Source organism: Anabrus simplex, chromosome X (genome assembly GCF_040414725.1).
Source record: "Anabrus simplex isolate iqAnaSimp1 chromosome X, ASM4041472v1, whole genome shotgun sequence".
Taxonomy (NCBI): domain Eukaryota; kingdom Metazoa; phylum Arthropoda; class Insecta; order Orthoptera; family Tettigoniidae; genus Anabrus; species Anabrus simplex.
The window spans coordinates 186798331-187375046 of record NC_090279.1 but is presented as its reverse complement, the minus strand read 5'-3'; the positions used below and the strand labels follow the sequence as shown (position 1 = coordinate 187375046).

General features: G+C 41.0%; 2 protein-coding genes and 1 non-coding gene across 6 annotated transcripts; 2 read left to right on the top strand and 1 right to left on the bottom strand.

Moving 5' to 3' along the window:
- Positions 1-59485: 59485 nt before the first annotated feature.
- On the bottom strand, positions 59486-76268 carry LOC136886821 (uncharacterized transmembrane protein DDB_G0289901-like). The gene is made up of 3 exons (XM_068230950.1): positions 76182-76268; positions 61594-63027; positions 59486-59932 (listed from the first exon to the last, which is right to left on the bottom strand). Exons 1-3 carry the CDS (start codon positions 76266-76268, stop codon positions 59591-59593), a joined length of 1863 nt encoding a protein of 620 aa, XP_068087051.1. The 3' UTR covers positions 59486-59590.
- Positions 76269-89887: 13619 nt separating this feature from the next.
- Positions 89888-561393, top strand: LOC136886040 (cytospin-A). Of its 4 annotated transcripts, none has more exons than XM_067158760.2 (17): positions 89888-90062; positions 271528-271607; positions 320357-320599; positions 353386-353502; positions 457636-457894; positions 487128-487262; positions 487459-487595; positions 489344-489599; positions 490520-490786; positions 491762-491950; positions 496957-497226; positions 499177-499339; positions 522390-522569; positions 533093-533320; positions 537394-537507; positions 543251-543525; positions 559979-561393. In XM_067158760.2, the coding sequence occupies exons 2-17, from the start codon at positions 271537-271539 to the stop codon at positions 560066-560068; spliced, it is 2994 nt and encodes a 997-aa protein (XP_067014861.2). In that variant the 5' UTR covers positions 89888-90062; positions 271528-271536; the 3' UTR covers positions 560069-561393. The 4 variants fall into 4 exon arrangements, with proteins under 4 accessions (XP_067014861.2, XP_067014858.2, XP_067014860.2 ...); XM_067158757.2 differs by lacking the exon at positions 89888-90062 and adding an exon at positions 228067-228204; XM_067158759.2 differs by lacking the exon at positions 89888-90062 and adding an exon at positions 235780-235809.
- Positions 280734-280805, top strand: TRNAC-GCA (transfer RNA cysteine (anticodon GCA)). The gene has a single exon. It is a non-coding gene; the product is annotated as a tRNA-Cys (tRNA).
- Positions 561394-576716: the final 15323 nt, after the last annotated feature.

Below are 576716 nucleotides of genomic sequence, written 5' to 3'. Positions count from 1 at the left end.
GGTCGGTTTCCCCCTCGGACTCAGCGATTGATACCACCTCTACCGCCTCAAGGGCAGTGTCCTGGAGCTTCAGACTGTGGGTAGGAATACAACTGGGGATGATGACCAGTACTTCGCCCAGGCGGCCTCACCTGCTATGCTGAACAGGGGCCTTGCGCGGGATGGAAAGATTGGAAGGGATAGACTAGGAAAAGGGAAGGAAGTGGCCGTGGCCTTCAGTTAGGTACCATCCCGGCATTTGCCTGGAGGGGAAGTGGGAAACCACGGCAAACAACTTCCAGGATGGCTGAAGTGGAAATCGAACCCACTTCTACTCAGATGACCTCCCGAGGCTGAATGGACCCCGTTCCAGCCTTCGTACCACTTTTCAAATTTGATGGCAGAGCCGGGAAGCGAACCCGGGCCTCCGGTGATGGCAGCTAATCACACTAACCACTACACCACAGAAGCAGACGATACAGACGTACCAACAAAAATCGAAATTAATGAATTTGTCTGTTGTCATAGCCGGTACGGTAAAAATGTATATGACATAAATTATCGAAAATTTAATTTTGTATAACTTCAATTATGTAGTATAATCGATAGGACCACTAATAATATAAATATTTGAGAATTGAATGTTAGTCCTTCCCGTAAACTACCATTTTACTCAGCGTGAATAAAATTATTTATAGCCTAGATTGTAGTGTGTCATTCCCTAACTTTCATTTTCATTCAATTCTCTTCAGCCATTTTCTCGTGATATACATACATACATACATACATACATACATACATACATATGTGACTTCCCCTCTCGGAGAACAATCATCAAACGAGAAATGCAACCAAGCAAGCAAAGGGCGCCAATCTTTAAGTTGAGGACTTAAAGATAAAAATTTATAATCAAGCTTGAACAGACTCTTTTCACAGGGGTGGGGTGATAGTGCACTAATCATTAAGCAGGAGAATTAAAAATCAAAAGGCTAGTTAAGGCAGATTGATTAAAGTGAACTTGAAAAATACTATTTATTATATTTAATATAAATGACGACGGTTTAACGAGAACTGAATTTAAAATGGAAAATGAATTTAACAAAAAATTGAATGACTCTACTTCGCGAAAACTTGCAATATCTTTAACTCGCTTGCTCACCATGTAGTCTTGTTCTGCTGGTCCTGGGAAAGTTTCCATCCTCGTAGCGGGAACATCATCGGTCGTCTTTGAGATCTCTTCATCTGCAGCTAAGTACCATTCCTGCCTTGCCAATTGCACCCACCACTAATTGGAAGATGACTTCAAAACTACCACTCCCTATTATGCTTTATCCCATATATTGGAGATAAGCCCTAAGTCATAGTTAGCAGAACCACCTTGGGTTATTTGGAGAGGATACTCAATTAAGAATCCTTCCAACTTTACTGAAAATGTTCTCTGAAGTTTCATTTCTATCTAGATTAATACTACCTATTGACTTAGACTGGTTCAAACCGGTCTTGTCGCCGAGCTGTACTTACTTCCTGATGAGAGTGGCTATACATCCCTCATTCAGAATTTCTAAGTACCACGTCGTGGTAATGAAGTAATTAATGTAGAATACTAATGCAGAATCAAACGAAGAAGATTAAATAGCCGGTCACGTAGAAGATCCAAGATGCAAGATGCAAGATGCAAGATCCCTGCCAAGAGCTCCAGCACGCCCTTTTATAACCTTCACTGGCGCTAATTACAGGTCGCTACACGTGGTCCAATCAGATGACATGTCTCTCCCCACTCCAGATATTAGAGTTGACGGGTCTTAACTCTGATATTAACTGTTCTTCTATTGGTCCATTCTCTCAGTATCCATGGCAATATGACGCTCCTTTCAAAATATAGGCGTTGATCCGTTTGAATAATTCTGGTCGAAATACGGTAGCTTTCGTTGGGACGCGTGAACACGTGCTCGCTTTCCCAGAACTTGGTGTCTAAATTTGTCCTTCCTCCCTCCTCGGTGATGTGGCAAGATAGCGGAAATCTACTGCAAGTTAATTTTAAACAAATGTCGCAAGAATCTAAGTGAATATTAGAATATTCAGCCCTCGTTTATAAGTCGTAGTTACAAAGTAATGAAATGATAGTGAGCAAATGATTAAACATGAATTATAATACAATTACATACTAAAATAAATATCATGACGTTAAATTCCTGAATTAATTACACATAATAAAATTAACATAATTACACTGTAACGTCTGGAACGTTACACATACATACATACATACATACATACATACATACATACATACATACATAGAGACACAGACAGACTGATAATTCGGAAAATTAAAAAAAGTGCATTTCCTTGTTACTGAGGACACTACTGATACAGAAATACCATTCTTTTTTTAAAATTCTGAGCATTGTCTTATTGTATATGTGTATTTAGATTTTACTTCGCTGTCATACTACTATAGGTAGTCTAAGCACTGCCATCGGAATCTCTCCCAATAACAATGTATTTTTTAATATGAATTTTACGCCATCTGGCTGTCTGCTCGTCAATTTCGATGTTCTGTTTTACTCTAGGCTTACTAGATGGCAGACCGAGTAAACCGAAACTCTCTTGGGGGTCTATGGCTGAGATTTAATGAATTTTGTCGGGTAAAGTCCAAATGTGTCACCAGAGATCTTCTACATGTCGACATCGTACGGCATGGAGTGCTGAATGGACTTTTTTCCTCCCTTCAAAAATCCGACTAGCTATGCCGGGTTTGAACCCGCTATCTTGCGATCCGGAGGCCGAAACTGTACCATTGATCCAGAGAGGAAGCTATAATAATAATAATAATAATAATAATAATAATAATAATAATAATAATAATAATTGTACCGGGCGGTACACCTCCACGCCGCTAATTCAAACATTGCGCCAGTTGAACTCCTCTACTGGAAGAAGCCTGAACTTTAACAACCATGTTAATTCTAAAGCTTCTCTGAAGATGTCGCTATTGTAAATTTTGAAAAGTTCTGAATTGTGTCTTTTTCGATTTATATTTGTTTGCTCCGTAGTAAGAAGTGTGAACATTCTCTTCTAGATGGCACTACTTAAGAACTACAATTGTGCACCCTAGTGCGAAGTGAAGGAACTTTTTTTTGAAGAAATTTTGTAGTCATAAGTTTGTTCTTTGTTAAATTTCTTTCAGTTATTTTTTGGGTTGACAGTATAACCCTTCTCTTTCCGCTTGTTTTGAATTTAGCCAATCCTGAATTTCTCTAATTAAATTTTGACCAATAACATATGTCTTCTCCGATATGGAGATGTTGCTTTAAGCTAACCAATAAATGGAGGGGGGTGTGGGTTCTCATTCTTGAAAGGTCTCGAATGTTCCACGAGGGTATTTAAACTGCGGATTTTCTGGTCTCCGGGCCACTTCAGTAACATCTATCCTAGTGTGATTATGTAGCAGGGGGCGGGAAGCGCCTCTTTCTTCGGGCAGCAGTTCATCCATCAGGGAATGGCCTTTTAATAACTTCTTTGCTCGCTAGCTCAGCAGTTTAACCCTCGGGGCAAGTTCGAAACTTTTATCATGTAACTTTCCTTTAAAATGTAAAAGACACTTGGTATAAATTCCGTCTCTTTAACTACAAATTGGGATAGAGAGTGCCTAACCCTCTCGAGCTCCCACTCATATTGTTTTGAGGTGACTACGTTTTCATTACAGTTTCCCTTCTCTTCGTAATGTAATAAAGTTTTTCTATCGTGTCACCTCCGTAGTATGGGATTAGCCCTTGCATATGCGGCCTAGTGCCAAGTAGGTTTTAAAAAAGTGTATTAGGAGTGCAAGTTACGCCTCCACTCAAGTTGGTATTTTGGGGCCATGTAATTGTCCTATTTCTTTACTGTATAGGCCTCCGTAGGTTGGGTATCTTTACCCCTGTTCTTATGTGCCTGGAGGGCAACTTAAAGGTGGAGTTTGGTGTGGCCTTTGAATAGGCTTGAACTTTAAGAGCGGGCTGCTCTTTCTTAAATTTGGTTTCTGTGTGCCTCGAGCAGGCTTAACTGGGTAATTGGGAGTTAGTGCTCCTTGGCATGATTGGGGTTTTCTGCCCCTTAGTTGAACTTTGTTCATATGTAAAGTTGGGCTCATTGCTCAAGGATTGCGTGTCTGGGGGCTCGAAGCCCAAATCCATTAACAAATTGCAATTGTACATTCTTAATTTGTTGATATGCTACTGAGTACCTGTCATTCTTGTTATTTCTTGATCTTGAAAAGAAAATATAACCTTTGTTAAATTGTAAATTAACTTTAATTTCGTAAGTTAAGACCTATTCATCCCAGCACCTTCTTTCACCTCTGCCGGTCCACAAAACATCGTAACAATAGTAATAATAATAATAATAATAATAATTGTACGCGGAGGTACACCTCTACGCCGCACATTTAAATCTTGCGCCTAATAGAACTCGTCTACTGGAGGAACAGTGAACTTGAAACTGGACCAACTTATACTCTGAAGATGGCACCACTAAAATGTGATGTAATTTTGCTATTGTGAAGTTTCCAGTACTGTGTGAATTTCTACTTGTTTTGTTTGCCCTTTATCAGGAAGTTTGGACTTTCTTCAACAGATGTCACTGCTCATAAACTATGATCATGCACCCTGGTGCGAAGTTAAAGAACCTTGACTTGAAGAAATTTTGTATTCATAAGTTGTTTTTTTTTACTAAATTTCGTTCATTCATTTTTTTGGTTGGAAATATTTATCTTTTCTTTCCGCCAGTTTTGAATTTAGCCAATCACGAATTTCCGTAATTAATTTTCCGCCTATCACAGGCTTCTTCCTCGATTTTGAGTGTAACTTTTAAATTCTCCAATAAAGTGAGAGGGTGTGGCTGGTTTATTCATGAAAGGTCTCGAACTTTCCCCGAGGGTTTATAAACTGCGGATTTTCACAGCTCTTGGCCATTTGATCGTCATCTAACTTAGTGTGTGTGTCAAGCAGGAGGCGGGAGGCGCCTCTTTCATCAGGCAGCAGTTCTCCAGCAAGGTAATGGCCACTTAACATCTTTATTTCTTGCTAGCTCTGCAGTTTAACTCGAGGGAGAGGTCCGAAAACTTAACTATGTAACCTACTTTTCTGTAAATGTAACTTTTGTCGGCTTTTGTAATAACTTCTAAAAACTTTAACTGCAAATCGGGGATAGAGAGTGATGAACCCTCTCGAGCTCCCCTTCATATTGGTTTGAGGTGACTACGTTTTGTAACTGGTTTTCTTCCTTTCCGTAATGTCTTAAATTTTCTTTCGTATACGAGTCACCTCCTTCGTTTGGGAATAGTCCCTGTTTCATCGGCCTAGTGCCCTTTAGGTTTTAAGGATGCATATTTAGGAGTGCAAGTACTCGCCTCCATTCAATTTGTGTTTCGGGCCATTTACTTACCCTGTTTCTTTCCGCAACGGCCCAATAGGTTGGGTACCAAATACCACTGTATAATCATTTTTCCTAATGTAAGTTGTGCCTTCAGAGGCCAGAATTTGTAACTTAATGCTGCCTTGAATAGGCTTGGAAAACTGAGAGCCTGTGAGCTCTTTTTCAAAGTTTTTGTAAGATTAATGAATGCCTCTGGGAGGCTTGATATTGTGAGTTGGGAGCAAGCGCTGCATGTATTGAGGGATTTCTGCCCTTGTGTAAATGTGTACATTTGTAAATTCGAATTAAGTGCTCACAAAAATTGTAAAACTAGGGGCTGGTAGCCCAAGTGTTAAAGTTCCGAAATCTTGGATTTTTCCTAAGTCTTGTACCTGAACTGTCATTGTTATCTCACTAAGCGAAAGCTTTTTAAAGTCTTTTTTTTTTTTTAATATAACCTTCAGTTTGAATTTTAAATTTTGTTCTGGACATTGTAGTTAGACCCATTCACCCCGGCACCTTTTTTCACCTCTGCTGGTCCACGGATAACCTCGTAACAATAATAATAATAATAATAATAATAATAATAATAATAATAATAATAATAATAATAATAATAATAATGGGTCTCCCATCTCAACAGCATCTAGGTCTATAGCTTTCGGTCTTCCTAGAACATCATGGTCTACTTACTTCCCCTTGATAGTGTTGTCAGTGTATCCCTACCATTACGGCGTTACTATGTGGAATGTCCTCATTTAATTCTATGTCCCTCGCCGATCCGAGCTCTGATGCTCTACGGTCAGGGCTTCATTGTAGCTGACGTGTGTTGAAGTGCACTACCGCGGCTTCCTGTGTCCGGAAGTGCACGTGATGAGGCCAGCTCATGTTCTGGTCTGGGACACGTGCAGTTCGCCCCTGGTCGTGTTATTGTCATGCTTAAAGTTGCGTGGAGACCATGTTACTGTCAGATCTTGTTAGAAGTACCGTTCTGTCTAGATCTGCCCTAGCACAGATATTAGCTGGACATCCTCTTCCATCATTTGATGATATGTTCTTCCTCCCATGATGTCTGCCAGCCTTCTCACTTTCCATCAGTGTTTCTCTTAGGGTGACCAACCGTCCCGTATTTTAAGATATTTTGTAGATGTCCCACGTGGGACATCATGTGTCCCATTTGTCCCGCAGTAGTTCCGGTTTCACCCCCTGTGGATGGGGGACGCAGACGAAGAATACAACCACGGTATCCTTTGCCTGTCATAAAGGGCGAACAAAAGGGGTGATCTGGTGATGACATTAGAACCATGAGGCTACTAAAACCTACCGGCAAAAACGTTGTAACCCTCACTTATCTAGAATGCTGGGTTTCCGTGCATAAACGATGTATGCGGTCAGAGTGAGGCATATAGGAAGTTATGTTGGCAAACGTGTACGTTAAGCGCCTTTTTTTTCTTTTGTTTAAATTTCACCATGGGTCGTACGGGTGCAGAAACGTTGTATCAATGGAGGAGGAACAATAATGATGAAGACAACGCATACACCCAGCCCCCGTGCCAGAGAAATTAATCAATGATGGTTAAAATTCTCGACCTTGCTGGGAATCGAACCCGGGACCCCACTAACCATTTAGCTATGGAGCCGGACGTTTAATGTTAGCAATACTCTAATACTTGCTACCTATCCCTAAAATGTTAATATTTTACCTTTTTTAGGTAATATTTAACTAGTTTTCAGAGCATATTTGGGACTTCTTTAGGTCATAAACTTCCGAACCCTAGTGTTGACAGTACTTCTACTTCGTCACAAAATAGAAAGCCACCCTTTAAACCCGAGAAGGCAGAAGGGAAAAATAAACGCGTATGTGCATATAATGCGAAGTGGGAAACCAACACGCCATACTTAACTCCTGATCGAAGTAACGTCCACAAGACGTTTTGTAAACTTTGTCAAAAGATGTTCAGTGTTTCTCCTGGATGAAGGGTCTTCAACCCACAGACTGGAAAAGAAAGTGCAGGCCTACAATAAAGATGAGTGAAATCTATTTTTCTATGTCATTATTTCAGTAAGAAAAAGAGGGAAACTGACAACACAATGCTTTTGAAAATGTTGCAATTTTTGTCGTTTTAAAATTACAGCAGTAAATGTAGCTCTCCCCCAAAATTGGGGAATGTTCCCCTTTTTTTACTGTCTTGTCCCTTGTTTCTTCCTTCACCCTAATTTCCCTCCACTCTTTCTGACTGCTCTCATTAGGTCTCTTTCATCTCCTATCCTCTTCAGTACTACTTTATTTCTCTACTGAACCAGTGACCCTTCCCTCTAGACCTACTGCCAATAACTGAATAATCGAGATACATATATACTCCCTGCCTTGTAAGCGCATACACTAAGAGTACAACCTTCTCCTTTGTTAATACTGAAGATAGTGATTTATAGTTATTTTCGAACCTTTGGGCTCGATTCAGTGTCACTAATCATACAGTTTAATGTCCCTACTTGCCGATACGACTCTTAATCCCGCACGTTGACATTATACAGTCACGGTTTTTCTAGTGATTGTGTGATTTACGTGTTGCAACTGTCGTATTGTGAAAATCACTAGTGTTACATGTGCGAGAATTAGTGAAGTATATTTTCTTTTTCTGTAGGATTATAACTCTGTTTGGTTAATGCCAGTTAAGTAGAATTGTGGCATGTGCGAATAATGCGTTTAATAGCGTAGTTGGTGTTAAATGACGAACGCAGCATTTTAATACCGTATTTACGCGAATAATCCCGCACCCTAACTGCAGGTAGGCTTATTTTTTTAAAAAAATGCCAACTTTGACGCAAAAAACCGCATCCCAATTTTGTGCCTCAATTTTTTTTAAAAAAATGTGCGGGTCTTATTCGCGTAAATACGGAAATTTACGCGCATAATCCCCGCCACCGAATAATCCCGCACCCTAAATTTAGGAAGCCTGATTTTGAAAAAATAATGCCAACATTGACGCAAGTAAAACCCGCACCCCAATTTCGTGCCCCAATTTTTTTAAAAAAATGTGCGGCTATTATTCGCGTAAATACGGTAATTCGGTCTTATTTCGTCCAATTCGTATGCATAAAGTGTCAGCAGGATGTAGGCCTATAAGAAGCAAGAAAGCAACATTACCTTCTTCATAAAGATCGGTTCAGTTGAAATAGAAGGAGATTTCGTTATCAACCTACATGTAACTAAACCTAACCTTGTCTTGTCACGACTTCGGCACGGTTTGCAGACTAAGCGTTTGTGTATTCTTACTGATTTACGGCATATTACATTACATTACATTACATTACACCTTTGAAATGGCGTATGGCTTTTAGTGCCCGGAGTGTCCGGGGACATGTTCGCTCGCCAGGTGCAGGTCATTCGATTTAACGCGTCATGATGAGGATGGAATGATGATGAAGACGACAGATACACCCAGCCCCCGTGCCAGAGAACTTAACGAATGGTGGTTAAAATTCCAGACCCTGTCGGGAATCGAACCCAGGACCCCTGTGACTAAAGGCCAGCACGCTAACCATTTAACCATAGAGCCGGATATTTCATCTTTATTACCCCACCATAGTTACAAACCATCGGTATAAGGAAATAAAGAAAATAGTACATGACTGGACTAACTACTTAACTGCAACTAAATCATCTTCTTTCTTCAGTTCGAATCACCCATCTTTGGGGTACGTCAGATCAATCACTTCTTAGATGTTTGTGCTCTTTTCTTCTCCCAATAGTTCTTCATTCTAACTGATCTCCTCCTCCTTTCCTCCTCCGATGTCTGAATCGGTTTTCTGGTGTTGTTCTTAACTTAACTTGGAACCACTTACTTTTGTCTTTGGGCACGGTTTTGGCTGTACCATTTTTTAACACGAGTTCAGTAATCTTAAGATGTCTCAGATCCTTTTCAACTTCCTTAAACGAATTGGGTTTAGCCTTTTTTTTTTAAGAAGTCAAAGATCTGTTTAGTTAATCTATAACTAATCTTATACCAAAAAATATATGTAGCAGCTCACACTTGAGCGGATAGCCAACTCCACATGCAACACGCTAAACACGCTACCTCTACATTTTTTTTTTTTTTTTTTTTTTTTTGCTAGTTGCTTTACGTCGCACCGACACAGATAGGTCTTATGGTGACGATGGGACAGGAACGGGCTAGGAGTGGGAAGGAAGTGGCCGTGGTCTTAAGGTACAGCCCCAGCATTTGCGTGGTGTGAAAATGGGAAACCACGGAAAACTATCTTCAGGGCTGCCGACAGTGGGGTTCGAACCTACTATCTCCCGAATACTGGATACTGGCCGCACTTACGCGACTGCAGCTATCGAGCTCGGTCTACATTTTCTTAGTACAAGACTAAACTAACTAAACTACAACTAAATGTATACTAATTCTAACTTCTGGCATATTTGCTTGTATGTATTATTACAGCGAGATTTCACGTAAGAACGACAAGTAATGGCACATTTCAAGAAGGGAGCTGAATTATTTACACCAGGGAAACACCGAAGAAGACGGTTATAATAATGCGTATATCAAAATAAAGGCAGAAATATATGACATTAAATTAAGGGGGGAGACCCACCTTAACAAAGGAAAGAAATAGGTTAATATCCATTCGATTGTTAAATATGCTACAATTGTTGTTGACAATTGCTGTACATATCCCAGTATTGGCATGCTTCCTGGCAACCAGAAGCAACTTCAATGATGTCAGAATTTTAATAATTTTAATATTTTAAAATAAAATATTAAAAATTTCCCGCCTTTTTAACAATACATCACTGTTTCCCTTATACATTCCAAGTTTATCAGAATGTTCGTACTTTTCCTTGTTTAAAGTGTGTATCAAAACTCCAGCTACAAAATGAACCTTAATCATTAACATAGACTGTGATTTGGAATTTTTGTCGCGTTTTTATTCCGAGCACCAGAAAATATTCATAGCTTTTTAAATAAAAATGTTATATAAAATCGAATTTAAATCCTATTGATCTGAATGAGATATAGATTGTAGTACAACATTATGGGAGCAAACTCTGAAAAAATTAATTATCCGTGAATCACTAAGAGAGTTATGAGGGAAATCGTGATATATTGTTAAAATGCGGGAAATTTTGAACATTTTATTTTAAAATGTTATAATTTAGTATTTTGACGTTATTGACGTTACTTCTGATTGCTCTTAAGCATGCCAATCCTGGGATATGTGCAGCATTTGTCAACAACGTTTGTAGCATATATAACAATCAAATGGATGTTGGCCTATTTTCCCTCTGTTGAGCTAGGTCTCCCCCCTTAAGTGAGGGTGGGAGAGAGTATGTATTTCCTTAATTTCTCGCTGAGCTTGAAAACCGACTTAAATCATGAATACATCGATTGATCATTTACTTGGGTAAGGGACTGATACTTACATTGAGGTTAGTTTGTTGATGGTTATCTTTCGTAATTTCAATATTTAACTAGTCAACTTGGCAGTGGTGATGAGCCATTAAAAAAAAAAAGGAATAGGGCGGCGATATTTGCTTTTTAGTGCATAGCCTTACCCGACTACTTAGTGCAGTACTTTACCTACGGAAAGGTATCCGCACCAAGCGCAACACATATCATAGCAGAGCTCAGAGCATCGCAGTGACGCAAGACGAGGAAAGGGGGTGAGGTCTCAGGATTCGACCAAGTGTGTGTGTTTTTTGTTGGGGGATAGTAGATGGAGTATCCCAGATCGGAAATTTTGTCCTCTTACTCGTCTGTCTCCTAGGAGTACCCGATGAGTCGGAAAATTTCAAAATCTCAATTTAGTTACACTGGCTGGGGAGAAAATAATGTGACTTTGAGGGAATGATTTCTTCCAAGCCAGATAAGAAATCTCCTCTTCGCTGTTAATTTGGAATAAAATGAGTGTTGGAATTTAATAAATGTGAGTGGGAGGGACACAACCACTCTTAACAAACGACTCTTTTCAGGGTTGAATTTTGAGTTCTTTAGTGAATTGTCGTACTATAGTTGGGAATAAGCCGAAATAGTAATTCTAAAGTAGATCATAAGTGAGCCAAGGGCCGGGATGTTTAAGACCTGTGTTCGGCTTCTTGGCTCTTATGACCTGTTTAAGAATGGAGATGCCCCGGTCGTTAAACTGAGCTAAGAGTATTCTAGCCGTGGTCAACTCGGCTATCTTGTTTATCCGAGTTCTAATAGTTGGAATACGGACGTCGAAACGTATCTTCCTATACGATCTTAGTCGATAGGCTCGTGTCATCTTACGTAATAGTTCGTTCTGGAAAATTTCTAAGTTAGAAAGAGGAGTTTTGGAAATATAGCATCAGGCCTCGCAACCATAGAGCATTATGGGCCTGTTTTGGACTCGCTTTTCTATCAAAGGAACTTAAACTAGCTATCGAATAATAGCAAAATATAAAAGGATATGGGTTTATTACAATTTAAAAAATGGAGATCGTCGCCATAAGACCTATCTGTGTCGGTGCGACGTAAAGCCCCTAGCAAAAAAAAAAAAATGGAGAAAAGGTATCAAAACCCAGATAAATCACAATCAACAAATTAAAATATAGTGCACAAAACGTACATCATTCGTCAGATAGGTTGGTCTGGGATACGAACTTCATCCACAACATTTCACTTAGCACCAAACGCGCGCGTACAGAAATACGAACGCCCAAAAACATTCAAACCACTTCTCCACACATTTGCCTGTGACGCAGACAACAAAAGCGAATAACGCCGCCGCAACAAAGCAGCATCCCGTGACGCTCTCTTAGAGATATCCCTTCCGTCTCCGAGATAAGAACAACAATCGCGCGACTGCTAGACCAGTCACAAAACAATAAAAACAATGGGATGCTCCGTACGGAAATAACGACCACTAGAAATGGAGGCCGCATCAATAACATATTAAAAGTAGAGCATAACATATAATCATCCCAATGGCATCATCATACACTTAAGACGAAGCCTTGTCACTGCAACCATTCTCCTCTCAATCCTGGTGTTCTCTTCATTTCCTTGTAGTTTTTTCACATATCCTCGAAGTACCTCTTCCGGATTTTACAAAAGCCTTTCTTGTTTCTGAACTTATTTGGGTATTTGTTAAAAGATTTATTTTATCTTGAAAGGCCTTTTTAGCTATTCTTTTAATCTCCTTGGTACATCTATCGTCGTCATTTATAATGCTTCCTGAGTAACAGAAATGTTGCACTTGTTCTACTTTGGAATTTCCTACTCATATGCTTATTTTAGGCATCTTTGCTGTCAATTAAAATTTTGGTTTTCTTTCTATTGATATTATGCTTGTAATGTTTCAGTGTATCACACAGAACATTCAACATTCTATTTAATTTCTCCTCAAAGTTTGTTACTATGGAAATGTCATCTCAATGGCGTACCGCATAAATACGAAAAAAATATTAATAATACTAATAATCAAAAGGCCCAAAGCGAGAACGGAGCCCTATTGAAGAAAAGCACGTCAAACTAATACGCATAGAGCACATTTAGGATAAGTAAAATTAAAAGTAATTGAACAACTATTCGGGGCGGTTACGATCGTAACAGCATCTCGTCCACAACAAAGACATAGGGGTAGTTTAAAATGCTCTCACAAAGTACCAAGAGATTTAACATGACGGCAGCTCACATTTACACATAGCAGAGTCATTGCCCAACCAAGGACAAAATTACCAAACTTATCATCGTCGAAAACGTTAGGGTCATCAGTACAATCCAACCGTTATCTCAAACAGAAGGCCACAAAAGGATCAGTAGTCCTTTACAAGGCATGAAGCAAAGACAAGTACCTGTAAACAGTCTGCCTTGGAATGAAGAATGGAAGGTTACAACACAATTGCGAGGACGGCATTACTTCCTAGTGCATCCCACAGTTCCCTCTGAACATTGGTACTAGAAGCATCCGTGTTCAAGAGTGTGGATCTACTAATTCAAGGTGTTTTACCATTATGTAATTTACATTGGTAGCCTTTCTTCATTTGCAGACAGGGAAGCATAAACCGTAGGGAGATAATCAAAGTCGGTTTTGCTGATTCCAGCGTGTCCATATACGGTACTCATTTTCTTTATTGTTCCATCAATTTTATCGTGGACTATGAAGAGTGTGACTTGCGTTTCTTGCACAGACTTGTATTCAGTTCATTCAAGTGACCGAATATGTCTGCTAAACAACCAAGTCTCGTACGCCACGAGAAATCCTTAAAGAGGTCTTGAAGTTGCTTATCCCGTCGAGAAGAAAAGGTCAAACTTCATCTCTCATTTCAAACATTTTGCTCCTCGACAGTCATCACTGAGCTGGCGAAATACGGAACATGCATGATCCGGCGGATTTTTAATTAAAAATGTGCTAATCTGATTCAAAATTTCATGCAGAATTCAAAAATGTGATCAAAATGTAGAAATATTAACTCCAAATATGATAAAACTCCAAATTAAAGTACGAAAATGTCACGTGACGCAAGTACGTGATCTTGTTGGTCTGACGTCATCGTACAGGTTGGCCGTATTAAGCCGGGTATCGACTGCGCGCGGCAATGTTCGTTGCTTTGCCTCGCGAAGTCGATACCATGTTGCCTCGCGCGGCAAGACGAGCACTGCCGCGCTCGAACTTGGCGCGGATCGAGCCAAATCGGAGCGGTCTTTTGTCCCGCGGCAAGGGGATTTCAGTGCGCTGTGTTCGTTCAGTTGAGACGGGTGCCAACGCCCGTGGTTCTACCGCGGCGAAATGAAATTTGTATAACTCTGATACAGCTGTATAAATGTAAAGAGATCTTGTGGAATCCTAAAAGTGCTAGTTATCACAACAAAAGTATACGCGAGGACGCATGGAAGGACATAGATGAGGAAGTGAAAATGCCAATTCAAGAGTTAAAGAAGAAAATGACAACTTTATTGGCGTCATACAGAAGAGAAAAGTCCCGGATTAAGAAGTCTCTCATTATTTACAGATGCACGTACTGTGGTTTGCTTTCAAGGAATTCGACTTCATGGCTGACAAAAATGCACCCAACGATACTGTGGATACCTTGTGTGATGTGCGTATCTGTTTCATTACAGTACGTCTGCACGTGCAGTACTCATAGTGTTTGTGCGAGAACTGAGGAACCAGTGTCGATCACCTGCCGCGCTCGACTCTGGCATCACAAACATGGTGTTACGCATAACACAAACGAAAGAGTTTGGGGCGCTCGAACAGATACGCGCGGCAGCCGCACTGGACTCTGGCATCACAAACATGGTGTTACGCGTAACACAAACGAAAGAGTTTGGCGCGCTCGAACAGATACGCGCGGCAGCCGCGCTGGACTCTGGCATCACAAACATGGTGTTACGCGTAACACAAACGAAAGAGTTTGGGGCGCTCGAACAGATACGCGCGGCAGCCGCGCGCAGTCGATACCCGCCTTTAGCAGACGAAATAACAAAGTGTGCTGTGAGGAACAGGATACACTTCACGTATTTCTACTTCATTTTAGTGTCTGGTATAGTTAAATTCAATGCCTATGCATTGTATAATTTGGACTTCAAACGAATCCTGCGCAGACAATGAAGCAGAAAAGCTATACATGCTGTATAGTTCCGATGTGCACTTATACATCGCATACCACCGCGAAAATATATATGAATGTGGCAAAAGGTCGTAAAACACCGAAGAAATGGATTTTGGCGAGCCGGAGAAATGCCGTTGATATATCGGAAAAGTATACAGTTTATTGTTGTGAAGATCATTTTCATGTAAGATGAATTTGTTTGAACTTTTAACCACTTTTACATGAGTGATATTCCAATGGTAAAACTTTTAAAGTTAAATCTATGATGCTTTAATTAAATGCATCAATTACATCTTATAATCTAAAAGTAATAACAAGTGCACAAGTAAATGCTGATTATTAAAGTATTCTCTAAACCTAACCCAAGTTTTGGGTGATCCATATCAAAGTAATAAATCAAAGGGTTTATGAACCAAATTGACAGCTCTAATTATACACATTTATCTTGGCATGCGACAGTTAATATTTTATTTCTTTATTGAAGAGCTTACATTTGTAAACAAATTTAGGCTACAACTAAATACTCTATTATATAATAAAAAGTAGGTGTTTATATCATGAAAGAAAACAACGTGAATTTAACAAATGTATATCTCTACAAAACCAATTCTTGTCGGCTGGGGTGGTCTCAGTCTTATAAGTTAACTATGCTCAGTTCTAATAATTATCATATTATTAATGAAATAAATAACATAATTGCACACTTCAGTGAAAATATATTACTGGTATTGCAAATAATAGTGATGTTCGTGTTTAAAATATTGTCCAAACTGAGCCTAAGTTTTAGGTTATACATCCCAAATCAATAAACCGAAGGGTAAAAATCACAGCACCCAAAGGCATTCCTATACTGAGTGATTAAAATGTCACCAAGGCACTGTTCTTGCTTGATATGCTCAGCTTGTGGAAAACTAAATGTAATTAATGTTATTGGCTTTACGTCCCACTAACTACTTTTACGCTTTTCGGAGATGCCGAGGTGATAGAATGTAGTCCCTCAGGACTATTGACAGGAGGCTGATGTATTTGAGCACCTTCAAATACCACGGGGCTGAGTTATGATAGAATTTGCCGAGTTGGGGTCAGAAGGCCAGCGCCTCAACCGTCTGAGCCTCTCAGCCCGGCTTGTGAAAAACTGGATGAAGTCATATTTAACATTTTCCTCGAAAGGTTATACTCATTAGCAAAAGACTTTAAAAGATTTTAGGCCTAGATGTAATGTCTGCTAAGTTTATTCACTCACCAGAAGATGCAGCTCAGTCATGACATTCTACATTCTATGCAGCACTGTTCCTCATCCAGCATTAGTGAGACTGTATATATATATATTTATCTGACCTTGTGCTCAGGACATATTTTGCATTTTACTATGCATTTCCCACTTCATCGCTTCATTCGAACATAACCTAAAGCACTGTCGCCAGTTTTATCTGCCAGCACTCTAAGATGAATATAGGCTAGTGTATTGTTCAATATATGTGTATAAAAATGAACTAGACATTTAATGTTTCTTTTTTAATGTGTATCGGAAGTGGGAGGCCAGTTGCCCCAATCATAAATCTATATTTTTCATGAATGATAGATTATTATAACTATAATATTGCAAAGCTAGCCCTATTGTTATATTCGTCCTGAAGTCCGATTTCTTACTTTAGTAATTGTGAAAGCCCGAAAATGTAATGTTATTCTCCAATATGGGAATGAATCTAAAAACAAATGGAAAAGGTGATTTAAGTGATTTCTATCCATGTTCATTGTAATCCTAATACTATGAGTTACAGTACCTTGCACGTATATGAAAGATGCCACCAATTTGCTTTTGATCCGCGTATTTCTGCAGCCACAAAACAGTCACTATTTTTCAAGAATGATAGCATCTACACAAGGTAGTTGGTCTGACTGCTTTTTTGAACTCTTCTTATATCATTTTGAAGTTATTCGCGATCACGAATAATAAACATTCGGCTTTTAGTAACAGCTGATGCACAACGGCTGGTAGAGCTGGATGGATCGTGACGCAGTCAGCTGCTTACGTCAGAGGACGTTTTACTCTCCTTGAGGAAAGAGACTTTTAAATATTTCCTTACTGGTAGAAAACAAGGCAACTTACCACACTGTAATATGCTTACATACTATTTCATTGGTGTACTTTTCAAAAACAAATATTTTGAAAATTACGCATGTTCCATGCCAAACCAAACCACCAACGAAGACACCCCATGCCATCTATCGCCCAAGTAATATAATACAATAGTGAAGACATGGTTACCGACTCATTCGCTGAATGGTCAGCATTGAGACCTTCGGTTCACAGGGTCCCGGGTTCGATTCCCGGACGGGCCGGGGATTTTAATCGCGTCTAATTAATTCTTCTGGCCCGGGGACTGGGTGTTTGTGTTTGTTCTAACAGTTTCCTTTTCATATTTAGACAACACGCTACACTACCAACCACCACAGAAACACGTAATAGTAATCACTTCCCTCCATTTGGCGACAGGATGGGCATTCGACCGTAAAAGAGGGCCAAATTCACATGTGCGATACAGTTCGCACCCACGACCCCACGGATATGGAAAAGGCGGTGGAAGAAGAAGAAGTAAATACATAGTTACTAAATTTAGCTATAATGATCTATGAATTTTGTTTGTGTACAATAAGATTTCGGTCTTTAATTACTTACAACTTACATTACTATTGCGGACCTCTTGGATTGTTGCCCTCCGCGGACTGCAGTTTTTGAATGGCTGAAGAAAAACCATATAAGACATTACCCCCACACAAATTCAGCAACTGAAGTCAACCTCAAAAATAAGCTTGTCAGACCCAAAGCTAATCCTTATTAAAAAGGGTGAGATAGCCGGCGAAGGCAATGCCACACAGCAAAACTTCCATCCCGGTCGCCTCGAACCACAACACAACCGAACGTCAAGGAGTACAAGAAAACCGTCGAGAAACTAAACAAAAAACAGACCGCAAAGGAGCTCATTTGCTGCTGTCTACTGGATGATGCTAAAATTGTTTGTTCAAAACAGGAGAGTAGGAAACAAATGGTGAATGAAATCTAGTCTAAGACACAATATTAACTAACAAGTGTAGGAGTGGCTCATTTCTCACTCTGTCTATTCATTTCATCTTCTCCATTCATCTCCGCACCCACACTTCAAAAGCCTGAAGATATTGCACATAAATTTTTCTTAAGCGGCATCATTACTTCTTCAAAGTATATCTCAACATGGTCTGAAGACATGGCGTCCAAGAATTTGCAGCGTGAGATATTAGATATGGGAGTGTACAACATTGTTCGACGTTAATTGGTTCTCACATATCATCTTAGGAGGTGGGAAGAGTGGAAGGCTTAGACTAGTGGTCAAATTGTTCCTTGTTTGTCCTTAAGCAAATTTCCCGAGCGCTATTTCTGGAGACTTCCGATAATCCTCCTAACTTTCAGTGGGTAAACAGATGTTCAGAAACGATAAAATAATTCTGTCGACCGCACCAACTAGAATGTCAGTCACCACTGATCTTCACTTAGAGCAGTCGTCCAGGTGGCAGATTCCCTATCTGTTGTTTTTCTAGCCTTTTCTTTAAAGATTTTGATTTTGATTTCAAAGTTATTCCAATCCATAACTACACTTCCTATGAACGAATAATAATAATAATAATAATAATAATAATAATAATAATAATAATAATGTTACTTGCTTTACGTCCCACTAACTACTTTTACGGTTTTCGGAGACGCCCAGGTGCCGGAATTTAGTCCCGCAGGAGTGCTTTTTACGTGCCAGTAAATCTACCGACAAGAGGCTGGCGTGTTTGAGCACCTTCAAATACCACCGGACTGAGCCAGGATCGAACTTGCCCAGTTGAGGTCAAAAGGCTAGCGCCTCAGCCGTCTGAGCCACTCAGTCCGACCTATAAACGAATATTTGCCCCAATTTGTCCTCTTGAATTCCAACTTCATCTTAATATTGTGATCTTTCCTGCTTTTAAAGACACCACTCACCGGGCGAGTTGGCCGTGCGCGTAGAGGCGCGTGGCTGTGAGCTTGCATCCGGGAGATAGTAGGTTCGAATCCCACTATCGGCAGCCCTGAAGATGGTTTTCCGTGGTTTCCCATTTTCACACCAGGCAAATGCTGAGGCTGTACTTTAATTAAGGCCACGGCCGCTTCTTTCCAACTCCTAGGCCTTTCCTATCCTATCGTCGCCATAACACCTATCTGTGTCGGTGCGACGTAAAGCCCCTAGCAAAAAAACAAAAAAAAAAAGACACCACTCAGACTTATTCGTCTACTAATGTCATTCCATGCCATCTCTCCACTGACAGCTCGGAACCTATCACTTAGTTGAGCAGCTCGTTTCCTTTTCATCAGTCAAATCACTGCTGACCTGCATTTAGGGCAGTCGCCCAGGCGGCAGATTCCCCGTCTGTTGTTTTCCTAGCCGTTTCTTAAATGATTTCAAAGAAATTGGAAATTTATTGAACATCTCCCTTGGTAAGTTATTCCAATCCCTAACTCCCCTTCCTATAAACGAATATTTGCCTCAATTTGTCCCCTTGACTTCTAGCTTTATCTTCATATTGTGATCTTTTCTACTTTTAAAGACACCACTCAAACTTATCCGTCTACTGATTTCATTCCACGCCATCTCTCCACTGACAGGTCGGAACATACCACTTAGTCGAGCAGCTCTTCACCTTTCTCTCAAGTCTTCCCAGTCCAAACTTTGCAACATTTTTGTAACGCTACTCTTGTCGGAAATCATCCAGAACAAATCGAGCTGCTTTTCTCTGATTTTTTTAAATTGATTTTTTATAATGAAATAGGTAATTACTGTACCTTAATTAAGGCCACGGTCGCTTCCTTCCACTTCATAGGCCTTTCCTATCCCATCGTCGCCGTAAGACATATGTGTCGGTGCGACGTAAAGCAAATAGCAAAAAAAAAAAAAAAAAAAAAAAGGTAATTGTGCTCCAAATAGGCACGAAACCCTGAAATAGGCATTTATAGGCACAGTAAAACCAACAAAATCTTGTTAAAAAGAGCCTAAAATGGATTTATCTCTTAAAAGCCTACGTTTCCATATACAGGAATGAAAATAGGCAAATCTCATCCCTACTGATGACATAGCGATGCTGTAAGAATCGGAATAAGAGTTGCAGAGGATGCTGGTGGATTTTGGAATGATTGTAAATATTGGCAAAACAAAAGTGATGAAAACGGACCAGTGTTACGAAAATGTTGCAGACTTTCGGTTGGGAGGACTTGGGAATATGGAGACGAGATGCTCGACTATATGGTATGTTTCCAGTTGTCAGCGGCGAGTTGGCGCGGAATGACATTTATAGACGAATAAGCTTGATCAGATCTTTATAAAGCAGGAAAGATTATAACATGAAGATAAAGTTGGAATTCAAAAATACGCATTGGGGCAAATATTCATTAGGACGAGGAATATAAGGGATTGGAATATATTATCAAGGGAAATGTTCGATAAATGTCCAAGTTCTTCGAAAATGTTTTAAGAAAAAGCTAGGTAAACAATTGCCGGGCTGAGTGGCTCAGACGGTTGAGGCGCTGGCCTTCTGACCCCAACTTGGCAGGTTCGATCCTGGCTCAGTTCGGTGGTATTTGAAGGCGCTCAAATACGTCAGCCTCGTGTCGGTAGATTTACTGACACGTAAAAGAACTCCCGCGGGACAAAAATCCGGCACCTCGGCGTCTCAGAAAACCGCAAAAAAGTAGTTAGTGGGACTTAAAGCAAATAACATTATTATTAGGTAAACATCTGATAGGGAATCTGTCATCTTGGTGGCAGTCCTAAAGATTGATTGATTGATTGATTGATTGATTGATTGATTGATTGATTGATTGATTGATTGATTGATTGAACCCCACGTTGGCAGTTCTGAAGATGGTTTTCTGTTGTTTCACGTATTTTTTTTACAACTTGTTTTACGTCGCACCGACACAGATAGGTCTTATGGCAACGAAGGGACAGGAAAGGGCTAGGAGTGGGAATGAAGCAGCCGTAGCCGTAATTAAGGTACAGCCCCAACATTTGCCTGGTGTGAAAATGGGGAAACCACGGAAAACCATCTTCAGGGATGCCGACAGTGGGGTTCGAACCCACTATCTCCCGAATACTGGATACTGGCCGCACTTAAGCGACTGCAGCTATCGAACTCGGTAGTTTTACATGTTCACACCAGGCTAATTAAGGCCACGTCGCTTCCTTCTCACTCCAGCCCTTTCCTGACCCATCATCGCCATAAGGCTTATCTGTGTCGATGCGACGTAAAATTATTGTAAAGAAAATTCTTATTTAAAGATAAAAATTTTCATTGTTCCGTATTGAAAGTACTAACGTTAAAATTGAATAATTGAAAAAGAGGTTCAACCTATTCAATACATAAGAGAAAGAAATGTAGTGATTACATTCTTATTTAATAGTAATTAGAATTGGGACCGGTTTCGACCATAGTCCAGGTCATCGTCAGCCGATCAAAACATAAAAAACATGAAAAACAATGCATATGAAAAAGAAAAAGATTAAGTGAACTCTGGATCGGTATATGGGGCAATATAAAATGATGATGGGGGTAGAGACTGTGAGTCACTTAAAAGAAAACAGTGCGTAATTTTATGAATGGTGGTACGGCACACGCAATGATAGGTAAAGTCTCACATTGTTTATGAACAGCGGAGAACGGTGTGTAAAAACTGACCCATTTGTCCGTTCTCCGCTGTTCATAAACAATGTGAGACTTTACCTATCATTGCGTGTGCCGTACCACCATTCATAAAATTACGCACTGTTTTCTTTTAAGTGACTCACAGTCTCTACCCCCATCATCATTTTATATTGCCTCTTATACCGATCCAGAGTTCACTTAATCTTTTTCTTTTTCATATGCATTGTTTTTCATGTTTTTTAATGTTTTGATCGGCTGACGATGACCTGGACTATCGTCGAAACCGGTCCCAATTCTCATTACTATTAAATAAGAATGTAATCACTACATTTCTTTCTCTTGTGTATTGAATAGGTTGAACCTCTTTTTTAATTATTCAATTTTAACGTAAGAAAATTCTTCCTCTTAAAACAACAATCACCAGCATCACCATTATGCTACATGTTTTCGTTTGAATCCAAGGTCTCTTTGAAAATTGTTATCTGATTGGACGATCTCGAAATGGTTCTCGAGTCTGATCTAATCCTTGTATTGTTTATTCGCTGGGCTAAGGAGGCGTCTCCTCTGCTCTAGTGAAGCAAGCAGGTAGGCACCTGTTCTGCTGTGCATGTGTGGGCTAAACTGGGACATACACATACCTTCTACTCTATCTAGACTCCTTTATAGACACTTTTACCGCCGGTTCATCGTGATAAGGTAAGACTCCATGACGTTTATATGTTATGCCTGTCCAATTTATTAACCTCTTACATGCTTGGGAGTGGCCACATTTCACTGCTTCATAGCCCTCTACCTCAGTGGTTCCCGTGCTCAGGGACACGAGTTTTTGGTACCTTACACGATAACATTTGAATTATGTAAATGTTACCCGTGCGCTTCGCTACGTGTACACTGAGTTTTATCTCTTTCATGGTCATTGGGTTGTATACTGTGTTGTGATTCCCACTCACTTTCTCTTAAGGACAGAAGATAGGTAATTGCTATCATTTTGCACCCTGCTTTGGGCAAAATTCAAACTAATAGAGTTGGAATCCTTATTCACAATGGATTAATGAAATGTTCACCACGTACATTCAGAATGTCGTTAAGGTGAGTCATGACTGAATTTTGAATCTCTGCATTTTTAATACACAAGAACATAATAAGACATTGCCCCATACAAAATTTGGAGTTGATTAGTTCATTGGTTGCAAAGTTATTGACAGATAATTTTTATTTTTATATGTTGCATGGAAAATAGGGGCTGCCTGGCCGAGGCGGTAAAGGCGTGCTCGGTTCGCCCGGAAGGACGTGGGTTCGAATCCCCGTCAGTAAGTCGTAAAATTTAAGAAACGAGATTTCCACTTCCGGAGGTGCATATGGCCCTGAGCTTCACTCAGCCTACACCAAAAATGAGTACCAGGTTAATTCCTGGGGGCAAAGGCGGCCGGGCGTAGAGCTAACTATTCTACCCCATCACGTGCCGCGGTTAACAATGGTGGAAGCCTTTACCTTCCACTCCTCCAAGGGCCTTCATGGCCTGTACGGAGGTGACTTTGTCTTTGTCTTTGTCTTTGTTTGCATGGAATATGCTCCTTGCGGCAAAGTTTAAAATTTGTTGGTGTATAATTTGGCAGACTTGTTAGAAATACTCACCAAATGTAGCACCAGATATCTTTTATATCCCGATATCGATGGATATTTTTCTGCCCTTGTACAATCAGACTACCTCAGTCGGGTTAGAGATTACGATCTTGAGAGGCCCAATATTTGACCACTTATCCACACAAGAGCGTAAACTAGCTGGTAGTTTTACGCAACTGTTAATATAGTAGTTATAGCGAAAGGCTTGCCTGATAGAAATTCGGTACGAGGGTTTTCAGCAGTGTCGTTCTCCATTCACCAACGTTTACTTGCAGTACTGTATACACGCAGAGCTAAGTAATGCTCTTGGGTGGTGAGGTGAGGTAATAAGTAGCTATTGCAATATCCTTGAGCTGCGTAGGTGGCCTTTCGTCTCCTAGTAAGGGAACAGGTGAATCACTTAGTCTATGAAGAACGAGGTTATGTGGAGGAGTAAGTTAATAGAAAGTGACGGTACTGGGTATCGAACCTGTGAAGTCTTTAACCGCCTCTGCTTGACCTTAACCCATTGAGGAAGGACTCATGTTTTTATGAGGAAAATATTAAACAATGCATACGGAGTGGCACCCACGGTTGTGTGCGGCACGGTTCTGCTTACTAATACTAGCAGGTTTGCCGACCTCTTCACAGAAAAGAAGGGATCTGCCAGATCTTTCAGAAGGAAACGAAATTCGACATGGGCTGTGTGAGTTTTGGCATAGAATACGTACGACGTACCAAATGGGAATGGATTTGAAATGGTATTTTTTAGATTTTAATCCTTAACCAGTCGAAGGCGGGATAGGTTTTTCTCCGGGTACTCCGGTTTTCCCCACGATCTTTGATTCCAGCAACACTATCCGATATACAGTAATTTCATTTCATCTGTCAGTCATTAATCATTGCCCCAAAGGAGTGCGACAGGCTTCGGGATCCTCGGCACAGTCCCTATCCTCGCCGCTAGATGGGACTTCATTCCCTCCCTGACTGGAAACAGGCTGTGGATTTTCATTTTCATTTCTTAACCATTAAACCCGTGCAGCTTTTGGACATTCAACCCCCCCCCCCTCCCACTCTCTCTTTCTCCTCTCCCCGCCTCTCCCTCCGCCGCAAACAGATTTAGTCTGTTGTTGGGCTGTCCTTCTCCAATACAAATCTCCTGGCCAGAGAGACGGCGTCACCGTCTAGGAAGTCCACCTTCCCCTTCAAGGGAGGAATGAAAACATGTAGTAGTAGTAGTAGTAGTAGTAGTAGTAGTAGTAGTAGTAGTAGTAAATACTCAGATAAGTATATACACAAAATACCAAGGAGAGTTTATTAATGTGAACGTATACAGTTTCACGTAAGCCTGCCTGTTGTATACAATATTTGATGTCAAAATACAATCAATCATCTTGAATGTTTTGTTGTCATTTTCGGTATTTGATTTAAAAAAAAGTATTGTTAGGATTATTGACTCTTGAAAGTGATTTGTTTCCTCTCTTATGGAGCGACGTCTCTCACTCACTCCTTCAGTGGTTCTTTTCCCCGGCACGATTTCAGATATTAACTTAAATTTTAGGCAAACAATGTGTAGGCTTTAAATTAGTTGAGAAAAAGGGATGTTGACAACGTAAATAATATAAACTATGCTAATATTGAACCGTACCGTTCAGTGCCTTTAGACATGATATGGGCTTTTGGTCTTATGCCGTCCCAAGAAAACAACGTGAAACTCGTTACTTGGTTTCACTTCTCCAAAAGAAAATCTCGGCTGTTCCCGAGGAAGTCTTCTATAATAATGAGGGTTTGAATTTAAGAATGTTTTACCGTTGGAGAATTGTAGTGGTACGCTCGTTCGTCACCAGGTGGCTCGCTGTATGCTGGCACAGCGCTCCAAGCGGGAGCTGACGACAACATTAAGCCCCAAATGAGATGTTCTTTCACACCGTGCGTGCTTGAGAAGTATCAAAGAGGACATCAGACGAATCAGGGACGAATGTGGTACAAGAAATAGAAACAAATAAAAGTGACGAAAGACACCAGGATACATGGCTGTTATATATTCAGGACCGAGCGATTTGGCCGTGCGGTTATAGGGTCGCATAGCTCTGAGTTTGCATTCGGGAGATAGTGGGCTCGAAACACACCGTCGCCATTCCTGAAGATGGTAAATACTGGGGCCATTTCCTATCCTTCCGTCGCCGGAAACCTTGGATGTGTTAGTGCGACGTTAAATGCATACACAATTCTCTAGGGATACATCAGTGCATTCGGGATTCAGTGCAATAGCAGGTTGATACATGTACGTATCAGTGGAGGGCGTTTTGAACATTTCATGTCAGAAAGAGTTTCATGTGTTATGCTGGTACGTACTGTTCCTGTGTGCTTCCCATGATTAATGTAGAGCTGTAGAAAATACATATATCAAAAAAAGTTTACGAAAAACAGCTTTGTCCCGTCCGTCCGTTCTGCTGAACCGATGTGCTTCATTTCTGTTTTATTTTCTTCGGAAATACCTGCCGGTGAATCATCAGACATTGACGAGTTTCTAAGTTCTAAAATCGAATCACTAAATGACCTCTCCAATAATTGCAGGCACTAGCTCGCAATACATTCTGTACTCAGCGGGTTGCTAAGCAATTAATCTATAGTATTAAACGAGTTTACTAAGAACAGCTTCGGCAAATCCGTCTGTCTGTTTTCTTCTTCTTCTTCTTCATGTGCCATGTCCTCGCAGAACGTTGGCGATCAGTAGCATGATCTGTTGTTTGTTCATAGCTGTTCTGAACAGAGTAAGCTTTGTCACCCCAAACCACTGGCTCAAGTTGCCGAGCCATGCTGTCCTACTTCTCCCCGGACCACGTTTTCCGTTCATTTTCCCTTGGAGTATTACTTGCAGAAGGTGGTATTTAGAGTTCCGCATCATATGACCAAAGTATTCTAGCTTCCTTCTCTTGATGGTAGTGAGAATTTCTTGTTCTTTGTTCATACGGTGCAAAACGTCTATATTGGTCATTTTAGCTGTCCAAGGTATCTTCAGCATCCTTCGGTACGTCCACATTTCAAATGCTTGCAATCTCTTGCACATGGTCTCAGTTAGTGTCCATGCCTCAACGCCGTATAACAGAATGCTGAAAACGTAGCACCGGAGTAGTCGTGCCCGTAGTCTGTTTTACTGGACCGAATTAAGAGTTTACTAAAAACACTCACTCACTCCGTAGGCTTCTGAGGGACGTGAAGTTCCCGTGCCGATCTCACAATCCTCTTCCATCCTCTTCGATCTTGAGCCTGCTCTTCTCAGTTATCAATTAGTAGGTTCCGGCATACCTTGTTGATCTTCTTCTTCCATGTGCTTCGGGGCCTTCCTGAAGGTCTTTTCCCATTAAGAGATCCCTTGTATATATCTACTGGTCCTCTGATATGCTGCATCTTCAGTACATGTTCAGCCCAGCGCAGTCTGTTGAATTCTATCACACCCGTTATGGTGTGTTGTTGGGAGAGGGTGTAAATCTCATAATTAGATCTTTTCCGTCAGCTTTGAGAGATAGGACCGAACCATGGGCCAAATATTTTTCTATAAGCTTTATTCTCAAAGACTTGCAACTGCTGCTGCTCTTTCTTGGTTATACTCCATGTCTCGGAACCATACAGAAGTACTGGTCGAATGATTGTATTGTAGATAATCATTTTTGCATTCCTTGTTAAAAACTTGGAGCCTAATATAGGGCTCATAGAGTAAAATGACTTTTTTTTGCTATTTGCTTTACATCGCACCGACATAGATAGGTCTTATGGCGACGATGGGACAGGAAAGGGCTAGAAGTGGGAAGGAAACGGCCGTGGCCTTAACTAAGGTACAGCCCCAGCATTTGCCTGGTGTGAAAATGGGAAACCACGGAAAACAATCTTCAGGGCTGCCGACAGTGGGGTTCGAACCCACTATCTCCCGAATACTGGATACTGGCCGCACTTAAGCGACTGCTGCTATCGATCTCAGTGTAAAATGCCTTATTTGTATTCTTAATTCTAGCTTGGTGTTTCTGTTCCCTTCGGATTTTCTCATAGATTAATACACCAAGGAATTTAAACTCCTCTACTCTTTTAAATATATATTTCCCAATCTTCAAAGGCAGTCTTGTCAACCTCCTCATGATTCGGTCTCTGTACAACCATGTAATGTGTCTTTTTATCATTTACCCGTAAGCCAATTTTTGCTGCCATTTCCTGTAGTTCCACAAATAGCTGCCTTGTTTACTAAAACAGCTTTGGCAAATCCTTCCGTCCGTTCTACTGGACCGAATTAAAAGAGTTTACTAAAAACAGCTTTGGCAAATCCTCCCGTCCGTTCTACTAGAACGATTTGCTTCATTTGTATTTTATTCTCTCCAGAATTACCTGCCTGTCTCTCATGAGACGTTGATAGGTCTCTAAGTTCAGTGGACTTTGAGTAATTGTAAAATCAAGTCATTTAATGATCACTACAATAATTGCAGGCGAAGGCTTACCGTAAGCCGCAATACATCCTGTACTTAGCAGGTTGCTAAGCGACTAACACTTTCATTAATATTCTGATATAAGTAATTTACATCCCTAGTAATGCCATTGCATGCAGCCATGTTTAATTACTACCTGTAAAACCGGAGAGTACACACTTCCTCTGATACGCTTTGATTCTCTGACCTTCCCCAGCTTCGAAATATACTCAACAGATGGCAGAACGTTCCTAGTAACTTACATGTTGCTACGAGGAAACAGTCACCATACGCACAGATACTACTGTATCAAGTCGACTAGCCTTCTGTATGACCATTAATAAAACGCAGGGGCAAACTCTTGAAAAAGTGGGTGCCTACTTACCCACACCAGTATTCAGCCACGGCCAATTGTTTGTTGCACTTTCTCGGGCAAGATCGTTTGAAAATGTTAAAATCCAGATACGGCTGAATGGCCGAATCACAGTGAATATTGTAGGGAAAGAAGTGTCATAAAGTGCATTACGAATGAATCGATGATTATGTACCGCTGTTAAAAGCTCATAAAACTATTGTATACGGCAGGCAAAACAATATGATCACGAGAGTCATATCAAGACGAGTTATCTGACCCTAACGAATGCTGTGGAGAAGCGTGGGTCTACTAGTACTTTCATTCATTTATACTGGTATGTGATTTTCATCCTTTGTAATGTAGTAAGCAGCAACACTTACTGGACCAACAAAGAGTCGTCTTCAGGCAAGAAATGAAGTTCCTCCGTTCTTGTCTACAGAAAACAAAAATGGATGATAAAATAAGGAATGTGGATATCCGGCAACAGCTTGGATTGGAAAGAAGCTTGCTGGAGACTCTAGAAGTGAAGAGATTGCAATGGTATGGTCACATGAAAAGAATGGACCCTCACAGGACTCCTCGAACATACTTTGACCACAATGTTCCTGGGAAGAGACCAAGAGGAAGTCCTCGTGATGTTTGAAAAAAAAAAAAAACAGATATTGAAGGTCCTTGAAATTAGAGATGTGAGCTGGCGTTGTATATATGCGAGCAGCATCTGTGGATGGATAGGACAAACTGGAGGAGGCTCGTACACAACCGCACCCGGCTTGCTGGACCGAAGAAATGATGATGATGGTGGTGATGATGATGATGATTAATGTCGTTTCATGCAGCCATGTTCGATTACTACCTGTGAAGCCAGAGAGTACGGTGTACACTTCCTCTGATCATGGAAGAATACTATTCTCTGCAAGATACTCTTTGATTCTCTGACCTTCCCCAGCTTCTAAATATACTCAACAGATGGCAGAACGTTCCTAATATAATAACTTACATGTTGCTAGGAGAAAACAGCACTGAGTGTTCTTAGGCCAAAACGAACTCCGTACCTCAATTAGAAAGATATGATTGCTTCAAAGAGACGAAAAATTGAAAAATCAAATAATTTGAGGAAGGCGGAAGTGATTTGTAGTGCCTGATGACAAATCTGTGCATGAATACCATTCAGTTAAAAAAATGAAGGAAATCGACCGGATAAAATGGCTGGACTGACTGGCTTTAGTTTTCATAATTTTTTAAAATATATAGATGATCGTCCGCCTCTGTGGCGTAGTGGTTAGTGTGATTAGCTGCCACCCCCGGAGGCCCGGGTTCGATTCCCAGCTCTGCCACGAAATTTGAAAAGTGGTACGAGGGCTGGAACGGGGTCCACTCAGCCTCGAGAGGTCAACTGACTGGAGGTGGGTTCGATTCCCACCTCAGCCATCCTGAAAGTGGTTTTCCATGGTTTCCCACTTCTCCTCCAGGCAAATGCCGGGATGGTACCTAACTTAAGGCCACGGCTGCTTCCCTCCCTCTTCCTTGTCTATCCCTTCCAATCTTGCCACCCCCCCCCCCCGCAAGGCCCCTGTTCAGCATAGCAGGTGAGGCCGCCTGGGCGAGGTTCTGGTCATCCTCCCCAGTTGTATCCCACGACCCAATGTCTGAAGCTCCAGGACACTGCCCTTGAGGCGGTAGACGTGGGATCCCTCGCTGAGTCCGAGGGAAAAACCGACCCTGGAGGGTAAACAGATTAAGAAAGAAAGATGATCCAGGCTGTCCTTGGTAAATTAAAACTTGGAGTTGATGAATTCAGAAATGCCCATAACTCAGGACTAGTTTTTGAGGTCCATTCGTCTATCCACTCCGCATTTGGATCAAATTATGATGCTGATAATGATCTATCCAAGTATCCTCAAATGTTGAAAGCTCTCCAGTATGAAGCAGACACCATAGCTTTATCACTGACTGTAATGAGATCTTTTTCCACAGGGCATGCCCCGGGGGCTCCTAACTTGGGAGCGTGGGTTAGCGACTTCGGCGCCCTTAACCGAGAATTCTGGCATTGTTTTCACTTACTTGCGTCAGGCTCCTCACTTTCACCTATCCTATCCGACCTCACTTGATCAGCTCATTATACTTTTCCTACCCCGCTTTGTTGAGCACAAATCTCACATGGAGTGACCGGGGTTTGAACCACGGAACCCAGCGGTGAGAGGCCGGTGCGCTGCCCCCTGACCTACGCAGGCTCTTAATAACAGTATACTACTACTACTACTACTACTAGTACTACTACTACTACTAATAATAATAATAATAATAATAATAATAATACTGTAATCAAACCTGAGGCTTTATATGGAGGAGAAACTCCATAATAATGTAAAATATACTGAGGAGGAAGCTGTACTGAAGAAGTAAGAAGCAGAATTTCTATGAGGAAGAGAGTTTTTGGAATTGTAAAATGTTTGCTGACGGCTAGAAACATCCCAGTTGAACTAGGAGAGTTTTTCGTGTGTTACGAAACGTGGAAAATCAAAACTAAAATGAAAGAAGAGAAGTACTGGGAAATCTTTGAGGTGCGGTTGTGGAGAAAGTGAAATCTGGATATTGACAGACAATGAAAAATGAAGACGTACTGAGGAGAGTAGGAGGGGAGTGGAACCTAATCAAAATGATAAAGAAGTGGAAATAATGTAAAGGGAGAAAGAGGTTTGGAATGCTAACAGATGTGGAGAATGGAAGAAGTTAGCCAACGAAGGAGCGAGAAAAATGGAGTTCGTCCAGTTATTACTGTACCTGTCTGAGAATAGATTTACAGAAGAATAATAACTTGTCTTTCCTAATTGTGCCATATTTGTTTCATATGAGCCAATTTTACATAATTTCAACTATACAGTTACACATACACTACAGATTCTTCAATAGCACAGGTTATTTTATAGTTTGTATGCACATGACGGTGTTGACTGGACTAATGACCAGAGAATGGCCTAACCATGAACTAAATTATCAATTCTGTAAGTTGTTCTTGTGCAATTATTTTTTTCCGCTCAGATCACCTGTCATTTTGTATCTAGAATTCGGCAGAGTCACTTTAGAAGGCTGACCGTGGGTTTGAAGGCTTGAAGGTGGGCTACTACAAGTACACACACGCCCTCGTCTGCCCACGTACAGTTTCTCGTGTACTGAGAGAAGGAACATTTTGTCACCTAGACACCAAATGCAACACCGAGGTACGGAAATTCTGCATCAAAGAGGTACTACGAGAGTCTCAGGAGACCTAAATTGATTACGAACGACGTAAAGAATAATTTTGTAAGCAATATTCCATGTCCAGTGGCTAACATTACTGTCTGCTACCTGTTGAAGACACACGAGGCCATTTACGCTGTGTGTGTGTCAATTTCAGAATTCCATTTTACTAAACCTCATATCAAAATTCTGCCGGGTGACCTTTGGCTGAGTTGTAATCAGTTTTGTCTGGTGGAGAGCAGATGTATCTTTTAAATGCCCACATCGTATAACATGGAGTGCCGAAGGGACTTTTTACGTCCTTTAAAATTCCAGACTGCCTCTTCTGGATTTGAACTGCGATCTGGGGTCCAGCGAACCACAGAGGGAGCTGAGAAAATTATAATTTATATAGAACCGAGAGGAAAACCTTTCCTCGTTCTCATTGAGATATTGAAACACTCCTTTCACCTCACCGGTACTGATGGTTTGCGTGTGCACGGCCAGCTGTGTGATGTGTGTTCACCCGCAGGAGAGATTTCCAAGTATCCATTATCCTGTCCCAAATCAAGACCGCACCTTGACTTTTATTGGAAATGCTCGTGAGGGCACTCCTCTACTTCTGTCTTTCTGGAATTAGGTTAATTTTCTTGTCCCTGCTTTGGCATAACATCTTCAGGGTATGTCCACTCCCAGTAAAGGTAGATCAGCTAGATTACCGTACTAAAGTGGCGATTGTTTGTTGTGTCGAGGAGCGAAAAGGCATGATCGTCAAAAAGAAAAATAAACTATGCCTCTTCAGCCCTGATGGGCTTGCTCAGCCCGAAGGCGCGCAAATCACAAGATGGCGTGTGGTCAGCACGGCGAAACCTCTCGGATGTTATTATTGGATTTCTAGACCGAGGCAACTATCTCAACATCAAATAGCTCCGCCATTGTTGTCATGTAGGCTGAGAGGACTTAGAACCAACCCGCAATTCCACGTAAAATACCTGTCATGGCCGGGAATCGATCCTGGGCTCCATAATTATCAGTAACCGTAGCAGAAATACGACAGGCACGACCCTTCGAAGAATAAATGTGTCCTGCTGTAAAAGTCACGAAACGTGGGAGAATGAGACTTCCTACGCTTTGCAAACCCTTTCTCGTCGAGGTCGGAAGAAAACAAGAGTTACCCATGTGAGGTCAGCGTGGTTGGTGATGGATAATTATTGATTTTAAGAGGAAATTGAACCTGATTATCATGCACTTTTAACTCCAAACACAAGAGATGGAATAATATTAATAATAAATTAATCTTCTGTGTTTGGCCTTCGCATATGATCTAGCCATCCTTTCTAACAACAGACAAGAAGCAGTCCAGGCTCTTGAAAAACTTCATGAAGCTGTAGCTAAGACTGAGTTCCAAAATATCGTATGAAAAAACCTCAGTACATATATTGAAGGATCTGCTCGTTATCCAGATGTGAAGCCTCTGAAGACTAAATTCGGCAAAATTAATCAGGTGAATAAGTTCAAGTACTTGGAGAAGTAATTCAGCTATCAGGCTTGAATCGTGAAGTAAATAAGGAGAGGGTCTCAATATTACAGAAGGCCTATAGACACATTTGGAACAGATATAACAAAAAATTAGTATCCAGGAAAGCAAAATTAAGACATTACAACTCAGTTATCAAATCTGAAGCACTATATGCCTCGGAAACCTTGATCATTGGAGACAGGTCACTTATTAAAAACATAGTGAAACAGGAGAGGAAAATATTGAGGAAAAATCTTTTTTCCAGTCTACTCAGAGGGAATCTGGAAGAAACAGAAGTAGCGGGAGCTTTTATCAGCATTCTGAAAAGATCACCGACGCCATCAGAAAAGGCTATTCTATGGCCACATTCTCAGAACGAACAATGACAGGCTCACAAGAAGGATTCTCAACCTTGCTCTCTCAATGAAAGTCAAGAACAACTGGCTTAGTGAAATAGAAAAAGACCTTCAGGAAATTGGCATCCCACAGGAAATTATTCGCGATCGACACCAGTTCAAAAAAGCAGGACCAATAAATTATGGACTAAAGAAAGGAGGAAAGTTTCCAGTGCCCACGTGAAGAGATTTTGGGAGAATAAAAAATCAACATCAGCTAAATAAGTTATATAATAATAATAATAATAATAATAATAATAATAATAATAATAATAATAATAATGCCAGGCTGAGTGGCTAAGACAGTAAGAGCGCTGGCCTTCTGAACCCAAATTGGCGGGTTCGATCCGGCTCAATCCGATGGTGTTTGAAGGTGCTCAAATTCGGCAAGGTCGTGTCGATAGATTTAAGGACACCTAAACGAACTCCTTTGCTGGCGAGATGTATTGATTACAGTGCACTATGTCTTCTGGTATGGGCTATATCAAATTTGTTACTTTCATTGACCTGTCTCAGTCTCATCCTTGGCTTTGACAATATGAAAGTGACTGAGGTATGAGTGATGCTAGTAATACCATTCCTTATGCAGCCAGTCCCTGTTATAAATGATGTGAAAATATTGCTCATAGGGTCGGTTGGTGCATGAATTTCAATGGGCTTGGTGGACTGATATGTAATAGCAACGGCTGGCTCGGTGAGGAAAGCAACGGGAAACTACCTCACTCCTTATTTCCCTAGTACGCCTCTTCAGTGACGCCTAGGCTAGTTATGGCAGCTGTTGGCGGAGCTGCAGAGGATCAAACCAGCCTTCGGGCTGAATACTCAACACAAACGAACTCCTGCGGGATAAAATTCCAGTTTCTCGATGTCTCCGAAAATCATGAAAGTAGTTAGTCTGACGTGAAAACAATAATAGACGTCGTTCTGATTAGTGATGGGACATTCGATTCATTTTACTGAATCGATTCATTTGATTCCGTTCACATTACTGAATCGATACAGTGATCCGATTCACGGCACATTAGAGTCACCGCTCCTACTGCAGCTGTGTAGAACGTACTGGTAAGACAGCAGCAACAGCATTCAGTGCTTGCTGCTGCCATCTGGTCTTCGTACTTTTTTCCCTGAAATTAGGAAGGTAGCAGCCATGGCCTTAATTAAGGTACATTCCCAGCATTTCCTGGTGTGAAAATGGGGAAACTACGGAAAACCATCTTAACGGTTGCCGACGGTGGGATTCGAACCCACCATCCCCCGAATGCAAGCGCATAGCTACGCGATACTAACCGCACGTCCAACTCGCTCAGTAATTTTTGAAAATATGTATTTATCTATCAGCAAAGGATTTTTTTTTAAATCGTCATATTTTGTATAGGCTACTCGAGATGTACAGTAGCTCACTGGTTTTCTGATTCAGCATACTGTTGGTTAAGTTATTCCGTCAGTCGGCTCACTTACTGTCCACATATGAATGAAGTCTTGTGCAACGATGTGACATACGAACTGAGAGAATGCCGAGCCGTTCTTTCCAATATAAAACATGTACTTTTGAGTGGTCATGAGCATGACTCATAGTCATAGGGCATTTCTAGAATTGTTCATAAAAAGTCTCATTCGTGTGATTTGTGAATTATTTATGTGAAATACTAAATTGGTAATCATTCATTATCCCTTATGTAATAACAAATTAACCCTTTCACCCTATATCGCCATACCATTAAGGGATTTCCTACAATATTAAATCAGACAAGTATTTCTGTCGAACTGAGAAATCCTTATCCTATTTTCCGTTTCTTTTCACACAGGTAATATTGGAATGCAATTTCAAGCTCGTTATTTTCCATGAATTTTGCTGCAGTTTCGCACTTATCGCTTTAATTCTCTGTAATTCGCGAAAATGAAATCACGAATTTCTTAACCATAATCATATGATTCTTAGAATATCTTAAAATCGCTTCAAAATATTTCTTGTCGCGTTTATCGTTAATGCGGCGAAGTCATGCCTTTATCTGTATGTATGGACCAGGACGTCAGGAGGCCATGGGCCAGTGTCAATCCATAAGTGTGTTAGTACCTGCGAGACATCCGCCGCAACATGGCTATTCAAACGTCGGGCGCAATTTCATTCGAGCTTCAGTACAATGGAGCGGCTTGCTGCACTCAGTGAAACACTCCCACTTGGGTGTAATTTAACTGTCTCAATCAGTAAATGTAAATTACGGTCATTTAATATATCCCGCGTGCCCTTATGAAGGCGGTAGATAGTAATGAGGCAAGGAATTAGCACCGCAAGAAACAAACTGAATGATTCATTCTGTAAAAGGCAGGGACGGGCTCTGACGTCACCGAGTTTATTAAGTGAAAAATAACCTAATTTACCGACAACAGTAATGGACTGGAATTGTGGCGTCATCTTTCTTCTTCTGCTCTTCATCCTCTTCTCCCTTAAAAGGAAGGAGTCATCAACCTGCCTCTTGATTAATCCACTGTATTTACTCTTAGGTTGAAGACTGATTTCTGTCTTGATCCTGACACTCTGTAGTTAAGTTCTGTACTGGGAAAATTGCGATGGCTCAGTGTACAGTGTAAAGATAACTCTTAAAACGAATTACAAATACAATTTTCCACCTGTTCAGTACGAAGTTGTTACCATTTCAAATGTTTTGTCTAAAACATTACATTCTAAAAGGACATGTTTCGACTTATTAGAGTTCATCTTCACCTTAAAAATTGCTGAAAACAAGATATACATATAAAGCAGTGGTACAGAAATAACAAGATATTAATTACATAGGAACTATAAAACTCAATATTCGGCCAGTATCCAGTATTCGGGAGATAATAGGTTCGAACCCCACTGTCGGCAGCCCTGAAAATGGTTTTCCGTGGTTTCCCATTTTCACACCAGGCAAATGCTGGGGCTGTACCTTAATTAAGGCCACGGCCGCTTCCTTCCCACTCCTAGCCCTTCCCCGTCCCATCGTCGCCATAAGACCTATCTGTGTCGGTGCGACATAAAGCAACTAGCAAAAAAAAAAACCCTCGTAAAACGGCCAAATCCACATGTTTGACACTACTCGCGCCAGCGACCCCACAGGCGTGGGAAAAGTGGTAGAAATGATTATTATTATTATTATTATTATTATTATTATTATTATTATTATTATTATTATTATTATTATTATTATTATTAAAATCGCAGTCGTATTAGCGCGCAAATTTGTAGTTCATAACCGGTTTTCGGACACTAAGGTCCATCATCAGTGATTTTTAAACATATTTAAAACATGGCAATCCACATAGGAGTGTAGTCAAGACAAAATAAATATTAGAACATGTTTATTTCATCTAAGCTGGATTTTATCTATGAGACACAGAGAAATAATTCAAGAATGACAAAAATAAGCCTATAATCATCATAAAATATCAAAGCCATTATATAAAGATAAAACGCAGCCGAGGTGAAATAAACACTAGAACCTGTCCAGCCAACCCTTCTAATGCTTGTTTCACCTCGGCTGGATTTTGTCTTGACGATGAACCTATGTGGTTTAGCATGTTTTAAATGATTTTTAATCACTGATGTTGGACCTTAGTGTCTGAAAACCGGTTATGAACTAAACATTTGTGTGCTGATATGACTGTTTGATTGTAATAATAATAATAATAATAATAATAATACAAATAAGCCTTTCAAAAATATACAGTAAAGACTCCCCTTTTTCTGCAGTTACGACATAGGGCATTTCTTTGATTTCGTCAACTTAGTGATAGAATGGTATTTGAGCAGAATGAATGCGTTACCATGCTTCTAACGCAACATCCGACAAATATGGCCTAGTTTTACTCCTATTTAGATGTTATTGACTGATAATATATAATAATAGGTGAAGTAAAATTAAAAAATCACCTTTTCAGTATTAAACTTTTACTTATCTATTATTCTCAGTTCAATAAGGGTTTAAATATGAAATTCTTAAATTTAAATGATAATATGTATTCACAAAGGTATGTAGAGCTAAACATTGCAACTAACTTGCATTGTGGTGCGAGGATACACGTAAATTTTCAGCAAAATTATCCGCACTCCCACAAAGTTTGTATCCGCCAAGACACCCACTTTGCGGGTATCCGCGGATAAATACGCATCCGTGCAGGGCTCTATCTATAGCCCTCAACCACGTAGTTGGAATGGTCATTTTAAAATCTGTCTTGTTAAAAAGAAATAATACTGTCTTCTTCTTTCGTTTCACCATCTTTGGGGTACGCTGAATCAATCCTTTCTCTGTGTGTTGTTCTTTTCTCAGTTCTTTCTGATTTTCGTTTTTTTCTCGTATTCCGAGATAATAGGTTTAGCTTTTACTGTTAATTTGTCCTGGAACCTTATATTTTTGTCTTTAGTTATTACTTTAGCTGTTCGATCGAATAGTGAATTTTCTGTAATTTTTAATTCTACTAGGTCTTTTATAGTTTCTTTAAACCAGTTGAGTTTTGTTTTGCGATTGCGGAAGAAGTCGAAAAATTTGTTTAGTTAATCTATTACAGTTCATTCTGATAAGATGACCATAAAAATGTGTCCTTCCTTTTTGCGTAGTGTCTGAGAGTTTCTCAGTATTTTTGTAGAGTGTTTCATTCTTGATGTATGTTATCTTATCCTGAAATTCTGGTCCTTTCTTTACACTTTCCTTTCTCCATTTGGCCTTTGAAATTCATGTTTAATGTTTCTGCTGCGCATAGTGCTTCTGGTTTAATCACTGTTTTATGCTGTCTAATTTTGGGCCACCATGAAAGGGATTTCTTGTTGCATGTATCTTTTGTTAGTTGGAAGGCTTGTTCAAGTTTATTTTTCCTAAATTCCATTGCTTTGTTTTCCACAGCATTCCAACTAATCCATTCTCCGAGATATTTGAATTATTTTACTATTTCAATCTTTTGTTCTTGGACTTTGAGGTATGAACACTGTATTAATATTATTTTTATTCTTTATAGGTGAGTACTGTGCTGGCAAAAGAAGCAGTCTTCTGTCTGTAAGTTAGAGACTAATTTATTTTACCATTAATGCTCGTTCTCTTCCATGAATGTTGAATGTTAATACTACTGGTAAGTAGACTTATTACACAATTTAACTCCTCCGCAAAATGCTGAGAGAATTAAACAAAAAGAAAACCAAATTCATGATACTTGGAGGTAAAGGTAAGAAAGCGACAATCAAGATAGGGGGAGAATGATTGAACAGGTGAATAAGTTTCAGTATCTTGGAAGTATTGTGACTGAAGATGTTCAGTCTATAACAGACATAAAAACTCGAATTGCCTTAGCCAAGGAAAGCTTCAACAAGAAGAAAAAACTGTTTTGTGGCCCGCTAGAGAAAGATCGGAAGAGACTTGCAAGGTGTTACGTATGGAGTATAGCTCTATATATAGCGCTATAATTATAATTTCGTGTGGCTATTTCTAGCCGAGTGCAGCCCTTGTAAGGCAGACCCTCCGATGAGGGTGGGCGGCATCTGCCGTGTGTAGGTAACTGCGTGTTATTGTGGTGGAGGATAGTGTTATGTGTGGTGTGTGAGTTGCAGGGATGTTGGGGACAGCACAAACACCCAGCCCCCGGGCCATTGGAATTAACCAATTAAGGTTAAAATCCCCGACCTGGCCGGGAATCGAACCCGGGACCCTCTGAACCGAAGGCCAGTACGCTGACCATTCAGCCAACGAGTCGGACTATATGGCGCTGAAATATGGACATTAAGGAAGGAAGAACAGAGAAGAATAGAGGCATTTGAGATGTGGATTTGGCGAAGAATTGAAGGAGTAAAGTGGGAAGATAAAATGCCAAATGAGGAAGTTCTGAAGAGAGTGGGAGGAGTGAGGAGCAAGCTGACCGTAATCCAAAATAGGAAGAAAAATTGGATAGAGCATAATCTAAGACACAACACTTTACTACGAGTAGCAATTGAAGGGATGATAAAAAGGTTTTTTTTTTTACGTCGCACCGACACAGATATGTCTTACGGCGACGATGGGATAGGACAGGCCTAGGAAGTGGAAGGAAGCGGCCTTGGACTTAATTAAGATACAGACCTGGCATTTGCCTGGTGTCAAAATGGGAAACCACGGAAAACCATCTTCAGGGCTGCCGACAGTGGGGTTCGAACCTACTATTTCCCGAATACTGGATACTGGCCGCACTTAAGCGACTGCAGCTATCGAGCTCGGTATATCAGTTATTAGACAGCATTAGAAAAAGAAAGGAAAATTGTGCAGAAGTGAAGAATAGAGATATGGAGGTCACAGCCGTGATTGGACCTGCCGGATGGCAGAACAGCCTTAAACATCTTCACATCTATAAACATTTAGAAATTGCAGAGTGTAGAATCGTCGTTACGCCTGTAAGAACCGCTGTGTGAAATATTTCAACTCAGAAGTATGGTCGGTAAGGTTCCGTCATGTCAGGTTCAATATTGTAGGAGTATATTCAAAGAATTCTCGCTGTGTGTCGCGGGTGAGTATTTCCGCCGCAACATTATCACATGCGTAAAGATGGTATGTTTGATGTTTTACTGCTGTATGATGTCTATAAACAGAAGAAAGCAAAGGACGACCCATACTAAGAAAAGACGACGTTTTATAGTGGCCAGAAGGAAGTTTTCCACAAAAGTACCGATTTTGCAAAGCCATGATGATGTTCCTTGAAAAAATTAAAATAGGTTAGTTTCCCACAGACAGACACAAGTGTCTCCTGTGCAGCAGTTTCTTATAGTTCTTGGAAGTAATTCTTCAGACTCTTTCCAGCTAATTGTAGGCCTCTATGTGCTTGCGTCCAAAACAAGAATGTGCAGAAAGTTTGTCCTACCATTGCAGCGTTGGCCAGAAAATCGTTCAAAGCTTATATCAATTATCACATTTTCCCAGCGTAATAGGAGCCCTATAGTAGACTGCACTCATATTAGACTATATATTGAATATTGTGATATGGCTGTCTTTTCCTTTATCTTTCAAGCACCGGACGAGTTGGCTGTGCAATTAGGGGCGTGCAGCTATGAGCTTGCATCCGGGAGATAGTGGGTTCGAACTGACGTCAGCCCTGAGGATGGTTTTCCGTGGTTTCCCATTTTCACACCAGGCAAATGCTGGAGCTGTACCTTAATTAAGGGCACGGCCGCTTTCTTCCCGCGTCTAGACCTTTCCTATCCCATCGTCGCCATAAGACCTATCTGCGGTAGAATAACACGCACCGAATCCCCTGCCTGTCGTAAGAGGCGATTAAACGGGGCCCTAGGGTCTCTTAACTTGCGAACGTGGGTTGGCGACCGCGGGGCCCTTAGCTGATTCCTGGCATTGCTTCCACTTACCTGTGCTAGTGTCCTTACTTTCATCTATCCTATCCGACCTCCCTCGGTCAATTCTTGTTCTCTTCCGACTCCGACGTTATTAGAGCATTCGAGGCCTAGGTAGTCTTTCATTTTCACGCCCTTCGTGGCCCTTGACTTCCTTTGGCCGATACCTTCATTTGTCGAAGTGTCGGATCCCTTCCGTTATTTCTCTCTGATTAGTGTTATGTAGAGGATGGTTGCCTAATTGTACTTCCTCTTAAAACATCAATCACTACCACCACCTTTCTAATGTTGAACACGGTACAAACACCCAGTCTCAGAGCCAGAGAAAATAACTTTTTGTAGTTGTCTTTTACGTCGCACTAACACATTGGAGGTTTTGAAGAGCCTACCAGTTATAAATTAACTGTGTCGAAACTGAAGAGAGATGACTTCAGATATCACGAACAAATCTTGATTTTTCCTCAAAGACTCCTGATTTGAACTCAGGTCTCAACAGTAAAGGCCAAAACACTCTCTGAACCAGGGAGTGCTACATTTAATGAGACATGTTGCTTGAATGGTCTTCATCAACATTTGATGCTAATGACAAGACCAAACTAGAAGAACATCTCACTGTAAACACAGGATGCTTTTAATTACCGATGAAACAACCGGTAGTTTGTACTCCTCTGACGTCACAGATCTCCCACAAGCAGTACGGAGTAAGAAACAGAGCTTTGTTCCACCAAACTTACGTTAAAAGGAATTTTAACAGAAAGGTTTCCTACTATATTTTTACTCCTTCATAGTACAGCCCTGGAGCCATGAATGCAGTGGGCTACAGTGGTAGAGAGTGGGCCTAAATCTAGTTACTTGCATGCTCATTTTTATACAAATTCTAAAACAGCATAATATTAAAAATGTCGAACACTTGATTGGTCTGATCACACAGAAGAAACCCGTAAAAAGATGTTTGGAGCGCTTTATCCTCTTAAATGACATGAGCTAAAGGCCACATTAATACAGACACTGGTTCTCCTTGTTCTTGATTATTGTGACGTTGTTTTAGTCGACATGACAAGAGAACGAACACTGATGTATTTATATTCATTTATTTATTTATTTATTTCTGTATACAACTACGATTTATTTGTAATATCAGGTATGGCTGAAGTCTGATAAACATCGGAAGCTACACGTTTGAACGATGGTGATTGTTAGCTATACGAAACATTACTTCTCAAGGACACAGCTTTGTTACATCAAACTTACGTTAAAAGAAATTTTAACAGAAATGTTTCCAACCACCTTAGAGTTCCTTCATAGGAACAGACCAGAAGCCATCAACCCAATGGACTACAGTGGTTGTTCTAAGAGAAATATGAGTGGGCCCAAACGTAATTACTTGTATGCTCATTTTTATATTTAAAAAATTAAAAAAACGGTATAATATTCAAAATGTCAAATACTTGATTGGTCTGATCACACAAAAGAAACCCGTAAAAATATTTTTGGAGCGTTTCACCCTCTTAAACGACATAAAGATGCATTTCCGTATGAACTAAAGGACAAGTTAATGCAAACGCTGGTTCTCCCTATTCTTGATTATTGTGACATAGTTTTAGTCAACATGACAAGAGAACAAACACTTAAACTTCTACGAACACTGAACTCCTGTCTGCGATTTATTTACAATATCAGGCATGATGTTCATATCACCACCTCCTGGCTGAAGCAGTCTAGAGTCTCGCTCTTTATCGGAATTAACCAGACAAATCGCTCCGCCAACTAAGAACAGCCATGCACCACCACCTACCGAATCAAGAAGGAGCTCTCAGTCTGTCAATCCTTCCAGTGTCCGGACCTGGTGAAATTTTCCGTCTTCAGTCAAATGTTCTTATTGCGAATTGACTGTGACAGGCCTGTTGAATTCGTTTATAATTTGTTTTATCTTCTACTCACGAGATGCCATCTTCAAGACGGTCAGACGACTAGAGATGGAACATTAAAATCAGCGAACCGAGAGAGTTGACCATACGGTTTGGGGTGCGAAGCTGTCAGCTTGCATTCTGCAGATAGTGGGTTCGAACCCCACTGTTGGCAGCACTGAATATGATTTTCCGTGGTTTCCCGTTTCTGCACCATGCTGTACCTCAATTACGGTCATGGCGCTTCCTTCCAACACCTAGCCCTTTCCTATCCCGTCGTCGTCATAAGACCTATCTGTGTCGGTGCGAGATTAGCGACCTTGATTCATCTTAATGGGGTCGCTTCTTCTTCTACCGCCTTTACCCGCATCTGTGGTGTTGCACATGTGGATTTGACGCTATTTTACGGCCGGATGCCCTTCCTGGCGCAACCCTATATGGTGTGGTGGTTGGTAAGGTAGAGTGTTGTATGAATATGAAGAGGAAAGTGTTGGGACAAACGCAAACAGCCAGCCTCCGAGACAGAACAGTTAATCAAGACACAATTAAAAACCCCGTCCCAGTCGGGAATCGAACCCTGGATCCTCTGAACCGAAGGCTTCAATGCTGACCATTTAGCCAAGGAGTCGGACATCTTAATGTGGTCACTGCTAGCCATATTTCCTTTTTTTCTCTCTCTCTCTTACTATGTATTACAATTTGCTTTACGTCGCACCGACACAGATGTCTTATGGCGACGATGGGATAGGAAGAGTCTAGGAGTGGTGAGGAAGCCTTGATTAAGGCACAGCCCCATCATTTTCCTAGTGTGAAAATGGAAAACTATATTCAGGGTTACCGACAGTCGAGTTTGAATAATAATATTAATCTGGTAGTTGAGAATGTACGATGATTACTCGTGTTATTTTCATCGAATCAGTATTTTTTAAAGTTCGCTATCGTTCACGAAAACATCATTTTGTGTGATTCAGTAATTTGGCAAGTTACTTACTTGGAATTGGAATGAATATTCTCCGGATTATACATCCATGGCTCACTGGAACGTCTCTTTCTTCTAGATGTTTCGTCTACAGCTGAGGCAGGCATCTTGAGTGACATGCTTGCCTCGAAGTTTCCTTCTCTTTACACTGGTCAAGCAAGCAAAGTCTTCTCCGTACAGGCCATGAAGGCCCTGGGAGGGGTGGAAGGTAAAGGCTTCCACTATCCGTAACCTTGGCACTTGATGGGGTAGAGTGGTTAGCTCTACGCCCGGCCGCCTTTGCCGCCGGGAATTAACCTGGTACTCATATTTGGTGTAGGTTGAGTGAACCTCAGAGCCATGTGCACCTCCGGAAGTGGAAATCTCGTTCCTTAAATTTCTCGACTACTTCCTTCGGGTGAATCGCCTTAACCGCATCGGCCAGGCAGACCCTTCCTCACCGGGTGATTTGGCCGTGTGGTTAGGGGCGCGCAGCTGTGAGCTTGCATCCGGGAGATAGTGGGTTCGAATCTCAATGTCGGCAGTCCTGAAGATGGTTTTCCGTGGTTTCTCATTTTCACACCAGGCAAATCCTTGGACTGTACCTTAATTAAGGCCACGGCCGCTTCCTTCACATTCCTGGGCCTATTCCATCGTCGCCATAAGACCTATCTGTGTCGGTGCGACATAAAGCAAATAGCAAAAAATAAGTAAAAAAGACCCTTCTTCACACTGGTAGTAATAATAATTATATCACTGGCATAACACGCGTTGGTCGGGGAGGGGTGCGGTTGGCTATTTATTAACGAATGACCTGGACCCTGGACTAAACTACAACCCAAAGCCATCTTGCCTTATCTCTGAAGATGCCTTCCGCAGATGTAGATGGAAGGTCTGGAAGGAAGATAAAGCCCAGTGGATATCGACTTTATGAGCCGAAAAATAGTCATTCTATAACCACCGGCTGTGAAACCTTACTGTTTCGGACTCAGCATTTCTGGAGAAAGTTGTTTTGGAGGGAGACATTATTTTTGAACATTCTTGAGTTTCCATATGTTTAGAATATTTCCTATTTTCCTCCAGTAATAAATTATTATTTAATCTATCGTATAACTTGTATAAGTCGCTCGCTTTTAAGGTGTCTTATCGCCAATTGACTGTGACAGGTTTCTTTAATTCGTTTATAATGTGTTTTATCTCCTACTCACGAGATGTCATCTTGAAGACGGTCAGAGGACTAGAGATGGAACATAAAGATTAGTGACCTTGATTCATCTTAATGTGGTCAGTGTTAGCCAAATTAGTTTGAGGTTATGGTTCAGGGGCGTAGCGCTGATGTGACCCTGTGTGAGTCACGCATGTATCTGGATCCCTCGAACAAGTGTAGATATTTCTGTTTCGTTCTAGACACATTTAGTAACTATTCATCCACAAACTACGTTAATAATAACTAATGTTATTGTTCCATAACTACTTTTACGGTTTTCTGAGACTCCTAGATGCTGGAATTTTGTCCCGCAAGAGTTATTTTACGTGCCAGTAAATCTAGCGACACGAAGCCGAACTATTTGAGCACCTCCAAATACCACCGGGCAGAGCCAGGATTGAACCTGCCAACTTGGACTTAACCGTCTGAGCCACTCAGCCCGGCTTGCTAGAAAGAAAGAGAGAATATATGTGCTAGAAAGTGTATGTCTGTTTATGTGCTAGAAAGAGAAGGTACATTATTTGTATCATTTAGTGTTTCAGAGACTGTGGTCGTTACGTTCATGTGCTCTTTGAGTAATACAAAATCATAACAATCTTTTCGTGGGAGTAAGGAGCAAAAGTACTGCAAATAAATTAGATCCCCTGCGAGTGGGGGACGCACATGTAGAATACACCCGCGGTATCCCCTGCCTATCGTAAGAGGAGACTAAAAGGAGCCCAAGGGGCTGTCAACTTGTGAGCGTGGATTGGCGACCACGAGGCCCTTAGCTGAGTCTTGGCATTGCTTCCTCTTACTTGTGGCAGGCTCCTCACTTTCGTTTATCCTGTCCGACCTCCCTTGGTGAACTCTTGTTCTTTTCCGACCACGGCGGTAATAGAGCATTGGAGGCCTAGGGAGTCTTTCATTTTCACGCCCTTCGTGGCCCTTGCCTTTCTTCGTCCGTTACTTCATTTTTCGAAGTGACGGACCCCTTCTTTTTCTTTTTTCTCTCTCTCTACCCACCGTGGGTGGGGGACGCAGAAGGAAAATACACCCACGGAATCCTCTGCCTGTCGTGAGAGGCGATTAAACGGGACGACCAAGGTATGATTGTCTTAGAACCATGAAACTACTTTTGATTAGCACCATCACGCGGGGAACACCATGGGTCGCCTTTACTTGCGAGTAGTACCACTACTGTATATTGGGTACGAAATAGGTTTGTGCTTAGTAGCAGCAGAAGGTGTGGACTGTGGGTTTCCAGTACCCGTGAATCGTACCCATGTGAGCAACACCGCCTGTCTGGGCGTCGCCTGTGATTAGTACCACTATATGAGCGACACTGTGGGTCTACGTTGCCTGTGATTAGTATCCACTATGTGAGGAACACCACGGGAATACCGGCGCCCGTGATTAGTACACCTAGGTGAGGAAGCTCATCGGTTTGCGTTGGCTATGAGTGGCGCCATTGTGTGAGAAACACCATAGGGCTGCGTTACCTATACGACGTACAATACTTGTGAGTAGTACCATCATGTGTGGAACACCGTGAGTCGTCGCTCCTTTTGATTAGTACCCCAATATGACACACACCATGGTTCTACTTTACTAGCGATAAGTACCATTCTGAGGAGCCTTTGACCTGGATTTTGGACCCCTTTAGACATCAAGCATCCTCGATTGAGGGTTGTGCTTTAGAAGTGGTCCATTGGTCAGTAATACTATTATTTAATGATAGTTTTTTTTTTTTTTTTTTTTTTTGAGTCGGATCCACTGATTGTTTAAAATTCATGTCCATCCATTCATTCTTCATGACATTTTTTATTTTGGTCAGTGGATGATTTTGAACTTTTATCTAGTCATTTTATTTCGTACCATTAAGAGCCGATGGCCTCGATATTAAGCATTATCATCATCATCATCATCATCAAATAAATTAGAGATGGATTCTGTTCTTCAACGAGAAAAGAATAGAAAGGAATGGCTTGCATGCGTTTGAAAAGAAACAGTAAATAGAAACATCGCTGTACTGTCATGTCATCCTCTTTATTTTCAACGCTGCTCGCCATCCAAAGAATCAGTTCACCCCTGTTTACACGCACACACCCTTCCTGCAGCTTCCCCTCTACAGATAATCAAATCATCCCCTGGGGGAGATACCTAGTAGTATCATATTCCCGTCTGAGAGCCTCGTTTGTGTTTTAAAAAGGGCTCCTTACCCTTTTTCAGCACAAGGCCACAAGCACCTCGAGATAGATGGCACTTGAGACACAGCGTTCAAAGGTTTCTCTTGAGCAGTGATGGGTGTGCGGGCAGGGAAGCTTTCAGCTGGGCTACCGAGGACGTGATTTATAAGGAAACAGGACGCTGAAGTAATGCAGAGTCTGGTAATAATAATAATAATAATAATAATAATAATAATAATAATAATAATAATAATAATAATAATAATAATAATAATGGCTTTACAGTACGTTCCACTAACTACTTTTACGATTTTCGGAGACGCCAAGGTGCCGAAATTTAGTCTCGCAGGAGTTCTTTCTACGTGCCAGTAAATCTACCGACACGAGGCTGACTTATTTGAGCACCTTCAAATACCACCGGACTGAGCCGTAAATTATAATTAATGTAAATACCTAAGTGAAATCATTCAGATTAATGGACTTGATAGAGAAGCAGACAGATCAAGAGCATTAAAACAGGAACTGGCATAGGCTACCAGGGGCTCTTAATTTGGGAGCATGGGTTGGCGACCAAGTGGCCCTTAGCTGTGTCCTGGCATTGCTTCCAATTACTAGTGCCAGGCCCCTCGCTTTCACCTATCCTGTTGGACTTCCTTTGGTCAACTCTTGTTCTTTTCCCACCCCGATGGTGTTGTAGTATTCGACGCCTAGGGCGTCTAATTTTCACGCCCTTCGTGATCCTTATCTTTGTCCGATATCTTCATTTTCGAACCGTCGGACCCCTTCCATGTTTTCCCTCTGATAAGTGTTTATAGAGGATGGCTGCCCAGTTGTACTTCCTCTTAATACCGTCAGGGTCAGAAAAGAACAAGTGTTGGCCAAGGGAGATAGGATAGGATAGATGAACGTGAGGAGCCTGGCACAAGTAAGTGGAAGCAATGCCATGACTCATCAAAGGGCCCCGTGGATGTCAAGCCAAGCACCGAAGTTAGGAGGCTCTGGGGCTACTTTTAGTCGCTTCTTACGACAGTCAGGGGTTACCATGGGGTGTTATTCTACCGACCCCACCCACTGTGGCATTCTGAAGGGAGCTAGTCTTTGTTATATACGTACAGAGTGATCCGTTATGGGATCAGTGGCGCTGGTCTTCTGATCCAAAATTGGCAGGTTCGATCCTGGCTCAGTCCGGTGGTATTTGAATGTGCTCAGATATGTCAGCCTCGTGTCGGTAGATTTACTGGCACGTAAAACAACTCATGCGGGACAAAATTTCGGCAGCTCGGCGTCTCCGAAAACCGTGATAAATAATAAGGGGACGTAAAAAGCCGTACCATTATTAGTGATCATTATAATATGGGTGGTTTAAAAAATAGCATATCTTTTTGTTCATACAGCACGAATTCCAGCGGTTTTTGTTGTACATGACATTGGAAGTATGGGAGTTAAGTTCTGCAAAGTATCCGAATGATATCGCCATCAATCAATCAATCAATCACTACTGATCTGCATTTAGGTCAGTCGCCCAGGTGGCAGATTCCCTATTTGTTGTTTTCCTAGCCTTTTCTTAAATGATTACAAAGAAATTGGAAATTTATTGAACATCTCCCTCGGTAAGTTATTCCAATCCCTAACTCCCCTTCCTATAAACGAATGTTTGCCCCAATTTATCCTCTTGAATTCCAACTTTATCTTCATATTGTGGTCTTTCCTACTTTTAAAGACATCACTCACACTTATTCGTGTACATGTGCCATTCCACGCCATCTCTCCACTGACAGCTTGGAACATACCACGTAGTCGATCAGCTCGTCTCCTTTCTCCCAAGTCTTCTCAGCCCAAACTTTGCAACATTTTTATAACGCTACTCTTTTGTCGGAAATCACCCAAAACAAATCGAGCTGCTTTTCGTTGGATTTTTTCCAGTTCTTGAATCAAGTAATCCTGGTGAGGGTTCCATACACTGAACCATACTCTATTTGGGGTTTTACCAGATATTTATATGCCCTCTCCTTTACATCCTTACCACAACCCCTAAATACCCTCATAACCATGTGCAAGGAGCTGTACCTTTTATTTACAATCCCATTTATGTGATTACCCCTGTGAAGATCTTTCTTTATATTAACACCTAGGTACTTACAATGATCCCCAAAAGGAACTTTCACCCCATCAACGCAGTAATTAAAACTGAGAGGACTTTTCCTATTTGTGAAACTCACAACCTGACTTTTAACCCCGTTTATCATCATACCATTGCCTGCTGTCCATCTCACAACAATGATCGAGGTCATTTTGCAGTTGCTCACAATCTTGTAACTTATTTATTACTCTGTACAGAATAACATCGTCTGCAAAAAGCCTTATCTCTGATTCCACTTCCTTACACATACCATTGATTTGTATTAGAAAACATAAAGGTCCAATAATACTACCCTGGGGAAATCCCTCTTAATTATTACAGGGTCATATAAAGCTTCACCTACTCTAATTCTCTGAGATCTATTTTCTAGAAATATAGCAACCCCTTCAGTCACTCTTTTGTCAAGTCCAGTTGCACTCATTTTTGCCACTAGTCTCCCATGATCTACCCTATCAAATGCCTTAGATAGGTCCATCGCGATATACATTACTCTTTTCTCCCCTCTGCATACCAGCCAACTTCCCGATTTAGGCGGGAGACTCCCGATTTTCGACAGGTTTTCCCGCCTCCCGATTATTCTATTATTTCTCCCGATTTTAGCATATAGTTTGGTGAACTTCAAACATTTGTTTTCAATCCCGCCATTTCAGCTTTGTACGCCAGTGGCCGGACGTCCTTCCGCTCAATGGCCGCTTTCAAATAAAATATCGACGTTTATCAATACGAGAAATGCGCGCGAATGTGCGAGTTTTATTGAAACCTGTATATCGCGACGCGTATATCGATTGTCAGTCTCTCGTTCTCGCGTGCTATGTCCGTGTTCGTTCACATGAGTCTAGTCGATTCTAGAGACTAATCGCTAGATTTTGAATCTTTTTTAGTAATTTAGTGACAGAATTTCAAAAATAGCGACTAGTGACCCTTTTTTTTTTTTTTTTTTTTTTTTTTTTACAGATTTTAGAAGCCATTTGGAGACAATTCTGGCGAATTTTAATTTTATTATTTGATAAAAATAGCATTGCGCTTAACATAATCGCGCGGGCGCGTGATGCTACATATTAATTTATGCATTTGGTAAGTAATGGTACATAAGTACATGACTGATTCACACGTATGGAGCATGAGTTCATAGTATTTTCGGAAGGTTTATCAGAGACCGATCATGTCGCTCACATACTTCCTGTGAGGGAATAGAGATATGTAATTTTTAGCCTTGTAGCCTCGTATGGCAACAGTCGGGTTTTAAGATAAGTATTATATGCCATAGTACTCCTGTATTGCGCAAGACATCTAGAATAAGCAGTTTTGACTAATTGTACCTCCTGATTTTTGCTGAATTTCATATCAAAATCGTCTGATTTTTGGTTTTGTAAAGTTGGCAGGTATGCCTCTGTTTCGATATCAAACTCCATCATTGCTACACGAAGGGCATTCCGAAGAGAGATACAATCCAGGCCTTCCTTACTAAGTTGGAAACAATAGGTTCTTTGGCTAGCCATACTGGCAAACATCGCACATCTCGTTTGCAAAACGCGGCGGAAGTAGTCTGGCCGTATGTAGACTAATCTCCTCACGTCGTTTGTATAAGGAGACATGCCGTTCCTACACCGCTCGTCAAGTGAGCCTCTCACCCTAATCGAAAGTTTATGTGATGACGGAAGAATTCACAGACGTTATGGCCTCCCAGATCGCCATATCTCACGACACCAGATGTTTTCTTGTGGGGTTACCTTAAAGATCGAGTTTATTATAATCGGCCATGAACAGTTGACGAGGTGAAGGAGAATATTTCCACCTAAATCAACAATATTCACCCAGAGTCACTGCAGCTAATTCCATGCAACAACGGGTATGGATGAGTCTACAGGCAGAAGGTAATTTTCAGTATCTACTGTGAGAGTAAGCAATTCTCTCATAGATATTATATATTTAGAAACTTACTACATATATATAGCTATCACCAAACATTGATATTGTACATTTTTCACAGTTACATTATTCAAACTTGGCAGACCTATCGAAGTTGGTTCAGTTGCATTTTATCTAATCTACTTTGGTTTAATTTTTAAACCCAGGGAAAATTGCTTACTTTTTCACCATGTTCGTAAGTTTTCGTCACCACATAATGGACGGTTAAAGTACGCAAACATGGCAGGCGTATCTTCGATGAAACGACCTACAATTATGTTGCCATTGATGCTTTCACGGCCCGTACTTATAGTAGATATGATATAGCCTTTTGTGCTTATGCCGTGTCAAGAAAACAAGGTGAAATTACGTTTCGCAGAGAACTTTTCTCTGTGTCGTCAGAAGAAAATCTCGACTGTCCACGAGAAAGACTTCTTAAACAATGAGCTTTGAATTTAGACGTTGTAATAGAAATGGAAATGGTACATTCGTTCGTCACCAGATGGCTCCCCGGACGCGGTACAGCGCTAGCGTTCGAAGCGGAAGCTGATGAACCATCAGAACCAGTCTGCGAAGGTCACATAACAGGTGTACGCACATATGAAGCTATGACATTGACACAAGCCTGGAATGAAACTTCTGGCTATGAGGAACGTACGAATTTGGAAAACACAGAAAAAACAATAGTGAAGGGACAGGGAAGGGAACTACCTACGTAAATCCTTAATAGCTGGCAACCAGGTATTACTTAATTGATAGCCAGTGTCCCTGTTGAAATTGTTAGGATTTCTACGTATTTCCACAGCTTCCCGTATAATCCTGGACCTGTAGTGTCTAGTGTGGGTAAGAGCTCGAGCATCTTGGAACATGACATCATGACCCGACGTTAGATCGTGCTCAGCTATTGCTGATTTGTCTGGCTGGTTGATACGAATATTACGCTTATGTTCCTTGATACGAGTACCAATGGACCGGCATGTTCCGCCCAATGTACAGTATATCTTACTGCAAGTAAAGGGAATTTCGTATACCCCAGGATGTAAAAGTGGGGACAATTTGTCCGTGGATTTACCTAGACTGTAAGCAATTTTAGTGACGGTGCCAAACACGGGTTTTATATTGTGTTTGCGGAGCACCTTGGCAATTCGATCTGTGGTGTTGTGAATGTAAGTCAGGTAGGCAGTTCCCTTCACTTCTTTCTGTAAGCTTTGCTTGGTCGTTTCTCTGGGATGCAGGGCTCTATGAATCTGCAAATCGCTGTAACCATTACCCTTGAACGTAACTTTAAGTGTGCCCATCTCCATCTGGATATTTGATGGTTCAGAAATTCGTCTCGCCCTCTTGGTGAGTGTCGTGAGAATGCCTTGTTTTTGTGCTGGATGGTGGTGAGACTCTGCATGAAGATACCGATTTGTGTGGGTAGGCTTACGATAGACGGTATGTCCGAAGGAGCCGTCCGGTTTCTTTCTTACTAAAACATCCAAGAAAGGAAGGCATCCGTCCGACTCCTCCATAGTAAATTTAATTGAAGGATGTTGGTGATTTAGATGGTTTAGAAATAGAAGAAGTTTCTTAGGACCTTCTGTCCAGACCAAAAATGTATCATCAACATACCTCCACCATATAGGTTTGACGGGCGCCGAAACAGTAGCCTTCTCCTCAAAATGCTCCATAAAGAAATTAGCCGGCCCCGCGGTGTAGGGGTAGCGTGCCTGGCTCTTACCCGGAGGCCCCAGGTTCGATTGCCGGCCAGGTCAGGGATTTTTACCTGCATCTGAGGGCTGATTCGAGGTCCACTCGGCCTACGTGATTACAGTTGAGGCGATATCTGACGGTGAGATGGCGGCCTCGGTCTAGAATAACGGCCGAGAGGATCCGACACACGACATCTCATAATCTGCAGGCCTTCGAGCTGAGCAGCGGTCGCTTGGTAGGCCATGGCCCTTCAGGGCTGTTGCTCCATGGGGTTTGGTTTGGTTTATGGATTACGTAACTATCTCTTCATGATTTTACTTTTCTTTGGGCCAGTACTTCTTCATTCTCTTGCTTACAGCAACTTCTTTCTTTTCAGCCGTCCAATGTTGTTTCTTCTGGTCGCTGTTTCTGGCTCAAGGAACCCCTCAAATGTGTGCATCTTGTTCCTGAAAGTGGTTCTGTTGTGAATGACTTGATCCATGATGTTCATTTCTTGCAGATCGTTCTTGGAGTTAACAAACCATTTGTCATAAGAGTTTCCTTTCCTATGGGGCTTGTTGAAATGGCTTTATATAATATAAATTTTGTATAAATAATTACATAATGTACTAAGTTACTTTATTTACTCTTGAAATTAATTTAGAGTATCTTTAAGCAGTACTCTCACACTTTCCGAGGAAAATGAGTACGCGGGGCCGATGATCTTCGATGTTAGGCCCCTTAAAACAACAAGCATCATCATCATCATCATCAAATGAGTACGAATAGAACTAGCCTATGTATTCAGCAGACGTATTCTAATATTACGGTTAGAATGACGATTATAATTTTGCCTTTCATCTCATGGGATACATTTTTTTTCTCTTCAACTGTGGCTATCTTTTTACGGTTAACGTCAGTCTGTATTGTGCTAGCGAACCTCGAAGCCGTACAGAAGTGCTTAATGCAGTGATCTCCTTATCCTGTTAAAAATACTACCTTGTACCTCCCTTACTAAGAAGCAAAGATCGAGACCCAGCTTGTGTATTTGGAAGGTTTCCCAGACGTAGTGACCTACACAGCAAATTCACAAAGTAATATTGTCAGATCTGTGCTAAGAGTTCAGATGTGACGTGTCAGAATTTAGAAATGATTTTAGATATTTTCAAATTCCGTCATCAAGACGACCGATTGTATCAACCGTATGTGGCATTTCTGATTTTACCCTTCCAGTAGTTTCAATGAATTTAATTTCTGTTGCCTGAATTCTGCTGTAGAGTACATGCCTCTAAACCATATGTCAGAATCGGTATGAAGTAGGTGTGGTTCAGGGCTGTTTTTGCTTTCTGTGGCATTTTGCAGTCCCAGAGTAAATTTCTGACCTGGTTGTTAAAGTTTGATACTTTCTGTGTCCTGCTGAGAATTTCCTGCTTGACAGTGTTGTCTTTGGAGATTGTGCTTCCGAGGTACGGTACGTAAAGTGAGAAAATTATTGTAATTTTAGTCGTTCCAAAAAGACGTTTGAGTCTGTTCCTTTCCTATTGATGGTCATTTCTCTTTGTTTTACTTATATTCATCTCAAGTTTATTAAATATATTTTTCTACTCAGTTATTCGTATACTTCAGCTTCTGTTTCTCCCCATAATAGCACATCATCAGCAAATACCAGGGCATTTGGTCTGCTGTCCATTTTCTTGATAGTCTTGATTTTCTCCATTAAAATTCCTAAGTATACTCATAACCATATGAAGAGATCTGTAGTCGCTTAACTGCGGCCAGTATCTAGTATTCGGAAGATAATTGGTTCGAGCCCCACTGTCGGCAGCCGTGACGATGGTTTTCTGTGGTTTCCCATATTCATACCAGGCAAATGGTGGGGCTGCACTTTCATTAAGGCTACGACAGCTTCCTTCCCATTCCTATCGTCGCCGTAAGGCCTACTTGTGTCGGTGCGACGTAAAGAAGCTTGTAAAACAAATTAAAAAGAGGTCTGTAACTGTTATAACAATGGATTTACTGGCGCAGTGGAACGAATACATACTGTCGCTGTCACAAGAAGATTAAGGATATGCATGCCGGGCTGAGTTTTTCAGACGGTTGACGCGCTGGCCTTCTGACCCCAGCTTGGCAGATTCGATCCTGGCTCAGTCCGGTGGTATTTGAAGGTCCTCAACTACGTCAGCTTCGTGTCGGTCGATTTACTGGCACGTAAAAGAACTCCTGCGGGACTAAATTCCGGCACCTCGGCGTCTCCGAAAACCTTAAAAGTAATAATAATTATTATTATAATTATTATTATAATTATTATTATTATTAAGGATATCCGCGTGTTAATAGTTCATGCTTTATGCCTAGCGCGTGTTTTAGCCGCCTTATTAGTGATCCATTCGAATAGGACCGTCCATGGCTGGTGATCGAAGGACTTTTGAAAACATTACATGTTCTGAGGACGTTCTTGCCAGATTTTGAAGTTAACTACACCCATAAATGTGTACTGTAACTAATGATAGGAATAGAAAACTGTGAAAAGAACAAAACACATTAGAACCATTTTCTCGGCAAATATTGACACCCCAGAAAATAATAATAATAATAATAATAATAATAATAATAATAATAATCGTATGGCCTCAGCTACCGTGTGCAGACATTTCGATTTGACGCCATCTGGCTGTCTGCTCGTCAATTTCGACGTTCCGTTTCACTCTAGGCCCACTATATGGCAGACAGAGTAAACCGGATCTGTCTTGGGCGTCTATGGCTGAGATTTAATGAATTTTGTCGGGTAAATACCAAATGTATCACCAGAGATCTTTTACATGCCGACATCGTACGACATGGAGTATCGAATGGACTTTTTTCCGCCCTTCAAAAATCCGACCACCTCTGCCGGGTTTGAACCCGCTATCTTGGGATCGGGAGGCCGACACTCTACCACGGATCCACAGAGGCAGCTACCCCAGAAAAGTACTACACTGATAGCGAAAACTGATTTTCCAGTATCTTTAACAGTTGATGAGCTGAGATGAACCTTTTAGCTGGCTCTCCCAGTATCTCGTTGACGAGAATCTGGGATCATATCAGGAAGAATTTTGAACTGATAGTGATGACCCCCTCCCCTGTGAACCACGTGACCTTGGCGCGGGGGGGGAGGCTTGCGTGTCCCAATGAAGCAGATAGCCGAGCCGCAAGTGCAACCATATCGGATGGGTATCTGTCGAGATACCAGACTTAACGAATGGTTCATCGAAAAGGGGTGGGGTAGGGGGGTAGCAGCCTTTCGGAAGTTACAAGGGCGGTAGTCTAGATGATTAACTGATATGGCCTTGTAATAATACTCAGCATGACTTAGCTGTGTTGATACTGCTACATGGCTGAAAGCAACGGAAAACTACAGCCGTAACTAATTCCCGAGGATGTACAGTTGTCTCTGTATGAATTATGTACTGATGATGGCTTCCTTGTGGTAGGTTAGAGAATCTGAAAATGAAGATGGATAGACTGAAGTTAGATGTAGTTGGTTTAAGTGAAGTACGTTGGCAGGAAGAGCAGGATTTTTGGTCAGGCGACTACAACAGGGGAAATGCAGAAGTTGGTTTAATAATGAATAAGAAAATAGGGCAGTGGGTAAGCTACTACGGCCAGCATAGTGAAAGGATTATTGTTGTCAAGGTAGACACCAAACCAATGCCCACAATAATAGTGTAGGTCTATATGCTACTAGTTCAGACAATGATGAAGAAATCGAAAGAATATATGAAGAGATGCAAGATTTAATATAGTAAGTAAAAGGTGTCGAGAATCTAATTGTGATGAGAGACTGGAATGCAGTGGTAGGCGAAGGAAGAGAAAGTAATATAGTAGGAGAATTTGGATTGGGATAAAGGAATGAAAGAGGAAGTCGTCCCGTTGAATTCTGCACCGATTGTAATTTAGTCCTTGCTAATACTTGGTTCAAACACCACAAAAGACTGCTGTATACGTGGACAAGACCTGGAGGTACTGGAAGGTATCAAATAGACTTCATTATGATTAGGTAGAGATTCAGAAACCAGGTGTTGGATTGCAAAACTTTCCCAGGAACAGACGTGGACTCAGACCACAACTTGTTGGTCATGAAATGCCACATGAAGTTTGAAGAAATGGAAGGAAGAAGAAGTACAAAGAGGTGGGATCTAGACAAGTTGAAAGAAAAGAGTGTGAGGGACTGTTTCAAGGAACATGTTGCACAAGGACTAAATAAAAAGGCTGAAGGAAACACAATAGAAGAAGAATGGACAGTCGTGAAGAATGAGGTCTCCAGGGCTGCCGAAGAAATGATAGAAAGAAAGGAACGATCGCCTAAAAATCAATTGATAACTCAGGAGATACTAGACCTGATTGATGAACGACGAAAGTACAATGCGAGAAATGAAGAGGGCAAAAAGGAAGACTGGCTGAAGAAGCAGTGCAAGAATGTTGAAGGTTGTATGGTCCTAGGAAAGGTAGATGCTGCATAGAGGAAAATCAAGGAAACGTTTGGAGAAGGGAAAACTAGGTGTATGAATATTAAGAGCTCTAGGAAAAGACCCGCACCAGGCCTCTCCGGAGGCCACATGCCATTATTATTATTAAGAGCTCAGATGGAAAACCACTTCTAGGGAAAGAAGACAAGTCAGAAAGATAGCAGGAATATATCCAACAGTTGTATCAGGGTAAAAGTTCGTCTATCGTGTAAGATCTCTCAACGAATTGTACGCTACTTTGGACATATAATGCGCCGAGATGGTAGTCTACAAAAGCTGATTGTTGAGGGCAAAGTCCAGGGAACCAGACAACGAGGACGAATACCAACGCGATGGATTGACATGGTGAACGCTCCCCTACAGTGTTCTCTCAGAGTAACCACATTGAAAGCTTTAGATAGGGAAGAATGGCGGAGTATGGTTCATCGGCTAGAGGGCTGAATGTTATGATAGTCACGACGCCTCAGTCATGAGGCAAAACGAAGAAGAAGAAGAAGAAGAAGAAGAAATAACGTAGATGATATGGTTCTGGAACAAGAAGAGCCTGTTGATGCTGATGAAATGGGAGACCCAATTTTGAGGTAAAAATTTGACAGAGCTTTGAGAAACCGAAATAGGAACAAGGTACCTGTATTGATGACATTCCCTCTGAATTACTGAGTGCCTTAAGAGAAACCAGCATGGCGAGGTTCTTCCATTTAGTGTGTAAGATGTATGAGACAGGAGAAGTGCCATCCGATTTTCGGAAGAATGATGTTATACCTATTCCTAAGAAAGCCGGTGCTGACAAGTGTGAATACTACCCCACCATTAGTTTAATATCTCACGCCTGCAAAATTTTAACACGTATTATTTACAGAAGAGTAACCTCCGTGGCTCAGACGGCAGCTCGTCGGCCTCTCACTGCTGGGTACCGTGGTTCAAATCCCGGTGTCTCCATGTGAGATGTGAGATTTGTGGTGGACAAAGCGGAGGCGGGACGGGTTTTTCTCCGGGTAATCCGGTTTTCTCTGTCATCTTTCATTCCAGCAACACTCTCCATTCTAATTTTCATAGCATCTATCAGCCATTAATAAATCACTTCGGGATTGGTGACCCCATCGTACTAATAGCCTCTACATGCTTCATTCATTACATCCCTGGCCCGGTCAATGACTGGAAAACAGATTGTAGGTTTTCATTTACGGAAGAATGGAAAGACAAGTTGAAACTGAGTTGGGAGAAGATCAGTTTGGCTTCAGAAGAAATGTAGAAACACGTGAAGCAATCCTGACTTTACGTTTGATCTTAGAGGATCAAGTTAATAAGGACAAGCCCACATACATGGCGTTCGTAGATCTTGAAAAGGCATTCGATAATGCTGATTGGACCAAACTATTTGAGATTCTGAAAGTGATCGGGATCAACAACCGAGAAAGGAGAGTTATCTACAATCAGTATAAAAGTCAGTCTGCAGTGATAAGAATCGAGGGCTTTGAAAAAGAGGCAACAATCCTGAAAGGAGTGAGGCAAGGCCGCAGTTTGTCCCCTCTCGTTTTCAATGTTTACATAGAACAGGCAATAAAGGAAATCAAAGTGGAATTTGGGAAGGGGATCACAATTCAAAGAGAGAAAATCAAAACCCTGTGATTTGCTGGTGATATTATTATTTTATCTGAGACTGCAGAAGATCTGGAGAAATTGCTGAATGCTATGGAGAGAATCTTGGGTAAGGATGAAAATAAAGTCCAAAACAAAAGTAATAGAGTGCAGTAGAACGAAGTCAGGTGATGCACGAAATATTAAATTAGGAAGTAGATGAATATTGTTACTTGGGTAGTAAATAACTAAGGATGGGAGAAGCAAGGAGGACATAAAATGCAGACTAGCACAAGCAAAGAAGGCCTTTCTTAAGAAAAGAAATTTGCTCACTTCGAACATTGATATAGGAATTAGAAAAACGTCTTTGAAGAGTTTCATATGGAGCGTGGCATTGTATGGAAGTGAAACATGGACGATAACTAGCTCAGAAAGGAAGAGAATAGAAGCCTTCGAATTGTGGTGTTACAGAAGAATGCTGAGGTGAAATGGATAGATCGAATTAAGAATGAAGAGATAATCGAATTGGTGAGAGGAGATCGATTTGGGTAAATTTGACAAGAAGAAGAGATAGAATGGTAGGACACATCTTAAGACACACGGGACCCTTGCAGTTGGTTTTTGAAGGAAGTGTACGCGGTAAGAACGGTAGGGGTAGACCAAGGTATGAATATGACAAGCAGATTAGAGCAGATGTAGGATGCAACAATTACGTAGAAATGAAAAGGTTAGCACAGGATAGGGTGGCATGGAAAGCTGCATCAAACCAGTCTATGGACTGATAACTCAAACAACAACAGTGATGATCCAATAATTTCACAGATATGATGGGCTCCCAGATTGCCTGACTTTACGCCACCACACTTATTCTTGTAGGGTTACCTTAAAGAGATACACACGTCTTTCCTAAAGAACTTTATTTTGTATTCATTTGGATAAATTGGAGAAGTTATGGCATTGTTGAATATTTCATATAGTTATAGAGTATACAGTGTCAAAAGTCAGCTTTAATGTGTGTTATATGTCCCGCTGTAGCACTGGTTGAAGTCACTTATGAGCTGTTGGCCTCTTGACGCCATTCCAGCTATTTGCCCAGCAACACAGGCACCCATCTCTATTTTCATTTGGGCCATTTGTGCGAGCGCCATCGCTCCCATGCCCGCGGTCTCGGCAGCCAGTTGCCCTTCCCTCATAGTAGCAGTTGTCTTCACTTGCACATAACACGGTTCAGCCAATAGAAAATGTTTCACGGTACACTCCTTCGTGCCGTTGCCGTAGAAGTATAGGATGCTTAGCGCGGCATCGACCTTCTCCATGAATTTCTGTGTCATCGCCTCCATTTTCCGCAACTGAAAACAGCAATTAAAATGTTACTATACAAACATAATCTATATAAACCAAATTACAATTTTGTCTGTACACTTGCAATTTGTGTCTCATCCTTCGTTTTTATCTCGGATGAGGCGCTCAAAAGTCATTATCCCTGTCTGTCGTAAGGGGCGACTAAAAGGGGCCCCAGGGGCGTGGGTTGGAGACCACGGGACCCTTAGCTGAGTGGTGGCATTGCGTGCCTTTACTTTTGCCAGGCTCTTCACTTTCGTTTATCCTATCCGACCTCCCTCGGCCAACTCTTGTTCTTTTCAGACCTCAACGTTATAAAGTTCCCGAGGCCTAGGGAGTTGCATTTTCACGCCCTTCGTGGCTCTTGTCTTTCTTTGACCGATACCTTCATGTTTCGAAGTGTCGGATCCCTTCCAGTTTTTTTTTCTCTGATTAGTGTTATATAGAGGATGGTCCAACTCGTTGGCTGAATGGTCAGCGTACTGGCCTTCGGTTCAGAGGGTCCCGGGTTCGATTCCCGGCCGGGTCGGGGATTTTAATCGCTTCTGATTAATTCTTCTGGCTCGGGGACTGGGTGTATATGTCCGTCCCAACACTCTCCTCATCATATTCAGACAACATACTGCACTACCAACCACCACAGCAACACGCAATAGTGCTTACATCCCTCCATAGAGGGTTGGCGTCAGGAAGGGCATCCGGCCGTAGAAACGGGGCCAGATCCACATGTGCGACGCAGTTCGCACCCGCGACCCCACAGGTGTGGGAAAAAGCGGCAGGAAAAGAAGAAGAAGAGTGTTATATAGAGGATGGTTGCTCAGTTGTACTTCCTTTTAGAACAACAATCACTACCACCACTGTCACCAGGATTAAATGTATAGATTCACTGTCGCTAGCCAAAGTACTGTACATAAAATAGGTAATACAAGTCAAGGAGCCATTTTAAGTCCATGGCGTAGGAAGCCATTTTTGTTCCCAGACACGAAGAGCCACATTCAGTCCGTAATATCCGGAAGTGTTTGTCTGTGTGCGATGCCCAGCCAAATCTACGGCACGCAGAGAAATGAAATTTTAACAAAGACGTGTTCTTAGGTGATTTCTGTAATATCCCAACACACGTTAGATGTCTGCGTGCCGTAGATTTCGCTGGGCATGGCGCGCGCACACACAAATACACACTTCCTTTTATTATTATAGATGTTCTTTTATATTATACCGGTATATTAACTATAGAAAGTAGCAATGTTAAAAAAAAAATAATGGGTTCGAACCCCACTATCGGCAGCCCTGAGTATTATTTTCCTTGGTTTCCCATTTTCACACGGGGCTGTACTATAATTAAGGCCACGGCCGCTTCCTTCCCGCTCCTAACCCTTCCCTATCCCATCATCGCCATAAAACGACCTATCTGTGTTGGTGCGACGTAAAGCAAATTGTAATTGTAAAAAATAATGTATTTCATGCAATTTATATAAAAACTATGTGTGTTAATAAATATATATACTGTACTTTCTATTTTGCTTTAAAGTAAGTAGTTTAAAAACATCTAACGGTTGAATTAATAAACGCGGGCGAAGCCGCGGGTACATGCTAGTGCCAAATATGAGAAAGATTACAGAGTAAATGATGCATATATGGATTAATCTACCCTCTAACGCTAACTATTTACCTGCACTTTTCCGCATTCAGAAATCCCGCTCCTTAAGGTGGCTACATAGTTCGTCAGCTTCTCGTTCCCTTGCTTCTTACAGCCTTCCGAGTTGCTGCTGTGGTTCTCTGCTGCACCCTCGTTGTGCGAGTTGCTGCTGTGGTTCTCAGCTGCACCCTCGTTGTGCGAGTTGCTGCTGTGGTTCTCTTCTGCCCCTTCGTTATGCGAGTTGCTGCTGTGGTTCTCTGCTGCCCCCTCGTTGTGCGAGTTGCTGCTGTGGTTTTCTGCTGCCCCCTCGTGGTGCGAGTTGCTGCTGTGGTTCTCTGCTGCCCCTTCGTTGTGCGAGTTGCTGCTGTGGTTCTCTGCTGCCCCTTCGTTGTGCGAGTTGCTGTTGTGGTTCTCTGCTGCCCCTTCGTTGTGCGAGTTGCTACTGTGGTTCTCTACTGCCCCTTCGTTGTGCGAGTTGCTGCTGTGGTTCTCTGCTGCCCCTTCGTTGTGCGAGTTGCTGTTGTGGTTCTCTGCTGCCTCCTCGTTGTGCTGCGCAATCTCGTTCATCTTGGCTGATATACCATCCATGAAATTTTGTATTTGTTGCTCAGCTGCGTGGATGCCACCTTCTACCATGGTTTTCACGCCACTGCGCACTTTGTTGGCTCCGTCTATCATTTGTTTCATGATTTCATTCACGGCATTGACCCAAATGCCTGCAGCGTCACCTATATTTATTCCGTGAGAACCAGTTGTACCACTGGCACCAGACCAGCCGTTCCCAGTTGCTTCGATACTGCCTGCACCAACATAACTGGATGCATCACCATAACCAGTTCCCCCAGAACCAACTGCACCACCATAACCAGTTGCACCGCCCGCACCAGATCCACTGTTACCAGCTGAACCACCATAACCAGTTGCACCGCCCGCACCAGATCCACTGTTACCAGCTGAACCACCATAACCAGTTGCACCGCCCGCACCAGATCCACTGTTACCAGCTGAACCGCCATAACCAGTTGCACCGCCCGCACCAGATCCACTGTTACCAGCTGAATCACCATAACCAGTTGCACCGCCCGCACCAGATCCACTGTTACCAGCTGAATCACCATAACCAGTTGCACCGAGCGCACCAGATCCACTGTTACCTGCTGTATCACCATAACCAGTTGCACCGCCCGCACCAGATCCACTGCTGCCAGCTGCCCCAGAACCAGATCCTCCACTACCAAATACACCACTTATACCAGCTGTACCATCAGTACCAGTTCGACCGAAACCAAATAGATTACCCACACGTAATAGACCACTAGTACCAGTTGTCCCAGAACCAGCTGCTCCACCACCACCACCACCACCACCCAATAGACCACTTGTACTAGTTCCACTACGTGATGTACCACCAGTGCCAGCTCGACCGATACCAAATGTAGTGCTGAAGAAGGGAAAGACAGTCTGTACCTGTAAAGAAAAATAGAAAATAGTGAATGGGGTTGAGTTTTGGAGGACAGTATGGTCACACTTGATTACCCCATCAATAAACGGTCTGTGTTTGCTTAAATCGCCTGTTCTTGTCGCACTTCCTATCTCAGAGAAGCAAGATTCATCTTTGTGACTCCAGTACTGCCATTATTGGTGGATGCATAAGTATGAGAGCCAACGTCCAGCCCCTTGGCTGAACACTCACCGTCATGGCCTTTGGTACAGAGGGCACCGAGTTTGATTCCCGGCTGGGTCGGGGATTTTAATCTTAAAATGATTCATTTCCTTCACTTAGGGACCGACTGTTTGTGCTGTCCCAAACATCCCTGAAACTCACAACGCTATCATCCACTACAGTAAGGCCTATATTACACTATCACATTTCTATGTCAGAAATTTGGTAAAGCTTATGTAGTCAGGTCCAGGATTTTGATGACCTAAATATCTTTAAGAAATGATTTATAAAATGACGGCAGAAATCCAGCAAAATTATCCGAAAACGTTAAAAAACACACAAAATGTAAATGAAATTTAACAATCAACTTATTAGACATTATAATTACGCTTTTGGAATTTTCCAGTGTCAAGAAAACAACGTGAAATTCTTTACGTTTCGCAGAGAAATTTGCTCCCGCGTCTTCAGAAGAAAATATCGACTGTTCCCGAGGTAAGACTTCTCCAACATTTCCAAGAAGTAAGTGGTGAACAAAGTTTCTTTAGTCCCTAGACTGACAAAGCGTTGTGAAGATTCTCAAGTCTCCGTATTCTTCTTTACTTCAAGTTGTGATAATATTCAATTTCAGACCCTTAAATGCTTCAAACTCCTCAAACTTGTAAGGAAATTACTCAAAGAGTATAAAATATTCTAATATATCCCATAAAATGACCATTTAATTTTAGAAAATGACCTAAAAATACAAAGTGACAAAAATGACCTAGTAAATTAGCATTTATACAATGTGGGGACTATCATCATGATTTCTGTACAAGTTAGCAGGGGCGATTTCTCCGAGCATGCTACGCTTGCTGCGCAAGCGCAATATATTTCTAAAGCAGGCGAGTTAAAAAATTACAATATGTACCGTATCTGTAATAGATCTGCATTATACAAATCGCATGTTGCATATATCTTGGCGAGTCCAGCGAGGCTTGCTCGTGTCTTAAGAGCTTCAGCGGGGCTGTCGACACAGCGAGAAATGTATGCGCGCGCAGATTTCTTCTCTCCAAGGCCGGTTGCAAGCTGTTACGTTTGTAATGTGTAGATGGAAGCTCTGGTCTGAGAGCTACAGAGCTAGTGTGTTGTGTCAGTGAGTAGTGTACTGTAAGTTCCTGATCATCTATTCCGAATGATTTGGCGTGCTGCAATGGGTTCCGAACCGTGCATTATTGACAGCTTGTTATCAAATCCATTTTCTCGGAGGACTATCCAAGATTTAAAGACACAGCGCAGGGAGAAAAATAGAGAATATGTACGTTCGTTCTCTGTATCTCAATATAATAATACGCCCTGGTTGACAGGGTCCAAGAAACTGAATAGACTGTTTTGCTGGCCGTGTTTACTATTTTCTGCTGATAACGGTGTATGGTGTAAAAGTGGCTTTGACAATTTGAACACCCTGACACTGTCCATTACAAGACATGAGAAATCTGCAAACCATATGAAGTGTTTCTTGCAGTTAAATAGCTTTGGGCGTACAAGGATCGACCACCAGCTGGATGAACAGAAACGCATCAGTGACCAACTTCATAATGAAAAGGTAAAGAAAAATCGTGACATACTTAAACGACTGATCGATGCAGTGGTTTTTTTTTTAGCAAAACAGGAACTACCATTTCGCGGACATGACGAGTCTGCAACTTCCGTAAACAGAGGGAATTACATCGAACTTCTACAAATTATAAGTTAATATGATCCTCTTCTGGCAGCTCATCTGAAAGACTCAACCATTTTTAGAGGGACGTCGTCTGCAATCCAAAATGATTTAATAGCAGAAATAAGTTCAGTAATCGTGAGAAGAATAAAGGAGGAGCTCAAACAAGCAACTTTTGTGGCAATAATGTTGGACGAAACGTCCGATATTATTGATAAGTCACAACTCTCTACCTTACTCCGTTTTGTAGATGAAAGTGGTGAAATTCAAGAGAGATTTCTTGGTTTTGCTGACGTTAGTAAAGATCGCACTGCTGGAGTCCTCTTAAATCATGTTCGTGCTATTTTGAAAGAGTTCAGTTGTGAGGAAAAGATTGTGGCTCAAACATATGACGGTGCTGCTGTCTTAGCCGGTCATGTGAATGGGCTTAATAAACTACTTCAAGACCAATATCTATATGCGACATTTGTGCATTGTTATAGCCACCTATTGAATTTAACACTACAGCAGTCTGCTTCAAAAATCAAAGAATGTACAATTTTCTTCCAAACAATGTCAGGACTTGCTGCTTTTTTTTTTTTCAAAGTCTACCAAGAGAACAGCTGCTCTTCGAGATTTTGTTCAGAAGAAGTTGCCAACAGTAGCACCAACGAGATTATATTTTGCTTCACGTCTTATTAATACTGTGAAGGAATATTATGATACGCTGGTGAAATTCTTTCAACATGTACAGAACACTTCAGACAACTGGGATGAAGACACTACATTGAAAGTATAAGGATTTTTGTTCTTCTTACTTAAGTTCAACACTAGATTTCTGCTGGCAGTGTTCTCCAAGATTTTTTCATTCTCCGCTACTGTGTTCAATATTTTACAAACAAAAAGTCGGGATATTCAGTACTGTGGATCTTTTTAAATATCCAGTCTATGAGAGATGAAGATTTTGATAGTTTGTATGGACATGATACTGAAATTGATGTTTATGGAGGACAGCCGTGCTCTGAAAATCGAAGAATTAGTGATGAACCAGAAAAATAAAAAAACAAACGTCTATTCAATGAAATTGACAATGTACTTGTCCAAATAGGAGAGCGTTTAAAATGCATAAAGAAATTTGTGTTCTTCTCGCTGTTGGATTGTGATTTGTTTGAGAAGCACAGAAATAGGTTTCCAGACAGTGATGTTACTGCCCTAGAAAAGACCTATGGGTCATTTTTCGACATTGTTCGCTTAAAAACCGAATTAAGTGTGATGTAATCATCTTCTGATTTTAAAGAGAAAAGTGTTTCAGACTTAATGCAGTTTATGCATACTAATAAATTGTACATGGGTATGCCAGAAATTTTCTAGCTCATCAAACTTGTAGCAACAATTCCTGCTACTACATCCTCTGCAGAACGTTCTTTTTCAACACTGAGACGCATTAATACATATTGCAGATCGACTCAAGGTCAGGAGAGGCTATCATCATTAGCTACGTTGTCGATTGAAAAAGGATTGCTTGCAAAAATTAGATTACAGTCCTCTTTCTATGATGAAATTATTGATGGTTTTGTAAAGAGAAGCCGCAGAGTAGAGTTTGTTTTCAAGTAGGAAGATCTAATAAATAGTTGCAATTTTTATGTGCACATAGTTTGACGTTTACTTGTTTAAATTATATAATCACTGGCTTGTCATGATTTGTTAATAATTATAAAATGTGTCTGATTGTTGTTCTTTTGGCCATTCTTGAAGGTGTGACGTAACCAGTTTGAATGCATGTTCATGTAACCGATGATTAAAATGTTCATGTGATTTAGCGATTATTGGGTTTATACATTTTATTCATTCAGAACTATGCATGTCCACGCCACCAACTTTCACGAATGGAAGAGCAAGCCTGACTTTCATGACCAGCATTCGCCCCTGCAAGTTAGCAATATCTGTTGTGAACCAGTATTAAAAGATGACATGTCATCCAAATCCTAGCCCTGCTTATAATGATAAAATATTTTACAGGCTGAACTGTGGGCGATCAAATCTGCGATCGAATGGTACAAATCTAACAATAAGAAATCTCGGTTATTAAGTGATTCGCAAGCTGCGTTGAATGCGATAAATAATAAATATAATCTGAATCCAATAGCTGTAGCTATTAGAACCACAGCTCAACAAAGTCCGCACATCTGCTTTGACTGGATTCACGGTCATTGTGGAATATCCGGAAACGAGAAAACTGATCGTCTGGCAAAAGCAGCGGCTACATCTAATTTGGAAATTTCTTACGACTAGAGATGGGCACTATCGACTGAAAACCGCTATCGACTAGTCGGGCGATAGTCCCTTCGAACCATCGACTAAATAGTCGAATGTTTTCAGTCGAACAGAAGTATTCATTACTTCCTGTCGAGAAGACTGAACAGTCGAATGAAAGTATTCATATAACGCAACTAGTCAGTCCATGAAAAACATTCGAATGTTTCCAGTCGAAACTCTCCGTATCAAATGTGGAGAGTCGTACTTTTACGAATTCGGCTCATTTTAACGCAATTTATCAATAATTAGAAATCATTTGTGTAGACACGCATTAAAATCCGATTTACGCACTCGTTCATACACGGGGCTAATAGAGAGATGCCCTTAATACGAACCAACATCATACGAATGGCCTTTCTTGGTGCTAAATGGACAGTGAAACGTAGAAAGACGACAATGAGCCTCTATTCCCGAACAATGTTAACAATAATAATATGTTAAACGCGTTGCTGTAGTACACAATCAAGATATACTGTAGATGAGAACAGCCAAACACAATACTACCGTATTTTCTAGATTATTATTATAGTTATTCAGATTATTATTATTATTATTATTATTATTATTATTATAGTTATACCATAGCGATACGCTATCGTTATACCTTATGTATGAATAGGGCTTAACGTAATTAACATAAACAAATATGCAACGAAATAAAGAGCATATAAACGACAAGAGAAAAACGCCATATATCGTACGTACATATGAAGTTAACATAATTATATATTACATATCCGAAGTGACCATAAACCGATAGTTCCATTCGCTTCCATGTCGCTGTGACTTGAGTGCGACTGAATTCAGTCGACTTGTTTTGTGCTGACTGGACAGTGAAACGTGGAGAGATGCGTGGCGGGAATGCGACTGAATTCAGTCGACTTGTTTTGTGCTGACTGGACAGTGAAGCGTGGAGCGATGCGTGGCGGGAATGCGACTGAATTCAGTCGACTTGTTTTTTAAAGTAGTCGACTGTTACGATAGTTTAAACTATCGACTAGTTCGATAGTTATCAGTCGATAGTGCCCATCTCTACTTACGACAAAACGTCACCTAGCTACGCTAAAAAAATCATAAAGAAGCACGTAATCCATCAATGGAACAACATTTGGACTTCTTCCACTAGAGGCCCAGAGAAATATTCTTCCCTGAGGTATTCAACCGCCTGGAAAGTAACGTGTTTGAAATTACTCAATTTTGACTGGTCATGGCAAATTTGGTTATTATTTTCATCGATTTGGAATCGATCGTCCTGATGGCTACGTGTATCTTTGCGGATCCTCACAAACAGTGGACCACCTACTGTTTGAATGTGCTGCATTTGGAAGAAGAAGGCATGACTTGAACTCTCATTTGAATTATTGCAACATTGCATTATCAAAACCCCTGTATCGTTTGTGTAAGAAGCCTTGCTGTTACAAATATTTTATTAACTTCATCCACTTTATTTTCTCCCGATTAGACACATTAATTCATTTTCATTGTAAAACTGAAAATGTATTTTAACTATAATCCTAGTATACTATGTAAAATAGGGTTCCAAACTGCTTTGGATATTCAGTAATAATAATAATAATAATAATAATATAGCATCTTTGATCACATCTAACTGTTTGTAATATCTGAAGCCATTTCTTTTCAGTTTCTACTCAGTTAATTTATAACTGTTAGGTTCTTCAGTTAGTGATGGGATAATCGAATATAAAATAATTGCCTATTCGATTATTTAATTTTATTCGATTATTCGATTGTACTTGCCATTCGATTATTTTTCGATTATTCATTCGAATCATTGAGGCAGTTGAATAGTGAATGCTTTCGAAATAATCGAATGATAAGTGATGTTATTAAGGCATTTAATTCACTCATTTAGTTTCAACATTTGGAGATACGTTTGGAAAAAGGCGTATATTCGCTTTTTTTCAATCGATTTCCATCCGACCCGAAAAATTGATTCATAATGCATCCAAATATTCTATGCTATACAACTGAAGGATATTTGAAACTCATTCGATTATTTTATTCTATGATTTATTTCATTATCTAAATATAATATGCCAACAGCCGTGTTGAAACACTGGATCCCATGAGAGCTCCGAAGTTAAGCAACATTGGGCGTGGTCGGGATTTGGATGAGTTGCCACGCGATGTTGGTCGGGGGGAGTAAGGGAATGGAGGAGCGGAAAGGAACGGGCCACTCTACCGTACGTAAACTCCGACTCAGGCACACCTCTGCGGAGGTTCGGACCTGCCTTCGGGCAGAATACACCCTTACCTTCTTAAATATAATATAATTTCGTGTGGCTATTTCTAGCATCTGCCATGTGGGGGAGGATAGTGTTATGTGTGAGTTGCAGGGATGTTGGGGACAGCACAAACATCCAGCCCCCGAGGGATTGGAATTAACCAGTGAAGGTTAAAATCCCCGACCCGGCCGGGAATCGAACCCGATAACCTCTGAACCGAAGGCCAGTACGCTGACCATTCAGCCAACGAGTCAGACGATTATCTAAATAATCGGATGAAAGTTATTCGATTATCCCATCACTATGTTCAGTCTGCCGAAACTAATTTTGAGTAAATAAGAAAACATATGGTAACAGAATGATATCTGAAAATGAAACAACTTAATTAAAATAGAATCTAGATAATAATAATAATAATAATAATAATAATAATAATAATAATAATAATAATAATAAATATGGAAAATCGTGGAGCTTTTAGAATAAAAGTAGCCAATCATAAATTTAGGGAGAAACCAAAAAAGACAACTGGTAGGAAGTGGTCGACAGAACGCAAGATGCAACACTGCATTCATGAAAAGATTTTGGGAGGATAAGAAGGCACAAACCATCAAACCAACTAACACGTTCAAACGCGCTCTATGAATGGGCATAACGAAGAAAGAAGAAGAATATATTTACTTTATTTTGTTTATCATGTCATTAGCGAGAAACGTTACATTAAAGAGATAATAATAAAGTACATATATGCATAAAATACGAGTATTTTGAATAATAGAAACATTAATAATTCTTTGGACACATAATGAGAAAGCCTTGTTCGAGACTGCTGAAACTACTGGTACAGTATAATCTCGACTCAAACAATACAGCTGGATGCAAATGGATCAGAAAAATGAGACATCTGAAGGAAATTGGCCTTACACCAGAAGACACCAGAGATAAGACAAAATTAAACAAAAAATCCAGGACACAGACATCCGCTTCACACTCACAAGAAAGAAATTCACAACACGAATATATTCAACACCAGAAAGGGCACGAGTGAAAAAGTATTGGGAGAACCTCAAAGCCCGAACAGTCCCTTCGAAGAGACTTGGATAATGGACTGTCTAAAGTGCCCTGTGAAGTCATGAAATTGAAAGAATAACAACGGCGTGAGGCCTCCGGAGAGGCCTAGTTCAGATCTTTCGAGTTGACGCCGTACGAACGACTTGCGCGTCTATGAGGATGGGGCCGTACCTACGATGAATTGTAATGTTTGGAGATGGCACAGACATCCAAGCCCCGAGCCGGAGGACACCCTCTGTGGGTGGGAGAGGTAGAATAACACCTCCGGTATCCTCTGCCTATCGGAAGAGGTGACTAAAAGGGACCCCAGGGGCTCTGAACTTGGGAGCATGGATTGGCGACCACGAGGCCCTTAGCGGAGTTCTGGCATTGCTTCCACTTATGTCAGACTCCTCACTTTCATCTATCCTATCCGACCTCCCTTGGTCAACTCTTCTTTCCCGACCTCCACGGTATTAGAGCACTTGAGGCCTAGGGAGTCTTTCATTTTCACGCCCTTCATGGCCCTAGTCTTTCCCTGGGCGATATCTTCATTCTTCAAAGTATCTTAGTGTTAATAGAGGATGGTTGCCTAGTTGTACTTCCTCTTAAAACAATAATCGCTGGGCTGAATGGCCCAGACGGTTGAGGCGCTGGCCATCTGACCCCAACTTGGCAGGTTCGATCCTGGCTCAATCCGGTGGTATTTGAAGGTGCTCAGGTTACGGAGCGCAAACATATCTACATCTACGAAATGTCACTGCAATATTTGTCCCAAATGGAACATAATATTTACACAAATGAAGTCTAAAATCTGCGGTAAATTAAGAAATAGTACGAAATATTTTACTTCCAGAGAATAATATGGATACATACTTTACTACCTTTACAACTATTTTTTCTGCTACTTCGCAGCGCATTCGTATGTGTTTTGTTTGTCTAACACTTTCGTGTGTGATGTCTTTGTTCACTGAAGTTGTTTGAATTAATTAGGTGTCGTTTTCTTCATGTTGCTCATTCGTTTTGTGCCCTAACTCATTCATTAAATAATGATATATTTATTGGTCCAGGGATCGTGCTATTTTCCTTTCAACAAAAAAGTAATATATTTACTGGTCCAGGGATCATGCTATTTTGCTGTTTGAACTGGCCGCGCTAGTCATATGAACAAAGCACCGCCGTCTCAATCCTATATACTGCCTGCTCTATGCCATGCGGTTAACATGCTTCTCAGCGTGAGCTCTTAGTGTCACGAACCTCCGCTAGGGGCGCCAGCTAACGCACCCAACTTATCTCCGTACCCACGTTATTGTGTTCCAGTGCGTTTTCATCGAGCATTTATGTGTGTGTCTCTGGTTGTAAAATAATTAATTGTTGTGTTCCTCTCTGTATATCAAAGCAGGAAATCCAAATTCTTCAGGTGTGAGGATTCCTGTTATCCCCCAAGTAAAGAACTTTGGGAAAATTGGCTTAACGCTATATCAAGGTAAGGATCAACCAAGGGTAATGAATGGATTCCAACCGATTATTCTCGTGTTTGTAGCCTGAACTTTAGAGGTGGAAATAAAAGATAAAACTAAAAGAAAAATATATTGAAGCCAGAGAGCGTGTCTAGACGGTCTTAAAATTATCCCCATTATCTTCAAACCAGAAAAATTGCTCCACGAAAGACCAGACAGCGACAATATTTCTTCGGAAGAAATATATGATGAAACAAGCTCTTCAACCCCCAGGAAATGCATTGGATGACGAGTACGAAATTCATTTGAACAACGATGCATCAATCCAAGTCAATATTCCAGCGAGGAATCAGACATTACGGGCTCCGATCAAGAATTCTGAGGCTGCGATAACAGCTAATGACTAACCATAATGAAGTTAAAATACCACAGAGACAATTCGAAGACAACCCAGAAATTGATCGTCTGAATAAAGTAAAGGAAGCAGGCAAATATAAAGGGAAAAGGCCGGTTTTTAAAAATCAAATCCATAATTTTCGCAAGACAAACTCCGGGCAGTCAGACCACTCACGCGGTACCATGTGGTGTGGGGAATAGTATCCCAAACGGTTACGAATATGGAAGGAGGACTGGTCTAGTGTCAGCTCCGTCACAAAGTACTCTGGACAGGTAGCCTTAAATGGAAAATGTTGATAGTGTTTGTCGGGATTTCCCAATTAGTGGAGGAAAGACTTAGAGTTGAATGTAAAACTCTCAGACCAACAGAGAGGAGTGTAACAGTAATCGCCGATTAAATGGCTGATTAGGTACGGCTCCTCTACGACCGAACCAGTGACAAGTTCGTTTGCGTGGTCATTGTTCAAGGTGTATGCAGCACAGATATTGTAAAATCTCCTGCTCTCGCGAATAAACGGTTGTGTTTTCTTGTAATCCGACTTTCAAAGAAGTTCTCTAGTCCTGCTGCCTACTTCCTCGTTAAAGGCTTAGAAGTCTCCGACCTATCCCTTTTGGTTCAGAAATGATTACTGTAATGCCTTTCGGCAAAACAATCTAAATTGTGTGCATTTCTATTCAACAGCAGATAAAATACTTACAATGGTTGAATGATGATTTGATTGAGTACGTTAAAATAATTCGGTTGGAATCAAAACGTGAAAAAATGAAGTATCTGACTGATGAGACGGCAGATGCTGTCTCGCTAACTGTGAAATCTATAGTGGAATGTGTGTCTTGTCTGTTACAAAATCGGTTATTTTATTTTCCCATTAGATGATTTTCTGGAGAAGCAATAGAAGCTCTATTTAGTTAAGTGAGATTGGGTGGTGGATGTAATGACACGACGAACGCACGCACTGCATTACGTGCTATAAAACGTATCCTGAAATCTGGTCATGAACAAAGGGTCAGCGAAATAGTGGTAGAATTATTTTCGCGTCCACTTCTGGGAAATAACAGTAAGGAAAGGACTGAAAAGGTGCTCCGTTATTCGTGTCGAGAAAATTATGAAATTTTGTATGTACCATGTAGCAGGGGATGATCCTAATATATCTACTGTAACTGGTAATATTGTATATATTTTACGTTTCTATATCTTAAGCCAAGCTCAAATGTGAAATGTTAGTTTCTGTATGTGCATTATCTTCTCAATTAGTAACATATTAAGGATTATTTTTCATTTTATATTGGTGCTACGGACCAACTCTCATTTAACCAACATGTACTCTGGGTGCGGTAAGTGCTGCCATCTGCAATGTCGCTGTAAACGCAATTCTCGCGGCACAGAGCAGGCAGAATATAGAGATTAAGATGGCGGTGGAACAAAGATAATGAGAATTCACAGACATAGCACTCCCATTTGTTGGTGCTAGCCCTGGACCTCAAGAAAGAAACAAAAGACGGCCCGAGCAGCGGAATACAACATAAGGGAGTCCCGCATACAGCCCCTACGTATACGTATTTCTCTAGTAACGACGGTATTTCTTAATTGACCGCAGATTTTTCACTTCATTTGTGTAAAGGCAATTATCATGTTCCATTTGGGACAAATATTACAGTGATATTTCGTAGATATGTTTGCGCTAAATAACTTGGGCTCAAATACGCCAGCCTCGTGTCGGTAAATTTATTGGCACGTAAAAGAACTCCTGCGGGACTAAGTTCCGGCACCTCGGCGTCTCCGAAATCCGTAAAAGTAGTTAGTGGGACGTAAAGTCAATATCATCATCATCATCATCATCATCATCATCATCTTCATCAAAGCAATAATCACCATCACTACCACCACCATCGCGTCGGAGGAATTAACCAATGAAATTTAAATTCCTTGACCTAGCCGACAATCGAACCCGGAACCTTTTGGACCAAAGTGTGATTTGATAGAATCTGATGATGATCTTTCAAGAACGATATGTCGTTCTGTTTTAAGTATTTAAGTTGGTTTCTTTGTCCGCCTCTGTGGTGTAATGGTTAGTGTGATTAGCTGCCACCCCTGGAGGCCCGGGTTCGATTCCCGCCTCTGCCACGAAATTTTTAAACTGGTACGAGGGCTGGAATGGGGTCCACTCAGCCTCGGGAGGTCAACTGAGTATAGGTGGGTTCGATTCCCGCCTCAGCCATCCTGGAAGTATTTTTCCGTGGTTTCCCACTTCTCCTCCAGGCAAATGCTGGAATGGTACTAAACTTAAGGCCACGGCCGCTTCCTTCCCTCTTCCGTACATATCCCTTCGATACTTATCATCCCCCACAAGGCCCCTGTTCATCATAGCAGGTGAGGCCGCCTGGGCGAGGTACTGGTCCTCCTGCCCAGTTGTAACACCCCGACCCTAAGTCTCACGCTCCAGGTGTCACTGCCCTTGAGATGGTAGAGGTGAGATCCCTCGCTGAGTCCGAGGAGAAACCAACCCTGGAGGGTAAACTGATGAAGATAGAAAGTTGTTTCTTTTCAGATAGAATTTTGTTACCATTATGTTTTCTTTTTCAGGTAGTTTATACGTTTATTTCTTCAAAATTAGTTTCTGCAGACTGAAGAACCAAACATTCATAAATTAACTGAGTCGAAATTGAAAAGAGACGGCTAGAGATATCGCATTTAGAACTAGGCATAACGACGTGGAAGACTAGACGAGTATTCAGTTTAGAGAGTACAAACACTCGGTGATCGAAGTTACCAGCTCGACATGTGTTTTACAGACTGAACTGGCATCCCTCAAGGGGATTTGGCGGTGTTTTAGTCTTTTAAGAGGAATCTGTGTCTTGTAATCGATAGTACACGTTATATTCGACTTGGTTTTGTTTTCAGCTTGTATACCGCCGTCGTAAGATTATTTTTTGAGAATAATAATGTTCTTAATTTCATACTAGAATTTATTACAATATAAGAATTTAAATTGATATTGCATTGAAAAAGGTGCATTTGAAGGCGGATGTGAAAGTAATATTGTTATATTTTGGTGATATGATTTTAGCTCTAAAACATGCACACATCGTCCGTCGCTCTCATTATTAAGGTGAGATAAGTCGTAACATAGTAGACGTACTGCGAAGTGTATCTAGAATGCAAAATAAAGCTTAAAATGAAGCATCTCATTTACACTGAGAGGATGCTCGTGCGATTCGAATTATTTTGGAAGTACAAATTTAAGTTTATTGTAAAACAGGGTGTTGTTATTTGAAATAACTTTAAATATTTTTGGTTTTATTATAGGAATAGAATACATTTATTTATAGTTGATTAGTATCGTGAGAGATAATTGAAAAAAATGAAAATGAAAATAGGTTTTAAAAAGTAGATTAGTATTGTACCTTGTGTATCAGGGTTTATTACAATTGGAATAGAGATTATATTTTTCCCGAATGAAAAACAGCTAATTTATTGTGTTGGTTAATGTGTTGTTGTTATTATTATCAAGAATAATACGTTTGTAATGAAATGTTAGTGGCTTTCCAAGAAATGAATTTAATTCAGTATTTAATGGCAACTTTTGGATTTATTGTTAATTAGATATAATATTTTAAGCGATAAGCTTTAGAATAGGCATTTTACTGTAAGTGTATTAAAAATTGTAGGTTTTAAATTAGCCATAATTTTAATAATGTTACGAATTATTTTAATATGATTTTATAATGGTGTTAAGTAGTTTATTGGAGTGAATTGACGAATACATCGTGCAGAGCTAAAGCTGAGTATGTGAGTTAGCTTCACTATATCTTACCTGCAGGAGGACGACGACTGCTACGGCGAACAGGGCGCTGTGTGAAGCCATGGTGGATTGTGTGCCCTGGGTAGAGACACGACCCATTTTTATACGTATCGTCAACACTTGTAACCTTGCACTTTGCACGAGGAATCTTCTGCTTCAGTGACTTGAAGAAGACGTAAATAACACTTGCAGATTTCTCAACAATGTAATACAAACAAGTGTTTAACAGAATTTCGCAATACTGAAGACTTGAAGGTAGCTGACTTACTTCCGGGAAACTATCATGGGAGAAATACGAGTGCCACTGTTTTATTATGTGGCCCTCCTTGGTCAGATGCACTCAAGGACGACTCTATTTGTAATTTTCTGGTCCATGGAAGGCGCAGAAATCCCTCCAGCACCACAATTCGAAGACATCTATCTTCTTTTGTTTTCTTCACAGCCATAGGTTGTAATGAGGAAGACGATGTCGTTGACTATTCGTCACTTTGTTGCAATGCCTCTATATAACTAGTTCAGTTTTAGCATTGCGGTGCGACCAAGGACTATGTGACGCTCCGCAGTGGTGAATTTTTGATCCAAGGAAGATTAAATCTTGGACATTTTCTGTGCTTTCATTGTTTGCAGTGGTGTCGTTCAGAGCTGTTAGGGGATTTTCGTTTTCTTGATATTTATATGATGATCTACTTTTTCGCATTCAGCTTTGACTCTAAGAAAGAGAAGACAGGCCAACAGGACATAACGAAGGTTGCTGTTATTCTGAACTCCAATTTTCACATCGATGTCAGCAACACTCTAGTTGGAATTTTGGTTTTGCTTATTATCAATTTGCACATACATTAAATAAGGTTGGTGATAAGATTTAACCCTGCCTTAACCCTTTAGCGATCATTATACAGTTTTCATAGCGGTCCCTTGTTTCGCATAAAGCGACTTTATAACATGGTCCAGACGTGCGGGAACTCCCACCTGCCTGAGATATTGCCACAGTTTTTCACGTTGTACACATTGAAACTCTTCACTGTTGTCAATGAAATGGCGTATGGCTTTTAGTGCCGGGAGTGTCCGAAGATATGTTCGGCTCTCCAGGTGCATTGCTTTTAATCTGACGTCGGAAGGTGACCTGCGCGTCGTGATGAGGGTGAAGTGATGACGAAGGCGACACATACACCCAGCCCCCGTGCCAGCGGAAAGATGGTTAAAATTTCCGACCCTGTGGTGAATCGTACCGGGAACCCCTGTGACCAAATGCCAGCACGCTAACCATCTATCCATGGAGCTGGACACTGTATTCTTTCTGGTATTCAGAGTCCATTTTTATAATCCACCTTAGATTTGCGATTTCTAGTCCCACGTCCCTTACGAAAGACTGCTTGTACATCAGGGATCTCACGATCCATAATTGCAGCAATGCGTTTTCATATAGTGGCCTAATTTTTAGCAAAATGTTACTGATTGTGAAATTCAGGCAACTGTGCGATAGCATTCCCTGCGATCCCTTTATTTGAAAAGTGGCACGAAAACAGACTTAGTTTTTTTTAAATATATATATATATATAAGAAGTCTTCTGTCAGTTGGTATTGTTTTGTTCGATAAAGTAGACGGCACAGGTGCTCTGGGCTGTCTGTAGGGGTAAAAAGAGAAACTCAGTCGATTTTGCCAGGCTGCTGTTGGAAAGCGTTGTCTGGGTTTTATGACGCGTTTCTTTTTTTAAAAAGCGAAAACATGTCATTATTACAAAACATGAATTAAAATGAAGATTTTCTTATTCTCCAATTACGGATCCAAGAATGAAATGATCGTCTACGCCAGTACGGACCGTGGATTAACGAAAGGAAGACGGAATACGTCCCTATGACGTCAGATACAGCAGAAACTGAAACTATCGCAAGTTGGTGGCTAAAACCTGCCTCGAACGACGATTTTTTTCCGGGGTGTAGACCCCAGATCACTGATGATGACCAACTTACCGAAGAGGTAAATGCAAGAATTCGGGCTGCATGGATGAAGTGGACAAAGGGCGTCACGTGCAATCGTCGGATGAAAGATAACCTAAAATCCGATCTACCGTACTGTTGTTCACCCCGTTGCTCTTTACGTTGCTGATTGATGGCCGACCACCAGAGAAGAAGAACATCAACCAGGCTTTATGGAGACGAAAAATGGTTAGATGGACAGCTGGCGTCTCCAGGTAGAATCGCATCTCCAGTGAATGAATAAGGAAACAATCTGGTGTACCAATCAAGGAGAAAATATAAGAGGGCCGTTTACAATGGTTCGGGCGTGTGTTCCGATCAGGAGTAGACACCATGGTGAAGTAGTTGGGAGTTGGTGGACAAAGAGGGCGACTGACACTGAGGCAGCGATGGAGTGATACGTTACATGAAGTCCTCAGAAGCGTAAATCTCGACTCTGACATGACCCACGACAGGAAGCAGTGGAGACAGCGAACCCTGCCACCTTGCCAAAGGTAACCTCATTGACCTGAAGACAAAGAAAATGTTACAAAGCGAATTCAGCTAGAAGAACCATGGAAAAATATGATCTGGAACCTTTGTGAAGCGGGGTCCAAGACCATTCCACAGTTTTTTCTCCTTATGCTATGCAACGACAACGTTCTCACTGAAATGAACATTAAAGTATTAAAGATTTGTTTCGTTTTGTTCAATTTGCTCTTGATTATTGTACTTCATTTTTTGTATGCAGTGATCATTAATTTTCACATGGTAAAAACTGATAAAACCTATTTGCTTACTTTATTCATACAGCATGTTGCAGGAGATTACAATAAATGGCTTCGTATACATGCATACGTTACCACTACTTTTTTTCAGCCCTCGTATTTACAACAAAGGGGGAAAAAAGGATTATATTCAAGAGTACAAGTCATACAGTAGATATTACTAGTGAAGTGCCAGAGGGATCATTTCTCACACCCACTCTCTATGATATCTATGTAAATGATCTATATGCAACGTAGTTAAGATCATTACGTTATTTATGTATGCTGATGACGTGGTACTAATCATTGTGCATAAAGAATCGCTGATTGCTCTCATAAAATATTCCACAAACACTTTGATAACATCTTAAGATCGAGTCATGACAACAGACTCATCATAAACAAACGGGCATCCGAAGCCACGATCATTCGCATTTCACTTATAAGTAAATATATTCCACAGTATTTCTTGCCGTCGTAACAATAACGACTGGGCTTCTGGTGCAGGGACAATTTTCTGCCTGTTATTCATAAGACCCTTTCCGGTATCTGGATCGGTCTTCGATTTTGAATTCCGGACGGAGTCTCCAGAGACGAACTGAGGAGCTATTGATATAAGAGGAAACTGACTGGGTCGAGAAAGCCATGTGATAGCAGCTGAGGAAGTCGTTTCGCTGACCGTGTATCACTCCATTATCTCACCTTGAGGGTGGACGCGGTAGAACACCTCCATAGTACCCCCTTCCTATCGTAAGAGACACCAAAAAGGGTAACTCTCAGGGGCTCTCAACTTGCGATTGTGGGTTGATCATCCTAGATCCCCTAACTGCTTCCACTTACTTGTGCAGTCTTTCTTCTCCGACCTCTAGGTTTACTCTTGTTCTCTTTATTCCCCGGCAGTATTAAGTTTGCGAGACCAAGTGTGTCTTTCATGCCATACCTTTTGCGGCTCATGTCTTTCTTTTACCCATATCCTCATTTGGCGAAGCATGGGACCTCTTCTACGTTTTCCTCTGAGTAGTATTGAGACCACGGTACTTCCTCATAACGTAGTAATCACCGCCACACCGATCACGTGGGACTTTAATATCTTCAATATCTTCTTCTTCTTATTCTTCACAAATGGGACACTTAGGACCTCGTGCAATCAGCATTTGTTGTTTTTTTCTTTTTGCCCAGTATTCCTTCATACATAGTGAATGAGTGTATTTTCGATACAGACACGATACATGTTGGTTAGTGTTTTCATCCTATTTATTTATTTATTTAATAAAACCTAATACCTAGCAAGTGGCTGTGCTGTTTGGGTCACGTAGCTACCAGCTTGCATTCGAGAGATAGTGGGTTCGAACTCCACTGCCGGCAGCCTTGAAGAAGGTTTTCCGTGGTTTCCCAATTTCACACCAGGCAAATGCTGGGGCTGTACCTTAATTAAGCCACGGCCGCTTCTTCTCCTAGCTTTTCCTATCCCATCGTTGCCTTCAGACCAATCTGTGTCTGTGTGACGTAAAAAAGATAGTAAAAAAATATCCTCCTCCTCATCATCATCATCCTTTCCCCTTATTCAGCTCCTGCCGGGTCGGGGTGTTAATGGCACTTCTCCATCTTCCACTTTCCTTCCACCATTCCTCTTCCACGATCTTGTCCCAGTCTAAATTCCGTCTTTTTATGCTGCTCTTCACTGATTCAATCCACCTTGTTCTAGGTCTTCCTCTTGCTCTTTTGCCCTCGCACTTTGCCTTCAACATCTAACTTGGAATTCTATTCTCCTCCATCCTCTTTACATGTCCAAACCACCTTAGTTTATTCTTTTCAACTCTCTCATTTAGCTTTCCTATCCCAACTTCGTTTCTAACTTCTTTATTTCTCACGCTGTCTTTGCTAAAATATTGTATTATATCTAAAATTGAGTCTGTATTTTTTTCCCTTGCTACTTGTTTGACGTCTTACTAACTCAGATTTTCAGCGACGATGGGTTAGGAAACCTAGGACTGGAAAGGATCCGCGTGCCTCTTTCCCGGAGGCTCCAGGTTCCATTCGAGTTCCACTCAGTCTACATGATTACAATATAGGATATATCTGGCGTTGAGATGGCGTCCCCGGTCTAGAAAGCCAAAGCGGACGAGAGGATTCGTCGCGCTGTGCTCACTTGACCTCGTAATCTCTGTGGCCCTTTAAGGGCCGGTAGCGCCGGGGTTATTTATTTTAGGTCTAAGAAGGAAGTTATTGTAGCCTTACTTAAGTTACAGCCCCCATATGTGCCGGGTGTAAAAATGGAAAAGCACGGGAAACTGTCGTCAGGGCTGCCGAGGAGGTACGGATATGAACCCACCACGTCCCGAATGCAAGCTTACTGCTACGAGGATCGTACTGCGCAGTCAATTCGCTCGGTATAAAAATAATTACATTTAGAAAATAATATTCTCCCTTCAGCTAATCCTAGTTATTTCTGGGGTAGCTGCAGCCACCCTGGCTCGTTTTGGGTTTGAGCTGGGGATAGAAGGCTGGATGCTCGTTCTGACGCTGTATAACAAGTGAAAATCTCAGCCTAGTGTTCAGCAGGTAGGGGCGCTGACTCCGGGACTGCTACGATGATCGAAGAAAGATAAAAATCGATAACAGCAGAAGAAAAAGAAGACGGAGAATTTTAAATTTTTCATTGTAGTTCGTTATCCTAGCAATACCAGTTTTTTTTTTTTTTTTTTCTTGTAGTTGACCAACGGCGGGGTCTGAGGAACCCACTGAGATATTTTTGTTCTCAATCACAAGTGAGGTACGGAACGTATAAGGATATTAATTAACTCTTCTTCGTTCAAAACTTCATCAAGGTTAGTTGATTCCAGTGGTAGTTAAGTTGCTAAAGATCGCTTTAATTATCCCCGTTTCTGAGTGACTCAGGCGGTTGAGGCACTGGCCTTCTGGCACCAACTTGGTAGGTTCGATTCTGGCTCAGTTCGGTGATATTTGAAGGTATTCAAATACGTCAGCCTCGTGTCGGTAGATTTACAGGCTCGTAAAAGAACTTTTGCGGGACTAAATTCCGGGGCACCTGTGCATCTCCGAAAACCGTAAAAGTGTTGTTTGTGGGATGTAAAGCAAATAGCAGTCTTTATTTTCACGCCCTTCGTGCCCCTTGTCTTTCTTTGGCCGAAGTGTTGGATCCCCCCTTCTTTTTCCCTTTGATTAGTGTTGATTGAGGATGGTTGTCCAGTTGTGCTTCCTTTTAAAACAATAATCATCACCACCTTAATTCTTCACGCTCGTAAACTGGATGTTTTTAATGCTCTTCTCTTAATTTATAGATAACACACCTTACCGTTGAAGCAAGGGAAACAAGTTAGCACCACGAACTGTAAAAGATGGCCTTGTGATTTAAATATATAGATAGAAAACGAGGACTGGTGACTAACAAGCAGCTGCGCAAGGAAATGGGTGCATTACCAATCCGCCAGTTCATCAAGATGTCAGCAAGCCCTGACCGAGTTCTAGTGCCAAATCTCGCCAGTCAGCACGGTTGAAACGAAGATTTCTTCCAAATATCCTACTGAGCGGCTACTGAAGCTCTGAAAATAGTGATTAAACAGTGTATTCTCTGTGGGAAACTAAACCAAACCAAACTCCATGGCGCAGCAGGCCGGAAGGGTCATGTCCTACCAAGCGACCGCTGCTCAGCCCGAAGGGCTGCAGATTATGAGGTGTCGTATGGTCAGCACGACGAATGCTCTCGGCCGTTATTCTTGGTTGCCTGGACTGGGTCCGCCATCTCACCGTCAGATAGCTCCTCATTTGTAATCACGTAGGCTGAGTGGACCTCGATTCAATCCTCAAATCCGGATAAAAATCCCTGACCTGGCCGGGAATTTAATACGGGGCCTCCGGATAAGAGGCAGGCACGGTACCCCTACATCGCTGGGCCGGCGCGTATTCACTGTGGATTATCTTTAATTTACCAACTGACACCCTCCCACCATAGCACATGTAACACTTAAGGACTTGGGCTTGCCAAGACGACTTCTGCGCAGCTAGATGGCCTCGCAGGGATTTGAATGTCACGTGGTCAGCGTGACGACATTGTTTGGTATCGAGTGACCGGGCCCGCTCCTTCTCATACTAGATAGCTCCTTTGTTGTTTTACAAGACCGAGTGGACTCGCTCCCAGCCCTCAGTCCAGAATTAAAATGCTTCGAACGCTGGGCCTGTAGTTTCGGGGTAGGACGCTACCTCTACACTATCTTTCTCTTTCCTAGCGTTTTTCCCAATCAGATAGGGTCCGCTATTTGGCTACAATTTCCCCATTTGGCCATATCTGGGACGTCTCGAGCGTGGATGTCCTCAGCACGCGTATCTTCCATAATGTCAATCCGTCGCTTCGGCCGTCTCCCTCGTGGTCGGCGTCCCCAGGGTCCTACTAGAGGTCCGTTTTAACAACTGAATTGTCGTTACTTCGCGTGACATGGCCATACCAACGGAGTCGAGCCTCTCCCGCTTTGTCTACGCGTAGGACATACCAAGTATATGTCACACACCTTCATTTCTGACATGGTCCAAGAGAGTCCTCCCGAGTGACCATCTCAGCATCCTCATCTCCACAGCATGGAGGATCTGTCCATGTTTCCTTGTCAAAGACCTATATTCTACCCCATAGAGAGCAACTGATCTTATCACTGTTTTGTATTTGTTCAAGAAATTGGGCATCTTTTTATCGCAGAGGACACCAGTCTTTTGTTTCCACTTGGATCATGGTGTCTCATCTGTGTGACCAAAGATCTAGGATATTTAAAATGATTGACTCTTTGTAAGATCTGGCCATTGATGGCACTGGTGCAATTGGTTTGCCGGCCACCTTCTAGATAGTCTGACTTTTGTATATTGAGTCGAAGCCCATTCTCACCCAGCCTTTGTTTCCAGTTTTCCACCTGATGTTCAAGTGCAAGGCTGCACTCTTGTGAAAGTACCGGATTATCCGCGTATAGGAGTGTCCAGGGATGGGGACACTGAATATCTGCGTTGCCGTATCCGTACAAAGGTTTAAGGGTAGGTGTGAGAGGGATGTTCCTTGATGAACACCAACAGTGATGCTAAAAGGCGGTGAGAGCCCAGCTGGACATTGAATCATGCTTGTGACGTACGGTACAGACGTTGGATCCATTCCACATACACCTCTGGACTCCGTGGCTGCGAAGTATTCGTCATGAATCGGTTGATGTTAAAAGGGGACTTCTGACAATTCTAAATTTTACAGAAGGGGAAAATTGTCTAGGTGATGGAAAATGTCGATGTATGTTTTACGCTTTTGCCAGTGCGTAATGCCTGTACTAATGCACACTTCAGTGCACGAAAATACAAAATGCAGTTCATAGATTGTGAAAAAAGTACCTTTGCTATTATTGCAGAAGGCCGCTAGATTATTATTTATTTAGCGTATGATAATCGACTACGGTATGTTTCTTAACACGCACACAAAACAAGTGACTCTATATACATATATATAAACTCCACACATAAAAAGGTTAATGTAGGGGGTTTTTCAGTCTCTTATAGACTAATGTCCAGCTCTTTCAGCCAAGAAAGTGCCTCAGGGGTCACTCGACGAATGTACTCGATTGAACGAGCAAAAGCTCGCAGAGGGCAGTCCTTCAGAATGTGCAGGATGGTTTGAGCACCACAGTCACAAGCTGGAGTGTCTTTTCAACCCCACTGATGCAGAGCAGAAGCACTTCTTCCGGCTCCGCAGCATATCTTGTCGAGTGTGGAACTTCCACACACAGTTCACACAAATAATTACAAAATATATTCGTATTTCCTTTGTAAGGTATAAATCCAATTCTCAGTATGAATTCTGAAGCAGTAGTGCTAAACTTAATAATAATATGAAAATGAAGTACAATATCAATGCAAGAATCATTAAGTTAAAACACAGAAAGCAATTCCAATAACAGCAGTTCAGTGTAATTAAATAATGCCAAGACAATACCGATATTATGCACATCTAAAACAGATGTATCCATTTAACATCACACAGAGATTTCACAAGCACGGCACAGTTCTGGTGTGGACTACACAGAACTCCTGTAGTATCATATCAAAAACGAACATTTCAGAAAAGCTGCACAAGTCCCCTTTCAAATCAGGCGGTTCGTATTAGATCGTGGGGGACCCGATCGAAAGCTTTTTCCAGGTCTAAAAATGTTAAACGCTACCTTTACACTAGGCATGCATAACTGGCTATTTCCCGGTAGCATGGTCCTCTTGCTGCTCAGTGCTTCTTCCTTTTCGCTGTATGATTGCCTGTAAAATGGCTACACCATTGCCTTCCTCAAAACAGTTGCGCGCTTCACCTCCCTCTCGCAAGGTACCGAACTCTACATAGTGACCAGCAAATCCGAGAAAAAACACCATTGCATGTCCCACTAACTACTTTTACGGTTTTTGAGACACCGAGGTGCCTCAGTGTAGTCCCGAAGGATTTTTGTACGTGCCAGTAAATCTACCGACACGCGACCGACGTGTTTGAGCACTCAAATATCACCGGATTGAGCCAGGATCAAACCTGCCAAGTTGGGCTGAGAAGGCCGGACTGTTATTAGTATTATTGTATGGACGCATTCTTCGAGGAGTACAAGATGAAAATAAATCCAAACCAAAGTATGCAGTCGAACGAAGTCAGATGACGCAGGAATTATTATTATTATTATTATTATTATTATTATTATTATTATTATTATTATTATTATTATTATTCCGGGGTATTTGTGAACCGCAGAGGTGAAAGAAGGCGCCGGGATGAATGGGTCTAACTACAGTGTCAGGAATTTAAAATTTAAACTGAAGGTTATATTTTCTTAAATTCAACCTTAGCAAATTGTCATAACAATGAAACGTCAGCTACAATGACAAAGTTTAGACAAGACAAGAAAATCCAAAATTTAGTGACTGTTTAAAAATCTGGGCTTCAAGCCCCTCGCTTTACAATTCTTGAGCTCCTAGCTCAATTTACAAAGGAGCACAAATTTACTCAAGGGCAGAAATCCCTCAATACATGGAGCACTTGCTCCTAACTTACAATACCAAGCCTCCCAGAGGCACTTTTACAACACTAGAAAAGAGCTGACGTGCTCTCACTTTTCCAAACCTATTCAAGGCAATATCAGAAAATTACAATCACTCGCCATCAAGGCACAACTTACAATTTTGAAACAGGGGTATCTAGTACCCAACCTATTGGGCCGTTGCGGAAAAGAACAGGTTAAGTAAATGGCCCGAAACACAAATTGAATGGAGGCGTGTACTTGCACTCCTAGATATGAATTCTTAAAACCGAAAGGGCACTAGGCCGATGAAACAGGGGCTATTCCCAAACTACTGAGGTGACTCGTGTATAAAGTAATTTACCACATTACAGAATGAAAAAAAAAAAGCAGTAAACGTAGTCACCTCAATCCAAGATAAAGGGGAGCTCGAGAGGGTGCATCACTCTCTATCCCCGATTTACAGTTAAAGATTTTATGGAGTTATTACATAAGCCGGCAGAAGTTACATTTTCAGAAAAGTAGGTTACATAGGTGATGATTCGGACCTTTCCCTCGGATTAAACTGCGGAGCTAGCAAGAAAGAAAGAAAGAAAGAAAGAAAGATGTTATGTGGCCATTACGTTGTCGGTCTACTGCTGCCTGATGAAAGAGGCGCCGTCCGCCTCCTGCTTTGACACACACACTGGGTCAGATGACGATCAATTGGCCAAGAGACGTGAAAATCCGCAGTTTATAAACCCCTGGGGAAAGTTCGAGACCATTCAAGATTAAACTAGCCACACCCTCTCATTTTTATTGGTGAATTTAAAAGTTACACTCAAAATCGAATAATAATAATAATAAGAAGAAGAAGAAGAAGAAGAAGAAGAAGAAGAAGAAGAAGAAGAAGGCTGTGATAGGTTGAAAATTAATTACAGAAATTTGGGATTGGCTAGATTCAAAACTGGCGGAAAGAAAAGATAAATATTGCCAACCCAAAAATAAATGAACATCAATTATAGTAAAAAAACTTATGAATACAAAATTTCTTTAAATCAAAAGTTCTTTCCCTTCGCACCAGGGTGCATGATCATAGTTTTTTAGCAGTGGCATCTATGGCAGAATGTCCAAGCTTCTTGATGAAGGGCAAACAAAACAAGTAGAAATTCACACAGTACAGGAAACTTCACAATAACAAAATTATATCAGATTTTTTTTTTTTTTGCTAGGGGCTTTACGTCGCACCGACACAGATAGGTCTTATGGCGACGATGGGATAGGAAAGGCCTAGGAGTTGGAAGGAAGCGGCCGTGGCCTTAATTAAGGTACAGCCCCAGCATTTGCCTGGTGTGAAAATGGGAAACCACGGAAAACCATCTTCAGGGCTGCCGATAGTGGGATTCGAACCTACTATCTCCCGGATGCAAGCTCACAGCCGCGCGCCTCTACGCGCACGGCCAACTCGCCCGGTATATCAGATTTTAGTGGTGACACCTTCAGAGTAAAGTTCTAACTTGTTGTATTATTGGTTTCACATTTGGTAGATGGAGGAGTTCTTTTAGGCGCTCATTTTGAACGCGCGGCGTAGAGGTGTACCTCCCAGTACAATTATTATTATTATTATTATTATTATTATTATTATTATTATTATTATTATTATTATTATTATTATTATTATTATGTGCGTATGGACCCAATGGATCACGCAAGTCGCAAGGCTCTAACGATTCTGTTTTCTGAGTTGCCAAATAGCTCTCATCCTTTCTCCGTGGATCCGTTTTCGACCTTCTGTCCACTTTGCTCCAGTCTTCTTTTTCACTTCGTTCTCTGGTTGCAGTTTCCATCCATTAATTTTTTCCTATAGAGGTTTCTGTCCGTGGTGTCAGTTGAGTTCATCTGGGCTTTTTTTCAGATCCTTCTTCACTTCCAATACCCATGGAATATTTTTTAGATGTTCTATGTAGGTGAGAATCTTGTGTGTCAGTCTACTTACCGGCAGTCCGCGGACGTGCCCATAAAATTATTATTATTATTATTATTATTATTATTATTATTATTATTATTATTATTATTATATGCGAATAAGCCCATTAGGACTACGCAAAATACTTCAGAGGCGTGCATTTGCCTTCCTTTGTGCCTCTATTTCTTTCATTCTTTTACTGTGGACTTTCTTTCTGTCTTGAGACCATGTTGTTCCAGTCTTCTTCTTTGGTCTTTCCTCTTAGTCAACTTGCCATTTGTGAATTTTGGATCTGAATATTACCCTGTTTTGGACATCTGCAGGTGTAATTCCACCAGTGTAAAATCTGTTTTTGATTTCGCCAATCAATTTCATTGTGTCTGTTTTACAGTAGCATTACTTCTGTTTTCGTAGAACTCAACTGGATGCATTCTCGTCCATAGAATCTTAACCTGCGTTTCTAATGTCACTGAATATTTGTGTATTGTTTGATTTCCTCTCTGTCTCTGAGTCGGTATTGTCTGTCTGCGAGTGTTAGGCCTAGACTTTTTCTTATGATTTTGCGTTCCTTTTTTCTCAATGTTTGCTCAAATCCGTCAGCTTCGTGTCTGTAGATTTACTGGTACGTAAAAGAACTCCTGCAGGACTAAATTCCGGCACCTCGGCGTCTTCGCAAACCGTAAAAGTAGTTAATGGGACATAAACCAAGTAACATTATTTATGACTATTTCGCAATGTTTTCATTGTCTGCTTTCCCGTTCGAGATTATCTTTTCTGACCCATAAATACATTCTGGTTTAATGACTGTAATGTAATATCTTAATTTTGTGTGCTTGGAGATACATTTTGGATTCTTTCTATTATTATTATTATTATTATTATTATTATTATTATTATTATTATTATTATTATTATTATTATTATTATTGGTGGTGGCTCCCGCCTAATCGGTCTTCACAGAGATAGCCATGTTGGTTGCTAAACTTTTGAGGATCCAACTGAGCTGCGTGTACATACAGCTCCGTATCCCGTACACTTTTCATTCAAGTAAGTACAACTCTATGCGTTTGCATCTGTCACTGTAGAGCTCAAATTCTTGTTTTCTTATAGGCAAGCGTCACTTACGCATTTTATCCGTCTGGACCGTTTTTTTGTGTATCTCATTATTACCCCTACCTGCTATCCTGCTTGCCATGTGGACGCTACAACAATAGTACGTATAGTTGCGCTTGCCGCTCATGTTGGCAACACTGCCAGAGCAGCAGCCTTTTTTGTGTTTTGTTTTGTTCCACCTCCCCCCCCCCCCCCCCCCCCCCCCACACACACGCTCTGTTCTTTCCATACAGCTAGCCGATGTGCGCGGCGCGCTGCGATCTATAATCCAACCAGCAGAGGGAACCGCTTGGCCAAGCCAGTGCTAGCGAGGGCTTTGCCGGTCCTGGTGCTTGCTTGTCTGACGTAAACAGCCGGCGGAGGGATGGCCATGATGCGGCGTCACTGCTTACTAATATTTTCATAATATGTAATCAAAAATTGGTGTGCTCATGTAAAAAAATATATATTCCGTGTTGTTTGTGCCTGCATTAAAAACAACGAATTTGTGTATTTATTGCTGATAGTTTTCAAGTGTTTTGAAGTGTTAAGTTTGGAGTATTGTGTGCGCACTAGGGGTGGAAAGAGGGCTATGCTTGTTGTGACGCATTCCCCATCTTTCTTCTAAAATAGCCCGAATAATTTCGAATTATCTTCTAATATTAACAGGCGTATTTTCACCTCATCTTTCATATTTTAACAATAATATCCAGTATTTTAATTAGCTGATGCGTGTGCGTTTTGAAGTGTATTTCTGCTGATACCTAAGCACCGTCTGGTTTTTGTGAATGACCAGCCAAGTGCCTTCGCCGAGGTGTTAGCGATCAGAAATAATACGGTTGTGTTGTACTCTTGAGTGCTTAATTTTTTTTTTAATGTTCTCTTAAGTTTCCCAAACGCCTTGGCCAATCTTTACCTGTTATTCCACGAATCGTTTATTGGTAGCCTGGTTTTGGTGGTATTGCGTGTAAAAAAAAAAAGTGTAGAAGGCTGCTGAAGAATAATTACGAAGTGTATTGAGCAGAACGTGTGGTGTGGACTGTTTGGTTAGATTACATCTTGTTTACTACAGAGACGGAACGTAACAACCGGATTGGAGTCATGGGTAAGTGTTATCTCTCTCCATACACCTGTCTTCCACAACAGCATGCTTGGCATCCGCCCGCGCGGAGGTTTTGTTTTGATCTTGTTCAGCGTATGTCAGATCCGTCCCTTCTCACGATCAATATTTCGAGAGTACTTACATTAAATATGGTGCCTTTGATGGCATGTCAGTAAAGAATTATTGTTGCATAGTATGATAATGTGTGAATTAGTTTGGTTGTATGGACTTAAATCGTCTCTGTTGACAATAAACTTGATATAATTCCTCCCCTGAGTTGAATCGGTAACTTGTCTTCCCCTTACCCGGAAACCATGGGTTTGATTTCAAGCTCGGCGGGAGGGGGCGTTAGAACAGGCTTCACGGGCAGGGAACACAATCCCAAATACAGTCAAACGAGGCTTTGCCCCAGTATCTGGATAGATAACCTTTAAATTTTTTTAAGATACAAATTTATAAAAACCGGTAAAAGTATAGTTTATTAATCATAAAATGACACGTTTCGCTATTTAAGTAAGATTTCTTCAAATCAAGTATTGATGAAGGTTTTTTTTTTTTTTTTTTAGGTGTGTATTATTTTAAATCACGTTCAGTGTTGAATAAACGGTACCTTTTCCAGGTATGTGATAGTGTTTTATAAATTAATATCTTGGTTTTCGACAGACTGAAAACTTCTTCTTCTTCTTCTTCTTCTTCTTCTTCTTCTTCTTCTTTATCTGTTTATCCTCCATGGTCGGCTTTTCCCTCGGACTCAGCCAGGGATCCCACCTCTACCGCCTCAAGGAGCTGAGCTTTAGACTCTGGGTCGGGGAATACAACTGGGGAGGATTACCAGTACCTCGGCCAGGCGGCCTCACCCGCTATGCTGAACAGGGGCCTTGCTGGGGGATGGCAAGATTGGAAGGAATAGACAAGGAGGAGAGAAGGAAGCGGCGGTGGCCTTAAGTTAGGTACCATCCCGGCATTTGCCTGGAGGAGAAGTGGGAAACCACGGAAAACCATTTCCAGGATGGCTGAGGTGGGAATCGAACCCACCTCTACTCAGTTGACCTCCCGAGGCTGAGTGGACCCCGTTCCAGCCCTCGTACCACTTTTCAAATGTCGTGGCAGAGCCGGGAATCGTACCCGGGCCTCCAGGGGTGGCAGCTAATCACACTAACCACTACACCACAGAGGCGGACAGACTGAAAGCTTAACCTTTAAATTTAACAAAAAGGATTCTGGAGTCATTTGGCATGGTGGTAATAGTCTTGGCAGACATAAGCCCTTATGGCTGTGCGAGAAACAGATTTTAAGTAAAATCTTGGTACAATAGTACTTAAGAGTTCCATCAAACCGAGGAACTCTTAGGTCTGCGATGTAGAACAGTGTAATGTTAGAGCATTCCTTTGTTTTCTAGATAAGACACTGACCTTGAACAATGATTAGCTAGCGATATGCTTTTGAGGGATCCCTTAAGATTGCACGAGGCTCATTTCAGGACCTTTGAACTATTATTGTGTGGGTGTGTCTCCAACCATTGTCCCGTTTCTACGGGATCGGGTATGAAGCGAGATGAATCTTCCTAGCCATTTTTTACAACTGGATGTCCTTCCTGACGTCAACTTCATCAGAGTGAATGAGATTAAATGAATGATTTGATGTAATATGATAGCACGAAGGGAGAGGGTGAAAACCGGTGCCGGCTCCCAATAGCAGCAAGGGGGTCTGCTCAAGGCTTTACTTCCCCATTGGACGGACGAATAACCATCAACATTGCCGTATTCCCTCGCTCCTTATGAACACTGTAGAGAGGTTTGGAATTGAATCCAGGCCTTAGAAACTGTATACCACCAAACTCTCCTACCCCTTCGTTCAACATTTTGGACCACGGTGTCAGGCCATACAGACTAGACGCCTTAACCATGTGGTCACCAGGCAGGCTTAACCTTTGAACTATCAGTAAATCACAATAATTACCTATGAGATAAAGCTTAGTCTTCTTCTACCGCTTTTCCCACATCTGTGGGGTCGCTGGTGCGAACTATGTCGCACATGTGGATTTGGCCCTGTGTTACGGCTGAATGCCCATCCTGACGCTAACCCTATATGGAGGGATGTAATCACTATTGCGTGTTTCTGTGGTGGTTGGTAGTGGGAAGTGCGTTGTCTGAATATGAAGATGAAAGTCCCCGAGCCAGAAGAATTAATCGTACGCGTATAAAATCCCCGACCCGGTCGGGAATCGAACCCGGGATCCGCTGAACTGAAGGCCTCAATGCTGACCATTCAGTCAATGAGTCGGACGAAGATAAAGCTTGATCATGGGTCATATAGCTTTCAACTTATATTCGGGAGATAGTGGGTTCGAACCCCACTGTCGGCAACCCTGAAAATGGGTTTCCGTGGTTTCCCATTTTCACACTAAGCAAATGCTGGGACTGTACCTTAATCAAGGCCATGGTTGATTCCTTCCTAATCCTAGCCCTTTCCTGCCCCATCGTTGTCATAAGATTTTGTGTGAAGGTGCGACGTAAAGCAAAAAGAAAGCAAGCTTGGTCATGCTTTTTTAATAATACGAATGTGGGGCTATTTTGAAAGCATGCAGTATTTAGTAGGAAATTTTTCAAAAATATCACACAGTATGAATTGTAAAGCTGATTTCATATAACTTAAAGGTATGGTCAGCCTGGGTTCGATTCCCGGCCGGGCAGGGATAATATCCACGGTTAATTCATCTAGCTCGGGGATTGGGTGTTTTTGACCTCTTAATGCACATCTTCATTTACATAGAACACATCACACTTCCAACCACCACAAAAACACACGATACCGGGCGAGTTGGGCGTGCAGCTGTAAGCTTACATCCGGGAGATAGTGGGTTCGAACCCCACTGTCGGCAGACCTGGAGATGGTTTTCCGTGGTTTCCCATTTTCACACTAAGCAAATGCTGAGGCTATACCTTAATTAAGCCCACTCCTAGGTCTTTCCTATCCCATCGTCACCATAAGACTTATCTGTGTCGGTGCGACGTACGGCAAAATTATATATACCGTATATAAAACCCACGAAAGTGAATATATTGGTACCGGAAAGGGCATTTGGTCTTAAAACTGGGCTTATTCTTCCCCGTCATTACCGACCGCAGATAATTGGCAAATGGGGCAGGAAAGAAGTAGACTGCGACTGTTGAACGTTGAAATTGAGTAGTTTTATTTTCAGTTTGCTTTACATCGCGCCGGAACAGATAGGTCTTATGGCAACTATGGAATAGGAGTGGGAAGGAAGCGGCCGTGGTCTTAATTAAGGTACATCCCCAACATATGCTTGGTGTGAAAATGGGAAACCACGGAAAAAACATCTTCAAGGCTGCCGAGAGTGGAGTTCGAACCCACTATCTCTCGAAACTGGGTAGTTATTTTTTTAAATAATGTTATTAGTTTTACGTTCCACTAACTATGTTAACGGTGTTCGGAGACGCCGAGGTGCTGAAATGTTGTCCCGCAGGAGTTCTTTAAAGTACAATTGAATCTGCTGACATAGAGCATCTTCAAATACCACCGAACTGAACCGGGATCGAACCCGGCAACTTGAGCTTAGAAGGCCAGGGCTCTATTGCCTGAGCTACTCAGGCTAGCTCCTGTGGTTTTGTTGGTGGTATTCCTTTTCTATACTTTGTTCCAACACTTTTTTCTTCTCGGCGTTTTCCTCCTCTAAACCCTTTATTTCCCACAGCTGTTCCTCATCTAAAGCGGCCTCCTGTTTTTCTGACTCCCTTCCCGTGTCTTTTTCTCTTTTGTACTACAGTACATTTCCGATTGTTTTTGTTTTTATTTTGCCTCCAACTCCTTAAAAATTAGGCCTACGCTTGTTTTGTAACGACGCGACGTACAAAAAGACTCATTCCGAGTATGGTAGTACCACTTCCAGCAGAGCCGTGGGAAAAATCTTACAGCACTATTTACACTGCTTTTGAACTAATCTTCCTGTGGAACTAAGACTATTATCCGGATTCCAGTGGTTGTAGGAGATTCCGAGGGCAATCACTGATCATGTGTTTTTTTTAATTGAACTTATCCCTCCATTTTAACTTTTACCTTCCCAATTTCAGCTTCCTTCTCTGATTCCTACACTCCCAGACTTTCTTAAAAATTACTGGCGTTGAAGGGACCTGAATTATTATTATTATTATTATTATTATTATTATTATTATTATTATTATTATTATTATTATTATTATTGTTGCCGGGCTGCGTGGCTCAGACGGTTGAGGCTCTGGCCTTCTGACTCCAACTTGGCAGGTTCGATCCTGGCTCAGTCCGGTGGTATTTGAAGGTGCTCAAATACGTCAGTCTCGTGTCGGTAGATTTACTGGCACGTAAAAGAACTCCCGAGGGACTAAATTCCGGCACCTCGACGTCTCCGGAAACCGTAAAAGTAGTTAGTGGGACGTAAAGCCAATAGTAGTATTATTTAGCCCTCCCGGTGATCATGATCGTTAAGTCTCAACTCGGTCTGATACCGTGGTTAGCTGATTGGAGTCCGCTGGTCGAAAACTATTCTTGATCAGAATGTTGACCAGTACGGTAGGAGAGGTGGTGGTACATAATTTCTGATCGCTAGATTGTATGCCAAAAGCCTGGATTAAATTCCAAACCTCTCCGCAGTGCTCATATGGAGTGAGGGCTTATGACGCGGTTGATGGCGATTCGTCCGTCGGATGGAGACGTAAAGTTTTGAGCAAACCCCTTGGTGGTATTGGACAGGAGGAGGCTATGTGCCGGCACCATGTTTCGCTTTCCCCCTTCCTACTATCATATATCACATAATTCATTTCATCTCATTACCTCCTCTGATGAGACTGACGTCAGGAAGGGCATCCGGTCGTAAACATTTGCAATGAAGATTCATCTCACTTTATACAGTATACCCCTTTATAAAGTATAACACAAGCTCCCCTACCCATTCGGCCAATATTCTGATGGTGAAAAGTAGTTCGACAACGGGACTCGAACCGGCTAACCGCGGTGTCAAACTTCAACGTCTTAACGAACTTTATTTTATTGTAATATTTACTGCATATTAAACGCGTTCGTATTCATGTTGCATTTTACTAGTACTCGTATTATAATGAATTAAATTACTAGTCCAGAGCATACTATTTATTGAGGGTTGTGCCTAGATGATCTTTTGCCGACCGGGCGAGTTGGCCGTGCCGTTAGGGGCGCGCAGCTGTGAGTTCCCATCCGGGACATAGTGGGTTCGAATCTCACTGTCGGCAGCCCTGAAGATGGTTTTCCGTGGTTTCCCATTTTCACATCAGGCGAATGCTGGGGCTGTACCTTAATTAAGGCCACGGCCGCTTCCTTCCCATTCCTAAGCTTTTCCTGTCTCATCCTCGCCATAAGACCTATATGTGTCGGTGCGACGTAAAGCAAATAGAAAAGAAAAAAAATCTATTGCCGACTGCTGTTTCTTCCGAGATGATGGCCCGACAGTCAGAGTTTTTACTTAAACACCATTGAAACGGACGGTAAACTGAAGAATTTCAGTCCATATCCCGTTCTGAAGTCTTGAGTCTGGTAGGTAGGAGAAACAGGAAGGAACTGTCCTTCGTTGTCTGCAGGAAGATGTGGTCAGGAGAAGCTAATTGATTAAGATAACAAACACTGTGAGGTGTTGGGTGTTATACAGCGTTATGCGCCTTAAATAACTCATAAACCGTTAAAAACACAAAACCCCGGGGTCCGAAATCGCGGGGGTGAAAGGAGGGATTTCCCACCCCCCACCGACGATTTTATCTCAAACGGCCCCAACCACTAAAATTGCCCTTGGTGGGGGGGGGGGGGAATTCTTTCATTATAAAATAACGAGGGAAATGTAGAACACATATAATTTATTACTGAAAATAATGATTTTTACTGTACATATTTTCATAAAAAGCATCAGCAATAATTCAAATGACTGCCAGACCTTGAGCAATAAAACAACGCAGCAATGGCAATGGCATCTGAAACACGGGCAGAAATGTTAAATACTAATAATAATTTCGTGTGGCTATTTCTAGCCGAGTGCAGCCCTTGTAAGGCAGACCCTCCGATGAGGGTGGGCGGCATCTGCCATGTGTAGGTAACTGCGTGTTATTGTGGTGGAGGATAGTGTTATGTGTGGTGTGTGAGTTGCAGGGATGTTGGGGACAGGACAAACACCCAGCCCCCGGCCCACTGGTATTAACCAAGGAAGGATAAAATCCCCGACTCGGTCGGGAATCGAACCCGGGACCCTCTGAACCGAAGGCCAGCACGCTGACCATTCAGCCAACGAGTCGGACATGTTAATTACTTGAAGCTCTCCTCCCTTGTCATTGCTCGAGCTTACACCACTCCTGTACTTCTTGGAGAGGGTGTGTCTCCGATAGGAAGCCAATATTCACTTAAGCAGTGTACAAACAGACTAATTTATTCAGTCAATACATAGCCCTGGTAGAGGAAGATTCCTCTAGTAAAGCAATAAATCAGGACAAATCGCGCCTTTCTGGCCTTTCTTAAGAAAGCGCCAGGCAGTCTCTCATATACTTCTCAGCTGATTGGAATAACTTTCTAATCTTTATAATTCTTGTTATAACAAAAAAATTCAAGCAAAAGTTCTAAAATTTACATTTTTCTGAGGGAGGGGGTAATTTAATTACAGGGGAATTTTATACCCCCTCCCCCCTCCGGATACTGTCTCAAATAAGCTCTAGTAGACCACTTCTTTCTGATTTCGCACCCTGCCAAACCCCATGGCGCTACAGCCCCGAAGGGCCATGGCCTACCAAGCGACCTCTCCTCAGCCCGAAGACCTGCAGATTACGAGGTGTCATGTGGTCAGCACGACAAATCCTCTCGATCGTTATTCTTGGTTTTCTAGACCGGGGCCGCTAACTCACCGTCAGATGGATCCTCACTTTTAATCACGTAGGCTGAATGGACCTCAAACAGCCCTGAGATCCAGGTAAAAATCCCTCACCTGGCCGGGAATCGAACCCGTGGCCGGGGGGTAAGAGGCAGTCACGCTACCCCTACACCGCAGGGCCGGCCATAAGCCGTTAAAGGTATTGAAAATCTGTTTTAACTTTATAGTGATGCTACTAATGCACTCATAATCGAACTTGCAGAACTTTTTCCAGAGTGCCAGTATCTACCGAGATAACGATACTAAGTTTAAAATCTTGAATCTTTCTTGGGCGTATCCCAGTTACATCTGGGGTCACTGGAACCACTCAGGTTCATTTCGGGTTTGGCCGGAAATTTAAGACCGGGTGCCCTTCTTGATGCCATGTGATTTTTGAGAAGAAAATCTCAACCCAGAATCGACAGGGATTCGAACTTCATTCTTCTGGGTAGGAAACCAGCAGCTAATTCTTCTTCTTCTTCTTCTTCTTCTACCGCTTTTCCGACACATGTGGGGTTGCGGGTGCGAACTGTGTCGCACATGTGGATTTGGCCCTATTTTAATGCCGGATGCCCTTCCTGACGCCAACCCTGTATGGAGGAATGTAATCACTTTTGCGTATTTCTGTGGTGGTTAGTAGTGTAGTGCGTTGGCTGAATATGAAGAGGAAAGTGTTGGGACAAACACAAATACCCAGTCCCCGAGTCAGAAGAATTAATCACATGCGATTCAAATCTGATTGCCAGCCAGGAATCGAACCCGGGACCCTCTGAACGGAAGGCCTCAATGCCGACCATCAGCCAACGAGTCGGACGAAGCCAGCAGCTAATCCAGTCAACAAATCACGCCCTCAGTGATTTTAACTTTTTATTTTAAAAATAAAACGACACTATTTTCTGTGCTTAGCTTTCGAGTCATAGGCATTGTAAATTGAGGGCTGTGATTATTTTCAAAATTCGACATGTAGTTCTCGAGAAAAGGGAATGTCTTCAAACATGCTTCATTCACGAGCTGTGGGCTGCCCTGTTCGAATGAATCAGTGACCAGGCGGCCAAGGCACAAGCCTACGCTGTCTATGAATCTCGATTCTCTTCACCGTCTCCTGACTGGGCACGTTACTTGTGCTATGGTAACCTTGCAGGATTTAAATCGTGACATTTAACCAGCGTTACTGAATGTGTGGAATTAAACCAAAGTTGTATTTCATCGATATTCTAAAGGTACATAATAAGGGGGACAATGATTAACATTACATGTCAAGATGATAATTTTCTCTCTTAGAAATCGCCGTATATCCGTGATTTCGTTACCTGTTATCTACGACAGTATTGAAGGTTTCATTCATACGAAGTTATTATAATGTATTTACTGTACGGGCACGTTAGAGCCAGAAGAAGGTGGAAGGGTCATCGTATGCCATTAGGCTCAGGATTTATATGTAGCGCGTGCCTTGACCGCCTGGTTTGTGATGCATTCAAATAGGACAGCCCGCAGCTGGCGAATGATACGTACAGTACATGTTTGAAGCCACTCCATTTTCTCGAGAACTACTTGCCGGATTTTTAAAATGAATCCACCCCCTGAATTTACAATGTCTTTGACTCTAGCGCTAGGAGTAAAAAAAAATAGCCCTACACTGCATGATTTTTTTTTTATTTTCTCTTTATTTTAATTCTAGACATTTATAATTATTCCACATTAAGGGAAGAATAGTTTAAAAATTCTTAAAATGATTTTGAGAGATTTATTGCACGAAAACTAACATGTGCCTAATTAGTCCCACCATGCACTGTCGACATATTTGTTTTGAAGGTTCACTTTCCATTTTCAGGTTGCTCACTTGAGGTGAAAGTCCTTGAAACAGTTCTTTTTGGTTGTAATGCACAATGCTACATCATCCTTTTCGCAAAATATAAGGGTTTTCCCCCTTGCATGAGGGAAATTTGCACCGTTGTGTAGCGTCTTTGTGAATTGGCCAGTATTCCAAACGATCTTGACAGACTGGTTGTGGAGGGAGAACTGCTGCTGAGGACTTCTTCCTCTTCTTCACGAGGTCTCCTTCTACTTCAAAATTTGGCCGTCCTCGCTTTGGGGTGATTGACAACCCCACTTGACAGAGTGAAAGGGCTAAAACTTCCCGGAATTTCATCCGACAATGCACGTGCCTGCAATATCTCCTCTCTCAAGAATGACATTTTCTATCGTGTTTCCCACCTAAAATATTATTCAAAATGGAATTAATATATTCGTTGACATTTACACACACAAAATGCAATAAAGTAGGTAAGCAGCATACCGTATGTCATTCCATGTTTGAGGTTATCATACCACCACATGATCAGACTGCATAATGGGACGAATTAGTCACATATTTATTTTTCTAAAATAAATCTATACCAAATATCAAAATGCTTTTTAGTGTATTTGAGTATGAGCAGAAGACTTACTAGTAACAATATGATTTTTCTTATTTGCACAAGAATACAAATACGTGGTATTATTGCGTGTGGTTTTTAGCGCGAATAACGAACTCCCTCCCGCCCTGGAGGACTTACAAATATTTGCTTCCGCTTGTGCTTCCAACCTTTTGAAATATAAAAAATGCTTGCTTACATACACAGATGTCACAATCCTTCGTCCCATCAGCTATAAAGGTTCACTTTATCTTGCGTAACTATAGTTACGGTGAAATATGTATTATGTGCCGAAATCATCCCACTATGCAGTGTAGGGATAGTGTACTTCAATTGTTTTTAATGTTAGTATCATTGTCTTGGGAAATATTAACACTGTGGGAAGTACTGCAAGTTCGATTATGGTCCCATGGTATTTTTCTTTTTCACAATTGGCTTTACGTCACACCGATACAGATAGGTCTTACGGAGATGATGGGACAGGGAAGGGCTAGCATTGGGAAGGAAGCAGCCGTGGCCTTAAATTAAAGTACAGCACTAGCATTTGTCTAGTGCGAAATTAGGAAACCACGGAAAACAGGCTTCAGGGCTGCCGACAGTGGGGTTCGTACTCACTGTCTCCCGAATACTGGATACTGACCGTACTTAAGCGACTGCAGCTATCGAGCTCGGTACTTACATTATTGTACATATGAAAATATTCATTTAGAAACCAGGTACGTAAAGATTTCCAAAGTGCCTCATTTCGTTGATTATTGCTGGTAATTCCTTCCACACACAGACAGCACTTACGAGTATTGCATTGGCAACCAATAATTATTGTTCCACAGTAGCGCCATTCAGGGCTTGTTTTTCTGTACCCTATTTTATCAGACATTTTCTTCAGAATAAGTCGTAGCATTAGAGATTTTTCCCTTGTCGACATATCCACTAATTTTCGCACTAATTGCAAGAGGAAGATAGTCGATAGCTGCCCACTTTCATATGTTGATTTAATTGGTAGGTAGCATCCTGGAAAAAACACTTTGGGATGGCCGCCATTAACCACTTCTCCACTCAATTTTGCTACTTGAGGTTGTCGATCAACCCACTCTTAAATTCATAGCAGAGACGGGAAGTTGTAACGCGCAATTAATTAATTAATTAATTAATTAATTAATTTCATTAAGTTAATTAATCAGTTGCCGAGTTGAGTGGCTTAGACGGTTGAGGCGTTGGCCTACTGACCCCAACTTGGCAGGTTCGATCCTGGCTCAGTCCGGTGGTATTCGAAGGTGCCCAAATACGATAGCCTCGTGTCGGTAGATTTACTGGCTCGTAAAAGAACTCCAGCGGGACTGAATTCCAGCACCTCAGCGTCTTCGAAAACCGCAAAAGCAAATATCATTATTAATGTATCGGTTTCTAGTGTATGTTTGTCTGTCTATCCCTTAATTCCGTTTCTTGATACGGGGTTAGGATGAGCTGAGATGAATTTATATGGCATGTTTTACGGCCGGATGCCCTTTCTGACGCCAACCCAATGAAAATGAATGATGGTGAGTGAAAATTGGGTAAGGAGATGGAAGGAATCGGCTGCGGCCTGTGAATAGGAAATGTCCCGTCATTTGCCTAGAAGTGAAAATGGGGAGCCATAGAAAACTATTCCCAAGACAGTGGACGGTTGGGTTCGAACCCACGCGTCTCCCGGATGCAGAGCTCTGCTCCTTAGCCGCAGCACGTTCACACGCCCGACCACTCTGCTCGCTAATTAATGACTTGTATATAATCGAGTGAATTGACTACGTAGTACAAATCGTGTAGGTGTAAGCTTGCAGTCAGCACCGTCAGAGACGAGAGATAATAACTAGGCTCACTCTACAGAAAGAAAGTTTAAGATGTTGATTGCCGTTATAATACTTGCCTGACTGTTCAAGATGAGTGGTTCTATAGCATTATGCCTGCACTTCGTGGCGTTCAACAAGTTTTTTTTTTCATTAATTATAAGAAAATGCCGTACAGGATCGCAAAAGTCTGAATGTCGTTGGCTAGGAGTTAATGAAATGAAAAGCTTAAAACTACATGTAAGATGTAAGGTATATCGTCGTTCCCTATGCCCGCCATCAAATTAGCGTGCGTTAACAGTAAAATAAAATCTGACTGCAGGTACGACCTTTTTATTTTCATGGCAGTGAGTAAGAAACGGTATCATTTGAGGAGATAAAACCAACATGATGGCATAGCTACTAGGATAGAATCGATACTAGCGTAGGCAATACCAGCATGATAGCATAGATAGGAAGAATCGATACTAGAATAGATCATACCAACATGATTGTATAGCTAGGTTAGAATAGATAATACCAATATGATGGTACAGCTAGGTTAGAATAGATAATACCAATATGATGGTACAGCTAGAGATAATACCAACATGATGGTACAGCTAGGTTAGAAGAGACAATATCAACATGATGGACTAGCTAGGTTAGAATAGATAATACCAACATGATGGTACACCTAGAGATAATACCAACATGATGGTACAGCTAGGTTAGAAGAGACAATATCAACATGGTGGTATGGCTAGGTTAGAATAGGTAGTACCAACATGATGGTAGAGCTAGGTTAGAAGAGACAATATCAACATGATGGACTAGCTAGGTTAGAATAGATAACACCAACATGATGGTACAGCTGGAGATAATACCAACATGATGGTACAGCTAGGTTAGAAGAGACAATATCAACATGATGGACTAGCTAGGTTAGAATAGATAATACCAACATGATGGTACAGCTAGAGATAATACCAACATGATGGTACAGCTAGGTTAGAAGAGACAATATCAACATGATGGTACAGCTAGGATAGAATAGATAATACCAACATGATGGACTAGCTAGGATAGAATAGATAATACCAACATGATGGACTAGCTAGGTTAGAATAGATAATACCAGCATGATGGTACAGCTAGAGATAATACCAGCATGATGGTACAGCTAGAGATAATACCAACATGATGGTACAACTAGGTTAGAAGAGACAATATCAACATGGTGGTATGGCTAGGTTAGAATAGGTAGTACCAACATGATGGTACAGCTAGAGATAATACCAGCATGATGGTACAGCTAGGTTAGAAGAGACAATATCAACATGATGGACTAGCTAGGTTAGAATAGATAATACCAACATGATGGTACAGCTAGAGATAATACCAACGTGATGGTACAGCTAGGTTAGAAGAGACAATATCAACATGATGGACTAGCTAGGTTAGAATAGATAATACCAACATGATGGTACAGCTAGAGATAATACCAACATGATGGTACAGCTAGGTTAGAAGAGACAATATCAACATGATGGTACAGCTAGGATAGAATAGATAATACCAGCATGATGGTACAGCTAGAGATAATACCAGCATGATGGTACAGCTAGAGATAATACCAGCATGATGGTACAGCTAGAGATAATACCAGCATGATGGTACAGCTAGAGATAATACCAACATGATGGTATGGCTAGGTTAGAATAGGTAGTACCAACATGATGGTACAGCTAGAGATTATACCAGCATGATGGTACAGCTAGGTTAGAAGAGACAATATCAACATGATGCTATAGCTAGGTTAGAATAGATAATACCAACATGATGGTACAGCTAGGTTAGAAGAGACAATATCAACATGATGGACTAGCTAGGTTAGAATAGATAATACCAACATGATGGCATAGCTAGGATGGAATCGCCGGATAGGATAAAATGTGTGTTCCCCATTCTGCTCTACCTTCACGATCGGACCAAACTATAGTACTGTACCGTTTTTAACCTGGACCCTATAAGTATTTTGGCTATACAGGTAATGTATCTGATGGTACCCTTCTAGATTGCGCCTACTGAAACATATACAACCACCTACTGCACAAGCCATACTTTCCCTCCATTCATCACAGGTACTGTCCAGTCCCATAGCTGAATGGAGTTGTACTTCCTCTTAGACAAAAGTCACCACTACCAACTCAGCGTTTTGGTTTTCGGTCCTCGGGGCCCCAGGGTCGATTCACGGCCGAGTTGAGGGTTTTAATCTTAAATATAGACAATTCGCTTGGTTCGGGAACAGGGTCCTTGTGCTATCCCCAACATTCCTGCAACCTTGCACACAACACTATCCTCCGCCACACTATCGTGCACTTTCCCATACAGAGCACATGCCCCACGGTCGTCGGAGGTTCCATCTTACAAACGCGACACCAAGCTAGTATTAGCCACTCAGAATAATAATATATAATCAGGAAACTAAAAAACCAAGGTTTTTAAGAAAGGCCAGAGTTGAAGACGGGAAAGACGTGGACGAAGGAAAGGAAAGAGCAATACCGGCAACGAATGAAAGGGCACCGGGCGAAGATCAAAACCCAGAGAAGACAGCTGAAATAACGAGGTCCCTAGTAGGTCGATACAATGAAATGAATAATAATAATAGTAATAGTAATGAAATGGTTCTATGTTATGAGTCTAAATTGATAATAATAATAATAATAATAATAATAATAATAATAATAATAATAATAATAATAATAATGTTATTTATTTTACGTCCCACTAACTACTCTTTTACGGTTTTCGGAGACGCCGAGGTGCCGGAATTTAGTCCCGCATGAGTTCTTTTACGTGCCAGTAAATCTACCGACACGAGGCTGACGTATTTGAGCACCTTCAAATACCACCGGACTGAGCCAGGATCGAACCTGCCAAGTTGGGGTCAGAAGGCCAGCGCCTCAACCGTCTGAGCCACTCAGCCCGGTAGTCTAAATTGAAACATCTAGATACTGTTGATAAAACTGAGTGCCTGTATTCAGCAGAAACATTGAATATTATTGGAAAAAGTAGACTTGAAGATATCCGAAAAATAGAAAGGAAATGCTAAGAAAAATTCTAGGCCCAAATGTAAAAAAAAAAAAAATAATAAAAAAAAATTAAAAAGAATGGAGCCGCCTCTGTGGTGTAGTGGTTAGCGTGATTAGCTGCCACCCCCGGAGGTCCGGGTTCGATTCCCGGCTCTGCCACGAAATTTGAAAAGTGGTACGAGGGCTGGAACGGGGTCCACTCAGCCTCGGGAGGTCAACTGAGTAGAGGTGGGTTCGATTCCCACCTCAGCCATCCTGGAAGTGGTTTTCCGTGGTTTCCCACTTCTCCTCCAGGCGAATGCCGGGATGGTACCTAACTTAAGGCCACGGCCGCTTCCTTCCCTCTTCCTTGCCTATCCCTTCCAATATTCCCATCCCTCCACAAGGCCCCTGTTCAGCATAGCAGGTGAGGCCGCCTGGGCGAGGTACTGGTCATACTCCCCAGTTGTATCCCCCGACCAAGAGTCTGAAGCTCCAGGACACTGCCCTTGAGGCGGTAGAGGTGGGATCCCTCGCTAAGTCCGAGGGGAAAACCGAACCTGGAGGGTAAACAGATGATGATGATGAAAAAGAATGGAGTGAGCAGACTCAAATCTAAGAAAGAATTGTATCAAAGAATAGGAGGAGTGGTTACATTGATGAGGAAGAGGAGGTTACAGTTCTATGGACACTTGTTGAGGATGGACAGTAACAGAATAACGAAGATAATCTTTGAATTATTCAGGAAGAGGAAGACAGAGAAGTGAAGTTGGACTTGACGAAGATGGGGGTACCGGAAGATTACATCACGGCCAGAAATCGATTTAGACAACTCGTCAGAAAGTTCGTGGTTTTCAGGAGACTGGGGAAACACTAGTGAGAAAAGGGGATATTCTGTACAGAAGATTGACAAAGACGTGCCGAATTTCCTGGCCAGAGTGAAGGAGTTACCTTCTAGTTTGCCCGTCATTCCCCTTCGGGGTGGGGAATGAAAACCTTTCCGAAGTCCTAGATCCTGGCACAGAGTGAAAACAGAGAAGGTTAAAAATAGCGCAAACATTGTCAAACGTGGTCCATAGATGGCCGAAACGAAAGAGAAAAAACAATAAAATATTATTAACCGAGCTCGATAGCTGCAGTCGCTTAAGTGCGGCCAGTATCCAGTATTCGGGAGATAGTAGGTTCGAACCCCACTGTCGGCAGCCCTGAAGATGGTTTTCCGTGGTTTCCTATTTTCACACCAATTCACTAAATTCAGTGTAAATTAGGCTAAAAGTCACAAATATAGAATATTCAGTGGCGTCTTTCCCCTTTAAAATCTCCCTGTGGATGGGGGCGGTAGAATAGCACCCACGGTAACCCTTGCCTGTCGTAACAGTGGACTTTTAATTTCGTGTGGCTATTTCTAGCCGAGTGCAGACCTTATAAAGCAGACCCTCCGATGAGGATGGGCAAGATTGTACTGAAAGGGCCCCATTGGCTTTCAACTTGGGAGCGTGGATTGGCGACCACGGGGCCCTAAGTCGAGTCCTGACTTTCCTTCCACTTACTGCGCCAGGCTCTTCACTTTCATCTATCCTATCCTACCTTTCTTGGTCAACTGTTGTTCTTTTCCGATCCCGACGCTCTTGGAGCACTCGAGGGCTAGGGAGTCTTTCACTTTCACGCCCTTCGTCGCCCTTGTCTTTCTTTGCCGGACTCTTCAATTTTTCGAAGTGTCGGATCCCTTCCATTTTTCTCTCTGATTAGTGTTATGTAGAGGATGGTCCGACTCATTGGCTGAATGGTCAGCGTTGAGACCTTCGGTTTAGAGAGTCCCGAGTTCGATTCCCGGCCGGGTCGGGGATTTTAATCGCCTTTGATTAGTTCTTCTGGCCAGAGGACTGGGTGTTTATGTTTGTCCCAACACTTTCCTCTTCATATTCAGACAATACACTGCATTACCAACCACAACAGAAACGCGCAATAGTGAATACATCCCTCCATATAAGGTTGGCGTCAGGAAGGCCATCCGGCCGTAAAACAGCGCCAAATCCACACGTGCGACGCAGTTCGCACCCGCGATCCCACAGGTGTGGGAAAGCGGTAGAAAAAGAAGATGTAGAGGATGGTTGCCCAGTTACACTTCTTATTAAAACAATAATCACCACCACCACCACTCCCCCGCCTTAAATTATGGTGGTACCAAGGAACACCAAGAATGAATCTTGCTTCTTGCAGCTCGATAGCTGCAGTCGCTTAAGTGCGTCCAGTATCCAGTATTCGGGAGATTGTGGGTTCGAACCCCACTGTCGGCAGCCCTGAAGATGGTTTTCCGTGGTTTCCCATTTTCACACCAGGCAAATGCTGGGGCTGTACCTTAATTATGGCCACGGCCGCTTTCTTCCCAGTCCTAGCCCTTCCTTGTGTCATCGTCGCCATAAGACCTATCTGTGTCGGTGCGACGTAAAGCAACTTGCAAATAAAAAAAATAAAAAAATTAAATACCGGACTCCGTTAGTTTGTGTTGTCTTTTATTCTTCACCATCTTTTTCTCTCCTAGACGACATTTAAACGTTCTTCGCTTTACCACCGAACATGCTTGCTATATCGCAAGACATCCTTTCTTAATTGTATGGGCCTGCCCGAGGTTATATACTACAATCAGGTCAGTAATAATTAAATCGTTGACAAGTGACATGTTGACTGCTAGTAGACAATATATTAATAATACAAAATTCGATTGCGACATTTGACGAAACGAGTTTTTACGGTCCGGTTGCTGCAACAACAGATTGTGGAGAGCTAGGGGGCAAATGGTGGAGCACAACCTGTCTATTACCATATGGAGTAATGCTCGAGCCCATCCAGAGAGACTCCGCCAGGCCAGCCAGCTCAGAAAAATAACTTCTCACATATTGCCATCTGCATTTATTGTTCATAGTCGTTGTTTTCGACCAGATAGAATGTTCTACATTTTTTTTTTTTTTTTTTTTTTTTTGTGTGGGTCGTTTCTAGTTATCTATCTGCACATATAACTGTATAAAATGTAGTCCCCGTCTTGGATTTTGTGCAAGCTAATCTCTAGAACTACCGAACGGTTTTGATATGGTTTTCACCGTTCTATACAGCATTTATCGAGGAGGGTTCAGGTGCATGAAATATTAATACTACAAAAGGAACCTGAGCAATGACAACTTTGGTGAAGGAAGTGAAATAAAATACGGCTATCTGAGCCCTTTTTGTCTTACAATGTCGGTGATAGAGCCCTATAAGTACGTGTGGAGGAATTGTCGAGTGTAAAAGGTTCTAGAAAGGGTGCGCTGCGCCAGTATTCCTCAAACGCTAGACTACGAGAGATTCTTCTGGATGTTTTTTACTTTTTACGAATAAATGTTGCATGTTGTTGTTGTTGTTGTTGAGTCATCAGTCTGTAGGCTGGTTTGATGCAGCTCGCCATGTTACCCTGTCCTTTGCTAACCTTTTCATTTCTACATAAGTGCTGCATCTTACCTCTCCTCTGGTGTGCTTGCCATATTCATGCCTTGGTCTACCCCTACCGTTCTTACCGCGTACACTTCCCTCAAAAACCAACTGAATAAGTCCTGGGTGTCTTAAGATGTGTCTTATCATTCTCTCTCTTTTTCTCGTCAAATTTAGCTAAATCGATCTCCTCTCACCAGTTCGATTCAGTCTCTCTTCATTCGTGATTAGAGCTATCCATCTCACCTTCAGCATTCTTCTGTAACACCACATTTCAAAAGCTTCTATTCTCTTTCTTTCTGAGTTAGTTATGGTCTACGTTTCACTTCCATACAATGCCACGCTCCAGATGAAAGTCCCCCAAAACATCTAATTCCTATATCAATGTTCGAAGTTAGTAAATTTCTTTTCTTAAGAAAGGCCTTCCATGCTTGTGGTAATCTGCATTTTATATCCTCCTTACTTCTGCTATCATTAATTGTTTTACTACCCAAGTAACAATATTCATCTACTTCCTTTAAGACTTAATTTCCTGAGTCAACTGACTTCATTCGACTGCAGTCCATTACGTTTGTTCTGGACGTATTTATGGTCGTCTTGTACGTCTTACCCAAGACTCCATCCATACCATTCAACAATTTCTCGAGATCTTCTGCAGTCTCAGGTAAAATAACAATATCATCGGCAAATCTCAGGCTTTTGATTTCCTCTCCTTCGATTGTGATTCCCTTTCCAAATTCCTCTTTGATTTCCTTTACGGCCTGTTCTGTATAAATAGTGAAAAGTAAGGGGGGAGGGGAATAAACTGCAGCCTTGCCTCACTCCTTTCCGGATTGCTGCTTATTTTTCAAAGCTCTTGATTCTTATCATTGCAGACTCATTTTTATACAGATTGTAGATAATTCTTTCTCTGTATCTGATCACGATCACCTTCAGAATCTCAAATAGCTTGGTCCAATCAGCATTATCGAATGCCTTTTCTAGATCTACGAACGCCATGTATGTGGACTTGTCCTTAATTCGATCCTCTAAGGTCAGATGTAAAGTTAGGATAGCTTCATTGCATTGCATAATGGAAATACTGTATTATTAGCAGAATAATTTTCATGATTATGTTTAGAAATGAAAGATTCATGCATTTTTGTATATAAAATTACATGCTTTGCGTATAAATATAAAAACAGTTGGCGTATGTATACGTGACAAGTATTTCGCAAATAATTTTAAGATCACGTAATACTTAATATTATTAATTTTAGTTAAATTTGTGAGCATTAAGGAAATTGCAAACGTATGGGCAAATACATACAGTTCTTTCTTTTTACCGCTGTAGGATCTCGGAGGGCAGTCTTCCCTGGCATGCTGTACTGTTTGCTTCGCAGCTCTGCATTCACAATATGGTGAAGGGCTTTTTACCATTGGTACTGCAAATCTGCACATATCCTGTGATTTGTTCATATTCGATATATTTGGGAGTGTCATGTATTGGTTGCCTTCCGCGATCGGATCTGCTACTTCTCGTATCAACCAACTCCTCAGTTGGTCTTGCGAGACTGGGCAACCCCGATCCAGCTCTCAGTCCAGAATATAATCCGTGGACTGGCCCGGACTCGAAGCCAGGGCCTTCGTGTAAAAGACAGGTTCGGGACTAGCAACATTGTTTACAGTATAAGCAATATGTGTGTGTAACATTTTATTCTATTAAAGATGGAAACAAATTTATTTCATTACATCGTAGAATATTATGTGACATATTTGTATGCAAGTTCTTTACTTTAACAATGTAGTCAGTTTGCAACACAGGATTCCATTCCCTGCCCTTCTGTGTGGTAGGGGAAGAGGACTAAAATTTAATTTTTAAATACTTATGTTATTGGTCCTATCGAAAAGTACAAAGAAAAATTATAGAGAATACAATTTCCGATCATTTATGTCTTAATACAGTTTTACCGTACCGACGCTGGTAACAGAATTCATGACTTTAGACTTTTGTTCCTTAATCCATATCAACGCCGAGCATTGTTCACGTGGACATATAGTTCAGTCGTGTTAACTGGCAATGGGTTTTGTCATGATTGTCTCAAGGTGTAAAACCGCGTGGTCGTTGGTCCATTTAGACAAGAACAATTGTGAAGATGATTAGAAAAATTAGAAAAAATCATAGAGGAATCCCTTGAAGAATAAGACAAGAGGGAGTCGTGAAAGAAGGAAGAAATCTTCATTCTTCGACTTTACATACCGATTTTCATTAAATTCTTTTCAGCCATTTTCTCGTGATGCCCGTACATACATACATACATACATACATACATACATACATACATACATACATACACTAGTGTCCAAAAGTTAAGCATAAGTTACGAATAAGCAGGGAAACAGGAAATAGACCGCAAATCGCACGATATAATATGCACCTACCAAAGGAGTGTTCCCTGCTTTGAATAGCTGCGTAACCGCAAGGTAAACACAGCCAGCGCTTGCGCCCCAGATTCCCTCAGTGGTTTTTGCCCTGTTATAGTGTGCGGAGTGTAGCCTCGTGGTGAACGTGACAGCATAATGGCACAACGATACCATTTGGGCCCCGTTTTGGAGGGTAGAATAGTCGGCCGCCTGGAAGCAGGCCAGACACAGACAAAAGTCGCCGTATCCTTGCATGTGGTACAAAGTGTAATTTCCAGGCTTTGGAGTCTATTTCGAGACACAGGAGATATTAGTCGTAGGCCAGTACCAGGTCGACCAAGGGTAACCACCACACAGCAGGACCGATATCTGGCCTTAACGCCCGACGAAATCGGAGTGCATCTGCAAGGCAATTGTCGGCGGAGCTTGCAGCCGTCTCAGGGGTTGCCGTTTCCCGGCAAACTGTGTACCGGAGGCTCAGAACAGCAGGGCTGTTTGCCCAACGTCCAGCGGTGTGCGTTCCGCTCACTCCAGCACAGAGACGGGCTCGTTTACTGTGGAGCCGTCAACATCGAAAGTGGACCATGAATGAATGGAGTCATATGCTCTTCACAGATGAATCCCGCTTCAGTTTGCAGAACGATTCCCGTCGCACATTAATCTGGAGAGAACCGGGTAGCCGATGCAACCACAGGAACATCGTGGAACGGGCTGGTCGTGGCGTCGTAGTGTGGGACGGCATCATGTTGAATGGCTGTACAGACCTGCACATCTTCATAGGTGGTCCGAGATACACTTAACGCTCGGAGATACAGGGATGAGGTACTGAGACCACATGTTCGACTCTTCAAAGGTACGGTTGGTCCAGATTTCCTCTTAATGGACGATAATGCCCGACCGCACCGCGCTGCTCTGGTAGATGAATTTCTGGCTGGGAAAGACGTTCATCGCATGGACTGACCAGCGAGGTCTGCGGATTTGAATCCTATAGAACATGCCTAGGATGCATTGGGGAGGCGAATTGCACCCCGTCAGCCTCCCTCCAAGACCTTCACATTGCCCTTTTGAAGGAATGGGATCGACTGCCACAAGAGCTCTTGGACCATCTGATAAGAGAGCATGCCACGTCATTGAGAAGCATGTGTGGCCGTTAGGGGTAACCAAACAGCCTATCAACAGCATATTTTGTTGTGGAAGATATTGCCAAGTTTTGTTAGTTGTTGTCAAAGGCGTACCTTAGCTATCAGAACCTTTCTGACACTGTATTTTTTTTTTGGACCAGTTATGTGACATGGTGTATTAGTCAGCTTCCGTTTGTTCAGCAATCCGTCTGACATTCCTATCAGGCGGTGTGGCCTCGTTTAGTGATTATGCTTAACTTTTGGACACTAGTATACATACATACATACATACAGATAGAGAGACGGACGGACAGACAGACATGACGGAAAATTAAAAAGTGCATTTCATTGTTACTGTGAACGCGACCGATATAGAAATACCATTTTTTTTTTTAAATTCTGAGCAATGTACAGCCAAAACTCTTATTTTATATATAGATGCAGTCAGATTGGAACCCAGGATTCCATCCCCTGACCTTCTGTATGGTTTTTGAAGGCTGGACGCTCAGCCCATTGCTGGAGAGGCAGATTGAAACTTTAGAAATGTTCTTGTTCATAAGAATGCTGCGAATATTCTGGGTAGAAAGGAAGACCAATGAGGAAGTCCTCAACTTGTCAGATAAGAAAACAGCTAATAACATTAGTCGAGGAACAAACGCTCAGGTACATCATGGGAGGTGAACGATATGAACTTCTCCAACTCATCGTAGGGGGAAAAATTGAAGGAAAACCATCTGTGTGGAGACGGAGAAATTCCTGGCTCAAAGACTTGCGCCGCTGGCTTGGACGAACTTCTATTGAAACATTCTGAGCCGCTGTTTCCCGAGTTATCGTTATCAACTGGATCGCCAACCTTCGTAGGGAGACGGTATCATCATCATCATCATCATCATCATCATCATCATCATAATAATAATAAGAAGAAGAAGAAGAATTAAATGAATGGATGACCTTATCGCAAGCAAACTCTTGTACAGGATGCCTGATCAGAGGCACTCGGCGTAGCTGTGGGACTGACTATATAGCATGTCAATGTCCAAGTTTGGATGAAGCAACTTGGTTAGATAATAATGTTATTGATTTTACTGCCCAGCAGCTATTTTTACTTCCGAGACACCCGCGGTGCTGGAATTTCCGCAGGAGATTTAACTTACCGGTTGTTCTACCAGCTCAAGGCTGGCGTGTTTGAATATCTTTAGATTTTATCGGACTGAGCCGGGATCGAACTCGCCAGCGCTTCTACCGTCTGACCTTCATTGCCCGGCAGTTTAGTTTTTTTAAGGTAGTGTTAGGAACGTACCTTTGTTTTATTCTTCCGCGGTCTAAACAGACTCCTTTTAACACTCGAATTTGCAGTGCTGTTTATTACAGATCTTGAGAGTCCGTATCGATCCGTGATGGAACTTGCGGGCACGTATATAAACATTTTCTGGCTGACAGAGAAGCTGAATTACGTTTACTTTTCGTTCATCGTTTTCAGAACCATTTTCTTTTCAAATTAAGCAACGTGTTTTCTTTCTCTTACTAGCCCTCTTAGTGATCATGATCGTCAAGGCGTTGAATTCTAGGCGGTCTGACACCGTGGTTAGCCGGTTCGACTCCCGTTGGTCGGAAAAATATTCATCAGAATGTTGGCCGGCAGGGTAGGTGTGGTGGTATACAATTTCTAATCACTAGATTGCGTGCCAAAAGCCTGGATTAAATCCCAAACCTCTCCGCAGTGCTTGTATGGAGTAAGGTCATGCGACGCTTTTGATGGTGATTCGTCCATCGGATGGGGACGTTAAGGCCTGTACAGACCCCTTGGTGCTATTCGACAGGAGTAGGCTATGTGCCGGCACCGGGTTTCACCCTCTCCCTTCCTACTATCATATATATCACGTTATTTATTTCATTTCATTAAATCCTCTGATGAGGTGACGTCAGAAAGGGCATCCGGTCATAAAAACCCGCCACGACAGATTCATCTCACCTCATACCCGACCCCGTAGAGAAACGGGACAAGGATTGGACTAACATACATTTTCTTTCTTTTACTCTTACTGAGGTAAGAATATACTTCCGAGAATCTGAAGTTTGCCCATAAACGATTTCTTCTGAAAAATTAATTCTCTCTACACACCAGAAGCCGATTTGTATCTCGTTTTAAACCAGCAGACTGGACCGTGAGAAAAAATTCTCCCAACTCCAGTCGTTGCTAGCTTCCAGAAAACTACGATGCGGACGTTCTCCTATCGATCCTCGGCTCTGTCTCGTGCTTAGAAGTCTTAGTAAAGTGATCCGGGGAGCTTCCTCATTTGAAAACCAAGTAACCTCGGTGTAACTGGTATTGACTGCCATGAGATTGGTCTACACACAGTGCTGCCTCAAGGAAGACAGCTGTCTGGCAGAAAGGCAAGGAAGGCTCCATAAGGCATTAAGTGCAATAGTGTTTAAAAAGGTGGGGATGATCGTGAGAAAATATGGAACCTTACGCATTTCCTTTATAGATGTGGAACTATCTTAAAGAGCAAGCTGATTCAAATATTCAATTGGTTTTGCAGTTGTATTTATTTATTTATTTATTTATTTATTTATTTATTTATTTATTTATTTATTTATTTATTGTACGCACAATTGTGCGGGTTCGTATTTTATTTATGTCTGAGCTTATTTGACGTTTCCTTGGCGCTAGACCGGACTGCAGTTCTTGTGCGGGACACGTAGCATGTACTTCAGCTGTTTTTATTTTGTACTTGACCACCAGGCGGCAGGAAGAAGAGTTCAAAAATACAGTTCATTAGCAATATGGCGGGAAGCAGTAATGGCTAAAGTAAGCATTTATTTATTGCATTCATATTAATCTAGAAGCTTTACTGAATATCAGAATATTATCAATGAAGTGTGTAGGTTGTGTAGCAAACGTAAATTGTGAACTTACAACATCGTACGTAATACCATGAGGTTTTGAATGTTGATACGCACATATGTGCGGGCTAGGTTTCCTTACAGGAGTGCTGGGTGCTGTCACAAAAAGGACTGTGAAAGAGAAACTCGTACTCTACAAGAGAAATGTAATGTATAAGATTTTAATTGTTTAAAATCGTTCCACACTGTAAAATAGAACATTTGATCATACACATGTGCATATTCACATGCACTGAGTTGAATTTTTTAAATTTTTTATTTTTTGCGAGTAGTGAATGAAGTCCTGACACGCACAATTGTGTGGGTTCTGTTTTTCAGCCGATAGTTCTTATTTTGTAAAATAAACTGTAAAAACATATATTTGAGAGTATTTTAGTAAGTTTTTGACGTTTTGACACCTCCAGATTTCTTTCAGGTCTGACGACAAGCTGCTGCTGCCAAAAGGGCAGTAATAGCAAAACTCCTTCTCAATGTAGAAAATGTAACGTTTACTTGTGTTTGAACGAAGATTTAATTGTTTTAAATTATTCCCCACTGTAAAATAGAACATTTGATCATGTACATATGTATATTCACATGCATTGAGGTAATTTTCCTTTTTTGTAAGTAGTGAAGTAAGTCCTGACACGCACAATTGTGCGGGTGCTTTTTTTCAGATGTTAATTTTTATTTTGTAGAATAAACTAAAATTATATGTATTTAAGAGCATTTTAGTCAGTTTTTGACGTACAAACAAAAATTCACACCGCCAGTTTTCTTTCAGGTCTGAAAGGGTTATAGATGTGGAACTCTCTTAAAGAGCAAGCTGATTCAAATATTCAATTGGTTTTGCACTTGTATTTATTTATTTATTTATTTATTTATTTATTTATTTATTTATTTATTTATTTATTCGTTTTGGCTGACTATGGACCACGTTGATTCGAATTCATCTTCACCTGTTTCTAGGCTTTAATGTTCGTCCTGTACTCCTTCATCCTTTCACTCTGCAATCTTTTCCTTTCTTCTGTCCACCGTGCTTTAGTACGGGATCTAACCTTTTCTCTTGGTGGTCTTAATCCTCGACCTGTAAGCATCTCTATTGCTGATTTCTGTTCCTTGTATTCCCATTTCTTCCCAGACCACACTGCCCGAACCTGTTGAGCAATTTTAGCCCTTCGGCACATGACGCTTTTAGTGCAAATCGATAACAGATTTTAGCTACGCTGCATAGATGGGTTTGAAAGTGGCGTGCTTTTTGAACGGAATCGAGTTGGCCAGAATATGACCTGGACCACGAGACCAGAGGCTGGTTGGATCCTCAAATAGCACCGCCAAAGGTTATGCGGTTATAAGGAAACCGCAAAAACCAATGGCAGCACCAAAATGAGGCGTACTAGGCAAGACGAGGAGTGAGGTAGCTTGGCATTGCTTTCCTCACTGGGTCAGAAAGTGCTATTGCAGCATGACTGACCCTATGAACAACACCTTTTATGACACTCAGATGCACTAGTCGTGCTGTGAATGTCATTACTCAGCACCACCCATACCCCAGCAGCTTCCATATTGTCACAGCCATGGATGAGACTGGGACTTCGGTGGAAGCTACACTTTACTCTGGCCTGTGCCAAGAGATGGATACAAAAGTACTGTATCCATCATGAAATGGCAGTAGGCAAACACTTTTAATAATAATAATAATAATAATAATAATAATAATAATAATAATAATAATAATAATAATAATAATAATAATAATAATAATGTTATTGGCCTAACTTCCCACTAACTACTTTTTCGGTTTTCGGAGACGCCGAGGTGCCAGAATTTTGTCCCGCACGAGTTCTTCTAGGTGCCTGTAAATCTACCGACAAGAGGCTGACCTATTTGAGCACCTTCAAATACCACCGGACTGAGCCAGGATTGAACCTGCCAAGTTTGGGTCAGAAGGCCAGCGCCTCAACCGTCTGAACGTACAAGTTTTAAACCGTACTTGCTCATAATTGCAGTGAAATGCGTGGTGAGAGTTTGCAGCGTCCATTCTCCGGTTCGTACTGTATAATCAATTTGTAGAATCTGTCGCAAAGAAAGCGAGTAAGGTGTCAGGTTGATAAGATTGTGATTGTTGTACTGGTCGGAGTATGTTGCGGAATGTTGTAGCTGTTATGTAAACAGGCAGGCTGTGGGAACTCTTGTCTGTCGTGTCTGCCCGCGGGTTGTTACAGCCAGCCACTTGCTTGATCAATACTGCACCACCCCACACCACACAATGCCAACTACGATTCTCCTTTTCAAGCGGCCCAGGGAAATTCCCAAGTATCGAACTTGTTTTTACTCCTGTTCTGTATTTTAAGTGCGCAGTATCTTGGATGTTCAGAGAACTATTAACATTTAGCTGTAGCGTTCTTCCGTTTTATCCTGCATTCAGAAGGCCATGCATATAATATTGCCCAGTTTTGACTATTCACTTTATTCTGGATGCAAGACGGCTTAGTTTTTGTCATTCTGCTAGTTCAGCAGTGCGTCTCTATGGCTATATGCTTAGCGTGCTGGCCTTTGGCCTAAGGACTGTCGAGTTTGATTCCCGGTTGGGTCGGTGTTTCTAACTTTAATTCCGATGGCTCGAAGGCAGGGTCTGTGTCGTTTTCAGCTTCAGAATTCATCACAGCTTAAGACGGGCAGGTCGCCTATTGGGTGTCAACTTAAAGGACCCCGCACCAGGCCGCTCCAGAGACCACACGTTCCTATTATTATTATTATTATTATTATTATTATTATTATTATTTGTTAGCTTGGTCTGACAGCGTCTTCTTCTTCACCAAAAATCTCTTCATAAATTCGCTGTGTGTAGCGATCATTTCTTACAGAGTGAGTTGGCCTGGGTTCGAACCCCACTGTTGGTAGCCCTGAAGATGGTTCCCGTGATTCCCATTTTCACAGCAGGCAAACGTTGGGATTGCACCTTAATTGAGTCATGATCTATTCCTTTCCACTCCTAGCCCATTCTTATGCCATCTTGCCATAAGACCTGTCCGTGTCTCTGCGACGTAAAGCAAATTGTACGATATTCCTTGTTAATCCTGCTTTTGATATTGACCTTATTTGAATTGATTATATTAAATAGTTATTATAATGTTATCTGTTTTACGTCCTACTAACTACGTTATTATGGTTTTCGGAGAGAGACGCTGAGGTGTCGGAATTTTGTCCAGCATGAATTATTTTTCGTGCCAGTAAATCTACCGACACGAGAGTGGCGTATTTGAGCACCTTCAGTTACCACCGGCCTGAGCCAATCGAACCTGTTCAGAAAGCCAGCGTTCTACCGCCTGAGCTATGCAGCTCACCAAATTATTATTATTATTATTATTATTATTATTATTATTATTATTACAGTAAAATATGTTTGAAAGTCCGACTCGTTGGTTGAATGGTCGTTGTACTGCCCTTCGGTTCAGAGGATCCTGGGTTCGATTCCCGGCCGGGTCGGGGATTTTAATCGCTTTTGATTAATTATTCTGGCTCGGAGACTGGGTGTGTGTGTCCGTCCCAACACACTCCTCATCATATTCAGACAACCACCACAGGAACACGCAATAATTATTACATCCCTCCATATAGGATTGGCGTCAGGAAGGGCATCCGGTCGTAAAACAGGGCCAAATCCACATGTGCGACGCAGTTTGCACCCGCGACCGCACAGGTGTGGGAAAAGCGGTAGGAAAAGAAGAAGTAAAATACGTTTGAACATGTTTTTGGAAGTTTGTGTGTCTATCACGTCTGAACGACTATGTGCATCTAAGAGTAAATTTGACACACAATATTAGAGTATGATCAAGAAAACGTAGGGAAGTAATTGAGTAAAAGTAATCTAAAGAATAATTTTTACTTGTAATCGTTACTTTTTGTCGCGCTGGCACTAACTCGGTCCTAAAACTTACCAACGTTAACTTTGCCTGGTATGAAAATGGGAAAACACGGAACACCATCTTCGGAGCTGCCGACAGTGGGGTTCGAACTCGCTATTTCCCGGATGCGAGCTCACAGCTGCGCGCCCCTAACCGCACGGCCAACTCGTCCGGTGCGTTAACATTAAACCGTCACCTGTTAGTTGAGATGTGCTCTCTCTCTTCTGCTGCCACTCATCTCCGCTATATAGCATTAGTGCTTTCATTACAAAAATCTAACCCGCCAATGAAGGCTACTTAACAACTAGTTATTTATAAAACATTAATAATTTATTGTAATCGATATTACATCTCCACATTGCATAACCTTTCTCACCTTAATGCATTCCCTTGTATTCTTGTTTCGTTCTTCTAAACAACGCAAGGAATTCATAATGAAACCTATTCGATCCAATTTAGAGCGAATGCTGGCCCCGCGGTGTAGGGGTAGCGTGCCTGCCTCTTACTCAGAAGTCCGGGTTCGATTCTTGTTCAATTTTTTTTACCTGAATCTGAGGGCAGGTTCGAGGTCCATTGAGCCTGCATGATTACAGTTGAGGAGCTATCTGACGGTGAGGTGGCGGCTCCGGTCTAGATAGCCAATAATAATGCCCGAGAGGATTCGTCGTGCTGACAACACACCTCGTAATCTGCAGGCCTTCGGACTGAACAGTGGTCGCTTGGTAGGCCCTCAGAGCTGTTGCGACATGGGATTTGGTTTTATTCAGAGCGAATCCTGTCAAAGATTCATAGCTTGAGTCTACCATTGTGTTTACAGGCCTCTCCATCTGAATCTGCACCCTTGTTGGTGGGGAAGAAAAACGCCCACATAATCCCCAGTCTGTCGTAAGAGGGCAATAAATGCCACGGGGTGCTAGCCGAGTGACATCGTCACTGAATTCTTTGTTTCCTAGACAGCTGTGGTTCGAATCTCCGCCAGTGCGACATTTAAAAAAATAATCCCTGTGGATGGAGGCGGTAGAATACATCCCGGTATCCTCTGCCTGTCGTAAGAGGCGACTAAAATGGTAAATTCTCCTGGGACTGTCAACTTGGGAGAGTAAATTGCGTCCATGCGTTCCGTAGCTGAATCTGGTATTGTTTTCACTTACTTGCATCAGGCTTTGTTACTAATTATGTCAAGGTCCGCCTTGACAATACAACAATAATGTACAACGGGTGATTGTTTGGTCCGTCCTGTCAATATATTATTAGTATTTGAATAATTTCATCGCATGTTCTACATTATTGTTATTACTAGTCAGTACGGACCAATTAAGGACCGATATGGGCAAGTTTGTCGACTTTGACAATACAATTCAAAATCTAGTATATACTAATTTGTATCTAGTATATATACTAAACCATCAAATACATACTGTAAATATATGTAACTACATGTTTCGAGAATTAAAATTATCTTCTTCAGCTTACAGTTAAAAATCATATGCATGTAAAAGACCTTGTTTAAAACTATTCTATGTGCTAACAAAATACTGGATAAAAACAATACAATAAAAGTTCAAACATGAATAGCATTCGTGTTATGTCCTAAGTCCTGTAAAAAGTTTGTATGTGGTATTAAAATTGTTCATGTTTGAACTTTTAGTGTTATTGTATTGTTGTATTGTATTGATGTACCCGTGCTTCGCTACGGGATTTTCAGAAAGACTGACTTTGTGGTTTTCCTTACTGAAATCAACATAGGTCATTACAAAAACGTCAGTAGAAAAGTAGCGATTAAAAGCAATGTTATCATACAAAATACTCGATCAAATGAAAAACCGCACATTTTCTCACTTAACGAACAGTGCTATGGTGCCGATCTAACAGTCCAAAGTTCCAGAGCTGGAATGACCAGGCCGCAAACAGCCGTGAACCCTGCTCTGCCTTTATTCCGTTAAATATGCACTCTGCTTATTCCAATCAGTACCTCAGAGTAAGGATTGAATAGCTTGACTGCTTTCATGAACCAGTGTGTTACGTACCAGTAGTAGCCTATCAGAAAATTTATGAACCAGGGAAATGGCATGGTAAAGAAGAAAGTTATCTAACTCCCAGCTACTTCCCGCCAATATTCAGGCAGGCTGTTACACTCGGTACTACCGGGCGAGTTGGCCGTGTAGTTAGGGGTGCACAGCTGAGAGCTTGCATCCAGGAAATAGTGGATTCGAACCCCATTGTTGGCAGCCCTGAAGATGGTATTCCGTGGTTTCCCATTTTCACACACAAATGCTATGGCTGTACCTTAATTAAGGCCAAGACCGCTTCCTTCACACTACTAGCCCTTTCCTATCCCATCGTTGCCATAAGACCTATCTGTGTCGGTGCAACGCAAGGTAAATTTTTAAAAAAAAATGCTCGGTAGGCTGCAGTAATCCTATCTACCGGAGATGAGTGGCAACGAAATACACAAAGCACATCACAACAAACAATGGTCAATGTAATGTTATTGTTGATCAATTTTATGAGCTTTCTATATTGTAGGCCTGTACAGACAGACAGACAGACAGACAGACAGACAGAAATTACGGAAAATTAAAAAGTGCATTTTCTTGTTACTTGGACATGACTGATACAGAAATACCATCCTTTTTAAATTCTGAGCAATGTACAGACAAAACTCTTATTTTATATATATAGATAGTTTTTGTTTGGACATAAAATAGTTTTTAAATAAGGTCTTTTACATGCATGTGATTTTAATCTGCAAGCTGAAGATAATAATTCTCGAAATATATATATATATTTGACGGTTTAGTACATATACTAGATTTTGAATTGTATTGACAAGGCGGACCTTGACATAATTAAAACAGTAATTAAGTCCATACAGACCACTGGTGGCCATCATGGTCAACCTAGTAGATACTGTATCAGGCTTCTCACATTTATATTCCTCCTTAGGACATTTGGCCATCAACAATGTGCAAGGATTAAAATTTTACAGAATAGAGAAAACAGTTGGACAGTAAGGTAAAATGCATATAGAATGGTAGAAAGGCCCTAGAACAGAGCCAAAAAGAGATCGACAAAAATAAACACACTAGTTTCTTTAAACGTTTACACCTGTTTTCAAGTATTTTGCAATTGCACTGTACATACGTAGGTTTCCAGTTGCCAGTAGCAACTGGGTATGTGTTGAAAAGGGAAGACGAAGGTGCACAAGGGCGTCGAACAATTCTGTACGATAGTTCTCCTGCACTCGAAGATGATGTGGTTCGTATCTCCTGTGTTTCTTGCACTACACGGGCATGGTGCTGATTGGTGGACTCCAGTCCTGTTGAGGTGAGCGGGGAATGAAGCATGGTTGAATCTCATCCGGATGATGGTGGTTACTTGGTCTTGATACCATGGTTTGTGTTGGGTTGTGGTTGAATGGAGGCATAGTAACGACCTCTGTTTTGTGTAGTGCTGTTCCACAGGGCTGTCCATTCAACGTAAGTTTTCCTTCTGCTATTTACATAAAAATCAGTACACGGAGAGGCGTAATGAAAGGAATAAGCCAATATGTCCGTCTTGTTTGGCCAGACTGTCAACCTGATCGTTGTATGGAAGTCCTGAGTGTCCTTTCACCCATAAAAATGACAAACTTCTCACCTATCCAACCTCCCTTGATTAACTCTTGTCCTCTTCTAAGGTGTTAGGTTTGCGAGCCTAAGGGATTGAAGTTTTACAGTCTGTGTGGACCTTTCCTTTGGCGATGCCCGCTCTATTCAAAGGGTCCAAACTCTTCCATTTTCCTGCAGTTAGTCTTAAGAGGATAGTTGCTCGGATTTTTTGTGACACATTTGCTGTTTAACCTGGCAAAAGCGTCCGCCTCCGTAGCGTAACGGTTAGCATAATTGGCTGCCGTCGTCGAAGGCCTGGTTCGATTTCCGGTACTGCCAGAGATTTAAGAATGGAAGGTGGGCTAGTATGTGGTTACCGTGGTACATGCAGTTCACCTCCATTGGGGGGGTGTACCTGGAAAGAGCTGCTTCACCTCGGAAGAAGGACAGCTGTGAAAAATTATTATTATTATTATTATTATTATTATTATTATACAAACCGTTTTACTTCGCACCGATACAGATAGGTCTTATGGCGACGACGGGATAGGAATAGGAAGGAAGCGGCCGTTGCCTTAACCCTAGAACACTAACCGTATTTCACCACACATTATTACTAACCTTTCGTAAATTTGACTACTCCAACTTATAATTGTTATATTTTCTACGTAACAGCTTATATTTGGCAAGATTTTGGTTATTTGGGGTTCCTATAGTGTCGTAAACTTAACATGAATCAAAATACGTAGATATTAAATAATTTTATGTGATTATTTATTAAATATAGAAAACTTGACAGACAAAAAATATTAAATGAACACGTTTTGTAAGAAATGAATTTTATAATACAACATATTCAAATAAACCCGTAAAATTATGAATGTGGGTTATTTACATCGCAAAGAAACAAAAACTATCAAGAAAATAAATAAAATAAGTATAAATGTAAGAATCTGTGGTGTAGTGGTTAGTGTGATTAGCTGCCACCCCCGGAGGCCCGGGTTCGATTCCCGGCTCTACCACGAAATTTGAAAAGTGGTACGAGGGCTGGAACGGGGTCCACTCAGCCTCGGGAGGTCAACTGAGTAGAGGTGGGTTCGATTCCCACCTCAGCCATCCTGGAAGTGGTTTTCCGTGGTTTCCCACTTCTCCTCCAGGCGACTGCCGGGATGGTACCTAACTTAAGGCCACGGCCGCTTCCTTCCCTCTTCCTTGCCTATCCCTTCCAATCTTCCCATCCCTCCACAAGGCCCCTGTTCAGCATAGCAGGTGAGGCCGCCTGGGCGAGGTACTGGTCATACTCCCCAGTTGTATCCCCCGACCAAGAGTCTGAAGCTCCAGGACACTGCCCTTGAGGCGGTAGAGGTGGGATCCCTCGCTAAGTCCGCGGGAAAAACCGAACCTGGAGGGTAAACAGATGATGATGATGATAAATGTAAGAAAAGGCATGAAGACACATTATACTTTTAAGTTTACACTATCACTAACCGTTCGTCAATATGACGACAGCCACCCAATTATTACAAGAATGAGCAAAGATATCAACAATCGCACATGCCACAGTCAATAACTGCTCGAAAAAATCAGCTACACAAAATGACGGCAGGCACGCATGCGCGGAAGGCAATAAACTATACCGTTCTGCTACCTACCGTCGTAAAATTTACGAAGGGTTAGTGTTCTAGGGTTAATTAAGGTACAGCCCCAGTATTTGCCTGGTGTGAAAATGGGAAACTACGGAAAACAATCTTTACGGCTGCCGACAGTGGGGTTCAAACCCACTCTCCCGAATGGAAGCTGATTGTTACGTGACTCAAACTGCACAGCCACTTGTTCGGCTCATCAACTCATAACAGATGGCTGAGAAACGGATTTATGGCTGAGTTTTAATTATTAATAAATTTTGGCAAGCTGAAGACCAGATTTGTCATCAGAGATCTTTACATGCCGACACCGTTCGCCATGGAGTGTGGAATGGACTGTTTTCGTCTTTCATAAGTACGATTACCTCTGCCGGGTTTGAAGTCGGACGCTAACACTTTACCGCTATGATGTGATGGTGGTAAATTTTAAACTAGTGCTATCCAGACCTGTAGCTTTCATTGTTTGCCCTCGAAAGTAACAGTACCGCCATTAGAGCGCCCCTCGTTATCTTCTATGGCCAGCGAGGAGTACCTTCTGCCCTGGCGTGCTCTCATCTCCTTGCAACTATTACGGCCATGAAGCCTTACCGTGACTTTGAGCTGAATAGACGCTCTTCTTATGCAATAAAGGTTATAAGCAAGTTCCATAACACACAATAGCACTTTATTTGACGTCATTCTGGCCAGTACCGAGGCGTGAAATGTTTCCTCATGTAAGCACTTTATGCGAAACAGATCTATTATTATTATTATTATTATTATTATTATTATTATTATGGCAACAGCAATCCGCATTACCACATCACCACATCATTGAGAACCCATGCAAGTGCCCAGATGGTTTTTCTCTTCCCAGACGGCAGTGGAGGATGCTAAATCGAATTAGGACCGGCCAAGGTAGATGTGGAGCCACTCTCTTCAAATGGGGATGGAAGACATCACCGCAATGTGACTGCGGACAAGGGGAACAGACAGTGGAACACCTTGCATTTGAGTGTCCTTTGCGTAGTTACAGAGGCTCTATTGAGGACTTAAACTGTGTCTCAAACGAAGCTCTTCTCTGGCTATTAAATTTTGACATGGAACTTTAGTTACGAGCTTGAGATGGTAGTTGTATATATTGTAAATATTGTATTCATCATACGCTAAATAATAAATTATTATTATTATTATTATTATTATTATTATTATTATTATTATTATTATTATTATTATTATTATTACGGAGTTATCCGTGGTAGTTAGAGGTGAAAGAAGGTGCTGGCTGGAATAGGTCTCAACTTACGAAATTAAAATTAATTAAAAATTTAACAAAGGTTATATTTTCTTTTCGAGATCAAGAAATAACAAGTATAACAGGAACTCAGTTGTATATCAACAAATTAAGAATGTACAATTACAATTTGTTAATGGTTTTGGGCTTCGAGCCCCCAGACACACAATCCTTGAGCAAAGCGACAAAGGGGCAGAAAACCCCAATCATACCAAGGAGCACTAGCTCCCAATTACCCAGTAAAGCCTCCTCGAGGCACACAGAACCCAAATTTAAGAAAGAGCAACCCGCTCTCAAAGTTCAAGCCCATCAACGGCCACACCAAAATCCACCTTCAAGCTGTCCTCCGGACACATAAAAACAGGGGTAAAAATACCCAACCTACTGAGGCCTATTCAGTAAAGAAATAGGACAATGACATGGCCCCAAAATACCAACTTGAGTGGAGGCGTACTCAGCACTCCTAATACACTTTATTAAAACCTAATTTGGCCCTAGGCCGCTTATGCAAGGGCTAATCCCATACTACGGAGGTGACACGAAATAAAACTTTATTACATTACGAAGAGATGGGAAACTGTTGTAAAAATGTAGTCACCTCAAAACAATATGAGTGGGAGCTCGAGAGGGTTAGGCACTCTCTATCCCAATTTGTAGTTAAAGAGACAGAACTTTATACCAAGTGTCTTTTACATTTTAAAGGAAGGTTACCTGGTAAAAGTTTCGAACCTGCCCCGAGGGTTAAACTGCTGAGCTAGCAAACAAAGAAGTTATTAAAAGGCCATTACCTGATGGATGAACTGCTGCCTGAAGAAAGGGACGCTTCCCGCCCCCTGCTATATAATCTCACAAGGAAGGATGTTACTGAAGTGGCACCGAGACCAGAAAAACAGCAGTTTATATATCTTCGTGGAAGATTCGAGACGTTTCATGAATGATTACAACCCGCCCATAAAATTTTATTGGTTACCGAACACAGTTACAGAGCAGGTTGGGGAAGAAAGCCCCGATTGGTCGAAAATGAATTTAAGAAATTCGGGATTGGCTAATTTCAAAACTGGCGGAACGAACGGATTAACATTGCCAACTCAAACAATGACAGAAAGAAATTTAACAAAGAACAAACTTATGACTACAAAATTTCTTCAAAAAAAAAGTTCCTTCACTTCGCACTAGGGTGCACAATTGTAATTCTTAAGTGGTGCCATCTAGAAGAGAATGTTCACACTTCTTGCTACAGAGAAAACAAAAACGAATCGAAACTGACATAGTTCAGAACACTTCAAAATTTACAGTAGGGACATCTTCTGAGAAATCTTAGAATTAATGTGGTTGTTAAAGTTCAGGCTTCCTCCAGTAGAGGAGTTTCAACTGGCGCAATGTTTGAATTAGCGGCGTGGAGGTGTACCGCCCGGTACAATTATTATTATTATTATTATTATTATTATTATTATTATTATTATTATTATTATTATTATATTCGTTTACGGCCATTTGAGACCACGTTAAGCAACAATCACACATTACTGGAGGCCTTCTTTGCAGCCCAAAATCTTTGCGTTCTTTCTCCTGAAAAAAAAAAAAAAAAAAAAAAAAAAAAACTCCTGCCATGTCGGGTATTTAGGGCACTTCTCCATCCCGCTCTTCACTGATTCAGTCCACCTTGTTCTAGATCTTCCTCTTGCTCTCTTGCCGTCGCACTTTGCCCTCAACATCTATCTTGGAATTCTATTCTCCTGTATCCTCTTTACATGTCCAAACCACCTTAGTTTATTTTTTTCATTTCTCTCATTTAGCTTTCCTATCCCAACTTCCTTCCTAACATCTTCATTTCTCACTCTGTTTTTCCTATCATACTTCTTAAGAATTTCATCTCACTGGCTTGAATTCTACTCTCTTGCCTGCTAGTCAAAGTCCAAGCCTCAGCTGCATAAGTCAGTATGCCAATAAAAAATCAGTCAACTCAGTTTTAAAGGTCATCTCTCTGCTCGAAGTTAATAATAGACTAGGCTTATCAGTTGTGCGGTTTGATATTCTTCAAACTTTATTTGAACAGTTTTTTTACTCAATTTTGTTCGTATATTTTCCTGTATTGTAGTAATTCCGTATCTGTTACAAGTACAGTTCTGCAGTTACTAAAAAATGAAACCAATTTAAGTTACGTATGAACATCTGAGTGGTGCACGGTTTGGCAGTTCAGCAGCTTAGCCTATTAAGACTGTTTTGTACTAGTCTTTCAATAATGAATAATTCCTTTGTTTTTATAACTTGACAATATGTTGGATTACTTCTACCTGCTGTAATTAAATTTAGATTAAGTTTTTCATGGGTTTTATATGTTTGTTTTGGGGTCCTAATTTTTATTTTGGCAGGCGGGCCCGTATCACATTCGTTACGCCCCTGATGGTTGCAGACTATGGTATGGGAGATGCCTCAGCACAAGGCCGTACCCAGGATTTTTTTTTCGGAGGGATTTAGGATTGGGGGAGGGGCTTCCCAAAACAAAACTATAGTAACAAATATTTCTTAATTTCAAATAGATTTTACGGAAAGAAAAGTTTGAGTTTTAGAACAGTGTCTTTTACAACTCAACAGGTGAAGTAGAGAGGTAAATTCATAGCGGCAGAACACGCTTTAACACGTGCGTGCAGTGAGACACAAAGATTTGTTTAAACATCGAGGTACAATAGGTTTCTCTGTAGGTATTAAAAAATATTTAGAGGTTTGATTCATTGTTTTAAAATGTCCCAGCCGCTCGATAACATGAAAATATTTCTGTATGTTTATTGAAATAGATTTTTATGGTGCAAAATGTATTAAGAACATAAAAAACTAACAATCCGTTTATCTCACCAAAATTACAATTTCCATTTATGTTTTTAGTAAATTTGTTAAGTGTATTCATAAAGAAACATTCAAAGATCGCACAGATTTTATAGGTTAAATTCACTTATTTATTGAGGGAGTTTCAACCTCCCCCCCCCCCCCCTAACCTTCCCCTAGGTACGGCCTTGCTTCAGCAGTAGGCATCACAGAAACAGAAATGCTCCAGTGAATAAGTAAATGGATGTTTGCGTGGGGTTGAGTCCTATATATACAAGTATCCTAAAACTAAGCTCTAATAAGTGTTCTAATGTCATATTCATGTTCCTTGACCCCTGTTTACTTGGAATTTGCTATTTTTGTTAAAGAAACGAACAACTTGTATTCCTTTGTTGACCAGTGTTACCTAAAAATAGAGATAACTTGACGATCAGCTCTAAGATTAAGGGTCAGTTTAGGCATTCTAAGAAATTGTAATATTTAGACGTACAAGATGAAAGCTTAACTGTAATTGGAACATGCATAATGAAAGAAGGGAACTGCATAGCGAATATTGCGCGTCAGGTTTGGCTGCAGGGGTCGTTAGTTCGGTTGTGGACCTCTGGGAATGTACGGTTGTTTCTTCAGCGAGCGGAACGATGTATCTGGGTTGACAGCTCTAATTCCTCGAGCATGAAGGAATAGCTTAGTGGTAGTTCTTGCCGCGCATTACCTGTAACGCTTTCTACTTTATCCACCCATAACATTAGGCTAATGGGCGCTCTTGGCTTTGTGTTTATGGATGAGGTAGGGCGTGGACTGCCTGCCGTGTAAAAGTAGATCAGTCCATGTTTTTTTTAAGTTCTTGGAATTGTCGCGGTGTAATTGTAGAGTTTTAGCGAAATGTTTCCAAGTCAAATTAATCTCTAGAATCTACCATATCTTACAGGTAAGAGGAAGGAGTATTATTTTTAGCATTTTATAGCGTTTATAGATTTGTAATTTAGCGGGTTTCTTTTTTCGTTTTGAAAAACATAGAATTTGAGTTAATTCTCATAAATAGGTAACATTCGAAGGGTTAAAATTCTTCCTCTTCCCTCTATGATTAGGAATTTTTGTTTTATTTTTCCTTTAAATCCATGATCCTTATTATAGCACACCAACGATTGATACATTTCCCATTTAAATATTGACTGTCGCCAGGTGGTTGAACATTAAATTTCGAGCCCAAGTTGGCAGGTTCGAACGTCAATCAGACAGTCGGTCATCAATGATCTGCTGTCGCCCAGGCAGCAGGTTCCATATCAATTGTTTACCTACCTACCTACCTACCTACCTACCTACCTACCTACCTCATCGTCGCCATAAGACCTATCTGTGTCGGTGCGACGTAAAGCCCCTAGCAAAATAAAAAAAAAGGCAAAGAATTTGGAAATTCATTGAACATCTCCCTTGGTAAATTATTCCAATCCCTAACTCCTGTTCCCTGTAAACGAATATTTGCCCCAATTTGTCCTCTTGAATTCCAACTTTATCTTCCAATCAGGAGATATTTGAAGGTATTACGGACATGTAAAATAAATCCTGCCGGTCGAAATTTTCGGTTCTGCGAAAATGGTACGGGTAATCTGTTGGGCGTAAAACCAATTATTATTATTATTATTATTATTATTATTATTATTATTATTATTATTATTATTATTATTATTATTTTTATTATTATTATTTTTTATTATTATTATTATTATTATTATTATTATTATTATTATTATTATTATTATTATTATTATTATTATTATTCATGTGAGGGTCTTGGAACGTTCGAACAACTTGTGAGCTTGCTGCATGTGAAGGCTGGTCACCTGTATGGATTCGGTGCCTCTACTACTGTCTGTCACCGTGATTAATTGGGGCCCGGCATAGGGAAGGAAGCGGCTGTGTATTGTATGTTTGGTACAAAAAGCCCTTCAATCCATTCTTAAAATCCTGGAAGAATCGGGAATCGAATCCGGTCTAGCTAGGCGAGAGGATTCTATTCTAAACCTATTCAATATTTTACTTAGCTTAACTTACATCAGTGTATTCTAAACTACTACTACTACTACTACTACTACTACTACTACTACTACTACTACTACTACTCCATTTGTGAATGGTCACCTTATCGAGCTCCGGTTCATTGATTTCCCGGTCCGAATTATGGTCGTGAGATTTTAGCCGCGTTTGATTAATTATTCTGGTTCAAGGATTGGATGTTTGTCTTGTTATTCATCTCGTAATTTACACACTACACTACTAACTATTACTACAAAGAAAGGAAATGATAGAATATCCTTCCGTATGTGGTTGCCGTTAGGAACTTCATCCGACCGTAAAACTGCGCCCAAGTCCGCATATTCTATACAGGTTGCATCCGCGACCCTCCCACGGCGTGAGAAAACTGCCAGAGAAAGAAATAATAACTTTGATTGATGATGTAGACGTTAGGCCCCTTTAAACAACAATCATTATCATCATCAATAATTATAATAATTTAACACTACAACCGTGAGCACAGGAAATGAGTTCTTAACTAACTACCCTACCGACCGCGATCTGTACTAGTTTGAGGTAATCGCTTTCTGAATAAAAGATTTCGGTCCGGCTTCATCAACACATGTTAAATATATACTAACAAGTAGTTAGTTAATACGGAGTTAAAATTTTTAACATCTTGCTAGGTTTCTTGCGTTTCATCAAACTTTTCTAGTGAAATGTTAACTAATCGACTGTTAACTCTCCCAATATTGCGAACTGGTGCGAATCAAGGAGGCAGTGGTACGAACATTCTGTTTTACAGCGCGCTCCGATGCCCTTTTGTTTGCGTACAGCTGTAAAATATGACGCGAGAAGTGAAACGGAATCGTAGTTCTAATTTTTCCTCCTTCGAAAAAGAGTTGTTAATTGAATTAGTAAATGTATATAAGTTATTGAGTGCAAGAGCACGGATGGCTTGACGATAAAACAAAAGGACGAGGCGTGGGAGAAAGTCCGCGATGGTTTCAATGGGGTTAACAGATACTTTTTTTAGCAGGTATCCACTGTCACCTAACAAAATCACTTCGTTAATTGTCCAACTTCAAACTGTGCTCCGATATGGGAGTTATTAAATATTGTATTGTCGTGTGCAGAACCAGACCACCTAGCAAGTATATCCCTGATTTGGAGGTTAGGCTCATTAATCACCTGAACATTAACAGAGAAATATCCCTTCCGATTACGATATATTTCGGCCCAATTGCCTCTAGGTGATTGGATTTTTTCATGTGTGTAATCTATTGCACCTAGAACAAACACTAGGAAAACGGCTTATTTCATAGAAGTCGCGGATAATTTGCTGACGCTCTTCTACTGAAGGGAATGTAATGTTATATGCCTCCTTCTCATGGATGCTATTGCTGCAGACACTCGTCAAACAACTCTACTAACAGTGGCTTTAGAAATTCCAGCATTGTCTCCGACCATTATGTGAAAATAACCAGTAGCAAAAAATCGTAATATTATCAATACCTCTTCGTAGGATATTCTAACCTCACTCGAATTTCGTCAACAACCTTAGCAACGACTATTTTCGATAACCTGTATCTATGAAGAAATTCCGCATCCGTCAAATTTTCAAAAGTCATTACGTCGCTGAACTCTTCTTCGGTCAGGATTGTTTTGTAAAAGATCTAAATAGAGCAATTCCGCATCGAAAGCGAGATTCATAGCAGCCATTTTGGAACAGGTTGCTAAATGCTAATGTTAGCCATTTAACATTGGAAATGGCTGATGTTAACTTTAATACGCAGTTTAACATTTGTTAATGTTAACAGTTGTTGATGAAACGCAAATTTTCTTAAATCGTATGTTAAAATGATTTAACACCTTGTTACGTACTAACATGTGTTGATGAAACCGGGCCTTCATGTTTGAATCCCCGACGCAGTCGTTTGACATTTCAGAGTACTTAAATTCTAGAGCCTCCTGTTAATAGATTTTACTGTCACTTTTAACTCCCCTTCTAGAGCAAAATTGCAGTAATCTGGTGTCTCCTAAAGTCTACAGCAGTTGACATCTGGCAGTATCATTAGCCAACTGATTTACAGTGTCGGCGTGTGTTACTGGTAATCCTTATGGATGAAAACAAAATGTATTCATATGATAATGAGAAGTAATGCTGGGACTGTACTTTAATTAAGGTCACGCTCGCATCCTTTCTAAACTTAGCCCTTTCCTATCCCATCGTCACCGTAAGACCCGCAGGCCCCGATTTCATGTAGTTAGCGCCCTGGGCAAAGAATATTTATCCGCCCGCCCCTCTGCTCGTTTTCCCGTTCATCTAAAAAATAATTGTTTACAAATTAAATATTACAGTTTTCAAGATTATGAGTTCTAAAACAGCACATTATGCAAATGCAGTTCTCATAATTAAACTTATCAAGCCAAATAAGAATGGGGCTGTTTTTATTTAAAAAGCCGTTGGTTCAGTTTGATAGTTTGTGTGTAAATAAATAATTTTAGAAATAAGACACGTTTTCTTCATAAAATGTAAATGTATAGATTAAATTCAGGTTTTAAAGTCCAGTCCGCCCATTTGTAAATCGGGGCCTGAAGACCCGTCTTTGTCGGTGCGACATAAAACAAATAGCAATAAGATAATCAGAAGGTAATAATAATAATAATAATAATAATAATAATAATAATAATAATAATAATAATAATAATAATAATAATAATAATGCCGGGCTGAGTGGCTCAGACGGTTGAGGCGCTGGCCTTCTGACCCCAACTTGGCAGGTTCTATCCTGGCACAGTCAGGTATCCGGTGGTATTTGAAGGTGCTCGAATGCGTGAGCCTCGTGTTGGTAGATTTACTGGCACGTCACGACGCCTGCGAAAACCGTAAAAATGTAGTTAGTCGGACGTAAAGCCAATAGCATTATTATTATTATTATTATTATTATTATTATTATTATTATTATTATCATTATTATTATTATTATTATTATTATTAATTGCATAGCTTCAGCTGCCTTATGCAGGCATTTTGTTTTGACGCCATTTACACTACTTGCGTGTTAACTTAGACGTTCCGTTTTACTCTACCAGATGGCAGAGCAAACTGGATCTCCAGATGGGCGATCTATGGCCGGGTTAAAAATAGTAATTTTGTCGAGTAGTAGACACCAAATGTGTCATCAGAGATTTTTACATGCCGGCATCGAACGACATAGAGTGCCGATTTTTCCGCTCTTCAAAAATCGTACTACTGTACCTCTGCTGAGTTTGCCCCCGCGATCTCGGGTTCAAGAGGCCGACTACTCTACCACTGATCTAGGGAGGAAGCTGGGGTACTCAGCGTGTTCCTTTCGGGGCTAGTCAATTTGGAAGAAGTGCCAAATCCCTCTCTTTCAGTTTTCGTGCCCTACCACCTTTGATCAGCTCTTAATTTGTCCTAAGCCCGACGGTATTACGTTTGCGGGGCCTGTGCAGAGCTCGAAAGAAGTTTTGCATGTTCCGGTGTAGTACTGTTTTCATTTTACTATGTATATTTACATACCTTATACATTACGGTGGAGAAATTAAAACGATATGCAGTTAGCTTTTCAGAAACAACAGAAACGCGACAAAAGCACAAAGTTGGTATTGTGGGATATTGAACACAAAATTGTCGTTCGTTGTTTGGCAGATCAGTACCGTGTACAGCCACCTCTGGCCCTAAGGCATGCTTGAACACAACTCTACCACTGATCCAGCGAAGAAGCTAGATGAAATGTGGTATATGATGCTCAAGTGTTCCTCAAGAATTCAGCTTGTTTTGGGACAGATAGTCTCACTCTTAGATAGCAGCTGGACGACTAGGACGGTGGGCAGTTGTCTTCAGTTCACGCCATGTATGGTCAACACAGTTCATGTCCACAGAATATGTCGGCCACACCATTCGCTGTATGCCATGCGTCGCAAGGAATTGATTGACCACTCTGGCTCGATGAGCACGACCATTATCATCTACTAGTAAAGTCTTCACCCACAGTGGCAACAAATCTTGTAACTACATGTTACATGTGTCAGTGGATAGGAGTTAGAGGTGTAAGTGTACCAAACATGATCTCACCCTAAAACATGACGGAACCCCTTTGCTGCTGATGGCCCTTCAGGACGAGGGGCTCGTTCCATTTCTCATCTGACAAGGTGCAAGTTTATGGTGACCTCATCAAAAAGGAGCGCACGCTTCCACTGTTCTCCATTTTCACACTAGACAAATGCTGGGACTGTACCTTAACTAAGGCCATGGCCGCTTCCTTCCCACTTCTAGGCCGTTCCTATACCATTGTCGTCATAAGACCTATCTCTGTCGGTGTGACACAAAGTAAATTGTAAAAAAAATATCCGTTCCGGCCGGGACGAAGTTATTTATACATTTACATTTCATGTTAATAATTCAACGTGCACGTTAGTGAAACTTCCTACTTGTTTTAACCCTAGTACCACAACGTTCATTTCTTGGAACTAGAATCACAACGTGGGGTCACCCACGACCCTATATTTGAACAAATTATTTAGGCATTGAATAACATTTATTCTACTTGAAATAAGGAAATTACTTACATTTGAGTATATTAAGTTCAAAACATAAAGAAATTTACCAAAATGTTAAGTAATATTGTTTACAGAACAATTTGATTAAACGTGCGTTTTTTTTGTGTGTGTTTTTTGGTTTGAATGTTAAGCACTTGTCTACGTGAATATTTAGTGTATTATTGTTTATATCTTCGCAATATTTACCTTAAAATAAACAAATCACTTATAGTTTTGAAAATTAAGTTCAGGTAAGAAAGTAATTAACTGTATTACCACACAATATGATGTACGTATCTTTGTTATCAAAAGTGTGTTCCTTTTCTTGGTTTTGATGTTCGACATTTTCCACGGTAAGTAATCACTATCTTACGGCTTGCATTACTCACAGACATTATTCCTATGTTCTGCACATAGGCTTTTAGAGCAGGAACAGCAAGTTGCTACACCTTTTCGGTTCCTGGTTCCAGGACAGAAAGCACATCGTCCAGGTCGTCACGCAATTGGCGCAGTAACGTCACTGTGCTCCTCCTCATAACCAAGTACTTTGTGAATGTCATTTCTGAGTTGTCTTGGATGCCTCTTGTTTACCATTCTAGTCTTCATATGCTCTTCACATAGTCCTAGGGCAAGATTTTTCAGGAAATCTGAGCGTTTGATAATTTTCCGCCTTTTACCAGTCTTTATACCACCGGGCGAGTTGGCCGTGCGGTTAGGAGCGCGCAGCTGTGAACTTTTTCCGGGAGATAGTGAGTTCGAACCCCACTGTTGGCAGCCCTGCAAATGGTTTTGCGTGTTTTCCCATTTTCACACCAGGCAAATGCTGAGGCTGTACCTTAATTAAGGCCACGGCCGCTTCCTTCCCATTCCTAGGCCTTTCCTGTCCCATAAGACATATCTGTGTCGGTACGACGTAAAACAAATAGCAAGAAAAGTCTTTGCACAGTGCCATTGTTTGATAACTTTACCAATAAAACACTCCATTTACAAACAGTTCACCACAGACGAATACTTTACACAACTCACAACGTGGGGTCATATGCGACCCAAGGGCCTATAACTTTGAATATAAATAGCGGGAGAAAATAATGCAACCACTCGTTTCTAGAACGTGTCAAGCACTGAAGGTACTGGAAGCATCAGCTTGCTTGATCATATAGGCGCATGGGCAAAATCGGTTTAGTACTCAGGCGGGTCGCCCACGACCCCACGTTGTGGTTCTAGGGTTAATAAGAAATTTGAAATGGATTCACGAAATATATGCGACAAGTGATTTTCTTCTTGCGAAATAGTACATAAATCAGTGCGAAAAGATCAAATCTCTAGTTATGCCCAATACTAAAAAGTTATCTTCAATTTTCCCGGTTGCGATCTTCTCTTCCATTTACGGACCGGCGTGGTGTGGGCGTTCGTGTACTTTACCAAAACGCTTCTCTCTCTGCTCGAAAATGCAAATTAGTGATGTTTACAAGCTTTACAGACCTAGTTGTGCAGTATGGAGCTGTTTGATGGTTATCAACATCAGTCTCCGTGCTCTTGCTGTAACGGCAGGAATTAACGACTTCCTGCTCTAACATTACATCCGCTCTCAAAAGGTTTGCGTAACTCACATTTCAAATGAGGAGGAAGTACCTGTCATGGTTCGCACTCCACATTTCTAATTGTAGTCATAATGAACGGATTTCCTAACCCCTGTTTCACGTATTTAAGCTGTCTGTGATATGCAATTTAAAATCTACTCTAGTCTAACTCTCTCTCCCAACTATTGTTTAAAATAGTGTTTTCTGCTCGCTACACATCTTTACAGACCCTCTCGTAAAACTTGGTCAAGATTTAGTTTTAATACACAGATCTAATCCACCCAATCCCACAGGGTGTTTGATCGTGCCCCAAGCTTTCGTCAAACTTCTTGTTAAGAATGGCTAGAGGCATTATTTTTTCGCATTAATTTATGTAAGGTTTCGCGAAAAGGACAATTCTTTCGCGTTATTTCGCGAAACAGGTCTTCCCCTTCGCGTGAATTTCGCTTTAAACATTTTCCAAAATTATTGACAAAAAGTTCCATTCGTATGATTTGTTTATGTAGAAGATAGACATATAAATAGATGATGATGATAATAACAATACTAATAGTAATAGTAATAATATTGTTTTACGACCCACGAGCTACTTTCTTCGCCTGTTTTCGGAGATGCCGAGGTCCCCAGGAATTAGTTTACGTGCCAGTAAATCTACCGACACAAGGCTGACGTATTTGAGCACCTTCAAATTCCACCGGAGTGAGCCAGGATTCAACCTACCAAGTTGGGGTCTCAAGGCCAGCGCCTCAACCGTCTGAGCCACTCAGCCCGGTTCCATAAATAGAAACAATATCGATAATGATTCATTATTCCTTATGTAATCTTGATTAGGACTATAATAGGCCTATAGCCTAATTGATATTATATATTGCCCTTTCACTCTATATGGCTATAGCATTGAAAAATTATAACGAACAGGTATTTCTGTTAAGTTGAGAAATCCTTATTCTGTCTTCCGTGCCTCTTCACACACACACACACACACACACACAATTTCAAGTTCGTTATTTTTCATGAATTTCGCTGCAGTTTCGCAGAAATAGCAAAATATATTTCGTTGCAATTCGCTAAAGCTATAATAATAAATAATAATCGTATGGCCTCAGCTATCGTGTGCAGACATTTCGATTTGACGCCATCTGGCTGTCTGCTCGTCAATTTCGACGTTCCGTTTTACTCTAGGTCCGCTAGATGGCAGACAAAGTAAACCGGATCTCTCTTGGGCGTCCATGGCTGAGATTTTAATCAATTTTGTCGGGTAAATACCAAATGTATCACCAGAGATCTTTTACATGCCGACATCGTACGACATGGAGTGTCGAATGGACTTTTTTCCGCCCTTCAAAAATCCGACTACCTCTGCCGGGTTTGAACCCGCTATCTTGGGATCCGGAGGCCGACACTCTACCACGGACCCACAGAGGCAGCTCGCTAAAGCTAAATCACTATTTTCTTAACCAAAATCGTATAATTCATCAAGATATCTCAAAGTAGCTTCAAAATATTTTTGTCGCCCTTATCGTTGATGCGGGAAAAAAAACATGCCTCTGTGATTAGCCGTGTGGGAAGGAGGGGGGTGGAGGAGAATGAATGGTGTCCAAGTGGTTTTGTCACACTCTCCTTACCAGTGTGGCCTCAGTTCCAACCAGAGTTGCAAGACGTACTCATTTTTTATTATATTTTCTTTGTTAAAGGAATATATTGCCCAGCTAAGGTATTCATTTAAGGTGAGAAACGCCTGGCTTTCTCGCCCACGCTAAATGTTCAAAATTCTGATCGGCACTTTTCTAAAAATCTATTTCGGCTAGCCACATGAAATTTTTTAAGGCTTAATATTTGCACCTTTAGCTATAATAATAATAAATAATAATAATCTGGATGAAACTGAAGTCTCGGGAGCTTTATCAGCATCCCGAAAAGATCAGACACCATCAGGAAAAGGCGATTAAAGTTCTATGGCCACATTCTCAGAATGAACAATGTCAGGCTGACCAAGAGGATTCTCAACCTTGCTCTCTCATTGAAAGTCAAGAACAACTAGCTTAGTGAAATAGGAAAAGACCTTCAGGAAATTGTTAAAGATCGACTCCAGTTAAAAAAAAAAAAAAAAAGCAGCCCACAACCATCATTTTGCTGAGAAAATGATACCAGGACCAATAAATCATGGACTGAAGAACGAAGGAAAATGTTCAGTGCCCAGATGAAGAGATATTTTGAGAAGAAAAAAATCAGTATCAGCTAAATAAGTTCTATCGCACTCCACAGATGGGCATAACGCTGTAAAGAAATAACAAGACTTATTTGCCGAAACCATACACCTTTTCAGCGTGCAGTTTTTAGGAGTGCAACATTATTTCACCTAGAAAGGTGCCTTAGTATTTCTAATTTCGTTTAGGTATTATAGAGTAAAATCGATTCTTATTAGGCTACTCTTAATTAGGGACATGTTAATGTGAAAAAAATAATTCAGGGACTTCGAATTAGAAGTTTTCTCGGAAATGGTACCAAAGTACAAAAAATATGTAACTGAGAATAACGATGCTGAAGTTTTACAACACAAATTTTCACTTCAGACAATTTTTGAATAATGCTGCTCTATACTCTGGATTATTTTTGTCCTTGGTTACTTTAAAGTTCCTCTTTTTAATTTTTTTTAAGAATCTTCTTTACTTAGCACCGACACAGATAGGTCGGATGGCGACGATGGGGTAGGAAAGGGATAGGAGTGGGAGGGAAGCGACCGTGGCCTTAATTAAGGAACAGCCCCAGCATTTGTGAAAATGGGGATCGACGGAAAACCATCTTCAGAGCTGCCGAGAGTGGGGCTCCAACCCACTATCTCCCGAATGCAAACTGATAGCTACGTGACCCAAACCGCGCAGCCACTTGCTCGGTTCTTCTTTGTTCTGGCTTTGTTTGTCATCTCTTCCATATTGACCGAGAATTAAACATTTTCATTGAAGAATTTGATAGAGCTAAACATTTTCATTGAAGAATTTGATAGAGCTGCAGTACTTGCGTCAGGTTCAATCAAGTTCAACACGTTGTGAGCACATGACGGTGTTTTATCCAACACTAACCTCTACCACATTTAAATCATTCCATTTTCATCCAGATTAACCTCATTTACACGGCTATATTTCCCTTATACTTTCACTTACCGGATGTTTTCAATCGAGCTATTGTATACTCGAAAAACACAATATCACAACACCACCACACACAATAAGATTTTGTTAATACAAACAATTGATATCAGAACTTTCCATAATAAACAATCTTCCCGTAACAGCTTCAGGTTGCCCAACGACAAACTAACCAGAATAACAATACTAGAAATAGATGAATGGATTGACTCTACATGAGATAGCAGGAAGATCCGTAAGAGTAGGCAAAAGAGTGAGGTACGTCATTTACGTGAGTTCGTCAAGCATGATTCGTGAAGATAATTATGGAATTCTTGAGAGTAGTAATGGCGATGCTATAGATAGAATCTTTCTTAAGCCAGAAGGTATTGCAAAAGTGGACAAAATGTTTAGGTATTGTCCCTTAGGCACCTAATATGAGGGCCTCTCAAACGCCCAAAATCTCACTCGTGCCAAACGAGGCGCAGAAGTTCTATGCACCGTACTTCGGTCCAACTCGGACCAGCGTTTTCTCTCGGGGCATCTCGGCTAAGATCGGCTCAACTCTGCTCGGATGATGGAGCGCTGCAGAGCAAGTGAGGAAGGGAGATACAGGCGGAGCGAGCGAGAGAGAGAGAGAGAGAGAGAGAGAGAGAGAGAGTGCTATTGCTTAAAGTCGAGGAGTGAGGGTCTGCACTCTAGTCAACCTAGCGAAGTCTTTTTTTTTTTTTTACACCGTGCAATGGACGAGAGCTTATACTTTGGGTTATAGAAGTCCACGGTTTCTTCATAAATTGTTCTTTTTTCCGCATCGAACTCTTCTGGCTGGTTTTCGTTGGTCTCAAATCTGTTAGATCAATGATGAAACCTTGAGAATAGGAAATAGGAAGGGAGTCACGGACATGTTAGTTAACCAGGAGAGAACAATATTCAGGAAGATATTAGGACCAGTCAAGGAAGGGAACGAATACAAAAGGCGATCCAACCAAGAGCTCTTCAAATACTGTGAAAAAACCACGGACGTGGCCAGAAGAGACCCCTAACATTTTATGGACACCTCTACAGGATCATGCCAGGTTGACCAACAGCTTCTCGTTTACTCTCAAAAGAGGAAGACCAAATCATCATGTCTACAAAGATCTGCCGGAACTGGGAGGAACAGAAAGACCGGGCATCTCTCAGGAGGATGCTTAAAGAAAACAGATTCCAGGACAAACCACCAAGAAGGAAGACAGGTACTCGAAAGAAGAGGAAGGAACAACAGAGCCAAAGGAAGCGCAATTACTGGGCAAACATCACAACCCACCCCAAACTCAATAGTAGAATATCGTGGTCGTTAGTCGGCCTGTACGAAATATCAGTTTTTGCCCCACTACTTTCAGTTTCCATTTCCACAGACACCGGAGTGGCGAAATTTCGTTTCAGATATATATACATACCGATAATTCCACCTGCACGGGGCTGACGTATCTGAGAACTTTTAAATACCTCCAGACTGAATCGGAATCGAACCCACTAATTTGAACTTGGAATGTAACCGCTTCTACCGTCTGAGCCATTCAGCACGGCACTTACAATCTATACCCCGACTAAGTAGCTCTCGAATAATCAAACGAACTGCAGTATATAATAGAAAATGCTGATATTGTAAGTGTTACATCTGTCACGGAGGAGTTTAATTAACGCTAAACGAACTACAGGAAACCCGGACCCCAACCCACACGCACTTACTAACTCATAGGCGCCAACTGGAAATGTTACAGCCCACGCACATTTTAGTAACAAGCCACTTAGAGAAGTTTAACATGATTGGTCTGCCTTCTGCACATTACTCTGTATTCGCTGGAATGGCATGTTAAATCCCTACCGGGCTACCTGCCTACTTCTTGATAGTCAAGGTTACCCTTATCCTCTTGTTAAGCTTTGGATATCTTCCAGCTCCAAAGAATTTACAGTACAGTTTACTCCACTTGGCAACAAGTGTATTGTCATCACCAGAATTCCTCTTGAATGTCAAAACAGAGAACAATACTTCCTGGCTGCGTAATATTTGTCCGTGCCAAATAGTTGCAACTGAAGTTGGCATCATTTTTCATGACCGAAAATGACATATTTTCTGAAGGTCATTCAAGCTTGATTTACGTCGCACCGACACAGATAGATCTTGTGGCGACGATGGGATAGGAAAGGCTTAGGAGTGGGAAGGAAGCGGTCGTGGCCTTAATTAAGGTACAGCCCCAGCATTTGCCTGGTGTCAAAATGGGAAACCACGGAAAACCGAAGTCAACACCTGTGCAACAGCTAGATAAACTTAAATTTACCTTAAGTACTGAAACATCGTCGGTAGATGCCACACGTCTAACTTATGGATCCCTTGCAGACAATATTATTGTATAGTTAGTGCCCGTATAAATTATGAAATAAAGAATTTCCACGTGGCGAGAAGCTCAAGAATTAAACACACACACACACTGAGGTGGAGCCATCTAGGACCGAAATTTGCAGGGGTACGCTTTCACAAAAAAAGGAATCTCAAGCCTTCCTGGAGAAAAACTGAACAAGTGTCAAGAATGCAATAATAAGTTTTCGCGAAGTGTTCATCTCGAAAGACACCCTTGCACCCACTCGGAGGTGAGACTACACAAGTGTACAACATGCAGTAATACGTTTCACGAAACAAATTATAAATAGGAAATAACCAATATAATAATAATAATCTCTGATCCATTCCAAATAAAGACAGGAGTCAGACAAGGAGATGGATTATCACCCATCCTGTTTAACATTGTATTGGAGAAAGTCATAAGAACCTGGGAAAACTCTCTGAAAGTAGAAGGCATACAGGGAATTCATCTTGGGCGCAAGGGACAAAACTTGGAAATTAAATGCCTGGCTTTTGCTGATGATCTTGCTCTCTTAGCTCAAAACAGAGAGGATGCCCAAAGGATGCTGGAGCTTCTTCATGACATTGCGAAGAAAACAGGTCTCAGAGTCTCCTACGAAAAGACGGAGTACATGGAGTACCGACATCAGGGAGAGAAAAGCATGGAAGTGAAGTGCGGAAAGGTTAGAAGAGTAGAAAAGTTTAAGTATTTGGGAGAACTGATCCAACCCAATGGACTAGACAAGGAGGCAAACAAGGAAAAAGCTAGAAAATTGGAACTGGCCTACGGACTGACACATAACAGGTACAATAAACGGGCAATATCCTACAAAGCCAAAATTAAACACTACAACGTTGTTGTAAAACCAGAGGGGCTGTACGGTTCAGAATGCCGTATCCCAAATAAAAAAAGAGGAACTGAAATAAATCGAGAAGAAGGAAAGGAAAATTCTGAGGAAGATTCTTGGACGTGAGAAAACGACAGATGGGACATGGAGTAAAAGGAGAAATGAGGATCTCTACAAGTATTCCGAAAAGATCACGGACACAATACGAAAACGAAGACTGAAATTTTACGAACATCTCGGCAGAATGAATGACAACCGCCTGACTAAAAGAATATTTAAATATATAATTGGATTGTGGAGGACAACGAAATGGGTGGAGGAGGTTAAGAAGGACGCAGAAGAAATTAAAGTAACACCAGAGTTGATCCTCAACAGAAAGTAGTTCAGAACTCGAGTAGATGACCACAAATTCCACGAAGAACAGCGGAAGAACAGGCCCAAGTTTGTAATATCTGAGGAGCAGAGAAAAATAAGGAGTGAACGAATGAAGAAGTTCTGGGAAGAGAAAAGAAGAAGACTGGCCAGAAAGCATTGAGTTTTACGCGGTCGACAGATGGCTAAATTCGGAAGCAAGAAGAAGAATGTTCCTCAGGACCTGCTCACCTAATGAGTTGAGCACCGTTCCTGCATTGCAGGTGGCCATAGCCAGGGGATTTACAAGGATATTTTTATTTATTTATTTATTTATTTATTTATTTATTTATTTATTTATTTATTTATTTATTTATTTATTTATTTATTTATTTATCGTTAGTACCCGTTGCCTTATCAATAGAAAATCACAGTAATTGGCTAAAAGGAATCAGTGAAGACCTAAATGAAATTGGCTGAAGAAACCATTCGCGATTAAATACAATTCAGAACCTTAATTCACAAACACAGATTTTCTGTAAAGCCCGCTCGACTAAATACAGGATGGACTAAAAAAACGTAATAAGGAGCACAGCGAGAGGATGAAGAGATATTGAGAAGAGAAGAAGAAAGACAAAAAGTGCTAATAAGTTCAAACGCGCTTCTTAGTTGGGCATAACGAATTAAGTAAAAGTTAGAATCCTAGCCCATGAGGTTTCAACGTACGGTCAAGCGCTCTAGCGCTCTTCGATTGTAGAGAAAATGAATAACTTGCGGCGACAGAGGAGATAAATATTCACAACTAATCACAACTTCCTTGAAAAGAAATGGTACATCTTTTCTTTAACTTTATATCTGGAAGCTTTTCGAGATGACAGTAACTCGTATTTAATAACAAGCAAGCTAAGAGAACTATTGCGAAAGATATTGCCGGAAACATTCCAGACTTGTTTTTACTGAGCAATGTTGACTTCGTAGCTGTAGGCAGTACTACTTTTGGCACTGTTGTATATCAAGGTGTATAAATCATACCAGCGAACTGAGTCCATAATTGTCCTACAGAGACTGTTTGCGTATACACATACACATTTGTTCGTGCAAAGTGAACGGCTTGAATTGAGAGTTCCTTGATATTTCACTAAGTGTCTCGTATATTCCTAAGATTAAATCTTGGTATACGTATAGGCAATTGCTGGCCATGCCTTTCACTTTTTAGGAGGAATTAAGGCGTGTAGGTGTTTATGATCCAGATGCTAATATACCAAACCTGACGAAAGTTCGGTTCAGGTAAATGATGTCCCATGCTATTGGCCATCCGGCCTTTTTTCAACACCCTTTTTTTTAAAATTTGTGTGTGGTGGGCGAAGTACTCTGACATTGAACTGGTTTATTTTTGCCCTCATTCTCTGGTTTTATTGTAAATCTCACCTTAGAAAGGGAATTGGCAGCGCGGTACGGTTCGTGTACCTGTACGTTTTCATTTGGAAGATGATGGTTTAAATGTACAACGTCTGTAGCTATTACGATGATTTTCCGTGTGGTTTCCCATTTTCGGACCAGGCAAATGCTGTTGGGTTACCGTAATTAAGGCCACGGCTGTTCGTTAAATCTCTAACAAAAAATCCCACCTGTGTGCCCTGTCTGTCCTATGTGAGAGGGCGTAGAATATACCCACGGTATCCCCTGTCTGTCGTAAGACATGACCAGGGATACTCAACTTGAGAGCGAAGGCTGGCGGTGTTGAAATTTGTAACAATTTACATTGTAGTTTAGTTCAGTTACTTTTATTTTTTCTTATATGAGCCTACGTATTGTTCGCCTTCTTTTTATGGAGTGCAGTCGAATGAAGTCAGGTGATGGAGGAAATATTAGATTAGAAAATGAAGTCTTAAAGGAAGTAGATTAATATTGTTACTTGGGTAGTAAAATAACTATCAATGACAGAAGTAAGGAGGTCATAAAATGCAGACTACCACAAGCAGGGAACGCCTTAAGAACAGAAATGTGCTCACTTCGAACACAGATATGGGAATTACAAAGTGTTTTTGAAGACTTTCGTCTGTAGCGTGGGCATTGTATCGAAGTGAAACATTGACATTAACTAGCTCAGAAAGAAAGTGAATAGAAAATTTTGAAATGTGGTGTTACAGAAGAATGCTGAAGGTGAGATGGGTTGATCGAATCACAGATGAAGAGATACTGAATCGAATTGGTGAGAGGAAATCGAATTGGCTAAATTTGACGAGAAGAAGAGACAATGATAGGACACATCTTAAGACACCCAGGACTTGTACAGTTAGTTTCTGAGGGAAAGTGCAGGTCGTAAGAACGGTAAGGGATATGACAAGCACATTAGAGCAAATGTAGGATGCAGTAGTTATGTAGAAATGAAAATGTTTGCACAGGAATATGGTCGCATGTACGTAGAACTGCGTCAAATCAGCATATGGACTGATGACTCAAACAATAACTACAACCGGATTTATTTAACGGTGTTTTATTCCATTGTTCGTCATCACTTTCGCCATCCATGATACAATAAACAATTTACTGATATTCACAAAATCAAAAAGTACATACGTGTTCTTGACACCTTAAAATATGACAGTCTTTAAGAACACCCAAAGGTAAAAGGAAGTAAACGAAAGGTCAAATTAATCACTTTTGACTTTGTGATTTCTGACACGTACTTCCAACATTTGTAAAAGAAACCTACATTGTGTAGTTCGATCTCTCGAAAATATGTATATCCATGAAAGCAATGATACTAAAATACCAGAGAAATATTCTTAAATAACCTTCGTGATCCGGGAGACTCAAGAAAATAGAGGTGAATACGGGAGACAAGGTAACCTTACTGGGTCTGGCGTTGATTCTGTTTACTCTTCATTTTCGTATTTCTTATCTGACGTTCTTGTTCTCTTCTGATCCCGATGGGGGTGGTTTGCGACATTTACAGAATCCTTTATATTTTAAGCCCTTTGTGACCCTTCGTTTTCTTGTGCTCTTATCGTTCAGACCTCTTTCTGAACCTTAACAGCACAAGAGAGGGACAGTTATCTAGTGTCGGATGGGCAAGTATGAATACTAGAGTTTAAACGACGATAAAAAAAATAAAAATAAAAATAAAAAAACCCGAACGAGTGGACCAGTTTCAAAACTAGGTACACCAAACTATAGTTGCATTCTTTCTGCGTTTAGGGACCATATACAATGTTTCCTTGCTTCTTCAAAGCAATTCGAACGAATAAAGAGCCTCTAATGTTCGCCCTTTTGCCTTTGAGTTTTTTTAAAGTAAATATAAAATCATGTCATCCGTTCACAATAAACTCTTAATATGTCATAGCCGTGAGCGTTCGTAACACGTTCCCATAAGTACAGACTTTCATTTTCGTTGCTTAAAAAGTAATCTCTCAGTAATGCGAAATCGAATGGTTGTGTACTTAGCATCGTTATAAACGCCGTAATGACCGTTTTCTTAATCCATATTGATGAAAACCTTGCAGTGATGCGTTGATTTTGTATTTCTATTTAAAGAAGACATGTTTGAGGCATGACTACAGCGCCGTTGCCACTTCCACCTGATATTCCCGTCACCGCAAAATTAGTTGTAGGCTACTCTGCCTTAAAACAATAATCACCACAAGTTCACCCAGCTTCACTCCCGTACAGCAACATCAGCCTCAACACAGAGCAATTTGAGGATAATATAATTTGACCTTCAAAATCACTTTCCTCTTACGAAGTATCTCTGTTCTCACCACTAAGTACTTATCGTTGCTCTGTTGCGATTGGATGATGATGATGATGATGATGATTATTATTATTATTATTATTATTATTATTATTATTATTATTATTATTATTATGTCCGGCTCTAAGCCTAAATGGTTAGCGTGCTGGCCTTTGGTCACAGCGGTCCCGGGTTCGATTCACAGCAGGGTGTGGAATTTTAACCATCATTGGTTAATTCCGCTGGCACGGGGACTGGGTGTATGTGTCGTCTTCATCATTTCATCCTGATCACGACGCGCAGGTCACCTACGGGAGTCAAATCAAAGGACCTGCACCTGGCGAGCCGAACATGTCCTAGGACACTCCCGGCACTAAAACCCATTCGCCATTTCATTTATTATTATTATTATTATTATTATTATTAGTAGTAGTAGTAGTAGTAGTAGTAGTAGTAGTAGTAGTAGTACTATTTATTCGCTGGGACCATCGAGGACCACGTTATGTCATGTTACACTCGTCGGTGAACTTTGCTTTCTCTTGAGCCCAGAATGTCCTCATTCTTTATGAGTGGGCTTGCTTGCGTTCCTCTATCCAAGGGACACCGTGTCTTCTTTTCGTTTGTTCGTCTCGGTTTAGCCCGTTCGTCACTATCTTTTTTCGGAGAAGACCTCTGTCAAGGGCGTCTTCAGGTTTGATATGTATCACTTGAAGGTCTTCTTTAGTGTTTCTAAACCTAGGCGTCGTGGTGTTAGGTTTTGAATCTAACAAGTGAAAGATCTGTTTGTTCAACCTGTTTCTGTCCATTCGTTTGAAGTTACCGTAAAATCCTCTATTTTGTTATATACTTCCTTGTTGGATGCCATTTTTGTAGCTCTAATGCTATTATTATTTGTCCATTTATTTCCATATATGCGGGTGATAGTGGGTTCGAACCCCACTGTCGGCAGGCCTGGTTTTCCATAGTTTTCCATTTTTACACCTTTAGGCCACGGATGCTACCTTCCCACGCTAGCCCTTTCCTATCCCATCGTCGCCGTAAGATCTACCTGTGTCGGTGCGACGTAAAGCCAATTGTATATATATATATTTACTGGCTGTGGTACCCGGCGTTGTCCGGATAGGTTTTGAAAGTTTACCTTTAAGATTCTATCTGTTAATTAGGAGGAAAATGAATTTTATATAATTCGTTATTGAGATGTTGATTGATTTTCATATCACATTCGCTACAATTCTTTTCAAGTTCATACTTTTTTTTTTGCTAGAGGCTTTACGTCGCACCGACACAGATAGGTCTTATGGCGACGATGGGATAGGATAAGCCTAGGAGTTGGAAGGAAGCGGCCGTGGCCTTAATTAAGGTATAGCCACAGCATTTGCCTGGTGTGAAAAAGGGAAACCACGGAAAACCATTTTCAGGGCTGCCGATAGTGGGATTCGAACCTACTATCTCCCGGATGCAAGCTCACAGCCGCGCGCCTCAACGCGCACGGCCAACTCGCCCGGTCCAAGTTCATACTGCAATGTAGATTGCTACATTTCAATTATTTCGTAGATATAAGCCAGACTGCTTATAACATTCTTACCCAACTGAATCTCACCCTATGTTTAATACTTTCCATTAAAACGATCCATGTAGACTATGAACAGTAATGGCGAGAGGTTACTGCCTTGTTTAAATCCTGTAACTAGACTGAACCAAGAACTCATTCTGCCATCAACTCTGACAGCTGCATGATTTTCAGCAATAATATACATATTAAATTAAATAGGTACATTAAATTACTGGGCGCACCCCACTTTATATTTCATTTTAGTATGTAAATCCATCGCAACTTCAATGTGAATTGATCGATGTTGATTACATAGTTACTTGAGAGGCAGTGTCTACCGTATATGTTTTATTTAACATGTTGTGGGCTCGGTACCGTAACAAGGTAAATGAAAATCTTCTCGTTTGAGATAATGGATGTTATATGTATGTTTGTACGGCTTCCGTTGGCCTTCTTTTTGCATTGCTGTATCCTTTAAACACAGTTTTGTTCTATTTGTTGTTACGGGCAGATAATCGTGGATAGGACCAAAATTTTGAATTTTTTACTCTTTCTTTTACGACAATTTCACAGCGATGTTTGTCTTGATTATTTAAGAGACAGACTGGTTTGAAATCTACAATCTACTGGAAAGCAAAGTTTGAAAATAAGCTTTACATTGTATGTCAGCAATCCCCAAACGCAAAACATACAAAAATCAACATTGGACGTTTTAGTCGATACATTTCTTCGAAAATGTAATTAAAAATTACTGTTTTATACGATATGTCGAACTAAGCGATGTTTTAGGAACAGTTTTTGTATAGTATTTAGGCGGGGCCGTTATATTTCGCCGTTATATCCAATACGTCGTTAAAAGCGATGTCGCAATAAACGGTTTCGACTGTATAATTCAAAGTCCGTACGTTTTCGTGGCTTATAGTAACTTATTATATAAATAATATTATTTCTGGATTAAAGCCGAATTTTCAGCCACATTTGATTGGCTTTTGTCAGGGCTTTAATCGCGCAGACTCGCGCAGTAGCGTGCAGAAGGGCGATTAGTACCTGGTGGCACAGAACCTTAGCTGCGCACTAAATGAGTTATGTATGCAGACTAGCGATGGGCTGCGAACGGAGTCGCGAAGAGTCGAGACTTCTACCTCTGGAACCGACACTCTCGACTCCAGTGTCGACTCCACTGATGCACTAACGCCATCTAACAACTATTGTCGGAACTGCTTGGAATTATAGTTCCACGTTCCTCCCTTGGTAGCTTGTGATACGATGAATCCAAGATGATTATTAGCCAGCAAACATTAAATATTGTGTCGAGATTTTATCATAGTTAGTGTTAATGCTGTAGGTCTATTTTGGCGACGACGACGACGACGATGATGATGATGATGATGATGATGATGATGATGATGATGACGATAATAGTAGTGGTAATAATAATCTGACAGTATACGTTTACATAATCGCCAATATTAACAATTAGTTCAGCCCCGCGGTGTAGGGGGCAACGCGTCCTCCTGTCACCCGGCGGCCCCGGGCTCGATTCCCGGCCGGACCAGGGGTTTTTAACTGTAAATGATTAATACCACTGGCCTGGGGCATAAAACAGAGAAAAGAAGCGAGTGCTTAGAGTATGATTTTACAACAAATATTTTACCAATCATCGTGCGTCATAATAGCCGCCTGCGCAGTCTAGGGAGGCCCCGAGATCGATTCCAGCCAGGTCAGGGATTTTTACCTCTATCCCAGGTTTCGTGATGACGGTGAGGTAGAGACCGGCTCTAGAAAGCCAAGAATAACGGTCGAGAGGATTCGTCGTGCTGAACACACGTCACCTCGTAATCTACTGGCCTTCGAGCTGGACAGAGGTCACTTGGTAGGCCAAGGCCTGCCAGGGCTGTCGCGAAAAGGGCCTTTTGTGTATAATAATAATAATAATAATAATAATAATAATAATAATAATAATAATAATAATAATAATAATAATAATAATAATAATAATAATATATTCTGACAGAATAATCGTCAGTAATCGCCAACGTGAACTTGAAGCACATAATACACACATCTTTCATGTACTAATAGAATATTACAACAAATGTTTCACCAATTGTTGTTTATAATATTAATAATGTATTATGACAGAATCGTAAGTAATCGCCAATGTGAAATTCAATTACATAATAACAAAACACCGGTGAGCGTATTACATATGACAACAATTTCTTATCAGTTATTGCTTATAATAATAATAATAATAATAATAATAATAATAATAATAATAATAATAATAATAATGCAACGAGACTTAACGTGGTCCTGAATTGTAATGAAGACCTACAACCTGTTTTCCAGTCAGTGACCGGGTCAGGAACGGAATGAATGAAGCCCCCATCTTGTGGCGGGGATAGGAATTGTGCCGGCTGCCCAGGCCTGTCGCACTTCTCTGGGGCAATGATGAATGACTGACAAATGAAATGATATTGGAGTGTGTTGCTAGAATTAAAGATGACAGGGAAAACCGGAGTACCCGGAGGACAAAACTCATATGGAGTGAGCGGGATTTGAACCACGGAATCCAGCAATGATAGGGCAAAGCGCTGCCGCCTGAACCACGTAGGCTTTTGGTGGTTTAATCTATGTTCGAATTATGTTAGTGGATTTATCCGTATTAGATTTGTTTTCATCGTTCATGTGCAATTCATAATGATTTACCATCGATATCTGTTTATCAATTTCCTGATCACGACAAATAAAGACATGAAATTAAATGTCCGTGGTCTGCAGCGCCGATACTTTCTGACTTGACACGTTTAATTTTATTTCAACTACACTATTACGCACGTTGTCTTCGATAACGATACCGTACTTCATTCTACAATACTCTTAAAAAACCCAATGGGCAAATGAGCAGCAACATATGTTATTTCATGTTATTTTCCGCGCCCCGACATGCTAACGGCTCCGCAATGAGAGTCAAGTTAGCTTGGAGTCGCGAGGCTTCATGCGAAGCGACCGTGCGGCCCCGCAATGCGTATCAAGTTAACTTGGAGTCGCGAGGCTTCATTGGAACCGAGACCGGTGTTTGGAGTCGATGGAGTCGACGACCTCGAACCAAGGCTTCAGTCGCGCCCATCCGTAATGCAGACAAGTTCATGTGGTGCAGTGTGACTGAGAGGGGAGGAACGTTCGCTTCGCTGGTTGCTACCAAAGGGTTCACGTCGGCTCTTGGCGACTACGTTTGGGCGACAAGGCTTAATTTCGCTCCCAGTAGCTGGAGCCCTGCACGGATGCGAATAGTTAGTGTCTTGGCGGATGCAAACTATATGGTAATGCGGATAATTTTGCGCATACTTTCTAAATAATGTTTATTGATTTTTCACTCAGGTATACTTTTATTGCTTTGATATTGATGTCGGACAATAATGATATATAAAGAGCCTTGAGACCATAAAGCCGTAAATCTGACCTAAGCCTAACCACCTTCTGCTCGCAATTGGTGAAAGGAAGGAACAAAAACTTCCGAAAGAGAACCGCTCAATATGTCGGCAGTTGTCGCAAGAAGAAATCCCTCATAAACGTGTCACTAAAGGGATAAGTGGCGATTGATTCTATTTAATTGTAATACTGTACATATTTAATTGTTCCTCGGATGAAAATTGTATAGCATTCAATCAAAACCTAAAAAATCTGTTATTACAGCAGTTAAGGTGGTAAACTGCCAATTACTACCCTGTCGAAATTCGCCCCACCAGGCAAGTTGACCGTGCGGTTACGGGAGTGCAGCTGCGAGCTTGCATCCGGGAGATGGTGGGTTCGAACCCTACTGCCAGTAGCCCTAAAGATGGCTTTGCGTGGTTTCCCATTTGTACACCGTCCATATGCTGGGGCTGTACCTTAATTAAGGCCACGGCCGCTTCCTTCCAACTCCTAGGACTTTCCTATCCCATTGTCGCCATAAGACCTATCTGTGTCGGTGCGACGTAAAGCAAATTAAAAAAGAAATTCCCAGAGAGTATAAAAAAATTATCATTTTGTAGCTATGTTTTTCAGTTTTGTTGCCCCCCCCCCCCCACACACACTATATCCCCCGGACTCCCGGTACTTTATTTCGTCTATAAATCCCCTACCTCCTTACCCCACCCCCACTTCACCCCGCCTCGTGGTCTTTTAATTCCCAGTCACCGCTACTGATTACGAAACGAAGCCAGTATACATAGCGCGATGCCAGCTGTCCACAGGTTAATAGGCAGTCGGTGTTTTCAGTGGAGGGCTGCAGAACGTGACGGTCGTGTGATAACTGGCGCACGCCATCTCGTGTTGTTGCGGGGGCTGTGAGGGCACGCGGAAGTGAGCCTGTCCTTGTCTTGTCTGCATGCACCTGTGGGCGGGTGCGACACACACTCACACTCCTCCCAGCCGATACGTCATAGTCTCGGCGTTACCTTACTTGGAGTTCGGGAGGGCGAATAATTCGATTAATCTCTATCTTTATTCAGCAGCCCGATGTCTTGTCAAGCCTTCTTGTTCCTTGGCATGACACTGATTTATGAAATGAAGCTTGACAAACATTGGCGGGAGATCTTTGCCTAATTTACTTTATTTAACATCACCTCGATGACTGACAGGTCGCGCTGAGTTTGTAAGATAACCTATTTCTTCAACAGTTTTACGTAATGTGGTAATTAGGTGATGGCGGGACCGTATTCCAGAAGATTTAGTCGGCTTTTAAGAGTACTTACCTTGAAACCATAGACCGGGGCGCTGAGTGCCCCAGGGATTTTTTAATTGGCAGTAATTTGGTGTTCGCAGCCCCTGTAGTCTCCTACCTTCGTGACTGTTCTTTGACCTTCGTACTCTCTCAGCGAACGAGTGACGACTGCTTGTATATCAAAATATATGTTTGGGGCATACAGTTTTCCTGTGTACGGTTAACGAAACTTTGTTTCTTTGTACACAGTTTGGATTTTCATATTTTTGTGTTAAGAATATTTGAAAGCTGTGGTCAGATTGTTTAAAATTTTTATTTTATTAGTTTTAGGTACTAGACCAAACAGCTAGTTAGAAATACATTAGAATTCAAAATATATACAGTAAATATAAACTTAGAATACATAGACACACATGCATCTTTCATAATATTGTACTTGGATTATGTTCTGAGTCCTTATGGAATGCTCACACGCACATACACACACACACACAGAGAGAGAGAGAGAGAGAGAAATTGAAACACTGCAACTGTTGCGCGACAGTAAAAGTGCATCTCACTGCAGGCGGTGAGGGTACTTTTGAGCCGTCAATTAAGATCTGAAGACTATTGGTCACTGCCAACGTTTTTTTTGTTTTTTTTGTGTGGTTTTTTTGTGTGTGTGTGTTTTTTTTTGCTTGTGGCTTTACGTCGCACCGACACAGGTCTTGTTGTGACGATGGGATAGGAAAGGGCTAGGAGTTGGAAGGAAACGGCCGTGGCCTTAATTAAGGTATAGCCCCAGCATTTGCCTGGTGTGAAAATGGGAAACCACGGAAAACCATCTTCAGGGCCGCCGACAGTGGGATTCAAACCCACTATCTCCCGGGTGCAAGCTCACAACTGCGCGCTCCTAACCGCACGGCCAACTCGCCCGGTGCCAATGATGTATCACTTCAAACTTTATAGTCTTATACTGGTGTCTTTTGAAAATATGGTGATTGCATTATCCACCTCTGGTTGTTGGGATTATAAAATACACTGTATGTTGAGTGGTAGTTGGAAGCTCAATGAAAGTAAAGTTGTTATGAATTTTTTCCGCTGTACAACAAATCTGATAACTTAGTTATAACACAGAAAATACAGACCATTTTTAAAATTACTTCCAAAAGCCCACAACTTCTAAGCATAATGGGGTAACCACGGTAATCCAGCTGAGTCTAGCACTGATTTCACTCACTTGTACTAGCTCTTTTCTCTTTTATCATTCCCATCCAACATCACTTACTCAATTCGGCTCCTCCAACTAAGAACATCGTAACTGACATTTTTGTGATTTTCAGATTATTTGCTTATGCAATTATAAAGTTGACACGAGAGGGAAATGTGGTTGAGGTCAGCGATTACTTGACGGTCACAGGAACAGTAAGGCGAGCTTAGGACTCCTATCCGATAGAGATGATTTGCAAAACTGCCGTGATTGAACCTCATGCGAATAAGAGAAGTAACATATCGGCGACAAGCATTCCATTTGGAGAACCAAGGTGAGTGAGGAGGTATGATTAGACTGCAGCGTATTGTTTTCCCTGTTGCGGTGGACAGATTTTACCAGAAATATACAGGTCTGAGTCTGATATCCTTGATGTTTTCGGCGATGCTCTGGACGACGATGAGAATAAACGATGTTGAAGAAGATTATGCGATAGAATATATATTTTCCCTTCGAGATACAGAATAACTTACTGTATTTGCACGCTGGCAGAAGAATTAATGAGATCCTGTGTATGACGAGGAGAGGAATCCGCCTTTCTATTGCGTAATACAGTATATATATTTACGATACCCAGTTAGCCAACACCAGTCAGTTTCAGGTCTCGAATACGTACAGTAACGACTGTCCAAAGAGTCTAAAATCACTATTATTTGCAGTGCTGAAGAAACCATATGCTGGAGTTGTGCCCAAATTTTTCAAAATATAACAATGTATTCAAAATCAAAATGGAGATGTTTGAAATATGCCTTTTTTTAATTTTATTTCATTTACAGCGATTAGTGTGGTGTTCTAATTTGCAAATATATATTCATGCATCGAAAATAATCCATTTCACTGATTTCATGACATCTTAAAATTTTAAGTATGAATGTGTAAAATACGTGTTTTATTTGGTGGTGGTGGGGGGGGGGGGGCACTTTGTGCCCCGGTGTACGGTTAGTGTCCCTGAAACATACTGTAGGTATACGGTTCCAGGGTTAAATGCGAGAGAGGGGCAGCCAACCCGAGTCCTCTGCTCACCAGAGGCTAGATGGTACCGTTGTCTACGTCTATGTTAGGTGTCAGTGTTATCAGATCAGTACAGCTTCCGCTGTTGCGACGTAAAGATGGTCGCGTTTTGTAATCGGTTTTTGTGCTCTGAGGGTGTACCAGGAGCGAAAATTCATAGAAGACTTTCAGCACAATACGGGGACAATGTTTTGCCACAGCGAAGCGTTTACCGGTGGACTGAACAGTTCACAAAGAGTCGCATGAGCATGAAGGATGAAGCAAAATTCGGGCGTCCATCTGCAGTCGTAACTGATGCCAATATTGAACAAATGCATGATGTGATCCTGAGTAACAGACGAGTGACTGTTCTCAGACCACAAAAAACGGATTACGGAACGCTGTTCTTCCTTGGTGCAAACAGAGTGGCGTGGCCATCTTTACGTCGCAACAGCGCAAGCTGATCTGATAAAGCTGAAACCTACCACAAACGTAGACAACGGTGTCATCGAGCTGCTGGTGAGCACACACTGCTTTAGAGCCAACCTAAAGACAATTAGAGCAACATTGCAGAAACTTATTGACTTGCCCTCGTATATTCATGTATTGAAAATAATCCATTTCACTGATTTCATGACATTTTAGAATAAATTGTAAGTATGAATGTGAAATACGTTTCTTTTGCAGGGGACTTAATGGTATAGTGCCCTGAAACATACAGTAGGTGCACGGTTCCAGGGTTAAATGCGAGAGAGGGGCTGCCAACCCGAATCATCTGTTCGCCAGGAAAGACATTAGTCCATTCCACGCCGGGCGGTGGAAATGTTTAGAAACGAGAGGCACATGGCTAGAGCTCTGCGCGGATATACAAAATACTATCCGCTCTGCATCCGTACTTCCTTCATCCGCACCCGCGAATTGTTATCCGCGGATATTGCAACTATTTTACTATATTACACCCAAGGTACCGAGCGCGATAGCTGCAGTCGCTTAAGTGCGGCCAGTATCCAGTATTCGGGAGATAGTAGGTTCGAACCCCACTGTCGGCAGCCCTGAAAATGGTTTTCCGTGGTTTCCCATTTTCACACCAGGCAAATGCTGGGGCTGTACCTTAATTAAGGCCACGGCCGCTTCCTTCCCACTCCTAGCCCTTCCCTGTCCCATCGTTGCCATAAGACCTATCTGTGTCGGTGCGACGTAAAGCAACTAGCAAAAAAAAAAAAAAACACCCAAGGTATTAAAACGGCTAGATCTGTTAATATAATACAGTAGGTCCCAGTGTTCTGCCTAGGACCTTTATAATGCATGCACCGCCCTGCCGTTTTTACAGACCCTCCCCCCCCCCCCCCCGGCTAACACAACCTAGATATGTGCTATTTACGTAATATTAATACATATCTAAGTCACTGGATGCTCCAAATTAAAGTGTAAATACTGTCGAACTGTTTATTTAAATGATAAATCTTCATTATTGCCAGCAAAATTGCATAAATTACCACGAAATGCTTAGCTGGACTATCACGTAGTGTCGTGCGCCAGTGGTGTCTGGATTACCGTCGAATCCCATGCGACCGGGCGAGTTGGCCGTGCGGTTAGGGGCGCGCGGCTGTAAGCTTGCATCCGGGAGCTAGAGGGTTCGAATCCCACTGTCGGCAGCCCTGAAGATGGTTTTCCGTGGTTTTCCATTTTCACACCAGGAAAAGGCTGTACCTTAAGGCCACGGCCGCTTCCTTCCCACTCCTATGCCTTTCCTATCCCTTCGTCGCTATAAGACCTATCTGTGTCGGTTTGACGTAAAGCCACCAGCAAAAAAAAAAAAAAAAAAAATGTTCAAGGTAAGCTGTTCTTCTTTTCTTGGCTGTACACATCAACATTCGTTCCCTCCTGATGCGTCTGAGTACGACAGCATTGGAGACGTGGTCAGTCCACATCGCGGAGGCATTTATTCTCTTAATGGTGTGATACAGGATGTATCCGTGATGATGTTACAAACTTTCAAGGATCATAGAGGACGGCAAATGGATCAATTTTAAATACGCAACCGTAGTCCGGAAACGTTCATGTCAAAAGTTAAGCAAAAGTCGACTCATTTAAGTCCGTTTACCTGCAAAAGTTTCACAAGCTGCTCCATTTACAACAGTGTTCGAAATGGCGTCCTCCTGCGTCAGTGCATGCAGGGCATCGTCGCACTATCCGTTGGCTGAATGATCAGCGAACTGGCCGTCGGTTCAGAGAGCCCCGGGTTCGATTTCCGGCTGGGTGGGGGATTTTAACCTTCATTGGTTAATTCCATTGGCCCGGGGGCTGGGTGTTTGTGTTGTCACCAACATCCCTGCAACTCACATACCACACACAACACTATCCTCCACCACAATAACACGCAGTTACTTACACATGGCAAATGCCACCTACCCTCACCGGAGGGTCTGCCATACAAGGGCTGCACTCGGCTAGAAATAGCCACAAGAAATTATTATTATTATTATTATTATTATTATTTTTCTTCTTTTTCTACCGCTTTTCCCACACCTGTGGGGTCGCGGGTGCGAACTGTGTAGCACATGTGGATTGGGCCCTGTTTTACGGCCGGATGCCCTTCCTGACGCCAACCCTATATGAAGGGATGGAATCACTATTGCGTGTTTCTGTGGTGGTTATTAGTGTAGTGTGTTGTGTGAATATGAAGAGGAAAGTGTTGGGACAAACACAAACACCCAGTCCCCGGGCTAGAAGAATTAATCAGAGACGATTAAAATCCCCGACCCGGCCGGGAATCGAACCCGGGACCCTATTATTATTATTATTATTATTATTATTATTATTATTATTATTATTATTATTATTATTAGTATTATTATTATTATTATTAGTATTATTATTATTATTATTATCGTTGCACAAAGTTCTGTCATACCCGTTCGAATATCCCCGGTGTCGTTTGAACAGCGTCGCAGACAGCGAGAATTCTTGCCAAGAGATCCTCTTCAGTCTTGACAGGTGTCTCATACATCACCCCATGTCGTTGGCTTCTGGCACGTTAAAAAACTTCTGCGGGACGATATTCCGACACCCCGGTGCCCGTTAAGAACGGACGTACGTTAAACATCTTGGGTTATAAATAACTTTTGAATCGAACATTTCCGGACTACGGTTCCTTATCCTCAATCATCCCTGAAAGTTTGAAACATCAGCACGGATCCATTCTGTATTTTAGAGTCCATATTCCAGCGCCGTACAAAAGCACTGAATATACATAGCATCTGAAGAAATTGTATGTGATGAGGCTTCTGTCACACAGTAGATTCCTCATTTTCAGAAATCTAGTGCGAGCCGTTTCTATTCGTACACGGTCTCTAAAACCGCGTCCAAGTCCAAGGTACTTAAACTTCCACACTTGTTCAACTTGTTCCCTTTGCTTTTTATAACGCTGTTTGTTGAATGCCCCTTCAACAACTAACGATAAGAAGTCGTGTCGGGAATTATACTCTTGAAGAGGTTACATGCTGATAAGTCACACGCAGGTTAAGCTCTGTTTCACAGTCAGTTGTCTTGTCAGAACACAGTACAGCTGTCCTGGGCATGGTACAGGTGAGTACGTAAGCAACTACACACATAGTACAATATTTTTATTTATGTCTTACATTCGTTTTCGCCTTCTATGGACTTCTTCTTGGCTTCCTGTCTCTTTTGCTTCCAAAACCTCTTCATATTTTGATTTCTAGCCTCCCTCTGTCGGTCTGTCCAAGTTCGTTGTTGCTTCTCTGGTTTCTGAAATTCCCAGTGTCTGTCAAGTATTTTCCGGAATTTATTTTTGTCCAGCATGCTTTCGGTGTTTATACCTAGTTCAGTAAGAACTTTGATAACTTCTTTCGTCCAGGTTGTGGTGCTCTTGCATTTCCTAGTGTACTCCCATATCCTCTTCGCCAATCTGTCGTAACTCATCCGATGAATGTGTCCAGCAAACTTCAGTCGTCTCTTTCTCATTTCATCAGTCAGTTCATTAATATGTTCGTACAGTTCTTCCAGATGTCGCCTGTCTTAAATAAAATTTTCCTTTCTGTCGTCCTCATCTCTTCACCTTCTGTTTTTCTGTTGCGGGTTCTGACTTTATTACTGTATTGTAGTGTCTTAATTTTGTTCTTATCGACAATGATTTTTTATGTATACGTTTTGTAAGCTAATTCCATTTTCCTGATCCTACTCTTATTCGCTTCATTATCAACACCATTGAACTGTACCCACTCACCGAGATACTTGAATTTGGATACTTTCTTTATCTTACCTTGTTCCATTTCCCATAATAATAATAATAATAATAATAATAATAATAATAATAATAATAATAATAATAATAATAATAATAAATTATGAATGAGTTTAATCGACTGTTGGTAACATAATTTCAGTATGGAATTGTCTTTCCATCTGGAAATACTTAGCACTCAAAAGGTTAATTACGGGATTCGTTTTTTCTCCTCTATGCTCTTCTTTTCGCAAGATCTATGACGCCCACCAAATACAAGCCTTCCCGTAGGTGCATCGATCCGCCGTTTCTTTGACCGCTCTCTGGCCCTCGGAGGTCTACTCTGTTGTCTTATTTGCATGTTGCCGCGCTATCTTCGAGGAATCTCTCTCATTTCATCATAAATTGTGCCCACTATAAAAACTGTCCTTTACGGCATACATTGAGTCGCATCGATAGTCGAAGGAATTTGGAAGGGTCCAACATCTCTCGACCATAAAAATGATTGAATTGCACCGATGGTCAACTTTGCGGTAATAATAAGGTAATGCGAGGAGAAAAAAGGGGGTACATTTTTTAAAACATTTCCTTCTAGAGGGTCTTTGCTGTGCATCCCTGACGTGTTTGAGCAGTGGATTTTGTCGTTAGCCAGGGCGTGTACGGACCGGTAGAGAAATAATAATAATAATGTTATTTGGTTTACGTCCCACTACCTACTTTTACGGTCTTCGGAGACACCGAGGTGCCGGAATTTAGTCCCGCAGGAGTTCTTTTACGTGCCAGTAAATCTACCGACACGAGGCTGTCGTATTTGAGCACCTTCAAATACCACTGGACTGAGCCAGAATCGAACCTGCCAAGTTGGGGTTAGGAGGCCAGCGCCTTAACCGTCTGAGCCACTCAGCCCGGCCCGGTAGAGAAAGAGTGCATCATTAGCAATATAATAATGGCGTGTGGCCTCCGGAGAGATCTTTCGAGTTGACGCCGTGTATGCGACCTGTGCGTCCGCGAGGGTGCCCGCTGTGGATGGGGGACGCAGGCGAAGAATACACCCATGGTATCACCTGCCTGTCTTAAGAGGCGACTAAAAGGGGCGACCAAGGGATGATCGAGTTAGAACCATGAGACTACTTGTAATTAGTACCACCGAGCTCGATATCTGCAGTCGCTTAAGTGCGGCCAGTATCCAGTAATCAGGAGATAGTGGGTTCGAGCCCCACTGTCGGCAGCCCTGAAGATGGTTTTCCGTGGTTTCCCATTTTCACACCAGGCAAATACCTGGGCTGTACCTTAATTAAGGCCACGGCCGCTTCCTTCGTATTCCTAGGCCTTTCCTATCCCGTCGTAGCCATAAGACCTATCTGTGTCAGTGCGACGTAAAAAAAAAAGTTATTAGTACCACCACGCGGGCAACACCATGCGTCATTTTTACTTGCGCGTAGTACCACTTAGGTACACAATAGGTTTGTGATTGGTAGCGACAGTGCGTGAATCAGGGTGGATTTTACAGTACTTGTCATTAGTACCACTATATGAGCGACACCGTGGGTCTGTCTTGCCTATGATTAGTACCCACTATGTGAGGAACACCATAGGTTTGCATTGCCTGTAAATGGCGCCGCAATGTGAGAAACACTATAGGTCTGTGTTACATGTGCGTATTACATTACCTGTGAGTAGTACCATAATGTGTGGAATACCGCGAGTCTACGCTACTTTTGGTTAGTACCGCAACATGACAATTACGATGGTTCTACTTTCCTAGCGATAAATACCATTATGAGGGGCCGATGACCTGGATTTTGGACCCGTTTAAACTACAAGCATCATCGATTCAGTATTGTGCTTTAGAAGCAGTCCCTTGGTCAGTAATACTATTGTTTAACGCTAGTTTCTGTGAATGTGGGGCATTGCTGGTCGGATCCACTGATGTTAAAAAAAAAATCATATTCATCCCTTCATTCTTCATCATCACGTTTTGAATTCTGGTCAGTGTATGGTTCTGGTCTTCTAAATTGTCATTACGTTTCGTCTCGTTTCGTACCATTAGGAACCCATGACCTAGATATTAGGCCCCTTTAAACAACAAGCATCATCATGATCATCATCTGTGGGGATGGGGCCCTACCTAGGATAATTTCTAATGCTGAAGACAACACACACCCAGCTCCAATTAACCGGGAATCGAACCCGGGACTCCCTGGACCAAATGCGAGCATGCTAACCATTTAGCCATGGAGCCGGAGTGTATACGCGGGTATACGCTGTATGCCCTGTGCTGAACTCCCTTCATGCCTTCTGATTTCTTGCGTATACCTTCTACAATGGTTTCTTTTCTTTTTAATTTCGTCATTCTGTCATTGAGTTTTAACTCTCCAGCTGCGTTCGTAACCGTGAAAATCGAAGGTTCTGCTTGATGAATAATATTATGTGCCATCACTTATTTAACGTTGCTTAAGTCTCCAGCCTTATGTTCATACATTCACAAGTAGACAGATTGAAGCCTGAGAAATATATGAAAACGTGGCTGCAGAACCACCGTACTGCAACATACACCAGTTCAAGACTTTGTTCTAGTGAAAAGTGCGATCGCAAATGAAAAGGGGCAGCTTGGATTACTTTTTAATAGGTCACCCTGTAGCGCTGAAAGTAATCCCGGCAATGGTAGCCACGTAGTGTCACTTGCAGTTGAGTCTTAGTCGGTGGCCTTCAATGTGAGCAGTCTGGAGTTCACATCTAATCATCATAGTTATTTGCCTTTACCCCTGGGTATAGTGGTAGCTCGAGGGAGCTCCAGATTGGTTGAGAATAGCATGCTGAATGTGTCAGCAACATGAGGCAGCACCTGGCTTGGTACTGTATAATCTGAAAGCTAGTTGATAGGTTGATTATAATTATAAAGATGTCTCGAGATTGGCGGTAGACAGTAGCGCAAGCGAGAGCTGGCTTGTATGTTGTTGATTATAGCCCTCTTGTTTACCACAGTACAGCCTACAGTGGTAACAGCGCCCACGCTAGTATTACTGGAGTTAATGTGTGGGCTTGCAGAATGTGGCCCTCGCCCTCCCTGTAGGCCCAACACGTGTGTCATGGCGTGGCGGGACTCTTGCCACGAAATACTGTATACCACATCTTTCCTAACAAACATTGTCATTTGTGTTGTCAACATTCGAATGTACAGTACGAATGACGGGCACCTGGAGAGAGAGAGTTTTCATTTACTGTTGTCATAACTAATACCACGCGTCAATCAATCAAGCAAGCATCTGCATTTAGGACCGTCTTCCAGCTGACAGATTCCCTATCATTTGTTTACCTAACTTTTTCAAAGAACTTAGAAATTTATCGAACATTTCCCTTGATAAATTATTGCAATTCCTCATTCCTCGTCCTATAAATTAATATTTGCCCCAATTTGTCCTCTTCAACTCCAACTTTATCTTAATATAATCTTTCCTACTTTTAAAACCTCCGCTCAAGCTTATTTGTCTACTTAAGTCATTTCACGTCAACTCTCCACTGACAGCTTGAAACATACTATATAGTCGAGGATTTCGTCTCCTTACTCCCAAGTCTTTCCAGCCCAAAGTATGCAACTTTTTCGTAACACTATTCCTTTGTCAAAAATCACTCGGAACAAATCGTGCTGATTTCCTTTGACTGTGTCCAGTACTTGTATAAAGTAGTCGTGGTTAGGGTCTCATACAGTAGAACCACACTCCACTTGAGGGCCCACCAGAGACCCATATTGTTTATAATGCAAAATACTAAATGTTAGAAAATAATGAAAATATATAATTTAGCACGATCTAGCACAAGGAATGTCTTTCCAAAAACACTAAGATACGTTACTATGAAACGGTTCTGAAACCTGTAGTAATATATGCAGCTGAATGCCAGTATCGGGTGAGTTGGCCGTGTGGGAGATAGTGGGCTGTCGACGTAAACAAATAAAAAAATGAAATAAAAATGGAATGCCAGTAAAGGACTGGAAAAAGAATTTGACAAAAAGGAGCGCAGAATATTTAGAGGAATCATGAGATCGAATTACGAGAACGGCATCCACCAAAAAACGATCCATCGAACCCCACTGTCGGCAGCCCTGAAGATGGTTTTTCCTTGTTTTCCCATTTTCATACCAGGCAAATGCCTTAATTAAGGCCATTGTCTCTTCCTTCCCACTCCTAGCCCTTTCCTATCCCATTGTCGCTAGAAGAACTATCTGTGTCGGTGTGACGTAAAGCATTTTTTTTTAATCCAACAAATAAGTCTATAGCAAAATAAAAATACAGACTCAATCTGCAAAAGACGGGCAGGATTTTACGCTCACCTCACAGGAATGGACAGTAACTAGTTGACCAGGAATATCTTCCACTTTTTTGATTGTTAAAAACCCAAAACTACGATGCCTTGGTTTAGAAACACAAACGGTGACCTCCAAATGCTGCAAATCAAGCCAGAACTGAGACGAACAGCTGAAAAGAAGACACCGAGGAACGCAAACAGGCCCACTCACAAAGAATGAGGAGGGAATTCTAGGCTCAAAGAAAATCGAAGTTCACTGACAAGTGTAACAAGACTTAACGTGGTCCTCGATGGCCCCAGCGAATAAATAATAATAATAATAATAATAATAATAATAATAATGTCCCTGCCACATACCAGGTAGTAGTTACAATAATAATAATAGCAATTATTGCTAGAGATAAAGAAACAAAAACGACAAGAAATTTCTGAAGACTTATAACACCGATACCATGATGAAAGGTAGAGAGAATCACGATCTGAGATCTGTACTTACGAGACTTGCAGACACTATCATAAAATATGCAATATTAAAAAGTTTCACAAGCCGATTTGTGGATGTGTATGTATGCAATGTAACAAATACTGTGATAAATAACTCACTGTGAAAAGAGGTAAAAATCAGTCGTGGACTACAGCAAAGTTTAGTTTTAGACAGGTATTAATGTATAAGTTCAACGTTATGTAAAACTTCCGTGGTCTTTTATAAAATAAGGTTTTAATTTAAGAACCTGTTTATAATGTATAAGGTTAGATATTGTGCACATATGTATTTATTATGGCCACGTGGCTTCAATAAATTCTTATTAATAATACTAATAATTTACGTATACATGCATATATCCCAGCCGGTTCCTGTGCTATGCATCACGGCTTCGATTCCCTGCCTGATCGGGAATTTTAAACTTGGCTGGTAAACTAATCTAACTCGTGGACGAGGTGTTTGTGTTTGTCCCAATACACACAACATACCACACTTCCAACCACTATCAAAAACACGCCATAGTGAATAAATCTCTCCACATAGTTTTGGAAGCAGGAAGGTCACCCGGCCGTAAAACAGCGCCTGGTCCACATGTTCGACACCGTTCCTCACCAAGGTTTGTAAAAAGCGGCAGAGGAACGAAACGAAAAGTAGGTTTAGCGTCATGCCTGCCGGGCTGATTGGCTCAGGCGGTTGAGGCGCTGGCCTTCTGACCCGAACTTGGCAGGTTCAATCCTGTCTCAGTCTGGTATTATTTGAAGGTGCTCAAATACGCCAGCCTCGTGCCGGTAGATTTACTGCCACGGTAAAGAACTCCTGCGGGACTGAATTCCGGCACCTCGGCGTCTCCGAAAAACCGTAAAATTAGTTAGTGGGACGTAAAGCAAATAACATTAACGTTTCTGGCACCCCCGGAGGCTCAGGTTCGATCCCGGGCTCTGCCACAAAACTTGAAAATTGGTACGAGGGCTGGATTAGGGTCCACTCAGTCTCGGGAGGTCAGCCCACCTAAGCTATCTCCGAAGTGGTTTTCCGTGGTTTCCCACTTCTCCAGGCAATTGCCGGGATGGTACCTAACTTAAGGCCACGGCCGCTTCCTTCCCTCTTCCTTATCTATCCCTTCCAATCTTCCCATCCCCCACAAGCCTTTGTTCAGCTTAGCAGGTGTGGCAGCCTGGGCGAGATGCTGGTCCTCCTTTCCAGTTGTATCCCCCGACCCAAAGTCTCACGCTCCAAGACACTACCCTTGAGGCGGCAGAGGTGGGATCCCTTGCTGAGTCCAAGGGAAAACCAACCTTGGAGGGTAAACAAATTAAGAAAGAAGGAAAGAAAAACACAATTTTGGCTACTAAGGGAATTATTGTAAGTAAAAGCTTTGTTTTTATTTTGCATATAAAATTAATTAAAATCTTTTTACGTTATTAGGAAGTCCAGAATGGCTCCGCGAGGAGGTGTCTGACTTCCTTCCGTTGGGAGACTCCACCAAGCGTCATAAAAATTAAATGCTGTTGCAGTCCACGATATATCGGTCCCTAATATTGCCTATTCTCGGCTATTTACCTTTATTTTAACCCGTTAGTGATCTCATTTTTCAGAAGGATCTCTTACTTTACATTTATTATTATTATTATTATTATTATTATTATTATTATTATTATTATTATTATTATTATTATTATTATTATTATTATTATTTTACAATTTTGCTTTACGTCGCACCGACACAGAATGGTCTTACGGCGACGACGGAATAGAAAAGGGCCAGGAATGGGAAGGAAGCAACCGTGGCCTCAAAGTACAGCCGTAGCATTTGTCTGGTGTGAAAATGGGAAACGATGGAAAAGCATTATCAGGGGTTCGAACCCACTGTCTCCCGAAGGCAAGCTGATAGCTACGTGACCCAAACCGCGCGGCCACTTCACCTCAGAGGAACTTCTATGCCAAATGTCACTCTCATCGGCTTGATGGACCGGGCGAGTTGGCCGTGCGGTTATGGGCGCGCAGCTGTGAGCTTGCATCCGGGAGATAGTGGGTTCGAACCCCACTGTCGGCAACCCTGAATATGATTTTCCTGGTTTCGCATTTTCACACCAGACAAATGCTGGGGCTGTACCTTAATTAAGGCCACGGCCGCTTCCTTCCCTCTTCTAGGCCTCTCCTGTCCCATCGTCGCCATAAGACCTATCTGTGTCGGTGCGACGTAAAGCAAGTAATAATAAATAATAATCGGCTTGATGGTTAGTCAGATATCGTGGTGAGTGAGTGAGTAAGTGAGAGGTATTTCGACCTTATATAGATTTTTAATGAGACTGAAAGATGATATCTCTCAGTTCGGGGATCGCGCCTTGACAACACTGTGTTACCGAGTTTGGACATGTAAAATTATAATTATTAACATTAGAGTGAAATATACATCGATTATGATTGTTTTACATCTGTTGTATTTTTCGCGACCCATTTGACTATCACGAAAACTGTGAGATCGATATTTTCTATCTTCGTAATAATATATTCAAAAATGCTTCTCGTATAACTCTCGTTTGGCCAGCATTGTATGCTTTTGTCGTGTCTGCAGTGACCAGCGCAGCGTACCCCAAATTAACGACGACGGCGGAAAGTAGGGTGTGGGGAAAGCTTTTTTGTATCCCTGTGCGGCGCGTGTGAGCATTCAGCCGCACAGCCAGGCAGACAATAGGAGGCTGCGACAAGGGATGACGTCATTGCGCATCCCTCACTCCAGCGTCCCGCCCACCCGACCCTGCGACATTTAAATTCCCCTCTGCTAGTGAACCTTTTAATGCAGGTGTATCTGAACCGTAGGAAGTGGCAACTTTAAAAGCAGATATTTCTGGACTTACTGACGTTATCCACGACAGTCCTGCTTAGAGAAACTCCTTATAACGGATATTGTTATTGTAGAGATTTTACACACCAAGCGAATAAAAAGGACAAAATACGTCATGTACGTTTTTAGAAAAACGAGTGATGTACCCGTGCTTCGCTACGGAATTCTCAAGAAGACTGTCATTGTGGCTTTCCCAAATGAAGTAAACATAGGTCATTACAATGATGCCAGTAGGAATGTAGCGATTAAAAACAATGTTATCAAATAAAATACTCGATCAAATGAAAAACCGCACATTTTCTCACTTGTAACGAACAGTACTACGGTGCCGATCTAATAGTTCAAAGTTCCAGTGCTGGAATGAACAGGCTGCTGACTGCCGCGAACATCCCTCTGCCATTATTCCGTTAAATGTGCACACTGCTCATTCCAATCAGTGCTTCAAAATAGGGATTGAATAGCTGGAATGCTATGATGAACCAGTGTGTTACGTACCAGTAGTATCAGAAAATTTATGAACCAGAGGAATGGCATGCTAAAGAAGAGAGATCCAACTCCCCGGCTACTTCCCGCCAGTATTCAGGCAGGCTGTTATATTCGGTAGGCAGCAGTAATACAATCTATCGGAGATGAGTGGCAACAGAAGACACAAAGCACATCACAAAAAATAATGGCCAATGTAATGCTATTGTTGATCAATTTTATGAGCTTTCTATATTGTAGGCTTTCACATTTAGTTTCCTTCCAACTCTGTGATATTACGGCATCTTATACAATTACTTATAGCGTAGACTGTAGTTGCTTATTTCCTGACTTCACATACAGATTTTCATTCAATTCTGTTAACCCATTCTCTCGTGACTCGGTGCTGATATGGACTTAGCAACAACAATCCAAATTCATGAATATATCTGTTATCGTAGTCGGTAAGCCTGCCTGGTGGCCATGATCGTTAAGGTGCTGAAGTCTAAACGGCCTGACACCGAGGTTAGCCGGTTCGAGTTCCGTTGGTCGAAAAAATTTTCACTATCAGAATGTTGGCCAGCAGGGTAGGGGAGGTGGTGATATACAATTTCTAGATTGCGTGCCAAAAGCCTGGATTAAATTCCAAACCTCTCCGCAGTGCTCAAATGGAGTGAGGACATATGATGCTGTTGATGGTGATTCGTCCGTCGGATGGGGACGTTAAGCCTTGAGCAGACTCCTTGGTGCTATTCAACAGGAGTAGGCTATGTGCCGACACCGGGTTTCACCCTCTCCCTTCCTACTATCATATATCACGTCATTCATTTCATCTCATTAACTCCTCTGATGAGGTTGACGTCAGGAAGGGCATCCGGTCATATAAACCCGCCACGACAGATTCATTTCACCTCATACCCGACCCCGTAGAGGAACGGGACAAGGGCTGGACAAACAGACATCTGTTATCATAGCCGGTACGGTAAAAATGTATAAGACATAAATGATCGGAAATTTAATACTATATAACTACCACTTCACTCAGCGTGAATGAAATTATTTATGGCGTAAATTGTAACAACTTATTCCCCGACTTTGCATACCGATTTTCATTATATTCTCTTCAGCCGTTTTCTCGTGGTGCGCGTACAGACAGACAGACAGACAGACAGACAGACAGACAGACAGACAGACAGACAGACAGACATGATGGAAAATGTGAAAGTGAATTTCCTTGTTACTATGGACACGACCGGTACAGAAATACCATTCTTTTTACATTCTGAGTAATGCACGGACAAAACTATTTAAAAAATATATATATGTTGGGTATTCACCCCAAAGGCTGGTTTGATCCTGTACAGCTCCACCAACAGCTGTCATACATGGCCTAGGTGTCACTGAAGAGGCGTACTAGGGAAATGAGGAGTGAGGTAGTTTCCCGTTCCTTTCATCACTGAGCCAGAAGTTGCTATTACATATCAGTCTGCTAAGCCTACCGGAATGCATGCACCAACCGACACTATGAGCGATATTTTCACACCATTCTTAACAGGGAATGGCTGCATAACGAACGGTATTACTAGAATCGCTCATACCTCGGTCACTTTCATACTGTCAAAACCAAGGATAAGACTGAGACAGGTCAATGAAAGTAAAGAATTTATTCTAGCCCATACCAGAAGACATAGTGCACTGTAAACACTACATATCGCCAGCAAAGGCATATTTTATATATAGATGTATAATCAGAAGACGTACAAATAGGTCATTTTCGGTCCAGTATTATTCGAAGATGCTCAGATAGGTCAGCCTCGTGTCGGTAGATTTACTAGCTCGTAAGAAACTCCTGCGGGTCTGAAATCCGGCATATCGGAGTCTCCAGAAACAGTAAAAAAAGTTTTCAGTGGGACGTAAAGCCAATAATAATATTATCATTTTCGGTTTTCGGTGTTCACATTTGTTCCAATAGTTTCAATGACTGGTTGTCTCCTGTGAACAAATAAGGAAGCTGCAACACAGGCATTCTCGATTAAATCTTCTTCTTGTACAAAAAATTAAAGTATGTCGCTTATTCGTAGTCAAATCATATCGTCGTCACTGTTGTTCCATGTTATTTTTCCTATATTAACTTGAGTTTGGCTGACGATGTTGCCCGTAAAACTTTTTTGTCAAATTTGTCTTTGGAAAAATCAGTAAATGAAACTTAAATTGATAACTATTAATGTATTTTCATATAACGCATCGTTTCCGAGAGATATCTGTGTGGAATTTGGGGAGTCAAGTGTAGAATTCAGTACATCAGAATGGGGAAACAGAAACTGCCACGACTGAAATAATTAGTTCTCTAGGGTATGATGAGATCAGGCCTCTTTGATAAACGAGCCTTCTTCACTGAGAGGCCAAAAGTCATGGAAAGACACTGACTGTCGCGTTAATAATGAGTTGCTCCTCCGCGAGCGCTCAAAACGGCAGCAGTACGGCGAGGCGTCGACTCTGCAAAGTGTTGGAATCGTTCTGGACGAATCTGGACCCACGCATCACGCATCTTGTGTAGTTGGTGCGGGGTTCGTGGACCGTACACCAGCATTAACAGCATCCCATAAATGCTTGATTGGATTAAGATCGGAAGATCTGGATGACTAACCCATGGTCGTAACTTCACTGGAGTGCTCCTCCAACCACCTGCGTGCCACCACAAATCGGTGACATGGCGCATTGTCCTGTTGAAACATGGCATCTCCATCGGGGTACTCTAGGGCCAGATAGGGATGCAGATGGTCTGAAAGAATGGCCACATCACGTGCATCTGTCAGCGCTCCCTGCAGCCGGACAATAGGGACTACTGCGACCATGAGAACGCCGCCCAGACCAATACTGAGCTACCTCCCGCCTGGACTTAACGTTGTTGAAACGCAGGATCCATAGCTTCATGGGGAATACGCCACGCTTTCAAGCGCCCATCAGCTCGATACAACTGGAATCGTGATTCATCGGACCACATATCACACGCCGCCACTGTTCCATGGTCCATTGCCGATGTTCGCCGGCCCATGCACGTCGTTCGGTCGTTGAGCTCTGTGTCGAGGTGTCAGCAAAGGGACTCGAGTTGGTCGTCTGCTGGTGAAGCCTATGCGGTGCAGTTGCCTCCTTACAGTCCTGGTAGAAATGGTTTCGTGACTCCCAACTTTCAACTGGGCGGTGATCTGACTCACAGAAGCCCGTCGAGCGCCCAGTATAGTTCTGCGGAGGTGACATGATGTCCGTTCGTTAAACACCTTTGGTGCGGTGGTTTACGTGGCTGGTAACATTCTCCCTGCGATCCTGAAGATCCACCCTGGACACTGTTGACCTCGGAAACCCGAATTCGCGTGTAATCTCCGCAATGATGATCCATGCGCCGTGCGCCAATGATCATCCCACGTTCAAAGTCGTTTAACTTGCAGCGTGTTGCCATCTTCACAACCCTGGTGTCTGTGACAGTGTTCAGCCACGCCGCAGCGCTCAGGGGTCGTATACGGCCCATTTTCTAATGGGACACCCCTTCCCTTGACTTTTGTACACTCACTGTAAATGTATGTCAGTCATGACCATCCATCAATATTTCATATCACAGCCTGCACGATTCCTAGGTAACATCGCGTCACGTATTTCTTATTGCTAATTTTGTTAGGTAAATTTTCATATCCATAAGACATATTTATGTGAAAATTCGTCCTACATTAAAGAGACATTCGGCAATGACTAAGGATATTCTTTAGTTTCGCCTTACCTTTTTTTTTTGAACTGGTGTTTCAATTATTTGACCTGAGCAGCCAAAGGGAAAAGGGTGAGTGCTCTCAAAAACAGTCCCTTACGTAAGTAAATGCGACGTTTTTAACAATAAGCGTAAACTGTACTACATTAGCATTAAGAAAGCATGTTAGCTTGTACAGTAGCTATAATTACCGCCACCACCGCACGGCAGCATATATGTAGAAACGATCTTACTCTGCACCAGTAAATTACGTCTCCACACACGAATAAGGTTGCTACGAACATTTGTATGTAAATTCTTGTTCTTGTCCCGAGGTGGTGCAGCTCTTTTCAGGCAAACCCCCACTGAAGGTCTGCTCCATGTACCTATTTAACCACATACCAGCCCTCCTGCGCACCTTACATTTCTGCATAGCATGCTTTTGAAACCTGGACGTTGCACAAGCCAGACATCATCAGGATACTTGCGTAGGGTGATGGAAATCTCGTACCGGTTCGGCAAAATAAAACTGACCCGGAAAATATTTACAATACGACTGACACGGGATTGGCCCTTGTTAATAAACATCACAGAAGATGCTGGAAATGGCCTCATCTGACGAAATGAGAAACTGAGGATCCGAAAGTCCTGACTCCACTTCACTCAGAAACCACCGAACGTGAAGATTCGTCAGGATGCTTTAACGCATGCACAATAGTAAATGTGTAAGGGTACAGATGCAGGTCCTGTTTGTCCGGTTCCTTGGCTAAATGGTTAGCGTGCTGGCCTTTAGTAACAGGGGCCCCGGGTTCGATTCCCGATAGAGTCGGGAATTTTAACCACCATTGTTTAATTTCGCTGGCACAGGGGCTGGGTGTATGTGTCGTCTTCATCATAATTTCATCCTCATCAGGACGCGCAGGTCGCCTACGGGAGTCAAATCGAAAGACCTGCACTTGACGAGCCGAACGTTTCCTCGGACACTCCCGGCACTAAAAGGCATACGCCATTTCATTTTCAGGTCTGGTTTGATAACGTTTCGACACGATGATCTCTTAATTCCCACTTGCACAGACAAACGGCGTTGAGTTTTCGTCGGACTTCGTTCCAGGCTTTCCTTCACTCGAGCAATGTTTTCATGTGTTCGAACTCTCTTCGGATAGTTACGGTTTTTATTTGCTACAGAGCCCGTTTCACGCCATTTTGCATTGCAGGCATTGCTGGAGGTTTTGCCGAAACACTTCCAGTCTTACTCTTTTGCAAACAGTTCCGCACAGGTTTCCCACGAATCGTGCTTCGCATAAAGCTGATGACACACGGAGCGGTTTTTGCCGACTGTGACGAAACAACTGCCTGCTCGATCTGCACCTAAAATGACTGCTTATAAGCAGTCATCGGGTGCGTATCGAGCTGGCGGTGGACAAAACACATTAGCGAGCGCGACGTTAGGTGAGGAACTTAGCTAACATTAGATAAAAAATATTTTATTGTTCTTATTCCAACAGTCTCCTTACTCTATATGTCCTTTTACGTGTATATTATTGAATTTCAGACATACTTCATGATATCTAATACAGGAATACCTACCAATGATGCAATCGCCGCGTAAATTCAGCCACGGCCGACTGGATCTATCGCTAGAGCGACGCATCAAGTCGGCCGTGATTCAGCTGAATGTATTAAATCAATGGCGCTAGAGCGCGCCCAAAGTCTTCAAACCGCTCGCTGCACCTCCAGCTAAACGACAGGCCGAGTCGGCAAATCTGCCGCCTGTCGGCGAGCACCGCTGTGTCTGTTTCATCCCATCTGATACAATAGAAACATGCGCCGACGCGGCGGCCGACTCGGCGGCAGACTCGGCTGCCGACTCGGCGAAAACCGCTCCGTGTGTCATCAGCCCAATACTCCACAATGAACACGCGCTGTTTTATCGTGAGCACCTTTCAACTGGTCACTAAACACGTCTGCTCCTCTCACTCACTCACTCACTCACTCACTCACACACTCGTAATGACACAGCAACGTACTGAGGAGATGTGGAAGATAAGCACGCTCAAATGTGACGGCAAAGCATGGGTTCATCGAAATCATGGTTTCTAGCATTTCCTGTGTTGTGCAGTTCCTCTGCTCATTAATAAGGGTCAATTCCGCGTCAGTCTTATAAATATTTTCCGAGCCAGAACGAGATCTCTAATTTCAAGATCCTTAAAATGGTAAACCAGTCTCCACACGTTGGTCCTGGTAGGAACATGCGATGCGCCATTCAGAATTCATACAGGCAGTTGCAGAAAGTTTCACTGAAGGAAACACACCCCGTGCACGACCGAGATACAACTTCGTCAAACAAATAGTCCGGCTCCATGGCTAAATGGTTGACGCGCTGGCCTTTGTTCTAGGGGGCCCGGGTTCGATTCCCCGCCGGGTTGGGGATTTTAACCTTAAATGGTGCCTCGGAAGTGGGGTGTATGTGCTGTCTTAATCATTAGAATTCATCATAGGTTGGGGCCCATTCTCCCAGACGCGCAGGTCGCCTAAACGGCGTCAACTTAAAAATCTGCGTAAGGCCTCTTCGGAGGCCACACGCCATTATTATTATTATTATTATTATTATTATTATTATTATTATTATATCAAACAAATCGTGAATAACATAGGAGCAGATGGCTATACGGTAAAGAAGACTACTGCGAAGGACCGCTGAACGTAAGAGGAACTTGATTTATTATTATTATTATTATTATTATTATTATTATTATTATTATTATTATTATTGAAATACGAGTCGATCGGAAACCGAGCCTGCAATCCCGCGATTCAAAGAACAGAACGGTGATCATTTAGCTATGGCCTTGAGACTTTTTAAAGAATAAAAGAAAAAATAATCATTTTGCCAGGCTGAGTGGTTCGGACGGTTGAGGCGCTGGCGTTCTGACCCCAACTTGGCAGGTTCGATCCTAGCCTAGTCCGGTGGTAGTGTATTTGAAGGTGCTCAAATATGTCAGACTCGCATCGGTAGATTTACTGGTACGTAAAAAGAACTCCTACGGGACAAAATTCCATCACCTCGGCGTCTCTAAAAACCGTCAAAAGTAGTTAGTGGGACGTAAAAATAATGGCATTATTATTATTATTATTATTATTATTATTATTAAAAATCATGTTACCGGGTGAGTTGGCCGTGCGATTTGAAGCGCGCAACTGTGAGCTTGCATTGGGGAGATAATGGTTCCGAACCCGATTGTTGGCAGCCCTGAAGATGGTTTTCCGTGGTTTCCCATTTTCACACCAGGTAAATGCTGGGGCTGTACCTAAATCAGTCCACAGCCGCTTCCTTCCCACTCCTAGGCCCTTCCTATCCCATCGTCGCCATAAGACCTATCTGTGTCGGTGCGACGTAAAGCAAATTGTAATAATAAACATTCATTTTTGGCCGAAATGCATAGTTCTTTCCTAACTCCATATATTTATAAGGTCCCATATTTTTACTCTCATAAGGCTTCTTTCATAATTTTAAATTAGATTACCCTCTGTATTTTTTTAATTTTGTTTTTGCTATTTGCTTTACGTCGCACCGACACAGATATGTCTTATGGCGACGATGAGATAGGAAAGGCCTAGGAAGTGGAAGGAAGCGGCCGTGGCCTTAATTAAGGTACAACCCCGGCATTTGCCTGGCGTGAAAATGGGAAACCACGGAAAACCATCTTCAGGGCTGCCGACAGTGGGGCTCGAACCCACTATCTCCCGATTACTGGATACTGGCCGCACTTAAGCGACTGCAGCTATCGAGCTCGATACCCTCTGTATTATAATTCTAAATACGTTTATAAGGAGCCTGTATGCTGTCATTTCGATTTATCATTTTCAATTATCGCTTCCAGAATGGTTATTACACAGTGTAATTACTTCACTCAAGTAACCTGGAGTTACCCAACAAGGATCGAGTTTGTTCTACAATGAGGAACATGAGTCACTTTCCATCCGTGTTCTTTTGGCGTTACCAATTCGTTCTCAAACAAAAAAATACCGTAAAAATCCTATAATACTTTCTGGTAATGGGTTGTATTGTAGATCTTGTTTGAAATTTCTCTCAGAATGGTGTTTTAAGATGCCTGTTTCTCACTCATTTTATTTGGTGGATTGTCTCAAGGATATTTATGTTTAACTTTTTACAGGCGTCCTTGGTATGTACTGGTTGTTCAACTATTCAAGTGTCAGAACACATGTCAAAGTAACAGAACGGAGAAAGCCTATTATGGATAGCTGACCTAATACTAGGGAAACTACAAATGTTCGGCCTATTAATTAATATCTGAAGACAAATAAATTAAAATGCCGAGCTGAGTGATTCAGACAGTTGAGGTTGAGGCGCTGGCCCTCTGACGCCAACTTAGCAGGTTCGTAAAAACTCGTAAAAAAGATCGTGGGACTAAATTCCGACACCTCGGCTTCTCCAAAAACCGTAAAAGTAGTTAGTGGCACGTAAAAAACAATTTAAAAGAAATTAAAATGTATTAATTTTCATTGGAATTGAAAGAAAGTTGCAATATTCATTATTTTCGGGCAGCTACCTCCAGATTCAAATTACTTTAAGTCACACAAGTAATTGTGTACAATTTGGAGGGAATCTCTCAAAATCGCAGTTGCAGAACCTTAGTAGGTTGTCGAAACCGTTCGAAAATATTTACAGATAAATTTCTAATTGTGCGCGCGCATCAAAACACACACCAGTAACTTCCCAGTTATTAATTTTATACTTGTGTCCTAAGTCGCTAAAGCAAGGCTCATAGTGACTCTTCTTTTTCTGTATAAATCTCTCTGGGCTGCTTTTTATCTCGATTCAAAATTCATGGTAATTAGCAAGCATAAAATCTTCAAAGTGTTATCATCCTGGACGGAAGCACCATCGCAAATACCAAATAGGATGCTGGCTAATGCCTATGGTACACCATCACATTTTTCTTTGAATTCAATACTTCACCACAAAAAGTGTGAAATCTGACTTGTCAGATTGTTTAACACTGAGGGTTCGACAAGATATGAAAAGATTTGGCAAGGTTAGATAACATTTTGTTTTAATATGGAGGAAAGGCAAACAGCAGTGGAGGTTCTGGGACTAGCAGTGGGATATATTCTTAAAAAGAAGAGAAACGTGCAACCATAACTTACATGCGAAAAAATATTTACGTGGATTTCTTCAAGATCCTTTGTGTAATATACGAGGGTCGAGTCATAAGTCATGGCAATTTTTTTTTTCTCGCGAACAGGAGACAACACGGAAAATCTAAGATATGCATTTGGAAATATAGGGCATGTACTTATGCATAGTGCCTGAAAACAAATTCTGACTTCAGGAGATTCTCGTAGAAAAGTAACAGAACACAGGCCATTGGTAAACATTGTTTTATTATGGTATAGACAGCAAATACACGTACAAAGGACAGGTCTCCACTGGTTACAGACCTTCAAAATAATCACCCAAGGTTTCCACTGTGCGTACATCTTTGTCCATGGACACTGGACGATCTGGACGAGGCACATCGGTAGTTTATACTCTACCCAGTTTGAACGTCTCCACCCACGTCGCCACTGTTCTGTAGGGCATGGCATGCACCCCTAATGCTTCCCGCAGCTCTGCATGGCATTGGCGTGCATTTCTGCCTCAGAGAACTGCTATCTTAATATACGATCGTTGCTCTTGCTTGTTGACTTCCATTTTGTGACGCTCTCACTCACACACTGAACTTGGGGGCATGCTTAGACCCACACTGTTGTTTACATACACCATCTAGTGGCATCATACGCAAGTACATACCGTACTTTCCCACATGCATATCTTAGATGTTCCGTGTTGTCTGCTGTTCGCGAGAAAAAAAATAGTTGTCATGACTTACGACTCGATCTACGTATTTACTGCCATAACTAAGGTTATGTTGCATTTATTCACATTAATTGAATACAAATGATAGCAATGCAAAGGAATTTCATATCTTATTATATGAAAAAATAATAATAATAGAAATTGATTATCATAAATCGAACATTGCTGGTAGTGTTTACTTAAAAGTTACAGTAAGGTAATAAACATAAAAATATGTCCACTTCTTTGAGATATTTCTCTTGCAGTCTCCTCGTACGCTGCCGTTTTATTCATTTTATTGTGATACTCTACGGAGCCCACTAAATATGAATACGAAGCCATGTTTATTCTTTGATTCCCGGCAATCCCAGCATGCTTAGCGCACACCATTTAATACTTGAATTCCATTGGTCAATTCGTCAAAGGCTTGGCAATTCTTTTTATCAATTAGAACATGTTCTAATTCACTTTGAAGACTTCTCAAGTATTGCACGCGATTTGACAAGTAGGCTTGTGAAGTATTGAAAATTCTTGTTAAGTCTTGAATTTGACAAACACTTGATCCGTGTACAAGAGGCTTAACACAAGAATCGGATCCAGATGTTGAAACCCAGACGAGAATCGGCATTACAAGAAATGTTTTCCACAAATTAAAACAACTTGTGTGCAAGCGTGACCTGCGATTCGTTGTTCGGTCGGATCTTCCGACATGACAATTTATTACAATCTGATAGGACTAATCATAGAAGTGGACCTGGGTGGAGAAGATTATCCTGGGCGCGGAATCTTCGACTGTGATTCGACATTCACGACAGAGCGAGTGGCTGTTTGGTTTGGGGTCACGAAGCTATCAGTTTGCATTCGGAAGATCCTGTGTTCGAACCCCACTGTCAGTAGCCTTGAAGATTTTCACACCAGGCAAGTACCTTAACTAAGGGCACGGTCGCTTCCCTCTCACTCCTAGCCCTCTCCTATCCCATCGTCACCATTAGACTTATCTCTATCGATGCGACGTAAACCAAATTGGAAAAAAAAAAAACGAAAAGAAATATACATTCACGATACGCTAAGTCTGCTAACGGAAACACCAAATTGGAAAAGTCACTCCATGGTGGTCGTGGACCTCCTCTGAGGAGACAGAAGAATGAAATGTAAAGTTTTATGAGTTCTGCCATTTGTAAGTTATAAGTTACTACACTAGAGGACCCGTGTGAGAAATCTTGATGAAATGTTGATAAAGTATGTGGTGGAATAGCCCCGTGGTGAACTACTGGTGAACTAAAATCAGTACAATATTAGACAGTCTTACTTGCCACTTCATGTAAACTTTGATTTTTTTAACATTTATGGTATCCACTTGAACGGAAGGAAATGCAAGTGCATTATTTTACCGACGAATGTTCCGGAAGTAATGTTTACATACATACATACATACATACATTATCATTATAGACTGTTATGCCTTTTAATTCTTTTCTTAACTGATGAAATGAAATGGCGTATGGCTTTTAGTGCCGGAGTGTCCGAGGACATGTTCGGCTCGCCAGGTGCAGGTCTTTCGATTTGACTCCCGTAGGCGACCTGCGCGTCGTGATGAGGATGAAATGATGATGACACCCAGCCCCCGTGCCAGATAAATTAACCAGTGATGGTTTAAATTCCCGACCCTGCCGGGAATCGAACGCGGGACCCCCGTGACCAAAGGCCAGCACGCTAACCATTTAGCCACTGAGCCGCATCTTAACTGATAATTACAGTATATTATAATGACATAAAACAGGCGTCCCAGCGGCCCGAATGTGAAGTGGACAGCAATAATGGCGCGTATTTTCCTACAGCAACAGTTTTTGCAAATCGCACACTTCGTACAATTTTTAACTCATTTTTAAAAGAAATTTTCGATATTTATGAAATGCGATTGCAATTCGTCACTGCTAATGTCTATTCTCTTTCTTTTGAATGCTCATTTGTCACGATCGGTTACTTGTGAGCGACGCAAAAAGGGTCTATACTACTGAAATAATATATATGATGTTGTTCCAATCAAAGTACGTACTTTCAATAACGCTACGTTCACTTGCGCAAAAGGTAACGGTATGCGGCACGAGGAGTTATGCTTGGAAAGGGTATGCCAAAGATAGGTTCATTTCCGTGTAGTATTCTCTAGTGGTGCTACTCTTTCCTCTACGTGCGTACACTATTCATAATATGAAGAGTTACCTGGCTGGAAAGTCAGTGATCTGTGGTATGTGTATGTATGTCTATCCCTTCGTTTCGTACGGGGTTGGAGATGGGATGAGATGAATTTTTAACGGTCGGATGCCCTTCCTAACGCCTACCTGTGTCGGTGCGGCGTAAAGCAAATAGTAAGATAAACCACTAGGACCACAGAATTAACACAGGAGGAAGAAATGAGCCCAATTAGTTAATATAAGGCATGGAAAAGAACAAGTAAGTCAATTACATTTGAAATTCGTTAATAATACAATATTTCTATTTCCATTGTTTTTCTATTTGTGTTACGTCTCACCGACACAGATAGTTCTTATGGTGACGATGTGACTGGGAAGGAAGTGACAAAGACCTTAATTAAGGCCATCTTCAGGGCTACTGACAGTGGTGTTCGAACCCACTATCTCTCGAATGCAAGCTCAGAGCTGCGCGCCCCTAACCGCACGGCCAACTCGCTCGTTTTATTCGCGTCTAAAATAATAAAGTAATGAGGTTGAACATTGTAAATACGACATTAATTTTAAAATTGGTAGAAAATGTTTTAAACGTGAAATAGAGCCTCCGTGGCCCAGGTGGCAGCGCGCCGGCCTCTCGCTGCTGGATTCCGTGGTTCAAATCCCAGTCACTCCATGTGAGATTTGTGTTGAACAAAGTGGGGGAGGGGCATGTATTTATCCGGGCCACCCGTGTCATCTTTTATTCCAGCAACACTCTGTAGAGAAGTGCGACAGGCTTCGGCAACCGGCACAGTTCCTATCCTCGCCGCTAAATGAGGCTTCATTCATTCTATTCATGACTCGGTCGAATGACTGGAAACAAATGGAAGATTTTCATTAAATACTGTTACTTACACTTATCCTAAACCCGCCCGCATCTCTTGACCAGAGAGAGGTAATGCTCTTTAGGTGGCCCGCCCCACTCCCTCAGGGTGGGGAATGAAAATTTACTTTAGAAAACAAAGAACCAAAAATGAAACATGAACCACTTTGTAGTCGAGTGTCAGAACCCAATCCGCGGCAAGGTACCTAGGGACCAGGCAAAGTGTGCTAATTGTCTCGGCACTCACGCAGCTTCGTACCCTTACTGCCCCTTTTTCAAGGCACATTATGCCCGCCGTCAACTAAATTCAAGACTTCAACCAGTCTCTCAACAACCCTCGCCTCTACTTAGCCTCAAACTCACTCCCCGCCCTCTCTAGCCCCTCATTAGCAACAAACCAAGTCACAGCCGGGCAGGTTCGATCCTGTCTCAGTTCGGTGGTATTTGGAGGAGCTCAAATACGTCAGCCTCGTGTTGGTAGATTTACTGGCGCGTAAAATAACTCTTGCAGGACGAAATTCGGGCACCTTGGCGTCTCCGAAAACAGCAAAAAATGTAGTTAGTGGGACGTAAAGCCAATAACATTATTTATTAAACCAAGTAACACAGCCTCACCCTACCATAGAACTTTTAAAGTCATTACTTTCTCTCTTGACAAATTCATGCTAATTCCAGACCCCTCCCTCCCCTTCCCTTTAAACACTGCATACCTAAACAAACACCTGGCATCCCACACAGTCTCTCGTAGTCCTCGTAAACGGGCCGGTACAGATGGTAAGTTCCTTCGTGCTCCATGCTCAAAAGCAACAATAGCCCCTTTCCCCCTAGAAAGCCTCGTCAAGATCATTGGTGGAGATTCACCTCCAATACCACATCTCAACTACTTCACCCACACACAGCACTTCCTACCCATCCTAATCACCGGAGGCTTATCGACACCATCAAGGTGGTTAATTCGCCAGAACTTTAACCAATGAAACAAGCAATCTTCCAACCCGTCTTCATGGGACCTAGGATCCTTCTTTGAGGTCGGCAGTCCTAACTTTCAGCACCACTTGCGTGCCGTGGCACCCAAGGGGATCGCAAACGAGTTTGGATTTGAACTACAGATAATTAAGAATTGTTTCATGCATGCCTTCTGAAATGTTTGAGAATTGACAGACTGTTTTGTAAGAATAAGGGTAGAGCTTACCACGACATGTTCAGGTCTAATTGCGCCTGTAAAAAATAGTAATGAGGGAATGGAAAAACTGGATAATAAAAGTTAGGTAATGACCCATAACAACTCGTAACACCCACACCGTTGCTTTGATCAAGCAAGACTCTTTTTGGTTTTCAGTTTTCTCCATCCTCGGGTAGTAACGGAGGTTCTCATTTCACGGTCCGTGTCCCCGCACTCGCTTTTTGCCTCTCCCTCTCTCACTGGTAGCCTGACCACCGCCTCCGGGAATGTTCGCTCTCTCGCTTAAATAGCTCTTTCCGGAGTCCTCGGTCCTCGCCTCGCACCAACACGTGCTGGCTGCTGGGTGGCACGGAACGTATTGAAAAATATTGTACACTAAGCGGCGGCTTGCACCTAACGTCCCGATTATCCCTTAACAACGTGCTGTGGGGGGGGGGGGTGCATAAATTACGTCCACGTTATCCCCTGCCTGTCGTAAGAGACGGCTGAACTTGGTAATTTACAGAGAACGCAACTTGACAGGAAAGAGAAAAATCTTTTCCATCGCCACGATGTTTGTAGTGGTGATTACTTTTTTAAGAGGAAGTACAACTGGGCAACCATCCTCTAACACTAATCAGAGGGAAAACATGCAAGGGATCCGAGATTTCGAAAAATGAAAGTATCGGCCAAAGGAAGGCAAGGGCTACGAAAGACTCTCTAGGTCTCGATCCCCTGCCTTTCGTAAGAGGCGACTAAAAGGGCCCCCAGGGACTCTTAACGTCGGAGCGTGGGTTGGCGACCACGGGGCCCTGAGCCGAGTCGTGACATTGCTTCCACTTACTTGTGCCAGACTCCTCACTTTCATCTATCCTATCCGACCTCCCTTGGCCTTGTTCTTTTTGACCCCGACGGTATTAGTTGCCATCCTAGGGAGTCTTTCATTTTTACGACCTTTATGGCCCTTGTCTTCCTTTGGCTGATATCTTCGTTTTCGAAGTGTCGGATTCCTCCCATTTTTTATCTCTGATTTGTGTTATGTAGAGGATGGTTGCCTAGTTGTACTTCCTCTTAAAACAATAATCACCTCCACCACCTCTTTAGGCCTCGAATACTCGAATGCCATCGGGGTGGGAAAAGAAAAGGAATTAACTAAGGGAGGTCGGATAGGATAGAGGAAAGTGAGGAGCCTGGCGCAAGTAAGTGGAAGCAGCGACAGAAATCAGCTTAAGGACCTCTTAGTCGTCAACCCACTCACACTTGCGTACCTTTCACACTCAAAAGACGACAGTCGTAAGCCGGACTCGAGGTTGTCAGTAGGTCTTGCGAATACGTCATCAAAGGTGGGAGCAATACGCATATGCGCAGAACGAGACAACCTGTTCTATACCAGCCTTGGCATACACGTCAAGGGATTTAGGTAGCCCCATACAAAGAAGTTCAGTGGGTTTAGATCGGGTGAGTGTGGAGGCCAAACAATTGATCACTCTGATAATCCTGTCACTCGATTAGATTCTTGAGTATCTGATATATAATAATAAATTACGAATTTCTGAACTCAAGTTTACACGTATGTTTTGTCTTCATTGTATAATGAAGTCAATTTTGGAAACACCTGTGAGCTATAAAAAAAACGGATTTTTGGGTGGACTTTATACATCGGGTCTCGACCTCTTTCTTGAAGTGAATGGAATTAGTTTATTTCACAGCCTTCTTACTTCCCCCTTCCAGTGATTATTCACTTTATCTCGGAAGAGAGGAAATTCGCCCACCTCGTCTACTTGTCCAGTTAAAACACTGCCTTCCTTAACTGGTGGGAGCGTGTGATGACAATAGACGTTAAACAGATTACCCAACCCAGTGAAACGCAAGAGGTTAGCTGTAGGTTAACTAGACTGTGTTCAGCGGGAGATGATGTTCTGATCATAGGATAACCTCTTGGTTATTGAAAGACCTACTAATAAGTAGTTCTCTCTTCATACATGCTGTAATTGCTATCTGATATGGGCATGTGTGTGGATGTACGTAAGGAAAGAGAAAGTATTAACAGTATTATTTAGCTTAGACGAAGCTAGGAGTGGCCTTTTTATCTTGCACTCCCGCAATTACAATACCGAGTGGTGGGCGAAGAAGTGGCTGAAGAGCTGACCCCCTTCATATACAGTATTTTACTTGCACCATTAGTTACTTTGAAACTCACGACAAGCAAGACTGAAACGGAAGTACGGTATGGCAAAATCAATTTTCTTTCTTTATCAGCTTATCCCAGATCAGCGTAGACAGATAGGCAATTGCATTTTTCCGTACCCTCTCTGGGTGAGGGTCGCAGACATAGAATATACACACGGTATCCCCTGCCTGTCGTAAGAGGCCACTAAAAGAAGTGACCAAGGGATGCTGAATTTTGAGCCATGAGATTGCCTGTTATTAGTACCGTCACGCGAGGAACACCATAGGTATGTGGGTGAATTACTATGGGTTTACAATACTTGTGTATAGTATCCGCCACAATGGCGGAGGCTCCCCTCTGTCTAAGTTCGGTCGGAACACCCCAAGCAGAAAAAAAGAGCCTATCAACTCTAGGGTGTTTAAACACCTCCTCTCACCAATTCGAATCGGTATCTCTTCATTCGTGATTCGGTCTGTCCATCTCACCTTCAGCATTCTTCTGTAACACCACATTTCGAAAGCTATTATTCTCTTTCTTTCTTTCTTTCTTTCTTTCTTTCTTTCTTTCTTTCTTTCTTTCTGAGCTGGTTATCGTCCATGTTCACTTCCATACAGTCCGACTCGTTGGCTGAATGGTCAGCGTACTGGCCTTCAGTTCAGAGGGTCCCGGGTTCGATTCCCGGCCGGGTCGGGGATTTTAACCTTAATTGGTTAATTCCAATGGCCCGGGGGCTGGGTGTTTGTGCTGTCCCCAACATTCCTGCTACTCACACACCACACTTAACACTATCCTACACCACAATAACACGCAGTTACCTACACATGGCAGATGCCGCCCACCCTCATCGGAGGGTCTGCCTTACAAGGGCTGCACTCGGCTAGAAATATCCACACGAAATTAAAAACTTCCATACAATGCCGCGCCCCAGACGAATGTCTTCAAAATGTCTTTCTAATTCCTATATCAATGTTCGAAGTGAGCAAATTTATTTTCTTAAGAAAGGCTTTTGTGCTAGTCTGCATTTTATGTGCCCCTTGACTTCTGCCATCGTTAGTTATTTTATTACCCAAGTAATAATATTCATCTACTTCCTTTAAGACTTCATTTCCTAATTTAATATTTCCTGCATCACCTAACCTCGTTCGACTGCACTCCATTACTTTTGTTTTGGACTTATTTATTTTCATCTTGTACTCCGTACCCAAGACTCTGTCCATGCCATTCAGCAATTTCTCCAGATCTTCTGCAGTCTCAGATAAAATAACAATATCGTCAGCAAATCTCAGGGTTTTAATTTCCTCTTCTTGGATTTTGATTCCCTTCCCAAATTCCTCTTTTTTCTAAAACAGTTATCTAAAATAATTGAATTGTTTGCTGATGGAATATATTCATGCCTCATGTCCAAGATTCTGCAAAGGTCATCTTAAAAGGGAACTGTTTGGATTCAGTTTCACCGATTTCAAGGGAACTTGAGGGAAATATCAGCTTACATATCCTAAAGTTAGTGGTGAGAATTATTACGATAAAACCAACGATAGTGGTATAATTTTAATTTTTATCTAGGTCTGATGATTGATTCGATATCCACGTGATTACACTTCGTTGAGAAGCTATCTGACGGTGGGATAGCGGCCCCGGTCTAGAAAGCCAAGAATAGCGGCCGAGAGCATTCGTCGTGCCGACCACACAAAACACCTTGTAATATGCAGGTCTTCGGGCTGAGCAGCAGTCGCTTGGTAAGCCAAGGTCCTTCGGGCCTGCTGAGCCATGGCGTTTGGTTTAGTTTTTGTAAGTAGCATATTGGCTTCATCCGTCTTCTTCACAGTCCAGGTCCTTGTTAATTGCAAGTACATGCTCTCAATACATCTTCACACAGGCTGCTGCTGCTGCTACTACTACTACTACTAATACAACTAAATGTTTTCATTCCTCACCCCACGAACCTACTACGCTGGCGTAGCAGGGGGAGGTGATACTCCCACGTGGCGCGTCCCGGGTGGCGGATAGGAGGGTCCTACTCTTAACCGGCTTGCCGGCGGACTTGAGCGAAATAAAATAGCTCTCGCGGAGCACACACACAATCCCCTGTGGGTGGGGGACGCAGACGAAGAATACACCCACGGTATCCCCTGCCTGTCGTAAGAGGCGACTAAAAGGGGCGACCAAGGGACGATCGAATTAGAACCATGAGACTACTTGTAATTAGTATCATCACGCAGGGAACACCATTGGTCGCTTTAACTGGCGCATAGTACCACTATGTTAGGTACACAATAGGTTTGTGATTAGTAGCGACAGTGTGTGCTTCCGACTGGGTTTTACAGTCCTGTGATTAGTACCACTATATGAGCGACACCGTCGGTCTGGTTTGCCTATGATTAGTACCCACTATGTGATGAACACCATAGGTTTGCGTTGCCTGTAAATGGCGCCGCAATGTGAGAAACACCATAGGTCTGTGTTACATGTGCGCATTACATTATCTGTGAGTAGTACCATAGTGTGTGGATACCGCTAGTCTACGCTACTTTTGATTGGTACCGCGACAAATACTTTACTAGCGATAAGTACCATTTTGAGGGCCGATGACCTGGATTTTGCACCCCTTTAGACTACACGCATCATCGATTCAGTACTGTGCTTTAGAAGCAGTCCCTTGGTCATTAATACTATTGTTTGTCGTTAGTTGGTGGGAATGTGGGGCATTGCGGGTCGGACCCACTGATTGTTTTAAATTTACATCCATCCATTCATTCTTCGTCCTCACGTTTTGAATTCTGATCAGTGGAGGATTTTGGACTTTTAAATTGTCATTACATTTCGTCTCATTTCGTACCATTAGGAGCCTATGACCGAATGTTAGGTTCCTTTAAACAACAAGCATCATCATCACCATCACCATCATCATCACCATCATTCCTCCCCTGAGGGGGGAGGCGTGCCTACTAGATGGTGGCGGACCAGGAGATTTGTATCGGAGAAGGTTAGAGGGTTGACGGCCGTGGCCTATACTAGGAACTGCCTCGGCATTGGTCTCAGTGCAGGAGAATGGAAAACCATTCTCAGGACAGCCGACTGTGGGGACCAGCCACTCAGAGGCGTAGAGCCACCCCTCCTGTGCTCGGTTGTCCGATCGGAGTGCAGAGCTGTCGGACCACGGACCAGCCGTGGCCTCTTGTGGTCGAGACCCACTGCGCATCCGCCGACCCAGGCTGTCAGACAGTTGGCATGCGGGACTATTAGCTGCGACCTCCCCAGCCCCTTATATGAAGAAACAACAAAACGCCGAAACCTTTAGGTATTGTAGATAATGTATACCGCCATCGTACAGACGTGAGTAATAAAACTTCTCACCTCTCATTGAACAACGGTTTCATGGCCGTCTGCTTTTTGTCTGTTGCATTGTATGGTACTGCTAATTTTCTATTACACTTACTTGTGGTTTACATTAGCCTTCTTGAATTTCTTAACGTATGCCATTTATCATCAGTATTTGCCATTCTTTACATTAATCATTCTGATAAATGTGATGTGTAAAACTTCAATGCGAGAGTAGACATTTAGTATGAGAAGATAACTGTGAATTGTGATTATATTTGCCTTTATTCCTCATCAATGAATGGTGTGGAAGATTTCTAAATAATTTTAAAAATGAAAATAATAGAATGGAGGATACGCAAGATGGAAAGCGCTTACGGTATTACTAACATTGTTTACAATCAAAAGTGCTTACCCGGATGTCTTAAATTGAGACACTATAATACTGCAACTTATTGGTGATACCTAAAGTCTATACGCGAGTGAATGCAATCGTTTGGCATTAAATTCCATAAGTAGATATAAAAATCAGCACGTTGATGCACACATTAAAGTAAATAACACTAATATTGGACGTGTTAATACATTTACAAATTTAGGCGTGTAGCTTCTTGAAGATTGGGACTCCAATAAAGAAATTAATTGTAGAATTTTAAAAAAGGCTAGAAATTCTTTTTGCTGTTGGCCTTACGTCGCACCGACACAGATTGGTCTTATGGCGACGATGGGATGGGAGAGGCCTAGGAGTTGGAAGGAAGCGGCCGTGGCCTTAATTAAGGTACAGCCCCAGCATTTGCCTGGTGTGAAAATGGGAAACCACGGGAAACCATCTTCAGGGCTGCTGACAGTGGGATTCTAACCCACTATCTCCCGGATGCAAGCTCACAGCCGCGCGCCTCTAAACGCACGGCCAACTCGCCCGGTCAAAAAAAGGTCTAAATTCCCGTGAAATTAATATCATATTATGAATAAATGCGTTATGTGTTACTGTATAACGTGGAGACATGGACGTTGAAAGCTTCACTTATGAAAAAAGTAATCCAGACGATTTATTAAACACAGAAAACAACAACAATAATGAGGAGTCCCAAATATGAAAGCTTCAACTAATTCTTCGTGGCACATTAATTGGTAGAAGTAGTGTAGGAAGAAGATAAATGTCTTGGCTCAAAATCATAAGATTTAAACATGAATGAGAACAGCTGTGAACTCCTCCATGCAACCTCTGACAAAATGAAATTCGGATGTTTGATCGTGAACATCCAGTAGTGGATAGGCAACTAGAAGAAGAAGAAGAAGAAGAAGAAGAAGAAGAAGAAGAAGAAGAAGAAGAAGAAGACACGAATCTAATCCAAGGCCCAAAAGCCAAGATACGGATTGGTCAGCCTTGGAGACAAGACTTTTTACGGGTGGCAAAACTTACTACTACTACTACTACTACTACTAAGGACAGGGTCCGTCGTGACTTATCTTGTATCTTTGAGGTATGCAAATATCGGGATGAAAGTTTATGTCGGTGTTCTCTCCACACTTCTACATATTCCTATATCCATATAAAGGTAGTTAACTAGGAAATTGGTATCGGTTTAACATTCTGTCACGCCGACTGAAGACAAAGCGAGCGCTGTGTACACCCACCCAGTTGAGAATTGTTCGTGCATAAATAATGTTTTCTTGTTCGGTGTTGCCGGTAGAAAGTGTTGTCTGTGTTCCTACCTGATCCCAATTGACGTGTCTTCTAAACAAAACACCACGGTTCAGTGTACTCGGACAAGCCAGGTTCCGGAAGTTAAACAATCATCCTCACACCAAGTAAGGGTACGTGCTTGAGCAAACATTTCCTTTTTGTCTTTATTTTGTTAGTGTGTCTGGATAGTCCACTATTGCGATAATGCGAGCAACCAAACATAGCTGTTCGTTAACTATCAAAATTTATTTATTTATTTATTTATTTATTTATTTATTTATTTATTTATTTCGAATGTATCTATAATAATAATAATAATAATAATAACTTATCATAGACATAGAGAAACAGGAGAGGAAAATATTTGGTCCAGTTTACTCCGAGGGAATTTGGATGAAACGGAAGTCTCAGGAGCTTTATCAGCGTTCTGAAAAGATCAGAAAAGACGACTAAAGTTCTATGGCCACATTCTCAGAATGAACAATGACAGGCTCATCAAAAGGATTTTCAACCTTGCTCTCTCAAGAAAGTCAAGAACAACTGGCTTAGTGAAATAGAAAAAGACCTTCAGGAAATTGGCATCCTACAGGAAATATTTCAAGATAGACTCCTGTTCAAAAAAATAAAGGCTGTCGACAACCATCATTTTGCTGAGAAAATGAAAACCAGGACTAGTAAATCATGGACTTAAGAATGGAGGAAAATTTTCAGTGCCCGGACGAAGAGGTGTTGGGAGAAGAAAAAATCATCAGCTAAATACGTTCTGTCACGCTCCACAGATGGGCATAACGCTGTAAATAATAATAATAATAATAATAATGATGATGATGATGATGATGATGTTTCGAGAAGTAAGGTTGGAATTGACGAAGATGGGGATTCCGGAAGATTACATCGTGGGCAGAAGTCGATTTAGACAACTTGTCAAAAAGTTCCTTGGTTTTCAGGAGACTGGGGAAATACTAGTGAGAAAAGGAAGATCCTATACGGAAGAACTGATGACTGCCAAAGAGGGAAAGCAGAGAAGGCTAAAAATTGCGCAAAGATTGTCAAACGTGGTCCGAACTGAGCGAAGGAGGAAAAAAGTGACTTATAGCCTCTGGAGAGGCTAACGCCTTACTGGCGATCTACCCGTCCTTCAGGATGGGGCCCTACCTATGATAAATTCTAAGGCTGAAGACGGCACACACACAGCCCCCGAAACATCGGAATAAACAAATGAAGGTTAAATCCCCGGCCTGGCCGGTAATCAAACCCGGGACCTCTCGATCCAAAGGCTATCACACTAACTATTTAGCCATGGAGCCGGACAATGTGCCTACTTGAAACCACGCTTGTTTAACCATTGGGCTTTGAACATAGCCCAGTATTATTACAAGTTGTCCATTTCATGACCGTATCGATGTTTAATCAAGAAGTAAGTATAAATAACCACCTAAACGATACTTTATTAATGCCTCAGGCAAAATTGAATAAGTATTAAAACTTACAGGACATGTTTCGACCACTTAGTGGTCCTCTTCAGCTGTATAAATAAAGAACTGAAAAGAAAAACATTATGACAATAAGTCTCCAAAGAACTTTTATTTGTGCTTATGGTCATAATGTTTTTCTTTTCAGTTCTTTATTTATACAGCTGAAGAGGACCACTAAGTGGTCGAAACATGTCCTGTAAGTTTTAATAATTATTCAATTTTGCCTGAGGTATTAATAAAGTATCGTTTAGGTGGTTATTTATACTTACTTCTTGATAGCCCAGTATTGTCGTATTTTCTCCTGGTGTACCTAGTTTCTTCAGAATTTTTCCTCAAAACGACAGCCTTTCTTCAGGATCTTTCTCACTGCCTGTCTCTTTTGTAAATTTGCCGGTCCCAGTTCTTTTGTCCTCAGACCCCGGCAGTCAGATGGCCCGGACTTTCTTGTTTCGCCAGGAAGCGAACTGGTGGTAGGTCAGTCTGTTGGGAGACAGTCTTGCCCCATGACCGGTAGAAATCCACCCTCGTTTACCTGGCACAGTCAGAGAGGCTGTCTGTCTGGTGATGGAGCTCAGAAATTGTGACGTCTCCGGTATTCCCTACCTTCCGGTAGATACTGGGCCTACGATCTGTCTAAGAATTCTTCTCTCCTTGACTTCCAATTTTTCAGTCAAACCTTTTCCGTTTAGTAGGGTTTCACGCGGGTGATTGTTATTTAGTATTTCAGCCTCATATGGCGCGACGGACATCACTTGCTGTAGGTATTTTGAGTCGGTCCATAATTCAGTTCCACCTCGCGGAGAGGGCCACCGCTTTCTTTGGAACGTCGTGCTTAGTCCAGTCACCGAGGTATTTACATTTCTCCATTCGCTGATTTTCTACCCTGTTCTGGTGACATATCTGTATTAGTCTCTTTGGTGATGGTGAAGTACTTTGTTTTCTTCAGTGATAGCTTGAGTTTCGCAGACCTCCCCTGATTTTAAGTGGGAGACTCCCTATTTTTGGCCTTTCCTCCCTATCTCCTGATCGCAGACTTATCTCCCGATTTTGAGAACAGATTTAATATTCCTGTTTTTTTTTAAATCCCAGGGTTTTCCTCGTTCTTTAAGTAGCTGGAGAGAATTGATGTTTAGTCGGCGCTGACAAGACAGATGCAATTAGCTGGTGGTGTTCTTAAATGACAGAATCTCTAAAGTAATGCTTTTTATTTTGTCATTTCCCCATAGTAGTGCCGACTGTGAGACTATTTTTAGCAAAGGACAAAAACTCAATTCAGATCAAAGTTTTCCGAAAAAGAGAATTCTAAAAAACCTTCAAACCCGTGCAACAAGGTCAGTGCTTTAAGCATAAATCTAGTTCAGCAATTTATAAAGAGGCCTAAGGCAGTTGCAATGAAGATCATATGTGCTATAGCTCAGAATAACAGTGATAAAGACTGTATAGCTCAGATACATGCAGTATTTCAGTATTTATAAAAAAAAATAAGAGAAATTATGTAATTGAGTAGTATAATGTGTTAAATATTCTTCAAGTCTGTCCCCGTGCTCAAGTGGTTAGTGTGATTAGCTGCCACTCTTGATCCGGGTTCGATTCCCGGCTCTGCCACGAAATTTGAAAAGTGCTACGATTGCTGGAACGGGGTCCACTTAGTCTTGGGAGGTCAACTGAGTAGAGAGGGGTTATATTCCCACCTCAACCATCCTCGAAGTGTTTTTTCCCCCGTGGTTTCCCACTTCCCCAGGCAAATACCGGGATGGTACCTAACTTAAGGCCATGGCTGCTTCCTTCCCTCTTCCTCGTCTATGCCTTCCAATCTTCCCATCCTCTCACGAGGTCCCTGTTCATCATAGCAGGTGAGGCCGCCTGGGCGAGATACTGGTTGTATCCCCCCGACCCAAAGTCTCACGCTCCAGGACACTGCCGTTTGTGTTCGAGAGAAAACAGATTAAGAAAAGAAAAAAAACAAACTTCAAAATTACGTCATCACTGATGTGCCGCAGAAAGAATCTCCTGATTTTGGGGTTTTGAAAATCGGTAGCACCAAAACGAGGCGTACTAGGCAAGATGATGATGTGAACTAGTTTGCCATTGTTTTCCTTACTTGGCCAGAAACTGCCATTTCAGCACGACTGACCCTGTGAGCAACACCTTTCATAACAATCAGACGCACTGGTCGTGTTCTGAAAGTCATTACTCAGCACCATCCATAGCCCAGCAGCTTTCATGTTGTCACAGCCGTGGATGAGGCTGGGACTTCCTTGGAAGCCACACTTTGCTCCGGCTTGTGCCAAAAGACAGATTCTACTGTAAAGTACTGCATCCTTCAAGAAATAACAGCAGGTGGGTCAGTACTGTACAGCTACCGATATACTTGGAGCACCGTTGTCTTAATACTGCGCTTTTTCATGTGCTTGGTAATGGGAGGATGTAGATTCATGAGACGACTTGCTGCGCACTGGGCGTCTTGAGACCCGCCTGTCAGTGGATGGATACATAGTAATTGTGTCCACCCATGTGTTATTACTGAATAGAGCCGAGGGTCAACACCCAACCTGCCTGACTGTCATCCCTCGTCTCCTCTCTTCCTGGGTTCTATTCGGTAATCTTGAATTAAATCTGCATGTATAATGCTGGCACCAGTCGAACAACTCCCTCTGCCCACCGTATGTGCTTATCTGCAATTTTTTAAAATATTCTGGGTGTGGACTGGTTATACAAGCGAAGTGTCCCCTCCTTTTCTCAATCTCATGAATCACGTAATACTAGTCGCATTCAATTTTCTGTTCTCCGTTCAGAACATTTCTTGAAGCACGTGAAGTAATTTTATTACATGATGTCGAAATCATCTTGAGATTATGTACACAGTCAGCATAACGAAATGAGAGCTTTTGGATTTCTGCCATGTGAAAGAGACAACTTTGTTTGGCGAAGACTTACCTCCTCGTCCTCGGAAGAGAAACTCGACCTATCACGATTGTCCTTATAATGTCTGAAGGTTTAAATTGGCAGGTGTAAAGCCATACTGAACTAGACGGCACCAAGTTTGTTTCGAGAAGTTCAAATTTAGCCACGAATATTTTGTAACGTAGATTCATATTTCATTGCTGTCTTCTTTTTTAATGTAAACTCATGCTTATGGTAGTCTCAGAAACAAGCAAAAAGTCCTACGAGTAAGTACGGATTTTCTTCCAGTTTATGAATTTTACGAGGAAGACACTGATGGCGTTAAGTCCCTAGATGTGTCGCACATGTGGATTTGGCCCTATTTTACAGCCGGATGCCCTTCCCAACTCCAACCCTATGTGGAGGATTGTAATCCTATTTAGTTTACTAAAAGACATTGCATGCACGTGGTTCATTATGACTTGCTGAGGTCTTGTTGACTCCGTTACAACTGAACGCATTTATTGATAAAAGTGAATGCTCTTAGTAAAATATGATAAAATTTCATTACAATACAGTGTAATTCCGTTTTTTGTTGTTGTTGTTGTTGTTGTTTAAATGACTTTTAAGATATCAGAACGTTGGTTGGTTGGTTGGACGAAATGGCGGTCTCTTACTGGTGTTCTGAGTGATAAGCGGATGCCAGTCAAATCAAAGGGCGAAGTATACAAAACCACTGTCCGGCCTGCCCTCATGTACGGCTCCGAATGTTGAGGAAGGCAGACCAGCGAATGCTTGTCACAGAGATGCGGATGTTGCGATGGTCGGCGGTAGTCACCCTGCATGACAAAGTGCGCAATGAGCATGTGCGAGGATCTTTCAAAGTTGTGCCCATCAGTGACAAGATGAACCAAAAACAGCTCCGCTCGTATGGTCGCAGTAGAACAAGCTGTTGCCATCGAAGAGCCGATGAGAGGAAGAGGGCGCCCTAAGGTAACATCGTAATAAACTGCTGAGGACGCTTTAAGAAAAAGTGAAGTGCCATTAGGTCTGGTACAAGAATGTTGGACATACTCTCTCCGAGCCAGACGAACCAGCCCTGAGTGAGCTCGGGAGTGCCCGTTTTATGAGTGCATATACGGCCAGAAAAGAAGAAGAAGAAGAACGTATTGATATGTGTGAACACTCTGAACAGCGCGTAACTGTGAGCTCGCATTCGGAAGATGATGGGCTCGCATCGCCCTCTTACGTGGACGTTTTATGAAACTCATCTACTGAAGCCGTGTGGTGAACGAACTCATTATTCCCCCAATCGGGGTTCGCTATGGCTTCACACCGACCAATTCATTGGTAGATGGTCAAACCATATACGATTTACTACAGAAAATATCCAATTCTGTGTATTCTTTTTCTTCTTTTTCTGAGCCTATGTCCTCTCAGAAGGTTGGCAACGTCCATCGTGGAGTAATATTTCCTGTTTTGAGTTTCCTGTTTCAGGGTTGCTTTATCTTGATGTTGAACTACTGTCGGAGGTTTTGCTCCCCAGGAGCATACGACCAGTTTTCAATTCTGTCTTGCTCTCTATTTCAGTTTTATCGAGCTGTATTTTGTGGCCAAAATAGGCTGCTTTCCTGCATGTTACCTCACTTGATTTTCTGGCACAGTGGAGTAACTTCTCGTTGGTGACGTGGCCTGTCCATGGGATCTTGAACATTCTGTGACATATCGATATTTCAAAAGCATGCAGTCGGTTTAGTGATAAAGCTATGTTTTCCAACCTTCAATACCATACAGCAGCATCAGTAACACACAACACTTGAAGACACTCCCAGTTTCGGATCAGAGGTCACAGTTGCACATAAGATGTTGTCATTTCAGCATCACGCTTCTTCCAGTGACAATTCTGGTTTTGATTTCTGCTGCGTGTATAGCCATTGTTTAATTATTCCTTTTTTATTATTTTCCTCCATTTAGGTCAGAGGTCTCGCTTTGAGACTGCTGTGGTAAAAATTTGAAATTACCGACCTATTTGATCTCGCACTACAATTAAACATGGGGGCTGTTAGAGCGTGGACTGTTGGTATTGTTTGGTAATTTTGGAATGTAAGATTGTTGTGTGAATTAACCTATTTTTGAGGAGTTTTCAGTTGAATGTAGATTATTAGTTTCGAAATAAAAGTGGGTTTCTTGGGGTAAATGAGACCGTTCTTATCGAAATTCGAAGGACCGATTCTTAGGGTCGAGGGGTGCAGTGTGGGCTTTTGGAGGGAGTGGGGGATGTGTGTGTTGGAAAGGAGGCCATGCAGTATTTAGGGGCGGGGGTTAAAAATAATTCTTGGTCGGGGGTGGGGGGTCCTTTCTGGCTGCCAGGGACTCAACAACTACTCAATCCACTGAGTGATCCTTGCTTCTGGGTCTAAGAGTAAATTAGTTTTGAGGTGACCGAGCTCGATAGCTGCAGCCGCTTAAGTGCGGCCAGTATCCAGTATTCGGGAGATAGTAGGTTCGAACCCCACTGTCGGCAGCCCTGAAAATGGTTTTCCGTGGTTTCCCATTTTCACACCAGGCGAATGCTGGGGCTGTACCTTAATTAAGGCCACGGCCGCTTCCTTCCCACTCATAGCCTTTCCTGTCCCATCGTCGCCGTAAGACCTATCTGTGTCGGTGCGACGTAAATCAATTAGCAAAAAAAAATTTTGAGGTGGGGCGAGGGGGTAGGGGTCGGATTGGGCTTGTACGTAATTTGGTTAGTATTTGGGGGGGAGGGGTAAATTTGGCTAGCAATGCTAATATGATTGCTTGTAGGTGGTTGTGGGTTCGATATTGGTTTCGTGTGGTAGGTGCGATGACTGGAGGGTGGAGTGGCGGGGGGGTATTTTGCTGGTTGAGGGTACTGCTGCTTGGACTGTCCTATAATTGCCTTCTTTATGTAGGGGCAGCCAGGCAGCATGGTTCCTATTACAGTTTGTACATTTAGCCTGATCCGGGGGCAGCGTGCAAACAGTGTGTTGGTGGTTTCCACCACATCTATTGCAACGGGTGGACGATTTACAGTAGGCAGCGGAATGGTTCAGCTTAAGGCAGTTGAAACATCGAATGGTTAATGTAGAATTGGGTCGTTGTGGGCGCGTTGAGGTGGTGAGTTCTTCGAGTATGTGCGGGAGGCCTGGGAATTTGATAGCCCACAGGCTCCATTTGCCTGGAGACGTTAGTCATGTGGACCTTTTCGAGGGTTGGTTGTGTTTCGGTTGTGGTTTTTGCTGGAGCTGTTTGGGTTTGTTTAGATTTTGTAGCTGGTGGTGCTTTATGGGATAGTATTTTTTCCTCCAATCTAGACCTCTTCTATCTTGATACTCGTCTCGATTTGATTATTTTCTGCCTTCTTTAGCTCTTTTTCATTGTCCTAGATGTTATTTTTCATTAGTACTCTTCCTCTCATTTGTCTGATGACGTTGTTATTTACCTTGTTGTTAACTCACAGCCAAGAAAATGTCAGCTTTGGAGCAAAGATGGCGATATGAATTTCTTCTTGAAATACACTGACTGACAGAGCAAATGCAACACCAAGGAGGAGTGGTTCGAAAGGGATGAAAGTTGGGGAAAAAACAGAGACGGCACGGACGAATAATTGATGTTTATTTCAAACCGATATGCAGGTTACACAATGCGCACGGCATCGACTCAGTAGGATGTAGGACCACCGCGAGCGGCGATGCACGCAGAAACACGTCGAGGTACAGAGTCAATAAGAGTGCGGATGGTGTCCTGAGGGATGGTTCTCCATTCTCTGTCAACCATTTGCCACAGTTGGTCGTCCGTACGAGTTGGGGCAGAGTTTGCAAACGTCGTCCAATGAGATCCCACACGTGTTCGATTGGTGAGAGATCCGGAGAGTACGCTGGCCACGGAAGCATCTGTACACCTCGTAGAGCCTGTTGGGAGATGCGAGCAGTGTGTGGGCGGGCATTATCCTGCTGAAACACAGCATTGGGCAGCCCCTGAAGGTACGGGAGTGCCACCGGCCGCAGCACATGCTGCACGTAGCGGTGGGCATTTAACGTGCCTTGAATACGCACTAGAGGTGACGTGGAATCATACGCAATAGCGCCCCAAACCATGATGCCGCGTTGTCTAGCGGTAGGGCGCTCCACAGTTACTGCCGGATTTGACCTTTCTCCACGCCGACGCCACACTCGTCTGCGGTGACTATCACTGACAGAACAGAAGAGTGACTCATCGGAGAACACGACGTTCCGCCATTCCCTCATCCAAGTCGCTCTAGCCCGGCACCATGCCAGGCGTGCACGTCTATGCTGTGGAGTCAATGGTAGTCTTCTGAGCGGACGCCGGGAGTGCAGGCCTCCTTCAACCAATCGACGAGAAATTGTTCTGGTCGATATTGGAACAGCCAGGGTGTCTTGCACATGCTGAAGAATGGCGGTTGACGTGGCGTGCGGGGCTGCCACCGCTTGGCGGCGGATGCGCCGATCCTCGCGTGCTGACGTCACTCGGGCTGCGCCTGGACCCCTCGCACGTGCCACATGTTCCTGCGTCAACCATCTTCGCCACAGGCGCTGCACGTGGACACATCCCTATGGGTATCGGCTGCGATTTGACGAAGCGACCAACCTGCCCTTCTCAGCCCGATCACCATACCGCTCGTAAAGTCGTCTGTCTGCTGGAAATGCCTCCGTTGACGGCGGCCTGGCATTCTTAGCTATACACGTGTCCTGTGGCACACGACAACACGTTCTACAATGACTGTCGGCTGAGAAATCACGGTACGAAGTGGGCCATTCGCCAACGCCGTGTCCCATTTATCGTTCGCTACGTGCGCAGCACAGCGGCGCATTTCACATCATGAGCATACCTCAGTGACGTCAGTCTACCCTGCAATTGGCATAAAGTTCTGACTACTCCTTCTTGGTGTTGCATTTGCTCTCTGTCAGTCAGTGTATATTAGCTCATAATGAGCCATCTAGTGATGAACGAGAATATTACATGGTCGATTAAATTGAAACTTTTCGGCGTTGTTAGAACAATGATATTTTATGTTATGTGTTTCGCAAATAAACACCATATGTAATGCAGATGACACCGTGATCTGTGCTGACTCTTTAGAAGACCTTGGATTTTTCTTTTGAACAGCATCGGCTGCTGGCGAGATCCGGTGTTGACAGTGCACTTTATCTTCTGGTATTCACTAGATCAAATTCGTTTATACTTGGGGACAAAACAGTTCCTGGATGCGAGCTGGAAGCCAGCAGTCAATCACACCTTGCACCCTGCTGAGTTAAACAAGTCCTAAGGGATCCTTGTTTGGTGTAGGGAGGTTGCCAAACTACTTTCTTCCACACTCTCTTCAGTCTTTACCCTTTCTTCGTGTCCAGTGCAGTGTACTGATCCTTCTAGTATTATAATATTATATAATACATTAATATATAATAATGCCGTAATAATAGGCTAAATAACTTGGTTTACATCGAAATGGCAAATAATGAAGTTCATAAAAATGTTTTTTTCTTCTTTGTCGTTTAGACCTACTGAGGACCACGGGGCTCGTATCTACTCTTCGGTAAAGTTGTTGCTTTCTTCTTCTTCCAATACTCCTTCATTTGCTGACTATGAGCCAGCTTTCTCTCCTCTGTCCACTTAGTTCCTGTAGTATTTTTACTTGTAAGGGACGTTTTTTGCTCTGGCTCTTTTAGTGCTAACGAGGTAGACGATTTGGCAGCCCCGGCTACAGAAAACGTAGTAAATCCATTAAGCCACTACTAGACACTAAGCTGCCGCCGTAGAGTAGTGGTACTAGGTGAGGTGGTCATGTTTTGTCCTCAAGTATACTTCCGTTTACCTGTCAGTTTCATCCTTAGCTTCGACGATATAAGGTGACTGAGGTATGCATTAATGCCATTCGTTATGAAGAAATTATAGAATTCTCAATCCTGGGTTGAGTGGCTCAGACGTTAGAAGAGACAAACTTCCGGCACCTCGGCATCTTCGAAAACCGTAAAATAGTGAATGGTATGTAAAATCGAAGTTGTTATGATTATTATCGTTTTTAGTTGTGTTTCTGTAGAGCAGTTAAAATAAAGTGTCTGTGTGTGTGGCGCCCGGTGAAATGTAGAAGTGTGTCTGAGGTAGTCAGGCTTTCACCTGCTCTTATGTTTGTCTTCACCTTATTAGTGTTGTAGTAGTGAGTGACCTTGGCCGAGTATTACTACCGTACTGCCGGCACCTTGACATTGACCTTCCCAGTGTGTGTGTTAATAGACCTGCCTACTCTCCATGTTTCCCGAGATCTCGTAGATTTCATACTTTTTTATTGTTTATAATCATGTAACGTCTTACATTTTTAAGATGTTCCTCCGTTTTATATGTCTTCCAAACATAACTCTTGTACAGAATTAACAATAATATTGAAGACGAATAGTTCTAGATCTTTCGATAAAGTACCGTATTGTGTGCACTTTTATCCTTCCGAAAATTCAAGCTTAAAAATCGGGTTGCGAGACATATGCAAGAAAACAGAAAATCGAACTTACGTAAAACTACAATATTACTTTTTGAAAGTATTACTTTCCGCAACATGTTATTTAATACCGAGCGAATTGGCCGTGCAGTTAGGGTCGCGCGGCTATGAGCTTGCATTCGGGAGATAGTGCGTTCCAATCTTCCCGTCGGCAGTCCTGAAGATAGTTTTCCGTGGTTTCCCATTTTCACACCACGCAAATGTAGGCTACCTTCAGTAATGCCGCGGCCCTTTCTTTCCCACTCCTAGCCCTTTCCCATCCTTCCGTCGCCGAAAACCTTCGATGTGTTAAGGCGACGTTTAACAAGTAGAACAAAAGTTATTTAATATTTACACATGTATAAAAGTAGACTTGAGGCTCAGTTACCTCAGCTGAGTCGTGGCGTTGTTCCCACTTACTTATGCCAGGCTCCTCACTTTCCTCTATCCTATCCGACCTTTCTTGGACAGAGAGTAATAGAGCATTCGAGGCCTAGGAAGTCTTTCGTTTTTTACTTCATTCGTGGCCCTTGTCTTTCTTTGGCCGATACCTTCATTTTCCAAGTGTCGGGTCCATTCAATTTTTTCCCCCTCTGGTTAGTGTTAGAGGATGGTTTCCTAGTTCTACTTCCTCTTAAAACAAAAACTACCGAGGTCTGTAGCTGCAGTCGCTTAAGTGCGGCCAGTATCCAGGATTCGGGAGATAGTAGGTTCGAACCCCACTGTCGGCAGCCATGAAAATGATTTTCCGTGGTTTCCCATTTTCACACCAGGCAAATGCTGGGGCTGTACCTTAATTAAGGCTACGGCCGCTTCCTTCCCACTCCTAGCCCTTCCCTGTCCCATCGTCGCCATAAGACCTATCTGTGTCGGTGCGACGTAAAGCAACTAGAAAAAAAAAGCACCACGACGGTTCTAGCCGGCGCCCGTAATTAGTACCTCTGTGTGAGGAACCTCATGGGTCTGCGTTGCTTGTGAGTTGTACCCTTATGTGAGGAACTTTATGTGTCTGCGTTGCTTGTGAGTAGTACCCTTATGTTAGGAACCTCATGGGTCTACGTTGCTTGTGAGTTGTACCCTTATCTGAGGAACACCATGGGTCTACGTTGCTTGTGAGTTGTACTTTTACGTGAGGAAATTATGGGTCAGCGTTACTTGTGAGTAGTACCCTTATGTGAGGAACCTCATGGGTATGTGTTGCCTGTGGGTAGTGCCGTTATGTGTGACATACCCTGGAACTACATTACCTCTGATTAGTACCACCATGCGAAGAAAACCATGATTCTTTGTTACCTGTGATCAGTACTATTAGAGAAGAAACTTCATGGTTCTGCTTTACCAGTGATTGGTATTATTATGAGGGGCCGGTCATCTCGATTTTGGACCCCTTTGGACAACAAGCATCATCCCAGAGAATAAGGCATTGTGAATCGGATCCACTGATTATTTTGGATTCGTGGTCAATTTTTCATCATTCGTTTTAGTGGATACATTTTGAAGTTTTAATTATCGTTTCACTTCGTTGTACCTCGTCATATTAGGGGCCGGTGACCTAGCTGTTAGGCCCCTTTAGAAAACAACCACCACCACCATCTCTTCAGTTTCTGTTGGTCTGAAACTAGGGAAATTTCCAATGTTATTCCATTCTAATGATGCTGAGACTAAGGTGGATGGAAAATGTAAGTGCTTGGCTAAACTTGTAACCAGTGACGCTCATAAACTGTGTCCTGAGACCGTGACGTGATATTGAGAATCTTAATAGCTTAAGTATTCCGCTTTAACTGCGCACATTAGGTATGCTTCGCCTTGCTTTAAAGACAGGTAACTAATGAAATTGAGGCATGTGTTGTTGGCAAATTAGCAATTAATTATATGTTGACATCCCTTTTAACAACGTCTGGTTAAAATACTCTTTTAAATCAGAGATTTATCGACTTCAAGAAAAATGTGTTTCGAGACATTAAATTTGCGTTTCATGCAAATCAGACCTTAAGTAATTTTAATCTGGTTGGATAAGGATCTAAAGTCAATAAGTGGTTATAATTGTCCACATGAACCGGTTATGTCGGGATATATATGCTACAATTTTATGGTATCTTTTATTACCGGTATCTGAATATTTAATTGCAAGATCATTTGTTTTGTAGTCTGTAACTAACAACGTGCTGCTGCAAGTTTTTGTTTGTTTTTGGTGCTGGTGGAAAGGGAGAAGGCCATGGCTCTAAATGTAACGGCCATGGCCGTAATTAAGGAATTTGCCTGGTGAGAAAATGGGGAAGCATGGGATAAGTTACCGCGTCTGTCTCCTTGGCTAACTGGTTAGCATGCTGGCTTTTGGTCCTTGGGGTCCGGGTTCGATTCCCGATCGGCACTGGATTTTAACCTTCACTGATTATTTCCGTTTCCTCAAGGACTGCGGGTTTGTGTAATCTTCAACATTGGATTTCATCCTAATTAGAGCCTCATTCTCGTAGACGCTCTTTGGCGTCGGCTCGAAAAAACTGCACCAGGCCTTCTGAGGAGGCCACACGCTTTCACTTTTGCCATGTTCATCACTCGCAAAATTCTTCCCCTGATTGCGAAGATACGAATAGCCTCTGGTGTGTATTGCGGAGGCCGGTCCTTAGTAATAGTCTAATAATGCCCGTCTAATGGACATGATAGTTAAGACGTCAAGTCTACAGTATGTGCTTTGACACTGTGGTTATCCAGTTAGTCCCGTTGGTAGAAAAATCCAGAGTTCTAGCCGTTCAGGCAAGCAACTCAATTTTGAAAACATCCTGGGGATATGAGCCACGAATTTTAGGTAAATAAAATATAATCAAATATGGGAATAGTTTTTTATTTATTCCTAATTGACAATACTTTTCTTAATCATCATTACCCGGTCGATTAGATTAGCAGTTTCCCTTTTTCTAACACTACGAGCGCTGATGTGAGTCAGTTTAGAGTTTCACTTAAAGCCCTTATAACTACCATTCAGTGTGGAAAGTTTTCAAAGAATCGAAAAAAAGCCTGGGGGTTTGAACCAAGGAAAACCATACGGAAAGAATTATGTAAATCAGTTGTAGCTGGGGACAGATCATGACGACCTCGGCCTCGCTTCACACCACTACTTTCCAGCGGCAGCTCGGAGTCTATTAGCGACTTATAGGATTTACTACCTCTACTGCAGCCAGAGTTGTCAAATCGCCTACTGCACTCTACACGAAGAAAGGGTAAATACTACAGAGAGTGAGGAAGAAAGTGGTTTGGCAACCTCTCCACACTAAACAAGGATCACTTAGAACTTGTTAACTCATCAGGGTGCAGGGTTGTGATTGACTGGTAGCTTCCAGCTCGCTTCTAGGAACTGAGGCACCGAGCTCGATAGCTGCAGTCGCTTAAGTGCGGCAGGTATCTAGTAATCGGGAGAAAGTGGGTTCGAATCCCACTGTCGGCAGCCCTGAAGATGGTTTTCCGTGGTTTCCCATTTTCACACAAGGCAAATGCTGGGGCTGTACCTTAATTGAGACCACGGCTGCTTCCGTCCCATTCCTAGACCTTTCCTATCGCATCGTCGCCATAAGACCTATCTGGGTCGGTGCGACGTAAAGCAAATAGCAGGAACTGAGGCCGTCATGTTTGGTCCCCAACTATAATTTGGCTAGGATTTGAATAAAAAAGAAAACTGGTAAAGAAAGAAGCGATTTGAGGATGTTTTTCCGGAACTGCATTTAGGTCGGAAGTGATTTTCGAAATTTGTTTTTTAGTTGGATAGAGCTATCCAAGACTCGCAATTTGAAACCTTTCCGGGTCCTTTAGCCCTTACCGGGCGAGTTGGCCGTGCGCGTAGAGGCGCGCGGCTGTGAGCTTGCATCCGGGAGATAGTAGGTTCGAATCCCACTATCGGCAGCCCTGAAGATGGTTTTCCGTGGTTTCCCATTTTCACACCAGGGAAATGCTGGGGCTGTACCTTAATTAAGGCCACGGCCGCTTCCTTCCAACTCCTAGGCCTTTCCTATCCCATCGTCGCCATAAGACCTATCTGTGTCGGTGCGACGTAAAGCCCCTAGCAAAAAAAAACCTTTAGCCCTTTCAACTTTCGGCACAATTTGGGAAATCGCTTAATTTTATATTCTTCGTAGTCTGCTCAAGAGAGGTTTTCAACATTTAAAAAATTCTACACCAGAATGTTGGTCGGCAGGGTAGGAGAGGTGCTGGTATACAATATTTCTAAAGCTAGATTGCGTGCCGAAAGCCTGGGTTCAATCCCAAGACCTCTGCGCAGTGTTCAATTGGAGTGAGGGCATATGACGCTGTTAACGTCCAGCCTTGTTTTTATTCGGCGGGAGTAGGCTGTTGTGCCAACACCGGATTTCACCCCTCCTTACTTCATTATCAGCTATACCCGTAATATTTAAAGACGCGTTCTGACGGATGGGGCTCGATGGAGGAGCATTACAGGTGGTTGCCACATTCCTGCATTCTTTTCTCCTTCCCCTCGTTCCCGGCTCACTTTTTCGTGCAGACCGCTCAGAAGCAACTCGACCCGGCCAGCAGGCGTATCTCCATGGCAACCGCAGTAGGCATGCCCACGTTTCCATGGCAACTATACCTCCTTTTCCCTTCTTTCAAGCCACGTAGGCTGTAAACAGAGCTCCCTCTAAGAACTGTCAGAATTTATCTTTCACTATTATGACCATAGAGTCCGTATTTTTAGGTAATAATAGGTTCGAATGCAAACCTACGGAAGCGGGGTAACAAGTATAGTCTATCCTGAACAATGGTTGTGCTGTGGGTCTTGCATAAAGGGTACAGCCCTTCAGAACCCCTAGAATGTATGTTACTCCCGCTACACAAGGGAAGAACGGACTACACAGTTCCCATTAACCAATTAGTTCGCATTCTCACCTGTTACTGCCTAAAAATCCGGGGTCTAAATTATCATCATCCCTCATTCAGACGCGCAGGTCGCCCATGGACATCAAATAGAAAGACGCGCATCCGGCGAGTCGAGCATGTTTCCGGACAATCCCAGTACGGAAAGCTTCACTAATAATACAACAATAATAATAATAATAATAATAATAATAATAATAATAATAATAATAATAATAATTCTTGACCCCATAAAATCATCAGGCAAGTTTACGTTTCGCATGAGACCAAACCGAGAACTATACCAACAATTTGAAAACATCACCACCACAATGAAAAAGAGGAGATTGACGTTCTACGGACATATTAAAAGGATGGGATTGGAGAGACTCGCCAACAGGATCCTCACCTTCCAGGAGAACAGGAGGACACAAGTCCCACGGGTAAAAGAAGTCCACCGAGATCTAGAAAAATGTGGGATCACGGCAGAAGATATAACAAACAGAAAAATCTTCAGGCAGAGAGTTGCGGAGGTGAAGGACCAAACTGATGAGAAAACGAGGAAGAATAGAGTATTCTCGGCAGAAGAACGAGCACAAGCAAGTCAACGGATGAAGGAATACTGGCGAAATAGGAAGGAGAAAGAACTAGAGAAAGCAATGAAGTTGCGTAAGCATAGCCCAGAGATGGCTGAAACGAAAATAATAATAATAATAATAATAATAATAATAATAATAGGCCGTGCTGAGGGCTCAGGGGGCTATGGAGTCCAGCTCTGCATTTGGGAGACGAGTGGGTTCGAACTCCACCGTCGGCTGGTTTGAGAATGGTTTTCTGTGGTTTCCCATTTTCACTTCCAGGCAGAATGCCGGGACAGTTCATGTTTTTAGGCCAAAGCCGATTCCTTCCACCTCCCTACTCAATTTCATTCACCATAATTCATTTAATTTTCATTAGCTCCTCAAATGAGGTTGGAGTAAGGAAGGACAACCGGCCGTCAAAAACATGCCATTATAATTTCATCTCACCTTATTTCCGACCCCCGCGAACCTACTACGCTGGCGTAGCAGGGGCAGAGGTGATACTCCCACGTGGCGCATCCCAGGTGGCGGATAGTGGGGGGTGGGGGGTTCTAACCGGCTTGCCGGCGGACTTGAGGGAAATAAAATACATCTCGCGGACCAAACACACAACCCCCTATGGGTGGGGGACGCCGACAGCGAATACACCCACGGTATCCCCTGCCTGTCGTAAGAAGCGATTAAAAGGGGCGACCAAGGGATGATTGTCTTGGAACCACGAAACTACTTGTGATTAGTACCACCACGCGGAGAGCATCATGGGTCGCTTTTACTTGAGCGTAGTACCACTAGGCCCTATATTAGGTACCAAATAGGTTTGTGATCAGTAGCACACAGGAGCACCGTGCGGTCGGCTTTTGCAGTACCTGTGATTAGTACCCACTATATGAGGAACACCACGGGATAGGGGAAGGTCCCTGTGGTTAGTACTCTTATGTGTTGAACACCATAGGTTTGCGTTGCCTGTAAATGGCGCCGCAAAGTTAGAAAAACATAGGTCTGTATTATATGTCGAATTTCATAAACCTGTGAGTAGTACAATAATGTGTGGAATACCGCAAGTCTCTGCTACTTTTGATTAGTACCGCAATATGACAAATACCATGGTTCTACTTTCCTAGCGATCAGTACCGTTATGAGGGGCCGATAGCTTGGATTTTGGACCCCCTTTAGACTGCAAGCATCATCGTTTCAGTGTTATGCTATAGCAGCAGTCCCTTGGTCAGTAATCCTATTCCTTTACGTCAGTTTGTGTGAATGTAAAGCATTGCGGGTCGCATCCACTGATTATTTTAAATTCATGTCCATCCATCCATTCATTCTTCGTTCTCACGCTTTGAATTCAGGTCATTGGAGAATTTTAGACCATTAATTTGTCATTCCATTTCGTCTCATTTCGTACCATTAGGGGCCGATGACCTCGATGTTAGGCCCCTTTAAACAACAATCATCATCATCATCATCATCATCATCATCATTTTTCCGACCCCTAAACTTACCAGAAAACGGGACTAAACGGGTGGATATATTATTATTATTATTATTATTATTATTATTATTATTATGTTATTTGCTTTACGTCGCACCGACACAGATAGGTCTTCTGGCGACGATGAGACAGGGAAGGGCTAGGAGTGGGAAAGAAGCGGCCGTGGCCTTAATTAAGGTACAGCCCCAGCATTTGCCTGGTGTGAAAATGGGAAACCACGGAAAACCATCTTCAGGGCTGCCGACAGTGGGGTTCGAACCCACGATCTCCCGAATACTGGATACTGGCCGCAATTAAGCGACTGCAGCTATCGAGCTCGGTATTATTATTGTTATTATTATCAATATTAAACTGTTCCTTTTGAACAAAATGTGTTTGTAGTCATCGTACTCCGTAGATTTGTCGTTGCTCACTTTCTTGTAATTTTACTCCTTTTCTTACGCTGTTGGTCGTGGAGAATCCTGTTTGGTAACTCGATTTCGGACGTTCACTGAAAGACAGGTCGATGGCAGTACCAAACTTGTAACCCACGCAGTGTACAGTCACTGTACAGTACACCAGAAATGGATCTGCATGCTCTCAAAAATTAGTATTCTTCTGGTGAATATTGAATACTTCTAATGGAGTACTGGGGGATTTCGACCAGTGGTTTAGCGAAATGTCGACACCTTTCCTCGGCAAACATTCAGGAAACAAATGTCATGGCAATCAGGAAGCTGAATTTCCCCATCTGAGTACACGGGCTTTTTTTGGTGTTGTTGCAGTATTCAACCACATCATCTTGTGTTTTTAATTGTTTACGATTTGCTTTGCGTCACACCGACACAGATAGGTCTTATGGTGACGATGGGACAGGAGAGGGATAGGTGTGGGAAGGAAACGTACGTGGCGTTAATTAAGGTACAGCCACAGCATTTGCCTGGTGTGAAAATGGGAAACCAGGGGAAACCATCTTCTGGGCTGCCGACATTGGGGTTCGAACCCACAATCTCCAGAATGCTGGATACTGGTTGCACTTAAGCGACTGCAGCTATCGAGCTCCGTCCTTAAAATTTGGATTCGTAAAGTGAAAGAGAGCAGCTATAAAAGGGCGTGAAAATGGGAAACCACGGAAGTGTCACAGTTTGAAAATAATGTTCTAAACATGCCAAGTTCAGTGAAAATACAAACGTTTGATCGTTATATTTGATTCTCACCGGGCGAGTTGGCCATGCGGTTGTGAGGTTGCATCCGTGAGATAGTGGGTTCGAATCCCTATGTCGGCAGCATTGAAGGTGGTTTTCCGTGGTTTCCCATTTTCACCCCAGGCAGATGCTGGGGCTGTACCTTAATTAAGGCCACGGCCGCTTCTTTCCCACTCCTAGGGCTATCCTATCCCATCATCGCCGTAAGACCTATAGCCTATGTGTCGCTGCGACGTAAAGTAAATTGCAAAAAAAAAAAAAAAAAAAAAAGTATATTTGATTCTCTTAATTATTTTGTTTATCCTGGAACGGCTGTGATTCCAAATTGAACGCAATATAATTTCGAAACAATATAATTTGGTATCGATATTTTGTTTTAATAATGTCGGCATATCGATGTTTTAATATATCGGAACGCCGTACACAATTTCATTTCATTTTTCGTCGGAACTTTCCTAGGGAGAACTACCAAACTGTCTGAGAGGCTACAATTTAATTGCACGGGGCTTTGCACCAGCCATCGAATAGGAAAGGTGATGAGGGGGATGAAAGATGTGACGTGGTACATATTGCTATGTGACTTCATCTCACTCGAAGACGATGAGGGGGGGAAGAGGAAATTCTCATTTGAAGTTGTTCAGTATGCATTACTATAGCTATTTATTATTATTATTATTATTTATTTATTTATTTCCTTTATAAAAAAGCCGTGGCGCAACAACCCCGAAGTGCCATTGCCCACCAAGCGATCGCTGATCAGCCCGAAGGCCTGTAGATTACGAGGTGGCATGTAGTCAGCACGACGAATCCTCTAAATCGTTATTCTTGGCTTTCTAGACCGGGGCTGCTATCTCACCGTCAGATAGCTCTTCACTTAGGCTGAGTGGATCTCGAACCTGCCCCCATGTAAAAGTCACTGACCTGGCCGCGAATCGAACCCGGGTCCTCTGGATAAGAGGCAGGCGTGCTGCCCCTACACCCTACACTTCATTTATACAGTTGGTTTATTATTAAATATGTATCTTTATTTGATAATTTTCTTGGCTTTACGTCCCACTAACTCCTTTTTCGGTTTTTAGAGACGCCGAGGTGTCGGAATTTAGTCCCGCAGGAGTTCATTTACATGCCAGTAAATCTACCAACACGAGGCTGACGTATTTGAGCACCTTGAAATACCACCGGGCTAAGCCAGGATCGAACCTGCCCAGTCTGAGCCGCTCAGCCCGGCTGTTTATCTTCCTCTCGCAGCATATTTTGCTTCAGTTGGAGAGTTATGAATATAATTTTATATTTTGGCGGATTTTCCATCGGTTTCTGGAAAGCGATTTGACTGATTTTTGGTGAGACATTTAATCTATTTAACCGATTTTAACTCAGTCCGTTGGTAACACTGAATACAACTTGATACAGCTGATAAGGAAAGGAATGCAAGATAGACGCGGAACATAGACGTGGGTGGAGAAGATTATTCTGGACGTAAAACATGCGACAGTGATTCTATAATCACTCAATCAATCACCATTGATCTACATTTATGGCAGTCGCCCAAGTGGCAGATTCCCTAACAATTCTTCCCTTAGACTGTTATTAAGTGATTTCAAAGAAATTGGAAATTTATCTAACACCCCCCTTGATAAATTAGTCCAATCCTTAACTCCTCTCCCTATAAACGAATATTTGCCCCAATTTATACTCTTGAATTCCACCTTTATCTTCATTTTGTTATATTTTCTAATCTTAAAAACTCCACCTACGCTGTTAATGTCATTCCAAGCCATCTCTCGACTGACAACTCAAAACATGCCGCGTTTTAGTTAGTATTTTTACTCACAGGTTTTCCCAGTCCAAAGTTCGTAACATTTGACAAAATCACCAGAACTAATCGCGCTGCTTTCCTTTGGATTTTTTTCCAGGTCTTGTATTAAGTAATCCTGGTGAGAGTCTCATAGAATTGAACCATACTCTAGTTGGGGTGTTACCAGTGAGACTGAAAACATAAAACTAGGAAAAATTACTCCGTGACTAGGGGCATGATTCTTTTCGCATTGACGATAAACGCGACAAGAAATATTTTGAAGCGATTTTGAAATATTTTAACGTATCATATGATTCCGAATAAGAAATTAGTGATTTTGTTTTCGCGAATTACAGCCAGTTAAAGCGTCAAGGCCATTTTAATGCGAAATTTGCTTATTTTGCGATAAGTGCGAAAATGCAGCGAAATTCGTGGAAAATAGCGATCTTGAAATTGTATTCCAATATCACGTCTGTGAAGGAAATCAGAAGACAGAATTATCTCTTCGTATTAATATTCTATAAAATCTCTTATTGATATGGCCTTGCAGGGCGAAAGGGTAATTTATGTAATCTTGATTAGGGCTATATTATCCGGCTCCATGGCTAAATGGTTAGCTAGCTGGCCTTTGGTCACAGGGTTCTGGGTTCGATTCCCGGCAGGGTCGGGAATTTTAACCATCATTGGTTAATTTCCCTGACACGGGGGCTGGGTGCATGTATTGTCTTCATCATCATTTAATCCTCATCACGACGCGCAGGTAGCCTACGGGTGTCAAATAAAAAGACCTGCACTTGGCGAGCCGAACCGGTCCTGGGATATCTCGGCACTAAAAGCCATACGACATTTCATTTCATAGTTTTAATCAAGATTATGTGAGGAGTAATGAATGATTATCAATATTACTTCTCATTATTTATCTAGTGTATCTTTCACATAAATAATTCACAAATCTCACGAATTAAACGTTTTATGAATAACTTTGCCGGCCCCCTGGTGTAGGGGCAGCGTGCCTGCCTCTTACCCGGAGGCCCCGGGTTCGATTCCCGGCCAGGTCAGGGATTTTTACCTGGACCTGAGAGCTAGTTCGAGGTCCAGTCAGCCTACGTGATTAGAATTGAGGAACTATCTGACAGTGAGATAGCGGCCCCGGTCTAGAAACCCAAGATTAACGGCCGAGAGGATTCGTCGTGCTGACCACACGACACCTCGTAATCTGCAGGCCTTCGGGCTGAGCAGCGGTCGCTTGGTAGGCCAAGACCCTTCAAGGGCTGTAGTGCCATGGGGTTTGGTTTGGTTTGGTTTATGAATAACTTTAGGAAAGGATTAAAGCGATGGAGTCCGACCTATTTCGCAAAATAACGCGAAAAATTTTCTTTTTCCTGAAATGGAACATAGTGCGGAACTATCATGCCTCCATCCACGATTGTTCCCAATCTCATGTGGGTTGACAGAAGAAGAATCCCTGGCAATGCTGGGAGTAACTTTTATTATCGTCTGGAGCTCGAGAAGAGTTTCCGGTAGATTTACGAGTCTCTATGGGGTGGTTCTATTATAAGATAATTGTTAGTATGTATGCGTGTGGCGGACTTCCTTACCGAGAGTGAATGAGACTGTGTTGGCGCCGTGCGGCTCGCACCTGTAAGGAGAAGGGAGCATTGGCCCCGGCCGACTGTAACGGTGCTGCCTGCACCTGCTGTGTGGCTGTGTTTACACTCCAAACGGTCTCCTTCATCACAAATATGACTGACGTTCTGTACTCGCGCGGCGGGACTTCTCTCGCTGCCGAAAGTCCTTCTACACAGTGTTATCTCCCCTTCCCGTCTCTGACATTGCTGCTTTGATGTAGACCAGTGCTTTCCATAGCGGCATCTTTCTGAACTCGAGTCCGGCTCCATGGCTAAATGGTTAGCGTGCTGGCCTTTGATTCAGAGGGTCCCGGGTTTGATTCCCGGCCGGATTAGGGATTTTAACTTTCATTGGTTAATTCCAGTGGCTCGGGAGCTGGGTATTTGTGCTGTCCCCATCATCCCTGCAACTCACACACCACACCTAACACTATCCTCCACCACAATAACACGCAGAACCGGGCGAGTTGGCCGTGCGGTTAGAGGCGCGCTGCTGTGAGCTTGCATCCGGGAGATAGTGGGTTCGAATCCCACTGTCGGCAGCCCTGAAGATAGTTTTCCATGGTTTCCCATTTTCACACCAGGCAAATGCTGGGGCTGTACCTTAGTTAAGGCCACGGCCGCTTCCTTCCACTCCTATGCCTTTCCTATCCCATCGTCGCCTTAATACCTATCTGCGTCGGTGCGACGTAAAGCTACTAGCAAAAAAAAGCACGCATTGCAGATGCCGCCCACCCTCATCGGAGGGTCTGCTTTACAAGAGCTGATCCCTGCTAGAAATAGTCACACGAAGTTATTATTATTATTATTATTATTATTATTATTATTATTATTATTATTATTATTATTATTATTAAAAGAAACTTCTAAAACTAAAGGTGAAAATACGTATTCGTTTCCCTTAGAACTGTTGGAAAGTATGTTTCTTTTACCTGATATGAAATGTAAATAATATTGGAAATGTGTGTTTCTTTTTTCTTTTTACGAAGGGTGCTTAAGTAGCCTTTTAGTATATGGGATACTTCTGGCTCACTTGTCCCTGAGGAGTCTTATAATTTTCTTTTTATGTTTTGACGAATATGGAATAAATTTACTCGAGTTCAGCCAGCAGTTTTTAATCTGCTCATTCTCACTGTTTTGATATTGGTCTCTCTTTCTTTCTTAATCTCTTTACCCTCCAAGGTTGGTTTTTTCCTCGGGCTCAGCAAGGAACCCCACCTCTACCGCCCCAACGACGGTATCCTGGAGCGTGAAACTTTAGGTCGGGGAATACAACTGGGGAGGATGACCATTGCCTCGACCAGGCGGCCTCACCTACTAAGCTGAACAGGGACCTTGTGGGGGGATGGGAAGATTGGAAAGAGTACAGAAGGAAGCGGCCGTTGCCTTAAGTTAGTTACCATCCCGGCATTTGCTTGGAGAGGAGGTGGGAAACCACGGAAAACCATATCCAGAATGTCTGAGGTGGGAATCGAACCCACCTCTACTCATTTGACCTCCTGAGGCTGCGTGGACCTAGTTCCAGCCCTCGTACCACGTTTCACATTCGTGGCAGAGCCGGGAATCGAACCCGAGCCTCCGGGGGTGACAGCTAATCACGCTAACCACTACACCACAGAGGCGAACTTTGATATTGGTCGTCATAGAAAATCCTGTTTCGCAAGAATTTGTGGTCGAATACTGCAACAAAATCACAACAGTCTATTTAACCAGATGCGGAAATAATTCTTATCCAGAATTTACCAAAATCATCTCGTTGCCTTCGGAGGAAAGTCCACTAACTTCCGATCAAACAAATTTGATTTCTTGTCCGATCATAAGCATTTGTGTTCAGATCTGGAAAGTGATATATTTGGAAACATTTCATAGCTGGTCGCTTTTACTTTCCGAATCCAAATTGCTTAAGAGTGACCAACGATTTTGTTTCTTAATTTCAGGAGTATCATCCGAATACACGTATATCTGACAGATCGCGACATTCCATAGACCAGCATGCGACACCCCAGGATGTCGCCATGTCCAGTTTGTTGAAAAGCGTTTTCTTCTCTTTGTGGTGCCGTCTCCTCTCAGAGGGTAGGGGAGCATCATGGAGTAAGTTTTCCACTACTAGTACGAAAATGTTTTTAATTCCTCCGCTGAAGGTGGAGGCGGGCCTCTTATACGGTAGCGCCGTCTCTCAGGCCAAGAGATTTGTTGCGGTGAAGGAAATGCTCGGAGAAGGTTGAGGGAATTGGCGGCCGTGGCCTTAATTAAGGTACAGCCCCAGCATTTGCCTGGTGTGAAAATGGGAAACCACGGAAAACCATTTTCAGGGCTGCCGATAGTGGGATTCGAACCTACTATCTCCCGGATGCAAGCTCACAGCCGCGCGCCTCTACGCGCACGGCCAACTCGCCCGGTAGTACAATTAATAACCACACTACTAAACATTAACTGAAGAAACAAGACGATACAAAGAATGCAATGAACTACCCAAACAAGATAATACAATAAATATACAGGCTACAGTTACTACAATAATAATTTTACAGTGATGCCTAACACAAAGTAACACATTCAGTTATGCACTTAAATTATACAGTCTTAATATTAAAACGAGTACGAAATAAACACGACACATTATGCAAAATAATATTCTGAAAGGAGAAATAAAGTGTTTAATTTATAGGTCATTTAAAAACTGTGGATTCAAATAGAAGAGAAATAACAGAACAACTAGAAGAATGAAATCAGACATGTACAGAAAACTGAGATAATATTCAACATTATGTGCATTATAGGAAAGTATCACGCGCCAATTCAAAGTTGATTTGATTCATGAAAAAGATATACATAATATGTACATAATACACAACACTTTACGACATGCCAACGAATTTCGAAACGGAGGCCACGGTGGCGCACAAAACACTTTACGACATACCAACGAATTTCGAAACGGAGGCCACGGTGGCGCACAAAATGAGCTGATTTTAGTTTTGACTAGCTGATGTATCCGTACTTCGTTACGGAATTCTACATTTTATACAGAGTTCTAGGTTAGGTAGTGTACACGTTGTGAATAAGATTGTATTAAATTGCATAGCTCTTAATGTTACCCTAGAAACGCGATGGGGAAGTCACCAAAGTCTTTCTTATGCGAAGACGGGGTTACGGAAATTTCATTGTAATGGTGGGCCCTCCTACCTACCATCGGTCACAATTAAGTTGGGGAGTTTTCATTAAAATGGCATACACTCGCTCTCCACCTGACTTTTTACATCCTCAGAAAGACTGCGTTAGTGGTTTTCCCAACTGAAATTAACATAGATCAGCACAATGACGCCAGTAGGAATGTCGCGATTAAAAGCAATGCTATCATATGTAATTCTCGATCAAATTAAAAACCACACATTTTATCACTTTTAACGGACGGTACTACGCTGCCGATCTAACAGTCCAAAGTTCCAGAGCCTGAATAACTAGGCCGCAGATAGCCGTGTGCCGTGAAAATTTTAATTTCGGGGGCAGGGGGGCATGAAGCCGGGGGGGGGGTACTGTCGAGTCCTAGAGTCCTATGCCCTCTTACTCATCTGTTTAATAGGAGTATTCGATGAGTCAGAAAACCTTAATTCACTACACTGGCGGCGGATATTATGACTTGGATAATTTTTTCTCCAATCCAGAGAAATCCCCTCTTCACTGCTAATTTGGAATAAAATGAATGTAGAAATAAATAAAAGTGAAGAGGAAGAAGCTTTTCTTGAGAGACAGCTTTTTCAAGGTTAAATGTTGAGTTATTTAGTGAATTGTGGTGCTATAATTTGGAATAGGCCTAAATTGTAATTCTAGACCAGGTCATACTACTACTACTACTAATACTACTAATACTACTAAGTGAGCCTGCCTTAAGTGTACACACAGCTCATTCTAAACAGCGCGTCAGTGTGTTTACGTACAAGCATATCGGAAAATTTATGAACCAGGGGAATGGCATGCTAAAGAAGGTTTTCTAATTCCCCAGTTATTTCTCGCCAATTTTCAGTCTGGCTCGGTACGCAGCATTAATCCCATCTATCGGAGTTGAGTGGCAGCATAAGGTATAAAGAACATCCAACAAACAATGATCAATGTAATGTTATTGTTTATCAGTGTCATATGCTTTCAATATTGTAGGCCTTCACATTTAGGTTTCTTCCGACTCTGAAATACCACTCTTATAATAATCGGTAAGATAAAACTGAATGAAACATAAATTATCGGAAATTGTATTCTCTGTAACTTTTGTTGTGTAGTCCTTTTGTATGGGACCATTAACATAGGTATTTAAAATTAAATTTTAGGCGCTTTCCGCTAAACTACAATTTCAACCAAGGTGAATAAAATTGTTTATAACTTAGACTGTAGTTTCTTAATCCCCGACTCTATACGCCGATTTTCATTAAATTCTGTTAACCCATTTTCCCATTGCCCATTGGTTCGGCATTGATATGGACTTGGCAACAAAAATACAAATTCACGAATATCTTGTGTTATCATAGCCGGAACGGTAAAAATGTACAAGACATACAGTAAATGATCGGAAATTTAATTATATATAACTTTAGAATAGGACCAGTAATAATGTTAATATTTGAGAATTCAATTTTAGACCTTCCTCTACACTACAGTTTCACTCAGCGTGAATAAAGTGATTTATATCCTAGGTTGTAGTGGCTCATCCCCCGACTCGTACATACCGATTTTCATTAAATTCTCTTCAGCCGTTTACTCGTGGATCGTGTACATACATACATAAATACATATATACATACAGACAGAAATTACAGAAAAGTAGAAAGTGCATTTCCTTGTTACTGTGGACAAGACCGAAACAGAAATACCATTCTTTTCAAATTCTGAGCAATTTACAGACAAATCTCTTATTTTATATAACTTATATATAGATATCTACATCTGGATGATATTCTTGTGCCCTTGAAATGTAACTCCCTTTCAATTATGATTCTGTCCAGAGTGATAAGTGTTGGTGATTTCCTACTTGGTGATTACCATGAACTTTGTATTTTGTTCAGTGTGAGGGAGTTTGGCATATTACACGAAGCGAAGCCTTAAAGAGTGTATCAAAAAGATTTACTCTCAGTCTAGGCTTCATAAGATACATTATGGAAAAGGCTGCTTCGTGTTTGAGGCTCTCGGCCACAAACGAGCAACAGAGCGGTGAGAGTGTGCGTGAAGAGACAGTGGGGCCGTGAGCTCGGAGCGGCAGGCAAGAGACTCACTATGTGTTCTTGTTCCCAGAGCTACGTGTTGTTCATCTCTGGTTTACGCGATACGGGTTGTGAAACTTAGCTTGCATTCAGGTCATAATGGATTCGAATCCCTCTGTCTCCAGCTCTGAAGATAGCCTTTCATGATTTACCATTTTCAGAGTAGGTAAATACTGGGCCTGTATCTTAGGAAAGGCCAACCTATTGACTTGGCGTGCGGTTAGGGTCGTTCATCTGTGAGCTCGCATTCGGAAGATAGTGGGTTCGAACCCCACCGTTGGCAGCTCTGAAAATGGTTTTCCGATGTACCTTATAATTAAGACCACGGCTGTTTCCTTCCGACTCGTAGCCCTTTCCTATCCCAGAGTCGCCATAAGACCAATCTGTATCGATGCAACGTAAAGCAAATTGTAAAAATAAATAAATTTAAAAATGGTCACTACTTTTACTTAACCAATCGTAGCCCTTCCCATCTCAGAGTGGCCGAAAACATGTATACGTTAGTACGTCGTTTAACATTTAGCAAAGAAAAAAGTTGGGGGTAGGAATTGTGGAAATAATGTACGTCGTTCAAAGGATACATTTGGAAGGAGTTTGTTGTCCTTTCTGGCACCAGTCCAAGCACTTTCCCATCAAATCTTGAGCTTGCGTTACCAGTTCTGTATTTTTCAAGATTTATTACACTAGCAGAATTACTCGTTCTTTTTTTTTTTGTAAGTTAAAAATGTTGTTTTTCGCATTGTTACACACATGCAGTATCATCTCCAAACTTGGCAATAAGGCGGCGTTAATGTAAACCTGGAACTCATAAGGAAACAAATCACCATCGGCCATCAATTCGTAAATTGTAACCTGCATGATAGTTCTAGACGTCTCGGCCTTGATCTTCCCTACCCACCAATCGGCGTTATACAGGTTTGGACACCCAAAATATTACATGGAAACAACTTCTAATAATTGAAGACGTCGATATTCTGTCTTCGTTATTAAATTTTATTAAGGGACTCGTGAAACATTGTCTTCCATGGAATTGGAGATATCGATCACCAGCTTCGTTTTTTTAAATAGAACTATAGTATATTTTTAGATGAGTTTTTTCCCTTTTATATTTGTTGTACGTCGCTCAGACACTGATAGGTCTTATGGTAACGATGGGTGGTATAGGAAAGGGCTAGGAGTGGGAAAGAAGCGGCCGTGACCTTAATTAAGACACAGCGCCAGCATTTGCCTGGGTGAAAATGGGAAACCACGGAAGACCCTTTTCAGGGCTGCCGACACTGGGGTTCCAACTCGCTATTTCCCGAATGCAAGCTCACAGCTGCGCGACCCTAACAGCACGGCCAGTTCGCGCATCCGACAAATACTTCGGCCGGGTTGAGCGGCTCAGACGGTTGAGGCCTTCTGACCCCAGCTTGGCAGGTTCGATCCTGGCTAAGTCCGGCGGTATTTGAAGGTCCTCAACTACGTCAGCCTCGTGTCGGTAGATTTACTGGCACGTAAAAGAACTCCTGCGGGACTAAATTCCGGCACCTCGGCGTCTCCGAGAACCGTAAAATTAGTTAGTGGGACGTAAAACATTATTATTATTATTATTATTATTATTATTATTATTATTATTATTATTATTATTGATGTTGTTGTTGTTACCGTGTTTTGGTGGATCAGCAGAGGTGAAAGAAGGTGCGGGCTGTAATGGGTCTAACTACAAGTCCGAAAGATGAATTTAAAATTTAAATAAAGGTTATATTTTCAATAGACAACACGATTTAACAAATGTTTACATAGAATTTGAAAACTTAACAAGTCAATCAGGTACAAGACCAGAAAAGCAAGGATTTAGAGACAAATTAATGATCTGGGCTTCAAACCCCACCTTTTACAATCTCTGAGCTCTCAGCTCACAATCACAAAATACCAAAGGGCAGAAAACCCCTAATTACATGGAGCACTTGCTCCCGCCTAGTAATATCAAGCCTACTAGAGGCACCTTTCAAAATACCAGAAAGAGCTGACCGCTCTCAATCTTTCAAGCCTATCAAAGGCAACAACCAACATTACTATCAACTGCCCTCAAGGCACACCTATCAAGAAACAGGGGTATCTAGTACCCAATCTACTGGGCCTTCGTGGAAAAGGAACAGATCAATTAAATGGCCCCCCAAAAAAGTCAAGATGAATGGAGGCGTGTACTTGCACTCCTACATGAAAGCTTGTTAAAACCTAAGTGGCGTTAAGCTGATACACAGGGGCTATTCCCATACTATAGATGTGACTCGTATAAGAAAAATAATTTAACACATTAATGGACAGAAGAAAATCGGTTATGAAAACGTAGTCACCTCAAATCCAAATTGAAGGTGAGCTCGAGAGGGTAAAGCACTCCCTATCCCCGACTTACAGTTAAAGTAATAAGAAAATGTTTACATAAGCCGGCACTAAGTTACATTTTTAAACAGGTAGGATACTTCGAAAAGGTTTCGAACCTTCCCCGGGGGTTAAACTGCTGAGCAAGAAAGAAATAAAGATGTTAAAAGGCCATTACCTTTGCTGAAGAGCTGCTGCTCGAAGGAAGAGGCGCAACCCGCCCCCTGCTATACTTCCATACACTAAGCTAGATGTTGTTGAAGTGGCGACGAGCCATGAAAATCAGCAGTTTTTAAACCCTCATGGAAGATTCGAGACCTTTCATGAATAATTAAGACACACCCACAGGCGTTTATTGGTTGCCCAAAAATTTACACATTAAAATTGGAGAAGGACACTATTGGTCCAAAATTAATTAAAGAAATTCGGGATTGGCTAAGTTCAAAACTGGCGGAAAGAAAAGATTAATATTGCCAACCCACCAACGAAAGAACGAAATTTAGTAAAGACAACAACATATGAATACAAAATATCTTCAAGAAAAAATCCTTCACTTCGCACCAGGGTGCATGATCATAGTTTTTGGTAGAGACATCTGTGAGAGAATGTCCACACTTCTTGATAATTAGTAAACAAAAACAATTCGAAATTAACACAGTGACATCTTCAGATAAACGGTTGAATTAATTCGGTTTTAAAGTTCAGAGGTTTAGCTCTAGAGGCGTACTTTAAGGCGAAAAATTCAAATGTGCGGCGTATAGGTGTACCAACCGGTACAATTATTATTACAAATACTTTGTGAAACATGTATAAATTCAATTTACATTTCTAGTGGCTGAGACGCATTAAATTTAAAACTGAGAGACCCCATGGTTAAATGTTATGTTTGGTCAATTTTGCTTTATGGAAGTTTCGATTTTGAAAACGACCACCATAAAAAAATTTTGAAGGTCTGGAAATGTGGTTTAAGGTGCGTTTTCCAAGGTGCGATTGTAGCCGCACGGCGACAGCAGTGTCCACCTCCGTGCATGCGCAGTTTGTGTTTGGTCTGCGACTCGCGGAGATTGCGGCTCGAGCCGCCACACTGGTGCAGTGAGCAGTGCTGGCGGCCGCAGTCGCTGCGACAATTGATATAAGTATCTGTTGTGTAGCAATTAATTATTGAATTTTGGTACGATGTCGGAGCAACGAAAAGTCGAGGGAGTGTTCAGTCACTCGCATGATATTGCTATTTGCCACTTCGTTTCCGAGCATAAATGTGTGTACGATTTAAAGCATCTGGAGTACAAGGATATGTCTGTACGAGACATGAGATTGGTACAAAAATGACAAAAAATGGTCTTCCATTAACATGTCAAGGAAAGCCCTGCCACTAACGAAATCGCCAGTGTTCTCGTCCATTTCTGACGGACTGGACTGCGCGACTGGCGCCTGGAGTCGTGTCTGAGAAAACACCCAGCGTGCCCGTCGCTTGCGGCTGCTGTCGCCAACGTATTATGGCGACCCCAGTCGTGCGGCTCCGGCCGCCGTGGCGGCTACAGTCGCACCTTGGAAAACGCACCTTTAGTAGAAGAATGCTATACGTCTCCTGGATATATCTCGTGTCTGTAATGAAGATATATTGCTGAGAGGTGCTGATCACCATCAATTGCAGAAAAGTTCCGTCTGTCCTGAGGAAGCTGTTTTGTGGTTTCCCATTTTCACATCCAGGAAAATTGCCGGAAAGAGTTCATATTCATAGGCCACAGCAGATTCCTTCCGCCTCCTTACTACAGTTTCATTCACCATCCATCATTCATTTCATCTTCATTAGCTCCTCAACTGAGATTGGCGTCAGGAAGGGTATCCGACCGTAAGACATGCCATACACATTCATCCCACCGAGCTCGATAGCTGCAGTCGCTTAAGTGCGCCCAGTATCCAGTATTCGGGAGATAGTGGGTTCGAACCCCACTGTCGGCAGCCCTGAAGATGGTTTTCCGTGGTTTCCCATTTTCACACCAGGCAAATGCTGGGGCTGTACCTTAATTAAGGCCACGGACACTTCCTTCCCACTCCTAGTCCTCTCCTGTCCCATCGTCGCCATAAGACTTATCTGTGTCGGTGCGACGTAAAGCAAAAAAAAAAAAAAAAAAAACATTCATCTCATGTGAACCGCGACCCTGTATCAAGAAACGGGACTAAGTAGTAGAATACAGAGTTTGTATTGTAATTACTGAGTGAGGTGAGCGTGCATTCGGGGGATGGTTGGGTCGAATCCCATCGTCAGCAGCCCTGAGGATGGTTTTCCATTTGCTCACCAGGCAAATGCTGGGGACTGTACCTTAATTAAGGCCACGGCCGTTACTTCCCAATCCTAGCAGTTTTCCATCTTTGGATGTGTTAGTGGGACATTAAACTACTGGCTAATAATAATAATAATAATCTATCTTACGATAGCACGCGGAATGGCTCAGGCGATAGAGCCCTAGCCTTCTGAACCCGAATTGGTGCTTTCGATCCCAGCTCAACCTGGTGGTATTTGAAGGTGCTCAGTTACGTCAACTCATGTCGATTGATTTACTGGGGGTCAAAAATCCGGCTCCTCGGATTATCTTCAGTCTGTTTCCAGCCATTTAAACGAAGCAGGAATGGAATGAATGAAGCCCCAATCGAGCGGCGAGGATAGAAACTGTGCCGGCTGCCGAAGCCTGTCTCACTCCTCTGGAGCAGTGATTAATCACTGACAGATAAAATGATACTGGAGAGTATCGCTGGAATGAAAGATGACAGGGAAAACTGGAGTACCCAGAGAAAACCCCGTCCCGTTTCCGCTTTTTCCAACACAAATATCACATGGAGTGGCCGGGATTAGAACCACGGAACCAATCGGTGGGAGACCGGCGCGCTGCTGGCTGAGCCACGGAAATTATTATTATTATTATTATTATTATTATTATTATTATTATTATTATTATTATTATTATTATTATTATTATTATTATTATTATTGGGGGCATAATTAGCTCACTGGCCTAACTGCTGGCTTCCCAACCGGAAGGCAGAGGCTCGAATCCGGACGATCTGTGGCGAGATTTTCATCTCAAGAATCACGTGGCGTTAGGAAGGGCATCCTGTCGTAAATCCTCAGCCCAAATCAAAATGTCCCTATGTGGCTCCAACGACCCCAGAAATAATTGGGATAAGCTGAAAGAAATTTTCACTATTATTAAAATTATAGGATGTGACTTCGCTTTTTCCTTAAATACTATGATTTCGTTGCTAAGTCTTGTTCTTCCTGCTTGTTGAACTGTAAAACTGGCCCGCCTGATGGCTGGAACAGGAGTGGGGAGAGGATTGCGTTTCGCTCTAGGAGAAGCATTTTTCTTCACGACGAAGTTATTTCCATACAAATTAAGTACTGAACCTCCAACTTTCCAGTCGGGAAGTGAACGCCGCGCCGCAACCGGTTGTGAACTTGAATAAGAAATACCCACTGTATTGTGCGACAGCAGCCTGCAAGGTAGAAGTCATTTGACTAATAACGGAGTTAAAAGCACATGCAAGATGAGATTGTGATTGTGTGGGCTTGAGCTTAGCGGCGATGTTTTGTAGCCCCCGTTAGATGACCGGCTTGCAGTTTGTGCCAAGTGACACTCAAGCCGTTAGGCGTGGGCAGTTCGCCAGCTGAAACCACAGGCATCAGACAGATATCTGCAGATCAGGGTTGTAAAAGAAATAAATACCCCAATAGCTGGACGTTTTTGCACTGAGCTGTCTCTGAATAATAATAATAATAATAATAATAATAATAATAATAATAATAATAATAATAATAATAATAATAATACCGGGCGAGTTGGCCGTGCGCGTAGAGGCGCGCGGCTGTGAGCTTGCATCCGGGAGATAGTAGGTTCGAATCCCACTATCGGCAGCCCTGAAAATGGTTTTCCGTGGTTTCCCATTTTCACACCAGGCAAATGCTGGGGCTGTACCTTAATTAAGGCCACGGCCGCTTCCTTCCAACTCCTAGGCCTTTCCTATCCCATCGTCGCCATAAGACCTATCTGTGTCGGTGCGACGTAAAGCCCCTAGCAAAATAATAATAATAATAATAATAATAATAATAATAATAATAATAATAATAATAACCACTTTCGACAATTAGACATCAGAGACTTCCGAGAAGGAGAAAAGAAATCTTCAAAAGTGATTTTTTCAGATGAAGTAAGGAAGCGATAAGCCAGTGAATGAAGCTATATTGGCAGGAGATCAAATCCAGTGGAAGCAATACCAGAATATAGCTAAGGGCCCCGGGGGCCCCTTTTTGTCGCCTCTTACGACAGGTAAGGAATACCGTGGGTGTTATTCTACCGCCCCCACGCGCAAGGGAAAAATAAAAAGAGAATCTCTACATCACAAAAAGTCTACCGAATCACCTGGAATTCATATAACAAATATTCAGTATCTAGGAAAGCAAAACTACGGCATCATAAAACAGTAATCAAACCTTAAAGCATTATATGCATCGGAAACCTTAATCATTGGGGGTAGATCATAATCAAAGACATAGGTAATAATAATAATAATAATAATAATAATAATAATAATAATAATAATAATAATAATAATCTCGACCGTGGAGGGTAAGAGAAGCTAAGGAAGACCAAATTGACGATGGTTGAACTCGGTTCTTAATAATTTAAGGATAGGAGGTATGAAACTAAACGAGCCCACTGAACGAATTGCAATTAGGAGTATGGAGGCATTTAGTTAATTGAAAGAGGGTTGCAGACTGAACGCTCAAATACATAAGAATCTACAATATTATTGCCAGTATTATCATTGAATTTATGGCAACGCAAGTTATTGTAACGTTGGAGAATAAACGAGTTGAAATTCCTTAAGTTAGAGCTTCATATCGAGTGCGAACACGTGAGAGAGCCAAGCTAAAGTCGCCCGCATTACTGCAGACCAAACCGCAGCCGCAGCCCGCATAGCGAAGTGTACGGCCCTGCCCGCAGAAGGTCGAGACTTCTTCCGTAACTGCTCTCCAAGTGTAGCGCGCGTGCTTGGCTGACAAGACCCCAATTCTACACTTGTCACAGGTACGTAGTTCTCAATGTTTGTGGCAGAGGTGGACCTAGTAGACCAAAATCGTCAATTACTGGGCGAGTTGGCCGTGCGGTTAGGAGCGCGCAGCTGTGAGCTTGCATCCGGGAGATAGTGGGTTCGAACCCCACTGTCGGCAGCTCTGAATATGGTTTTCCGTGGTTTCCCATTTTCACACTGGGCAAATGTTGGGGCTGTACCTTAATTAAGGCCACGGCCGCTTCCTTCCTACTCCTAGGCTTTTCCTAACCAATCGCCATAAGACCTATCTGTGTCGGTGCGACGTAAAGAAAAAAAAAAAGGAAAAAACCAGTTGCTCCATTCCAGATATGACTTGTACGGATCCCAACTTTTCCCATATATTTTCTTGTCTCCTGAACACATTTTGTGGTCTCTGTATTTCAGTGATGATGTAGTTGAAAATTCCTTTTTGTCAGCCTACTTTCACTCATTCTCATAAGGTGTCCATAAAATTTCATTCTTCTGTGCATGTCTGTGTAGATCTTCATTCTTCCTCTCCCACCAGGTACCGTCTTTTCCATTATTATTATTATTATTATTATTATTATTATTATTATTATTATTATTATTATTATTATTATAAGTTATCTCCAGCCTGGGAGGCCCCTCTACTCCAGAGAAGGCATGGTAGAACAGTCGTGGAGCGAAAATGATTTTTTTTAAATAATGCCCAATTTTGTAATTTTTTGTATGCTTTTCCGCGAAACAAAGACATTTACACTATCTTAAAATGTGAATGGGTGGGTAAAATACGTTTTAATTGATAACTACTAATATAACTAGGAAATATTGGTAGTTTCAGACTAGTCTCTTTCATTACAATACACAGTTCTAGTTTATTTTTAGAACTCCTATATAGGGCACATCTTAAGACATCCAGGTCTTGTGTAGATGGTAAAAACGATAGGGACACAAAAGTTGAAAACTAGAAAAGCAGCTGGAATTGATAAGGTTTCGGGAGATATACTAAAGATAATGGGTTGGGATATAGTACCATATCTGAAGTACTTATTTGATTGTTTGCATGAAGGAGCTATGCCAAATGAATGGAGAGTTGCTATCCTGTATATAAACGAAAGGGTGATAGACATAAAGCTGAAAATTGCAGGCCAGTCCGTTTGACATGCATTGCGTGTAAGCTTTGGGAAAGCATTCTTTCTGATTATATGACATGTTTGCGAAATTAATAACTGGTTAGATAGAAGGCGGTTCGTGTTTAGGAGAGGTTATTCCACTGAAGCCTCAACCTGTAGGATTCCAGCAAAAATGAGTGCTATTGGACTAGAAAAAAGAGTGACTGAATGGGTGGCTACATTTCTAGAAAATAGAATTCAGAGAATTAGAGTAGGCGAAGCTTTATCTGACCCTGTAAAAATTAAGAGGGGAATTCCTCAAGGCAGTATTATTGGATCTTTATGTTTTCTTAAATATATCAATGATATGTGTAAAGAAGTGGAATCAGAGATAAGGCTTTTTGCGGATGATGTTATTCTGTATAGAGTAATAAATAAGTTACAAGATTGTGAGCAACTGCAAAATGATCTCTGCAATGTTGCGAGATGGACAGTAGGCAATGGTATAATAATAATAATAATAATAATAATAATAATAATAATAATAATAATAATTGTACCGGGCGGTACACCTCCGCTCCGCTAATTCAAACATTGCGCCAGTTGAAACTCCTCTACTGGAGGAAGTCTGAACTTTAACTACCGTGTTAATTCTCAAGTTTCTCAGAAGATGTCCCTACTTGTAAATTTTGAAGTGTTCTGAACTGTGTCGTTTTCGATGTATTTTTGTTTTCTCTGTAGCAAAAAGTGTGAACATTCTCTTCTAGATGGCACCTCTTAAGAACTACAATTGTGCACTCTAGTGCGAAGTGTAGGAACCTTTTTTTGAAGAAATTTAGTATTTATAAGTTTGTTCCTTATTAAATTTATTTCTGCCATTGTTTAAGTTGGCAATGTTAACCCTTTCTTTCCGCCAGTTTTGAAATAGGCCAATCGCAAATTTCGGTAATTAATTTCTCACCAATCCTGGCTTTCTTCTTCAGTTTTGACATGTAATCTTTTGGCCGTCCAATAAAAAGCTTGTGGGCGGGTGTTCTTATTCTTGAAAGGTCTCGAATGTTCCACGAGGGTGTATAAACTGCTGATTTTCGGGTCTCCGGGCCACTTCAGTAACATCTATCATTGTGTAAATTATGTAGCAGGGGGCGGGAAGCGCCTCTTTCGTCGGGCAGCAGTTCTTCAATGAGGTAATGGCCTTTTAATAACTTCTTTTCTTGCTAGCTCAGCAGTCTAACTCTCGGGGCAGGTTCGAAGCCTTTACCATGTAACTTTCCTCTAACATGTAAAAGACTCTTGGTAAAAATTCTATCTCTTTAAACTACATATTGGGATAGAGAGTGCTTAACCCTCTCGAGCTCCCACTCCTATTGCTTTGAGGTGAACTTATTTTCACAACCGTTTCTTCCCTTCCTAATGTAATATAATTTTTTTTAAATACAAGTCACCTCTGTAGTATGGGATTAGCCCTTGCATAAGCGGCCTAGAGCCAAATAGTTTTTAATAAAGTATATTCGGAGTGCAAGTTACTCCTGCACTCAAGTTTGTATTTTGGGGCGATGTAATTGTCCTGTTTCTTTGGTGAATAGGCCTCAGTAGGTTGGGTATTTTTACCCCTGTGTCTATGTCCTTGGAGGACAGCTTGAAGGTGGAATTTGGTGTGGCCTTTGATAGGCTGGAACTTTGACAGCGGATTGCTCTTCCCAAAAAATTTGTTTCTGCGTGCCCCGAGGAGGCTTTACTGTGTAATTGGGAGCAAGAGCTCCTGGGCATGATTGGGGTCTTCTGCCCCTTTGTTGAATCTTGTATATGGGTAAAGTTGGGCTTATAGCTGAAGAATTGTGTGTCTGGCTCTCGGAGCCCAAATCCTGTAACCACTGTAATTGTACATTCTCGATTTGTTGCTAGGCTACTAAGTACCTGTTATATTTGTTATTTCTTGATCCTGAAAAGAAAATATAACCTTGTTAAATTTTAAATTAACTTTAATTTCGTAGATTGAGACCTATTCATCCCAGCACCTTCTTTCACCTCTGCTGATCCACCAAACTACGGTAATAATAATAATAATAATAATAATAATAATAATAATAATAATAATGGCGTATGGCCTCCGGAGAGGCCTGGTGCAGGTCTTTTCCTAGTAGACGGCCTATTAGGCGACCTGCATGTCTGTGAAGATGAAGATGAGGGCCCTACTTAGGATGATTTCTAATGTTGAATATGCCACACACACCCAGCCCCCGCGCCATTGGAATTAACCAATTAAGGTTAAAATCCCCGACCCGGCCGGGAATCGAACCCAGGACCCTCTGAACCGAAGGCCAGTACGCTGACCATTCAGCCATCGAGTCGGACAATGGTATGATGATAAACGGGGTTAAAACTCAGGTGTGAGTTTCACAAATAGGAAAAGTACTCTCGGTTTTAATTACTCCGTTGATGGGGTGAAAGTTCCTTTTGGGGATCATTGTAAGTATCTAGGTGTTTATATAAGGAAAGATCTTCATTAGAATAATCACATAAATATGATTGTAAATAAAGGGTACAGATCTCTGCACATGGTTATGAAGGTATTTAGGGGTTGTAGTAAGGATGTAAAGGAGATGGCATATAAGTCTCTGGTAGGAACCCTCTCCAGGATTACGTGATTTAACAATGGAAAAAATCCAAAGAAAAGCAGCTCGATTTGTTCTGGGTAATTTCCGACAAGAGAGTAGCGTTACAAAAATGCAGCAGTTTGAGCTGGGAAGACTTGGGAGAAAGGAGACGAGCTGCTCGACTAAGTGGTATGTTCCGAGCTGTCAGTGGAGAGATGGCGTGGAATGTCGTCAGTGGACGAATAAGTTTGAGTGGTGTCTTTAAACGCAGGAAAGATCACAATGTGAAAATAAAGTTGGAATTCAAGAGGACAAATTGGGGCAAATATTCATTTATAGGAAGGGGAGTTAGGGATTGGAATAACTTACCAACTTACCAAGGAAGATGTTCAATACATTTCCAATTTCTTTACAATCATTTAAGAAAAGGCTAGGAAAACAACAGATGGGGAATCTGCCACCTGGGCGACTGTCCTAAATGCAGATCAGTAGTGGTTTGTGTTGTTGTTGTTGTTGTTTTTAAGGTATGAATATGACAAACAGATGAGTAGATGTAGTAGTTACGTAGAAATGAACAGGTTGCCAGAAGGTAGGGTGGCATGGATAGCTGCATCACACCAGTCTATGGACTGATGACCCAAACAATATTGCACAGGTGTTTGAAGCAACAGATATGACAACTTTTAGTAAAATTCCAGATATATGTAAGTTACTTGCGTATACATAAATATAAAGTAGGATTTCAGAAAGGGAAAAAATAGACATACAAATTAAGAGAAAATAATTTGGATTATGTTAAATGCCGATATGACATTAAAAGTAAACATTTACATGGCTGCAACTTTCTCTTGTATTTCTGTGAACTTTCGTGAAGAAGTCCCAAAGTATAGTTTCCTATCATGCTCTCTGATGGTTGTGTTCTTTCTTTCAATAAATAAGGTTTTAAAAATTGATCGCTCCGCGGCGGTTGTGTAGTAGGACTCCCTTCGGGCCTCATAGTCTCCTTTGTCGTTTGGAACAAACTTTGGGTTTTAAAAAAATCGAAAATTAGTATAAACTCTTAAATAATCAGTCCCCTCACGACGAAAACAAATCAGGACCAATAAAGCAGTGATTTTCATTTAGTTTAGGGCAAAGGGAACTAGTGGTACACAGGGAGAACCTAATCACAAAAATCGTGTTGACCGGTGTTAATGACGCAGCCTTGAAGGAAGTAGCGTAATGTTTGGTTTCTCAATTAAAGATTTCTGGCATCGAGGTCATTAGAGCTTGAAATATGTTACCCTTATTTGTAATCATTCGGAATTTAACAGACTAACTTCTATAAAGTGAATTTTACGTACGTTAATAAAGTAGATCATTAGTCGGTCCCGTAGTTGTTAAACTGACTCTGACGTGGACTGACGTAACGCCGAGTAGGACCTAACTGAGTGTGCGTCATATGCATAACTGAGGTGAGCGGCGGACGATCGTAGTGCCTGTGTGGCATATCTACACGCGTTAGATCTGGAAGCATTTTTACAGTAACTGTGTGATCAAGAGACCGGGAGTTGTGCTCTTTCACCATCTATGAACGAACTGGATATGAACGCCTGTGGAGGCTTTGATGATGTATGTATAGCTTGTACATTTTAACTGTTATTGTTTCTTCATTCCATATGTTATGTTTCTTCTAGAGCGATTCTCTGAAATACAGATTCATTACTTATTACTGGGGCCAGGATTTATAAAATGACCGCACAAATCCAGTAAAATGATCCGAAAATTAAAAAAAGACATAAATTTTAAATGAAATTTTATAATCAATTTACTAATATAGTTGGTATAACCTATATTTATGTTATAGAGTCTATAACATAGACATTGTAATAACCTTTTGAGCTTTTGTCATGTAAAGAAAATAAGGTGAAATTCTGTATGTTTCGCTCTGAGTCTTCAGAAGAAAATCTGGACTTTTCAAGAGGAAGACTTCTCCAATTGGAGATCTTTCTCCTGGAATGTAGTGAACAGAGTTCCTTTAGTCCCCTGATTGACAAAGCGTTGTGAAGATTCCCAAGCCTCCGTATTCATCCTCACTTAAAGTTGCGATAATATGCAATACCTACAGGCGTAAATGCTTCAGAATCCTCAAACGTGTCAGAAAATGACTCAAAAGAGTATAAAATAGTCTAATAAATTAAAAAAAAATGACCAAATAATGACGTATAATTTTAGAAAATGACCTAAAAATACAAAATGGCAAAAAATGACAAAACAAGACCTAATAAATTAGCATTTCAACAATGTGGGAACTATGTTCATGATTTCTGTATAAATTAGCAATGTCCGTTGTGAACCAATTAAAAGATGACATGTCATGCTTATTACTCTTAGGGAATGTAAACATACACGAACGGATCGAGTTTGATACTCCATATAGGCCTACTAGTGTTGTCGCTACCCTCTTAAACCTTGATCTGTCATATGGGCTACGTTGAGTCATTTTGCTCTCTGCTGTACCTTAATATTTTTATCTTGAACAGTCATCTAGTAGAGGTTTTGTAAAGGGGTACTACATCAATGCTAAGTTCATTGTCTTTCGTAGAATATCAAGTAGTGTTAGTCATTCTAATAGCTCCTGTTAAAATCAAATGAACGTTGCTATCGTGCTGTTGCTTTAATTGGGCCCGTGTTACATGAATTGACTGCCAATATATTAGTGAGCATGATTTTTAAAATGGCTGGTGTTTTGAAGTGGAGGAACTAAAAATATTACTAAATAAGTAAATTATGCGGTGGAAGTAATACATCTATTAAAATAAATATAGTTTTAAACTGAAATAAATTGACTACAACTTCAGTCACTCTGATGCAAAAACGCTTCTTTTTAAAATACTCATAAATATATTCGAACTTCATATTTTAATTAAGGAGTTTGAAGAGGTATAGTATGAATATAACCATGTTTTGCTGAACATATCCATGATAAAAAATATACCTAAATTTAGAATTGTTATTAAAAGCGTAGGACGATTCATATGAACTAAAAGAAGAGCAGTCTAATAAACAAAATATGGACTAATATTAGCTTCTACCTTAGCTTACCATTTAAATATTATTTTGTATTCCATCTAGGCATTATTGACGTTTTATAGATTTTTAAGATTTTCGTTAAATTGTTCCAGATTTCTTCTCAGGACTGAGGAGGTTTTATAGAACATGGGATTAGAACATATACAAAAGTTCCCTACACTGAGTATTTTATAATTATTTTCTGTTTAGTTGATATTCTCGCGCACATTTTCATGCCAAATAATCCACATATTTGATAAGCTACAAAAGCCTTGCTTTTAGTTTAAACAAATAGTCTTTGCAATAGATTAAAACTTCTTTTCTGTCGAGCTGATTGGCTCAGTCGGTTGAGGCGCTGCCCTTCTGACCCCAGCTTGGCAGGTTCGATCTTGATGGTAGTTGAAGATGTTCAGATACGTCAGTCTTGTCAGTAGATTTACTGGCACGTAAATGAACTCATGCGGGACAAAATTCCGGTACATCGGGGTCTCCGAAAAATCGTCAAAATGTAGTTAGTGGGACGTAAAGGCAATAACATTATTATTAAGCTTCCTTTCTGCACTTTATTTGCATTATGTGATTGACATAATTAATCTGTTTTGCCGAGCTGAGTGGCTGAAGTGGTAGAGCGCTGACCTCCTGAGCTCAGCTTGGCGGATTTGATCCCTGCTCAGTCCGGTGGTATTTTTTACCTGGCCAGAGAGAAGGCGTCACCTTCTAGTTGGCCCTCTCCTCCCCTTCGGTGAGGGGAATGAAAACCTATACGCCAACCTCGTGTCGGTGGATTTAACGAAAGAACTCATACGGACACAATTCCGACACCATAGTAGTTAGTGGGACGCCAAACTATTTTTTTAACAACTGTTATCTAAATATTAGAAAAGAATGATTAGTTTCATGGATAATAAAGCATAATAAGTAACATATTTTTGATGTTTCTCTTTTGTTAATTTTGCGTTCTTATAGAGGGGAGGCATCTGTGTATGGAAAGAATAATGCAATGTGTTTTGCTTGAAGCACAGTGTAAACTGAATCAAAAAATTTCGGACATTTCAAATAGGGCCCATATTAAACTACTCGATTTTATAATTGAGGCATTTATGAACTTGAATACCACAACTTTATTGGATTATCACTGAATCGTCATGTATTAGTCTCAGAAATTGACTGAATACTTTAATAGACAATACTTAACGTCGTATGAGTGGAAAGCGAGAACTTCAGTCAGTTACTAGTTTAGATGTTCTATTTTTTAAGATTTCTGATAACACACCCTTTTCAGTTCAATGTAACAACAAAACTATAATGAAAGCACATACGACATACGTACTTTTAAGAGGCTAAAATCAAATATTTCATATACTGTATATGCCCATAGCCTATTTGTGCATGTGTCTTACCTGTAGTCCGGCTCCATGGCTAAATGGTTAGCATGCTGGCATTTGGTCACAGGGGTCCCGGGTTTGATTCCCGGCAGGGTCGGGAATTTTAACCATCATTGGTTAATTTCGCTGGCGCGGGGACTGGGTGTATGTGTCGTTTTCATAATTGTTCCATCCTCATCACGACGCGCAGGTCGCCTACGGGAGTTAAATCAAAAGAACCGCACCTGGCGAGCCGAACATACCCTCGGACACTCCCGGCACTAAAAGCCATACGCCATTTCATTTCTTACCTGTAAAAGCTCTCGTATAGAGGGATATTTTGAAACTTACACAGTATTTGAGAAAATAATCTGCATTACTTAGAACTTAAACAGGCCTGCCGAGCAAGTGGCTGCACGGTTTAGGTCACATAGCTATCCGCTTGCGTTCGGAAGATAGTGGGTTCGAACCCTACTGTCGGCAGCCCTGAAGATGGTTTTCCGTGGTTTCCCATTTTCACACCAGGCAAATGCTGGGGCTTTACATTAAGGTCACGGTGGCTTCCTTTCCCACTCCTAGCCCTTCCCTATCCCATCGTCACCGTAAGACCCATCTGTGTCGGTGCGACGTAAAGCAAATTTTTAAGGTTCGGATGTGAAGGAAAAGTGTGACCTGACCTCATTTTACCAGAAATCTGAACACTAAGTGTGAATCATGAGTCCCTGGATCCATATAAAGCAATTTTATGTTGCTTATAAATGCATATTTCGACCTTTTTCATGGTTTCGGTCATATTTTGCACATTTTAATGATATAAGGCCATATTTGGTTACATTTTGAGCATTTTTGCTTAAATTGAGGCGTTGTTTATAACAAGGCGCAGGTTGCAGGTTTTGGAGACCTGATTCCGAGAAAAAGTTGTACGGTCGTCCCATTGAGGATGTCATTTCAGTAGATATATTTAGCTAAGAAGCAGTTAGCAAACAAGGAAATTCCATGATTTCTCTCTCCAAGTTCATCCTTGACAGGTTCAGTTACAACCTTCTTCCCCTTTCACCACCAATGAATTTCAACAGATTGGTCACTGTTGATTGGTCACACTTCTAGCAGTACAGAGAATCCTATCATACCTAAAGTGAAGTGAAGTGCAGTGCAGTGCAATGAAATGTTGTGGAAGAGAGCTCGGTGAAGAGATCTTCAGTACTGACGGAACAATTCTCTTTTGTAAAGGGTCTGTAGAGAAGATACCGGCAGTAAAGAGATTTAATGTGAATGCATATTGAAAGATTTATACTGTAGCTCTATCAGTTTGCATGATTTAATGTTTGCTGTATTATCACTAATCACCTTTCGGTATTTAGCACGTTTAATGTTAGTAATAGTCTGACTCATTGGCTGAATGGTCAGCGTTGAGCCCTTCGGTTCAGAGGGTCCCGGGTTCGATTCCCGGCCTGGTCGGGCATATTAATCGCGTCTGATTAATTCTTCTGGCCCGGGGACTGAGTGTTTATGTTTGTCCCAACACTTTCCTGTTCATATTCAGACAACACACTACACTACCAACCACCACACAAACACGCAATAGTAATTACATCCCTCCATATAGGGTTGGCGTCAGGAAGGGCATCCGGGCGACACAGTTCGCACCCCCGACCCCACAGATGTGAGAAAAGCGGAGGAAGAAGAAGACGAATATCGTTAGTAATACGCTCATATTTGCTAAATAAATCATATTTCACCTTTTTAGGACATATTTACTAGGTCATAAACTTCTGAACCCTACAAATAAATATAAAATACAACCTAAATCCGACAAATTGCAAGCAGCAGTCAACAATAGTGAGGTCTAAACATGAATCTGGTTCATTATGAAGGTTCTGCTACTTCAGTAGTACATTGCTGAAGTAGATATTCTGTATTAAGTTTAAAAAATAACATGAGTTTTGAGTTCCCGGTAGTTCAGTGCAGACTCCGCTGCAACGTTCAGTTGGCCGCAGAAGAAAAATGGGTAGTTCTAATTGGAATGTATTTCCAGTTTGTTTTAGATGTTAGGATTCTACTCCAGTCTGGGGGCGAAACTGGGTTTTTTTTCTCTTCTATACACAAATAATTCTGAATTCGGGCTCTTCTTATTGCAAATAATCATTCTGAAAAGAGGAACGAAAGATTCTCTTGTATATAAGAGGAAGTTAAAAGATGACATTTTTAGACAAAATAGCGTAGCGTCTGTCCAGGCTAATGTGCATTCCTCATCCCAGACGTTCGTTCGCCGTGACAGGAATGGAGAAGAGGGATGGCAAGTCCATGTTAAACACTGCGGAGAGATGGGCACGTTTTTCTTTACCCGCATCTGTCGAGTAAGTTCTTAAGAAACTTCTCCAGTTTTCCACTGATTAAAGATATGCATTGAGCGATATAACAATACATATACATGTGACTGGCAAAGTAATCAGGTATCAGAAATTCTATATAGTAAGTGGAGTAATATTACTTTTAGATGTGAGCTGAATGTAATGAGATTTCGTGACTACCGGCTATCATGCAGCATTCCTTACTACATTTCTGAATCTCTTACTAATCGGTGCTTTGCAGCCTTCGGTCGTTCTTCATTGACAGACGTATACGTGTAATAAACAGCATTCCGATGCCGAACATTAGAAAGTATCTCTGATCTGTATATGAATATCGGCTAGCAAAAATGGAAGGTATCGCACAGATGTTACGTCAATCAAATTACAAACAAACTTAAACCATGGTACTTTTCTTGTGAGGAAACTTCAATAAAGAATGTTAAGAAGTTATGCTACTTCCTAACAGTATTCAGATTTTATTTCTTCAAATTTCAAAACAAATCGGGTTACTTGTTACTTAAAACAAATGCAAACTTACTGCTGCATGACATGTCCCGCAACTATCTCGTTCGTTTTAGTTGTGGTTCTAGTACGAATTAGTTTATAAAAAGTACTTGCCGAATTATCTGCGGTGGGTTTGTTAAAAGTCTTTGTATTCATTTTACATATAAGAAAATATTTTACAATAATCCTCCTTTATTCTTAGGATGTCCAGAGAAACTCCACCAGGAGGTGTCCATGATTTCCTTTTCTTTTACTTCACACACACTACTCAGTGGTATAAATAATAAATAGCAGCCCGCAGCATATCAAAGCTAGCTAGCGACGTATCCTGTATGCTCTGGATGCCAAGTTCAACCTCCATCGGGATGGGGGTTGAGAAGGGGGTGAAAAACATTTGTCGAAAATGACCGCGACGCAGGTTGGTGATAGTCCCAGTAACAGTTGGAAACGTGTACAAGTGTTGCCAGCTTTGCTTTTTTCCCGCTAAATCTAGCTTATTTAATCCAACGTTTGGCGGCAGAAGAACAATATTCCCGCTGTAGCTTCTTCTCCGCTAAATCTAGCGTATTTCCTTCAACGTGTCTCATGTGATGTGGCGTTGTGGTCCCCCAGTATGAACGAACACACACACAAAATCTCTCTCTCCCCCACTGGCTCTGAATTTGGGAGCGTGGGTTGGCCATCACGGTGCACTCAGCTGAGTCCGGACGTCGCTTCCACTTACTTGAGGCGGGCTCCTCACTTTCGGCTATCCTAACGGACGTTCCATGGTCAATTCTTGTTCTTTTCCGACCCCGACGGTATTAGGTTTGCGAATCCTAGGGAGTGTTTCATTTTCACGCTCTTCGTGGCCCTTGTCTTTCTTTAGCCGATATCTTCATTTTTGAAGTGTCGCACCCCTCACATTTTTTCCCTCTGATTAGTGTTATGTAGAGGAAGGTTGCCTAGTTGTACTTCCTCTTAAAATAATAATCACCACACACACACACTCTCTCTCTCTCCACTTGTATGGTGTGCTAGCAACAGCCTTTATAATGTAATATTATGACATCCCTTCTCATACTTCAATTTTACTATCATTCGATCAACTCACAAAACTTCCATACTTGTGTCAGGCTCCTCGCTTTCATCTATCCTATCCGACCTCCCTTGGTCAACTCTTGTTCTTTTCCGACCCCATCGGTATTAGATCACGAGGCCTAGGGAGTCTTTCACTTTCACGCTCTTCGTGGTCCTTTTCTTTCTTTGGCCGATATCCTCACTTTTCAAAGTGTCGAATCCCTTCCACTTTCTCTCTCTGATCAGATTTTTTATAAAGGATTGTTGCCCAGTTGTACTTCATCTTAAAACAATAATCACCACCACTTCCAACTGTCAGGACTAGCTCCGTTTACATAATTAAATATCCATGGTTTGCGGTTATATTGTAGTAGTTTGCTAATTGAACAGAACAATTTCATTCTCTGCCCGTTGAGCAGTGCTATAAATACTTGGCTTATTTTTTTTAACTTTTTCTAGTTCTGATTTAGCTTTTTCTAGCTTATATTGGACGATGATCTAGCTTATTGAATGAGAATTATGTTGGCAACACTGATCTCTAGTGTACACCATATCTACAGCGCGGCGCGAAAGTACATACTCGTATAACTTACTTTACAAATCCTACCTGAACAGAACTAGAAATGAATAAACATGAATGCCAGAAGACCCCATTGTAACAAGTGTTTATACTGGTTTGACACCGTGTTCTTCCATAGCGACGTGCTGCATTAGTCATATAAGGCCTGTATGTATTTGTTGTGCAACTTGCCTCCTACCTTGCAGTCGCCGAACGTCTTACGTAATACTGATAAAGAACTTGCCATATAGATAATTTACAGCCATTAGTTCAGTCCAGTTAATAGCTGTGCTGTGTATGTGCTATGTGGCTAAATTGCTTCTCAGGGGTAAGTGTTAGGAACGTGTCAGATATTCTATAGTCTAAAATGTTTCTCAGGTATAAAGAGATTACGATAGTTCGTTTCATTTTCTAGATTTTTTTCTCGATGATAATACGTCATCTGATGGGCGATCTGAACAAGAGTTCTTCAGGATTCTACAGAGTAGCGAATTTGCATTCACTTTGTGTTTAACGACCTGTCAGTTGATTTTTTATTTTATTTATATTTTTTAAACACCCGTACATCGTTTTTTCTGTCTGTGATAGTTGCGTGGGACGCGCACGAGGTTGCTCAGGAGCTAGAAGTAGCCAGAAGGGTCGAAGTACTACAGCTTCCAGTAGGAACGTATGGTGTAGCGCAGTAGTCCACAAACTTTTTATGGCGTGCCCCTTTTCTGGAACCAGGGGCGTAACGTGTGCAGTGGTGGCGGGCGGGATGTTTAAGGAACACCATAAACTTCTCCATATATATCCAGCCTCATGTCACTACTCTCCACGCAAATGATCTGGTGATCTAAGCGGTTTTGTAGGATCAGTCGAAATAGTTTTCTTTACGTTAAGAAATTCACTTGGTTGAATCTAGGAGTAATTGAGTGTAACACAGGCCAGCTGTAAACAACAGTGCTTGCCGTCTCTGGCAACACCGCGACACGCTCATCAGTAAAGATCTGCACCAAATTATTTAAAAAAACAAGCTGCCTCTGCGGATCAGTGGTAGAGTGTTGGCCTCCGGATCCCAAGATAGCGGGTTCAAACCCGGCGGAGATAGTCGGATTTTTGAAGGGCGGAAAAAAGTTCATTCGACACTCCATGTCGTACGATGTCGACATGTACAAGATCTCTGGTGACACATTTAGTGTATTCAGTATTCGGGAGATAGTGGGTACGAACCCCACTGTCGGCGGCGCTTAAGATGGTTTTCCATGGTTTCGGTTTACTCGATCTGCCATCTAGTGGGCCTAGAGTAAAATGGAACGTTGAAATTGACGAGCAGACAGCCAGATAGCGTCAAATTGAAATGTCTGCACACGGTAGCTGAGGCCATACGATTATTATTATTATTATTATTATTATTATTATTATTATTATTATTATTTAAAACAATTAAAGCAATAACAATATTGATACCAAAGTTTAGTTAGGAAATCGTACTTTATTGATGCACATGGGATGGTATTTTGCATAAATTTTGCAAAATATTTAACTTTTGTCGCACATTTATTCGACAGCAGTGTATAACGCCAATAAGGAGTGTGTTAGTAACAATCAGTCAACTCAAGTTTCGAACGAGATCTCTTTGCGCGAAGTTAATAATATCATCAGAAACCTGATTGCTAATGCTCTTCGTCTTAAAAATCTAGAAGTGTACGAAGAAGTCCACTGCCTCGTCGAAGGAGGCAGCACTCGCAGGATTGATATTATAGCGATTGACAGACGGAGGAACGAAGCAGAAATTATTGATCCTACGGTACGCTTTGAATCTTCAGCCTCTCAACCGACTGACGTAGACAATGAGAAAAAGGATATCTATAATCCAACCATCCCTTTCTTTCTTGAGTCGTATAACCTTAAAAAAGTTACGGTGACTGGACTTTTCTTTGGCGCGAGGAGAACAATTCCCAAATCTTTCGTCACATGGCGACAAAAATATAAACTAGCGAGAAGCCTACAAGATGAGATAGTCGTCTCACTCATCAAATACTCCGTTTCGATTCTTCGTCACCATTTATATGGAGTTCATGCCATTTAACATGGTTAATTGTGACCTATCATTTTTTAAACAATCTTTTTATCTTCCCTCAAAATTGTTATTGTGCATTATTCTGTGTCTTACGGCAAATCTAGGGTGTCCTGGATCAGACTAAATACATAAAAATAAATTCTGTGTTGTAATCGAATGAACTAGTACAAATCGAGTCTTCGGTATCAGTACAGGTCTTGTAGTTACTAAAAATGAAACCAATTAAAGTACTAATATCAAGGTGATTCATGGTTGGCCGTTCAGCGCCTTGGCCGTTAAACCATGATGGCAGTCAAATAAAACCTACTATACATTATTGTTTGATAATCTGACAACGAATAATCCCTTTGTTCATATAACTTCACATTATGTTGGATTACTTCTACCTGCTATACAATAATTAAATGTACATGAAGTTGTTCATAGGTTTTATATTTTTGTTTGAGGGGGCCCGAATTTTTATTTTGGCAGGCGGGCCCGTAATACATTAATTACGCCCCTGTCTGGAACACAACATTTCTTGCGCACCCTTCCTCCCTTCGCCCTACTCGTACTTCTTGACTCGAATCGCGAGATCTTCACTTAATACATTTTTTTTTCTTTTCAGAATTGGAGTAATTGACAGTTAAGTGGTAAAGCACTGCATTACAGGAAATAAACACCACCAATTGATGTTCCGAAGAATAGGCGGTGCCACACCCCTCTTACGGACTCTCGTTGTTTTGAAAGTCATGATTAAATCTGTAAAGATATATTATAATTTTATAATACTAGAGCGTACACGATAACATGAAGACGAAAAAATCTTACAAGCTTAAAGCGGGAATCAAAACTCGGTTACAAGTTTAAACATTTCGCATTCCTTTTCCGCAAAAGCCTACGATCAACAGGTTACGTATTGTAGATGTAAATCACAATGTCACGACGGGAATGTTTGACGGGGAACAGAGTAATTAAATGCTGGAAATCACAAAGCATAATTAAAAAAACAACCAAAATAACCAGCTCGTAACTGAATGATAATCACTAACAACTGCAACGTAACTAACCTTCAAAATAACCTTCAAGTGTTAATTATGAACAAACTAACAGTAAGCTAATTATGAATAGTAAAAAGAATAACTCCGCACGTGGTATGAAATAAAAACTCTGACAATACAAATACTGTACGCACACGCAATGATAAAATACATGTAACACAAACCGGAAATGCCGGGCTGAGTGGCTCAGACGGTTGAGTCGCTGGCCTTCCGATCCCAGCTTGGCGGGTTCGATCCTGGCTCGGTCAGGTGGTATTTGAAGGTGCTGAAATACTACAGCATAGTGTCGGTAGATTTACTGGCACCGTAAGACCTTTACAGCACCTCGGTGTCCCCAGAAACCGTAAAAGTAGTTAGACGCAAAGCCAATAACATTATTATTATTATTATTATTATTATTATTATTATTATTATTATTATTATTATTATTACAAAAAGAAATTTGGCGAGAGAGGGCATTACATTTCAATGAGAAATAAACACTCGGTTTAGCGCCATAAGCATGTCACCGTTGCCTACGTTACCATGACAACACGCCATTTTTTTAATACTAACAGCGCCAACGTTATATTCCAACTCTCGAAAAAGTAAGGACCTGTAGGCCTTTCTCTGTAAAAAATAAAATAAAAAATAAATAAATAAATAAATAAATAAATAAATAAATAATAATAATAATAATAATAATAATAATAATAATAATAATAATAATAATTTGAAGAATGCGTATTAATGTATGATCGTGAGTTGTTTGACGTGTCGGTAAATGTATCGACAGGACGCTGGTGTATTTGAGCATTTTCAAATACCAATGCGCTGAATTGGTATCGAAGCCACCAACTGTCGGAGCCACTCACTCCGGCTTCAGACGATCACTTTTTGTATTACGAAGTGTTCATTAATATCTTTGAAGCTATAGCAGCATGATTGAATACAGTTGTTTGAGTCATAAGTCCATACAGTTGGTTTGATGCAGCTTCCAAGCCACCTATCATATGCTAACCTAGATCCTACATCTGCTCTATTCCGGTTTGTCATATTCATATCTTTGTCCACCCCTACCGTTCTTACCGCCTACACTTTCCTCAAAAGCCAACTGAACAAGTCCTGGGTGTCTGAAGAGGTGTCCTATCATTATATCTCTTCTTCTCGTCAAATTTAGTAAATTGATCTCTTCTCACCAGTTCGATTCAGTATCTCTTCATTGGTGATTCCATCTATTCATCTCACCTTCAGCATTCTTCTGTAACACCACATTTCAAAAGCTTCTGTTCTCTTTCTTTCTGAGCTAGTTATCGTCCATATTTCACTTCCATACAGACGAAAGTCTTCAGAAACATCTTTCTAGTTCCTATATCAATGTTCGAATGAGCACATTTCTTTTCTTAAGAAGGGCCTTCCTTGCTTGTGCAAGTCTCCATTTCATGTCCTCCTTACTTGTCATTTTTAAATGTTTATACTGCCCGGATAACAATATTCATCTACTTGTTTTGAGACTTAATTTCCCAATGTAATATTTCCTGCATCATGTGACTTCGTTCGACCGTACGCCATTACTTTTGTTTTGGACTTATTTATTTCCCCAAGACTCTGTCCATACCATTTAGCAATTTCTCCAGATGTTCTGCAGACTCGGATAAAATAAATGTACAGTCCTCAGCCCGAAGGCTGGTCGGATCCTGAACAGCTCCTCCATTAGCTGCCATAGATGGCCTATGCATCACTGAAGAGGCGTACCAGGGAAATGAGGAGTGAGATAGATTCCCGTTGCTTTCCTCACCGAGCCAGGAGTTGCTATTGTGTATCAAGCTGCCAAGCCCACTGAAATGCATGAGGAGCATTTTCTCACCATTCTAGGCAGGGACTGGCTGTACAGAGAAAGTAATAAAATTGCTCCAACCCATACCAGAAGACATAATTCACTGTAAACACTAGGTCTCCCCATCAAAGGCACACTAACAATATCATTGGCAAAACTCAGGGATTTGATTGCCTCTCCTTGGGTTGTGATTCGCTTTCCAAATTCCTTTTTGATTTCCTTTACCCCCTGTTTTATATATACATACAAAAGGAGGGAGGCCTTGCCTCGCTCCTTTCTGGAGTAAATTATGTTATGCTTGTTTTAAGCCAAGAAGGAAATAAACTGAAACATAATTCTTCTTTTGGGACCATTTCCTGACATTTATTTCAAGTGATACTGGACTGCAAATAGTGGAGGGCTGGTCGCGCCGCACGTGTAGTCCAGTCAGAGAAAATGTGACACATTGAGACATTGATGTGTGTGTTGTTGGGTGGAGGGAATGGCCGCTGGCGTGCGTGCTGGAGCGCGGAGCGAACTAGACCAGAATAACGCGGTCCAAGGACCAGCCGGGACACAGCGGTTTCCACGGTTTGCAATGCACTCGCTACGTTCTTGACGGAGCATGTCAGTAATAATAGCTTGACCTGTACCAGGAATGTTTTAACTGTTCCTCATCTCATCACATCTTCTCTCATTCTAACTTTGAACACGGTGTAGTGTAGGAAAAATACCTTCCAATAATTACCGGCAGAGCTGAAAAAGTTCAGGACAATTAACATTGTAGGAACTCTCATTTTTCATCCAGAGTCAAATGGTGGTAAGTAGGGGGTAATGTAGTTTTACCACCGCGATCCTTCTGCTTGGTTTTATTTAGATTTTTTTACTTAATTACCTGTGAGTGAAGGAAGTGTTGTAATCCAACAAAAATTCATCTGGTTTTTGACGTTTCGTGACCTCTAGATACAAAAAATGTTTCACAATATAACAGTGGTTTAAAACTTCGTGGGAGCTCGTTCAGAGGTAATTGTGGAACGATATGGCGTTGTTTTTTCCCCCGTTTTGAATGTAGATAAAAATTGGGAGTTAGAGGGTTGGTTCCTATCTGCAATTAATTGTCCTGTGGCGGCGGTCCTCTTTCCGGCCTTCACGGAAAAAAGGCTGTAGTTTTGTGTAGGCTGTCATGGAAGATCAACGCACTCTCATTTCCTAAAGAGTGAAGACTCCGAACCCCCTTCAGTGTGTTCTTGTGATCCCGAAATCACCGGTGCCCACATCCTCACAAGAGTGCGCTGATCTTTCTGGCCTAAGACGGAACCTCGGCCTGCTGGAGACACTCGAACTCATACTAGCTGATAGCTGCCTCTGTGGATCAATGGTAGTGTGTCGGCTTCCGTATCCCAAGATAGCGGGTTCAAACCCGGCAGAGGTAGTCGAATTTTTGAAGGGCGGAAAAAAGTCCATTCGACACTCCATGTCGTACGATGTCGGCATGTAAAAGATCTCTGGTGACACATTTGGAGTTTACCCGACAAAATTCATTAAATCTCAGCCATAGACGCCCAAGAGAGTTTCGGTTTACTCGGTCTGTCATCTAGTGGGGGCCTAGAGTGAAACGGAACGTCGAAATTGACGAGCAGACAGCCAGATGGCGTCAAATTGAAATGTCTGCACACGATAGCTGAGGCCATATTATTATTATTATTATTATTATTATTATTATTATTATTATTATTATTATTATTATTATTATTATTATACTAGCTGATGACGCGAATGCTGCTCATTTAGCCATTCGCTTTATATGTGAGAGTGGATTAATCAAGGGCATGTATATTTCAAGTGTTTCGTTATTTAGTTTCATGTGTTTGTGACCTTTTCGGCTTAATACAATATTTTTTAAATTCGTTTTCAAATCCCTCCGTTGAATAAGTAGTTTCGTTTTATTTTAAATTTATTTTCCACTTAATTTGTTCAGAGAGGGTGGTTACGTAGTTGTACTTCCTCTTAAAACAAAAAAATCACCACCATTACCTTTTACCACAATCTGTTATCGGAGAGCATATTTCGTACCCTTTCTATCCTATCCTTGTATCGCCGAAAATGTTTGTGTTAGAACGTTAAAACCAACAGACAATAATGATATAATAATAATTATTATACCGAGCTCGATAGCTGCAGTCGCTTACGTGCGGCCAGTATCCAGTATTCGGGAGATAGTAGGTTCGAACCCCACTGTCGGCAGCCCTGAAGATGGTTTTCCGTGGTTTCCCATTTTCACACCAGGCAAATGCTGGGGCTGTACCTTAATTAAGGCCACGGCCGCTTCCTTCCCACTCCTAGCCCTTCCCCGTCCCATCGTCGCCATAAGACCTGTCTGTGTCGGTGCGAGGTAAAGCAAGTAGCAAAAATAAAAAAAATAAAAATTATTGGGAGCCTCCGTGGCTCAGACGGCAGCGCGTCGGCCTCTCACCGCTGGATACCGTGGTTCAAATCCCGGCGACTCCATGTGAGATTTGTGCTGGACAAAGCGGAGGCGGGACAGGTTTTTCTCCGGGTACTCCGGTTTTATCTGTCATCTTTCATTCCAGCAACACTCTCCATTATCATTTCATAGCATTTATCACTCATTAATAAATCACCTTGGGAGTGGCGACCCCATTGTAATAACAGCCTATATATGCTTCATTCGTCCCATCCCTAACCCGGTCAATGACTGGAAAACAGGTTGTAGGTTTTCATTCATTCAATAATAATAATAATTATTATTCATGAAGTATATTTTAGGGCTTATGTCGTGTAATTAATTATAAACAAACTCTACGCGTTTCAAAAGGAACCTTGCCTTTCTTCATCGGGAAATGAAACGACGCATTAAAGGTTGCCAGGAGAAAGCAACAAGGAACTTAGTGGTGCCCTAAGATGTAAGAGGGACGCCATTTTAGTCCCATGCTAGGGGCAGCGAATGGCAACAGTAAAGCATCATTCTCTAATGGTTCTGATAATAGGTAAACGTGATTCACCGAGGTTGTAGCCTGTATCGCGGTTGAAATTAGCTGGGTGTTTACATATTTCAACCGCCTCCCTGATAATTCTTGGGCGATATTGCTTTATACGGACACGAACATACACTTCTTGGAACAAGATATCATGACCAGGTGTTAAGGCATGATCAGCAACAGCTGATTTATCAGGTTGGTTGAGTCTGATATACCTGGTATGTTCTTTGATGCGAGTACATACCGTTCTCGAAGTCTGCCCAACATAAACCTTGCCACAAGTACAGGGAACTCAGTAGATACCAGGTTGTTGCAATTTAGGCAAACTATCCTTAGTTGGTTGCAGGAGTTGCCTAATCTTAATTGATGTTTCAAAAACAGTTCGGATATGATTACTGAAAAGTTCCTAAAAGTAGACAGTCAGCAAGTTCAGGGCGTAGAAGAAGAACGAATGGGTACTCTGTGTAAAGATCTTTAGAGGCTTCCCTTCCCACAGCCAAAGCAATAAACCACTTACACAGCCGAATGCTGGGAATTTAAGCGGGGTTCGAACCCACTATCTCTCGGATGCAAGCTCACAGCCACGCGCCCCTAACCGCACGGCCAACTCGCCTGGTAAAGTAGATATTTTTTTTTTTTTTTTTTGCTATTGGCTTTGCGTCGCACCGACACAGATAGGTCTTACGGCGACGATGGGACAGGAGAGGGCTAGGACTGGAAAGGAAGCGGCCGTGGCCTTAATTAAGGTACAGCCCCAGCATTTGCCTGGTGTGAAAATGGGAAACCACGGAAAACCATCTTCAGGGCTGCCGACGGTGGGGTTCGAACCCACTGTCTCCCGAATACTGGATACTGGCCGCACTTAAGCGACTGCAGCTATCGAGCTCTGTAAAGTAGGATTTACAAGAAATAAAAGCTACAGAGAATACCAGAGAATACCCACAGCCAAAGTAAACCACGTACACAGCCGAATGCTGGGAATTTAAGCGGGGTTCGAACCCACTATCTCTCGGATGCAAGCTCACGGCCACGCGCCCCTAACCGCACGGCCAACTCGCCTGGTAAAGTAGGATTTACAAGAAATAAACGCTACAGAGGATACCATAAAATGTCGTTAAGTCTTTGGAATTCTGGTTGCAAACCACGCACTCATTGACAAAGCTAAAAAGACCACTGGAAAATAGTGGACAGAAGAACGAAAAAAAAAAAAAAAACCACCACAACGAATAATTCATGAAGATAATTTGGGAGGAGAAGGGGAAGCTGTCAGACAAAGCTAACAAGTTCAAACGCGTTCTTTAATTGGGCATAACGAAGAAATGATGATGATAATGTTTGTCGTTTTATCTTATGTTAGTCTTAATGTTCACCGGTTTATGCCGAAATTTTGTATGACCAAATCTGACTTCTTTTTTTACATTCAGCTTTGTCAAATTACGTGCAACTTTGATCATAGGATAGAAGTCGACAAATGTAGTTTGAACTTTGGTTGCTTTTTTAACGTTCTTTTCTCTGTCTTCAACCAGGAATTACAGCTCATTGTTTCCCTAGCCAAATTTGTCGCACTTCTGTTCTGATGGATTGCGTTGTCTTGGATGGTGTTCTCGAAGGAGATTGTAACATTGAAGGACCTGGTACTGTATCTGTTTATTGCTAGCAGTGGCGGCGCGTGACTTTCGTCACTGGGGGTTCAACAGAAGGAAAAATCTCCCCCTCAATATCTCCTCTCCCCCCTGTCACCTGTGCCTTGACTAAGTTCAGAGAATGGGCATAACGGTGCACATAATGTGCATGCCTAAAATATTCCCTGATGAGAACTTTCACCCTGGATTGTGACCACTCATTACATTTGTTCCATCGTAACCTTGTGAAATCAACTTACCTCTATTATCCACAACTTCGCTCAAAGAAAATTTTAAACACTCTGGTATTGTCTTAGCATCATGACTAGAGGGTTAGAGCAAACCCCAGAATCTTTCAACTGGCTTACTGTTGGGAAGAACGAAAAAAAAAAAAATGTGTGCTGTAGTTGATATATCGGTGGTCTCAACTGCGATTACCGAAATGAAGTGCTGGCCGTGCGCGTAGAGGCGCGCGGCTGTGAGCTTGCATCCGGGAGATAGTAGGTTCGAATCCCACTATCGGCAGCCCTGAAGATGGTTTTCCGTGGTTCCCCATTTTCACACCAGGCAAATGCTGGGGCTGTACCTTAATTAAGGCCACGGCCGCTTCCTTCAAACTCCTAGGCCTTTCCTATCCCATCGTCGCCATAAGACCTATCTGTGTCGGTGCGACGTAAAGCCCCCTACCAAACAAAAAAGAAGAAATGAAGTGCGCTGTGGTGATTTCTTTTTTTTTTTTTTACGACAGATTTCATACATGCACGAAAGCAAATCATTCTGAATGTCTTTCGAGGTGCCTTTGAAAGCAGTAGCTTTGGAGAGATGGTCTCTTAATGCAACGTCAATTTCAGAACTAAAATTGACGAGGCCTCGAAATATGCCAGGATTCGATGATTCACTTGTTTCGTCATGCCCACGCAATGCCATCTCAAACGCACCACAGAACTGTACACAGCACATAACGATTTTTCCGTACTTGGTCGTTGTCTCTTTCCACAGACTGCCTGTAAGCACAGTCAAATTACTGACGGTTATCGTGTCTTCCCAGGAGATCGAATTGTAGTTGGGCAAGCATATGAGATTTAGAACTTCTGTGTTTCTTCATTATTTTTTGAATAAATATCCTATATCTACCCCTCCGACTTTGGTCCAAGTCCCTTCGCTTTCATCACTCATGAATCATAAAAAAGGAAAACAAATCAACATGTTAGTAATTTCGCACCCACAGATCCACTAGATTCTTTTACACGGTATAAATCCATTCTGAATTTACGCACGATTTCATTACTTTTACTTTTAGGATGCCTCGTTATATCAAGATAAGGCATTAGGCGTCCGGCATCCTTAATCTTAATCGTAAGTTTACGCTCAAGAGAGAGAGAGAGAGAGAGAGAGAGAAGAAAAATTTGTCTTCTTAAGTATCATATCACTGTTCAAACTCATTATGAAGCTCCTTATCTTTCCCGGGAACAAAAATTATGGACGCAACTACAGTGCACAAAAATACACACACGGAGAAAATATTGTAACTTCTTTATGTCCTAAAAATTAAGTTTCTGAACGGCACAACAGTGCAGAAAAAACACACACGCTTGCACAGCGTACAATAATATTAGGAATTATAACTATTGCAAACTGTTGTAAACACTAGCATCACACTTGAAAAACAGAGTAAACTTTAGGGATGTATGTTCGCAATTTTGGTAACTTAATTTTGAGAACTCCTGTGGCTAGGCAATTAGCGTTTTCTTTGGTATTACATTCCCGCTACTCTTTGCCTCGGTGATTTTTAAGTTAATTTTCTCTCTAAAAAGTAATTATTCCAAAGAAGGCAAATAAACAGATGTTTAGTAAATATTGATGTATTTGGGAAAAGACATCAATTGGAATTTGGCAGTTTAATGTGACTGATGGCAGTAATGATGCTCTTCAACACTAGCGCTAATTATGTGCACTATTTTCTGTTACGTAGTTGAATTTCTGTAAGGGCAACAGATGGCAGGCACATACTTACTCCAACACAAGGTCAGTCTAGACAGACCTTGCCCCAACACCCCTGACAACATGACTAGAGAGAGTGGCATATTGCGCATGCGTAAACCACGGATATCTGTTTCTGCGATATCCTGGTCTTGTCTACGTGCCGGCCGATGTCCCCCCGCACCTCGCTACTCCCTTCGCCCAGGTACGGACGGAGACGTCGCCTTCCAAGGGGGTTCATTCCAGACAAGTATCCAGCCACGGAACGTGCGCAGTTCACATGAATTGAAAGCCAGTACGAGTATATTACGGATAGATGGGCTAAGCAAGACCTTCGAGATTGACAAGGGAGTTATGAATATTAAGCAGTTGAATAAAATTTGATATAAACTGGAGGTTCATTGCTCCAATGCGCTATACCAGAAACCGCCACTGATTGCTAGTTGAATTTCGATGTTGGTGAGAAGTAGGTCCCTAGTTTTATAATAGTGTGTCGTAAACCCATGGCAGTAAAGAAGAATATTGCTGCTTGCTATGGTAATTGCACCGTCACGTTATAGAGTTGCAGTAGAACAGGATTCCACTGAGGGATGAGAATCTCGCAGGTCAAGTGCCGTGATATGATAGGTAGGACATTGTGCAACGCTACACAACGGAGGAGTGGAAGAAAGTTTCGTGAGAGAGTGTGGGACCCGTTGGCCCATCGTAATAATAATGTGGCGAGGATTGCACACCAGAGCTAAACACCGCTTGGTGGCTGCAGGCATTTGTGGTGCTGCTTTCTGGAGAGTCACTGAACTACGGTGGAACTTTTTTTATGAGTTACTGGCGGCACCTGTGCGCTTCATACCAAACAACATTAATTTTAAATACAAAGATATTGAATTGTAAATAAAAAGTATAGCATCCTACAGTAGCTGATGCGGGAAAGATCACAGGACAACTGAGACTTGGCCAAAGAAGAATCTCCTGGCTGAAGAATCTGAGGGACTGGTTCGAGATGAATACAATGTCGCTTTTCCGTGTGACAAGATACAAAGACTAGGATAGCCATGATGATCGCCAACCGCCAAAATAATAATAATAATAATAATAATAATAATAATAATAATAATATAAAATGAAGATGAAGATTATTTGGATGAAATTCGTGAATCATTTCAAGTCCGTACTTAGAATGCATACTCTCCTAGGATGGTAGAATACTACAAGATGCAGCAAAGCCAATGCAGTGAGCTCGCAGTTGCCATCCGCGATGTCTGTTTTCAGACCGACTTTGCTGTACGAGACTGGAAGCTGGGTCGACTCACGATATCTTATTCATAAGTTAGGAGCAATGGACATGAAAGTAGCGAGAACTAGTGCTGGAACAAACAGGGGAAAGAATGGCAGGGAGGTACTCGGAATGAGGCGACGAAGGCTGAGTCAGGATGAGTGTGGATGATACTAGGCGTACAAACCGGCTTCGGTGATGGGGTAATGTGAGGTGGGAGTGGATAGGTTACCTAGGAGGATAATGGACTCGATGTTAGCGGGTAGGAGAAGTAGCGGGAGACCAAGGTGATCCCCCTGTGAGTGGGAGCGGTAGAATACCACCCACGGTATTCTCTGCCTGTCGTAAGAGGCGACTAATAGGAGTCCCAGGGGCTCTTAACTTGGGAATGGGGGTTGGTGACCACGGGGCCCTTAACTGAGTCCTGGCATTGCTTCCACTTGTGCCAGGCTCCTCACTTTAATCTATCCTATCTGACCTCCCTTGGACCCCGGCGCTGTTAGGTTCCGAGGGCTAGGGTGTCTTTTATTTTCGCATCCTTCGTGGCTCTTGTTTTACTTTGACCGATATCTTCATTTTTCGAAGTGTCGGACCCCTTCCATTTTTTTCTCTGATCAGTTTTAGTGTTAATAAAGGATGGTTGTACTTCCTCTTAAAACAGTAACAACCACCACCACACCACCACCAAGGCGACGATTGGTAGACTCGTTTTTAATAATAAGAGATGTTGAGCTAAAAGGTCTCAGAGTTAGTTGGAAATAGAGGATTGTAGAAGTACTTGTTTAATTCATAGAGCCTTGTAGAATGAACGCTGAGAGGAATAAGTCTGTAAGAAAGATGTATCTTTTGGGTGAAAAGAAAACGATAATGCGTAAAGCATATTAACATCGAATTAATCAAGGACGAACGTAAACTGTGTATTACTAGAACTTTGGAGTAACACATGTATAAAAAATGAGAGAATCGAAGAGATTGCTCTTTTAACTATCAGAAGTGTTGTACATGAAAAGGATATAGGAAACTACGAAGTTCAAGGATTAGTATAATGAAAAGAATCAAGATTGATAGCGTAAAAAAGATAATGACTATATTAAAAAAGTAAATGTATTGGATAAGAATGGTGGAGGAGGAGTTGGCCACCAGAAGTATGGGATTAGGAACGTCCTAGAAGAGGCATTGTTAGTTTTATTAAACCCTTGGTATCTATGAATTCTCAGTACTGACGATCCACTCATGTGATTTACAATCTTCAGATGAATCAATGAGAATTACTTGTGGTTTGAACATCTCCTTTATACCTGAAAAGCATTTACTGGTGTGCTGTACTCTTGTTAGTTCACGTTTCCTTTCTTCTCCTATAATTATCTTAGGATTTCCTTTAACGAGTCTTCTCTGGATACTGAATTTTGGCTACGATTGGACGGAAGGAATCTGGAGAAGCTGAGCCAGAACGTGATGCGTCGCTGCTGTGCTTGCGCTGAGGTTGGTAAAAAGAGGGAATTATACTAACATTTGATCAACACTGCCTTGCAGGCAACTGGGTATTTCTGTACAGTGTGCTCTAATTCCGTAGTGCTTTTGTGTGCTAAGATAGCATCGCAAGATGCCGGCTTTACTATATCGTAAGGGTGGCATGTTCAGAGGATTAGCATTTGCTTTCGTGCGGTCTGTTGAGATCACTTCTATTAGACATGTTTGTGAAATTAATAACTGGTTCGATAGAAGGCAATTCGGTTTTAGGAAAGGTTATTCCACTGAAGCTCAACTTGTAGGATTCCAGCAAGATATAGCAGATATCTTGGATTCTGAAGGTCAAATGGACTGTATCGCGATTGACATGTCTAAAGCATTTGATAGGGTGGATCATGGGAGACTACTGGCAAAAATGAGTGCAATTGAACTAGACAAAAGAGTGACTGAATGGGTTGCTATATTTCTAGAAAATAGATCTCAGAGAGTTAGAGTAGGTGAAGCTTTGTCTGACCCTGTAATAGTTGAGAGGGGAGTTCCTCAGGGCAGTGTTATCGGACCTTTATGTTTTCTTATATATATAAATGATATGAGTAAAGGAGTGGAATCGGAGGTAAGGCTTTTTGCGGATGATGTTATTCTCTATAGTGTGATAAATAAGTTACAAGATTGTGAGCAACTGCAACGTGACCTCGAAAATGTTGTGAGATGGACAGCAGGCAATGATATGTTGATAAACGGGGCTAAAAGTCAGGTTGTGAGTTTCACAAATAGGAAAAGTCCTCTCAGTTTTAATTACTGCGTTGATGGGGTGAAAGTTCCTTTTGGGGATCATTGTAAGTATCTAGGTGTTAATATAAGGAAAGATCTTCATTGGGGTAATCACATAAATGGGATTGTAAATAAAGGGTACCGATCTCTGCACATGGTTATGAGGGTGTTTAGGGGTTGTAGTAAGGATGTAAAGGAGAGTGCATATAAGTCTCTGGTAAGACCGCAACTAGAGTATGGTTCCAGTGTATGGGACCCTCACCAGGATTACCTGATTCAAGAACTGGTAAAAATCCAAAGAAAAGCAGCTCGATTTGTTCTGGGCGATTTCCGACAAAAGAGTAGCGTTACAAAAATGTTGCAATGTTTGGGTTGGGAAGAATTGAGAGAAAGAAGAAGAGCTGCTCGACTAAGTGGTATGTTCCGAGCTGTCAGCGGAGAGATGGCGTGAATGACATTAGTAGACGAATAGGTTTGAATGGCGTTTATAAAAGTAGGAAAGATCACAATATGAAGATAAAGTTGGAATTCAAGAGGACAAACTGGGGCAAATATTCATTTATAGGAAGGGGAGTTAGGGATTGGAATAACTTACCAAGGGAGATGTTCAATAAACTTCCAATTTCTTTGAAATCATTTCGGAAAAGGCTAGGAAAGCAACAGATAGGGAATCTGCCACCTGGGCGACTGCCCTAAATGCAGATCAGTATTGATTGACAAATGTTTGAGTGTTCTTAGTGACTATGATATATGAAAGTGAATTATCAAACATTAAGTTCCCACAAGGGAACCATAATTTAATTGCACAGATTACAAATATTGAAGTGTTCAAACTCTTACCCGCCTTTTCAATCGTGAAATTACGCAGTGTGGCAGCGGACTTGTGAGTTGGATTGCTGGCGGCTGACACCATTGCACACTCCGTTGTAGGACAGTGCACTCCGGGAAACATGTACCTCCATTTGTGGATATTTTTAAACTGTACACACTTAATACAAAATATCAGATATAGGTCGTTACCACATTGGAAGGTTTAGTAACATTAATTTGAAACCACTTATACCGGAATTAGCAAGGAATTACCACGATAATTAACATTGAAATATATAACATAATTTTAATTTATTATACTTCGTCAACTTGCAACCTCTAGTGAGAGAAGTTGAAATAAAATGTTATCCTCCTCCCCTCCATGCATTTTGGCCTTTAAATCATTAACGCTAGTAATTTCACAATTGAAAAGTCCTCAAGAACTTGAATACTGCAATATAGAATGTAGTTTAGAATGTTATTTTTCCAGTATTTTTCAAATGCATATTATTGTGTTGATACAATTGTGAGCTATACTTTATTACAGGACGGCCCTCGTGTTATTTTCGCCTATTTATTTCAGTGCCGTTACAGTATTAAAATATAAACCTCGTGTTTACTTCTTGAGTTTCTGTAACTATTCTGGACGTCGTATCTTTTAGAATCCCCGTTGCGAAATTCGAGTTATACGGTCGACGATTTCGTCACACTGTGTGTATGACTCTCCAATGTTTGTAGCTGGGCAGCAGCCGTATTGGCAGGACAATGATCTAACTGGTCTGTGTGCGCTACAGGGGAGAATCTCTTTAAATTGGAAACTTCCGTTAAACACATGTATTTGTGCTTAGGCCGATACTCGGAATGAGGAGATAAAGGCTGTTAGGAATGAACTCGATGGATGAAACTGTACTCATAAACCGGCTTGGGTGGTGAGATCATGTGAGGCGAGTGGAGAAGGATAGGTTACCTAGGAGAATAATGGACTCGGTTATGGAGGGTAAGAGAAGTAGAGAGAGACACAAAGACGACGATGGTTAGACTCAGTTTCTAACGATTTCAAGATAAGAGATATAGAACTAAACGAAGCCACACAACTAGTTACAAATAGAGGATTGTGAAATACACAGAGGCTTGCAGACTAAACGCTGAAGGGCATAACAGCCTATAATGATGTATGAAATAAATAAATAAATAAATAAATAAATAAATGGAAACAATATGTGAGAGTAGTATAATTCTTGAATTGATGAGGGTTATACTGTATCATCAGTTGTGCATCGTCGTAATACGTCACTGTATGTTTAAAAATATTCTGACCGGGCGAGTTGGCCGTGGGGTTGGGGGCGTGCAGCTGTGAGTTTGCATTCGGGAAGTAATGGGTTCGAACCTCACTGTCGGCAGCCCTGAAGTTAATTTTCCGTGGTTTCCCATTTTCACACCAGGCAAATGCTGGGGCTGCACCTTAAGGTCACGGCCGCTTCCTTCGTATTCCTAGGCCTTTCCTATCCCGTCGTCGCCATAAGACCTACCTGTGTTGGTGCGACGTAAAGCAAATAGTATAAAAGTAAAAATAAAAAAACTTTATTTTTTTACTTTTCAACGTTGACACGTCCGCGACCCCGCCAGTGTGCGGAAGACGACGTAAAACTACAAGCTTGCTTACTTTCCTGGCCCTCTTTGACAGCTGATGCAGGCAGTGACTGTTGGGGACTCTACCTGCCTTTGAACTGAGGGTTCAACACACCGAATTCCGTCTCGAGGATGAGAGATGGTCTTGAGTGGGTGGGACGGAGCGAGAGCCACCCATACCTTGCCTTAAGTGGCCGTGTGTGAGTCCTGACATTTTAACTTCTTATGAAGCACTTCGCACCACAAGCACGTACTAGCTCTCGTTTTTGCACGTCTTCCTGTCACGAATGAATTTGAATGATGCATAACCGACAACAAGATTTATGCAGTCCAAGTGCCAAATTTAGCAAAAGTCCGCCACTAGATGACGATAACAGACTACAGGTTGCTAATGTTTAATGACGACTTCGGCTGTGAGATGTTTAACCTTACCCGTAATCTCCACCGCTCGGCCTTCAAGATGGTTGTAGTTCGTGATCTGTTTTGGTATTTCCTTTTCCTGGGATAAGCTATGTTCTTAAAATTTATGGCACACTGTCTTTCCTTTTAACAAATGGAGATGGGCATCTCCTTACCGTGTCGACCTTGTATATCGCGCAAACCTTCAGGTTGACAAGCTAAAAATTACATTGTGCTCGATTAGTGCCCGTACAGAATATTGTTAACGTGCCAGCCCCGTGGTAGCCCCTTTCGGTACTTCTAGGAAGGGGCTGGTGATTTAGACGACCTGGGATCTCCCAGCCAGCTTTGGTGGGGGGGGGGGAGGGTGCAGCCTTTCCGTGTATTGTTCTCATCGGCCGGCTTACCTGTGAGTTTCTTGGAGAGTCAACGGGAATGTTCTGCCTCTAGAGACCTCGCGAAAATTCTGGCTGAAATCACCCGAGCTATAAAAAGGGAGACTAGCCGCGGACAGTCGGTCAGTGCTGGACTCGGGAGTCACAGTTGGGCTCCGTAGTGGAGTCACGGTCAGCGTTGGACTAAGTGGTGAAAGTGAGAAACTCGGTGTATTACGGCTCGGTGGCTGGGCTGTCGCTAATGTCCCACAGAGGTCTGAACCAGAAACTGTTGCTGTGGTGTCGGAGAGTCCAGTGAGTAGGTGGGCTGGAGATAACGGAACTGAAGACGTGTACTACGTGAGAGTACTGTGTGCTTGTGTATCTCTGTGGACTGAGGATCGCCGCTATCGCTAGTGTGAAGGTAAATGGTTCCGTGTTTATGTTCGCTGTTCTGAGTATCGTCCTGCTGTTGAATGCTGAGCTGTTTAGTTGTTCACTGCATGTGACTCTGTGAATTACTGGGGTGTCTGTGAGGTCAAACCAACGAACAGTCGTCGTGTGTCGAGTGGCCCGTAGCCCTGTGTTCAGATCTAGAGGTCTACACACAGACGCTGTATGAGGTGACTGGTCTTGGGGAAGTGAAAGTAAGGATTAAGCGGCCGCAGGTATAGCAGTGGGCTGGACCGTAAGGAAAAGAGACTTGTCAGTAGACAGGAATTAGTGAGTGTGGCCATTCATGGTTGATGATAAGTGTGTGTGTGTGTGTGTGTGTGTGTGTGTGTGTGTGTTGGGTCATCCTGAAATAAATGAGAGTAATGAAACAGACGAAGTTTTATTCGTAACAATATGTAGCTATGATCCAATATTGCGAACTTGGAGCTGTTAGGATGTGTCTTACTCCATGTTCGTCGTCATTAAACACGCGCTGATGGATGGAAACAAAGCTTCATTATGAAATAAAGCAGCGGATCCAGCAGTCCGTTCAATGGTTTTTTACGAGCCATGCGTTTAGTTTCTCCCTCGTTCTCGAACAGGGATGGCGAACCTATGACACGCGTGCCACTAGGTGACAAGCAAACACGACTTCTGTGGCTCGCCTTACAGCATACTAACATATTTGAATGTTTTTAACATAGGTCGAAAATCTAGCAACATAGCATATTTTAACATTATGTTTTAATAAAGCAGTGGGTCTCAGTTTTATGGTCATACTTTTTTTACGAATTTTTACAGTATGCAGAACTATAACACATGCTTGAATTTTTCGTTCTTGTCAACCTAAGAGATGTTGGGCGATATACAAGGTCGACACGGTAAGGAGATGCCCATCTCCATTTGTTACAAGGAAAGACTGTGTGCCACAAATTTTAAGAACATAGCTGACAGGGACGAGTTGGATAGAAAAGAAGACTAATATCCAAATCGTGAATGACGTTATTGAGAAACGGACTTTAATTTATTCAATAGAGCAGAGGAAAGCTACATTTCTTGGACACGTCCTACGACATGGCACCATCCTCCAGAATGTCTTCGAAGGGAAGAAGTCGAGAGGAAGACCGCGTCTCTCGTACCTTAGGAACATAATCACTCAGCTGGGTTTTGCTACCTATGTCACAATGAAAAGGACTACTGAAGACCGTGGATATGGCTGCAGCGACAAGGCTTAGCCTTTAGATAATGGATGGATGGAAAGCAAAAATATACCTTATTCTTAAAATTTGCGTGTTTTTTTAAAGTGTAATTTTTAGTGATGCTTGCAAAATTAAATCACATAATAATAATAATAATAATAATAATAATAATAATAATAATAATAATAATAATAATAATAATAATAATAATAATGTTATTTGCTTTACGTCCCACTAACTACTCTTTTACGGTTTTCGGAGACGCCGAGGTGCCGGAATTTTGTCCCGCAGGAGTTCTTTTACGTGCCAGTAAATCTACCGACACGAGGCTGACGTATTTGAGCACCTTCAAATACCACCGGACTGAGCTAGGATCGAACCTGCCAAGTTGGGGTCAGAACGCCAGCGCCTCAACCGTCTGAGCCACTCAGCCCGGTTAAATGAAATCACGAACCATTCAATCGAATAGATTTATATGTAATGCAATCTAATACCGATACCTAATGAAGGGTTTCATGATGATTTTAAAGGAAATTAACCGATGGCGCACTGGACCGTTAAAAGTAATAAACAAGACCTTAATTGACACTCTAGGCTGTAAAGGTTTGCCACCCCTGTCCTAGAAGAGCGTTCCCGCTTGCGTATTATCACCGGCCTGTCCACAGCAATAGGCGGCCGACACGACGTAGACATTATTATTATTATTATTATTATTATTATTATTATTATTATTATTATTATTCGATTTGAGCCTCTATGGACTGCATGGTAACAACCAATTTAATTTGCAGTATCTAGATCTTCTTCGTCTGCCGGGTTCGATTCTTTCTAGTATCTCTTCAGGCTATCGATCAGGGTCTTCTTTCGCTCTTCTATCAAAGGCCCCCTTCATATTTTTTTGTTCTGGTTCCTCTTAAAACCCTAGATAGCTTTTGACCAACCGTCTAAATTCATACCTGTTACAAATTTTATTTCCTGGGATACAACGAGCGAGTTAGCTATGCGATTAGGATCATGTAGCGTGAGCTTGCATTCGGAAGACAGTGGGTTCGAACTCCATTGTCGGCAGCTCTGAAGATGGTTGTCTGTGGTTTCCCATTTATACACCAGGAAAATGCTGGGGCTGTACCTTAAGGCCACGACTTCTTCCTGCCCACTCCCATACCTGCCAACCCTTCAGATTTATCCGGAGACTTTCCGTTTTTTAACTCGTCTTCAGATTTTCCGATTTACTTTTACTTCCTATTTTTTGAGCAATATAACCTCCAGTAGGTCAATACTCTTCCCTTAGGATAAATTATTGTGTGCTTGTGTAATTTTCGCAACCTCATTTTCAAGCGTACTTATTTGGCGAGTGTATCGTCCATCGCCTTCTAGTATCGTGTTTCCCGCCCACTACAGCATAGTGTGTGTTTTACAGCTGGGAATTCGGGACGGCAATCGTCCTGCAAGCGAGAGAGGCTAGCGCGCGCTAGCGACTCCGTTAACCGGGACGAAAGATTGAGTTTCTAACTGTGTGGTTCGCGCGCTGTGAACATAGTTTCTGTGCGTAGTTTCGTTAAGAGTTGTAGGCCACGTGTGGGTTTTTTTTCGGTCTGTGCTTATACCCCTGTCGAAGTCGCGTGTTAATAATGTATGAGACACATTAATATATTGTGTATGTAGTAGTTTCACGTATTTCAATGTATTTGTGTTAATTCTTAGTTCATAATTTTAATGAGTGGAATGTATTTCAGAGAGTTGTTTCGGCAATAGTTTCTGGTATTTTCTCTTCACATTATGGCCACAAAACATAACATACGTTATCTCCATGTGTTCAGAGATCCCTATAATATGGAATTTTGAATTTTCATGGTAAAAAATAAATGACGCTATTATGCATTTTGTTCCGTGTTTGTTACATTTTCTTGTAACCATTTGTATGTTTTCTCAGTATAAGATTTTAAATTTAATGGTCAATTCGCTTTGTAACTGTAGATATGGATGCCTTTTATGTTGTCCTTTTTTTTCGAGACCGTGGCGCAATATACGCGATGAAATCCAAGAATTAAAAAATCGTCGTATTATTGATTTCTAAAACTTAGCAGGTATGAGACTCCTAACCTTCTCCTATCTCATCGTTGCCGTAAGACTTACCTGTGTCGGCGTGACATAAAGGAAAACTGTAAATTCTGGGGTGCCGATCTGTCTCATCTTTTTTTCCCCCACATTTTTTAACCATCTCGACTTTGTCGCCTTTGACCTAATGAAATTTCCTGTTCTTCTTTGTCAGTCGGTCATTAGTCATAAGGGAGATGTGTCCGTAGAACAGAATTTTCTTTTTTTTATATTACGATATTATTCATTCTGTCTTGTACAATTCCTTATTAAATTTCAATCATACTTGCTCATCAACCCATCTGTTGCCTAAAATCTTTCGTAATAAAATAATATCGTAAGCGTTCAGTTCAGTGTGTCGTGAGTGAAACTTTCTGGGAACCCCTACTCCAAATCTTAGCCTCCGGTTAAGCTCACGAGTTGAATTGTATTCGGATCCGGCAAGGGACTTCGGAAGTATCATACACGTCGAGATATGTTTCAAGATGAACCTATGACGATGATGATGATGATGATACGAAACCAGCAGAAACTGGAGACGCTGTGTTAGCAGAAGTATGGACTGGTCAGGGCAGAGCGGTCAAGAAATTATACTGTGTCACTAAAGTCACACTAGTTTACGATGGATCTTCGTATTAGAATGCTTTTTGTGAAGGGATTTTTCGTGGAGCGTGACAGTGCATGAAATGAAGTGGAACATGGCCTGTAACTGGAGCAGAAAGAGGCGAATATAAGCTGAAGGTGAGATACGTAGATCCGTTCATAATACACTGACAAGGGAGATAGTTACTGGACAAAGCATCGTTCATTATGATACACTTAATCTTTCGGAATGGTGCTTGTGGTTTCATGTCATTTTCTAATTAAAAACTGTCTCCAAATTGACTAAGAATTTAACAGAAATTTGGTGCAGGAGTCTGTTCAATTTTTCACACCTATTTGGATTAGTTTTCACGGCGTAGATAAATTGACGTGATATTCTTTCGGATTTATACAGTGCGAAAGGGACAAACTGCGAGAAAACTTTAATAGGACGATTATTCCTGATCACTAGATTGCGTGTCAGCAGTCTGGTTTCAGTTCCGGACCAGTCTGCGAATGCTCATATGGAGTGAGGGTATATAACGCTGTTGATGGGGGATTCGTCCGTCCGATGGAGTCGTTAAGCTTTGAGCTAAACCCGTGGTGTTGTCGGACAAAAGTATGTTACTTGCTAACAGTGTGTGCTCTCTCCATATCATCCCACATCCAGGTGTGCAGGTCGCCGTAGGTGTCATTTTGCACAAAACGAGCTAATGTCCTCGAACACTCCCGGCACTAAGAAGGCCGTACGATAAATAAATAAATACATAAATAAATAAATAAATAAATACATGAAGAAATAAATAAAAGTAAAGGAAGATTCTGAGGAAAATTTTGGGACTGCAGAAGACTACTGACGGGAGTTGGAAGAAAAGTAGATATGAGGAGCTATGCAAGTACACTGAAAAGATCAGACACAATGAGGAAACGAAGGCTAAATTCTACGGACACCTGGTAAGAATGGATGATAAACGACTGACCGAAAAGATCTTCATGTACTTCAAGGTGTTAAAGGCCACCTCCAAGTGTCTCAGAAGAGGTCAAGAGGGATGCGGAAGAAGTTGGAATTACACTAGAGATTATCCGCAATAGAAGACAGTTCAGGAGAAGAGTCGAGAGTCTAAAATCATTTGAAGAAAACCCACTAAAGCGGACGTCCGAACGCATCATTTCCGAAGAGGAGAGAAAGATGAGAAGCGAAAGAATGAAGGGAAGAAAGGCCAAGGAGCCTTATGTTCTATTTGGTCCATAGTTGGCCAAATTCGGAAGCAAAAAATAAAAATTACTTTAAAAGAAGTAGTAGTAGTAATAGGAAGGTAAGGGTGTATTCTGCCCGAAGGCAGGTCCGAAACTCCGCAAAGGCGTGCCTGAGCCGCAGTTTACGTACGGTAGGGTGGCCAGTTCCTTTCCGCTCCTCCATTCCCTTACACACACCAACAGTGTGTGGCAACCCATCCAAATTTTGACCACGCCCAATGTTGCTTAACTTCGGAGATCTCACGGGATCCGGTGTTTGAACGCAGCTACGGCCGTTGGCATAGTAATGATAAATTGTAATGAAAATAAATTCATGTCCTCGTACTCCTTTCGGGCTAAATGTACCATGTACCTGCCGATCTTAAATCTCTGGCAGTGCCGGGAATCGAACCCGGGCCTTCGAGGTGGACGGATAAAAGCTCTAATAGTTACATTACAAAGGTAGGATTATTATTATTATTATTATTATTATTATTATTATTATTATTATTTTACATCCCATTAGCTAATGATACTGTTTTTCGAGATGCCGGAAATGTGTCCCAGAGGAGTTGTTTTTCGTACCGGGAATCCACCAATACGAGTTGCTCATTCCAGATACCACCAGACCAAGCCGCCACAAAGCCACCTCTCCGCCGTCTGAGCCACCTGAGTCACAAGAAAATGTTAACACATGAACGTGAATTGGAGATCAAAATGTTCATTTTACTAAAACACGGCTAGTGTTGCGATAGATTTCTTATTTACCCCGTTGTTGTGACTGTTGTTACTAATGTTATGTCAATAAAACGTTATCAAGCTTCCATATCTATTTGAAGTCGGTGCTGATGCTGTACGTTGCTGGAACGGGGACAGAGGAACGCGCGATGTGAAGAGTGGTAACAAAAACGAGCTGAGAGCCGACGGACAAAAGAGGGGGAGCACATGTGCTGCATATGGGCGTGGGAAAACATACACACTCCGTCGAACTCGGGACTATTTATAGCTGCTTCTTGTTGATCTCAAATACTTTGGTGCACTGAATTCTAACTTCGATGGCTGCCTGAGTAGTGATGGGTAGTGGTTTGGCGTTCGCTCAGAGTAGCAAGATCACTCCTTAATTACCGAAGACCTAATAGGTAAATTTACTGGCACAGAACGAGTTGGCTGCAAAGTATGGGTCGTGTAGCTCCAAGCTTACATTCAGGAGATGGTAGCTTTGAACCTACCAAGATGGTTTTCCCTAGTTTCCTATGTAAGGCAAATGGGAGGGATGCTCCTTAAAGAAAGCCACGATAGCTTCTTTCTTAGTCCTAGCGCTTTCCAATCCCACACCCCCGTGATATATCGCCTACTTGTCGTAAATGGCGACGGAAAGAGAGTAGTAGCAGCAAGCCGTGCTGAGTGGCTTAGACGGTTGATGCGCCGGCCTTCTGACCCCAACATTGCAGGTTCGATCCTGGCTCAGTCCGGTGGTATTTGAAGGTGCTGAAATACGTCAGCCTCGTGTCGGTAATTTACTGGCATGTAAAATAACTCCTTGGAGAATAAATTCCAGCACCTCGAAACCGTAAACGTAGTTAATGGGACGTAAAGCAATTATTATTATTATTATTATTATTAGTAGTAGTAGTAGTAGTAGTAGTAGTAGTAGTAGCTCTACCGGGCGAGTTGGCCGTGCTGTTAGGGGTGCGCAGCTGCGAGCTTGCATGCGAGAGAGAGTGAGTTCGAGCCTCACTGTCGGCAGCACTGAAGATGGTTTTCCGTAGTTTCCCATTTTCACACCGGGCAAATGATGGGGCTGTACTGTACCTTTAATTAAGGCCACGGTCGCTTCCTTCCCACTCCTAGGCCTTTCCCATCCCATCGTCACCATAAGACCAATCTGTATCGGTGTGACGTAAAGCAAATTGTTAAAAATAAAAATAAAAAAGTAGGTCTGTAGTCGAGTGTACACGCGGGTATACGCCGTATGCGTTGTGCTTGACTCCACTAGTTAGAGTACCGGTATGTCTTCTGACTTCTTGCAAATACGTTCCACTTTGGTTTCTTTTCTTTTTAATTTCGCCATTCTGTCGGTGAGTTTTAACGCTGTATTCGGGAGATAGTAGGTTCGAACCCCACTGTCGGCAGCCCTGAAAATGGTTTTCCGTGGTTTCCCATTTTCACACCAGGCAAATGCTGGGGCTGTACCTTAATTAAGGCCACGGCCGCTTCCTTCCCACTCCTAGCCCTTCCCTGTCCCATAGTCGCCATAAGACCTATCTGTGTCGGTGCGACGTAAAGCAACTAGCAAAAAAAAAAAAAAAGTTTTAACGCTCCAGCCATGCTCGTAATCGTGATCATCGAAGGTTCAGCTTTGAATAATAACATTATCAGCCTTCACTTATTTAACGTCACCACTGTTCGTTGCTCACGTCTCCAGACTTATGTTCATACACGAGCTGAGAGCCGACGGACGATTTAAGTCTGAGAAATATATGAAAACATGGCTACAAAAGGACCGTACTGCAACATACACCAATTCAAGAGTTTGTTCTAGTGAGAAGTGCGATCGCAGCTCAAAAGAAGCATCTTGGATTGTTTTTTTAATAAATAGCTGGAAGTAGGTTCAGTAGAATAATATTACAATGTTATGTCCCACTAACTACTTTCACGGTTGTCGGAGACGCAGAAGTGGCGGAATTTAGCCCCGCAGGAGTTTTTACGTGGCAGTAAATCTACCAACACTGGGCTGACGTATTTGAGCACCTTCGAGTACCCCCGGACTGAGCTAGGATCGAACCTGCCAAGTTGGAGTCAGAAGACCAGCACCTCAACCGTCTGAGCCACTCAGCCCCGCCCAGTAGAAAACTACTGTGTAAGCAAATTGATTTTCAAAGTAGTGCATTAAAATATAGTCTTCTTTGTCATATTTTTTTCTATCTAAATGACCGATTTATGCCCAATTCAGTAGTTTGTTTTAACAAGTTGTAACCCTTTAATTTTAAACGCGAGGGTGGTCTGGCATCCGGGATTTCACATGCCCTGACTTACAGTATACCCTCTGAGAATTATATTTTGCTATTTGCTTTTCGTCGCACCGACACAGACAGGCCTTATGGCGACAATGGGATAGGAAAGACCTAGGAATTGGAAGGAAGCGGCCGTGGACTTAATTAAGGTACAGCCCCGGCATTTGCCTGGTGTAAAAATAGGAAACCACGGAAAACCATCTTAAGGGCTGCCGGCAGTGGGGCTCGAACCCACTATATCCCGATTACTGGATACTGGCCGCACTTAAGCGTCTGCAGCTATCGAGCTTGGTAATTTTATAATTACAATGCTTAGTAGTAGTAGTAGTAGTAGTAGTAGTAGTAGTAAGAATAAAACATCTTCGGATCTATGTAAAATTTCTATACCTAGGATGAAGTTCCAGAAATTTTCTACAGTAGATGTAGCTAATAACCCGTTAAGTTTCACGGCTATGCAACGGTTCCCCAACTTCAGCTTGTAGAGCGTCGTCGAAAGATACATCTTAGCTATCGTGAGTGTAAAGCAGACTTGAGTTCAGAGATCATCTTCTTTGTCTTATCTTACCAGGAGATATTGAAAGCTGATAAGTTTCTGGCTGTTTACATTGCAGTCATTGTAGGTCGCCGTCTCGTACATTCTATAAATACACTGTAGGAACAGCAGCTTGGGGCATTGGAGACTACTAGCTGTTAATATGGGGAATAACTGTGCAATTTAGCTCTGGTACCGCCCAGCGCTGATTTATGTCTGTTCCATCATATATTGGATGAACTTATGAAGCACCAACAATTCCTGGAACATAATGTGTATTTCCTCACACAAAAAGTGATTTCCTGCCCCCCCCCCCCCCCGCGTACAATCCTGAAAGGGAGGAGCACATTGTTACATTTCTGGGCTAGTTAATACATGGTAGATTATGACTTGTTCGTAAGATGATGCATATACAATCACTAAAATCACTAAGAACTCTGCGTAGGTATCTGAATTCACGTTTCGCACACAAATATGTAGATAATATCCTAGAGTGCAGTTTCTACCAGTACATGATTCTAGCCATAACTCCAGATAAATTGTCACCTTTCCCTTACCAAAGTGCAGAAATGAAACACACTAGAACTCTTGGTTCATGCGGGCTGTATGATCACTGAATGAAATTAGCGGGATGGTCGTTGTTTTCCATTCGTTACCTATTGAAATTGCCTGCCCCGTGGTGTAGGGGTAGCTTGCCTGCCTCTTACCCGGAGGCCCCGGGTTCGATTCCCGGCCAGGTCAGGGATTTTTACCTGGACCTGAGGGCTGTTTCGAGGTCCACTCAGCCTACGTGATTAGAATTGAGGAGCTATCTGACGGTGAGATAGTCCCCCGGTCTAGAAAGCCAAGAATAACGGCCGAGAGGATTCGTCGTGCTGACCACACGACACCTCGTAATCTGCAGGCCTTCGGGCTGAACAGCGATCGCTTGGTAGGCCAAGGCCCTTCAAGGGCTGTAGTGCCATGGGGTTTGTTTCATCTATTGAAATTGTCCGAGTCCATGGCTAAATGGTTATCGTGCTGGCCTTTGGTCCAGGGGTCCCGGGTTCGATTCCCGGCCGGGACGGAGATTTTAACCTTCAGTGGTTAATTCCGATGGCTCGGGGGCTGGGTGTGTGCCGTTTTCATAATTAGAATTCATCATAGGTAGGGACCCATCCTCATAGACGCGCAGGTCGCCTGTACGGCGTCAACTTGATTGATCTGTACCAGTCCTCTTTGGATGACACACGCCATTATTGTTACTATATAGTGAAATTCAGACATCTTACGGTTGATTCATAGATAAAGTCTTCTTGGTTTCAAGTTCTATGTAGAAATGGAGGATTATCTTTATCAGTAATTTTAAATGTGTATATATTTCTTTATACACGTTCTCTCCTGTTTGTGTTTTGTAAACATATCTTCTTCTTGGCCTTTTTCGACAAGTGGTTTGTATTTGGTCTAGTTTTACGGCCTATTGCTGTTTCTGACATCTACTCTGTGCGAAGGAATGTATTTACATTACGATCTGTCCGATCCGGTGGCCAGCTGGTTAGCATGCTAGCCTTTTGGTTCAAGATGTCCTGGGTTCGATTCATGGTCGGGCTGGGCATTTTAACCACTCCTCTTACTTGGGGACTGAATGTATGCGCCTTCTTTTCCATTAGAATTGATCCTAGATGGGGCCATATCGTATCAGACGCACAGGTCGCTTATGGGGTCACTTAGAAAGGCCAGTCCAGAGGCCATACGCCAGCATGTTCTTTCCTGACTCCTGCGGTGTTAAGTTGCTAAAGCCGAGGTAAGCTTTCTTTTCCCCGCCTTCCATGGGCATTCCTTTCTTTTCCTTAAAAAAAAAAAGACCATTATCAGAACTGTGTTTCAATGATTTTCAATCCCGTTTGTTTGTAGAATGGAAATTCTCAGGTACATAATGCTTTAATTCCCGCTCCAACTCACCTTATACACATTGCAGTTTGTCAATAAATTTCTTTTTTTTTTTTTTGACATGAGTATCCGATTCATATCTTCTACTTTATTATATTGCATTATAAGGGTTGTCGGTGGTTTTTTAAATTCCTCTGTATTCTTCACTCAGAATTAGAGATGTGAACTATAGGCACAAATATGTTAGAATGCAAATGTATTTGAACTTGGAGCAAGTGTCTACTACTCGCATGACGGTTCTGTAGTGAGATTTGCGATCTGAACTATCAGAATCCTAAAATTTGTGCAGCTTACCTACTTAACTGTAGAGCGGCTGGATTAAACCGGGCGAGTTGGCCGTGCGGTTAGGGGCGCGCAGCCGTGGGCTTGCATCCGGGGCTCGAATTCCACTGTCGGCAGCCCTGAAGATGGTTTTCCGTGGTTTCCCATTTTCACACCAGGCAAATGCTGGGGCTGTACCTTAAGGCCGCGGCCGTTTCCTTCCCGCTCCTAGGCCTTTCCTATCCCATCGTCGCCATAAGACCAATTGCGCCTTGTTCAAATACATTTGTATTCTAACCTATTCCCATCTCTACTCAGAATATTTGTTCCTTTGTGAGCCCGGAGTTGATTTCTTCCCTTGAAAGACATTAGAGTTCACACAGTTTCCATCTTGATCAGATGGGCTGAAGGAGAGAGTTATTCTTGCATAAAACAGTGCTCTTCTAATGCATGATAACCATTTTACTAAAAATTGGTACGTTGCGTTATTTGCGATAACTTTATACCAGTTAATACCGCAATTTGCAATGGCACTAAAATCGTGACTTGGAGTTGTTAGCGTGCACTCCTTCCTGCTCCCTCACGAGACGCATGTTTTCTCGTTCCATCCGTCTGTTTTTGTGCTGCAGCCCGGGGGACGGAATTAACCAAATATTTCTAACGAGGGAGAGGATGTTCTTGAACTTGAACCATCCAATATTATTGGTATCTTCGGAATGTACTCTTGAGGTCACTGCATGACACAGTGGAATTGTCCTTGGGCAACTTCTGTTTCATCTTCAATTAGCTGAAGAAAAGTCCGGCTCCATGGCTAAATGGTTAGCGTCCAGAGGGTCCCGGGTTCGATTCTCGGCTGGGTCGGGGATTTTAACCTTCATTGGTCAATTCCGATGATTCGGGGGCTGGGTTTGTGTGCCGTCTTCATCATTAGAATTCATCACAGATGGGGCCCCATCTTCATAGAAGCGCAGGTCGCCTATACGGCCTCAACTTGAATGACCTGCACCAGGCCTCTTCGGAGGCCACACGCCATTATATAGCTGAAGAAAATGTGTGCCCAACTCTTGTCTCGTTTCTCTACGTGGTCGGGTATGAAGTAAGATAAATATCCGAGCGACCTTTTACGACCGGATGCTCTTCCTGACGCCAACCTCATCAGAGGAGTTAATGAGATGAAATTAATAACGGGATAGGATTGTAGAAAGGGAGAGGGTGAACCCCGGTCTGGCACATAACCTACTCCTCTCGAATTGCATCAAGGGGTATGTTCAGGATTTAACGTCTCCATCTGACGGACGAATCACAGTCATATGCCCTCACCTCATATGGACACTGCGGGAAGATTTGGAATTGAATCCAGGCTTTTTGCACTCAATCTGCTGATTAGAAATATTCTATACCGCCACCCCTCCTACCCTGCCAACCAACATTCTGATAGGGAAAGTTTCTCGATCTACGGGACTCGAATCGGCGAACCACGGTGTCAGACCATACACACTCAAACGATCACGGCTATCAGGTGGGCTAAAGCGAAACGGGATCAGTTATGTTGAGACGAGAATATTTGAAATTATGTTCATGTGGGTAGGAGGATAGAAAGACCAAGGAAACGATGGATGGGTTGTGTGCGAGGAGGGATACGACGAAGGAGATAGACGGAAAATGACGTTTGGGACATAGAGGGCTGAGCAGACCTTGCCTGAATGGGAAAAGGCAGAGTAAAAGAAGAATGACATTATTTTGTATATTGTGTGGTCACCAACAGGTTGCCAGGACGATCATGTGAAGTCCTAACTCCATAAAGCGCAGGAAAGGAACCTATTTCGGTCACTTCTTCGGAAACGACAAATACAGTCTGCTTGATGATAGCAGGCAAGACAGAAGGAAAATGTGAATGTGGTTGTGGTTGTGGAAGTTTACTGCAGGCACGGAACCTACTACTTCGATATTCGTGACATGGCAACCCTGTTGCAGGAAACGCAAAATGAGATAATTATTCTGTGATAGTCGCAAACTTTCAGGAACACTACCACCACGTCTTGGACGCTGGGCTAGCATGTTCGACTCGGACATTCTTAGCAATCCCTGTAGGTGGGGACGGTAGAGTAAGTCTGCGATCCCCTGCCTGCCGTAAGAAGCGACTAAAAGGGGAACCACGAAGGACACTCGATTTAGGAGCGTGGATTGGCGACCGCGAGTCCATAGCTGAGTCTGGCGGTGCTTATACTTGTTAGACTCGTCGCTTTTATCCAGCCTGCCTTGGTCACCTGTTCTTTCCCGACTCTGACGGTGTTAGGTTTGGGAGGTCTTAGGGAGCCTTTCCACTTTCATATCCGGCGTAGCCCTTCTCATTTATTTTTCCGATACTTTCATTCTTCGGACCGATGACCTAGATGTTAGACGCCTTTACACAAGTCTTGATCACTTTCATTCTTTGAATGGTTCAACTTCTTCACGTCTTCGTTTTTCTTCTCTCATTAGAGTGGAGAGGACATCGTTCCCTAGTTGCCTTTCCTCTTAAAACATAATCTTTCATTTTCACTTCCTCCGTGAACCTTCACTTCCTCTGGCCATTACTCGCATTCTTCAAAAGATCTGATCTCATTCATTTCCTCGTTTAATTAATGTGCTGAGCTGCGTGGCCCAATTTGGCAGGTTCGATCCTGGCTCAGTCCTATGGTATTTGAAGGTTAGATTTAATAGCACGTAAAGAATTCCAGCGGGACTAAATACCGTCACCTCGGCGTCTCCTAAAATCGTAATAGTAATTAGTGGGAATGAAAGCCATTATTATTATTATTATTATTATTATTATTATTATTATTATTATTATTATTGTACCGGTTGGTACACCTATACGCCGCACATTTGAATTTTCCGCCTTAAAGTACTCCTCTACAGCTGAAACTCTGAACTTTAAACTGAATTAATTCAACCGTTTATCTGAAGATGTCACTGTGTTAATTTCGAATTGTTTTTGTTTACTAATTATCAAGAAGTGTGGACATTCTCTCACAGATGTCTCGACCAAAAACTATGATTACGCACCCTGGTGCGAAGTGAAGGAACTTTTCTTGAAGATATTTTGTATTCATAAGTTGTTGTCTTTACTAAATTTCGTTTTTTCGTTGGTGGGTTGGCAGTATTAATCCTTTCTTTCCGCCTGTTTTGAATTTACCCAATCAGTAATTTCTGTAATTAATTTCCCTCCAATCACAGGTTTCTTCTTCATTTTTTACTTGTAACTTTTAGCCGACCAATAAACGCATGTGGGTATGTCTTAATTAATCATGAAAGGTCTCGAATCTTCCGCGAGGTTATAAAAGCTGCTGATTTTCTGGTCTCTCCGCCACTCGTACATCTAGCTTAGTGTATGGAAGAATAGCAGGAGGCGGGAAGCGCCTCTTTCATCAGTCAGCAGCCCTTCAAAAAGGTAATGGCCGTTTAACATATTTATTTTCTTGCTAGCTCAGCAGTTCAATCCTCGGGGAAGGTACGAAACCGTCTTTGATGTAACCTATACCATTTCGATGTAAAATTTTCATGTTACTTTAACTGTAAATCGGGGATAGAGAGTGCTTTACCCTCTCGAGCCCCCCTTCATTTTGATCTGAGGTGACTACGTTTTCATAACCGATTTTCTTCTCTTTCCTAATGTATTAAAATTTTCTTATACGAGTCACCTTCCCTAGTGTGGCAATAGCCCCTGTTGTATCGGCTTAGCGCCACTTAGGTTTTAACAAGCTTTCATGTAGGAGTGCAAGTACTCGCCTCCATTCATCTTGGTATTTTGGGCCATGAACTTAACCCGTTTTGTTTTCCTTTCTGCGAAGGCCCAGTAGATTGGGTACGAGATACCCCTGTTCCATTATAAGTTGTGCCTTGATGGCAGTTAAGTGTAATAGTCTGTTATTGCCTTTAACAGGCTTGAAAGATTGAGAGCGGGTCAGCTCTTTCTGGTATTTTGAAAGGTGCCTCTAGGAGGCTTGTCATTACTAGATGGGAGCAAGTGCTCCATGTAATGAGGGATTTTCTGCCCTTTGGTAATTTATGGTTGTGAGCTGAGTGCTCAGAGATTGTAGAAGGTGGGGCTTGAAGCCCAGATCTTTAATTTGTCTCTAAATCCTTGCTTTTCTGGTCTTGTACCTGATAATTGGATAGCTGTTGACTTGTTGTACTCGTTAAGTTTTCAAATTCTATGTAAACATTTGTTAAATTTAATTATTTAAATTTTTAATTCATCTTTCAGACTTGTAGTTAGACCCATTCCAGACCGCACCTTCTTTCACATCTGCTGTTCCACAGATACATCGGAACAATTATTATTATTATTATTATTATTATTATTATTATTATTATTATTATTATTATTATTAGTATTATTATTGTGAATCGTGGGCTATTATTTCGTTTTACTTCACCGTATAACAATCATCATTAATCACCAACTCGGAGACCTAATCTTCCTAATAGGACATGGAACCTGAATTTCATATGTCAGTCACGATATATTGTATGTACTGCCCTTGCTACTCACGTGGGAATTGTTTTTTTAAATACCAGGAAGTGAGCCAACTCGTGTTTCCAGTTCAGCTGAAAGGGTCACGTGACTTAACGACCTCTGTTGGCTATCTCAGAATAATTCATAAAACTAATAATTCATAAAACTTTCACGGTGAGCATGCTATGGGTGTGACCGGTGAGTGGATAGCAAGTACATAAACAAACTCTGACAATACATGTCTATTCTAATGCCAGGTGTAATAAGTTTGTTAGCGACTTCCAGGCCTGTGAAATCCAGTTTAGAAGCGTGCCATGACTAACAGACCCAGTGGGAATCGCCTGCAGCGATTCTGTTTATGCAATCTGCTTGTCAGGTCGGGCGGGCGGGTTGCCGCGGAGCGTGGGGTTTGTTTTGATTGGTTTGACAAGGGCTTTCCGAATTAATCCGACCATAACCGATTTGTGTGATGGGACTATAATCACACTCCAGTGCCCGTTATAAGGATGTTATGATTATTGAGGCATCCTGGAAAGAAATAATTAGCGCTGTTCTTGGAATAGTCGACGAAGGATGTACTTGAATTTCACTTCCCTGTATGCCTCGCATTCAGGTCCATAGAGGACTCCGTGAATTCTCCTTATGTGTGGGTGTCGTTAAAGGGGACAAATAAGAGGCAACCCATAGGAGCTGTCAACTTGGAGCCGATCACGAGGCCCTTAGATATATCTGATGTTATTTGTCCTTACTTGTAGTAATTTTCTCTTTCTCTTGTATGTGCTGGAGACCACAGGACTCCCAGCTGAGTATGAAAAATATTTTCTGCACTCTGTCTTCTGAGGACGTACAGTTCCGCTTTCGAGTGCTTTAAACATGACTGTCAAGTGTTTAGGGTCGTTTGGAAGTTTGTGTATAGTTTTAGTTTCCATTTTCTGGTTTGTCAGCAGTTTTTATTTTACTTATATATTTTATCCTTATACTGCAAGAGCGGAAAAGAAAGCGTAGCAAATGGAGAAACGACTTAACTGAATAACCGGGTTGTGCACTAAGGCTACATATTTGCTTAGCATCCAGTGGCGTAGTGGTATTAGGGTGCCAAAACAGAGGTCAAATTTCTCCGTCAATATTATCGGTATCGAAAAACTGTATGTACTTAATTGTGGGAAATATAATTTTCGATTTTTGTTTTATTCTCCTGCATGTACGTTGTCAGTGAATACATGTGATTATTCTAAATGCAAGCAAATGTGCATACAAGTTAATTGACCTTATGTCTCATATAAATTGTCATTTATTTCAGTCAACTAATACGATTTTCTTCAAAATACAATATTTTATTTTTCTTGTGTTACTTAGCTGGTACAAAGTATTTTCTTTTAGGCAGACTCTAAAGTGAGGAAGTGTTACTGTGTGTAAATAAATATACACATATATATAAAATACTGTAGCTGAACGATGTCATGACGTTTTACATCGGCGGATTTACAACGCGACAGTGGGTTCCCATTGGTTTCTTGCGAAAAAAAAGTAAAGCGAGAAGTGTTTCCTTGTTTTAGCGAAGACAAAACCCACTACACCGGTTTCCACAAGTAGCCTGGAGTCATTTTTCTCTTAGAGTGAGATATACGTTGAAAGCAACTGAAACCAAGAAAGTAGGCTGAAACACGGGCTAATCTACATTTTGTAAATCAATGAATAAATAAGTGGAAAAGAGAAGAAACACATGCTTTGATATAATAGCGGCCTGTCGATTGTGAAACGAATGTTTATCCATGATTTGTCATATATGCAACATGCCAAAGTATAGGTACATTTGCTCTTGAAAAACTTTCGAGATTGAATTTTTAAAATTTTACCTTGTCATCAACTAACCAAGGAATCCATAAATAATGTTTAAATTTTCACATTTGCTATTTTGGACGTAGTTCTGTACATTTGTAAACACTGTATCTTCTAGAATGATGATACATTTGTAATTGTGTTGTTGTTGTTGTTGTTGTTGTTTTGGTACTTACTGTTTGTTTCTATTGTCGTAGGGCACAGCCATGTCCACTCCGGCCCGCAAGAGGCCGCTCAGCTCGCCTACAGAGCCGGTCGCTAAGAACAGGAGTGTCCGGTAAGTGAACCTCACTGACAATACTTACGTTAAGTGGTTAATAGTAGCCTAATGTACGCTTTGTGAACCTTCAACTCTGCTAACGCGTTGTGAAACCCATGGATCAGGGCTCCTAGTTTGTCACAGGGTCCAAGTCGAAGTATTCTCCTGTTGTTCTTTTCAACTTTAACGCTGCAAGGACGTCTGGGTGTATGGATTGTTTTATTTTCCCACTTTTCAAGACCCTTCTCTCAGTAGCCTCGCTTATCGAATCATCGATCTAAGGTCATTAGTCTCCCAAGACATCTAAAATCGACTACAGGGGTAATCAGTCGCAAAGAAATGGAAATGAATCTTTATCTGCTGGATTTTAGCTGCATTCGGAGGTTTATTACCTAGAATAAATTAGATGTACACCAGTTACCGTAATAATGTAATGCATTCGAAACGTCGAAAACCCGTACATAAGAGATATACCATAAAACAACGAGATTGTCCAACCTGGACTTAAAATTAATAGTATTTGATCAGACTGCGAAATTTTCCAATAAAAAACATCACCGTGGTAGCTTGTTACATTTATTTTCAAGCTATGAACACATCATCTTTCAAAAAGGTATTAGGTCAAGTGGCCTGTTAGGGTCTCGATCCTTGTACAGTATTATCTGGGCGTCCAATTTGTGACTTGGATAAACGCCAAGTGTGATGGTTTGGGGCGCAATTGCCTATAACATGCGATCTCGCCTCCTACGTCTTGAGGGCAGTCTGAACAGCTACCGCTACATCAGGGAGGTTTTACAGCCCGAGGCACTGCCCCTCGTGACGGCCGTTCCAAGCGCCATATTCCAGCAGGGCAATGCCCGTCCGCATGTGGCGAGGAATGTGCAAGTCTTCTTCGAAGAACGACGGATACCATTGCTTCCCTGGCCTGCCCGTTCGCCGGATATGTCACCCATTGAACATGTCTGAGATGTGGTCGGTCGGGAACTTGCTCGTTCAGGTCCTCCTGCAGCCACTGTTGATGATTTATGGACGCGTTTACAAAGCGCGTGGCAGAGTATTCTCCAGCAGCATATTCAGGCGTCTTTGATTCCATGTCACGACGTCTAGCGGCTCTGATTGCAGCGCGTGGTGGCGCTACGCCGTACTGAATTTCCACTGTCACTGTGCTTGTACAGTTCTGTAATTGTAATCATTTGTGTCTTGTCATGTCCCTAATTGCATTGTGATCACAGCTCTCGGTCTTGGTGTTTCACTTTCTACAAACAGCAGTGTATTAGCTGGGCGTCCAATTTGAGACTTCTTCTGGGAAGGTATCGTTCGATAAGCTTTGCGATTCTTTCCCTTCCCATTCTGTTGACGTGTTCCATCCAGTTCTTCCGAGATCACGCTATGAATCCTAACGTGAGTTCTACATTCAGTTTTTTAATCACTTCCTCGTTTCTCCCGTGGTCCTATCCTAGGTATTGTTTAAAAACATATTAAATTTGTCTTTAGTTCTGAGAATTTTCGAGGGTTTTTATTTGGGTGCTGTTCTTTTATTAAATCTACAATGTGTCCCACGAGGAATGGTAAGTATTGAGGTATAGTACAGGAACGATCATTTGAAGCAAAAAAACTTCATATGACATATGCCCTCTTCCGAATGCTTCGCGAGATAGAACACATTTAATGTACACTAGCAGTTTCCCGCTGGCTCCGCCCCCTATGTATGGTGTTGTTCGTTACTATTCTCATGGATGTATTTGCAAAGTTTCAAGTTAATTAAATAAAGCACATGATCTGCTGTGGTAATAGAGTGTAATATTATGTCAACAAAACACTTGCAAATACATCACACAAAGAAATTGAATTAAACGTTCCTTGGAACAACACTACGCGCCAAACTGTTAAAAAGTCCTTCAGAGATCTTCGTCATGGAGAGAAATGTACTCATAAAATTTCTCAGAATGTACCAATTTAAGTAGTTATCACCTCAAAAGAAAGCGCTTGATCCACTGAGTGTTTTTAGACCAAAACGAACTGCGCACCTCAATTAGAACGAAATATATGATTGCTTCAATGAGAAAGAATGTTGAAGAAATGATGCGTCAAATTGAATGTGTACTCATAACTTTCCTCAGAACCAATCAATTTGAATAGTTAAGAGCTGAAATGAAAGAGCTTGACCCACTGAGTGTTCTTAGGCCAAACCGAACTCCGTACCTGAATTAGAACCAAAGATATGGTTGCTTCAAAGAGACAAAAAATTGAAAAAATCAAATAATTTGAGGAAGGTGGAAGTTACGTGATTTATAGTACCTGATGACAAATCTCTGCATGAATACCTTCCAGTTAAAAATAATTACGGAAATCGACGGGATAGAATGGCCGGACTGACTGACTTTAGTTTTCGTAAATTTGTTTAATATATAGATTTTGTTTTTGGACTAGTGACGCGCACGTATATGTCTTACCAAGCCAACCTCCTCGACGTTTTATTCTAGCCCAACGTACCTCGTTTTCTTTCTGCCATTAACCCTTTCAGACCGAGTACGCACAATTGTGCGGGTTCGTATTTTAGTTATCCCTGACCGTATTTGATGTTTTTTCGGCGCTACACCGGACTGCAGTGATTGTGCAGGACACGTGGCGTGTATTTCAATTGATTTTAGTATGCGCTTGACCGCCAGAGCGAAGGAAGAAGAGTTTAAAAAGCACAGTTGATCGGCGAGATGGCAGGAAGCAGTAGTGCCGAAAGTAAGTATTTATTTACTGCGTTTATATTAATCTAGAAGCTTTACTGAATACCGGAATATATTCAATGTAGTGTGTACATTGGTTAGTGAACGTAAATTTTGAAGCTACACCGTCGTACGTGATACAACGAGGTTTTGAAGTTTGATACGCACAATTGTGTGGGTCCTGTTTTTCGGATGTTAGTTTTTATTTTGTAAAATAAACTATTAATATGTGTATTGAGGAGCATTTTAGTCAGTTCTTGACGTACAAACAAAAATTCACACCTCCAGTTTTCTTTCAGGTCTGAAAGGGTTAAACTGGCCCATCGCTTAGCAACCCGATACGTACAGAATGTGTTACGAGTTAGGGTAAGCCTGCAATTGTCATTTAGTGGTTTGATTTTAGGATTGCTCAAAGTCGACTGAACTTAGAGCCCTATCATGTCTGATTCACCGGCAGGTAATTCCGGAGAGAACAAAAAAGAATGAAGTAAATCGGTCCAGTAGAACGGCCGGACGGACTGGACAAAGCTGTTTTTTAGTTAAATATATAGATTACTAGCTGATGAGCCCGTGCTTCGCTACGGAATTGCGTTTAATCGCTACATTCCTACTGACGTCATTGTAATGACATCAAATTCTTACTATTATCGTGAATAGCCTCGCGATTCTATGGCAGGCTCCACCGGGCAGTGATCACTATACCTATCATAGCTTGTTCATTATTTATAACTGTAGATTAGATTTATTCCCAGGGTTAACGGCTCTCCGGAAGAGAGTTGATCATGGGGCATTTGTTTCCAAATAATATATTGTTTTATTTAATCGAATTATTATTTTGTCATTGTTCTTAAGCAGGAGAGTTTATACATTCTGTGTTATTAGGCTATTATGGATTTGAATGTATTGGGCTAAGGCCTTTAAGGTTCAATAAATCCTACTTCTTATTTCATTGTAATGACATATGTTGACTTCAGCTGGCAACTGGAACAGCAATAGACACGAGCAGCCCCGAAATTAGCCGAAGCACTGTCATCGCGCACGGTTAAAATTCGCTGTAAGTGGTAGGTTTTGAAGGAATTTTAATTTCATGATTTTACGATTCTGAGCTGATTAACCGCAATGAGGCAGAATATTTTGGTAACTACGGTTTGTATAGCATCAATAAGCGTACGTAGCCTAAGTTTGTATAATTAGTGAAACTTTTCATTAGTAATACGCGTTTTCACATAAATAACAGTAGTCTGCCTAACACATCTTGAAGCAGTTATTCCTTCGCAAGCAACTTCTTCAAAATCAGAGGAAATTGGATCAACTTAATGTAACTGCACCTCATATTCTGTTTTTCATTCTTCACTGTTCGGTAACTTCTTCGAGCTGCAGCTGTGTGCTTTCAAAGGAGAGTCGCGTTGCCAATCAAGCAATGTCACTATTTTACATTTATGTAAATATCAAGCAACAATAACTTGGAACACATTGTTTTCCACAGCAGTGAACCCCCAGACGTTTCATCCACGCGCTGCCACTGGTTTGTCTGTACGTTGCACAGAATTTAAAAAAAATAAGTGGATTTTCTGTATCGGTCGTTTCCACAGTAACAAGGAAATGGTTTTTCATTTTCTGTCTATATGTCTGCATGTACGCGCATCACGAGACAATGGCTGAAGAGAATTTAATGAAAACCGGCATCTAAAGTCGGAGAATGAGACACTACAATCCAGGTCTGGGGTATAAATAATTTTATTCACGCTGAGTGAAATAGTAGTTTAAGGGAAGGTCTAAAATTGTATTCTCAGATATTGATGTTATTAGTGGCCCTGTCGATAAATACTACATAACTAAAGTTATATAGAATTACATTTCCGATCATTTATGTCTTATACATTTTTACCGTGCCGGCTATGATAAAGAGATATTCATGAATTTTATTTTTTGTTTCTAAGTCCATATCAACGTCGAACCACGAGAAAATGGGTGAAGGAAATTAAATGAAAATTGGTATATAAGGTCGGGGAATAAGAAACCACAGTCCATGATATAAATAATTTATTCACGCTCGATAAAATGGTACTTTCGGGGAAGTTGCCTAAAATGTAATTTTTAAATACCAATGTTATTGATCCTATAAAAAGTACTAGATAACGAAAGTTATAGAGAATACAGTTTTACCGTTCCGACTATAATAGAATTCGTGAATTAAAACTTTTGTTACTTAGGCCATATCAACCCCGAGCATTGCTGACATGGAAATATTGTCCAATCATGTTAACTGGTGATGGCTTTTGTCATGATTGTCTTAAGGTGTAAAACCGCGTGGTCATCGGTCCATATCAACAAGGAAAATGGTGAATATGATTTTAAGAATAAGAGGGAGTCATGAAGGAAGGTAAGACTCCCTTTTCATTAGATGCTCTAATATCATAGTCGGAAGAAACCGAAATTTGAAGACCTACGGTATCGAAAACTCATAAAACTGATAAGCAGTAACAGTACATTGACCATTGTTGTGATGCGATTTCTCTTCTGCTGCCAGTCATCTCCGATAAATGGGATTACTGCTGCGTCCCGAGTAGCTGGGGAGTTAGACAACTTCGCACACGCTGTGATCGTCCCGCCAACGACGGGTACTGCAGCTAGTTCGATAAATGTAAAAAAGTTGTTAGGAAAAGCAATACAGCCGTCAAAACTAATATAGGCTAAGAATTGACAAATCCATAGAGAAAAAGTTTAACACCTTTACTACTTGGCGAGCGTGATCCCAGAGGACAATGAAGTATGGACGAAATATGCTTTCTTGAGCAAGAAACGTTTAAGAATTTAATTATGTAAAGTCCACCTGTTCAGTACACGTTTACCATTTAATAAATGGCCTGTTTAAAAAGCTATATAGGACATGTTTCGACCTAGCCTAGAGGTCATCAGCTAAAATAACATAAAGAAAAAAGACGTGTAACAAAAACAGTGATACTTAAAATGTACATAGCTTCAATATTAAAATACAATCAACAAATACAATGTAAATCTATGTTAAAAATGTACATAGATTCACACTGGAACGAATTTAGTTGTAAGTGTGGGTCCAACCGTATTTAATATAATTTTGATTGGTTGGACAAATATTGTTCTGTTTGTCATGCTTCTGGAAACGGAGTGAAGTTTTGAAAAATCCGTTAGATTTCTTCACGGAGAACAAAGTTATAGCCAGGATGTCCTCGTTTCTCCAGCCCTGTGCTTGTATAGATCAGATTGGGTCGGTGTTGACCTCCACACAGTGTGTGAATCTATGTACATTTTAACACAGATTTCCATTGTATTTGATGAGTATATTTTAATATTGAAGATATGTACATTTTAAACGTAGACTTCCAGTGCATTTTTTATTATATTTTATCCGGAATTTTTACGTATCACTGTTTTTGCTATATGTCTTTCTTCTTTTTTTTTTTTTTTTTGCAAGTGCTTTACGTCGCACCGACACAGATAGGTCTTATGGCGACGATGGGGTAGGAAAGGGCTAGGAATGGGAAGGAAGCGGCCGTGGCCTTAAGGTACAGCCCCAGCATTTGCCTGGTGTGAAAATGGGAAACCACGGAATAGCACCTTCAGGGCTGCCAACGGTGGGGTTCGAACTCACTGGACACTGGCCGCACTTAAGCGACTGCAGCTATCGAGCTCGGTCTTTATTTTACAGCAGCTGATGATGACCTCTAGGCTAAGTCGAAACATGTCCTATATAGCTTTTAAAATAACTATGTAGCTTTTTAAACAGACCCTTTATTAAATGGCAAGCGTGTATTGAACAGGTGGACTCTACGCAATTAATTCTTTCAGAATTTCATCTTAAATATTTAAAGTCGATACGGAACCGGAATGAAGTTCATTACTTGCAAGAAACATCTTCCAACAAACAAGCGTATCAGCTTGGATACCAGAAAAGCTTCCCCAAAATCATTCATTCGAGTGGAGCACTCTGCTGCATAGAAGTGAAACGACATATCCTGAGACAAGTCGAGCAACAAATTGCTCCTCTGTATCCTCTGCTCAGAGACTCAATTCCAGGAACGGTTTTTTACGAACATCTTGGGGACTAATTGAATCAGCCGAGAAGGCAAGATTACAGCTGTAGAAGACGATTACTTCCAACATCCCTTGACAGATGGCAATGTCTAGATGCTTACCATCTGGCCACAAAGAGAATAGGACAATGATGGAAATCCTTGGATGGGTCGAGGTAAGGTGTGGGCAGATCCAAAGTGATCTCAACGAGATGAGCTAACATTGAGGCTGAAAAGATCAGGATTGAATGTGGGGAAGACCATACTCTGAAGTACATGCTTCAGTGACCGTTGTACCCATCCTCCTGTGCAGAAGATGAACTTTTCAAGGAACACAGAATTCGCTTAATGCAGCAAATTTTTTGTCCGAGTCTGTGTTATGTTACTCAGTGTAATTTTAACTGCTTATAGCAGATGATTCTGATAATAATAATAATAATAATAATAATAATAATAATAATAATAATAATAAAGTGTCCGCCTCTGTGGTGTAGTGGTTAGTGTGATTAGCTACCACCCCCGGAGGCCCGAGTTCGATTCCTGGCTCTGCTTAGAAATTTGAAAAGTGATACGAGGACTGCAACGGGGTCCACTCAGCCTCGGGAGGTCAAATGAGTAGAGGGGGTGGGGGAGCGGGCGTTCGATTTCCTCCTCAGTCATCCTCGAAGTGGTTTTCCGTGGTGCCCCACTTCTCCACCAGGCAAATGCCGGGATGGTACCTAACTTAAGGCCACGGCCGCTTCCTACCCTCTATCCCTTCCAGTCCCCCCCCCCACAAGGCCCCTGTTCAGCATAGCAGTTGAGGCTGCGGCTCAGTGAGGTACTGGTCCTCCTCCCCAGTTGTATTCCCGACCCAAAGTCTCACGCTCCAGGACACTGCCCTTGAGGTGGTAGAGGTAGGATCCCTCGCTTAGTGCGAGGGAAAACCAACCCTAGAGAGTAAACGGATTAAGAAAGAAAGAAAGAAAAATATAATAGACTAGTAATAATAATAATAATAATAATAATAATAATAATAATAATAATAATATAGATCATCAGAATATTGCAGAGGTACTTGGGAAGAAGGGAAGAATCCGATCTCAGAAATCCTAGCTGTTAGAACGTCACATTGTAGAGGATGGCTGATGAATATGGACATTCTTGCGCTCGTCCCAAGGTGGTGCACCACTTTCAGGCACGTCCCCATTAGAGATGAGCTGCATGTACCTATTATACGACATATCAACCCTCCTGTCCGCCTCTGTGGTGTAGTGGTTAGTGTGATTAGCTGCCACCCCTGGAGGTCCGGGTTCTATTCCCGGCTCTGCCACGAAATTTGTAAAGTGGTACGTGGACTGGAACGGGGTTCGATTCCCACCTCAGCCATCCTGGAAGTGTTTTTCCGTGGTTTCCCACTTCTCCAGGCAAATGCCGGGATGGTACCTAACTTAAGGCCATGGCCGCTTCCTTCCTTGTCTATCCCTTCCAATCTTCCCATCCCCCCACAAGGCCCTTGTTCAGCACAGCAGGTGAGGCCGCCTGGGCGAGGTACTGGTCATCCTCCCCAGTTGTATCCCCGACCCAGAGTTGAGGCGGTAGAGGTGGGATCCCTCGCTGAGTCAAGAGGGGAAAACCAACCCTGGAGGGTAAACAGTTTAAGAAGAAGAAGAAGAAGAAGAAGAAGGTCAACGCTCCTGCTAATGTTAAATTTCTCGTAATGCGAGGAATCGAATCCTGCCCCGCGAGGACGACAGCTAATAACGCCAAGTGTTACCCTACGAAGGTGGACATGACGGCTGATGATGGACAGTAATTATCGACAAGCTGTAGCCATTAGAAGATGAAATGTTGATGTTACGAACATTTATACACGGTGGCCCAAATAAATTCTAATAATAATTCTGTTTTTAATTTCTGGGATAGCCCAGTTATCATTATCATCATGTTCTAATGGCTACAATCTAGAATTCTAGAACGTAATCCATAATTGAAAATCTAAATGTCGAGACTCCTGAAATATGTATGGGAATATGGATCACTTACAGTTAAGATTGTTTGGTGTTAATGATTGATCAGGGACTGTGTGAAATAATCTCCTCTGGTCTCCCTTCAAACAGCATAAATCTTTCGGCTTTTACTAGATATGCCCAAAACAACGTGTGCTGTAGAATGTATTAAGTTCACGCGCTGAGCGTTGATTATCCATCGACGCGTGCAGTGGTGCGCTCTAGTAGCGCGCTAGTGAACGTAGATATGTAGTTGTGAGAAGTGCCGCAAGGACAGGAGGTTGCGTGATGTAGACAGTACTAACCTCTGTCGGGCAACTTCAGAACTGAGACGAAAGTGTGCAGCACACAAATACTGTCGGTTATCTCAGCTTGAGCGCGAGAGGGGGTATAGCTCAGTGGTAGAGCATTCGACTGCAGATCGAGAGGTCCCCGGTTCAAACCCGGGTGCCCCCTCAAACTTTTTATTAATTTATTATTGGAATATATATGGAGAACGTGCGATTCGCCATAGTTCTAACGTGCAGTTTCGATTATAGTACATCATTAGTTACATGTCAAGACGTTTTTATTCCCTATCATTGCAGTTGGATGAATGTAATATTCTGATTATAGAAACCTGATGATCTGTTTGAATGGTTTTGTACGCGTTCACCACTTGTGTTAGATTGACTGGCTCTTATTGAGAACCTCTTTTTTTAAAGACAAATTCCCAACACTTCAGTCTCTTTGTAGTCGATTCGGTAGTTGAAGGAGTGTTAAACACTTTGTATCACTACCACTACTGCTATTTTAATTTCTTTTTCCTTCGATCCTTCCTTCTTCAGCCTCGAGTCTTTTGAGCACAAAGGGTTAGATTTCCCACCTCAGCCATCCTCGAAATGGTTTCCCTGTTCTCCATGCAAAAGTCGGGATGGTACCTAATTTAAGGCCACGGCCGTTTTCTTGTCTATCCCTTCCAATCTCCCCCCCTCCTCCACAAGGACCCTGTTCTGCATAGCAGGTGAGGCCGCTTTGCCGAGGTACTGGTCTTCTTTCCCAGTTGTATGTATCACGCTCCAGGACAATGCCCTCGAGGCGGTACAGGTGAGATCCGTCGCTGAGTCGGAGGTCAGAAATCAAACCTGGACGGTCCATCTTGTAATTCGTCATTATTATTCCTATATTCGTAGACCGGCTGCGTAATGTACACCTGTTCGCTCTCTGTACTGGAGCTTTTGATGTCCAATCCTGGCATTTAAGATTGCTTAGTTGGTACAAACTCTTTAGTTGAAACTACCTTCCCTTAGTTTTGCAGCACTAGAAACCAAGGTGTGGTGAAATTGTAGCTTATTACTTTATTGTAACCCAAATAGTTTCAATACATACCTATATTCTTCTTCCTCGCCTTTTCCCAATTTCTTGGAGTCATCACAAGACTTCCTTCAGCTGAGTTCGCTAGAGCCACCTGATTTTGATTTTTGCTGAGCGTCTATGTGGGTTGCAATACAACGTCTAAGGTCGGATGCACAATCTCGTCATTTGTCAGGTGAAAATTCCAATCCGGTATTCGAACCTCAGTCATCCGGGTGATAGGACAGTATATCCCAGGGTACGTATCACTACGGCGGGCAACTTTCAAGGGAAATGTTGAAGATATTTAAAAAAAATTGAAAAACGCTCACTTAAAAATATATTTTTCCGTCCTAGCTGTAAACTCTGTAAATGCTGTGGACTAAGTTACAGCATTGCCATACTAGATTCGATCACAACACGAGATTATTTCACTCGTTTTGACTCTGAACCTGTTTCCTTATATCTTTTCTTTCTTTCTTTCTTTCTTTCTTTCTTTCTTTCTTTCTTTCTTTCTTTCTCAATCCGTTTACCCTCCAGGGTTGGTTTTTCCCTTGGATTCAGCCAGGGATCTCACCTCTACCTTCTCTTGGGCAGTGTCCTGGAGCGTGAGACTTTGGACCAATACCTCCCCCAGACTGCCTCACCAGCTATGCTGAAAAGGGGGATGAGAAGATCGGAGGAGGGAATGAAGCGGCCGTGGCCTTAAGTTAGGTACCACCTGGAGAAGTGCGAAACCGGAAAACCACTTCGAAGATGGCTGAGGTGGGAATCGAACCCCCCTCTTCTCAGTTGACCTCCCGAGGTTGAGTGGACCTTATACCAGCCCTCGTACCACGCCTTCGTACCATTTTTCAAATTTCATGGCAGAGCCAGGAAACGAACCCGGGCCTCCAGGCGTAGCAGCTAATCATACTAACCACTACACCACAGAGGCGAACTTCCTTATATCATTGTTCGTTAAGTTTGATACAACGTGCGCTGGACAGATATCAGAAAACCGTGTCACACCATGCAGGCACTCATCTCATACCTTTTATCTCCGGATTTAGGATTATTTATTTTTAGTTATTCTTTCATATTGAGGGTAACGTCTGGCGTATTGTAAACTTTCATATAAACAGAAATTGTGTTATCATTGCCTAATACTGGATACAGACACATCATCTTAAAACTTTTGTGATATGTTATAAAAATTATATTTCCTTTCACAATGACGTTTTATTAATTACAATGCGTGTTAATAGACCCGCCTTTAATAAACTGAAAGCTGCAAGAATAATTTTCCGGGTAGTCGTATTGTAAAACCTGTCATTTAGAGAAAGCTTACCATGGGATACATTAAACTTCGTCATAAGTGACGGGTGCAGTCTTCAAAATATCTGAGAACCTCTGCATTAGTGCATATTTTATGTCTCTTATTGTCCTGTACCATAATACATATTTTATTATACAGACTCTTAACAGGTGTCTTTCATTGTTTCTCTCCAAACTGCCATTTTTCGAAACAAATTTCCGACACTCCACCGCTTTGAACTGAATTGTCCAATGAATCATTTTCGTACTGACAATACCCGTGTTTTTACCTTGCTGGTACAAATCACCGTGAAATTTAAGAAGAACGTCCGACGATGAATGCTGGTTACGCATCGTGTACCGTATTAGTAGACTACATAATAGACATAGCGTTTTTCAAATTTAGGGACCAAAATTCATTCAGTGAGATATTTGTATAATTACTTAACATTGTATTATTTTATATGCGAATACATGTGTTTTGTTCCTAAGCACATGGTTTTAGCGTACTTCGTACCATACACATAGATTATTTCAATTAATTATGTCATATACTGATCCGAACATCAGTTAATCCGGTCGGGCTGAGTGTCTGGCTGTTGAAGCGCTGGCCTTCTGACCCTAACTTGGCAGGTTCGATCCTTGCTCACTCCGGTGGTATTTGGAGGTGCTCAAATACGTCAACCTCGTGTCGGTAGATTTACTGGCACGTGAACTCCTGTGGGACTAAATCCCGGCACTAACATTATTGTTAATCCAGATTGATGATATTTTATTGATATTGTGTAGTATCCTCCCTCGTCTACTGCCAACTACGGGATCACTTGACTTAACATGGAAGCCTCTGAAGCTGTCGATCACTGATCTATACTTTGTTCGGTTTAGGATGTCTTCTCGATTTAATCCAGACTGCTCAAGATCCTTCCTTACCTCCCTGAACCATTTGTCGGAAACTTCAGGTCTGCTGTCAGGTGTTTTAAAAATCTGTTTTGTCAGCCTCTTCTCATCCATTCTAAACAGATGTCCATAAAATTTGAGTCTTCTTTTCCTCATTGACTCAATTTTTCCCTTTCCCAGTATAGTTCTCCCCTTCCTCGTAAACTATACTGGTCAACCACGATTTTTGGACCCATTATCTTGCGGAGGATCTTTCTCTCAAATTTCTCGGCTTTTCTTAGTCCCAACATTCTGTCATTCGGGGGCAGTTTATTATTATTATTATTATTATTATTATTATTATTATTATTATTATTATTATTATTATTAATGGAAATTGAAAATACAGCAAGAACTTTAACTGACCCATTTTAGTTCTGTATGAAGGTTTCAGTTCTTCTTTTTTCTTCGTGGTTCGAATGGGCCTACTTTGGACCACGCTTGTTTAACTGTTGGGGTTTGATCTTTGACCAGTATTGCTGCATTGTCTGCCGGTGTAATTCTTTTCTTTAATTTCTCCAGGGAGTCCGGCTCCATGACTAAATGGTTAGCGTGCTGGCCTTTGGTCACAGGGGTCCCGGGTTCGATTCCCGTCAGGGTCTGGAATTTTAACCATAATTGGTTAATTCCCCTGACATTGGGACTGGGTGTATGTGCCGTCTTCATCATTTCACCCCCATCACAACGCGCAGGTCGCCTACGGCGTCAAGTCAGAAGACCTGCACCAGGCCTCTCCGAAGGCCACACGCCATTACTATATCTGTCCAGGGGTACCTTTCTTCCAGAGTCTTTCCTGAAATTCATGGAGTTCCTTCAGCGTCCGTCGTGAAGATCTGATATTCCCAGTTCTTTTATGTCCTCAGTTTCTGTCAGCCCAGTGGTACGAATCTTCTTGTTCTGCCAGAACATGAACAGCCGATTGATCAGGCGATTGTTTTCACCAAGCGACGGCCTAGTTTCGAACATCTTACTATTAACAACGTCCTCGTGTCTTGGACCAACCAAATTAAATATCTTGGCTTAATTATGGACCGTACCTTGTCCTGGAAACACAATATAGAACAGGCCCGTCAGCATGCCACTGCACGGGTGTCAGCCTTGAGACCTCTGCTTGGAAATAAATATATCTCTACCTCCATAAAGAGAAATATTTACCTAGCATGTATATATGGCTGCGAGGCCTGGGGCTATATTGCGAAAACTCCTCTTTCTAAATTACAAGTTATTCAAAATAAGACGCTTCGTATGATGATTAAGGCTCCATATCTGAGGTCTATCGCATTCCGACTCTTAGTACTCAGATAAATAAAATAGCTAAGATGGCTAAAACTAGAATCCTCTCTAGTAATTCAACCGATCCTGGCATCCTATTATTAAAGCAGGTCATGGGGGCCAAGAAGCCGCGTACTCGTCTCAAGTATCGCGGCCCTTGGATCACTTATGACCCGCCTTAATTAGACTCAGCTCAAAACTTCTTTTTGGACTTTTCCAAATTTTTCTTAACATTTTTCTTCACTAAACATCCTCAAAATTAACCCCTGAAAATGCCCGTTTGTTAGGAAGGCAACATGGTAATGCATAGCTCTCCGACCCTCAAATTAAATAACATTCCCCGTAGCGAAGAGAGGGTTTCAGCTCTGACAGGAGGTACTTTTTACCTCCTCGACAGATTGTTTTTCCCCCGCTAGTGTAGCAGAACAGAGACTTTTCCGACTCATCGGCATTCCCCTGAAACAGATGAGTAGAGGGGCATAGTTTTCGCCCCGGGACTCTCGTGGACTTGCTCTCAAAAAAAAAAAAAAAAAAAAAAAAAAATCCCCTACCTAGGTCAATCAGACAGCCTCTCTGTATGTTCATAGAGCTCGGAATTGTGCCGTCTGCGGGATTAATCTTCCTTTACCGGACCTAAGATCTTCCTGAGAATTCTCCTCTCTGACTTTGAGTTTCTCCATCAGACTTCTTCGGTTCAATGGGACACTCCATGGCATACATTGCTGACGTGTAATGCTTCAGTTTCAGGTTACGTCGCAGACATTTTTTTGTTATAAGTGTGGAAAGTGAAAATAATGAAAATAAAGCAAGAACTGTAACTGACCCATTTCAGTTCTGTAAGAAGGTTTCAGTATTGTTTCTGTACATAATAGAAGTCTGCCTCTGTAGTGTAACGCTTAGCGCTATTGGCTTCCGTCCGCGGTGGCCCGGCTTCGATTCTCGGTACTGCCATAGATTTAAGAGTGGCAAGAGGGCTGGTATGTGGTTAAAATGGTACAGGCAGCTCGGGATGAGAACACGAATTTACTTTCCCTAATAGAACTTGCACTTGGTCCACGTGTAAGGCGAACCGGAACAGTTCTTTTCGTGACTTTCAAAGCGATTAAATTGCGTTTCAAACTTATTTCTCTTGATAAACTTCAGACGGACCGGAGTAGAACTGATGGAAATTGATTATGTGTTTCGTGACTGATTCGTAGCGCTTCTTCAACATATAATAATTATATTTCAAGATCATAATCGAGAGAAGTGTGTATGCTCAGATAAATATACGACTTAACGAGGCTAAATTGGCCTTAAGCGGGACTAATCTACTGGTAATAACTTTTTTTTTCATAGTCATTCCGTAAGCCAATGCTTGCCCTGGGATATAAACGTGACTCACTCTGTTTTTTAGTTACATGATCAGTGTGGATATTTAGGCACTAGAAAGTAGGGATTATAATCTCTTCAGTAACCTAAAATTAGCTCCTCGCCCGCTCTGTATTTCTGTTGGAGAGTTTGCACAAGTAGCAGGTCTTTAGAACTACTGTCAATGTAATCCACTGTAATCATCTTGTCTGTAGATTCAGATTTTTTGGCACATATTTAGTTAGTTTTAAATCTCGGATTAGACAGGAAACGAAAGTAGGGTTCAGTTCCATTTTTGTTCGTTCTTTTTATTACATCTCGGGAAGAGTTGGAACAAGTAATATTCAATTACTTGTAACAATTACTGTTTTGGTATTTTTATTCGTAATCATTACTTTTCACAAAATGTCATTTTTACTCGTAATTTACTTGTTGAAATAACCCCCCTGTTGGTGGGGGACGTAGGCGAAGAATATACCCACGGTATCCCCTGCCTGTCGTAAGAGGCGACTAAAAGGGGCGACCAAGATATGATGAAATTAGAACTATGAGACTACCTGTGATTAGTACCATTCCGTATAGAACACCATGCATCCACGATACTTGCGGTTAGTACTGTCTGTGAGGAAAACCATGGGTCTGCGTTACCTACGAGTAGTACCACTTTATGAGAAACACCATGTGTCTACGTTGCCTGTGATTAGTGCCATGAGTATACGTGCCCTGTAATTAGTTCCACTAAGGTTTCCCATTTTCACACCAGGCAAATGTTGTGGCTGTACCTTAAGGCCACGGCCACTTCCTTCCCACTCCTATCCCTTTCTTGCCCCATCGTCGCCGTAAGACGTATCTGTGACGGTGCGACGTAAAGGAGCTTACAAAAAATTAGTTCCATTAAGTGAGGTACACCATGGGTATGCGTTGCTTGTGAGTAGTACCACTGTAGGAGGAACACCATGGTTCTGCTTTACCAGTGATAACTATTACGATGGGTCGGTGACCTGGATTTTGGATCCCTTTGAACAAGCATCATCCCAAAAAATAAGGAATAGTGAATTACATCCACTGACTGTTTTGTATTCATGGTAATTTCTTCTTCATCATCATTCATTTTAGATTCTAGTCAGTGGATACATTTTGGAGTAGTTTTAATTTTCGTTTTATTGCACCTCGTATCATTAGAGGCCGATGACCTAGTTTTAAGCCCCTGTAAACAGCAACAATCATAATCATCACTTCTTGAAGTAAAATTGTAATCGTTACAGTACAGTGATCGATATACATCGTATCTAGAAAATAGCAAGTCTGGAGCCCCAGGCGTCGCGCCAAGGGTATAATTTCCAGGTTACGTTGCGCTCTCCTTCATTTACTCGCAGGTTGTCGCGGTTACGTGGTGGTGGTGGTGGTGGTGAATATTATTGTTTTAAGAGGAAGTACAGATGGGCAACCATTCTCTATTAACACTAATCAGAAGGAAAAATGGAGGAGATCCGCCACTTGGAAAAGTGAATGTATGGGGAAAAGAAAGAAAAGAGACACGAAGGGCGAGAAAATGAGACTCGCTAGGTCTCGAAAACCTAACACCGTCCGAGTCGGGAAAGAACAAGAGTTGACGGAGGACACTGACACAAGTAAGAGGAAGTAACGCCAGACTTACCTAGCGGAACCGCTCCCAGGTTTACAGTCCTTAGTCTCCCTTTTAGTTACCTCTTACGACAGGCAACGTTATTCTACCGCCCCCTCCCACAGGGGCCGGAATAAACACGTGACGGAGAAGTGCTTACAGCTTTTCCGTTCCCCTATTTGAATAAATATTTTGAATTGGTTATCCTGAAAATAATGCAAACACGCAAATATTATGCAAATTTTGCTTGGGAACAATATTTTTTTAACCGGACGAGTTGGCCGTGCGGTTATGGGCGCGCAGCTATGAGCTTGCATCCGGGAGATTGTGGGTTCGAGCCCCACTGTTGGCAACCCTGAAGATCGTTTTGCGTCGTTTCACATTTTCGCACAGGCAAGTGCTGGGGCTGTACCTTAATTAAGGCCACGGCCGCTTCCTTCCCGATCCTAGACCTTTCCTATCCCATCGTCGCTAAAAGACCTATCTTTGTCGGTGCGACGTAAAACAAATCGGGGGAAAAAGAAAAAAGTCATAATTTTGAAAGTCTTATTATTATTATCATCTAGTAATGATAGCCATTTAATGTTTGTGCTAAATAACACAAAATGGAGTAATGTATTTTTCCTTCAATCCATCCTCATGTGAAAAAGTGTCAGCGATTCTCTAAAGATTCACGTTCTGCGAAATAATGGTAATAGTCCTGATTACTTTTTCAAAAGTAAATAGTTATAATTGTAAATGAGAAAATTTTTCTCATGTACCTGTAATTGAGCCCAGTTACTTTTTTTTTTTTTTTTTGTACTTTTCCCATCACTGATCACGGGGAAAAGGGCTTTACAGAATTTCTGTAGCTGGGTTGTGTTACTGAGCTTCATAGGATGTTTCAGTAACATTGTGCAGAAATTAAACGCGAAATAGATGTTTTACTAAACGTTTTTAGGTAGGTGGTGATGGGAAGAGTACAAGAAAGAAAATAATTGGGCTCCACTAGTTACTTGAAAATTTTACTCAATTACGATTATAAATTACTTTTCAACAAGTAATCAGTAAAATTAACATTCCAGTTACTTTACAGAATGTTAGTCAAGGAAATCGCTTTGTTTGCAAGAAAAAGATATTTCATTTTGTGGGTTTTTTAGCATACAGATATTAAGTGTTGATCATTACTAGATGAGACTAAACATGATACCTTAGAACTTTCGAAATGATCTTTTCCCATCATTTTATTTTAGTTATTGAGTTTTAAGTTCAGCGTCTGAAATTATTTTCCATTTACTTTTCAAATGCATTAATTAGTTCTTAAAATTCTCATCGCTAATCCTCCTACGTCTTAAAGAGGGCGTACACGTTTGCATTTACTAGAAAGACGTCCTACAGGAGCACTTGAAGCAATTCCTGTGTTTAATTTTAAGAACATCGTTGGAATGTCTTTGGAAGTACTGGAGAGGTAAGTAAAGCTACTGGTTCTGTTGTAGCAGAAACGAAAAGTTATCATAATTTGTTTCACGTTTCTGCTTCCGTGTAAAATATATCAGCTGCTAGAATGTAGCGATAACGATTTTATTTCAAGTAAATTACAAGTAAAATTTACTAAGAACGTAATCGAAATAATTCGATTACTTCTACCAAATACAGTAGAGATAATACGCGACACTGAGCGGGATATCGAGGGACAGCAATTGGAGCTCACTCTAGCTGATAGACCTGAACAGTACTGATTCTCTCATAAGAGCACGTGTATTTTTGTATGAAGTTTTTGGTGTTATTTATGCGTTTTCAGTGAGCTGACATAATTAAATAGTAACGTGTGTCATTCCTTGATATTTCCTCTCAACATGAGGGGAAAGGTATGTGCTGTGTTTGGCTGCAGTAATTACGAAGTAGAGAAAAATGCGCGGTCGTTCTTCAGGTTCCCTCGTGACAAGAACATGTAAGTAATATTGTGTTTGCATATATATTCTTCCAGTGACTGAGAATTTTATAGTACTTCATAATCTTCTGACCTGCTCGACCTATATTTTAACTGGCATAAAATGTAATACGCATATTTTATTCTATAGTGCAGCAGTTAACCTTCAATACCGATGTGTTGTTGTTGTAGGGGTGGGTTTTGAAATGTCACAGAAGTGATTTGGATAAGGTGTACAAGAAAGAAGGGACGTTACGCTTATATAAGAATTATAAGATCTGTTCAGATCATTTCCAGGCCAGCGACTTTAAAAATCCTCGACTATACAGCCAAGGGTATGTTACATTTTTACTCTAATTGTACGTAAATATTCCTCAAAGCATCACTATCGACAACATTTTCATACTTTTCTTTCTTTAATCCCTCTTCTCAGATTAAAGCCGGAATTTTATAGTTTTTCTTTCTGTTAGTAGACTTCATGTTAAGAGGAAAATTGTCCAGCTTTTAAATGTTAATTCATTGCATCCTGTGTGTGAGGTATGTGCCGATATTTTTATTGACAAGTGTCTTAATGTGATCATACAATGTTTTTAAATGAGAAAAGACAAGTCCAACCGTAAAATTTCAGGCAGGAATGCTAAAGCTAAAAAAAGTAACGCATAAATGAAAGATCAAGCCATTTCACGGCAGCCCATTTCATATCTTGTTTATGTGTCTAATTTCAGTCTTTGAACAATAACCTTTTAAATAATTCTTCATTCATTTATCCAGAATTGCTTTAGCAACTTCGAAGTTAATATCTCAATACCACTTTCTTTCTAGACGTAATGTATTTATCCATTTCCGTATATACATTTCCATTGATATTTGAATTTAGCGCGATTTGTTCAGGTCAAGTCACTAGGAGCGCCACCGTCGAATTGTCTCCCATTTTAGCAAGGCCAAATCCGTAAGTGTCGCGTATTGTCTCTACTGTATTTGCTTCTACTCAATTACTTCACAGCTCTGGAGATAGAGAACCTCCGGTCTGATTAAGCCAGCGTAAGCCGACATAAGCTTAAACATGTCTATCACTATTCCTGTTTGCCAGAGTTATATACAGAGTGTATCCGTGATGTTACAGACTTTCATTGATGATGGAGGACGGCAGATGGATCTATTTGATGTAAGGAACCATATCATATGCCGGAAACGATCGAGTCAAAAGTTAAGCAAAATTCTACTCATTTAAGTTTCACAAGCTGCTCCATTTACAACAAGTGATCGAAATGGCGTCCCCCTGCGTCAGTGCAGGCATAGCATCGTCGCACAAAGTTCTGCCTGCCGCAGATACGGCGTTGGTCTACTAATCCCAAGTTAACGCGTTCCAACCCGACTGAGGTCGGTGGTTTTTAAGGGTGTTTAAAGGTGACAACCCCATGTCATTGGCTTCCGGCATGTTAAAGAACTACTGCGGGACGAAATTCAGACACCCCGGCATCTGTTAAGAACGGACGGGCGTTAAACAACTTGGATTATTAATAACTTCTGACTGGAACGTTTCCGGACTACGGTTTCTTATATCAAATTGATCCATCATCACTGAAAGTTTTCTACATCATCACGGATACACTCTGTATTTGCCAGGATTGTAGTCACCCGCGATGTGATTTGAAATACGTCAGGGTTATTTTTGATTATGGCCTTCGTCCTTAGGACATACGACAATCACCAATGTACAGTGATTAAAATACAGAAAAGAGAAAAACAGTTGTACTAGAAATACGTAGAAAATGTGAAAGAGTGCGGCCGAATCTCTTGTACGCCTTTGTCATGCTATCATTCAGGTTGGTGACAGGCATTTGGAGCAAATGTGCACTCAAATAGCATTCGCAATTTGCAGTAATATTTAGAAATGTATTTGTTAAAGTATGAAAAATAATCAGGTTTTTATAATGTAATGCAACTTATCAATAAAATCATTGTTTTAGTGTTATTATATTAATATTATTTATTTAGCGATGCACTGAAACTGTAAATAACAGTACATTTCTTAACTTCTTCTTGGCTGAATGGTCAGAGGATCCCGGGTTCGATTCCCGGCCAGGCTGGGGATTTTAACTTCGTAATGGTTTATTCCTCTAGCTCGGGGACTGGGTCTTTGTGTTCATCCTCACAAGCCTCTACAGACAACTCACCACACTACCAACCATCAAGAAATGTGCAATAGTGAAAGCATCCCTCTACATATGGTTGTGCCAGGAAGGGCACCCGGCCAAATCCGATTTAGGTCACGTAGCTATCAGCTTGCATTTGGGAAATAGTGGGTTCGAATCCCTTTGTCGGCAGCTCTGAATATGGTTTTCGTTTTCCGTGGTTCCTCATTCACACACCAAGCAAATGCTGGAGCTGTACTCAAATTAAAGCCACGGACTCTTCCTTCCCTCTCCTAGCTCTTTCCTATCCCACCGTCGCCATAAGACCTGTGTGTGTCGCTGCGACGTAATGCAACTTGTAAAACAAAAAAACAAAATAAAGTACCGGCCTCAGTAAATTGGGTGAAAAGGTCAGGAAGAAAAAGATTCCTACGTAACTTAAGTTGCAAAATAATAAACGAAACGTTACACGTTGGAACATTTACAATGTGGACCATACATGCCGTAATTTTGGAAATATTAGTTCTCTTTAGGTAAAATGTTAACATCTTAGTTAGATCCTTGATAATCAAGTACTAAAATTTCGTGTTGGTAGGACTAAAATTATAGAAAACATAGCCTTATTCCCTCCCCATTTAGAAGTACTTCAAGAAGGCCGCCACGCCCAAGATCAGTCGAGTAGAACGATGATCTGTGCTCTAGTAAGTGGTACAGGACTTCTCTAACAGATGGCTCTGTGGTCTCTTGGTGGCTAGAATTGTAGTTAACCCGTACCTCATTACGTAAGATGTATGTTCTTGCTTAGAACTTTTCGCAATTACAGTATACAGCTATAGTTTGGATTATAACCGGTAGCTGCTCTTATCTAATGTGTACAATCAATTGTTTCAAAATATGTTGATAAACTTTCGGAACATTGCCTTTCAGTCACGAAAAATTCAAACTTGTTTACTTTTGCTTGCTTCGAGTCCCGGTGCAGTGACATTTTCAAATCTGTCGTATTTGAAGAAACCAATTAAAGAGAATTCTCTCTCTCTTAAGTCGTTACGAAAAAAGAAGAAAAAGAAAAACTCTGAGGAAACTACAGTATTAACCAAGAAAAGTATTTTAAAATATCACATGTATGTAGCCCATCAGTAGGTAGAGATCGAAATGTATTATTATTATTATTATTATTATTATTATTATTATTATTATTATTATTATTATTATTATTATTATTCAGCGTGTCAGAGTTTGAAATTTCGGCCGCTCTATGTAATATCTGTCCTGGAGAAATGGAGTGGGAACAGATTTTCTCCAGTTTTCCAAGTCCGTTTCATACCAGTAACGCTCTATAATAGTGTATAATCTCCCTTTCCCCGAATTGTGCAGTACGCTTCGCCTGTCGGGAACGTTCTTGTAACGTGACAATAATTGAACGAACGTCGCCTAACCCGGAGATTGGTCGGGATCAGATTTTTGGATGACATTTTTGTAAATATTAAGATGTCTATGGTTCTCTTAAGAATTTGTGTACGTTAGAGTTATCAAGATCAAGCAAAATGCAGAAATTAATTTTAAATCGCCAGTAGATCCTGCGTTGGTTCTGTATGAGTTGCGCCGAGTAAAATTTGCGCCGTGGAGATTCCCCGCCGGGAGAATTGGTTTGACAGCTGTGTTAAGCATCTGCTACCTGCGCTGCACCACAGGGGGTTATTTCCAAGTTCAATGAATGTCTGTGAATGTCTGTAGTACTGAGATTTTGAAATTAATATATAAAAAAATATTATTCACTCTATCTTTTTCTTTTTGCTAGTTGTTTTACGTCGCACCGACACAGATAGGTCTTACGGCGACGATGGGACAGAAAAGGGCTAGGAGTGGGAAGGAAGCGGCCGTGGCCTTAATTAAGGTACAGTCCCAGCATTTTCCTGGTGTGAAAATGGGAAACCACGGAAAACCATTTTCAGGGCTGCCGACAGTGGGGTTCGAACCTACTATCTCCCGAATACTGGATACTGGCCGCACTTAAGCGACTGCAGCTATCGAGCTCGGTATTCACTCTATCAATGTTGGTTTCTTGCACATTTAGAAAACCTGCATCGTATTTATATCAGTGGGTGAAATGTGTACAACTACGTAGAAGAATGAAATACCGCTAAAGGAAGAAAATACTGCCGAATGCGAAATCTGACGTGCTTTTGCGGAGAAAGATTAATGGATGACAAATGAAATGTAGCGAATTTGTTGAATAAAGAATGACCAGTGAAAACAGAAAAAAACTGTCTCACCCTACGTTTCCCCGAAATATACCCCTTATACTGCCAAAGAAAGGAAATTGTGTGCCCTGGCGAGGCCTGTCGCATTCCCGTGGGTACAAAAAATTAATAAATGACAAATGAAATTGTTTCAAACAGTGATGCTGATATAAATATGAAAAAATCAGAAATAATATTTTGAACGCCAGCTTTGTCCAGCATAAACGCTATCGAAAGTGATCGTAGATTTAACCCCCGGAGCAGTGATGGGAAGCCTACGTTCCATCAGCGTCATGAAGAAGCTTTTTTAATCTTAACAATAACTGAAATTTACAGTTTTCCGTCACAAATGTTCATTCTATCAGCGTTGCTTCATTCCCTGTGGAATTCCCAAACAAGACCTCTAGTTCCTAGAATGATTAATGACCACGGCGCAAGTTTTACTGATTTTAACACGGCGCAACTTTTACTCGGCGCAACTCATACGACACCCCTGCGTTTACCAATTCAGTATCATCTCTGTAAAATTAGGTCTGTTTTTTAATTATAGGATTTGAAATTAAAGCAAGAAAGATAGTAGTTTAATTTCAATGTTGATATCGTGATTAAAGACAAGAGAAATGTAATCTCAACAATAGGGGCGTGATATTTCATTACAACTGTCCCACGCACATTGCGCAGCATCGATCCACGGTCACCTTGGTGAGAAGCCTGTGCTTTTGTCGTTAAGCCATCACGCGATAGTGGCTCAATGGTGTGGTTACCAGTAACTCGGGGCCGATGACCTTCGATGTTAGGCCCCTTTAAACAACAAGCAACACAACCAGTAACGGCGGTTATATTCGTATTTGAAGTTTCTCAGTAACCTCTGGTGGTTCCATTCCTAGACTAGATTTGTTCGTAAATGGTGACATCGATTTAAAATTGTCTGGGGGAACTACTCTTGTTTAGAATAATGTTCAGAAAATTCAGTAGAACGGCATTTTCAAGATTAGCTAATGCATGCTCCTGAACCTAAAATAGTTTTCCTCGGCTTCCGTTGAAAATTACTTCGAGTGGATAAGTGATCAAATTTATTTACATCCTTACGTCACATTTCCAGTTATAGAAAAGGAGCTTTGTGTAAGATCAGTTGCACCAGGCTGCATTTTTTACCCTTTAGGGCTGGTCTTCCCTCAGACTCAGCGAGGGATCCCACCTCTACTGCCTCCATGGCAGCGGCAGTGGCCTGGGAGATACAACTGGGGAGGAGGACCAGAAAGGACCATCTGCGGCCTCATCTGTTATGCTGAACAGAGACCTTGTGGGGGATAGGAAGATTGGAAGGGATAGACAAGGAAGAGGAAAGTAAACGGTCGTGGCCTTAAGTACCATCTTGGCATTTACCTTCAGGAGAAAAATGGGAAACCACGGGAAACCACTTCGAGGATGGCTGAGGTGTTAATCGAAGCCCCTCTACTCAGTTGACCTCCGGAGGTTGTGTCTACCACTACACCTTAGAGGCGGACTATAATAAGCTTAAGAACTCTAAATTTAACAAACTATAGACCATGAACTTAAAATTTACTGTCTAGAAATGAAATATATTTACAGAATTATTTATATTTCAATATACAGGACCGTCATAATTTACACTACAATCTTCTCAGTGCTCTTCGAACTTCAGCGGGCGAAACGTGGAAAACATATATATTGATACTTCGGATATGGTCAGGGACCTAAGTGTTGCCAACAATCAGAAATTATTGTGAGATTATTTCCAGACGGATTCCCTAACATTGTTCCCAATCCATATTTCTCAATGCCTCATTTTTCCGTACAGACTTTTCCCAAAGTTGTCCTAGAATTTAGAGATGATCTGGAATTCTGTGATCCTATTTAGAAGAGTCATATTCCAAAACTATTTTGAATTTGTAACCATTTTCTCTATGGTTTGGCTTGCACATACTGTTCCAAAGCGAGATGTTGAATTGCCGTCTCTGAGTCTTTTTTCTCCTTCACAAAATAAGTCATTGGAGGATGGTGTTTTCCAGTGACCGTCTGGGAATTAAGTTATGTCAGCCCATAGCTACGTATTAATGTTATTAACTATTACAGATTTCAACTGGGAAAATGGCCGCGGGAAGAAACAGCTTTAGTAAAATTGGTTTTGGGGAAATTTTCTTGGAAAATTGTCCTGGGGAAAATTTGGGAAAATGTCATTGAGAAAATAAACATTTGTGTAATATGGATTGGGAAATATGGGGAAAATGTGAATGAAAAGGCGCCATTCTCAACATCTACGTCTCATAATCTCCATCATGGAGTGCCGAATATCTGTAGCAAATCCACGTCAAGAAAATCGCTTCCATTGTCTCTAAACTCAGTAGTATTCAACAGTCAATACGAGCAATCTCTCAATGAAAGATCATATAGGAGAGCAAGTCCTTCAAGTACTTGGGCACCATACTGAACCACCAGTGTGATTCCAAGCGAGAAATAAAATCTGAAATTGAGCTGGCGGGGAAACAATTCATTGCCGTGAAGAAATTATTTGTGAGATCAGATCTCAGTCTGCAGCTACGAATCCGCATTGATCCGCTGCTACATTTTCCCTATGGATGAGAAAGTTGGACCCTGGATCCAAGCACTGAAAAACGTATAGATGCTTTTGAAATGTATATATCGCCGTGTCTTCCGCATACGTTAAATATTGAATATTTCAAATGTCGATGTCCTTAATCGGATGGAAAAGCAAACAGAACTGTTGCTCATTATAAAACAATGGAAAACACAGTATGAGGGGCGGGAGGTATCAGTTATTACAGCTAATTATTGAACGGTCCGTTGGAAGACGGAAAAATTCCAAACATGTGAGATCTTCATATTACACATGCTCATTATTTTGCGATGTCCAGTGCACTCTTGAGTGGCTTGTAGGAGATCATCCTCTGTGCAAAATGTTGGGCACAGAAGGCATTGAAGCATGCGGCTCGTGGTTTGGGTTATGTCTCAAAACTCACGACTACAAACTGGTTGCTAAAGTAAACATTCTGAGTCGCAAAATTCACGACTCCGGACAGCAGGTGCTTGCGATGACCGCAGGAGGGCTGAGGTGCGCGGTGACACACGCTTCCCCTACGACAGGCAGGGTATACTGTGGAAGTTATTCTGCCATCCCTACCCACAGGAGAAGAATAATGGCTGGTGAATTAAAGAGACCGATGTGTATTATTATTATTATTATTATTATTATTATTATTATTATTATTATTATTATTATTACAATATTTTGCTGTTGTCTTAAAGCTGATATTATTTTTTCCTTTCACCGGGAGGCCTGGTGCAGGTCTTTAGAGTTGACGCCGTACAGGCGACCTGCACGTCTGTGAGGATGAGGCCCTACCTAAAATAAAGTCTAACGCTGAAGGCGGCACGAACACCCAGTCCCCGAGCCATAGGAATTGACTAATGAAAGTTAAAATGACCCGACCAGAAACCGAACCCGGGAACCCCTTGACCCCATGGACCAAAGGCCAGCATGCTAACCATTTATGCATGCAGCCGGACGACACAAAATTAAAGTAGGTATACAGTATTGTCCGCTGCAAGTTAAAAGAAACGGCCAGTTGATAATACTGCGAGTTAGTTCCATTATGCGGCCAGAAGGCGGCAATTACTTGAATAAGGAATTTTATTTAGAGATATTTGAGATCAAGACAGTTAATTCACTCATTTAGTTTCAATACTTGGAAAAGCGTATTTCTATTTTTCGTAAGAGTTCATCTATTCGCTTATTTCAATAGATCATCTACGCGACACACTTAAACCGAAAAATATTATTCACGACGCATCCGATTATTCTGCGCGGAATAACTGAATGATATTTGAAACTCATTCGATTATTTAAATTGATTATTCGCTCGATTATTTAAATAATTGGATGGAAGTTTTTCGATTATTAAAAGTATTCCATTATCCCATTATCCCACTATCCCATTCGAACAAAAACTCGCCTTGCTCGTGAGTTTTGAGACTGGCCCAGGTAGAGAAACCTGTTCTTACTAATCCTCTTCCTGGAATTCGTGAGTTTTGGGACTCGTGAGTTTTGAGACTCGTGAGTTTTGGGACGACACGGTGGTTTGTTCTTGTCGACATTCACATATTGTATCATTTTTGCTGAATCCCCATTTCTTCAAGTTATCGCTGGATCTTCCCACTTCCGTTCAGGGACTTCCACACCAGTCCTCTTTCTTCCACAGCTCTAGTCTTGCCTTCTGTGGTGAGGCAGTAAGCACCTCAGATGTCCTCAGGAAGCTCTTCCGGGATTTCAGCTGCTCCTGAAGAGGACTATGTCCATGCAGCGATTGGGTGCTGTTCTGTTCCATTTAAAGTCTCTCTCCCTGTTGGCAGCTGCTTCTCCACGTACACAGGCTGGCGCTATTCCAGCCAGGTAATAGAGCTTATCTGTTGGAGTAGGCTACACTTCACAAATTTTATAATGTAATAAAAACAGGTTGTCCGCCACTGTGGTGTAGCGGTTAGTGTGATTAGCTGCCACCCCCGGAGGCCCGGGTTCGATTTCTGGCTCTGCCACGAAATTTGAAAAGTGCTACGAGGGCTGGAACGGAGTCCACTCAGCCTTGGGAGGTCAGCTTAGTAGAGTGGGTTCGATTCCCACCTCACCCATCCTCGAAATGGTTTTCCGTAGTTTCCCCACTTCTCCTCCAGGCAAATGCCGCGATGGTACCTAACTTAAGGCCACGGCCGCTTCCTTCCCTCTTCCTTGCCTATCCCTTTCAATCTTCCCATCCCCCACAAGGTCCCTGTTCAGCATAGCAGGTGAGGCCGCCTGGGCGAGGTACTGGTTCTTACTGGTCCTCCTCAGTTGTATCTCCCAGGCCGCTGCCCTGGAGGTGGTAGAGGTGGGATCCCTCGCTGAATCCAAGGGAAAGACCAACCTTGGAGGGTAAACGGATTAAGAAAGAGGAAAAAAACAGGTTTCCCATGGTTAGACCGTTTCATCATCGAAGAGGTGTTCCGTCGTGCCGGGAAATAATGCGAAGTCCTAAACCCTTGAAAAAAAAAAAAAAAAAAAAGTAAAGGGGACTCAGTCAAACACATCTCCCGAAAATTATAAATACAGCCTGATGAAACTGATCTTAGAAGGCAAGATAGAGGGGGGAAACGTGGGCACGAGTAGAGTAGGCTAGGTAGTTTAACCTCCGATAATGATTCGACATCCGTGATACGGCAATCTTTATACGGGAAGCACAAAATAGGAATAATTAATCCATGAATAAGATCCTATCGCTCAACAGTGATTTTAATAAGCAATAGTTCACGTATATATAACATTAAAGAGAGTAGACGTAGTAAGGATCCTTGGTCTTTCGTAGAATAATAAGGCCTTCAACTTCAGCTCTCAGATTTTTACAATGCATATGCATATTCGTGAGATGACTACTTAAATATTATGTAATATTTCCATGCGCTAACAATTTAAAATGCAAAGCTGCATCTTGTACAGAATGGAACACTTTGGAGAAGGCCTGCTGACTCATTCATAACTAATTCGCTTAGTATATATACAAAAATAAAGTTATTTGCATAAGATGGAATGGGAGATGCTATAATATATACCTTCATCTCCCAAGTCCTCATAATTTTTTGTGTTAATTTTATTTCTCACACTTTGTGGGAGCTTCAGTTTAGTTTCTTGTTGGTTAATTAAGGACATTTATTTTATTTTGTTTCCAGGTAATAAGTGGATATAACAGGATGTTTAATTTGATCAGCCACACGAAGTCATTTGGAGTTTTATCACGAAAGTTACTTAATTCTAACTAAGCAGCAGTGACAAACATGTCTTTTAAACTAACGTTAGACTGTGTGTCCGTTGAGCGTATAATGATGATAATGAGTGTGGCGTGTCATCTTCAAACGTGTTAACTTGTCAAGCGTGAGTTCTTTGCTTGTATCTAAGCTCTGCCTGGTCTAAAGGGTTTCAGGACACCTTTTCTACTTACGATTTCTATGCGTTGTGGTCATAAGAATAGCTGTTAAATGAGCCGGGAGAAGAATTGGTGACACTGTTTAATATAACGAGGTATATGAATGGAATGGCGTATGGTTTTTAGTGCCGGAAGTGTCCGAGGACATATTCGGTTCGCCAGGTGCATATCTTTTTATTTGACTCCCGTAGGCGACCTGCGTGTCATGATGGGGATGAAAATGATGGTGAAGATGACACATGCATACAGCCCCCTTGCCAACGAAATTAACCAATGATGGTTAATATTCCCGACCCTGCCGGGAATCGAACCCGGGACCGTTGTGACCAAAGGCCAGCACGGTAACCATTTAGTCATAGAGCGGGCATTAACGAGGTTATCATCTCTCTTTCTTACCGAGCGAGTTGACTCGCGGTTAGTCACGTGGCAGTGAACTTTCATTCGGGAGATAGTGGATTCGAACCCCACTGTCGGCAGTCCCAAGGATGGTTTTCTGTGATCGTCGCCATAACACCTGTCTGTATCGTTGGGTAAAGCAAATAGCAAACGGGAAAGACTCCCCCCCCCCTTCCACTTTCCTTAACAATAACCAAAGAACGAAGATTTCTGAAATATAGAGCAAAGTGCGATTGGTGGTCATGTTCTTCAAGGGGACAAAATAAGTATAATTAAAGGAAAGTGAACTGGTAGGAAGATCCACGATTCTCAATCGTGTGCTTAAGAGAGATCGAAGTGTTTTTTTGGAAAACTTCTTACGCAAATCGAACATTTGGCACAGCCGATTGTCATCAAATGCATTCACACTCTGCAGAGTACTGTATAACGATTGTTAGTTCTAAGATGGCTGAACAGACCCATTCTAGAACCACAAGCTCTGCCACACATCAAATCTGCCAAAGAACATTTTAGTTATGTAGCCTAACATTCGGTTAATTCTTCTTCTGATTTTCTTGTTCTTCTCTATGGTCTGTTGCATCGAACCCATGTCTTCATGGCTTGACTCTCGTGGACAATACGGCGCCACACTGATCGATCAGGTGTTACATCCTCCAAGTTGCCGATGTAAATGTAACTCTTCTTCGTATTAAACTTTTTTTATATAGATAGTGGGTTCGAACCTCACTGAAGATGGTTTTCCGTGGTTTCCCATTTTCACACCAGGCAAAAGCTGGGGCTGTACCTTAATTAAGGCCGCGGCCGCTTCCTTCCCACTCCTAGCCCTTTCCGGTCCCATCGTCGCCATAAGACCTATCTGTGTCGGTGCGACGTAAAGCAAAAAAAATAAAATACATCACTTGCTCTGGTATGCGTATGATGGGCAAACGGTTAACGTGGATGGTCCATCCGTTTAACTTCATAAAACTTCTGTGCATTTTGGATCGCAGTTAAATAAGAAAACCTGTACATGGGATTTTTGATCGCGTAATTTCTAAATCGTAATATCCTAAATTTTGATGAACAGATAATTCTTATTCTGAAGAACACACTCTCTGAACATAAATTGCAGAAAAATCAATAGTTTTTTTTAACATGCGTTATTTACTAAATTCCTAAATTTCAATAAAATGCAATGAAAATTAGAGGAAAATCTGTTTGAAATGTTCGCACAAATTCCTTTTATAAACTGTTTAAAATGGTATTCCCGTTAGGTTTTGGGAATATGTTTTCTTAGACATGTTTGACATGTTTGTGAAATATCTGTTTATCTCCGGACTGTCCCTTTAAGTATTCCAAGTCTCGTGTTCATAAGTGTTGGTGTCACTATCGCATTGTAAACATGCCACTTGGTTTGGACATGGAGGTGTACCTAACACTCGAAACTAATCGGAATACAGTGTGTGTTGGAATCTCCCGTTCGGAGTGTATTGCCTTCTGTGTGCAGCCTTGGAGACAGCTGTGTACCGTGTGTCACATACACGGCAGGCCATTGTCTTCTCAGCTTTCTCAAGGGAAAACGCGAGGATGTTGGTGAAGAAAGTACTTGCTTTATGTCCTACCGGTCGGCCTGATATACAGTAATCTTGACTGAAGACTAGGAATTCCTCTGTTTACAACATCCGTGTACATGGAACATAGAGCAGAGTGAGAAAGTCCTTAATCTGGACTAAACTTCCTGTTCTTACTTCACTGGGACAAGATCTTACTGCAATCATAGTTGTTATCGATCCTTTAATACAGTGCAACGGAGGCGCGAATTTTTAACATAACATAAAATACAAATAAATAAAAAATACTCGCCGCACTCTGGGCGTCATTTGTAATATTCATAAATATAAATAAACGAAATATTTGCCTTACGCTTGGGCGTTAACTGACTTAATATAATTACATGAAATGTGAAGTGTAGATATTTATACTCCGTGGTGTAGGGGTAGCGTGCCTACCTCTTACCCGGAGGCCCCGGGTTCGATTCCCGGCCAGGACAGGGATTTTTACCTGGACCTGAGGGCTGGTTCGAGGTCCACTCAGCCTACGTGATTAGAATTGAGGAGCTATCTGACGGTGAGATAGCGGCCCCGGTCTAGAAAGCCAAGAATAACGGTCGAGAGGATTCGTCGTGCTGACCACACGACACCTCATAATCTGCAGGCCTTCGGGCTGAGCAGCGGTCGCTTGGTAGGCCCAGGCCCTTCAAGGGCTGTAGTGCCATGGGGTTTGGTTTTTTGGTTTGGTTTAGATATTTATACTATCACAAATTTCAGGATGGAGAGTAATATAGCTATTTCTCATGTGTTGTAAATAGAGAATGTTTTAAATCTAATGTATATATAATATTTTAAAATTAAATTTTACCTCAATTGTTTAGAACTGGTAACTGCCACATGGAACGCGTTCTGGAAGCTATATATCTATGTATGAAAATGATTTGCCAGGTTCTAGACATAAATTAAAAAAGAAGTAATGACTCCTTTGGTGTCCATTCCTACAAAAGGCAGACCGTGAGGAAAACAGAGGCAAACTTTCGCTCTACATCTTGCCTAGTTCGCCTCATATTGACGCCGCAATCGGTTTTTGCGGTATCCCCATACCCGCATAACCTCTGGTGGTGCTATTCGAGGATCTAGCCAGTCTCTGGGCTAATGACCTAACGGACACAGACAGACCAACGGCGGGAACTTCATATTATGTAAAATGATTCTTAAAATAGTCTTCTTCAAAGAAAAGCATGATATGTATAGTGGACACGTTTGTGAACGTCCGCCTGTGTAGTGTAGTGGTTAGTGTGATTAGCTGCCACCCCCGGAGGCCCGGGTTCAATTCCCGGTTCTGCCACGAAATTTGAAAAGTGGTACGAGTACTGGAATGGGGTCCAGTCGGCCTCGGGAGGTCAACTGAGTAGAGGTGGTTCGATTCCCAACTCAACCCATCCTCGAAGTGGTTTTCCGTGGTTTCCCACTTCTCCTCTAGACAAATGCCTGGACGGCTGCTTCCTTCCCTCTTCCTTGTCTATCCCTTCCAATATTCACATCCCCCACCAAGGCCCCTGTTCAGCAAAGCAGGTGAGGCCGCCTGGGTGAGGTACTGGTCCTCCTCCCCATTTATATCCCCGACCAAATGTCACGCTCCAGGACACTGCCCTTCAGTCGATAGAGGTGAAATCCCTCGCTGAGTCCGGGGTAAAAGCCAGCCCTTGCACCCCCCTCCCCCTACCCCCCCCCCCCCCTTAAACGTGTTCTAGATCCGTCGCCGAGTGCAAGGATATATTTAGAAGGGAGTGTACAGAGGGTTCAGAATCTTCCGCAAAATTTTCTCTGCTTATTTGAAAATTCTATATTTTCTAATCTTTCATGTTTCAAGAATACTGTGCCACGCACGCCTATGTACAGAGTACAGTACCTATATTATTTCGTCAAAGAAACGAACAAAATAAATTAATAAAAGACTCTAAGTAACTTTTCAGAACGTTTAAAGTGTAAAATGTTACCAAGTTTTTGATGGTCTGTTGTAATCTTATTTAATATTATTGTAACTTAATTATACGTAGACCTACGATAAAAGGAACAATTCATACAGTATTAAAATATAACAATAAAGTACATAGTAGCCTATTAGGGATTTTGTACAGTATTTATTTCTTTTACCTGTATACTGTATATTTATTGCACAGTCCGGCTCCATGGCTAAATGGTTAGCATGCTGGAGGCCAATTATTATTATTATTATTATTATTATTATTATTATTATTATTATTATTATTATTATATACAAATTGCTGTACGTCGCACCGACACGGATAGGTGTTATTGCGACGATGGGGCAAGAAAGAGCTAAAAGTGGGAAAGAATTGGCCGTGGCCTTATTTAAGGTACAGTCCCAGCATTTGCCTGGTGTGAAAATGGGAAACCACGGAAAACTATCTTCAGGGCTGCCGGCAGTGGGGTTCGAACGCACTATCTCCCGGTTACTGGATACTGGCCGCATTTAAGCGACTGTAGCTATCGAGCTCGGTATTATTATTATTATTATTATTATTATTATTATTATTATTATTATTATTATCATTATTATTATTCATGCCATTGCGCAAACGTGAATATGTATTCTTCTTCTTAGTTCTTAAAAAATACCAAATTCACTGAGATAAGAGAACTAGTTTATTGATGCTGTACGATATTGTTTATTGACCCTTTTTTCGTGGCTTTCATTACTATCCTAGTTTTCACTTATACGAGGTCGCCTAGATTCTTGCTGCACTTGAGTAGGGGTGATTAGTTCAGTGGCTAGTTGGTGTCTTTCCACTCGTAAGGTCAAGGTTCAAAACTTGAAAAATAACGTGCCGAGAGGTCGAAACTCAAAACTCGTGCGATTGCAGAAACTGAAGAAAGTTGTAAGTATGCTTGACCTCACTTGGTCAACTCTTGTTCTTTTCGACCACGGCGGTTTTATGTTGCGAATCCTAGGGAGTCTTCCATTTTCACGCCCTTCGTGGCCTTTCTCTTCCTTTGGCCGATATCTTCTTTTTCGAAGTGTCGGATCCCTTTCGTTTTTTCTCTCTGATTAGTGTTAATAGAGGACGGTTGCCTAGTTATACTTCCTCTTAAAACGGTAATCACCATCACTTGATTTAGCACCAGTAGTTGATGTCATACTTCAAGTTTCCTTGGTAATGGCGTTAAATTTGGAGCATAAATACAGTCGTCATGCTGATAAGAGGATCGATTCCTATGAAAGATAAAATCAATACAAACGAAAGTCAAACGAGGAAAGACAGCTAGCCTATCTGGAGTAAATAATTCAAATTGATAACCCCAGCGCACCGTGCAAATGTATGTCACAATTTGACGGAAAATTGAAGAAACTGATTGGGAATCTGATAGCGTGAAGTTCGTTCTCGTATAGGGCGACGAACGTATCGAACTCCATCTGAAGTTACCAAAATTAAACTTACATTCGTCGCTCCATAATACTTAGACCAGTCATGGAAAGTCCAGCTGAGATATTCTTTTGCAAAAGCAAGTCTCTTCCTTTTGTTTAGATAAATGAAGGGCTTCTTCTTACACAGTCGTTGAGCACGCAGTTCCTAGTATTTCACTCGACGTTTTACATTGTAAACATAGACATCCTCTGCATAGTTTTGACTCAGATCATCAGTAATTTGTTTTGCTGACATCCGATGATCTGCTACCGCTTGTCTCCTTATGCAAGTCCACAGCCTGTTTCCAGTCATTCGACTGGGTCAGGAATGGAAGGAATGAATGAAGCCGGCTGCCAAAGCCTGTCGCACTCCTACAGCTCTCTGGGGCAATGATTAATGAGCGATTCGATTCTGCTCTCATCATTACGGACTCCCAAAGTGTTCTGAAGAAATTACAAAATCTCAAGTGGAATCTCCAAACGCATGGTTACTTGTATGGCATCGTGGAGCGAGCTGTTAACATCTACTCGTCTGGTTGCTCCATAGCATTTCTTTGGGTCAAAAGACATAGTGGAATTTTCGGCAATGAAAAAGCTGATGTACTAGCCAAACGTGGTGCATCGGAAGGGCTATTTACAGCGCTGCAACTTCCATGGATGGATTTTATTCCCACTATTCGACAATAAATTCGTCACAAATGGTCTACGGAATGGGAAACATCTCAACTGCATAAAGGCAGAGCCTATGCTCTCGTACAACCCAACATCCCTCCTAAGCCATGTTATTATAAGTTTCATCGGTCCCGAGGTCTAACGGTGTCCGTCATCCGAATGCGGCTCAATCATGGATCCTTCCCTTCACATCTCTATCGCATAGGAGTTTTGGCTTCACCACGCTGTCGATGTCAGTATGCGGAGGATGGCGATCTCAACCACATTTTGTTTAAGTGTGGCCTTTATGAAGCTTCTCGCAGCCGCTTTTTATCTGAACTATCTGCTCTACAAGTGCCGTTCCCGACCAGCGCTGCATTGGTGTTGCACGGTGAAAACAATTCAGTTCTCAATGCTGTGATGAACTTTTTGAGAACCGCGGAAATAAGCATTTGACCTTGTGCTCCTCGCATTGTTGCCAGAGTTGTGTAGTGTTTTGTATTGTGTTTTGTTTTGTGTTTTGTTTGTTCTCCCCCTCTTCTTCCGGAAGAGAGATTAAGTGTCGTGTTCTCTACTTGAAGACTGTGACAATCTGATTTTCATTCTTGTATGTCCTTTACACTGACAAATTATTTTTTTTATATGTGTGCAGTGAGTGTTCCTTGTACATAGAGGATGACCAAATGTTGTACCAACAAAGGTCATTTAAATAAAAAATGTTAAAAAAATGATTAATGATTGACAGATGAAATTATATTGGAGAACATTGCTGGAATAAAAGATGACGCGGAAAACCTGTCCAGCCTTCGCTTTGTCCAGCACAAATCTCACATGGAATGACCGGGATCTGAACCGCGGAAGCCAGCGGTGCGAGGCTGGGGCGCTGCCGCTTGAGCTACTGAGGCTCTTTATCTCCTTATAATCCTTCTTATACTTCTTATACTTATACTTCTTTTTCTACCGAGCGAGTTGGCCGTGCTGTTAGGGGTGCGCAGCTGTGAGCTTGCATCCGGGAGACAGTGGGTTCGATCCCTCTGTCGGCAGCCCTGAAGATGGTTTTTCGTGGTTTCCTATTTTCACACCAGGCCATAAGACGTATCTGTACTTGTGCGACATAAAGCAAGTTGTAAAAGATATACTCATTTTTCTCGGTCGACCTTGCCGAGGTTTGTCATGGACATCACCGACCGCGGACGCTATTTTTGTACCATACAGATACCTGTTGTCTAGATATTCTAAAAGCACGAGAAACTCTGCCTCCATTGAAGATCGTATTATTGCATCCCTGAAATGTATAGAGTATTCCTCACATTCATGCTGTGCCATAATTATCTTTATACCATTCGTTTGCAAAATAACAAACATTGCAATTGCTGGAGAAGGATTAAGCTGATTATGTCAAAAGACATTTTGCAGCGTCATTTACATGTTATTGCCCCATTCTGCGTTCACTTACCTCGGCAAGTTGTCTCTGCTGCGTTGTGGCAAACGCTACGACCTCCGTTCACCTTGTTATCCTACACATCCTGCGTCATTGTGCATACTGTCCTCTGTTGGCGCTTAAAGTTACTTTGAAATTATTTGTGTATTTCGGTAGTAGTATTGTTTTTTTTTTTTTTTTTTTACGTCGCACCGACACAGATTTGTCTTATGGCGACGATGGTATGGGAAAGGCCTAGCAATGGGAAGAAAGCGGCTGTGGCCTTTAGGTACAGCCCCAGCATTTGCCTGGTGTGAAAATGGGAAACCATGGAAAAGCATCTTCAGGGCTGCCGACAGTGGGGTTCGAACCCACTATCTCCAGATTACTGGATACTGGCCGCACTTAAGCGACTGCAGCTATCGAGCTCGGTGGTATTGTTCACGGAACAATTTTAGTTCAATTGAAGTTACAGTGTTGGGTGACTGACCGTGTTGGGTTACTTTTCTAAAATGGCTAAACCGTGTGTAAATAAAACAGGTACTGGATAAACCATTCTCGCAACTGAAGTCTTTCTTTTTCTTTTTTCTTTCTTTTTTCTTTCTTTCTTTCTTTCTTTCTTTCTTTCTTTCTTTCTTTCTTCCTTCCTTAATCAGTTTACCCTCCAGTGTTAGTTTTTCCTCTGAGTCAGCGAGGAATCCTACTTCTACCGCTTCAAAAGCAGTGTCCTGGAGCGGGTGATACAACTGGGGAGTAGGACCAGTACCGCGCGCAGGCGGCCTCACCTGTTATGCTGAACCATGGCATTGTGGGGAGCGGGGTGAGATGGGAAGATCGGAAGGAATAGGCAAGGAAGATGGAAGTGGCCGTGGGCCTTAAGTTAGGTACCATCCCGGTATTTTCCTGGAGAAGTGGGAAACCACGGAAAACGACTTCGAATATGGCTGAGGTGGAAATCGATCCCCCCCTCTACTCAGTTGACCTCTTGAGGCTGAGTGGTTCCCGTTCCAGCCCTCGTACTTTTCAAAATTTCGTGGCAGAGACGGGAATCGATCGCGCGCCTCCGGGGGTGGGAGGTAATCCCACTAACCACTACACCACAGAGGCGGACCTCGCAGCTGAAGCATGAAGATAAATTGCTGATAGTTTAAAATGGTAAGCCTATCCCATATCTTCCTCGGAATCAACCTCCTCATACTCTCAATTTCCCTGGCTTGTGGACTCGGGTGTTTGACGTCTTCTCAAGCCATTTCATCCTCATTAGGTCACCACCAAGCCTTTCCAGAGACCATGCATTATTATTATTATTATTATTACATTAAAATGTAACATTTTGCAGCATCACGAACGGTCGTACCCGTCGTCCACTAGCTTTTTAGCTTCTTAGGTAGATCAGTGGTGGCGTCCACTCCATGATCACGAGTTCGATTCCAAACAACCATACGTTCCTCATCGTATGTACTTAATGACCTCATGCTTCTTATTTACAACAGAGTGCTGCTGTTTCTCTTCCGTCTGCTGAAATAGGAGTAATATAGTTTTCTTTTTATAGGTAGATTTGCTAAAATGAAATGCAATCTTTCAAGTTTAGTGTTCGTACCGGGATTCGAAGTTGGACTAAGCCGAATCGTTGATTGGCGAGTCACATGGATCCTCGAACTGTAGTACTTCCATCACGGAAATCTGTAGTTTAATAGAGTTACAAATTTAGCTGAAGGAAATGCCTTCAGAAACAAACTTTACATCTTCATATAGCTCTGCAGTTATTGAAGCCAGCTGATTCTAGCTTTGCATTCTCATTGTGCCAAACTACTCTAAATCAGCATACCAACCTGACTTCGCTATTTCTCCAACGAACTTAGCGGTATTCAGTTTGTGAGGTTTGAGATCTCTTAATGTCCCGCCGTTTTTTACTCGACGCTCTATTCCTTTAAGCATATAAAACTCTTCTTCAGTCATAGTTTCAAGACTTCTCCTTTAAAATGAGTTATTAAACTTAACGCAGGCATGCATGAAGAACGAAAGCCTCACGGACCATTACTCGTTTAAATGAACACTTCCCCCTAGATCACGCCATGGGTACTAGATTCCCCTGACCGGAGGAAAAATTTCTTCTGATAGCTCTCATTAAAGTGATAGCCGGCAGCGAGTGATCGGAAGTTAGAAAGTGCTCCATATCTGGGCAATGGAAATGACTGGGTCATCTCAATAAACACTCTCACGTGGTAGATACAAAGTGTTATAGACAGAGGTGGGACGTGACATGAAATATTCATTATGAAGGAGCAGTCAGTGCTCAATTAGAACTTCAGTGAAAAGAATAACAGTGGGAGGTTTAATACAACATTGGAAACTTCAGTTACTCGAACAGTAATGTTATATCGTCCTCTGGATCTATATACAGTAGTTCCGTCAGATGCTCAACAAATACAGGACGTTCTACTTTTTGCAATACACGCACAATGAGCCGGACCTCTGGAGAGCAGGACTCTGAAAATCAAATTATTCTTCTCTCTCGACTATGTTTAACCCTCTCTAGTCCTCATTTATTTGACACATGAAGAAGAAAGCAAGCCTCCGTGGCTCAGACGGCAGCGTGCCGGCCTCTCACCGCTGGGTTCCGTGGTTCAAATCCCGGTCACTTCATGTGAGATTTGTGCTGGACAAAACGGAAGCGGACATAATTTTCTCCGGATACTCGGTTTTACCTGTCGTCCTTCATTCCAGCAACACTCTCCAATATCATTTCATTTCATCTGCCAGTCGTTAATCATTGCCCCAGTGAAGTGCGACAGGCTTCGGCAGCCTGCACAATTCCTATTCTCGCCGCTAGATGGAGGCTTCATTCCATCTCTGACCCGGTCGAGAGACTTGAGACAAGCTGTGGATTTTCATTTTCATGGAAAAGAAAATTCTTGAAAGTCCCCTTCATATATATATATATGAATAAAGTTTGTGTAAAAATCCATACAAATTTTGGGAAAAATAAGAAAAATGGAAACGTGATCTCAAATGTAATCATTGAGGAATATGAAAGATTTGATGATGCTTGTTGTTTTAAGAGGTCTAACATCAAAGGTCATCGGCCCCTTATGAAAGATTTACTTAGCAAACTCACAGATTAGTGATTCCAGTTGTAATCATTGGGCTGGAGAGGGTTAGTTAAGTTTTAGAGCTTGAGATGCTAACAGCAAAAAAACACGTCCCTTAGTCAAATTCAGCTTCTCATTTCCTAGAACGAAATCGTTCAAAAATCCTTGTAAGATTGATTTTATTCAGGCTTTTTTGTGGTTTTCTCGATGACCGGTTCACATGGGTGGTCTGCGACAAGCTGAAGTTGATGTAAGGTGAACTTACGCGTACCATTGTTTGGACATCCTTTTACGTTTTAGTTCATTCCGATGTATATAGCGCCACAACACGACGAAGCGGAAGTTTCGTAAACAGAGGAAGCCTTTGTAAAGTATTAAACAAACAGTTGGAGTATATTTACAATGAAGTGTTTTACAGTTTATAAATAAAGAGTATTGTCCATGTAGAACAATGAAGTGAACTACCACAATTGTTTATACTGCACAGCACGACATAGGTAGTGTTGCAGTATTATGTTCAAAGAATGTTTATGAAACTGTTAAAAGTTTACAGAATACACGACACAGGTTCCTTATAGCTAAAGGTACTCTTACTCCAACCAAATAGCCGGGAAGAATAGTCAAAACAGATACTCACCTTAAATTGAATTGCAGCAGTATATAACAAGCCACTTGAGAATCACTTTTTATTGGTATTTTGTGGCTCATTAAACGAAAGAAAAAAAAAAAGAAAGAAAGAAAGAAAGTGTTGGCTGTGCGGTTAGGGCCGCGCAGCTGTGAGCTAGCAGTTGGGAGATACTAGCTTCTAACCTCACTGTCGGCAGCCGTGAAGATGGGTTTCCGCGGTTTCCCATTTTCACATTAGGCAAAAGCTGGGACTGTACCTTAAGGTCCCATCGATGACATAAGGAAAATCCGTGTCCGTGCGATGTTAAGTCACTTGTAAAGTAATAATAATAATAATAATAATAATAATAATCGTATGGCTTCAACTACCGTGTGCAGACATTTAAATTTGACGCCATCTGGCTGTCTGTTCGTCAATTTCGACGTTCCGTTTTACTAACTTTGTCCAGTAAACACCAAATGTATCACCAGAGATATTTTATATGCCGACGTTGTACGACAAGGAGTGTTGAATGGACTTTTTTCCGCCCTTCAAAAATCAGACTACCTTTGCCGGGTTTGAACCCGCTATCTTGGGATCCGGAGGCCGATACTTTACCACTAATCCACATAGGCAGCTATATAATAATAATAATAATAATAATAATAATAATAATAATATGAGCTTTACGTCCCACTAACTACTTTTACGGTTTCCAGAGACGCAAAGGTGCCGATATTTAGTCCTTCAGGAGTTCTTTTACGTGCCAGTAAATCTACCGACACGGGGCTGATGTTTATGAGCACCTTCAAATACCACCGGACTGAGCCAGGATCGAACCTGCCAAGTTGGGTTCAAAAAGCCAGCACTCTGCCGTTTGAGCCACTCAGCCCGGCCTCCTCCTTTTTTCTTCTAGATTTGCGACTGTCATATATTCATTATTTTTATGTTACGTTTGTCGAATCAGTTGCCTTATCGAGGATGTTGAATCTCTGTCGGAAGTTCCGCGCCTAGATTAATAAATATTCACGCACATCCACTTTTTCCTTTTGTCCTGACTTCCTTGATTAGTAAGGTGTATCAGGCTATGCAGCGTGGTCGGACACGTGAACCGGGTATGTGAGCGTTAGAGAGTTGGTCATACTCATAAATGATTTAGAAAAAAAATAATTCGATCTGGCCCCGTTCTCATTTTTTCAGCTACTGGAGTTAGCCAATCAGATCACTTTGTTTGCGAATTCAAATGGGCTTTGCGAGGTGGTGGTGCCAAATCTGTGCGTGGTGTAAGACCGACTGGAGATTCAGCATCAAACACGAACACACCGCATGTTTCAGCCGATGTCATCATAGCGGACTTGCTGTGGCGCGATTCTGTGAGCTCGGAATCAGTTTTCAGATGTCTCATTTGGTGGATTTTTTTTTTTTCTTTTTACTTCGACTGGTGCTGTCAAGCTGGTCTTAAAGCCACGTGCTGATTTCGAAACACCGCCTCGCAAAGTCCATTTGAATTCGCCCGCGAAGCGATCCGACTGGCTAACTCTGTAACGCTGATATACTCGGTTCTCATTGTTTCCGACCACCCTGTGTTTAGGAAGATGCGACCAAATTGGGCTGCTTCCCTACGTTATGCAAGGGTTAGGAATTATAATACTGTACCATGATTTTCCGGCATGACAAGGCACCTTCTCCTTCGTTATTTTATTTATTTGTTTATGTAGCAATGGCTTGTGGTGCCCGGAGTATCCGAGGACCTGTTCGGCTTGTCTGGTGCAGATATTCATATTTGACACCCATAGACGACCTGTGCATCCAGAAACCATGGCATTATTATTATTATTATTATTATTATTATTATTATTATTAACATAGTCCGGTTCTTTAGCTGAATTATCAGCATAGAGAAAGAGGTTAAAACCCGGTTTCCAGCTTGCATTCGGTAGATAGTGGGTTCGAACCCTACTGTCGGCAGCCCTGAATATGGTTTTCCGTAGTATCCCATTTTCACACTAGGCAAAATGCTCGGGCTGTACATGAATTAAGGCCACGGCCGCTTCCTTCCCACTTCTAGGCCTTTTCTATCCCGTCGTCGCCATATGACCTATCTGCGTCGATGCGACTTAAAAAAAAAAGATCCCATTGTAAATCGTAAAAGGCAGAGACAGGTATACTCCATATTATACATTTGAATAGGAAGGTAAATTTGGTTTTATACATCTCAGTGAGTAGAAGAAAACCTCGCAACTCGGGCTGCAATTAGAGAGTAGGTAAGAAGTTGGTTTGTTGGCTCCGCTAATACTGCTGTGTACTACACCAGGTAGGCAAAATCAAACTGGCCCGGAAAACATTTATAAGATTGACGCAGAATTGACCCTCGTTAATGAACAGAACAACTGCCTATCACAGGAAATGCTGGAAACCCTGATTTCGATGTACCCATCGGTTGCTGTCACATGTCTACGTCGCTGTATCATTACGTATGAATGAGTGAGAGGAGCAGACGTGTTCAGTAACCAGTTGAATGCAACACAAAATGGTGCTCCCGATAAAACAGCGCGTGTTTATAGTCGAGTGTTACGCGAAGCACGATTCGTGGAAAACCGGTGCGGAACTGTTTGTGCAAGAGTTTAAGACTGGAAGTGTGTTGGCAAAACCTCCAGTAATGTCCGCAATGCAAAAGTTAGTGGCAAAATGGCGCGAAACGGTTTTTTTTTTTTTTTTTTTTTTTTGCGAATAAAAATCGTAGTTATCCGGAAAGAGTTCGAATAACAGAAAACCATTGTTCGAATGAAGGAAAGCCTGCAACGAATTCCGACGAAAGCTCAACACCGTTTGTTTGTCCAAGTGGTAATTAAGAGATCGTCATGTCAAAACATTGATATAGATGTTGATTCCCATAGGGAATCTGAAATATTTGTCCTGAATGAGTAAACGCTGGCAACCAAGAATGAGTTAGCAGGAAAATTTATAATGTCCAATAACGGACCATTTATATTGGTATTATAAATTTACTCATTCAGGACAAATATTTCAGATTCCCTATGGGAATCAACATCTATATCATTTGATGGCCAAGCAGGCATCAATTTTTGCTGATGAGACAAAGTCTCTTAGTGCATTGGCACTGCCGGTGGCTCCAGTTAGCCTAGGCAGTGGCCTCCACGGTATGCACTAGCCAGCGTATTGGTAGGTGTGCTAGGTACCAACTGATGAGCCCAGCCTAGCACACGAGGGCGAAACGCTGGCAACCAAGAATGAGTTAGCAGGAAAATTTATAATGTCCAATAACGGACCATTTATATTGTCAAAACATTATCAAAAAGGACCTGCATCTATATCCTTACTAGGCTAATTTAGTGTTGTGTATGCGTTAAACCTTGCCTGCTGCCATTTCTTGATGGATACAGTACTTTTGTATCCATCTCTTGGCACAGGCCAGAGTAAAGTGTAGCTTCCACCGAAGTCCCAGTCTCATCCATGGCTGTGACAATATGGAAGCTGCTGGGGTATGGGTGGTGCTGAGTAATGACATTCAGAGCACGACTATTGCATCTGAGTGTTATGAAAGGTGTTGCTCATAGGGTCAGTCGTGCTGCAACAACACTTTCTGACTGAGTGAGGAAAGCAATGGCAAACTACCTCACTCCTCGTCTTGCCTAGTACGCCTCATTTTGGTGCTGCCATTGGTTTTTGCGGTTTCCTTATAACCGCATAACCTTTGGTGGTGCTATTTGAGGATCCAACCAGCGTCTGGGCTGATGACCTAATAGATAGATATGCGTTAAAGGGTCCAGACATACCTTCGTGTGTTGAGTTCTGCCGGTGGTTTCTGAGTGAAGTGGAGTCAGAACTTCTGGATTTTCAGTTTTTCACTTCTTCAGATGAGACCATTTCCAGTATCGTCTGTGATGTTCATTAACAAGCGTCAATGCCGCATCAGTCCTATTGTAAATATTTTCAGGACCACTTTTATTTTGTCCACCTGGTATTTTATGAACTGCATTCATACCGAAATAAACTGGTTAAGATCTGCTAAATAGCAGGAACTGCAAAAAGCAGCGAGGAGTTACAATCTTCGTGAATGAAGATGAATGATGAGGCGGTTCTGACCTTTGCTTAGTTCTCGTTAATGTTGCTCGTTTTTCATGTTTTATCTCAACAAAACCGTGCAGTACTAATAGGCTGTGTTAAACGAACAGATAAGTTCATAATTATCTATCGCTGCTGACAACATCCCGTTATAATATTACTGTTTGCTTTTCTGTAAACCGGTAATGAAGGCTTGAGGTTCAAGAAGATGAAAGTTCACGGACAAGCAGAACTGAATTGTCCGTTGAATGTCACAGGTTCAATGGAAACGAGAATTATGTAATTAGCTCCATGCTTAAACATCTCGTCACTCAAGAATTCTACTCTTTTTGTACGGAGAGAATCCGTGGCACATTGTCTATTATGAGTAGAGCCCGGATTTTTATGCATTAATAGGTTAGAATGCAAAGTTTCTGAAACGAGCAGCAAGTATAGCCTACCTTCACAACGATTATGCTATGGGGTTTGCATAAACATTAGAGGTACGGCCCATCGGAACTCCTATAATGTATGTTACTGTTGCTACATTATGGAAGAGCGGGTTGCCGACACTTCCTATTAACCAAATTTAGTTTGCAATCTAACCTGTTACGGCATGAAAATCCGGGCTTTGATTATGAGCAGCTACAAGAGTTCCACGTGTTCACCATGACATCTTCAGGCGTATTCCTTGGTTTTCATGAGCAGGGCCCTGTTTCACGAAACAACTAGTGAATGTAGCGACTGTGGCTTACAACGGGGCATTCCCTACTCGTCACCACCGATTTCGCTCAAATTTATAGAACATGCAGGGCTTGGCTAGAAATGAAAGTACCCAAAGTGGGAACTCCAGATGGCCAAGCGTATAGAAAATAAAAATAATAATGTTGACGCGACTCTGGCACCGTATAAGCCACTTACGTTAGCGCGCACGCCGAGCAGTAGTTGGCGTAGCGGTAAAAGCTTGGACTAGAAATTCGATGGTCGTGGGAGAATACTTTTTTCTGCCAACTTTTATATTATTCATTTTCCAGTTAAGCAAAGAGGTGAATAATTCATTTTATTTATTTATTTATTTATTTATACGCAAAAGGCATAGAAAAGGGAAACAAAATTGGGATTTGTCAGACTTTCTTCTACCTGCGCCAAGAATCTATTGATTGTATACAGCGGCCAGGACCAACCTTCACTTGTCAGGTGGAAAAGAATCTTACAGCGAAACGACTATTCACGTTTATGGCACATTCGCCAAGGAGGGGAGATAGCCAATCAAGGAGAAAAAAAAAAAAAAAAGAAATAATTTCTGTTTGAAACACGTCGGGAATGTTCGCAACTCCAAATTTTCTACAATTGTGCGCTCATTAAAAAAGAATGACGTCCTATATGCCTTTTGCATACAAATAAATAAATTAAAATAAATAATATAAAAATTAACACCAGAAAGGAGAAAAAGTAGTGGTACAAAAATGACAAGATACAGAATAGAAGATCTGAAGTTCAATCAGCAGACTGTGAATGAATACCAGAACAGGATAAATAAGATTCAAAGTCACAGTTGGACTGAGATGGCAACATCAATACAACAAGCAGCAGAACAAACAATCCTACGAAGTAAAAAGAAGAAACATCCGTGGTGGAATGAAGTTTGCGAAGAAGCACTACAAAGAAGGGCTCAGACATGGAAGAAATGGAACTCAACTAAGAAACCAGAAGACTGGGAGGCATTCAAAGCACAAAGGAAAACAACAGCTAAAACCATAAGAGGTGAACGGAAACATTATGACACACAGCAACTAAAGAAACTAGAAGAAGATTTCGTGAAAAACAATACACGTAATTTCTACCAGACATTCAGGAGGAACTTAACAAGATACAAACCGCCAACCCTATGCTTCAAAGATGACGAAGGAAATCTAATCACTGGAAATGAACAGAATTGCCAACACCTTGCAAATTATTTCCAGAAACTGCTGAACTGTAAAAAACCTGAGGAAACTCTAATGTTTGAGAAACCCAAGAACCAGACACCGGACTCAGAACCACCTAATAAAGAAGAAATCAGGGGAATAATAACAGGACTGAAGAACAATAAGACGTCAGGTGAAGATTCAATAGTTGCAGAGTTATTGAAATATGCCGGAGAACACTTAGTGACTCAGCTAGAAGCACTGTTTGAGGAGATTTGGCAGACAGAGAGCATCCCAAAGGAATGGAAGACATCATTAATACACCCGCTGCACAAAAAAGGAGACAGAACAAACGTTAACAATTACAGAGGAATATCATTGCCACCAGTTGCCTCAAAAATTCTATCCAAGGCACTACAAAACAGGACTGAAGGGATAATAGAAAAAGAACTTGGTGAATACCAGGCAGGATTCCGGAAAGGGAGATCATGCAGCGAGCAAATTTTCAACCTAATCTCCATAATACAACTACGTGCACTCACAGCCAAAAAATCTAGTGATTGTATTTGTGGATTTTAAGAAAGCCTATGATTCAGTCGACAGAGCAACCTTGATAAGCACGTTAGAAGAGTTTGGGATAGATAAAAAACTAGAAACTTAATCAAAGAAACCATCACTGACACTACATCACAGGTTAAGTTTATGGGTATGTTGTCAAAACCATTAAAGATCGAAACAGGTGTCCGACAAGGGGACGGGATGTCACCACTCCTGTTTAATGTTATACTTGAAAAAGTGGTCAGAGAGTGGAGAAAGAGACTGACGGAATTAGGGGTGGAAAATGGAATATCACTGGGAAGATCTGGAGTCAAAATTGACTGTCTAGCATTCGCAGATGATATGGCAATACTGGCAGAAGACACTGAAACAGCCAAGGTGCAAATTGAAACACTTCAAGAGACTGCTGTAAAGACGGGACTTCAGATATCCTTCGAAAAGACGGAACTAATGATTCAGGACAAAAAGGATCCGACACAAAATATTGTCACCAAGTATGGAACAATTAAAAGAGTACAGAAGTTTAAATATCTGGGGGAATGGATAACCTCAACAGGACTACCAGGAATAGCATTACAGGAAAGGGCAAGAAAGATGGAAGCAGCATACCAGTTATGTCGAAATGTCTACAATAAAAAATCAGTTTCATTCACTGCAAAAATCAGACATTACAACACTGTCATCAAACCAGAAAGTCTATATGCGATCGAATGTATTCCACTGAACAGGAAGGGCTTACTAGAAAACATTGAAAAGACAGAAAGGAAGATCTTGAGGAAGATACTAGGGCCCAGGAAAGTGGGTCAAGAATTTAGACTGCGACCAAATGAGGAACTATACAAAACGACCGAAAAAATTACATCCTTCAAGAAGAGAAGACTCTGCTTCTACGGACACATTAAAAGAATGCCACCAGAGAGAACAGCCAAGCGAATTCTGGAATACATGGAGAACAGGAAGACACAAACTAGCTGGCTTAAAGGGGTCAAGGAGGATATCGAGGAAAATAATATATCACAGCAGGTAGTATACAATAGACAGGAATACAGAAAAATCATCAACAAAATTAAGGGATTCCAAGATCAAAGTAGCAAAAAACGGACCGGCAACGACTGGTCACGAGAACGTAAAGAAGCCCACTCCGAAAGGATGAAGAAGTACTGGGCCGATCGAAAGAGGAAGAACCGTAAATGAATGATGCTTAACGTGGTCCATAGTAGACCCATTCGAAAACAATAATATAAAAATTGAAAAAATGTTCTCCACACGCGGAGTCCAAATCACCACCATCGAATTTCTAGTCCAGGCTCTTACCGCTACGCCAACTACTGCTCGGCGTGCGCGCCAACGTAAGTGGCTTATACGGTGCCAGAGCCGCGTCAACATTGTTATTTTTATTTTTATTTTCTATACGCTTGGCCATCTGGAGTTCCCACTTTGGGTACTTTCATTTCTAGCCAAGCCCTGCATGTTCTATAAATTTGAGCGAAATCGGTGGTGACTAGTAGGGAATGCCCCCTTGTTAGCATTTAAAGGCTGTTCAATGCGCATTCATTACTCCTTGGGGTGTATGTAGAAGCGATTTTGTTTATTTTAGTTCGCATAACCTCCAAGCTCAGTAAATTATTCAGCCTACTTAATATTTTTTTTTTTTTTACTGTTATGTTCTTCAGTCTACCGAAATTAATTTTGAGTAATAAATCTATAAACTATCTGAAAAGAAAAACATGTGGTAACAGTGTTATACTTGAAAAAGAAAATAATAAAATAGAACGATATGTTTCATTCTTAAAAGTTCATGATCAGATTCTATCAAAGCACATCCCGATATTTAGAAAATCAGATTATTAACAAGATAACTCAACTTATCTGGTTCTGACCGGGGACTGTTTTGCATTCTTGAACAATCTGAAAGTAAAATTTTGCTATTTCTTCAATATTGTGATGAAATTACTTATCTTGTTAGTGTCAAAGGATACAGAGCATTGACCTTAGTAGGTTACCGCAAAAATAAAAAATAAAACGAAAAAAAATGACTTAACTGTTTAGCCTGGGATGAGTTAATTTACTGTGTACAGCTGGGCTAGCACATTCGATGAGAAAATGCGTGTTTTTTTTTTTCCTTTTTAATAGTGCAACATATTCTTCGTTCGTTTGAATAATCCAGATTTATTTGTATTTCAGTTACCACTAGATAAACATGTGTCCAAAAATATATCTTTGACTTCCTAGGGTTAATTTTAGCAATATTATTGTTTGTTCTAGGGTTCGGGCCCAGAGCCAACTGCCGGAAAGTTTGGTTCCTCCGTCGCCCAGAACTACCACTCCTGTCAGCGTGAGGAAGAGTTCTAGGGTTCGGGCCCAGAGCCAACTGCCGGAAAGTTTGGTTCCTCCGTCGCCCAGAACTACCACTCTTGTCGGCGTGAGGAAGACACCCGCAAGAGAAGCTGTATTGCCAAACGTGACAAGACGTACTCCACGAAACAGTTCCCGACCTCCTCCAGGCAGGTCAGTACTGACGGTACCACGCCTTTCTGTTTTAAAAGTGGGTGGCGGGTTTATCAAAGCCGTGGCCGCATGTCTTTTGGCCATGGCTGGTGAGGGTGTTACAAAGAAACTCTTTCGAACGTTGCCAGATTACACTATTTCCAGTCTCCCTAGGCTAGACGGGAACAGTAAATTGAGACGTACAAGATTGTGACTCGTCGATCCATCCCTAAATGTGTATAGATTAATCGGGACTTGCTAATTGGCTGATGATGACACTTCAAATGCGTTGAAACCGGTCCCAAATGAACAGGTTGTAACTTCTGTTTGGTTCAACTTAATAACAGAGTATTGAAAGGTGGGTCCTTCCTTCTATTTAATATTGTACAATTTTTCTGTTTCATAGTGAACAGCTTTAATGTACAGTATTGGATATACAGTATATACAGGATGAAGCGTAATTCGCGCACTCGGGCGTCGCAGCGCGACTCCTCACATGCTAGCAATAACAAAATGTCTCTTACAAAATTTCGTCTTGCGAGTATATCCGGTAGAAAACGGACGTTGAAGAGCAGCAATCTGGCAACACTGTAACCATATGTAGGGTAACTACCGCTGTCAGCATGTTCTCGTCGTGCTGTACAGTTGGTGCAGTGGGTAGAGTTTTTGGTTGGCATGCAGGAGGTCGATGGTTCGATCCTGGGTTGAGGAGCATTTTTTATTTGCTAATTTCCATCTGACATTACCTACTGTAATACAGTAAGACACCATTTCTGAGGTCACAAGTATCCTACATTTACAACATTTTGTAACGCTGAAACAACAAATACCTGGTTAGACTAATAAGAAATAGACAGCTGAAACAAACAGGTTACACATCTAGTAGATGAAGTGGTGCGAATAAATTCACGCCCACGACGTGGAAAGGGCGCCTTTCAAAGCTGACCAATGAAAACGATTGTTCGTCCATTTCTAGGATCGTAGTATGTAAGTGCAAATGGTTTCTAGAGGACCCACTGCAATCGCTGTTGACGATTAAGATGCCAGATACCATACTACCTGGACTACATTTACGAAATAAAAAACACACGCCTCAACCCAGGATCGACCACTCGACCTCCTGCATCCTAACCTAAAACTCTATCCACTGCACCAACCGTACAGTACGATTAACGTCTGCCGACAGAGTTAGTTACCCTACATGTGGTTACAGTGTTGCCAGATTGTTACTCTTCAACGTCGTTTTTCTGCCGGATATACTCGCAAGACGAAATTTTGTAAGAGACATTTTTTAATTGCTGGCATGTGAGGAGTCGCGCTGCGACGCCCGAGTGCGCGAATTACGCTTCACTCTGTATAATAGTTCCGAATTCACAGAACACGACATATAATCAATATTGTTCCAGTGATTCATCAGACATCTGCTTTGATGGGTTGACCACATCGTCCGCAGGGCTAACACACTCTTTCCAAAGCAAGTGATGTTTTCTCAATTGAAGGATGGACATGGTAGTCAGGGAGGACAGCAAACTCGATACATGGACGTTCTAAGGATTAATATTGGGAAGTGTCAAATTGACCTCTGCAACTGAGAGGATGTAGCGGGATGTGGTGTCCTATTGCCCACGAGAATCCACGGTATTGTGAACGGTTACGTGCCAGATGCGACCCGGCCATTATCGTGCCAATAGCGACCGAGCGGATATGCATCGTGCCGCATGCGACCCATCAATCACTTACAACTTATCTATATTAAGGGCTGTCACCAAGTGGCAGATTGTTTATCAGTAGCTAACTTGGTCTTTTCTAAAATAAAGGTCTGACACCGTTGTTAGCAGGTTCGAGTGCCGTTGGACGAAAGAAAAATATAATAATATTGCTGGATTTACGTCCCAGTAACTACTTTTATGGCTTAAGGAGACGCCGAGGTGCCGGAGTTTAGTCCCGCAGGACTTATTTAACGTGCCAGTAAATCCATCGACACAAAGCTGACGTATTTGAGCACCTTCAAATACCACCAGACTGAGCCAGTATCGAACCTGCCAAGTTGGAGTCGGAAGACCAGCATCTCAACCGTCTGAGCCGTCGAGCCACTTAGCCAGGATGAAAAAAAAAAAAAATCAAAAAAATCACCATCATAATGTAGGCCGGCAGGGTAGGAAAGTTGGTGTATACAATCTGTAATCACTAGATAGCGTACCAAAAGCCTGGATTCAAATCCAAACCTTTTCGCAGTGTTCAAATGAAGTGAGGGAATATGATGCTGTTGATGGTGATTCGGCCGTCGGATGGGGACGTAAAGCATTGAGCAGACCCCTTGGTATTATTCGAAAGGAGTAGGCTACGTGCCGACACCGGGTTTCATCTTTCCCTACCTCATTATCATAATCTCACATCCAGACGCGCAGGCCTCCCATGTGCGTCAGGTAGAAAGACCCGCACCAGGCAAGCCGAACACGTCCTCGGACACTCCCGGCACTAATAGGACACGATAAGTAAGTAGGCCTAAGTCGTAAATAATTTCAGAGAATTATGATTTTTTTTTTTTTTTTTTTGCTAGTGGTATTACGTCGCATCGACACAGACAGGTCTTAAGGCGACGATGGGATAGGAAAGGAAGGAAGCGGTCGTGGCCTTAATTAAGGTACAGCCCCAACATTTGCCTGATGTGAAAATGGGAAACCACGGAAAACCATCTTCAGGGCTGCCGACAGTGGGATTCGAACCCACTATCTCACGGATGGAAGCTCACAGCCGCGCGCCTCTAACCGCATGGCTAACTCGCCCGGTGGGAAAAAACGTAAACGCACCACTATATTTCGTGTTGTAAAAAGAGTTTCCCCCAGAAGTGTTATGTAAAGTAGGGTCAGTAGCTGCTCATAAGATTTTTAAATTACATTGCACTTCGCTTAGCTTACCTTATCTTGGGTGATGACACAACTTATCAAATGACAATTTGCTTGTCAACGCCGGTCGCATCCTGTCAACGCCGGTCGCATCCGGTACGGTTACAGATTATGCGGTCGCTAGTGGCACGGGTTGCATGCGGCACGGTCGCATCTGGCACGCCACCTTGTGAACAGCAACGACGAAGGCTCGAATGCGATAAGAGATCATAGAACGAAGGCGAAAAAGTCTGAGAAAAACTGATCCGCAGGAACTTTCGTAGTCGTGATGTGCCAATATTGCGGCTGAGCTTGTGGTTCAGAGAACTCATAACCGGCTATCTTCTTGCGCTTGGAAGACACTACCGATGATGATGATGATGATGATTTAATTAAATCTTAAATCTGCACAAACATAGATAATACTAAAATACTTTCAGAATATGGATAATTAAATAACATTATTTTTACTTAACTTTAGACTTACGATTTTTCCGGTCGTCCAAGCAGCTTTATTATGAACTTTACTTCAGAAGCTGTTTAAAGTGGTTAACACGTCTATTCTCTTTGATAACTGGTACCTTGGGTTTTGTGTCCGACGGCAAAGGAATTTCTAATGGGGATACTTACAGCATCTTGCCCTCTTCTTTAAAAAATGCGCGAAAAATCATTGCCGTAAGAATTCGCATTAATTTCTGGCTTTGTTGGATTTGGTAAAAATGAGTGGCATATTATGAATGTACTTTACGACATCCAGAGTGGTCAGAAATTGTGAAATGATGCATTATTAATTTTGCCAACTCCTACGAAGCCAAGAATTAACGCGCAATTTCCTGTATTTTTTAATCTTCAGATAATATTTCACCATTCCAAGACTGACCCAATCCTAGATCCACTTAAATACAAACTCCAAGATGTACTGTTCCATACGGCAGGATTAGTATGTACCATAATAATAATATTCAGGGCCCGGATGTTGACCTAATAAATGCCGGAAAATGGCCTATAAAATGACCTAAAATGCCTCATCCGGATACTGATGGTACCGTATGGCCTCTCCTACTGTGTGCAGGCGTTTTAATTTGGCGCTCTTTAGGTTGCCTGCATGCCATTTTCTAGCTTCCGTTTTATTCTACCAGATGGCACAGAACCGGATCTCGTTTGGCGATCTACTGTGGCTGAGTCTTAACTAATTTTGTTGGGTAAACACCGGATGTGCCACCAGAGGTAGTTTACATGCCTTCATCGCACGACATGGAGTGCTCGGTTGACTTTCTTCTTCTTCTTTTTTCGCTCTTTGGGGTTGAACCCACGAACTAACGATCCAGAGGCCTACACTCTTCCACTAGTCCTCAGAGGGAGTGGGAATGAGGTTAAACAGATTACCGATTATTATTATTATTATTATTATTATTATTATTATTATTATTATTATTATTATTATTATTATTATTATTATTAAAATTAAAATTTCGCTTCGGCCAGTTATGGACCACGCTATTTTTTTTTATTTTTTATTTTTTTTTTTAACTCGCCCAGTACTTCTTCAGTGGGCTTCCTTCTGTTTTTCGGTCCACGTCTTGGCCGTCTTCATTTCAGGTTTTGCTCGAAAACTCTGTAGACCTTAAAGTTTCTTTAACCCCCTGCGGGTGGGGGACGCACATGTAGAATACTCCCGCGGTATCCCCTGCCTGTCGTAACAGGCGACTACAAGCGGCGACCAAGAGATGATTGAATTAGAACCATGAAACTACTCTTGATTCGTACCATCATGCGGGGAACACCATGGGTTGCATGTACTTGCGAGTAGTTTCACTAAATTGGTACGAAATAGGTTTGTGATTAGTTGCAGTAAAAAGCCTGGCCTGGTGGATTCCAGTACCCGTGCGTTGTACCCATGTGGGCAACACCGCGGGTCTGGGCGTAGCCTGTGAGTTGTACCGCTATATGAGCGACACCGTGGGTCTGCGTTGCCTGTGATTAGTACCCACTATGTGAGGAACACCACGGGGCCCTTGGGACCGGCACCCGTGACTAGTACACCTAGGTGAGGAAACTCATCGGTTTGCGTTGGCTGTAAGTGGCGCCATTGTGTGAGAAACACCATAGGTCTGCGTTACCTGTACGAAGTACAATACTTGTGAGTAGTACCATCTTGTGTGGAACACCGTGACTCTTCGCTACTTTTCATTAGTACCCCAAAATGACAAATACCATGGTTCTACTTTACTCGCGACATGTACCGTTCTGTGGGGCCTTAGTCGTGGATTTTGCACCCCTATAGACATCAAGCATCATTGTGCTTTATAAGTGGTCCCTTGGTCACTAATACTATTATTTCCGATCTTTTTTGTGTCTGATCCACTGTGTTTGTTTGTTTGTTTTTGTTTTTGTTTTTGTTTTATTTGTAGGGTTCGTGTCCATCCATTCATTCTTCATGACATTTTTTATTTTTATTTTGGTCAGTGGATGAATCTGAATTTTTGTTATTTCATTTCGTACCATTAGGGGCCGATGACCTCGATGTTAGGCCCTTTTAAACAACAAGCATCAATCAATCAATCAATCAATCAATCAATCAATCAATCAATCAAAGGAATACGCTGCAAGATGTCAATCATGTAAGATTCCCAATTCTTCTAAATACTTTTCCACTTCTGTGAACTAGACCCCTTTAGTTTCCTGATTCGGAAAGTACACAAAGATTCGAGTGGATAATATTTTTGGTTCATTCATTCATAGTAGTGTTTGTTATTTTCTCCATATTCCTTTACTGGATCTTTCTTAGAATCTTCCTTTCTTTGGCTTCTAGTTGTTCTGCCAGACCTTCCTTATTCATCAAGAGGCATTCTGCTGCTTATAGAGCTTCGGGTCGAATTATGAACAGTGATATCTAAGCTTGTCCGGCTCCGTGGTGTAGGGCAGCGTGTCTGGCTCTTACCCGGAGGCCTGGGTTCGATTCCCAACCAGACTCAGAGGACTGGTTCGAGGTCGACTCAGCCTACGTGATTAGAATTGGGGAGCTATCTGGCGGTGAGATAGCGGCCAAGAATAACGGCCGAGAGGATTCGTCGCGCTGACCACACGACACCTCGTAACCTGCAGTCCTTCGGGCTGAGCAGCCCTTCAGGGCTGTCGTGCCATGGGGTTATGTTAGGTTAGTTTAATATCTGAGCTTGGTTGTGAAAGATATTGACCGTAACATAGATATCTTTGAGGTGGTAGGCCATCTCCATCTTGTTGATTCTTGATTTGAATGCCTCTTTCTCTGAAGTATTACAGTATGCTCTATCCACTCCTTTAGGTATTTGAATTTTTCTGCGCGTTTTATTTTACCTCGGGTATTATTATTAAACTAGAGAAGGGATCTTGAGCAGTGGCGATGCTAGTTCATGAGGAACGCCAATTCTCATTGCGTGTGCGTGCTCGTCCGTTGAATCACGACTCCGTCACTTTTTATTAATATTAATGTGGATGCATGCTACAGCAGACAGATCTCGTCCGCCCTGCACTGTCTTTAGTCGGTCTGCGTCCCTCTCCTACGTAATGACTCCGCCAGCTTTCTACTGGTCTGGCCTGAGCTCAGTGATTTGTTAGAGGAAAGATAACACTTTTTAGTGTTTCTCCCTTCTCACACTTCTTATTTGTTTCACAAGCTACTGCCAATGCTCAACCCCTGATCAGTCGAGATGGTAGCCTAGGGTTTAGCAAATTAAAGTCCGGCTTTGTGGCTAAATGGGTAGAATGCTTGCCTTTGGTCCGATGGTTCCGGTTCAGTTTTCAGAACCAACCCCGTCATACTGTTAATTCCCCTGGCTTGCGGACTGGGTGTTTAGTGACGTCTTCGCCATTAATTTTATCCTCATTAGGTCACCACCAAACCTATACAGATGCCATGCACCATTATTATTATTATTATTATTATTATTATTATTATTATTATTAAATAAAAATGTTGAATTTTACAGCGGTCGTGTCCGTCGTTCACTGGTTAATTAGCTTCCTCGGGAGATCAGTGGTGGTGTCCGACCCAAGATCACGGGTTCGATTTCAACCAACAAAAGAGAACACTAAACCTGAAAGATTGCATTTCATTTTAGCAGATCTACCAATAAAACGAAAATGATATTGCCTCTAAAACAGCAGCTCTGCAGTGTCTTCCTACAAGGATGTAGAAGTAAACGGGAGTGAAATACCAGCACTCTGTTATCTGTATAAGTCGGAAGTATGAGGCAAAGTCAACTCGTTCTCATCCCGACGTGGTGAGCTGCATGTACTATTTCAACCATATACCAGCCTTCCTGCGAGTTCTGCAATTTCTTGCAGTACCGGGAATCGAACCCGGTCCCCGAGGACGGCAGCTAATAACACTAAACGTTACGCTACGGAGGCGGACGGAAGTATGCGGTGAGGAAGTTTATATGATGAGTAACGCATGGTTGATAGCAGTGGCGATCTGACGGAATGAAGCCTAGCACAGCTATCACCCGGTCCCCGCTCCTATCAGGTATACAGCAGCAAGCCGCGTGGGGGTGAGTAGAGGGGAGAGGGACGAGAGTCTGGGCTGCAATATCACTCTCCGATGCCTTGCTCTCAGAAATACGTGCGACGTTTTTTCTCACAGCTTTCAAGTGTTGTAAATGGAACAATGTGTCCGATGCTTACATTATAATGTGTTTTAGACTTCCATAATTATTCTCAATTGAGGTTTGGGTTTCACTGATAGCCTTGGTAGCCCTCAGTATACGCCATGATCGTTAAGATGTCTCGTCTGTATGGTCTGATACCGTGGTTAGCTGGTACAGAGACCCTTTGGGCGGCGGCGTGGAATTCCCATCAGAATGTTGGCCGCCAGGGTAGAATTTGTAATCACTAGATTACGTGCCAAAAGCCTGGGCTCACTTCCAAACCGCCGGGCTGAGTGGCTCAGACGGTTGAGGCGCTGGCCTTCTGACCCCAAATTGGCTGGTTCGATCCCGGCTCGGTCCGCTAGTATTTGAAGGTGCTCACATACGTCAGCCTCGTGTCGGTACTGGCACGTAAAAGAACTCGTGCGGGACTAAATTCAGGCACCTCGGCGTCTCCGAAAACCATAAGAGTAGTTAGTGGGACGTAAAAGCAAATAACATTAATTCCAAACCTCATATGGAGTGAGGGCATATGACGCTGATATTGGTGATTCGTCCCGTGGGAAGCAGACATTAAGCCTTGAACACAGTGTTGCCAACCCATAAATCTTTTCTCCGCTAAATTTGAGTTGAAAATCCGCTAAATTCCGCTAAATTTCGAACTGAAACAAAATAGCATATACCAGCTGTTTTAATTAGAGAGATTAACTCAACACTCACCAGTTTCAGAACAGGAGTTCATCATCTCCTCCTCGCACTATATGCTCTGAAGCAGATGTGCTGGATTGAGGTCCTGTGGTATGGTATGAAGCCATCTGGTATCATTCTATTTCAAAGTATATGCTGGCAGTTCACAGCAGCAAAGCACATACGAAATATCTGACAACTTTTTAATCTATTCTTTCGACATATTGACGTACGAAAAATAACCTGCTGTCAAAAGAAACATGTTATCAAACACGACACTAGCCGGGTCATCAAGAGTACAGTAACGATTGTAACAAGTTCTGACTGAGGCTGTGGGCCAGAGCTGGTCTAGAAAACGAGTCGTAGTATGCAGCAAAAGTTCAATACAACGCGAATAAATTGACTATTATGCCGTAGTAAGTTTTATATTATTTTTTTTCTGCTGGTGATGAAAGGTGATATTGTCAACGCTGAAAATCGCTAAAAGAAGTTTGAAAATCCGTAAAAAAATCCGCTGTCCGCTAAATGGAAAATTTATCCGCTGTTGTATTTAAAAATCCGCCATTTGGCAGAAAATCCGCTGAGTTGGCAACACTGCTTGAATAGTCCCCTTGGTGGTAGACTTGCGCCTACTCGCCCTGGGGGAGAACACTCTCTAGGGACACCATGACTTCGGTGCGTTTGTTGATCCCGAAGGCTGTGCCTCCTCATTGTTTGTTACCCATGCTGGATTGGCCTCGGAGTAGGCCATCCTAAGAGGATTGGCTGAGAGAGACCTGTGCTCTCTCCTTTTCATTTCTATTTCTACATTTACTTTCCTAACCTCCTTCATTTCTCTTACTGTCTAGCCAGCCTCTCTGCCCTGTGCCTGGGGGGGGGGCAGTAGGATACATCCGCGGTGTCCCCTGCCTGTCGTAAGAGACGACTAAAAGGGACCCCAGGGGCTCTTAACTTGGGAGCGTGAGTTGTTGGCCATGGTTGTCGTAGCTGTGTCCAACATTGCTTCCATTTACTAGTGTGAGGCTCCTTCCTCTCTTTTATTGTTCTTGCCCCGCCTTCCTTGGTCAACTCTTATTTTCTTCCGACCCCCACGATAGTTGTTTGTGAGTCCTGTGGATGACTTCGTTGCCACACCCTTATCTCTGTCTTTTGCCAATACATGTTTGAAGGGACGTTCGAATAGTCTTACTTCGGGGGTATGAAGGTAAAACAATTGGATTTGGGGGTTACGCCAACCAAAAAGTGTGAACACCACTGCTCTAGAACACTGTTTCTTATCCGCTGGACCGTGGGATCAGAAAGTGTCATTTTACTTTTCTAACCATAAGCATTTATTCAGGAATAATTTTACACTCTAAATATTTTTAGGAGAATAGATTTTCTGATGGTGTAGAAAAGAGCAGTTCAATGCAAAACTTCTAAAAGGTAACATCGGTGCCACTTCATTCGGGAAAGGGAATAGGCCCCTACTGTACCACTATTTCCGACCGGCTATAAAAATTGTCTAGAAGCAGATTACAGCAATGGGCGGTGAATCCTCTGTTCTCAAAACTGTACAAAATAACATATTTGTTGGAAACGTATCCTATTTACGAGTAAATTTGTTGGGATCATTCCCTTATAGAACTTTACTACGAACTTCACCGTGACGCAGGTTCTCAGATTGAGAACTGCTGCCCTGGACCCGCCACCTTCACTCGGAAGAGAGCAGGCGTTTTTCAAGGAATAATAATAATAATAATAATAATAATAATAATAATAATAATAATAATAATAATAATGACGACGACGTGTGGCCTCCGAAGAGGCCTGATACAGGTATTTCGAGTGGATGCCGTATAGGAGACCTGCGCGTCTATGAGGATGGGGACCTACCTATAATGAATTCTAATTATGAAGATTAGTGCTGACAAAAATTGAAGTGAACGAGTGAATTTTTTTTAAAAATTAAAAAATAGCAATACAATATATAGCAAGTAAGTAAAGCCGTTTTACATACGAAGGTAATCACAAAAAAAAAGGTCTCCTATTTTTTTTATAAATACATAGACTTGTTTATTTGTACAATGGTTTACTTCATTTTACAGCTTGAACATTGAACTATTTTTCTACATAATCACCATTTCGGCCGTTGCATTTTTCCAGACGCTGTAACAGTTGTACCAGCTCGCCCCCATGATGTTCAGGAAGTTGTGAAGCTCATCTTTCATCTGGCACCCATCTTGCGCACACCTTCCGGTATTTCAACTTTTCCATTAAAATTCTGTGAGCGGCGCTTCGGGAAACCTCAGGAACCTAAGTGCAGAGATCATGCAGGGTGATCCGCCGATCTTCACACATGATTTGCTCAACCTTCACGGCTGTCTCGACGGAAATAGACGGTCTCCTGTCAGTTGGCGATGGATTTCAATCAGTTCGGTATATTTTGCGTTCAAAAACCAAATAACTGCTCGCACTTCGCACTTGGCGGTAACATCCAGCGGGAGCTCCATTCTCAACGGCTGTCAAGCCAAGACTTAGTGCCTCAGCGGTTTGGGTTTTTTTTCTTTTTTTTTCTTCGGGGGGGGGGGGGGGCGAAGCCCGCTCCCCCAGCGTGACCAACGACTCAATCTACATGGACTCCGACATGCTATTATTTCTAAGAAGAAGAAAGAGATAGCAGGGAAAAGTGGGAAGTGACACAAGGAGTATCTGCCTGTTTCCATGTCAGACACGCTATATTGTATTAGGTATATGGTGTTGAAGTATGGTATTGAAGGGTCAGGGAAAAACCACATAGGCAGAAAGAAGAAAGAGCCTATATGTAAAACCTGACATCTTTTGATAGCACATGCAAGGATGTGGGCTGGAGAAAGACCAGAGGTTGTGTTAGTTAGGAACAGGTAACATGCACAAAACATAAACCAATTCCTTTCCATTCCATCGTCTGGGGATCAGTCCGTCTGGGCACTGCTGTGACTAGCACGGTCCTTGCCGGCTGCGGAGCCATGCGTCGAGTACCACTAGGGCCTGTCGCACGGCTCCACCTCCTTGGGGTACCTCGTACCCAGTCTCCGATCCCGGAGAGTGAGGCCAAGCCCGCCGAGGCGGGGGCCTCCTGGAAGGGGGTGGGTCATAGCGCCGGGCCTCCTTCCTCTCTGCCCGCGCCATGGCCCGGTAGACTGGGCAACTGCGATGGGAGGCCGGGTGGCCCCCCCGAGCAGTTGGCGCACACCGGCGCGTCTCTAAGTGCTGCGCAGGCCGTGTAGTGGTGATCACCACCACAGCGGTTGCAACTCACCTCAAGCCCACAGCTAACCTGACGGTGGCCCCACCTCAGACAGCGAAAACACTGCAAGAGCTGCTGAGGGGGACGTTTTACTCTCACCTGACTGCCGCTGCCTGCTGAGGTCCTCTCCTGATTGGCTCCTCGGTTGACTGCGGTCCTGGGAGCAGTCCTGGGTTGCGGCTTGGCGGTCCTCTCCTGGTGAGCCAGCGACGCCTTCTGCTTCTTGGTGCGGCGTCGTCTTCTTCTTCTTCCCGGGAGTTGCTTCTCGGCGGGGGAAGAGGCCTCGTCCTGGTGGCCCTCCTCCCGGCCTGGTGACCCCGGGGTAGCTGGTGGCTCCGCTGCGTCGCCATCTTCTTCTTTCTCCTGGCTGGCTGGCGGCGGCGTCGGTCGGTGCTAACACTCGACTGCATTCCCTGTCCTGGGGGGCGCACATCGAGGTCTGCAACTCGACAGACGTGCAGGCAGGCTGGACCTGGACAGCAGACTCGGTACGCCAGGGGGCGTCCTTCTCCACCGCTGTGCTGTTCTCCACCATCACGGGCGCGTTCCTGGTTTGCGCCCGGGTAACAGGCCCTTCCTGGTAGGCCTGCGTCTGCGACCACTTCGCCCTTGTTGGTCTGCGTGTACTTCGTAAGGTACAGCATTCCAACTGGGGTCGCGCCGTCGCGGCGCTCGGGAGCGCCGCCGTCTTCCTCGGTCGTTGGCTCCGTCTGCGAGGCTGCCTCCTGGTAGCCCGAGACGTCGAGGTGCTCCCTGAGTCCTGGTAGCCGGGCGACCTGGAATTGCTGGGACGCGCGCTCCTCGTAGATCCTGAGGCTGGCTGCATCGTTAGGGCGAATAATAATCGCCCAGGAAGTAACCATAATGCCGATGATCGGCAGGAGAGGCTCCCCGATGTACTCCGCAGTCGCATACGTGGAGCGTCCCCTGGTGGTCGGCCTCCCCCAGCCCCGGGCGTTCATAGCTGGGGACCTCCACCGTGTCGATCGCGTCTAGTAGCTTCTCGACGGAGCGGGGTGTGCGAATGTTTATATGCGAGCGCGGGAAACACTCTTCACAATATTGTGACCAACAGCCACACGAACAGTTCTGTATTTATTCAAACAATAGGAGACCTTATTTTTGGGATTACCCTCGTACTTAGTGAAAAAATGAAAATCCACAGCCTGTTTCCGGTCATTCGACCGGGTCAGGAATGGAATGAATGAAGCCCCATCTAGCGGCGAGGATAGGAATTGTGCCGGCTGCCGAAGCCTGTCGCACTCCTCTGGGGCAATGATTAATGAATGACAGATGAAATGATATTGGAGAGTTTTACTGGAATGAAATATGACAGGGAAACCGGAGTACCCGGAGAAAAACTTGTCCCTCCTCCGCTTTGTTTAGCACAAGTCTCACATGGAGTGACCGGGATTTGAACCACGGAACCTCGCGGTGAGAGGTCGACGCGCTGCCGCCTGAGCCACGGAGGCTACTTAGTGAATGGGAGGTAAAAACGGACACACGTTTTAGAATGGATAGTTCGAAAAGGGGACTCTGTGTAGTGGTAGACAAAAACACTAAATCAAAACAATGTTATTGAAAATGAGCAGGCTCACTGAAAACATAAACTACGATAAATTTGCTTGCCCCTTGAGACGACCCCTGGTGGTACGCGTACCACACTTTCAATACCAATACCGAAGTGAATGGCTCAGACAGCAGAGCCAGGCTGGCGGGTTTGATCCTCATTCAGACCAGTGGTATTCGATGGTTCTCAAATATACCAGCCTCGTATCGGTAGGACTAAGCACATTTCCCGCACCTTAGCGTAGCGGAAAACCGAAACCTACAGGCTGGTTGGATTCTCGAATAGTGCCACCAGAGGTAATGTGGTTGTATGTATGTTTAGTCATCAGCCCGAAGGCTGGTTGGATCCTCAACAGCTCCGCCATCAGCTGTCATACATGGCCTAGGCATCACTGAAGAGGCGTACTAGGGAAATGAGGAGTGCGGTAGTTTCCCGTTGCTTTCCTCACTGAACCAGAAGTTGCTATTACATATCAGTCTGCCAAGCGTAATTATAGTTACGTAAACCTAATAAAATGTAATTATTCTTCTTTCCGATGGGGCCTGCTAAGGACCAGGTACCATTTTCAGTTCAGTTCTTCATACTCTTTTGTTTTCTCTTCCGTTCCTACCAGTATTATTTCATCCTTTCACTATGCTGTTTCTTTCTGTCCTCGGACCACTTCGCACCGGGCTTCTTGTTCAGTCTTCCTTGGAATCCTTCCACACTTACTACCCTCTTTCTAAAAATGTCTCTGTCCATAGTTTCTTCTTCTCTTGTATTACTTCTTTCTCAATCTTTCTTTACTTCTTGAATCTAGTTAGTTGTTGCCTTTTTGTCCCAAAGGTACTTGAAAATCCTTTTTGTTAATTTGGAATCATCCATTCTGTAAATATGTCTGAAAAATTGCAATCTCCTTTTTCTTATGGTTTCTGTTATGTTTTCTATGTTCCCGTATATTTCATCATTAGATCTTAATTTCCATACTTCTGTTTGTTTCGCAGGGCCTAAGTTTTCTCATGATTCTCCTTTCTAGTACCTCAAGTTTATCTAATCTATAGTTTAGTACCAGGCAGTCACTTGCATATAGGCACTCCGGTTTCACCACTGTAGTGTAGTGCCTTATTTCAAGATTTTAAGATACACTTTTATTATTATTATTATTATTATTATTATTATTATTATTATTTCTTTGTTATGCCCGTTTACAGAGCGCGTTGGAACTTGTTAGCTTGGTGATGGTTTTCCTTTCTTCTTCTTTTTTCTTCTTCTTTTTTCTTCTTCTTCCCGTATTATTAAGGGCTACCGAACCTGTACGATAAAGACGTAGTCGGTCCACCCGGAACGTCATGGGTTGCATTATAAACGATATTCCCGCTTCTGGAGAGGTAAATGGCCCCAAGGTCCCTTCAACGTACACCAAAAATGGGAACCAGTCTAATACCTGGGGGCAAAGGAGAACACTCCATCCCACTTACGTGCTGAGGTTACGAATAGTGCAAGACTTCGCCTTTCACTGCTCCAAGCGCCTTCGTGGCCTGTTCCAAGATTACTTTTATTATTATTATTATTATTATTATTATTATTATTATTATTATTATTATTATTATTATTATTATTATTATTATTCTTTTACGGCTTCATTGGACCACATCACACACTCATTTTCTCGTCATCTTCGATAAGTTTTCTTTCCGAATTGCCCAGTAGCTTTTCATTCGTTCTGATATTTTCTGTGTATATCGTTTGTCTATTTTTGCTTTAAATCTTGTTTTTATGCTTTTCAGTTTATTTAATTTTTTGTTTTATTTTGAAAATCGCCTAGAGTTATTTCTAGTGCTTCCATATCCTTTCTAATTTCCTTAATCCATCCTGTTTGTTGCTTCAGATTCCGGAGTTTCTCTATAATTCTTCTTGGTGATCTGGTTTCTGGTGTCCTCATAATGTGACCCAAAAAAAAGAGATCCTCTTCTTCCGTACAGTACCAATTAATTATTTTACACCTTATAGCCACATTGGGCCACTCTAGTCAAATAAAGGATTTTTTGCTTTTCAGTCAGCCCAATATTTCTTCATTGTGACAGATACTGCCCTCCTTTCTTCAGTTGAAAACACCGACCCACTAGACCTTTTAAAAATTGATCTTGTGTGTGCCTTTAAGTATCTTAATTTTGTCTGTTTTTTAAATCTATTGTTATTTGTAGTTTTGTAATATCATTCTCAATTTCAGCAATCCATGTAACGTCGATCTTGATGTTCCATAATTTTTCAATTCTTCTTCTGGTTCTGGCTGTGACTGTTTTATAATTTCTTAATTTTGGTGCTAGCGATAAGCTTTTTCTCTTGTTGTACGTAGTCTTGGGAATGTAATTTGCTTTGTTTAATTCATTTATTCTATTATGCCAAGCTGGTTTTTCATTAACAGTATAAGTTCCAATTTCTCCTAAATACTTACATTTACCGAGCTCGATAGCTGCAGTCGCTTAAGTGCGCCCAGTATCCAGTATTTGGAAGATAGTGGGTTCGAATCCGACTGTCGGCATCCCTGGAGACAGTTTTCCGTGGTTTCCCATTTCCACGCCCCGCAAATGCTGCGGCTGTACCCTAATTAAGGCCACGCCCGCTTCCTTCCCATTCCCAGACCTTTCCTGTCCCATCGTCGCCATGAGATCTATCTGTGTCGTTGCGACGTAAAGGAACTTACAAAAAAAAAAAAGAAAAAAAAACTTGCATTATCAACAATTTTGATTTCTTGTCCACCAATCGTTACTTTATTTACCAGTGGTGGATTTGTAAGAATGATCAGTTTTCTCAAAAGGATATTTTAAGACCTTGTTTGTGCTTTTTCTTGTAGAGGTTGAATTTGATGTCGTGTTTCCTGAATATTGTTGGATAATAGAGAAAGGTCATCAGCAAATCGTAGACAGTTTAAACTTATTTATTATTATTATTGTTGTTCCGGGATATTCTGTGGAACGCAGAGGTCAAAAAAGGTGAGGGTTGGAATGGGTCTGTCTACGATAGTCAAAGATTAATTTAAAACTTTAAAATAAAGGTTATATTTCTTTTCAGATATTAAAATTTAACAAAACTCTTCGCGTGGTGAAAGAACAAGATTTCAGTTACAGAGGTAGTTTGGTACGAAATCGACAAACAGAAAAAACAAGAATTGGTAAGTACCGAGCTCGATAGTTGCAGTCGCTTAAGTGCGGCCACTATCCAGTAATCGGAAGATAGTGGGTTCGAACCCCACTGTCGGCAGCCCTGAAGATGGTTTTCCGTGGTTTCCCATTTTCACACCAGGCTGTACCTTAATTAAGGCCACGGCCGCTTCCTTGCATTCCTAGGCCTTTTCTATCGCATCGTCGCCATATGACATATCTGTGTCGGTGCGACGTAAAGCAAATAGCAAAGAAGAAAAAAAGAATTGGTAAGTTACAATTTGAGCTCCAAGCTCATAATTTACAAAGATAGGCAAAGAGACGAATCTCCCAAATTGTTTCACAGGAAATTCTAAATCACAATTTTTAAGAGCACTTTGCTCCAACGGTTACAAGTTACGGCCTTCCAAAGGCACCACTCAGTATTACACAAATATATTTGACATTTGAAGAAAAGAGCCTCAATGCTCTACAAGTCTACCCAGGAGAGTAGGCTCCCAAACCCTTACAGCCTACTCAAGGCAACCTTTAAGTTTTACATTGGTGATTAGAGCGTCTTTGCACACTAAAATTCGCACTTTCAGGCCTCTCCAGGCACAACCAGGCCCCAAAAACAAAATGTATGGAGGCGGATACTTGCGCTCCTTGAAATCAAGAGGTTAAAACCCTACTTGAGCTTGTGGCCCGATGATGCAGAGGCTAATCCCAAACTACTGAGGTGACTAGATGGACAAGTTAAGTTACAATTTACAAGCGAAAAAGGTTACAAAATCATAGTCACCTCAAGATTAATGGAAGGGGAATACGAGAGGGTAACACACTCTCTATCCCCGGTTTTCAGATGAAGTACTTGTGACTAACTTGAACTTTTACACTAGCAGAAAGAAAGGTTTACATTTTAGAAAATGTACGGTTACGTTATTAAATATAGGGAACCTTCCCCTCGACTCGGCTTGCGGAGATAATTACTGAGTTAGAAAGATGGTGGCCATGACCTTTTCTGGTGTTCTGCCTGCCGATGAATGAGGCCCCCGCCACCTCCCTTAGCACACACACTCAATAACACGACGATCAGTATGACACGTTAACTCGAAAAGGCGTCACCTTTTATACCCGAGAGGAAAGTTCGAGAAGGCTCTGGACTAAATCCGGATACACCCTCTCAATTTTATTGGACAGTCGAAAAGTTACAAAAAGCCTATGATTGACAGAAAAATAAGTACACGAAATTTTCTATTGCTTGAGATCCCAAGCTGGCGGGATAAGTAAGAAGTGTTGCAAACCTTGAAGTATGAAAAACATGAAAGGTCAATTCAGTTCAGAAAACCTATGAACACAAAATTTCTTTAAATTTCTAGTTATTCCACTCTGCGCCAGAGTACACGACATCAGTTATTTAAGAGGCATCTCTGGAGAAAAGTCCAAACTTCTTGAGATAGTTGTTGAAACCTGTGATAAAAAAAAAGAAAGAAAAAAAAAGAAATCCAGTGAGTTCAGGAAACCTTAAAATAACACATTACTCTTATCACTTTAGTAGTGACATCTGTTGATCAACGTCCCAACTTCTTGCACTAGTTGTTTCAATTTATATGTGATAGATAGCGTTCTTCAAGGTGCTTCATTTAAACGCATGGGGATGAGGTGTACCTCCTGGTACAATTATTATTATTATTATTATTATTATTATTATTATTATTATTATTATTATTATTATTATTATTATTATTATTATTATTATTAAATTTGTGTACTTCAATGCTACTGTTGCGAGCAAAGCGTAGTACTGTATATAGATTGGTACTCGAACTCGGGATCTCGCTCAGTTTCCGGGCTAGCAGAGCGCGTTACGTAATGCAACATGTTGTGTAGGATGTTCTACGTTGTAACTGGTGAGATCGGTCGTCCGCTCTGTGCTAAAAGCTGTAACCACCCATCGTCGCTTGACTTTATTGGTCTTCCTGGAAAGTGTAAATGTGTTGTTGGCCAGTTTCGGGAAAGACAAGTCTGGTGTTAAATATTACAACACTCCAAGAAACAAAGGTGCTAGCAAAAAAGCCATTCATTAACTTTTCGCCAGCTTACACACTGAACCCTACCTCGTTTGGAAATACAGATCTCATTCGGGTTTTGTATTCATTATAAAAACTTGGGATATTATCAGAAAGCGGGCGTGGGGATATTTTCATAAAATGCATAATAGTTAAAATAGTAGATCAAGTGGGAGTTGTTGGAAACATATACCATCCTCGGTATTTAAACTGTGATAGTACATGCAGAATCAAAAGATTATAGAATTACCGGACAAGTTGGCTGTGCGGTTAGGCACGCCCAGCTGTGACCTTGCATTCGGGAGATAGTGGGTTTGAATCTCACTGTTGGCAGCCCTGAAGATGGTTTTCCGTGATGTTACACCAGGCAGATGCTGGGGCTACACCTTAAGGACACAGCCACTTCCCACTGGTAGTCCTTTCCTATCCCATCGTCATCATAAGACCTCTCCGTGTCGGTGCGACGTAAAGCAAATTGGTAAAAAAAAGAAAAAAAGGAAAAAATAGAATTCAGACTCGAAATGTTCATCTCTTTCATATTCCAGGAGGCGAGCTTGGGAAAAAGCTGAAGGGGGTTTTATTCATGAAAATACCTGTCGACCGGAGAATTCGAATACCACTTCCAAATGTTAGCAATTTCTGAAATATGTGTAGGAACTACAGTGTCCAGTTGAGTATGAGTGCTTCCACTTGTGTGGTAGACCTCACTGTCATCTTTCCCGTACTGTCTTTCATGGTCATTATTTGTTCTCTTCCGACCTTTATCCTCGGATGAGGGGTTGATATTTTATTGTTTTATCCCTTAATATAATAATGATGATAATAATAATAATAATAATAATAATAATAATAATAATAATAATAATAATAATAATAATAATAGGAAGAAGAATAAGCAGCAGCTTACCCAGAAGACTACTGTTCGAATTACGACAAATGCCTGTGGGATTTTAAAAAGAAATTACATGCTCTATTGGTTCTGGTTCCTGAAGCTTAGATCACAGTATCAGCAGTTATTTAGAACTACAACTTAAAAAATACTTGTTCAATATCTGTAGATGTTAAGATACGCCGAGGTGTCAAAATTTTGTCCAACGACAGTTCTTTGAAATATTCATGGAATTTCTAATTCATTTAATGAAAATGTTCGTCACAGTTTTGAGATTGTTATTTTTTGTATGCTGATTAGGTAATGCATGATTGCATTGTCCTTCAATTTTCCTTGTATTATGGTACTGCACAGTTAATTTTAAAATCTTCTCAGCGGTAAAAGAACGTTAAAAGAACAGTTAAAGCGATCTATAGCGAACTTAACTACCTCTGGAATCAATTACTCTTTTTGACATTTTGGATGAATCAAGTTTAAATAATAAAATATCCAGATAACCCAATTGTGATTGGGAATAAAATATACAAAAGTTTCCCAGCGTGCTCCTCAGCCCCCCGGTTGGTAATGTAGATGCAAAAATACTTTTGTATTGGTAGAGTTAAGAACTATGATGAAAAATGTCCTCTTTGTTCTTTCTTTCCTCGTGTTATTATCTCTTCTTTTTTAAATCTTTCTTTTCCCTGTTTGTGGGGGTTGCTGGGCACCCCCACGATAATTTGGGGGACCCTCTGTGGGTGGGAGACGCAGACAAAGGATACACCCACGGTATCCCCTGCCTGTCGTAAGAGGCAACTAAAAGGGACGACCAAGGGGATGATGACATTAGAACCATGAGATTACTTGTCTTAAGTACAGTTACGTGCTGAACACCATGGGTCGCCGTTACTTGCGACTAGTACCGCCTTGCGAGGAAAACTATGGGTCTGCGTTACATGGGAGCAGTACCATTATGCGAGGAACATTATGGGTCTGGGAGTTGCTTGTGATGTTATCGTGTGCGTTCCATCGGTCGGTTCCAATGTGAGTCAGAATAGGCTTGCTTTACCTATGAGTAGTACCACTGTATGAGAAACACCATGGGTCTACGTTGCATGTGTTTAGTACCACTATGTGAGAAATACCACGGGTTTGGTTGGCGCCCATGATTAGTACCACTGTGTGAGGAAAACCATGGGTCTGCGTTGCCTGAGAGTAGTACCACTGTATGAGAAACGCCGTGGGTCTACGTTGCCTCTGTTTAGTACCACTGTGTGAGAAACACCACGGGTTTGTTGTTGCCTGAGAATAGTACCACTGTGTAAGGAACACCTCGGGGTTGTGTTGCCTGAGAATAGTACCACTGTGTGAGGAACACCTCGGGTTTGTGTTGCCTGAGAATAGTACCACTGTGTGAGGAACACCTCGGGTTTGTGTTGCCTGAGAGTAGTACCACTGTGTGAGGAACACCTCAGGTTTGTGTTGCCTGAGAATAGTACCACTGTGTGAGGAACACCTCGGGTTTGTGTTGCCTGAGAATAGTACCACTGTGTGAGGAACACCTCGGGTTTGTGTTGCCTAAGAGTAGTACCACTGTGTGAGGAACACCATGGGTTTGTGTTGCCTGTTGGCGTTACCACAATGTGGGTCCAGTAGCAGCGATTGAGAATTAGAAGGGGGGGGGGGGGCAAAAATGTTCAAACTACAAAACGTTCTCGAGTTTGTCGGATATAGCGGGCGGGCTTACAATATATCAAAACCAACAAGAAAAAAGCTACAAAGTGGTAAGTTTTTTGATACTCTCTGAGCGAATTTCGACGGAGGGGTAAAGGTTAACAGTTTAGTAACTTAAGTGCGGTAATAAATGTTATTGTTTTTACGTCCCGCTAACTACTTTTGACGGTTTTCAGAGAAGCTAAGGTGCTGGAATTTAGCCCCGCAGGAGTTCTTTTGCGTGCCAGTAAATCTACCGATACGAGGCTGACGTATTTGAGCACCTTCAAATACCACGGATTTAGCCAGAATCGAACCTGCCAAGTTCTCCACTATTTCCGTCTGAGCCACTCAGCCCGGCCAATAATAGCTTTTGTGTGTGTGTGTGTGTGTGTGTGTGTGTGTGTGTGTGTGTGTGTGTTGAGATTATGATTCAATAAAATACAATACAACTTTCACCAAAGGAACAATAATTACACACGAATTACAATTAAATAGAAGTACGACGTGATTATACAATTACAAATCATTTAGTATTTGAGCACACACTAAGAAACTAACACACACTAAAGAGACTGCCAGAGTGACGAATGCGCGCGGCAAGCGGGTGAATCGTACATACCCATCTCACTTGGCAAATACGTTGGTGGAGTCATAAGTCATGGCAGCTATTTTTTTTTTTTTTCTCGCGAACAAGAGATAAGACGGAAAATCTAAGATATACATTTGGAAACGTACGGTATGTACTCGAGTATGATTCCACTAGATGGTGTACCTATATAAACAACAGTGTGGGTCTAAGCATGCCCCCAAGTTCAGTGCGTGAGTGAGAGCGTCACAAAACGGAAGTCAACAAGCAGGAGCAACGATCTGAGCCCATGTGACAATGATCTAATCCCCAAAGTCAAGAAGCCATTACGTGGACAACGGTTTGCTAACAAAGAGGACATCGTAACAACATTTTGGTGAGAGGAGTCACGCGTTAGCGATACACATTCAGCGAATGGTATACAGCGCCTGCCCGACCGCTGACAACGCAGAGTGGAAAGCTTGGGTGATTATTTCGAAGGTCTGTAACCAGTGGAGACCTGTCCTTTGTACGTAGTCTTGTGTATTTGCTGTCTATACCACAATAAAACAATGTTTACCAATGGGCTGTGTTCTGTCACTTTCCTGCGAGAATCTCCTGAAGTCTTCAGGCACTGTGCATAAGTACATTCCCTATATTCCCAAATGCATATCATAGACTTTACGTGTTAAAGTTACCATAACTTACGACTCGACCATCATGTGCACACACACACACACACACACACACACACACACACACACACACACCTGCTACCCTTTCTCACAACACACGCAAAGTCTCCACTACTTGTTGTGGCGCTATACAAATTTGTTAGCCACAACAAACGACATTTTATGCGTGTTTCCGCTGACAATTTTGTTAATAATTAAAGAAAATAAAGGAAAGAATTAGCTGATAAAACAACAGGGCTTGTACAAATGGCTGTTCTTTTTTTTAAAAAATCCCACAATTCGTATTCTTTGCCGACTAAAATGGAATAAACATGTTGTCTCCACAAAGTGGGAGGGGGGAAGACTGATCGCCGCTACTGCGTGGGTCTACATTGTCTATGATTTGTACCGCTATGTGAGGGTCTGCGTTACCTGTGAGCGGTGCCATTAGGTGTGACATATACCATGGGTCTGCATTACCAGTGATTGTTGTTGTGAGGGGGCCGGTGACCTGGATTTTGGACCCCTTTGGACAACAAGCATCATTTCTGAAAATAAGGAATTGGATCCACTGACTGTTTAGGATTCATGGTCTTTTTTCATCATGATACGTTTTAGATTCTAGTCAGCAGATACATTTTGAAGTTGTTATTATCGTGTCATTCCATTGCACCTCGTACCATTAAGGACGGGCGACCTAGATTTTAGGCCCCTTTAAACAGCACACATCATAAAAATTTTGGGGGGAGAGGGGGGAGGTTGCTCGAGCACCGTAGCACCCCTTCTTGTATCCACTCTGGAAAACGTTCGACGTAAACAAACGTTCGCTGCGGCTATATTCCTATTGTGCAGTAAAAGGAAAGGCATTCATTAAGATATACAAAGACCTTGTTCACTTCTTCCACTTGAGAAGAAAAGGTATCTTTATTTCTCACATGTTGTGGTCATCTGTTATTGCATAACTCTCAGTTGTGGGAAGCGTTCAGTTAATGATATTCGGCAAGGTCAGAAGTGGGATTGGTTTTAATAGAGATTGCGTGAATGTCCTTGCAGCTAGAAACTTGTCACTTCTCCTGACATAAATATTTAACATTGTGTTGTGTGAACGATTTACAAACCAACGTAGTGTTCTCTGACAGTCATGAATAGATGTATTATGTTCATACCTGAGCAATGCTGCTTACGCAGTGTTCCATAGAACTTCACGGGTAGGAGTTCAGTTAGAGGGAAAGTGAGTTCGCTTCGAGAGCAAGCTACCTTTCCAATTTATCGGAACAATTCGTTTAAAGTGCCTTCAACACCTAAAATAGGCTGGGTGAAGGGGGAAGCTCGTTAAGTCGGACACGAGATTACGGAGAAAACATTTACTCTTACTTGCTCTTACATTGTTAAACATCTGGTAAGTCGAATCTGTTAGTAAATGTGCATCGTAGTTTATGGTACAGTAACCTCAAGTCTCACCGTAGCTGTAATGAAAATATTATTTTTATTAATTATTTTTTCTTACTACAACTTCCCAATGAGGAGCCTGCCACAAACAAAGTATATCAATTACACAGTATTTTGTCTTCAAGGTTTGCTAGTATGCCAAATGGAAATATCCATCATAAGGCTCCGGAATAACTTGGGAACGAATTTGGAATATGGCATGATGTATGGTTCTTCAAATGTTATATACATGGTTGCGGAGTATGGTTACTGAACCTCGTATTGCGGCGATAGCGATGGTGTGAAGTCGTGTCTAATCCCATACCTGAACAAGAAATACAGTTAAACTTCTATAACTCGAACTTCGGTAACTTAAATTTTCTAAATTTGTTTCCCGATGGAATCCTATATAATTCATGTGTTATATAGTTTCGGTAACTGTTCTATTTCTCGAATTCTTCGATATCTCGAAGGATATTTCAAGCCCAAGAGTGAATTTTTATCTTTCTGTAACTCGGAAGTATTTGCAGAACATTACGCTTATGCGTACCTGATTATCTTCTTCCGCTTTTCCCTCATCTTGTGGGATGGCGGGTGCGACCTGTCGCTCATATGTGGATATGGTCCTGTTTTGAGGCCGAATGCCCTTCCTGACGCCAACTTTATATGGAGGGATGTAACCACTATTTTATGTTTCTGTGGGGGTTGTCTGAATATGAAAAGTAGAATGTTAGGACAAACACAACCAGTTCGCGGGCCAGAAGAATTAATTACACACCGACCCAGCCGGGAATCGAACCTTTGATCCTCTGAACGGAAGGTCTCAATGCTGACCATTGAACGAAGGAGTGGGCCTTCTGCGTACTTGATTATCCCCAGATAAAATTAGTTCTTGTAGGACAACCTAAACTTAAATCGTCGCATTATACAAGAGCCCTAACTTCGCCACTTAATAAATAAATAAATAAATAAATAAATAAATAAATAAATAAATAAATAAATAAATAAATAAATAAATAAATAAAATTAAACATCTGCATTTTAGTCACTAGCCGTATGAACTTTGCGAAGTTGACTAGCCACCCACGACAGTAGCTTAAAACCTTTCTTTAGGCCACTTCGCAACCCTCAGCAAGCGGTTGACAGTACGGGGCGACAGTCCTCAGTTGGCGAGGACACATATGGTGCTGTACAGAATGTTGTAGAGAGCACACTGTTACAGAGAAAACAACGCAGGAAAATTCCAGATATTTTCAAAAAAAAAAAAAAAAAAGAATTTCTAAGTGTTCTAAAATGAAAATATTTCTTCTTACGTAAATAAAGCTTTTAATACAATATTGAATAATATTAATATTTTAGATGTTGAAAAGACAGAACAGTGTCAAAAAAAAATGTGGAGCCGCAGTAGTATGTCGGTTTTTTTATACCTCGATTTTTTGATAATTCGAAGTATTTTAGCCTCCGCATGTACTTCGAGATATCGAAGTTCGACTGTACACTAATTAAAAAAAATTTAATATCAGTCCTGGAATAAAAAACTGGAACAGGTGGTTCATTTCAAGATATTGTTTTTAGGATGTCTATTCTTCCAAGATAAGCCAGTCCTGTGGTGTAAGCGGATAGCGTGCCTGCCTCGTACCTGGAGGTTCCGCGTTCAATTCCCGGCCAGGTCAGGGATGGCTCGAGATCCTCTTACAATTGAGGAGCTACCTGACGGTGACATAGCGGCCCCGGTCTCGCAAGCCAACAATAACGGCCGAGAGGATTCGTTGTGCTGACCACACGACATCTCGTATTACAGGCTTTTGGGCTCGGTAGCGATCACTTCGGGATTATTCTCCCAAGATAGTTGTATACTAAGTGAAATTGAATCAAAGTACAGCAAAGCTGATGCAGTGAGCTTGCTGTTGCGATCAGCAGTATTCTGTAAGAAAAAACAATCTGTTTTAAGTGTAAGTAAATGAAACCTGGGTGGATTCAGGATGCCTTATCATATAGTAAGTTGGAAGTAACAGACATGAACGTAGTGAGCATGATTTTGGATAGGCTGGTGGGAACAATGGCAGGAGGATATTCGGAATGAAAAGCTAAGTTAGGAATGAACTCAATGGGATGAAGCTGTACGCATAAACCGGCCTCGGTAGTGGGATCTTGCGGGGTGAATGGAGGACGAGGAGGATAGGTTACCTAGGAGAATAATGGACTCTGTCATTGAGGATAAGAGGAGCAGAGAGAAACGAAGATGATGGTTAATTTATGACGGCCGGATGCTCTTCCTGACACCAATCCTATGGGGAGGAATGTAATCACTAGTGCGTGTTTCTATGATGGTTGGTATTGTCGTGTTTTGTCTGATTATGGAGAGGAGAGTGTTGGGACAAACACATACACCCAGTCTCCGAGCCAAAAGAATTCACCAGACGTGATTAAAATCTTTGACGCGGCCGAGAATCGATCCCGAGACTCCTCTGAACCGAAGGCCTCAACGCTGGCCCTTCAGCCAAGGATCCGGAAGTGCACTATTAAAAGATGAGAGATGTTCTCATTCAGGATTTTAACCACTGTATTTTGTAAAGTGAGCTCAATTATTTGTGTATACATTTTAATTACAATCGAATTATTCCTCTGTGGGTGGGGTTGGTAGAATAACACCCTCCGTATCCCTTGCCTGTTGTAAGATGCCACTGAAAGGGGCCCCAGGTGCTCTCAACTTGGGAGCGTGGATTGGCAACCACGGGGCGGTTATCTCAGTCTTGGCATTGCTTCTACTTACTTTTGCCAGACTCCTCACTTTCATCTATCCTGTCCGATCTCTCTTGATCAACTCTTGCCCATTTCGACCCCGGCAGGAGTCTTACACTTTCACGCTCTTCGTGGCCCTTGTCTTTCTTTGGCCGATACCTTCATTTTCGAAGTGTCAGATTCCTCTCTGGTTAATATTAATTGAGGATGGTCGCCCATTTGTACTTCCTCCTTAAACAGTAATCACCACCACAACCACTTACAATTTGAGAATATTTGAATCAGTGGTTCTGATGGTTGGAGTGCAATTTTGGATCAGGACAATCCGATATGTAGGTAAGTTAGTGCTTAAATGGGTTAAATAAAATGTGCAAACTTGTCATTGCATCATGCACAAGTGTTACTTAATTTGGATGACCAATTTATTAAGGACTTTGGGTTAGCGGCCCTGAAAGGCTATATGCTTGTCCTATAAGGAGTTCCTCACGGGTTTCAAAATATCGATTGATACGATTTTTACCGAGCAATATGGTATACTAATCCTTTCTAGACAATATATTTTACACGACGCTTGTAGTTGTTACCAACACTTATCATGCAAGCCTTGTCTTTATGGCAGCCTCCAGATGAGGGAAGCAGAAATAAATGCATTTCAAGTATTAAAAATATTATACTACAGAATTAAGGACGGATAAATGGTGAGTTCATTGAGATCCGGGGACAGTTTACAGCCGATACCCAGAATCTTAGATTAGAGGGGAAACGATTTTCAAGTCTTAAGTAATATTGTAAGCTACATTTCTCATGAATTAAAAAAACCGAACTTGCATCGTCAGGTATCACGCATTGTAATCATTTAAAGAGATGAGATGTCCACGTTTTATACTGAAGCAAAGTGATTATGACTCACCAGCACAGTACCTGACAAGAATAAGCGGACAACGCTTTGATGACTCGTTTTCTGGACCAAGAGAATTTCAATCAAAACATAAACGATTCTGTCCACAACAACCAAAAGTTTTAATTGAAATTTCCCCCCCTTCATTTTGGAATATCTTAAGCTTGCTAACTCCCACTACTTAAAATGACTCGTAGTTTGCATCTGTCTTACGTCCAAATGAATTCGCCATTGAGAGCAATTGGAGCTGCTTGTCAGCTTTTACACAGCCTTGTCCGTGAGTTAGCGATAACTGTGTAACAAGCATGAAGGTGACACAGGTGTATTGAACTTGTGTCTATTGATTAAGTGACTGGTTGCTTCTAAGGCAAGGCGTGTCTCCGGTTTTTCGAACTACTACTTTTGCACGTGTTCATTCTGTAAGGAAAGCAGTTTTAAGAAAAGTTTTCCATTAAACATGATTGGATTTTTAATTGCATGTTGATACGCTACAAGGTAAAAAGGAAAGAAACTCTTGCACAAAGAAGACATTTTATTATATGTCGGTCTGAAATGTGCTTGCGTACGCAGTGCTGTCACTTCCCTTTAAAACAATAATCATGGCTTATTGAACAAATAATTTTCTTCGCGAGTTTTCCGCTTTATGTTCGGAAAACAGCACCATCCGCCCCATTGTTCCAACAACTGTACTAAGTGTATTTTCTCAAGTAAGTTTCCAGATCATCATTATCATCACTGTTCTGCCATATGGCAGGTCTTCACATGGCAGCTCTCCACGCAATCCTGTCTCTTGCCACCCTCTTTGTTTCCTCATACTTGTATTCTATCCTGATACTGTCCAGCATCTGATATCTTCTCCGTCCCCTTTGTCTTTTGACATTTACCGTTCCTTCTATAGCATCTATAAGCAAGCAATCTCTCCTCATCCAATGACCAATTCAACTGTGCTTTCTCTTCTTGATTACTTTTAATATATATCTCTCTTCCCCATCTCTTCTCAAGACTTCTTCATTCTTTACTTTTTCTACCCGTTGTATACTTTCCATTCTCCTCCAAATCTACTTCTCAAATGCTTCCAGCCTTCTTTCCTCTTCTTCTCTCAATGTCCATGTCTCAGCTCCATGAACCCAGGGCCTCCGGGTAAGAGGCAGGCACGCTACCCCTACACCGCGAGACCGGCTAGCAAAAATAAATAAATAAATAAATAAATAAATAAATAAATAAATAAATAAATAGCCAAATGAAGCGGTGTAGAGAGAACTGGAATCTATCACAGATACTGTACAGAAAAAGAATATCTCTTTCTTTCTTTCTTTCTTTCTTTCTTTCTTTCTTTCTTTCTTTATTTATTTATTTATTTATTTATTTATTTATTTTTATTATGTCACATTATGAGGATACCAGGAACCAGATCACAAAAAAAAACCCTCTGGAATCTGAAGCAACAAGTAGGATGGATTAAGGAAATTAGAGTGCCGGGGACGGTTGAGGCGCTGGGTTTTTGACTCCAACTTGACAGGTTCGATTCTGGCTTAGTCCGCTGATGTTTCGAAGGTGCTCAAATATAGTACTCGGCCTCGTGTCGGTAGATCTACTGGCACGAAAAAGAAATCCTGCGCGACTAAATTCCGGCACCTCTGCATCTCCGGAAACCTTAAAAGTAGTTAGTGAGACGTAAAGCCAATAAAATTATTATTATTAAGAAAATTAGAGATGATATGGAAGAACTAGAAATAATTTTGGACGATTTGCAAAACAAAAGAGAAAATTTAAAGAAATAAAAATCATAAAAATGAGATGTATACCAAAAATACATAAACGGCACCATGACAAGGGTATTTACAGATGGGGAACGATAGAAAAGATCAGAACGAATGAAAATCTACTGAGTAATTCGGAAACCTAAATAAATAAATAAATAAATAAATAAATAAATAAATAAATAAATAAATAAATAAATAAATGTCTCAACAGGTCTGGTGGTTATTTTATAGGTACGAAATATTCTACTATACTTTTCTGGTAGGGGAAGCGGTTTTATTTGACTCTCTTTTATAGAATCAATAGCGTAAAGATAAAAAAATCATCCAGGAAGATTTCTCATAACTCGGCAGATATGTAGAATTACTTCTCTACCAAAGTGATTTACATGCTTCCACGTGCAGAAAACTGGACACTCTTATTATTTCACCGCCCAAAAACACAATTCTGAATAAATCTCTGATTGCAAGATTCCGTAAAATAAGTTCATATCGTCGTCTCGGGAAGCCTGGTGGTTTAGTGAGTTACAGTAGCGGAGAAAACCTCGGTAGGCACATTCCTTGTAGAATGGAGTCCAGTTCAACGGACAGGAAGAGAGACTGGAAAGCTAGTCTCGACAAAAAGTGACAGAGATCGTTTGCAGTTCCATTAACAAGGGCATGGTGCGTGCATATATGGATATGATCTCAGACAAGAAGGCAAAAACAAGTGAGCTTGTGCAGAGATCTCGTCACTCTACACTCGTATGTTATTACTTCTTAAAACTTCCAACACTGTCCAAGGCTACTGGAAATATTGTTCAGCAAGATCTAATGAAAACTCTCGATGATTCTGTGTTATTTTACAAGTATCAAACCGATAGCCCCGGAAAAATTTTTGAACCAGCATTCTCTACAAATATGATTTTTTTTTAAGAATACATTACATCTAGTCTAGTAAAATCGTCCTGAATGTAGGAGTTTGCTGCGCAAAAGGTCCGGTAGCTTTTATTTTTTGATATGTTGTTAGTATTGAGCCTCTAACGTAAAATCGAAGTTATCGACCTTGAACTTTGAACCATATAATATTTGCTCTAAATACCTTCGTTTTTGAGATATTTAACAAAATTCGACGAAAAGTCAAAACTTGAGCAACTTTTGGTTGAAAACGTGATTGATTGAAAGCCTATATCCCAATCAGTATGTAAGCTACAGAGCGGAATTTGGGCTCAAACTGCAGCAAATTTACTATACTTTAAATATGGAATGAATTATGTTTTGTGTCAGACCAGTTGTACAGAAAATATAACATTTGAAGAACCATACATCATGCCATATCCCAAATGCATTGCAGATTTTTTCCTGAACCTTGTGGTGGTTATTTCTGGCACACTAGCAAACTCACCAGTAACTTAGAAGACAAAATACTTTGCATTCGACATACTTTGCCCTTGTGGCAGCCTCCTCATGGGGGAAGTTGTATTAATAATAAAAATAATAAATACAAAGGAAAGGTAAAAGAACAAATGTTTTTCCAATGCCAAAGGGCGCTTGGTGACGCCCCAAGGTTGGATTTTACATTACAGGCTCCACACTAACAACATATCAAAAAATCAAAACTACCCGGCCTTTTACAAACTAAAATGTATAATTTTACTGGACAAAATACTTTGTAGTCGACATACTTTGTCCTTGTGGCAGCCTCCTCATGGGGGAAGTTGTATTAATAATAAAAATAATAAATACAGAAAAAAGGTAAAGAAAAGCAAATGTTTTGCCAAGGGGCGCGTGGTGGCGCCCCGAGGTTGGAGGAGGCGTGAATATCGAATTGGCTCAGCTCCTGGCGTTCCGCCCACATGATCGATGTTCGATTCACGGTCGATCCTGGGCTTGGGATTTTCACATGACGTCGGGAATGTCATCGGGCTTTAAACTACTAGCCAAAATTAAAATGATCCTAGAAATACCGAGGAAAATCTTAAGAATGTTGAGTACATCTTGTCGGAGTCAGCCGTAATTCATTTCAGTATTAGCTTTATTCCCGTGGTGTTTCTCGGGCTTATGTTTGCTTGGTACAACTCATTCATACCACAACCACCACTTCCGTTTTGCTGTGCACCGGTGCCACTCAACCGTTTAGAATTCGAGTGGGCGTCCAGCAAGGTTTAACTTTATCACCATTGCTCTTCTTTCTCCACGTGGGCTATGTGACTGCAGATACACAGACCACTCAGCTATGGTCTTTGCTTTATGCTGATGATATGATAGCTAGTGACTCTCGGAACACAAATAACGTGTTAACCAGTGGAAAGAAAGGCTGGATACATTCGGATTGTTATTTTAACTCCTCTCAGACTGAATGTTTGGAATGTGGCACCCAGACAAACGGCACAATTCCTGCCAATGAAATCTCTTATGAAGTTCTGCGAGTTCAGATATCTTGGTTCTCGCCTGTCAGCAGATGGTGGCACACTCCAGGACGTTCAAGCTCGAGTGAACGCTGCCTGGCTTAAATGACAGGCGTCGTCTGTGACAGGTACATACTCTGCATCTGATGTGAAAGGTATACCGCATGTAGTAGCTCTCTTGTGGTCATAGACACAAGACATGAGCAGATGATGCTAAGATGGTCACTGGGGGTCACGCGGCTCCATCACATCAGAAATGAAGCCATTCAGGCCTCTTTCAAAGTCGCTCCGACACAGAACAAGATGCGAGAAACAAGGCTTCGCTGGTATGGATACGTGGTCCGAGTTGATCTAACATCCATTGCGCAGCAACATCTCGCACAACCCTGATGGACGGAGACTCGGAGGATAAGGAAGGAAACGCTGGATGGACTATGAACGTGAGGATGTGGGTGTACGACCTGCTGAGACCATAGATCAGATGAAGTAGAAGGACGTTGTGGACTGGCGGACCTCGCATCTTGACGGGAAAACGCCAAGGAAGAAGTCATTGTGAATATTTTTGTGAAGTGCAGATGACTGTTGAAATGAGAAGGAAATGTGAACAAGGAGAACAAAATGGAAATGAGTGGGGAAATGAGACTCCTTTCACCTCAGACATCCTGATATCGCTGAGCCGGAAAAAACAAAACAAAAAACGTGGTGGTCTATAATGTCCAAAGTCCATGTAAATGAACAATAATAATATTACACAGACTTCTTCTTCCTTCTCCTCTTCTTCTTCTTCTTCTTCTTCTTCTTCCTCCTCCTCCTAGGGTCCGCCTGTCTGCACTTCGCTCTCCATCGCTTCGGGACCTTGACGTCAACTGGAGTGATGCCCACCAAGCACATGTCCTCCCGTAGTGCGTCAAGCCAACTCTTCCTTGGCCGTCCCTCTGGTCGACTATTTATTTATTGAGATGTGCAGGCACTCATCTCCGCTGCATGGCATTGCTGTGACTAAGGTTTCAGCAGCTAGTTAGAGAATAAAACTATTAATAGTGAGCAACCCAAATAGAGTATGTACCTCTAATCTCTTCTTTCTGAAATTATTCAACTTTTATCAGCAGATTCCAACATTAGTAAAAAATAATTGAACGCAATTAGATTTAATTTGCTATGTTACTCAGTTCTATAAATGCCTACAAAATTAAGTTCCACGCGTGCGAAAGCGGCAAGAACTGTTAGTTAATATAATTCCTCGATGGTGCAGAATGCAAACCTTCAGTGTCAAATTCAACAGGGAAAAATTATTCGGAGTGAAATTGACAAACAATCTTTTTACAACAGATTCAGTGAAACACTTTAAAGGTTTATATGAATTAATACAAAATCTATAAAAATGACATAGGACTCTGCACATCGTAATGCCACCTGGAATTTGGGCACCTTATGTTTTAGCTGCTGTGCTTATTAAAACCTGACGATCGTATCTGTACTGCATCAAGTTTCTAACCTACTGTTCACCACTGACTGTTGAGTTACATTGTCTCTTATTTGCTTGCAGATCTCGCCCCCAGAACAAACCAACTACTTCGGCGCCGACGTCTGTAACACGCCGCCCCGTCGTTCCCGTTTTCAACACAAAGCCACCTACTAAAGAACCTATTAGACGGTCACCCAGGTAAGCTGCGCATTATCTTCTAGTACTCATACAGTTTGAGCATGCCACTTCAAAGATCCACTGATTATTTTACATTCATAATCATTTTTAAAAATCCTAGTCAGTGGATAAATGCTAATTATTTAATTTCGTTTAATCTCATACCACAAGGGGCCGATGGTCTAGATGTAAGGCCCCTTTGGACAACAAGCATCAATACTAGTGCTCGTTTATATAGGGTGTCGGAAAAAATAGCGACCATTTTCACACTAGACAAGGGCTGGGGCTCTACCTTAAGGGGAATCATAATGCTGTATCTCGTCAATGTTCAAAGTAGCCGAATACCGGGCGAGTTGGTCGTGCGGTTAGGGGCGCGCAGCTGTGAGCTCGCATTCGGGAGGTAGTGGGTTCGAATCCCACTGTCGGCAGCCCTGAAGATGGTTTTCCATGGTTTCCCATTTTCACACCAGGCAAATGCTGGGGCTGTACCTTAAGGCCACGGCCGCTCCCTTCCTATTCCTAGGCCTTTCCTGTCGCATCGTCGCCATAACATCTATCTGTGTCGGTGCGACGTAAAGCAAATAGCAAAAAAAAAAAAAAAAAAAAAAAAAAAAGAAAACGAATAACCTAACCTTTTTCTCAGTAGCCATTGAATGCAGAAAGATGATTTTTTTTAAAATATGATAACTCATGTCTTTTGCATACAGTGATGTAGAATAGTTTTAAAATATCTGTCTGTCTGTTAGTCATCAGCCCAGAGGCTGGTTGGATCCTCAAATAGCAACACCAACGGTTATGCGGTTATAAGGAAACCCCAAAAACCAATCCCAATGGCAGCACCAAAATGAGGCGTACTAGGGAATATGAGGAGTGAGGTAGTTTGCCATTGCTTTCCTGACTGGGTCAGAAAGTACTATTGCAGCACGACTGACCCTATGGGCAGCACCTTTCATAACACTCAGATGCACTAGTCATGCTCGGAATGTCATTACTCAGCACCACCCATACCCCAACAACTTCCATATTGTCACAGCCATGGATGAGACTGGGACTTCGGTGGAAGCTACACTTTACTCTGGCCTGTGCCAAGAGATGGATCTTTAAAATATATGCTACGAAAAAAGTAATGTTTTTTAAAATTATTCCCCAATTTTAGTTTTTCTGCACATATTATAACAAACTATTCAAGAAATATCAACCAAAGTAGATCCCTACTACCACAACAGTATTACAAACATTTAGTAAATATTTTATGTAAATTCACTCAGTAGTTTCTGATAAAAGGGAGCATTTGTTTCAGAAAAAGTGATTTTGAGTAAATTGCATTTAAAAGTAAACGTTTTGGTTAAGCTCGCCTACTGCAGAGTAGAAGCTTTAAATTCCTCCGCCAAAACAACACTGCATCTTGCGATTGCAGCTCAAGCAGGGTGACCCGCTAATCAAACATATATTTATCTTCAGAACACGCCGAACCGCAGCCTTCTGGAGTGAAGAGTCCGTAAGATATGTGTATATCAGTGATACATTGAACAAAACGTGTCTTGAAATAGAAGTGCACCAATGTATGAAATGCATTATTTAAAATAGTAAATATTCGAATATTTTAATGAAATAAATGCCACATTAAACTGAATGATTCACACGTTAATAGAATGAAAGCCGGGCTGAGTGGCTCAGACGGTTAAGGCGCTGGCCTTCTGACCCCAACTTGGCAGGTTCGATCCTGGCTCAGTCCCATGCTATTTGAAGATGCTCAGATACGTCAGCCTCGTGTCGGTAGATTTACTGTCACGTAAAAGAACTCCTGCGGGACTAAATTCCGGCACCTTGGCGTTTCCGAAAACCGTAAAAGTAGTTAAGGGAATGTAAAGCAAACATTATTATTATTGTTATTATTATTATTATTATTATTATTATTATTATTATTATTATTATTATTATTATTATTATTATGTAAGAATGTGAAAATGTCAAAATTTGTCCATTTGGACCTTGACGACTTTTCTTTAGGTCAGAGTCGATTCTTCGCCAATCCTAGCTCTGCCTTATCATGTCATCACCATAAGACCTGTCTTGGTGCGACGTAAAACATACAGCAATAAAATAAATAAATTAATTAATTAATTAATTAATTAATTTCGTGTGGCTATTTCTAGCCGAGTGCAGTCCTTGTAATGCAGACCCTCCGGTGAGGGTGGGCGGCATCTGCCATGTGTAGGTAACTGCGTGTTATTGTGGTAGAGGATAGTGTTATGTGTGGTGTGTGAGTTGCAGGGATGTTGGGGACAGCACAAACACCCAGCCCCCGGGCCATTGGAATTAACCAATTAAGGTTAAAATCCCCGACCCGGCCGGGAATCGAACCCGGAACCCTCTGAACCGAAGGCCAGTACGCTGACCATTCAGCCAACGAGTCGGACAATAAATAAATAACACATGATGAAAGGAATTGGAACAATTAAAATGGAGTTAGGAAGAAACTTCCATCCAGATTCAAATGGGGCAAGTAATGTGATGTTTCACATGTGGCCTGTTGACCCAAATTCCTCGAAAGGAGCCCTCACGACATCTCAATTCATACTTACAGACATGGACAAAAGTATTTATACCCATACCCATCCAATGCAAAATGCTTTATTGCTGGACCAATATAGACTACAGATCAAAATTACAAACCCAAACGTATACCTTGTACATCAGTGGTCATTACAAAGCACAAAATAAACTGGAAGTAAATAACAGTACATAACAAAGCAACAAATGCGTACTCCATGACACTACTTGTCTGGACATAAGTATTCATACCTCACGTGTTAAAATGGGATTTGAACGAGTAAACAGAAACCTATGTTGTTCCGTGGCACTAGTTGTGTAGTAGATATAGACAGAGACGGACTGATCAGCTGGTCAGAGACGGTACTAGTCCAATGGCGAAGAAAACTAGGGAAACGTCTGCTGAAGAGAGACGACTTATTCTACGCCTTCGCCACCAAGGAAAATCGTATTCCGAGATCGGAAACATCATTGAAAGAAGTAAACCAACTGTGCAAAGCATCATACAAAGGTTAAAAGGACAGGATGTTCTTATAAGCAAGAAAAGAAGTGGGCGTCCAAAGAAACTGACCCCACGAGAAGAAAGGTTCATAGTAACCACAATTAAAAAACAACCACACACTACATCTTCGGCAATAGCATCGCAGCTGGCAGAATATTTCCATCATGCAGTGTCACACAAAACAGTAAGGAGGATCCTACATCGTGCTGGGTATCGATCTAGGGTCCCAAGAAAGAAACCGCACATAACGAAAGTGAATCAATGGAAGAGACTACAATTTACAAAAGAATATATGGCGAAAGATAATGCGTTTTGGTCGACAGTGATGTTTACAGATGAGAGTAAATTTAATATTTTCCGAAGTGATGGATGCATTTTAGTGTCGAGATGCCCTAACACAGAGCTCGATGAGCAGAACATCGTTATCACTGTGAAGCATGGCGGGGGTGGGGTTATGGTGTGGGGCTCAATGATCGCTTCAGGTGTCGGGGAGTTGGTATTTATCGAGAGGACTATGGACAGATTTCAATATTTCAACATCCTGAAAGAAAAAGTTCTCAAAAGCGCCGAAAAACTTGGGATTGCTAATTGTTTTTACTTCCAACACGACAATGACCCCCAAACATACAGCAGAAATTGTTTGTTTGTGGGTACTCTACAACACGCCGCACACATTACAAACACCTATTCTATCGCCGGATACCCACCCCATCGAACATCTATGGGGTGAATTGGAGTCCAGACTAAGAAAACACCACATAACAAGTAAAGCACACTTGAAACAGTTACTACAACAAGAATGGCGGAACATTTCATCTGAACTAATATGGAAACTGGTGTTCTCAATGCCCAGCAGGTTAAAAGAAATAATATACAGGAAACGCGCTACTGATCGAGTAGGTAATATCTGTTTCTTCATTGACTTGTGAACTCTTCTGGGATACGGTATGTCCAGACAAGTAGTGTCATGGAGTACGAATTTGTTGCTTTGTTATGTACTGTTATTTACTTCCAGTTTATTTTATGGTTCTTAGAGTACACTGCTGTACAAGGTATGCGTATGGGTTTGTAATTTTGACCTGTACTCCGTATTGGTCCAGCAATAAAGCATTTTGTATTGGATGGGTAGGGGTATGAATACTTTTGTCCATGTCTGTATGTTGTGAAACCCATTCTTCGGCGAATAACCCACCCTTTGTTTCGTAAAATTTCTCAGTCTACAATAGGTCCAGCTTGTGGCACTCTACTGTATCAGGTTAATATTTAAAAATTCAGACAGAAAGACTATATTATTTGTGCAATATATAGAGAGCCCTTCTCTGGTTTGGCAGGAAATGGGAATAAGTGAGGTCTTGAACCACCGTCATATATTTAATCCAGTTGTATATCATCGAGCATGTGACATGGTCCATGTTGTTAATGTGGCATTGGACGTTTGAAGATACTCAGCGATGAGTTGGAAGCGGAAACCTGTGCTGCCTGTATGTGGATCGTGCGCACGTGGCTATGTTTTGTGTCTGTGACCGATAGAGAAAGTTGGTCACTCAAGTAAACCAGAACGCAAGGTCGCTAGGCTCTTTATATTAGTTAATGAAAAGTACGTGTCTGAAAAGGTTTTTCATCTTATCTTAGTATGCACGTTCATCACGGTCAGTGCTTGTAAGGTAGGTCACATACGACTGTGCCGACCACCAGATTCCTCCTAGCTTGTGTTGAAGGTACTCAGCGCTGGCTTTCTGAGGCCAAGTTGACGGGTTCGACCCTGCCTCAGTCCGGTGGTATAAGGTGCCTCTTGTCCGTAAATATTGGCACCTCGGCGTATCCAAAAGTACAAGCGTAAAGCCAATTTTTTTGTGTTAAGGAATTTGACCAATCATAGAGCGCTTGGAACCTAAGACTATGGTGCAGTATTTTTATTTTTATTTTCATTTTCTTCCCAGAACTCCTTCATACATCAGCTAATCGTCTGCCGCTGTTCCTCCGATAACACACTCGGAGGTTGACGTCGAATTTGCAAAAGCGAAAAATCCGCAGAAGTGATCTGTCGCGAGAAGGCCACCCTGTTAGTTATGTCATCTGATTTTCAGTCTTTGTAGATCTCATCGTATCTCTTCCAGATAACCGGTGGTGTGTTTTAATTTGGAGATGTAATCAAAATATTCTTACTTAGGTTATCGTTGTTCATTCTGTGAAGGTGGCGATAGAATTGTAGTCTTCGTCTTTTAATTGTGTGTATAATTTCCTTTATATATTGCGATAGAGGTCTTCATTTTTTCTCTTCAACCAAATGTCTTTATTCTTTTGGGGTCCCAAAAACTTCCTGAGTATTTTCCACTTCCTTTTCGTTCAGCGTTAAACATTCTGACCCATATAATACCTCTGGCTTAATTACAGTTGTGTAGTTCCTCTTCTTTGCCTGGAACGATATTGATAGTTTGTTGTAACGGAGTTTAGCGAGTTTATAAGCCGTATCAATCTTCACCAATCTCTCTTTGCAGGTTGTCTTATTGAATCCATTTGACTGAATCCATTTTCCCAGATATTTAAATGTATCAGCTCTTTGAATATGACCATGTTGTGTTGTTAGGTAGGCTCTACTTGTGTCTGTGTTCAATATATTTAGTTTTTTTTCATATGAAATATGAAGACCCTTTTTAATGGCTACGTCATATAGTTTCCACCATTATTATTATTATTATTATTATTATTATTATTATTATTATTATTATTATTATTATTATTATTATTATTATTGTTGTGCATTTGGCCGTTTAAGAAGCACATAGAACCATTAGTTAACATTGGTCTTGTTCGTCTTATCTTCCCAAAAGACCCGCGTGCTCTCGTTACTAGTCTTTGGCATTTCTTGTGTCATTGCGTTTTTGAGTTTCAAATTTCTTGTCGTCGGTTCGTTGGGTGTGAACTTGGCGCGAGTTGATTTTCTGTCTATATGTACTGTAGTCCGTCTGGTTGTCAGTGGGTCAATATTGACTTACATGAGGGGCGGCTTCTAGCCAGCGGACTTTTGGTTTGTCGGGTTTCATTGCTGATGAGGAAGATTTTCTTGATCAGTCGCGAATCGTCCATTCGTGGCATGTGAGTTTGTTGAAAGATCGGGATCTTGTTCCTGTCTATATTTTTTTTTGTTTTGTTACGAATGACTGTATTAATATTGTTCTTTCAACTTAATAGATTTCCCCTTAAAGTCGATCTATCTATTATAAGATTTAGACGTTGCATCGACCGGAAATCAAAGGTCTAATTGCATTGATGACCCTGTGTATAACTTTCGTCTGTTGTCATGGCCTCATACAGTGTGTAGCCATCTCTGTCGCACCCGTTAAAGTGAGGATGTGTGACTGAAATGCGGTGCAGTTCGTTGGTACTGAAGATGGGTTAACTGGCGACACCTAGTCTGTGGGTAACGCGGTCGAATAACATCCACGGTATCCTCTGCCTGTCGTAAGAGGTGAATAAAAGAGGAACCAGGGGTTCTTAATTTGGGAGAGTGGGTTGGCGACAACAGGGCCCTTAGCACAGTCGTGGCATTGCTCTACTCACTTAATACCAGGCGCCTTACTGCCATCTGTCCTATCCGACCTCCCTTGCTCAACTCTTCTTTTCTGACCCCGACGCTATTAGATCTGCGAATCCTTGAGACTCTTTCATTCTCACTCCCTTTGTTGCCCTTCCCTTTCTTTTGCCGCTACCTACATTTTTCGATGTCGGATCCCTTCAATTGTATTCCTTCTGTTTAGTGTTGATAGTGAATGGTTGCCCAATTGTACTTCCACTTAAAACAATAATCACCACCACCATCTTCTGGTATGCATTAGATTAAATTTCTTTCATTGACCTGTCGTCTCATCCTGTCGGACAGTGGCTCAGACGGTTCACGAGCTGGCCTTCTGACCCCAACTTGGCAGGTTCGATCCTGACTCAGTCCGATGGTATTTAAAGGTGCTGAAATACGCCATTTTGGTGTGGGTAGTTTTACTGGCACGTAAAAGATCTCCTGTGGGACAACATCCCGGCACCTTGGCGTTAGGGGCCGATGACCTCGATGTTAGGCCCCTTAAAACAACAAGCATCACCTTGGCGTTAGAAGTAGTTAATGGGACGTAAGGGGGTGTATTCTGCCTGAAGGCAAGTCCGAACTTCCGCAGAGGTGTGCTTGAGCCAGAGTTTACGTACGGTAGGGTGGCAAGTTCCTTTCCGCTCCTCCATTCCCTTACCCCCCACCAACAGCGAGTGGCAACCCATCCAAATCTCGACCACACCCAATGTTGCTTAACTTCAGACATCGCACGGGATCCGGTGTTGCAACACGCCTACGGCCGTTAGTGGGACGTAAGAACAATATTATTTCATAATTGATTTTGGCTAACTGTGGACCACGCAAATAATTCTTCATGACTTCAGTTTTCTTTGACGCCAGTATTCCTTCATTCTCTTTTTTACAGCTTGTTTCTTTTCAGCTGTCCAATGTTTCTTCTTGGTCGCTGTTTCTGGCTCTAGGAACCCCTCAAGTGTGTGCGTCTTGTTCCTGAAAGTGATTCTGTTGTGGATGACTTGATCTATGATGTTGATTTCTTGAAGATCCTTCTTCGTGTTAACAAACCATTTGGCATAAGAGTTGTCTTTCCTATTGGGCTTGTTGAAATGGTCAAACATTTTCTTAGTGATCGAAACAGACTTTCAACCTATTAGGTCGTGTTACGTATATTTAGTACGTGTTGAAGAGATGTTAAGTACAGAACAGAAATGGCCAACCGGACACCAGTGGGATCCCACGATCTAATAGGTTGAAAGTCGGTTTCGATTACAATGCGGTCGTGAAAATTCAATATTCATTTTCTCAGTGAGTTTGTCGTCGGGCATTCTTGAAATAATATCCAAAGAATTTAAACCTTCTTTTGCGAATGATATCTTATATCCTGCTGCATGTTTTATACAGGGTGAAGCGAAATTCGCGCACTCGGGCGTCGCAGCGCGACTCCTCACATGCCAGCACTAAAAAAATGACTCTCACAAAAGTTCGTCCTGCGCGTATATCCGGGTCGTTAACGAGTGGCAATCTGGCAACACTGTAACCACATGTAGGGTAACTACCTCTGTCAGCACATATTAGTCGTACTGTACAGTTGGTGCAGTGGATAGAGTTTTCGGTTAGCACGCAGGAGGTCGAGGGGTCGATCCTGGGTTGAGGCGTATGTTTTTTATTTCGTAAATGTAGTCCAGGTGGTATATCTGTCATCTTAATCGTCAACAGCGATTGCAGCGGGTCCTCTAGAAACCATTTGCACTTACATACTACGATCCTAGAAATGGACGAACATTTGTTTTCATAGGTCAGCTTTGAAAGGCGCCCTTTCCACGTGGTGGGCGTGAATTTATTCGCACCACTTCATCTACTAGATGTGTTACAACGTGTTCGGTGTTACTAAATTTTGTAAATGTAGGATACATGTGACCTAAGAAACGGTGTCTTACTGTTTTACAATATGTAATGCCCGATGGAAATTAGCAAAAAAAAAAAAACCCGCGCCTCAACCCAAGATCGAACCCTCGATCTCCTGCATGCTAACCCAAAACTCTATCCACTGCACCAACTGTACAGCACGACTAGTAAGTGCTGACAGAGGTAGTTACCCTACATGTGGTTACAGTGTTGCTAGATTGCCACTTTTCAACGTTCTTTTTCTGCCGGATATACTTGCAGGACAATCTTTTGTGACAGACTTTTTCTTTTTTGCTGGCATGTGAGGAGTCGCGCTGCGACGCCCGAGTGCGCGAATTTCGCTTCACCCTGTATACTTCTTTGTTACTGCGTAATCGGTATGTGTCAGCACATTTGTTTGGTCAGAGAATTTTTCTTAAAATCTTTCTTTCCTCCTCGAATTCTTCAATGTAAGGTTGTCATCGTAGGCATTCTAAACCATACAGACACTCTGGTTGGATTAGTGTCTGATCGTGTATTATTATTATTATTATTATTATTATTATTATTATTATTATTATTATTCTGGGCTGTGACAATACGAAGGTGACTGAGCAGTGCTGGTAATACCAGTCCTTTGTTATGATTGGTGTGAAAAGTGTCGGTTGATGCGTGCTTTTCAGCGGTCTTGGCAGACTGGTGTATAATAGCAACTTCTGGCTCGGTGTGGGAAGCGACGGGAAACTATCTCATTAGTAATTTCCCTTGTACTCGTCTTCATTGACGCCAAGGCCACCTGTGACAGCCGATGTTAGCGTTGTTGAGGATCAAACCAGCCTTCGGGTTGAATACTCAGAATAAAACTGCGAGGCTGAGCTGTGGCACGAAGGGGACAAACTAACGTTACTTTCTACTTTCAAATACCTGAGAGCTCTGTAATATCAGACGGCAGACGTACAGCGGACATAAAAAGTAGAATAACTCAAGGCAAGGCGGCGCATTTCAAGGTTAGAGGTGTCTCTCTCGGAACGAAGTAGTTCAATATTACAGCTCGGAGACTTTGGCTGTACGAATAGCAGGAGAGAGAACATCAAGGGCCGAGTGAGTTGGCCGTGTGGTTACGAGCGTGCAGCTGTGGGTTCGAACCCCACTGTCGGCAGCCCTGGAGATGGTTTTCCGGTAGTTTCCCATTTTCACACCACGTTAATGCTGGGGCTGTACTGTATTGAAGGCGACGGGCCTTTTCTTTCCTACTTCTACCCCCTTCCTATCCCATAAGACCAGGCGTGTCCACGCGACGTAAAGGCTAGTACACACCAAGCGACCAAGTTGCGGAACAAGTGTATCGCCACAAGTTCCAGGGATGTCCTGCGACATTTTTTCCGTGTTTGGGACTGTCGCGATATAAAAGTTGCATGTCGCAGGTCTCCCATTCGAAATGGGATACATGATACAAATGCTGCGCAACATGATGTAGTCTGGGACGTGTCGCGAGACAAAGTGCAGTGTGCAGATAGCCGCCACGTGTTGGTGTTCTGTTGTTTTGCGATGGAAACTACTCTAAAAATCGTTGAGGATTTACACACCCTCGTCTTTGGGATGTTATGACTACCGAGTATAAAAACAGACAAAAGGAGGGAAGCAATGGAGTCTCTGGCTAAAAAGTTCACTATGTCCATTCACGAGATGGAGAAAAAGATTCACAGCATTAAAAGCACATAAAGCAATTTCTTGCGCCATTTCGCGCCAATTCCTGTGGTGCAACTGGCTCTATAGATGTGGACGCGGGACATTGTATCGCAACAGTCTAGGGACAGTGTCTCGCAACTGTCCCCATACAATGTCCCGCGACTTTGTCGCTAGGTGTGTACTAGCCTTAAAGCAACCTGAAAAAAAAAAATCAAAGCTTTTGAAATGTGGTCCTGGAAGAGAATGTTGAAGATACAGGGATAATGACAATAGAGGAAGTACTAAGAGGAGTCAGAGAAAGGATGGCGCTGCTAAAAAAGAATCTCCTTCAACACCCAGAATGGTTCATTGTCTTGCTGGGGGAACAATGGAAGGACGTGTTACACTGGGACGAGAGTTTATAGCCTGGGATCCAGGCAGGGAGAGAATGCAAGGAAGTGAATATACTGACTTTGCAACGGTAGAAATTGCACGCCCACCAATTTGAAGAAGACCGGGCTAGTTGGCCGTGGGGTTAGGAGTGCGCAGCTGTGAACTTGCAACCGGGAGATAGTGGGTTCGAACCCCAATGCCGGCAGCCTTGAAGATGGTTTTGCGTGGTTTCCCATTTTCACACCAGTTAAATGCTGGGGCTGTACCTTAATTAAGGCCACGGCCGCTTCCTTCACATTCCTAGGCCCTTCCTGTCCCATCGTCGCCTTAAGACCTATCTGTGTCGGTGCGACTTAAAGCCAATTGTAAAAAAATAAAAATGAAGTAGTTTTCTATTTGTTTACTACGCACCGACATAGACAGGTCTTAGGCGACGATGGGATAGGACTGGGAAGGAATAGACCCCAGCATTTGTCTGGTGTGAAAATTGAAAAACCACGGAAAAATAATCTTCAGTGCTGCTGACACTGGAGCTCGAATCCTCCATCTCCCAAATGTAAGCTCACTGCTACGTGACCCCAATCCTCGCGGCCAACTCGCTCAGTACTAGTAGTAGTCAGTCTGATGTATTTGAAGGTGCTCAGATGTCAGCCTCGTATTCGTAGATTTACTGGCACTTAAACGAAGACAAAATTGCGGCACTTCGGCGGCGTTTACGAAAACAGTAAAAGTAGTTAGTTTCACGTAAACCCAATAACGGTGGTGATGATGGTGGTAAGAATTAAAATACATGGATCGGTCGAAAATAGATCCAGTCCCTCTGGCTCTAACTGATTCATTTAAATGTCTCTATTTCAGGGCAAAATTGTGACATTCTGGCATCGTTTAATATTTATGGCACTGGAAAAGTCGTCGCTGGAAACCTTCCCGTGTAAGTGCGGCGTTACACAGGGGAAGAAAGTGGATGTCCCTTGCAGATCACGATATTCACAATATACCTTCTCAGTAGGCCTAATTAGGTTATATGACAACTGATGGTGGAACTGTTCGAAATCCAACCAGCCTTTGTACCGAGGACTAGACATTAACAATCACATACGACATCCAACCAGCCTTTGTACTGAGGACTAGACATTAACAATCACATACGAGATCCAACCAGCCTTTGTACCGAGGACTAGACATTAACAATCACATACGACATCCAACCAGCCTTTGTACTGAGGACTAGACATTAACAATCACATACGACATCCAACCAGCCTTTGTACTGAGGACTAGACATTAACAATCACATAAGTTTGCTTACTTAAAAAAAGAAAACAACAACAACAACAACAACGTATAGGAACATTGTTTTAAAACTAGAATATGCTTGAAGTTAATCTTGTACAGGTAGCATCTAAAATAAATTTTGAATGCTGGGCCTTCCTGTAAACAGGAGTTATGATTTATGAATATACAGTATTATTATTTATCGTAAAACCTGTTCCTGAAATTGTTGTTTGCTGGCAAAATGTCGAAGAGAAGAAATGCTGCGACTGCAGTTGCTGGAGGTCTCTTTGTGTGTCGGACCAGATGCGACCAGCAAACCGTATACACAGCTTTGGTAATACCGTGTAAATAGGGTAGCAATTCGTTGACAAAGCAGTTTCGCTGATTGTTTAAGAAAAGTTTCTACGTATTGTTAATCTTTGTTCACAAAGAAGTATTGCTGATTTTTTGGAAGTGGCTAGGTATTGTTAATGCTTGTTGACAAAGCAGTTTTGCTAAAAATCTTTAAAAAACGCAAAAAGGAAGAAAAAGAGAAAAACAGGGGCTATTTAAAGCCCAACCTCAAATCATCTCGTGGTAGAAGCTGAGAAATTATCTGTGTGCTAATATGGGGCTCTGACCGATCATATCTAAATTTCGTTTCAGAATCTAATTACGCTATATGCTACGAAGGACTCCGAAATTGAGGTATAAACCCTTTAACAAAACAGTTGATCACATCCGGCACGGCCGACATTCGATCCCACAATCTTGAGCATAGGCGACGAACACCTAACCTTATAGCTACGTAGCCAGGCGGGTATTCATTTCTATACACGCACACGTTCGCGAGGTTGGTGACCAAATAACTCCCAGACCCGTAATGTTAAACAATTGTAAAGCTTCGTGGGAGAGGAAGCTGTCGCATCACCTTATCTAAATACAGAGTACATAGTTTTTGAGTTGGTATTCACACGCCGCCATCTCTCCTGCAGCCATAATTGAGACCTTCGTCCTTGCCCGTGACACCATAGTAGGCGGCTGTGCTGTGTGGCAACGCTGTGGGATCAGTGGCCGCTCTAACCAGGCCTGGGGGTCGAACCCGGATTCTGCACGCTCATTTAGTACTCAAGAACAAAGGGAGGACTTCCCACGCGGCTTGAGGTTACTCAACACATACGGCATATTCGGGCTACATTAATTCGCGCCTCGCTCTCAGATTCATGTAAAGAATATAGCGGTCAGTCATTCAGTTGAAAAGAAAATCTTGGAATAAGACGCGTGTGTTTTTATTAAACAGAAAACTACGGGGAGCAAGATTCGACTTTATGCACTAGGACAGGGATGGCAAAGCTTTTCAGTCTAGCGTGTATTACTTTTTATTGTATAGTCTGTCATCGGTTATTTTCCTTTAAAATCATCATGAAACCCCTCATTTGACTTCGTTTAGGTATTAGATTGCATTACATATACATTAATTCGATTGAATCTTTCATGGTTTTATTTTGCAAACAACACTGAACATTACATTTTTTAAACAGGTAAAATTTAGAAATAAGGTGTGTTTTTGCTTTAACCTAATAAAATCTGTAAAACACATGGCCAAGGAATTGTGACATAGTTCTTTATTGAAGCGTAATGTTGGAATATGCTATGGTGCTAGATTTTCGACCTACTGTATTTATTACATGTTAAAAACATTAAAGTATGTTAGTATGTTGTGGCGTTGTTGTGTTCGGGTGTCGCCTAGAGGCACGAATGTCATAGGTTCGCTATCCCTCGTTTAGGAGATAACCGGGGATATAGGGGTGAAAAAGAAGAAAGACAGGCGTACTATAAATAACTCTTGGAGGTCATAATCATTTCCCCTTGTCATATGCAGTGTCCGGCGCCATGGCTAAATGGTTAGCGTGCTGGCCTTTGGTCCAAAAGGTCTCGGGTTCAATTCCCGGCCGAGTCGGGGATTTTAACCTTCATAGCTTAATTCCGATGGTTCGGCGGTTGGGTGTGTATAGGTGGGGCCTCATTCTCATAATAGACACGCAGGTCTAGCGTTTAGTGTCTCAAATTTACCAACTTTTTTTTTTTTTTTTTTTTTTGCTAGTTGTTTTACGTCGCACCGATACAGATAGGTCTTACGGCGACGATGGGACAGGGAAGGGCTAGGAGTGGGAAGGAAGCGGCCATGGCCTTAATTAAGGTACAGCCCCAGCATTTGCCTGGTGTGAAAATGGGAAACTACGGAAAACCATTTTCAGGGTTGCCGACAGTGCGGTTCGAACCTACTATCTCCCGAATAATGGATACTGGCCGCACTTAAGCGACTGCAGCTATCGAGCTCGGTCCAACAATTCTTAACACATATGTGATGTGGTTTGCCATAACGGAGTATAAATACGTATGCAAGTGAATACAGTTTGTGGACAGAGGTAGTTTTACGACACACCTACAAACGTGTGCCATTGGTGCTTTTTTATTTAACATAAGAGGCAACAGAACAGCCCTACAACCAATGGTACTCCTTCCACCCCGTACCTCTGGCTCAACCTCACAGACATTACCACGACCTACGGTCGTGCAAGTATGCACCTTGCAATACGCACCTATGGCTTGTAGGCAGTAATAATCGATCTTTGGATGTTAGAAGCTTAACGTAAAATCGCGAAAAATCGTGTATATATTCCATTATGGCAAACCACATCACATACGTGTGTGAACGTATTAGTCCCAGTTAAGAATTGTTGGTAAATCTGAGAGACTGAACGCTACTTGAAGTTTAAAGCTTGAAATTTTCGTCATCAAACACAAACGAAAAATTATTCATGCAGTAGAGGGTTAATTGAAAAGCCTGGAATAAGAAACGTATTTATTTATTAAGCAAAAAAACTACGGGGAGCAATATTACACTTCACGAATTAGGAGACAACCGGCAGTATAGGGGTGAAAAAGACGACTTGGAGGTCATAATCATTTTCGCTTATCACATGCAGTCGGGTTGGGACAAATATCGTTCATCTCCAGTTTTCTTTCCTGTCCAGGTGCTATTGTCTTCTTTGTTACGTCCATCCGGCGTAATCTGAGTCTTCATCGACCTCCCTTTACTTGCATTTCTCTAGTTTCTGGCTTTATTTTCTTCATTCATTTGTTTAACATGTCCAGACACCTTCAGTATTTTTCTGTCCATTTTTAACTGTCAACTTTTGTATTAATTTCCAATACATTCTGTCCTTTTTTTTTTACCCCCTGCGGGTGGGGGACGCACATGTAGAATACACCCGCGGTATCCCCTGCCTGTCGTAAGAGGCGACTTAAAGGGGCGACCAAGGGCTGACTGAATTAGAACCATGAAACTAATTTTGAATCGTACCATCACGCGGGGAACACCATAGGTTGCCTGTACTTGCGAGTAGTACCACTAAATTCGGTACGAAATAGGTTTGTGATTAGTAGAAGTTAAAGCCTGGCCTGGTGGATTCCAGTACCCGTGCGTCGTACCCATGTGAGCAACACCGCGGATCTGAGCGTAGCCTGTGAGTTGTACCGCTATGTGAGGAACACCACGGGAATATCGGCGCCCGTGTTTAGTACACCTAGGTGGGGAACCTTCTCGGTTTGCGTTGACTCTGAGTTGGGCCATTGTGTGAGACACACCATAGGTCTGCGTTACTTGTACGTATTGCAATACTTGTGAGTAGTACCATCTTTTGTGGAACACCGTGAGTCTTCGCTACTTCTGATTAATAGCCCAACATGACACATACCATGGTTCTATTTTACTCGCGACATGTACCATTCTGTGGGGCCTTAGACGTGGATTTTGCACCCCCTTTAGACACCAAGCATCATTGTGCTTTATAAGTGGTTCCTTGGTCGGTAATAATGTAATTCTCGATCTGTATTGAGTCCGATCCACTGGTTTTTGTTTGTTTGTTTTGTGTTTTGTTGAGTTCCTGTCCATCCATTCATTCTTCATGCCATATTTTATTTTTATTTTGGTCAGTGGATGCCTTTGCAATTTTTGTTCTTTCATTTCGTAACATTAGGGGCCGATGACCTTCGATGTTAGGCCCCTTAAAACAACAAGCATCATCATCATCTGTCCTTTTTTTTCTGTAGTACACTTCTCGGAAATATTTCTACTATCTGTGTGTTACTTTTACCCTTCCATATTTGGCTGCATGTGGCATAATGGATATGTAATTTTTTCTTGTATACTTCCTGACACAAAAACTGGTTACTTTCATTTGTAAGAATTAGCCTCCTGGTCGCCATGCTGTACCCTTCTCACCTCGCATACTTTGTTTAATGTATTTATCCGTAATTATTAAAGCATTTTATATATACTTCCTATTCCATTCGTGATTGTAATCTTGAATCTCTAGCTTTCTTTATTCCGGGCTATTATTTGCCTAGTCCTTCTCTTCCATATACTGTATTTTAACCTTAACCATGCCGTCCCATTCCAAGTCTTATAGGCTTAGATAGATCCTCTCCACTGGTGTGTGTGTGTTTTGTTTTGTTTTGGTTTTTTTTTTTTTTTTTTTCCTTCACACGTACATTTACAGTTCGATCCTTTCTCTGTCAACTATGTTTTAATGTAATTATCTTCTTGTTGAAAGCACATTGTCTTCGCAGAACGTTGGCGAGCCGTAGCATGAATTGTATTTTTTCAGTAGCCTTTCTAAACAGCAGAAATGCACTCGGACCAAACCACTGCCGGAAGTTATTTGGCCATGGTGTTTCTGGAATTATCGCGGGCTGATCAACACCTGTAAGTGCCAAGTTAATTCTGCAGAGTGAGAAGTAGGGAAACACATTTTTCTGTTGTGCTAATAAAGATATTGCTAAGAATGTTTTATCACCCATGACGCTACAGTTCTGATGAAGGCCTACCAAACGGCAGCTGCTCAGCTCCCGAAGGCCTACAGATTACGAGGTGACGCGTGGTAAATGCGACGAATCCTCTCGGCCCTTATTCTTGGCGTTCTAGACCGGAGTTGCTACCTCACTGTCAGATAGCCCCCCAAGATAGCTTTCTTGCGAAAGCTGAGTGAATGTAGAACTAGCCCTCAGATCCAGGTAAAAATTTGTGTCTTCGCCTGGAATCTAACCCGGGCCCTGCCGGTATGAATGCAGTTAATAAGGACGTAAGTGAAACAATGCATTGACTCACATTAGCGCTCGTAGTGGTAGAAAAAGGCCAACTGCTAACCTAATCGACCGGATAAGGATGATTAAGAAAAGGATTGTAATTTTTAGGAATAAAGAATATATTCTCATACTTTTATATTTTATTTACCGTACCTAAAATTGGTAGCTCCGTATGTTTTAGGCATCGAGCTGCTTGCCTGAAGGATTTTTTTTAATACTGTAGTAAGGCCTCTTCTGTTGAATGTTCTGGTGAAATTTCTTCCAACGACTGCTTTGAACCGCTGAATAAAGTGTTGGGAGCAGCTCATAGTCACGAATGACTTTGTAATCCCTTTAGATGCAGAACATAGGCTAATATCCCTTGTATGAATAATATGCAAACCAAATCCGAACCATCGCGCGTCGAAAATGTAACGAGTGTTCAGCCTCATTCGTGCTTAATTTTGTTACTCTTGTAGAAAGAGCTTGAGTGCCATATTACGATCTGTTTATGGCAATTTAAGTGCTGAAATGCGTGATCAATTTTAGTGCTGTGCTAAAGCGTTTGTTTGAACACGTAATTGTTTCGTGTCCGATAACAGTAATTGAAACGAACCTTTAACGTGGGCACAAAATTATGAACATTTGATTGTCCTGAATGTTAGTCGGGAAAATAATGAATAATGTTGTGAGTTGAAGATCCTTTTAACCGCAGATGGTTTGAAGAGAAGATGACATGACTGTTTTGCCCTGAAGAAAAGGTTCTCAAACATGCCAGTAAACCCGTCGACACAAGGACCACACATTTAAGTTCCCTTAAATGCTGCGATTCGATCCTGCAATTTTGAGCTCAGGAAGGGACAGCTTAATCAATTACCAGCCGAAATTCGAATAACGGAGTTCGACGTCATGTATTGTCCCTTCCTTTCACCTTAAAATCAGACATACTAGAGTAAATATTGGATGCAGTTAAGCGACCTGTTGGTTTCCGCCTGCCCAAGAAAGTCTGGTCGACACTTAACTGCGTAAAAACTCAACACAGTTCTGGAAGCATAAGTGGAGATAACTGAAAATCTTTACTGCGACTTTGCTAACGAGCCAATAATAGATTTACCTGGAACTTAAAATGGGTTTGTAATTTTAAAAACTCAAACGCAAACATATAAGCTCTACAGACATTCTAGAAAGAGACATCTTTAGACACAAAGCAAACAATTTGGAAGCTACATCAGCGCAACCACAACAAGAACAACCCACAGAAGAATTGAGAGTTATTTGCTTAACGTCTTTCAATTTTGAGAGAATTCGCTACTACTACTACTGGCCCCGGGATGTAGGGGTAGCGTGCCCCGGGTTCGATTTCCGGCCAGGTCATGGATTTTTCTGTCGACCTGAGGGCTGGTTCGAGGTCCACTCAGCCTACGTGATTAGAATTGAGGAGCTATCTGACGGTGAGATGGCGGCCACGGTCTCGAAAGCCCAGAATAACGTCCGAGGGGATGCGTCGTGCTGACCACACGACCCCTCGTAACCTGCGGTCGCTGGGCAGGCCAAGGCCCTTTCAAGAGCAATAAGTGCCGTGTTTTTTTACTACTACTACTACTACTACTACTACTAGGAAAGGGGTGGGTGTTTCACTTCCCGCCAATGGCCCCTAGAAATGTTGATTCGGTCTTGGACATAATAATTACACAGGTTATGTATGGATGTCCGACCCATATCCCGTTTCTGTGGAGGGTCAGATATGAAGCGAGATGAATCTTCCGAGCGTTTTTTACGACCGAATGACCTTCCTGACGTCAGCCTCATCAGAGAAGCTAATGATGTGACACGAATGATGTGATATTTTATGATAGTTGGAAATCAGAGGGGGAAATCCAGTGACGGCATATAGTCTACTCTTGTCTAATAGCACGTTTCCATTAACTAATAATAATAATAATAATAATAATAATAATAATAATAATAATAATAATAATAATAATAATATGCGGTCTCTGGTACTGTGAAGACATTTTGACGCTATGTAGCCTGCCTGCGTGTCATTTTCGTGGTTCGGCTTTTCTACCAGATAGTACAGTAAATGGAATTTCTGTTCGGTGATATGTGGCCGATCATTAATGAATTTTGTCGGGTAAACCCCGAATTTGTCGCCAGAGATGTTTTACATGTTGACATCGTACGGAATGGAGGATCGAATAGACTCTTTCTGCCCTTCAAAAATACGACTCTCTCTCTCTGCCGGGCTTGAACCTGGGATCTTGGGATCCAGAGCAGACACTTCACTACTAATCCACAGATGGAGCTGTTGCTCCCCCCTTTCTCTGGCAATTTCGTAACGAAGTGTAAGCTATACACATGGGATAGACGGTCCAAAAGTCAGCCAGTGTTGGTGAGTAAAGGGACTTACTATGTTTCTAATTTAAGACACACACTACACTCAGCTGACAGTGACGTTACCATGTCGTCACTTTCCGAGGACTGATAAAGGCCCACTCACTCTCCCTTTCTCCTCGTCCTCGGTACGGCGCAATGGCTCGGAAACAGCATGACTCAGATTCAAGTCGTACGTCAGGGACGGCACCATGCACTTGTAATACGTCATCTCAATGTGTACTGAGCTCCGAACTGCTCCGACAGATTAAAATACTTACGATCACTTCGGACCGGGAAGAAAACTGTTTTGGTTAGACGAGACTTTGTTGAATGGTCAGTTAACATAGTGTTGGTGATTGTTTTAGGAGGAAGTACGACTGGGCAACCATCATCCCCCTGTGTGTCGGGGCGGTAGAATAACACCCACGGTATTCCCTGCCTGTCGTAAGAGACGACTAAAAGGGGCCCCAGGGATTCAACTTGCGAGCGTGGGTTGGCGACCACGGGGCCCTTAGCTGAGTCCTGGCATTGTTTACTTGTGCCATGCTCTTCACTTTCATCTATCCTATCCGGCCTCTCTTGGTCAACTCATGTTCTTTTCCGACTCCGACGGTATTAGGTTCCCGAGGCCTAGAGAGTCTTTCATTTTCACCCTTCGTGCCCTTGTCTTTCTTCGGCCGATACCTTCATTTTTTGAAGTGCCGGATCCCTTCCATTTTTCTCTCTGATCAGTGTTATATGGAGGATGGTTGCCTAGTTGTACTTCATCTTAAAACCACCACCACCACCGGGTAACCATCATCTGTTAACACTTCTTCTTAAGCCGTCGTCTCCAAACGGAGGTAGAGGATCCACACGGCCAGCTCCGATCTTGACGTTGCAGCCATGCCATGTGGATTTATTGGAATATCTCTCAGGATCTTTAATGCAGTGGTTTCCCGTTGCCTTCTGCATCCTAATGCCGTTGACCAAACTGGTTCCTCCACCAATTTCTTGTCCCCAGGGCAATAGAGTGCCCTTACCCATACCCGCTCATCCACTCCCAAAGAGACTGTTGGCACTTGGTATAGGGCAGGGATGGCGAACCTATGCCACGCGTGTCACTAGGTGACACGCGAACACGATTTCGGTGGCACACCACATGAACATAATAATGTTTTTATATACGTCTTATACTGCAGACAATACGTATCTTATTGTATTTCACGTTTAAGAAATAAATAACGGAAATGTAAATACTAGTTCCATTCGGACGTGCAATATGGCGAGAGGTAGTGTCGTTTTCTGGTGGTTTTATGTACGGACATCGCAAACATGTTTTCGGTGCCGAAAAGAACAGAAACGTAACAAAGGTGGTGACCGTACTTTTCAAGACATCTGGACAAGGGAATTCGGACTGATAGAAAGATGTGTTACCTGTGTTCGAAAACAATTGTATCCCCCACATTTAATGTAAAGCTCGATTTCGAGACTAATCATTCAAATGTTTGTTCCATTTCAAATGAAGAATGAAGGGAGTTCGTTTCACAAAATATCGAACATTACACAAAACTAACTAGTTCTTTTGTATCATCTTTCCGGCATCAGTGCGGCTGTTTCCATCTGTCTCACTGCATGCATAGCAAACCGATTTCTGACAGTGAGTTTTTGAAAGAAACTTTCTTATGGACGTCCGACATATTATTTGAAAACTTCCCTAACAAACAACTAATAACTAACAGAATTTAAAAAATGTCACCCAGTTGAACTGCTGTCCAGTGTAGAATAATAATAAATAAAATTAGTGAAGAAGCTTCCGAGCAATTGAAAGCTAATTTGGATAACTCCCACATTTATGTTTTGATGAAAGCATGAATGTGATTTTACAAGGAAGGATAGCTGTGATGAAGAAATTAGTTTAATTGTTGAGCATACAAACTGCAACATGGAAAGATAATGAAGCTAATGAAGGAAGTGAAGTCCATTCGCAATATTAGTACTTTTGATTTTTATACTTTTTTTTTTTACAATTTGCTTTACGTAGCACCGACACAGATAGGTCTTACGGCGACGATGGGATGGGAGAGGCATACGAGTGGGAAGGAAATCGCCATGGCCTTAATTGAGGTACACCCCACGGAACATGCAATCCATTGTATTTACAAGATATATGTGTAATAAATAAATGAATAAATAAAAAGTAAATAACATATTACGAAACATAATGGAGAAATTAGAAAGGAAGTCGTGGGGTGGAGGGCTGTAGGTTGTAGACATTCCTTAACGGAAAACAAGTGGCACAGTTGATAGTTGAGAATAATAAACCAGACTTAAAATGACACAGTAGTTGGAAAAGGTTCGCCATCCCTGGTATAGGGGATCTCCTTATACCGGGAGATAATCGGTCCCTTCATTCGTTAGCCGCCTGCATATGAAATATTATTTTTATATGCAGTCGTTGCCCCCTCTCTACCGCGAGGAGGTGAATGTCAGGATTTCACCGTCATTGAAACAAGGACCAAATGGCATTTCCTTGTTTCTCTGGTTCTTTAGAGAAACAAGGAAGCAAATGAAGGGGTCCAACACTTCGAAAATTGAAGGTATCGCCCAAAGAAAGAGAAAGGCCGCGAAGGACGTGAAATCTCCTGTAGGTGCCGACGGAGACGAAGAATACATCCTTGGAATCGCTTGCCTGTCGTAAGGAGCAACCAAGGGATGATGGAATTCGAACCATGAGATTACTTGTGATTAGTACTATTACGTGAGGAACACCATGGGTCTGGACGTTGGCTGTGGGTGGTACCGTAATGTGTGATACACCCTGGGTCTATAATGCGTACGATTAACGATTAGCACCACAATGCGAGCTACACCATGAGTATACGTAGCCTGTGATTAGCCTAACTATGAGAGGAACACAATGGGTCCCGTTGCCTATGAGTAGTACGCTTATGTGAGAAACATCATGGGTTTGTGTTACCTGTGAGTGGTGCCATTGTGTGCAACATGTCATGGGTCTACATTACCTGTGATTAGTACCACTGTATGAGGAACACCATGGTTCTGCTTTACCAGTGATTAGTACTACATGAGGGGCCGGTGACTTGGATTTTGGACCCCTTTGGACAACAAGCATCATCTCAGAAAATAAGGCATTGTGAATTGGATCTACTGATTGGTTTGGATTCACATCCTTTTATCATCATTCGTCTTAAGATTCTAGTCAACGGATACATTTTGAAGTTTTAAATACCATCATTTCGTTGCACCTCGTACCATTAGGAGTCGATGACCTAGCTATTAGGCCCCTTTATGCAACAATCATTATCATCATCATCATCGAAAGGGCTTGAAAATGAGACTCCGTAGGCCTCGAATGCTCTAATACCGTCAGGGTCGGGAAAGAACCCCCACTTTGGAACCGAAGATCAGTACGCTGACCATTCTTCTTGTTTCCGAATTTGGCCGCCTATGGACCGCATTGAACTTAAGGCTTTCTATTCTTCTTCTTCTGCTTCTCCCAGAACCTCTTCATTCTTTCACTTCTGATCTTTCTTTCTTTCTCAGATATGACCAGTTTGGGTCTACATTTTGGTGGTTTCTCCTGGAATGTTTTGATGCTGTCCACTCGACTTCTAAATTCTTTTCTGTTGTGAACCATATCCACTGTAAGTCCACTTTCTATTGCATCTCTTTTTACCTCTTCCACCCACTTCGTCGAAGCTTTTAGTCCAGTGATGTACTTGAATATTTTCTTAGCCGTTTCTCATCCATTCTTTCTAGATGCCCATAGAATTTTAGCCTTCGCTTTCGCATGGTGACAGTGATTTTTTCGGTGTATTTATAGAGGTCATCATTTTTCCTATTCCTCCACTCCCCATCAGCATTTTTATGTGGTCCTAAAATTTTCCTTAAGATTCTCCTCTCCTTTTTTTCGAGGTCTTGAAGCTCACCCTTTTTATTCATTGTCAGGCTCTCTGAAGCGTACAGACCCTCTGGCTTTACCACTGAGCTGTAGTGTCTAAGTTTCGCCTTGTAAGATATTGCTCTTTTGTTGTATCTGTTCTGGGTTAACCTGTAAGCCAATTCTAGTTTTCTAATTCTTGCCCTAATCGCCTCTTTATCCAATCCATTAGGTTCTATCCATTCCCCTAGATATTTAAATTTCTCAGTTCTTTTTACAGTCCCATGCTTCGCTTCATTCACATTCATTTCACATCAACTAATTTAAGTACAGCTCAACTCGCTAACGCGTTACGATCGTAATGGGTATATCGCAGCGAAAGGTTTAAGCCGCTTCATCACATTTAAACATCCAGCATGTTTTTTTTTTTTTCTTACAAGAAATCTCTGTTGTCATCTAAAATGCTATGCTAATATGCAGCGAGTGAACAAGCGTCTAATTTGTGAGCCGAAGAAAGCTTCTACAACATAATTAATTCCGTATTTAAATGGAAAGTCTTTAGACCGACGACGCTTTATAAGGCTAGCTCGCGCAGACCACTAGCGCTAAATTGTCTCACTCTACCACGCATTTTTATAAGAAGCAAACAAAACAAAAAAATAAGTTGTGCATGTTTGCTGTGGGTTGGTGCCCCTGTGACGTGGGCCGCAAGGTCGTAGCCGTGTAGGGAGGTGTCTGTTTCAGCTGAACTCTGGGTTTCTTCTCTTTTTATTTGTTTGAAGAGATCTCTCTCTCTCTTCCCTTGCTTAACTCGTCAAGGTCGCATTCTGTGCGAGTACACTTGTTATGCAGGGCGTCCTGCTCTCCTCATAATAGTGCTATGTGGCCATGCCTCTCATCCAGAAGACTCGCTGGAGTTAAAAGAACTCTGAGCATATAAACGGCAACATCGCACCGGCCTAATAATAATAATAATAATAATAATAATAATAATAATAATAATAATAATAATAGCTGGATACCGTGGTTCAAATCCCGGTCATTCCATGTGAGATTTGTGCTGGACAAAGCGGAGGCGGGACAGGTTTTTCTCCGGGTACTCCGGTTTTCCCTGTCATATTTCATTCCAGCAACACTCTCCATTCTCATTTCGTAGCATCTATCATTCATTAATGTATCACTTTGGCAGTGGCGACCCCATCGTAATAATAGCCTATATATGATTCATTCATTACATCCCTGGCCCGGTCAATGACTGGAAAACAGGTTGTAGGTTTTCATTTTCAATAATAATAATAATAATAATAATAATAATAATAATAATAATAATAATAATAATAATAATAATAATAATACAAGCTAACAAAGAAAGAATTGTAAAACTTCAAAGAGCATACACAATTACTTGGAACAGATATAATAAAATAACTATATAAAAAAGGCAAAATTGCGACGTTATAACACAGTAGTTAAGTACTTTGTGCATCTGAAACTGTTACAATTGGTGGCAGACCTCGAATAAAGATGATCTAAAAGCAAGAAAGAAAAATCCTCAGAAAAATCTTAGGATCAGAGCGCGAAGATGGAATTTGGATGAAAAAGAAATCTCAAGAAATCTATCAAGTTACAGATAAATCACAGATATAATCAGGAAACGGCGATTACAATTTTATGGTCACTTATATACAGTAGAATGGATAACAGGCTCACAAAGAAAATTTTAAACTTATCCTTATCAATAATTGGCTAAAACCAATAGTTAAGACCTAAATGAAATTGGCATTAATGAAAAAAACCATTAAAGTTAGAGTAAAATTCAAAATTTTAATTCACGAACACAAATTTTCTGTGAAGCCCAGCCGACTAAATACAGGATAGACAGAACAACGTGAAAAGGAACACGGCGAGAGGATGAAGAAATACTGGGAAGGGAAGAAGAAAAACAAAAAAGTGATAATTAGTTAAAATACGTTCTTTAATTGGACATAACGAATCAAAAAGATACAGAGGAATCTCACTATCGGTTGTATACAAAATTCTAACCCAGTGTTTACTTGATACAGCACAACTAGAACCACAAATGGGAGAATATCAAGCAGAATTCAGACCAGCCCAATCTTGTCCAGAGCAAATCTTGAACCTAAAGCTAATCCTAAGGCATCAGAGAATGAATAGCAAAAGTTTAGTCTGCACATTTGTTGATTTCAAGAAAGCCTTTGATTCAGTTGATCGCGAATCACTCTTCCAAACAATGAAAGAACAAGATTTAGACTTCAAAACACTTGCAGTCATATAACATACATTGACAGGGTTAAATTCATGGGGCAAATTTCAGATCCCTTTGAATACAAAACTGGAGTAAGACATGGAGATGGACTCTCTCCTTTACTCATCAACTGCGTCCTTGAAAAAGTGATTATAAGAATGGCGCAAACAAAAACTAATCCACAACATTCACCAGTCAATCACTTTAGTAGGCAGAGGAAGTAGCAATAGAGTGCTTAGCATTTGCAGACGACTTAGCAGTCTTAACCCGAGATATTTCAACAGCCCAAAGTCAGATTGAACTCCTGAAAGAAATTGCGGGAAAACGTCGGCCTCCAGATTTCTTTTGACCTGCAACAAACAAACAAGAACCAAAATTCATGAAGACAAAATATGGTAAAATGAAATGAGTATCACTATTTGACTATCTTGATGAAACGATTCAGGAAAATGGACTCGAAATAAAAGCCGATTAAATTAGATGTCAAAAGATGGAAATTGCATCTCGACTAACCCAAAATATCTACAACAAGAAATGTATCCCCAAGCACACAAAACTAAAACATTACAATACAGTCATTAAACCAGAATGTCGTTATGGATCAGAATAGCTGATTTTGAACAGACCTCGAAAACGATGAGAGGGCAAAAGGACTCAAACATAAGGAAAATTTGAGGCTCAAAGCTCACAAATGAACAACACTGACTCAGAAACACGAAATCGAACAATACATTCGGTGACATCAGAAAACGGAAATTACAAAATCACGGACATTTCAAAATAGACTCACCCGATTCCCGTAGAGAAACGGGATGAAGGCTGGAAATATATAGCTCAAAAGGTAGACTTACAGAACAAGTAGTGGAATTTTATGAAAACAGGGCTAAAGCAAAACCACACTTCAACGCAGTGGATCGGGAAAATAAAAAACAATCTTAAATTGACAAGAATCACAAGACATCGAAAAACAGGGAGGTCATTAGATTCTAAATTCACAAATGGCAGTTTGACTAAAACGGCAGCAACAGACTTTTAAAACTGATTAACTGCTGAAGAAAAATTAAATACTCGTATTGCATTCAAGCACAATGTATGAGTTTCCACCTCTTTACTTTGATATTTATGTAGTGAGAATGGAGGGTAATTTGGAAGGTTTCCACCTGTTTTCGTATTTTCTGGAATCTTTTTTAAAATGGGAAAATTATCTGAATTCTCGGAGGACAATGCCTACCTGTCTACATCGAAAAAATGACAGAAATGTGGACACAAAGGAAGGCAGACAAAAGTCTCAAGAGTACTTTTCGTACTCCCAAATGGGCTTATTCGCCATTCATGTTGATCGGAGTTGAGAAGTAAATGAGGAAAAGTAATCGTATTTACTTATAACGATGACATTCTTTGTCATTTTTTCTTGTAATCGGTACTTTTTACAAAATGTAACTTTTACATGTAATGTACTTCTAAAATAACAGTCGAAATCGGTTATAACGACCCCGAAGGTACTGCCAGTCAACGGCCGTTAAAACCGATAGTCGCACAAGCCGGTTTTTTGTTGCCAAAAATGCCATGTGTGTAAGTTTAAGGCTGCACATATACATGATTAATTAACAGAATTAATTTAAAACTTCCAAAAATGTAAGTGAAATTAGTACTTTATGTACAATAAAGTGTTCATGCTGTGGCACTGGGAGGAATTTCATTGGTCGGGACATTGTTTGCTGCTTAAACTATCTAACGCCACGACTGACTATAAGGTAATCAACTCCATTATCCTTCATTCTCGCGAACATACATTTTTAACAAGGTTTTCTCCTTAAAATATTTTCTATTTTACTCATTCTCTTCTCGTTTCAGACTCATTTCAATAACCTAACCACAACTCAACTTCAACTACGCTTATTTTATAAAGAGTTCCCCCGATAAATATACATTAAGAAAATCTTGTATTTCTCCAATTTATCTTCAAGATTAACAAAATGTACACGTCTCCAACATGAAGAAGAACCTTATCGCCGTTTTTACTTCGTCATTTGAACACTGACTTGTTGAATTTTTAACCACATGGGAACATGCATCATTTTCAAAAATATTTTTTTTGAAAAGTACACCAATGAAATAGTATGTAAACGTATTACATTGTGGTATGTTGCCTTGTTTTCTACCATTAAAAAAATATTTAATAGTGCCTTTCCGCAAGGCGAGTGAAACGGCCTCTGACGTAAGCGGCGCGCTGTGACGTCACGATCCAGTACCGCATGGAGCTCAACCAGCCGTTATGCATCAGCCGTTGCTAAAAGCCGATTGTTTATTATTCATGATCGCGAATAACTTCAAAATGACAGAAAGAAGGTTCAAAACAGCACAATCAGACAATCTATCATGTGTAGACGTCGTCATTCTTGAAAAATAGTGACTTTTGTGGCCGCAGAATTTCGCGGATAAAAAACAAGTTTGTAAGTGGCATCTTTTATATACGTGCAATGTACTGTAACCCATAGTATTAGGATAACAACTGAACCTGGATAGATATCACATCACTTTCAACATTTCCTTCTAGACTGATTCCCCTATTAAAGAATAACATTACATTTTCGGGCTTTCAGCATTAGTAAAGTAAGAAATCGGATTTCAGCACTAACATAAACATATAGGTAGCATTGTAGTACTAGTCCGCTTCTGTGGTGTAGTGGTTAATGTGTGCCACTCCCGGAGGCCCGGTTTCGATTCCCGGCTCTGCCATGAAAGTTGAAAACAAATAGTACGAGGGCTGGAACGGGGTCTACTCAGCCTCGGGAGGTCAACTGAGTAGAAGGGTTTCAAATCCCACCTCAGCCATCCTCGAAGTGGTTTTTCGTATTTTCCTACTTCTCCTCCAGGCACCTAAGGCCACGGCCGTTTCCTTCCCTCTTCCTTGTCTATCCCTTCCGATCCTCCCATCCTCCAACAAGGCCCCTGTTGAGCATAACAGGTGAGGTCTCCTGGGCGAGGTAATGGCCCTCCTCACCAGTTTCATCACCATACTCAAAGTCTCACGTTCCAGGACACTGCCCTTGAAGTGGTAGAGGTGAAATCCCTCGCTGAGTCCGAGAGAAAACCAACCCTGAAGGATAAACTGATTAAGAAAGAAAGAAAGAAAGAAGGAAAGAAAGAAAGATCATAGTACTATAGGGCTATAATCTATCATTCCCCAAAAAATATATATTTATGGTTGGGACAACTGGCCTACCCACTACCGGGGCCCATGAAAGAGAATTAAATATCTTTGTGGAGGGGAAAAGTTAAACATGATAAAGGTAAATATGACTTCATCTAGTTTTCACAAGTCGGGCTGAGTGGTTCAGACTGTTGAGGTGCTGGCCTTCTGACCCCAAGTTGGCAGGTTCGATCCTGGTTCTGTCCGGTGGTAGTTGAAGGTGCTCAAATACGTCAGCCTCGTGTCGGTAGATTTACTGGCACGTAAAAATAACTCCTGCAGGACTAAATTCCTGCACATCGGCGTCTCCGAAAATCGTAGAAGTAGTTAGCGGGGCGTGAAGCCAGTAACATTAATTACATTTGGCTTTTAACAAGCTGAGCATATCAGGAAAGAAAAGTGTCCTGGTGACATTTTAGGCGCTCAATACAGGAATGTCTTTGGGTGCTGTGACTTTAATTTTTTTCTGTTTGCTTTACGTCACACCGTCACATAATGGCGACGATGGGACAGGAAAGGCCTAGGAATGGGAACAAAGCGGCCGTGGCCTTAGGTACAGCCTCAGCATTTGCCTGGTGTGAAAATGGGGAAACCACGGAAAACCATCTTCAGGGCTGCCGGCAGTGGGGTTCAAAACCCACTATCTCCCGGATGCGAGCTCGCAGCTGCGCGCTCCTAACCGCACGGCCAACTCGCGCGGTATTTTTACCCTTTGTTTTTACCAATTAAGCTCTTCAATAAAGACATACATAACTGTCCCATGCCATGATATATTGGTAGAATTAGAGCTGTCAAAATGGTTCATAACCCCTTTGATTTATTATCTTGACATGGATCACCCAAAACATAGGTTAGGTTTGGAGAATACTTTAATAATCAGCATTATTTAATGCACCATTTATTACTTTCATATTCCAAGATGTAATTGAAGCATTTAAATAATGCATCATACATTAAAATTTAAAGTTTTACCACTAGAACAGCTGACATGGAAAAGTTATTTGAAAATTCAAACAAATTCATCTTACGTTAAAATCTTCAAAAAAATAAACTGTAGACTTTTCCGATATATCACCAGCATTTCTCCAGCTCGCCAAAATCCATTTCTCCCTAGTTTTAGCGTCTTTGGAACGTTTATAAACAATTTGTTTGGGATGGTATGCGATGTGTTATTGCACATCGGAACTCTACACCATTTATAAGTTTTCTGCCTCACTGTCTGCGCAGGATTCATTTTAAGTCTAAAATATACCACCAGATTATTATCCAATGTATAGACCTCGAATTTAACCATACTAGACACTAACGTAAAGTAGAAATACGCGAAGTGTATCCTGCTTCTCACAGCACACTACGTGTTATTTCGTCTGCTAATTCAGTCAACCTGTACGATGACGTCAGGCCAATGAGATCGCGTACTTGCGTGACATGACATTTTCGTAGATTTTTATCATGTTTGGAGTTATTATTTGTACATTCTGATCACATTTTTGAATTCTGCATGTAATTTTGTATCAGATTAGCATATTTTTAATTAAAACCCCGGATCATGCATGTTCCCTATTATATGTTTTAATCTTCGTGCCATTTTATCATATCTTTTAGCTTTTGTATCATCATAACATCAATGTATTTTAATTGTCTTGCCATTTTGTCAAATTTTAGCTGAAGATGTTCCATAATCGGAACGAAACATGTACTAGAGATTATATGGTTTATATTATGTAATTAATAAACCTATTATATATAGAAATTGATAAGTATTGGAAGGTGGGAACCTACTCATAACTTAACCTTAGTTAAACTATCTAAGTAAAGATATCTTTGTACTCAGATGATCTGGTCCGCTTGATTCTTACAGAATTTTCTTCGCAAGGAGACTGTATTTTCTCTCTGTCCTTCCAAATAGGAATCGTTTGTGTAATGGACCCAATTCCTTCGCGATGCTGACGTTTGCATTTTCTAATCCCCTTATAATGTGTGATTTTTTTCCCGATATTAAACACTTTCCTTTTCTTTTTCGACATCTTCACAGCGATGCTTGCATCGACTATTTAAGAGACGGACTGATTTGAAATCTACAACAATAAGCGCTACACTGTTGTCAGCAATCCCCAAATACGTAAGAAATAAAATCAACATTGGACGTTATAGCCGATACATTTCTCCGAAAATGTTATTAAAAGTACGTCGTTTTATAATACGATATGTCGTTATAAGCGATATCGTAGTGAGCGAGTTTTTAAATATAGCGTTAATATGGGATTTAGACGGGGTCGTTAGATTTCCCCGTTATATCCAATACGTCGTTAAAAGTGATGTCGCAATAAACTGTTTCGACTGTAGTGAATCGGTTCATTTGCCTGCTGCCATTTCTTGATGTATGCAGTACTTTTGTATCCATCTCTTAGCACAGGCCAGAGTAAAGTGTAGCTTCCACTGAAGTCCCAGTCTCATCCATGGCTGTGACGATATGGAAGCTGCTGGGGTATGGGTGGTGCTGAGTAATGGCATTCAGAGCACGACTAGTGCATCTGAGTGTTACGAAAGGTGTTGCTCATAGGGTCAGTCGTGCTGCAACAACACTTTCTGACCCAGTGAGGAAAGCAATAGCAAACGACCTCACTCCTCGTCTTGCCTAGTACGCCTCATTTTGGTGCTGCCATTGGTTTTTGCGGTTTCCTTATAACCGCATAACCTTTGGTGGTGCTATTTGAGGATCCAACCAGCCTCTGGGCTGATGACCTAACAGACAGACAGAATCGGTTCATTCTAGTAATTGATATACATCGTACGGAAACAGAAATGTGAGAAAAATGATGATGGAGATAACATTTTCAGTTCTACTGCAGCAGAACCAGTAGCTTCACCAGTTCTGGATGCGGTACTTCAGTACCTCTCCAGTACTTCCAAAGACATTCCGACGATGTTCTTAAAATTAAACACAGATATTCCTTCAAGTGCCCCTATAGGGGCGTCTTTTCAGTAAATGCAAAGATGTACTTTCCTCCTTACGACGTCGAGGATTAGTAATAATTTTTTTTTTTTTTTGCAAAGTAAATGGAAAATAATTTCAAACGCTAAAAGTCCATAATTAAATTAAAAATTATGGAAACAAGATAATTTCGAAAATTCCAAAGTATCATGCTCAGTCTCGCCTAGTGATGATAGCCACTTAATAATACCTCTGTGCAAAAAAAGAAAAAAACAACACTTTTCTTTTATTCCAGCCCCAAACGAAAAAAAACCTCAATGATTTTTTTATGACTAAAATTCTGTAAAGTAATTTCTCAAGTAACTAATCGACCCAATTACGTTTATCTTCTACTCTTCCCATGACATCATAATAATGATGATGATGATGATGGCGATTGTAATAACTACGGTAATTGTTCAGTGTCCCTTCAGTTACTGTAATTTCAGGATTTTATTAAAATCAAGTGATCATTAGTAGTGGTTACGGAAACTCAGGAAATGCTATGTTTGTTCACGTTCCAAGTTCTTGTAATTATTGTTGACCTATGTTGAGATTTCAACATTTTTAGCAAATCGAAGTTTACGTAACGTACCTTTCAATGGAGGGGAATGTTAGTTCTTCCTGGAGAAACAAGGCTGTGAGATCCCACCTGTTATCTCCAACAAGATTAGATAAGAGTTGTGATGCAACCACCAATCCAGTGGAAACGCTTACCGTAAATACGTTATTTACTTTCTCTGAAGCGACACTCACGTTACCGTTCCAGGAGGAAGTAATTCCGATCTTTTAACGACTCAAGTCATTAACTCCCGCACATTGGAGGTCATATTGTTCCGATTGGCACTGCAAGGTACGCTTCGGTACATTGCAATGCCAAAATAATACAGACGATCAATATCCACTTAGCTGTGACGTGAGTAGCGGGTAGTTAATGTAATTCAGTTTCCAGATTTTATTGTATTGGTCAATTAACATAAAAATTAAATGGCGTATGGCTTTTAGTGCCGGGAGGTGTCCGAGGACTTCGGTTCGCCTGGTGCAGGTCTTTTGATTTGACGTCCGTAGGCGACCTGCGCATCGTGATGAGGATGAAATGATGATTAAGACGATACATACATCAGCACCCGTGCCAATTAACCAATTAACCAGGTTTCTTTAAAATCTTGACCTTGCCGGTAATCGAACCCGGGATTTCTTTGACCAAAGGCCAGCACGCTAACCATTTAGTCATGGAGCTGGACATAATTGACATGAACCCACGTTATTCTAAATCCCTCTACGATATAGATATATATATATTTATTTTTTTGTCCGCGTGGTATCGTTGTATCGAGATATCGCTGTATGTAGCGTATACTGTACTCATATATTTACAGAAGAATGGAACGACAAGTTGAAGCTGAGTTGAGAGATCAGTTTGGGTTCACAAGAAATACAGGAACACGTGAAGCAATCCTGACATCGATTTTACGTCTGATCTCAGAGGATCAAATTAAGACACAGGCAGACCTACGTATATGGCATTCGTAGATCAAGAAGAGAGATTCTGAAGGTGATCGGGATCGGTGGCGTGCCAGATGCGATCGTGCCGCATGCGACCAGTGCCACTAGCGACCGCATAATCTGTAACCGTGCCAGATGCGATCGTGCCGCATGCGACCAGTGCCACTAGCGACCGCATAATCTGTAACCGTGCCAGATGCGATCGTGCCGCATGCGACCAGTGCCACTAGCGACCGCATAATCTGTAACCGTGCCAGATGCGATCGTGCCGCATGCGACCAGTGCCACTAGCGACCGCATAATCTGTAACCGTGCCGGATGCGATCGTGCCGCATGCGACCAGTGCCACTAGCGACCGCATAATCTGTAACCGTGCCGGATGCGGTCGTGCCGCATGCGACCAGTGCCACTAGCGACCGCATAATCTGTAACCGTGCCAGATGCGATCGTGCCGCATGCGACCAGTGCCACTAGCGACCGCATAATCTGTAACCGTGCCAGATGCGATCGTGCCGCATGCGACCAGTGCCACTAGCGACCGCATAGTCTGTAACCGTGCCGGGTGCGACCGGCGTTGACAAGCAAATTATCATTTGATAAGTTGTGTCATCACCCAAGATAAGGTAAGCTAAACGAAGTGCAATGCCATTTCAGTAAGTCCTATAAGCAGCTACTGCCCCTACTTTACATAACACTTCTTGGGGAAACTCGTTTTACAATACGAAACATGGTGAGGCGTTTACGTCTTTTCCCACCGGGCGAGTTGGCCATGCGGTTAGAGGCGCGCGGCCCTGAGCTTGCATCCGGCAGATAGTGGGTTCGAATCCCACTGTCGGCAGCCCTGAATATGGTTTTCCGTGTTCTCCCATATTCACACCAGGCAAATGCTGGGGCTGTACTTTAATTAAGATCAGGGCCACTTCCTTCCCATTCCTATCCCATCGTCGCCTTAAGACCTGTCTGCGTCGGTGTGACGTAATGCCACTAGCAATAAAAATGATCCTAATTATCTGAAATTATTTATGACTTAGGCCTACTTATTTATCGTGTCCTATTAATACCAGGAGTGTCCGAGGACGTGTTCGGCTTGCCTGGTGCAGGTCTTTCTACCTGACCTCCTTGGGCGGCCTGCGCGTCTGGATGTGGGATTATGATGAAGTAGGGAGAGATGAAACCCGGTTTCGGCACGTAGCCTACTCCTCTCGAATAATACCAAGGTGTCTGCTCAATACTTTACGTCGCCATCCGACGGCCGAATCACCATAAACAGCATCATATCCCCTCACTCCATTTGAACACTGCGAAAAGTTTTGGATTTGAATCCCGGCTTTTGGCATGCAATCTAGTGATTAGAAACTGTCTACCACCAACTTTCCTACCCTGCCGGCCAACATTCTGATGGTGATTTTTTTTTTCCATCCAGGCTACGTGGCTCAGACGGCTCAGACGATTGAGATGCTGGTCCTCCGACTCCAACTTGGCAGGTTCGATCCTGGCTCAGTCCGGTGGTATTTGACCGTGCTCAAATACGTCAGCTTTGTGTCGGTGGATTTACTGGCACGTAAAATAAGCCCTGCGGGACTAAATTCCGGGACCTCGGCGTCTCCTTAAACCATAAAAGTAGTTACTGGGACGTAAAGCCAGCAACATTATTATATTTTTCTTTCGACCAACGGCACTCGAACCTGCTAACAACAGTGTCAGACCTTTATTTTAGAAAAGACCAAGTTAGCTACTTATAAGCAGTCGGCCACTTGGTGACAGCCCTTAATGCAGATCTTGTAAGTGATTGATGGGTCGCATCTGGCACGATGCTTATCCGCTCGGTCGCTATTGGCACGATAATGGCCGGGTCGCATCCGGCACGGTCGCATCTGGCACGTAACCTCGGGATCAGATACCGAGAAAGAATTATCTACAACCTGTACACAAATCAGTCTGCAGTGATAAGAATCGAGCGCTGTGGAAAAGCAACAGCAATCCAGAAAGGAGTGAGACAAGGCTGCAGTTTGTCCCCTCCCCTTTTCAGTATTTACATAGAACAGACGATAAAGGAAATCAAAGAGGAATTTGGAAAATGAATCACAATTCAAGGAGAGGAAATCAAAACTTTGATATTTACCGATGATATTGTTATTTTGAGTCTGCAGAAGCTCTGGATAAACTGCTGAATACTATGGACACACTTTTGGAGAAGGAGTACGAGATGAAAATAAATAAATCCAAAATAAAAGTGATGGAGTGCAGTCGAACCAAGTCAGGTGATGCAGGAAATATTAGATTGGGAAATGAAGTCTTAAAGGAAGTAGATGAATACCGTTACTTGGGTAGTAAAATAACTGACGATGGCAGCAGTAAGGAGGACATAAAATGCAGACTAGCACAAGCAAGGAAGGGCTTTCTTAAGAAAAGAAATGTGCTCACTTCGAACACTGATATAGGAATTAGAAAGGCGTTTTTGAAGACTTGGAGCGTGGCATTGTATGGAAGTGGAACATGGACAATAACTAGCTCAGAAAGAAAGAAAGAAAGAAAGAAAGAAAGAAAGAAAGAAAGAAAGAAAGAAAGAAGCTTTTGAAATGTGGTGTTACACAAGAATGCCAAAGGTGAAATAGGTAGATCGAATCACGAATGAAGTGATACTAGATCGAATTGGTGAGGGAACATTTTGGCTAAATTTGACGAGAAGAATCTATAGTGATAGGATACATCTTAAGATACCTAGGGCATGTTAATTTGATTTTTGAAGGATGTGTAGGCGGTAAGAACTGTGGAGGTAGACTAAGGTATGAATATGACAAACATATTAGAGCAGATGTAGGATGTAGTAGTTACGTAGAAATAAACCAGTCCCTGAACTGATGACCCTAACAAGATGGCGCCTTTTCGTTACACGGAAGCACTAAATTTATGGTGATGAGTCTTATAAGGTTTTTTTTCCTTCTTGTGGTTGCCATTAGTTGTTTTCCTGTAGTTATATGTACGTAGCTGAGTGTGGCGTATTTCTTACGCCTTTCCGGCCACATGGCTGTGAGCTCGCTCATTTCTCCCCATGCGATATTTAAACCACTCTGCACTTCAACTAAAACGACGGTAACTCAAAATTATCCATGCAAATTTTATACTGCAAAGAGCACCGGGAAGCTAATAAACCAGTGAACGATGGGTACAACCGCTGTAAAATTCAAAGTGTTTATTTAATGGTACCTGTATAGACTAGACGTGACTGTTTATGTCGTGATCTAGTCGCAGGACCTCCCAGTTTCACGTGGAACCCGAACCACATGGAAATGGCTTTTAATTTCAAAAATCCCTCGTGCATTAGCAGAGTTTCGAACCGCCGCCTCCTGGCTGGGAAGTGTCCCCCTCGCCCTAACCCCACTTTGTGGAGAAAACATTATTCTTATTCCATTTTAGCCGCATGAAACTAGGAATTAATTATAGGAATTATTAAAAAAAACATTTATACAAACCCTGTTGTCTTATCAGCTAATTCTTTCCTTTAATTTATTTAATAATTAAGGAAAATACTTAGCGGGAACACGCACAAAATGTCGTTCGTCGCGACTAACCGATTCGTACAGAGACACAGCAAGTAGTGATTCAACAGCTTGCCGCGCACATTCGTCAGTTTGGCAGTCTCATTCAGTCAGTGTGTCTGTGCAGTTCTATCTGGTGTCTTACTTTCTTAAGTCAAATACTATGAAAAATGAAAACCTACAACCTGTTTTCCAGTCAGTGACGGGTCAGGGATGGAATGAATGAAGCCTCCATCTTGCGGCGAGGATAGAAATTGTGCCGGCTGCCGAAGCCTGTCGCACTCTTCTGGGGCAATGATTAATGACTGACAAATGAAATGAAATGATAGTGGAGAGTTTTGCTGGAATGAAAGATGACAGGGAAAACCGGAGTACCCGGAGAAAAACCTGTCCTGCCTCCGCTTTGTCCACTACAAATCTCACATGGGGTGACCGGGATTTGAACCACGGAACCCAGCGCTGAGAAGCCGATGCGCTGCTGCCTGGGCCACGGATGCTTCCAGTCAAATATTAAAGTATTTTTAATTGTATAATCACGCCGTGTTTCTAGTTAATAATAGATGTGTAATTATTGTTCCTTTGGTAAAAGTTGTGTTGAATAGTATTGAATCTTTTTTTAAACTATTAATACCGCACTTAAGTGTGTAGACTGTGAACTTTTAGCTTTCTGTCGAAATTCGCTCAGAGAGCACCAAAAACTTGCCATTTTGTAGCTATTTTTTTCTATTTGTATAAAACTCCCCCCCCCCCTCTCACGGCCACTATATCCCTCAAATCCCGGTACTTCTGTCTGTACATTTCCCACCCCCCCACCCTCTCTAATTCCCAATCGCCGCTACTGCATATGGCTCTCACGTCCACCCCAATTTTCTTTTGTTGTTTAGGAAGAATTTCGCAACTTGTATTGTTTCCCACTGCAGGAGGTTCTTTTTCTTAATACAAGTTTATTCCTCTCGATCACAATATACCTACTGTGGATGAAGATGACATTGAATGCGTCCTTAGAAGCGTGAGAAGTTCCTAGAAAGTGATTGAGGTGGGGAAAAATGGAGGCTGTCTTCCTCCGGAAGGAAATGGCCCATCATTATCCCAGTTTCATATTTGAGGTGGGACCGTCAGTGCGTCGACCTTAGCTGTGGACCATTGACATTAGAAATTCTCTCACACAATCTTGCTAATTGCTTGAGGCGAAAGAACCACATAAAAAAGTTGCTCTTTTATTTACTGATGTTTGGCCTTGTTGATCGGTAGGCTTTCTAATAGTTCTTGTTCCTAATTTTGTAGATCAACGTACTGTATTTTATTTTATCTGTAAACCAGATAAAAAATTCTGGTATTTTGAAAACGAGTGTGTGTGTTGATTAAAACCATTGCGATATCACGCCATAAAGGGGTTGTCAGGACAAAATTTTTAATTGACAAATTGTTACTGGAAGAATAGACGCATACGCTTATATTTCGTAGATGTCAGTCGTCAATAGGGCCCGGATTCATATGTACTAAAACTCCAAAAATATGCATGCACATATGCACTAAAAAGGTTGAAATTATGCACGAAAATATGCACTAAAAATAAAACAAAATACTTACCAAACGCATTATTTAATTTTAACTCGGTGATAAATTGATAAACATGTTTCATTCGTTGCAAAATGATGCGTGGCAGTTGGTTATCAACAGTTTTTCAATGTTTTCAGGGGTCAATGACTTTGTCTTGTCGAACAAAATTAATTTATACACTGAAAATTATTGTTCTGCGTCGACGGACGTAACTGGGCAATACTTGTACTCTGGCACTGACTGCTCGGAACATTCTTCTCACTGCCTGGTTCCACTTATGTAGTTGCTTATGGATTGAACTTTCTTCAGTCCGGTGTTTGAGCCCATCACCGTACTGAGTTTCCTTTTAACTTTTTCTCCCAGTTTCACTAGGGACACCAGCAAAAAAACTAATGGTGTTTTGAATTAACTGAAGGGATTCGTGTAGGTGCATCGCCTTCGAAGGTGACGAATAATGCACTTGGATGAAACTGGTATCTTTATATACAGTTTCAGGTTCAAACGCGCACTTTGCTTGACGAACACACGCAGTATGACGATCATTAATACTTTTAACTACATTTTTCACTTGATTGAAGTTCTGGTAGAACGATAATGCGAATAACCAAGTTCCCTATCTTGTGAAAACAGGTTCCGGTGGAAGAGAAACCTGAGGCAGAGGAGTTTTGTACAACTGTACACGAGCCGATGTTTCTAGGAACAATTTTCTCCCCACTGGAAATTATTCGTAGACAGATGGAAAGAGGGTACATATTTCTTCTGCAATACGATGCAATTCATGGGACAAACATGTGATATGGATGAGATTTGGTAAAAATACGAAGCTGCATCTGTGACTAAAATGCGTACTTGGTAACAATCACCCTCCGATTCACTAGGTCACAAAAGTCGCAAGGAATCGTTGACAAATCTTGCAACTGTAGCGTGAATTTTTTTCTTTTTATTTCTTTTTTTTCTTTTTTTTTTTTTTTCTTGTTAAGGACTTAGCACGAAAGTAAATGAGATTTGCCGTGTTCTGCTGGACATAATTTACCCACTATGAAGTTCACAGAATATCGACCACACGAATCGGTTGTTTCATCTACCGATATCCAGACACAGTTCCCTTCCATGTCAGATCGTATCGAATGCACGACGGAAAGTAAATAGTTCTATCCTAGTTCTTCTTAAGGGTAGATTCATCTGGTGATCTTTGATTAGCACAATACTTTTCAAAACACGAGCGTAGATGTGGATTATTCAATGTATGCAGCGGAAAGTAGCTGCATACAAAAGCTTTACAAATATCAGCAGAAAATGTACTAACTTTACACCGTGTTGTCACGTCTATTAAAAGTAGCTGTTGCGTATTCTTACTCTGTTCTTTTGAACTGAGATGTGAAGTTGTTTTCGAATGCTGTTTAATTTGATTACTTTACCCTCTTGTCGCACACTTGACAGTACACACCACCACCGTCACTTGCATAGTCACTATTGCCTGATACCAATGTTTAATTAAAAAAGACCTAGAGCTCTTATCTTTACGCATTTTTACAGTTGCTAAAACACTGTAACAGAGGAAGAGCAAGTTAACAGATAAACGCAAACCATGGGAGGCTACTGTAAGGAGAAAGAAAACTGTTGTCAGGTCATTACCTGTTTTGCTGCTCGTATTGCGACAATGAAAGCACTTTCCTTAAGCAGAGAAGTCTTCTCGTGTCGCCAAGGGATGAACAACATGTAGATTTCATTAGATTTTTTCATTTCGTTCAGAAATCCTAGATAATCAATAACACATAAGAGAAAAATATATCTGTATATGCACTGACGTTAAAAATATGAATTTGCATATGCGCATATGCCTTTCAAAAAAATTCCGGCGCCGGGCTGTGTGGCTCAGACGGTTGAGGCGCTGGCCTTCTGACCCCAACTTGGCAGGTTCGATCCTGGCTCAGTCCGGTGGTATTTCAAGGTGCTCAAATACGTCGGCCTCGTGTCGGTAGATTTACTGGCACGTAAAAGAACTCCTGCGGGACTAAATTCCGGCACCTCGGCGTCTCCGAAAACCGTAAAAGAGTAGTTAGTGGGACGTAAATCAAGTAACATTATTATTATTATTATTATTATTATTATTATTATTATTATTATTATTATTATTATTATTATTAAAAATTGCGGGCCCTAGTCATTAATGATCTGCAGTTAGGGCTATCGCTCAGGCGGCAGATTCCCTATCAGTTGTTTCCCTAGCTTTCACTTCAACGTTTTTCAAAGAACTTGGAAATGTATCGAACTTTTCCCTCGATAATTTATTCCAATCCCTTACGCCTCGTCCTATGTAGAGTGTGCATGTATGTTTAGTCATCAGCCCGAAGGCTGGTCGGATCCTCAACAGTTCCGCCATGAGCTGTCATAGATGGCCTAGGCATCACTGAAGAGGCATATTAGGGAAATGAGGAGTGAGGTAGTTTCCCGTTGCTTTCCTCACCGAGCCAGAAGTTGCTATTACACATCAGTCTGCAAAACCCACTGAAATGCATGCACCAACCGACCCTATGAGCAACAGTTTCACACCATTCATAGCAGGGACTGGCTGCGTAAGGAATGGCGTTACTAGCATCGCTCATACCTCAGTCACTTTCATTTTGTCAAAGCCAAGGATAAGACAGAGACAGATCAATGAAAGTAACAAAATTGCTCTAGCCCCTACCAGAAGACTTAGTGCAGTGTAAACACTAGGTCCTGCCAGCAAAGGCACAGAGTTTGCATATGATAAATTATAATGATCAAGGGTTATGGGATAAGGGTTAGGTCATTACAACCTATCAAAGGAACCGAGCTCGATAGCTGCAGTCGCTTAAGTGCGGCCAGTATCCAGTATTCGGGAGATAGTAGGTTCGAACCCCACTGTCGGCAGCCCTGAAAATGGTTTTCCGTGGTTTCCCATTTTCACACCAGGCAAATGCTGGGGCTGTACCTTAATTAAGGCCACGGCCGCTTCCTTCCCACTCCTAGCCCTTCCCTGTCCCATCGTCGCCATAAGACCTATCTGTGTCGGTGCGACGTAAAGCAACTAGCCTATCAAAGGTTGCGTGCTATGGCGTCTCAGCAAGGTGACTGCTTCGAATCCTGGCTAATGTACGTGATATTTTCGAAATGATAAGTCATGCCTCTGCGATTTGAATACAATCATGATATCAACAAGTTACGTAAAGCTGTAAGCTTGCGTGCTTGCTTTTACAAGCAGTCAGGCTGCTGTGGGAGTACTTCGTTCAAATAGTTTGTCGTCTTAAAGAAAGTTGCTGATTGCTGTATCCACCACGTTATGGCTGCAGATTCGGAGATCATGCCAGATTTGATTGCGTCCACCATCGTTGTCTCGCTTTTCCTCGATTACTTCTCCTGTGAACTTCAAGGTTGAAAACCACTGCTGCTACAATGAAATGTTGAGCTCTTCTTACATGTGCATGCCATAGAAGTGAACTCTCCGTCACTTGTCCGTAATCACCATTTCTGGGATATGTCCACCCTCGCGACTCCTATTGATCATCTCAGCCTTTCAATTTCCATTAAATGAAGTCTTTTCTCTATCATCCTAATGACTGGCCAGCATTCACATTTACACAACGCTACTTGCCTTACAACTGTACGATAAACCTTGGACTTGAGTTCAAGTAGTAGTATTTGAAGGTGATCTCGTGCCTCTACATTTACTGGCACGTAAAAAAACTCCTGTCGGAAAAAAAATACATCGCCTTGGTTTCCTTGGAAACTAAAAATGGTGGGACGAAAAAACCCGATGTTATTATTATTATTATTATTATTATTATTATTATTATTATTATTATTATTATTATTATCGAGCGATTGGGCGCGCGGTTAGGCGCGCGTATCTGTGAGTTTGCATTGGGGGATGCTGTGTTCGAACGCCTTTTTTGGCAGCCCTAATGATAATTTTCCGTGGTTTCCCATTTTCACACCAGGCAAATGCTGGGGCTGTACTTTAATTAACGCCATGGCCTCTTCCTGCCCATTCCTAGCCTTTTCCCATGCCATCGTCGCCATAAGGCCTATCTTCGTCGGTGCGACGTAAAGCCGAACAGAAAAAACTTATTAAACCAAAAGGTATAGCAGTATTTATGTATTTATTTATTTATTTATTTATTTATTTATTTATTTATTTAGTTATTTATTTATTTATTTATTTATTTGAGCCCGCCTGGTGGCCATGATCGTTAAGGGGCTGAAGTCTAAACAGTCTGACACCGAGGTTAGCCGGTTCGAGTCCCGGTGGTCGTAAAAAAAAATTTCACCATCAGAATGTTGGCCGGCAGGGTAGGGGAGGTGGTGGTATACAGTTTCTAATCACTAGATTGCGTGCCAAAAGTCTGGATTAAATTCCAAACCTCTCCGCAGTGCTCATATGGAGTGAGGGCATATGATGCTGTTGATGGTGATTCGTCCGTCAGATGGAGACGTTAAGCCTTGTGCAGACCCCTTGGTGCTATTCGACTGGAGTAGGCTATGTGCCGGCACCGGGTTTCACCCTCTTCCTGCTATCATATCACGTCATTCATTTCATCTCAATAACTCCTCTGATGAGGTTGACGTCAGGAAGGGCATCCGGTAAAAAAACCACCACGGCAGATTCATCTCACCTCATACCCGACCCCGTAGGGAAACGGGACAAGGGTTGGACAAACAACAAACATTTCTTCTTGCGTTCCGGCCTTCTAAGGACCACGTTACAATTTCAATTCTTCCTCCTTAGTTGTTCTTTCCTTCTCTTCCAGTATTCTTTCATTGTTTCACTGTGCTTCTTTTTCCTGTCTTCAGTCCACTTTGTGCCTGTTTTTTTTTCTTCCTCCCTTGGAATCCTTCCATTTTTTATTTATTTATTATTTATTTTGTACATAATGAGACACCGCGCTAGAAACGAAAAATTGAGTGTTTCTGTGATCTACGACATCTTTCTGGAGTGATTTTTTCCCCCCTCACATCTTCCAGAGAAGTACTATGTCAAGTCCATATCAGAGAGCAACTACTGGAAGACCCCGTCTTTGGAAAGTTAGGCCTATGTGTAGCTTGTTCACACTTATAGAACTCCAAGCTTCCTTCCTTGCTCAAAGAAAAGCTGTTTTTTCGGGGGGGGGGGGGGGAGAGATAATTACCATACTATACTAATGTAGCAGGTGACGAACAGGATCTCGTCTTGGAGCAGGTGATGGTCACATCTGCAGATCGTGCAGGTGTGACATTGAGAACGAGAAGATTAGATTTGATTGTCGTAGTGCGTGCCAGCTTAGTTTACATGGTGTGTGGGTATGTCAAGGGCACAACAATACTACCTTAACATCAAATTACTTGAGCAATGTTGCCAGTTTGGGATAGAAATCTCTAAATCTGGAGAATCTTCCAAAAACAAATTGAACTCTAGCTTCACTCAGTAGAGAGAGAGAGAGAGAGAGAGAGAGAGAGAGAGACACACTCCATTCGACGACACGCCTTTTCGGCATGTCCAATTCTTTTCGTTTCACAAATGGTTTTTACCCGACAGAATATCGCCCAAAAGTTTTGTTGTTGTTGTTAGTGGCTTTACGTCGCACCGACACAGACAGGTCTTACGGCGACGATGGAATAGGAAAGGCGTAGGAGATGGAAGGAAGCGGCCGTGGCCTTAATTAAGGTACAGCCCCAGCATTTGCCTGGTGTGGAAATGGGAAACCACGGAAAACCATCTTCAGGGCTGCCGACAGTGGGATGCAAGCTCACAGCCGCGCGCTCCTAACCGCACGGCCTTAAGAGATTTACCGACACGTCGGCAGGCAGCATGGAGTTAAATCAAAATGCCTGCTCACTTTAGCTGAGGCCATATTATTATTATTATTATTATTATTATTATTATTATTATTATTATTATTATTATTATTATTATTATTATTATTATTAATTTGTTCGATTAGGTCATCTTAGGACCAGTCATGAAACAATTTTCTTCTTTTTCGTCATCCCAAGACTTCATTCTTTCTCGGTGGTGTTTTCGTTATTCTGTCCATTTACTGCTTGATTTCTTCTTGGCTTTCTATGGAAATTTACCATGAAATATAGCTTTTCTAAATTCTTTATTTGTAGTTTGTTCTTTTTTTAATGTTGAGTAGATCCAGATCTTTTTCGACTTATTTGACAAAAGAGAGAGAAAGCATCCACGTAAGAAAAGAACTCCGGAAAGAGAGATCAGAACGAATGAAGCAGATAATAATAATAATACTAATAATAATAATAATAATAATAATAATAATAATAATAATAATATATTTTCGAATATTTATGGCAGACGTTGTGCCTAACACATCAGAATTCAATAAGTGTGTGAAATTAATGATGGTGACGTTGATATTAATTTTACATCCCACTAGCTATTTATACAGTTTTCGAAAACGCCGTGATGCCGGAATTATGTCTCGCAGGAGTTCTTGTACATGGCCGTAAATCTACCGACACGAGACTGACTTACAAATTATTAGCACCTTCTAATACGACTGGACTGGGTTGGGATCGAACCCGCCAGCTTGGTTTCAGCCCGGTGTGGACATGTCTTGAAGTACACCAAAGAAAAATGTGCTATATAATTTGTATTCTTCTCCTTTTTTCTCCTTCTACGGTTTCCTAACTGGAGGTTGGCGACCTTCATGGAGCAGTATTTATCATTTGTTTTTCCATACTAGAGTTGCCGTATCGTGGAGGTTCTGCGTCCAAGATAACCCACGTCCGCTTCTGTCTTATCAGACCGTATTTGTCATTTTCGAAGATGTCGCCGATGTAGGATCGTTTCTTACGTTTTGCAACGATTAAGACTTGACGTGATGCTAGTACGTATCTTATCTTAAGTAAACGCTATCGTTTCTTCTCGGCAGTAATGGGTTTAACCTGGCAGTAGGTCAACATCTCGCCGGAAGAAATTCTCCACGCACACTAGCTGCGGGAAACGTTAGCTCTATTTGTTTTACAAATCCACAGCACTCATCTTTGTTCCTATTCCCGTTGCATGCTCTGACCCGGCCGCCACTCCTCTTCCGAGAAACAAGCGGAAGCGCGCCTCGCCGCAGACGATGTAGACTATCACAAGAAATGTAGAAACGTGAATAAGAATTGTGCAAAATTATACAATGTCTGTCTGTTTTGAAATGTGATTTCTATCAGAGAAAACCTACTAACTCCGGTGCTACGTTTTCAGCATTCTGTTGTACGGCGTTGAGGCATGGACACTGAGACCATGTGCAAGAGATTGCAAGCATTTTAAATGTGGACGTACCGAAGGATGCTGAAGATACCTTGGACAGCTAAAATGACCAATATAGACGTTTTGCACCGTATGAACAAAGAACCAGAAATTCTCACTACCATCAAGAGAAGGAAACTAGAATACTTTGGTCATATGATGCGGAACTCTAAATACCACCTTCTGCAAGTAATACTCCAAGGGAAAATTAATGGAAAACGTGGTCCGGGGAGAAGTAGGACATCATGGCTCGGTAACTTGAGCCAGTGGTTTGGGGTGACAAAGCATACTCTGTTCAGAACAGCTATGAACAAACAACAGATCATGCTACTGATCGCCAACGTTCTGCGAGGACATGGCACATGAAGAAAAAGAAGAAAGGAACAAGTAATAAACCAAGTCTTGTATAGAAATGTAGCAATAATAAAATAGTCAGTGTAGGAGATGGGATCAACACCTTTCTCCATTGCTTCATACAGCAAGGCGTATGGAGACGACGAAAGAGAAAGGTGTTAATATTCTGTCACGATGGTCGTCGACGAGTATTGAGGAGAGTGAGTATGGCAATGCCATGCCCCAAATCTCAGACGGAATCCGGACAAGTCGGTTCCGTTGAGGATTTTAGCCCTCCGACCGGAATGAGGTCTTGGGTGCTATCTCTTGACAAGGTTAACTAAAACTGCATTGATGTTGGGTAGGGGGTAACTGTTAAAACGGAATCGAAACTGGTCAGAATGTGACCTGCGCCCTTTTTGGGGGCGACTAATCTAGGACGACCTTGAGACGTTATAGCGGAGACCAAGGGTATCATAATTGTCCATCGACGAGATGAGGGGATTGGGCTTGTTGATTAGTCCAGAATAGAATTTCCGAGATGTCTTCTTTATTCTGGTTGTAATCTCATCGATCCTTAGGGATTGATGGATATCCCAATAGATGTGAAGATTGCCTTTATCCCTTATAACTGGGTCGTCCAGTTGTCTTGGAACCGGAGCGGAGGCTGGAAGCGACTAAACCGATAGCTTCGCAGGAGGGAGGGGAGTAAGACTGCGGGGACTACCGGTTCTGGCATTGTCTCGCAATACAGTTGACGTTTGCCATTTTAAGTAGTTTTCCCAGATGGAGTGCGAAAGAGAGGGATAAGTGACATCTTACGGGAAAGCTGTTTGGGGAATCCAACCAACCTTCGCGCTGTAGACTCACTATACATAACCTGCTTCCGGTTTATGTAAAGAGTGCATCGCTCTTACTACAAAACTAGTACAAATGGTATGTCCCGGGAGGCACGTGCGTGTGATCGACAAGAAGGCGGCAAAGAAATAACCGCGGCTTATGTAAACGTTGCTGTTCCATATAGTTTGTTTGTATGCGTGAACAGTTACAAGCCGCATCTCACTCGTGAAAAATGTTGTGAAATGTACAAAGTGACAGATGTTCGTAGTTAATCCAAGCGACTTGTCTCCGAATTTGAGCTATTTGAATTGGTGTCCGGACATTTCGTACCACGGACATTCCGTACCACTTGATTTTTTAGGACATTTCGTACCACCTAGTCGTCATCTACCTGCGAACGGTTTTCCCGCAATCCCCAAATATTTACGCTAGGACAATTCGTACCACTTGATGTCAAATTGGAATTCCATTTCCACGCTAGCGGGTGTAATGAACCTGACAGACACTTCAGAAATCAGAAACAAAAATAATTTACAACATTTGCTGAAGAGAAGTATATTCTTTTAATAATTGCTGTTTAAACTGTATTTATCACTTACGTTTACGTGGATATCATAAGAAAGTCGATTTTTTTGAAATATAAAGCCTGAAACAAAACAATACAATAGAAATATAGATTATGTTCGAGCGCAATGTGCCTGACGAGCACAAAATTGGATAATATTACTATTATTGTGATTATTTATAAACTACTGCATTATTTCATTATCAAGTAAGTAAAATAAAAGATTCTGGTGAACTGGCCGATATGGGCTTTGAAGGTCACGCGGAAACAGTAAACTACTGAAAGGCGAATGAAGAATACGAGATAAAAATTAACACGTGCACCAATCAGATCAGTTACGTCCGACGGAAGGTTAACATCAGCAGTGGTCACACCGTGCGGAGGCTTCTGCGCTAGTAGTGGACACTGGATATACAAATGAATACAGTACATTCATGAGGAAATCGTTTTAACTTCGGGGCCGATGACCTTCGATGTTAGGCCCCTTAAAACAACAAGCATCATCAGCGTTTTAACTTCGCAATACTTCCATTCTCTTTCAAGTGGTACGAAATGTCCTAGAACCGTTTGAATTTGTATTAAAGTGCCTTGTTCTCTGTAGCCATTTTTGTATCATTTCGATTGAGTCTGTTTACTTTCCTTCTCTTCAGCAATAAAGAATAGATAAACAGTTGTAACAGAAGTCTTCACTCGGCCACATTGACAAGACTTCATAACGACTTTTGTGCAAACTAAATTCCACCTTATGTACGGCGTTCCGTTTTTATTGTGCAAACCATATCGTATAATACAAGTAAGTTGCTGAGTATGGTCATCCTTTCATCAGGGGCGTAGCCAGTACCCCCTACCCCCATCAACCCCATGACATTTTTACATAAGAAAATAAACAGGAACTGAGAATAAACAAGTGAAAGTCCACTCAGTGGAACTTTCGCAGAGACATAATTCTAAAACCAACAGATCTGTTGAATCTATTTTCTAAGAAGCCTCGAAAGTTGGATTTTAGATATCATCATCATCATCATCATCATCATCAGTTTTCCACTCCAGTTGCCCGGGTGTGGTTTACGAGCACTCTCCACTTCTGTCTGTCCATGTACTGATAAATTGTTGACCTTGATCATATTGTTGTTTTTTTTTTTTTGCTAGGGGCTTTACGTCGCACCGACACAGATAGGTCTTATGGCGACGATGGGATGGGAAAGGCCTAGGAGTTGGAAGGAAGCGGCCGTGGCCTTAATTAAGGTACAGCCCCAGCATTTGCCTGGTGTGAAAATGGGAAACCACGGAAAACCATCTTCAGGGCTGCCGATAGTGGGATTCGAACCTACTATCTCCCGGATGCAAGCTCACAGCCGCGCGCCTCTACGCGCACGGCCAACTCGCCCGGTCATATTGTTCTTGTTCTGTATTTTAATGTAAGGTGTTGTCCTGTACTGCAATATGAATATCAACATAATTCACTTGTGTCAGTGTCCTTATGATGACAGTCATGCATGCGCGCACCACACATGCATAAACACCTTCATTATGTTCTATCATTCTTAAATTTAGATTGTTACATTTAATTAATCTGTGTTGGAAAAGAAGAAATATACCCGACGAATTGAGGAAAGCTCAAGGAAGGAATTCGAAGTTTTTGCAGTAACTATTGAAGAATAAGTTTATTAAATGTTAGCCATAAAATGCATGCTAAAATAATAAACAATAGACTTAAGATTATTGCAAACAGTCTCTTACTGGAAGAACAATGTGGATTTAGAAAACGCAGATCCTGTACAGATAATATATTTAGCCTCAAACAGATACTGCAGAAGAGAATTTAACTTGAATACTTATGTCGCTTTTATCGACTAGGAAAAGACTTTTGATAGGGTAGATAAAGAACAGTTATGGAATATAATGATAAAAAAATGGTTACCCTAAACATCTTATTCAACTTATCCAAAGTCTGTAGAAAAGGACGTGAATTGTTAGATCTAGGATACAAACTAATAGAAGAAATATTAATTAATTAAGGTGTACGTCAGGGATGCAGCCTCTTTCCAACACTATTCAATGTATATGTAAATGAAGTAATCACAAACTGGAAACGAACTGTGCACTCTGGAATAAAATTGAATACAGGCACGTACATAAATACTATGTTATTTGCAGATGATCAATTTATCCTGCAGGATGATGAAGATGCACTCCAGAAATCAATCAGTTAAACACCATTTGTAAAAGTTATAATCTTCGGCTATCCAGAACGAAAACCAAAGTTATGGCATTGCAAGGGAAGTATCCTATCAGAGCGAAGATAGTAATTGACAATCAACCAGTAGAACAAATCTCAAATACCTTTTAATGATGATGGCGAGGTGAAGAAAGCTTAATCGATTTCAACATATGTGTGGGACAGTTCGCCGAACACTGAAAGGAAAAGTAAGAGAAGATACTCAACTTAAATTCTATAAGACTATGGCTGTACCAACTCTGTTATATAGAAGTGAGACATGGATGGATAAAACAAGCTATAGGAATAAAATACAATAATCTGAAATGAGATTCCTAAGTTCAGTGAAAGGATACTCCCTAAAAGTTAAAATACGAAATGAAGAGATAAGACAATTACATATATTCTCAGTGAATGAAAGAATATTCCAAAACAGGATAAATTGGAAAAACCACGTTCTGAGGATGGATAACAACAGAATCCCAAAACTTGCCCTAGAATACCACCCTACAAGAAGAGGAGATGGTGGTCGTGATATGAAGAGATGGAATGAAATCTGAGGTCGGAACAGGCTATTAGCCTAATCCATGAAGAGGAAGTAAGCAAGTAATCATTTAGTAACTATAAACCTCCCTTCGGTCGATCTTGGTTTCACTACTGTACAACAGAGCCGGCCTGAAAACACGACTGTGTAAGAATAACTTCGGGAACTTTTCGCCCTTCCTGCTCTATGCAACTTCGAACTTTTACGTAGAATTTGGTTGGATATTAAAGAATCTGGAGCAGACTAGGGAGTGGGCTGTTCTGAGAATTTGAATGAACCTATTTTACTGTAATGTAATCTTGTACGACATGAATGGCTTGATAAGTGGTACAGTCGGCGGGTCAATACATCAAGAGGTTATCTTTTGAGGTCAACAGCCTGTCGGATCGCGTGTACTTAGGAATAGATTACTTAGCTCCGCCGAGGAACTCTAGCTTCCTCGTGTGTGGTAAAAACTGTAACCATGAGAAACTTCTGGCTTCCGAGTGAGCAGCAAAAAGACTCATTTCTTGATTATATACTGTATAGAAATAGGGATGGCCTCCCAGTATATACTACTCCTTCACTCATCCAGGTGATCCACATGATATAATAAAACTGAGTAGCTCAAAAAAGCTGTTCGGTTATAAAAATATCTAGAAGTATCTAAAATAAAAAAATACTCAATAATCAGCAAAAAAGTTGCGATATCCATAATACTAATGTAATATGCAATAACTCAACAAAAACATATCATCGCTGCTGTGCCAAAAAACGCGAATGACCCAACACTCTTTCTATCCATTATTTCCCTTAAGACTGGTCACGCCTTCCAGCCACATACTGGTATGCAAGCCATCAAAATAATTTTCGAGTTCATTTTTGTATGCGCATGTGTAAAGGAAAATGAACCTTAAATACACCATACTCTAGGAAGGTAAATGTCATACAAACATGCATTCATACAGTACGGTACAGTAAGGTGAAGATTTAAATTGTGAACATGGTTACAATAAATCAAATGAACGTATTAACCATACTAATTGATGCTTACACGACAACTAAAACCACCAACATACCTATCAGTGTACTGAAGTTGAAATCAAAATGTTACGAGTGTGAAGATTTTCACTTTCACTTTTCAATCTGCGGTTTATGCCAAAAATCTGCGTGTTTCTCTCACTCTAATATTAATGATAATTATTGCCAACATACTTAGTATCATAATCGTAAGATAGGGATATTTAACACACTGTGACACTGATTCTACTCTAGATCAGATTAACCCCAATATTTGTTTGTACAGTACTTGTTAGAGACGAGTAAAGTTGTTCGTTTTCTGGAACAGGTCTGCTCGTTCCCATTCTGGAAAACGACTTACGTTCTTGCATGCTAATTTGAAAAATGTTTCTTCCCTGCGAATTTCATACTTTGTTTTAATTGGATGCCCTTTAACACAACACAGCCGTAAACCGCCGTAAAAAATACTAGTAGTTAGCTTAGAAAGCTGATACGTTCTTTGTCCAAAGGGAACTAGGAGCAGTAAAAGCTGGATCGCAGGAATTCAGAGCGAATAGTTAGCTGATGACTTGAGTATACTTGCTAGGCGAAGCTGAATCTGTGGACCAAAAAATTTGCATTGAGTGACATAAGCCTTTCTCATAATTGCAGATACTCACCTGACTGTATTTATACATTTAAGATAATTGTTAGGATATCTTCTAACACCTCTAATTTACAAATTGCTGTAGTTAACACAACACAAACAGCCGTAAACTGCCGTAAAAATACTAATAGTTAACGATGCACATGGTTAAACCCAGTGAGAATTAAAATGAACAAAAAAATTAGTTATCAACATGAATACTTACTGCGGATTCTCTGTCTGTCAAAATGTTGACTAAAATGCGCGCCTCTTACTAATTCTAATTTCACTGCTGTTCATTGCACCTAATTAGTTCCAAAGAACATCGAAAACAGTGTAGCACGATTTATCGGAGTCGGAACAATTAGAGATCCAGCGGAGCGTTCGAGGTTCTCAAAACATAATATTAACAGACCAATTCCGCTGGAGAACGGGCGATTCGGAACAGGATGTTGCGGAGTACTGTTCGTTTAACGGAATGGTGAGGATATAGCTTTGTCGACTGTTTAGAAGGCCGGACGTGTCGTTCCAGGGAGGGCGGCTCGTTTTTTTTTTCCTCACCAGGCGGCGGAGGGGGGGGGGGGGCGACGGCACGGCTGGTCAGTAAGGTAGTTATAAGGGTGGCGCTCTCATGAGGATAGGTTTCCCGCCAATGTGAGCGTCCACTTAGTTTGTTTAGTTTATTTTTATGTTTTAATGGTGGCGCTTGCTCGTGGCCCGGTTTTCCGCCCATGTGAGTGTCCACATTGTAGACTTAGTTTATTTTTATTTTGCGTCCAAATGGTAGATTTAGTTAACATTTTTATCTTTTTCTCTTTGTAACGCGAAAGCCTGTAATTTTCTTCAATAAACTACACTACTGTTCGTTTAAAGGAATTTTTCAGGATTAAAGAACAGTTCAGAGTCCTGAACAGTTGCAAAAAATACACTTTTCCCTTTGCGAAAATCAAATGATCAGAAATATGTCTCTTGGTCATGGCCATCCATCAACGGTTGCTAATTTCAGATGACCACCAGCGATAAGACGTAGCCTGTAATTTTGCTAGGTAACATTGTCTGGCCATCGATCCATACCTTACGTCACTGCCTGCTCGGTTACACTTCCGTCACACGTTTTGTGACTAACTTCCGTAACACAATTTTTTTTGCTAGGGGCTTTACGTCGCACCGACACAGATAGGTCTTACGGCGACGATGGGATAGGAAAGGCCTAGGAGTTGGAAGGAAGCGGCCGTGGCTTTAATTAAGGTACAGCCCCAGCATTTGCCTGGTGTGAAAATGGGAAACCACGGATAACCATCTTCAGGGCTGCCGATAGTGGGATTCGAACCTACTATCTCCCGGATGCAAGCTCACAACCGCGCGCCTCTACGCTCACGGCCAACTCGCCCGGTAACACAAATTTTCAAACGACCCCCGGTCATAAGACGTATGTGTCAATAACTGTTATTTTTTGGGCATCTCTAATCCTTGTAATAAATAGGAAATTGAAACTTAAAACCCAGTTTGTCGAACACACAGGTGCAATATAAATATTGCCCGATAACGTACCTGTAATATTTATATTGAACTTGCATGTTCGACACAGAAAAGCTTTTAAGTTTCATTTAACTGAATCTTCCTTCTTAACAAAATAAATAGAGATTTTGAAAGGTCCATATCTCTTTAGTTTTTGGTTGCGTCTTGACATTAAGTTCTCCATGTTCACATGTACTACGTCCTAAAAGGTTAAACGCGAAAACTGGGCTGTTTTGAACGCGATGGTACGGCACCGTACGCTTGGGAATGCAGGCGGACGCTTAAGTCTTCAAATGCGTGTTAAATGAAGTCAGTCCAGGGCAGTGTCAGCAGGCCATGGACTTTCAAATAGCTGGACAAAGTGTAGGTGTGCCAAGCGAAGCGTTCTTTCTACTCCAAGTACTGTTAGTCTGTTGATAACTAATGGACTCTCCCACAGTTCTTCCTGCATGAGAGAATGAAAAGGAAAGTTCTGGCTAACACAAACTTCCAGTTCCCAGAACACTGTTCGAAGATTTCCTGGTAAATATTGGACATTTCTGCTACCGACAGGTTTCCTGGATAAATGTTACTCATTTTTACTACTGGAGTAGAATTTAAAAATAGGTTCGACAATCCATTATTTTCTGGGGGAGTCGCTTTGAAGGATTTGCAAATAAAATGTTAACCTAAGCACTTTTCATACAGATTACGCGTTGTCACACCACAGCTTTGAAAGAACGTTGCAGAGGAAAACACGTGAGTAAGGGTTCTCTAAATCGCTGAGAAGAATGATCTTATCTCCAGTATACATTGCCTGTCATTTGATGACGTAGACATAAACAAATGCTACTGATACGAGTGCAAGATGTAATTAACGCCTGGTTCGGTTTCATCACAGAGTTGCCTAGCCCACACTAATTCAGGGCTGTACAAGAGACTATTAAAGTCATTGTGCTGGGGTTTCCTCTAAAAATATATTAAAGTCAGTCTTAATATTTTTCACACTTCCCTCCTCTGTCTTAACACTTTTTTTTTTTTAAAGGGAAGCCATGACTGAAATTCGGAACTTCGACAATTTACCTCTTATCTACACAAGCATAAGATGGAGCACCGTACGAAAATAGTTGATTAGTTAATTTCTTGCAAAGTTATTAACAGATAATATTTATTTTTTATATGTTGCATGGGAAATGCTCCTTGCGGCAGAGTTTTAATTATTTTTGGGCTAGATTGGATCCGGGAGATAATGGGTTCGACTCCCACTGTCGGCAGCCCTGAAGATGGTTTTCCGTGGTTTCCCATTTTCACACCAGGCAGATGCTGGGGCTGTGCCGTGATTAAGGCCACGATCGCTTCCTTCCAACCCTTAGGCCTTTCCTATCCCATCGTCGCCATAAGACCTATGTGTCGGTGCGACGTAAAGCCACTAGCAAAAAAAGAAAAGCGCTTATCCAGCACACCTTTCTAGCAGCATCTACATCGTCATTGCGCCTGCGAAAACCGCTATGTGATAATGTTTTGGGAGAAATACTGGCCCGCAGTGCATATGTCAAAGGCGAGAATCCTTCGAAATATTGAACCTTAATAATATGAGAAAATCTTACCTGCCAAAGTTCTAAGCTGAAATATTTCACCCCGTGTCGGTAGATTTACTGGCACGTAAAAGAACTCCTGCGGGACTAAATTCCGGCACCTCGGCGTCTCCGAAGACCTTAAAAAGTAGTTAGTGGGACGTAAAACAAATAACATTATTATTATGAAATATTTCACATGGCGGTGTTTGTAGGCGTACGACGATATATTGTTTTACTTATCACAAACTTTTCAACTGGAAATGACTGCTATTTAAGTAATTATGACGCGGTACGTATTAAGACGCGTGAAAAATGCGTGATTTGGTGTTTTTTTTTTACAATTGGCTTTACGTCACACCTACACAAAGAGGTCTGTTGGCGACGATACGATAGAAAAGGTCTAGGAGTGGGAAGGAAGCGGTCGTGGCCTTAATTAAGGTACAGCCGCAGGATTTGCCTGGTGTGAAAATGGGAAACCACGGAAAATCACCTTCAGGGCTACCGACAGTGGGGTTCGAACCCACGAATGCAAGCTGATGGCTACGTGACGCGAACCGCGCAGCCACTTGCTCGGTTTATGCCGTTATAGGGAAACCGCAAAAATCAATGTTGGTGCCAAAATGAGGCGTACTAGGCAAGACGAGTGACGTCGTTTGCCAGTTTTCCTCATTACGGTTTAATACAGAAATTTTCAAACCCGAAGTGTATTTTTTGAATACATCTACACTTCCAGTCATTGTTCAGAGAAGTCACGACTGAAACGTTGTGAATTTTTACCCAAAAAAAAAAAAATCAATTTTAACCTTACAAATCCCCCAGTTCTTTCTCTTTCAAATCCCTCCATTACTTTTGCCGTAACGCCATAAGCTCTAAATGCCGAATTTAAAGGGTAGGGGTACGGTGTATGTAGAGCAATATTATTATTATTATTATTATTATTATTATTATTATTATTATTATTATTATTATTATTACAAATCCTGTTCATGGCCCCTAGATTACAGAAATGCAATTTCCTCCCCCCCCCCCCTCCCTTATTGGTGATGTTTAAGTATTTATCAATCTTTTACGTCACCTACTAAACCAGTTTCTCTACGTATTAGAAAGTTTACATGAATGTTCGTCTTCGGAAGTTTGGAGTACGATTATTTTTATAGGAAAGTTATTTTGCTTTTCAGATCATTTCTCTTTATGGTGTACACAATGTCAAAACGATTTCGACCTACAGATCTTCTCACGTTTTGTTTCTAAGGAAAAATCCGAGATTCCAATACAGGGAACTGAAATATTGTAAACTAAAAATTACAAAAAGTATATATTTAGAATATTGTACATTCCTAGAAGTGTCTTCTTTTTTCTTCTACTTCTAGGCGAATGGGTCACTTAGAACCACGCGGAATCATTTGCTCAATAGTTCTTCATTTTCATCGATTGTTCTGATTGTTGTTCTTCCGACCAAGTACGTCTTGTTGGTTTTCTTCTCGTCTTCCTTAAATCCCTTTGTATGAACAATTTTCCTGGTTATATTCCTGTCCTGCAGATTTGGTGATCCTAATTCAGTGAGGTCTTTCTCTATTTGCGTATACCATTTTGATCTCGTACGTTAGATTTGCAATAATGTGTGTATTCGATAAGTAAGTCTGTTGTAATTCATTCTTTCCAAATGGTTTAAAAATTGAATTCATCTCAGCCTCTCCTAGAAATGTATATAGTATATTTTTTAACAATAAACAGTTCGTGTTTTAGGTCATTATTTGAGAATTTTGAAGTCATTTTGTAGGCTTTTTTAAACATCTTTAGATCAATAAAATCCTGGCCCTGTTGATGACGCTGTTAGGGTATTTTCATTTTAGAATAAGAGCTATGATTTTTAAGCGACGTACTTCCCGGTGCAGTGACATTATCACAGCAGTGTGTAAACGTAACAGGAAATTATATAAATAGCTTAATACGTAAAGTAATATGTACAGGAAAATGTTCAAAGTCTTCCGGCCAGTGCACGTTGGTTTTTTTCAAGTGTGATTCGAATTCAGTGTATCACAAGTATTGCAATAAGTTACTGAGGATTATCTGGGTTACAAACTGTGTGAATGGATCTTAAGTAGAACAGCTGTTATCATTACAAACTAGTTCATAACGTCCCCATACTCGAATCGATGATCAACAGATGAAGAAATCGGGCGATACTTGGCACTAGGTCTGTGTATCAAGTGTCCCACACATTCTGTATGTAGACAGTAGTCTCCCCCGCTCTACGTGACTCAACTGGTCAATGCTGGCCTCGTCTAGCCAGACCGGGTCAGAGTAGAGCACTGATACAGTACGCCAATCTTTCTGAATATTTTAAGCCTCGACTACTGTGGATATCTAAACGGTACTAAGGAACTTACATACAGGGTTATTTAATTAGCTGAAAGTAACATTAAATAACTTCATATACATAATTAATTTATGTAATTTATTTCCAAAACTCAAACTGCCATAACCTCAAGATTTGTTTACAAATGTTTAATGTGGGTTCCACACAAAAATCAAAGTCTCTGCTTGCCACCATCACTCAACACCTGGGCCAGTTGAAACTTGTACCCTGTACACCGTAGTCAGCGTAAACTTTTCCGTACCATAGGCTGCGGAATGACCAGCTCCAAACTTGCTCTAATTTAGACTTCTCTGGGCTTCGTGCATGCATCTGTCCTTTGGCTTCCAAACGTGGTCTGCTATAGGCGTGCATGCCTGCCCTTTCTCTTGGGTGTGTCACACAACATGATTCCATGATTCTATCAAACCATGTTTTTGATAGTCTTTACCTACGACAGAGCTTTCCGACATTGTCAGAATCAGGGATCCCACTACAAAGTTGCCTGCGTTCAACCTTCCTCGCTCCACCTGGACCATACTTGACAGTATACGCTGCGGAGTCGGAGGAAGTGCTTCTGCTCTGCATGAGTGGGGCTGGAAAGACACTCCAGCTTGTGACTTTGGTGCTGAAGTGCAAACCTGCGTGTACATTCTGAAGGACTGCCCTAGGAGAGATTTTGCCGGTTCCATCGAGGACCTACATCGTGTGACCCCTGAGGCACTCTCTTGATTGGAAGAGCTGGATATTCGCCTGTAAGAGACTGTCTGAAAGCCCTCCTCATTAACCTTTTTAGCGTTTTACATTTTTCTTACTAATAAACGAGGTATACGCATTGTATTACTATACAGCACGTATATACTCGTTCCAAGGTGTAGGAATCTTCCTGCAGTTCACTGACGTATTTCGCACGTTCACCGCCTTTATGATCGCTTCTGCTGGTTACCTACGAGCAAAACTTTCCGGAAAGTCGCACAGTAGCACGGCATATCGAAAAGGCAGTGGCAACACTGAGACAGCTGGAAATTGGCTTATACTGATATCAACATTTCTTCAGCTTGCTTGTGTAATGAACGCAAAAAAAAAAAAAAAAAAAAAAAAAAAAAAAGGCTTAAGAAAAGATCAATAGCTTCAAACTGGGATAGTACGGAAAACATAAGCAATTGTAATCGAATCGGCGAATTGAAAAAGGTACACATTCCGAAATCCTTACTTTTCAGGAGAAAGGAAAACCTGTTTTGTAGCTAAACGAAAGGTTTGATCAAAAAAGTTTGTATTAGGCATTTATACATCATATTTCTGCGTATTCAACTACAAAGTATGGAAATCATATTACGTATGGTTTTCAAGTAATGCCATTTTTTATCTCGAGGAATATGTCCCATTTTATAGGTACTCAAATTTGAGAAAGATCTTAATAATAATGTTATTTGTTTTACGTCCCACTAACTACTCTTTTACGGTTTTTCGGAGACGCCGAGAAAGATCTTTGTAGGGGCAGATAATGTACAATAAACTCGCAATATCAAAAGTCTGTTAAGCAGTAACACATTATTACACAAAAATACGCCCAACCATAACTTATTTTATAGTTATTCATTGCCATTCCGTCTCTTTAAAGTGTTTTACTTTACGAAGATGTCTAGCGTCCATAACCTCTGAACGGTGTACTATGTTTAAAATATCGTGAAGATCATCATCGTTATCGTCCATTCTTTCATTGTTAAAGGGATAAGTCGAATATTTCACCACGATTATATTACTGTAGGCAATAAATACCACGAAAATAAACTGCCCACTCGTTTCTTTTTCCGCTACTCGCTGCTATACAACGCTTATACAAGGGTCCTGGTCTGTATAAGCAATCCAATGAATAACTATAACAGATGTATACACAGGAGGCTTATACACAGTTTATTAGTAACGAATTTCACATAAAGGGTGTATAAACCTTGTATAAAAGTTATACACCGTTTATTAGTAAGACGGTAAATAAATAATATGATGTATTATTGTGTTTCGTGGTACCACAGACCACACTGCACGCGCTTCGCACCACTGTACACGTTCATGTTAAAACTTGATGGATGATATGACTCGAGGTGTGATAAACATCGAAAGAAATTTCAGATGGTAATTTCAAAATTATGAAATGATACTTTCAGATGATTAATTTAGAATAACCCTGTATATTATGAGACGGAACCTCGACTGCAAACCTGTATAGACACACTCTGGAAACTCGCAGGATTAACAAAGATGTTGCGCACGAATTCCATTCCCTTTGGATGTAAACATTTGAAGACTGCGGCTAACTTCGGGATTGCTTTTACTTGCTAGAGTCAGGATCCTCTGCAGATCATTTTTCCCATACGACCAACTTATGTCATTTTCCGACCGCAATGTTTGAGGTTTTTTCGGGCCGGGGGGGGGGGGGGGGATTAAGCAGGTTTCAGTTTTCGCACCTTTTGTTGCTCTTCCCTCCACATCTCTCTTTTGTCCTTTCATCCAGGCAGCAATTCAACTCGGCGAACATATCCGTATCTCCCTTGATACCATCTAACCAACGTGATTTTTGGCCATACATTTGCTCTTTTGCCACACACCCATTCCAAGCATTGACATCTTTTCCAACGAGGCACTTCATAGTGTCGCCAGAGTAAGATAGCCTTTGTCTCACTGTACTTTCAAAGAGAATTTTGTCTTGTCCTGGTCAAGGATTTCGTTATTAGTTCTGGCTGTCCACGGTATTCTCAGCAGACGTCGCCAACACCAAAGTTCAGAACATCGATCCTTCTGTCAGCTTTCTTCATTTTACGCAACCACCTTCGCTGAGACGTTTTGTAGTTGTTGATTTCTTTCGAATCCTTCGGACATTCTTGAACATTATCATTGTTTTGTTGTAGTGTCTTTTAGGCAACCTTTAAATTGGGAAGTGTTTGTCAAATTTCTTTAGTAAATAAGTAGGCCTATATATAACATTGTAAGGGAAACTGGCACTAGCAAACAGCATTTGGTTCCCTCGCTTGATGCCGCTGCTTTTTCAGGTATATTAAGCTTATTATTCCGTTCCTTGTAAGTGCTTAAATTCAGGTGTGCAGTCACCTTTGCGATTCATTTTAGGACCAAGGTAGATAAAACCCTTAACCACAATTTTGAATGGGCAGATAATCTTGCTTAATGACAAACCATTTACGACGAAAGACTAGATCTCTCTCTCTCTCTCTCTCTCTCTCTCTGTGTGTGTGTGTGTGTGTGTGTGTGTGTGTGTGTGTGTGTGTGTGTGTGTGTGTGTAAAACGGTGACCTTCTGGGCTGGCAGCCATGTGTACTTGTGTGTTTACACCAGACGCTGCGTAACTCATTACGAGATGGGAGATAAGATAGCGCCAACACTGGCGAGAAAAAATACCAAGACGGAAATGTTGAAGGATGTTCCATACATGGTCGTCCGGTATACTTGTAGCAGTATAGCAGAGTATGAGCACCAATCCACCCATTGGGTAATGTTTCACGAAACAGTGATAAGCAATGGTGCCTGAACCACTGCAGTTGTAACGCCGAACTGAAAATAAAAATGAAAATCCCCAGCCTGTTTTTAGTCATTTGACCGGGTCAGGAATGGAATGAATGAAGCCCCCATCTAGCGGCGAGGATGGCAATTGTGCCGGCTGCCGAAGCCTGTCGCACTCTTCTGGAACAATGATTAATGAATGACAGATGAAATGAAATGATATTGGAGAGTGTTATTGGAATGAAAGAAGACAGGGAAAACCGGAGTACCCGGAGAAAAACCTGTCCCGCCTCCGCTTTGTCCGGCACAAAACTCACATGGAGTGACCGGGATTTGAACCACGGAACCCAGCGCTGAGAGGCCGGCGCGCTGCCACCTGAGCCACGGAGGCTCTGTAAGGCCGAAATAATAATAATAATAATAATAATAATAATAATAATAATAATAATAATAATAATAATAATAATAACAATTATAATAATATTTGTTTGTTTTACTTCGCACCGACAGGTCTTACGGCGACGATGGGATAGGAAAAGCCTAGGAGTGCGAAGGGAGCGGCCGTGGCCTTAATTAAGGTACAGCCCTAGCATTTGCCTGGTGTGAAAAGGGGATTCCACGGAAAACCATCTTCAGGGCTGCCGACAGTAGGGTTCGAACCCACTATCTCCCGAATGCAAGCTCACAGCCAACTCGCCCGGTGGCTAGTTCACAAGACAAATTTAGAAACGGTTTATAATGGCCATACTCTATGTATTTTTTGATAATATTAACACACAGCGATCTAATTTAATATTCTTCCTCTTAGGGATGAAATGAAATGGCGTATGGCTTTTAGTGCCGGGAGTGTCCGAGGACATGTTCGGCTCGCCAGGTGCAGGTCTTTTGATTTGACTCCCGTAGGCGACCTGCGCGTTATGATGATGATGATGATGATGATGATGATGAAGACGACACATACACCCAACCCCCGTGCCAGAGAAATTAACCAGTCATGGTTAAAATTCCCGACCCTGCCGGGAATCGAACCCGGGACCCCTGTGACGAAAGGCCAGCACGCTAACCATTTAGCCATGGAGCCGGACTCTCTTATTGATATTTGAACCTGGATAAACAAATCCGCCTTTATTCGGTTAATTCCAGTTTTATTATTACACTATTAAGAGTATGGCATTACATGAACATGGAACGAACAGAAATTGCAAATACAAAATATGTACGTAGTTTACAAAGAATGCCGGCCTCGCGGTTTAGAGGAAGCGTGCCTGCCTCGGAGGGAGCGGGTTCGATTCCCAGCCAGGTCCATTCAGCCTACGTGATTACTGTGGAGTAGCTATCTGACGTTCAGATAGCGGCCCCGGTCTAGAAAGCCAAGATTCCGGGAGGTTTCGTCGTGCTGACCACTTGATACCTTGCAGTCTGCAGGCCTTCGGGCTGAACAGCGGTCCCTTGGTAGGCCAAGGCCCTTCGGGACTTGTTGCGCCGTGCGGTTTGTTTTTGTTTTAGTTTACAAAGAATGCGTAGATCTAGGTACGCTCTCTCTAAGGATGGGGCAATGTCACCTGCTTGTGGTCAAGGCCCAGGAGCCCTCACTTTCATCTTTCCTATCCGACATCCTATAGCCATCTCTTCTTCTTTTCCTTATTTGGTTTGCAAGGCGTAGGGAGGCTTTAATTTTCTCGCACTTCCGGGCCCTTCCCTTTCATTTACGGATAATTTCATTTTTTTAAAGTTTTTGAACGGCTTCCATTTTCCTTCTGATTAGTGTTAAGGAAGGCTGTTCTTCCTCTTACAACATTACGTACCAATAGCGACGAGGTTACGGCATTGTCCTCCCGAATACCATGATGTTGCAACCAACCATTCGCCAGGTATCAATTCTGTTCCACACTCGCCTCTTTGAGATGTTTTTGAAGCCCTGCTGATTTAAAGTGAAGGCACATCTTCCAGCGTTTGTGAGGAACCTGTTCAAAGATGTCTACGTTCTTCTCAGAAGCTCGAAACCAGCTTAAACGACTGGATTTAAGAGGCTGGCCTTCTCTGGTCTGATGCTCCACGCAACAATTCCTCACTCCATTCCGCTGTTAGGTTGAAGAAAAATATATTTTGTCTTTAGGTCTTATTCGGCCGTTATTTGTATTTGTTCTTATACTGCTTAATGCAGCATTTCTATATATCGTCGTGGCGCTATGTGAAATATTTCATTTTAGAACCGGTAAAGTTTTGTCATTTAAAGTTCAATACTTGCGAGTATAATCTCGAAGAATTTTCGCTCTTGGATGATGTATGTGCTGCGGGTCAGTATTCCTCCCAAAACATGTATCGCATAGCTGTTTTCCGCAGGCGCGACGACGATATAATGCATTAACGTGCTGAGATGTAATGGGCCATTATTCCGACAAAACTACAGACAGTAATTTGGAGTAGGCCAGGTATTGCAAAAACCGGGCGAGTTGGACGTGCGTTTAGGGCGCGCAGCTGTGAGCCTGAATCCGGAACTTAGTGGGTTCGAACCTCACTGTCCACAGCCCTGAATATGGATTTTCCGTGGTTTCCCATTTTCACACCAAGCAAAGGCCACGACCTCTTCCTTCCCACTCCTAAGCCTTTCCTATCCTACCGTCGCCATAAGACCTACCTGTGTCGGTGCGACTTAAAACAAATTGTAAAAAAAAAAGATATTGCAAGAGATGATTAGCCTGGTGGTGTTGCTTTGAGTAACACATAATCCAAATTTGAAGCTGATATAAATGGAAAAAAATATCAGATCAAAGAAAGTTATTTTCAAAATCAACAGCATTGTTCTTCACGATATATTTAGATGTTTGCAAAAACAATCCTTTTGTAGCAAGTACTCTCTGTTCATAACACTATTTCATATAGAAGTTTCACTTCAAATTATTGCCTCGTACAATACTTCTATTTATCTCTGATTAGATAGGTATAAAATAGGACAGTAGTATATTACGCAACGAGGCTTACCGGTACGCTTGTTTCATAAACATTCTCGCATCTTAGTTACCATTATAGGCAAGATGCATGCGACTGTTTTTGTTCCACCATAATTAAATGGCTAAATTTTGAGTTTTTACAATATATCTTACCTTAGGAACATATATTGACCATGAATGTTCCCGACTAGTTCAACAGATGGTCTGCACGGAGCAGCGTTGTGGTTTCGGGATTTTTAACCTCAAAGCAAGACATATTAGAACACAACTTGACAGAAGTAGCTGGGATGAGCTACAGAAGTAACAGCAAGGAACAAAGTAGACAGGAGTATTTATTTATTATTAATGAATACGTATTAGAGATGATTAGATCTTACGTTTCAGTACTTGACGAAACATATTGTAGCCATAACTGCTGTTATCGATATAGGATATAGTTGAAAATCGATAGTTGGAATAACAGCACTACTTGATTGTATGTCGTTAAGATATAGTTACTTAAAATGCAATTAGCGTATTATTGCAAGATCAGTTTTTGTTCCCTACGACATCATGGGAAAACTTCTAATGGAGTTTCTGGAAACCCGGTCAGCCAGGTTGTGTACTAAGCAGTCTATATATTATTTGCTTAGTATACATTGGCGTAGAGGCATTAAGGGGGGGGGGGTCAATCCAAGTAATGTTAAATTTCTCCGTTAATATTAGCGGTATCAAACAACTGTGCATAGTAAAAATTATGAAAAATATAATTTTCGGTCTTACATGTTTCATGCGTTTTAACTGTACGAAGAATAATAACGGAGATAATCGCTTTTAATACATATTTTACAAATGTTCAGTTAACAGCGCTAGTGTCGGTTCCGTACGTAACAAAAGCTATAGAAAGTACAATTTCCAATATTTATGTCTCACACATTTTACCACTAGTTATATTATCTGCGTCTCACGAGAACTCGCGGCAGCTTATAGGTACGGTACGAGTAACAGATACTCTGAGCTCCAAACATTTGTCGTGACAGACAGTGCGAGCTCTCTGAAACAGATGCATGTTCACTTTTAATTTGTCCATATGCAGTAGGCCTACTTATGATTAGGACCCGGATGTTTATGACATGTCGTACTTTTTCTCTTTATATCCCTTCCGTGAATAATACAACTTAAGCAAGATTTTATATCAAATTATGCAATTTTCACGGGTCATACAAAGTAATGTTTTGACTTTTTTCAACGTGGTTTGTCATTTCCTGGAAATTTTTCATAGTATGGTCATTTCCCCCGTGAATTTTCGTATTTTTATCTTTTTCATTCCAGTTTTGCATACCTGCTTGCACTCGTCTCAAAGACGGATTTTTCACATCTCCTAATTGTTGTCTGTAATTTCTTACATTTATCTTTCTTAGAAATATATATGTATATGAATTAAGAGGGTAAGCTGTATAGAGGCAGATGCGTACAAAGTGAGGGAAAGATAAGCCTCAGTTGAACTCTAATGATTAGACGTATTTCAAATATGCCCCAATAACATCCTGCGATGTTGAACGGTCCTTCACCCGTTACAAGTCAATGTTGCATGAAAATAGAAGATCGTTCCTATTTGAAAACTTCAAAATGTATGTCATTTGCTGTTGTAATTCTTTGTGATCGCCCATCAAAATGTGACATGTATTTCATTCTGTGCAGAGTCGAGAGTTACCTCTGGACTGAGTAATTAAATAAATTCAAAATATAACAATAGTATTACTTAGGCCTATTTAATATTATTGAATGTGGTATATTGTAAAAGTCTCTTTTCAATATAATGCCAATTTAAACAGCGGCAAGATTTTGTAGATTTTGAAAATGTTACCAAAAAAATGTTGAAGTCATATTTATTGTCATATTTACATGCTTTTTAGGTCTTAAAAGCTTACATATTTCTGACATTTTTAGTTCATAAACATCAGGGCCCTGCTTATAATTATAATAGGCCAAATGTTTAAACTGAAGCACAATTGCACTACCACTTTGAAGCTTTAGAACAGCATCTCATTTCGCAAGAGTAACCGCGGACGGAGCAGATGTTTATTATCAGGCCCGGAGACTTGACATTGGCGCATGCGTGCCAGCAATGTTTACCCCTCTCACCCCTTGTCCCGCATCCGGGCGAGATCTCGTTGGACGACCATACTATGTTCTAATAAAGAACTTCGATTATTATTGGCAAGTCTATTTACAGCGAGCATGGCATGTTCAATAACCCGTCAGCAAGGAGCAGAACAGCAGCTACGAGCTAAATTCCAACAAAATGCCAATAACTTATCATATTTCATGTCACCGACTTCGTATTTCCATGAAAGGCATTAACGATGACATCAACTGGTGCTTGCCTGGTGTTTATCAGTTGTGACTCAATGTGGTATTACTTTACAGCTGCCGATGAGTGCAGTATTTGTACAATGTTGTCTGTAATGAGCGTCATCCATAGCATGCAACCTATGGAGGAAGGATTACAAAAAATAAAATTCCTACCAATCAGTGAGACACTATACCAAAACTAAACAGTAATTACACTTGAATTCCTTTACACGATAGATACTCGAACCATCAAAAGAGAAAACTATTGTCGAAACAAAAGGCCGCCTATCGAGTTAACTACGGGGTTTGGATCGCGTAGCTGTAAACTTTTTATTCGGAAGATAGTGGGTTTAGCAGCCTTGAAGATAATTTTTTGTGGCTTCCCATTTTCACACCAGGCAAGGCTGTACCTTAAGGCCACAGTCGCTTTCTTCCTAACCCTAACCCTGTCCTACCCGTAATACCTGTCCATGCCAGTGAGACGTAAAATAAATGAAAAAGACTGTAGCTCCTAAGTAGCGCAGCATACCGACCTCAGCATTATGGACATTCGTTCATGTGTTTTCTTAACCGCCCAGCGTTCACTGTTATAAAGCATGGCTGTTCAAACAATAGTTTTGTATAATGTTCCATCCCACCGTCGCCGAACAAAATAGGTCTTAGTACGACTTGGAAACCAGTAGTAAAAAAAACCCAACTAATTATAACACGTACAACATACTGTAAAAATATACACTCTATTAACCAACGAATGACATGTTACATTCTACAAGAACATCCTCAAATTATATCGTGTCACTTTAAATCATGCGTATGTATTTACATTGCCAGTGATTGAGAGTTGTTGGTATCATGAACAAGTCATAAAATGATTGTAGTAAGGCTTAGTATTCAACTGTCACGTTATTAATTTATAGAAATGTTTCTCTACTTATTTAAGCTGCTAATGATTAGACACTACAGCTCAGTGGTAAAGCCAGAAGGTCTCTACGCTTCAGAGAGCCTGACAATGAATAAAAAGGGTGAGCTTCAAGTTCTCGAAAAAAAAGGAGAGGAGAATCTTAAGGAAAATTTTAGGACCACAGAAAAATGCTGATGGGGAGTGGAGGAATAGGAAAAATGACCTCTATAAATACACCGAAAAAATCACTGTCACCATGCGAAAGCGAAGGCTAAAATTCTATGGGCATCTAGAAAGAATGGATGAGAAACGGCTAACTAAGAAAATATTCAAGTACATCACTGGACTAAAAGCTTCGACGAAGTGGGTGGAAGAGGTAAAAAGATGTAACGTTCCAGACGTTACAGTGTAATTATATTAATTTTATTATGTGTAATTAATTCAGGAATTTAACGTCATGATATTTATTTTGGTATGTAATTGTATTATAATTCATGTTTAATCATTTGCTCACTATCATTTCATTACTTTGTAACTACGACTTGTAAACGAGGGCTGAATATTCTAATATTCACTTAGATTCTTGCGACATTTGTTTAAAATTAACTTGCAGTAGATTTCCGCTATCTTGCCACATCACCGAGGAGGGAGAAAGGACAAATTTAGACACCAAGTTCTGGGAAAGCGAGCACGTGTTCACGCGTCCTAACGTAAGCTACCGTATTTCGACCAGAATTATTCAAACTGTTCAACGCCTATATTTTGAAAGGAGCGTCATATTGCCATGGATACTGAGAGAATGGACCAATAGAAGAACAGTTAATATCAGAGTTAAGACCCGTCAACTCTAATATCTGGAGTGGAGAGAGACATGTCATCTGATTGGACCACGTGTAGCGACCTGTAATTAGCACCAGTGAAGGTTATAAAAGGGCGTGCTGGAGCTCTTGGCTTCATCTTAGATCTGATCTCTTGCATCTTGGATCTTCTACGTGACCTGCTACTTAATCTTCTTCGTTTGATTCTGCAGTAGTATTCTACATTAATTACTTCATTTACCACGACGTGGTACTTAGAAATTCCGAATGAGGGGTGTATAGCCACTCTCATCAGGAAGTACGTACAGCTCGGCTACAAGACCGGTTTGAACCAGTCTAAGTCAATAGGTAGTATTAATCTAGATAGAAATGGAACTTCAGAGAACATTTTCAGTAAAGTTGGAAGGATTCTTAATTGAGTATCCTCTCCAAATAACCCAAGGTGGTTTTGCTAACTATGACTTAGGGCTTATCTCCAATATACGGGATAAAGCATAATAGGGAGTGTTAGTTTTGAAGTCATCTTCCAATTAGTGGTGGGTGCAATTTGCAAGGCAGGAATGGTACTTAGCTGCAGATGAAGAGATCTCAAAGACGACCGATGATGTTCCAGCTACAAGGATGGAAGCTTCCCAAGGACCAGCAGAACAAGACTAAATGGTGAGCAAACGAGTTAAAGATATTGCAAGTTTTCGCGAAGTAGAGTCATTCAATTTTTTGTTAAATTCATTTTTTATTTTAAATTCAGTTTTCGTTAAACCGTCGTCATTTATATTAAATATAATAAATAGTATTTTTCTAGTTCATTCTAATCAATCTGCCTTAATTAGCCTTTTGATTTTTAATTCTCCTGCTTAATGATTAGTGCACTATCACCCCACCCCTGTGATAAGAGTCCGTCCAAGCTTGATTATAAATTTTTATCTTTAAGTCTTCAACTTAAAGATTGGCGCCCTTAGCTTGAATGGTTGCATTTCTTGTTTGATGATTGTTCTCCGAGAGAGGGGAAGTCACAAAGAGATGCAATAGAAAGTGGACTTACAGTGGATATGGTTCACAACAGACAAGAATTTAGAAGTCGAGTGGACAGCATCAAAACATTCCAGGAGAAACCACCAAAATGTAGACCCAAACTGGTCATATCTGAGAAAGAAAGGAAGATCAGAAGTGAAAGAATGAAGAGGTTCTGGGAGAAGAAGAAGAAGAAGAAGAAGAAGAAGAAGAAGAAGAAGAAGAAGAAGAAGAAGAAGAAGAAGAAGAAGAAGAGAAAGCCTTAAGTTCAATGTTGTCCATAGGCGGCCAAATTCGGAAACAAGAAGAAGATTAGTCCGTCACTTTCAACATTCCTGTAAGTTAATAAGGTGACAGTTGAATACTAGCCCTTACTACAATCATTATTTTATTACTTGTTCATAATATCACCAACTCTCAATCATTACAAGTTTATGCAACGTAAACAATACGCATGATTTAAAGTGATTCGATAAAATATGAGAATGTTCTTGTAGAACCAAACATGCCATTCGTTGTTTAATAGAGTGTATATTTTTACAGGTATGTTAGTGTTATATGTGATACAGTGAGAGTTTTCCACAGACTGTAAAGCTTTAACTAAGTCGACTGGAAAATACGGCTTCCTTCTTAACAAAAAACCCAAACAAGGAAACAGCAATCACCACCACTTTCAATAACATTCATGCGCTAAATTCCAAAAGCATTACCGCTCTAGTACATCAGTAAGTACTGTACATCACCATATAGGAGGCCGCGAGAAATCACCACGTGCCTAGCACATGAAGTAAACAAACGTCTGTGTTAAAAGGATAATCCGGCCTGTTAATGAGTGTTGTGCCAACAGCTGGGATGACGTGTTCGAACGTGACGCTATGCCACGCTGTTACAGAACTTCAAAACGGACAGAGTAAAGCTTTTAACGTCAGAGAACCAAGCAACCTCGGAAACAGTGTTGTTACAACAGCAGGACACTACGTACAAAGGCTCTGGGGTACCTAAATTTTCATCCGAAACCTTCTGTTAAGAACATTACATCTTTAAGTTGTCACTGGATCAATTTTTAGCCATTGCCGGTCTCAAGCCCATAAGCTAATATAAAAGAATGTCGATTCAGATGGTTTGGTAATAATAATAATACTAATAATAATACTGATAATAATACTAATAATAATAATAATAATACCGGGCGAGTTGGCCGTGCGCGTAGAGGCGCGCGGCTGTGAGCTTGCATCCGGGAGATAGTAGGTTCGAATCCCACTATCGGCAGCCCTGAAGATGGTTTTCCGTGGTTTCCCATTTTCACACCAGGCAAATGCTGGGGCTGTACCTTAAGGCCACGGCCGCTTCCTTCCAACTCCTAGGCCTTTCCTATCCCATCGTCGCCATAAGACCTATCTGTGTCGGTGCGACGTAAAGCCCCTAGCAATAATAATAATAATAATAATAATAATAATAATAATAATAATAATAATCGGCTACATTGCATACATTTTTTCTACACGCTATTTAGGCTGTCTACTTGTTAATTTTATCGGGTAAACACACCAAGTATGTCACCAGAGATCTTTCACTCGCCGGCATCCTAAGAGTGAAGTGCGGTTTGACTTTTTTTTCCACCCTCGAAGAATCGGACTACTTTTGCGGGTTTGGATCCCGCAATTTTAGGGTTTGTAGTTCGATTCTCTGCTCTCTGATCCACAAAGATGGCTTCTAATTCTGGCAATAATTGCTAAAGAATGGATGGCATTATTAAAAAAATTGTAAATTGAATGACTTAACGGAGTTATCGTCTTTGACTGTTTGTGAGTTTCGAAACAAGTTTTCTACTTTGTTAGTCTTTTTTCATAAATCTAGGAGTATCTATACTCCGTAAATTACATGAGAGGCGTCGTCCTTAATTAACACAGGGCGTTGCTGCGTGGCTTTCTCAGTATTATTACTTCTGAGTGTGTGAAGTCTTGCGTCAACACCAACTTATCGCTGTCCGATAAAATAAAGCACGCATTTCGTATATCTGTGAATAAAGCTAGTTATCAAATTCTGATAACGGGTCCCTGTGTTTATCTTAACATTGTGTTAATTTTATAGTGAAAATAAAATGTACGTCAAGTATAACAGGATTCTTTGTTTAGTGTATTCTTAAATATGTGACCGTAGGGTTCCAAGGGCTGTGGACCGAAAGGATGAATAAAACAACTGAGGTTCTTCTTTCCTCAAGGCTTGTAACTAAGTATATTATGAGAAGAGAAAAATAAAAACCCTGCAACTGATCATCCGTGGCAAGATTGCAGGGCGGGCATAGATCTAACCACTCGTCTCTCTCACTTAATGCCGAAGTAACGGTAAGCGAAGTCTTCGCGTCTCATTCCTCCAGTGGACTTCATGGTCTGTACGGTGGCAGCTATGGTTTGTATATATAGCCCTATAGCCGGCAGCTATTATCAGACTTCACTCGGTAAAAATACGGCGCTCTTGACCGTAATATCCCATACCCTTTTCAGGAAAAAAAATGACACGATTGCTCATTTTCTTGATTTACCCCATTACGATCAGGAACTCTCTTCTTAAGATAGGCTACCTGCTTTTTCAACCTTATACTCCTGGTTTCTTATTAGCTAACGGGATTGAGTTTGCAAGAACTGATAAGATAGCATTCCTTATTTATATTATCTTATTTACGTTTGCCAATACGATATGATTCTTTCCCTTTATTCTTGTCTTAATACTGTAACCGGGCGAGTTGGCCGTGCGCGTAGAGGCGCGCGGCTGTGAGCTTGCATCCGGGAGATAGTAGGTTCGAATCCCACTATCGGCAACCCTGAAAATGGTTTTCCGTGGTTTCCCATTTTCACACCAGACAAATGCTGGGGCTGTACCTTAATTAAGGCCACGGCCGCTTCCTTCCAACTCCTAGGCCTTTCCTATTCCATCGTCGCCATAAGACCTATCTGTGTCGGTGCGACTTAAAGCCCATAGCAAAAAAAAAAAAATACTGTAATAAGTGTTCATTTTTTAAAATACTGTTTAAACTATTTTCAGACAATGTTTTTGTTTTGTTTTTTACAAAGGGAACATTCTCTGCTAGAATTGTAACATTGAACTCTTGTATAAGGGTTGATCAAAAAGTTTCAGTTCGACGGCTGTACAGTCCTGAATCGGGATGCCAATCAGGCGAAATCGCCATGAGCATTGAGGTACTCATCCCACCAGGTTGAAGATCCCCGTGTGGTAGAACACCGTGCTCTGCTGCGTGAAAAAGTCCGTAACCGTCTGCTGCACTTCCTCGTCCGACAGGAAGCATCGACTCTTCAAAGCATTTTTGACGGGACCGAAGTTTTTTTATTTATTTTTAGAATTAGCTTTACGTCTCACCGACATAGGTAGGTCTTATGGCGACGGCGGGATAGGAAAGGGCTAGGAGTGGGAAGGAAGCGGCCGTGGCCTTAAGGTACAGCCCTAGCATTTGCCTGGTGTGAAAATGGGAAACCACGGAAAACCATCTTCAAGGCTGCCGACAGTGGGGTTCAAACCCACTATCTCTCGGATGCAAGCTCACAGCTGCGCGCCCCTAACCGCACGGCCAACTCGCCCGGTGAACCGAAGGCGTGACAACCACATGGGAGAGATCGCTTCATCCACCGCCCGCTGCTTGTTCGTAATGGATGAGGCTGGCCTTCCAGATCGACCGGCGTCTTGTGTCGAAACGCGACCAACACGGAACTGGGTGCACCATTCTACAACGGTCGTTTTCGACAGACTTGCTGCCCCATGCAGTCTTCATTCTCCGATGCATATCCACCGGTGTTTGTCCTTCGACAGCCGAGAACGGACAACAGAATAACAGCACATTGGTGCTGTTTGGACGCATTCGGTAATAACGTTGCCATGGTTCCCGTGCCCACATTTAACGCACGCATCTCGGCATGACACAACTGCCACACTAATCCCTTTGAAGTCCAAATGTGACATTCTGGGGCGCGGGGGTGGGTTGGCCTCAGTTGGGATCCCTTTAGCAGCAGCCGTCTCGTTGGTGCAGACTGGTCATGCACCGTGAGAATTTTAGCCCGTCGGCTGTTGAGGCTTTGAGTGCTATTTCAGATTTTCTTCCTTCCACGGCTGGATGTTGTGTGTGTGTGTGTGTTTTTCCCGATGTTGAGAATTCCTGGGTGGTCAGAGTATGACCTGCGCCCTTTTGGAGGGGCGGTTGTTCGATGAAGACCTTGGAGCTCTGGTGAACAGGGTCCAAGGATGTCTTGAGTGTGAGTGGAGCAATCTCAGACGTATGGTCACCCATCCAGTAGGTGGCCAAGCCCAATGTTGCTTAACTCTCATGACGCTTGTAAAGCTGCAACAGTGCTTTGACGAGGAAGGTTGGGGTGATGAGGAGATTGAGAGTTGGCAGGGCGAATGCTGGTGATCCCTTTGCCTTACATGTCCGCTGCAGCAACGCCCTCAAACGGGAACTTTTTGATCACGCCTTACACAGCGCCCAACTAATAGATTCACATTCCTCCTTACGACTAGTAAGCTAAGCTATTTTTCATCCCCCTCTTTCAGTAATTCTAATCCTGAGAACACTTCAGAGAACAGAATGTGGTAGATGTGGAAACGAACAATGTGTTTATCTCTGGCAGCAACATTGAGGTTGAGCTAAGAGCCTTACACTGATACCTATTACAATATGCCATTATGTTACAGTTAACAGCTGTAGTTTCGTAATATGGAACTTACAGAAAGCTTCCTGTGGCTGAAAATCTCAGGCAAACAAGAAGCTGTAATACTGGGGGAACATCGAGCCTCTTCGGTTTATTTTTCTTTCTAGTTCCACTTCCGGAAGCATTCCATCCAAAACTGTGTTTCTATGAAAAGGAAACCTCTTTTAGAATTCATTTTCATCACAGAATTCACTGGGGTCTATAGCATTTCCTGATCACCACTGTGGAACACGTATTTCTTGCCTTCAGTTCTTATGTCATTTCCTCAAATTAGTCATCCATTTTTAACGACCGAGTTGGCCGTGCGGTTAGGGGCGCGCTGTTGTGACCTTGCATTCGGGTGTTAGTGGGTCAGCAGCCCTGAATATGGTTTTCCGTCGTTTTCCATTTTCACACCAGGCAAATGCAGGGTCTGTACCTTAATTACGGCCACTTCCTTCCCACTCCTAGTCCTTTCCTGTCCCATCGTCGCCGTAAGACCTATCTGTGTCGGTGCGACGTAAAGCCAATTGAAGAAAAAAGTTTAAGACGAGAATAAAACTGAAATATTGTAAGTCGAGGGTTCATTTAACTTGATTAAGTTCAACCTATTTCATTAAATAAGTAACACTTACATGACTATAAGCCGACCCCGTGGTGTAGGGGTAGCATGCCTGCCTCATATCCGGAGGGCCCGGGTTCTATTACCAGCAGAACAGGGATTTTTACCTGGATCTGAGGGCTAGTTCTAGGTCCACTCAGCCTACGTGATAAAAACTGAGGAGCTATCTGATGGTGAGATAGCGGCCCCGGTCTAGAAAACCAAGAATAGCGGCCGAGAGGATTCGTCGTGCTGACCACACGACACCTCATAATCTGCAGGCCTTCGGGCTGAGCAGCGGTCGCTTGCTGGGCCATGGCCTTGGGGTTTGGTTTTCACATGGCTATGAATTGTAATAAGTCAGTTCCGTTTAGACAATGAAATAAATCTCTATTAAGTGCGGCTTATTTGCGCCGTATAGTAGATATATTTTTGCTAGTGGTTTAACGTCGCATTAGCATATGGAAGGTTTTTTGGCGACGCAAGGATGGAAAAGGGCTAGAATTGGAAAGGTAGCGGGTGTGGCCTTAACATACAGCCTGGTGTGAAAATGGGAAACCACGGAAATAATCTTCAGGGCTGCTGAACCCACGATCTTGCATTAGTCGACATAAACAGTTAAATGGAATTATGCATGCCGCTCTTAAGTTCGTGGCAGAATAACATATCGAACCCAGATTATGGCAGTGTTGTCACCTTTCGTGCTTCAAGAAACATACAAAACTATCGCTTTACTTGTAACCTGCGGCCTATCAACGGGGCGGAATAAATTTACGCCAGAATGTTTTACTCAAGATCAGCTGATAGGCCTAACGAAAATATTACGAGAATGATTTGAGCCACTTCTGTTTGACTTAACAAATAGGGTTTTTTTTATTGTTAGAGAGAATGTTTAAGTTGGTAATGCCTCATATGTTTTGGGTACATACATATACATACTTACTCCACGGCTCTACAGCCCTTGAAGGGCCTTGGCCTCCTTGATGACTTCCGTCCATTCTGCTCCGTTCCGTGCTTTCCTCCGCCAACCTCGGCGGACTCCTAGCTGTTGTATTCCTTCCTCCACATCATCCAGCCATCTCTTCGTTGGGCTACCTCTGTTTCTCCGTCCTTCAGGTTTACCAATGTATATCATCTTCACAGGATTGACATCCACCATGCGTTCCGCATGCTCCAGCCATTGGAGTCTCCTCTTAATTTCTGTCGCGTAGCTGTGAGCTTACAATCTGGAGATGACGGGTTCGAATCCCGCTGACGGCAGCCGTGAAGATTTTCCGTGGTTTTCCATTTTCACAACAGGCAAATACTGGGGCTGTTAGAGCCACGGCTACTACCTTCCCAATCCTAGCTCTTTCCCATCCTCGCATCGCCAAAAACTTTCGACGTGTTACTGCGACGTTAATCCTCTAGCGAGGAAGGGGGGGGGGGGGAGTCGTAAAACAAGAAATTGGCTGGTCTGGTAAAATAAGGCTGCTCAAGATTTCCAGAACGTCCAAAGAAAATAAACTGAAACATCTTCCGAAGAGAAAGCGCCTCAGTCAGCATCGTCCTTTCACTTTGCAGACTTTCGTTAAGTTATTTATAGAGAAGTGGTGGTGTTGTTATTGTTTTAAGAGGAAGTATAATTAACACTGGTGAAAGGGAAAATGGAAGGGATCCAACATATCGAAAATGAAGGTATCGGCCAAAAGGAATAAGAGGTCACGAAGGGTGTGCAAATGAAGATTCCCTAGGCCTCCATACGAAATACCGTCGGGGTCGGAAAAGAACAAGAGTTCATCAAGGGAGGTCGGGTACGATAGATGAAAGTGAGGAGCCTGGCACAAGTAAGTGGAAGCAATGCCAGGACTCGGCTAAGGGCTCCGTGTTCGCCAACCCTCGCTCCCAAGTTAAGAGCCCTTGGGAGAGCTTTTTTTAGGCTCCTTTTATGACAGGCAGGGGATACCGTGGGTGTTATTCTACCACCCCCCACCCAAGGAGAAGTTTGTATAGAGACCGAGAATGACAAGTTTCTCCTTAAGTGACAGACTTCATTTAAAGAAGTTCACAAAGCCGTAAGTGCATAGCAACCTGTTCCTAGTCAGAATGCATCATTTGTGTTGATGAATGCAACAGCTTTACGATATTGGCCTGCCAGTCTGCAGTCTGGGTTTGAATTCGTGAGACGGGAAGTTATGCTATCTAACTCTACTGATGAAAATGAAATGGCGTATGGCTTTCAGTGCCGGGAGTGTCCGAGGACAAGTTCGGCTCGCCAGGTACAGGTCTTTTGATTTGACTCCCGTAGGCGACCTGCGCGTCGTGATGAGGATGAAATGATAATGAAGACAGCACATACACCCAGCCCCCGTGCCAACGAAATTAACCAATGATGCTTAAAATTCCCAACCCTGCCTGGAATCGAACCCGGGAGCCTTGTGACCAAAGGCCAGCACGCTAACCATTTAGTCATGGAGCCGGACACTCTACTGATAATGTTACAAAATAAAATCAAGCGTCTTCTCTCTACCTCTTGTAGAGAGGCTCAAATCCTTGGCTGCGTGTCGAACGAAACAAGCCCCAGTTTGTACCAGACAGATTAATGATTCAAGTCGGCGCATGTCTTTAAAAATGTCATGTTGTAGAGAACCTTGAGCATTCCTTGCAAATCTTGTAAATTGAAGCAGCCTTCCCTCTTCTCCTTCTCACGCTGCAGGGTATGCTAAGTAGCATTGAAAGAACTGGTCCTTATTAGAGATGATATGTGAAATTACTACCATCCTCTTACTTTTCCACTGATACATTTTTTTCACCCCAACTTGGCAGGTTCGGTCCTGGTTCAGTCCGGTGGTATTTGAAGGTGCTCAAATACGACAGCCTCGTGTCGGTAAATTTACTAGCACGTAAACGAACTCCTGCGGGACATAATTCCGGCACGTCTGCGTCTCCGAAAACCGTAAAAGTAGTTAGTGGGACGTAAAGCAAATAACATTAATTAATTCATATTTTTCAGAGTCATGGCGTGCTACTCCTTCCCCGATACAGAAGTAATCAAGTAGCAGTGTGATGGAAGTTCGTGATTGCAGCATCACGTTTAACTCCAAATAGATGATATACAGTTACTCCCATAAATATTCGGTCAGTCTGATTTTTCACACACTTCTATTGGGTAGTTATTCTTACACTATAATGATAACGTTAAATACAACGAAACATGTAGGAAAACATAGTGACACGTTCTACCAACATTGTGATGTAATTCAAAATCTTCTGACAGTCATTAGTACGCCCTTTGTCGTACATTAAATAAAAGCAATAATTCCAGTGCCACCTCAAAAATATTCGGCCACTATACAAAAAGCAACATAAACTCGCAAAATTCACAACAATGTTACACATTCAGTACTTTGTAGGTCCACCTTGATGTTTTAGGACCTATTCCAGTCGATTCGGCATACTGGCGATAACTTTCTTGATATAATCAGGGCTTAATGCCGCCCATTCTTGTAGCAGTCTCCTCTTCAAGTCTCTGAAGGAACATGGCCGCCGCAATGAAGGCAGAGCTGCCTTTATTTGACTCCATACCTTCTCGATGGGGTTCAGGTCGGGTGATTGTGGTGGAGTTTCAAGACCTTCTGGCAGTTGTACAGCAGCCACTCCCTGACAAGTTACGACTTGTGCTTGAGGTCGATATCTTGGTAGAACTTGAAAGTACACTGTATATCATGTTGTTTCTCAAATTGTTGCAAATTGTTTTTGAGGATAGCCAAATACCCCCTTTTTTGTCAAAGTATCTTCAATGAAACTCAGTGCACCAACCCCGTTAGATGCTACACATACCTACACGATTGCTCTTCCTCCACAATTTTTTTACCGTTGCTTCAAAATTGCTTGTTCTCAGTTCCTCGTGACGTTTCCGCCACACAAATTGCCTGCCATCGGACCCGAAGACGTTGAACTTTGACTCATCGATAAATAACACATCCTCCCACCAAGCACTGGGTTTGCGTACGAAGGTTTTTGCGAACTCTAGCCGCTTGTTTTATTTACTGCACAAATGTATGGTTTCCTCCTAGCTCTTCTCCGAAAGAACTCATTCCTTCCCAGTGCTCTTCGCACGGTATCAGTACCTACTTTCTTTCCACACTCCTCTAAAATAGCTGCTGCCAGTTTCGGAGCACCAATTTTCGGATTTCGTTTTCCGTTCTGAAGCACAACCGCTCCTCTCGTTGTGTCAGCCTTCTTGGTCTGCCTGTATGGGGAATTGAATCAATTCTGTCTTCATTTTTGCATCGTCTTATTATATCTTCAATTGTTGTTCTGGTTTTGTTAAGCATCTGCGATATCTTTCTATGCGATTTACCTCGAGCACGATGGAATATCACGAGCTGGAGTTCTTCAAAAGTGGTATTGTGTTGTCTTTTGCACCATTCCGCAACACTGCAGCAAATGATTTCTGCACGACGTGTCACGCGACACCGCACTCCTGAACTGAACATTTTCCAACGCTATCTGCCTTATCTCCGTCAATGAACACAACAGCAATCCCGGCCTTTTCAGGTGACCGAATATATTTGAGGCGTGTCATTTCACCTATGTCCACTATGGCCTTTCTTATACAGCATACTGTACATCAATGTTCCGTGATTCCTCTTCGGCCTAAGCAACCAAATGTAGTTTCATAACTTGGACACATTTGGTTTCACATTCGGCTCATGGGTGCGTTATTGTCACCACTTTTTCGCGGATTTCATCAGTGGCCGAATATTTATGGGAGTGACTGTATTTATTTTTTCCAGTGTCGTTGAGTATTTCACTGGTGAGCACCAGATCATAAATAATCCTCTTTAGGGTTCAGCGAAATGCACGTTCTCGAAGGACTAGACCGCAGATTTATGTTACTGCTATGATTGACATTAATCATCGCAGTGACCTCCAGTTCAGCTTGATACATGCAAGTTATCTTGCAGTCGGCTAGTCGTTCGTTATCCTTCTCTTCCCACGATGGCAGGTTCGATCCCGGCTCGGGGTGGTGACATTTCAGTGTGTTCAAATGCGACAACTCCGGGCAATAGCAGCGATCGGGAATTAGAAGTGAGGGGCCACAAAAATGTATAGACAACAAAAAATACCAGAGGTCTGCGGAAAAGGGTGGACAACTAATTTTTCAAAAAAATCTACAAAATAGTTGGTTTTTGATGCTGACTGAGCGAATTTCGACAGAGAAGTAAAGGATGATAGTTTACCAACTTAACTGCAGTAATAATAGGTTTATTTTTTAAATATATATTTTTAAAAAATATGAAAACTAAAGTCATTCAGTCCGGTCATTCTATCCGGTCGATTTCCTTCGTTCTTTTTTAACTGAAAGGTATTCATGCACAGATTTGTCATCAGGTACGATAAATCACTTAACTTCCGCCTTCCTCAAATTATTTCATTTTTTCAATTTTTTGTCTCTTTGAAGCAATCATATCTTTGGTTCTAATTGAGGTACGGGGTTCGTTTTGGTCTAAGAACACTCAGTGGATCAAGCATTTTCATTTCAGCTCTTAACTATTTAAATTGGTTGATTCTGTATGGAAGGATGTAATCGCTATTGTTCGTTTCTGTGGTGGTTGGTAGTGCAGTGTGTTGTCTGAATATGAAGAAGAAAGTGTTAGGACAAACACAAACACCCAATCCCCAAGCCAGAAGAATTAATCAGACGCGATTAAAATCCCTCACCCGGCCGCAAATCGAACCCGGGACCCTCTGAATCGAAGGTCTCAACGCTGACCATTCAACCAATAATAATAATAATAATAATAATAATAATAATAATAATAATAATAATAATAATAATAATAATAATGAATTCCAACCAATTCATGCGAGATTCTTTAACTGAAAAGGCTCTTCTGCTTGGTTCAGATTTCACGTCAATATGAAGATCCCATGGCTATGATCACTATCACTGTCAAATAAAACAATAGTACCATTAGAAGAAGCTGATAATCATTATTCAGTAGGTTTGAAAGTTCTGTTATGTTGGCTTCCTTATTCGATTTTCATTACAGCACAACTATCGTCTACACAGTTATGTGAATTTTAATATTCACTCGTGATGGATCTAAGCTTCCGAAAACCGGTTTTGAATCAAAATGCTTTAATGTGTGCTGATATAGACTGTCTTTAATTTTAAGAAGTGTTTAGTAGGAGCTGCCTGGCCGTAGCGGTAATGAGTACCAGGTTAATTCCCCGAGCCAAAGGTGGCTGGGCTTACAGCTAACCTCTACTCCACCAAGTGCCTTCATGGCCTATACGGAGATGGCATGGTTTTGCTATTGTTACCTCATCTGTATCTTCGCAGCTTAATAATACTAGCATCAGGGATATATCTTTGTAATCTGTTCATAGCATTCATTATTTCACATAGGATACAACTACTCCACCTAAATCAGTATTGCTTATCACACGTTAAAGCAATCCCATTTCGATTCACACATAGTATACTGAACTCTGTGACTTCGATTGATGTTTGAAAATTGCAGTTTACCTCACTTCTGTTCCCTTTCACCACGCTGGACAATACATCTCCTGGAGGCTGGACTGGATTCTCGGTTGCTGTCGGATGACATCGGAGATTATGACAGCAGCCCAACCGCGAGATAGGAGCTGACTGTACCGAGGTTGCCAAGTCGTGAACCACCTGGTGCATCAGGGGCTGACAAAGAGCGTGCCCTACTTTAAGTAGCTCGTATGGCAGAGCAGGTGTGGAGTGATATGGACCAGAGATTCTGGATGTTACTTTCTTAGTAAAACACGGGAGGAGGTGTAGTCACATTCTAACTCCCTGATCGTGAGAAATACGAGTATCATCCCCTGTTAGCTCTTAATTCAGTGTAAAAAGCAGGGGCGGTTTCAACGGTGAACCGGGGCTCACCAACAAATCTGTCATTTTCAAATTTTGAAAAATGTAACTTTAGATAAAAATTGAAACAAGCATATGAGAATGTAATAATCTAATTTCCCCTCTCACCCCGAAATAATTGACTATACTCTGCAGAAACAGCTAAGAGACTTTCGCAGAATACCATAGGCCTACTTCTGCCGTTCCTGCTGCTAATCTTTCCTCAGATTTATTAATGAATTCCTAAATCCTCTGCACACTTGCTAAATTATATAATCGATATGGGAAACTATTACTCATATAGTCAATGCCCTCTTGTCAAAATTAGGCATAAGCATTGTGACATTACCCTCCGAATTTTCTCAAAAATGAACAGAATGGAAGAGTGTTTCAAGAGATTAAAAATGATACAGTATTAGTTCTTCCTATGGCAGCTGCCAAAAAAAAAAAAAAAAAAAAAATGGCAGTGCTGCCCTTGAAGGGCCTTGGCCTACCAAGCGACCGCTGCTCAGCCCGAAGGCCTGCAGATTGCGAGGTGTCGTGTGGTCAGCACGACGATTCCTCTCGGCCGTTATCTTGGCTTTCGAGACCGGGGCCGCTATCTCACCGTCAGATAGCTCCTCAATTCTAATAACGTAGGCTGAGTGAACCTCGAACTAGCCCTCAGGTCCAGGTAAAAATCCCTGATCTGACCAGGGAATCGAACCCGGGGCCTCCGGGTGAGAGGCAGGCACACTACCCCTACACCACGAGGCCGGCGTATGTTACCATATATGAATGAAAATTGCTAAACGTAAATTCACTCGGGTCTCTGTGACCCGACGTGAGTAATTAAGGATTAACATATGCCTGAGAACGACTTCAACCGGGGAAAGTCTTGTTAATCTAGCAGTAATTTCAGTTGAGAAAAAGAAAAGCAAGCACTTCACGTGTGAACCAGATGTCATCATTTAGTCTCGCATAAAGCACGCTGACTTCAATTCACCACATAGCATGAGCATGTGAGCAGTAACTGTATTTCATAATTATTTTCCATGTTTATAATACAACACAATAATAATTTTTATCATTTACTAGCAATTTCCCGCTGGCTCCGTCCGCAATGTACAAAGTATGGGGTTGTTCGTTACTATTCTCACGGATGTATTTGCAAAGTTTCGAGTTAATGAAATAAAGCACATGCTCTGCTGTGGTAATAGAATGTAGCATTGTGTCAACAAAACACTTGAAATACATCACACAAAGAAATTGAATTAAACGTTCCTTGGAACAACACTACGCGCCAAACGGTTAAAAAGTCCTTCGACAAATGTACTCATAACTTTTCTCAGAATCTACCTATTTAAGTAGTTATCGCCTCAAAAGAAACCGCTTGATCAACTGAGGAGTGTTTTTAGACCAAAACGAACTGCGTACCTCAATTAGAACGAAAGATAAGATTGCTTCAATGAGAAAAAAAATGTTGAAGAAATGAGACGTCAAATTGAATGTGCAGTCATAACTTTCCTCAGAATCAACCATTTTGAATAGTTAAGAGCTGCAATGAAAGAACTTGATCCAGTGAGTTTTCTTAGTCCAAAACGAACTCCGTACCTCATTTAGAACCAAAGATATGATTGCTTCAAAGAGACAAAAAATTGAAAAAATTAAAATAATTTGAGGAAGGGGGAAGTTAAGTGATTTATAGTACATGATGACAGATCTGTGCATGAATACCTTTCAGTTAAAAAAAAAAGAATGAATTTGTTTAATATACAGATAGCGTTCCCAAAGCTAATAAATAACGTCTGAAGGCAGTTGACCAAGGGAGAGGCTGAATGGGAAGTAAGCGAAGTAATTCGGTGTTAAACTTGGAATATTTTAAAAACATTCTACAGCAATTCTGCTTCGTTTGTTGAAATAAATGGAAAAAAAATGTTGACAGGAAATTACATTTTCTTTAGTGTGGAAAGAGAGAATTTCCCCGTAATCAGTTATAATTATTACGCTATGTCAGCCTCAGATATAAACTTGTTCTTATAAGCCCAGAGGAAATGGCCTTCTATGACCTCTGACTTCTGAACTAATACGTCCTCGCATTGGTTGTGGCCGACTTAAAAACGACTGAAGCTATGACAGCGCTAATTCTCTCGGATTCTAGGCATACTGTACATGCTGTAGAGAAAAGAACGAAGTGTTGTAAAGAGAGACATTTTGGAAGAAGAAGGATTCAGTTCAATTTTTGTGAATATCGACAACACGGGAAAACGGCTTAAAAGTATTTCTGGAGACTCTGCATAGTGCGAAATCGTGGTGGGGGGTGGGGGGTGGGGGGTGGTTCCCATCGACAATTTTATCTCAAAGGTTCCTCCTCACTAAAATTTCCCCGGGATTATTTCATTATAAAATAATCGGGAAAATTAATTAATTGTTACTGTGCATATGTTCATAAAAGCATCGGAAATAATACACATCATATAGAAATAACAGAATGACTGCCAGACCTTGAACAATAAAGCTTCCACTTTAAGGAAGACGTGAAGGAACAGTTAATTGAAGAATGATAGAAAGGGAACGTCATTTAGGTGAGCCGAAAGAAAGCTAAATGTGATGGCCTGTAATGTTCTAACCCCATAAAACTGACGGAACAACTAACTATTTTAGTTTAGATTGTACTTTGTCTCTAGTAGATCGTACTACTGCTGCTACCATACAAAAACTAGCCCTATTTGTTTTGTCTGTACACCTCAAATTCTAGTCCTCTTGTTCTCCTGTGGTTGGGGGCGGTAGAATAGCATCAGTGGCAACCTGTCGTAATAGGCGACTAAAAGGGGGAACATGGCTTTTCAACTTCGGAGTGTGCGTTGGCGACCACGGATTTCCTACCTGAGTCTCGCATTGCTTCCACTTATCATATTCCTCGCTTATCTCTCGTATCCGACCGCCCTTAATCAACTCTTGTTCCTTTCCGACCCCGACGGTATTAGGTTTTCGATGGCTACAGTGTCTTTCGTTATCACGCCCTCCGTGGCCCTTGTCTTTCTTTGGCCGATATATTCACTTTTCGAAGTGTCGGATCTCTTCCATTTTCCTTCTGATTAGTGTTAATAGAAGATGGTTGCCCAGTTGTACTTCCTCTTAATCTGAGCCTCAGACTTCGCTTTTACCTCGTTATATATTTTTAATTATTCGATACTGTAAGACTTGCTATATTTATCGTGGCTTTTGTATACAGTCTTAACAAATGGTTTCCAGAGGGTGCTTGCGAATCTTGACAGGTATTAGAAGAGTAGAAAGTAGTTTAAACATCGCCAATAAAATGCAGTGTAAAGCCGCGAGATTTTTATTCAGTAGCGCCCATCCCGCTTCATGAATCTTTCATGATGACCTTTCACCCAATGAGCTCTCTACGTACTTCGGAGCGTTGCTTGGTGGGTTGGTGGCCACGAGTGTCGTAGTTGAATGTAACATTGCTTCGACTTCTTGTACAAGAGTCTTCACTTTCGTCTTTTCTATTTCTATTGGTCAATTCCTAGTCTCTTCCGTTCCCGACGTTTTAAAATTTGCGAGGCCTAGTGCCATTTTTACGCACCTCCCGGCCCTCTTCTTTCTTTCGTCCATCCTTTCATTCCTCGAAGGATTTTTTGCTACTGTATTTGATTTACGTCGCACCGACACGGATAGGTCTTATGGTGACGATGGGACAGGAAAGGCCTAGGAGTGGGGAGGAAGCGGCCGTGGCCTTAATTAAGGTACAGCCCCATCATTTGCCTGGTGTGAAAATGGGAAACCACGGAGAACCATCTTCAGGGCTGCCACACTATCTCCCGCATGCAAGCTCGCAGCTGCGCGACCATAACCGCACGGCCAACTCGCCCGGTCTTCGAAGGATGGGAGCGTTCCATTATCGTAATAAGATTGGATGCTTAACTTCTTGTACTTCACTGTAAAACAATTACCACCACCTTGACTCTCGATCAACTCCAGATTTTTTCTGACTCCGACATTTTAACTGTGCCGTGGGCCTTCCATTTCTTTTTTCGGCTCTCGGATTCTTTGTAGAATGGAATTATTTTTTACGATGATTTGGAACCCATGTTGGTAGAATTAACACCCACGGTATGCCCTGCCTGTTGTAAGAGGCGACTAAAAGGAGCCCCTGGGGCTCTTAACTTGGGAGCATGGGCTGGCGACCACGGGGAACTTTAGCCGAGTCCTGGCATTGCTTCCATTTACTTGTGCCAGGCTCCTCACTTTCATCTGTCCTATCCGGCCTCCCTTGGTCAACTCTTGTTCTTTTCCGATCCGACGGTATTCGAGCACTCGAGGCCTAGGGTCTCTTCCATTTTCACGCCCTTCGTGGCCGTTGTCTTCTTCCTTTGACCGATACCTTCATTTTTCGAAGTGTTGGATCCCTTCAATTTTTCTCTCTGATTGTTATGCAGGGGATGATTGCCTAGTTGTACTTCCTCTTAAAACAATCACCACCACCACCACCACCACTTCTACATCGTAAAGCAGAATTGGTAATGGAAAACACTCCACGATACGTCAAAGAGTTTCATATTGGAGGTGAATGTTGCACACAAGATATTTTGATTTCAGAAAAAACACTGCTTGTAATGTCGAATCTGGTTCTGATTTCTACATATGGATCTCAGTTTTTTATTAATCGACATCCTAGGTACTTGAGATTAATCCTTTCAGTGACTTGAATGGTAAATCGTGTTTTGTTTGTATTAAATATTGTAACATTTACGTAGAGAATAGCGCAGTATCCCTCAACTACGCGGCTCTGTGCTGCACTACATGACTAAATGCCACGGACAATAGACACCGCTCTAATTCTCCTTGCTGATAAATTGACCTCATACTACTCATTATTACTCACCTTCTTCGCAGTTGGCTGACGGAAACTTAAGACGAGAAAGTTGAGGTGTTGAGGTTGAAGCGAAGTGTTGATTCATGTCTTCGTAATCGTCTGTGGTTCCTAGATTACTCGCAACTTTGCGTGCTAATATACATCTGGAAGTCACACGGCCTACCACATATTGCATAAGGGCACTGTTCGGCCTTGCTTGTCTTACTGCTCGTCCAAGGTGAAGACGGGTGGGTGAAGATGTTTTCCAGACACTGATAATAAAAATTAACTGCTAAGTGTGGCCTCCGTAGAGGCGGTGGTGGTGATTGTTTTAAGTGGAAGTACAACTAGGCAACCATCCTCTATTAACACTAATCAGAGGGAGAAAAATGGAAACGGTCACCGAATAGTGAATTTTCTGAATATTTTAAATCTACTAGGTCTTTTTTAGTTTCTTTAAACCAATTGGGTTTTGTTTTCCGGTGATGGAATAAGTCCACGATTTGTTTTCTTAATCTGTTATTCATTCTGAGAAGATGACCGTAAAACTGTATCCTTTTTCGCATAGTATCTGAGTGTTTTCTATTTTCATGTAGTGTGTTTCATTCTTGATGTATATTATCTTATTATCCTGAAATTTTGGTCCTATGAACTTTTTTAAAATTGTCCTTTCGTTTAGCTCCAGTTTCTCCATCTGGCCTTTCAAATTCATACATACATCATTACAGATCCTCATGCTTTTCAACATTCAGTCTGCAACTGGACTTAAGTTGGAAATGTGAACTACCGGTACTCACGTAGCCTTCCCACATGGATTCGCAGAGGTGAGGTTCTGTTGTCGTTTTTCGTTTTCGGGGAGCAAGAGTCATCTGCTGAACGACTTCTTGATGATGACATATCGTAGTGGATCGTAGGTCCCGGAAGATGAACATTAATGGCAAAATGCACGAACACTGTAATCAGCACATCAGATTCTTCCTAAACCGTCTTTAAATAGAGCTGCAGAACATCATTCCTCGTTGTTCTCGGTTAAACCGAGCGGTTACCAAACATAAACAGCGATTAACAGTGAATATAAAATGGCTGCCACGTTTGAAGATGAAACAGAATGGAAATGAGCCCAAAAGTGCAATAATATAGACAGGCAATCGTTTTGAAGAATTTGTGGAAAGGTTTCGCTCATCAATTTAAAACAAACTAACAAAAAATGTTTCATTTCTTCTGGAAACTGCAAAATAACGTACAGTTCAATTTGAAACGCAGATTAAACATCCTGCTTTTGCTAACAATAGATTTGAATTCTGCGATTTTCTTCCATGTTCTTCCTGCTTTATGGTGTCTTAGTCTATCTTTATTTCCAATAACGTCTGTGCGAGTCTCATGACTAATTTTGCTACAGTATCGGTTTCAAAATCGGAAACATTTGAAGACTTTTTTTCTCTCTTGTGTTCTCCCACGTTGCTAATACGTATTTTCAGCAATGAAGAAATGGATATTCTTCCGACTAACAGAAGAAACACGAAATCACTGTAGCGCGTTCATTATTCTCCGTTTGCAAGCAAAACTTCACGCTAAAGTTTTACTTCCTCTCCCAACTAAGCGTGCTTAAATAATAATAATAATAATAATAATAATAATAATAATAATACTAATAATAATAATAATAATAATGTATTAAGGATAGTTCTCCACGATTCCTTACATTTAAAACATGTTTACGTACATACTGGGTAGCCGAATCTTAAACAAAGTTTATGCACTTGGTCAGCTTGTATTCGGGGGATAATGGGTTCGAACCCCACTGTTGGCAGCGATGAAAATGGTTTTCTGTGCTTTCCTATTTTGACATCAGGCAGATGCCGCGCTGTACCGTGAGGCCACGGCCACTTCCTTCCCACTCCAAGCCCTTTCCTATTCCTTCGTCGTCATAAGATTTACCTGTGTCGGTGCGACGTAAAGCAGATATAAAAAAACAGTGTCATACATGATCGGAGCAACAGACACACCCCCTTGGTGCGCGTGGAAGAATACTGCGCAAAAGGAAAATCAACAAATGGTGGTTCTGCGTGGTTCTAAGCAACCTGTACGCGAAGAAATACTAATGATGATGATGATAATGATGATCGTTTTTCTTTCCACTAACTGTTGTGTGCGTTTTGGAGACCGTAGTTGGAATCCCGTTCTCCGCCATCGTTGAAGTGACTTTCTAGGGGGTTCGCACTTCAAATGTCGAAGTAGTCGTGCATAATAGGGCTACGTCCTTCCCACTGCTAATCATTACTAATTACAAATACACAAATCCACGATGTCTAAGCCTTGTTATGAAGCAGCAATTACAACTACATAACGAGCATTGATATCGAAGAATCTCGGTGTCCTGCTTCCCACTGCACAATCTCCGTCGTTTAGTCTCAGGATATTGCCCTGTTCCTCTAGCACTTCACTGCGGAAGATGACTAAAGTTTTGTTACTCTAGAAGCGAAACAGGATGGTGACTATCGCATTTTGACTGTTGCATGAAGCACAAGGCGGAATGGAGAGACATTTGTTGTGAGGAGTACCTACGTCAAGCTTGTTTTTGAAGAGCTTGGCCTACAAGTTGACCCACATTTCTCCTGAATAGAGCTGGCCGTGGACTGGTCAAGCCGGCCTCTTTTAACCTTTCACAAGGCGATATGGTATCTAAGTATAGGCTCACGAGTTAGATTGTTGATAAACACTTGAAAATACGAGTACCTGCATGCTCTGGTTCTGTTTAAACATTGCTTTGGAGATTCCTTTATTCATCTAAAGGACCTTGCACGGTAAACATCGGCCTCTGGCGATAGATTGATAATTGGCCTGGAGGGTTTGGGGTAGGGGAGATACACCTTTCGGTAGCTTGGGGTACCTGGTCGTGAAACCTACATTTTAAAGGTCCATTTTGAAGGCTAAACTTCACTCACTTTTTAACATAAGCCTACCCAGTGGACATAGTCTGATACCGTGGTTAGCCGGTTCGAATCCCGTTGGTGAAAAAGGACTTCACCGACAGAATGTTGGTGGGCAGGGCACTAGATTGCGTGCCAAAAGCCTGGATTCAATTCCAAACCTCTCCGCAGTGCTCATAGGCAGTGAGGTTATATGACGCTGTTGGCGATTCGTCCGTCGGATGGAGACGTTAAGCCTTGAGCAGACCCTTAAGTGTTATTCGACAGAAGTGGGCTTCGTGCCGACACCGGGTGTCATCCTCTTCCTTGCGCATCATCATCAGCATCCCACATCCAGACGCGCAGGTCGCCCTTGGGTGTCAAGTGGGAAGACCTATACCAGGCAAGCCAAACATGTCGTCGGACGACCCTGGCTCTAAAATAAATAAGAAAACCATGCCGAACTGGTTTAAGGAAACTGAGGACTTAAGAGAGTTCCAAATTACAGAAGAGATGCTTGCAGATGGATCCGCGAAGAAAATAACCAAAGATAAAATAAAGAGGTTTCAGGACAGGGTGAAGCCCAAACGACTATAGCGAATTTCTGAAGAAGAGAGGAAGGCAAGATCTGAAAGGAGAAAAAAGTACTGGGAGGACAGGAAAACACGACTCACTAACCATTGATTGATCTGTCGTACCTCAAAGTGGGTGAAACGGACAAGAAGAAGAAGATGAAGAAGAAATGAAATAACCTCTGAACTTGAACTAGGGCTAAATACATACCGTAAACAGGGGTTACTTTACACTAAGTTTGGAAAAGCTTTTGTGGTGCTCCAGTGGTGTTGGGAAGAATCGATCTGCGCTTACGGCATAAATACACATTATTAATTCCATCAAACGCCACTGGAGTACCGCAAAAAAAGTTTTCCAAAGATGGCGCAAAGTAACCTCGATGATAATACCAACCATCTACTATATCTCCTTTAGTTCATCAACAGCGATGCATATAGCAACAAATCACATTTAAACATTCCCATTTCTGCCACAACTTCAGGTATCGTTTTCACGGAAGATATTACTTTGAGTCATAATTTTTCTTGGTGTAAGTTAATGTTAGTAATAAATCATTTTACCCTATTGAAATTGGCTCTCAGAAACAAAATACGTTTCCCCTAAAAATTTGGAGATGATTAGTCCAATACCACTTATATTTTAGAGAAGCAAGTCTTCCTTGTAGCTTTTGGGCAATTAACGAAGTATGCCGAGTTTGATTGCTCTAGTGGAAAGTGTACGTAAAGATTGATATGACACTTTCGGAAATGAGGGGAATGTCGGTGGTGCCATACACTTTCGGTGCAGGAACATACTCTTCGATTTATGAGAAGTTTACTCTATTCAAAGAGCTGAAAAACGAACACGTGAATTTTTTATGACTTTTCACGCTCACGTGGTCGTACATTGAGTACATCTTTATTTATTTTATAGATCAGCCATTAAAAATGCTACTTGTACATAATTTTGCATTCTTAACATACTCTCAGTACCATCAAATTGCATATAATGATATTTAATACATTCTGTCCATATGGTACTTTGATTCAGTTATTACGGAATATTTAAAATTTTATATCATTAAAAACAGATCATTAAGAATATCAATTCAAACTTTGAGAAAAATTCTTATTATTATGACGCCGTCTCCCTCCGAAGATTGGCGATCCAATTGATTATGATCACACGCGAAACGGCAGCACGGAAGATTTCTATCGACGTATGTCCATACCCCCGCCGCAGGCCTTTCAGCCAGGAATTTCTCAGTCTTCCCACAGATCTTTTCCCATCAATCTTCCCGTGAATGATCAGTCGGAGAAGTTCGTATCGTTCACCTCTCATGATGTGCCCGAGGTAGCTCAGCTTACGCTCCTTGATGGTTATGAGAAGCCCTTTCTTCTTGTTCAAGATGTTGAGGACTTCATTTGTCTTCTTTTCTACCCAAGATATTCGGAGTATTCTTCTGTATAAGTACATTTCAAAAGATTCGATACGCTTCTCCAATAAAGGACTAAGCGTCCACCCTTCGAAACCATACAGAAGGACAGGAAAGACATAACGTAGCATTCGAACTCTGAGCTGGAGGTTGAGTTCTCGGCTGGTGAATAAGGTCCTCATGGTATTGAACATATATTTTGCTTGTCCAATCCTGGATAAGATTTCGCATTTTGAATTCTTACTGGCGGAATTGATTGTTCTGAATTGTTCGCTCTCATCCCTTTCAATATCCCACGTGAAGGCTCGCGCCAGCAAACATTATTTCACGTCCCCAACTCAAGAATTGTACAGCACATGAATTCCCCGTTTGTCAATTTTTAATATTTTCACAGTTCACTCATTGCTAACATAATTTATTCTCTAGCCTTGAGACATTCAACACAGATCTTAAGATGTACGGTATGTTAGTAAATTATAAGAAAAAGAAAACGATTCAAACTTGCGAGATATTTGTTCGCCGCAGACATGCTACTATTGTGCCATATATTTCGTTATCCTTGACACCCATTCAGCTGTAGTAAAACACATTTGACAGACAAACATATTTCTCGCGTTTGTATTGGTATCGAAAGGCACACGCTAAAACAGTAAAATAATAATTTATACCTCAATTGCAGTGTTGTAAGACATTTCGAATTTACACAATTTAGGCTGTGTGCATGTCAATTTCAACATGTCTTTATTCTTACTGCCAGACGGCAGAGAACTGGAACTCTGTTGGGTGACCTGTAGCTGGGTTTTACATGCCGTCATTGTGACTACATGGGGTGCCGATTGAACTTAATATCCATCTTCTTCTATCTGGTTTGAACCCGCTACCTTAGGATACAGAGGCCGATACTCAACCAGTGACCCGTAGAGGGAGCTTGTTAAAACAGTAATTATTGTTGGAAGAACTAGCTGTTGGTTGTTAAAAGAATTAGATGGCGAATTTGGAAACCGAGGTGGAGAAGTGATGAAAGCAAAATGTCAGCCACTGATCACAACAATGAATTGAAATCCCACCATAGAGATGAGTGTCCAAGACAAGTATAATTTTAAATGCAAACGCATAAATCCATTTTTATGATGTGAATATACCCAAGTTGACATTGCAGTTGCATGGCCAAAAAAAAAAGTTCCTTGGACAACGACTACAAAAAACAGCTGAAATAGATGTACAGTTTTTCCGCACCCCAGCCATGATCGAGGGACGGAAAACATCCAACTACGAGTTGAGACATGTCTACATGCGAGGAGCAATACATGGGTTTCACTATCGCATTTGTAATAGTAAAGGCTTTCATCAAATGTCCAGCGAATGCGTGTGCGAAATCTGCGGACTATGCTGCTCATTATACCACCTCTTCGACCACGAACCTACTACGCTGGCGAAGCAGGGGGAGGCGTGATATTCCCACGTGGCGCGTCCCAGGTGGCGGATAGTGGGGTTCTAATCGGCTTGCCGGCGGACTTGTGGGAAATAAAATACCTCTTGCGGACCACACACATTACCCCCTGGGGGTGGAGGACGCACATGTAGAATACACCCGCGGTATCCCCTGCTTGTCGTAAGAGGCGTCTAAAAGGGGTGACCAACGGATGATGAAATTAGAACCATGAGACTACTTGTAATTTGTACCATCACGCAGGGAACACCATGGGTCGCATTTCCTTGCGCGCAGTACCACTATGTTAGGTGCGCCATAGGTTTGTGATTAGTAGCGACAGTGTGTGAATCAGGATGAGGGTCTTACAGTACCTGTGATTCGTACACCTATATGAGCGACACCATGGTTCTGCCTTGCCTATGCTTATTTCCCACTATGTGAGGAATACCACGGGATAGTTCGGGTCCCTGTGGTTAGTCCACTTGCGTTAGGAACGCCATAGGTTTGCGTTGCCTGTAAATAGCGCCGCAATGTGCGAAACACCATAGGTCTGTGTTATATGTGCGCATTACACTACCTGTGAATAGTACCATAATGTGTGGAATACCGCGAGTCTACGTTACTTCTGATTAGTACCGCTCAATGACAAATAGCATGGTTCTACTTTCCTAGCGATAAGTCCCATTATGAGGGGCCGATGACCTGGATTTTGGACCCGTTTCGACTACAAGCATAATAGATTCAGCATCGTGCTATGGAAGCAGTCCCTTGGTCAGTAATACAATTGTTTTGTGCCAGCTTCTGTGCATGTGAGGCACTGTGGGTCGGTTCCACTGATCGTTTTAAATTTATATCCATCCATCCATCCATCCATCCATCCATCCATCCATCCATCCATCCATCCATCCATCCATCCATCCATCCATCCATCCATCCATCCATCCATCCATCCATCCATCCATCCATCCATCCATCCATCCATCCATCCATCCATCCATCCATCCATCCATCCATCCATCCATCCATCCATCCATCCATCCATCCATCCATCCATCCATCCATCCATCCATCCATCCATCCATCCATCCATCCATCCATCCATCCATCCATCCATCCATCCATCCATCCATCCATCCATCCATCCATCCATCCATCCATCCATCCATCCATCCATCCATCCATCCATCCATCCATCCATCCATCCATCCATCCATCCATCCATCCATCCATCCATCCATCCATCCATCCATCCATCCATCCATCCATCCATCCATCCATCCATCCATCCATCCATCCATCCATCCATCCATCCATCCATCCATCCATCCATCCATCCATCCATCCATCCATCCATCCATCCATCCATCCATCCATCCATCGTCCTCACGCTTTGAATTCTGGTCAGTGGAGGATTTTGGACTTTTAATTTGTTATAACGTTTCGTACCATTAGGGGCCGATGACCTCGATGTTAGGTCCCTTTAAAGAAGCATCATCATAAACAACCACTTCTTCGAGTGCACGTTAAGAACACTGCGTATCTCCCGTTATGCTGAATAAAATAACTGACAATGACAGTCTAACCATTTTTTCACTGTACACATTATTTTTAAAAAATCTATAAATAAATAGGAATGTAAATACTTAACTGACGAGTGACGGGGTGGGGGTGGGGCAAAGTGATCAAGTGTTAACATGATTGTGTCAAATCCAGCTTTTCCTTTTAAAAAAATCTGCGTTCCAGTGCCAGTGCTGAACCGAGTGATCTACGTCTAGATGCTCTCTTTCTATTTCTAGAACGTATCGGTCAATGGTGTTGGTGCTATGTCCACGTCCACCTTCCAACACAAAACTGATTTATGTGGCACGCATGTCATTGTCCAACTCATGTGTTTAATGCTTCCCAGTTCAGAGAAGTACATGTTCGTTCTTGTTAGTATTTGAATGCACGGGAAAACTTCCTAAAGTAGTGCATATCTTGCTAAGAAAAACGTAGACGGTGTAAAGCCAGAATAAAAACGTGGGCAATTGTAAAACACAAGGTTATTGGGAAGGGAGAAAATTTTTCATGTTGATAGTGGCTCATCGTATAAATACATAGACAGACTTCTTGTCTACGAATCATCAAAGATCATCTTGGTGGGTGTTATTTTTGCAAGAAGACATAGTGAGATAGCATCTTGGGGCAAACATAGTTTATTTAAACCAGGAGTCACCGTCCATTTTATGAATAGTAGAAAAATGTTAGCTTTACCAGATGTTGCTTTGTCTGCATCTAGAAATGCTGACATTGGCGCAGTGTTTAAATTTTTAAATGAAAAAATCGAAAGAAGTGTGTGTGTGTGTGAGAGAGAGAGAGAGAGAGAGAGAGAGAGAGAGAGAGAGAGATAAATATTCGACTTTCTCAGTTGTAACTGAGCTCATCTACTTAGATCATTGGGTTATATCAACAACTTGGACTCAGATCTTTCCTTCAAAGACCACGTAGACTTAGACCATTTCTAAGCTAATGTGTTTAGGAAAAAAAATGTTTCCTTAACTTTTTACTTCACATTCTGTCTTTTGTCTGTGGTTTTCAAGACATTAAATGGTTTATAAATAAAAATTTATTCCAACGTTTAATGCCCGACAGTTTAATTTTCCCTCATAATGTTCCTTGGCCTTATTACTTTGCTCCACCACTCTTTAGTTCTTTGTTGGGCATTTGTTCCATTAAGTATAAATATTATTTTTTTTCATCCCACTACTAGGACTGAACTCATACAAAGTCGGATAATCGTATATTGTTATCCCATCGTTATTACTGGCTGTATTAAATTTTGCTGCTATCGATAGCTTTGTTGGGCATTTGTTCCATTAAGTATAAATATTATTTTTTTTCATCCCACTACTAGGACTGAACTCATACACTTGGAACATTCGCATACATTAACATATTATTTATTGTTAATTCTTAGGTCATCTTAGAATGTGCCATTTACTTATTATACGTAGCCGTCTAAATAAATAAATAAATAAATCTCAATTTGATTCTATTTTGCTAGTCAGCATAACGAACAATGTATTGTATCAATCACTACTGATCTGCATTTAGGGCAGTCGCCCAGGTTGTTGTTTTCCTAGCCTTTTTTTTTTTCCCTCTCAAATGGCACCATCAAACGTGTGGGTAACTATTTTGTAATTGGCGGATGTAAAACCTCAGTTCCAATGGTTCTATATTCTCATCAGGACGGCCCAGGCTTGAATCGCAGTCGATGCATGAAACATTTTTATTTATTTATTTATTTATTTATTTATTTATTTATTTATTTATTTATTTATTTATTTATTTATTTATTTATTTATTTATTTATTTATTTATTTATTTATTTATTTATTTATTCAGGATCAGCAACAGCATAACGCCGAATTACAACGATCTGAGCTATGTACAATAGATATGAATCTAAAATGAAAGGTATATAAATACTTACAAAGGACATGAATATACACAATAAAAACTGTACAATCATATATAATACATATTTACATAAACAACGTTATTAACAAAGAAAAATACATTTACAGTAAATACAGGAGCAGAACGGGAAAGAACAAGAAGGAAAATTAAGTTATATGATAAATATCATGACAGAAGGAAGGAAACGTTACGAAGAGATCTAGGTTGTTGTTGATAGATAATATATTAAACATTGCTGGAATACGTACAGAAAGGGACCTTTGGGTGAGAGAAAGCCGGGAGTAAGGAGTATGGAATAGGGTCTTCATTCTGGTATTACGGGATGGGACGTGGAGGGGGAATAAGGAAGCTAAATCTGGAGACCTAAACAGACCATTAACTGCTTTGTATAGCAGCTTTAGGTCGGCTACTTTCCTCAAATGGTACGTCAGGTTCTCTTGATACGGATTCTAATTAAAACACTAGATCCTGTCCTCTACCTTTCTTTAGTACTTTTGAGCCAATACCGCATCATTTATGGTGGTGTATTTTGAGGATCCAACCATTCTTCGGGCTTACCTTGTACCTTAAATGGTGAGTGGATGCAGTAGCGTACCCACAAAGTAATTTCAGTGTGTGGGGTATAAGTCCAGGTCAGTAGCGTGGGCACAACTTTTCCTTGGAAGGGGTTGTGAAAAGATTTTTTATTTTTTATTTAGAATTTGCTTTACGTCGCACCGTGGGTCTTACGATGACGATGGGAAAGGAAAGGGCTGAGAGTGGGAATGAAGCCTTGTCCAGTTTCTTTGCAGGGTCGGTCGCTCTGTAAATTGAATCGGTAGCTTGTTGTTGTCACCCCTTCCTGCCTTTAGAGCGTGAGGCATATGAAGGTGGGTTTTGACATTTTGTTAAATGTGTTCAGATGTCTTTTTCCTGTGAATCGCTGGAGACGCTCCAGCAGACTCTTTGGCTTAGAATTTGGTCACACTTTGTGACGATTGCGGTGAGCTAGCTAAGTGGACCATGTGATTCATTCATGTGAAAGACATGTTCTGTCATCACTTTGTTGAGCTCAACTTATTCTATCTGCCGCTAGCTTGCTAGTGCTATTAATTGACGTGATTGAATGATTGCTATTAAAGCAGGATTAACTTTCAGCTCAAGCAAGTGATGAATCTCACGAACTGGACATGTTTCACGTCCACGATGAACAAACTGTGCAGGGTTTAAAATGAATAGAGAAGCAGAGTAAAATATAGGGTTGTATGAAGGGGAGATGATGGCAGAAAATTTTGAACAAAAACGCATTTTAAAAGATTCATACGAAAGGTTTATGTTTTGAGAACATATTCCCAGAATTTAATGCGGGGAATAATGATATTAATGGATTAATCGATCTAAAATTCGAGGTCTTAGGAGCCACGTCCCCTATTCTGTGAAGCGTTATTTATAATGTTCAGTTTTCGGAAGAATTTTGACAATTGATCTAATTCAAGAAAACTGTAATGTTTACTTAATCGATTGGTATGCTTCGATCCGTGCAATAGACGACAGTAGATATTCGTTGGCTTCTAGATGTTTGATAATTTCTTATGAAAATAGTGATGTAATCTTCACTACACTATTATTAAATTGTATGCTAGGTAATTCACGACGACAGGGCTTGGCAGTGTTCAAGAAAGTAGAACAAAACTACACGATTCAAAATAATAGTTTGGGTGAGTGAAAGTATTTGGTTAGCGTGCCAGTGCAAAGTTTGTAGTGAGGGATGTTTGAATATCCCCTATAACTGTATTTTTCCTCTCCTTCATGATCCTCTGCACTTCTCTTGTTGGTCGTTTCTTTCTTGTTTTTATAGTGTGGGTTTATTTTTCCCGAGAGTAGGATACCGGTAGTAAAAAGAATGAACATTTTCTCGGAAGCTACAGTGTCGGTAATAAAATAATGCCGAAGTGACACCCATGAATGTGTGTGCAAAATTTCGATTCTCTATCTCAAATACTAGGATAGCTTTGTCAGTATCGAAATTTCATTATTCACCCATCGTTTAGCTGTTTGTTCCAAGCTGTAGAGGTTTTCCCATTTCGTTGTATCCATTGATCAACGTTCATAGTTCTTCTTATCCATTTTAATACTTTCCACTAAATGATGGAGGAGAACCTTAACGCCTGTTACAAAATCCATTTTTATATTATCTTCAAGACTTCCCTTGTGATTATTACTTCTGTGTATGCTGTGGCTTCTCATATCCTATGACATTGAACTGTTGCTGTGGTTCGGATTGTATTTAAAACCGGAGGTCCCGTGGCTATAAACATGAAATAGAGTTCCGTGAAATTACGAGGTTTCTCGTACGACCTCGGCTACTGAATTGCTTGTCCTCTGAATTGACGCTTTTTGCATCAATTTCCACGTTTTTTACCATTGTAGTCAGTGCTACAATTCACGTTCCAACTATAAGAAAGCGATAGATTCGGTACTTAGTGTTGAGAGGCGTCGGTAGAAACAGTAGTTGGAGGATTATAATTCACAAAGGCTTGCAAACTAAACATAAGGTTTTACTCAATGAAATAAAGCTATTTACAATAATTAAACATATATTTTTTAAAGTTGCTTTTACGTCGCACCGACACACAGGTCTTAAGGCGAGGATGGTATAGGTTGAGAAGGAATCAGCCGTGGCCTTAATTGAGGCACAGCCCCAGCATTTGGTTGGTGTGAAAATGGGAAACCACGGAAAACCATCTTCAGGGCTGCCGACAGTGGGGTTCGAACCCATACCTCCTGAATGCAAGCTTCACAATTGCGTGCCCCTAACAGGACGGCCAACTCGCTCGGTAAAAATATATTGTAGTAAGATTTATTATAAATAAATGATCCGTCCAGTGAGGATGACTATAAAGATCCGGAATACATAACTTACAGTACATAATATTATAATAATGAAATTATACTTAATCATTTTTTCTGGAAAATACAGCATAAACCAAGAGAGAATACCTACTATTTTGGGTATAAATGCAATTGCAGAGAATCTTTTACGATCTATAATAAGATTTTATCTATGTCATGAAATGGAATTTTCAAATTTTGGAGGGTAGTGGCTGTGTTCTTTGGCAGGGTACTCTGGATCCAAGTAATGTAAACCATAGTGTGAAGTTATCTGTGAATTTCTAAGTGATTACGTTGTCATTATTACTACACTACTTTCTGCAGTATACAGGGTGGCGCAAAAGTCACTGGGCACTGATTTAAACAAAAGATTGAAATTATGTTTCATTACAAATACAAAGAATGCTTATAATAAAATGATATTTTATGTTTAAACTGTATCCCGTGTGCATGAATAAATCTTTCAAGTCTTTTTGGAACACTGATACATACTCTGTCATAGTGTGGTATCACTGCCCAAATCATGAAATGCGTCGTGCTCGTCGTCTTTTATTTCAGCAATGATCCGAGGCTTTTTAGAATAAACAGTCCTTGACGACACCCCATAGGAAAAAATCCATGGGCGTGGTATCGGGTGAACGTGGAGGCATGCCAATATCTTCCCTTCAACCAATCACTTTTCTTTGGAAGGTTTCATTTCAATAATCGCGGGCGGCAGTGGCATAACGTGGTGGTGCCCCATCGTGTTGAAAGTCAAATTTCTTGACAGTTTTCAACACACGTCATACGTGCTGGTACCACGCAATTCTGAAGCATATCCAAATACTTATCCCCTGTCACCAACTCGACAAAGCGTAATCATCGCCATTTGGTAATAACAACTTTACGGGTTAAAACTTCCTACTGTTGCTGTTACTTTCGTTTTCTTTTAACCAACTGTCGAGTGCCCCACCCTATTTTGACGTGCCTCGAAATAGCGCTATGTGACAATGTTGAGGAGAGAAATACTGACCCGCAGTGCATGTATCACTTATCAACGAAAATTCGTTGATAGAGTTCATGTAATACTGACCCTTTCTGGTCAGAGTTCTGAGCTGAAATATTATCACATAGCGGTTTTTCTAGCTTCAATGACGATGCGTGTTACGGCTATGGAACCAAGCTCTTCATGCGGAGAGTTTGAACCCCACCGTCGGCTGTTCTGAGAATGGTTTGCTGTGGTTCCCCATTTTCATTTCAATGCAAATGGCGGGTCAGTTCCTATTCATAGGCCACATCCGATTCCTTCCATCTCCTACCCAATTTCATTCATCATCATTCATTTAATCTTCTAGTAAGGCTAACGCCGGGAAGGGCATTCGGCCGTAAAAGCATGCCGTATAATTTCACCTCATCTCATCCCCTTATAAGGAAAAGTATGAGTGCGTTGCAATTACTACTTTTCTGTAAATTTCGTGTTAATTCCTAAGCGTTTGATTGTAATTTGTTACGCATTTTTCTTGTTTTCGTGTATTTCTTAGTTTTCTTTCAGCATGAAATTTGTTTTGATACATTTTTTTGTAATATCGTGTTTTATGTAATTGTTTGTTATATCATTTGTTTTCATTTATTTTCGTTGCTATAGTGTTTTAAGCGGATATGCCACCGGGGTATCTCCAAATAGAAAATATTATTATTAAATTATAATAATGTTACTGGATTTACGTCCCACTACTTTTTTACAGTTTTAGGAGATGCCGAGGTGCCGCAATTTAGTTCCTCAGGAGTTCTTTTACGTGTCAGTAAACCTACCGACACGTTGCTGACGTATTTGAGTACCTTAAAATAGCACCGGACTGAGCCAAGTTGGGGTCAGAAGGCCAGCGCTTCAACCGTTTGAACAACTCAGTACGGAATAATAATAATAATAATAATAATAATAATAATAATATAATGATAATAATAATGGAAATCCTTCGGTATGTTACTTCTTTCTGTCTTAATCTTTTTACCCTCCAAGGTTGGTTTTTCCCTCGGACTCAGCGAGAGATCCCACCTCTACCATCTCAAGGGCACTCACTGTCCTACAGTGGGAGACTTTGGGTCGGGGATACAACTGGGAACGAAGACCAGTACCTCGCACACGCGGCCTCGCCTGCTATGCTGAACAAGGGCCTTGTGAGGGGATGGGAAGATTGGAAGGGATAGACAAGGAAGAGGGAAGGAAGCGGCCGTGGCCTTAAGTTGGGTACCATCCCGGCATTTGTCTGGAAGAGACGTGGGGAACCACGCAAAACCACTTCCAGGATGGCATCGAAGCCCCCTCTATTCAGTTGACCTCCCGAGGCTGAGTGGACCACTTTCCAGCCCTCGTACCACTTTTCAAATTTCGTGGCAGAGCCGAGAATCGAACCGGGCCTCCGGGGGCGGCAGTTAATCACACTAACCACTACACCACAGAGGCGGACTTCGGTATGTTACGTTACGTCAACCGTGTTGCGGCTATACATTCTGTATAGTATAATATTACACTCACAGAAAGATAGTGTAAATATACTGTCTCATCAGGTCAAATAAGTCACTATTACTGATTACGTATTTGCGAGGAACGGAAAAAGAAAAATATGTAATAGGAGATTGTACAGTATATTAGTAGCGTACCTCGTAATATACGGAGGAGCTAGCTGTGAAGGAATGAGTAATGCTGTTCTTTGCATGTTGGCTTCGACCTTCCACCGTTCCACTTGGGGTGTACGCTGACCTTTCCTCGGATGTATTATTCATACTATTTAAATCACTGTATGTAATACGTTCACCTTCAGGTGATCAAGGTGATTCATTACATTATTTGTACGTGATTTCGCTAGGTCACTTGTGACTGCTTCCAGCAGCTACTGAGGCCGTTTAATACCGGAACGCTATTAATCTTACATATCTGATAGACGTAGGGATTAGGCTAGTTATCCTACCACATATTTTTCTTCAAAATGCTCCATGGTCCTTCACACCATGCACAGAAATGTATTTTCGGTATAGACATGAATGTAGGGAGGCGAGTGAACAAGTGAAACAAGTGTATAATATTTCGAAGTTTGGGAACTTCTGAAATTATGCGAATAAATATCCGGCCCCGCGGTGTAGGGTTCGATTCCCGGCCGGGTCAGGGGTTTTTAATTGTAAATGATTAATATCCCTGGCCTGGGGACTTTAAACTTCCGCCATTTCCAAATACACGCAGGTTCACAACATATGGTGCAAAGTAGGGGCAAAAGATCTTCTTAGGTCGACGCCCCGAATAAATAAATAAAAATAAAAAATGCGAATAAATAGGGGCCCTTTATCTAATAGGCAGCTACGTTGTATGAAATGCAACATTCTTCTTCTGAGAAGCATTTCAAATTTTACGCTCAGTCAAGACTATAAAGCTTACAGTATCACCCTTTGTTGATCGTTTCGCGGTGGTGAAGGTGACATATTGTAATCCAGAAAGGCTTCAAATATACCGAGTGAGTTGGCCGTGCGGTTAGGGGCGCGCACCTGTGAGTTTGCATTCGGGAGATAGTGGGTTCGAACTCCACTTTCAGCAGCCCTGAAGATGGCTTTTCGTGGTTTCGTGTTTTCACACCAGGCAAATGCTGGGGCTGTACCTTAAGGTCAGGCCGCTTCCTTCCCACTCCTAGCCCTTTCCTATGCCGTCGTCGCCATGAGGCCTATCTGTGTCGTGCGACGTAAAACAACTTGTAAGTTGGTTTAAAATATTTGAGGAAGTCTATATGATATGATATGATATGATATGATATATGATATGAGTCGTAACTTTTTTTTATTGGCCGGACAGAGTGGGTCGGACCGTAGAAGCCTTGTGAGCTCAGATCCCTAAAGTGCTCATAATATACTCCAGCCTCGTGTCGGTAGATTTACCAGCGCGTATAATAACTTCTGTCGGAAACAATTCCGGTACATCGGCGTATCTAAAATCAGTGAAAGTAGTTGGTGGAGCGTGAAACCAACAGCATTATTTATTTATTTATTTATTTATTTATTTATTTATTTATTTATTTATTTATTTATTTATTTATTTATTTATTTATTTATTTATTTATTTATTTATTTGTTTAGGATTGTCGCTGTCGCAACAGGCACTGCTTTGCCAGCTTTTCAAAATTGATTTCAAGATTGATGTCAAGAGACATAAAATACATTTAGATTAGGCTCAGACTTCTGATCGCAAATTCAAAGGAAGCTGCTCGAGACATGCGGAGGAGGTTTTTAAGAAATGAAAGTGGTGGTGGTGGTGGTGATTATTGTTTTAAGAGGAAGTACAACTGGGCAACCATCCTCTATATAACACTAATCAGAGAGAAAAATGGCAGGGGTCCAACACTTCGAAAAATGAAGGTATCGGCCAAAAGAAGACAAGAGCCACGAAGGGCGTGAAAATGACTCCCTAGCCCTCGCAAACCTAATAGCGTCGGGGTCGGAAAAGAACAAGAGTTGACCAAGGGAGGTCGGATAGGATAGATGAAAGTGAGGAGCCTGGCACAAGTAAGTGGAAGCACTGCCAGGACTCAGCTAAGGGCCCAGTGGTCGCCACCCCACGCTCCAAAGTTCAAAGCCCCTGGGGCCCATTTTAGTCGCCTCTTACGACAGGCAGGGGATACCGTGGGTGTTATTCTACCGCCCCCTCCCACAGGGGGATTAAGAAATGAAACTCAAGAATCGTACGTTTCGATTCTTATCATAGAAACATTGTGTTCGTGTCAGAATTTAGAATTTAACCTGCTTTGAACATGAATTTTCATATACGACGATTTGTAATCCTTCCCCAAAATGTTCGCTTCGGTCGATGTAGGCCTACTGTGGGAAATTCTGAAGAACCTTTTGCAAACGCCGAAATTGTTTAAACTGCCCCGTTGAAAGAAAAAAAAGTTTCGGACTTTTAGGCTTAAACTCGGCACTGTCAATGCTACAATGATTATTTTTGATTGATGCATTAAAAGGGCTTGTTTAAACTCTGACACTGAAGGGAGAGAACGCATCCATTGGGCCAAAAGAGGCCTTGAAACATCAACTGCATGCCGGTACTACGATAGTCGATTGGTCCTCCGAATTGATTAGAAAATATTAATCCTTTCAAGATTTATGCGACTAGATTGTTTGAAGGATACAATTCTAATTCGACTATCTCGGTTACTTTACTCGTGGTATAAACATAATTTTAATTCAAATTAACTTGTAGTATTACCGGTACCTTAACGATCTTACAGCTCGCGTGTAAATCGGCTTTCCTCCTTCCCTCATATTTCCATTGTTGCATGTGGCAGTTTGATCGAGCAACGTCCCGCCTCCCGACATGCAGCTTCGCTGTCGGTCGGGGGCGGCTATGCAAGTACTTGGCTGCGGCATAGTCAATCCAGCTGGCTCTGAATGCCCGCCCGCCACATGTGATGCAATTGGTCAGCTTTGCTGCCGCTTCTCGCATTCCTGCCTTAAATGGTTTCTCCTTGCTGTTTCCCCGCGGGAGAAGAACCGGCAACGTTGCGCCTACGGAGCCTGTCGGCTCAGCCTGGCCTGCTGTTGTTTGGTTTGGACTGGCATTGAAATGATAACGGTTGCAGCGGTAGGGCGCTTTCTTTGCTCAGCCGCTTTTCAGGCAGTAGTCTTCTTGCTCTGCTCAAGAAGCAGGTCACGTCTGTAGCCATGGCGACAGAACTCTGTGCTTATGTTCTAACTTTATGTGCTCCCTTTTAAAAACATGAGTGTGTGCGTGTGATCTACAGGTGGCTGTGCTGCTGCCGTTAATTAACTGCTACGCCATTTCATGTGTTGTGACGTTTAGTTTTTAAGAAGAAAGAGTGTGTGTGAATGTGTGATTTGATAACGAGTGTTAAGCAGTGAAGCTATGATGAAGTTCAAATCGTTGTTCCGTAGACACGCAGGCCCCGGCGCTTCTGGGGGTGGCGCCGGAGTTAAGGGAGGCAGCGGTGCAGGTGAAGGACTGAAGGCGGCGGGCTCTGTGAGCTCTCTGGACAGCAAACTCCACAAAGTTCCTGCCGGCGCCGTAGGGCCGCCGCCCCCATCGATGGAGGCGGTTCAGGCGCAACTAGAGCAAGTGTCAAAGGAAAAAACCGCCCTCGAGGCAAGGGTGAAGGAGTTGGAGGTCCTTCAGGCTGAAGCCACCCAGCAGCAGGTAAGAGGATTATCCTTTTAATTTTCTAAGAGATGGGCTGTTATATTATTAAGGGGCTTAACATTTAGTCGTCCGACTCGTTGGCTGAATGGACAGCGTACTGAATGGACTGGTCTTCGGTTCAGAGGGTCCCAGGTTCGATTCCCGGCCGGGTCGGGGATTTTAACCTTAATTGGTTCCTTTCAGTGTTTTTTGCTGTCCCCAACATCCCTGCAACTCGCACACCACACATAACACCATCCGCCACCACAATAACACGCAGTTATCTACAAATGGCAGATGCCGCCCACCCTCATCGGAGGGCCTGCCTTACAAGACTAGAAATAGCCACACGAAATTAAAAATTAAAATTTAGTTAAAACTGTAGGGGTCTGTGGATGTAACCTTGGAGGGATTTTACCGTTTGTGAATTTTCTGACCACTTTTAGAATAACTTGCTTAGTAACATTTACGTTCTTCATTGAGTCTATTTTTCCAAAATTTCATTTTTATACCGAGCAAGCCGAATTTTTAATTGCAATTAATTGTGCTTTTCGTTTGAAATTCAAGCAATTTATTTTATGTTCTATTATTGGATGAAACCTGCTTTAAGTGTGAAGGAACATTAGTTAATTTCTTTGCTACAAATAAGAAGCAGTTGCTCTGGCATATGTGTTCTATTAGGTTTACATGTCCATTTCATTGGCATATTGTAGGGAAGAAATATATCTCATGCATACCAGGTCTACAGTATATTGAAGTAAGACATTTATACTTCCTGAAGAGTTGGGATTTTTTACTTTACCAACTGGTCACTGTCGGCGATTCTGTGACAGCGAGGGCATAAAAAACACTTTTTGGAAGGAGGGATTACAAATAATCCTATTCAAAAAATACAAAGAACAACATTCAATCTTCAAAGCAGATAAAGTTCTTTCCTGAACTGCATGTTGCTGTATCTAAGAATCAAAGTAGTATGTTGGGCATAAAGCCTACCAGAAGGAACATTTAGTATTAGTGTAGAATAAATCTGGAGTTTATATGACACTTAATATTCACATGATTTTAAAATTTACTGTGTATTTTAAAATTTATATGTAAATTGAACATATGTTCATCATGAAACTTGATTTTAAGATGCCTGAGGATGTTCAGAGAGAACTAAATAGGATACCCTAGTTATTCCTTAATTTATTTACTTTTTGTACTTTGACCACACTCCCATTACTTAATAACCTTATCAGATTATCAAAGAGCTATTTCCTAGAGCAGTTAATCTTCCTGCAATATGTACTGCGGCATTATTGGATACGTCACCCTCGACAAACATGCTCTAAATATTTATCCCTCATTAACCAAACTTACGCCAAATCAGTGTTATCATAACTCTTGAGTACAAACGTCTGGCTTGCTACTGTAAAAGAAAAGATATAGGTGGGGAAAGTAGGGTGTAATTTGAGTCAATGGTACTCATTCGCTTTAATGGGAAATGCTCCTTTCATATTACCCCCCCAAAAAATGTAATGTACATTTAAATGAATTCTTTGCAGCTTATTCTGGTGAAGTTTAGGCTTTCAGACCACTGGGTAATGACATCTAGGACAGCAGCTGTGAGAATAGTGTATAGGCCTGTGTTGAAAAAATATCCATAGCACTGAATTAGACGTAATCTCACTGTAGAGATTTTACGATTGATCTGTTTAATGAAGGCTTTCCAGATATGGAAAGAATGAAGTATTGGTATTTTTTATGATGATTATAACTGATTGGTGGTGAAATATTTCAGGAAGAGATTTGAGCTGAGAGATTTACAAGCACAAGAGTCTTATTTTTGAGCTGATGACCTCAATGTCATATCCCTTAATTATGGAGCTAGTCACATATAGAGGATTCTAGAGGCAGTAAATTCACAGAGCTTGCAGACTGAATACTGAAAGGCATAATTTTATAATGAAGATGCATATTATTATTATTATTATTATTATTATTATTATTATCCAATAGTCAAGGATGTCATAGGAATAGCGCTTTAAGTTTGTACTTGACAGTCAAAGATATTTTATTTTACTCATGTGTTGAAATAGGTTATGTGAACTTCTTGTAATGAGGCATTAATACACATTGGTATTTTCTCCAGTTGAACAGGATGTAAAATGTCATGAAGCAATTCTTTTTTGAAAGTTTACTAAGCATTGTAGCTTGGAATTTACTAGATATGTAAAGAATTGATTTTAAATAGTGTCTGAAGCTATTTTGATTAATCAATAAAGATATTATTTTTACCTACTAATAATGAAGGGTTACTTGAACTACAATTTTATGGTAAACAAGTCATTTTGTTATACCTCTTGCAACCAGTTATATTCAGTTGTCTTCAGCAACTAACTCTTGGAACACAAAAAGCTGATAGTTCTCCTGTGAGATCACTTGTTTACCATAAACACTGCAATGAAGTTGTTAATCTTTCATTGTTAAATCTTATCACTACCTGATGGATGTCAACATTGAAGAGTTCAATAAAATTTCTCTTAAATTGCTGATTTGAAACTGATCAAATGTAATTTCCAATTTATTAATATTGTACCTTTTCTTGGTTTGAACTTGATTGTTCAAAATATCCACTGGTTTTGAGGAATATAAAATTAGACCCTTTTAGCCATGTAGAAGTAATTTGGAAATAAATACTAGTCTAAAATAATGTTGATTCAAATTTATCACAATAGTAAGTTACTGGTAATTTAAATTTCTTCCCAATTTTTGGGTTGTCAGATTTATGACAAAGCATAGACCTACCATACAAAAATATCTTCATAATGCAAGTGCATAGGAACTATTTACAATTCATTTTCCATTACAGAATCTAGTAATGGGAAGTGTTCAAATGATTCTCAAAATCTGAAGGGCACCATTCCGTGTCGGTATTCTTACACAGAAGCAGTCACAGAATAATCTGAGATTTGTTGATTATAATTTGTCTCAGGGAGTAGGGAATGAGAACACCACCAGTCCTGAAGTTGCAGCATGGCAGGGGCAGAGGCCAAAAGAGGGCAGCCCCCTCACTGCCCTATATCTCACATGCCCGAAATAATTCTCATGAAAAGTCAAAACGAGAGATACACCGGACTGCTGAACCCGATGGCAACATGGCGAGGAAAAAGGATTATGAGATAATTTTGAAAATAATATAATTTATCATTAATAATGGTTGATTAAGTTAGCCTAGTTAACATGTTTCAATCTTATCATTTAGAAATTGAGATTGATTCTTAAACCTAACAAATATTATGTGTTACTGAGATTAAAAAAAATTAAAAATCAAATAGATTTTTAAAGACATTGTACATCTTATACTGAATATCATAAGCAGATCGAATGTTAACTCATTGCTAATATAGCCTTCAATTATTTAGCTTAAAAAGGCACCAGAGAATGAGATTATTTATAATGTAAATTATTAATTTGGCTACCAAAATCATTTGAGTTACAGTACTTCAGATTTCTATTTTTTCATTGAAGTCTTTTATTGTTATGAAAGATAAGGGAGGAGAATTTGTTTGAATCCTGAGAATGACTTCAGTTTTTTACTCTTTTGTTCTACATTAACATAGAATCATCAAAATTGCTCAATACAAGATCAGGTATCTGAGCCACCATCATCTCTGTCAATAAAAAAATAAGAAAATTCTTTCTTGCATTATAATGGCGTATGGCTTTTAGCACCGGGAGTGTCCGAGAACAAGTTCAGCTTGCCAGATGCAGGTCTTTTGATTTGACTCCTGTAGGTGACCTGCGTGTAGTGAGTGAGGATGAAATGATGATGAAGATGACACATACACCCAGCCCCTGTGCCAGCGAAATTTACCAGTTATGGTAAAAATTCCTGACCCTGTCGGGTATCGAACCCGGAACCCCTGTGAACAAAGGCCAGCACACTAACCATTTAGCCATGGAGCCAGACTTTCTTGCATTGATGAGACATCTTACTAAATAACCAGCAGAAAGTATTATTATTATTATTATTATTATTATTATTATTATTATTATTATTATTATTATTACTTACATACATTACATACATTATCATTATAGACTGTTATGCCTTTGAGCGTTCAGTCTGCAAGCCTCTGTGAATTTACTAAACGTCACCAAAATCCTCGATTTGCAACTAGTGTTGTGGCCTCATTTAGTTCTATACCTCTTATCTTTAAATAGTTAGAAATGGAGTCTAACCACCGTCGTCTTGGTCTACCTCTACTTCTCTTACCCTCCATAACAGAGTCCATTATTCTCCTAGGTAACCTATCCTCCCCCATTCGCCTCACATGACCCCACCACCGAAGCCAGTTTATGCGTACAGCTTCCATCCATCGAGTTCATTCCTCAATTAGTCTTTATATCTTCATTCCGAGTACCCTCCTGCCATTGTTCCCACCTGTTTGTACCAGCGTTCATTCTTGCTACTTTCATGTCTGTTACTTCTAACTTATGAATATCCAGTCCACCCAGCTTTCGCTCCTGTAAACAAAAGTTGGTCTGAAAACAGACCAATGTAAAGATAGTTTTGTCTGGGAACTGACTTCCTTCATACAGAATACGGTTGATCGCAACTGCGAGCTCACTGCATTACCTTTACGAAACCTCGATTCAATCTCATTTACTATATTACCATCCTGTGAGAACACACAACCTAAATACTTGAAATTATCGACCTGTTCTAGCTTTGTATCACCAATCTGACATTCAATTCTGTTGAATTTCTTACCTACTGACATCAATTTAGTCTTCGAGAGGCTAATTTTCATACCATACTCATGGCACTTATTTTCATATTCCAAGATATTAGACTGCAGGCTTTCGGCACAATCTGCCATTAAGACCAAGTCGTCAGCATAGGCCAGATTACTTACTATATTTCCACCTAACTGAATCCCTCCCTGCCATTGTATACCTTTCAGCAGATGATCCATGTAAACTACAAACAGCAAAGGTGAAAGATTACAGCCTTGTCTAACCCCTGTAAGTACCCTGAACCAAGAACTCGTTCTACCATAAATTCTCACTGAAGCCCAGTTGTCAACATAAATGCCTGTGATTTTAATAATCTACCTTTAATTCCATTAGTCCCTCAGTATAGCAAACATCCTTTCCCTCGGTACCCTGTCATATGCTTTCTCTAGATCTACGAAACATAAACACAACTGCCTATTCCTCTCGTAGCATTTTTCAGTTATCTGGCGCATACTGAAAATCTGATCCTGACAGTCTCTCTGTGGTCTGAAACCACACTGGTTTTCATCCAACTTCCTCTCAACGACTGATCGCACCCTCCCTTCCAAGATGCCAGTGAATACTCTGCCTGGTATACTAATCAATGAGATACCTCGATAGTTGTTACAATCCTTCCTGTTCTCTTGCTTATAGATAGGTGCAATTACTGCTTTTGTCCAATCTGAAGTCACCTTACCAACACTCCATGCTAATCTTACTACTCTATGAAGCCATTTCATCCCTGCCTTCCCACTATACTTCACCATTTCAGGTCTAATTTCATGTATTCCTGCTGCTTTATGACAATGGAGTTTATTTACCATCCTTTCCACTTCCTCAAGCGTAATTTCACCAACGTCATTTTCCTCCTCCCCATTTCCATGGCTGTTCGCAACACCACCAGGATGATTTCCTTTTACATTGAGATGATGATCAAAATATTCCCTCCAGCTCTCCAGTGATTCCCTGGGATCTATTATGAGTTCACCTGTAATTACTCAAAACACTGTTCATTTCCTTTTTCCCCTCCCTTCCTAAGATTCTTTATTACTGTCCAGAAAGGTTTCCCTGATGCTTGACCTAGCCTTTCCAGGTTATTACCAAAATCTTCACACGGCTTCTTTTTGTATTCAACAACTATTTGTTTCGCTCTGTTTCTTTCATCTGCGTACAAATCCCTGTCTGCCTCGGCCCTTGTTTGGAGCCATTTCTGATAAGCCTTCTTTTTATGTTTACAAGCTGCTCTCACTTCATCATTCCACCAAGATGTTCACCTTTTCCCATCTTTACACACAGTTGTTCCCTTGCTGTTTGTACTACAGAATCCCTGTATGCCACCCATTCACCTTCTATATCCTGAACCTGCTTACTGTCTACTGTTGAAAACTTCTCACTAATCATATCCATGTACTTCTAATTTCCTCGTCCTGGAGATTTTCTACCCTTATTCATTTGCAGACAGATTTCACTTTCACTACCCTAGGCCTAGAGATACTTAGTTCACTACAGATCAGATAATGGTCTGTATAATCGAAAAATCCCCGGAAAACTCGTACATTCCTTAGATTTCCTGAATTCAAAGTCGGTTAAGATATAGTCTATTATGGATCTGGTACCCCTAGTCTCCCATGTGTAGCGGTGAATAGCCTTATGCTTGAAGAATGTATTCGTAATTGCTAAACCCATACTAGCACAGAAGTCCAGCAAATGCTTCCCATTCCCATTAGCTTGCATATCTTCCGCACATTTACTAATCACCCTTTCGTATCCTTCAGTTCTATTCCCAACTCTCGCGTTGAAATCGCCCATTTGCACTATTCTATCCTTGCTGTTGACCCTGACCGCGATGTCACTCAATGCTCAATAAAACTTGTCAACTTCATCCTCATCTGCACCCTCACGTGGTGAATACACGGAGACAATTCTAGTCCTAATTCCTCCAAGTGACAAATCTACCCACATCATTCGCTCATTTACGTGCCTAACAGAAACTATGTTGCATGCAATGGTATTCCTGATAAAGAGCCCTACCCCAGACTCTGCCCTTCCCTTTCTAGCACCCGTCAAGTACACTTTATAATCTCCTATATCTTCCTCGTTATCTCCCCTTACCCGAATATCACTTACTCCTAGCACATCCAGATGCATCCTCTTTGCTGACTCAGCCAGTTCTACTTTCTTTCTTCTATAAGCCCCATTAATATTGATAGCTCCCCATCGAATTTCATTTCGTTCGCCAAGTTGTTTCCAAGGAGTCCCTCGCCTGTCAAATGGGAGTGGGACTCCATTACTCCCATAGGTCCGAGGCTTGCTTAAAGTGTTCTGAGCTCGGTAAATTCATGAAGCAGGATGCTGCCCTACTTGCACATAGTCCAAGTGAGGATCTCTCCTCTAACGGGTTATGGACCACCGGTGAATTGTATAGTCCTAGCCGCCTGAGCACAAGGAGGGCCACGACTCGGAATATGTCCGAGATGCCCACTCCCATTCCATAGCAACTGGTATCCCGACTCTCAGGAACACTTACTAGGCCACTCAGCCGTTGCCCATGGTTCACGAACTAGGACGCGACTACAGTAACCCACACCATTATTATTATTATTATTATTATTATTATTATTATTATTATTATTATTATTCAAAATCATTATTCATTTCAAGGATCGGAGATCCAAAAAGGGCTTCTTATGAGCAAGATAACTTTTTTTTATGGAAGGATCACAGGGTCCTGTAGCCTACATTGGATGAATGGCCTGCGGATAATAATGCCCATATAAATACAGTAGCGCCACCTACAAACATAAAATTAATTTACAGAATCACATCACAATTTTTCTTTCTTTCTTTCTTTCTTTCTTTCTTTCTTTCGTTTTAGCCAACTATGGACCATGTTAATTTTATTTCAGCAGCTTCTGGGCTTTGATCTGTGCCCAGTAATCCTTCATTCTTTCACTCTGCAACCTCCTCTCTTTGGTGTTTGGGTCTGCAAACTAACTTTTTCTTGGAAACTCTTTGTGTTCTTTATTTTCAACTTGTAAGTTTTCCTGTTGCTTATTTTCGATCCTTGTATTCCCATTTTTCCCAGGTCCTTCTTCACTTCCTGATGCCAGCGTACCACAGTTTTCCTGGTCTCAAAAAAACCTTACTATCTGGTTGGTCAGTCTTCCTGAGTCCATTCTGTAGGTGTGTCCAAGGAATATGGCTCTCCTCTTCTGGATGGTGTCTTGAGATCTTTTCTTCTTGCAGTACAGTTCTTGGTTTGCTTTCTTTCTGTATGATCCATCCTCTGTTCTTTGGGCTCCCAGTATCTTCCTAAGAATTTTTCGCTCCACCAGTTCTAACTTCTTGACTAATCCTACCTTTATCATGTTCAAACATTCAGCTGCATATAAGGCTTCTGGACGGATCAGTGTCTGGTAATGTCTTTGAGTTTTGCGTTGATTGAGGTCTTCTTGTTATAGGTGTTCATACTTAACTTGTATGCCAAGTTCATTTAGTTCATTCTCGATATCAGTGCCTCTTTCTCTGACAGGTTGTTATCTCTCCGTTCTCCCAGATATTTAAATTCCTCTACTTTTATATTATGTTACTTATTTTCACACCCCAACAACTATTTCTTTTGTGGTTTTCAAAGATGCCAGGGTGCTGGAATTTAGTCCTGCAGGAGTACTTTTACGTGCCAGTAAATCTACAGACATGAAACTGATGTATTTAAGCATCTTCAAATACCACTGGGCTAAGCCAGGATCGAACCTGCCAAGCTGGGGTCATAAGGCCAACCGTCTGAACCACTCGGCCCGGCAATCGCAATTCAAAGAAATAGAAACAAACAGTCGTGAATTTCCTATTTAAATACCAATACATGATAATGGCTAGGCTTATACGATACCCATCATTGAAGGGAAATTGGTTAATAACCACCTTGAAATACTTTTTAAAATTTGATATTTCTGCCTCTTCTGTGTCTTTATTTTCTAGGTGTAGGTTTTATCATTCTGCAGCTTCTACAAATTGTCTACATATGCTGGTAAAATGACAGGATCATAAGAACATGGACAAGTTATTTGTTGTAAAATGCACATTAATTCCACATGTACACAACTTTCCTTTTGTGTATTTGCTCATAAAGTGTGCAACATCAAAACTGTAACCATTGTTGTGGCTGGGATACATTAGCCAGGGGTTGTGGTTACAACAGTCTCTAGTTTATTATTTCAACCATTATGGTTTGTTTTTGATCCGTATTGACTTACATCGAATAACGCTCAAAAATCACTGCCAAAGATCTATGTCCGCTTTGTCAGTATCTTCATGAATGACTAAATATTCTACCAAATAATTTGTGGACTTGATTCAAAACCTACTAACAATACACTCTAAATAAGTTATAGGTCTAACTAAAATAGGCTATAAGAGTTGTCATCTGAATAAATTATCTAAAATGCTATAAAATAAGCATCCCTTTCTTCTTAAAATATTTCCGATAAATGTCTCTAAAAACAATGTGTGCATCGACAATTTAACATTTTGTATTGCAGCTCCTTCTTTTTGCTGTTTTGGAGTAATTTTCAACAAACAATCTGCAATCAGTGGCAAAGCTGTAATACAAAAATTTTAAATTGTCAATGCACACATTGTTTTTAGTCATTATCAGAATATTTTAAGAAGAAAGAGATGTTTTTTTTAAAAAGTATTTTATTTACGTGACATTTCTTGTATTTTAGTTATAACTTAGAGTATTCAAGAGCCAAAGATTCATGTGCGCAAGGGAAGTATTTCATCTTGAAAATAAATTTATTTCTGTTGACTTTTCAAGAGGTGCAAGACTTTTCCTGTACTGTTGAGAAGATTTGGAAGATTTTGGTACAACCTGCACCTTTTAACTCCCTCTGGTTTAAGAGCTTGAGTTTTGTGAAACATACACGTTAGCATTTTATACATATTTAGATAGATAGATAGATAGATAGATAGATAGATAGATAGATAGATAGATAGATATAGATTGTTAGTAGGTTTTGAAACAACTCCGCAAATTATATGGTAGAATGTTTAGTCGCTGATGAAGAGAATAATTGAGATTCTTGAAATGTGTACGGCATTTTAATTAATAGCTTTTTAAGCAGTATTGACAAGGTGGACATAGATCTTTACCAGTGATTTTTCAGTATTGTTATTAGTCTGTAGTTTGTTACATATGGTACATCTTCATTATAGATGGTTATGCCTTTCAATATTCAGTCAGCAATCCTCAATGAATTTACTAAATACCCCCAGAATCCTCTGTTTGTAGTCGACTCTGAGGTCTTGTTTAATTCCATACCTCTTATATTTAAATCATTAGAAACCGAGTCTTGTAGTCCCCCTCTACTTCTCTTGCCTATCCTTCTCCATTTGCCTCACATGACTCCACTGCCGAAGTCGGTTTATGCATACAGCTTCATCCATTTTCATTTTATTGTTACAAGAGTTGCCAGCTGTTATTAGTTGAAATATAACTTTTGTGACTCACAACAAAACGGACAAATTTTGCTAAATGGATTGGAGATTTTAGTATCTTGTGCAAATTGTTAGAATTTTGTACTGTCTAGTGAGCAGTATGGTGCATCTAGTTAGATGTTTACTTCCTGTGCTATAGACTACATGATCTAACTCTGGCAAAATTAATGGCCATTTAAGGGTGCCTTAGTGTAGGAGGTGTTAATGCTACTATCAACTCGTAAAATGGATATCATATAGGAAAGATCAGAACATAAAATAGAATACAGTAAACACAATGATAGGTCACTGGGGAAACAAGGAGTAAAGGCTGGTTTACACGGGTAGAGTAACGAGGCGAGTGGAGTAGATAGTAGAGCTACTAGCATCATGTAAACGACTGGGATAGTAGCGAATAGAGTAGAGTAGCTAGTAGGCAGTAGAGTACGCTGTGGTAAAGTAACTCTACCACTATCCTTCCCCCTCCACCGGAACCGAGCTCCGAGAGGTGGCTGAGAAGGCAGAGGACGCTCGATTTTTCAGATGACGTGTCATTCGACTACTTCCATGTGTGTACGGATGGTATTCTGTTGAGTAAACTGAGCACCTGTGCATTTATTTGGCGGTAAAATGAAGTGGACGGAAGAAGAAACGTGCAAATATGTAGAACTTTAACGTGAAAAAGAATGTTACTCTACCCTTGTAAACCAGCCTTAACAGAAAGAGGAGGCAGTGAGAAACTCTCAGTTTGCATATTCTGGATAAGAAGTATTCAGACAGTAGGTCTGGAAGTACATAAGACACCTCCCTTTATGCTCAAAATTATCACATCTTCGTAGATAAAGGTGGTATATCATAACTGGATTGCCAGTTGATGGGAGCATTGGCTTTGACACCTTTTGATTCTAGTTTTTGTTTCACTTTATTTCCTTTCTAATCAGAATCTGAAGTTTATACTGTTATCTTATAAAACTTCAGATGAACCATCCAGATACAAATCCAACAATGACTTGCAGTTACCATGGTTTTCCTTTTTTTAACCTTTTATATTTCCTCAGCATGTAAACGTAATTAAATTTGATTCACTGACATCCCAACGATGGAGGGAGGCTACTTGTAAGTAGCCTAGAGAATAGATTTTTTGAACACCTACTGTATACGTTTATCACAAATTTAATAATAAAACCAAGAAAATTTTGTAGGCCTATATGTAATTCTAAATTTAAGGTATACTTATAAACCAGAAACTTGAAATTGTGTGAAGGAATTCATGTACTGGTTTCATGTCCAGCTCCATGGCTAAATGGTTAGTATGCTGGCCTTTGGTCACAGGGTCCTGGGTTAGATTTCTGGCAGGGTCAGGAATTTTAACTGTAAGTGGTTAATTCCTCTGGCACAGGTGCTGGGTGTGTGTGGTCTCCATCATTTCATCCTCATCACGACACGCAGGACGCCTATGGGTGTCAATAAAAAAGACCTGCATCTGGCAAGCCAAACTTGTCCTCGGACATTCCTGGCACTAAAAGCCATAAGCCATTTCATTTCATAGTGGTTTCATGCACATCTCTGCACCATCCTATTCTGTGCTAGTCTTTTCATCTTTGGTATAGCCTGATCTGCTGTCATATTCATGCCTTTTCCTTCCCCTACCAGTGTTATCTCACACACCATGCTTCTCTGAAAGGTAGCAAATTTCTCCAGTCATGTCCTCGTCAATTAATCTCTTTTAGTGTAATTTTGCAAAAACTGGTTGTGTGCTCATCTCTACCCATCTTTTCACCATTCTTTTCTAACATCTCATTTCAAAGCATTCTGTTCTCAATCTTTTTTCTACACCAGTTATCTGGGTTTTGCTTTTGCATTGTAACCTGCTTTACACAAATTTATTCAGAATCAACTTTGAGGTGAGTGAACTTTGGAACAGCTTTTCCTTGTATTGTTTATATATTTTATTATTTTATACCTGGTACTTTATGCGGTTATTCCATCTTTACAATGGCGAAAAATGAAAGTATCCTCCTATTCAATACATCATAATATTCCGTCATTAGACGGAGTAAACAAGTTCAGACATGTTTCGGCTCGTTTGAGCCATCTTCAGTGAAAAAATTAGGGGGGTTGGAATAATTATTTACATAATATGAGTTGAAAAAATGTTAAAAAACATAATGAAAGCGCAAATGAAAAAACAAACAAAAGAGAGCCTAGACGGAAACAAAATAGTACAAATATACAATATTTACATCAATATGCAGAGCAAACCAACTTATTGCGACAAAATTCAGTGAAACAGGTGTTAATTTGAAATAATAATTGATACTAAAAACTGCGTTAACCTAAGAAACAAGGGAATGAGAAAACAAATGATGCAGATGGAAATGAATAATAGTAGCACATGGTGGGGTTGTGGAACTCATAGTTTACAAATTATTAGTTTATAAAAACGACAAAACAGTTTGAAATCGCTGTCAAAATCCTAGTAGAAACCCATCACATCAAAATGGTCAGGAGGAGAGCGGGAGCAAACATTTTGAGAGAAACCAAGCCTGAATTAACCTGCAGGCGAAAAGCCTGTGATAAGGAGAAAAAACACCTTAAATTTAAGGCTTCAGAAATAGCAGCATTCTTAAAATCTTCTCAATCTAGCGCTCCCTTTCTTCATTATTGTTTCATAATGTTGGCTGGTGTTTTGCCTTATTAAAGAGGGGTCGGAAGGGCCGCATATAAAAATATGAGAAGCTGTGTTAGGTAGAAGACAGATGCATAGTAAATTGTAGTAATCTAGTGGAAACCGTCAATGAAGTTCTAATCTGTAATGGAAAAATGAGGTTGTATGAGAAACATGGGTTGATAAGTAAATGACCGCTTGGTAGAGTTGTACGCCTAACCCCACTTCACTTACGCAACAAACACTCAGCACTCCCGTGCACACGTCTGCTTCGCTTGTAGGGCTTCAGTCGACTCATTGCTTTATTCACCTTCAAGACAGTGCCCACAACATATTTTAAATCATTACTTTTTACTTCCTATGTTTAAAGGTAAAAGCCTTTGTATATTCCATTAGTTTTACATACTTTTCATCTGTATTGTTCTCCACCTTAAGGACTATGTCCACAGTGTTCAACAACTTTGCTAAATTCAGGGTAAATAATTGGAAATATCAGCTGAAATTGGGGCTTTTGTAGTTTCCAGTAGATTTACTGGCACGTTAAAGAACTCCTGCGGGACTAAATTATGGCCCCTCGGCATTTCCAAAAACTGTAAAAGTAATTATGGAGACGGTAAAGCTATTATTATTATTATTATTATTATTATTATTATTATTATTATTATTATTATTATTATTATTATTATTATTATTATTATTATTTCCAATAGGCATATTGATGAACATGTAGGCCTATGGAATGTGTTAAAAATTTATGTTATTGCAGCAAAAATGGTTGGATGTTTTACAAGGGAGAAGTGTCAAATGTTCTGTTAAATTTGCAAATGAGGGGCGTGTGGACATTATGGATGAGAGGGGGATGATTACCAATATTGTCATTAGAATAGCATTCTCTATGTTGTAGTTTACAAGATTTGTATCATATCTGTTCATTGAGGATGTTGGTGTAAAATACAGTGAATGTTTTAAATTGTATATTGGATGAAAGTGTGAAATCTTTTGAAATGTAATACAAAAAGTATTTCAAACAAAGAAGGGTTGACATATGCGAAGTTTACTGTCACAAAAATGATGCATATCAAGGACTTTATAACAGTATCTTCAGACCACTTTTAATATGGTGTTCCACGAACCTACTACACTGCCGTAGCAGGGGGAGAGGTGATACTCCCACGTGGCGCGTCCCAGGTGGCGGATAGGGGGGGTCCTAACCGGCTTGCCTGCGGACGTGAGGGAAATATAATACCTCTCGCGGACCAAACACACTACCCCCTGCGGTGGAGGACGCACATGTAGAATACACCCACGGTATCCCCTGCCTGTCGTAAGAGGCGTCTAAAAGGGGCGACCAAGGGATGATTGGATTAGAACCATGAAACTATTTGTGATTAGTAGCACCACGTGGGGAACACCATGGGTCGCTATTACTTGTGCGTAGTACCACTATGTTAGGTACCAAATAGGTTTGTGATTAGTAGCACTATATGAGCGACACCAGGGTTCTGGCTTGCCTATGATTAGTACCCACTATATAAGGAACACCACGGGATAGTGCGAGTCCCTGTGGGTAGTACAATTCTGTGATGAAAATCATAGGTTTGCGTTGCCTGTAAATGGCACTGCTACGTGTGAAACACCATAGATCTGTATTACCTGTGCGAATTTCATTACCTGTGAGTAGTACCATAATGTGTGGAATACCGCGAGTCTATGCTACTTTTGATTAGTACCGCACCTTGTCAAATACCGTGGTTCTACTTTCCAAGCGATAAGTACCATTATGGGAGGCTGATAACCTATATTTTGGACTCCTTTAGCTTGCAAGCATCATCGATGCAGCATTAAGCTCCAGAAGCAGTCCCTTGGTCAGTATTACTATTGTTCTCCATCAGTTTCCGAGACTGAGGCATTGTGGGTCGTCTCCACTGATTGTTTTAACTTCATATCCATCCGTTCATTTTTCGTTCTCACGCTTTGAATTCTGGTCAGTGGAGGATTTTGTATTTTTATTTTGTCATTGCATTTCGTCTCATTTCGTACCATCAGGGGCCGATGACCTAGATGTTAGGCCCCTTGAAACAACAAGCATCGTCATCATCATAATATGGTGTTGTCAAGTCTTTGTTATGACACTATGGTTAGCTGGTTGGAGTCTCGTTGGGGGGAAAAAAATAATTCACCTTCAAATTTTGGCTGGCAGGGAGATGTGGTGGTATACAATTTCTAACACTGTTGCATGCCAAAAGCCTGGGTTCAGTTTCAAACCTGACCCCAGTGTTTATATGGAATGAGGGCATATGACTGTTGGTAGCGATTCATCCGTTGGATGGTTCTTGAAAACACGAGCAGATCCCTTCGTGTTATTCGACAGGAGTAGGCTGTGTACCAAACCAGGTCGCCCTTTCCGTACTGTCCATCATCAAAGCCACCACCATCGTGCACCCGGACGCACAGGTCACCCATGGGTGTCGGCTAGAAAGATCTGTACCAGGCCTTTTTGGAGGCTACACGACATCATCACTGTAAAATTTGATGACGCTGACTTCATGAATGAGTAACTTAACTTTCTTTTATGTTCTTCCATGTCAAAGTCTCTTTTCTTTTTAGAGTGACTGTATGTGTAGTCTGAAGAGGCTTGAGAAATGTGTACACCACTCCTGAATGTATTCAGTGCAGGTGTCATAAAAATCTATTCAATAGTTTTTGAAGTCTTTCTACTTTTACATATAATTCAGTTTCTAGTCCTTGGAACCAAATATTGAAAATGGAATAAATTCCTGTATACACTTTTTTTTTTTTGTGTCGAGAGGTCACTTCATTGGAAAAATTGGAACATTGGGACATTTGATCAAAAACAAGACTGTCCTAGCAAAAACAGTATGAATGGGAACTTCAATCAAAGCAAGCATGCAAATTCTCCACATCATATTAAAGAATAATATGAAATATACTTGCACACTTTATCCAAAACCACCAATGTTCTCAGTGAACAGGCACATACCAAATCGTATGAACTATAAAATTAAAAAAAAGTATGCCAAAATGTATGTGTATGTTCAGTCTTCATCCCTAAGGCTGGTTGAATCCTCATCCTGTCATAGATGGCCTAGGCATCACTGAAGAGGCATATTAGGGAAATGAGGAGTGAGAATTCCTAAAAAAAAAAAAATCATTAAAGAAAAAGGAGAAAAGGAAAAACAGGATTAGCTTCAGACAAAATCTTGGAAGGGCCATTGTATCAAAATGAATTGACAAATTTAAGCATTAGTTATGGAATAGGCAAGTTAGAGGAAATGAGCTACTGTTACTGCATAGAATGGCACATTAGTATAGAGAAGGAGCAAGTTTGTGTGACCTATGTGTTCAAGGTAAGGCTCAGCACATGACACAGTACTCCCCTGTTTCCTTGAGTATGTAGCAAGGTCATGTGTCCTTACTTGGAATGTCAGGAAGTTTGGAGAAGAGAGGTGTATGACCCAGTCTTGCCTAGTCAGACCCTTCAGTCGAGTGGCTGGTCAGCTGACTAGTGCTCTCTCTCTCTCTCTGTATATACTTAGCTGGAAGCCAGCTGGAATTATGTCAGGCTGGTGACAAGCCATACAATTGTGTACTGTTTGTTTCTTATAGTAGAACACAATTAAATAGTCTATTGTGTAGTTGACCTCAGTGTACTACTCTCTGAAGATATATATATATAACACATGGTTCTATACATTTTCTAGTTTTGGGCAAAGACCTGAATTCCTGTTCCATTTCTGCTTTATCTTGGTTTAATCCTCTGATGTACAATTATTTTGCTTTTTAAAAAGGCCCTAGAAAAATACAGTTTATTTACATCATAATTTGTTATTTTGGCAGCCAACAGCGTTTAAATTAGATCTTAGATTCCTACCTTCTCACTGAGGTCAGCCGATGTTACTAGGAAAGGAGAACCCTCTTTCTTATTTATACTTAACTGTATTATTATTATTATTATTATTATTATTATTATTATTATCCAAAATTGCAATGCAATTAAAAGGATCTAAGATCCAGAGTAGAATTTCTATGAACAAGATGCCTTCGTGGAAGCAATGCTGACCTTTATACCTTGCAGAAATGACCTTTTCAGATGATGGTAATGGAGTCCATAAATGCACAAGTGTTACGTGGGAATGTAAAATTAATTTACGAAATCTCAATTGAAACAAGTAAATTGTCATAGTACTGTATTTCTGATTTAAATACTTTATCACGGTTGAACCCATCATGGTAGGGAAATGGGTTACTTCCACCATTTACCAGATGGGGTTGTGGAACAAGTCTGCTGTAGCCATTGTGATGTTGAGTTCTCTAGACATGGATAACTGGTGAGCCAAAATTCCACAGTCAATCATTTCTGAAACTGTTATCATTGATTCCCATTTCAATTGAAGGAAGATACTGGGATGATCCTTCCCAATTCCAGCCTGTTTGAAACATGCACACATGTCAACACGGTTGTACAGAGTTTTGGACACAATTCCCATACATACCAAATACATAAGATTGATTACTTTAACATTATTAACACCTGCAAAAGTTCAGGGCACAAATGTGTCACCTACCATTTTTTTTTCCTACTTGCTGTATTCAGTGGTTGAATGTCCAGCTCCATAGCTAAATGGTTAGCGTGCTGGCCTTTGGTCCAGAGAGTCCCGGGTTCGATTCCCGGCCAGCTCGGTGATTTTAACATACATTGGTTAATTCCGATGGCTCGCTGTATGTGCCTTCTTCATCATTAGAATTCATCACTGATAGGGCTCCATCCTCAGACGCGCAGGTCACCTATACAGCATCAGCTCAAAAGACCTACACCAGGCCACATGCTATTATTATTATTATTATTATTATTATTATTATTATTATTATTGTTACGGAGTTATCCGTGGAAGGCAGGGGTGAAAGAAGGTGCGGGCTGGAATGGGTCTAAGTACAAAGCCGAAAGATGAATTAAAATTTCAATAAAGGTTATATTTTCAGAACTTAACAATTTTCATATAGACTTTCAAAAATTCAACAAGTAGCAAATTAACAACAAGCCAAAATCAGGTACAACGAATCACAAGTTTTAGGAGATCATTACAAGAACTGGGCTTCGAGCCCCAAGTTTATAATTCCTGAGCCCTCAGCTCACAACCACAAATTACCAAAAGGGCAGAAAACCCCTCATTACATGGAGCACTTGCTCCCACCTAGTAATGTCAAGCCTCCTAGAGGCACCTTTCAAAACACCATAATGAGCTGACCCGCTCTCAATCTTTCAAGCCTATTTAAGGCAATACAACGCTTTACAATCACTTGCCATCGAGGCGCAACTTACAAGAACTAAACGGGGGTATCTCGTACCCAGCCTACAGGGCCTTAAAGGAAAAATAATAGGTTAATTAAATGGCCCAAAATACCAATATGAATGGAGGCGTTGCTTGCGCTCCTACAAGAAACCTTATAAAACCTAAGGGGCACTAGGCCGATGACACAGGGGCTATTCCCAAACTAGGGAGTGACTCGTATAAGAAAATTTTAATACATTAAGAGTAGAAAATCGGTTATGTAAACGTAGTCACCTCAACTCAAAATGAAGGGGAGCTCGAGAGGGTAAAGCACTCTCTATCCCCGATTTACAGTTAAAGTAATAAGAAACCTTTACATAAGCCGGCACCAAGTTACATTTTTAGAAAGGTAGGTTACATTAAAAGGGTTTCGGACCTTCCCCGAGGGCTAAACTGCTGAGCTAGCAAGAATTGAAGATGTTAAAAGGCCATTACCTTGTAGAAGAGCTGCTGGCGGATGAAAGAGGCGCTTCCCGCCTCCTGCTATGCTTCCATACACTAAGCTAGATGTTGTACGAGTGGCCGAGAGACAAGAAAATCAGCAGTTTTTATACTCTCGGGGAAGATTCAAGACTTTTCATGAATAATTAAGAGACACCCACTTGCGTTTATTGGCTAACTAAAATTTACACATAAAAAATTGGGGAAGAAGGACACAATGGGCTGGAAATTAATGACAGAAATTATTGATTGGCTAACTTCAAAACTGGCGGAAAGAAAAGATTTATATTGCCAACCCACAAATGAAAGAACGAAATTTAGTTATAGGAAAACTTATGAGTATAAAATATCTTCAAGAAAAGTTCCGTCACTTCGCACCAGGGTGCATGATAGACATCTGTGAGAGAATGTCCACACTTCTTGATAATTAGTAAACAAAAACAATTTGAAATTAACACAGTGACATCTTCTGATAAACGGTTGAATTAATTCAGTTTTAAAGTTTAGAGTTTTAGCTGTAGAGGAGTACTTTAAGGCGGAAAATTCAAATGTGCGGCATATAAGTGTACCAACCGGTACAATTATTATTATTATTGGTCGAGTCCTTCTGTTTCTGAAATACTTGGATCAATCCTAGATGAGGTCGGTGGCATTTGAAGGTATTTAAATGCAACAAGTCCACGCATTAACTTTCCGCACAGTAAAGAGCTCCTGTTAGACAAAATTCTAATGTCTTGGCATCTTTTAAAATTTATAGCCTACTCCTCGAATTTGTGGCAGTATGTCTGACAAATAATCACAAGATAGATTTTTGAAGGGCAGTCGGAAATCGTAGTACTCTCATGATAGTGTTGGCATGTTAAGATCTCTGGGAGTGCACTCGATTTAACATGTTAAAATTAAATTAACTTGGCAGTAGGTACTGTCCAATAGAATTCTGCTTTAATTGCTAGACAGCAGCACATTCCGAATGTCTTTTTTTTGTTTTCCTTTCCCAACTGGCTTTACGTCGCACAGACACAGATAGGTCTTACGGCGACATTGGGACAGGAAAGGGCTAGGAGTGGGAAGGAAGCGGTCGTGGCTTTGTGTTACAGCCCCAGCATTTTCCTGGTGTGAAAATGGGAAACCACGGGAAATCATCTTCGGGACTGCCGACAGTGGGGTTCGAACCCACTATCCCCCGAATACTGGATACTGGCTGCACTCAAGTGACTGCAGGTACTGAAGATAAAAATTTCATAATGTTCCGTATTGAAATGTATCACAATGAAATTGCCTCTTCAACTGTTTTTGTGAAAGACTCATTCTTTAATTTCTTATTTACCTATGCATTGTTTATTGTATTTAATTCGGCTGATGGTGACCAGATTAGGGTCGAAACCGGTACCGCTTCCGCTTTTAATTAAATAGGAATGTAATACTACATTTCATATTTATTTGTATTGAATAGGTTGAACTACCTTATTTATTATTTCAGTTTCATTGCAGGTACTGAACTCGGTATTCTGAATGTCAAAAATTGGTTGACTGCTTACTTCAGAAGGTCTGCAGTTCAGTAGTGGAGGCCATACATTTGTTATATTTATTGTTATTTCTTATGTTGTGCAAGTTTAAACGTAAATCATCACAAGATAATTATGGTTCATACTGTTCTATCTTTTTACATGGTCATTGTAGGCAATAAGCCCAATGCTCTGTTACAAAGCACTTAAAAATATCATAAAACTAAACATTAACCTCGAAAATTTAGGACATAAGGCAGTTTGAGTCTTCACAACCTTTCTGTGATCCAGTACAAGGTTGCTCCATGGCTGTTTAATATGTATGTTGGTTCAAGAACTTGTGTTGTTTGTGTGACCTTGCTGAAGCTTTTAAGACTTTTAATTACTAGTTAGCAAGTGTGACTGAGTGATGATGCATGCATGCAGCATGGTCTGTGCAAAATAATGAGCTCATGGCTTTCAAATAAGGCTGAAGGGATGGGCTCATTGGCGTCTGCCTGCCTATGTTCTGTCTGAATACTTAATGTCCTGTGTGTTGAGGCACTGCAGTGCATGCAAGGCTTGTTTTTTGCTGTAGGAGAACTCATCAGACAGGCACAGAGCAAAGAAAGGGCTGCTGTCACTGTAGAGGCATAAATTATTCAGTCTTGTTCTTTCCTTTGGCTGATGCTGGAGACGTATCACGTAGTACTGGCCATCCACATATCTCTGTTCTTCACTAATCTCTTGAGTAGCACGCATCTTCCTTCCTCTTTTATATTGTTTGTCTCTTCTCCACCAGTGATCTAACCAGTTTCTCTTTCTATTTTTTGTCATCTGCAAACATTTTCATCTTTTGTAAGCTTTTCTTAGCTGTTCTTCGTCACTTTTTCAGTCCAGCCTTTTTTTCTTCTTTCCCTTTTCTTTCTATCCTCCACCACACTCGCATCTCAAAGGCTTCATCTTCCTTCCTTTATGTCCAAATCTCTGCCTCATTTAGAGCTACTCTCCTCAAACCTCTTTCTGAATTTCCTCATATCAGCCTCTTCTTTCAAGCAAGCCCCATATCATAGGGGTAGCAAACCTGACCCTTACCCAGAGGCCCTAGATTTGGTACCTGGCCAGGTCAGATTTTTATCTCAATCTGAGGGCTAGTTCGAGTTTCACTCGGCCTACGTGAAAACACTTTGTTGCACCGACCCTGTGACACCTCGTAATTGGCTCTGTACCGGGCTAAGTGGTTCAAACGGTTGAGGCGCCGACCTTCTAACCTCAACTTGACAGGTTCGATCCTGGCTCAGTCTGGTGGTATTTGAAGGTGCTCAAATACGTCAGCCTCATGTTGTAGGTAGATTTACTGGCATGTAAAAACTCCTGTGGGACTAAATTCTGGCACCTCGGTGTCTCCGAAAACCATAAAAGTAGTTAGTGACACCTCTGTGTCTTCGAAAACCATACAAGTAGTTAGTGGGATGTAAAAACAAATAATATTATTATTATTATTATTATTATTATTATTATTATTATTATTATTATTATTATTATTATTAATTGGCTAGGTAGGCAGAGACCTAGACTGTAGCATCATGAGGTTTAGTTTGGCCTCTTCTTTCTATTAAATGTTTCCTTGACACTTGTAGTTCTAGCCTTCACATCTTGGCTGCATATCATGCTCTCTTTTATCAGTGTTCCTAGATATTTGAGCATTGTGATTTGTTCTATTTTCTCCCCACCAATCATATTTTTTAATGTTCCTTGTTGTACCTATTACCAGAGTTTTTCTTACTATTAATGCATATTCCATGTTTCTGACACATGCTTCATTCGGATCTTCTAGCATTTTATTCAATGTCTGCTCATTCTTGGCTTGTAACACCATATCGTTGGCATATCTTAGGCATGCTATTCTTTTTCCTGCAGTACACATTCCAATATTTCCCTCTTTAAATCTCCTGTAATTTCCTGTAGATGTTAAACAGTGTAGCATAGAGAGTGAGAATAAAAATGTATTTGCTGCTGTTGTTCTGAGTCAGTTTAGGCCATTTAATTTCCTAAGTAAATCTTTTAAAATAGGTATTTCATATTTAAGAAATCTTGTGGAATCAAATTAGTGCAGTATTTGATTATGCAAACTTGAGGTTGGGAGAAAATCCTGTAACCAACAACTCTACTCAAATAATGAAAAGGATAGACAAGTGTTTTATTTAATTTTATTTATTTACTTAATTTATTTTATGTAATTAATTAATTTATTCATCATTCATTTTGGTTTAACATCACAGTAACACATGGAAGATTTTTGGTGATGCAAGCATGGGAAAGAAGTAGAGTTGGGAAGTAAGCAGTCATGGCCTTAATGTAGAGCTGCAGTATTTGCCCGGTATGAAAATGGGGAAACGATTGAAAAGTATCTTCAGGGTTGCCAATGGTGTGGTTCGAACCCACCATCTCATGAATGCAAGCTCATAGCTTCGGGACCCAAGCTGCGCAGCAAACTCAACTCAGTAGTCAGTTGTCAAATCAGGTCATTCATAGAGAGAGAGAAATATAAAAAACTCGCATTGACAGATCAGTGTGGGAAGAGCTAGTCCATCTGTTTGAAGACTGCAATTTCTGAAGATCTGGAGACTGTCCTTGTCCTTTCATGTTTTCATGTTTCTTTTCCTCCCCTTTTTGTTGCTTCCTTTTCCCATGCTGAATTGTCGTTTTCATCCCATAATGTGTTCCTGTATATACGACTTGATTTGATAGTTGAAGGGAGGTTTCACAAAACTTAACATCTACTGGCAACAGGTTTCACAAAACTTAACATCTACTGGCAATAGGTTTTTACAAAAGTTAACATCTACACTGCACTTACTGAATCTTGATATCTAAGTTATATATTTAAAACGCAAGGCGTTTTTTCATGCAAGTAACCAGCAATCCCTTGCTGGACCGATTTTTATGAAATGTGATGTGATGTAGATATTTGAGTTTAAATCTAAATCTCAGAAAATTTTGAAGAAGCTTCCATTCAAAATGACTTGACGTCCATGCGTTGCAATATAACAAGGGACACAGGTATCTGTGAAAACAACATACGCAGGGTCCAGTATTGAAGTTCTTAAGCCATGCAATGTTTCACAAGAAGTGTTAACATTTTATGAAGACGTGTGTCGGGATTGTTGAAGAGTGATGAGGATAAGGCAGCGTCTATGTATTTTTATGAAAATGTCTAAGGATAGTAGGTTTTTCTTGAAAATCTTGATTAAGAAATTTAGAAACTAATAATAGAAGTGCGTAGGTGTTGACTTCGGAAAAGTTATTTTCAGCGTTAATTAAGAGATGGTCTTTAATTATAAAAATATGTAAAGTATTCTTTATCTATTTCATTTATATCCTTCTCTTTAAACTGATATTAACTTAGCTGGAAAAATTATTTCATTTGTGAGTTAATTAAAACATATCTCCTGAAAATTTATATTTTTGTAGACGTCAAGTTTTGTGAAAACCTCCCACCCTTCAATTGTTATTACTTACCGTTATTTACATAGATCCATTGGGATCCCTTTCATCTCATATGATTCTCTGATGTTCTTAATCTTTTACTACCTACATTTATCTTTGCCTTATATCTCTTTCCTTTTTCTCTTAATTTTTCTTTTCCTCTTTCTTACATGTACAGTTCCCATATCATGAAGTGATCTGTGAAGATGGCCCCTCAAGGAGTGTTGATGCCCGTTTCCCTAATGAAGCTGGGAAGTCAAATCAAATCAAATCAAATCAAATCAAAGTCTCTTTATTTGCGAATGAGGTGTCTACCTCGATGGCAAATGGTACACTAAAATACATTATTGTCAAGCACTAAATATTAAATTAACAAGAGAAGAAAATTTTCCTATAATACAATATTATACAATTTACGCTAACAATGTTTTGTATTAAACACACAGCTCATCCTTAATAAATTTATATTGTTTACAAAATTCTACTTATATCTCCTGTACTACTTACAAATATAGTCAACTGATATACAGTATGTGGAATTACTTCAAATGATACTATACAACTGGTATAAGATTAATATTTACATTGCATTTATTTACTTATTTACTTTTTTTTTTTTTTTTTTTTTTTACCCGTTCTGGAACCTAAGTAGCATAATGACCTGCTGCGCCTTAACCAGAGCCCCTTTTGCCACCAATTTTCAGAGTTCCTGAAGGGCCTTCACAGCTACCGTAGCGGTCCCAGGGCCCTCGGAAGTCCCCACTGTACTTCACCCCTACAGGCAGTCCCCTACTTTGGCTGTCCAAACTCCTTAGACCAGGGGATGGAATTAATTTATTAACACACATTTTTTTTATTTACAGTAACCTGTACTGGTCGAATGCCCTCTAACACTTCATTTATTTTCTCTGTTGCTGTTTATTCTCTTCTTGAATATCTGTACAGATTTTGGAAAAGGATCAAACACTACCCCTGGTAAACTGTTCCACTCCTTCACACCCTTCCCAATGAATGAAAATTTACCCCAATCGCTTCTGCTAAAATTCCTTCTAATTTTATATTTGTGGTCAGTCCTGCCGATATAATTATTTTCCAACTGAAGCCTCTCACGGATATCTCCCCATGCTTCTTCTCTTGTACAGGCTCTATAAAATCCTATAAGTCTAGTTTTCTCCCTTCTCTTACTTAAAGTTTCCCACCCAAGTTCCTTTAACATTTCTGATACACTACTCTTTCTCCTGAAATCCCCTGTTACAAATCTTGCTGCTTTCCTCTGCACACTATCTATTTCTTTTATTAGGTATTCTTGGTGAGGATCCCAAACACTGTTTGCATATTCCAATAATGGACGAACCATACTCAAGTAACTTTTTTCTTTTAATTCTTTGTTGCATCCAAATCTCACACCTAAGTATTTGCACTTGCCATCTTTTGGGATAACTACCTCATCCAAAGTATATTCAAATTCAGTTTTAAAGCTCCTGTTTGTAAAAGTTGTAACAGTTGATTTGCCTCCATTAACCTTCATATTATTTTCTTCAACCCATTATTGGATACTTTCAAGGTCCCTTTGTAATTCTGAACAATCCTCAATGTTGTTTATTTCCCTATAAACAATTGTCATCTGCATACAATCTTATTTTTGATGTTATATTGTAGAAACAAACTCAGAGGGACTGAGCTTAATGAGGAGAGAATGTATTCATTTTAAGACAGCAGTGTAAGATAATGTAGAGATTATCCTTTTTAATGTTTTCATGTTTGTTCTTGTCTCCTCCTTTACGTACACTAACCTGGACCTGTCATTGTGTTTATCCTGTCTGTCTTGAAGTATGAAGTATGAAGGTATCTTCTCGAATTCAGTATAACGAAGGACTTGAGATGTAAAATAAACGAGTTCAGTAATAAACCATTCACTTGAACTGCCAAAGAATCTTCTGATTCCCTAACTAGTTATACTATACATGTATTTGTAGCACTTTATTACCTAAGAGTCCTGTGGAATGTGGCTGGTATTGGCAGATGAAAGATAAGCTGGCTGGAGATTAATTGCCTGTCAGATGAAGTGAAGAGTTACATCAGAGGTATGGGTTGGAAGATAAGCCAGACTGACATGTGCTAATGGGATTCCGTTTGAAAAAAATGTGTGTATTGTGTTCATTGAACTCTCTGGAAATAACATTGAAGACTCCCATGCATTAGTTATATCATAGAGTGGGTGCTTTTAAATCATTGTCCTTTTTATTATTGTACTAGCTGTAGTAACCGGCGTTGCCCGCCTGTATGTTTTTACACGTTGTGCTGTAGATATGATGTACACAATTCCAACTGTTAGTGAGACTGCCACCAGTTGGCTCTAGAGACTCCGAAAACTGTGGGTTCAACACTCCCATTTTCTTTTTCACCCTTACTCACCTCCAATGCCATTGGCGGCTGATATTGGATGTAAGCAGCATCCAGTGTCACAATTAATCTCAGCAACCCCAAAACTATAGATTCAATTCTGATATTAGTCTTTCTTAAAAATTATTTTTACTTGTCATCCCCACCTATTGGGATGCTAGAGGTGTCTTACCCCCACAGTAATTTTTTTTTTTTTTTTCTCCAGATGGTAAGTCATTTGTGTGCCAAGTTTGGTTGGGATCTATGCTGGAACACATACACATCTCGAGTCATTTAGGACAATTTTTTTTAACCGTTGGACTTTAATGGCATCTGAAGTGTCACTATTCAACAATCCAGAAAACTATGGATTTGACACTAATCTCAGTCATTTCACATGTCACCTCCTCCTGACCCCAACGCCTTGGGGTGTCTTATCCCCACTGTTATTTATTTATTTGTTTTTTTTCCTCTCTCTCCCAGATAGTAAGACGTGTGTACAAAGTTTGATTAAAATTGCTCCATGCGTTTCAAGAGCTATGTTGGAACATACTGTACACGCACATCCATTTTTATATAGAGAGATTAAAAGAGTATGTATGGCAGGTCTTATTTCTATTATGTAGTTTTTTTAATCGTCCTTCTTTCTGGAATTATTCTGAGAAGTTCTTTGGGACAAGGTTATATTTGCCTCATGGAATGTTGGAAATATTTTCATCAGATATTGTTATAATAAAAACAATTATTTAGAATATGGCTGCGGAGAGGTTTGGAATAATTCAGGCTTTTAGCTGGCAGTCTAGTGATTAGAAATTGTATACCACCTGCTCTTGTAGCCTGTTGGCCAACATTCTAGTGTTTTTTCTTTCCTTTTTTTCCGACCAGTGGGACTTGAACCGGCTGCCCGTAGTGTCGGACCATATAGACTTGACGCCTTAAGATTCACATAACGTATTTGGTCGTGAAATCACCAGCCCTTCGCCCCAGTGAGATTGCCACACCATTCAAAAACACTGGCGGCTAGTGCGCTGTTGAAACACCACCGCAAGCTTCCTTTGTAGGGGAGTGTAGTGTTAGTGTAATAGTAGTGGCACCTGTTTGTGGTGAAACATTTTGCCTGATTTTTTTCCATTTAAAAAAGTTACTTTGATGTATTTTTTACTATTTTTATTTTGTCAATAATTTAGCTGAATTTTAATTTCCACTTTTCAGGAGTAAAAGGTAAACCAAAAGGTACTGGATAGCATATTTGCAGTAAAACATCATATTTTTACAAATGTACGAGAAAGATGAGAGTTACACTTTTGCTGAAAACGCATATTATATATATCAAAGCAAGAGTATTTGGTAAAAAAAATTTCGTCTTGCTACTTTAACAAGTGGGGCATAGCCTATGTTCAGAATTTACAGGCGAGTCTGGAAAAGAGAGCAATATCATGAATTCCATATTATTATTATTATTATTATTATTATTATTATTATTATTATTATTATTATTATTACATTTTATGGCCTTCATTGGACCACTCTAGCCAACTGTATACAAAGAATTTTTCAGTTTCTTGTCAGTCCAGTACTTCTTCATTCTCTCTGATCTTATCCTTCTTTCTTCATCGGAAATCACCCTTCCTATTGTCTGTTTGTTGATTCTAATTTGCAGTCTGGTTTGTGTCTGTGAGTTTCTTGAATTTGTCGGTTTTGTTTCTTAGGTCTTCCACTGTAATTTGTAGTTTATATCTTCCTTGATTTTTGTAATCAACTTAATGTTGCACTTACTATTCCATAATTTTTCTAATATTATCCTGATGATCCTGTTCTCCAGTGTCCTGATTAGATGTCCAAAAAATGAAATGCATTTCTTCCTGATTGTGCTCATTACTGGTTCTATTTCCTTGTAGACTGTTTCATTAGAAGCTACTCTCCAGTGTCCATGTTTTTTGTATGATTTTTTGATGCACGTTCTAATGATTCTTCTCTCTATCTTGAGTATTTTGTCTATTTGTGCAGTGTTAGTTGTTTTGAAGATGGTTTCGCTTGCGTATTTTATTTCTGGTTGAGTGACTGTTTCGTAATGTTTTAATTTTGTTGCTGTTGAATTCCATATTACTGGGAGTGAGAGCAATTTTGCTGTCGGACATTACGTTACAATACGTTGAAAATGGCCTCTCATTATATCAACATTACTGACTGCGATCTTCACTGCAGCTTCCACAAAATGCCCGTATGCTGATTTCAGGGAAAGAAGAATGACAATCGCATCAATATCTGTATCTGCACTACATGAACTACAAACTAGATCCCAAAACACTGTGTTTGGTTTTACATCTCTAAACACTGGGTGTGATTCAAGATATTCTGACGCTGAAAGCTCTCGTACGATGGGAATTTGTTTTATTAGATGAGACTTCATTATTTTCTAAATCACCTTTCCTTATGCCTCTTCAATCAAAGTGATTCCACATAATTTTGTCAATTATTTCACGATTTTGCTTAAAAATAAATAGTTTTGTGTTTTGAGCTGAATTTAAAAAAAGAGGTGCCTGTATGTATTAGGAAGGATATGTTCCTCCTTTTGTATAAGTGCCTGCCTTTGGCTTTTATATCAAATTAAGTTCCCTTTTGGGATATGAATTAATTTTTAAATTTTGTATTTTTTTCGCACTTCTGTGGAAATTATTCTCTAAGGAAAAGTACCTTATAAAAAGGGTTAAGTTTACTTTTGAGTAAGGTAAAGTGAGTTGTTGTACACTTGCTCAAAGCTGGCAAATTTGTTATTCTTTAGCAGTGGAGAAGGAAGGGTCATATTAATTATATATTTCTCCTAAGTACAATGAAGGAGTATAGGGGTTTCTGTTGGTGGTTGGTAAATTCAATTGTAGCTGTGAAGACATTGACACCATATTAATTTAAAACTTTGATCTTGTCACTTGTGGATCTGAGAATTCCTTGTGGTAATGTGTGGACTGCTGGGCTTGTTCTTGTTCACTCAACATTTCACATTAAGATATTATATTCTTAGTGGAAAAGAATTGGATTCACACAACAATGCCATGTTAAAAACAAACAATAATTGCTTAAACATCTTACCTGAAGATAATCTTTTTTAAACCTAAGCATGTGTCATTTTACAATACATTTAATTTTATTTACCGTATAATGCGGTTTTATCTGTAATTATGGTTTCTATTGTCTTCCAGGAGCAGCTGGTGGCAGAAAATGGCTCCCTACGTGCTCGCCTCCATGACGTAACCCACTCGCCACTTTCAGACTCGGAAAAGGAGCAGCTGTTGTTAGGAGCTCACCATTCAGCCCCAGCCTCCATGATGGCTACAGTAAGTTCTCGATGGCTGATTTACTAAATTTTCAAATTCTTGATTTACCAGCTGCTAATTTCAAGTATTGTAAACATGCCACTACAAATGATTGGGCTGCACTGGTAATTTTTCTCACTGGTAGTACGGGATCTATTACCAGATTATTGAATGATCTTTGTTTTTCTGAAATGGGTTCACTGTGCCTGGTTTGCAGGAACAAGTCTGCCAGGGTGAAAGTGAGACCTGTTGTCCAACCCCGGACTGGGACAAGCAGTCTAACAGCAGTATCAGCGAAGTATCTGTGGCCTGCTTGCAAGACCGCATCCTCCAAATGGAGGAGACTCACTATAGGTAAGTACTGGAACATGATGCTTTGATGGGATATTGTTCTGGGTGGGGAGGGGGAGAGATAATTTAATTACTGGTTTGTAAGTTGGAATAAGGGCAGAGAAAGTGCAAGTGGTAATTTGTGAAGAGTTGGCTGTATATCTGAAGCGAAGCACACATGCATCTTATCAGCAAATCCATCCATTAAATGGAAAGGATGGGATACTGACCTATTAACAAAATATTTAGGAGTAGTATTTTGATAGGGATGTATTTGATATGGAAAAAAGTAAACGATGCTGTGTAAAGCATGAAAGGTGGCAAAGCTTCCGGGATGGACGAAATGATTGCAGAAATGGTGATAGTAGTAGAGGAAGAAGGAATGCATAGGCTTTGTGTTAGAACAGACAAAGACCCTGAGGATTGGAAGAAGGGGGTTATTATTCCCATTTTCAAGAAATAATGTGAAAACTACTGGGGTGTTACATTACTAGGCCCTTAGCACTTGTATGTCGGATAAGTTCCAACATTTGTTTATTTCAAGAACAGCGTGCTTTAACGGCATCATTTAAGCTTTTAGCAACTCTTTGCAAGTATCACGTCTATAAAGTACAAGTTCATGGTCTGAGGAAGGTGTTTTTTTTTCCTTAAGTCAAAAAGAGAGGCCACTGAACAGTGAGACACACTCTAGGCACACACTTGGAATATGACAAAGGACTGTGCTAAGTGCAGTAATATACAGAACAAAGGAAGGCAAAGAGAGATCCATTTCTCCTTCAGCATCTTTGCAATGAAACTAGACTTTCATTGAGATATTTGCTATGAGACATGCTATACAGAGGGTGAAAGTAAACCTACAAATTCATTTCCAAATTTATGTAATCGTATAATTTCAGTTCTCGTTCACTTTTAGCTATAAGAATAGATAGCACTACACCCATACTTGACCAGAAAAATAAATACAAGTAGAGTTACTTATACAGTCAAACTTATTCAAGTGCTAAGGGTTAATTTTAATTATTGTCAAAATATATTCCACGTCCCATGTAGATACAAACCCTGTGAATACCCACAACAAACATTCTATCTATAGCTTCATTTGTTTCTGAGAGAAGTGCACAGTACCATGCTCTCATTATTTTTATTTTTGAATAACTGTACAAATTATGTCGGTATAAGTCAAGGGGTTCGACATTTTAACATGGCTTGAACCCGGAGGCTTCTTAACAGCTGCTTATCTTTTTTTTTCTGACCAATAGACCAAAGAGGTCTTTGGATGTTTAACACAATGAAATGGAAATCCCAAAAAGAAGGGGTTGGATTTATTAGTGGGATATTGCGAGTACTGTTCCGTTAATTTGTCACATTAAATTAAGAACATTAGCTTGCTATCTTCAGAGAACAGTGTTTATTGTAAATAGGAAGATATTTTCGAAATAACTTCCTTGTGTTTTATTCTGTATTTTGTGGACATGATACTTACCATTTTCGGTACCGAGCTCGATAACTGCAGTCACTTAAATGCGGCCAGTATCCAGTATTCGGGAGATAGTGGGTTCGAACCCCACTGTCGGCAGCCCTGAAGATCGTTTTCCCTGGTTTCCCATTTTCACACTAGTCAAATGCTGGGGCTGTATCTTAATTAAGGCCACAGTCGCTTCCTTCCAACTCCTAGCCCTTTCCTGTCCCATTGTCGCCATAAGATGTATCTGTGTAGGTGCGACGTAAAGAAAAGAAAAAAACCAACAATTTATGGTATTATGTCTGTGCAGTACAAACGAAGAACTGCAGGCTACTCTGCAGGAACTGACCGATCTGCAGGCGCAGCTAACAGAGCTGCAGGCAGAAAACGAACGACTTGCCGAAGACAAGCGCATGTTGCTGGAGTCTCTATGTCGACAGACGGAAAGGCTTGAAGACTCTTGCACGAGGGTGGATGCCCTCCAGGAACTGTTACTCCGTGATGGCAGTGAAGGCGAGGCTAACATCAATACCGAACGTGAGCAGAAGCTTGTGGACTTGCTTAAGGTGAGTACGGATTTTAAAATACTTTTCATTGGCATGGCCTTATTTTCAGTGGTATTTTGCACATTTCCGAGTTCATTAATGAACAAGGAGAGTGTATGTGAGGACTTACAGAACACAGAAGTATTCAGTCAGCAGTATGTAAATATACAGCAATTTCCCAATTATTCATACCTATTTTGGCAATTTAAAATAATAAGCACCAAAGTACAAAAAACAAAACAAAAAAAAAAACGAAGCCTGACATATCTGTGGATTTTCTTCTACAGTGCTAATATATTTATAGCATTTTTGCCATTCAGTCTTGATTTCACCTTTAAGTGATTCTTGTTCTTTAAACTTCCATACTTATGTAGTCATGCCTCTAATCTTTTGAATTTCATATGTGATATTTCATTTAACACTGCTGATGCAATTCGGCAATTTCTCCTGCATTCACCTAGTACTAAAATTGTATTTATCTTTTCATAAAAAAACTGCCATTTTTCTAAATGTAGAAGAGCCACAGTAAATAATCAACATGGCCAACTATTTATCTTGAAAATTTAGATGGCTTTGAAATGGGAATACTAATGCCCTTTAGTTTAGTAGTTTTACCCTGAAGTTCATGAAGTGTACTAACATAAATTAAACACTGTAAAACTGCTCAAAAATTAATTTTAGAAAAAGCACGCTTTCATTAAAAGTTGCTTTGTTTATTGAAGAGAATCCAAATATCAAATTTCTTAAAATCATAGTTCCATTTAAAATTCTAAAGCTTTCCAGCCTGGTAAGGATTAGAGAAGGTTGAATGCTTGTTTTAAAATATGATTGATTTTGTGGAGATCAGGATGATATGTATGTGGTTATGAAGGGTTCTGGGTTTGACTGGCTAAGACTATTGAGCAGCTTCTGTTTACTGAGATTATGTCGTCGTATTTTAGAGTGCCCAGGAGAAGCGTGACGGCCTTCTCCTGAAGCAAGAGGAGCTGACTACTCAGGTATCGGACCTGCGCCAAGGTCTGGATTCGAGCGAGCAGGAGGTTGTTCGACTGACTGATAGAGTGAGACTTCTGGAGTCGACAGTGGACGCTACACATGCGGAACGCAAGCAGGTGGAGGAGGAACTGGACAAGGCGAGAGAAGAGAGCTCTTCCCGTAGCATTGAGATCAGTCGGTTGTCCAAGCTTCTCGATAATGCACGGTCCAGGGTATGTACCTACTCAGGAAAGATTGTGAAGTTTATTACAAGCAATTTTGATCATAATTTGTATTTATTCAAAGAGTTTTGGGGTTGAGTGCTTCAATTTCCTGCGTATGTTCTTCTGATTCTTGACATTGTGTTCCCAGGTACAAGGCAGTGTTTACCCTTGCTCTGAACACTGGGTTTCCACAGACCTCGCACAGATTTGAATTATTTGGGGGCATAGAATATATCATGGTATCTTTTCTGTGGTAAGAGGCGGCTCAAAGAGGTGACTTCCCAGGAACTCTGAGCTTGGGGGGGATGGGGACGAGATAGTGTGAGTTTGTGACCAGGGGCCCATTAACTGCTTCTACTAATTTGTACCAGGTTCCTAATTTTCATCTTTCGTATACAACCTCCCATGGTAAACTCTTGTTCTTTTCCGATGTAGTAGTGGTGCGAGGTCTAAGGAGTCTTTTATTGTCATGCATTTCATGGTCCTTCCTATCCTTTTCAGATACCTTCATTCTTCAAAAAGTAAGACCTCTTTTTTCTCTTCTGGCCAGTGTTTAGAGGGGGGTGGTTAACTAGTACTTTCTCTTAAATTAACGATCACCATCACTAGTTAGCAAATAGCAGCAAGTGACCTCATCATCATCATCATCATCATTTTTCATCATCCTCATTTTCCCATTTCTAGTTGACACCGGGTGGGAGCAAATATGATTCCTCTCCACTTTGTTCTATCGTTCCACCCTCCTCCTTCCGACACAATGTTCCAATGTTAAACCATTTGCATGACGTCGTTTGGTGGTAGCTTGTAGGTGCCTGACCTATAAAATGTAATTCTACTTGTGTATTGGGAGGGTTGAGATTACATTTTATTTTTGTATTTCCTTCATCACTCTTCTTCTTCTTATTAAATTCACTTTTTATTACTGTCAGGAAGGTAATGTATGATAATCTGATTTCAAATTATTGTAATCATTGTTTTGATTAGATCGAGGAGCTTGAACAAGCACGGGAAATGGCTGACAAAAGTGAGCTGGATGAAATGTTGGATACTGCTCGTCGTGAGAAAGATGCACTCGAATCTCAGGTGGCCTCTCTCCAGGAACAGCTTTCTCGCAGTCAGTGCGAGTGTACCAGGCTTCGTGAACAACTTCAGCAGCTGCAAGAGGAGTGCAAGGTAAGATTCACTTGGAGTGATAAGCATTTCAGGATGTGCTCATTCAGTATTTGACAACTGGCCACTAAACTTAAATTGCATTAGAAAATAAAATTCAGTCCATTTTCTCACTTACTTTTGAAGCTGATTAGACACTCTAGAACTGAGAAGTTTTGCTTGATTGTGCTTGATAGCTTAGGGACATTGCTACAATGGGAGAGTCTGTCTTGTGGTTTGAGTTCTGCTTAAAATTGAAGACATGGATGGAAGAAGGGCGTAACTCAAAAAACACTCTTTTGAGATAAATGAGTTTAAAGAATTACAACATCAAACACTTTTCTCAGAAATACGGAATTTTGGAATATTATACTTAACTGCATTCTTGATTATTTCATAATATGTACATCAAAAATATTTATAAATTTTGCGGTTTGTTGTCAATTTTGTATTTTGGAGTTACGCCCTTATTCCATTTTCTAGAAATTTTTGTTAAAATTAATGTTATTTACATTGTTGGAAGCATGCAGACAAGTTTTACAGATTAGAACATTTGACAGGTCACAACATATTATTAGGGGAGTCACTATATCGAGAATTTCCTACTCCCACAGATTCAGCTCCTCGGAAAATATTTTCAAACCATGCACGTGCACCTGCGCATAGAAAGCTTATTAAATCCTTAACATCTTTTAATTTCCCTAGTTCAATACCTACATGAGGGACTGTGAATCTACCCAAAGTATCTACAGACCTTATATCCTTCAATAACTGAAACTCGTCATGAAACGTAATATTATAAGTCTGGCTTCCTCATACAGTTCCTTCGGGAGAGTGACATAATATGACATACTTTGGAATAGAAAACTTAAGTCCTTTTGTTTGTGGTGTCGCAAATGCCACTGAGCTGAGAACGGCAGAACATTCGGATAGTAAGGATTTAGTATCCGAATCATCTGAGGTTTCACTTGGTGTATATTCACTGTCATCTGCTGAAATATCAGATGTTTCTCCTCCTGACATTACTCCTGCGTCAGCCGTTTCGCTTCTGATGAGTTATGATTGCTGGCTCGTCGTAAGTCAGCATTGGAGTGTATTTTAAGTCGGGCACGAGCGATATTTGGAAGAACGGCGCAACTCATTATAGCACATCACACGCCATCTATTGACACTACCGAGAAGCCATTTAGGTAGAATCTAGAACAGCCTCCAAGGAACGTATACATGCAATTTACCGAATAACGCCACAACCTGACTTAAGCCCTTCTTCCATCCATGTCTTCAATTATACTTCCAGTGACTTATAGTCTCAATATAACTGTCAAACAAAACTCTCATCTTAATTTTGCTGCTTCGTTTGGCAATCTCTGGTTCAAATTTTGACACAAATGGTAAATTTTATGCAATATTGTCTTTGCATGTTTTGGTCTGTATTGTTAGGAGTGAGAAGGATGTTCGTTAAGGCATAATTTGCAAAAATATATTTTATTGGAGGTCAGAAAATCACACTTCTAGAAAAGAGGAGTAGAGTACAGGGGAATTGGTGTATGTTGCACCGTTCAAAAATTGGTCATTTAAAATTGTTTTTATCTCAGCCCCTTCTACATATACAGCAATGAAAGTTTCTAGATGAAAAAATATTGCATGTTTACCACAATAGAATCTTATACCTACATATTTTAGAACTGACATAGGCATTATTTAAATCACTAATTAATTATAATATTAATTAGTACTCTCAGCAGTGGAATGCAGAAGAATAGTTAGCACGACTCTTCAACTAGATCGTCAGAGAGAGACGAACACAGACAGATTGGCAATGGAGCATAACCGTTCCAATCTTCAGAAAGAAGGGGAGCCCTGCTTAATGTATTGATTACTACTCGACCTACCTTTTGAACCATGCAATGGAGGTGTTAGAGCATGTTTTTGATACAAGGATTCACAATATTGTCCAGCTTTCTAGAAATCAAGATGGATTTGTGAAGAATTGAGGTACATCCAATGCAATTCATGCTGTATGACTCTTGGTTGGAAAACATTGTGGGGAGAACAAGTCGCTCAGTCTCATTTTCCTGGACCTTGAGAAGGCCTTCTGTCGCATACTGCACGACCTCATATTGTTAACACTGCAAGAGCATGGTGCATCAGAATACCTTGTTGAGGATGTTCTTGGTACAGGAGTTCACAATATTGTCAAGCTTTCCAGAAACCAAACTGGATTTGTGAGGAATTGTGGCACAGCCGGTGCAGTCTATGCTGTACAATTCTTGGTTGAAAAACATATTGGAGAGAACAAGCTGTTATGTCTCATTTTCCTAGATCTTGAGAATGCCTTCAGTTGCATACTGCATAACCTCATATGGCTAGCACTGAGACAGTAGGGTATACCAGAATATCTAGTCAACTGGGTTCAGATGCTTTACCTAAGGACCTACGTTTAGGTCACTGCAGGAGCATCCAATTGACTTTCACGTCACTGTTGGTATTCATCAAGGTTCAGCACTGTCGCCGTTCCTGTTCATTTAGTGATGGACACTTTAACAGCATACCTACACCACCCTTTACTGTGAATGTTTCTCTATGCTGATGATATCATTGACATCTGAGACCCAGGTTGATCTGCATTGCCAAAGCTAAGAATAGAGTGATCAGCTGGCACCTCAACAAGAGACTAAATATATGACATCCACAGGCAATCAGAACCAATCGGATAGACAGTGAGGACCTGTCGTGCGCGACAAGATTAAAGTATCTTGGCTCCACAGTTGCTGACGATAGCTCTCTTGTCAAGGAGAGGTCAATGCAAGGATAACTGCAGTGTGGATGAAAATGTTAGTGACCGGCTTGAACTGGAGGACGAAAGATAATCTCAAATCAAAAATCTATTGCACTGTCATCCAACCTGGTATGAAGCCATCAGAGAAAGATTTGGCATTGCACTGATTCAAGATAAAATGTGCAATAGCCATCTACAATGGTTTGGATTGTATTAAGGACGGGCCCAGTACTGTTGTGAAGACCTGTTACATATTAGAAGTTTGTTGGAAACAAAAGGGACAACCTAAACAGTGGTAGGCCGATAGCCTTCACTAAGATCTGAAGAGCATGAAACTCTACCCTGACTTGGCCCAGGACAGAAATAAATGGAGACGAAGGAATGTATGCAGCAGACCCTGCCACGAGGAGGGACATATGTTGAAGAAAAGGAATTGCGCACAGTTACTATTCTGAATAAATAATTATATGTCCATACATACAGTTTCCTTTGTAGTTGGGCATTTTTATTAATATTTGGATTTTTAAAATTTATATTTGTGCTGTTTAAAGTTATGACACAAAACTGATCACTTCCAGAAATAAATTTCTAAAATTTGTCATTTTTATTTTGTGATATTTTGTTAAATTAATTTTGTATGAAGATCATTTTTGTCCTAACAGCAATCAGCCCTTGGCACATGATTCGGGTCAGTTTTGTAGACATTATACCTAACAATGCAAGAGGGGGGGAAGAAAAAAAAAAACACGTTAAGTTATACTAATATGGTAGTTTAGAAGTTAATGTACAAAGAAAACTGGTTAAAAAAATGTAGTTGACAAAAATGAGCAATAAAGTTTTCCTGGACTTACACCAATACACTGTTTCACTGACTGCTAAAACACATCATCTTGCTTTTTTATTTATAACTTCAAAACTTTGAGATATTTACAAAATTCTTTCATCATAATATAGTTACTGCTATAGTTGGACTATATATAAATAAAAATCCCCTGAATATCTCTGTGATAGACTCGTGCTGCATTTTTATAGCTTTGTTAGTGGTTTGATGTTATACAGAGTGATCAAAAAGTGACACACATCACAGTTATACAAATACAAAACAATGTTCGAAGCCACTTTGTGGAGCACCTGTACAAAAATGCTAGTTATCATCTTCATAATGTTCTTTAGTTGCTCCAGTGTATATGGCTTGCTTTTATATAATTTTCCCGTAAGGTATGCCCAAAGGAGAAAATCTGGGAGAGACATATCGGGCAAACATTGGGGCCACTATAATTTTGAAATGAGATGCTCTAAGAAAAAACGGCAAGAGCTCCAGGGTTTCATTAGATGTGCGACATTGGCACAGTCTTGCTGCAACAGCATTCTCATTCATAAAAGCAACTGGCAAAATAACGTTTAAACAATGAATACTCATAGCTTTTGGGAAAACGGCATGTCTGTTGCTCAATAGACAAAGCTATACTGCAGATGTTGCATGACCAAGACACAGCAGATGGTGTTTCTATTCGTTCATACTCCTACAGTACTATCTAGTGGTATAAGAGATAATTATAATAACTGGTATTACAAGTTACAGCAACATTTAGTTTGTGTGCGACTTTTCAGTCACTCCGTATTTAACATGTAACAGGCGTCTCCGAAGACCTTAAAAAGTAGTTGGTGGGACGTAAAACAAATAACATTATTATTATTATTATTATTATTATTATTATTATTATTATTATTATTATTATTATTATTATTATTATTAACATGTAACAAAAGGTCTCTCAACCTCATTTCAGTTAACTAATATTCTTCCATGAAATAAATGCTGATTGGTATTAAATTGTACTGATTTATTTAGATATTGTTCAGACATATGAAATGATTCATTAATGAGTGAATCCATAGATACCGTAAAATCTTAGGCTTAACTAAATGTCCGTTAACTGAGTTGTTTTTCGTGTAACCCAGTTCCAGCCCTGCTGTGTGAAAGTATGAATCCACTATTTTGTTTTATTGAAGATATTGTTGTTTGACTCATTCATAGTATGACAAATGCCCTAGCTTAATCAGACCCCCTATTTTCTGGAGGTTTTCTCAGAGTAAATGTGAAATGTCTGAACAAGCAAACACCAACACAATATATAAACCAACATAAGAGTTTGTGGTAGACCTTGTAATTTTTACAAATTACTCCCTCCCTTGCATTATGAGAGACTTGACTGAATTTGAATCACTTTCACGAGTACTGTTATTTCAGGTTATTCGTAACAACTCCAAGTGTGCTCTGAGTGACCTGGAGTATCAACGTGATTCTCTGCGTCAGGAGAAGCAGCAACTGGCGACAGACCTTCAGGTGATACAGGAGTCGGCAGCAGAGTTTCAGGTACAGTGTCAGTACCACCTGGAAGACAAGCGTCAGCTGAAAGCTGTGTTGTCGGAGACACAACGTCGTCTAGCAGAGCTGGAGAGGAAATTCAGTGAACAAGAGAAATCTCTGGAAAGAGAGCGCCAGCTGCGTAAGGAAGAGGTACAGTCATGTTTTGAATTGCAACCCATGGGGGCTTTACCTAGTCTAGCCATACATACTGTCACAAACTAATTTTTGAATAAGTGAAATATGGTTTCAGATTTTTCAATTTCTTTTTAATATGTTAGACACATTCATTACTCACAGCTTGCACTAATCAATCTTTAAAGTGTCCACCGTTAGCATGCGCTCAGTGTTGAAGTCTCTTTGGCCAGTCATCTATTGCTGAATGGATGTTATTAGTCATGAAATCTGCTGCTACTGCCACCAGGGGACACACTTTCAAGTGTAGGATGTCTTTTCTTGCAGACCATTTCCTCGAGCTTTGACCATAGTTTGATGAAGTCCAGAGATTTAAGATCAGGGCTACTAGAACATTAAGATTTCACACCTCTACCTTACTACTGTATTTCAAAATCAAATCACCTCTGATCTGCATTTTGGGCACTTCGTCAAGTGTCAGATTCCCTGTCTGTTGTTTACCTAGTCTTTTCTTAAATAATTGCACAGAATTTGGAAATTTATTGAACATCTCCATTCGTAAATTATTCCAATCCCTAATTCCTGTTCTATAAACAAATATTTGCCCCAGTTTGTACTCTTGAATTCTAACTTTATGTTCACAGGGTCTTTCCTACTTTAAAATCACCGCTCAAATTTATTCGTCTACTAATTTCATTCTGTGCCATCCTTCCACTGACATCTCGGAACATACCACTGACTCAAATAAAAGACTTGAGGATTTCCACCTTTTCAGTATAATAATTCTAATCACACTTTGCAATTAAATTACATAATAAAAAAAATTGGCATTACATGTTTCGTCTCATGAGAGACATCTTCAACTGCTTGTTAATAACTTAGATTAGAATGGACATAAATAGACAGCCCAGAATAGTCAAAAACATCTAAGATTCCTAAAACTTAACAAGCATGCACTGAATACAGTAGAATCAAATTGGTACTTAGAACTAATGATCAGAGTCTTGAGGGCAGAAAAAATACCATGCATTTCTTCGTGTTCCATTTAAAAAATTACACTTGAATTAGAACCATCCTAACTTACACTAAAAACACATAGTTAAAAACTTAAATTTTTCACACTATCATGCTCTCTCTCTCTCTCAAGTTTCCTTTATAATGCTTGTGTAAATTATCTTAATAGCTGTTACGTTTGTTCTTGATGATGAGGAAGTTCTTCAAATGTTCATATTAAAAACCACCATTGATCTCTTGGATAAAGTCAAAAATTAAAACGATTAACATCTATATGGTCTTGCTTACTGTTAAAAATTCCTACTAAAGGGATCTTATCCGTTACAGAGACATTTTTAGAATAAGTTGTCCCATAATACATAGCTTTATGTATGAAGGTTCTTGTCCAGATGTAAACAGAGAGGATCAAACAATCCCACTATGCCCTTGAAATGAGTACCTGGTAGATGTTCTTTTTATTCTAAAATAAGAAAATCTTATTAGAATAATGAATTCGAAACCTGATGCTGAATACCGTTATGTGGAATAATGTAACCAAACTTGCATAATGTAGCAGGGCAGTGAATGCCTTCTCGCTCTCCAAGCAGACACAAACCCACAGCAGATGTTGAAAGAAGCCTGAAGCAACTGAAAGCCACTAGCGGATAAGGGTAGGGAATGAATGTCTGACTTTGAAGGCTGTTACAGAAGGGAAGGGGCTAGTGACTAGGGTTAATGCTATCTATCCTTTTTTTTCTTTTTATATATTGATTTGCCAACATAAACAGCAGATTTTCTTCACCCACGTTTTCATTTAAGTTGTTGTCAATACTTAGTTTCTGTGCTAAATAAATTCTAATTTCTTCAGGACGTCCATATATTTCCCTTTACTTGCATAATGTATTCATTTCATATCTTGCTAAATATTAGTAAAGGAACGTTTATTATTGTACATTTCTTGTGTATAATTATCAGAACGATGAGTGGGAGAAGTTCCAGAGTGACCTTCTGATGACTGTGAGAGTTGCCAATGACTTCAAGACTGAGGCTCAGGAGGAGCAACAGAAGCTGGTGCTGGAGAACAAGTCTCTGAGAGACCGTGTGCGCCTGCTGGAAGGACAACTGGAGAAGTTAAAAGGTAATCCTCCCATAATGCTTGTGATGATTTTAAAAATTGGTGGAAGATATGTTTATGTTCAAAAGAGCATTTCTAATTGCAAGTAAATAAACATACGGAGCATTTTTTTGTGAATGTTGATTTTAGACAGGTAATGGAAGGGAAGTTCAGTCAAAATAGAGGAAATATAGGGTTTATTGCAATTGTAATCTACCTGACATGTTAAAACCCCTTTTAAAAGACTGTATCGTTCATAAAAATAATGTATAATAAAATAGTTAGTAGGAGCAATGTTTATGTACGAGTTTGTTCTGCTGTGACTCTGAAACTGTTGGAAATATTACAGTGAATTTTGGTGTTGGTCCAGATGCATTTGTAACTTAAACACAAGGTTATTTAATTAATTAATTTATTTATTTATTTATTTTTATTTATTTATTTTATTTATTTATTTATTTTATTTATTTTTATTTATTTATTTATTTATTTATTTATTTATTTATTTATTTATTTATTTATTTATTTTATTTATTTATTTTATTTATTTTATTTATTTATTTATTTATAAGCATACACTTTACATAATATAATGGTACTTAATGACATATACATCAAATAGTGTCTGCCCAGAATTTTGCCAAATCACAGGCATTAGGTGTCGCAGCCATCAAGTCGTCCATAGAACACAAGAATGTATACTATGAAGGTAACTCAAATCAGATGTATGCTGTGAAAGAAAATGTATAGCAAGTCTGCAGAAAACGTATGATCTGATCCTTCAAAATTCTGGCATTAGGGAACATGCATGATCCGGGGTTTTAATTAAAAATATGCTAATCTGATACAAAATTACATGCAGAATTCAAAAATGTGATCAGAATGTACAAATAATAACTCCAAACATGATAAAAATCTACGAAAATGTCATGTCACGCAAGTACGCGATCTCATTGGCCTGACGTCATCGTACAGGTTGACTGAATTGGCAGACGAAATAACACGTAGTGTGCTGTGAGAAGCAGGATACACTTCGCGTATTTCTACTTTACGTTAGTGTCTAGTATGGTTAAATTCGAGGCCTATACATTGGATAATAATCTGAGTGGTATATTTTAGACTTAAAATGAATCCTGCGCAGACAGTGAGGCAGAAAACTTATAAATGGTGTAGAGTTCCGATGTGCAATAGCACATCGCATACCATCCCAAACAAATTGTTTATAAACGTTCCAAAGACGCTAAAACTAGGGAGAAATGGATTTTGGCGAGCTGGAGAAATGCTGGTGATATATTGGAAAAGTCTACAGTTTATTTTTTTGAAGATTTTAACGTAAGATGAATTTGTTTGAATTTTCAAATAACTTTTCCATGTCAGCTGTTCTAGTGGTAAAACTTTAAATTTTAATGTATGATGCTTTATTTAAATGCTTCAATTACATCTTGGAATATGAAAGTAATAAATGGTGCATTAAATAATGCTGATTATTAAAGTATTCTCCAAACCTAACCTATGTTTTGGGTGATCCATGTCAAGATAATAAATCAAAGGGGTTATGAACCATTTTGACAGCTCTAATTCTACCAATATATCTTGGCATGGGACAGTTATGTATGTCTTTATTGAAGAGCTTAATTGGTAAAAACAAAGGGTAAAAATACCGCGCGAGTTGGCCGTGCGGTTAGGAGCGCGCAGCTGCGAGCTCGCATCCGGGAGATAGTGGGTTTTGAACCCCACTGCCGGCAGCCCTGAAGATGGTTTTCCGTGGTTTCCCCATTTTCACACCAGACAAATGCTGAGGCTGTACCTAAGGCCACGGCCGCTTTGTTCCCATTCCTAGGCCTTTCCTGTCCCATCATCGCCATTATGTGACGGTGTGACGTAAAGCAAACAGAAAAAAATTAAAGTCACAGCACCCAAAGACATTCCTGTATTGAGCGACTAAAATGTCACCAGGACACTTTTCTTTCCTGATATGCTCAGCTTGTTAAAAGCCAAATGTAATTAATGTTACTGGCTTCACGCCCCGCTAACTACTTCTACGATTTTCGGAGACGCCGATGTGCAGGAATTTAGTCCTGCAGGAGTTATTTTTACGTGCCAGTAAATCTACCGACACGAGGCTGACGTATTTGAGCACCTTCAACTACCACCGGACTGAACCAGGATCGAACCTGCCAACTTGGGGTCAGAAGGCCAGCACCTCAACAGTCTGAACCACTCAGCCCGACTTGTGAAAACTAGATGAAGTCATATTTACCTTTATCATGTTTAACTTTTTCCCTCCACAAAGATATTTAATTCTCTTTCATGGGCCCCGGTAGTGGGTAGGCCAGTTGTCCCAACCATAAATATATATTTTTTGGGGAATGATAGATTATAACCCTATAGTACTATGATCTTTCTTTCTTTCCTTCTTTCTTTCTTTCTTTCTTAATCAGTTTATCCTTCAGGGTGGTTTTCTCTCGGACTCAGCGAGGGATTTCACCTCTACCACTTCAAGGGCAGTGTCCTGGAACGTGAGACTTTGAGTATGGTGATGAAACTGGTGAGGAGGGCCATTACCTCGCCCAGGAGGCCTCACCTGTTATGCTCAACAGGGGCCTTGTTGGAGGATGGGAGGATCGGAAGGGATAGACAAGGAAGAGGGAAGGAAACGGCCGTGGCCTTAGGTGCCTGGAGGAGAAGTAGGAAAATACGAAAAACCACTTCGAGGATGGCTGAGGTGGGATTTGAAACCCTTCTACTCAGTTGACCTCCCGAGGCTGAGTAGACCCCGTTCCAGCCCTCGTACTATTTGTTTTCAACTTTCATGGCAGAGCCGGGAATCGAAACCGGGCCTCCGGGAGTGGCACACATTAACCACTACACCACAGAAGCGGACTAGTACTACAATGCTACCTATATGTTTATGTTAGTGCTGAAATCCGATTTCTTACTTTACTAATGCTGAAAGCCCGAAAATGTAATGTTATTCTTTAATAGGGGAATCAGTCTAGAAGGAAATGTTGAAAGTGATGTGATATCTATCCAGGTTCAGTTGTTATCCTAATACTATGGGTTACAGTACATTGCACGTATATAAAAGATGCCACTTACAAACTTGTTTTTTATCCGCGAAATTCTGCGGCCACAAAAGTCACTATTTTTCAAGAATGACGACGTCTACACATGATAGATTGTCTGATAGTGCTGTTTTGAACCTTCTTTCTGTCATTTTGAAGTTATTCGCGATCATGAATAATAAACAATCGGCTTTTAGCAACGGCTGATGCATAACGGCTGGTTGAGCTCCATGCGGTACTGGATCGTGACGTCACAGCGCGCCGCTTACGTCAGAGGCCGTTTCACTCGCCTTGCGGAAAGGCACTATTAAATATTTTTTTAATGGTAGAAAACAAGGCAACATACCACAATGTAATACGTTTACATACTATTTCATTGGTGTACTTTTCAAAAAAAATATTTTTGAAAATGATGCATGTTCCCATTTCCAAGCAATTGCAGATACACAAAACCTGTCCGGGAAATTATTTTCAGATCTTGACTAAATCTACAATGTTTTGCAACGAGCATTTTTAAGTATCTAGCTTCCAGTTAACCCTCTAGACTCATTTGACGTGACATTCACGGGAGCATTGGCCAGGCCTTAAACTCAAGTGACGAGGCATTCACACGCCACGCCGAGTCATATGTACTTGCTCCTATTTCGATCACCCCTGCAAGGGTTTCTGTTTTGCGAACTTCTGTGAATAGAACAGGAATGTGGCTTGTTTACAGCTCTCGTTCTAAGAACTTGCACCATTATTTATTGCCTAATTGTAGCCTCTGAAGGCACAAACATTTCATCAGTTGTCAGTCATTCTCCTAGCCATGGCCCCGGGCGTAGTATAGGCAAGCAACAGCAGTGCTATTGCTGAGTTAATTGAAAGTGTTTTAGATTTAGAGGACAGGGATGGCGATTATTATAACATTGAAGAAGAGATTTTAAGTGAAAGTGACAGTTCATCTGATACGAGTGACTGTGAAATCATTCCTAAAGCCCCGCATGCGAAACCGAAACCTAGTGACTGGGTGTGGGTTAGTAATAGTGATAAGCAACCAATTATTCATCACTTTGCAGGCTTTCCGGGGGTGTTAGGAAAACTGAAAGACAAATATTTAAATAGTTCTGTATCGGAGTTGTCCCTATTGTTTTGAGTTTGTGGATCCGTTGTTTCCCGCATTGTACGGGAAACAAATATTTCCGCTATGGAACAATTATTCGACCCACATGAGAAAAGATGGTGTCAAGTGGTTTGACACTAACGATGATGAAATTAAGGCCTACTTCACCCTCTGTATTCTGATGTCCCAGGTTCGTAAGTCTTGCCTTCAATTATATTGGAGCAGAGATAAGTGAATTGAAACCCCAATATTTTGAGAGACAATGAGTGGTGTGAAGTGACTCTACGTATACCCAAATGTATTGAGATTTACCACGCAAAATCTTTGTTCTAACGTCATTGTTGTTGAGTACAATTAATTTGAATGCTTCACTGAAAAATGCATGAAATTTCTGGTTGCTGTTCCGTTTGTGGCATTTATTTCAGAGTGGTGCACAGTAGTTTTGATTGGATGGCTTACTCGTGCTGAGGACAATTTAAATCTGATTTCTAAGCGAGCGCCCAGGATCATTAAACCTTAAGTGATCTGGTTAGGAGGTTAAGCAGTGCTTCAGTAATATAACTTCATTTATCTTATATTGCAAGAAATTCATCATTGTGAAACATCAACAACAGTTTTAAAGTAATTCAGTTGAAAAATATAATATTTAAAGCACTGGGATGAGTGTTTCAGGCAGTTGAGGCACAGGTTCGATCCTGGCTTACGAGGGGAACCCGCCAATTGTAACAACTGGATTTCCTAGAAACTTTGTTCAGCAAATGAGGAGTCGAAATAAGCGAACACATGTTTCGTCTTGTCTGTTAACACTGGACTATATCTCGCGGTAATGGAGTGATGCAATTAATTGCTCTGCCTTCTTGAGGTAATAAAATCGCTGTGCCATGCGGCTAATAATGAGTGTAGCTCTTGCTATTTTGCTGTATGTCACACCGACACGGATAAGTCTTATGGCGACGAGAGGACAGGGTATGGCTAGGAGTGGGAAGGAAGCGGCCGTGGGCTTGATAAGGTACAGCCCCAGCATTTGCCTGGTGTGAAAATGGGAAACCACGGAAAACCATCTTCAAGGCTGCCGACAGTGGGGTTCGCACCCACTATCTCCCGAATACTGGACACTGGCCGCACTTAAGCGACTGCAGCTATCGAGCTCGGTAGTGTAGCTCTTGACTTTGGCATGTGTGAGGTGGTGTTGAATTGTCTTGGTGAGTTTTATGAGGTATATGGCAAAAGAAACCAAATGGTGAATTGCAAAGAAGTGCCAAAAATGTCACCAAATGTCGTGATGTATGAACAATAAATGGCTTCAGAATTGTCCAAAATTTGTTCAAGAGGACAGAGCGGACTGCTAGAATTCCATGATTTAAAATCACCAATCCTTTTGTACGCGCCAAACAATTTTGTCAATGCCAATTACACTGCATTTTTTTAATGCCGAGCCCAAACGGATTTATGGTTTTAAAGGGAAGAAGTGCTAGGCTGGGAAATCGTACAAGGGTGGGAATCACTGTACTATGTTGCAGTGCAGACCAGGCGGAAGCGAGAGACTTCCTCCCCTCATCATAGGAATGTTCAGTAAGCTACGGTGTTTTAAGGGCGCCGGGCACTTTCCGTGCAAGTACAAGGCATCTAAAAATGCAGTCGGTTTTGCACAGGGGAGCCAGTATAGTTTGTCCTTTTTCTTGATTTTTTTTTCTTGATTTTTTTTTTTTTTAAGTTCTGTTTGTCAGTGAGTTATCCAAGTGCATTATTATCCAAGTGCATTATTTGAATACTGTAAATGCACCTTGTTAGATACATTTTGGAAATAGATATTTTCCATGGTGTTTGAAGGGTTTAAACTGTGAATGAAGGTTAATTGCATGCAGTAACAGGTCTTATAATATTTTATGACACGGCAGGGGTTGGCATTTCTGAATTACGAGTTGGCGGTTAATTAGAAATCATGTAATTCGAAGCCTGATTTTAGAGTCCTATTGACTTTGAATTAACGAGGTATATGGTGATCCGGTCGAATGACTGGAAACAGTCTGAGGATTTTCAAATTTTCAGAGAAAGTATTTGTTTCCAATACACAGAAGGAACATCATATGGTTCATTACTGCTGCAAGATCCTCTCTGCCTGTACTGAGCCTCAATACCTACATGTCTATGACTGTACCTCAAATATTGTACTCTTCATCAAGACTTATAACACCATCATTCCATACATAACAGCAATACTGGACTTAGCAGAAGCCTTACAGTTGCTACTTTATGCTCACTAAATATGAGCCCCTGGGAGTTGGACTAGAAAACATACAGTGTTAAAATTCCCTTTTAAAATGAAGATAAATTATAAAGCCTGTGTTTTAAAGTTGCTGAAAAAGTGAAGAGTAAAAGGATTTAAAAAGCTGCACAGATTATAAAATGAAGTGATAGAGCAAGATTGTTGATGACTGCACACATTCTTAGTTATTTAATACAGGTAGAACTAAAAGAATAAGAAAGGAAGATTAGGTAGCAAAACAGATAACACAATCTAATCTGAGAGAGGAGTGTGGACCATACATCACATAAGTTCATTAAGTACTCTTTTGTCTCTTATCCAGTCTTGAACGCATTGAGGTTCACAGCCATTCTTTTCTCCTCCTAATGAAGGTTAGGTTGATGTTTCTACTGTATACTTATTATCCACTGTGTTCTTACCTAATTTGGCAATGTTTTCCATCCATTTCCTTGTATTATACTGCTCGCAGCTTTCCTGTCTGAGTAATTTGGTGTAGGCTGTTTAATCAGTAGAGGGTAACTGGTCTTAAATGTGCTAATGGGCTATTTACTTGATATCTCTCTTTCTCTTTCTTGTACTTTCCTGCAAGCAGAATTGACTGCACAGCCAGTGACTTGCTTGATGGCATCACTCCATTATAAGAGCTCTTCCTCAGAGGTCTTTTTCCAGGAATCTGGTCACTATGAGCAGTGTGATAAAAGAATTGCAGTGTGCAATGAAGACACAGGTTGGACAGACTGACTCTGCTCAACTTCTATTTTCTGTAAAATAGACGCATTAGTTGTGTGTTCTGTCTACAAAATATGTGGCATTCATCTGCAACACCATCCTCAATGAATTTATTTTCTTTTTAACAGATTCCGTAAAAGGAAGTGGAAAAGATGAGTGTCCGAACTTACATTCTTCTGCGAGATAGAGATATTTACACTCTGAATGGGCTGAAATTTAATGATCTTGTAATTTTGAATTAGGTGGTCCAATTTTTTTTCTTTCTTTTACAAGGGGATGTAATGGTCCGGACTGGACAATTATAGAGTTTTAGGGAAAATTAGAGCTCCTAAACCAATGAAGATAGGTTGAATCTGTTCTTTTCTGATTCATAGCTGCACGTATCTGTTATACATGTCCAGTATAAACTACTCGTATTAAGTTACTTCAATGGCAGGTGCAACAATGATAGATTTAAAGTGATATGTTTTGTTTGTCTGAAAAAGTCTTGACAATTTTGACCGAATTTTAAAGCGTAAGGAATAAGGTAAAAATGAATTTACTACAATGGAACCAGTTGCTCACAAATGTAAAATATTCAGTTCCCCCTTCTGACACTGAATCATCTCGTAAAGCATCAAAAGTAATCAGCCTCGTGATGTTCACCAGTAGTTTTGCTTACCATTTTTGACACCTTGATGACAGGTGAGATCTTCTGGCACACAGGTTATTTCTGTTTACTACCTTTTTGTGAGTGCCATTTGTTGGATTGTTTCAGTAACTAAGGAATGAATTTACTCCTCAGACTTAAGTTATATTGCTCGGCACTTGTCTGGATCTCCCAGCAAAGTACGACGGGCCGGGTCCATTTGCTCAGCAGAATGATATGTGGGAGAAGTAAGGACTTAAATTGACTGGCCATTCCTGACGAGACAAATCATTGGCAAAACCGCTTTTCTACATTCACTTTTCGTGCATTATGCTATTCTATATTCCAACTGCTGGAAACAAGCGCTTGTTTGATCATTTGAAAATCCCTAAGATAATTTCTTTGTGTGTTGCAATATAAGCAATGGAAAGAAACAAATTCTAATTGAAAGATAGATGCACGTAATAGTGACTATGATCATTTTTAAAAAAGGCCTGTGGCCCGTGGAAAGGTCTCGTGTAGGTCTTTCGAGTTGATGCCAATGGGCAATCCATGCATTTGTGAAGATGGGCCCTTGCTGTGATGAATTATAATGCTGAAAACTGTGCACGCACACCCAACCCCCCGAGCCATTAGAATTAACCAATTAAGGTTAAAATCCCTAACCCGGCCAGAAATCGAACTCAGGACTGCTTGGACCAAAGTAGGTTAAACACAATTTTGTGTAATTGATGAATACTAATGACCATAAATCTAGAACAAAGTTGCCTGATGAATTGGTGTTTAATTACAAGCTGCTTGAAAAATTTCAGTTAGCCTTGCTTGAGTATAACCACAGTATTAGTTGCAAAGCTGTAATATGACGAAAGTTCATCCATTTGACAGCTGGAACGACACTGATGCCTCTAGCAGTGAGCAAGAGGCAACTTCCTAGCAGACAACTATCGTATGTAATTTTTATCTTTATAAGATGACCTTCTAATAAAAATGTGCATTTATAGAAATAAAATACACTTCAAATTTTCCCCCTCATACTTCGTATTTACACCGAATCAGATGTAAAAATTTCAAAAATAGATTCAGCTCATTCTTTTTCCGTCTGTTTACTTATATTGACATCACGTGAAAACTGCTGAACAGAATTTTTGGAAATTCTGTATTTAAGTTCAGGCAAATGGGAAGTACAGCTGAAGTGTGCAGTAGGCTATATATAATGCTGTTAGTATGCAATGGTGTAGCAATAATAATGGGGCCAAAATAGGAAGTGTAAAATTTCTCCATTAATATTAGCTTTATCGATAACCTGTACCTAGTAAAAGTTACATGAAATATAGTTTCAGATCTTAGTTTCATACGTTTTAACATGCGAGAAAAAATAACGGATATATTTGCAATCATTATATTTTCACCAAATTTCCAAATATATCTCGAAATATTAGTTCTAACTAAAGATTGCACTTAACAATAATTATAGGAAATGTCTTAAAATTATATCTGGATTTGATACATTTTAATCATATTCGAGCAATAGACTAACAATGGAGAAATTTTCACCATCAGAATGTTGGCCAGCAGGATGGAAAATTCCTGATCACTAGATTGTATGCCAGAAATCTAGATTAAAGTCCAAACCTTTCCGCAGTGTTCATGTGGAGTGAGGGCGTACGATGCTGTTGGTGATTTGTCCGTCGGATGGGAACGATAAGCCTTGAGCAGATTCCTTGCCGCTATTCAAGAGGAGTAGGCTTTGTGCGGACACCGGGTTTCACTCACTCTCTATCGCTTTCTCTCCTCCTACTATCATATATCACATCATTCATTTCATCTCGCAAGCTCCTCTGATAAGGCTTGACGTTAGGAAGGGCATCTGGTCATAGAAACTTGGTACGATGATTTATCTCACTTCATACCTGACCTCATAGAGAAATGGGACAAGGGTTAGACATCATCATCATTCACTAATTTAGATCTTTTTTACCACGTCATCAACAGCAATCATCGCTGAGGAGGAGATATTGCTGGGTCATGTCGGTAGCAAACTAACTGGTGATAGTGGTGGTTGTGTTCTCATTGTTTGTTTTACATCGCACCAACAGAGTTCTTTTGGCAATGATGTAATAGGACAGGGAAGGAAGTGATTGTGGGCCTAATTAAAGTACAGCCTGGTATGAAAATTGGAAACCATGGAAAACCATTATCCTGTTATCTCCGAATGGAAGCTCACAGCGTCATGACTCAAACCGCATAGCCAACTTGCTCAGTTTGGTTGTTGTTAAAAGCTGCCTATTGCTTAGGCAGAAAATGAGATGACCTTTGAAATGGGAAGTAGTAGTGGTAGTCTCTTCTGCTATTTATTAGCCATGTTCTTTTTCTGTAAGTAAAATATACAAGTTGAGTATTTGTATATTTAACCTACTAGTTACTAACGATCACAATGAGCTTCAAAATAATTTTTCATCATTTGCTTCAGGAACTCTAAATGATGATAAACCTGGCAAATTTTGCTGGAATTTATTGCACTACAAGCATTTCCATAAATATTGACACTATTTTAAACAGCACAGCTGAAGCCAAGAGTATCGTTCCCTCTTACTTGTCACCTGCAGCACTGTTGTTGCATTTGTTGAAAATAATTGTACAGAGCTTTGCGACTGCTATACTAGACTGCGATATAACTTTGGAGGAAAAGGAATTGGTGATAACTGATCTGGTTTGTAGGAAGTTCAGTTGCCAGCTGTGCAATATTTCATTAGGCTACCTTATCTTGTTGATATACTGGAAGTGTTTCCTCTTGACAAACCTTGACACTCCAATAAAATACAATATATAATACACATTATGTTTACAGCTTGTTTTTATGTTTACTTATGACACATGAAACACTTTAAATAGTTAGCTTTCATAATTTAAAGAGTTTGCATGCTAGAAGGAAAGGACAAGTCTTCGACTATGTAGAGTTATTCCAAATGAATTGCCAGGTTTTCCAGTAGGAATTGGGTGTCTCTTGAACTTTGTCGAAGGCAATGCCTTTTTCACTTTCATTACATTTTAATTTATTAAAAAAAAATTATAGGAAAATAAGCATTGCAAATAACATCTACTGATTATTTGAAATTCATAATAATTTTCCTCATCATTATCGTTTTTAAAAATCCTATTCAGTGCGTAAATTTTCAATTTTAATATACTAACTTCATTACGTCTCGTCTCGTACCATCAGGGGCCGATGACGTAGATGTTAGGCCCCTTTAAACAACAAACATCATCATCATGTCCGGCTCCATGGCTAAATGGTTAGCGTGCTGGCCTTTGGTCACAGGGGTCCCAGGTAAGATTCCCGGCAGGGTTGGGAATTTTAACCATAATTGGTTAATTTCGCTGGCACGTAGGCTGGGTGTATGCATAGTCTTCATCATCATTTCATCCTCATCACGACGCGCAGGTCGCCCTATGGGGGTCAAATCAAAAGACCTGCATCTGGCGAGTCGAACTTGTCCTTGGACACTCTCCGCACTAAAAGTCGTACAAGATTCTATTTTGTTTCATTTTTATCATCATCATCATCAACCTTTGCCAAGCATCTTGCTTTTTTTTTTTTAAATCTGTAATAGTCATCAGTGCTATGTATTGTAGTATTAAACTTGGAGCACAATGTGTATCATTCAGCCTTATCCCCAACATCATCAACATTATCTCTTAGTAGCCAAGCATTCACATCAAATGACATTTATAGCAAGAGAGAATATTAACCAATAATAAATGTATGTATGTGTGTATGTTTAGGGGTCGCTTCATAAGTCATGGCAACTTGTTATATCTTCCAGTAAAGCTGCGGCATTGGAAATCCTATGTATATTTGAACCTCACTGGAATGTGTTTCTGAATACTAGCACCCAATTAGGTCCAGGTACAGGAGCTAATGACTGGGGCCAATCAAAGGATAGTACTGTAAATAGAAATTTGTTTTATGCACAAAACGGACTCAAAAGTACATTAATAGCTGGTTTTGTCAGTTGCAGGAATTCGATTTATCACGTTTTCTTTCCGATGAAATTGTTTTACATGGATATGACATCTCTCTTGCAGATCCTATTTCTGCACCTCCGTTAACCGATATGGCAAAAAAAGACATAGCGCAACAGCCCTGAAGAGCCATGGCCTACCAAGCGACTCAGCCCAAAGGCCTGCAGAGTACGAGGTGTCGTGTGGTCAGCACGATGAATCCTCTCGGTCGTTGTTCTGGGCTTTCTAGACCGGGGCCTCCATCTCACCGTCAGATAGCTCCTCATTTGTAATCACGTAGGCTGAGTGGAAGTCGAACCAGCCCTCAGATGCAGGTAGAAATCCCTGACCTGGCCGGGAATCGAACCCGGGTAAGATTCAGGCACTCTACCCCTACACCGCGGGGCTGGCGATGTGGCAACAACCTTGCAGAAATCTTGTACATCTGCAGGTCCTGTTGTAAAATTCATAGCACTGACAATGTGGTGGGGGTGGTGGTGGTGTTTATTGTTTTAAGAGGAATTACAACTTCAGCCAGCTTCTATTAATAATAATCAGAGGGGAAAAGGAAGAGGTCCGATCCTTTGTAGAATAAAGGTATTGGTAAAAGAAAGAGAAGGGCCAGGAAGGGCAGTAAAATGAAAGAATCCCCAGGCCTTTCAAACCTAATACCATGACGAATAGAATACCTAGTGAGATCATTCACAGAGTTCAAGCGCGCTCCTGCAGAGTGGCGCTAGTGGAGCCTAACACCAACGCTACACGGTCAGCTATTTTACACGAATACACAAATAACTATAAATACAAAATTCAATTCCATAGACTTATGAATAATACTGTAAAAGAGTTGTAAATACTATTCTTAGTCCCCATGAAGAAATATCTTTGGATAAAATGGAACATTACGAAAAGTGAAAGCAATATTGTGCTTTATATACTTAAAAAAAGAATTTTTAAACAGAGCCCATAAAACATTAAACATACACCAGATTGCAAATAACACTGACACTTTTCTCAAAATGAATTACTTAAATTACCCACCAAAACTAGTCTGTGTGAGGCCACTTTTGATATTTTGAGAGTCGACTTAGATTGTCGAGCTTGAAGAACTCTGCAGAGTTCTCTCGCTCTGAAGAAGAATCAGCACTTTAAATATTGGTAGACCAGTTCAGGAATAATGTCCAAAGTGTGTTCAATACAACAGCCAGCCCCTGATGGCACAACTAAAATTGCATCAATCGAGTCAAGACACTCGTAAAAAATATCGCCCCACATCAACCTAAACGAGCTCAGTTTTTCATGAATTTTCCGTTTAAGTCTGGAAAAGAATGTCACACAACTTGCAGATAGACGTGTTAGAAACCTCGTGCCACTGCCGCATCCGTAATCTTTATAATTAAATTTGCAAAAAAATGCAGGTCACATATTCTGCTTTCGGCCGACAATTGCTTATATTACAAGTGATTATTTTCATTGTGACCATATTGAAATTCAATTATTAAATGTTAAACATTAATTTATTGAAACCACCTATTCAGTACTGGTTAAGTCTTTATGACTATAACAGTGTCATTACATTAAGTTTGAGTATGGTACATGTTTCGCCTGGCATTGCAGGAATCATCAGCCATTAATTCTATCTCCAAGTCAGAGCTCTGAGTGGATGCTATTTTAGGATTAATCATAGTCAATATTACTTATATAACAGTCCAATGGAGTGATCAAGCCGTCCATATTTTTAAGTTCTAATGTGACATTCTACTCTTGTTCACATTTAATGGAAATTATTGACTGTCAACTTTCATAATGTCGGTAATGAGAACGGCTTGATGCAAGTGGGATTAAATCATCTGATTATTTTCTGGAAATAATAGAAAACTAGTTAATTGCACACACAAAACACTATACGGATACTAATGCAGACTTTCAGAAAATATTAAAACGAGCAAATTCCCTCCATGTCTTAAAAATATCACCATGACTTTATGCATGCACGCTATTACCTTCATCGACAATTTGGCGCACGTGTTGTTGCAGCTGGTGCGTTGAGAGAGCGGAGTGATCACACTTGGTAGTCATGCTAATGGCTTTGCAGTCAGAAGTGTTGACCAGCAGAGTTCAGGTAGGATAGATGAAAGTGAGGAGCTTGACACAAGCAAGTGGTTAACGATAGAAATACCCATATATCGGGATAATTTCTACGCAGTCCATCTATTGAAAACTGATTGATAATGGCTACTGACACCTCGCACAAGACTTAGATAAAGAAATGATGCAATTTCAATAGTCCACCTATTAGGCCTTCTTCAGTCTTGAAAAAGAATATAAAGTTTATAGAAATGCTCTAGAAAAAAGCACCACACTAAAAGTCCATAAGAAAGAATTGATCTTGAAAGGTTTCAGCTTATCATAAAGTAAAAAGCTCAAATATAAGAAAAAATCATAATGAAGAATATATAAAAACCACTTCTTCTGAAGTCTTGTAGAAAAATATCAATCGAATCAGAAGGCCTCATTCTAATGTGCAACAGTTTGATATGGTAATGCGTTATCATCCAATGCTTCTGTTAATTTCGCTTGACATTGCCATGGAATGCTGCAATTTTCATGTATGACTTGACTTAATTCTGTCTTGGAGCCCTGCTGGTAGCACACGCACACTTTCGTGCGCTGTTAATAGCCGCCTAGAAACACACTAACGTCATCAGAGGCATTCAGTAGAGTAAGGCATGGGTTTTCAAATGTATATACAGGACTTGCCATGTTCCCATATGTTAAGAAAGTATAAACAACACGGTTGCCATAACTTAAAAAACGACCTCCAAATAAACCCGAAATCCAGATTTTAAACGATACATATTTTTATTGACTCTATTGTATTAGTGTTTGCTAATGGTTCATGTACTTGCTCTGCAGGTAAGATGGACACCACTTCTTCTCACTCCAGAAACTGTTATAAGTGGCGGTACTCTCTCTGTACTTTGGATGATGAGTCATTTTAATCCACAGTAGGATCTTTTAGTCAGCTTTAATTAGTAACTCTCATAGTCAACCTATATTATTATATTTTAGAAAATTCAGAATCCTGCTTGTTTTATAATGTGTCTCTAAGAAAGCTTGTTCTTTAATAGAAGATTTGTTGTAAGTGAAGTTCTTCATGATATTCTGATGCTAGAATAGAATATTATAGTGCAAAATGTTTAGAAATGGATCCTCTGACTCACAGATGGACTTAAGGCCCGCCAGACCCTGGAAGATAGATTTCGACGATTGGAGATTGCAATGGATAGCTGCCGCAGATGTGGACTGAAGAGGGGACGGCCCCTTGTTACCCAGCGTCCTCTTTCTTTAACTCGTCGCCCGGAGTCTCTTCCTGTTTTGAGTGACGTGAACTTATCAAACCCTACACCTATCCCTAGAGTGCAGCTCAGGAATGTGCACGGCGTGTTGTTACGTCGCAGCGAGAGTCTTCCTAACATACTCAATGCATTCTATCCATTGCCTGTTGCTAACCCTCGTCCCAAGAGTGAACCCATTCTTCTTCCTAGTGTTCGTGATCGTGTGGGCAACAAACATATTAGAAGAGTTTTGAAATCGCACAAAAATCCTAGGCAGATTCATGTCATTGCAGAAGCTGAATCTGAGGAAGCATATGATGGGACAAGAACATCTAGCTGTCCAGAACTTCTAACTTTGCCACCAGACATTGGCTCAGATTCAGAGTTCCTGAGAAAGAAAGTGCAAAAACCTCTACCTGAAATAGTGTACAACGAGGAATCTGTTAATACTTCTCAGAAACTTACAAGTTACAAACCAGACCCAGGTGCAATATGGCAGAAGACTGACACTAGTTATATGGATGCTAGAATTGTGAAGCAAAATAAGACCACCAGCACAGTATCTATTGATACATCTGCAGACAAGTATCAAGGACAACAACTAACGGGTACCACGGATTCCAGTGAATCTCTTAAAGAAAATATGGACACTGGTCCTGCTTATGCCAAAATTGTGAAACAAAATAAATCTAAGCCTATGCCAAATGTACTGTCTTATTTTGATCCAGCTGATAAGGAGCTATTGTCTTGCATAGCAGACATTGAGGACCAACAGCAGAGAGCTACCAATCAGGTATCTCGAACTCGGCCTGTTCTTGATCTGGAGCAAGGTATTGTGGCGCACAATGATATTGAAAAAAATTTATCTTCCAGTATTGAATCAAAAGTCATGTCTAAACATGTAGAGCCAGAAACTCGAGGGAAACTGCATTCAGAATCCAGGAAGCAGAAAGTTCCTCATGAAATATCAGGAATTAAAGTAGCAAAAGAATCAAGATTGAAGAATGGTCCTCTGGCATATGAAGGGAGAAGAACTAGGTCTTTGAAACTGTCTTTGTTTCCTGCATTACAAACGCCGGGTCCAAGGAAATCTGTATCTAGAAAGCAGGGACAAAATTTTGTGGAAGTGGGTAGAATGTCGGAAGTGTTAAAGCATAGAGCTCATCGTCCATTAGTAAAGAAATCTGAAGGCCAGAAAATGAAGTCCAAACATAAATTTGTGAACAAGTATAAATCTGAAGGTAGCTTCTCCTGTAAAAGCCGGGCTGCTCAGGTGATTTGGCAGGCAAAAATGAAAGGAAAGAACAACCTTAAATCAGGTCTACTGTTTTTACGAGAGTCTATTGTAATATCTGGTGCTCAAAAAAATCACCATAAGAGTAAGGACATTGATATAATGATGGAAAAAGTAACATTAACTTCAGATCCTAGTGTACAGATTCGTAGAAATAGCAGTATGGACTATCGTGACCCTCTGTTTACAGACATAAAGTTTAAATTCGCTGACCCAGGAGAGCAAGTTCTCTCTCAGCCTGTATCCAAGTTTGCAGTTGTACAGCCGTTACCATCTGTTGAGGATCCGAGGGTGGTTAGTCGACCTGTAATGAGAAGAACCAGTTCTTTGCAAGAGAAGATAGCCAAATTTGAGAGCTTACAGCAATCTGAACTCTCGAACACAAGGAGAGGGTCCACCAACTCCAGAAGTGGAAGAATATCGTGGTCTTCCTCGATGTCCACGGAATGGAAGGATTGTAAGTCCCTCATTCTTTTTTTTTGCTTTCCGTACACCATTCGTCGCATCATGGATGTGCTTGGGATTCTTGTGATGGTGCGCAGTTTTGTTGTTCTTTGGTCCTTTGTTAAATCGGTGGGTTTGCAGTAATGTGTTTCACAGTTTGTCATGATTTGCACGTGTTTTTGTTTGTTATAGTTTTTTGTGATTCTCTGCTTTTCACATCAGTCCTCTGCCATTGTTCTGTTTTTGTGTGGATAAAATACTATAAAGGGTGTTCTCTTAATGTACAGTAATTGTTTGGTGTTGGGGGAGAAATGGTCTATTAGTTTGTTTGGAAGGTATTTTTTTCTTGTTGTGTGAAGCTATTAAGGGAAGGCTAAAAGCCAAAATCTGAAAGGAAAAAAAAAGTTTTTCATTTTTGACTTATGTTCAATTCTGGACTTTTGTGATTGTTCTGGCATATCATTTGTTTAGAAATTCCTATTAGAAGTACTTTTAATTTTTTATTTTACGCCTCCACTAGATGGATTTCAGCTTCATGATGCACTAATTTGAATATTCAGTGATATATCACGTCGTTTTTGGTCTAGAAGGCTGTGGTTTGGCTCGGTTTAAAAATCAGGAATTTGGCCATCCTGACGTGCTCTAAGGTGGCTGTCTACTTTTATTTATAAACAGATAATTTGCGATAAATTTATATGTTTTTTGTGTGTGTGATTTCACACCTTTTTCAGTTTTGTTAATTGATTTGTACATTTTACAATGCCACGGAGTACACCTGTGTACACAAAAACCCATAAGAACAAAGGTACTGACATAGGCTTTAACATCTGACATTTAACCAAAATCATAAATCATCCTCTAGGCTATAAGATCATAGATCATAAGAGAATGGAAGAAACAATAAATTGCTTGCCTCTAATAACTGACATACGAAGAAGATTGTGGCCTGCAAAGGGAACACTACTAATCTCTGAGATTTCGGCATCCTCTATTGATGTTACACTGCCAATGACATTTCCTTGCTAAGAGATCACTGAATTTTGCCATTCTCACATCTTCATTTTCCCACGCCTCATACGCCATTTGCTGAACAGCATTCCTGTCATCATTTCAGCCTTGTCAAGAATGACAATATGATAGAAAACATTATATTATTACCCAGTTTTCTCAGGCAGAATATTCACTAACAAGAATTCAAATCTGTTTTGAAATGTGGCCCTGTTTGTCTTATGATAAACCCATGGACACACAGACAGTTGCAAATGAATCTGTTGCATCAACTTGCGGCACAGTACTTCTTACCTCTTTTGCAATGGGCATTGCCATTCCCCCCGCCATGGCGCAACAGGCCCGAAGGGCCATGGCCTACCAAGCGACCGCTGCTTAGCCTGAAGGTCTGCAGATTACAAGGTGTCGTGTGGTCAGCATGGCGGATTCTCTCGGCCATTATTCTTCGCTTTCTAGACTGTCAGATAGCTCCTTAATTGTAATCACGTAGGCTGAGTGACCCTTGAGCCAACCCTCAGATGCAGGTAAAAATCCTGGCCGGCAATTGAACCCGGGGCCTCCAGGTAAGAGGCAAGCACACTACCCCTGCACCGCGGGGCGGGCCATTGCCATTATATCTTTAATCACGTCCATGCAGCCATTCGTATGGTATGGTTTATATTGAGCCATGTTTTGTCAAACCGTACATGTTCAGAGATTGCTTAGCCACACAATGAATGTAAACAAGAGAGTTGGTAACCAGGTTTCAAGAGCCCTGTCGACATGAAAGACAGTTTATTACCTCCTGGAGAAGGAAGACTCCCGCAGTGCGTTCTTGTGTGCTGAATTCATGATCCACATCCTCGTAGAGTGCACCAGTCTCTCAGTCTTAAAATGGAACTTCGGCCTGCAGGACACGCTCGACCTCATGCTAGCCGGTGATGCGAATACTACTGCTGATCTCGTCATTTGCTTTATATGTGAGAGTAGATTAATTAAGGCATATGAATTTCAAGTGTTCTGTTACTCAGGGAACTTGCATTTGTGATCTTTTCGGCTAATTAAAATCATTTTTATTTTTAAATAATTTCCAAAATGCACCATTGAATAAATAATTCCATTTTAGTTTTGTCTCCATTTAATTTATTCAGAGAGGATGATTTCCTAATTATACTTTCTGTTAAAACAAAACTCGCCACCACCAACACTTGATTGAATGTCTTGTGTTTGAGCCCATAAACACTTTTATTCTTTTATTATAATATTGATTAGTACTATGGTGGTGTTAGCTGCCAAATGTTCAGAGCATGTTTAAATAATCTTTGTTTGACCAGTTGGCTAAAACTGGTAGAGATTTCATACATTCTCCACCTGAAGTGGAATGTTGAATTTATGAATCCCTGCCAGCTTACCTATTTTATTTCACATACCTGGGAATGAAAGTGGTTTTTATATTGGAAGTATTACTGGAATGAAATGCCAGGGAAGACTTTGAGATCCCACTGAATACCTGCTCCACGTCCTCCTTTTAAAGTCCAAATTTTGCATGCTTCTACCATTTTGAACTTTCAGTGCAATGGTAAATAATTGTATGGTCACAGCTACAGAGTTACAGACTTAGAATTTAATCAATTTTCTTAATAAGAAATTACACTATATTGGTAAAATCCATCTTTCAATACTTCACACAATCATTTATTAGTACATATTGTGGTCCTTTTATTGGACCTCCTTCAGCTATCAGTGTTGAATGACATTATGAAATGAAATGAATAAAACAGTTTAAAAAACGGGTGAGTTGGCCGTGCGGCTGGGGGCGCGCAGCTGTGAGCTTGCATGTGGGTGATAGTGGGTTTGAACCCCACTGTTGCAGTCCTGAAGATGTTTTTCTGTGGTTTCCATTTTCACACCAGGCAAATGCTGGGGCTGTACCTTAATTAAGGCAATGGCCACTTCTAACTCCTAGACTTTTCCTGCCCCATCGTCACCATAAGACCTATCTGCATCGGTGCGATGTAAAGCCATTTGTAAAAAAAAAAATTAAGTGACAATACAGTGTTCATATTTTAAATCTTCATACTGTCCTATGGAAAATAAAGGTCACACTGTTGATAAAGTAAAATTTAAAATGGTGAATCTTGAAAAGGTTAGAAACACCAGGTAATCTTAAAAAGTACTAGAATGTTCATTCCAGAATGAAATTCTACACAAAACTTACGGTTCAGTATTCGCATAAAATTACGGTCTTTCGTTCTTTGTTCTCCCGTCTCCTCCTCCTAGGAAGAAGAAAACTACTACCTTGTTCGAAAATAAATGCATGTAGAAGACCTGGGTTTGATGTAAGAGTCCATCTATGACAAGTGTGTAATGCTGTAAAATTTCTTTGTTATTTTCATCTTTGTCCTCTGTTGCTTCTTCTGCCCTCACTGGTATGTGTTATTGTGCTTACTTGAATGTTCTTATCCTACTTCTTAGATCTCTTGTTTTTCATTTAGTTATTCTGTTTCCATTACACACATACAGTGAGTCAGCTAAAAAATGTTCACCTCTAATGACTTAATACTGTTTTCACTTTAAGAAATGTTACCAAAGGGCTCATCACACTTGCAGTACTGAGATAACTGAACTTCATTTTTTTTTAAATGGAACTACTTTGGTTGAGATAAGGGCGCTCCAAATTCAGAAGTGTGATGATTTTCTGAATCCTCTTAAGAACTTCTCAAGAAAATGGAATGTTTTCAAACATGCTTAGAGTGTCAACAGTGGAGCCTATTTGAATGAATTGCTAACGAGTGACCAATGCACACGCTAGGTAGTGTGTTCCTTCACCTTCTTCTGTGAACTGTGTATTTGTTCTACTGTGGCACTGAAACCCTTAATATTGCTGTATGTGACAGGTAAAGGATAAGTGGATATAATACAGCTGTTAAGGAACAACATTTATTTGAATAGGATGGTCCATGGCTGGCAGTTAAAGCACATCTGAAGGCACTCTGTTTTGTTGAGATGTACTTGTCAGATTTTGAAATTAATCACACTATAATTTGCAATTAGCTTAGTTCCAGTTAAAAGTTTAATTTCTGCAAGTTTGATTATAAGCTACTAGATAACAATACTGAAAGAGAAAACAGATTTTCCATGTCTAACAATTCGTTATATGGGGTGACTCACCCCCGAGCCACTACCCGCACTCGTATCCCAGAAAAATGTACGAACGAGAGAATCAATATGGGAAACATGAGGAAATGAGTGCACAAATAACAAGAGGTCTGGCGATCGCGGTAGGGAAAGGCGACAAAATATCATCCTTGAACTGGAGATCAGTCCCTTAATAATAGTGATAATACTAAAGGACTAACACTACTATGAATTAAAAGCGAATTAGCACACAAATTCCCAGTTTATTGAAAGAGTAAATTAAGAAGAAAAAATTAATCAATGAAACAATGCAAGTAGAATATTGAACAGAAAATGTTAAAAAGAAATATATACACATAGAGCATGACATCCAAACTTCCCACCAAAAAATTTTAAAAGTTCAATTACACCATACTTTCATGCTTCTCTCTCCTCTTTTTTTTTTTTTTTTTCCCCAAGACGCCCACACGGTCAATGTTCTCTTACTTACATTGTTACTCTTAGTTCATTAAGCATTCATAAGATGACCCATCAGAAAGGAGAAAAATACATGCTTTAAAGAGGACAAAGGGGGCTGAGAAAATCAGTTATGAACCTCTGTGGCTGGAAACCACGAGATTGCGTACATCAACAGTCAAGTAAGCAGAAGAATAAGAAAAATAAAACCGGGAATGAGAAATATAAAATGCCGGCCATCAAAAATAAGTCAGACACAAGGTTTGGTCAGGTACGAGCAAAAATGCAGGAACAATATTTTAAAAAAATCACCACATGAATTAATAAGGGCAAAATATACATAATATAGTATGGCTACTGCTCCGTCCAATTCATACACACAACACCCACACACGCATGATCTCATCCACCCAAACACAATAATAAATAAGTGGCATGAGGCCATTGGTCGGTTCTAAGGGCAATTACACAACAGTCTCCCCATCCAAGCCGGGTTACCAAAACAGTTTGCCTCAATATAAGAGACACAGTATTCCGTAGAAATGAGAAGCATCAAAAACAGGGTTAATGCGATAGGCAAACTAAAACACACAAGGTTTACAAGGTCACAATCCGTACAGAGCCAATTATACAGTTTCTGACATGAATGACCAACACTCATGTAATCGAAGAATAAATGTAGAGGCACATAAATTCAAAGCACAGGGACCGTACATCAAATAGGCTAATAACTCGCCCGACACATTTACACACACACCTCAAGGACAGAACAGCACGCACCAAGGGGTAAAATAAAAATCAACGTACCAAGAGATAGAATAAAATGTACGTACCTGAGAAATATAAAGGAACAATTAAAATAGTCAGATAGGGATACTCATATTTTAAATCTGCTAAAAACCTTCTGATAGGTCAGAAAAGCGGTCTTGTATAGTGTGGAGTCCATCTTGTTGTTTATACTCCTCGATTCCATTGAAAAAAAACAAGGAATAACTATCATTACATCATTACGACAGGAAGTAAGGCCTGGAAATTAAAGATGGTGTAGCACTGACATCTGATGACAAAACTAAGAAACATTGACCTTTGTAAAGTGACTGAATCAAGCGTAAGAAAAACACATATACAGGTTCGAGTATGAACCAGAACACGAGTAATGAATAACATGCCATGAAAAATGGCGCACCCCCTATCTTATTGATGATTGTTTAGCAGTATAAAAATGGTGGTGTGGAACAGGGAACATTTTCTCCTCTCACTGCACTAGCATTCTTCGTAGCTCCCAATTGTACATGTTGATTTGTCTTTATATCAAAGAATACATTTTTTGAATAATTCCACATGTTGTTAGCATCACAAACAGAAATATCTAATGTCACATTGAGTATGAAAATAATTACACTTTTAACTTAAAGGCTGCAAATTTCACAGTTGCTAGGAGTGTTGCAATCATTCTCCCTCCTGTCAAACAAATTAAGACCAATACAGCCTTAGTAACATACCTCAGTAAAATATGAAAGGAAAATTTCATTCAAAATGAGCCATTTAATGTTATTTTCTAATTGTCTAACCTTGAGTTTTTGTTTCTCAATGACTGAACTTGGAACTCCACTTTGATTTCACAGCCCAGAAACCTCCGTCGCCATCACTAAGGCCAGCCTCCACACAGTTCCCTACGACAACAGAGAGCAGTGTGGAGATTGCAGTGCGGTGTCACAAGGCAGGTGTATCACGACAAGATAGTCACCTGTCGGTGAAATCTCTCATCGAGAGTATCGAGAACGCTACCAAACAAGCTAAACCAGGTGAGTTAAATTGGTTAGAGATTACAAGGAAACCATTGATCAGTATTCAATATTCCTGAGATCATTTTATCATTTAGGTTTTTCAAAATATTATATGTATATGAGCCTCCGTGGCTCAGGCAGCAGTGCTCTGGCCTCTCGCCGCTGGGTTCCGTGGTTCATATCCCGGTCACTCCACGTGAGATTTGTGCTGGACAAAGCGGAAGCGGGACAGGTTTTTCTCCAGCTACTCCTGTTTTCCCTGTCATAATTCATTCCAGCAACACTCGCCAATTTCATTTCATCCGTCATTCATTAATCATTGCTCCAGAGTAGTGCGACAGGCTTCGGCAGCCGGCAAAATTCCTATCCTCGCTGCTAGATGGGGGCTTCATTCATTCATTCCATTCCTGACCCGGTCGAATGACTGGAAACAGGCTGTGGATTTTCATATATATATCAAAGGGTTCTAAAACCACTAATCAGCATAGCTTAGCATATTATAAATGCATCTTAACTTTTCACGTACAACTACACATAATTTTGACTATATTGCACTGGTGAGATTTGTGATGGCGCTACAGCCATTGATTAGTTTGGGTTTTCTGTTCTACTTCTGTAATTATGGATTGTTAGTGAGTGCAAGAGGTACTATACCGGGGATGATAGCTGAGTTGTGGAAGAGATTTTCCCTCAAGGAAAGCTACGTAGCCATGATTGGTAAAGCTGTGCACGGGTCCGTGCTTCTTTTAAGGAACCATTGATACTTCAAAAAAAAACTTACAATAATGTCTTATGGCAAACCCGTTGAGGATTGGTTTCCTGAATAAGGGAATATATATGCAGTGGAACCTCGATTATTCGTTCCTGGAAAGTACGTTTTCCTGGACGTTCAAATTACATGGTACCGCGAGTATCCTAATTAAATCACGTTGTAAAAATCCCTCATTACCCGTTCCTCGAAGAAACTATTTCCCGGATCATCCGCCCAGAAATTTCACTCCCATCAACGCTAAATCCTCGATCAAGCGTTTTTCAAGAAACTTTATCTCACGAATGGACATGGACTTGTACGGCACGTGTATAGATCTTGGCATTAACGCTCTGTCATTGTGATAATTAGAGCAAGTACTGTATTGGAAAAAACGATCGGCAGTGAACTTGCATAAGGGACCATCTTAGCACCGGACTCGGGTGGTATTGTTTAGAGAATCCTCAGAAATCATAAAACAGAGAGTAATCACAACAATTGGAAGGAGACAAAGTGCATTTCGACAGCTCGTCATTTAAATATCATGTGAGGGAGGAGGGAGATTGGGCTGTGCTTCTGCGATGTCGTGTTTGATTATATCTCTTGTCTTGCCTGTTTTATGTCTAGCCATTCCAAGTATTTACTAATATTCTCGTATAAGATGTTTTTTTGCTCGTTTTCGTTAAGATTCTCTTCACCGTTTTCTAATTTATCAAGAACAATGTGGATGTTTTCCAGGTTGTTCATTAGATTTTCTTTATTTATCATACAGATAATTTGAAGGTCCTGTCTGATATTGGTGAATTTGTGGTTGGACTCTTTCATATGGGATTCCACGGCAGAGAATCTTTTCTATTTTTCAGCATTGACGTGATGACGACAAAACTCTACTTACCTTCTCTCCAGAGCTTTGCATGAACTGTCAGACTGTGTCACATCGTTACTTCACCAGGTCGTGCTCAAAGACAGACCCTCTAGACAGCGCAGAATAAACATCTTTTACAAACAAGAACGAGAGGCAAGATGTCCTGTTATGATGACCTCCATTTTTTAACAAAGGAATGTCCAAAGAACTTTTATTATTTGTGCTTATTGTCCTAATGTTTTTTCTTCTCAATTCTTTATACAGCTGAAGAGGACCACTAAGTGGTCGAAACATGTCCTGTAAGTGCTAATTTATATTCAATATTGCCTGAGGCAATAATAAAGTATCGATTAGGTGGTTATTTATACTAACTTCTCGATTATACTCATCGATATGGTCATGAAATGGACAACTTGTAATAGCTAGAGATAGGTCGAACAAAGTGATCCATTCAAATCGTGACTTCGAATTCATCAAAGTTGTATAAGACGTACTGTGGCAAAAATGCAAAGACGTACAATTTGACCTCGGTTCGTCCTAAATGTCGTCATTTAAGTATGCATCTGTCACTTCTTGCGACGTAGAAAGATAATTTCCTGTGTTTAAGAATATGCTGACAGATAAATGGATGAGCTTAAATCAAGGCAAGTTCGAGAAATTATGGTAGTTGTTGTACAATGTTTCAAAAGGAACTGAATTTTGATAGTGCATATTTTCCAGTTCATTGTGCGTGTTTTGCCATATGATAGTGCATGGATGCATGTATATTTTGAGATTTGATAGTGCATGGAAATCCAGGCTCTACTTTTTATTGTTTTGGTCCTGATATAAGACCGGGAATTTTGACGTTTTTGTGTTAAAATGTCATAGAAACTGCAGTGGTTTTATTTGCGCACATTTCATTTAAAATGTTTGTATCATTTCCCAGTCGTACTGAGTTGTGCAGCAAGCGCGCTTTCCAGCTGAGCTCAAGGTCGCGAATAACCGTAATTTCTGAAGTTTTCATATTTTTTTCTTTTCAATTTGATTGTGATTAGTGACAGGCAGAATTTAATATCATGCATTTGCGAACTTTTGAGACTTTACAAAGGTGAAAAAATGAGTGTATCCTCCTAATTCAATACATCATATATTCCATCATTAGATGGAGTAATCAAATTCAAACATGTTTTGGCTCGTTTGAGCCATCTTCAGTGAAAAAAAGGGGGGGGGGGGGGGGGGGTTAAATAATTTACATAATACAAGCTAAAAAAATGCCAAAAAAACATAATGAAGGAACAAATGAAAAAACAAAAGAGAACCTAGACGGAAACAAAATTAGCACAATATACAATATTTACATCATCATGTGGAGCAAAAACCCATCACATCAAATTGGCTATGAAGGGAGTGGGAGCGAATTTTTTAAAATTTTTTTTTGAGAAACTAAGCCTGACATAATGTGCCTGTGTGATGGATTTCTACAAAGATAGATTTTCTGCCTGAATTTTTGACAGTGATTTCATCCTGTTTTATATTGTTAAAAACACCAATGTTTTGTAAACTAAGAGGTCCGCAACCTCACTGTGCACTTATTGTTCATTTCCATCTGTCTCATTTGTTTTCATTTCTTTTCTTCTTAGGTTAACACAGTTTTTAGTTTTAATTATGTTTTGTATTATCCCCTGTTTCACCGAATTTTGTCGCAGTGAGTTGTTTTTTGCTCCACATGATGATGTAAATATTGTGCTAATTTTGTTTAGGGGCTGCCTGGCCGAGGCAGTAAAGGCGTGCTCGGTTCGCCCAGAAGGACGTGGGTTCGAATTCCCGTCAGGAAGTCGTAAAATTTAAGAAACAAGATTTCCACTTCCAGAGGTGCATATGGCCCTGAGGTTCACTCAGCCTACACCAAAAATGAGTACCAGGCTAATTCCTGGGGGCAAAGGCGGCCGGGCGTAGAGCTAACCACTCTACCCAGTGATCTCTATAGCCTACATGGATGGCTGGTAGCATGGGTAGCAGTACGCTGAATAGAAGATGACTGGCGTAGTAAGATGGCAGCGAGCGCATGGTGCAGTAGACCCCGAGGTTCGCGCTTGCTTTGTTTATGCTTAGTTCAGTGACGCCAGGCCCCCTGATTGTAGTTCCACGGGTGTTCTGTGCTGTGTTATTGCAACACGCCACACATTTACAAAGGAATTAAGATGAAATACATCAATGGAAAATCACTAGTTTAGATATTTCACTCGCTGAATTGAAACCACATGTTACTTCTGCATGTTAGTAAAATATAAACAAACAAAGGAGCCATACTTGTACTACTACGAATAACACAAATACGAATTCCTAAATGTAAATACAGTAGAGTCTCGCTCATCCGACCTTCGCTTATCCGACATTCCTTGTTATCCGACACTGTTAGACTTAATTTCAACTTTTGGTGGAGACTAAATTCAGGCACACCTTCTGTGGAGGGTGCGACCATGGGACAAGCACTGGCCTGAACGCTGGCGGTAGGACTGAGTTTTTCTCAAGGACAGGTGCAGTGAGTCTTCAGTCATTATAGTATTGGTTGGGTGCGGATGTTATAGTTTTCATATCCTCTGTGAGTATGGCGAGTAAATGGAAGAAAGTGATTGTTTCTATGGAACACAAATTGAGTGCATTAAAGAGACTGGACAAAGGGGAAATTCTTCCAAATGTGGCTTCAGATTATGGTGTTGGACGTGTTACAGTGGGAGACTGGAAAAAACAGAGGGAAGAAATTAAAAAGTTGTGCTCTATCAGAGCACAGAAAAACAATGAAAAATGTCAGTACGAAAAAGTAAGTGAAGCACTATTTCTTTGGTATCTGAACACCGGGAAAAGGGCCTGCCAATATCTGGCAGCATTCTGCAGGAAAAGGCTGTGTATTTCCAGAAGTAGTTTAATGAAGGGGACCCTAATTTTCCTGCCAGTGCTGGGTGCCGTGATCAGTGGCAGAAACGGTACGGTATTAGGTAGTTTAATATCTGTGGAGAAAAGTTTCTTTTCGTAAGACATCTGGAATGTTTTCGTTTAATACTGCATGTACTGTACAATTGAATTGGTAATTCATTAAGTAGAGCACCGTAAAACATGTCTTTATTTTAGCCTTCCTGTTTGTTTCACTTCATTTACAAAGTTATTCTGTATTATCCGACATTTTCGGTGATCCGACGTACTCCAGGTCCAGTTTACGTCGGATAATCGAGACTCTACTGTAATACAAATACATAATATATTTAAACTATCAAAGTATACATGTGTGGCAGATATAAATTGAGTACTATTTGGAAGAGGTACAACATTCCGTCAGTTCAAATTACAATATTTCCTAACATAACGTAATTGTATTGATTACATAGTAAACAATTGACTGTCAGCATGCCGAAGTGTACTTCTACGGCAAATACGCCGCCAAATACTTGAATATTGCGCGAAAAACACGCAGTAAACTATCAATAAGCCGTTACAGGAGAAGTGGGTGTGGTTCTGGGCTTTTAAATGTCCTGTGGGCTCAGGTTGAATGGCTTCTACAAGCTTCAAACAAGCCGGAATTACTAAAATAAAAACATTTTCTGAAAGAGGAAGAACAGGGCTATTTTTGTATGAATAAAAAGAAAAACAGAGTTTTTGACTCAAAATATGAAAAATTCAGTCATACCTCCCCTTAAGAATGCAAATTTTCGAGGCATGTATAAAATTTACAGCAATGTTTCCAGAAACTGTTTTTCACTCTTATTGTATTCCCGATCGCTAATTGCATGTATTCAGCACCTAAGTTAATATTTGTCGGCCGTTAGTATACATTCATTTTTATTGCTATCCCAGAGATTTACTGACTTCGGAATGACTTGTCAGTGTTCCCAAAGTCCTTATGCTTTGAGTGAACATGTCCCTATATTTTTAATTATTCTAATGCGTCATTAACTGCGATTTAAAATTGACTAAATTATCATTGCTTCCCCATAAGGAGAGCTCTAGGATGGGTATGCTGACATGGCGGACCGTGCGCTCAACTTGGCGAACTTTCTCCTGCAGCGGAGAGCCGCCATCAGCGATCCATGTATAGAGATCAGTGACTCTACCCTATCACGTGCAGAGGTTAACAATGGTGGAAGCCTTTACCTTCCACTCCTCCAAGGGCCTTCATGGCCTGTACGGAGGTGACTTTGCTTATTTTGCTAATTTTGTTTCTGTCTAGGCTCTTTGTTTTTTCATTTGTTCCTTCATTATGTTTTTTGGCATTTTTTAGCTTGTATTATGTAATTATTTCAACCCCCCCTTTCACTGAAGATGGCTCAGACAAGCCAAAACATGTTTGAATTTGATTACTCCGTCCAATGATGGAATATATGATGTATTGAATTAGGAGGATACACACATTTTTTCACCTTTGTAAATTGAAAACCGTCAATACGGAAAGATTCTAATATCTTGTAACTTTTGAGAATCAATACTTGCATTCAAAACCATATTCTTGAGTTCAACATAACCTGTAAATGTTGATGTAGGACTAATTTACACGGTACAAGATTTCCAGAAACTGACTACGAACAGTCACTGAAGAATTTCTTCACTTTCTTTGAAGTGTGGCAGAAAACCAATCCTTGCTGAAATATTCCATTACCATCTGGAAACTTTTTCTGGAGCCCACAAAGAACTCTGATATCTTGTAGTTCTGGTAGCTTTTCATCGTGCCATCGACTGGCACTAAAAATTCTGTACCTTCCTTTGTGAAGCATTCTCGAAACATCATCTTCATGGAGTGCTTTTAGGCCTGTTGCAAATGTGCTGAATTTTTGGCTCATTCACTCAGCACACACGTTGAACCCTCTGCCGTCCATATCAAAGTGACTTACATTAGAGAAAAGATTCGTAGTTACGTGAATGAATCGTATCTATGAAATTTCATTTTATATTTGTCCTAAATGAAGGATAATAGATGCTTTCACGGCAATCAAGATTAAAATTAGCGGTAAATTAATAAATACCATTTTTACTAAAGAAATATACATACGTACCTGCTGTGGGATGAGCAAATGCTTATAAAAACAAAAATGACATTGTGCAAGTCCTATTATACACCAGATCTTACATACATTCTCGAAACCACAACACTGACCAATAGAGATAACTCCAAACTCCAGGCAGCTGAAATGAAATTCCTTACGCACTATGATCCAGAAAACCAGGAAAGACACGTTTAGGAATGAAAAAATTAGAGAAGAGGTAGGAATAGATGATTCTCTCCTCAATAAGATTCAGATATCAAGACTGAAGTGGTTTGGTCACATGAAGAGGATACTAGTTAACAGAACTGCAAGGAAGGAATTTGACAGAAAAGTAGAAGGAAGACGACCTGTGGGAAGGCCACGAAGGAAATGGATAGATTTAGTTAAAAACAGTGTACTGCTGAGAGGTCATGATTGGGACAAGTTGGTGGAGGAGGAATGGTACAAGGACAGGATGAGATGGAGGAGGCTCATATACCACACCTGGGAAACTGGAGATGGTTTAGGATGATGATGATGATGATGATGATGATGATGATGACCTATGGCACCAGTGATCAAATTACAATGGAAGATTAAGAAAAGAAGGTATTTAGCTATCATGTTGAATGTTTTTGTATCTAATGTGCTTTATTTTATTAGATTAGAGAATTAAAAACTACTCGTGGTCGATTGTTGTTTGGCTTGGATTTATTAGATTTTTCTAAGAGTTTGGTTGATCCAAGTTGCTGAACTGAAAGAAGTTTTCATGGAAAACTGACGAAGTTTCCCCAGTAAATCTGAATATAACGTAATTAATGTTTGAAGCCGGTCCCACGGTCTAACTTGCCTGGCCTCTCACCCGAAGGGCCCGGGTTCGATTCCCGGCCAGGTCAGGCATTTTTACCTGGGTATAAGGACTGGTTCCAAGTCCACCCAGCCTATGTGATTACCTTTAATTGAGAAGATATTTAATGATGAGATGGCAACCGCAGTCTAGATAGCCAGGAATAACGGTCAAGAGCATTCATCACACTGACCATGCATCACCTCATAATCTTCAGGCCTTCAGGCTGAGCAGCAGTCGCTTGGCAGGCAAAGGCCCATTGGGGCTGTAGTTTGGTTTGGTTAGGAGTGTACATAATTATACGTATTTCATTTTTGTAAGGTTTAGCCAAATTGTTGATGGTTTTCATTCATTCCCGGATTTTCTGTTTTCCTGGGTTGTAAGTTTTATTTTTGTGGTCTTTCCAAAAATGGAGAATTGAGGTTCCACTGTATATGAACACACATTTTCTCCTTTATGTAGCAAGGTGGTGAGCAAGCTGGTCAGCAGTGGTTGCAGATAGTATTCATGGGGCCACAGCCATGATAGGAAGTCCCAAGTTTCAAATGGCAGCTCTTTCATGAATAATTTGTTTTGGAAGGACATGTTTAGCTTTGGTATAAGTGGACATACTGTGACTGCACTCTTTTATTAGCGGAGCGTAAATCTTTATTTGATTAAGATAGAGCATAAATATCAATATCTAGGCCTAGGGTAGAGAAAGTGAAATCTGTCTGCAAACGAATAAGGGTAGAAAATCTCCAGGACGAGGGAATTAGACAGAAGTACATGGATATGATTAGTGGGAAGTTTCGAACAATAGACAGTAAGCAGGTTCAGGATATAGAAAGTGAATGGGTGGCATACAGGGATGCTGTAGTAGAAACAGCAAGGGAATGCCTAGGAACAACTGTGTGTAAAGATGGGAAAAGGCGAACAGCTTGGTGGAATGATGAAGTGAGAGCAGCTTGTAAACGTAAAAAGAAGGCTTATCAGAAATGGCTCCAAACAAGGGCCGAGGCAGACAGGGATTTGTACGTAGATGAAAGAAACAGAGCGAAACAAATAGTTGTTGAATCCAAAAAGAAGTCATGGGAAGATTTTGGTAACAACCTGGAAAGGGTAGGTCAATCAGCAGGGAAACCTTTCTGGACAGTAATAAAGAATCTTAGGAAGGGAGGGAAAAAGGAAATGAACAGTGTTTTGAATAATTCAGGTGAACTCATAACAGATCCCAGGGAATCACTGGAGAGGTGGAGGGAATATTTTGAACATCTTCTCAATGTAAAAGGAAATAATCCTGGTGGTGTTGCGAACAGCCAAGCTCATGGGGAGGAGGAAAATGATGTTGGTGAAATTACGCTTGAGGAAGTGGAAAGGTTGGTAAATAAACTCCATTGTCATAAAGCAGCAGGAATACATGAAATTAGACCTGAAATGGTGAAGTACAGTGGGAAGGCAGGGATGAAATGGCTTCATAGAGTAGTAAGATTAGCATGGAGTGTTGGTAAGGTACCTTCAGATTGGACAAAAGCAGTAATTGCACCTATCTATAAGCAAGGGAACAGGAAGGATTGCAACAACTATTGAGGTATCTCATTGATTAGTATACCAGGTAAAGTATTCACTGGCATCTTGGAAAGCAGGGTGTGATCAGTCGTTGAGAGGAAGTTGGATGAAAACCAGTGTGGTTTCAGACCACAGAGAGGCTGTCAGGATCCGATTTTCAGTATGCGCCAGGTAATTGAAAAATGCTACGAGAGGAATAGGCAGTTGTGTATGTTTTGTAGATCTAGAGAAAGCATATGACAGGGTACCGAGGGAAAGGATGTTTGCTATACTGAGGGACTTTGGAATTTAAGGTAAATTATTAAAATCAATCAAAGGCATTTATGTTGACAACTGGGCTTCAGTGAGAATTGATGGTAGAATGAGTTCTTGCTTCAGGGTACTTACAGGGGTTAGACAAGGCTGTAATCTTTCACCTTTGCTGTTCGTAGTTTGCATGGATCATCTGCTGAAATGTATAAAATGGCGAGGAGGGATTCAGTTAGGTGTAAATGTAGTAAGCAGTCTGGCCTATGCTGACGACTTGGTCTTAATGGCAGATAGTGCCGAAAGCCTGCAGTGTAATATCTTGGAACTTGAAAATAAGTGCCATAAGTAGGGTATGAAAATTAGCCTCTCGAAGACTAAATTGATGTCAGTAGGTAAGAAATTCAACAGAATTGAATGTCAGATTGGTGATACAAAGCTAGAACAGGTCAATAATTTCAAGTATTTAGGTTGTGTGTTATCCCAGGATGGTAATGAGATTGAATCGAGGTGTCGTAAAGCTAATGCAGTGAGCTTGCAGTTGCGATCAACAGTATTCTGTAAGAAGGAAGTCAGTTTCCAGACGAAACTATCTTTACATCGATTTGTTTTCAGACCAACTTTGCTTTACGGGAGCAAAAGCTGGGTGGACTCAGGATATCTTATTCATAAGTTAGAAGTAACAGACATGAAAGTAGCAAGAATGATTGCTGGTACAAACAGGTGGGAACAATGGCAGGAGTGTACTCGGAAAGAGGAGATAAAGGCTAATTTGGGAATGAATTCGATGGATGAAGCTGTACGCATAGACCGGCTTCGGTGGTGGGGTCATGTGAAGCGAATGGAGGAGGATAGGTTACCTAGGAGAATAATGGACTCTGCTACGGAAGGTAAGAGAAGTAGAGGTAGACCAAGACGACGATGGTTAGACTCGGTTTCTAACGATTTAAAGATAAGAGGTATAGAACTAAATGAGGTCACAACACTAGTTGCAAATCGAGGATTGTGGCGACGTTTAATAAATTCACAGAGGCTTGCAGACTGAACGCTGAAAGGCATAACAGTCTATAATGGAAACGTGTGTATGTGTGTATGTATGTATGTATGTATGTATGTATAAATATGTTTTTTAAATTTGATTTTTACTGTTATGAACTACATTGGATGTCTTCAGGCACAAAATTAAATGACCACAACTAGTTTTAACATATTCTGCAGAATGGGATGGATTTTCTGTCAAATGATTTTTCATTGGCTGAGTTTTGATAGCGATTTCATTTTCATTCCTCTCAGGCCCTCGCAGTCGCAGCAGCTCAACGTCAAGCTTGGGCAGTACGGTGGGAGAGGTTCCCCCAACACCGACCTGTCCACGCCGTACTGATGGCGTCAGTGATGCTCTGCTTCCTCCTCCCAAGACTCCACTCAGAGATCAGCAACAGAACAACAACCAGACAGCCGGGAACGACAACTTGACCATGGGCAAGAACTCGGTTCTGAACAATCGCAAAGCTTTGCTCACAGGTGAGTCACTTACTTTTCCTTTGCTTTTCGATTTTTATGCATCATGTTCTTTGCAATATTTTTGGTTTTGTGGATTGTTTTCCATTGTCTTTGGAAGAATGTATTATATTTTCATGATACTATGGTTAAACTTTGATTTTGTAAATAGTGGGATGCTGTAGTTTCAGCAGGTCATAGCCACAAGTAGGAATAGCAGATAAGTTCTTCCTGACACTTATTTTGACTCGCAACTGTTTTCTTTTTGTTTCTCCAGTGAAAGATACCTGTTAATGATTGAAATATTTATTGCAGCAAATAGCCATAAAAATAGTATTTGTGTTATTCACAACACAGTTTTGTTGACAACATTGATCTTTTTTTTTTTTGCATATGTTAGCATGATATTGAGTACACTGTTCGGTACACAACTGATACATGCAATCTTCACTTGGATAGTGAAATCTCTTGGTGGTTCATAGTTCGTGATGAAAACCGTACCCTGCAGAACATGTAACAGCTGTCGAAGTTGAAATCCTTCTTCAGTTCTGTTCTATTCTATCCTGATGTCTTTTGTTGCATTTTATTTTATTAGTTTCTATTTATTTCTTCTACCGCATTTGTCCCTCTGTTACTCCTCACGCACACACGGTGTGATGAACATCGTAATAGGAGCGTAATGTTGTTGTCAGCTTCCGCTTGGAGCACTGTGCCAGCATACAGCGAGCCACCTGGTGACGAATGAGCGTACCACTACAGCTCCAACGGTGAAACAATCTTAAATTCAGACCCTCTTTATTGAAGAAGACTTCCTCGTGAACAGTCGAGATTTTCTTCTGAAGACTCGGAGCAATGTTCTCTGCGAAACGTAAAGTGTTTCATCTTGTTTTCTTGACACGGCATAAGCCCAAAAGCTCGTATCATGTCTATATTTGTTTTTACTGTGAACATTGATATGCATATTTTTGAAGATTTCTGTGTGGAACATGGAAATGGTATGGAAATGAAACTTGGATAAAAAGAGCAGGTCAACAGTACGACTGAGTGAATCACTTTTCAATGTATTTTTCAATTGATATGTGCCGGTGGAGAGTAAGAAGACATTTATTAAGTGCTATGTCGGGAGTGTGGCCTTGTATGGCTCAGAAATGTGGACTATTAGTGCATGTGATGTGAAACGTCTGGAACCATTTGAGATGTGGTGATGGAGGAGGATGGGAAAGATCTCATGGACAGCAAAACTCACAAATGAAGAAGTTCTTCGACGAATAGGTGAAAAAAGATCCTTTTTAGCAACAGTAAGAAAGAGAAGAGACCAATTAATTGGCCATCTATAGGCACAATGGTTTCGTAGTTAATGTCATGGAAGGAATGATTCAAGGTAAAAGAGGAAGAGGAAGACCTAGACTGCAATATTCAAGGCAGATCAGAGATGACGTAGGAACAGGCCCATATGTGGAAATGAAGAGATTAGCGGATTACAGAGAAGAGTGGAGAAGACGAATTGCTGCCAACCAATCTTAGGATTGAGAATTAAGAAGATGATCTGCCGGTATTCATTAGTCTTCACATTCTGCCTTTATTGCACATCACCCCTGCCTTGTAGACTGAATCTGTGTATAATGTGAATAGAAATGTCTTCCTCTCTTTTTTCCCTACATATTTTAAAGCTTGGGTATTTGTTTTTAATCCTTCTATTTTATAAGTAAAATTGACTACAGCTGATTGCTAAGGCAAATATGAACACTTTGGTAATAGAACAGAATATGAGTTTCAAAGGTTACTGCTGATGTACTTTTCTTAGGTTGTCTCAAGCTGTAAAATAATTGGAAACAATATTACATTATTCAGCCGTGTATTGTTGATTTCATTTAGTGTGCAAGATGTATGAGACAGGAGAAGTCCCATCCGATTTTCGACAGAAAGCCGGTGCTGACAGGTGTGAAAACTACCGCACCATTAGTTTAGTATCTCATGCCTGCAAAATTTTAACACGTATTATTTACAGAAGAATGGAAAAACAAGTTGAAGCTGAGTTGGGAGAAGATCAATTTGGCTTCAGAAGAAATGTAGGAACACGTGAAGCAATCCTGACTTTACGCCTGATCTTAGAGGATCGAATCAAGGACAAGCCTACGTGCATGGCATTCGTAGATCTAGAAAAGGCATTCGATAATGTTGATTGGACCAAGCTATTTATGATTCTGAAGATGATAGGGATCAGATACCGAGAACGAAGAATCATCTACAATCTGTATAAAAATCAGTCTTCAGTGATAAGAATCGAGGGCTTTGAAAAAGAAGCAGCAATCCAGAAAGGAGTGAGGCAAGGCTGCAGTTTGTCCCCTCTCCTTTTCAATGTTTACATAGAACAGGCAGTAAAGGAAATCAAAGAGAAATTTGGAAAGGGAATCGCAGTCCAAGGAGAGGAAATCAAAACCTTGAGATTTGCCGATGATATTGTTATTTTATCTGAGACTGCAGAAGATCTCGAAGTAGCTGAATGGTATGGATGAAGTCTTGGGTAAGGAGTACAAGACGAAAATAAATAAGTCCAAAACAAAAGTAATGGAGTGCAGTCGAACGAAGGCAGGTGATGCAGGAAATATTAGATTAGGAAATTAAGTCTTAAAGGAAGTAGATGAATATTGTTACTTGGGTAGTAAAATAACTAACGATGGCAGAAGTAAGGAGGACATAAAATGCAGATTAGCACAAGCAAGGAAGAGCTTTCTTAAGAAAAGAAATTTGCTCACTTCAAACATTGATATCGGAATTAGATGTTTTTGAAGACTTTCGTGTGGAGCGTGGCATTGTATGGAAGTGAAACGTGGACGATAACTAGCTCAGGAAGAAAGAGAATAGAAGCTTTTGAATTGTGGTGTTACAGAAGAATGCTGAAGGTGAGATAGATAGATCGAATCATGAATGAAGAGATACTGAATCGAATTGGTGAGAGGAGATCGATTTGGCTAAATATGACGAGAAGAAGAGATAGAATGATAGGACACATCTTAAGACACCCAGGACTTGTTCAGTTGGTTTTTGAAGGAAGTGTAGGTGGTAAGAACGGTAGGGGTAGACCAAGGTATGAATATGACAAGCAGATTAGAGCAGATGTAGGATGCAGTAGTTACGTAGAAATGAAAAGGTTAGCACAGGATAGGGTGGCATGGAGGGCTGCATCGAACCAGTCTATGGACTGATGACTCAAATTCACATTGTTGATTTGTAGAGCAACACTTGTTAGTTCTTTAATTTGACATAGACCTGGAGCAGACTTAATTTGAGTATTGTTTTGTCCCAGATCAGTCTGTCATTATAATGATAGAGCAGTAAAAATTGAAATGTTTATCTTGAAATATGTGAAATTAATGCAACAAATTAAACTATAATAGAAAGAAAGGAACACACAGTAGGGTAAACACAGCAACAGCTCAGTATGAGAAGACAGAGAAATAGGGGTAAGGACAATTTCCACCTCTTCTTGTACTCTTGTCACCCGTCCAAGTTTCTTCTACGACCATTTTTACCTCGGCCCACAACTAGCTCGCTTCTGTTTCCCAACGTCAGCAAGAGGGCGGGCATTAACACTTATTAAGTGGGCATCTTGGTGGATCTTCAGTCGTCTTGTGGGAAGTGTAGGATAAAAAGAAAGCTGGACAAAGGCAGGAAAAGGGAAAAGAGAAAATGATAAAAGATGAATACTGTGGTAAAAGACTAGAAACAGGACTAAATCATAAAAGGAGAAAAGAAATGCAGTGTGTCAATTCAAGCCCCAAATTGAGAGGCCATCTTGACAGATGTTTGGGATTAGAACAAAGCCTAATAAAGACAGGAAAAAGGAAGAGACAAAATGAATATGCTGATGTGTCATTGTGTTTCTGATATTTTATCTCTCTCTCTCTCTCTCTCTCTCTCTGTATAGTTTCAGTTCAACAAATTATTGGACTGCTCAAAAATTGGTACATTCTTCTGCAATTTTTAAGTTTTAGGAATTACATTTAATATCCTTCCATATGAAGTTACTTTTTTCCATTCTTATATTTTACTGGCATGCAGTAGCTGTAGTGTAGCTTTGTTAATGTTCCTTGTAGATAACTCTTACAACAAGCCTGGCGGTGGGATGAAGACTCCAGAGGAAAACACTGTCTCGATCCTTGCCAACAAGACAATGGACTTCGTTAGACGCAACAGCTACGGAGACCTAAGTATGCATGGTTCCTTATGCATGATTTGTTTTATCAATGACTCTGGTTGAGAAGCTTGGAGTGTGTTTTACCTTTCTCTTGAATTCTTAATTCTTAAGGCATGTCAGTGGTAGCTCACCAGGTAGCTAGCACATTATTTGATCTTGGTTCAAGAACAACATTGACCTGCTGAGTAGCTTAGCTGTTTCAAATCTTGTCTCCTGCGCCTGAAGTTGCCGGTTCAAATAGTGGTATACAGGGTCTCTCATATAAACTCAGACTGAACGCACGGTGTTTGTACTCTGCGCTACGGCAGCTGTTTCAGCCAAACTTATGTCGCGCGGCCGCCCTGCTTTAAGCGTGTATACAATCTCTCTCTTTTTTTCAACCTGTTTTACGTCGCACCGACACAGACAGGTCTTATGGCGACGATGGGACAGGAAGGAGCTAGGAGTGGGAAGGAAGCGGCCGTGGCCTTAATGAGGTACAGCCTGGTGTGAAAATGGGAAACCACGGAAAACCATCTTCAGGGCTGCCGACAGTGGGGCTCGAACCCACGATCTCCCGAATACTGGATACTGTATGTCTCAAGTATTATTACAATATTATAAGTCCACCTGTTCAATACAATACAAATACTGGATACTGGCCGCAATTAAGCGACTGCAGCTATCGAGCTCGGTATATACAATCTTATATGATATCTTGCCTCATAAAAGATGCTGCAAGTGTCGTCTTCATGGGTTATACAGGCATTGTATCTGGTAACCACATTCTGGCTGACGCGAGTGCATTCTGCCACTGTAATGTTTCTGATTTCATTCGTAATGTTTTCCTTCAGTTCCTCCAATGCGTGAGGATTTGTTTGACACACTTTTTCTTTCAGTTTACCCCACAAGTAAAAATCACACACTGTTAGATCTGGAGAACGAGGGGGGAAACAGACCAGCACTGATCACTCTATTTAAAAACATTTCTGAGATTGTAAGAAGGGAATCTTCTGCTCTATGAGCTGGGGCTGAATCTTGTTGAAACCACCCACAGTATTTTTCTTCTTCCGTTAACTGATGGAAGAACAGCGTCTTAATTAATCGTGGTACCTCTCTGCATTTACTGTCATCTCGAAAAGAATAGGCCCAATTATTCGTCTTGCACTGACAGCACACCAAACACCAGTCTTCCTGTCATAATGAGGGACTTCATAAACACCATTAAGATTTTCTGCACACCAGTAGCGAGAGTTATGACTGTTCGCATGACCAGTAAGATGTAATCAGAACTTTTACAAACGGAAATACGGTGTTGCAACGATAACTGTCTCGCCATGTTAACAGCCAAAATTTAGACTGACGACTCATGCTTGCCAGGTCGAACACGTGCAGGCTGCTTGCAAGGTCAGGAACTATGTGAACTATGCGTGTGCTTCCCGTGCTGTAGCTGCCATGCATTCGGTCTGGCTTTATATGAGACCCTGTAGTTGGTTGACATTAGTGAGGACTTGAATTCAAGAAGTATGTGTCAATACAATCCTGTGCAAAGTAATCAAAACACAACAATAATGTATAATTCTTCTTTTTCTCCCATTGATTCAGCAATTGCATACCATTAATTTTTCTTAACTGCTAATATGTCCTGCTATTCATTTTAAAAGTTGCATTACATGATTTAGTATAGATCTCACAAGCTTTGAGTACACATTTTTAGGTTCATCATCATCATCATCATCATCATCATTGTCGTCGTCGTCATCATCATCATCATCATCATAATACCATACTCCAACTAGACACTCTTTATCATAGGTATTTTTCTGCTACAGTCGAATTCTGTGAATCTCCTATTCCCAATAGCCCACGTGTTTTCTGTGGAATTAACATCACAGGAATGCCTGCGCCATTACAGCATACTAATATTATCACTGAAGAATGTCTTCAATTTCTTTGAAGTGTGGTAAAGAACCAGTTCTTGCCGAATTATTCCATTACCACCTGGAAACACTTTCCTGCAGCCCGCAAAGAATTCTCGAAAATCTCTATGTTCTGGTAGCTTTTCGCCATGCCACTGACTGGCACTATAAATTCTGGACCTTCCTGTGTGAAGCATCCCCAAAACATAATCTTCATGGGGTGTTCTATGGTCTTCGCAAATAATGTGCGCAATTTATTGGCTCATTATTCACTCAGCGCATACGTTGAACCCTCTGCCCTCCATGTCAAAGTGACTTTCATAGGTGGTTTGTGAGCTTTCCGTCTACCTGCTAGAAGTTAGCATGTGTAGATTCACTGTCATTACCCTTTACACAAGTCAAGTCCACAGCATGGAACCTGAGGTTTGATTTGCTGCTTCTGAGGAGAAAGTGGTCATCAGTTGATTTAGTTTTCTTTTTGCTGCCACAATTTTCCCATTTTTCTTCTGTGAAATTGAGCCAGTCTGTTTGTGTCACTGAATAATTCAACACAAAATTTAGTAGCTTAGAAGTATTCTGCGATAAAGGCATAATCTTACTACGCTCCCTAGGAGTCATATCGATCGAAGACAGATAATATGTATCTCACTAGGTAACCTCAGAATTCCTTATACACTTTTAATCTAAAACAATCATTGCTCAGCGTTGTCATTACTCAGTCAATGATCAAACGCTGCATAAAGTGCAGGATCTAAGATTACGCAGTAGTTAGCACTCGTTTGCCAGCCGTTGGGAAAGTTATTAAAAAGAAACCTTCTTCCAATTAATTAATATGGACTGTACTACCAAGGCAAGATTTTGATAATGTCTCTTCAAGATCGGTTATAGTTGAAAGAATGTTACATTTGTAGGATTATTGGCAATATCCTAGGTTAATAATTTAATTGAAATCTTGAATTAATATATCCCAGTTTTACTTATGTCTAAATTTCTTCAGTATTTTTATAGTTCCGCTCTTATACTTGGGTAAAGTAAAATGCACCTAGTGGATTGTGGGGGTGACGGAGGATGTTACTCTGTTTCTTCACTTACAGGGCGGGAAATAAGGGAAATGTGATGGACGAAACCCCACTGGCCAGTGTATATACTTTTTTTTTTTTTTTTTTTTAACTTGCCATTCTTTCAAAGGGCCGTGCTTCAGGATGGTGGGTCTTGTTGTGTCATAGGTTCTTGAAATTGTCCTGTGGTCAATTTATGGTCCAAATATGTATATTTTCTGTCAAATTCTACTAAAAATTTCATCAAATTACCAAAGTTATTTTAAATTCAAGCAGGCTTAAGCTGACAGCTTATCAGCAGCCTGCAAGAAAAGGAATTACAATATCATGTACTAGACCTCTCTGTTTTTCTCCAACTCTTTACCCTTTGTTTTCTGGCAAATGCCAATAGATATCTCTCTATGCTGTTGCATGCTTAACAGGCAAGGCTTGCACAATTAAATCTGTTCCATTTGCTAATTTCCCTCTTTCTTTTGCGAGGTTCTTCACGTTTATTCCCCCCTGACCAATATCTTCATTCTTCATAGTGTTGCACCTCTTTTCCCCTGATTAGAGTAAGTAGGGGATTATGTCTTATTTCTCCCTTAAATCAACCTGCCACCAGTAACATTTGCTCAACTGCTCTCATGTCTAAAGAAGGCAATCTGAAGAAAAAATGGAATTCAAAATGTAAAATTGGAAAGCAAACAAAGTTAGATGTGGTTTTTTCTGCTAAACAGTTACTTAAAATTTTCCAGATATGTTTTCGGGAAAATGACAAAACCTCTTCAGCAAAATAACAAAACCTAAAATTTTCCATATAGTAAAATGACAAAAATATTTGTTTGTATCTCCAGACTGCCTCTTTAAGCATGTAATATAATCAGTTGTCTAAGACAGTAGGACTTTACTCTTTCTTTCTGTTTATAACATTTTTCTTTGCTTCTGTTTTACTAATCAAATTTAATAGCTGAAACTATGGAAATTTAGTTCATTGTTAATTGTAATTGATGAGGAGAGAGCCTATCTTTTTGAAGGTGGCAGTGTATGAAGATGTGGATAATGTCTGTGTGCTTTTATATTTTAATTTTGTTCGTCGTCTTTCTGTTGCTCCTTCTTGCCGCACTGACATGCCATTATGTTAATCCTATTATCCGTTCCTTTTCTTGTTCTCATCTCTTTGTACAGATGACTTGATTGGACACCAAGTTTGTTCCGTTCCATTACTTTTACACCGAGTTGCCAAAAGTCATGGGAAGACGCTGAATGTAATGTTAATCACGAGTTGCTCCTCTGCGAGTCCTTAAAACAGCAGCAGTGTGGCGAGGCATCGATTCTACAAAGTGTTGGAAATGTTCTGTAGTGATCTGGATCCACGCATCTTGCACTGCAACCCACAATTGGTCGTGTAGTTGGTACAGAGTTCGTGGAACGTACACCAGCATCGACAGCATCTCATAAATGCTCGGTTGGATTAAGATCGGGAGATGTGGAGGACCAGTCCATGGTCGCAACTTCACTGGAGCACTCCTCAAACCACTTGTGTGCCACCACCGAGCGGTGACATGGCACATTGTCCTGTTGAAACATGACATCTCCATCATGATACTCTAGGGCCAGAAAGGGATGCAGATGGTCTGAAAGAATGTCCACTTAACTTACATCTGTCCGCACTCCCTGCAGCCGGACAATGGGACCTAATTGCAACCATCAGAACGCCACCCAGACCAGAACTGAGCCACCTCCCGCCTGGACACAACCTTGTTGACATGCAGTATCCATAGCTTCATGGGGCATATGCCACACTCTCACGCACCCATTAGCTCGATACAACTGGAACCAGGATTCATCGGACCATACCACACATCACTACTGTTCCATGGTCCATTGCCAATGTTCGCGGGCCCATGCATGTCGTTGACCTCTGTGTAGCTGTCAGCAAAGGGACACGAGTTGGTTGTCAGCTGGTGAAGGCTCTGCGGTGCAGTTGCCTCTTTACAGTCCTGGTAGAAATAGGTTTCAGACTCCCAACATTTAACTGGGCGGTGATCTGACGTACAGTAGCCCGTCAATCGGCCAGTATGGTTCTGCGGAGGTGATGTGATGTCCGTTCGTTAAACACCTGGAGTCTTCCTGTGCGTTGGTTTAAGCGGGTGGTAACATTCTGTTTGAGATATTGAAGATCCACCCTTGACACTGTTGATCTCAAAAACACGAAAATGTGTGTAACCTCCGCAATGCTATGACCCATGCGCCGTGCACTGATGATCATCCCACGTTCAAAGTCGGTTAACTCGCAATGTGTTTTCATCTTCACGACACTGGTGTCTGTGACAGACTGCTCAGCTAGCTGCATTGTTCAGGGGTCATACATGACATGTTTTCTAATGGGGCACCCCTTCCCACGATTTTTGGCCACTCAGTGTATTATTATCCCATTGCGATCCCTTTTCTATTTTTGTCATGTGTTACTAATCTTTTACCACCCGTATTTATATTTCTTATGTTTCTTCCATTTTCCTGTACTTACCAAGCTTTCTTTTTATCCTGTACTTCCCATTTCAGGAAATGAGCATGTCAGGGGCTGAGAAGAGATGGATGTAGAGTTACTGGGGTTGATGAGAAGCGAGCTTAGCTATTTGAAGGCGGCAGTGTGTGAATTAAGATGTGCGGATTGTCCTTGTTCTTTTTTGTTTTCATGTTTGTCCTTGTGTCCTCTTTTTGTTGCTTCCTCTTCACACACTCTCCTGCCATTGTGTTTCTTCTGTTTTGACAGTTGTTTGTTCCCTTGCAATACTTACGTGAATTTGTATTGTACCAGGTGAGCGCAAGGATCCTCTGGCGTCGCTGGTGCGGAACGGTGGCTCCAAACGCAATGCACTACTGAAATGGTGCCAGCACAAGACTGTGGGCTATCGTAACATCGACATCACTAACTTCAGCAGCTCGTGGAATGATGGCTTGGCATTGTGTGCGATCTTACACTCTTACTTGCCAGACCGCATCCCATACGACACTCTAACTCCTAACGAGAAGAGGAGAAACTTCACCATCGCCTTTGCTGCTGCCGAGTCTGTGGGCATTCCTACCACCTTGGTGAGTGATGAGAACAGTCTTAAGACCATTGGCATACAAATGAACCAATTACACAGGAGGCAATAATAAAATGTACTCTTTGTCAAGATTAGATTATAGTCCTGATTGAGAGGTTTATTGTTTCCTTGACAGTCAAACTTTGATGTGAAAAAATATAATCCTGAATAAGCAGCATGTTTGTGTTATGATTTTTATTCTTAGTAAAATGAAATGGTCTACTTGAAATTTTTGATCTTCAACTGACTATGCACTGTGCATTCTTGCCGAAACCATAACTGTGGCAATAAATATTTATTATTATTAAATAATAATAATAATAATAATAATAATAATAATAATAATAATGAGGGGGCTCATTTTAGTCACCTCTTAAGACAGGCAGAGGATACCATGAATGTAAAATGAAATATCCATAACCTGTTTCCAGTCATTTGACAGGGTCACGGGTGGAATGAATGAATGAATGAATGAATGAAGACCCCATCTAGCGGTGAGGATAGAAATTGTACCGCCTACCGAAGCCTGTCGCACTCCTCTGGGGCAATGATTGTCTGACAGATGAAATGAAATGATATTGGAGAGTGTTGCTGGAATGAAAAATGACAGGGAAAACCGGAGTACCAGTGACTGGGATTTGAACTACGGAACCCAGCGGTGAGAGGCCGCCTGAGCCACGGAGGCTCTCGATACTGTAAATGTATTTCTTTTAAGAAGTTATTGTTTTTACGTCCCACTAACTACTTTTACGGTTTACGGAGATGCCAAGGTGCCATAATTTTGTCCTGCAGGAGTTCTTTTATGTGCCAGTAAATCTACCGACACAGGCCTGAGGTATTTGAGCACCTTCAAATACCACCAGAATCAAACTTGCCAACTTGGGCTGAGAAAGCCAGCGCCTTAATTGTCTGAGCCACTCAGCCTGGCAATTGAAAGGCTCCATCCATGGAGGTAAGGAGAGCTTTGGGTACCATGCATCATCGTTGCCAAGTTGGGTGACTCAGACAGTTTTGATATCTGGCAAGCAGAATGTGCTGATGAAACTAAGCAATTAATTTTTTTTAAATTATTAATTTTGGTCCCACTTATTATTTTACCATTTTTAGAACTGCCATAATTTTGTCCTGCGAGAGTTCTTTTATATGCCATTAAATCTGCTGGACATGATGCTCGTCTACTTGAGCACCTTCAGATGATATGTGTTCAAAATATGATTGCACGTGTTCATGACAGGAACTAAAACAAAAACCAAACCCCATAGAGAACACCCCCGAAGGACCATGGCCCACCAAGCGACTGCTGCTCAGCCCGAAGGCCTGCAAATAACAAGTTGTTGTGTGGTAAGCGTGATAAATCCTCTCGGCCATTACTCTTGGCTTTCTAGACCGGGGGGGGGGTGCTATTTCACGGTCAGATAGCTCCACAGTTGAAATCATGTAGGCCAAGTGGACCTCGAACTAGCCTTCGGATCCAGGGAATCGAACCCGGAGCCTCTGGGTAAGAGGCAGGCACACTACCTCTACACTGTGGGGCTGGCAAGGCAGGAACTACTGTTTGTTTATGTTCAATGCCCTGTCAAGAGGTCCCCCTGTGGGTGGGGGTGGTAGAATAACACCCACGGTATCCCCTGCCTGTCGTAAGAGGCGACTAAAAGGGGCCTCAGGAGCTTTGAACTTTGGAGCATGGGTTGGCGACCATGGGGCCCTCAGCTGAGTCTTGGCATTTCTTCCACTTACTTGTGCCAGGCTCCTCACTTTCATCTATCCTATCCGACCTCCCTTGGTCAACTCTTGTTCTTTTCCGACCCCGACGCTATTAGGTTTGCGAGGGCTAGGGAGCCTTTCATTTTCACGACCTTCGTGGCCCTTGTCTTCCTTTGACCGATATCTTCATTTTTTGAAGTATCGGATCCCTTCAATTTTTTCCCTCTGATTAGTGTTATATAGAGGATGGTTGCCTAGTTGTACTTCCTCTTAAAACAATAATCACCACCACCACCCTGTCAAGAGGTACAGTAGCACGCTAAATTTATAATGGCTCAGTTAATCAGTGGGTCAGTCCTTGGTGATATAGTGGTTCCTTCTGTTCTAATGTTGCAAGCCTCTGAATAATCAACATATATTCCATCCTGAATATATCCTAATGTTTTTGCATTAGTAACACTCATAAATTCTTCTCTAAAATGGATCTTGTCCTTTCGGTAAGGCGAGGCTCGTGATGACTCTCGTTTCTCTGACATGCCTGCTGCTCACCCCGCTGTCGTCCATGACTGCAATAAATAAACAGACAAATAGACACTGGTGCTGCTTTACCAAAGTGCAATCGTATTTTGAATATACAATACCTCCTAACTTAACTGGGATCGAATCCACTGATTTGGGCTCAGAAAATCAGTGCTCTTATCATCTGAGCCTCTCAGCCTGGCAGGTTTAGGAGGAAGAGCAGCAGGGTTATCAATCCCTCATTTAACACTAATCTTGACTGATAAACAAAAGTATTGACAGAGGAAAGAAAAGAACCATGAATGGTGGCCTCTTGAATCTAATACCATTGGTGTGGAAAGACACAGAGTTGACCAAGAGAGGCGGAATGAGAAAAGTGAGGGAGGAGCCTGGTGTGAGTGCGTGAAGAAAACGGCTTCTAATTCAGCTTGGATCTGCAGTTGTTGCTCCATGCTTGCTAGATGCAAGTTCACTGAATACATTGACTATGCAGTGTAGGTGATTTAACTGTAAGCTTGCATCTGTCACAGACCTCCTTCCTTGTGTGCATATGAAAATATATGTACACACATACTTAGAGAGTTGGCCATGCAGTTAGGGGCGTGTAGCTTTGAGCTTGTATTCAGGAGATGGGTTCAAACCCCACTGTCGGTAATCCTGAAGATGGTTTTCCGTGGTTTCCCACTTTTGACACCAAGCAAAATGCTGCTGTTGTACCTCAGTTAAGGCCATGGCCACTTCCCACTCCCAGCCCTTTTTCTATCCCATCATCGCCATAAGACATATCTGTGCCTGTACGACGTAAAGCAACTTTGAAAATTAAAAAAAAAAAAAGTAGTTCTGAATGAGGAAATTCATAATTCCAATATAATTGGTTCATTATTGGAAATTACAAGTTTTCCGGCCTACTCATTCTTAGTTGCCAGCATTTCACACCGCTGTGTCAATTTGGGATCATCACGTGGTAGCTAGCACACTTACCAAGACTCATGGCTAATGCATTAGTGGAGGTTACTTGTTGCCTCATGCACTATGAGAGACTTGGTCTATTTTACAAAAATTGATGCCTAGGACAGTCAAACCTGAGCTGTATGACAACTAAGGCAAAGAAAGCTAGGACTGCATGACAAACTGAAAGAATGATAATGAAAATTGACATTTAATGAGGCCTAACATGTAGGTCATTGACCCCAAACTGAAAGAAAGACTTAGAGGAACTCTTTACTTAGCAACCTGAGAAACACACAAGCTGCCATCAGAGATGCTCAATCTTTAGAAGAGGGCATACAGATGAACATGGAGATATGAGTTGGTGAAATTATTTATAAACAATTTCTGAACATCCATGGATGAAGCCACAGGCACTAGCTATACTCCGCACGGCCTTACTTCTAAATTGAAGTTTCGCAAAACAAATGAGCATCGCCTTTCCTCTGTTGCCAGCGCGCTACGCCTGCGAGAACGGCTGATGCAATATGACCGTGGTAAACGGCCCTTTTAAAATGCAATACAGTACTCAGAAAAACGAATGAATATGGATTGAAAACAATTTCACAAAAACTACACTTACAATATCTGGCACTAAAAGACAATATATTATTAAAAATAAAAGAGAATGACGAAATAACACATCACTAACGGCTAATGGCTGGTACAGAAAGGAGGTTATGGCCTACAAAGGGAACACTCTATTGACCTCAGAGTCCCTGGAACCCTCCAACAATATGAAAAACACACTAAATATTGAAGGAAAATGCAAAAGATCGCGAACCGTACCGAATACCATACACGCTGATCGAGATAGGTTAACCACGTGGCGAATGTAAATATTAGAGTTGGCAACTAGGTTTCGAGATCCTGCTCTGCCGATATAAATCAATATGAATGGCAGCTTGGGATTGGTTGGATGTCTATGCTTCAGCGCATAACCACCAGACAGAGACAAAATCTGCCAAAACGTCAATTTAGAAGTAGAGCCGTACGGAGTATAGAGACATATAAAAATTTAATTTTAATTAAAAAATAATAATGTAAGAGAGGTTACCTGTGCATCGTGGAATGTTAAGGGCACCTGGATGTCAAAAGTCATCAAAAATTTAAATTATGGGTTTTTCCTGAATCCAAAAATATATATGTGTATGTTCCTGACAAAAGTGTGTCATTGTGTCTTTTCACACCAATGGTATTAGATTCAAGAGGCCACCATTCATGGTTCTTTTCTTTCCTCTGTCAATACTTTTGTTTAACAGTCAAGATTAGTGTTAAATGAGGAATTCATAACCCTGCTGCTCTTCCTCCTAAACCTGGCATGCCAAGAGGCTCAGCCAACATGATTGTATGAACGGGACCGTTAACTTTGAGAAGGCCAGGCCGTTTTGAGAGGACAACCACCTATTAAGTACCATTGGAACTTCATTGACGGTTTTCACTGTGGGCACATACAGTTTACCATGCACCTGTTGTCTACTCTAACACAGCTTCTCAATTTTGTCGCTGCCCTCCCGACCATTTAAATAAGGCAAACACACCTAGCCAACGTTGAAAACAATCATTGAGAACAGGACTGCTAAATTGAGAAGAAATTGAGAATGCTGCTATTCTAAAATTTGAAATTCATCTGCGTTTTTCCATCACTTGTTACATACATTTCACCTGGCACGTTGTCCCCTCTCGAGCTTGGTTTCTCAAGCTTTTTCGCTCCTCTCCTGGCCATTCGTGGTGATAGTGACTCTACAGGGACAGACTCTCGGCCTGAATTTTCAACACAGTGATTTAGTCCTGTTTTTGAATTGTTATCAAACAGCATTAATTTTAGATTAAGAGGTCTGCAACCTCACTATAAGCACTTATTGTTCATTTCCGTCTGTATCATTTGTTTTCATTTCTTTTCTCCTTAGGTTTAACACAGTTTTTAGATTAAGTTATGTTTTATATTAACCTTTTTTCACTGAATTTGTCTCAACGAGTTATTTATTGCTCCATCTATTGATGGAAATATTTTGTATTGTATTGTTTTTATTTCCAACATGTCTCTTTTGTTTTTCAATTGTTCGTACATTATGTTTATTAGCACATTTTTAGCTTGTATTATGTAAATTAACCCCCCTTATTTCACTGAAGATGGCTCAAACAAGTTGAAACATGTTTGAATTTTATTACTCCATCTAATGATGGAATTATGTCATGTATTGAATAGGAGGATACATTTAATTTTTTCCTTTGTAAAGTGAAAACCGTCAATATGGAATGATTCTAATATCTTAAAAGTGTAATATATTTTGAATGGCCGTTGCTAATCCTCAGCTGTCGGCAAATTTCGTGTTTCCAAAAGTGATATTTTTTTATCATTAGAGACTCCGCACACTTAAATGCGTGAAGCTGCAAGGAAGACTTGCAAAGTGTATATTTTTCCCTAACATATAATTAATATTGCATTAACCCCTCCTAATTTTCAGGGGAAAAAATATTTCTTTTTGAGAGATTGCTAGAGTAAAATACTTGTTGGATGTCCAGCTCATTGGCTAAATGGTTAGTGTGCTGGCCTTCGGTCACAGGGGTCCCGGGTTTGATTGCTGGCAGGGTCAGGAATTTTAACCATCTTTGATTAAATCCGCTGCCATGGGGGCTGGGTGTATGTGTCGTTTTCATCATCATTTCATCCTCATAACGTGCAGGTCGCCTATGGGATTCAACTCATTAGACCTGCACCTGGCGAGCCGAACATGTCCTTGGACACTCCCAGCACTAAAAGCCATACGCCATTGCATTACTTCTTGAATACGCTTGCAAGTGATGAAATGTATTTTCCAGGTTCCATGTTGACTATAACGATTACAAAAAGAAGAATGTAATGTCCACATATTCAATACAGTACAATACAATTAATAAGAAGAATCAGGAATATTGTTGAACCATTATTGGAGGAGGAGCAACACCGGTTCAGGAAGAATCAAAGCACTACAGACCTGAATTTGCCATCAGAATGCTAACAGAAAAGCACTAGGAATATGGTAAGAACTTAGTGATGGCTTTTATGGACATCGAGAAGGCCTACGACATTGTGCCTAGAGAGATAATCTTGGAATGCCTAGAAGGTGTAGGTGTTCCAAACTTCCGTATTGATAAAGTAAAGATGCTCTACCAAAAGAGCTTCAGCTGTGTCAAAGTAGGGGATGGAAGATCAGACTGGTTTGAAATCAAAAGAGGAGTCCAGCAGGGAAGTGCCCTGTCACCACTCCTATTCATCATTGTCATGGGTTGGATCATTAAAATCTATAAAGAACATTGCAAAGAGCTTAACACTCAAATATTTGCAGATGATTTTCTGCTCTGGAGACAAAATGAAGCAGAAATACAGAAATCTTTGGAAGCAAGTTTAAAGAATATGGAGTAAATATCAGTAAAACATAAAACTGTTGAAATGACTATCAACAGGAAAGGCACCGATTCAAACATTTTCCTTCAGGGAACTCTGTTACAGTCTGTTTCTAACTTCAAATATCTTGGAAGTTTCATTTCAAAAGATAACACACTAAATCAAGAAATACTTAATGGGATCCACAAAAGCTTCTCAATTTTATTTTCAAGTGAGAAATCTGCTCTGGGATGATAAAGTACCAGAAAGCAAAATTGGCCCTGTTCTATACCTACTTCATTCCAATTCTCACATATGGACTCAAAACATGTACCCTACACAACAAGGCAAATAGTGAAATCCAGTCAACAGAACAATGAACCAAAAGAGCAGGAAGGACATGATTAGACACGAAGCAAACAGGAAGTAGACTGGCATCAAAATACCTGTTACCGAGCTTTTAGGAAGGCGCAGGCTACGTGTTATAAGGATGAACAGAACCAGAAGAGCAAGGAATTGCTTCTGAGAGAAGTGAACAGGGCGAGGCCAGTAGGGAGACCAAGGAATCAATGGATAGACACAGTGAAATCGGAGATCAGCAAGAAGAATGCCAACTGGGAGGACATAGAGGAACAGAAACTATACTTTGACAGGAAGAAGTGGCAAGCGCTTGTACACTACATCCAGGAAACTGGAGCTGTAAAATGATGGTGACAATAATCTCTTTGATTATTTTTATCAACTTTGGTATGTGTTTTGGCTCTTCAGCCATCATCAGTCATAATAGTACATTATGCAACAAGCCTATAATGGCAATAATTAAGACACAAGTATGTTTATAAAACTCGCTTTGCTCATTTTATAATTTCCATAAGAGTGTCTAAATTACCATTATAGGCGAGTTCCATACGACTGTTTATGCTCGACAATAATTATAACTCTAATTTTTTAAAATATTCATAAATTTCTGTCGATGTCGCTTGACAGTTGAGTTTACTGAACAGAGTGCATGTGCTGGGTTATTGATTTTCCGTGAGTGCATCAGAGACCTTGACAATGTCATATGTTTTCAAAGCTTTGATAGAAGGTTATCATAACCTAGCTTTATTTCAAACACAAATTGTTTACTGTACAGTTGGTGAAGTGAATTTGTGGGAATGTGTCATGTAGTTGTGGAATATTGGAAGTAGAAGGTGCATTGAACTTAATATGTATGTCCAACATGCATGATTTTTGAAACAAGTGCGAAGCTAGTGCGTTGAGCGCAGGTGCGATGCTATCCGTACCCGATTGGTCGAACAGTTGTATCATAATGAAAATCTGAACTCTGATTGGTGGAGAACCTGTATCATAATAAAACTTGAACTATAATGAGTCTCGTTAAGATTCAGTTTTCTGGCATATAATATTTATATGTCGGCATCGGTGAGTATAAAGACTTATAAAACAGAAAACATATTTAAACTATTAACAAATTTAAATTATTGGGTTCTAATAGGATGTCTTGAACTATTAAAATATGAGAATGAATGAGAACTATGCAATTAAAAGAATGTACAGAATGATGCGGACAATATTTTAAAAAAAATATTTTTCAAGATGTTTTTTTCTATTTTTTTTTTTTTTTTAAATTCAGATTCTTCTTGAATAACAACAAATGAGCAGAACAAACATCCTCATCAGTATTCAAGTTCCGTATTATGTCCATCGAAAATAGAACATAAATTACTATTACATAAACTACAGCCCTAATATACTTTTGTGAAATAGGCCTCCATGCTGTACTGGATATTCAATAATAATAATAATAATAATAATAATAATAATAATAATAATAATAATAATAATAATAATAATAATAATAATTCAATAGCATAGCATTGTTAATACATTCATGAATGAAGATTCTACAGTCGGTGAAGTTAAAAGGACTTGAATAAGAAATATCTTGAATATGGTCTTCATCCGTTCTCATATTTTAATAGTTCAAAACCTCTTATTAGAACTGAATAAGTTTAATATGTTGATAGGTTGAATATGTTTTCTATTTTATACCTTAACCCATTGTATATATGGCTGATGATGTCTGAAAGAGCCAAAACACATACCAAAGTTGATCAAAATAATCAAAGAGATAACTTTATTAATTGTATTGATTAGGTGGACATCACATTCTTCTTTTTGTGACTGGATACACTTGTAAGTCTTTATTGTATGTACTACTCTTACTAACTTGCACAATAAAAATTGACTTCTAAGGTAATATCTGTTGCAAAAATTGTACCTAAAGTTGGACAAGAATTTGAATTTTTAATTTGACTTGTTATTTGCATCTCTGTTGATGAACTAAGGAAGGTAGTTGATATTAAGCATATATTTTACTGTTGTTTTTGTCAAAAGGTTGGCAAAATTTGTTAGTCTTGGAAAAAAATAAGTTATTTAGATATGAACCTACAAAATGGGCCTTAAAACATGCACATTTTGTATCTAGGTGCCCTTACGTGAAGTTGTTTTAAAATATGTGAACTACAGAAAAAAGAGAGAGAAAATAAGCAAACAAAGTACTGTAAGTATTGAATTGGTACTTACTGCAGGTGTAAGAGCTGGAAATAGGACTCAAACTGATACCCTCTGTTCTCTCAAAGAGTGTGTTAACTGATGCTGCCCGGATGATTCTTGCACACAGGAATCAGATTTCCAACATAAGCTAGAACTTTGTTATTTCAGAATTGTTCTCATGGGGTTGGAAAGAGTCTTATCTTCTGGAAGTTTCTTTATTGAAAAAGGTAGTGCAATATAAAAATAAGTGGTTTCTACAGACCACACAAAGTTTTGCATCTTCAGTAAATAACATTGTAATGTATCTGCCAATGAAATGTTAATATAGAAACCATACTTTCGGTAGAAGATTGGTTTCTGTATGTTGGTAACATTAAATTTGTATTGTATGTCTTGTTCGTATTCAACAGAGGGAATGTTGTTCATCGAGTTATTCGAGCTATGTATTTTTCATTTATAGGTCGGCCTGATTTAAGTGATCTCTTGAGCAGCCTCTTGTAACCAATCTTATTAATGAGGGACTGATAGTCTGAATCTGGAACGTGGAGATCTTTTGGACTGACATAGCCAAATATCCTCCTCGAAGTGTTGGGTTGAGGTAGAATCTTCATAGGTAGTTTGCAGTAGGTTCCCATCACCTGGTACATCATCATGTCATCAGGATGAGGCAGTTCTTGAGGTTCATCTCCATACCTGAGGTAGTCTTTCTGGTAGACTGTGTACCATACGTCTCTCTTTGACTTGTAAATCCGTTCTAACTCTTCTTCAGTCCAGTCTGTGAATTGACCTTTCTTGTAACGCTTTCTGAAGGCTGGGTTCTTCTCGAAGAAGCCCTCGTATTCTTCATGTGGGGTGAATATTTTATATTTAAAAACTTTAGGAAAGCGCTGAAAATCCCAAGTAGTGGTACTTAGAGGATGTTTAATATCACGAGGAATTTTGGTAACTTTGTCCAACAACGCCATAATAGTGGCATTGCCATAGTAATACTAAACTATAGGTGCTATTGTTATGATCAGTTATTGTTAGAGTTGTCAAATGTGTAATTATTTTTAAGCCAAGAGAAACATAGACGTATTGATTGATTGATTGATTGATTGATTGATTGATTGATTGATTGATTGATTGATTGATTGATTGATTGATTGATTGATTGATTGTATTAGCATGAGAGGAATCTTTCATTTGCACGATTTCACATTAGTGGATTTATCATAAGAGACCTCATTAGGGTTCAGTTGAACAATATAATTAATGCTGAAAGACCAAGAGAATTTGGTCATTGAAATGTGATGTTGCAGAAGAAAACTAATTTGTAAGTTATTGAATATCTTCTTCCTGGTCTCCTTCCATCCACAAAAAGAATATTGTTGGAGCAGAGTTTTACAGCTGGATGCCCTTCCTGTTGCCAACCCTTGCATGTTTCATTGGTGGTTTATAGTAGCTGTGTTTTGTGTTGATGAAGTGAGGTGTGTTAAGACGAACACAAACATCCAGTCCCTGACCCGGTTAAAATCCTCGGCCCAGCTGGGAAACGAACCCAGGGCCCTTTGAAACTGACCATTCAACCAGTGAGCCAGAAATAAACAAAAATATTGTATAGCTTCAGCTACTGTTTGCAGCCATTATGATTAAACACCATTTAGACTACCTGCATGTCATTTTCGATGTTCATTTGGCAGATGGCTCAGTTTTAATTAATTTCGCGAGGCTGAGTGGTACAGGCGGTTGAGGCGCTGGCCTTCGGACTCGTACTTGGCAGGTTCGATCCTGGCTCAGTCCGGTGGTATTTGAAAGTACTCAAATAGGTCAGCCTTGTGTTGGTAGATTTACTGGCACATAAAAGAACTCCCGCGGGACTAAATTCAGGCACTTTGGTGTCTCCGAAAACCGTAAAAGAAGTTAGTTGGACGTAGAGTCATTATTATTATTATTATTATTATTATTATTATTATTATTATTATTATTATTATTATTATTATTAAACAACTTGCTCTTTCTCAACTTCCTTCAGGCTAGCAACCCGTCAGGACATTTGATTGCTTTCAAGTCTTGCAAAAAGAAAAATACAAAACCGTAACGGGACGATGATGACTCTTTCTCAGACGAATGTCTCGGAGGCACTAGCCAGATCCTCTCTCGCTGTAGTTGCCCATGGAATGGTACATATCGTTCTTGGAAGAACATCTCTTTTCGAAACATCTGGGGCGAATCACATTCAGTTAAAACAAAGAAATAATGTTAGGTTTTGGTCCACCCAATTAGTATACAGTAAAACCTGTCTTAACGGACACCTCTCACCGGCGGACACCCCTCATTGGCGGACGATTTTCTAGGTCCGTAATTAAATGCCATGTTGTGTATGAGTAATTTACCCCTCTTATACGGACACCCTTTATTACGGACACGGACACACCATAGCCACGAGAAACTCCAATTAAACCTCTCCTAACGGACACTTTCTTTTTCAAAAAATTATGTACAGTATTTGTGTCCTGTACAGTATGTATTCGCTTACTTTTTGCACAGCCGGTACTTCCAAGAATCACAGACACCGTAACTTTTGATCCTGGCTGTACACATTCTTGGAAGGCAACACTAAGCTATGCTATCACTTCCGGAAGTTGTGTGATCTGACATGCTCGACAGCGCTGGAATTCGTACCTTCACTGTCAAGTTAATTTTCATTGACTCGTGGGCTTTTGATGTGTTCAATTTTACGTTAGTAAGTTGGTGTAAACATGGCTCCGAGGAAGTTTTTACTTTAAAAAGAAAAGGTAGGCATAATAGACTATCATAAACGTGAGAAGTGTGGTGTGCGTAAACTTTCCGAAGTGTTTAAGATTGGAAAGACACAGGCAGTGAAATTGTGAAAAAGCAAGAGGAACTAGTAAAGGAATGGCATTTAAATGGCAACGAACAGTGCATTAAACTGTTTCAAAGTGGTAGTGGAGCTCTCATTGACAAGGCAACGCTAAAGTGGTTCGCTAAAATAAGAAGTCAGAATGTCCCTGTGTCAGGACCAATGATACAAGCAAAAGCGTTAGAATTCGCGACAGAATTAGGAATTGGAGATTTCAAAGCCTCGAATAGCTGGCTAGAAAGATTCAGAAAGCGACATGGTATCAACTTCAGAGTGATTTGCGGAGAATCATCCAGTGTTAATATGGAGATTGTTGACACCTGGCAAGAAAAAACACCTTCCATCATAGACGGGTATGCTCCGGAAAATATTTTGAATGCCGATGAAACTGGATTATTTTTCCGTGCTTTACCTGACAAAACTTTGTGTTTCAAAGGAAATCGTTTTACTGGTGGAAAAGTTGCGAAAGAACGTCTTACGGTACTGTTATGTGCAAGTATGAGTGGTGATAGGAAAAGCTGCAAAACCAAGGTGTTTTAAAAATATGGACGTTACGAAGTTTGGCACTGAATGGAAAGCGAATAGGAAAGTATGGATGACCAGAGAAATAATGACAGAGTGGCTAGGGCAATTGGACAGAAAAATGATACGCCAGGAACGAAAAGTGTTATTATTCCTCGATAATGCAGCATCGCATCCGGATACAATTAAGTTGCAAAATGTGAAGATCGTCTTTCTCCCACCTAATGTAACATCAGTTTCTCAGCCGCTTGACCAAGGAGTGATCCAGAACTGCAAGGTTATGTACAGACAGTTAGTGATGAAGCACACAGTATCAGAACTTAACGGGAATGAAGTAACCCTTCAAACACTGACAAAGGGGCTGAATGTTCTCCAAGCAATTTCGTGGATAACCAATGCATGGAAAAACGTCACGGCCTCAACAAATCGCAAATGCTTTCTGAAAGCTGGGTTTCCCGCTAGTGGTGGACATCCCGAAATAGACTCGGATACCCTTCCTGACAGCATGGAAACAACACAAGAGTTTATTAATGCAGCAGGTTACAGTGTACAAGTGAACACCTATATCGAAAATGATTCAGATATTCCAACAGAGTGTGAGAGTGGAGACACGAAAACGATTCTTCAGTCAATCCAAGGGAAGAAGGACAAAAACGAAGATTTTTACGAAAGCGGGAGTGAAGGTGATGCTAATGACGACTTTGAAGAAAATACGGAAATGCATGTGCTGCCAATAACTTCGTACAGTGAGGCTCTCAGCTTTGTTAAGCGACTGAAAGAATTTTATTATAAACAAAATGATGAAAAAGGTGTAAATTTGACCCAGGATTTAATTACACATAGCGAAAACATCATTGCTAAACCGAAATGGACAAAACAAACGAACATTGAGGATTTTTTAAGTGCTAATGTTTTACTGTACTGTGCTAGAGATTGAGTTTCAAAAACTCACACGTTCTTCTTAATTTTAACATGGTGAACGGTAATAGTGTACAGTGTGCTCAATAGAGGTTTCCATAGAAGTGTGTTTGTCTCTTTAATACAGTGCATCGCAGCTGCAGCAGCCCATCTACAACTTTCTCATGTGAGTACAGTGCAGTATATTGTACAATACTGTATACGGTATGCAATTAAAGGTACATTTGCGAGAATTGTTAAAACATACAATACATGGGTTATTGTGTTCCACCTTATGTTTAATGGTACCGGTTTCATAACCTCTCGCGGGCGGACACCCCTTCATAACGGACATTTTTTTCGGTCCCGAAGGTGTCCGTTATAGGGAGGTTTTACTGTACATCACTTTACAAGTGAACTATTTAAATAAAACATATTAAAAATATTTAGGGACATGATTCATCTCTATTTGAGACTTCATCAGCCATAAAATCATGCGGTAGATTACAAAACCCAAAAATCAGTAACTGAGAAAATGGAAGAACCCAATCCCTTTTTAAGGACTATTTGAGAAATGCATAAGATATAAATATATATACATTATTTACACAAATTGACCCCGCTTCTTGCAAAAACTTTTGTCTTCAATCATCAGTATTAAAAAATTCGTAAATTGTACTTGTGTTCAGTTGACGAAAACATTGTGTAGAGAGTGGGGGAAAAAACTTTTTTTTTTTTTCTTCCTGTATAGTGGACATTTCTTAATAATGGACATTTGAGAAGTATGTTACGTATACTACGATGCTGCAGAAATGCAAACGACTGGCCTACAAGGAAAAGGTTGAAGTTGTTAACATCTGTGAGAAAGATAAACTTGCTGTTTGAGTCATGAGCCTGTGGTTGATGTTGGAGAAACTCAGATTAGTGACATTTTAAGAAACAAAAGTGACTTCCTTAAATTGTGGAATGGAAATAAAAAATCTTTCATGTAAACCCTTATTTTCCAGTAAACCGGGCTTGAAATTTGACAAGTTAACATTTGAACTAATCTTATTGTGCTCGTAGCAACAACATGCTTGTTAGTGGACTTGTTAACCTTGGAGGGGGAAAAAAAAAAAGCGCTCAAAATCTCTAAAAGAATTAGAGTATTATGAGTTTAAAGCATCTGTGGGACAAGTTGAGGGTTAGGCACAGTATCTCTTTTCGAAACATTTTGGACGAATAGTGTTCATTTGATGAAAACATTGTGTGGGAGTGAGAACATTTTTTTTTTTTTCCTGAATAGCAGACTTTTCTTAATAACAGATATTAATTTTTTTTTATCCAAGCCTGCCCATTATTGTGAAGTTTCACTGTATATATGAGGATTGGGGCAAAAGTCATGGCAACTTTTTTTTTTTTTTTTTTTTTTCTTGTAGATATGTGAACGGATCACAAACATATGTGTCGTATGGAAGTTCTGCAGGCATAGTGTTTATGCAGAACAACAGATGGCTCTATGATAGCTGGTAGTAGCGCAGCGAGGGCTGTGAAATCAGTCAGTTGGTGAGTGTTGTGCAAGATGGAAGTAACCCGTGTTGAGCAGCACGCTTACATCAAAATAGCCGTTCTCCAAGGAAGAAATGCGATGGAATGTCACAGTGAATTAGTGGAAGCCCTTGGGAATAATGCCCTACCATACTGTACAGTAGCACGGTGGGTAGGAAAGTTTCAGCAAGGACATATGTCGCCCATTGATGAGCAACACTCAGGATGACCTGTCAGTGTGCGGACCGACGTGGCACGTGCTGTCACCAAGCAGCTCCTGGATGAAGACAGACAATGGACGCTACTGGAGTTAGAGAGGGCAAGTGGCATCGAGAAACGCACCGTCCACAGGATATTGCGTAATGAGCTGCAACTGCGCAAAATCGCATCGCGGTTGGTACCGCATGCACTGACGGAAGTTCAAAGGTGGGTGCGGTATGCAATATGCCCCGACCACCTTGCATGCTGGCAATAGGATGGCGATCAATTCTTGTCATGAATAATTGCCATAGATGAATTTTTGGCCAGGGCATACGAACCAGAACTGAAACGTCAGTCCGTGGAGTGGCGACATGCTGGATCACCAAGGAGGCAGAAGGTCCATCAGAATCCTTCCCCAGTCAAATTGATGGTGATCGTCGCGTATGACGTCAGGGGTGTAATTGTTTGCCACTTTGTTCCACATGGCAGAACAGTGACCACACAGTACCACAGGGATTTCCTGGTGCGACAGATACGACGTGGCGTTTGGGAGAAACGTCCGGATCTTGTGAACAGTGCAATAATCTTGCACGACAATGCAAAACCACATAAAGCAGAGTGTGTAGGGCAGCTACTGCAACGTTGGGGGTGGGAAGAATTGGAGCACCCACCGTACTTGCCTGACATTTCGCCCTGTGACTTTTATCTCATTTGAAAGATTAAGGAACCACTACGTAGTAGGCGGTTGGCAACACGAGAGGACATTGCTAATGCTGTGCGCAAACAGGTGACCCAATTCACACATGGTGCGGCAAATGCTGAGGCAGATGGTATTCAGCGCCTCCCACATCGTTGGCAGCGTGTGGTGTCAGTAGCAGGGGACTACTTTGAGGTCTTTAGGCCCAGGTTTGTCATATCAACTTTATGTGTACTGTGTTGTCATTCTTTTGCACCGGGGAGGCCATATTGCCCTGTATACTACCGTAATAAATTAGTGTGTTATAATATTTCAGTGCTATTCATTGTCCACACATGTAGTTAACACATTGTCCTTTTGTCTGTATACATCGCATTTTCCAACCGGACTGGTATCTTCAATGGAAAAAAAATAGTTGCCATGACTTTTGCCCCAACCCTCGTATTCTAAGATGTTTGTTGAAGAAATAAACAAGCATAATAGTAATACTAATTCTGGTTTTCCTTTATAGATGTTTTAAGAGAGTACTTGTTAACGACATGAAATATTTTTGTACATTGAAAAATTTGTAATATGTTTTTTAAAGGTGGATGGAATGTTCTTGTATTTTTCAGAATCTGGGGGACATGATCCAGTTGGAAAGGCCGGACTGGAACCAAGTCATGGCCTATGTCACGGCAATCTACAAACATTTCGAGACCTGATCGAGGCCCAGTAGTTTAGTACCTCTTGTGGAGAGGCATGATCTAGTCAAAATACAAAGTGGGTAGGAAAAAAAAAAAAGGAAAATGTTAAAAAAAAAAAATCATTAGCCTAATGGAGACTGATAGATTTTGTGATTCATGTGATGGTATAATCTGCCCATGGCTGTCTCCTGAATGCAAAGAGGAGGAGGTAGTGTAAGATATTTCTCTCTATTGAAAATTAAAAGCAGTCACTGTAGAGTAAGACTTTGAATATTACTGCTGATAGACATCATTTATGAAATCCTGTTACAGTTGTAATCCCAAGAATAGCCTTGCTCTTTTTACTGAATTTTCATTTGTTGTATGAAGGTTATGTAGGTTAATTTGTCTTCTTATTCATCCTTCTAAAGTCATTTACAGTCAAAATCATGTAGAGGTGCAGAGAGCATAAAGACTCAGAGTTTCCAACATTCAAGTTAAGCCAAACGTCTGTAAGAGATGGAATTGTTGCTTAAAGCAACTATTCAGATCTCGTTAGTGGAGTCTTAAATCCGAATGCTCGACATTCAGCCTCTTCCTTCTATATCGCTGAATGATGTGCAATACAGATGGGGAGCAGGCCAGATTTTATTTATTAGAAACTTCATTACAGCTGATGGCTGAGGTATCTGCTCTCTGGGAGGAGGGTGGAATATAAGCTTCTTTCCTCCAAGGAGCAGACAGAAAAGAGATGTTCTTAAGGGACTAAGGTTCATTTCTTGGTATTATTGTATGGCATCAGGGGTGTACTAGATAATATCAAAAAGTTTCCATTAATGCCCAGATAAATTTTTTGGTCCAAATTATTTGAAATTATGATAGTTATAAGGTAAGTTTTGATGTCAGAAATAAGAGCAAAACGTTTTTAATTTAGTAATGCCGGTATAATGACCTGTATGATATATCATACCATAGGCATTAACAATATAAAAAATGTCTAACAATAATAAACCAGTAAATTATTAAAAATTACTCCACCAATATACATTTAGCCTCGTTAAGATATCAGCGGATACTACTGTGAGAGACATTTGTTTGGTACAGTAGGCAGCAAAACAAAGTTCAGGTTGCCGGCCAACATTGCATTGGAAATGAAATTTGGCACTTTCCACAATATGCAAAGTGCCATTTGGTGCTCTGCCAAGCAACTAAGTGATCTATACAATCATATTTGATATCTCCCTAACTACCCTTTCTTCCTGTAGGTGTTAGAGGTTTATGCAGCCTATCTTCAGGCCCCACAAGCAGTGCAGAAACAATTATCTGCCAGAATTCTAGCAGAGGAATATCATTGTGGAATGGTCTATATAACATTTTTAAATTGAAGATAAGACGATTTAAGAGTAGCCAATGTAACTTTTTGGAGTATATCCTCATTCCCTACTGGCCTCTCATTTTGTTGATTAGGTCTACAACTCCCTTACCTGAGTATTCACAAGTATTGGTAGTGTGAACTCTTGTTTCTCCTGCTTGTTCCCACTCTAATGTGCACGTGCGCAAGTTCCCAAACCAACTACTTCAGGTGTCCAAATGTTAGTTGATATAATAAGGAGCATTGTCATTCCATCTTACTAAAGAAAAATTATTTGCCCTTGCTCATCCTGAAAGGCACAGTCGTTCCCTGTCGATGCGTTCTTCAGATATCGTAGTGGTGCTTTTCTAATTCAATCTGCCCTGATTGTACCAATGCATATGCTTTTTGCCTTTTTTATAAGTAAAATAAATGCTTACCAGAACAGAAATTATTGTGAGGTGACAGGTACTGAGTAAATGAAACTGATATTTACACTTTACATTTACTTTGTGGTTCACTACCGTTGCCTTCATTCATGTTGGTAAATTAGATAAGCCCACATACTGCAACAGCGAGTTACGATATTGTAAATACCCAATGTATGATATATCATACACCATTGGAAGACAGACTGTGGCTCTCTAGATATTTTAGAAAACCAGCATATTATCAAGAAAAGACATAATTTACATTATAGGCTATCATTCTAAACAAAAATGATATAATTAGTACTAAAAGTGAGAACGCGATAATTTCATCTGTTCGAGGAAACTTTCCTGACAATTGTTGAACAAGTTTAAACAGTTCTGTTATAAGAGAGAGGAGGAGGTAAACGAATGAAAATCACATTGAAGGCAGCAGACAATATACTACCAACCTGAAGCAAATAATTCTCTCAACTTACAAGTGTCAAAAGGAAAGTAAATATTCTGTGCATACGATATACAATGGGCATTAACGAGTTAAACTTTTATTTATAGAAACAATTACAGTTCAATCCACTTCATGCACACCCATATACTGATCATCTGTTCTAGTCACTGCATCATTCCTTTTGGAACCATTTGTATACAGTTGCCTTCTTTTCAGACAAATGAACCTACATAACCTTCATACTAGAAATGAAAATTTATTGAAGAGAGTAAGACAATTACATGATTTCATAAATGTTGTCTACCAGCAGTAATATTCCAAGCCTTATTTTACAATAAATGATTTTGAAGACCTGCAATGCCCTGCAGTTTTTCTCAGCCTGCTCATGAACTTGATGTTGATCTCTGCTCGAATGCACCATTCCACCAGACACTTTAAAGCCACCTATTGAATAGAGTCTTGCAGTACCTCTGAACTCAAGGTTAGATACATCTGGGTATGCAGAAGTAGGGTCACCAACTCTCTGCATATTTACATCTTGTTGAGCATTTCCGGAAACATACATGTACATACTCTTGTTGTAGATCCACAGATTTGATCCTTATTATCACTTCAACCTAGTGGTTCAGTAAAACCTCATTTATCTAGACTACTATGAAGGGAACTGGGTAATTGAAAATCTTGATAATCAAGTAGTTAAGAAGTTCAAATAAAGTAAAACATAATTTTTGCTGCGTAGTAATACCTGTACTTCATCTTTTACGTAAAGAAATCTCATTTTGAAGCAATTAAGTTAGTAATATAAAAAGAAAGATTTGTTCATCATTTTCATTTCCATTTGTCCAGCTCCTGCCAGGTCAGGGTGTTGATGGCACTTCTCCACCGTTGCCTCTCCTTTCACCACTCCTCTTCAGTAATTGTATTCCTGTCCAGTCGTATTTTTCTTATACTGTTCTTGACAGAGTCCATCAGTCTTGCTCCGGGTTTCCCATTTGTCCTCTTTCCTTCTATTTTAGCCTCCAATACTTGTTTTGGTATCCTTCCCTCCTCCATCGTCTCAACATGTCCAAACCATCTCAATTTATTCTTCTCCCTCCTATCACTGAGTTTTTCTACCCCTATCTCTTTTCTGACCTCAACATTTCTTACTCTGCCTCTCCTTGTCTTCCGTACAATACTCATCAGGAACTTCATCTCACTGGCCTGAATTTTACTTGCATTTCTTGCTGTCAAAAGTCCAAGTCTCTGATGCAAACATTAATATAGGGGTGTAGTACATCTTGCACATTCTCTCTTTACATTTCATAGGAACTTCTCTGTTCCACACAAGGTTCCTTACATTCTGGTGGAATGCTGCAATGCCCTGCAGTTTTTCTCAGCCTGCGTATGAACTTGATGTTGATCTCTGCTCGAATGCACCATTCTACCAGACACATTAAACATTGTTCATATGCTTAGAAAAAAGTTTGTACCTGAAAACTCTTTAATTGTTTATTACTTACCATTTTGCATTTTATTCATCATAATGAATTGAATAAATAAATAAATAAATAAATAAATAAATATCAAATAATCTAGAGACAGATGAAATTGTGATGAACGTGTGTATGTATTCTTAATTGGTAGCATAGGCTCAGTCATCTGTGGATATTTACTTTTAGGTAAATAATTTGGTTAGAATTTTGTTCATTATAGTACTTGTCTCTTTCATCATTGGATGTCAACTAAAGCAGAGAAGAGATTTAAATAATATCCTATAAAATTAGAAAAATATAAAGTGAATTTAAAACTATGCTTCAGAACTGTTGCACGATAAATATTGAAAAGAACAATACTTAAATGGAACTAATGTCGCATGTCATAGAGATCAAGAGGGTTTGTGCTGCTTTATTATTCAAAGGGTTACACCTTTCACTGCTTGGGACCAATATTCCAGGTGGAGGGTACATGTAGGGAGAAACTAAGAGGATCTGAGTGGGATGGAAATTTTCTAGGCATCTCGTATATCCGTGATACCCGTTCGACTGGTGCAGACTAAACGAAGGTCATATAAATGAAGTTTTGGTGTTCTTCCTTTTGTATTACTTGAATACTAACATGTTCAATTGTGTAAGGTTTCTGTGCATTCATCTTGAGGCAGAAATGTTTTTTTAATTTTCAGTTTTTCCATATTAAAAATGGTATCTTCATCCACAGCATCACTCTTGTAGACACTGTCACTTAACGGGTCCTTTCCTTCCATCCATCCAGCCACTCCTGTGTGTCCTGCATGCTACAAGGTAAGTTCATCGGTCCTTCCGTACGGCTCTGCTATTCATTGCGATGATCAGTCGAGGATCTTTAAGAGTACTAGCTTTCTCCTAAAACCTATGCCTACAGAACACGCAAATACAGTTTCATACTTTGAATTTGAGGATTCTGTGTGATAATGATAGTTTGAACTATGTCCTCTTTCACTGAGTGATGTATAACTTTTTTAATAACTGCTTCTTATTAGCAAACCACTTGTTGACATTCTTACTTCAACCATTCTCCTTACTTGTATTGTGTCAGATTCTCTATTATATCCTGTGGCATTTTATCTGTTCTCAACTAGCCCATTATTCCCATTTTACTAGCCAAAGAAACATCATTCCATTAGCCTGTATGTAGTTCCTGAAGCTTATTCTATATAAAGACTAAGAAAATATTTTACAAGTTGCTGAATAATGTGGGATAAACAAATAGCCAAAGTAGTGTTTTGTCTTCTTGGTTGTTAATCAACCACTTCAAAAAAAAAATATTGTCATTGAAAAATATTGTCATTAACTCCTAGTGCTAAGTGAAATCCTTCAAATTAAAACGGCTAAATATTTTTTGTTCATTTCTAACACTTCAGGAAAAAACTCAATCAAATTTTAATTTTCAGTCATATTTGTACAGTGATTGTCACAGATTCTCCACTCCAGAAGGCCAGGAAGGGGAATGAACAAGCCTCCTCCATAAACTTCTGTCTTGCCAGCACTCCTCTTCCCTGTATCTTCTCCCATTTTGGTGTCCTGGCCAGTCATCTCTCTCTTTACATGAATCCATTCTCATAATGTGGCCAAACCATTTCAGTTAGAATTCTTCTAGAAAATCAAGCACACACTGTCGTAGCCTTAGTTGAAGGCAGATTGATTCAATTTTTATTTTATCGCTTCTGGTTTTCTGTCTACTCGACCTAAGGTACAGTTGACTGTTCTCTACTGCCCAGTATTGCAGTTTCCAGTCCATAGGTCAGATATGTAGCAAGTAGGTCATGTTTTTGGAAAACATTTGTTCCATAATAGTTAGGAAACATTACTGTAAATGGAAAAATTGTGGATTATTTGTTGTCTTCAGTCAGTAAAACTTGATTTTCAAACATGAATTTGAAGGGTAGATTATCGTCGGAATATCAGTAAGACTTGACAAACACTGATGTTCTTTGTTACTCTTGTGTAATCATGTTTATTTTCTCAGTTACCTACACGTTCAACTAGTTCATTATTATATAACTGCATCATCCTTCAAATTCAGTCACACCACAGTGGTGAACTGTCTTCTATTTTAAACAAGCCCTTAGCATAATTGCATGCAGCTTTTAGTTGACAATTTAAATACCCTGTACTTGATGAAATATCAGAATTTAAGGAGTTACAAGCTCTTGTGCCTGACAAATAATTGTCTTTTGCATGTTCAGCAGTTTTGTAGAAGAATGAGAAATACTTTCTTGGCTCTCGTAGGATTTAGAGATGGCTCGTGTAGATATTGGCATAAAATAATTTAAGGTCTTTTATGTCGAGGTGAGAGAAAGATGGCTTTTTTTAAAACTGAAAACTAGGAAAATATAGAATTTTTCTTTGTGTTGTGATGATAAAAATGTTGTGTATGAAATTCCTATGCCTATTATTAACACCTCACAGCTTTGATACTGACCTTGCAGCTGTTTTCTCCCCCATTTTTTGAATATTTAAAGCCTATTTGCCATCCTCCACCTCCAACATATACTTCTGTTTTGCATTACCACTGGTGAATGACGATATTTTAAATGAAGCATTGACCGGAGACAGCCACGTGCTTACATGTACCATCATTGGATGTACAGTTATTGGGGCAGCTTAATAAGCCGCCTCATATTGTGAACTCATTCCATCCTTCCAACATTCTAAAACGATTCACTTTTTTAAGCATGACACTGTGTCTCCAATATGTATACATATTGTAAAAATGTTTACTTTATTTTTAATAATATATATCAAAGAAAGGTTACTATGTATTTTAAAAATGACAGTTATCTCAGATTGTATTTATTGTGTAATGTTTGAGTTCCTAAAACCACTTAAGGATTGCATGCCGTTTATATGTGCAGTATTGTAAGCCATTTATAAATATATATACACATATTATGTATTATAATACTCTTGTTTAATGTAATTTTATTATATAAACAAATGAAATAAATATGTTTTTAGGTTATCATGTTTTATTTGTTACCACTTCCATTACTTAGTTTCAAAGAGATTGTCGTTTATTGTTATTGTGTTTAAAATTATTAAAGAAATTTTTTATGAAAGTTTTCAGACATATGCTTACACAACATTGGTAAAAGACAGACTTTGGTTAATTTTGAAGTTTTACCTAAAGCCATTAATACCCTGCCAAGAGCAGACATCCTATCGGACAACAACCTGTTTTGTGGTACAATATGCCTCCGTCTGAAGAAAATACAGAGGTTACAAGTAACTGACAGACTGGATAGAAACAGCAAAGCACTCAGTTATGACGAGAAAAAGCAAGAGGTTGTTAAAAATCTAGAACAATAATTTGAAATCCAGGGAGAGACAGATACTATGAAGGACACGTGGACTGCATTCAAAAACTTCATAATGGATACTGCACACACGTGCTCAACATCAGAGATCACTTAAAGAAAACGTGGATGATAAATCCCATTCTGGCCCTTATACAAACGAGATGTCAATATAAAGACTGAGATCCGGGTAGATATAGAGAACTCAATATAAGAATCAGACGAGCAATCGAGAAGGCCAAAGCCACATTACTTAGGGATTGATGTCCCGAAATTGAGGACCTAGATAGGCACCATGATATGTTACATCTGCACAAGAAAATTCATGAGGTGGTTGGGCTTAGGTTGACTAGTCAACTGAGCTTCCTGGCAGATACAAACAGCAACCTGATTCTGAATGAAGACATGAAGATGCAGCAATGGATAGAGTTTATATGAGAACTACAACAGGGAAGACCTAGAAGAAGCTGCAAAGGGCCCATCGATTACAGTGGCTGAGGTAGAACAGCCCCTAAATCATAATCATCATCATCATCATCATCATCATCATCCTAAACCATCTCCACTTTCCCGGGTGTGGTATATGAGCCTCCTCCAGAAGATAAAAATTGCAAAAGCTCCATGGCCAGGGGAACTTCCACCAGAATTGATTAAAATTCTGGGTGAACAAGTGAGAATCTTCAACAAGATTTACGAGACTGGAGAACTCCCTGACGACTGGCTTAGTCGAGTTCCATGAGCTTGCCAAAGAGACCTAACGCAAGAGAATGCAAAGACCACCGTAATAATCAGCCTGATGAGCACTGCACTGAAAATCTGTGTATAGTTTATTCACCGACGTATTTACAAGAAAAGTTCAGATTCCGTAAAGGCCTTGGAACACTCAGAGCCCTGTTTGGCATTCAAGTCTTTGTTCGGAGATGCAGAGAGGTCTGTTGCCTGGTATTCATGTGCTTCACTGACTTTGAGAAAGCATTCGACAGAGTTTGGCATGAAAAGATGATGACCATACTGAAGGAGAGAAGTATGGATGACAAAGAGCTGCGTAATTAAAAGCCTGTATTGGAAACAGAAGGCCTGTGTTCAAGTGGGACACTGACTCGTGAATGAATTCGCAATCAAATGAGGTGTGAGGGAAGGCTATATTCTGTCCCGTTCCTGTTCAACCTGTACTCTTGAGACCTGCTTCAGGAAGGCTCTACATGATATGGACACTGGCATCAAAGCAAATGGAGTGACAATTAACATCAGATATGCTGATGACACTGTTCTTATAGCCAACAGTGCAGGGAACCTATAACAGATCTTGTCAAAAGTCGTGGAGACATGGAAAAACCTTGGACTAAACTTTAACTTAAAGAAGACCAAATACATGATTGTGAGCAAGGGCTCTGTCGTAGATCTCAGTCTGTGGGTTAATGGAGTTCCGATACAGAGGTTCGAGAAAATCTTGTATCTAGGTAGCATCTTAAACAAGCAGAGATGATTCCCAAGAGAAGGCCGGGGCTCTTATCAGAGAACTACCATTACAGCTGTGTTTTCTTCAGCGTGGTGTACAGAGTAGAGACCTGGACTATGGCAAAAGCTACCATGAGAAGATTAGAAGCGTTTGAAATGTGGGTCTACCGGAACATAATTCACATCAACTGGGTAGACAGAATATGCAGTGAGGAGGTATTAACCAGCGTGAGTAAAGAAAAAGAACTGTGTAGGGCTGTTAAGGACAAGAAGCTCTCCTACTTTGGTCTATCATGAGGCACCCAGAAACTTACACCCTCTTCCAAATAATTATACAAGAGAAGATCGAGGGGAAGAGAGGTTCTGGGAGACCCTGCACGTCTTGGCCGGAGAACCTGCGACAGTGGTTCGGTCAAACAACTATTTCGCTATTCCACGTATTCGCCAACAAAACTACGATAGTCAAAATGATCACCAACATCTGTTGATGTATACAGCACCAGAAGAAGAAGAAGAGTAAAGCAGGGATTCTGAACCTTTTTAAGATAATGAGCACCACCACATGAATAAATAAATATATTTTTACACAACATTCAACAAGTTAATGAGATTCTTGAGTTTATAATTGCTCAGAATTTCAGTAAATGTCCAGGGAAAAGTCGCTTGTAATTACACGTAAACAAAATGAAATGGCGTATGGGAGTGCCGGAGTGTCTGTGGACATGTTCGGCTCGCATGGTGCAAGTCTTTTAATTCGACTCCCCTAGGCGACCTGCACGTGGTGATGAGGATGAAATGAAGACGACACATACACCCAACCCCTGTGCCAGTGAAATTAACCAATGGCAGTTAAAATTCCTGACCCTGCCGGGAATCGAACCTGGGACCAAAGGCCAGCACGCTAACCATTTAGCCATGGAGCTGGACACATGTAAACAGTTCTGCAGATGAAAATTAGTTAATTGTGATTGTGCTTTGTTCTGGAGAATTTCACAAGTGAGATAGCATTCTTGCACAGATAGCTCATCCTGAATATAGCCAAACACACTGCAATATTTGGAACCTTTTATTTTCTTCTGGTCTCCAAAAGACAATGATTTTTTTCTTTTTGAACAAACATTTCAGTGGTAAGGAGAACTAGAGATTTGTCTATTCAATTTCTCCATGAGAAGCCAGATTATTCTTTTGAATAAACTTCGTTTTTCTGATGAATTCCACACTGGATTGAAAGATGTTGCATAGCATGTTAAACAATTATTATTTTTTTCTTTAAAAAGTATGAAAATGTTTATTCAAATTATCTAGAATTGCTAGCAGGACAATTTTAGGAATGTCAAACTGGGCTTGGTCAAGGCAAGGCAACATGCCCTGAACATTTCTCTCTCAAATCGCAGGACTTGCAACTGTTTGAAAAGAACACATCTTCAGTTAATGTGTCGTAACTTGAACGCAACATCTTTTTAGAATTTGTTACCTTTAGTGTGCTGTACATTGGATCTTCTTGTTAACACAACCACTCATTTGCAAAAAGAAATTAAGTAGAACAAAATTCATTTTAGGAACTCTTTGAAGACAGATTGGAACAAAAATAAAAATTTAGTGTTTATATTCCTTTGATTTCTGCTCTCTCATGATTTTTCAATAAAAACTTAGTATTTAAGTGTAAAATTAAAACTGCTTATTTGCAAAAAAACTAAATGGTTTGAAAACTTTCCCAAATAAAACATAATACATTTATTCCAGTCATCCAGGAAAGAAATAAAGCAAAAGCCTTAAGCAGGGCATAATGTGCAAAAAAAGAAATTAAATATACTTGAACTTAATTCCTCCAACAAGAATACGATACAGTCGAACCTCCCTTCTGTGGACACCGTCGGTTCCGAGGAAAAATGTCCGTTATGAGAAGTGTCCGCTAAAACAAGTTTGTAAAAATAATTGAACATTTTAACGGCCAAGAACATTCATTACAAGTTATAAATCTCATTATGAAACCGTATTGGATTTCAGAATAAGGAGTTATTATATTAATAAAACCACCTTTCCAATACACAATGTCCTTTATATTTAGGATAAAACCATTTAATTACAAGTAGGACATGTTTCGCTCAATCTTAGTGAACATCATCAGCTATAGATAACATAATCCATGGTGGGTCAGGGCCCTGATCCTGGTATATATAACGAAAAAACTTCTAATATACAAAATACGAATTTTAACAATTTAAAAATAATCAATAAGAATATATTATGTCTATTAATACAAATATTGATCATTAAAATTGCTTAAAATGTAAGTGGAACTAAGAATTTTGATAAGGTTCCTCCTCTTTTGATAAAAAAATGTCCTACAACTGCAGTGAAATTTATTTTCTGCCTCAAATTAATACATCTACAGTGCATATATACATAGAGGGAGAGAGAGATCCAGCAGTAACTGTAAGAACATTTAGGCCTGTATTAATTTCAGGTAGAAAATAAAGTGAACTGCAATTTGCATAATATTTTTGTTCCCATTTTTATCTTCATGTTCCCTCAAATATTAATTTGTTGTGTACAAGAAATATAGCTGCGACAAGACTCAAATTCACATCTTCGAGGTTGGCAGACAAGTACGGTGACCACTAGGCCTCCACTCGGGTTGACTGCGATGTAACTCTCCAAGTATATATGCCTTGCATTGGAATTGGGGATTCATCAGTTTTTCGGAAATTATTAGGTTGCGGACGTGACATCTTTAAGTAAGATTTGTTCGCCTTTTAATGTTCTATCACCTCCACTTTGTCTGAAGTGGATCCTGCGTCATGATATTTGACTTTTTTGAGAACGAAAGCATATTGACCTAAACCCTTTTACACGAGTTACTGTTGAGTGTCCCCCAACAGGTACATTGAAGCTCGTTGAAATCGGTTGGCCGTAGTGTCTGGCCTCTCCTTGTTAGTGGAAAAGCTTTACAACAGAATGGAGAGGGATAAACTTACATGGTTTGGAGATGTGAAGAGGCTGGAAGAGGGAAGGAGACTCAGACTCAGACTCAGACTAAGGTGGTTGAAAACTATCGAGAATACTATAATTAGAAGAAACCTGGATTAGAAAACAGTTAAGGAGGAACAATGGTGGGAGCTAGACAAGGGAAATGAATAACGACAATATCGATTTACATTATTCACAAGAGATCATTGTGTTTCTGCACTAGCTGGTGTCAGTTTTCTTCATCTGTCGCTAACCACTAAACTTTACTTTGAGAATGATCGCTCAGAGTTCACATTTGCACACAGGATCCACAAACACTTCAAAGCAGCAACCTTTGTGTACTATTTTCAATGCAGAGATCACTTCAATCACATTGACTGATTTGCAGTCTTCTCGGCTTAAGTCCTCTTTTCCTGCAGTCTGGAAACTTAGTATTATCCTGTAAGGAAATACTGCGATACCACCTTCTGAAGAAAAGGAATATGAGTTCGGCTGTTTTTCAACTTTACTCCACTTGGGTTTTTCATTACATTGTGGGGATCGAAAAATGAACCAATAGCATGAACTAGTTTCCTTGCTGGATCTACAGACTTCAAATCATTTAGCTGACTGAACTATGTAGAAAACTTTGGCTTTTCTTGCCAGTTTCAATATTACTGGAAGCTTTTCAAGCTCAGCTAATACCAGTATGATCGGATTAAAAATTCCATCACTGAAAATTTGTAACTTACTTGATAAGTCTGGCAATTTGCCATCAACCAAATGAATTGTTGGATAGTTGATCCTTCTAAGAGGTTAGTAAATTCCATTGGTGAAGACAATTCACAGAAATGAACACTGCTTGCAATTTCATTACCTGGATACCTTGTGGAAAAATTTGACTCCAGCATTAGTGTCATCTTGGGCCTGGGAGAATTCCACAAGGTCATTAATATGCAAGGAAAAGTAAATAACTGAACAGAACCAAACATTCCACCTAGTACAGACGTGCATAGGGAACAAAGAAACTTTGTCGAGCTGGTTTGAGTCCCATCAAAATGTTGCCGGCAGGGTAGGAGAGGTGCTGCTATACAATTTCTAACCACTAGATTCTGTGCCAAAAGCCTGGATTCAATTCCAAACCTCTGCAGTGTTCATATGGCGTAAGGGCATATGATGCTGTTGATGATGATTTGTCTGTCAGATGGAGACATTCAGCCTTGGTGCTATTTGACAGAGTAAGCTATGTGCTGGTACCAGGTTTCACCCTATCCCTACCCACTATTATATATCACGTCATTCACTTCACCTCATTAACTCCTCTGATGAGGATAAAAGAGATTTGGTTGTAAAAACTCACTAGGCTTCAAAGATTCATCTCACTTCATACGCCGTGGTGGTGATTATTGCTTTAAGTACAACTGGACAACCATCCTCTATTAAGACTAATCAGAGGGTAAAAATGGAAGGGATCCCACACTTCGAAAAACGAACGTCTCGGCCAAAGAAAGACAAGGACCACGAAGGGCGTGAAAATGAAAGACTCCCTAGGCCTTGAATGCTCTAACACCGTCGGAGTCAGAAAAGAATAAGAGTTGAGCAAGGGAGGGCTGATAGGATAGATGGAAGTGAAGAGCCTGGCACAGTAAGTGGAAGGAATGAGACTCAGCTAAGGGCCCTGTGGTCACCAACTCATGCTCCCAAGTTAAAAGCCCCTGGGACCCCTTTTAGTTGCCTCTTACAACAAGCAGGGGATACCATGGTATTATTCAACAGCCCCCACTCACAGGTGGACTTCTTACCTGAACTCTTAGATAAATAGAACAATGGCTGGAGACTCGCACTTACCTTTTGAGGAAGGTAAGATACCTGTTTTCTATTTTCCTTGTGCTGAGGAAAGCATTTTTAATTTTCACTACAGCAGTATTTCTATCTTTCATGTGATTCTTGAATGTGTTTCCAAACAAACCAAACCCATGGTGCAACAGCCCCATCGGGCCATGGCCTATGAAGCGACTGCTGCTCAGGATTAATGACAAAATAGTAATGTTGAAATTTGACATTCGTTGAAAGAGATTTCTTTTTGGGTTGAAATATCATATATAGCTAAAAAGTAATAATATAATAACCAGTGATACTGTGTCATATTACATTTTGGCTATATAAGATATTTTTATATAAAATCCACACAATGTTAAGTCCGAGTTGAATGCCTCGGAAATTTTAATTAGTATAAGTTATACCACAAGAACTAGAAAGTAGTTAACACCTGCGGACACGCAGACTAAGCTATACAATGGACTTATCCTTTTTGTTTACTGAACTTTTGTGGATATAATAACATGTGACACAAAGCCGTACTATATTTTAGCCGTATAAGACATTTATTTAAACTTCACACATTGCTATAACCAAGTTTAATAATTATTTAACATCTAGGAGGAACTTTAAGTAAAAAACTGGTTGTTATAACTATTCTTGTAAATCTTTGTATAATTAACATGTTCTTAGGATTTCGTCAAGAGTGATCTTTGCTTTGATATGGCTGATGATGACCCCTAGATGGGTCGAAACTAGTTCCATGTAATTTTAAAATATTGTGAATATATTTTGTATTGAATAGGTAGAAACCTTTACTGTGTTGTTACTCATATGTTATTCTCAGTTCAATACGGAACAACAACATGAAATTTATAACCCTTAACAAGATTTTCAACAAAATAGCAATCAGTGGTATAGCGCACGGTGCTGAGGGGCCAAATCCAACCCACAGATTTAGACGTCTTCAGAAATTTTAATTTAGGCGTGTATCATCTTGACAGGCACGTTTGGATTTTTGACAACATTTGGTAAGTTTTATATCATTTTTTCATTTTCAGTTTTTGGGGGTGGTAATATATAATTTACATAGCAGCAAACACAACATTCAGCTCCGTCTACTTATAGGCCTACAATATGGTGCTTGCTGCGCAATGCGGAGAACAACGCTCTCCAGATTTCTCGCAAGAAACAGGTGCTGGCGCTAGTCTCAAGAAATCTCGAGACCCCGTCTCAGACTGGCCATCACTACCAAAACATCCAACCTACCTCTATTAGTCCGACAAAGTGGCCTCTCTCAAACTCGTCTAGCTAGTCAAAGGTTTGCTGAATGTGCTGTTGAGGTATGATGCGTGTTCACCTGACTTAGCTCTGTGGCTCACACTGCTGTTGACGATGATGATGATTGTTGTCTAAAGGGGACTAACATCTATGTCCCCTTAAGGCTTGCATCTGTGAATGACAGAAGTTCATGTATACCCCGTAGGTCAACGTGACTTGTCTTCTTTCATAACCGATCCAACACCTCAGAATTCCGGATTCTGCCCAACTGTGAAATGCGAAGCATCCATTTGTACACCCACATTTCGAATGCTTCCAGTCTCCTGCAGAGAGTATGAATAAGTGTCCATTCTTGCATATCATACAGTAACATGGGAAAGATGTAGCTGCGGACCAAACGGAGCCTTAGGTTCTGTCGTAGGTTGTGGTTAGTAAGGAATTTCCTCATCTCTTTGAAGATGCTTCAACCAATGTAATTTTTCTTGGATCCACCTTTTCAATACTTAGCAAATACAATATTTATTTATTGTCTATATTAATTAATGAAAACCTACAACCTGTTTTCCAGTTGGTGACCAGGTCAGGGATGGAATGAATGAAGCCCCCACCTTGCAGCGAGGATAGGAATTGTGCCGGCTGCTGAAGCCTGTCGCACTTCTCTGGGGCAATGATTAATGACTGACAGATTAAATAAAACGATAGCAGGGAGTTGCTGGAATAAAAGATGATAGGGAAAACTGAGTACCCGGAGATAAACCTGTCCTGCTTCCACTTTGTCCAGCACAGATCTCATATGGAGTGACTGGGATTCGAACCACGGAACCCAGCATTGAGAGGATGATGTGCTGCCACCTGAGCCATGGAGGCTTCACTGTCTATATTAATACATGACATAAATGAAGTCATCATAAATGATCAAAAGATGAACATAGTCCTACAATTTAAATACCTTGGAGAAAACATTATGCACAACTTAAGCGAGAAAGCAACATGGATAAATAGAACCAACAAAATTAAAAAAAGCACAATTTCTGACCTGATTAACTTATAACAAAAAATGCTTGTCAACAGACACTAAGATCCAACACTACAAAATTATAACTTTGCCTGAAGCCACTTACGCTAACAAAACCTTGTTCCAAATTAAAAATGAAAGAAGAACTGATCAGCTCCTCAAAACTGAAAGAAGAATTATCAGAACTTCCATAAATAAAAAGAACCAGGTTGAAGGAGTTTGGAGAATCCTCCCCAATGAAACTGTCTATCGAGAGATTGACCCAGTTACCAGCATGATTAATTTTTTTTTTTTTTTTTTTTTTTTTGCTATGGGCTTTACGTCGCACCGACACAGATAGGTCTTATGGCGACGATGGGATAGGAAAGGCCTAGGAGTTGGAAGGAAGCGGCCGTGGCCTTAATTAAGGTACAGCCCCAGCATTTGCCTGGTGTGAAAATGGGAAACCACGGAAAACCATTTTCAGGGCTGCCGATAGTGGGATTCGAACCTACTATCTCCCGGATGCTTCACAGCCGCGCGCCTCTACGCGCACGGCCAACTCGCCCGGTCCAGCATGATTAAGAAGAAAAGAATCTGTTCTTTCATATCTTATGATTGGGCCTACCAGAAAACAGGATTTTATGACAACTAGTGTTGAGAAATCTGGGAGAGAAGACAGGAGGGCATTGGATTAAAGAAATTCAAGAGGATCTCAAAACGTCGGATACAAAATTACAGATGCAAAGAACAAGAATAAAATTACCACCCTTCTCAAGAATCACAAGTTTTCAACTGAAATGATGCACAGAAGGCCTGTAGAGATTTTAGACGAATTAAGAACACTGCGATCAGAACAAATGAAGAAGTACTGGGCAGATAAGAAGAATCAAACAGTACAACCTTCAAAGAAAATATGTACATGGAAGACTCAAGTGGTCCAATGTGGCCAATAAAGTTAATAATAATAATAATAATAATAATACATGAGTACATGTTTTGAGAACATAAATTCTCTTCGAGCTCACAATTTAAAATCACTTAGCATTTCTCAACCTAAATATAATTTAACTCCTTACTGTGTCTAAGGATCCACAAAAAAAGTACATTGGATGATAATAGTCCATGAGAACTAAGAGTGACCAAT

Bases quoted from the DNA above. Each gene is read 5' to 3' on its own strand.
- LOC136886821 (XM_068230950.1), bottom strand. From the start codon at position 76,268: ATGGGTCGTGTCTCTACCCAGGGCACACAATCCACCATGGCTTCACAC. The intron at 63,028-76,181 runs GTAAGATATAGT...TTTTCTTTACAG, and splicing joins CAGTCGTCGTCCTCCTGCAG to GTACAGACTGTCTTTCCCTT. The intron at 59,933-61,593 runs GTAAATAGTTAG...TGCTGTTTTCAG, and splicing joins CTGAATGCGGAAAAGTGCAG to TTGCGGAAAATGGAGGCGAT.
- LOC136886040 (XM_067158757.2), top strand. From the start codon at position 228,163: ATGAACGAACTGGATATGAACGCCTGTGGAGGCTTTGATGAT. The intron at 271,608-320,356 runs GTAAGTGAACCT...TGTTTGTTCTAG, and splicing joins GCTAAGAACAGGAGTGTCCG to GGTTCGGGCCCAGAGCCAAC. The intron at 353,503-457,635 runs GTAAGCTGCGCA...GTTGTTCCGTAG, and splicing joins CCTATTAGACGGTCACCCAG to ACACGCAGGCCCCGGCGCTT.